This window comes from Saimiri boliviensis, chromosome 15 (genome assembly GCF_048565385.1).
Source record: "Saimiri boliviensis isolate mSaiBol1 chromosome 15, mSaiBol1.pri, whole genome shotgun sequence".
Classification (NCBI taxonomy): Eukaryota; Metazoa; Chordata; class Mammalia; order Primates; family Cebidae; genus Saimiri; species Saimiri boliviensis.
The window spans coordinates 88,534,489-89,008,325 of NC_133463.1; the positions used below are offsets into that span (position 1 = coordinate 88,534,489).

Consider the following 473,837-nt stretch of genomic DNA (forward strand, 5'->3'; position numbering starts at 1 on the left):
CCGCTTCAAACACAAGGAAATGGAAATGCAAGAGACCCAAGAGTGCTAAAAATTAAGAAAAAACTCTTAAGGATGACATTCCCTTGACATTTACTTTTATACACAAGAGTATGTATTTACCTGGAAAAAATTCTCTCAAATCCCTCCCTTGGGAGCCTCTTGAGTACCTAGTGCTAGAGATCCCAATTCTATTTAATCTCTGCTCTGTGGCTCACAGAGATTCTAGCAAGACTAGGGTGAGCCTGGGAGATGCTAACAATTCCCGTGACAGGTGAACTGCACGTTGACTCTAAGTGAGTGTGATACTGAGACCTTGCAAAGGGAGTTCTTTCATTGAAGAGCACACTGCTACTTCCATCCTGGGCTCTGCATTTAATAGCTGACGATAGAATGAAAAGGTTAACTTACCCCAGGCTACCATTCTGTGGTAACATCCTTGATTTCTTTAGAAGATTAATAATAATAATAAAAAAGAAACCAATAGTGAGAGCCTTCCTGATAATTATTGGGAGCTCCCCTGTATGTTATCTTATCTGACAAATCACCTGAAAAAAAGCCATCTGAAGAAAGCCAACCAAAAGAAAGGGTATTACAACAAGAACTTTACTGGTAACACCTTTTTAATAGGTCAAAGTAACTGTACAGTTCATTATATTCTTCCTGAGAATAATTTATATCCCCCAACAAACTAAAGGGAGGGTATATTTTTTCAAAATTAACAGAATGGATGGTGTAACTGGACATCAAAAGAAAACCAAATTCCTGTTTTGCTTCATTCTCTCCTGGGAAGACAGATACAAGGAAGGGTTAGTTAACTCCAGTGGCTGTAAAATAGTCAACATGGCTTTAATCTTTCTTTATAAATTATATAAAAATGGAAAAAGGGGATGGTTCCAGAACTTCTCCTCATTGCGGTTTGGAGGTGCTCTGGTATAAAGCATTTCTGCTTCCAAGAGAAATAACATTGCTACAAAAAACTGGCACATTATTCTGTGAAAAAAAGACCAGAGTTTTTAGTTGTGTTCTACAGCTAGTTCCCGACCAAATGCTTCACATATCCACACGAAAGTAAAAGGCAGGTAAGACAAAAAGGGCTGTAGTTTTTTTCTGAAATAACTCAAGTCTTCAAAATAGAGCTTTTATATTCTTTCTTTGTAAAATGGGATTAGCATATTGCAACTGAAGGGTGTTCTAACAAATGAAAATTCCAGTCTGGATAATAATTCTACGGTAGACAGAAGAATTCTCAGCCTCTTGGGTTTCCTGGAATTCTTTACTTCATGCTCTCCTCTTCCACTATGCAGCTAAGGTAGTTTAGGAATTAAGATGTCACCCCTTGGCCATCCCATTCAAACATATCTTAATGTGAACATAAACTGCTCTTCATGATGCTTAAAAGCTTACGTACAATTTTGATTCTTAGAAAATGCCACATTTTGGATCCCGGACTTTTCTGACGATCATGATTGAAAATAAACAAAACAAAAAATGAACCCAAATCAAAGTGTGGTTACACTTTTATGAGAAAGATTTTCAACCAGATGGTCATTCAAAAGAGTTGGAGCTGTAAGTGCTGGCGACCGAGGACACAAGGTTAACTCCTCACTGCTGGTGGAAGGCTAGAGAACATCTTCAAAAGAGGGTAGCAAGACATGTTCCCAGGGGAGGCTCAGTGAGGTCTTGTCTGCCCAAGCATTTTCAGTCTTGCTTGGTCAATGACATCGAGTAAGTTTTTGGCATCCACAGCCAGGGCGTGAGCAGCAGTCAGCATTTGCTTTTTGTACTCTTGCTGGAGGCTGGTCATGACATACTGCTGGGCCAGTTTCATCTTGTTGATGAGCTCACCCAGGTCAGAGTTCAATAGTTTCTGTGCCATCTCAATCTGAAAGACAAGAGATAGGTCAGGAGAACTGTTTCCAATGAATTTTTTTTTTCTTCTTTAGAAAGAGGTTCTCACTATGTTGTCAAAGCTTCCCTCAAACTCGGGCTCAAAGCAATCTTTCTGCCTTAGCCTTCCCAGTAGCTGGGAACACAGGCACATGCCACTAGCTGTGTACCAGTGAACTTTTCAGGGAATTTTTACAAGCCTTTCTTTCGGTGCCTCCGTGAGAAGAAAACTTTATTTCCTGCAAATAACTCTTCCTTAGAAGCAACGCAATGTAAAAATCAGTCATCAAATTTTTTTTTAACTTCCCACACCACATTCATGCACTAAAAAAAATTTTTTTTGTATCATTCAATTTGACATCATTTTTTTAATTTAAATTTTTTACTTACTTTAGAAATTTGGCCATTACAGTGTGCCTGCGGGTGCATGTCCACTCACACATGCAGATTCAGTGTCTTATAGCTTCCATTCAGAGCCTTCCCTGACAGCATGACTGACTTAGTCTCCATTTGCGTTCACTATTTAGACTTTATTAATCTCAGTGATCTGCCACAGAAGCTGTCAGAACCTCAGAGACCATCTATTCCAAACACTCTCACATCACAGAGTGGGCAACTGAGATACGTAAGACATGCTGAAGGCCACGGAGTCAAGCCAGGACAAAAGTCTCCATCCTGACTTCCGGTCTTGTGCTTTCTACTATGCGAACTCTATTTTAAGACATTCCCTGGCTATGCAAAAAATGCTTTAAGGATGGTGGCAGCGCACAGTGGCTCACTCCTGTAAAATCTCAGCACTCTGGCAGGCTGAGCTGGGCAGATGGCTTGAGCTCAAAAGTTTAAGACCAGCCTGGGTAACATGGCAAAACCCCAACTCTACAAAACAATACAAAAAGTTAGCTGGATATGGTGGTGTGCGCCTGTATTCCCAGCTACTCAGGAGCCTGAGCGGGGAGGATGGCTTGAGCCTGGAAGATGAAGTTATAGTGAGCCAAGACTGTGCCACTGCACTCCAGCCTAGGTGACAGAGCCAGAGCCTGTTATGTGCATGTGTGCACACCCCCCCACCCCTCCCCACCCCCCTCCCCCCACACACATAGAGTCAGGGCAGCAATGGTAGAAGCAGTCTACAGGACTGGAATGCTTTGCATGGGAAAGTCTCACAATGCTTCTTATCTGTTTCTTCAACCAATGATGATGTATCCATTTGCTCTTTTATCACTTATGGAGGACCTATTATGTACAAGACACTTGGTGTGGACACAGGAAGGAAGACCTGTTTTTTTTTTTTTTTTTTTTTGAGACGGAGTTTCGCTCTTGTTACCCCAGGTTGGAGTGCAATGGCGCGATCTCGGCTCACCGCAACCTCCGCCTCCTGGGTTCAGGCAATTCTCCTGCCTCAGCCTCCTGAGTAGCTGGGATTACAGTCACACGCCACCATGCCCAGCTAATTTTTTGTATTTTTAGTAGAGACGGGGTTTTACCATGTTGACCGGGATGGTCTCGATCTCTTGACCTCGTGATCCACCTGCCTCAGCCTCCCAAATTGCTGGGATTACAGGCTGAGCCACCGCGCCCGGCCGACCTGGTTTTACTCATAGTATAGAGTGGGGAGAGAGTAGAGTGCCTTCCTTGTGTGCTTCCATGGGCAGTGACACCACCATGCACTTGCTCTCTTTTACAAGAGAGCAGTAAAAGGCAGATGCAGGATCAAAGACAGGCCTTTCTCTTCAAAAATAATTTAAGGCCAGGTGTGGTGGCGCATGCCTGTAACCCCAGCACTTTGGGAGGCTGAGGGACGAGGATGGCCTGAGGCAGGAATTTGAGACCAGCTGGAGCAACACAGTAAAACCCTGTCTCTACAAAATAATAATAATAATAATAATAAAGAATTAAGTAGGTGTGGTGGTATATAACTGTAATTCCGGCTGCGTAGAAGGCTGAAGCAGGAAGATCACTTGAGCTCAGGAGTTGGAGGTTATAGTGACCTGTGATGGAGTCACTACATTCCAGCCTGGGTGACAGAGACCCTGTCTCAAAAAAAAAAAAAAAAATTAATAATTAAAAAAAATGTATACAGGAGAGCAATCTGTGTATTAGAATCAAGGGAGATGGAAAGATTACTTTAGGCTTTATCAGCTAGAATGGGTGTTGACAAATAGTCCCACTAAAATATCCACTTGTTAGGACACCATTTTCTTGCTTCTGGTATATGGAACTTCTCCACTTTGGGGCAAAATTGAGCTTGTCATGGAAAGCAATCAGAGCCCAGTGAAGTGGGAGAACCCCATTTGGCAGGGAATGTGAAGTTACGCTATGACATCAGTCAGAGAAGCCTTTTCAAAAATGAGTTAAAGGGTTTATGCATGTGAATCAACGCATTTACAAAGGAATCACCAACAGGAGTTGTATCCAACCATCCACCAGAAGTCAATCTCCAGTTCATCAAGTGGAACATCCCCTGGACATGGTGCGTCTTTCTTGTTATGATGTTGAGAACGATTCAACATTACTTAGGTCATATTCCTGACTGGAGATACAAAACCTCAGTCTCATCAGTAAGAAACAAATTTTCATAGAATATCCCTCAACTGAACTTTAAGAATACTCTATAAAATAACTGAGCCTGTGTTTGCCAAAAAGGTCAATGTCTTGAAAGACAAAAAAAGGCTGAGGAGCCATTTCAGATGAAAGGAGGCTGAAGAAAACAACACCACGTGCATCGTGTGATCCTGGCCTGGCTCTTGCCGGTGAGGGAAAAGTGCTACAGAGACAACCGACCTGCAGAGTGGGACAGTGCACTGCATCATGTTCAAGGTCCAGAATGTGGTGACTGTGTGGTGGTTATGTAGGACAATGGCCTTGTTATGAGAAATGTCTAAGTGGAAATCTTTTTTTTTTGAGACGGAGTTTCGCTCTTGTTACCCAGGCTGGAGTGCAATGGCGCGATCTCGGCTCACCGCAACCTCCTCCTCCTGGGTTCAGGCAATTCTCCTGCCTCAGCCTCCTGAGTAGCTAGGATTACAGGCACGCGCCACCATGCCCAGCTAATGTTTTGTATTTTTAGTAGAGATGGGGTTTTACCATGTTGACCAGGATGGTCTCGATCTCTTGACCTTGTGATCCACCCGCCTCGGCCTCCCAAAGTGCTGGGATTACAGGCTTGAGCCACCGCGCCCGGCCTTTAAGTGGAAATCTTAAAGGGGAAGAGGGCATGAGATATGCAGCCACTTTCAAGCTGCTCAGAAGCAGGAAGTGATGTGCATACACACATAGCATGGAGCAGGAATGACAATGTGCTGACACGTTAAAAGGCTGTGAAACTCATAAAGGAAATGTGGGAATTCTCTGTATTAATCTTTTAATTTTCTTCTAAGTCAAATGATTTCAAAATAAAAAGAACAAACAAGGGGTGTGTGCTAGGCTGAAGCCTGCAGATCCTGGATTCTGGTAAGTAGGGACGCACCCCTCCTGTGTTTGTCAATCCCAACTGCAGAGTGCACACCCTAGGCTCAAAGACACTAAAACAAATGCAGGTGCTTCTTTTCACTTGGTGGTCATATAAATGAAGCAAAATTGCCAAATAGTGGCAAAGATGATTACTGTTACTGAGCTACAGTATTTGGGGTCAACTTTGATTCCTTAAAAAATTTTTTTTGAGACAGGATTTTGCCCTGTCACCCAGGATAGAGTACAGCGGCTTGATCCTAACTCACCACAGCCTGAAACTCCTGGGCTCAAGTGATCATCCCACTTCAGTCTCCTGAGTAGCTACTGCACACAGCTATTTTTTTTTTTTTTTTTTTTTAGTTTTTGTGAAGACAGAATCTCATTTTGTTGCCCAGGCTGGTCATGAACTGGCTTGAAGCCATCCTCTCACCTCAGCTGGCCAAAGTGTTGGGATTACAGGGGTGAGCCACCATACTCAGCTCTTAAGAAGCCTCTTAAAGACACTTACTAATTTAAAAGAAAATTTTTTTTTTTGTTTTAGTTTTGGTTTTGTTTTGAGACGGAGTTTCGCTCTTGTTACCCAGGCTGGAGTGCAATGGCGCAATCCTGGCTCACCGCAACCTCCGCCTCCTGGGTTCAAGCAATTCTCCTGCCTCAGCCTCCTGAGTAGCTGGGATTACAGGCACGCGCCACCATGCCCAGCTAATGTTTTGTATTTTTAGTAGAGACGGGGTTTCACCATGTTGACCAGGATGGTCTCGATCTCTCGACCTCGTGATCCACCCGCCTCGGCCTCCCAAAGTGCTGGGATTACAGGCTTGAGCCACCGCGCCCGGCCTAAAAGAAATTTTTAAAGACAATTTTATTTATTAATTTTTTTTGTAGAGACAGGGTCTACTGCGTTGTCTTGAACTCCAGGCCTTAGGCCATCCTCCTGCCTTGGCCTCCCGAAGTGGTGGGATTATAGGCGTCAGCTACCATACCTGGCTAAAACAGATTTTTTTATTACTATTTCAAATGGAAAACCAGGATCACTCGAAAACTCAACTATTTTTAAGGAGAATTTCAAGAAGGAGACCAGGCACGAAGGCCACCCCATTCATGTAAGTGCTCCCCTACCTTTGAGGATCATGGCACCAGCAGCAGTTTCCCGTTTGCCTTCCTCATCCACTGCTCAGAGCCACATGTACCTCAGGTGAGGACCTCGCACAGTGGCTCTGCAGTGGGCTGGCAGCAGGAAGTCCCAGGGTCTGGAATTTGAGTGGCAACTGCTCCATACCACCCCTATGCCCCAGAATGAACAGCCCGGTCCTGGCTGGGGTCAGTGTTACAGGGAAGGTCATCACCTGTAGAGCAGTCCAAGTCTCTGTCGGCCACAGACTGAGGAGCTGCCTTTAGCACCAAAGGCATCCCTGAATGTGTCCCCAACCAGTGCTGTCACAGAAGGCTGCAAGGGAAAGATTGTGCCCTACCTCTCGGTGGGTGCTGGCTGGTAGGAGGGGAATGGTCTCATCCACAGTGGCCAATAACGTCCTCAGGGCCAAGCCGACTTCCTAACAGACAAGAATCACAACCAATATTAGAACACACACAAAAGATTTTTATGCCTTTCATTTATATATTTTTAAATTTCCTTTCCACTAGCTTCAAGGGAAACTTCTGTATTTCTTTTTCTTAGTGCTGAGCCCTATCTTGTAAGTTATGAGGCTCCTTTTTCTCCCAAAAGATTTAGATCTGACTATTCATTGCTCTAATACCCTAAGGAGCCAGTTGAAGAACAGAAGCTAACATAAGAAAGGTCACATAGATGCTGAAGGTGGAAAGCAGGATTTTTTCTTCTCATCTACTCCTTCCAAGCAGATTTACCACCCTCCTGGCTCCAACACGCCAACTCTGTCAACACAGGTTAGGATAAAGGGGAACACATTTTCCCCAGGTGTGTTCACTGAGTGTGTTCTCACCCATGTACTTTCAAACACCTCATGAGACTGGCAAGAGATGACATCACTGCCCCAGGTGCAAGGGGGCAGTCTTGCTTTGGTCCTCATCTCTTACGGACACTGAGCAGAAACATTCCTCCCTGCCACTTCTGAGTTGTAACAAAAAGGGTCTAAGTATGATTTAAAACAATAAAATTTAAAATTCAAATTTTCATTGCTGTCATTCTTATGAGGATCAAATATTTAATGACCAAGACATCAAACTACATGTAATATGAATAAAACCAGTAAGAAAATAATAGTTACTTATAATTGGATCGGCATACAGAAACAATGTCATTTGGCCAAAGTAATATGGTTAAAGAGGTAGTGTCCATAAAATCATCATATAAAATCTTAATATGTACGAAATTCTTAATGCTTTCATCTACTGTTCAGTTTTTTGTTTAAATTTGGCTGTGAGTTAATACAAGTTCATCCTTTAACTTTGGTTAAATCTGTTATGTAATACAGTTAAAAAAACAAACCAGAAAGGATCAACTGTGCTTTCCATGAAACATTACAACTTTCAAGCAGCTTTTTCTACATTGATGGTTTATAAGAAGGTGTTGCAAAGACTGCTAATAGGTACACTAAACAACAGTTGTAGGGGCTGGGCATGTAACGTCTAGAGTCCCGCCTGTAACGCCAGAACTTTGGGAGGATGAGGCAGGCGGATCACATGAGGTCAGGAGTTCGAGACCAGCCTAGAGAACATGGTGAAACCTTGTCTTTACTAAAAATACAAAAATTAGTCAGGCATAGTGGTGCATGCCTGCAGTCCCAGCTACTCGGGAGGCAGGAAAATTGCTTGAACCTGGGAGGCAGAGGTTGCAGTGAACCGGATCATGCCACTGTGCTCCAGCCTGGGAGCCTGGGCGAGAGAATGAGACTCTATCTGAAAAGAAAAAAGAAAAAAGAAAAAAGAAAAAAGAAAAAAGAAAGAAGAAAGAAGGAAGAAGGAAGAAGGAAGAAGGAAGAAGGAAGAAAGAAGACAGAAAAGAGAGGGGAGGGGAGGGGAGGGGAGGGGAGGGGAGAGGAGAGGAGGGGAGAGGAGAGGAGAGGGGAAAGAAAAGAAAAGAAAAGAAAGGAAAAAAACAGTTGTGGCCTGGCACGGTGGCTCACGCCTATAATCCCAGCTCTTTGGGAGGCAGAGGCCGGGGGATTGCCTGAGCTCAGGAGTTCGAGACCAGCCTGGGCAACACGGTGAAACCCCGTCTCTACTAAAACACGAAATAGTCAGGCGTGACGGCATGCACCTGTAGTCCCAGCTATTCAGGAGGCAGGAGAATTGCAAGAACTCAGGAAGTGGAGTTTGCAGTGAGACAAGATCGTGCCTCTGCACTCCAGCTAGGGCAACAGAGTGATACTTCACCTCAAAGCAAACAAACAAACAAACAAAAAAGGTGTAGGTTTCTACAACTCAGTAACAAAATACAGTAGGATTTTAAAAAAGAGAAAAAACCCTTGAGTAGACATTTATGCTCAAAAACCAAACAGATGTTTAACACCTGTATGCAAATTAAAACCACACATAGATAAACTTCACATCCATTAGATGACAATTATTTTTTTTTAAAAAGACATATCCAAAACCCCAAGCCCCAAAACAACCCCCTAGAAAATAAGGTTTGGGCCGGGTGCGGTGGCTCAAGCCTGTAATCCCAGCACTTTGGGAGGCCGAGGCGGGTGGATCACGAGGTCAAGAGATCGAGACCATCCTGGTCAACATGGTGAAACCCCGTCTCTACTAAAAATACAAAAAATTAGCTGGGCATGGTGGTGCGTGCCTGTAATCCCAGCTACTCAGGAGGCTGAGGCAGGAGAATTGCCTGAACCCAGGAGGCGGAGGCTGTGGTGAGCTGAGATCACGCCATTAAACTCCAGCCTGGGTAACAAGAGTGAAACTCTGTCTTAAAAAAAATAAATAAATAAATAACAAGGTTTGGTGACAATATGGAGAAACTGAAACCCTTACGCACTGTTGGTGGTAATGTAACATGGTGCAGTTGCTATGAAAAACGAAACGGGGGCTCTTCAAAAATTAAAAATAGAATTACCAATGATCCAGCAATTCTGAGTATATACCCAAAGAAGTGAAAGCAGGGTCTCAAAGAGACATCTGCACACCCGTGTTCATCGCAGCATTATTCATGATCACTGGAGGATGGAAGCACCCCAAGTGACCTGTGACAGGTGAGTAAACAAGCAAAATGTGGGACAGACATACAGCGGAATATTTATCACTCAGCCTCAAAAAGGAAGAAAATTCTGACACATGCTACAACATGGATGAACTCTGAGCTACTATGCTGAGTGAAATAAGTCAGTCACAAAAGACAAATACAGTATGATTCTACTTATGAGAGGTACCTAGGGCAGTCAATTCATAGAGACAGAAAGTAGGAGTTGCCAGAGGCTAGGGAAGGGGGAAAACAGGAGTGTTGTTTCAAGTGTACAGAGTTTCAGTTTTGCAAGGAAAGGGTTATGGAGATGGATGGTGCTGATGGTGGCATAACAATGTGAATGTACTTAATGCCTATGAAATGTATGCTTAAAAATGGTTAAGATGGCAGTTTTATGTTATGTCTATTTTACTACAATGAAAAAAAAGTATGAGCAAATTTCAGAAACACTGGCTTAGAGCAAAGTTTGACCACACTCTGAACTACAGGATACCTCTATGCTCCCAAGATGCCAGTCTGTACTCTTTAATAGAAGCCATTAATGACTTTTCTTGGACCTAGTACCCTTTTTCTTTTTCTTTTTTTTTTTAGACATGGGGGTTTTACCATGTTGGTCAGGCTGGTCTTGAATTCCTGACCTCAAGGGGTTCACCCGCCTTGGCCTCCCAAAGTGCTGGGATTACAGGCCTGAGTTACCACAACTGGCCACTACTATCCTTTTTCACAGAATACTTGTCACTGGTTCTTAGAATCCCCCTCCTTTGAACACGATTTGCAAAACATCAGTTTACTGGCATATTTTTATTTCTTTTTACTCTTTTTAGAAGAAAATTCAATGCACACCTACATACCCAACCTTCAACTTAAGAGAAACAATTCAGGGCTGGGTGCGGTGGCTCACATCTGTAATCCCAGAACTTTGGGAGGCTGAGATGGGTAGATCACAAGGTCAGGAGTTCAAGATCAGCCTGGCCAACATGTTGAAACCCCAACTCTACTAAAAATACAAAAATTAGCTGGGTGTGGTGGCAGGTGCTTGTAATCCCAGCTACTCAGGAGGCTGGGGCAGAGAACTGCTTGAAGCTGGGGGGTGGAGGTTGCAGTGAGCCAAGATTGCACCACTGCACTCTAGCCTGGGTGACAGAGCGAGACTCCATCTAAAAAACAAGACAAAACAAAAACCAAAAAACACCACAGATAAATTCTCCCAGCCAGTATCTTTCTTTAACTGGCTCCTCCTTAGAGGTACAGGATCTGAATTTGATAGTCATCATTCGTCTACTTGTCTCTGCACTCTAACAATGTAACCACATCTCCCTAAGTCTTACATAGGATTATTTTGCATGTTTTTCAGCTTTACATAAATGGCATCATACTATAAGCATGCTTCTGCAGCTTTCTCTTTACTGTACACTTTATGTGTGATTATTAATTTTTACTTTTATTTTTACAACTCAGCCAGTGAGTGATAATTATTAAGACTGTTCTGCTTCAAGTCACTCCCAGCCTAGTGTTGACTGACAGAAGAAAACAAGATGGGAACGGCAATTCAGAATAAATGTGGTTCTCACTAACACTGCTGCTGTACAGTGCCTTTGCAAAGACCTTCTAAAACATCAGCACTGCCTTTGGATTGGGGGGCATCTACAGCCATCTATCAACTGGCACCATAGCTCCCAAGAAACAAGAACATTTTTGCCAGTACATAATGTGACTGTGTTTTACCTTCACCATAGGGACATATTCCTCTGGTGGGGCCGGCTGGATTTTACTGGACATCTCGATGACAGCTTTCACCAGGCCCGTCACATTCTCATACACCTTATCATTTGACCGGTCCAGGTTGGCAGTAGGAGGGGGGCTGATTTCCTGGGGCTGAAGCTGACAACACAAAAGCCAGTAATTTTTCTTCTCTCCAGCAGATGGCATGAGATCACCACAATGAAGCCAGAGAGGGTCTTAGAGATCAAAGCAGATTGCAGGTCATTGATTTTCTTGTGTATACAGGATATAGCTCAGATTAAGAATGATGGTAAAGATAATTCCTCCAAGTGAAAAATCAGGCAATTCTTTTTTCTGACTTTGAGCTCAGTTAAAGGAAATGAGATGGAATCATACACATTATACTAAAAACCCCAGATTCTTTCAGAGATGTGATTCAATGTCCCCGCATCCCAAAATCACTCACCACGAGAGAATAATCCATCTGAGGATTTACTGAATTTTAGAGAAAATTACCTATTTGGCTAAAGAGTCAAACATTCTACAAGAAGACTATAAGGACTTCCACTTAGTTTGAATTCTGCAGTGAAAACTGTATGGCTCAGCTTAGCTGCCCTCAGCTACCTAATGGAAATATGTTCTTTGTAGTTATAAAAAGCTGACACAGAAATGCGCTCTAAGGGACAAGAGATCTGTTTGCAGGTCGTGATTGAAATCAAAGCAGCAGTGGCGTCACCAGGAGCTTCCCTGCCAGAGAACCCCGGTTTCAGCCAGCTCTGTGATAACTGCTGGAAAGCACCTGGGCCCATGCTTATAAAGCCTCAGCTCTCTCACTCAGGCAATGGTGATGAGGGAAGATGAGGCCACAGATGCTAATGTCCACCTAGGGCCTGGGCAGAGAAGAGACATCAACAAATGTTAACTAAGATAACTTGAGTGCTGAAGGTGGAATAACACGAGGACCTTTGGAAAACCTTTAGTATTTTAAAAATTCCAGTTGGTTAGACTTATACCAGACATTAAATGGTGTATATATACACTTTTTAAAAAAAGACTAACTTATAGTACATATAGTTCAATCAGGAACCCACTGCCAGTGCTCAGTCTAAATACAAGTTCCCATTTCTGAACCCTTGGGTGCTTTTGCCCAGGTAGCAAAGTCTGTGTATGAGATAGAAAAGCACAAGAACAATTCATTTACTGCAAACATGTGCATATCTCATTCTCTTGCAAACATAAACACTACTTTTGGCATCTGTCAGTCGTGACAGGTGACAAACCAGGCCGAAGTGCCCTTCTGCTTGAGCTTCCTGCTTTTCAGTCCAAGATTACATGCAGAGAGCCGGGTGCGATAGAGCAAGCTGGACAGACACACAAAGACACAATGTGCTTACCCTCCATGGCTATTGTCGAACGGAAGGTGAGGAAAAGTTAAAGGAATTTATCAGAGAAAGGGAAAAAAGAAAAACAATATTAATAAAGGCATCAGACAAATCCCCCATAAAAACACATGAGCAGAACAAAAAGGAGCTAGTTTCCAAGCCTGCCCACCAGCTCTCACTCACTGTTGCCAGGGTGTGGCTACTGTGCCACCTGCTCACTGCCCCAGCACACTGCATAGAGAGGTCTGCCATGCACCATGCTCAGTTACAAAACAAATGCAGGGAACATGCAAAGCCTGAGGAACAATCCAGCAGCAGTGCAAGATAAACAGAATTAGGGCTCTTCAAAAAGAAAGGAGGAGGAGGACCAATGGTTTTAATTACTGAAAACTGCCCATCTGAATTCTCAGAGATTCAGGAAAAACTGCAGCAGCCTCAATTCCTAAGCCTGGTGCCGCAACATCCTTGGGAATCTACTTCATCATCTAGCTATACTGCCATCATAAAGATTCCTGACTTGGGCTGCATTGAAAGATATTAGGCCCAGCCTGGCCACCATGGTGAAACTCCGTCTCTACTAAGAATACAAAAATTAGCCGGGCATGTTGGTGCATGCCTGTAATCCCAGCTACTCGGGAGGTTGAGGCAGGAGAGCTGTTTGAACCTGGGAGGTGGATGTTGCAGTGAGCCGAGACTATGCCACTGCACTCCAGCCTGAGCAACAGAGCGAGACTGCGTCTCAGAAAAGAAAAAACACCAAAAAGAAAAAAAAAAAAAAAAAAAGGGGGCCAGGCATACGGGCATAGTGGCTCGCACCTGTAATCCAAGCACTTTGGAGGCCAAGGTGGGCGGATCACCTGAGGTCGGGAGTTCAACACTAGCCTGACCAACATGGTGAAACCCCAACTTTAAAAAAAAAAAATACATTGGGAGCTTATTTTAAAAACAAAAGTAGAACAAAAATCCCTCTTTTGAGCTGATTCTTATGATTAGGTTCTACTACTTTAAACTGAGCAGTTTTATTTTAATATGTTTTCTCTAAAGCTCAAGTCAGGATTGTCTTACTATATAACCACATCATTTCCAAGAGATGATTGCCTGTATTTTCTGCACAGAGAGTCACAGTGCAGTCTTCTGTGTAACTTCATAGGATTATGTGCCAGTTCAAACTGCATCAACACAAAAAGGCACAGGGCTTCTTGAGGAGGGTGACATAGCATGAGTTTCTTCAAAAAGAAATAGACAATTCTATAAGTCTAGGGAGGTTGTAACTTGTTTAAAGCTTCTGTTCTTTTGTACTTTGCCCTTTGCCCAATCTTGTGGTAGAAGGGCACTGTCATAATGCTTCTAGTGACCATTCACAGTGACATTCCAGAAGCAGAAGCTGTTTGGAAAGACATCCTATTGGTTTCCTATAATCTGGAGCTTGGCAGGCAGCTGATGATAAACTCTCTATAGATGTAGTCAATCCCAACCACTTAGGTTGATACTTACAGACTCAGATAGTTAAGAACCAAAATGCAATGCTACCTAGGAAAAACTGAGACTGATTTTGGCTAAATGTTATTTGGATGAATTATTTTAGTTATATATAAAGGTAAGTATTTTACTATCAGTTATTATTGTTGTTGTTTAAGACAGAGTTTTGCTCTGTCGCCCAGGCTGGAGTGCAGTAGTGTGACCTCAGCTTACCCACAACCACTGCCTCCTGGATTCAAGTGATTCTTGTGCCTCAGCCTCCTGAGCAGCTGAACTACAGGCTCATGCGACTATGCAGAGCTAATTTTTATATTTTTAGTAGAGACAGAGTTTCACTGTGTTGGCCAGGCTGGTCTGGTTGGTATTCTTCGTCTCAAGAAATCCACCTGCCTTGGCCTCTCAAAGTGCTGGAATCACAGGTGTGAGCCACTGTGCCTGGCTGCATTTCAGTATTAGACCAATACTGTTCTTTTAGGATGGATTCAATGACCTCTACCAAGCAGACAATGAAGAGATAGGAACACATATTTCACATTATTTAAAAATCTTTACTTAATATATTTTAAGTACACATATTATTTTCATCAAGATTTCAATCTGCTTTATCCCTTACATTGAGAGTATTCCTAATTCTAGGTATTCATTATGTTATTCCAGCTCTGAAACATAAGCGCATGTCAGAATTCTAAGGTGGTACCTGATCTACCTTGAAAGTTGGTTTTTCATTATAATGCAAGCCATTTTGAAAGTCTGCTCTTTTGGATTATGAAAATGAGAAACAACTCATTAATCTCATTCTGTCCCCTTTTCTTTTTTGAAAGAGATGGGGTCTCATTATGTTGCTCAGGTCAGATTCACACTGCTGGGCTGAAGTGATCCTCCTTGCTTAGCCTCCCAAATACATAGCTGGGACTGTAGGGGTGTGCCACCATGCCTGGTTCCTTTTTAGAAATTTATTGAAATAAGCCAATATTGGGAAGGGTGTGTCCTTCCTCAATTTTCCCTGAAGAAGACTGAGTGTGTCCTTAATCGAACTGCCAGAAGGTATCCTGGGGATTGAGGGTCTAGTGAGCTGGGGAAGCTCCAGATTCCCAGGCGCTTACAAGCCACTGGCATGAACTCTGGGGACCAGTGGGTACTCTGACTATGGTCACAGAGAGCAGGCTAGTTTGTGCCAGTGGCTGCTCATTCACCCTCTGGTCACCTTCTCAACGGACACTGGCAAACCTGTGCCCTCTAAGCTGCAGGCTATCACTCTAGGCCTGGAGATGACATCTTCTCTTACCCTGGACTAACTCTCTGATGAGTCTGAGAAGACAACAATATATCTACATCTAACTAAGCTTCAGCTTTGGAGGTGAGAGCCTTTGAGTGAAGTCTATGCTCAGCCAGGCCTGCGGCCAAGCGCCTTCAATGCACTACTTAACTCTGTGAACCTTGATCATCTGAGAAATGATACCACCACTGATCCTGTGAGGTTGACATGAGAAATGACAATACAAGAAAAAGGTCTGCCCCAGCATTTGGCAAAGGGAAGACACTCAATAAATGGTGGTTATTGGTAAGCAAAGTTTATCTTAACCTGCTATGATATTTATCAGATTTTAAGATGTCTCCCACTTTAAGATGCATCATTTTTGTTTGTTTGTTTCCTCAAGATGGAGTCTTGCTCTGTCCGCCAGGCTGGAGTGCAATGGCATGCTTTCAGCTCACTGCAACCTTTTCCTCCTGTGTTCAAGCAATTCTCCTGCCTTAGCCTCCCGAATACCTGGGATTACAGGTGCGTTCCACCACACCTGGCAAATTTTTTGTACTTTTAGTAGAGACGGAATTTTACCATGTTGACTAGGCTGATCTCGAACTCCTGACCTCATGATCTGCCCACCTTGGACTCCCAAAGTGCTGGGATTATAGGCATCAGCTACCGCGCCTGGCCAAAGATACATCATTTTTTAATGCACCACTAAGCTAGAAAAAAAATGCTGCCAATTAAACCAAAACACCATCCCAATTTTAGTAAAGATATTAAAATGTAAAAAAAAGGTATTATCAGAATTAAGAAACAGGGTCTATTTTGAGAAGTAATTTGTTATCTTAAGTGGAAAGTAAAAAGATCCCATCTCCTTACAGGAACCAGGCTAGAAGAGGACAGCCTCCTTCTTCAGATCTCCCAGGGAAGAAGGCTGCCGTTCTAGAGGCTCCAGCACTTGGTGGGGGCTGGTGGGGACCCAGGAGAGTCACAGACAACAACAGTTCCAGCTGCATATCCATCGGGGCAGGCAGCACCTGATTTCTGACTGCCAAATTTGGAAGCTTATAGTGGTTCGTTCCCAAGTCAAACACTCCCCTTGGTCTGAGGATGGCTCTACTCAGCACACATTACTTTTACAAATCCAATTCTAACTCTAAATGGAAAATAATGAAGTTTTCCATGAAGCCACACTTATAAACTTGGAGCCTACAGAAAGTCCTCACTTACCTGGTTTAATTAATTTTTTAAAACCAGAAGCAATCCAGCATTTTAAAGAAAACATTCTGTCTAATCAGAGAAAAATGTACATAGAAAATCAGAATCTGACTGAGTTCCTAAAATCTCTCACACTGAGAGAAAAATGGACAAGAAAATGTTTGCATCAAACTTTTCCCTGACTCTCAGAGGGGTTTAGAAACAGACCAATTGACTCCTGGGTCTCGCTGCAGTTCCACTCTGCACTGTTCTAGTCTCTGCACCATCTCCACTCTACAACATGAACACAGTCAACTGAGTACTAGAGGACTCCACAAATCCTGCAAGCAGAATGTGCTATACAGGCTCAGATGCCCACCTTGACACCCTCGTTGTAGCTGTCCCCAGGGCTGCTGAGGCTGGCAAGGCTTCCCAGGTGACCGGGGGCTCCAGGGCGAGGTGGTTTCTTTGGTGGAGCTGCAGGATCTGGTGAGAGAGAATGATTCCCCTTAAGTCATGTGCATTAAGAAAGAGAAAGAAGGTCAGGTGTAGTGGCTCATACCTGTAATCCTAGTACTTTGGGAGGCCGAGGTGGGCAGATTCCCTGAGCTCAGGAGTTTGAGTCTAGCCTGTGCAACATGGTGCAACTCTATTTCTACTAAAATACAAAAAAGGCTGGGCATAGTGGCTCATGCCTGTAATTCCAGCACTGTGGGAGGCCAAGATGGATGGATCACCTGAGCTGAGGAGTTTGACACCAACCTGGCCAACATGGTGAAACCCCATCCCTACCAAAAATATAAAAATTAGCTGGGCGTGGTGGCGGGTGCCTGTAGTCCCAGCTATTTGGGAGGTTGAGGCAGGAGAATTGCTTGAACCTGGGAGGTGGTGGGTGCAGTGAGCCAAGATTGTGCCCAGCTGGGCAACAAGAGCAAAACTCCGTCTCAAAAAAAAAAAAAAAAAAGGAAAGAAAGAAAATAAGCCAGCCATGGTAGTGTGGGCCTATAGTCCCAGCTGCTTGGGAGGCTGAGGCAGAAGAATTGCTTGAACCCAGGAGGCAGAGGTTGCAACGAGCCAAGATTGAGCCACTGTACTCCAGCCTAGGTGACAGAGTAAGACTCTGTCTCCAAAAAAAGAAAGAAAGAAACTACTCCTGAATAAATGCCTACTGGTGTTCTTACAGATGACACCAATCTTGCATTCTAAGTGAGCCCGAGTGTTGCTCTGTTGCCCGGACTGGAGTGCAGTGGCTCACAGCAACCATAAGGAGGTTATTTCTGAAGCATTATACCAACAAATTCTTTTCCCCAATACTCTAGTCATGAGCTGAATGTGGTAAACATCATACTTGCTGTGGTCTGTGTAGGGAAAACTCAAATAATCATGGGGGTATTCCAAAGCTATGACACCATATACATTCAAAATCTGCTTTCATCATATTAAACTAACTCCTCTCTGCCCAATTCTTTTCTTCTTTACCTGGTTTACCCACAGGCTGATATATATGTTGGTTTCCAATCTGTAGGAAAAGAAAAGTTCAGTCAATGCACTGGTATTTACAATGGGGTAATGACGTCTCTTTCCCACCAGTCTATCCATCCCCTTGAACTTCTAGGCTAGACGCTGAGTATCAAAATGAACAAGACAGGATTCTGCATAAGGTCCCAGATGGGGTGGGGGATCAGGCAAGTAAGCAAACGATGCTAGTAGGATGTGTGGAAAGGACTGTTGAGAGAAGCAAGCATGGGACACTCTGGAACCACAAACATGGTGGTCATAACCCATTTAAAGTGTTCTTAAACAGCTGAGGAGAAGGTAGATTAGTGCAACTTCTATGGAAAATGAACTCAAAGAACTCAAAATAGAACTACTTATCAAAGAACTCAAAAGAGAACTACCATTAAATCCAGCAATCCCATGACTGGGTATATACCCAAAGGAAAATAAATCATTGTATCAAAAAGATATCTGCACTTCTATCTTTATCATGGCACTATTCCCAATATCCAAGATATGGAATCAACCTATGTGTCCCTCAATGAATGTCTGGTTAAAGAAAATGTGATGTATGTATACAATGGAATACTATTTAGCCATAAAAAAGAATATAATCAGCCAAGCATGATGGCTTAAGCCTGTAATCCCAGCACTTTGGGAGGCCGAGGCAGGTGGCTAACTTGAGGTCAGGAGTTTGAGACCAGCCTGGCCAACATGGCGAAACCCTGTCACTACTAAAAATACAAAAATTAGCTAGTTGTGGTGGCTTGTGCCTATAGTCCCAGCTACTTGGGAGGCTGAGGCAGGACAGATCTCTTGAACCAAGAAGGTGGAGATTGCAGTGAGCTGAAGTTGTGCCACTACACTCCAGCCTGGGCAACAGAGCAAGACTCTGTCTCCAAAAAAAAAAAAAAAAAGAATATAATCATGTATTTTGCAGCAATTTTGGATGGATGCAGCAATGTGTAGGCCATTATCTTAAGTGAAACAACTTACAAACAGAAAGTCAAATCCTGCATGCTCTCTTTAATGGAAGATAAATAATGCATACACATGTACCTAAGAGTATGGAATAGTCATTGGGGACCTGGAAGAGTAGGAGGAGACAGTGATAAGAAATTACTTAATAGGCACAATGTACACTGTTTGGGTGATGGTTATACTAAAAGCCTAGAATTCACACTAAACAATATATACATGTAAAAAAAACCTGCACTTATGCCCCTTAAATTTATACAAATGAGAAAAATTTGAAATGTTCTTATATGGATGTTTTCAGTTTGCCTCTAACTAAAGGGTTTCAAATCCCAGGACTTCCCAGTGTCTGTATCCTTTCTGCCCAAACTCCCAACTATGCCTACCACAAAGAGATACAACCAGAACAGTGATGGAAAGAGGCTTGATAGCACTGGGTGTGTAGATACCCAGGGGCCTATACTGTCATCATCCCCAAAGCACTATGTGTGTCAGGACCTGTTGCTGTATCTCTACCAGTTCAGGCCACGCCAGAGAAGCCAAAGCCAGCCCAGAACTTCTGTCCCAGGGACAGGATAAAGTTTTCCTTAACACCAGTTCTCCTTCAAGTTGTCTTACCTGAAACTGCACTTAAAATAGTCTTTCTGAGGCTAACTACATGGAAAACAATCTTTTCGGAACTACGTTCTACTTGTGAAAAGAAAGACTTTTCTTGCTTACTTTAAAATAATGAACTGGCTAATTCTACAGATAATCTATAAGATCACATTCTTTTAAAATAGCAGCCAATTAAACTTCACTCTTGGAATTCTTTACAATCTAATTCAAACTAAGTTGTAATTTACGATTGTCTTTAAACAGCCATTCAGAAATAAAACTGTAGAACTGCCGAGTATTTGTGACTGGGAATGGTGCTTTTGCCAACTTAAAAGGATTAAAGTAGAGGAGATACACACAACTTAAAAAATTATGTGTGATCTTAAGACTTAAGATAATTAGAAAGAAAATCACAGATCATTAAAAAAAATAATGAATCGGTTAATAGATATAAGTTAAGGCACTTTACTTTCTACTGAGAAGAGAACCACTTCTTTAAGATACAAAGGGTATAAAAATAGAAAACACAATTAAAATTGTTCCTCCCTCACACAATCAAGTTGTTTTCAATGTCATTTAACACCTCTGATTCTAAAGACGTGCAAAACTCTCAGAGCTTGAAGGTCTAAAGAATGAAACCATGTCAACTTATTTTTGTGTAGCACTTCCTACTTTATGTATCCTTTTCATATCATTCATTTGTTCAATGAACAGTTACTGAATACCTGCTTTGTTCCAGGCACTGTTCTAAGTATAAAACAAAGATCCTGCCTGGGGAGCTAACAGCTAACAATGCAGTGGAGGGAGACAGATAATAAACAATGAAAATCTATTAGTATATTCTGTGTTCTGTTTGGAGAAGCTGTGTCCCACGAAGCAAGGAGATGGCTGGGATAGAAGGAGAGGAGTTGCAGATTTTTTGGTTTTGATCAACTGACTGATTTAGTGATGGAAACTCACTCTGTTGCCCAGGCTGGACTGCAGCAGCGCAGTCTTGGCTCACTGCAACCTCTGCCTCCCAGGTTCAAGTGATTCTCCTGTCTCAGCCTCCAAAGTAGCTGGGATTACAAGAGCTCACCATGATGCCTGGCTAGTGTTTTGTATTTCTGGTAGAAATGGGGTTTTACCACGTTGGCCAGGCTGGCCTCAAACTCCTGGCCTTAAGTGATCCACCCAACTGGGCCTCCCAAAGTGCTGGGATTACAGGAGTGAGCCACCACACCCAGCCCTTAGTTTTATTTTTTTGAGACAGGGTATTACTCTTGTCACCTAGGCTGCAGTGCTGTGGTGTGATCTCAGTTCACTGTAGCCTGGACTTCCTGGGCTCAAGTGATCCTCCTGCCTCAGCCTCCTGAGTAGTTGGGAGCTGGGACCACAGGTGCACACCACCACATCTGGCTGGTTTTTATATTTTTTCTAGAGACGAGGTTTCGCCATGTTACCCAAGCTGATCTCAAACTCTTGAGCTTAAGTGATCCACCCACCTTGGCCTCCCCAAGTTCTGGGATTACAGACATGAGATATTACTCCAGACCAAAGCTGCAGTTTTAAGTAGGAAGGTCAGGCCTTCTAAGAAAGTGGTCTCTGAAAGGGAAGCCTTCTAGCAACTTGGGAGAAAAGCAGCTTGGAAAGGGAAGAGCTCCAGTAGGGAAAACCCATTGGGTGAGGAACAGCGAGGTGATCAGACAGCTAGAGAGGTGTGACAGCAGGGAATGGTGAAAACGGGCCAATACTTTTAACAACAGTGTCTACTGGCTGTGCTATACTCACTGCTTCAGGCAGTAAAACCCATGCTTTTTTTTTTTTTTTTTTTTTTTTTTGAGACGAGTCTCACTCTGTTGCCCAGGCTGCAGTGCAGTGGCGTAATCTCGACTCACTACAACCTCCGCCTCCCAGGTTCAAATTATTCTCCTGCTTCCACCTCCTCAGTTGCTGGGATTACATGCGCATGCCACCATGCCCAACTCATTTTTGTATTTTTAGGAGAAACAAGATTTTACCATGTAAGCCAGGATGGTCTCAATCTCCTGATCTCATGATCCACCCATCCTGACCTGGTCTTCCAAAGTGCTGGGATTACAGGCATGAGCCACCACGCCCAGCCCCCATGCTCATATTAAAAGGTTTAAATACAAAGAACTTTCTGGTTGATACTCCTGTAACAAAGTTTGATGAACCAGAAAATCCTATTCTCAAAACATCCCAGAGTAATCCAGCCACTGTGTGATCATGTATAACCTGCTTGGGAACTCAGGTACAGAAAAGGAGAGACCCTGCTTCAGAGGTCTGACAGGATGAGTACGTGGAGGTAGGCCTCATGCATAGTTCTGCGAGGAACCAGCTGTTTACTTTGGAAAAGTCACAGAACTGTGAGGAGCTTTGGTTTTTCCATTTGTAAGCTGAAGCTAGTAACACTTACCTAATGAGACAACTAGGCTGTAATCACAAAATCAGTATGCTGTCAACCTGTATATTACAGTCTAAATAGGTTTTTGCTTTTTAGGCACACTAATGGGATCAATTTTCCAGTAGCCAGTTATTAATGTTTATTAACTAGTTCACACCCATTTATCATCTACATTGCTTTCTAGTCAAAAAGTTCTCCCTGAAGCTGTGGCACATTTTCAAAAGTGTTAAAGCTGGAGTGTTTCAAGAAATGGGGCCAAAACCAAATGATTATCTTGAGGAAAGCACAAAAGAGAAAAAAAATTAGAAATGGTTATAGTGTGTTAACAGTCCCCACAAAGGGAGTGAGTGAAGTCGAAGTCTGCTGAGCCAGGCTGGCTGTATGTGCATAAATGGGGGCACTTAGGCAAGTTTTCTTTGAGTCTTGGTCTACTGACTTGTGAAATGTGAATGACGACAGCACCCAATGTGTCAGGAGTGATGTGACACAGCACCTTGCAGTACTAAGCAGGTCCTCAGCTAGCACTACTTACTATTAGTATTGCCTCCACCAGCACAAAGCAAACTGAGATCTTAGGTGGGCCCATTATGTGTCACCTGATTGTTTTACAAGTTCTTCTTTTTTAAGACAGAGTTTGGCTCTTTTCGCCCAGGCTGGAGTCTAGTGGCGTGATCTTGGCTCACTGCAACCTCTGCCTCCTGGGTCAAGCAATTATCCTGTCTGAGCCTCCCATGTAGCTGGGATTGCAGGTACGTGCTACCAAGCCCAGCTAATTTTTTTTGTACTTTTATTTGAGACAGGGTTTCACCATGTTGGCCAGGCTGGTCTCGAACTCCTGACCCTCATGTGATCCACCCGCCTCAGCCTCCCAAAGTGCTGGAATTACAGGCGTCAGCCACCAGGCCTGGCCACAAGTTCTTATTAATAAAGCATTTCTGCATAATCCTTCTATCCAGGTTTGATTAATTAACAAATTCACATTTTTTCTGAGTACCTTTTATGTGCCACACACTGAAACACAAAGAATTTTCCTCATCCAACAAATTTCCAGTTAGCAATCTTCTAAATATTAGCTAGTATCTTGAATAGGACTTATTTCACACCAATTCTCACTCCTCCTTAAGAATTTCGGACTAACTGCGTGTTATGCATTAGTCTCTTCAACATAAGGAAGGAGCTCAATGTATGGAAATGTTAAATGGCTGATAATGCAACTTTCTTGCTCATGAACTAAAGAATGTTGGCTGCTGCACCTGACTGGGTGCTATTTTTTACAGAAAAAATGTTTGCAAGATTTTAAGCTAATTGTTTACAGTTACCTTACTACACGTATGACTAGAAGTCAACTCAGTAGTTTCACCCTTATCAGGGTAAAACGTTAACTCCATAAGTCTGCTACCTGACAAGCACAGACAAGTGTTTAAGGAAATCTGCATTTAACTTAAACAGACATCTACTGGTAGAAATTTGGGGTTGGTTTGCTCAAATTAGTAAGATTAAGATCTTACATTTGGCTGGGCATGGTGGCTCATACCTGTAATCTCAGCACTTTGGGAGGCCAAGGTGGGTGGATCAATGGAGGTTATGAGTTCGAGACCAGCCTGGCTAACATGGTGAAACCCCATCTCTACTAAAAATACAAAAATTAGGTGGGGACCTGTAATCCTAGCTACTTGGAAGGCTGAGGCAAGAGAATCGCTTGAACCCAGGAGGCAGAGGTTGCAGTGAGCTGAGATCATACCACGGCACTCCAGCCTGGGTGACAGAGCAAAACTCCATAAGAAAAGAAAGAAAATAAAAAAGAAAAGAAAAGAAAAGAAATCTCAAATACTCAAATTAATAACCTAACATCACACCCTGAAGAACTAGAAAAACAAGAGCCAACCAACCTCAAAGCTAACAGAAAACAAGAAATATTCAAAATCAGAGCTGAACTAAATGAAATTGAGACATAAAAAACCATCCAAACATAAATGAAACCAGAAACTGGTTACTTGAAAAGAAATTCGTTTTTTAATTAGTCTACTAGCTAATTAAAAAAAGAGAAAAGATCCAAATAAATACAATCAGAAATGACAAAGGGGACGTTACCATCAACCCTACAGAAAAACACATAACTATCAGAGAATATTATTAATATCTCTAGGCACATAAACTAGAAAATCTAGAAGATACAGGTAAATTCCTGGACACATACGCGCTCCCAAGACTGAGCCAGGAAGAGACTGAATCCCTGAACAGACCAAAAATGAGCTCTGAAATTGAATCAGTAATAAATAGCCTACCAACCACCAAAAGCCCAGGACCAAATGGTGATGAGCTGACAGCACTCTTACTAAAACTATTCCAAAAAATTGAGGAGGAAGTCCTCTTCTCTAACTTACTCTATGAATCATTCTGAGTCCCAAACCTGTCAGAAATACAACAAAAAAGAAAACTTTAGGCCAATATCTCTGATGAACAGAGATTAAAAATTCCTCAACAAAATACTGGCAAAAGAAATCCAGCAGCGTCACAACAAAAAGGTAACCCACCACAAACAAGCAGGCTTTATCCCTGGGATGAAAGGCTGGTTCAACATATGTAAATCAATAAATATGATTCACCACATAAACAGAACTAAAAACAAAAACCACAGGATCATCTCAACAGATGCAAAAAAAAAGCTTCCAACAAAATTCAACCTCACTTCATGCTAAAAAAACTCAAAAAAACTAGGTAATGAAGGAACATACCTCAAAATAGTAAAAGCCATCTATGACAAACCCATGGCCACCATCATACTGAACGAATGGGCAAAGGCTGGAAGCATTCCCCTGAAGAACTCAAACAAGACCGGGATGCCCACTCTCACCATATCTATTCAACATTAATACTGGAAGTTCTAGGCAAGAGAAAGAAATAAACGGCCTCCAAACAGGAAGAGAAGTCAAACTCCTGTGTTCGCAGACAGTACGATTTTATACACTGAAACCTCCACAGTTTTGGCCCAAAAGCTCCTAGATCTGATAAATCAGTGGTCTCCAATCATTTTGGCACCAGGGACAGGTTTCGTGGAAGATGAATTTTTCCACAGACTGGAGGGACAGGGTGGCAGATGGTTTTGGGATGAAACTGTTCCATCTCAGATCATCAGGCATTAGAGTCGCATAAGGAATGTGCAATCTAGGCCCTCACATGTGCAGTTCACGGGCCTATGAGAATCTAATGCTGCTGCTGATCTGACAGGAGGAAGAGCTCAGGCATCAATGCTGGCTAGCCTGCCACTCGTCTCCTGCTGTGTTGCCTGGTTCCTAACAGGCCAGGGACCAGTACCGGTCTATGGCCTGGGGGATGGGGACCCCTGTGATAAGTAACTTTAACAAAGTTTCAGGATACAAAATCAATGTACAAAAATCAAAAGCATTTCTCTACACCAGCAACAGCCAAGCCGAATGCCACATCAAGAATGCAATCCCCTTTAAAACAGCCACACACACAAAATACCCAGGAATACAGCTAACCGGAGAGGTGAAAGATCTCTACAACAAGAATTACAAAGCACTGCTGAAAGAAATCAGAGATGACACAAATGGAAAAACGTTCCATGCTAATGGATAGGAAGAATTGATGCTGTTGTAATGGTCATCCCCGCCCAAAGTGATTTACAGATTCAGTGTTATGCCTATCAAACTACCAATGACATGCTTTATAGAATTAGATAAAGCTGCACACCTAAAACCATATAATCTTTGACAATGTTCGCAAAACAAGCAATGGGGAAGAGAGTCTCTATTCAATAAATGGTGCTGGGACGACTGGCTAGCCATATGCAGAAGAATAAAACTGGATCCCATCCTCAGTGTATACCACAATCAACTCAAGAGGGATTAAAGACTTAAATGTAAAACCTAAAACTATAAAAATCCTTGAAGAAAACCTAGGAAATACCATTCTAGACACAGGCCCTTCCAAAGATTTCATGATGAAGACACCAAAAGCAACCGCCATAAACAAAAAATTACAAATGGGACCAAATTAAACTAAATGGTTTAATTAAACTAGTTTTTTACAGCAAAAAGAACTGTCAACAGAATAAACAGACAATACACAGAATGGGGGAAAGTATTTGCAAGCTATACGTCTGACAAAGGTCTAATATCCAACATCTATAAGGAACTTAAAACAAATTAACAAACAAAACCAAACGACCTCATTAAAAAGTAGGCAAAGGACATGAACAGTTTTCAAAAGAAGATATACACACGGCCAAAAAGCATATGAAAAAATGCTCAACATCACTAATCATTAGACAAAAGCAAATCAAAAGTACAATGAAATACCATCTCACACCACTCAGAATATCTATTATTAAAAAGTCAAAAAAGTAACAGATGCAAGGTTGTAGAGAAAAGGGAACACTTAGACCCTGCTGGTGGGAATATAAATTACTTTAGTCACTGTGGAAGCAGTCTGGCAATGTCTCAGAACTTAAAATAGAAGTAGCATTTGGCCCAGCAATCCCATTACTGGGTACACACCCAAAGTAATATAAATCTTTCTATCATAAAGACACATGCATACTATGTTCATGACAGCACTGTTCGCAATAACAAGGTCATGGAGTCAATCTAAATACCCATCAATGGTAGACTGGATAAAGAAAATGCGGTATGAATATACTAGGGAATACTATGTAGCCACAAAAAGAATGAGGTCATTTCCTGTGAGCAACATGGATGGAGCTAGAGGTGATTATCATTAACTGAACTAATGCAGGAACAGAAAACCAATACCGCATGTTCTCACTTATAAGTGGGAGCTAAACACTGAGTACACATGGACGCAACGAAAGGAACAACAGACTCTTGCAAATACTTTATCCCATTCTGTGGATTGTCTGTTTATTCTGTTGATAGTTCCTTTTGCTGTAAAGAAAAACTAATTTAATTAAACTATTTAGTTTAATTAGGTCCCATTTGTAATTTTTTGTTTGTGGCAGTTGCTTTTGGTGTCTTCATCATGAAATCTCTTGAAGGTGGACAGTGGGAGGAGGGTGACAATCAATACACTACCTATCAGGTACTATGCTTATTACCTGGGTGCCAAATGATCTATATACCAAACCCCTGCAACATGCAATTTACCTATATAACAAATCTGTACACGTATCCCAAAACTAAAATAAAAGTTTAAAAAAAAAAGGCCTTTATCAGTAATAGTACGGAACATGACTACTTCTTCTATATTATTACTATATACTTTTGTATCTGAATAACAATTCTAGGCTGTACCATCATAGATTTTCATAATCTTAGTTAAAATGATAACTTTGTTTATAGAATATTCTGTTCTCTATTACAAATATTAGTAAACTTGGATATCTTACAAAAAACATTGATGGTTCGTGCATAGGTGAACTGGAAATCAAATCCTGGTGAAAACTCAGGCTTACCGGACCCTGAAGACTTCCATCCTCCCTGTCAATGCTGCCTCGAGAGAGTCTCACATCAGGTTTCTGAAGAAATTAAAACAAAATCAAAACAATTTCATTTTTTATTTGAAAATTATTGAGAGATTCTATATTAAATTCCTTCCTTTTTAACACAGTTGTCCTCTGAATAAGAAGAGTTGAAAGTTTCCCAGTTTCAAAAAAAGTCCAGTGATGAAGAACGAAGGCTGGCTGCCTTGGGAAGAACCCCATTCCTCTCCACACACACACACCTTACAGACTGGCACCTGTACCCTGTCCCACCCAGTGCTGGAGAACCTGCAGTCCACTTCTATTCCAAGTAGCACAGCAGGCTTTCTTCTTCACTGAGAGACCCTCAATCCGAGGATAAAAATATAAGGTATTACTTTCGCTTCCTGACAGAATACAGCTTATACGGATTTGGCTGTTTTGCCAAAGCAGCAAATGAATTCAATTATGAGATTTGTTTTCCCATACTGCATCTAGAATATAGAAACCAAAAAGAGAAATCTAGATTTTATGTAAATAAGGGCACAGAAATTTCACCAAATATCAGAAAAAACAAAGTAGGATATATGTCTTTATGGTGAAGGAGCAGAGCAGCAGGGCTTTTCCCAATGAAAACAAGCCCGTGCTCCTGCAGTACGGGTTCTGTGGAGCCTTCAGCCACAGTGGCTCCTGCCTCCCCTTGGCCCAGGAACACTGGCCACATACTTCTGTCTGCAAAACTTCTTTCACTCCGCAAGGCTCAGCCACACACCCTTTCTTGGTAGCATGTTTCCCTCTTCAAGCAGAGCTGGTTGCTTCTTAGCCTGTGCCTTACAGATACCTCTATGTTGGCACATATCATGCAGTAATTAGTTCCCTCATTAGAGATGGAGCATCTGGATGTCTGATTTGTCTTCGTATCTCCTATTTCCCACATCTGAGCCTGCCCCTGAGAACAACATCTGCAATCAATTGCTGGGCAGGGGATGGAGAAATGAGCTTCACCTCTCCCTTCTTTTCCAATTCCAGTGCTGTAGCCCAAACCCTCTTCATTATACCAGTTTCTACTAGTCTTTTTGCCTTCTGTCTTAACTGTCTCTAATCAAAGCCTGGGGTCAGTTGTGGGTGCCAAGGTGTAGCAGGAAGCTGGTAAAGGACACAGCCACAATTAAGGTAAGAGCAATCCTCTGATGGCACAGAGGTGAACTTCCCAGGACGGGGCCCTTCCCCCTTTCCTTCCTTCCCGGGCACAGTGCCTGGAGGTAGTGAATGCTGAGGTCTGAGACCAGGTCCTACCAGCAAGTGGAGGAAGGAGCTCCTGATGGCTAATCACTAAAAGGGGGCTATGGCTGACTGTTGTTAACAGTCCTCAAGGGTTTCCATGTGGGAAAAGGTGAAACTTGTGTGTTGTCCCCGAATTTAGGGCAGATTTTGGATTACTTATGGAATAACATTCTAGTAATCAGAGGCATCCTGAAAGAAAATAGATAGTCCTGACAGCAGGGAATAAGCAAAGAGGGCAAAAGTCACAACTTTCTTGTTATCTGTTCATTCAACAGAATTACAAAATAGCTCATGTATATTAGCCCCATAACCTTAGTTACTGGTTGGAGCGCACTCAACACATCGGTGTTGAATCAATTAACTTTCAAGCTACTACATTTTTAAAAAAGTTCCCTTTAATGTAAAAATATTCATTTAAGGCCGGGTGCAGTGGCTCATGCTTGTAATCCCAGCACTCTGGGAGGCTGAGGTGGGTGGATCACGTGGTCAGGAGATCAAGACCATCCTGGCTAACACGGTGAAACACTGTCTCTACTAAAAATACAAAAAGCTTGCTGGGTGGAGTGGCATGCGCCTGTAGTCCCAGCTACTTGGGAGGCAGAGGATGCAGTGAGCTGAGACTGTGCCACTGCACTCCAGCCTGGGTGACAGAGCAAAATTCTGTCTCCAAAAAAAAAAAAAAAAAAAAAAATTAAAAAAATTAAAAACAATAGCTAAATATAGGTGGAAAATGACCTAAATCCTCAAATGCAGTGCTGGGTGTGGTGGCGTGTGCCTGTAATTTTAGCTATTAGGGAGGCTGAGGTGGGAGGACCCCTTGGGGCCAGGATATCAAGACCAGTCTGGGCAACATAGTGAGAACTCATTATCTACAAAGAAAAAATTTTTAAAATTAGCTGGGCATGATGGTGTATGCCTGAGTCCCAGTTACTGGAGAAGCTGAGGTGGGAGAATGGCTTGAGCCCAGGAGTTTGAGGCCGTAGTGAGCTATCATTGTGCCACTGCACTCCAGCCTGGGTGAATGACCAAGACTCCGCTGTTAGAACTCTGTCAATCAATAAACCAGAAAAGTTCAGAATAAGTATTTCTGAACTCTGAAGAGCATAACTTAAAACATTGTACTGTGTTTATATATACTATAATATCAAGGAACGAAAATTTAAAAAATGAATTCTTTCTGCCGATGTACTATATATGTAACTAGTGCCCACACAGGGGAAGTCAAACCCAGAAGCATGCAATTGGCAACTGGGACAGAAAGTATGCTGTGTTTTTTACCAGACAGGACTATCCCATTACATGTGGACAGTTGTGGATGGGTGTGAAATACAGCTCAAGAGAAAATTCAGAGGGAGGTCGTCCCTGACTTGTAGGATAGAATCTTCTCTGACAGGTAAGATAGACATGAATAGATAGAAGGGAAACCAAGCAAACACACATTAATACTTCAACCATTGATTCCAACTGACAATTGAAGGGGAACTCACTGGGGTGGTCCTATTCCATGGAGTAGAACTCACAGATCCTATTCCATTGAATGCTGGGGTTCTACCACTGCCTGAATGAAGAAGCAGCTTTGTGGGTCCTAAACATCCCAGATATACTTAAGAAAAATAATCCAAAGCACAATGAACTTTGAGAAAATGTACTTGAGAGAACTTCAGATTGACAACTCACAGAACATTACTTAACATAAATATCAAGGTCAGGAAAGATTTTGGGAAGACCAAGGAACTGTTCAAGCTTCAAGGAAACTCAAGAGATGTGATAACTAAATACAACTCAAGATCCAGGACTTTTTTCTTGAAATGACATTCTGTGGACAACTGGTAAAACAAAGTCTGTTGATTAGCAAACAGTATCATATTATTGTTAATTTCCTGACATTGATAACTTGGCTGTGGTTATGTAAGAGAACATCCTTAGTTTTAGAAAATTCACAATGAACTATTTAAAAGTAAAAAGCAGGATATCTGGTATTTACTTCCAAACAGTTCAAAAAAATGGTATGTACAAATATGCAAAGTAAATGAGGTCAAATGTTAACAACTGGGGACTCCAGGTGAAGGGAATGTGGGACTTCTTTGCACTACTCTTGCAACTCTTCAAAAGCCTGAAACGATCCTTTCCCCATCTGCATATTCACTTGAAGGACCAGCTGGGAGCTAGGTCTGCTTAGGTGTCCTGTTGAAGGGCTCTAAACAGAGGGTGGGTGGAGGTGACCAGGTTTGACTCTACTGAAGCAGGAAAGACAATAGTCTTTTATTATTTTTAAGAGACAGGGTCTTGATCTGCTGCTCAGGTCAGACTGCAGCGGCTATTCACAGGCACAATCATAGTGCATTACAGCCTTGAATTCCTGGCCTCAAGCAATCTTCCACCTCAGTTTCTGGAGGTGGGACTGTATATTTATACAGAGGAAACTGACAAAACAATGCTTAAGGCTGCACAATATTCCACTGCATGAATATCATCATAAAACAGACAATGGTACAGAAGCGTGTGGGCTGTGGCACCAGGTGGCCTGGGTTCAAATCAGGCTCCAGACCTTACAAGCTGTGTGACCTGGGCCTCAATTGCTTCATCTCTAAAATGGAACAGTAACTGTAACCAATACATAGGATTGTCAGGAGGATGAAACAAGTTAATATTTGCAAAGTACTAGGTTGGCGCCATAAAAAAGTTAAAATAAATAGTTCTTTCACTGTTGGACATTTGGGTCATTTTCAAAATCCTTTATAAATAGGTTGTAGATAAATACCTTTATATACAAATCTTGGACTAGTGCCTGATTATTTCCCAGGACAGATCTCTTCTCTTTTTCTTTTAGAGACAGGGCTCTCACTGTTATCCAGGCTGGTCTTAAATTCCCATGCTCAAGTGACCTTGCTGTCTCCACAACTATACCTGGCCTGGAGCAGATTTCTAAGAAAGGACTTACTAAGTCAAAGGGTTAGAATACTTGAAAAATCTTGCTGTAAGTTTCTAAATTGCTCAAGGCTGTCCTTATTTTCATCTATGTCGGTAATATGTGATACTGACTGTATCTGTATCACTGTATTATCATTTTAAAACTCTCAACTGGCCGGTCGTGGTGGCTCATGCGGGTAATCCCCGCACTTTGGGAGGCCAAGGTGGGCGGATCACCTGAGCTCGGGAGTTTGAGACCACCCTGACCAACATGGAGAAACCTTGTCTCTACTAAAAGTACAAAAAATTAGCCAGGTGTGGTGCTGCATGCCTGTAATCCCAGCTACTTGGGAGGCTGAGGCAGGAGAATTGCTTCGACCCAGAAGGTGGAGGTTGCAGTGAGCTGACATCATGCCACTGCACTCCAGCCCGGGCAACCAGAGTGAAACTGCATCTCAAAACAAAACAAAACAAACTCTCAATCAATTCATAAAGAAAATACTGTATAATATATTGTTGTGATTTGCTTCTCCTTCCTTTCCCCAAATAGTTGAACATTCCTATTTCTTATCACGAGATGCTAAGTTCCATGAAGACGTATGAAGCTGTCTGCTTCACGGCTGCATCTCTGTTATCTGGCAGACCACCGGACAAACAGGTGGAGGAAATCAATGCCCTGTGCACTTTTCTAGTGAACTGATGGTCCATGCCCCTTTGGACAAGGCATAACCTCTCTGGGCCTAGTTCCTCACCCGTAAAATAGGTAGAATAATACCTACCTCAGTCAGTCATTATCAGAATTAAAGAAGTGCCTGGCAGCATTGTGCACATAGATGTGTAGTAAATATCTGCTGAAGGAATGCTTCAATTAATATCCAAGGCACAAGAGATATGTTATAGATGAGGAACCTGAAGTTCAGAAAGATTTAGTTGCTTGGGACAACACAGCTCTTAAAACAGTGGAGGTGGGCTTCTATCAGTCAACAGATAGTAAGTACCTTCTATGGGCAGGAAATATTTACTGTTTTACTTAAACAAAAAATGTGACTCATTTATATTTTTGACTATAGTGTTTCATGCATTTACATGAATTAATCTATTTTTATTTTCATATAAATTTCATGATATGACTTTTTAATGCCTAATTCTCTAATGTGGTATTTTCCTAAAGACAGGATTTTAATTTTAAAACGAGAAAGGCTTAGCTATATAAAATCTACTTGTGTTCTGTGAATGAAATAAATGCTTGAGGCCGGGCGTGGTGGCTCAAGCCTGTAATCCCAGCACTTTGGGAGGCCGAGGCGGGTGGATCACAAGGTCAAGAGATCGAGACCATCCCGGTCAACATGGTGAAACCCCGTCTCTACTAAAAATACAAAAAATTAGCTGGGCATGGTGGCATGTGCCTGTAATCCCAGCTACTCAGGAGGCTGAGGCAGGAGAATTGCTTGAACCCAGGAGGAGGAGGTTGCGGTGAGCTGAGAGCATGCCATTGCACTCCAGCCTGGGTAACAAAAGTGAAACTCTGTCTCAAAAAAAAAAAAAAAGAAAGAAATGCTTGAGCTTTTCTTTTTTCATACAGCATACACAGATGTCCTGAATGAAAGATGAGTGCCAACTGGGAATTGAAGAGCAAAGCAGCCAAAGACAGCCAATCAGAAAGAACAGATTCTCGGCTGGGAACAGTGGCTCATGCCTGTAATCCCAGCACTTTGGGAGGCCGAAGTGGGGGGAAATCACCAGAGGTCAGGAGTTTGAGACCAGTCTGGCCAACATGGTGAAATCTCAACTTTTTATATTTTTATATAAAAGTTAGCTGGGTGTGGTGGTACGTGCCTGTAGTCCTACTAGAGAGGCTGAGGCAGGAGAATCACTTGAACCCAGGAGGTGGAGGTTGCAGTGAGCCGAGATTGCGCCACTGCACTTCAGTCTGGGTGACAGAGTAAGACCCTGTCTTAAAAAAATAAGAAGAAAAAAAGAAGAGTAGATTCTCCTCTTGTTGCTGCTACTGAATGAAGTAAAATCCTCGTTGCCCCCTTAAGGAATATTCTAGATCTAAAGACAGTGTATCAAAGATAAAACTGGCTAGGTACAGTGGCTCATATTTGTAATTCAGTGCTGTGGGAGACCAAGGTGGGAGGACTGCTTGGCCCCAAGAATTTGAAACTGCAAAAGCAGCATAGCGGGACCTTGTCTCTACTAAAAATAAATAAATAAATAAAAATAAAAATTAGCTGGGTGCAGTGGCCTGCCATAGTCCCAGCTACTCAGGAGGCTGAGGTTGGTAGATGGTTGCTGTGAGCTTTGTGTCACTGCATGCGAGCCTGGGTGACAGTGAGGCCCAGTCTCAACCACCACCACCACCACCACCGAAGGCAAAATTATGCAACTGTTATTTAAAATCTTATACAAATGGATCACAGAAATAAAGAATGTTTGGGGCACTTTGACTATTTTCCCCACTGGTATGCAGTTTCTTTTTTAAAAAAATGTGATTATAACTAATGCACAATAAAGTACATAAATCCTAAGTGTAAAGCTCAACATATTTTTATTTATGTGCGCACCCACATAGCACACCACTCAGATCAAGACACCTCAGCAGGCAACCCAGCATACCCTCCCCAGCTGATACCTGCCCCAGACTCCCCAAAGGGACCACTGCTCTGACTTCTAGCCCCATGGACTGCTCCTGCCTGTTTCTGAATTTCATATAAAAGGACGGCAGAATATGAACTCTTCTGTGTCTGACATCTTTTGTGAACATTATGTCAGTAAGATCCATTCCTCTGATTACATGTGGAGGGAATCTGTCCTTTTTTACTGTTGTGCAGTATTTCACTGAATGAATATTTATCCATTCTGATATTAACGGGCAAGTAGGTAGGTTATTTCCAGTTCCTGGATACCACAAATAAATGTTGTTATGAACATTCTTTTATATATGGGTACATGCTCGTAATTCTCTTAAGTATTACCAGAAGAAGAGCTGTTGGGTTGCAGGTAAAAGGGACATTCTCACCAGGAGCAGATGAGAGTTTTGGTTACCTCACAGCCAGTGAAGACCTTGTTCTAGGTTGTGGGGACACATCAATAAACAGTTCAGCCTCATGTTGATATGGTTCTAGAAAACTTAAAATTTAAAGCTTATAGCTCAGTCTTTTCTCCTTTCACTATACTGTATTGCTTTCAAATCTGGAATCTGGTATGAGGGGAAAAACAAGAGAGCTGTGACCTTGCTGCGTAGCAGAAGTAGGACAGCAGTCTGGCTTCAGACAAGACAGCCTCTTGCCACTTCTCGCTAGTTCCCCATCAAAGCATTTAGTTTTCATTCAGACTGACTGGATCTGCTGTGTGAGGGGAAAATGCTCACATATTTCTTTCTCAAAACACAAAGTAGGCTTTATATAGATAGGGCTTTCTCATTTAAAAGTAAAATTCTGTTTTTAGCATAGTACCACATTAGGAAATTACTGTGCACACAGTAATAAAAAGTAAGTCGCAAAGTTTCTCTATTTTTAAGCGATGCCCAATAGGAAAGAAAGCCCTTTCAACCAACTGAGGTTCTAACTAAGGCTGCCAGCACTCTCTGGCACTTGCTTTCTAAGACAGCTTTCATAGGGTATATTTGCAGGCACGGAACTGTCAGAAAGGAGAGTATCTGACCTGGGAACAAGAGAAGGGAGAATGAGGCCAGGTGTGGTGGCTGAAGCCTGTATTCCCAACATTTTGTGATGTTGAGGTGGGAGAATGGCTTGAGCCCAGGAGCTTGAGACCAGCCTGGACAACACAGTGAGATCCTATCTCTATAAAAAAAATAACAAAATGAGCCAGGCTTGGTGACATATGCCTGCAGTTGCAGCTACTCTGGAAGGAGACTGAAGCAGGAGAATGGCTTGAGCCCAGGAGGTTGAGGAAGCAGTGAACTAGGATTGTGGCACTGAACTCCAGCCAGGGCCAGAGAGTAAGACTTTGTCTAACTTAAAAAAAAAAAAAAAAAAAAAAAAAAAAATGGTGGAGGGGGAGCTTGGTATAGTACAGAATATCTGCTGTGGGACCATGAGACCTTGGGCAAGAGTATCTGGGCTGCTGCCATAAAATACATTCTGTGCAGGGCTGTTCAGATTATGAAGAGATCCAGAGGAGAGACTCCTTACCCACTGTAGTACTGAAAAAGTAACAGAAATGACTAGCAATAGTAACCGTTAAGAAATGATGTGATCTCTAAAAACACAAGGGATTCAACAGACATCTGTTTTGATCTAAAATTTGGGTAATACTACTGAGAAAGCAAGTTCATTTTTCAAATGAGAACAGAACTCATCTAATAGGGTGCAGAGCTGATCTTACTGAATTAAATGGCAGGACTAGAGCAGTAGGCCTGGGTAGGCCTGAGAATGAACCAGTTTATGAAGATGAAAACAGAAGATAAGCATCTTTAGACATTTTTACAGCAATTTGAAACCATAATTTTTGGACTGTCAAAAAAGTTTTGGCTTTTATTTTTATGTCTTTTTCTAGTCAATTATTTTTAAGTTTTATAAGAATATAGGTCTCCAACAGTTTAAAAACTGCATGGCCCTTCCATGCAGTTTGAGAAGCCCTGTACTGGAAAGCTCCTTGGCCTAAGAGGACTGATAGACTTCTGATAGACAGCTTCAACAACGAACTGATTAACCTAAGTGCCTCACCCTGGCCTGGTAGCTACAAGGACACAGACCAATACTTTGGGCCTAGCTCATGCCAGAAGGCAAGACACAGAAACAAGCTTGTAAATAGCAGACACCATGGAAACCCAACAGTAATCTTTACACATACGCAGCATAAAAAGGACCACAATGAGATATAACTATCAGTGTTAGAGTCTCTTCACCAAATGAAGGACGGTAAAGCATGTGTGTGCATATACAGAGACCTACCTGCCACCATCACCACTCAACAGTGTCACTAGAGCTTCTACATCCAACACATACTACCTTCCAACTGATAGATTGTCAGGGTGGTCCTCATGCTACACCTGCAACAGGTGTTATTTTCAGTGTGCTAAGCTTTCCATGTAGATGTCTAAAAATCTGAATCTCTAGCCTAGACCAACTCCTCTGGGCTCTATGCCCTATATCCAGCTGCCTCCTCTGTATTTCCATTTGCATATCCAAAACGTCCAAACCTGGCATGATCATGTTTCCCTGACATAAGCTCCTCATTCTGAATTTTGTTTCATTTGGTGGCACAATGTTACTTTTGGTGACACCAATGCTATGATTCCTGTCCTGGATTCTTCTTTCCTCTTGACCTCCTACACCAATTTCACCAAATCTTGTGTTTTAAGTCTGTCTTCTCTGCTCCCACCTACTTTGCCTCTTTTAGCTCAGACCCCGCTGTCACGTATTTGAATGACCACTCAACTTCCTAACAGATCTCTGCATTTCCTATCTTGCCCTCTAAGTCATCAGTCAGCAAGTCAAGGCCAAGGTGATCTTTCTCTTTTTTTTGGAGTCTCACTCTGTTGTTGCCCAGGCTGGAGTGCAGTAACACAATCTCAGCTCACTGCAACCTCTGCCTCTTGGGTTCAAGCAATTCTCCTGCTACAGTCTCCTGAGTCGCTGGGATTATAGGCGTGAGCCACTGCACTTGGCCTAAGGTGATCTTTCTAAGATGCCATCCGCTTCGAATCTTGAAAAGCATTGCCAGGCCTATGATCAGAGAGTGACTTTGGTACCAGGTGTCTCAGAATCAACTGGGGTGCTTGTTATCACTCTAGGTCCTTGGCCTCTCCAGAGCTACTGCTGTTCTCTAGTCCCGGGGGACTGAGTTTTAAAAGGTCCCCTGTGACTTTTATGTACATTAAATTTTAATTTATTCATTTATAAAATAATCATAATATCTACTTCCCCCGGGTTTGTGCATTACTTGTTTTTATTTTTCATTCAACAAACATTTAGATATTTAACACTGTATGGTGGTATGTTCACTGGCTCAATAAATACTGGCTGGGCCTTATTACTGTTGAATGAAGAGTACTATGGGAGCTGGGGGAAGAGTGCTGAATAGATAACAGTTCCCATCTTTGTGATGCTTACACTTTAGTGGAGGAGACAAAAAAACTAGCGAGACATTGAGATACAATGAGAAACATTAGGAGAAAAATGAAGCAGGACAAAGACAGTTAAGTCATTGCTGCTGCCCTTAAGGAACTTTTATTAGAGAAAGAGGGTAAGAGTGAGCACGTGCGAGAGTACAAGAGATTGGGGGAGAGAATGCAGGAGTACACACCATAATAAAATAAGTCACTCAAGCTTCACGCTTGGCACTCAGTAAGGTTCTCTGGCACCTTGTGGGTAGAAGCCAGGGATGTTGCTAAGAACTCCTACTATTCACAGGACAGTTTTCTACAACAAAGAATTACCCAGCCCCAAACAAAAACAATGCCCAGGGTGAGAACCCAGTTGTAAGGAATGTATCCTCCTTGGGGTGACTCGAAAATAATCTTTAAAGATGAAAAGGTGTTCCTCAAGCAGATTCCAGCGAATTGGGGAGGAAGAGGTTGAACATTCCAGTCAGACATAGCAGCATTAGAAAAGGCATGAGTTACACAGTCATTTACAAAAAGAAAAAATAAACTCGTTAAAAACAAACAAACAAACATTAATTCAATCAATCAACACTGAGAGCTTTCCATATGTGAGGCTCTGCCAACTGAATGGCAAATAGGAAACACATGGTCCATGGTTCCTGCACGCATGGGGTGCTCACTCTAGCAAAAGAAAAAGAAAAAAAATACAATACCATCTTAGGAGCATTAAGAAAGGTACTTATTCCAGCCTGGTCAACATGGTGAAGCCCCATCTCTACCAAAAATACAAAAATTAGCTGGGCATAGTGGTGTGTGGCTGTAGTCCCAGCTACTGGGGAGGCTGAGGTGAGAAGATAGATTGAGCCCAGGAGGTCAAGGCTGTAGTGAGCCATGATGATCCCACTGCAGTCTATCCTGAGTGACAGCAGGAGATCCTGTTTTTCAAAAAAAAAAAAGGTACTTGTGTGGGAAATTGCCTAGATGCCACCATGGCCTCCAAGTTTAGCCCCAGGCAGGCTACCCTAGAAGTTATCCAACAGCCAGGTTTAGGAGCAAATGAAGATGCTCCGATTACATGGTTATTAAGTAAAAAAAACACATTGCGAGAAGTATTCTCCATTCCCCACAAACATGCTCTGCTTTGGTCACATCTAGCTACAGGAAGTTCTTAAAGTACAGTCTTTTGAGAGGGAGTCTCGCTTTGTCGCCCAGGCTGGAGTGCAGTGGCACGATCTCGGCTAACTATAATCTCTGCCTGCTGGGGTCAAGTGATTCTCCTGCCTCAGCCTCCTAAGTAGCCAGGATTAGAGGCATGCCAGTTTTGTATTTTTACTACAGATGGGGTTTCACCATGTTGGCCAGGCTGGTCTGGAACTCCTGACCTCAGATGATCCATCTGCTCGGCCTCCTCAAGTACTGGGATTACAGGTGTGAGCCACCTGTCCGGTCAGAACAGTATTTTTTCTTTTGTCTATCATTCATATATATTTCTGTTCCTTTGTATGTATGTCTTGTAATTTTTTTGTTGGAGATTAGACATTTTAGGTAAGATACTGCAGGAACTCTGGGTACTTGATCCTCCTCCCTTTAGAACTTATTATTTGCTTGCTTGCTTATTTATGTATTTATTTCTTTTTGCCGCAGGGTCTTGCTATGTTGCCCAGGCTAGTCTCAAACCTCTAGGCTCAAGTGATCCCCCTGCCTCAACCTTCTGAGTAGCTGAGATTACAGTCACTGTGTCTGGATGGAATATAGCCTTTTGACCCCATGACACCACCCAAATTCCAATTTCTCTTTTAAGCCTTGGCTCAAATGCTATCTATACTCTGCTGCCTCCCCCAAGTCCCCCCAGTGACGCACAGGGTCCTCCTCTCTGCCTGATGTTCTACTTTGTCAGAGCAACATCACAGCAGTGACATTCTACAACATTTGGTAGCAAACCCTTTGTCCAAATGCAGTCATATGCAGGACCAAAATACAAGAACTCTAATTTGGAGAATTTATAACATCTACTTTTCAAAATATAAATCAATGCTATCTGGTAAAAGAGGATATCTAGACAAAAAAAAAAAAAAGATTTAAAATGTATGGCTAGAGAACAGTAGATACGTTCTTAGAATAGATATAATATCCAAATTAATTCACTCAGATTAGTGGCAGTAAGTAACAACAATTTTTTTTCCCCCAGACAGAGTCTTACTCTGTCACCCAGGCTGGAGTGCAGTGGTGCAATCTCAGCTCAATGCAACCACTGCTTCCTGGGTTCAAGCAATTCTCAAGTCTCAATCTCCTGAGTAGCTGCCCAGCTAATTTTTTTTTTTTTTTGAGACAGAGTTTTGCTCTGCTGCCTAGGCTGGAGTGCAGTGTGCCATCTTGCCTCACTGCAACCTCTGCCTCCCGGGTTCAAGTAATTCTTCTGCCTCAGCCTTCTTAGTAGCTGGGATTACAGGTATGCACTACCACACCTGGCTAATTTTTTTATTTTTAGTAGAGATGAGATTTTACCATGATGGCCAAGCTGGTCTCGAACTTCTGAACTCAAGAAATCAGCTGGCTTCTGCCTCTTGAAGTGCTGGGATTACAGGCATGAGCCACTGTACCTGGCCTATTTTTTGTATTATCATTATTATTTTTAAGTAGAGACAGGGTTTCACCATGTTGGCTAGGCTGGTCTCAAATTCCGGGCCTCAAATGATCCACCCACCTTGGCCTCCCAAAGTGCCGAGATGAACTGCAGGCATGATCGACTGCGCCAGGCCAAAAATTACTTTTTTTTTTTTTTTTTTTGCCATTTGTCTCACAATCTCAAGATTTGCTCTAATTTAGAAGAAAAGTTTTACCCTATGCTTGCAAAATTCTAAATTAGTTATAATTTAACACAAAGTTGGTGTGAGTGAATGTTTAATGATGCAAAGTATGAGAAACCAGGTAAAGTTACTGGCTCAAAATTATGAATACTGGCTTCTTTTAGCCATAATTTGATTGAGGCAACTATAGGAAAACTGAAAAAGCCATTCAGGGTTCAAGGAAAGTGGGGAATGGCTTCTCACAGTCCTTACTTCTGAGGCTGACGGAATAGAAGTGCTGATAGCACGGGCCATGAAGTCTAAAAGGACCTTTCAAGTAACATACAGAGATTGCTCTGTCCCACCACTTCCTCTCTGTTCCCAAGGGACTTCTAAAGGGGTTTTCAATAAGGTTGCCTGAAGAAAGATATTTTCCATGTGTATCACATCCGGGAGGAGATTCACATCACTCATAAATGCCAGGAAGGCAAATCTTAGCTGTCGTGTTACACAGCCTGCAGTAGCAAGATGTAATAGTTTCTGTATGTATGCTGAAACTGAAACAGGAGCCGTTTCTGGGTAAACAATGCAGTAATGCAAAAACCAAACAAATGCTCACATTTCTGAGCCCATAATGACTATTAAAATTTTAGAGAAATTTATCCCTAAAAGATAATTTAAAAAGCAAATTAACCCATTATTGCAAGTTTTTTTTTTTTTTTTTTTTTTTTTCCTTAAAGAAACAGAGTCTTGCTCTGTGGTCCAGGGTTTCTCTGGGTCTCTATTTCCTGATCTGTTAAAATGCAGATAATAAAGGGACTGGTCCGAAACGGACTGGTCCACATTCCTCGATCTTAATTTCCAAAATCTAAAAAGTGCTGAAAATGTTAACTGTGTTTTTTTTTTTTTTTTTTTTTTTGTGAGACAGAGACTCTCTCTGTCGTCGCTCAGGCTGCAGTGCAACAGTACAATCCTGGCTCACTGCAACCTCTGCCTCCTGTGTTTAAGAAATTCTCTACCTCAGCCTCCCAAGTACATGAGATTACAGACATGTGCCATCACACTCAGCTAATTCTTGTATTTTTAGTAGAGGTGGGGTTTCACCATCTTGACCAGGCTGGTCTTGCACTCCTCATCTCATGAGCCACCTGCCTCAGCCTTCCAAAGTGCTGCGATTAAAGAATGTGCTTTTTCATATTTGAAAAAAACTAATGTGGTAGCAAAACCTGAACAGACGAGGCATTTTATAATCTTTATTTAACTGTTAATGTGATTATTTCCATTTTGCTATAGAAACCCTAGTGATTTTAACTCTGGGATGCTATTAGAGTCTTCTTTTTTTTTTTTTTTTTTTTTTTGAGATGGAATTTCGCTCTTGTTGCCCAGGCTGGAGTGCAATGGCGCGATCTCGGCTCACCGCAACCTCCGCCTCCTGGGTTCAGGCAATTCTCCTGCCTCAGCCTCCTGAGTAGCTGGGATTACAGGCACACGCCACCATGCCCAGCTAATTTTTTGTATTTTTAGTAGAGACGGGGTTTCACCATGTTGACCAGGATGGTCTCGATCTCTTGACCTCGTGATCCACCCGTCTCAGCCTCCCAAAGTGCTGGGATTACAGGCTTGAGCCACCGCGCCCGGCCTAGAGTCTTAAATAATGTATAATGTTCAGCATATTACACTAACATTTTAGTATTTTAAAAATACTGAATTCTGAAACACACCTGGCCCTTAAGGGTTTCAGATGCAGGATTTTGGATCTGTCATAGTGCAGTGGCACAATCATAGCTTACCGTAATCTTGAACTCCTGGACTCAAACAATCCTCTTGTCTTAGCCTCCCAAGTATCTGGGACTATATGTGTGAGCCACCATGCTTGGCTAATTTTTATTTTTTTGTAGAGACAGGGTATTGCTATGTTGCCCATGATGGTCTTGAACTCCTGGGCTCAGTGATTCTCCTGCCTTGGCCTCCCAAAGTGCTGGGATTACAGGCATGAGCCACCACATCCAGCTATATTACTGCATGTTTTTTTTTTTTTTTTTAAGATGGCATTTTGCTCTTGTTGCCCAGGCTGGAGTGCAGTGGTGCAATCTCAGCTCATTTCAACCTCTGCCTCCTGGGTTCAAGTGATTCTCCTGCCTCAGGCACACATCACTATCCCCAGCTACTTTCTGTGTTTTTAGTAGAGACAGGGTTTCACCATGTTGGCCAGGCTAGTCTTGAACTCCTGACCTCAGGTGATCTGCCTGCCTCAACCTCCCAAAGCGCTGGGATCACAGGTGTGAGCCACTGCGGCCTGGCCTATTGCAAGTTTTAAGGAGTGGCTGTAAAACTAACTCTCCTTCCTTGAAAGATACCATTTTGCAGTAATTTGCAATATAGTAGACTCTAAAAGGGTTTAAAAAGTTGAAGAAGCCTTTCTGAAACACAATTACCAGAAATCTTTCCTCTTTTTCCAGCCAGCGCTGATCTTCTTCCATTTCCTGTTGCTGTCGGATTAGCCGCTCTTCCATCAGGTGGGTTGGCAACACTTGCCCAATCCCTCGCAGGTCCAATGCTGTAGAGTCCTGGAAGAAGGGTGGAAAACAGCGCATCCAGTCTCCTAAGTCTGTTCCTATGCTCCTACACTGTTTTTTTAAATGTGTCTTTCAAGAAAAGATAAGCAAAACAGCAAGTATGGTGGAAACAGGATCTCTCACAGTGTGCTTGTGAGGGTAACTTTTCTGGAGGGTGCAATTTAATGTGTGTCAAGCGTCTTTAAAAAGTATACAATCCTTTAGCTCACAGATTCACTTGTAGGGGTCTATTTTAAAGAAATAACACAAGATATGTGCAAAGAATATGCTGTTACTTATAGGAAAAAAGTAGAAACAATCCAGAAGTAATAGAACGCTGAAATATGATACATATTATACAGTATCAAATATTAAATAAAAGAACATGATAATCAGCAGACAACTACAGATACTCTTTGGTTCAAATAAGTAAATTTTTTTCCTTTTTCTTTTTTTTTTTTTTTTCCAGATAGTTTCGCTCTTGTTACCCAGGCTGGAGTGCAATGGTGCGATCTTGGCTCACCGCAACCTCCGCCTCCTGGGTTCAGGCAGTTCTCCTGCCTCAGACTCCTGAGTAGCTGAGATTACAGGCACGTGCCACCATGCCTCGCTAATTTTTTGTATTTTTAGTAGAGACGGGGTTTCACCATGTTGACCAGGATGGTCTTGATCTCTTGACCTCGTGATCCACCTGCCTCAGCCTCCCAAAGTGTTGGGATTACAGGCGTGAGCCACTGTGCCCAACATTTTTTTTCTTTTTAATGAGATGGGGGTCTTGCTATGTTGCCAGGCTGGCCTCAAACTCCTGGGTTCAAGTTAGCCTCCTACCTCAGACTCCTGAGTAGATGGAATTATGGGCATGTGTTACTGTACCCATTTCAAATTTTTAAAATATAGGAGTAGTTCTTGGTTTTATCAGAAAAATTTAGTAAAAATTAACATGGTCCAAAGAACTGAATGCTCTGTCTTCCTTTTTCTTTCCTGGCCTCATGTGTATGCCGCTTATATTCAACTTAGGGATCTGTCTTTCAAATAAACGGACTAATGATTTTAGCATTTCTCCCTGGGTATTTCTTTTAGTTAATAAAAAGTTCATGAAACCAGAAACCATTTGAGTAGATGGGGTATCCTGACCTTTGAATTAAGTCATTAAAATTGGGCTGGGTGTCGTGGCTCGCGCCTGTAATCCCGGCACTTTGGGAGGCTGAGGTGGGCAGATCACTTGAGGTCAGGAGTTCAAGATCAGCCTGGCCAAAATGGTAAAACCCCATCTCTACCTAAAAACACAAAAATTAGCTGGGTGTGGTGACTCCTGACTGTAATCCCAGCCGTTTGGGAGGCTGAGGCAGGAGAATTGCTTGAACCTGGGAGGTGGAGGTTGCAGTGAGCCGAGATCATGTCACTGCACTCCAGCCTGGGCAACACCGTAAGACTCTGTCTCAAAAAAAGTCATTAAAATCAATAAATTTTAGGATTTAGAAATAAAACGTGCCTTAAGCCATGCTTTATTACCTTTTTTTTCTTCTTGAGACAGGCTCTTGCTCTGTTCCCCAGGCTGGAGCACAGTGGCAAGATCGTGGCAAGATATGGCTCAGTGCAGCCTCGACCTCCTAAGCTCAAAAGATCCTCTTACTCCAGCCTCCTGAGTAGCTAGGACTACAGGCATGCACCACCATACATGGCTAATTTTTTATTTTTTTGTAAAGACAGAGTCTTACTATGTTGCCCAGGCTGGTCTCAAACTCTTGGGCTCAAGCAATCTTCTTACCTCAGCCTCCTAAAGTGCTGGGATTATAGGTGTAAGTCACCATGCCCAGCTTTGCCATGTTTTATAAGTTAACAAACTGAAGCCCAAGACACCTGATTTACCTCCACATTGGGCTGCCACATTGATATCTCCTGAGGTCTATGATTCCATGAATCTGCTTGGTCCAAAAGAGATGCCTGACCTGGATAGATGCTGCCAGCCATAGCTGTGATTCCATGCGAACCAGGGTAGCCAGAGACCTGTGAATGAGTTAGGAGGCAAGGTAATGTTCTACTATAACATCTGCACAGTTCTGCTTCACACAAAGGAAACTAAGATTACAGAGAATACTGTGGTAGGCAGAATTACAGCCTCCCACAAAGATACCCATGTTCTAAGCCCTTGAACATGTGAGTATGTTTCCTCACATGGCAAAAGAGACTTTGCAGATATGGCAAAAGAGACTTTGCAGATGTGGCAAGGATCTTGGGATGGGAAGGTATCCGGGATATCTGAGTGAGTTCAATGTCATTACAAGGCTCCTTAGAAGTGTTAAGAGGGAAGCATAAGAGGAGGGAGGGATATGGGATCACTGAAGAATGGTCGGAGAGAGTTAATTCTTCTGGCTCTGAACGTGGAGCAAGGGGACCATGAAACAAGGCAAGCAGGTGGTCTAGAGAAGCTGATAAGGCAAGGAAATGGACTCTCGGCTAAAGTCTCAAGAAAGGAGATTTGTTATGGCTGAATTAGAGAGCTAACGCAAATAAATGCTAGACAATAATAAATTGTTTCTTTGGAATTTCACATTTACTGAAATAATGAGTGCAGATCATTCCTGGGTGCAAAAGCAATAGGAAGCCACAAAAATGGCTGTGCCATGCTCTCCTGTAGAAATCCCCTTTCTTGCCCAACCAACCAGTACCCCTCAACATGAATAACAAGAACAACAACAACAGGCCGGGCGCGGTGGCTCAAGCCTGTAATCCCAGCACTTTGGGAGGCCGAGGCGGGTGGATCACGAGGTCGAGAGATCGAGACCAACCTGGTCAACAGGGTGAAACCCCGTCTCTACTAAAAATACAAAAAATTAGCTGGGCATGGTGGCGCGTGCCTGTAATCCCAGCTATTCAGGAGGCTGAGGCAGGAGAATTGCCTGAACCCAGGAGGCGGAGGTTGCGGTGAGCCGAGATCGCGCCATTGCACTCCAGCCTGGGTAACAAGAGCGAAACTCAGTCTCAAAAAAAAAAAAAAAAAAACAACAACAACAACAAAAAAACACACACACCAAAAACCCCCAAATGTTTGTTCTCTAATGAACTAGGGGCTGATGGTAGGATAAGTTGTACCTTTTAAGTCCTAAGTTCTAACAATGATGACGAAGGCAGAGAGAAGACATTCAGTTGGACACAGAGAAAAATTTCAAGGCAGAGGGAAAATAAGAGGGGTTTCTTTACGTGGTTCCCTCTCTTAATAAAGAGAAAGATAGAGAACAGACTCGGTACTGATTTCCACACCTCATTAGGCTAGTGTTACTTGGTTGGAGGTTGTCAGTTAATTTTGTAGTGAGATAAAGCACAGCCAAAACTGTATTTCCAAATATTAACATATCCTTCAACAAAGGTTTTGTGTATTTATTAGGTCTCTATGCATTAATTTATTCCAAAATTCCATATGAACAATACGAAATTAAAGAATTTTCAAGTAAGATAATACAGTTAGTTCTTACAGTTTGAACGAAAATACCTTAAAAATAAAAACTGCTACTAAATGCAAAATGCTACATCATGAGTTTTGGTGAAAAGGGACATATTATTGCTAGAAATATTTAGGAATTTTCATAACAAGGAGCTTTAAAATGTTCTAAGGCAGTTTTCTACATAATACTAACCATGTAGAAGGATCACTTTAGGTTAAACATGAAGTAACATAGCTGGTCTCATTTATAAGACAGGAAAATTTGGGCTTGGGAATGGTTTATCATAGATGAGTTCAATGAAAAAAAAAATCTTTTACTTAATTCTCTATTCACTCATTTCTACACCGTTAAGTCCTAAGTTCTTAAAGTACTGTTCTAAGCACTTAAAGTAGAGACAAGTCCCCACTCTCAGGGGCTTCCACTGCATTGGTGCCAGCCAGCCAGTAACAAACGAGTTTCAAATCCTGACAGTGCCATACACCAGGCCTGCTAGTACACAAAGAAAACTGTCTCTCTGCTAACAGTCTGCCTCAGTAAGCAGGTGCTGTCATGTTTTCTCTCAACAGTGCTGGTATTCAATTCCCACTCAAGGCCAATTCACTCTCCATTGCAGCCAGGCACAGGCTCAGGGGCTGTTCCCCTGGAGCTCATCTGCTTGTTTGCCAGAGCTCAGGGTCTCTTAGCAATTACAGAGATGGGTTTTCTTTCTTTAAGCCACTACATATCTCCCATTGCTCTGACCCTTGTGCTGGGCCAGGGTTCTTGCTCCTTCACTTATAGAACTAGTAGTAATCAAAACTGACACAGGGCCCTGTGAGCCCCTACCATGAGAAAAGAGAGTACCTTACTTGTCTTCATATTCCCAGTACAGAGAATAGTAATAGGCAGAAAGTAGATGAACAGTTAGTGCCACCTTGCTGAATGAACGGACAGGTGCCCTAGAAAACTCAAATAATTCATTGCTCTGCTAGGCAAGTGGCCATCTCAGAACAGTGTCTCCCAAAACGTAAGTCTGAGTCATCTGCCTCAGAATCCACTGAGGTTGCTTGTTAACAATAAGCTATTCTTGGGCTCCACTTCAGAATTAATATATTAGAACCTGAGGCTAGGTAAAGAGACTAAAATTTCCTGTTCTAAACTACCGCTGATGTATCATCTTTTCTAATAAGAAAGTGCTTACATGCTCCCTTGTTACTGACAGTTAAGTACCAATAGTTAAGATTTTCTGCCCATCTTGACCCAAGAGGTGTTAATTTAAACCATGCTCTCAACAACTCTGTGAAGCAGATAGGAAAGGCAAGTACTGACACCCTCATTAGTACCTTGATTCCTACAGACATTACAATGAGTAAAAAAAAACTAAGCCCTAAAAACCACACTGTATATGATTTATTTATATAAAATTGTAGAACGGGCAGAATCTCTGATACTAGAAGTGAGAAGAGCAGTTGCTCCTGGGGCAGGAGGTGCCTGATGGGAAGGGACACAAAGGAACAGCCAGAGTCAGAGATACTCTGCATCCTGAAGTGGGGATGGGATGCACTGGGGTATGTATCTGTTGGAACAAAGACCTGTGCATTGTAAGGTAAACCGCAGTAAAAGTTAATTACCTTTTTCTCAAAAACAAATGAATTGTTTACTTTGTGTCAGGTCCTTTTCTTTCAAGGATAATTTTTTCTAATTTGTACAGGATATTTGTCTACAAATCTAACACTTTTCACACTTGTCTGTATAGTATTTCATCTGGTTTCTGTAGATTTTGAATTTTATTCTTGCCTTCCAGAAAAACTGTCCAGTTCAGTACTACCTCTAAAGAGTATGTGCCCACTGGCTTCATCTTGTCCTTTGCCATAGCAAGTGGATGAAAAAGCACCTAAGAACAGCAGCAGGGCCTGGTCCTGCCCACTTGAAGACAGAGTAAAAAACAAATGCCTTCTGCGTGGGGTGTCAAGATAACATTCACTCAGTGATTACAGTAACTGCTTTCTCAGCTTTCTATCAGCCAAATTATACTCATAAGTACACAAATAAGAATATGCACAATGTACCTCTCTAGTCCAAAAGTGCTAAATAATCAAATAACACATTTTTTCTCTATAGTGACTGGCATACCTGATAATGATTGGTTTGCACCATGTGCTGTGGGCTGGGATAAAATCCTTCGCTGGATCTCGGACTAGGATAACCTGGTCTGCTGGGCTGTAAAATCAACAGAGCATCACATGAATGAACCTTTGATTTTGGTAAACCTGTGCTTTATAAATAGAAAAAGATATTTTTCTAATAGCGCATAGTTGAAAAGAATGATTAAAAGGTGCTAAGACATTTCAAAGGGGAAAGAACAGCTTTTTCAACAAACGATGCTGGGGCAACTGGATAGCTACATGTGAAAAACTGAAGTTTGACCTCTTCCTCCCAACACACACAAAAATTAACTCAAAATGGATTACGGATCTAAATGAAAAGTTAAAAACTCTTAAGATTCTTAGAAGAAAACCCAAGAGTAAATCTTGGGCAAGGCGTGGAAGCTCATGCCTGTAATCCCAGCACTTTAGACGGCCGAGGCAGGTGGATCACTTCAGGCCAGGAGTTTAAAATCAATCAGGCCAATCTGTTGGGAATGTAAAATGGTGCAGTCACTATGGAGGACAGTATGGCTATTACTTAAAAATTAAACATAGAACTAGCATATGATCTAGCAATTCTACTTTCAGGTATATATAACAGAGAAATAAAAATATATATCCACACAAAAACATGTACGCCAGCTACTCTGGAGGCCAAAGTGGGAGGGTCCCTTGAGCCCAGGAATTAGAGGTCAGCCTGGGCAACACAGTGAGACTGTGTCTTTAAAAAAAAAAAAAAATTAAACACTAACATGTACCTGAATGTTCTTAACAGCATTATTCGTAATAGCTAAAAAGGGGGAACAGTCCACGTCCATCAACTGATAAATGAATAAACAAAATGCTGTGAATCTATGAAAGGAATATCATTTATACTTAAAGGGAATGAAGTACTGGCACAAGCTATAACATGGATGAACTTTCAAAACATTCTAAGTGAAAAAAGCCAGTCACAAAACACAACATATGATTTCATTAATGAAATATCTAGAATAGGAAAGATATCATTCACATAGACCAGGACATAAGCAAGTACATAAGTGGTTGCCAGGGGTTGGAAGGAGGAGGAAATGGGGGAAGATTGCTAATGGGTACAGGGTTTCACTTTGGGGGTGACAAATATGTGCTAGGCTGGGCACTGTGGCTCACACCTGTAATTCTAGAACTTTGGGAGGCCGAGGTGGGTGGATCACTTGAGCCCAGGAGTTTGAGACCGGCCTGGACAGTGAGACATCGTCTCTACTAAAAATAAAAGTCCTAAAATTGACTGGGGTGATGGTTGCAAAACTCTGAATATACTAAAAAACATTGAATTGTACCTCATTTATTTATTTGAGACAGTGTCTTGCTCTGTTGCATAGGCTGGAGTGCAGTGTACAATCCTGGCTCACTGCAACCACTGCTTCCTAGGTAGTGAGCGACTCCTGTGCCTCAGCCTCTCAAGTAGCTGGGATTACAGGCATTTGTCACCTCACCAGAATAATTCTTGTATTTACAGTAGAGACAGGGTTTCGTCACATTGGCCAGGCTGGTCTCGAACTCCTGGCCCTAAATGATCCCCCTGCCATGACCTCCCAAAGTGCTGGGATTATAGGCATGAGCCACTGCACCCAGCCGAACTGCACACTTTCAATGGATAAACTGTATGGTATGTAAATTGTATCGAAATAAAGCTATTGAAGTATCATTAACAACAAAATGGGATAATGAATACTCTGAGCCTAAGGGACCCAAATGCTCTCTGTCCAGTAGTCTGCAACCTGGAGAGAATGCATTTGTGTTCTATTGTTTGACTAATTACTGGTTGTGTGACTGTAGTCAAGTGACGCAACTGACTGGCTTCTAGTTCCTCAGGCAGAAGATGGGGGGTGAGCTAGAGGATCTCTAAAGTCCCGGTCTTAAATTCTCATTTTGTTTGCGGGACAAATGAATTCAAAGTTCACAGTGAAAGAACAATTTAGTCTGAAACAGAAGGCTGAAAGAAGTCAATAAAGTCTTCTAAAACTTGGGGGATTTAACAAGGTGGAAGTCCATTATTCTCTAGCTAAATTAACTCCAGAATTAAAGGAAATGGATTTAAGTCCTAACAAGCTAGGAAAGAAAACGGCTTAGTGCCTGTGTCTCTCTCCCACAGTGCTGGGTGAACACACGCTTTGCTCTAGTTAGGTCCAGAGCATGTTTTGGTCTCTAAAATCAGTCTGTTTCCCCACAGCTTTGCTTATGCTGTCCCCCTGCCTGGAATGTCTCTTCCATCCATCTGTAGAACGCTTCTGATCCTTTCAGTCAGTTAGATGTTACTTCATGCAGCAGCTCCTGATTTTGCCAGTGTAACATAAATATATGTCCTCTGCTCTCCTAAGGAGGCCTTTTTCAAACACAACCTTGGGTTGCAGGTACTTTTGTACTTGCTCTAGTCCTGCTATTGTAACCCATTAAATTCCTGAGGGTGAAAAACCCTTCCTTTTTGCTTTGCCCTGTCACGTTTCTTTTTTATTTTTATTTTTTTGAGATGGAGTTTCGCTCTTGTTACCCAGGCTGGAGTGCGATGGCACAATCTCGGCTCACCACAACCTCCACCTCCTGGGTTCAGGCAATTCTCCTGCCTCAGCCTCCTGAGTAGCTGGGATTACAGGCACACGCCACCATGCCCAGCTAATATTTTGTATTTTTAGTGGAGACGGGGTTTCACCATGTTGACCAGGATGGTCTTGATCTCTCGACCTCGTGATCCACCCGCCTCGGCCTCCCAAAGTGCTGGGATTACAGGTGTGAGCCACTGCGCCTGGCCCTTGCCCTGTTACGTTTCAAACAGTGTTCCAGATAGTCTACTCTAAACCTAACTAAATAAGAACATGAATTCCCCCAAAGACACCACAAACAGGAAAAGGGTATAAAGGGAACATTCTAGGTTTTTCTCTACTCTGTGTGCTAGGGTGGCAATTTCCAAAGTATGTTCTACAAAGTGGTTGTGCTAAATTAAAAGAGGTTAAAAAAAAAAAAGTCTGGCTACCTTTGTACTTGTTTTAAAGATATGTGTTAGTATGTAAGCATTAATAATGGTTGCAGGGGAAAGGGTTTCCTGAATCAAATGTTCTTGGAGTCCAAAACGGAAGGAGGCAGAGCCGGGAACTGGAACAATCAAGAGAGCTGACAGTTGCCCAGTGATGCACTCTTGATAAATTCAGGAAGGAAAAAAAAAGGTTGCAATTTACTCTGTATTCTGTCTGTACTAAACTATGTCCTTTACATACAATTTGATAATTTTGATCACTACATTGCTATGAAACAATATTAAAACCCCTATTTTACAGAGTCTCAGATAAATTGGGCAATCTAAATAGGAGCATAGGGGTGGTAATGGTAGAACTGCCTGACTCCAAAATCCGTTGTGTCAAGATGCTATTCTATGACAAGCGTACTTCTGACTCAGCAAATAAAAAGGAACATACAAAACAAATAGACCAGAGAATGGCAAAAGCAATGTAAAACATCTCACAGTGATGCAAAGTCTTAACTGGGTAGCAAATAACACAAGGTTCCACTTCAAAATAAAAACAACAGGTAAAAAGTTGAAAATACATCTCATGTTAGACAAAATATCTGCACAAAGCACACCACAAAATCAAATGCTGCTAACCAACAGCCATGGAGAGTGCAAACGTATCGGTAAAACAGCTCTGCTTCTGTTCTCTACAAGTCGGAAGTTAGCATGGTGGTTAAGAGAATGCCAGGGTTCACAGGGTGCTTCAGCTATCTGTGCCTCCCTACTGTCAATAACAAAAGGAGTACAATAACCAGCAGCTACCTCCTGGAGCTGCCATAAAGATTAAATACATTAATATATGTCAAGATCTTTGAAAATGGCTTTCATGCAAGTCCAAAAGTGTCACCTGCTAGCAAGTACTGAGTTAGCAGAGTAATGACACCTCTTCCTCCAAGACAGAAACTTGGATTTTAAAAAAGCAAAATAATGGCACAGGGAATTTTTGCTGAAATTCTCCCAAGTGAGGAAGGACAGAAAGGAAGGCACTGGTATTCTAAACTAGAAGTCCTCAACTGGATGGCACTGTTCCTTCAGAAGCATTTAGAGTACAGTCAGCACTCCCTATCCACAGGCCCAGCATCCATGGATTCGAACAACCGCAGATTGAAAATATACAGGGGGAAAAAAAATAACCAAAAACAATAATACAAACAAAAAGACAAGTGTAACTATGTAAGCTGGGTGCAGTGGCTTACGTCTGTAATCTCAGTACTTTGGGAGGTTGAGAGGGGTAGATCGCTTTGAGCTCAGGAGTTTGAGACCAGTCTGGGCAACATGGTAAAACCCTGTCTCTACAAAAAATGCAAAAATTAGCTGGGGAATGGTCGCTCACACCCGTAGTCCCATCTACTTGGGAGGCAGAGGCTAAAGAATCACTTAAGCCCAGGAAGCGGAAGTTGCAGTGGCCTGAGATTGCACCACTGCACTCCAGCCTGGGTGACAGAGCGAGACCATGTCTCCAAAGATAAATAAATAAATACAAACACACACACACACACACACACACACACACACAATTACATAAATGTTTATATACTATATATGTATATATTACATATGTGTTTATATATATGTGTATATTTATATATATGAAACAATGTAGCATTTATGTTGTATTAGTTATTACAAGTAATCTCAAGTACACTGGAAGATGGGCTGAGCATGATGGTTCAAGCCTGTAATCCCAGAACTTTGTGATGCCAAGGTGGGTGGATCAACTTAGGTCAGGAGTTTGAGACCAGCCTGACCAACAGGGTGAAACCCCGTCTTTACTAAAAATACAAAACAATTAGCCAGGCATGGTGGCAGACGCCTATAATCCCAGCTACTCGAGAGACTGAGACATGCGAATCGCTTGAACCCAGGAGGCGGAGATTGCAGTGAGTCGAGATCCTGCAACCGCACTTCAGCCTGGGCAACAAAGTGAGACTCCATTTCAAAAACAGAATATGCCAACAACAACAAAAAACTAAAGTATACTGGAAGATGTATGTAGGTTATATGCAATACTGGGCTATTTTATATAAAGAATTTATGCATCTGTGGATGTTGATCTCCAGCCCTTGCAGATATTAAGGGACAACTATATTAGCGAGGGTGCCTTCCATGATTGCACAACGGGTATTAAGGTAGATGTCAGCAGGTGAGATTTCTGGCAATGAGGGGACAGGCCTGAACAACAGGATTTGTTTCATATCCCACAGGATTTCGTTTGTTTGTTTGTTTTCAGACAGTCATGCTCTGTTGCCTAGGCTGGTGTGCAATGGCACAATCTCAGCTCACTGCAACCTCTGCTTCCCAAGTTTGAGTGATTCTCGTGCCTCAGCCTCCTAGGTAGCTGGGATTACAGGCATGTGCAATCACACCTGGCTAACATTTTTATTTTTATTTTTTGAGATGGAGTCTCGTTCTGTCTTCCAGGCTACAGTGCAGTGGCGCAACGTTGGCTTGCTGCAACCTCTGCCTCCTGAATTTAAGTGATTCTTGTGCCTCAGCCTCCAGAATAGCTGGGATTACAGATGTGCACCACCACGCCCAGCTAATTTTTGTATTTTTAGTAGAGATGGGGTTTTGCCATGTTGCACAGGCTGGTCTTGGAACTCCTGGCCTCAAGTGATCCACTCGTGTTGGCCTCCCAAAGTGCTAGGATTAAAGGCCCGAGCCTCCATGACCAGCTCCCACAGGACTTTCTACTGGCTCTCTCAACTTTATGTAAGTAAAATAACAGCAACAATACAATCCCTGTTGCTTGAACACAGAATGAATTCCACTTTACATATTAACACACATGACACTTTGTATAGTTTATGAAGCACTGAACTCTCCAGAACAGCAATTACTATGTATACTGATGGGCAATTTTATTTCATTTAAACTTTACCGATATTTTCTTACCATTTTAGAAAATAACATCACCAAGACCAATGAGATTCCTATCAGTTAAAGCTGTGGGGTCTGCTAGTCACTGCTATATTCATGGTGAGTCCACAAACAGGTGTAAGGATCTGGCTATGCTACCATGTCTCCCAGTGTCACCAGACCTGAGTGCTTTATACATGCATGCATAATGTTACAAAAAATGACTTTCCTTTTATTTCTCCTGTGCAGTTAGGTCTCCAAACACTAGTATTCCTACACTGATATTTTGAAATTGGTAAGTCATTCTATTACCTATGTATTTTATTTCAGGATTAGTAAACAAGACATTATAAAATCATTTTTTATAAAAATGCTATGCTTGGTTTGATTAGGGCTGAAGAACAATGTTCTGGGGCAGTTATTCTGAAACATTTCATTTTCAGGACCCCTTTACACTCTTAAAGATTACTGAGGACTCTAAGAGTTTTTGTTTATTTGGAATATAACTACCAACACTCATACTGTTAGAAATTAAAACGGATACTAAGAAGTATTCATTAATTCACTTAAAAATAATCTAATCACATATTAAAAAAACACCTACTTTCTCAAAACCAAACAAACCAGACTGAGAAGGACACATGTCCATCTACATTTATGTAAATCGCTTTAATGTTAGGCTTTAATGAAGGCAGAAGTTTCTCATATCTGTTTCTGCAGTCTGTTGTTATGTTCTGGTTTGTTGCAGTATATGAGGGAAAAAAGGAATCTCATACAGCTGTACAACTGAGAAAGGGAGGAGTATTTCAGCATATTGTGGGCACAACTGTGGTACTGTTTTTTGATTCGACACCAAAATGCAAGTAGTAGCTTCTTAAAGGTGAGTTGCGATGTGGAATTTAAAGTGGCATCATCTGCTACATTAAAATCCATAGAGTTAAGCGGGGGGAAAAAGGGAAAAGATCTATTACTTTATCTTGAACTTTTTTTTTTTTTTTTTTTTTTTTTTTGAGACAGAGTTTCGCTCTTGTTACCCAGGCTGGAGTGCAATGGCGCGATCTCGGCTCACCGCAACCTCCGCCTCCTGGGTTCAGGCAATTTTCCTGCCTCAGCCTCCTGAGTAGCTGGGATTACAGGCACGCACCACCATGCCCAGCTAATTTTTTGTATTTTTAGTAGAGACGGGGTTTCACCATGTTGACCAGGATGGTCTCGATCTCTTGACCTCGTGATCCACCTGCCTCGGCCTCCCAAAATGCTGGGATTACAGGCTTGAGCCACCGTGCCCGGCCTCTTATCTTGAACTTTCAATGGACCTTCTACTTGTGTGATTTTGTAACATCCGTGTAGGTTATTTGGAAGATACTGATTTACTGTGTTATACAGATCCTCCCAATGTCTACACATTTCAGTAAACAACATACATATTTTTAAAAAATCACGTTAATATCATACTGAGCTTACTACAACAGTCAAGAATTTAGAATGCTGCCAAGATCACAATGGTAAGTTTTTCAAAATTCAAATTTTAGCTTGAAAACTCAAATTTTATCACTGACAACAAATAGTTGTTTTCCTGGAAGTGACAGCCTCACTTCTTTCTCTTCTGAGAAAATATCTACCAAATATGCAACTCTGAACAGTATGTCTGCCGGCTGTTCTTTCAAATAAAGATGGTCTTCCATGAAAAAAAGTGTTTAGTCCAGCTTGCAACTCAACTGCACAGTGCCTTCCTCAAGACAGACATAATGTGCAGGTGTGTAGCAGTAGGGCCAACATGTCCTTCCTGTGTCATCACGTTGGATACTTTTCACTGCTTCATCAAGGCCATTCTTCTGCAAAATGGGTTTTTTTTTTTTGGAGACAGATTTTCGCTCTTGTTGCCCAGGCTGGAATGCAATGGTACAATCTTGGCTCACCACAACCTCCGCCTCCTGGGTTCAAGCAAGTATCCTGCCTCAGCCTCCCGAGTAGCTAGGATTACACGTGTGCACCACCACGCCCTGCTAATTTTGTAGTTTTACTAGAGATGTGGTTTCTCCATGTTGGTCAGCCTGGTCTCGAACTCCTGACCTCAGGTGATCCACCTTCCTCAGCCTCCTAAAGTGCTGGAATTACAGGCATGAGCCACTATGCCTAACCAGAAAATGGCATTCTTCTTCTTTTTGTGTGAGCACAGGGGTGAAGAACACAGTGATGACCAGTACAGTTTCATGCCATTGTGCTGATTTGTGTTAAGATGTTAGCAGTTCTATAAGTAAAAGTGTCAACATACTGGAAAAGGCAAATAACATCTTTTTTTTTTTTTTTTGAGACAGAGTCTTGCTCTGTCTACCAGGCTGAAGTACAACGGCATGATCTCAGCTCAGTGCAACCTCTGCCTCCAGGGTTCAAGCGATTCTTGTGCCTCAGCCTCCTGAGTAGCTGAGACTCCAAGTGCAGGCACCACCATGCTCAGCTAGTTTTTGTATTTTAGTTGAAACAAGGTTTTGCCATGTTAGCCAGGCTGGTCTCAAACTCCTGACCTCAAGTGATCCACCTGCCTCGAGCAAATAACATCTTAACATTACTATCAAATGAGTTCTGATATCGTGGACCTTTGAAATGGTCATGGGGACCTGCAGAGGTACAAGGACTACACTTTGAGAATGGCTGTGCTAAGATACTTTTCCCCTGAGGCTCTCCATTTATCCAGTGGGAATCTTCGGGAAAGCAATGGGCACAGATGAAAATGAGCATTTAATGGGCACTCCTATGCAGGGCTTGTCTCAGGCAAAGTTCTCTAAAGATTATTATTATATGAAAAAACTGGTATTAAGTATGATGAAGTGATCAATACATATTAATAATTAGCTTTGTGGTTATAATGCTTTTACTGTATTCAGTAAGTATAATAAGCTTTAAAATAATTTTAAAATTTATTATTTTTTTTTTTGAGACAAGGCCTTGCTATTTTGCCCAGGCTGGAATGCAGAGGTGCATATACAGCTCTCTGTGCAGCCTAGACCTCCTGAGCTCAAGAGATCTTCCTGCCTCAGCCCACTGAGTAGCTAGGACTACAGGCACATGCTACTATACTTGGCTAATTTTTAAAATTTTTTGTAAAGACAGAGTCTCATCCTGTTGCCCAGGCTGGTCTCGAACTCTGGGGCTCAAGTAATTTTCCTGCCTAGTCTCCCAAATCACTGCAATTATAGGTGTGAGTCACCACACCCAGCCTGTAAGTAAACTTTTAATTTGAATCTGGATTGGGAAAGAGAAAGACATTTCACTTTATAAAACTAATTAAGCTAAATTAAAATTTTTTATATTAGTGTTAATAACACAAAATTTACCTACTGAAGCCTGAGATCCTATCTGAATTTCAGAAATCTAAGTGGTTCTGGAGGCTGACACGACAGGACTGTTTAAGCCCAGCAGCTCAAGAGAGCTTAGGCAACATAATGAGAACCCATCTTTATTTAAAAAAAAAAAAAGGAAGAAAGAAATTAAAAAAAAATCTAAATAAGACGGCCGGGCATGGTGGCTCATGTCTGTAAACCCAGCACTTTGGGAGGCTGAGGTGGGAGGATCACCTGAGGTCAGGAGTTTGAGACCAGCCTTGCCAATATGGTGAAACCCTGTCTGTACTAAAAATACAAAAATTAGCCAGGCATGGTGATGGGTGCTTATAATCCCAGCTACCCAGGAGGCTGAGGCAGGAGACTCCCTTGAATCCAGGAGGCGGAGGCTGTAGTGAGCTGAGATTGTACCACTGCACTGCAGCCTGGGCCAAAGAGCGAGGTTCTGTTTTCAGGAAAAAAAAAAAAAGAAAAGAAAAAGAAATCTAAGTAAGACTTACTTATTTTAATATATCACAGGCAGAATTATGAAAACTCACCAGAATCTACCTAATTCTCATTTCACGAAGTAGAGGAAGTGAGGAAATACTAATCTACCATCTTGGAGATCACGGACTCATTTCAGACGTGCCAAATACTGTGACCATAAAAGCAGAATTTGATTCTAAAGACAAACACTGGGAAGGCAAAAACTGCATATAGGACTTGATTCTGATTGGCATGGAAGTTCAACAATTAACAAATTAATATTTGTTAACAACCATCAAGCATCTGTAATCTACACTACTTTAGATGATTTTTCTAGCCATTAAAACTTTTTTATTTCTTGAGATAGAGGCTGTTTGTTGCCCAAGCTGGAGTGTAGTGGTGCTCTGCCTCCCGGGTTCAAACAATTATCCTGTCTCAGCCTCCTGAGTAGCTGGGATTACAGGTATCCGCCACCATGCCTGGCTGATTTTTGTATTATCAGTAAAGATGGGCTTTTACCATGTTGGTCAGGATGGTCTTGAACTTCTGACCTTAGGTCATCTACCCGCCTCAGCCTCCCAAAGTGCTGGGATTACAGGTGTGAGCCACCATGCCTGGCCGCCATTAAAACTTTTAATCTGGGGGTTGCAAATCTTTTCTTTAAGGGAAAAAGAGTAAACGTTTTAAATTGTGTAGGCCATACTGTCTCTGTAACAACTATTCATTTATGCCTGTGTAGGGTGAAAGCAGCTGTGAATAATACACAAATAAATGGATGTCTTCCAATAAAACTGTGTTCCAATAAAACTTTAACAAAAACACAGTGGCTATAGTTTCCTTATCTGTTTATTTAACAAACCTTTGTGTGGTGTGGAACAATCTGCTTATAGGAAAGAGTCTCAAAATATGTAATTTGAAAATACTTAAAAAAAAAAAAAAGCGTGAGGATATGTAAACTGTGACACCAAAAAAGCAGCCAGGAAGCCTCATTATCGCTGCCCATTAACCTAATTTAGAAAATTAGTCATATTCTAAAAATCGAATAGATTGGGATGTAGAAAAATGTATAGATGAAAAGAACTGATTTAATCCTGCGAGTTTTAGGGAAGTGTTGCATTCTGTGGTGCTCATTACCAAATATGTGACTTTGCACTTAAGTGTACTAAATAAAGTGCTGTAAAGTGAATTATCTTCTAACATCCCCAAGAGGTACGAAGTACAAACAGTCATTTTGCAAATGAGAAATGTGAGATTTGGAGTAGTAGGTAACTTGCCCAGTCATCAGACTGTAAATAGCAGATCCCCATGTGAATGAATCTACTTGGCTTTAAGGCCTGAGAAGTTAATGATGAGATTCTCCTGCCTCCCAGTACTGGACTATTCTGCAGTAGTCAGCAAATTTTAAAAAGGCAAACTTGTAAACAGAACATGGAGGGCCTCAGGTGCTGTGATTCGGGGTACATGTTTTTTCCTGTAGGTAACTAAGGACTTCCTGTTATTATGCTGGGAATGACAGAGAAATGTTCAGGTGTTCTCACTGCCTAGTTTAATGTAACATCCATCAGACAGGTATGTTTTTCTTCTTTGGGCCTTGGCCTCTCTGTAAAAGGGGCTGGTCTGAGGCACCCTCTGTCTCTCACCTTTTGCATAATTGTGTTACTCACTTGTTTTCACTTTCAGTGTATGTTTTACTGTTATTAGAGTTCAAAATAATGACCAAGAAAAGTTTTCAGCCTTCAAGATGAAAAACATCGGTATAACATCTAAACAGTACTTTTGTCTTACCAGATTTCTGAACACTTTTCATAAAGAAAATATAGAATTGCTAAAGGTCCTTAACATATTTTTTTTAACTAATCAAATATCAAATGGTGATAGTAACTACTAACTACGAAAATCCTATTATCTATTAACTTTCTAGAAAAAAAGACAGAATTAGAGCATTCATGACAAGTAACCCAGTATGTGAAAATAGCATCCTGTCAAAAGCCAATGGTATATAAAGATTTATTAATCTAGGGAAAGCATTACTCTGTCTAAAATCCCCAGCCACAGCACAGCCCAGCAACTATCAAAGGCCTGGGCTGACCTCTCCCAGGCAGGAGGGGCACCAATAAAGGATCTGAACATAAGTGGGCAAATAAGGTCTAGGGAAGCTGCTGGAAGATCTTATTAAGGAAACAAAGCAACTGCAATGTGCTTGCTTTCCCAACAAACAACTGAGTCACCAGCTATGAAAAGAAAAAGGCAAAATTGTGCAGAGTTCTCAACAAAAAAATATGGTCAGGTAGAAACAGACTCATTTTTAAATTAAGCGAAATGCAAAGCATCTGTGACCTAGCTTCATGTTTTAACCCACACTTGATCATTAGGGAGATCTCTGACAACCAACAAAGGAAAAACTTCCTTCAAGTTAGGCAGCATGGGAAAAGCATGTTAAGATGACATCTAATCCAACTGCTCAGAGCTTAAAACAGCCCCTACTTGAAATACAAGTGAGGAAAGTGAGTACACACGAGGGTAATACAAAAAGACGTGCAAACAACAAAAAAAAAATTGTGTTATAACTATTACTCTTAGAATAACATGAAATTTTATATTCTCCTCACAGAAAACAGCTGCCTAATTGTGAATCTCAAAAGTAAGAGTAACCCCAAAGTTGGGGTGAGGACGGTACCTACCTTGGGCGGCGCTTCATCAGACCCTCCGGAGTCCCAGGACACTGTAGCCTGTCTTCTGGACTCCATCCTCATGCGTTCTTCTTGCTGAGCCTTCTCTTCCTCCAGGATTGTGCTAGAGAGACAACACATTGTCTTAGGGGAGCTGACAATCAGAGTTAGCACATACTAGACCCCACCCTGAGTTATCTAAGGAATACCAGTTGGCTAACAGTAGATGATAACAATAAAGAAAGGATCCTACAGACAGGGGAAAGAAGGATCAGGTTTCTAACTCTTCATGAAATGATTCTAGAATAGCCTTGGTCCAAATGGGCAAGTCCATTTAAAGCACAGCCATAGGTAAGAACAAGATAGCTGGTAAGAAAAAGAAGTTGCAGAAAATGAAGGACAGGCCAAGAAGAAATGTTTGCACGCCAAACATCTGCTATTGTTGAGCAGAACAGAATTACCCTGAGAAATCCCACGCAGCACTTTATCAAGCATATACATGTCTGAGGACAGATTCTTTTCACACAAAATGTGATCACGCCAGCAATTAGCAATCTGGCCAATAATCACCCTAAATTGCTAAATACAATCTTCCTTTCGTTCAGCTTGACCAGTGCTTTAACTGATCAGGAAAATAAGGAAAAATGTGACATTATTTACAAATGCTTCTGAAAATACTACTTGCTTTAAGCTGAAAACCCCATAGTTGGTAACACTGCTACTTACCACTGCTTGACTACTCAGAAGCTATCTGAAGTCCCACATACGCTGCAGCCTCTGCAGTGACTGCTAGGCGGCTTCTTCATCTTGGCTGTCTGCCATCACATAAACCCCTCAGAATGCAGCCAAAGTGAGACTCTGCTAGCTTCCCATTCCACACAGAAGCCCCAGGGCTCAGCAGGCAGCAGGTCTTTGAAACCTTCGTCCTAACTATGACAAACAGCTCTTCCTACATTCCTACAGCTCTAGAGTTCTAATAATGACGCTCATTCAAAGTTTCTGGTCTCCTGGTAGATAGTGTGGAGTAAACAACCACCCAGAATTACTTAGGAAAGAGTGACATCAGTGCACCAGACTCTTTCTAATCTGGGAATTTGCTCAACTGTTTAAAAAGACATTCCTGCTTGGTTGGAGGCTAGAGTGTGCTGCTGTTTCTCACACAACTTAACTTACACAGTCACCTTCTGAGTCAGGAAAAGAGACAAAATTTATTTCGTAACTGCCCCAAGTCAGTGAACCATCACTATAGATGTTAAGACTTTTTTCATCCCCAAACAAAAGGGTTGTCTGCCTCAAGAAATGATCACATCAGCATTTTACATAAAAGCTTTTAGTCAAAAGTCCTACTTCATTCTCAAGATATGGTTTTGGTTTCTTTCTTGCTCCAGTTAGGTGATCATGGCTCAGCAAACACCTCAAAACTTTTCCTAGCATTTAAAAATTGTGCAGCAACCTTGACAGACAGGCAAGATGCTCACTGGGTGCCAGAACTGTTGGGAACCTGGTTCCATGTGCCAGGCCCAGGTGAGTCCAAGTAAGTGGTGCACGGAAGTTTGGGGCCAGGTCTGGGGAAGGAGCACAGGGGTCCTGAGAGGGCCACTCTCTCTGCTCTGTCTCTCTAATCAGAAGAGCCCTCCCCTCAGCTGCTGGGAGGATTAAGGGAGATGGTGGCTGTGAGAGCATCTGCTGTAAATGTTAGTTGTCATCAGTGGGTATTTCTAACGGCATTTATTTGAGGGCCGCTCATTCAGCAAGTATTTGGTAACTTGCTAAGGTTTTGAGGTGCTTTGTCTAGGAGAAAAGAAATACTCAAAACCCTGAAACAAGGCCAGGCAAGTTGGCTTATGCCTGTAATCCCAGCACTTTGGGAAGCTGAGGTGGGAGGATTGCCTGAGCCTAGAAGTTCAAGACCAGTCTGAGCAATACAGCAAGATCCCATCTCTATAAAAGATTTAAAAAAAAAAAAAAAAAAAAAAGCCAGGTATGGTGGCACATACCTGTTGTGCCAGCTACTTTGGAGGTTTGGACAGGAGGATTGCTTGAGCCTGGGAAGTGGAGGCTGCAGTCAGCCAAGATAGCAACCACTCCTCTACAGCCTGGATGACAGAGCGAGACTTGTCTCTCTCACACACACACCGGGAAAAAAAAAAAAAAAAAAGGAAAGAAAAAAACAGTAAAAAAATAAAAACAAAACAAGAAAGCCCTGAAACAGGACATGAATGTTACGACTAAGCAGTAGAGAAGAGCTTGGCCTGGTACATTCTAGCTGCAGAACCAAGGGGGAGAGGGCACTGCCTCAGGCCCTGGGGGAAGGTTAGGGAGGAAGAGTCCCAGCATCCCAGCAGGTCACAGTTATAGACTCATACCAAGTACATAATGCTTGTGTGCTTTTGGTCATGTAATGAGCATTACATGACCAAGGCATAGCAATGGTTTGTCCATTTCTTATGTGAAAATAAATACCTTTATATTTCAATTTTTCTTATGTATCTACATTCATGACTTAAAAAAACCACTTTTTGTTATACTTTGAATGAAACAGTGCCTGGCACACAGCTGACACTTAAGTATTTACTAAACGAATAAATACTGCATATGGATAAAATATGTGCATCATCATGACCTATTAGATGTTTAACTTAGCTGAGAAAATTCAGGGATCCTTAGTGGTTAAGAAAAAACTGAATTGGAAAACGCCAAGGCTCAAACTCATTGAGTGATGCTGAGATCAGGATTAAATCCTGCCACAGAGCGGTTATGTGACCATGGACCACTCTGTCCCTCCACGCTACCTACCTACCTATCTTGCAGGGTTGTTGTGAAGATCTAAATGAAAATTAGACAACCTACGTGACGAGCTCTGAAATGCAAGAAGCTTTTAAAAATGTAAAGAACTATTAGAAATTCCCCGTCAAATAATCCTTTGTGCTAATGGCTACCATTCCCACAAAGAGCTATAAGTCATTTTCTTTCTGGTTTTGGGGGTGGAGTCTCAATCTGTTGCCCAGGTTGAGGTACAGTGGCATGATCTCAGCTCACTGAAACCTCCGCCTCCCAGGTTCAAGCAATTCTCCTGCCTCAGCCTCCCAAGTAGCTGGGACTACAGCTGTGTTCGCCACCAGGCCTGCCTAATTTTTTTCTATTTTTAATAGAGATCAGGTTTTACCATGCTGGCCAGGCTGGTCTTGAAATCCTGACCTCAAGTGATCCGCCTGCCCCTGTCTCCCAAAGTGCTGTCGCCTGGCCTCCTGTCTTTTTTTTTTTAAGGAGATGGAGTGGCACTACATTGCTCAGGCAGGTCCTGAACTCCTGGGCTCCAGAGTAGCTGGGACTACAGACTTATGCCATCATGCCTGTGCAAATATTTCAAATGAGTTAAAATCCAAGTAGAGCTTGAGATACAAAGGAGCAACCATGTCTTTTCACAAATCCATCTAATCACCTATGAAGTGTTAGCAATACAACTATTAAGACTGGCCATCAATCAAACCAACAAGAACGTGCCTGCTAAAACAGACACTGATACACAATGCCTTTGAACTTGACAAATAAAAAGACATTGCAACTTTAAGGAATAGGAGCTGATACTTTGATATGCGCTAATACAGCTTCACCTGGTCCTGATCATTTACCAATGAAAATGTGGGAAGGTATATCTTAACTTTCTAGATTATAAAACGCCAGTAAATCCACACCTCAAAAGGCAGTGCTAAAGGAGTTTAAAATATGTATTTTTCAGAGCTGGGGCATGTGCACACACGGGTGGGTACTACCATTGCTTTTAAAAGTGAAGTGATTAATCTCGCTTCATTTCCCTTCTTCCTCTTCTACACCCCTTCTTCCTTTATGTCCCAGTAAGTTCTCTGAACTCACTATGCTCTTCCATTCCTCTTTATTTTGTGTCTCTTGCCTGGAACAACTTTCTCTCCTTTCTCTGGCCAACTCTCACTTGTATTTCAAGTGTCAAATAGTAGTTCCTCTAGAAAATCTTCCCTGAAGCTCCTTCCTCCCTTTAGGCTGAGTTACATCACTCTCCTACTCTTTTCCAAAGCAACTAGTGCCTAACTTGTTCTTAACTCTTGCCAAAAGACATTGTAAATATCTGTTTGCTTCTGCTTCCCATTAGGCCAAGAGTTGTTACCTGAAGGCCCATTTTCAAATACTCAGAATTAGCACAGACCCTGAAGCATGACAGGTAGGCCGGACACAGTGGCTCACGCCTGTAATCATAGCACCTTGGGAGGCCGAGGTGGGTGGATCACAAGGTCAAGAGATGGAGCCCATCCTGGCCAGCATGGTGAAACCCCATCTCTACTAAAAATACAAAAATTAGCTGGGCATAGTGGCGTGCACCTGTGGTCCCAGCTACTCAGAGGCTGAAGCAGGAGAATTGCTTCAACCCGGGAGGCAGAAGTTGCAATGAGCCAAGATTGCACCACTGCACTCCAGCTTGGCGACAGAGCAAGACTCCGTCTCTGAATGAATCAATGGTAACTGGGTGAATAAAGCTGTTATCAGTGGAGCAAGTCTACTGACTGGTGAAGAGCACATGATTAAGCTTCCTGTTCTCTTTTTAAGTTTATTTTTATTTTTATAGAGGTAAGGGTTTGCTATTATTGCCCAGGCTGGTCTCAAACTCTCTGGCTTAAGCAGTCCTCCTGCTTTGGCCTCCCAATGTGCTGGGATTATAGGTGTTAGCCACTGGGCCCAGCCATTTTTTTTTTCTTTTTATGAGACAGGGCCTCACTCTGTAGTCCAGGCTGGAGTTCAGTGGTGCAATCACTCCTGGACTCAAGTAATCCTCCCACCTCAGCCCTCTGAGTAGCTGGGACTACACATGCATCATGAGGCCCAGCTGATTCTTTTTTATTTATTTATTTTTTCTGAGACGAAGTCTCACCCTGTTGCCCAGGCTGGAGTGCAGTGGCACAATCTCAGCTCACTGCAACTTCTGCCTCCTGGGTCCAAGTGATTCTCCTAGTTCAGCCTCCCGAGTAGCTGGGATCACAGGTGCATGTCACGATACTTGGCTAATTTTTTGAATTTTTAGTTGAGGCAGAGTTTCGCTGTGTTAGCCAGGATGGTCTTGATCTTCTGACCTTGTGATCTGCCCTCTTCGGCCTCCCAAACTGCTGGGATTACAGCTGTGAGCCACCATGCCTGGCCTGATTCTTCTTTATTTTTTGTAACAGTTAAACAAATAAAAATCTCACTATATTACCCAGGCTAATCTTGAACTCCTGGGTTAGAGAGATCCTCCTGTCTCAGCCTCTCAAAGTACTGGGATTATAGTTGTGAGCCACTACGCCCAGCCTGTTCTCTCAACTGGCCAAACAGGAAAGGACTTGCAGGCAACTTTTATCAAGATGGTTACTGAGAGGAGGAGACCAATCAGAGACCAAGGGCAAAGAAGGCCTAGCTGGCCTGGGAGAGAAGCACATCCCTGGTATTGGATACAATGAGTTCTAAATTTCTCTTCAAGGAATCAGTACATCAGTATGTTCAGCTCTCTTATTCTTTAATTCTCTATTTTTAAAGTTTAACTTCCTTGTAAGTCCAGTAAACAACCTTCTCCACCGGTTCTAATCAGTAGTTCACATCTGTTCTCCCTCCTGCCAGCTCCATCCTGACTCATCCAGGCCACCTAGGAGACCCTGGCTACCTGCTCTGACCTGCCCTTAACAGTCCTTCCTGCCATAACACCCACCCTGCCACTCTGGCTTGGACCCCTGCTCTTTTAAAAATAGCCCATTGGGAGTAGTCTAGCTTGTGCGGCCTAACCCTAGCCAATAGGGGAACAAAACAGCAGCAGGCACAACCCCCATCAGGCATAAGTACCCCTTTCCCCGCTGTCCAAGTGTGCGGTGGCCATCACTGCTCCATCTGTGCACTGCGCCCTTCTACAGAAGTAAACTGCCTTGCTGGGAGGATTTATTTTCAAGTGTTATTTCTTTTGCAGAATCAAAATTTTACTTATAACACTGGTTAGTGGTTTTACAGTGCCCTGTTCTCTATCACTTGACCCTGAAGATAAACATCATAACCTCAGTCAGAATTTCTTAAAAGTTTTAGTTTTAAACAGATGAAAAGTCCATAAAAATTAAGAAAAAAAAATTGAGAGAAAGTGTCTTTTCTCCTACTCCTTCAAATAATTAAAATACAGGCAAACTAAGAGAAGACTAAGTGAGACATATTCTTTGCAGTAAGAACTCTATTTTAAATGAATTCTCTTCAGACAACTTTTATTTCACATAGATTGTTTCGTGAAAAGGACCACTCTGATTTTAAAGCTACTTACTGTTTCTGCCAAGAATCTCTAAAAGGGCCCTGTGAAGTCCCTTGCCTGAAGGAGACCCTCTCAGGCTCCATTTACTCTGATTTTTCTAACCACATACACTTCCCCTGTTTTCTGATCTACTGAATTTACTGTCTGAGTGTTTCATTTCAGCCCTTAATCACATATTGCCATGTTGTGGGATTTAGGTTGTAAGCTCCCTACAGTTGTCAGACAGGAATCTAATTTCTCTTGTAAGCTAAATATCACTTGCATATTATAGACACTTCAATATTTCTTTAATTAAACATGCCAGACTTGTTCCTCAAAGAACATAATGACAACTGGGAAGCAAGTTCCTTCAATTTCACTACTTCATTCTTATACCAAAAATAGCATGTCAAAAGGCTTCTGAGAAACCATAATTTGCTGTTCAGAGTAATCAAGAATATAAATAACTCATAAAAATATCTGTTTTTACAATGGGAAGACTAGTCCATAGATGGAGTAAAAGGGCACAAGGAGACAGTACTGAACTTTCCTCTTTACAGCTGTTGAAGCATCCAGAGTAACAAATTAGAATGTGCAGAGTATCGAGAAGGTCAAATTGAAGCATATTTTCCCAAACTACAAATATTTTTAGTAGCAATACATTCCATCTGAAAGCTCTTAGCTGCCTAATGTGAACTGGCAACAAATAAGCCCTTATGTTTTTCCCAGAATGGTAGCTTTGAAGTCTCAAACTTGCAAATAGATGGACAATCAAAGCTGAGATTTGCCATTTAACAAACATTAGCACAACTGATAATTACACTTTGTTGATCGATGATCACCACTCAGGAACAGAATACTGAAGAGGGGAAAGGAGTACTTTATTTAGTGTTAGTTTTATTTTATTTTTTACTTCTCTTACTTTAAAATAATTGAAGTGATCAATTTACAGTAAAAGGACATAAAAACAGTTGCTCTGATTTTCTTCTTTTGGCCTGCAACACTCCCTATGCAACTTGGTCTCACAACCTCCCTGAGCCAGTGTGGAGGGGTTTTATTAAATTTCCCCTCTAGAGCAACAAAATGGTCCTTCATTTCCAGTATGGAGCTAAGACACAAAAACACATCCCAAAATGCTGGGATTACAGGTGTGAGCCATTGTGTCCCAGCCAATTAGCTCTGTACTTTTACCTGCCTTATTTACCACTAGGAAAGAAATGCGTTCTTGTCTTCATTTCTGTAATATTTTCCCTGAGATTGACTATACTACTAACTTTTCTTTTTGCAAATACAAAACATTTCTCCTTTTAAATGTAATAAATACTTTTTGCTTTATTAAATATGGGAAGAACAACTTTCTTTAAAAGATTAGATTTTGATCACCTAAACAAACAAATGACATAATAAAATTTCCTTTGGACATAACATCAGTCTGGATTTGTAGTTATTTAAGTTAATCTGGAAAATACTCAGAGAAAGAGCAGCGATAAATCTGAAGGAAAAAAAAACGTCAAGCAGGAACTGGCTTGTTTTGGCAAGTTCATGGGAATACCAATTTTGAAACATGATCTCTTATAATTAGTCAATGTTGCCTCACCACAAAGGAATGGAACTGACCTTTTAAAAACAAAACAAGAAAAAAACCCCTGCAGTCTTTGCGGAAAACAAGTCTGGAGGCTTGAGATGAAGCGAGGATGGCGTATCTGGAAGCAGCTGACCCAGTGGCTAAAGGTCATAATCGTAGCATTACTGCTTATGCCTCTGTTCTTTTTCTCTTCTCTCACAAGCAGTAACACTGGAGATTATGGCCAATAGTGGCCAGTGGTGTACTGGACATGTAGTATTGTAGTCCAGCTACAATATAGCCAATAAATCATGGATATATTGAAATCTTATTTCTCTCTTACTGTTTCTCCAACTGCAGTAAATAAAGCCTTTTGTTTGGTTGTTGTGCTCTATCAATCTCAAAGTTATTTTTAAAAAAACCCCAATATCCACTTAAATTGTATCTTTTTTTTTTTTTTTCCTAGTTTTTGAATTGACGTTTTGCTCTGTCACTCAGGCTGGAGTGCAGTGGCTCAATCATGGCTCACTGCAGCCTTGGCCTCCTGGGCTCAAAGTGATCCTCCCATCTCAGCCTCCTGAGTTGCTGAGATTACAGGCATGAGCCACTGCAAATGTTACTTTAAAACGTTAACACCTTTTTCCGTTTCTGCTACATGTAAGTAGCCTTTATTTGCCCAACCCGCTTGAAGATAGAAACTATACACTCTAAATATAAGAAACAACTATGACAGCATGGGAGAGCAACCATAGGCAGCCATTTTCTGGAAGGAACTGTCATGAGAAGGAAGAGAATGGCCCTGGGAGGGTCCCCACTTTATAATGGCCATTAGTGAGAAGGCAGGCACCGGTGTTATTGGCTTGAATAACCAGAGAAATGAGTTTGGAGCAACCACAGCTAGTGAAAAGGTAATCGGAAAAAGTAAGGGGAGAAATCCCAGAATGAAGGCAGCCAGAGGAGTGCTTCAAATTCTGAGTATTCATTCTGCACAAATCTCTGGCTGACCCTAGAACCATGCACACACAGCACAGACTCCAAGCAGCCCAGCTAAGGTTAAAATAATTGAAGAGATTTGCACTGCTGCTCACAGTGGAAAGAGGTTCTGCAATCTGACCATCAGTCACAATGTCTAAGATATAATCTAAGATTTCTTGATATATAAATAAACACAATAAACATAAAAATGTAACCCATTCTCAAGAGGAAAAAAAATTTAAAGGAGGCTGATTCCAAAGATGGCTCAGATGTTGAAATTAGCAGGCAAGGATTTAAAAGAAGCTATTATATTCAAGGACATAAAAGAAAATTTATTCATAATGGATGAAATAATAGAAAATGGCAGCAGAGAAACAGAATCCCCCCTCCCCAAAAAAGAGCCAAACAAAAATTCTATAACCAGAAAATATAGTATATGAAATAAAATCTCCATGGGATGAATTTAGTAGGATGGGGATGACAGAAAGGGACTCAGGGTACCAGAAGGTAAGTCAATAAAAACGATCCAATCTGAAGTGGGGACGGTCAGGAATTGGGGCGGGGGAGGAGAGGGAGAGGAGGAGGGAGGAGAAAGTGGAGGTGACAACAAGGACAGCTTCTGGGACTCGGCCTGGAGGACGTCATTAGAAGTCTTAACACACACACAACTGGAATCTCAGAACAAGAGAGGGAAAATACAACAGAAAAATGTATCTAAAGAAATAATAATCTTTTTCTAAATTTTATAAAAGGTATGTTTATAGATTCAAGAGGCTCAGCAAATCCCAAACAATGAATATGAAGAAAACCACATCCAAGAACATCCTACTTAAACTGCTGAAAATCAAACAAAGAAAATCACGGAATCTGCCAGAGAAAAATGACACACTGCACACAAAATAACAACATCTCTAAAGTGTTGAAAAAAAAAAATTACAACTCTGTCAACCCTAAATTCCTATCAACAAAATTAAGTTCAATTCATTTTTAGATAATATAAAACTAACAGAATTCACCACCAACTGATCTGCACCACAAGAAATGCTAAAGAAGTTCTTCATCTGGTGGAAAACCAAGGGGAAATAAGCTCTTCAGAAGAATGAAGCACTGCATGAAGTTAAATATTCAAGAGTTTCCCTACTTTCTTTAAAATGGTATTTAAGACAAAAATTATAATCTAATTTTGTGCAGTTAATGACATATGTGAATGTAACATGCATGACAACTTCAGCATAATGTACCAAGGTGGTGGTGGTAAATGAACATTCCTGCTGGTAAAGTTTCTACATTCTATATGAAGTACAACGATTAACTCTAAGTAAACTATGAAAAGTTAGATGTATACTATAATCCCCAAGCTAGCACTAGAACATAATACAAAAGGTATTGCTAAAATGTAAGTTTGGGAAAAAGGTTAATAGAGAGAAAGAGAGGTAAGTTACTGGTTTCAAAGTACCAAATTGTGCAAAGACGGAAGTACAACAGAGATGTTTGAGTGAGAACCAATGAGGGATAAGAATTGTTGTTAGACATGAAGCAGCTAAGATATAACTTTCAGTAGAAACAATTTATATTAAATTCCGGTTTGCAATTTGCTTTTTATTACTCGGAAGACTGAGGGTCAAAAGAGAACTCAAACAAAAAGCTCTTCAAGTTCCGACGCTGTGAACATTTTAACTGTATATAGCTATCGTTGTGAAACAGATTACTCTTCTAGATAATATCTGGACAGCAACGTGAAAAAAAGTACTGGTATAATGGCTAAGGAAGAAGTTAGACACCACCTTTGAAAGGAGTTTTGGAAGCAAATACAAAATCACTTAAAAAAAAAAAAAGAGTAGTACAAGCAATTTCATGTCATTAATCAAACCTAGAACTTTTAACTTAAATCAAACCTAGAACTTCAAAAAGAGGTATTTGCTTATCATGAGCTATGGACATGGGTTATTTATTTGTTTGACACGGAGTTTCACTCTTGTTGCCCAGGCTGGAGTGCAGTAGTGTTGGGCAAGTTACTAAGTAACTAAGTTTCACGTTGCGGGCTAACTGACAGAATCAAAACAGGTTAAACTTGTTTAAGATGCTGTTCACAGATTAATACTTTAAAAATTCATATCTCTATAATACATTTATAAAATATCAAAAAGACGTGCTTGGTATTTTGATGCCAAGTACTCTGACATTCTTATTATGTGAATAATAATAGCTAACACTCATTCGAATCTCACTAGAACCCTAGAAAGTAGCTACTGAGTAGAAAGTGTTATTACACCTTTTAGAAAAGTAGAGAAAGGAGGTCAGGTGTGGTGGCTCATGCCTGTAATCCCAGCACTTTGGGAGGCCAAGGAGGGAAGATCACTTGAGGTCAGAAATTTAAGACCAGCCTGGGCAACAGGGTAAAATCTCTTCACTACTAAAAATACAAAAGAATTAGCCAGGCACAGTGGTGTGCACCTGTAATCTCAGCTACTCGGGAGGCTGAGGCAAGGGAACTGCTTGAACTCGGGAGGTAGAGGTTGCAGTAAGCAGAGATTGTGCCACTGTACTCTAGCCTAGGTGACAGTGTGAGACTCTGTCTCCAAAAAAAAAAAAAGAAAAAAAAAAAAAAGAGCAGAGAAAGAAAAGTTTCCCAAGGATAGTAAGTGGTGGGGCCAGGATTCAAACTGAGATCTGTCATTACAAAGCTCATACTTCTGCATGATTCTTTTACTGCTTATCTTAAAATTAAATACAAGTAACTGTATTTTTAAGAATGTCTAACTATAACCAATAACTCTTCTGTACTCTAAGATCACCAGATCCCTTCTGGATTGTTAGAAAAAGCTTTGTTGTTACTACTACTTACTTCTAAATTAGCTAACATAGTGTGTGTGCTTACTATGAGCTATCGACATGGGTTATTTTATTTGTTTGAGACGGAGTTTTGCTTTTGTTGCCCGGGCTGGAGTGCAATGGTATGATCTCGGCTCACTGCAACCTCTGCCTCCTGGGTTCATGTGATTCTCCTGCCTCAGCCTTCCAAGTAGCTGGGATTCATAGGCATCTGCTGCCACACCCGGCTTTTTTTATTTTTTTATTTTTAGTGTCTCTGCTAAAACTCGTCTCTGAGTTTCACCATGTTGGTCAGGCTGGTCTTAGCCTCCCAAAGTGCTGGGATTATAAGCGTGAGCCACCGCACCCAGCCAGATTATTTTATCTTGAGAATATGGGTAGTATTTGTGATCCTGCTCTTACAAGGGAGGCTCAGTAAGAGCCCAAGGTCACACAACCTTTTAAACATTCTTCGAAAAATTTATACAAGCACACATGCCCACTTGCTCTAAAGCTGTTGCTATAATAGCTTGAACTGGTAGTCTCACAGATCAACTGAAGCAAAACATGACAGCAAAAGGTTAAGACAAGTAACTAAAAACTGAAAACCAAAAGAATCACACACACACAAATCAAAAACCTCAAAACAAAAACTTCCAACACTTCCGAGTGAAAGCTCTGTATATAAGATCAGTCCCCTGCAGGCTCTCTGGATGACACTGTTCCATGGCTTGGCTCTGATCTGCTTGAAGTCAACTCTGGGTGACTTGTTCAAAATGTACAACCTGCTCCCCACTCCATGTGAAATTATTGTGTTCCACAGCAGCAAAATGCAACACACTCAAGATATGCCAATGAGACAAGTAAAGCCAGTAGGAAAATACTTTGAAAGTACACTTTGTTCCCCTCAAAGCCTATGGGTAGGGCCTCTGTGCATCTGCTAGTGATGCTACCATTCCTTTTAAGGACTTTGCTTGACACTCAAACAATGTAAGAAAACCAGCTGCAGGAATTCTCTGTAATAGCATTTTTTTTCCTTTTTCTTTTTCCTTTTTAACTTATCAATATTAACAACCTGCTCACTAGTCCAAATCATAAGATGGCAGGCACACTTAATGACTTCTAGCCAATAAACATCAAGGTAGTCAGTAGTGCATGATAGCTCATAGTTCAAGCTCTGGACTCTGGTGGACCTGTCTTGAATTCCAGTTGTGTCCTTTGATCAGATGCCTAACCACATAGTTTCAGTCTCATCATTGTAAACTGACAATGAAGATACTACCTATGTGTCCCAGGACTGTGAAGATTAAGGTGAAATAATGTATGAAAGTTCATGGGACAATGCCTGCCAACAGAAATTGCTCTGTAACTACTAGTGATTTCAATGTTATAAAACTAGAAGAGCTGACTGTAGAGGATGGAGACTTGCTGTCAACACACAAGGTACTGCTTCTAAACATATTCCTAAAAAGCTCGATGAAAGATCAGTTCAAAATCATAGACTGCAGGCCGGGCGCGGTGGCTCAAGCCTGTAATCCCAGCACTTTGGGAGGCTGAGGTGGGTGGATCACAAGGTCAAGGAATCGAGACCATCCTGGTCAACATGGCGAAACCCCGTCTCTACTAAAAATACATAACATTAGCTGGGCATGGTGGCGCATGCCTGTAATCCCAGCTACTCAGGAGATTGAGGCAGGAGAATTGCCTGAACCCAGGAGGTGGAGGTTGCGGTGAGCTGAGATTGTGCCATTGCACTCCAGCCTGGGTAACAAGAGTGAAACTCTGTCTCAAAAAAAAAAAAAAAAAAAAAAAAAAAAAAAAAAAATCATAGACTGCTTTCCAAGGTGATACTTACAAGACTGGTGTTCTTTAGAACATAAAGCATCAGGTAAATCTGTTTACACACCACTTACTATATCCTCTACTTCACAAAGCAATATTCTTGGTAGCCCCAAGTTAGAAGTATACAAACTTCCACCAACAGTGGCATAAACTATAGTATGTTGACAAATGGAACACTATACAATGATGAAAATTAAACTACATGGATACTATGGATTATCTCACAAACTGATGAGTAAAATAAATTACATATATATGTAAAGTAAGTACTGACTGATACCATTTACATGATGTTCAAAAACAGGCAGAACCAATCTATGGTCAAGATAGGGTTTATCCTTGGAGGGCAAACAGTGATTGGAAAGGAGCATGTGGAAAGTTTCTAGGGTACTGGTAGTGTTTTCATTTTGAATGCTGGTGACAGATGGTATCCAATTTGTGGAAATCCAATAAGCTGTCACTTCTTGGTGTGTTTATTATACATTAATAAAAAGTTTAAAAATATATAAAAATCATAACATGAAATTTTAAAGTGATAATTGTTTATTGCTCTAATTTGTGTAATACAGATTTAACAAATTTAATATTAACCTAAAATATTTTTCTAATCTGAAATAAAGCTGATATTCTTTTTTTAAATAGTGGTACAAATATCTTAGTCAAGATGAGTACTGCTGGGACATATTATTTTTGAATGTCAGCTGCAAAAGGGCAAATACTAAAGCTGCTTATTATGGTTTCCCTGTCATAGTACCTAACAAAGTATTAACTGAATTAACTGACTTTCTCTCAAAAATATTTTGTGCACTCTTATAACCCAACTGTCATAAAGCAGAATACTAGAGTATGTATTGTGAGAAAATTTCACTTGATCAATTAGAAGTATTTCTATTGAGGAACTTTTTACACTTGACAATGGGCCACTTGCAGGTTAATCTCATTCTACTTCTCAGTGAATTCATACCTATGAGTAAGTAAACAGGATGTAGGAAGGAGAGGTTCCTTGAGTAATAGATGTCACCTCACCAAAGTATGACCAAGGTAATTCTCCTACGAGTCAGCCCAACAAGCCTCATACCAAAAATCACTTTTCAACTAATACAGTCAAAAACTAATACATAAGGCTGGCCATGGTGGTTCATGCCTGTAATCTCAGCACTCTGAAAGGCCAAGACGGGTGAATTGCTTGAGCTCAGGAGTTTGAGACCAGCCTGGGCAACATGGCAAAACCCCATGTCCACCAAAAACACAAAAAAATTAGCTGGGTGTAGTGGTGTGGTGTGCATGCCTGCAGTCCCAGCTACTTGGGAGGCTAGGGCTAGCAAATCACTTGAGCAGGGGAGATGGAGGTTGCAGGCAGCTGAGATGGCACCACTGCACTCTAGCTTGGGCAACAGAGGAGACTCTGTTTCAAAAAAATAAAACACACACACACAGTTTCTCTCTCTCTCTCTCTCTCTCCTCTCTCTCTTTCTCTCTCTCCAGTTAAAGATGAGAGAAATTCTACAGTAATTTGATTCTACTTGCAAATATTCTTTCAAGGTAGAGAAGGAAAATTCTTTTGAGATTGAGAAGAAGAATGAGATTTGGTAACATTTTTAACTACCATGGTGTGGGAAAGGGCTATTTAAACTTATTTCTCTGTTAAAATCCTGGAAATAATACAAATTTCGAAAAAAATAAAATAACCTATTTAGTTATCGTGATACATTGTTATATGTAAATGTCCAAGTAAGCAATTACATTATACAGTTACATTTAATAAAATAAAATGCTGGCCTATGTGGTAGCCCAATTATAAATGTTCAAAATGCAGTTAAACACCATTTCTAAAACAAAACAATGCAGAATAAATGAATACTCAATTACCCGTACTAGTAGTACATAAGAAGATATCCATAAATTATACTAAGGGTATATATTTAAAGTAATTATATGTAGTTCTAAAAATATGTCTTGGATAGTTTTTGGAGATAATTTACCTCAGTGGAGCATTCCTTAATGTTAAGAATCACTCATATGTCCTAAGACATGAATTCAGTGCCTGGGTGACCCTTCCTATATTTAGTTAGGTAGGCTCCTGGCCTGGAGGTACTGGCAACACCAAGGTGAGTATGACCATCCCTGTCCTCAAGGAGCTTCAGTCTAGTAGGGGATGAGACATACTAGACTGTGAGCTCCTCGAGGGCAGGAAAAGTGTTATAGTCATCTTTGCCCCAGTGACTAGCACCAGGCTCAGCTACTGTAGGTGCTCAACAGTGTTTATTGAACTGAATTGAACATGGGTTGCAGCCATCTACGGCAGCATAGAGTAAGCCTGACAAGAAAAACAAAGAGCTTTGGAGACTCAGAGGGTAGAGGCTAGTCAGCTGTGAAGTCAAAAAAGACCCAGTGCGTCAAAGAAGCCAAGAAAGATGAGTAGGATCTCCCTATGTGAAGGAGGAGGCATTCTGGTTCGAGGTGGGGGTTAGTTTAGCTACAGTGTATGAAAGGGATGGGAAGACAATCTCAGGCCATAATGAAGTAAGGCCTAAACATTACTGTGGAAGCCTTTGCCCAAACATAAAAGGTAACAGAAACTCCCTGAAAGTTGTTTTGACCAGGGGAGTTATTTTTCCAGTAACAGTTCAAGAAGACTGACTAAGCTGGTCATGCCAGACACATGGGAGAAGATCACAGAGTGGGGGATGCGAGGTGGGCAGAAGGAGTAAAGCATGACTCCAAAATGGTATTGAAGATTAAGACGCTATTCCAACCTGGAAGAAGTGAGGAGGAAGGGCTGGCTTAGAGGAGACTGTAACAGCTTTGCTTTCTGGAGAAACATGATGCCCAGCCAGCAATTTAAAATGTAGGTTTGGGACTCGAGCAAAGGGCAGGACCAGAACTACACACAGAGAGAGATGAGAAGCAAAGCCCCGTGAATGGGTCAGACATCCAGGAAGAGTACTGAGAGAAAATAAGAGGCTGAGAACAGAAATTTGGTTAATACTCATAGTAATGTTGGAGAGATGGCAAGTCAGTGAGGTGCCAGGGAGGTGGGGTGATAGAACTGGTAGCAGAGAGGAACTATATCAAGGACAGGATCTGTCAAATTCTGAGGCAAGATCAAGAAGGAACAAACAGGAGCAAAACATGCAATAAAGCATGTCTAAAAACCAGCTGTAACAGTGAGAAAATAGGCAATTAAGTTACATGAGAATTCATTAAGGAACTGAAGATTTTAGCTTGAAGAAGCTAAGAGGAGGTAAGAAAGCTGTTTAGAAGTACCCTGAAGGTCTACCGTGTGAAAGGTAGAGCAGGGTTTTTCTACGGGGACCTGGATAGTGGAACTAGACCAATGGGTGAGAGTCATGGGGACGAAGACCAAGAGTGTAGCTGGTCTTTCTGACGTGGTACTCACTCTGTTCTAATAACCAGTGATACCTCGGCCTTCACCACCAGACTTTAAACTCTTTAGGGGCAAGGACTGGGTCTTGTTCACTGTTGAACTCACAGAATCTAGCTCAGAGTAACAAAGGTGCTTAGCAAATATTTTCAGACTGGATGAACCTTTTGTGCTTCTACCTATGGGTGTCAATAATTCTTCTTTGAAATACTCTCCTTAAAAAGGAATCCTGTCTAACAGGTTGAACTGCTTGAACATGTGGTGAGAAGGCTGGGCTAGACTGTGAAAGCCTGGAACCTGCAGTTCATAATTTTTAGGTAAAAGACTAAAATACAGCATGAAAAACAAACCCATAAAAACTCACACAAAATCAAGGAAGTCCCTAAATGTGAAAACAGGTGACATAGCACACACAGAACTATGGTATTGTTTATATAATAAAGTTTCTCATGCCTATGTGGTATATTATAAAATCATGTTTATTACAGTATTAAATCTGATTCTACACTCCAATTCAATTCAATTCAACAAATGATTATTGAGCACATATTATACAGTGCCAGGTCCTAAGCTTGGCACTGGGGGTACAGAAATCAGTAAGACACAATGATGCCCATCAAGAGTTCTGAGTCTAGCTGGAGACACAGACAAGCAAACAAGAACCTCTCCAGGCCAGGCAACAAGAGTACAGTATGCACATGCTTCTCTGAGGGATTCAGCACAATAATGTCCCTGTGTACTTCCTCCAGGGATTTTAACACTGCCTGGCACAAAGTAGGAGCCATAAAATGGCACCTGAACGAGCAATGGATGTTTTAAATATAAAAACGGAAGTATTCAAAGGTGCCAAAGGATTAACTATCTCTTTGGGGGCAGGGTTGATTAGGAAGGTTTCCTGAAGCACTTTAACTTCTGAGCTGGTTTCTGAAAACTGAATAGGAGTTTGTAGGTGGCAAAGGTCAGGAAAGGCATTTCTGTGAGTGAAGATAGCAGTGAAAAGGCAGTGAGGTGTGTTAGGAGCATTTTAAGGAGGTGTTGCTGGATCACAGTGTCAGGGGATGGAGATGAAGGGTTGTGTTAGATGAGACTGGAGAGGGAAGTAGGGACTAAGGTATTATGGGTCTTGTAAGCGACGCTAAGTCAGAAGATAGGGGAGAGACATATGACTATAACTGCATCTTTATTAAAAATTTTAAATATGTAATTTACTTAAGACTCTAGCAAGGTAAAAAGAAATGCAAATCAATTTTAAAAGTAATTGCATTTGAACAAAAATAGTTTGGCCTTAGACATATTGATATAATGACCTTAAAATGCTATTACTGCGAGGAGGAGAAGCAGCGCCCCCACCCCCGGGCCCTCTCTTCCATCAACTCCTACCTGAGCTGAGCTTTAAGTTCAGTAAACCTGGGCCGCCTGCTGGGGTCATAGGCCCAGCATTTCGTCATAAGGCTGTAGAGGGTAGGAGGACAATTTGGAGGCATTGGTAGTCTTTCCCCATTTTCAATTCGACCGATCACATCATTGTTCTTCACTCCTTGAAAAGGCTTCACACCATGCATCAGTATCTCCCACATACATACACCTGTGAGTGGGAATGAAAACACAACAGTGAGCTCAGTATGAAGAGTGTAACTCCCAGGTTCCAGGAATATTGTTATTCTAGGCACTAGAGTACCAGCTGGGAGATACTGGGCAAATTATCCACCAAAGCAGCATTATATTAACTCTAGTATAAAATAAGAATAACCTAACAATTTAATATGATGGAAATAATAAAATGTTCAATTATTATCAAGGAAAATGCTGTAATTTTTCTCAGAGGGTTATTTCTCTAGAAATCCTGTATGAGAAAATGGCCCACTAGCTACAGTGACACTTCATGGCTTAATGAACTAATTCAAAAAATGCTGAATTTTAGATTCCGCCCCACTTCAGTCTGACCTGTTTTTAATGAGAGCAGCTGACCTGACGCCTAATAAAGAAAATCTGCTGGTTGCAGCAGCTCACGCCTATAATCCCAGCACCCTGGGAGGCCGAGGCAAGCAGATCACGAGGTCAGGAGATCGAGACCATCCTCACTAACATGGTGAAACCCCATCTCTATTAAAAATACACAAAAATTAGCCAGACATGGTGGTGCGCACCTGTAGTCCCAGCTACTCGGGAGGCTGAGGCAGGAGAGTCGCTTGAACCCAGGAGCTGAGGTTGCAGTGAGCCAAGATTGTGCCACTGCACTCCAGTATGGGTGACAGAGCGAGACTATCTCAAAAAAAAGAAAATTCTAGTAAGCCTTATGCTTTTGGAATACTCAGATTCCTTAAAATGTTTCCTTTAACAAGGCTGGCTTCATTTTGTCTAGCGTGCATAAAGGCATCATTATCTGGTTTATTCATGGACTGGTCACTGTTTTCCCCCAGGAAAGGATGTGAACTTATTTGGGCTTCAAGTCATCTTGTCTATAAATGCCACAGTGTGACCTTGAAAAGTTTAAGCACACTCTACCCTTGGGAAATCAAATACTTTCTCAGCACTTCTGAATAATTCTTAAGAATTCACCTTTAGGGTGGGATAAAGAAAATGTAGTAGATATATACCATAGAATACTATGTAGGCATAAAAGGATGAAATCATGTCCTTTGCAGCACCATGGAAACAACTGAAAGACACTTTATGAGGTGAATTAATGCAGAAACAGAAACTAAACACCGCATGTTTTCACTTGTGAGTGGGAGCTAAATACTGGATACATATGGACATGAAGATGGGAAGAAAAGACAATGGGGAATAAAAGAATGGGGAGGGAAGAAGGCAGGTTAACATCTGAAAAACTATCCATCGGGTACTATGTTCACTATTTGGGTGACGGGTTCAGTTGAAGCACAAACCTTAGCACTGTGCAACATATCCATGTGACAAATCTGCACATGGACCCTCTGAATCTAAAGTTAAAAAAATTCACCCTTAAAACAAACAAAAAACTCTAAAACTGGCAACGACCATATAATGCAATGGAAAGGAAATGGAGAGAACTGGCTGATGTGAAGGACGGATGTTTTTTCCTAGCACCTTATCATCGCTGCTCTGCTGCACTTGGCCATTCTGGGATCCCTGCTACTGATGGAACACGCCAAAAACGTGCCTTTACCTTCCTCACAAGCTATCTTCTTTGTAGTTCTTTATAACGCTTTTCCTGCTTCTCCCCTGGGAAAAGCTTTTGTCATTTCAAATCTACTTCTATCATAAAACAATGTGAAACTGATGCCTCAAAGAGAGGAACCATGACTTTATTTTTGTGTCTTCAATACCTAGAATGAAATTTGCCTCAAAGGAGGCAAGGCATATTACCATCTCGATGTGAATTAGATTCTGAACTTAGCCAAAACGGGAGCACCCAGATACATAAAACAAGGTCTTAATGATCTACAAAGAGACTTAGATTCCCACACAGTACCAGTGGGAGACTTTAACACTCCACTGTCAATATTAGACAGATCAACAAGACAGAAAATTAACAAGGATATCCAGGACTTGAACTCAGACCTGGACCAAGTGAACCTAAGAGACATCTACAGCTAAGAGACATCTACAGAACTCTCCACCTCAAATCAACAGAAAATATATTATTCTCAGTACCACATTGCCCTTAATCTAAAATTGACCACATAATTGGAAGTAAATAACTCCTCAGCAAATGCAAAAGAACAGAAATCATAACAAACAGTCTCTCAGACCACAGTGCAATCAAACTAGAACTCAGGATTAAGAAACTCACTCAAAACCGCACAACTATGTAGAAACTGAACAACCTGCTACTGAATGACTACTGGATAAATGATGAAATGAAGGTAGAAGTAAAGATGTTCTTCAAAACCAATGAGAATCAAGATACAACATACCAGAATCTCTGGGACACATTTAAAGTAGTGTCTAGAGGGAAATTTACAGCACTAAGTGCCCACATGAGAAACGGGGAAAGATCTAAAATCGACACCCTAATGTTACAATTAAAAGAACTATAGGAGCAAGACCAAACAAATTCAAAAGCTAGCAGAAGTTAAGAAATAACTAGGGTCAGAGAAGAACCGAAGAAGACAGAGACACAAAAAACCCTTTAAAAAAATCAATAGGCCGGGCGCGGTGGCTCAAGCCTGTAATCCCAGCACTTTGGGAGGCCGAGGCGGGTGGATCACGAGGTTGAGAGATCGAGACCATCCTGGTCAACATGGTGAAACCCCGTCTCTACTAAAAATACAAAAAAATTAGCTGGGCATGGTGGTGCGTGCCTGTAATCCCAGCTACTGAGGAGGCTGAGGCAGGATAATTGCTTGAACCCAGGAGGCGGAGGTTGTGGTGAGCCGAGATCGCGCCATTGCACTCCAGCCTGGGTAACAAGAGCGAAACTCCGTCTCAAAAAAAAAAAAAAAAAAAAAAAAAATCAATAAATTCAGAAGCTGTTTTTTTGTAAAGATCAACAAAATCATAGACCACTAGCCAGACTAATGAAAAGAGAGAAGAATCAAATAGATGCAACAAAAAAATGATAAATGGGATATCACCACTGATCCCACAGAAATACAAACTACCATCAGAGATTACTACAAACACCTCTATGCACATACACCAGTAAATCTAGAAGAAATGGACAAATTCCTGGACACTTACACCCTCTGAAGACTAAACCAGGAAGAGCTGAATTCCTGAATAGACCAATAAGAAGGTCTGAAATTGAGGCAGCAATTAATAGCCTACCAACCAAAAAAGAGTGCAGGACCAGATGGGTTCACAGCCTAATTCTACCAGAGGTACATTCCAAACAATACAAAAAGAGGAAATCCTCCCTAACTCATTTTATGAGACCAGTATCATCCTGATACCAAAACCTGGCAAGGACACAACTAAAAAAGAAAATTTCAGGCCAATATCCATGATAAACATTGATGCGAAAATCCTCAGTAAAATACTGGCAAACCAAGTCCAACAGCACATCGAAAAGTTTATCCATCACAATCAAGTCTGGCTTCACCCCTGGAATGCAAGGCTGGCTCAACATATGCAAATCTATTAAGGATTAATCCATCACATAAATAGAACCAAAGACAAAAACCACGATTATTTCAACAGATGCAGAGAAGGCCTTTGACAAAATTCAACAGCCCTTTATGATAAAAACTCTCAATAAACTATCAATGGAACATATCTCAAAATAATAAGAGCTATTTATGACAAACCCACAGCCAGTATCATACTGAATGGGCAAAACTGGAAGCATTTCCTTTGAAAACTGGCACAAGTCAAGGCTGCCCTCTCTCACCACTCCTATTCAACACAGTATTGGAAGTTCTGGCCAGGGCAATCAGGCAAGGAAAAGAAATAAAGGGTATTCAATTAGAAAAAGAGGAATTAAAATTGTCTGTATTTGCAGATGACATGACGGTATACTGAGAAAACCCCATCGTCTCAGTCCAAAATCTCCTTAAGCAACTTCAGCAAAGTCTCAGGATACAAAATCAATGTGCAAAAATCATAAGCATTCCTATACACCAATAACAGACAGAGAGCCAAATCATGAGTGAACTCCCATTCACAATTGTTACAAAGAGAATAAAATACTTAGGAATACAACTTATAAGGGATGTGAAGGACCTCTTCAAGGAGAACTACAAATCACTGCTCAAGGAAATAAGAGAGGACACAAACTGATTTAAAAAACATTCCATGCTCATGGTTAGGAAGAATCGGTATCGTGAAAATGGCCATATTGCCTGAAGTAATTTATAGATTCAATGCTATCCCCATCAAGCTACCATTGACTTTCTTCACAGAATTGCAAAAAATACCTTAAACTTCATATGGAACCAAAAAGGGCCCACATAGCCAAGACAAAGCAAACACACACCCACCCACCCAAAGCTGGAGGCATCATGCTACCTGACTTCTAACTATACTATAAGGCTACAATAATCAAAACAGCATGGTACTGGGACCAAAACAGATATATAGACCACTGGAACAGAACAGAGGCCTCAGAAGTAATGCCACACATCTACAACCATCTGATCTTTGAATGTTCTGACAAAAACAAGCAATGGGGAAAGGATTCCTTATTTAATAAATGGTGTTTGGAAAATTGCCTAGCAATATGCAAGAAAGCTGAAACTGAATCCCTTCCTTACACCTTATACAAAAATTAACTCGAGATGGATTAAAGACTTAAACATATGACCCGACACCATAAAAACCGTAGAAGAAAATCTAGGCAACACTATTCAGGACACAGGCATAGGCAAGGACCTCATGACTAAGACACCAAAACAATGGCAATAAAAGCCAAAATAGACAAATTGGGTCTAATTAAACCAAAGAGCTTCTGTACAGCAAAAGAAACAATCATTAGGGTGAACTGTCAATCAACAGAATGGGGAAAAATTTTTGCAAGCTACCCATCTGACCAAGGGCTAATATCCAGAATCTACAAAGAATTTAAACACATGCAAGAAAAAAACAAAGAACCCTATCAAAAAGTGGGCAAAGGATATGAACAGACACTTCTCAAGAGAAGACATTTACGCAGTCAACAAACACATGAAAAAAAGCTGATCATCACTGGTCATTAGAAAAATGGAAATCAAAAACACAATGAGATATCATCTCACACCACTTAGAATGGCGATCATTAAAAAATCAGGAGACAAAACAGATGCTGGAGAGGATGTAGAAAAAAATAGGAATGCTTTAACACTGTTGGTGGGAGTGTCAATCTTCAACTATTGTGGAAGACAGTGTGGCAATTCCTCAAGAATCTAGAACTAGAAATACCATTTGACCCAGCAATCCTATTACTGGGTATATATCCAAAGGGTTATAAATCTTTGTATTATAAAGACACATGCACACATATGTTTATTGCAGCACTGTTACAATAGCAAAGACTTGGAACCAACCCAATTGCCCATCAAAGATAGATTGGATAAAGCAAATGTGGCACATATACACCATGGAATACAATGTAACCAAAAAAAATGGGTTCATGTCCTTTGCAGGGACATGGATGAAGCTGGAAACCACCATTCTCAACAAAGAACAGAAAACCAAACACTGCATATTATCACTCATAAGTGGGTGCTGAACAACCAGAACACATGGACACAGACAGGGAACATCACACACCAGGGCCTGTCAGGGATGGTGGGGGGCAGGGGAGGGATAATATTAGGAGAAATACCTAATGTAGATGATGGGGGGATGGATGCAGCTAACCACCATGGCATGTGTATACCTATGTAACAAACCTGCACATTCTACACACGTACCCCAGAACTTAAAGAACAACAACAAAAAAAGAATTCACAGAAAAAAAAAAAATCCAAGAATTTCAATGTAAAGAGTATCTGACAAAAACAATGCCTTAGTGCTGCTTTTCTCACCAGAAGTTATAACGATATTATCAATAGTAGCAACACTGCTGATTATTTCTTGAGAACTTAATGTGTTCCTGGCACATCTTCAAAATATTTTACAAATATTATCTTTTCTTTGAGACAAAGTCTTCCTTAACAGCTCACTGCAGCCTCCACTTCCCAGGTTCAAACAAATCTCCCACCTCACTCTCCCAAGTAGCTGGGTCTACAGCATGAGCCACTCAAGTCAGCTAATTTTTGTATTTTTTGTAGAGATGGGGTCTTGCTATGTTGCCCAGGCTGGTCTCAAACTCTGGGTAAAAGTGATCCTCCCTCCTTGGCCTCCCAAACAACTAGGATTACTGGCATGATCCACCGTGCCCAGCCTTATCTTAATCCTCACAATAACCTTATGTTTCTTTAAATACTGCATTTTACCACATTTGACATATATCACATCCACTGATTATAGAAAACATCATTAGTTTATATGACTGAAAAAGGGAGAATGTTAACAACTAAACTAGGATACAATTCTTTCTTCCCTCTTAGAATTTTTATTTTATTCTTACCAAAAGAGCATTTAAAAAACCATTGAGACATTATAGCAACAAAACAAAGTCCACAGGAGTGCAAGCCAGGACAACTACATTACAAAATACCCCCAATTATTACCAATTGTAAAATGCCATTGATTTTAAGATACATTCCAGTTCCAGAAAAGTTAATATGTAAAAAAATAGGCATCTTAGAAGTTCTGAAACATGAAATTTGTCCGAAAGGGTAAGTTACTTGCTTTGTGGATCACACAGCTAATAATCAAGGCCTTGGGATCTGAACCCACGTCAATTAGACTTCAGAGCTTTTTCTAATCATGTCATGCCATATCCTGTTTCATTTGAAAGCTCTTTTCTTTACCTAGCTATCTATTAGGGCACTAAATGGTGATTAAGAATCAACAGTAAGTAAATAGAAGAAAATAAGAACACATACTTGATCAAGTTATTGTTACAGGAGAAAAAAAGGTACATAATCTTAACAGGGCATTTCCTCCAGAGTAGTTTCTAATTTAGCAGAGATAATATGTGCACTAGTCTATTCACAGGACCAACATGAGTGTTATGACAATGAGAAAATCTGTGTAGGGAATGGACAGAAAGGAGAAGGAAGGCTTCAAGGACATTTAAAGTGGCCCTTGAGGGTTAGGTAGGATTTCAACTGGAGGAGAAGGTATAGGGATAAGGCATTCTGGGTAGAAGGAATAATACCAAGAAAAAAGGAGAGCGGAGTGGAGGGAAGTGCCATTCATGTTGAAAACAGTGAATAACTTTAAAATCTGAATAAAGTAGTTTAAGTAAGTAGCAAAGAATACATGACTGCCACACTTCAAAACCAGCTAGGAGGAACTGCAATAACCACAGAACAGGAGAATAACAACCTTAAAGTAGGTGGGAAGGAACAAATGAAGACATCAAAAAAGTAGAAGCTACAGAAGACAAAGGATCAAACTTTAAAGTCTTGAAATAGGGGTCAGGAAGGAGGTTAGATCCCAGAATAAAGGGGTAAGATAGAATTTTAGATACTCAGGGTTGAGGGACCAGGTGTTTACTGTTTAACATCATTTACATGAAAGAAATGAATGAGATGGCAAAGGGAGAGACAGAAGAGAAAGAAGGAAACAGACAAAATATCCCCCTGTCAGGAAATAAGAGACAGCAAAGGGGAACAAAAAGAAGAGTGATGGAAGGAGCTGGCCAATCAGAACCAATGGACCCTTATAGAAGGTGCGCCCAGAAGCTGATGCACAGCAGATGTCAGACTATTGTCAAATGAATTAAAAGGAGTCTGATGAGGAGATGGTCAGGTTATAATGTTTATTTTGTGCAACATATGAAATATAATTTTAAAGAATACAAAACTTTTAGAAATACTCACCAAACATCCATACGTCACTAGCTGAGGTAAAACGTCGAAAATTGATTGACTCTGGAGCCATCCATTTAATAGGCAATTTTCCTTTGGAAGCTAGAAGATTAATTTTAGAAAAGAAAATTTCCTGTTATCTGCTTAAGAATCTAACAGAGCTAGCTGAGATTTTCAGTATCAAAGGGAAAACCCTTAACTATTTGACCCCTTGGAACTTCCATTTCTGAGGCAGAACTGCTTTTGATTTCCTGGATGTTTTGAGGTCACTTAGGGGTGAGGAATGGTTTGATGGTAGATAAATAAAACACTAATATCCCTCCCTCTACAAAGAGGGAGAGAACAGGGAGAGAGAGCAAACCCCGGTTTACCAGAGGTATTAGCGTGCAGCTCCGTTACCTAAGATTCCACAATTAACAGAAGAGGTCCTTATCTGTAGGTTAGAACACTTGCTATACACATGTCCTATTAATAATAAACATATATAGTCAACCCTCACTGGTGATAGTTATGTTTTACAAAGTTGTTGCAAACACAAAACCCCTGCTCTCAGGAGAAATATGTACATACATATTCTTATCTCACATAGATTACAATTTTAACTCATAAAACAACTCATTCTGGTAGGTTCTATTTCCTTTAGAAAAGGAAGCTCCGATGTGTTAAGTGACTTGCCCAAGGCTGCCCCACTAACAGGTGCCAAAGTTGGGATTCAAACCCCTCCAACCATCAGTGCCTGAGCTGTTGGCTCTACTCTGTGTTGTCCCCTGCTAGCCCTGACCATGTCTTCCCTCCTCTGACTGAGAAAGGAGGGAGACTGCAGCCTTGCTGGACTTCAGCTGGATATGTGCATATTAGGGAACACTCAATTTTTCTGTTGCTCTGTGCATGTCCTCAAATGTATGAAAGCATCTTGAGTGTTGATTTGGGGAATTACAAACATAAGTTAGATATCTAAGTGAATGCACTAATGCAGACTCCACAAATGGTCAGGCATGTGAAGAGCAGGAAGGAGCAAGGGATGAGAAGGACTTCTCCAGGGAAGCCTGAAATCAGCTCTCTTTTCAGGCCTAAAAGTTTTCTTTGTGCCACAAAGGAAAACCACTCAAAACCTTAATAAACATTTCCTCAACTGCTGAGTTCTCAAGATGAGCAATCCAGAATTCTTTTCTTCAAGGAATTCTCATTCTAAAAAACATACAGAAGTATACTCAAATTTGGTACAAGGTGTAACAGAGATAGCTAATACATGCCATATGCCCTGAAAGTGGAGAGGAAACAGTGACTGAGAGAGTGGCCAAGGAAGGCTGCAGGGAGAGGATGTAAGAGCAGAAGGGGTTGCTCAAGGGAGCAGGGCACAGGAACAGCACCCTGATTCAGAAGAGCATGAAGCATGAGCAGCTGGCTCTGCTAGCATGTCAAAGGTCTGGACTTTCTTCTGAAAGCAATGAGTTGCCTCTGAAGATGATCAGAATTCCTAGAAAGAGGAGCATTTTGAAGAATCGCTAACCTTTTGGAGTTTGTACTTATTTCTATAGCCTAACAGAATGTGTACTTATTAACCTTTCTAAGATGGTATTTGTGTGAAATTTCAACTGCCTGTTTAAAATGCTGTTCAAATGACATGAAAATTTGGACATCATACTATTGGGAATTTAGTTCTTTATTGGAATTCTAGGACTTGGACCAATTAAGATTGAAGCTGGATATAAAATGTATTTAGAAATAGTGGAAAATTGACTTAGTCTTTTTTAAGTTAAATGACTAAATAATTAAAATGAATAAACAACCAATTTTCTTTTCATGTATCAAAGGATCATTGCTAAAATAGTGACAGACAGCTAGGCACAGTGGCTCATGTCTGTAATCCTAGCACTTTGGGAGGCCAAGGTGGGAGGATCGCTTGAGCCCATGAGTTCAAGACCAACCTGGGCAACAAAGTGAGACCTCATCTCTACAAAAAAATTAAAAATTAGCTGGGCATGGTGACGTGTGCCTACAGTCCCAGCTACAAAGGAGGCTGAGGCAGGAGAATGATGAGCCCAGGGAGGTTGAGGTTGCAATGACTTGTACTCATATCACTGCACTCCAGCCTGGGTGACAGAATAAGATCCTGTGTTTAAAAAAAATTTAATTTGGCCAGGCGCGGTGGCTCATGCCTGTAATCCCAGCACTTTGGGGGGCCGAGGTGGGGGTGGATCACGAGGTCAAGAGATCGAGACCATCCTGGTCAACATGGTGAAACCCCGTCTCTACTAAAAACACAAAAAATTAGCAGGGCATGGTGACGTGTGCCTGTAATCCCAGCTACTCAGGAGGCTGAGGCAGGAGAATTGCCTGAACCCAGGAGGCGGAGGTTGCGGTGAGCCAAGATCGCGCCATTGCACTGTAGCCTGGGTAACGAGCGAAACTCCGTCTCAAAAAAAAAAAAAAAATTAATTTACAAAATTAAAAATGAATTTTAAAATAAAGTAGTGACAGGCAATAATATACAGAAGATATATGGAAAGAGAATAGTTATGAAATTAAAATAAGAGACTAGATTTGCATGTAAAAATCTGGGCTCATTTGGCTGCAATATAAAAATCAAATACACTGAGAAAGAATCTGGCCTGTGTAAAATGATCATCATAATTAGTAGTATGAATAGCACAATATGGATTTATCTAAGTCTTAGCTAAAGTTCTAGGAATATGAAAATATTATTCAGAAAAACAGTTCAGTATCCTTTGAAGAACCAATTCAATGTGATTCCAAGATTGGCAAAATTAAAGACAACTTACATGAGCTAGATTTCAGTTAAAAAAGCGAATGGAGGCTAAGCACAATGGTTCCTGCTTTACAGCATTTTGGGAGGCAGAGGCAGCAGAATCGCTTCAGCTCAGGAGTTTGATCAAAGACTAGCCTAGGCAACATGGCAAAACCCATCTCTACAAAAAATTAGCCAGGCATGGTGGCACATGCCTGTAGTACCAGCTACTTCGGAGGCTAACAGGGAAGGAAGGCTTGAACAGTGAGCTGTGTTTGTGCCACTGCATTCCAGCCTGAGTGACAATGTGAGACCTTGTCTCAAAACAAGCAAACAAAAATCCCACCAAACTAATGAAATCAAAGTTGCCGAAGTTAGCAGCCTCCATATTTTTAAGTCAGGTCCCCTTCACTGAGACAATCCATACGACCAGCTGCACCTGATGTAAGATGATGATGTGCCTACTGATTGAAAGACATTTGAGCTAATTCAAATTTCTGGCTATTACAAATACAACTGCAATGAACATTTGAGTATGGTTTTGTGTACAAGTTTTTGTTTCTTTAGAAGAAATATCCAGATGTGCAATTCCTGGGTCCTATGATACTTGTATGCTTAAGTTGTAAAGAATTTGCCAAACTCTCTTCCAGAATGCCTCTACCATTTTACATTACCACCAGCAATTTAGTTTCTCTGCCTCTTCACCAGCATATTCTTTATTTTAACAAACTGACAGGTCTGTATTGCAATCTCATTGTGTTCTTAATTTGCATTTTCCTAATGGAGACAGATGTTCAACATCTGCATCTTCACATGCTTATGTGCAATCCATATATCCTCTTCACTAAAATGTCTCTTCCCGGTTTTTGCCCATTTCTAAGTGCATTCTTTGTGTCTTTTTTTTACTAAGTTTTAAGAGTTCCTTTTATATTCTTGATATTAGCTCTCTGTCAGATATGTGGTTGGCATGCATCTTCTACTCTGTAGCTTCTCTTTTCATGCTTTTAACAGGGTCTCTGGCAGAAAAAATATTTGTAATTTTTATGAGGTTCAGTTTATCAACTTTTTCCTTTTATGCATCCTTGTTTTTGGTGTCAAGTCTAAAGATCCCTGGGGCCTAGCCCTACATGCCAAATATTTACTCTTATGTGTTTTTTTCCTAAAAGTTTAATTTTTGTAATTAAGTCTATGGTCCATTCTGATTTAATCTGAAATGGGACTTAGAGGTCTATTTTCTTCCTAAGGATATTCAACTGCTCCAGCACCATTATTGAGAAGGCTGTTGCTTCCTCCATTCAGTTAATTTTATATCTCTGTCAAAAATCAGGGGAGCATATTAGAACATACTGTTTTTAGCAGTATGTTAAAGATTCCAAGCCTATTTCTTAGGTACTGCTCTGATTTCTTACCTTTGTAGTAAGTACTATCTTCCATATATCGGGATAATCCAAAGTCTCCTAATTTTACACAATCATTTGAGGACACTAGAACATTCCGAGCAGCAATGTCCCTGGATAAAGAAGAATTTAAGACAATAAGACTTAACATAAGAAAAACAAATGTACAAGCTCATATATAAAAACATACCAATAGGCACTTTGAAAGACAGCTTATATACAATGCAGGCAGATTACATGATATTTATTAAAAGATATATATCATAAATCTAATATATATACACACATGCACACAAAAATTTACTTCATATATATTATTTTTGCCAGATATTTACCAATTAATACAATTATTTTGAAAGATGGCAAAGTAATATTCTAAAAGAATGAAAATCCTTATTACTGGTTCATAAAATCGTATTAGCAACTACATTAACTGACAGACCAAGTGACATACAACTGGGGTCTAATAACACTGCCATTCCTAAAGAGATACCATTAAATAAAAGTTGCCTTCTGAAAACTTGTATATGATTTTGCTGATGCAGTTTATTTTTTTAGAGTCTTAGTTTTTGTTTATTTTTTTCTCTTTTTTTGGATGAAGTTTGTTTTAATGTCGGATAACAAAACACCAACTCGATATAATACTTGTCAAACGTATTTTAAGGGCCTTTACTTCCATTTAGAGACCTAAGGCTATAAACAAATTCTCCAGAATGCCAACAGATGTCACTCACAAGGCAGTGGTATCCTGTAAAGTTCCAGGACGATATTTGTTTTAGAGGTCACTGCCACATGTTCACTGCTCTGCTGCTAAGTACAGGTTCTCAATAATGTTTACGTATGGAATAAATTACCTAAAAGTATCACAATATGTTTTAAACTCCATGTGTGTAAAAATCCTTTAAACTGTGTATGAACATACCATGGCAATTCACTCTGGTAGGACATAATGCAGCATTACTTGCCAGTAACTGTGTACAGTAGATTCCAAAGGTACACAAAGAATACAATGTTGGAGAATTGGTATAAAATGGTACCAAAGGGGTCCCTGGGACTAAAAGGGTCCAAATGGGTCCCTGTTTCGTGACCACTACTTTTCAGAAGGCAACTTAACAGCTTTATAATTGTATCTTACCTGTGTACAAATCTTTTGCTCTCTAGATATGCAAGAGCTGTGCTAAGCTGATAGGCATACAGGATCAAAGATGCTAGATCCAAACTGTATTTCCTTACTTGCAAAAATGACCTCAGCTTTTGGAACAATGGCCAAAAGAAGAAGAAAAAAAAGAATTAGCTTAGTGATTAGTGAATCGAAATCAAAAGCAAAAAAGCTACATTCAACAATAATGCTGTTTCCAATGCATTTTTAATAATATTAGAATGGCTTCAAGTCTCTTCTAATAAAGCATAATGAATGAAACATGTAAACCCTGGATTCAGATTTAATTTTTATTTGAAATCCTATCATAAAATTAAAATCTTTTTGACTACAAATTTATTTAAAAATATAGAAAGATATGCTACAAGGGAATGAATAAAAGCACAGTAAAACTTACTGCTAAATAATAATAATTAGAAGAAAAAATATCTAGTTACTATTCAAACAAGGCTAATCCACAGTCAATTTATCTTCAGTTCAAAGCTTACTGTGGTTCTGAAAAGGTGAGAGGATAGTGTAATGAGCAGAAAGCAGAGGCAAGAAGGAATCTCCCCGCTTTTATTTCCTTCCCCATGAAGTTTTGGATGCAGAAGTGCAGAACAGTCATGTTGGGTATTAATCGGACTGGGCTTACTAGTTTTTTTGCTACCATTGACACCATTAATAGAGGTAAATGGTGCTACAAGGCTACCACTGACACCATTAATAGAGGTAAATGCTAACATGGCAAAGAAAGGCAGACACATTTTAATATTCTAATTCTAAATAACCAATTGATTAAGAGAGAAATATTTGGCCATATATTTTGAGCCAGAAGAATTAGCAAACTCTCCAAAAGCAAAAGCAGAAAAGTACCATGAACAAAAAATTATGCACTATGTACTCCATTTGATTTGGAAATATAAGGTAGAGGAGGAAGAGATGTTCAGCAGATGAACTCACACAGCGCTCCCCCCACTCAGAGTTTGATTCAGCAGGCCTGGGGTGGGGCACAATTATCTGTTTAATGAGTTTCCAAGTGCTGATGATGCACTGATTTGTTTCTGTATTCTAGAGAAAGGGAGAGCTATTCACTTGGTTACTAACATTTTTAAACGAAACTATGGCTGGGTGTGGTGGCTCACACCTATAATCCCAACACTCTTTGAGGCCAAGGCAGGAGGATCACTTGAGCCTAGAAGCTCAAGACCAGCCTAGGCAACATAATGAAACCCTAACTCTATAAATAATTAAAAAATTAGCCGGGTTGGGTGGCATGCACCAGTAGTCCCAGCAACTTGGAAGGTTGAGGTGAGAGGATCGCTTGAGCCCAGGAGGTCGAGGCTGTAATGAGCTGTGATTGTGCTACTACACTCCAGCCTGGGTAACAGAGCAAAACATTGTCTTTCAAAGCAAAGATGCCACAAAGAGAATTCCCAAAAAGATTACTGCATAAGGGGAAGCTTTGGGAATTTATGAAGATATTTATACCCATATTCTCTGAACCAAAACCATAATGACACACATTCTAAATCAGAACTCTCCTGAAAATCCAAGATATAAACTGTTTATATTTCCCTTTCTTAAGCAAAAGATTTCAAACACTGAGTACAGAAGGTAAAGTTTGGGGATCACAGTACCTCTCCAAGTGTGCATAGCTCCATGATTATCCAGACAGGATTCTCTGTGATGACTCCAATTAGCTTCACAATATGAGGGTGGTCAAATTGACGCATTGTTACTAGGGAAGAAAGTTCTCCATAGTTATTCTTTTGAAAAGTCTTTCAGCTTTTCTGAGGGCTAATTCAATTAAGACACGAGGCTGGCAATGGGGGAATTTTAAACTCAGTTCCATAGGTCAGTTCAGCTCACAAATGGGCATAAATTGGCACAACAAGTTATGTCCTACTATTGAGGTTTAAGATAACCACTGTTAAGAAAAACCCTTCTCCTTCTGCACATGTTGGGGGGTGGGAGCCCGGGGCAGGCGGGAAAGAAGAAGAAAGAAGAAAGAGGAGGGGGAGGAGGGAAAGGGGGAAACAGAGGGGGAGGAGGGGAAAGAGAGGAGGAGGGGAAAATGGAGGAAGGGGGGAAATGGAGGAGGGTGCGGGAAATGGAGGAGGAGGGGAAAACAGAGAGGGAAGGAAGAGGGGATGAAGGAAGGAGGAGGAGGCAGAGAAGAAGAAAGACCTTTTTTCCCACCCTAAAGACAGATCTGACCTTGGGATAGCTTTCTAGGTTTTCTACAAATCTGGTAGGTAGGAGTGTGTAATTCATTACTAGGCAACCACCTTTATGGTAAAAATCACTCCTGACTGGCAAATTGCTGGGGGAGGAGGTAAAATGGGACTAAAAATACCTGGTAAAAGCTACAGCTAGGAGCTGCCCTGAGTGTGTGGACTATGGTAACTGGGTGTGTTTCCTGAAAGGCCCTGGAAGCCATACCCCACGGGGAACTCACAAAAGATTTTCCAACTTTGACATAAAAGGTTGGTTCCTGCATCCACCACTGTGGTCTTGTCTTCTTAAATTTAACTGGTTGCTTTCAGGGCCCTAAAAAAGACTGTTTTGGCTGGGCCTGGTGGCTCATGCCTGTAATCCCAGCACTTTGGGAGGCTGAGGTGGGCAGAACACCTGAGGCCAGGAGTTTGAGACCAGCCTGGCCAACATGGTGAAGTCACGTCTTTACTAAAAATACAAAATTAGGGGGGTGTGGTGGCGCACGCCTGTAATCCCAGCTACTCAGGAGGCTGAGGCAGGAGAATCACTTGAGACCTGGAGGCAGATGCTATACTGAGCAGGGACTGTGCCACTGCACTTCAGCCTGGGCAATAGACTGTGACTCCATCTCAAACAAACATACAAACAAAACAAGAACAACAACAACAAAAACCACAAAAAAACTGTTTACAGGACAGCCATGAGGACTTTCACATGAGAGAAATGCCAGCTGCTACCTTTCTGGCATACTTTGTTTCTGGTCCTATATTACTCTCAGGAGAATCTGATGCCAAATGTGGCCTATGGCAGTAACATGAGTTTGACTGCCTAATGGAGCCAAGATGTCCAACAGGGCACTGCATACATACGTCTATCTCTATCCGGGGACATGTATGTTAAGGTGTATGCATTTATATTTTCTTTTTTTTTTTTTTTTTTGAGACAGAGTTTCGCTCTTGTTACCCAGGCTGGAGTGCAATGGCGCGATCTCGGCTCACCGTGACCTCCGCCTCCTGGGTTCAGGCAATTCTCCTGCCTCAGCCTCCTGAGTAGCTGGGATTACAGGCACACGCCACCATGCCCAGCTAATGTTTTGTATTTTTACAAAACATTAGTAGAGATGGGGTTTCACCATGTTGACCAGGATGGTCTCCATCTCTTGACCTCGTGATCCACCTGCCTCGGCCTCCCAAAGTGCTGGGATTACAGGCTTTAGCCACCGCGCCCGGCCACATTTATACTTTCTAATATCAGGGCTAAGAAGGTTACTTGCACAGTATATTGGGATTAGTAAGACACAGGACAGACTTCACAGAATTACAGCATCTCAAAACTGTAAGTGATTTTAAAGGTGACCTGGTGCGGTGGCTCCAAAAACACCTGATTTCACAGACTATAAAAATGAGGAAAAAAAATTTATGATGCCAAGCAAGGAAATTAGAATAATAGAAGTAATTTCAAAAATATGATCAATATGTAATATTGTCAACATGTTATAGACTAGCTGGTATTGACCACTGTGAAAAAATTGTGAATGACTTTGAAATGGATCAAAAAATATCAGGGGATGTTCTGTCTATTCACTTACGTATTTTACAAGTTTCCCTCATATTCCAAAAACAGGACCTGGTAGTGTTTTTAAACAAACACCACCAACAAAAACCCAAATAATATAAATACGCAGCACATAATCCAAAACATATAATTAAATCTCACCTTGTCAGATTCAGTTCATTGCTTATACTGTGATATTTTTGGATAAACATTAAGGCACTCAGAATATTTACTATAATTATACTTTCGATTTACTATAAATAACTATTTATTATAACTTTTGGTTTTATGTTATTCTCATGTATAATTATCAAGCCTTTCATATTTCCTCAGAAGTAATTATTAGAAATACAAAACAGCACAAAGCTAAGAGAATCTTGCGGCCACTAGGAAACTCTATCCAAACTGAACTAAAAATAAACATGTAGAATAGTTTTATCTGGTTATTTACTCATCTGGGGCAGAAAACTAAGGCCCAGGGGCTGCCAACTGCTTTTATAAATTAAATTTTACTGGAATATATTCTTGCTCATTTTTTTTCTGTCCTGTCATCTGTGGATGTTTCACAGTACAAGGACAGAGGTGAATACTTGGGACAGAGGCTGTATGGTCTGAAGAACCTAAAATATGTACTATGTGGCCCTTTACACAAAAAGTTGAACAATTCCTGATCAAGGCCATATTTTCTATCTTATATATAGTCTGGTAAAGCCCTACAGAAGTTTAGATACACTACATCTATCACATTTCCCTGAAAAAACTGTTGAGTAACCCTCTCAAAGAAGAAAACAGCGTTAGTTCAACACACACACACACACACACACACACACACACACACACACAAACTGATTTTTGTAATGACAGTTTCAAAGTCCTACAAAATCAGAACACAGTAACTGTTCAGAATTTTAAGAAAAGACAACCAATTTTTAAAATCTGCATTTTTGAAAATATAAAACCCACAAGAATACCAGCAAAGGTAAGGCAGACATGGTGTTGGGTGATGACGACTGATGTGGTCTGTTCTCTTGGCCTAGGTGCTCTGCAGAAATGAACTGCCAAGACAGGAGTCATTGGCCAGGCCTTCTCTTGCACTCAAGTCAAAGGCGCAGGAACAGGATTAAGGACGTTTTGAGACTTAACGTAGTCACCACATGGTTTACTCTATGACTATTAATTTATTGGACTGTTAGATGGTAAATATTTATTCAAATGGAAAGCAGAACGCATTCATTTGATGCACACATCATGTGGGACGCCAGAATGACAAACATCTACCGGGTGTTCTCTAGGTGTCAAGCATTGTGCAGGGCACTGAATATGGAGTGGTGAGCAAAACAAACATGGTTCTTATCCCCACTGAGCTTAAGGCCTAGAGGAAGAGAGGAAGAGACAGACAATAATCATTTGTAAACAATGTAGCTTTAATTAGGAATCCTTAGGAAGAAAAAGAACATAGTCCTGTGTAACAAAGAATACCAAAGGGGAGGCTTTAAATAGGGTGGTGAGAAAAAAGGTTCTCTATTGGAGGTAATGTTTAAGCTGGTGCCTGAAGCATGAGATGAGGCAAGCCACAGGAAAGGAGGAAGAGAAACATCACAGCTTGAGGGCAGGTAAGAAAGAGCTGGATGTGTACAAGATCCTCACTCTTTAAGCGCTTACATTTGGGAAAGAAGACCTGTTCATGCAGAGCTCATTCAAGGTAGCTTCTTCACCAAGAGTCAGAGGAATGGAGGTGGAGAAAATGATTTCTAAGGGCCAGGCAGTGGCTCACACCTGTAATCCCAGCTCTCTGTGAGGCCAAGGCAGGCAGAGCCTAGGACTTTAGAACAGCCTGGAAAACAGCAAAAACCCGTCTTTCCAAAAAAAAAAAAAAAAAAAAAATTAGCCAGATGTGGTGGTGCACACCTGTTGTACCATCTATTTGCAGGCCTGAGATGGGAGGATCCCTCGCGTCTGGGAGGTGACACAGAGAGATTCGAAAAAGACCCTGCCTCAAAAAACAAGTTAACTGCTGCTAGCTAAAACCACCTGGGAAGAGTCCTTTTCTGAGGTTTCTTCTTGAGTGATGGTTTTGTTTAGTGTTTTTGTAGTCAGGGTCTCATTCAATCACTCAGGCTGGAGTGCAACGGCACGATCTTAGCTCACTGTAACACGGGCCTCCTAGGCTCAAGAGCTCCTCCCACCTCAGCCTCCTAAGTAGCTGGGACTACAGGCATGAGTCACCATGTGCAGCTAATTTTTTTTAATTTTTAATTTTTTTTATAGAGACAGGGTTTCACCATGTTGCCCAGGCTGGTCTCAAGCAATTCTCTTACCTTGGCCTCCCAAAGTATTGGGATTACAAGTGTGAGCCACTGTACCCAGCCTCTTTTTTTTTGGGTGATTTATTCATGTTTTGTTTTGTTTTTTGAGAAAGACTCTTGCTCTACTGCCCAGGCTGGAGTGCAGTGGCGCAATCTCAATTTCAGCTCACTGCAACCCCTCCCCCTGAGTTTCAAGCAATTCTACTGCCTCAGTCTTCTGAGAAGCTGGGACTACAGGTGTGTGCTATCATGTCCAGCTGATTTTTTGTATTTTTAGTAAAGACGGTGTCACCACGTTGGCCAAACTGGCCTCAAGCTCCTGACCTCAGGTGATCTGTCTGCCTTGGCCTCCCAATACAGGTGTGAGCCCCCACACTCGGCCTGGGTGATTTGTTCTGATTTTGTAGCAGGATAAGGGGAATGGTCATAGAGCCCTATTCCTTCATTAGTCTATGAGCTCCATCAGGGCAGGGACTGTGTGTGTCGTGCTCACCTCTGCATTCCCAGGGTCTGGGCAGCATCAAGATTAGGATTACTTAAATATCTGCACCAATTCCAGGGCAGAGATGTGTAATGGCATAAGTACCAAAGTATAAAGGAAATGTACATCCATCTACATTTACACATAAAACATAATTTACCTGGAAAAATCTGTAGACAGGTGCTTGTACAAATTTAGACATTAATTTGCAAGGCAAAATAATAAACGTAGTTGTCTCCTTAGAGTCAAAACATTATTTTTCTTATTTCTTATTTCTTTTTTTTTTTTAAACGGAGTTTCTGCTCTTGTTACCCAGGCTGGAGTGCAATGGCGCGATCTCGGCTCACCGCAACCTCCGCCTCCTGGGTTCAGGCAATTCTCCTGCCTCAGCCTCCTGAGTAGCTGGGATTACAGGCACGTGCCACCATGCCCAGCTAATTTTTTTTTTTTTAATATATTTTTTAGTAGAGACGGGGTTTCGCCATGTTGACCAGGATGGTCTCGATCTCTCGACCTCGTGATCCACCCGCCTCGGCCTCCCAAAGTGCTGGGATTACAGGCTTGAGCTACCGCGCCTGGCCTATTTTTCTTATTTCTTAAGAGACAGTTTGGATTTCATAGATAGAAAGTTAAATGGAGTTCAACAGAAATTTCTAGAAACTTACAGGCTTCTTGAAGAAATTTCTCTCTCACGCTGTCCGAAGTACAGTTTTTACATGTTTTAATTGCAACTGCCAAAGCTGGATTCTCCTGTGTTAGAAAAATTATAGAATCACACACACATGAAAAAAGGTTTGCTATAATTAATCAATTCATGAAAAGCTGTCTGTTTTGCAACTATGTGGGCTATGGACCAGACAGAATCAGAAAAGCCAAATCTCAAAAATGAGAGGAATACTTAAAAACATTCAATATAAAATCCCCTGAGAAAAATGGTCATGCACATGAAACATTGCATCAATTCATTTATTTATTCATTGACAAACATGCATGGAAGATACATGTTTCTGGTACTATTCTAAGTGCTTGGGATACATCGGTGAAAAGTAGAGGCAGCAGTCCCTGTACCTGTCAGGCTGACATTACAGAGAGGAACACAGACAATAAATAGTGACTTAATTACATAGTCTGTTAGAAGGTAACCGTGTTACAGAAAAGGGAGAGAGCAGATCAGGATACGGAGACCGGGATGGAGGCTGCTCTATGAGGTAGTCCTCACTGAGCAGATGAGACAAGAGCAAATAAATGAAGGAGGGAGGAGAAAGAGCTGGCTAAGGAACAGCAGGGAACAGTGCACAGCGTGCTCAAGGAGCATGAGCAAGCCAGTGAGGCTGGCACAGAGGGTGGAAGGAAGGAGGGTGAAGATGATAGAATCAGAGAGGAACGAAGGGGCCTTCAAGGCTAATAGAAAGATGTGTCTAAGCAAGTGAAATGGAGAGCCAAGGGAGGGTTTGGATAGAGGAGTACCACGGCCTAACCTAAAAATTGTGAAGGAACACTCTGCTGTGGTACTGAGAAACGGCTGCAGAGAGGCAAGGTTAGAGAAAGGGAATTCTGCAGGTGGCTACCACAGTAACTCAGGTGACAAGTGATGGTGGCTTGGACAAACATGGTAGCAGCAGAGATGGAGAGAAGGGCTGAGATTCTGGCTATACTCTGAAGCTAGGGCAAAGGTGGCTCATGACGCAGGTATGAGAGAGTCAAGTTCAGGTTTCTGACAAGAAAAACTGACAAGACGGAAGGGGAAGATCAGAAGCTCAGCTTCGGATGTAATAAGCCTGAGATGTCAGTAAGACAGCCAAGTCACACAGGCAAAATGACCAGCAGGATACTGCGACTGGTGTTCAGGAGAGAAATCTGAGCTGAAAAACAGACATCTAGAAGTAGCCTAGCCCATGTGACTGGACAAAATCACTAAGAGAGATGAGAGAGGTCCAAGGACTGCTTTGGCACTCTCCAACATGAAGAGGTAAGGGAGAAGGGTGGAAAATGTCAGAGCAGACTGAGATGGGGCAACCAAGAAGGCAGGAGACAAACCAAGAAACAGCGCTGCTCTGAAAGCCAAAAAGTCATTATGTACATTTACTATTGTCTTTCACATTACACATCATTTTATATATAATTATACATCATAACAGAGAGATAATACATTGCCATTTACATTACTACTCTCTGTTCTCCATAACTAAAATGTAAGTTTCAAGACAGCAGGTAATTTGCCTGTCTTGTTTGTCAAAAAATCCCCATTAGCATAGCATTGAGTACACTATGTGCTCAGTAAAGATCTGTAGAATAAATGAATGTTATCAATATCTTTCTTTTAAATGCAGATGCTCATTAACAAGTTAGATGTGTCATACTTTCAAAATCCCTTAAATTGTGTTTTTGCTTAACAAGTTAGCTGTCGTATATTTTCAAAATACCTTAAATACCTTTATTTATTTTAGATTTCATACTAATTGTATACTATATGTTTCCAGGAAATAAAACATTTTCAAACAAGAGAAATATGAATGGTAATATAACTGTATCATCGACTCAGGGACTGCAATCCCTTTCTTCACCTCTGGAGGAGGCATGCCCACGTGCCAGATGCCTCAAGGAAGGGCTTCAGGTTGTAATGGTGACATGGTCCCTGGAGGACAGAGTAGCCAGCTCACATAGAATGTGAACAAAAGCACAGAATACCTATCTACTAAATGTTTGAGTTTACAACCTTAGAATCATTAACCATATCTGTGCTAAAATATAACTGCTTTACTTTGAATGAGTTAGTTTTATCTTCCTTAATTAGACTGTATACTTCTTTTTTTTCTTCCTTTTTTTTCTTTTCTAGACTGCTCAGCAGGAGACTGTATACTTCCTTAGGACCATGACCATGAATTTTATTTCTAGCTTAAATATGGGGCTGGCCACATGCAACAGGTATATACGAAAACTGTATGGTTGGTATACTGCATAACTGAAATAAAATGCCCATTTTATAGAAGATCAGAGCAACAAAATCTTCCATAAGACCATAAAATGGTGCTTTATTAAGACAGTCTAAGGAAATGCAAGCAAATCACTGCTCTTTAAAGACTTAGGGTTTCAAATGAATGTTAAGCGTAGGATTCCAGAGCTGGCACATATACAAAATGCCATACGTGAGCAATCATGAGGCTCAGCCATCAGTTTGGAGAATAGGACATGTGGCTAGTGGCCTCTCAAGTGGACATCAGAGGTCTGGGAAATGCTGAACTGTTAGAGGGGCCAGTTACAGAAATCACACTGCTGGAGAATGGGTCAAGCAAAACCAGAAAATGTGCAAAGGGTTTTTCCTAAAAACTAAAAAGTTACTAATTGGTAATTACTCAAAACAGATTTTAAAAGTTTTCTGTAAAATACAGGCAATATTTAGGGGAAGAGAGAAGTTTTTCACTGTTCAATGAAAACACCACCCTGTGGCCACTATGCCAAGACAAGAGATGCACGATTAGGCTCTGAATTAATAACAGCTAGTAGACGTTTAAAATGTTTTAACAAATAAATCTAGAAGAAAGCTATTCTAGGATAAATTAAGAGAAAATTAGATTTAATAATAGATGTTTATGGCTGAGAACAATAATAATGAATAATAATGAAGAGAGAATGTGCAAGTGATCAGCAGATGCTTGAAGAAAAGAAAAACAAGCCTGGTAACCTTGCCTCATAAAAAAAAAAAATGAGTGCCAATAAGCCGCTAGATAAACTGCATGTTTACTGACTCTTAGAATGAAGGTCAAAATTCTTCAAGACTCATACAGCCCCACACATGGGCCCCTGGTGGCCCTCCTATCCTTCCCATTGTTTCCTACCCCTCTAACTCTGCAGCCACACTGGCTTTGGGATGGTGTCCTGTCCTGCCCTGCCTCACGACCTTTGCACTGGCTGTTCCTCTGCCTCGAACAGGCTTCCCCATGAGAATGCTCAGGTTCTGCTCCTTGCCTTAATTGAAAGCTCTGCTAACATGTTATCTTGTCAGAAGTTCTTTCGGACCATCCCATGTAGAACAGCATCCCCTTGTCCATGCATTGAATTTTTCTCAGACCCTCTTTTTTTTTTTTTTTTTTTTTTTTGAGACGGAGTTTCGCTCTTGTTACCCAGGCTGGAGTGCAATGGCGCGATCTCGGCTCACCGCAACCTCCGCCTCCTGGGCTCAGGCAATTCTCCTGCCTCAGCCTCCTGAGTAGCTGGGATTACAGGCACGCGCCACCATGCCCAGCTAATTTTTTGTATTTTTAGTAGAGACGGGGTTTCACCATGTTGACCAGGATGGTCTCAATCTCTCCACCTCGTGATCCACCCGCCTCGGCCTCCCAAATTGCTGGGATTACAGGCTTGAGCCACCGCGCCCGGCTTCTCAGACCCTCTTAAGATTCACTCTATGTCTTTTTTTGTCTGTCAACTTGTGCCTCTGGGAGAAGTAAGTTTTATCCCCAGCACCTAGAAACAGTAGCTGTCAGAGAGCAGACAATGGATACAAAACTGCTGAAAGAATTAACTGAATCTTAAATAAAAATGGTAGGTCCTTGCCCATGAAATTCATGCCAGGTTACATTTTGACCAATTATGAAGAATTCCTGATAAAATATCATTTGATTTTACAGAATACTAAAGAACATGTTCTAGAAAAAGGATTTATGCTAGAAACTTAAGAGAAAGGAATATATTGCACTATAAAATTAGACTCCCACATTAACAACAAAACAAACATATAAAATATACACAAGAAAGATATTTAACAGGCCTAGCACAGTGGCTCACATCTGTAATCCCAGCACTTTGGGAGGCCAAGGTGGGTGGGTCACTTGAGGTCAGGAGTTCGAGACCAGCCTGGTCAAAATGGCAAAATCCCATCTCTAATAAAAATGCAAAACTAGCCAGGTGTGGTGGCATGCGCCTGTAATCCCAGCTACTTGGGAGGCTGAGGCAGGAGAACTGCTTGAACTCGGGAGGCGGAGGTTGCGGCGAGTCGAGACTGTACTGCCGTCAGTCGTATAAAAGTATAGCACACACAATTACACAGAGTACATAATATTGTATTTTTTTCTGATAAACTACACTTTTAATTGTTATCTTAGCGTATACTCCTATTTACTGAGATAGAGTCTTACTCTGTTGTCCAGGCTGGAGTGCAGTGGTGTGAACAAAACTAACTATAGCCTTGACCCCTTGGGATCAAGTGATCCTCCCTCAGCCTCCCAAGCAGCTGAGACTACAGATGTGTACCACCAGGCCAGATTAACTTTTAAATTTTTGTTTGAGACAGGGTCTTACTATGTTGCCCAGGCTGGTCTTGAACTCCTGAGTTCAAGCAATCCTCCTGCCTCAGTCTCCAAAGTGCTACGATTACAGGCATGAGTCACTGCACCAGCCCCTTCTACTTACAAAACAAAACAAAACAAAAACCAGTTAACTGTAAAATAGACTCAGGCAGAGCCTTTTGCAGGTATCCAGAAGGAGGCATTTCTGCTCTAGGAGATGACATCTCCATAGGTATTACCGCCTCTGAGGACCTTCCAGTGGGATAAGGTATAGAGGTCAAAGACAGTGATGTGGATGATCCCTACCTTGTGTATGCCTAGCTTAATGTATGTGTTTTTGTCTTAGTTTTTAAGAAAAACGTTTAAAAAGTTAAAAAATTTAAATTAATTAAAGCTTATAGAACAAGGATATAAATACTTTACATGGCTGTACAAGTGTTTTTGTTTTAAACTAAGTATTACTGCAAGAGTCAAAAAGCTTAAACAATTACAAGATTCATGATGTAAAAAAGTTACAGTAAGCTAAGGTTAATTTAGTATTTAAAATGTTTCTAAAATAAATTTAGTGTAGCCAAAGTGTACAGTGTTTATAGTCTATAGTAGTGTATAGTAATAATCTAGGCCTTCATATTTACTCATCGACTCACCCAGAGTAACTCCTAGTCCTGCAAGCTCCATATATGGTAAATGCCCTATATGACTGCAACATTATTTTATATGTTATACTGCATTTTTATAGTACTTTTTCTGTATTTAGATATAAGAATACCAAGTGCTACAACTGCCTACAGTATTCAGGACAGTAACATGTGGTACAGGTTTGTAGCCTAGGAACAATAGGCTATTTATATTGAATAGCCTAGGTGTGTAGTAGCCTAGACCATCTATGTTTGTGTAAGTATACGTGTAATGTTTGCACAGTCAGGAAATTGTCTAATGACGCATTTCTCAGAAAGTATCCCCATCATTACACGTGGCACATGATCATACTATTAGTCTAAAATTTCATTAAAAAAAATCACCAATCTAATTTAAAAAGACATGCAATAACAGATGCTGCTTAAGATGTGGAGATTTGCATTCTTATACACTGCTGCTAGTAATGTAAAATGGTACAGCTGTGTTGTAAATCATTTTGGCAGTTCATCAAAAAGTTAAGCATTCCAGCCAAGGCAACATCATGGAACCCTGTCTCTAAAAAAAAATAACTAGCTGGGCATGGTGGCACACACTTGTAGTTCCAGCTACCTGGTAGGCTGAGGTGGGAGGACCACTTCAGCCTGGGAGGTTGAGGCTGCAGAGAGCCACGATTGTACCACTGTACTCCCTTGGTAAGACCCTGTCCTCAAAAAGAGAAAAAAAAAACGAAACAGAAAAAGTTGGCTGGTTCAGTGGCTCATGCCTGCAATCCCAGTACTTTGGGAGGCCAAGGCAGGAGGAACATCTGAGTCTAGAAGTTTTAGTCATGTGTGGTGGCACTTGTCTGTAGTCCTAGTTATGTGGGAGGATGACTTGAGTCCAGAAAGTCGAGGCCGCAGTGAGCCATGATCGCGTCACTGCACTCCAGCCTGACTGACAAAAGCAAGACCTTATAGCCATTTTTACCCTCCCAAAACACTGACACACACCCACACCCACATCCACACACTCTCTGTCACACCCACTCTCTCTAACAATTTACACACACACACACACACACACACACACACACACACATAAATGTATCTCTTTTGTATATACCTGCTAGTGGAATTGCTTCATCTTATGGTAACTATTGTTTTACACAATAAATATACACACACACACACACACACACACACACACATAAATGTATCTCTTTTGTATATACCTGCTAGTGGAATTGCTTCATCTTATGGTAACTATTGTTTTACACAATAAATATATACATATATATACACACACACACACACACACACACACATATATGTACATATAAAAACATATCCACAGAAAAATTTGTGTATGAATGTTCACAAAAACATTTTAATAGTCAAAAAGTGGCAACAATCCAAATATTCATCAACTGATGAATGGATAAACAAAAGGTGGTATATAACTATACAAAAGCATTATTTGGCAATAAAAAGGAATGACGTGCTGATACATTCTGCAACATAGATGAACCTTAAAAACATTATGCTAAGTGAAAGAAGCCAATAGTTAAAAAAAACATATATTATGAGATTCATTTATATAAAATGTCCAGAATATACAAATCTGTAGAGATAGAAAGTGAATGAGTGGTTGCCAGAGGCTGGGGAAGGGTGGAATGGGAAGTAACTGCTAATGGGTATAAAGTTTATTTTTGAGGTGAAGAAAATGTTCCAAATTCACTGCAGTGATAGCTACACAACTCTGTGAATATACTGAAATGCACTGAACTGTACACTTTAAGAGTGAACTTCGTAGTAAGCAAATGATACTTTTATCAAGCTATTATTGAGGCAACCATTTTTAAAATTTATTGATCTCTTCTGGAAGGTAAATTGGGGCAAATTAACATTTCTTTCTCAAAAATGCAGGTAAATAAGCATACTGGCTATTTCTGACTCTCATCTGATTTGTTAATTCTATCCAAAGAACAGTCGTTTATGGAAACTATTACTGATGACAAAGGCTAAAAGAGATCAAAATGGATAAAACACAGGCCCAGTCTTGTAGGAGCTAATGTTGCCATTTTTTGGTTTCTGAATATGCCAAGTAAAAGATATTTATGAAGACATTATATCTTTTGTAATTATAATACATAATAATTTTGGTTTCTGAATATGCCAAGCATAAGCTGACATTTATAAGATATTGTATCTTCTGTAAATATTAGTACCTAGAAGAACTAAAAACTCATGAAGACGAAAAAAGCAATTTAAACTTAATTAGCCAAAATTAGTCTAGTTGTTTGGTAGTCTTAAAAGACTTACTGGACTGATATAAACGCCTTGATGTACATCTCCAAATTGGCCTTCTCCAATACATCGTCCAAGTTCTATTCTTTCTCTTTGAATCTCATAATCTCTGGCTGCAAAACATAATTCACACATCATTAAATACTTAAGTACAATGTTCGAAATATAGAAATAACACGACATATTTCTTGATCATCCATAAATAAAAGTTTCATCTGTGGCACATCAATCTATGAAAATGCTTTAAACAGAGTGGAATTCTCTTAAACAGTATTTTAACAGGAATTCATGTAATTAGTTAGGGTATTAGAAGAACTATCAAAACAGTGAGTTCTACTAAAGGTAGATATTTTTCATGTTGCTCCTAGGAGTTTTAAAATTTCTGGTTTATTTTATATCTATTTGATAGTTTTCTAAATAATTGCTCCAACTATTAAATTATATGCTTAATTATTAAGAGCTATTAGTTTAGGTATTAATATATGAAGGCTATAAAAGCACAGTTATTTAAAGCATTTTACAAATAACTACAGTTTGTAAATATGGAAGTAACGTAAAATTATGTCATAAGAAAACTTTATATTTTGAAAGTTTAAGAGTTTTCCACTTCATGATAATCCTATCTCTATATTACTCATGGAGCTAAAAGAGTTTAAAGAGGTAGTTTCTAAGAACTAATTTCAAAATTAGATGACTCAGAATCAAGGTTGGACATATCAACATTATAAATCATAAATATTTTTTACTTTTGAGACCATGTGTCTCAATATATAGTTATTATAATTTATATAAAAATTGATTATTTAGGTTTTTGAGGCACATGGAAAGAAAACGTCCAATAGGAATGTAATTGTTTCAATTACAACTCATTTAGCTACTTGGTATTTTGATTTATTTCACTCATCTCCATAGGTTATCACATATATATTCCACTAGTATAATCACCAATGAAATACACCAAGAGCCAGATATTTTTTTTTTTTTGAGACGGAGTTTAGCTCTTGTCACCCAGGCTGGAGTGTGATGGCGCGATCTCGGCTCACCGCAACCTCCGCCTCCTGGGTTCAGGCAATTCTCCTGCCTCGACCTCCTGAGTAGCTGGGATTACAGGCACGTGCCACTATGTCCAGCTAATTTTTTTGTATTTTCAGTAGAGACAGGGTTTCACCATGTTGACCAGGATGGTCTTGATCTCTTGACCTCGTGATCCACCCGCCTCGGCCTCCCGAAGTGCTGGGATTACAGGCTTGAGCCACCGCGCCCGGCCCCAAGAGCCAGATATTTTTACATGTTCCCCCTGGTTTATCAAATTATAAGTACAGAACATTCAACCCCAAATTTAGGTAGTTATTTTCCTCTTTAAAATCACTTTAGCCAGTAGTTCCACTGATTTAACAGTATGAGTAAACCAATGACAAATAGTTTAAAAATAAAAGTTAACCAAAAACCGAAACATCCCACTATCACTCCAGAGGTGGCAATTGCAAGCAAATGCAGTTAATTTAAAGGAATCCTGTTACCTTCATCTATTCCATAGCTTTCTGTATTGCAATTAAGAGAGAAAAAAAATTGAAGACCTTGCTTAGAAATAACTAACAGCAATTAGGTTAACAACACAAACTTGAAGAGAATATTTCAATAATACTTAATATTTAAAATATTTTAAGTACAAACATGAATTTAAAAAAAGAACTAAATATAAGTAAAAACTAAATATCCTCAAGTTTACTCAGTGTTAGTTAAACAATGCTTTTAAGTTCCTATCTCATCATTTCCTATTACTTATTTTTTGTGGGATATGAATGAAAGCCATGTTGAACATTTACCACTCAACTATAAATAAATATATAAATAAAAATGGGATCATCTGCAGAAATGTACAAGTGACTATACAGCTAATCAAACAAGTAAGGAAGTTTGTTTGTTTTTCCTCCCTGAGACAGGGTCTCACTCAGTTGCTCATGCCAAAGTACAGTGGTGCAATCAGGGCTCACTGCAGCCTCGACCTCAGAGGCTTAAGCAATCCTTGCACTTCAGCCTCCTGAGTAGCTGAGACAACAGGCGTGTGCTACCATGCCTGACTAATTTATTTTGTGTTTTTTTTTTGTAGAGATGGGATCTTGTTATGGTTACCTAGGCTGGTGATGTACTCTTAGACTTGAACAGTTCTCCCGCCTCTCTCTCCCAGTGCTGAGATTACAGATGTGAGCCACCATCCCTGGCCAAAAAGTTAAACCTAAGTTTAAACATTTTTTCCAAATTGATACTGGCAATCAAAATGTATACACAAGTTTCAGCTCTGTCCTCTTTCCAATCATTCTCTATTCAAGAAGCTCTTGAAAGGGGTCCGCCGGGCAAAGCACACATCTGAAAAGCAACACTGGGTAATTTCTCTGCATTTTGGTAATGCTTCTTCAATGTATACAGAAAATCCAAATAAGAATATTTATACAATAGAATAAGGCACCTGTAATATTTATTTTACAAATATATATAGCTGTACTGAAATCAGGACATTCAGATTTTGAATTAACTACTAAGACTTCTGAGGACTCTTTAAAAGGCAGGTTTAATTTTTTTTTTAATACTCAAGTCCATACTGTTTGGAAAATTTTAAAAATTAAAATAAGAAAATGAAATTTAAAATAATTTTTTATGCAAATAAAATTTCAAGAGTTCGTCTAATTCAAAATCTGGAGACTACATACTCCAACATGAGACCTAAAACTTTCCTTAATCAACAAGCTGCCCACCACAGAGAGATGTAGAATCTTGACATTTCCAGGCTGAATGAAGGTGAAGAGTTCTGTTTCTCTCCCCATACCTCCTACCCCTGAGGTGTACAGATTGACAATGGTTAGAAGCTATTTGTATTGGTTAGTCAATGGCAACAAAGAATAAACCATTTCAAGGGGGAAAATGCAAATCTTTGAATGTATGTTGTGTGAATGTGTGGGTATATATGTGTGTATGTATATGTATTATATATATATATCTGTGTGTGTGTATATATATATATATATATAATGTATATGTATACACACACATTCACATACATATATACTTAACTAATAATACTAATTTTCTACAGATAGAAAATACCCTAATCAATAAAGGTTCCATTATGATACAGTCAGAAAACAAGATTACAGAAATCCTGTAACTTAACATTATTACAGACATTTGAGTTTTAGGCTTCTGACCTTAGAGTGGGCACATGTAATACAGAATGGTAAAGGTTGAAAGAGTATTTCTGTTCAATACCTAAGGAACTATAAAAAATGGCTCTAAAAAGACAGTAAGAATCAAAAACTTTTAAATGCAAGGAGGGATCTGTGAAGTCTGAGCAAGAACAAAATAAGAAATGTACTTACTTGAGGGCATGGTGTAAGTATCTTCTTCATCTATAATCTCAGCATAATCATCTGTTTCTGCAGGAAAAGAAACACAACTGTTGAAAGAGGTTAAATATCTGACCTCCTGGTATTTCATATAATTAAAATAGGCAAAACAGTCTGCTTAAATCCTCTACTATGCTGAAATATTCTTAAAACACTATTACTCAAATTTTGCTCATACATGAGTCATTTATGGAAATAAAAGTGACATCATTGTCCAATATGTTATAATACACAGACTTGTTTATCAGAGAGCAAACAGGGCTAACAGAGAAAGCCCTTGTAAAAAAACAGAAAGACATGAAACAACTATGCATATGCTTCAAATTAACCAATCTGTACCAACTGCAAAACTCTTCCTCAACTACACCAAATACATGTTTAAAACTATAATTGTCTACTGGCATTTCTCCAAATAAGACTGGTATCTCCAAAACACAGTATCTGATTTTATTAACAATTAGTCTTGAGACCATAATCTGCATGGAACCTTTAGAAAATAATGGCAGCCCCACTTTTTAGATTAACTGTGTTAATTCATTCCATTTGCTCAGGGTTGAGAAATGTAACCCAGGAATTTATTTCCTAACTTTTAAACTCAGATACTTCAAGAGTAGGCATTAACGTCAAAAGGGTAAAAGATCTTTAAAAAAAAAAAAAGCATATTAAATAAAAAATAAGCAGCATATTAAAATGATAATTTCTGTATCATGTCAAGAAGTTCCAATGTTTCTACTGACTCCTTTTGGGCAATATAGCAACTTAAAAGTCCACCAGTATATTAATGGGAAATTTAAAAATACCCATCTGAAGAAAACAGTCACTCGTGTAGGTAACAACTATACTGAAAAATCACTTCAGCCTTGTCTTTTTTCTCTTTCTGGAAAAAGAAAAATCTTTAGTTGCTCCATGTATAAGGGTTTTAACTGCTAGGCCATTCTCATGAGTCATAAATCAGGGACAGTACTTTGTGATGCATCTTTTCCAAGGAGCTCTATTTTGATATTTTGACCTGGCATCCCTGTTTAACACCAGAGAAACGAAAGGCTATGAGTTCTTGCTTCTATGCTGCCTTATTATTGCATTCAGATATTAAAGGTATAGAATTCAAAGAAAACAGAGAATATATGTGGTTTACAGTCACTGGGATATCTATCTTTCCACATACTACTATGGTAATGACTGAGATCAAATCTACAAATGGAAGAATTCGCTTCTTATTATGTAATCATCATTGAAAGTGATTACAGTAAAAATAAAAAAGGTTTTGCAAGCCGAACATAACAAAAATCAATTCTCTTTAAGACAGTTATTATTCGTAAACTATTCCTAAGTTCTATATGACAGGTGGATAATCTATATTATTCTTCTATGTTTGTAAGCAGTAATACTCATAACATTAAAAAAGTTTTAATAGACTCCAAATCGTACATTATTTTATTTCTGTACTTCTCCCTCTTAATCTGTTTACAGGGAATACAGGTATTGATCGACTTACGACCCATGCAACTTACGACCATTCGACTTTATGACCACAATCGCTAGCCACGACTGCTCTGTGTCTGGCAGCACAAACGTTGCCCAGCAGGGCGTACGACAGTGCAGATCAGCTTCCGGCAGCACTACCATCTCCGCGTGCACCATTTCAACTGTGCATATAGCCTACTCAACTTACGACCAAATAGTGTTACCACCGTTTCGCGGTCCCGACTGTGGTCGTAAGTCGAGCACTACCTGTACTAAGAACAGTTCAATTGGCATCTGTAGGCCTATAGCTCTGCTTCTGTTTAAGATGGCTTATCAAAAGAACCTATGAAAGAAAATTTGGGGATGGAAGGGAGCTGCTAACACACTTACAACAAAAAAAACTGAGCAGGGGAGGAATCTACTCTAATAGCTAAGGCAACAGAAGCCACACAAATGGCCATCTGCAATCATTTCTTTGGATTCCATAACTTAACATGCTCAACTTTGTGATGCTCTGTTCAGAAAATGAATGCAACTAAAGCTGCTTTTCCACACAACAGCCCTAGCACCCTCACTGCCTCCTTTCATATAAAGCATGCGCCTTTAGAAGTAGGACACATGGGTTGACGCTGCTGCAGCAGGATTTTGGGAGAGAGTACTACTCAAACTCTGAACCTCTGCTTCCCTGCCCCAATTGCCCTGTTCTCCAAGCTGCCGAAGAGTCTCGACAACCCTGTATGTAGCTCATGGTGTTACTAAGTAGATGGTCTGCACTTGTCACCATAGGTACCACAGCTTCATATGGCTGCAGGGCTTCATTAAAAGCCTGTTCTGAAGGCCATGTCTATCAGGTGACAGGCATCTATCGCCTTAATGAAGAAGGGCATAAAGTTGCTGCTAACAGCAGTGACAGTGACCTCCCACTGAGAGCTTTACCATGCACCAAAACTTCTGTTGGCCCAGAGCCAATTCTGGTTTTAGCCACCTATTCAGAGATCGCTCCTCAAACTAATTTGCCCCATCCCATTGTTCTTAATCATGTTCCTCATTACCTATAACCACCTGATAGAATTTTGTTTCCTGTGAACCGTATGCCCGCGTCTCCAGAATGGAATAACCACCAGAGTGAAACTTTCATGTATCTTGCTTATCACTGTGTCCTCAGCAGCTAAAACAGTGCTGAGCACAGAGAAGGTCCTCAAGAAACATTCTAAACTAAACGAATGAATGCACTGCAGCAATCAGTAAAGGAAGTCTATACCCCTAGGAAACTCAGGCAAAGGATTTAACCTGTGTGAGGCATCACAGAAGTGAACAGCAGAGCTGCAATACATGCAACAAAAACCACAAGCACATTTGGGGGAAACTGAGCTTTGGAAGTCACTTCACCTGGCAATGCTTCAGCTGTGCCCTCGTGGGTAAAATAACATCCACCTTGCAGGGTTGTTACGAGGATTACAGGAGACACAACAGAAAGCTGAGATGTGCCCTGCACATAACAGACCATCAAGAAACAGTAGCTCCTCTTTTTGTTTTGCTTCTTCTGAGGGCTCTCTGAAAAGGACCTGGCAGTTGAGGGTCTAGGATTCTTATGTGCTGATATTCTCAGTCAATCTTTTCAGTTTGACAGCAGTCTTTCAAGGACTGTCTCATTTTATAGAATCCTCAGCAGAGATACCAACCTCTAAACTAATTGTGAAGAAGTAAAAATAAACAGGCTGATATGTATCAGGCTAGCACACATTGTGGAAAATATCAAGCTGCATACATTTCAATTAATTCATACAATCACAAGAGAAAACCTGTAATTTTTTTTTTTTTTTTTTGAGCTGAGTTCTACATAAAATCTTCGGGAATGTATCAAAGCTGTCTGGGAATTACTTGTATTTGGAGTGCAGCTGTGTATACTCTGATGCAATGTAAACAGAGAATTCATGGAGTAAAATCAACAATGTTGCAGGTACATGGATCTGCAAAAGTTTATAATCTTTTATATATATAGTGGTAACACCTGGTGTATACTTCCAAAAATTCCTTTTTTTTTTTTTTTTTTTTTTTTTTTTTTTGAGACAGGGTCTTGCTCTGTCACCTAGGGTGGAGTACAGGGGTGCAATCCTGACTCACTGCAGCCTTCACCCCCTAGGCTTAAGTGATCCTCCCAAATCAGTCTCCCAAATAGCTGGGACTGCAGGCACACACCACGATGCCTGCTAATTTTTTGTACGTATGTAAAGATGGGGTTTTGCCATGTTGCGCATGCTAGTCTTGAACTCCTGGGCTCAAACGGAATCCCAGAATGCTGGGATTTGGTCTGAAAGGGTCTGGCAATTGAGGGTCTAGGATTTTTGTGTGCTGATACTGTCAATCTTTTCGGTTTGACAGCAGTCCTTTGAGGACTGTTTCATTTTATAAAACCCTCAGTAGAGATACCAATCTCTAAAATAATTGTGGAGTAAAAATAAATAGGCTAATATATAATTACCACCTTAGACTTAATTCAAAAGATAAGAAAAATATAAAGAAAAAAGGAAACAGGTTCAAAGACCTGGGCACAAATGAAGATAGGTCTGCGTTCTATATTTAACAATAACAATGACTACTAATTCCATTATTAAGGGCTTACCATATACTAGATGCTGTTGTAAATAATTACATATATTGTCATTTAATCCTCAGCAAAATTCTTTGAGGTTGTACTATGATCAACATCCCTATTTCATAGGCAAGAAACTGCTGCATACACAGGCCTTACTGACCAAGACCAAGTGATTACTCTTAAGGCTCAGCTCAGCTTACTCACCTGTAAAATGGGGTTAAGTACACTTGCCCTGGCTAATTAATAATATAGAGAAATCAATGGGTGGGGAAAATACATGAAAATATTTGCAGACATTTATCTAAATTTTGATGCTTAAAGAGTAATCCTCACAACCACCACTTGAGATCTCTCCCAGATGAAGACCCAAGAGATGAAGCAATTTGCTCATGATCCTTCAGGTAATCAGCTGCTGACTGGATGGGCTGTGGAAAAAGGGCAAGGCTGGAGCCTAAGACCTAACCTTCCCTCTAGCAGCCTTAGAGTCTCTGTTACTCCTTTGATCAACAGCTTTCTCATCAGCAAAACAGTGAGGACAATAGCCAGTGATATTCTGACTGACTGCTGAGAGAATCAGATATCCAGTCAGAAAAGTGCTCATGTGCAGAAAGCTCTCAATATTATCACAGAATCAATCTAAAAATGAAGCTCAAACCTCTGACTTCAAATCCCGTGAAGAACATGCACTTTGGAGACCTTTTACTACAACTGTTTAGCTCATGACACTCAAGTTATCAATTATCTCTATCCTATTAACAAAAATGAACATAGGTGAAATCTTCAGTAAAAGCATTTTTAATTTAATCAGGAGGAAAAAATGCAATTCCTTCTTAATTTTATTTTATAAAATCTTACTCCTTTAGTATAAAAGAGGATCAAGTTTCATGGAAGCAGTGTATGAAGTAGATGGGAAACATAAGACATTAAATGTAATTTTAAATTTTTAAATTTCTACCTTAAGTGCTATTAATTGAAAAAACAATTACCTTATTGCTGATATTTCCCTAATTATGTTAGTTTCTGGGAGTCTTTAAAATCACTTTTCATTCTTTCCTTCTACTACCTCATTCCCAAACTAATAATTATTACATAAATACTATACTTGGAAAATAGTGTATGGATCTCTCTCATTATAGCTTTCAAATGTTACTCATTTTACTTTTGACATTTTTTAAGAACTCTCAAAGTTTTAATAATGAAATATAAAAAATTTACTAGGAATACATACAACTCAAATTGCTAAAATGTGATTAAAAAATTGATAGCTATCCTTTCTGTGCCAAAGCCCTAGCAATTTTTAAGATATCATTTTTGCATACCATTTTGTACTTGGTTCTGTTGGATCAAAAGCACATTTTGCCTTTCACTGAATACTAAATTATATTTCCATAAATAATTATCTCATAGCAGTAACACATATGTGAAAATAAATATTACCGTCCCCACTAATTTCATCTGCAGATCCAGGTGGCATGCAAAGAAAGGGAAGTAGGGAACAGAGGGAGGGAGAGATAGGAAGGAAAAGAGGGAAGAGAGGGGAAAACACTATTAAAATGACAAGTAAATCAAAAGGTAAGAAAAAAAATCCCACCCCCCACCCCCCACAGGGTTTAATTCAAAAGATGAAGACAGACTGTAGTGGTAGTATGTTTACTTGAATTTGAGGGCATTATGCCAAGTTTTAAGCTGTCAGTGTATTACATGAAGTTACACACCAGTATTACAGAGTGTAAACTGGATTCTGCCACAGTAAGCAAATTTGACTGAGTCTTACAATTAAGTTTTAAAAATGGTTTCTACCTTCCTCAGAGGGAATTTGTGTCCCCTGAGACAAAAATGCAAACAAACTAGTCATTAATGTGTATGTTTAGCTATATGAAGGAAATAAGCCCTCACTAAGCCCATTCCAATGAGCCACTGGGATTTAAATATCACATAGTAGATGTAGGCCAGGTCCACTATTATAAACTGCGGGGAGTGCAGTACTTGAAGTTCTGCTAACAACTGAGGTTCCCATTTAAGTATGCACAGAACAAATTTTGTTCTGAATAGTTTGGAGAAATTACTGTTTCAGTTATTACAAATATAATCTTTGCTTTCCTAGAAAATGCTCCAAATGGCATAGCTGCCTTTACTATGCAGCAGCCCTAAATATCTGTTCCTAAAGCATGAAGAGCAGATAACTATGGGGTCACTCTGACCATTCTTCATTCAGTTGCATGCTATATTAGGAAATCCATGATGCAAAAAGTGTGATCCTGCTGACCTCTGTGGGAAAACACTGAAACAACACAAATGAAACTGAGAAGCAACTTCTTGCCCTGTCATGCATTTAAAAACCAGCAGACAAACAAAAAATCTATTCAAGAGAGTAACCCAAAGACAGACAAAAACCCCTGCCCCTACCCCAACCCCCTTATTGCTTCTGAACAATAAACAGCACATACACTAATATTCAATAAAGCTATGATCTATTCAGGATAATCTATAAGCATCGAGTTAGAGTTAGTTTCTCTGGAGTGATCTGGTTAAAAGGAGAGCCTGTGCAAATATGAGTGCAGAGTGCAGTACCCGTAGAAGGAGGATCATGGGAACAGAAGACCAAAGGGAGAAAGCGCCTAGCTTTCTTAACTTTATGTTGGCAGTGACTGACTCCTTTATAAAGAGGCAAGAGAGGAAAGAAAAAAATAGAAACAAATTATTTCAATACAAAAGACAACTTTTGTTACAGTTTAAGGCTTATCTATAAAAACAGATACAAAATTGCAATGCTTTTATTTTGACTATTGGCATGCCTTATTTCTTACTATGACTGACTTGAGTTTTAAAAAACATACTAATATTTAAAAATGTAATCCTGTAGATTAGCACTAGATACAGAAACAAGACGTAAGACTCTCTCAGCTCTGTAGAGCCAGCCAATTGAACAATCAGATATTTTTCCAAATGACATTTAAAGCAAAAATCAAAGACCAATAAATAATTCAAGACTCCTGTGAACATTTAACATTGAACCATAAAGAAAAAAAAATAGCAGATCTTGATTTGTGAAAGAGTTTTATGAACAACTTCCCCCAAATCATTAGCAATGACACACAGCTCTTGAGTTACATACTTTACATAAATTACCTTAACATAAAAATTGGTGATGAGGATCTTTGAAAACACAGGTTGCAAAACCTCTACTAGCATTACTGATTCATTTCGCTCACTCATTCATGTACTCAAAACCAATTTTAGAGTCAAAAAGCTGGATCAGTAGGACACATCTCAGCTCTCCAAAAGCATACAGAAAAAATGAGAAAACAAGCAGCAATTACAGTATGGTAATGGCAATAGTGGACAAGTGTGAAAGTGAAGTCAAAGCAAGGGATGCAGGGATATAGCCCTTTAAGATGTAGCAGTCAACATATGACAGACACAGGTAACATCAACATTTAACTGCATACTCACAGAGTATCATCAAGAAAGATCAGAAGTATGGGCCCAGAAAGAACAAGGGTCAGGACTGTTTGCCCATCAACATGGTAACAATCTTATTGACATTGTCGACATATTAGGAACAGAAATGAGAACAGAAATGCACTCTTCTGTAATATTTTTCAAATAGTATGCTTTGATCCTAGTAACATTTACTGACAATTTCATCTTATTGACTTGAAAAGACACTTTACACACTAAATTTCTGGACTTCATATACCATGGCCCTAGAGTAAAAGCATAAACTGGTCTCTCAGTTAAGAAGATGGGCCTGCCGCCTGTGTAACATAGCAAGACTCTTGTCTTTTTTAAAACATTCAAAAATTAGCCAGGTGTGGTGTCGTGCACCTGTGGCCCCAGATACTCAGGAGGCTGAGGTAGGAGGACTGCTGCAGCTGGGACGTAGAGTCTGGACCACAGAAGCAGAGCCTCTAAACTCCAGCCTGGTGACAGAAGCAGTGTCTCAATAAAAAAAATGGGCCTGACAACTGGATGCACTGTGTGATGTGGGATGGGATTTTGAACTGGGGAAGGGAAAGACCAGGAAGCAATATTGATACGGGCCATTATTGGGATGAAATAAGAATTTGGACTCTGGATAAGAGCATTTCTTCAGTATTAAATTTCCTGATTTTGATAATTATACTCTGATCATATAAGACAGTATCTTTGGTCTTCAGAAACACACTGAAATGTTTATAAGGGGCACCATGTCTATAACTTGCTTTCACATGGTCCAAGGGAAAAACTAACAACAACAACAAAAATAACAACAAAAAATCTATAGAGTGATAAAGTGAGCCAAAGTATAAACATACAGAACTGGAGGAAAGGACATGTGAGACATCACATTACTATTCTTACAACCATTCTCCAAGCATAAAGTTGCAGAAAAATAAAAAATACATGGAACACCAGCTCTGGAGCCAGACAGTTTGGATTCAAATACTGGCTCAATTACTCATTCTGACCTTGGAAATATTGCTCAATTTCCGTTCCTTAGTTTTCCTATTTGTAAAGTGGGGTCTAACAGAAGCTACCTCCAGTAAAAAGGTGGGGAGAGGATTCCATGGGATTCCCTGGACACCTGGAACAGAGTGGCCACTCCACAAGTGCCAGCTATTCTTATTTTTCTACTGTTCATTTCCTAACTGGACTGAATATTCTTTATACTAACTTGCAAAATGACTTAAAAAAAAAAAGTATAACTCTTCCTACCAAAATTATACTAGGTGAGGCAGATGAAGAGTTGGGAGTGAGAAGGGGGAGGTGGCACTGAGAAGCACTCAGTGAGGTACCTGAGGGCCAGAATGTCTAAGACCTCTTAGCTCATGGTAAGGGCACTGGTTTTTATTCCAAATGACATCAAGAGCAAATGGAAGTAAGAGAGACATCGTCTGTCATTTTTCAAAGGCTTCCTGGGAGCCTTCTAAAAGGGAATAGATAGGTTTGCAATAATTTGAGAGACTGAGATAAATCTGAACCAGCGCATTCACATAGAAAGTTGGACTAGTGAGAAACGAGAATTGCTCAGAGCAGCCTGAGGTCTAGGTCTGCAAAATTTTTTAGTACCAAAGAGGCAGGAGTGTGGGGCTTCAGTCATGCCCACCTCACCCATATCCTGTATCCAGGCCCACAGCAATTGTTGAAAGGGATTTTGTTTTTAATGAGTGGTCTTACCCATTATCTTCACATTTTTAGAATTTGTGATACAATGCAGAAACACTCTTTTCCTTTAAAAACCCCACTTGTGGCCGGGCGCAGTGGCTCAAGCCTGTAATCCCAGCACTTTGGGAGGCCGAGGCGGGTGGATCACGAGGTCGAGAGATCGAGACCATCCTGGTCAACATGGTGAAACCCCGTCTCTACTAAAAATACAAAAAATTAGCTGGGCATGGTGGCTCGTGCCTGTAATCCCAGCTACTCAGGAGGCTGAGGCAGGAGAATTGCCTGAACCCAGGAGGCGGAGGCTGCAGTGAGCCGAGATCGCGCCATTGCACTCCAGCCTGGGTAACAAGAGTGAAACCCCGTCTCAAAAAAAAAAAAAAAAAAAACCCACTTGTAACTGCTACTAATCAGAACATATATTCAAGGTAACTCAACCTATGTTCTGGTCCCCCCACCAAAAAAAACCCTCTATACTTGTATTATTTTGGCTCTTTTTTTTTTCTTTAGGGCGACATATCTGGCTTAAGTCAGCAGGATGTGGTGACTTCTTCCTGAACACCAGGCATTTCTCTCTCTGAAAGCAGCGCCTGGTATGAGCAGAAACCCACAGTCCCATCAGGTGTTACGGTGAGTTCTCCTGAATACAGACCTCTCTTATTTAAGGTCTATATTTTATTTGGGCTGTTTTTGAAACCCTCTCTTTGCTTTCAGATCAAGGGCTTTGGTTTCCTGTATCTCTGGACAGGAACTGAGTAAGGAGCTTTGCCTTCTCCACCTCTGCCTAAGGGCAAGAGGTCTGGGTTATGCACTGGTCTAGCACCAGTGGTTTCATTTCTTTTGCCTAAGATTACACAGCATACTTTAAAAATAGCAGCTGCTTTCTACTTGTTATAATTCAGATTTGTCTTTTCATTTCTGGCCATTCCTATTAATTCCAAATCGAAAGATGCATGAGGGTGATTTATGCTCATTAACAGCACACCTTAACCCTAAAGACATTTCTGGCATTGGTCACTTTTGAAAAGTTCTTGAATTATGAGAAATCAAAACCTGAGCACGTTTTTAAGGGACAACCTCCTTCAGAAACACCAGCTGGTTTTACTAGATGTCCCCTTGCAAATATCTAGGGGCTTTCTATTTTTCCTGGCTGAAGTCTGATAAGAGATTTGAAAAGTATCTTAAAAGCTCCATGGTCAGAAGTCAGCTTACTTAAAAGCTGATACTCAGCCTATAATTCTTTTTGGGATAAAAACATTCTATGTTTGCTCTTTTGGATACTCTCTCTGGGATTTTTTTTTTTTCCACAAACTAAAACTGCCTTTTAAAAATGTTTTATCCCTGTTTGTTTCCTATCTTATTGGCATGATTTTTTTGCAAAAAAAAAACAAAAAAAACAAAAACAAAAATACAAATGTCAAACTCCACTGGCCTTTTAGAAAGCTTAACATATCTCCAAACTGGCTCCTCCAAGTCTTGTTCTTCCATCTCTTTCCATTTCTGCTCATTCCCTTTGCCATCTTTGATACCACATAGGAGACTTCGAGTAGCCCCAAGAATCCTTGAGTCGATTTGCCTCAAATTCTTTCTTGAGCCAGATCTAAGGACCCTCTTTTGGGGTCTGGATCAGAACCCCTTTCAGGTAACACCATGGTATTTCCCCTTTTTGGGGGGAACCAGGAATCCATGTAAAAGTGGGGGTCTGGGGACTGCTGGCAAGACGGCCGAATAGGAACAACTCTGGTCTGCAGCGCTCAGCCACATTGACCCAGAAGGTGAGTGATTTCTGCATTTCAAACTGAGGTACCCTGTTCTTCTCACTGGGACTGGTTAGATAGTGGGTGCAGCCCAAGGAGGGCGAGCAAAGGAACAAAACTGGATGGAGAATGAGTTTGATGAATTAACAGAAGTAGGCTTGAGAAGGTGGGTAAGCTTAGCTCCTCTAAGCTAAAGGAGCATGTTCTAACCCAATGCAGGGAAGCTAAGAACTTTGATAAAAGGTTACATGAATTGCTAACTAGAATAACCAGTTTAGAGAAGAATATAAATGACCTGATGGGGCTGAAAATCACAGCAGGAGAACTTCATGAAGCATACACAAGTATCAATAGCTGAACTGATCAAGCAGAAGAATGAATATCAGAGACTGAATATCAACTCAATGAAATAAAGTGAGAAGACAAGATTAGAGAAAAAAAGAGTAAAAAGAAATGAACAAAGCCTCCAAGAAATATGGAACTATGTGAGAAGACCAAATTTACATTTGATTGGTGTACATGAAAGTGATGGGGAGAATGGATCCAAGTTGGAAAACATTCTTCAGGATATTATCCAGAACTTCCCCAACCTAGCAAGGCAGGCCAATATTCAAACTCAGGAAATAGAGAGACCACAAAGATACTCCTTGAGAAGAGCAACCCAAAGACACATAATTGTTGATTCACCACAGATGAAAAGAAGGAAAAAATGTTAAGGGCAGCCAAAGAGAAAGGTCAGGTTACCCATAAAGGGAAACCCATCAAACTCACAGCAGATCTCTGAGCAGAAACCCAACAAGCCAGAAGACAGTGGGAACCAATATTCAACATTCTTAAAGAAAAAAATTTTCAACTCAGAATTTCATATCCAGCCAAACTAAACTTCATAAGTGAAGGAGAAATAAAATCCTTTCCAGACAAGCAAATGCTGAGAGATTTTGTCACCACCAGTCCTGCCTTACAAGAGCTCCTGAAGGAAGCAGGACACATGGAAAGGAACAACAGGTACCAGCCACTGCAAAAACATACCAAATTGTAAAGACCATCATCACTATGAAGAAACTGCATTAACTAATGGGCAAAATAATCAGCTAGCATCATCATGGTAGAATCACAATCACATGTAACGATATTAACCTTAAATGTAAACGGGCTAAAGGCCCCAATTAAAACACACAGACTGACAAATTGGATAGAGAGTCAAGAACCATCAGTATACTGTATTCAGGAGACCCATCTCACATGCAAACACACACATAGGCTCAAAATAAAGGGATGGAGGAATATTTAAACAGACGGAAGGCAAAAAAAAAAAAAAAAAAAAAAAAAAAAAAAACAGGGACTGCAATCCTAGTCTCTGATAAAACAGTCTTTAAACCAACAAAGATCAAAGGAGCAAAAGGCATTACATAATGGTAAAGGGATCAATGTAACAAGAAGAGCTAACTATCCTAAAAATGTATGCACCAAATACAGGAGCACCCAGATTCATAAAGCAAGTTATTAGAAACCTACAAAGAGACTTAGACTCCCAAACAATAGTGGGATACTTTCAAACCCCACTGTCAAATAGATCAATGAGACAAAAATTAACAAGGATATCCAAGACTTGAACTCAGCTCTGGGCCAAGCGGACCTAATAAACATCTACAGAACTCTCTACCCCAAATCAATGGAATATACATTCTTCTCAGTACCACATTGCACTTACTGGTTTTTGTGTGTGTGTGTGTGTGTGTGTGTGAGACAGAGTCCCCCTCTCTCGCCAACTGGAGTGCAGTTGGTGCAATCTCGGCTCACTGCAACCTCTGCCTCCCAGGTTCAAGCAATTCTCCTGCCTCAGCCTCCCAAATAGCTGGAACTACTGGTGCACGCTGCTGTACCTGGCTAATTTTTGTATTTTTAGTAGAGACAGGGTTTCACCATGTTGGTCAGGATGGTCTTGATCTCCTGACCTCGTGATCTGCCCACCTCAGCCTCCCAACATGCTGGGATTATAGGCATGAGCCACTGAGCCTGGCCCACATTGTACTTACTCTAAGATTGACCATATAGTTGGAAGTAAAACACTCCTCAGCCACAGCAAAAGAAAGGAAATCATAACAAACAGTCTCTCAGACCACAGAGCAATCAAATTAGAACTCAAGATTAAGCAACTCAAAAACCACACAATAATCTGCTCCTGAACAACTACTCAGTAAATAACGAAATTAAGGCAGAAACAAAGATGTTCTTTGAAACCAGTGAGAACAAACACACAACGTACCAAAATATCTGGGACACATTAAAGCAGTGTGTAGAGGGAAATTCAAACAGTCCATGGTAAAAATTCAACAATCTTTCATGCTAAAAACTCAATAAACTAGGTATGGATGGAATGTATTTCAAAATATTTAAGAGCTATTTATGACAAACCCACAGCCAATATCATACTGAATGGGCAAAAACTGGAAGCATTCCCTTTGAAAACCAGCACAAGACAAGAATGCCCTCTCTCACCACTTCTATTCACCATAGTATTGGAAGAGGATGCCCTCTCTCACTACTCTTATTCAACATAGTATTAGAATATCTGGCCAGAGCAATCAAGCAAGAGAAAGAAATAAAGGGTATTCAACTGGGAAAAGAAGGAATTCAAACTGTCTCTGTTTACAGATGGTATGATTGCATATTTAGAAAACCCCATCATCTCAGCCCATTATCTCCTTAAGTTGACAGCAACTTCAGCAAAGTCTCAGGATACAAAATCAATGTGCAAAAATCACAAGCATTCCTATACAATAATAACAGACAAACAGAGAGCCAAATCAGGAGTGAACTCCCATTCACAACTGCTACAAAGAGAATAAAATACCTAGGAATACAACTTACAAGGGACGTGAAGGACCTCTTCAAGGAGAACTACAAACCACTGCTCAAGCAAGTAAGAGATGACATGAACAAATGGAAAAACATTCCATGCTCATGGAGAGGAAGAATCAGTATTGTGAAAATGGCCACGCTGCCCAAAGTAATTTATAGATTCAATGCCCTTCCCATCAAGCTACCACTGACTTTCTTTACAGAACAGGAAAATACTACTTTAAATTTTATATGGATCCAAAAGAGAGCCTGCATAGCCAAGAAAATCCTAAGCAAAAAGAACAAAGCTAAGGCATCACATTACCTGACTTCAAATTATACTACAAGGCTACAGTAACAAAAACAGCATGGTACTGGTACCAAAACAGATATATAGACCAATGGAACAGAACAGAGGCCTCAGAAATAATACCACACATCTACAATCATCTGGTCTTTGACAATCCTGACAAAAGCAATGGGGAAAGAATTTCCTATTTAATAAACGATGTTGGGAAGACTGGCTTACCATATGCAGAAAGCTGAAACTGTAACCCTTCTGTACACCTTACACAAAAATTAACTCAAGATTGATTAAACACTTAAATCTAAGACCTAAAACCATAAAACCCCCCCAGAAGAAAACCTAGGCAATGCCATTCAGGATACAGGCATGGGCAAGGACTTCATGACTAAAACAATGGCAAAAAAAGCCAAAATTGACAAATGGGATCTAATTAAACTAAAGAGCTTCTGCACAGCAAAAGAAGCTATCATTAAAGTGAACAAGCAACCAATAGAATGAAAACAAAAATTTGTAATCTATCCATCTGACAAAGGGCTAATACCCAGAATCTATAAAGAACTTAAATTGCAAGAAAAGAAACACTCCATCAAAAAGTGGGCAAAGGACATGAACAGACACTTCTCAAAAGAAGACATTTAAGCAGCCAACAAACATGAAAAAAAGCTCATCATCACTAATAGAGATATGCAAATCAAAACTACAATAGATATCATTTCAAGCCAGTTAGAATAGTGATCATTAAAGTCAGGCAACAACAGATGCTGGAGAGGATATGGAGAAATAGGAACACTTTTACACTGTTGGTGAGAATGTAAATTAGTTCATTGTGGCAATTCCTCAAAGATCTAGAACTAGAAATACCATTTGACCCAGCAATCCCATTACTGGGTACATACCCAAAAGATTATAAATAATTATACGATAAAGACACATGCACGTGTATGTTTACTGCAGCACTGTTTACAAAAGTAAAAACTTGGAACCAGCCCAAATGCCCATCAATGACAGACTGGATAAAGAAAATGTAGCACATATACACCATGGAATACTATGCATCTGCAAAAAAGGATGATTTCATGTCCTTAGCAGGGACATGGATGAAGTTGGAAACCATCATTCTCAGCAAACTAACATAGGAACAGAAAACCAAACACCGCATGTTCTCACTCTTAAGTGGGAGTTGAACAGTAAGAATACATGGACATAGGGAGGGAAACATCACACACCAGGGACTGTCAAGTGGTGGGAGGTTAGCATTAGGAGAATACCTAAGTAGATGACAGGTTGATGGGTGCAGCAAACTACCATGGCACATGAATACCTATGTAACAAACTTGCATGTTCTGCAGATGGACCCAAGAACTTAAAAGTGTAATAGTAAGTGGGAGCCAGGCATGGTGGCTCATGCCTGCAATCCCAGCACTTTGGGAGGCAGAGGTAGGTGGATCACCTGAGCTCTGGAGTTGGAGACTGCCCTGGGAAACATAGCAAAACACTGTCTTTACCAAAAAATATAAAACTTGGGCTTGGTGGTGTGTGCTTATAGTCACAGCTACTTGGGAGACTGAGGTGGGAGGACTGTTTGAGCCTGGGAAATGGAGGCTGCAGTGAGCCGAGATCGTGCCACTGCACTCCAGTCTGGGCAACAGAGTGAGACCCTGTCTCAAAAAAAAAGCTGAGTCCTTGATTTTTTTTTTTTTTTTTTAAAGACAGGGTTTCGCTACATTGCTCATGCTGGTCTCAAACTCCTGGGCTCAAGGAATCCACCTGCCTCGGCCTCCCGAAGTGCTAGGATTACTGTGAGCCACCACAGCAGACCCTTGATTTTTAAAGATTTATAATAGATGTTGGGTCTTCCAGCTATGCCTGCTTTTCAAATATTTAAATGTTAGGCCCTGAAAACTGCAAGTGCTTTATTTGCCCAACTGACTGAAGAGCTCCAACTTGAAGTCAATATCTAATTAAAAAACAAGCTAAGTTGAAAAGAACACCTATCGAAATAAATCAGTCTCCAAAATACAACTTTGTGACACTTAGCTGCCTATTTTGAAACCCTCTGTCAAAGTTACACCTATAAAGAAAATTACCATTTTTAAGGGCATCTTCCCCTCATGCACCTCAACCACTAAGATATTATCTTCATGTTCCTGGAATCTGTGATATAAAGAACAATAGACAATCAATAGTTTATTATTATTATTGTTGAGAGAGTCTTGCTGTGTTATCCAGGCTGGAGTGCAGTAGTGTGATCTTGCTCACTATAACCTTTATCTCCCAGATTCAAGCGATTCACGTACCTAAGCCTTCCAACTAGCTGGGATTACAGGCGGCCGCCACCATATCTGGATAATATTTGTACTTTTAATAGAGACTGGGTTTCACTGTTTTGGCCAGGCTGGTCTGGAACTTCTGACCTCAGCTGATCCACCTGCCCTGGCCTCCCAAAGTGCTGGGATTATAGTCATGAGCCACTGTGCCTGGCCAGTAATTATAATGTTTTAACGCAAATTCTTGGTGAACCATTTAAGAACTACCTGTTCCTTTTTCTTTAAAAATCCACTTGTAACTGCTGCTAATCAGTGCACATATACATGGCAACTTCAATCTATGACTGGGTCTTCTAAATACATTCCCAGTGTAAACCTTAAAGGACAAAACTTAGGCAAAATTAGTGTTAAGTACAGACTTTACTTCCAGGAGCAAGAATAACCCCAAGGATGATCTGATCAGCCAAAGAAAGTAGTGCCACTTAATGACTAGAGAACGGGAGAGAAGCAGGCTTGGCACGAAAATCAGTTTATTTTGAATATGTTAACTCTAAAATGCTCATGAGACATCAGATTCTACATAGTGAAAATGTAGTGGCCATAGGGGTCTGGGGCTCAGGAAAGAAGTCTGAAAAACTGAGATAACCAACTGAGAGTAACCAGCATAATTAAGTTATGAAACAAAATGAGATCCCCAAGGGGGTGAGTGTGGCTGGCAGAAAGTGTCAGAAGAACTGAATCCTGGGATCCTCAAGCGTGATGAGTCGAATAATGATTGAGGTAGGAAGAATACGATATTCTGGAAGCAAAAGCAGGACAATTTCAATAAGGGGCAACACCTATTGGATACAATGAGTTCTAAATTCCTCTTGAAAGAATCTGTATGTCATTATATTCAGTTACTTGTCCTTCATTTTAAAGTTTAACTTCCTTATAGTTCCAGTAAACAACCTTCCCTACCAGTTCTAATCAGTAGTTCACATCTGGTTCCCTCCCATCCCACAGCCCCTCTGCCCCCCGGCTTTGTCCTGACTCATCCTGGTCACCTGCTCCAATCACCTGCTCTGGTCACGTTCTTTGACCTAGGGCAACCCTGGCTACCTGCTCTGACCTGCCTGTAACCGTCCATCCCACCAAATCACCTGCCCTGCCACTCCAGCTCAGACCCCTGCTCTCTTTAAAATAGCCAATTGGGATTAGTCTAGCTTGTATGATCTAACCCTAGCCAACAGGGGAATGACACAGCAGCAAGGGAGACCCCCATCAGAAATAAGTACCCCTTTTCCTCCCTTGTCCATATGTGCAGTCACTGTTTTTCCATCCATGAGCCGCACCCTTCTATAGAAGTAAACTGCCTTGATGAGAGGATTTATCTTCGAGTACTATTTCTTTTGTGGACTTATAACACACTGAACTACAGTAACTCACGTAAACAGTCTGTTGTAAGGAGAGCAGTGAGGTCAGAAGGGGGCTACTAAAGTGGGGAAAGCATAGTGGGTGGTGTGCTAATGAAACCAGAGCTAACCTGTTTAGCCTGCCAAACTTGACCTGCCGTGTTTGCTGTATTAGGCCATTATTGTATTGCCATAAAGAAATACCAGACATTGAGTAATTTATAAAGAAAAGAGGTGTTAATTGGCTCGGCTTTACGGAAAGCATGGTGCTGACATCCTGGCTTCTGCAGAGGCCTCAGGAAGCTTACCATCATGACAGAAGATGAGGGAGCAGACACATCACATGGTAGCAGAAGGAGCAACAGGAGAGGTGGAAAACAGACACATACTTTAAAGGACCAACTCTAATGTGAACTCAGAGCCAGAGCTCACTCATCACCAAAGGAATGGCTCAAGCCATTCATAAGGAATCTGCCTCTGGATTCAAACACCTCCCAACAGGCCCCACCTCTAAAACTGGGGATTACATTTCAACATGAGATTTGGGCAGGGACAAATAGCCAAATAATATTAGTTGTTTTTAGTTGCTTACTTCTAGTTGATCTAAAAACTCCCCCTAGCAAGTCAAATAGACAATCCCTAACTAAGCTCCCACCCGCTTCCTTACAGATAAAATCTCTGACTGTAGGTAACTATAGTAATGGATGCTTTAAGTTGTTTTTCAGGAAGTAAGGGGTAGCTCTTGTCCAGCTCATGCAGCTTGAGGCCACCAATCCTTCAAATGGGCTTATGTCAATGCAGAAGAGATGATCATATGACATCAGAGAGCTGAAAATTCCTCCCTTAGATCATGGAAATGCTACTATTTTCTGAACATGCATTCTATGAAGAGCCATGAAGCCTGACTATGTATGTGCATATCACTGATTAACTCACTTTTGCTTACATCCACTCACCTTTTCCCGTGTCTTCAACTACCTTACTCCTCTATCCAATAAATATATCTAAAACTTCATCTTTGGGGAGGCAGATTTGACATTTGTTCTCTCATCTCTTCACATGGCAGCCTTGTGAGTAGATCTTTTCCCTTTGGCAAAACCTGTTGCCACAATGTTTGGCTTGCTGCACACAAGGAGGGAAAGAAACTAAGAATAGTATAACAGGGAAAATTCCTGATCAGTTAACAAGTGATAAGGGGGTAGACTGGTAAGAAGTTAGACCTAATTGGACTGGGCCTGGTGGCTCATGCTTGTAAATCTCAGCACTTTGGGAGGCTAAGGAAGGCAGACCACTTAAGGTTAGGAGTTTGACACCAGCCTGGCTAACATGGTGAAACTCCATCTCTACCAAAATTATAAAAGTTAGCCAGATGTCTGTAGTTGTAGTTACTCAGGAGGCTGAAGCACAAGAATTGCTTGAACCTGGGAAGTGGAGATAGCAGTGAGCTGAGATTGCATACTGTACTCCAGCCTAGGTGACAGAGTGAGACTGTCAAAAAAAAAAAAAAAATTGGCCGGGCGCGGTGGCTCAAGCCTGTAATCCCAGCACTTTGAGAGGCCAAGGTGGGTGGATCACGAGGTCAAGAGATCGAGACCATCCTGGTCAACATAGTGAAACCCCGTCTCTACTAAAAATACAAAAAAATTAGCTGGGCATGGTGGCGCGTGCCTGTAATCCCAGCTACTCAGGAGGCTGAGGCAGGAGAATTGCCTGAACCCAGGAGGCGGAGGTTGCGGTGAGCCGAGATCGCGCCATTGCACTCCAGCCTGGGTAACAAGAGTGAAACTCTGTCTCAAAAAAAAAAAAAAGAAAAAAAAAATTAAAAAAAAAAATACATATGGACTTAGTTGGGTGAGGACAAGTCACCTATTGTGAGCCCAAGGCAGGTAGCACTTATGGCTGGCAAGTGCTGGAGGTTTAAAGAATGGTTTTGAAGTGGTGTGACATCGAATTGAAAGTGAGACCAAAGCAATGTGGTTGTGCTATTCCCTTTAAGGTGCTACAGCAGATATGGGACAGAATGAGCTGGCTTTAACTTGGCAGTGTTTCTGCCAAGTGAGTTAAAAACAAATGAACAAACAGAGTAGGACAGAGATGATGGGGATGTATGCCAGAGAGGAATACAGTTATTGATCTGCGATTTTAGGCTAGTTAAGAAACCAGAGAAGAAACAAAATTGTGATGTAGACAGCAGAATGGGCATGGGATCAAGGAACAAGGTAGAAAAACTGGAGGTGGTGGTCAGAGAGGGTTTTCTTAAAATTGAAATTACAGGAAAGTTAAAGTTGTAGACAAAGTGTAGGCCCCACGGGAATGAGAAACAGCAGACAGTACCACTGGAAGAATGGAGAGAAGAGGTGCTGGGGCTGGGTGTGGTGGCTCATGCCTGTAATCCCAGCACTTTGAGAGGCCAAGGCGGTGGGGTTGGGGGGGGATCTCCTGAAGTCAGGAGTTTGAGACCATCCTGGCCAACATGGTGAAATCTCATCTCTACCAAAAATGCAAAAAAAAAAAAAAAAAAGTAGCTGAGTGTTATGGCACACGCCTGTAATCCCAGCTACTTGGGAGGCTGAGGCAAGGGAATTGCTTGAACCTGGGAGGCAGAGGTTACAGTGAGCTGAGATCACCCCACTGTACTCCAGCCTGGTCAACAGTATGAGATTCCATCCCAAAGAAAAAAAAAAAGTGCTGGAAGAATTGCCTACCTACCATGAATACTGACATCCTCCCAAACTACGATGGGGGATACTGGACAAATAACAGTGAACTGAGTGCTCAAAACTTTGAGGAACATAAGATAATCTTGTTCCGATATGTGAGATTCAAAGCTGGTGTTTTTGAAGAATAGTCTGGAAGGGGCAATGAGAAGCAAGGGATACTCATCTCATCTCCAGCCATAGTGCTACCATGGTTCTCAGACATCAGACATCATCAGCACGGTTACAGAGGCATCAAGGGGCATCAGTGCCCTCCAGAGTTTTAGTTAGAGGAAGGTGACAAAGAAGAATATATAGAGAAGTACCAGAAGACAAAGATGTAGTGTTTTAGAAGCTGGGGAAAACCAAGCAATGAAGACACAACAGGGGGTGTGCAGAGGGTATGGGAGTGACAAAGGAATCTGGGGCTTCTGCAGGAACAGGTATGAATATGCATAGAGTATAATGAGATTAAGTCCAAGTGGATCAGTATTTTCCTTTTTATTTCTAGTTACTTAAGTAACGTGGTATTTTCCTTTGACCATAACTCTCAATTCTGTTCCTTTCCTCGGGCATTAGGGTGTGGTGCTGATGAAGCTGAACACTACCTGAGGGCTGTATTCCAGGAAACAGGTTTCCCAGAAATCATCCAACCTGGGGCGGTCATGGGGCAACATCCTATTCCAACAATGTGAAAAACACACAAATTCATACTGATATTTTACAAAGAAAATCTCAAAGAATGATGACTTCTGACTAGCGAGGTAAAGTTTATTATTTTTAAAACTGGCAAATAAAGGAAAAGAAAAAGGCAGTTTTCCTGTCTTTCCAGGAGAGTCCTGTTCCCGAGAGTAACGAAGCAGCTGGTGAGGGAAAGCTGTCTTTAGAAGCATTCCAGTTAAACAAACGGAGAAAAAAATGACAGGATTCACAGGGTGCCATTTGGTGGCCTCTGATGAAATCTAAGCATGAATGTCAATAGCTGCTAAAACTATTAGGTGAAATGCTCATGGGAACTTGCCCATGTATAGATCAGAGATTGATGGGACCGCAACCAACTGATTAGTTTTAACATCACAAACAACAATCAGATGTATATCACCCATGCAGTATTCTTGTGTGTTTGGGGAGGGGGAAATCAAACCCAAACTGGATCAAATTTCTCTAAGGAACAGCTTATGAGAAATTAAGGGGCCAGAAAGAAATAGAGTAAACAAAATAGCATCATAGACATGTAATCAGCCTAATCCAGAATATGAGAATAAGACAAGGGACACAATTTCTTTAACAAATTAATTGCAATTAGTAACAAACAAACAACAGGGTCTAGCTGATAAATACAGGAGATGTTGCAAGCAAATTCAAAGTACTTCTTGTCTGCCTCTTGTTTAGACGAAACCACATATGAAAATGAGATAATCAGGAACCTTTGAACACTGACTGGATAGCTATTTTTTTTTTAAAAAAAAGTCTCATCTTTTAGGAATATAAATGAAATATGCCTTAGATTTGCTTTAGAATAACCAATAGGGATTATATTTGTGTATAAGTGGATGGAGAAAGGTGACATAAAATTCGTCATAAGTTTTTAGTTGCTGAATCTGGGGTGATAATGATATAAAAAATCATGATACAATTCTTTCTCTTCTGTATATGCTTTCAATTTTCCAGAAAAAGTTTTAAAAACTCAAAATTCAAAAGCTTACTATGCACTTAATAGTCGTTCATTTCTATAGTCTCTTTCTAAAGGCATAAAAAATATATTGTCTTGACTCATGCAGTTTGATTTTAATTACTGTGTATCTACAAGCTACAAACCAGGTGGAGGAAGACTTGAGGTCAAATTCTAGAATTTATATTTTAAACTTTCAAGCATTCCCTTTAAAATTATTTTCCGCAAAGAAAAAAATAATTGGACCGTTTGATGTTAGCAATATTTATTTTCTATTTAGTAAGATGATAATACATGGGCTTGTGTTTTAATAATACTTTTTAAAAAGTTTGAGAAGTTTATTAATTATTGTTAATAAGTTTAGCCAGAGGATTAAGATGGTTCATGAGCCAAGTGTACCTAACACTGTCAACTGTGAAGCATGTATTTTATAAAGACAAAAATACATTTTTGTTTTTAATACTGTAATGTATATTTTCCTCTTTGTAGCATGGAGGCTACTTGGAAGAAGATTGTAATACTCTCTTCTGGAAACAAAATTTGTAAAACTGAGCTGCATTTGTGTGGGCTGGAAAGAGTGTATAAAAACAAAAACCCACTTTAAAATTTTTGTTGTACTAATTATTGCTCAGCTTTTCATTTGGCCTTTTAAAAAGCTTGAAAGTGCCTCAGGCTTGCCAGGGAGGTCTGCGAATTTCTGTCTGTACTGCCTGCAGCTGAGACAAGAAGTTCAACTCAAGGGTGAAGGCGCAGTTCTGGGTCCTTTTTCAGGATACACTTCACAACATATGATGTTGGTATTTCAAAACCTACATGACTTCCAGGTATTCTTCTCAACTGCTTTAGTACTCATAGAAGAAAAGACATGATTGAGAAGAATGCGCAAATCTCAACAGTGGCAAAGCGAGTTCAAATGATGTAATGGTGGGAGACAGGGCTACAGAAGAGAAGGCAGCACAGCTGGGCTGTTTTGATTATTCACTTCCTTATTCATGAACAACACGGTCAACCAGTCTATCTGTATGAAGTCTGTGACAACTGTACACTTCTATCAATGCTTTGGAGTCTCTCCTAATACCAGACTGACTACAAAACACTGTTCATGACTGTTGAAACTATAAGAATTTCCAGTGAGCCAAGTACTAGGAACATGTCAGTAACATCCAATACCTAATATTTTGTGCACAAAAAAATTATTAGTACCATTAATTACAAAGCATGTAATTCACAAAAATGAACTTATGTTTTTAAATTTAGTTACTTTTTTTGTTTTGTTTTGCGGGGGACAGCGTCTCGCTTTGTCACCCAGGATGGAGTACAGCGGCGTGATCTCAGCTCACTGCAACCTCCATCTCCTGGGTTCAAGGGATCCTATTTCAGCCTTCCAAGTAGCTGAGACTATGGGAACATGCCACCGTGCCTGGCTTAATTTTTTGTAGAGATGGGGTTTCACCATGTTGCCCAGACTGATCTCAAACTCTTGTGCTCAAGCAAACTGCCTGCCTTGGCCTCCCAAAGTACTGGGACTACAGGTGTGAGCCACTGCGTCTGGCCTAAATTTAGTTTTATTTTTTATTTTTTTTCAGTGTCCCTTGGATTTGGTAGGGAAAAAATGAACTACTTATATAGCAGGTGACAATACTCTAAAATTAGGGCAAGGTTTTTTTTTTTTTTTTTTTTTTTTTTCCCTTTTAATTCCTAAAAGCTATCATTTAACTCAAGCTTTCAGCAATAGACACAGACTACCTTAGGAACCCACAGCATTATCACCATTGAAACTAGAGTGTAAAACTATACAAAAGAACCTCTTTCAAACTTGAATACAGAGCAGACTTCTGATTTTTTCTGAAAGAGTTGGAAGCAAGTCAGTACTATCCTATTCCTAATAAATGGGGGGAAAAACCATAATGTAATCACACTCAAACTCTTCCCAAGTATTATTCCCTTCCACACATTTATGCCATCAAGCTTTAGAAATGAGTCAACACAGGCTGTGTGCAGTGGCTCACACCTGTAATTCCAGCACTTTCAGAGGCAGAAGCAGGCAGATCGGTTGAGCCAAGGAGTTTGAGACCAGCCTAGACAACATAGGGAAACCTCATCTCTATAAATAATACAAAAATTCGCTGGGCATGGTGGCACACACCTGTAGTCCCAGCTACTTGGGGAGCTAAGGCAGGAAGATTGCTTGAGCCTGGAGATTGAGGCTACAGTTAGCTAAGATCAGCCACTGCATTCCAGTCTGGGCGACAGAGGAAGGCCCTGTCTTAAAAAAAAAGAAAAAAAAAAAAAAAAAAAGAAAAGAAAGAAAGAAAGAAATGAGTCAATATGGTCTAATGTAAAGAGAACAAACCTTGAAGTTCAATATCAATATTTCCATCAGGCTCTTACTTACTAGCTATATGAACTTGGCTAAACCACTTCAGCTCTGAGTGTCTTAATTTCCTCATGCGTAAGGTGAAAATATTACGAAGACTGTCACGAGGTTTAAACAAAATGATCCCTGCAGATGGACCAGGCATGATCTCTGAGCCTCATTCACATGTAAATAACTACTTGTATTATATAAGCGGCATAGTCATGAATAGGTAACAAACTTAGTATATCAGAGACCACACAGAAAGAGATAGAATGCAGTAATTATTATATACTATGCCACCTTATATTTTATGTAACTTTACAGTTTACAAGCTACCTTTGCATATACAAATGAGCTGTTTTAGAATTTGTAATGAAGCAGCTTAATACAAAATACAAATAACATTTATTTTATTAAATGTTTTCTTAATAGTTCAGAATAATTTCCAGTCACTAACCTCAAAAACCTAAAAGGAATCTTAAATAAAGAACATTATGCTGCATGATACACATTGTAAACACAACAATCTGTTAGAAAATAGTTATTTTTTTTTTGAGACAGAGTTTGACTCTTGTCGCCCAGGCTGGAGTGCAATGGCATGATCTCGACTCACTGCAACCTTCGTCTCCCAGTTTCAAGCAATTCTCCTGCCTCAGCCTTCCGAGTAGCTGGGATTACAGGCATGTGCCACCACGCATGGCTAATTTTTTTTTGTATTTTTAGTAGAGATGGCTAATTTTTTTCTGTATTTTTAGTAGAGAAGGGGTTTCTCCATGTTGGTCAGGCTGGTCTCAAACTCCAGACCAGTCCCATATGTGTAATCCGCACATGTAACAAAAGTCATGTGCATAATGCAGTGGTACTACTGTCATGCGTTATCTTGTATTTCTGGTCATCATAATTAAGGTTTTACTGCTTGATCAAAAGCTTGGTTATTCTAGAAAACAAAAACAAAACAAAACAAAACCCAAATACAATAATCAACTAAACAAAAACCCCAAGTTTTTACCTTCAAAACATTTAAAATACAACTTTACTCACTGATTTGGAAATGCCTGATTTCTAGGGTAATTTTAACCCATGCAACCATTGTTTAAGCACTGCCCCACACAGACCATACCTCCTCTTTCAGCATACTTACAGGTCCCTTATGATAGACTGCAGCACTTGACTTTTAGGTATGTTCCAAGTTGTACCTGAGCTCTACAATAAACCCAAGTTTCCTTATAACTTAATAATTAGGCTTAAAAAGACTTCTTTAGGTTCTCAGAACAACACACAAGGGAAACATGTTGTTCTGTTAGATATTTTTGTAAATCTGTTAATCTTACACTTATTTTTATAGAGAAATACTGTGTAAATTTCAAAGATAAACTGTTCATGTATTCAACATCATGTGTCATTGCAACTTTACTGAAGGTGATCCAATAACTAACTTTATTTTGCAACAAAATATGAAAAAGCACCTGGCATCTTCTCTCTGGAATGTAAGGACACTGTTTTATTTGCCAACAAGAGAGATCCATGAGGAGCTGCAAAACTGTCCTAAAGTTCTCCAGACCCTCACTCTTCCTGTTGGTCATCCTCTCTTCCCTCGCCCAGCACCTCCTAGGAAAGAATGTAGAACCATTTATAGTGACTCCTAGGAAAAAATCTAAAACTAAGTACAGTGATTCCTAGGAAAGAATCTAGAACCATTTACAGTGATTCCTAGGGAAGACCCTAGAATCATTTAGAGTGATGAGCTTACAGGAATCCCTTGAGACTCCCAGTGACACTGATTGCTCCAACTATTCCTGTCTTTCTGCTGCCTTTTCCCGCTACCCAGAATGCATTCCTCTAAGTCCCAGCACACCTCCATACCTTACTGAGGAATTCATTGTTTAAAAACAATTATAAAACGTGTATCCCAAACAACAAAACAGAGCATGTCTTTCCATGCAATGGGTTCATGGCTTTGTGGACAAGATGGTTTCTAAAACACAATGACATCCATTTTAGGACTATGCATAACAGACAAATGTACAGTGCTCTGTAGAGCTCTGAGGAAGATGACTCCAGATCTTCTTAAATGAGGTAGTGACATGTGAACCCAGGCTTGGGTCAGGTAAGAACCCCTTGGTTATGAATAAAAATGGGAGAGCCAAACAAATCCCATGAGGACTCTCCATCTTCATCAGGACTTGGGAGTACATCAGTATTTTATCAGTATAGGGGCGCAAACTCTCTCAAATTGCTAATGACAGGCAAAAGAGTTCCAATCCTAGTGCCATTATTTTCAAGCTGTGTGACATTGAACAAGTTTGTTTGCCATTCTGAATTCTTCATATCTGTGAAATGGAGAGAGAATAAATACCTTGGAAGGCCACTGTGGGACTAAATAATACTTTACATTTACGAAGGGCTTTACAATCTGATGCAAGTTAATACATGTGCAAGTTTATTGTCATATAGATCACAATTTTAAATAGCTTCCCTATTACTCCCAATTTACCTGCTTTAATTCACTATCCATGATTTGACTCTTTCACAAGAATATAAACTCTATTAAGGAAGGAACATGGCTTTATTTTCTATTAAACTCCAGTATCTAGAATAGTGCCTGGCATGCTGCAGGCACTCAAGAAATATCTGTTGGCTGGATTAATGTAAAACAGAAATGTAAAACTGAGGTCTCATCAATCCTGTAGGGCTTGTTAGGGGTTAAATGAAGTATCATATGACAGAAAAACATCTGACATATAGGTGACTGCAGCCTCATCCCTCTATCCTAGACACCTAACAGGCTCACTGCGGAGAAGCACATGCAGAATTTCACAGGGATCCAGGAGCAAGGGCCTCTACTTTGGTATGTTAGCACTATACCCCACATGGCACATTGTTTCCAGGCTGGCAGGTGAGAAATAACCTTGGGATTTAGTAATATTACTTTTTCTAGGTATAGGTGTAACAAAGATGTCCCTAGAAATGTCAAATATCAGCTTTGGGGCTAAGTGCAATACACTGGCTCCTGGCTGGCTAGGCTGGTCAGTTTTTAGGTTTTATAGTCTTTGTGGAAGATAGAAACATATCATACCATTGAACGCCAGGATGATGGAAGGAAAGAAGGAAGGAAGGAAGGAAGGGATGGAGGAAGGGAGGGCTAGCAGACAAAAAAAGAAAAGAAATATACCACACTTGTTAGTCTTGATTGCACCTAAGTGAACAAGTAGTAGGTGGAATGACTAAGGACAAACAAGACTATAAACATTTAATGCCACATCATTAAATATCCACTGATTATTCTTTGCTTGGACCTGTAAATTACCTAAGTGATAGTCATATATCAAAGTATTATTAACTCTGAAAAGTGAAAGTATTTTGATATGTAACGATGAGAAGAGCAAGTCTGGATGGAACAGCTCAAGCAGAACAGCAGAGATAAGAAGGTTGGGAGAGGCACAGTTACCAACTATTTTTGGCTAAAAAACAATGTAGATGAGGCGGTAAGGGAGGACTGCAAAGGTGGGCTGTGGGCAGACAACGAAAGGTCTTGTAGGTTAAGTGAGGGGCCCAAACTTCATCTGATGGATACTAAATTATTACTAAAAGTTTCTGACCAGAGAATTGCCTATTTAAATCAACATGGTAGCAATCAAAGACCACAGAGAAGGGACTGAAGTATGAACTCCTAGTTAAGTAATACCTAGGAAGAAAGGATGAAAGCAGAATCACAAGTAACTAAGGTGGTGGTAGAGCCAGACAACAGAGTTTGAACAATGACTGGCAGACTTTATCAGCTATGTAACCTTGGGCAAATTATTTAACCTCACTAGGCCTTAGTCTCCTCAGCTGAACAATAAGAAAAACAATCTTATAGTTTGTTGTGTGACTAAATGAAATGATACACGTACAAGAACACAGAACATTAACCTGAGCCTGGAACACAGTATCTACAAAAGTACTCATAAAATGCCAGCTAACTTTATTCTTAATGGGCTTCTGAAAGAGGATGAAAACGCTGAGATCATAAAGTGGGGGTTGTCTGGAAGAAGGAAAACCCAGAGGTTTTGTGATAATCAGCTGCTAAGAGACACACATGAGGTTTAAACCTTGAAAGGAGAGTACTGATTAAAAGAGATAGTAAAATAGGAGGAACAAGTTTTGAAGGTACTGCTGAGGCCTATTTTATTACATTTCATTACTTTGTTACCCAAAGACAGATGCTAGGAATAGTTCTTATTAACATTATGGGGCATTTCCCTTCTCTCTCAAGCCTGGGGTGACTGTGGAGACTGTGTGGCAAGCACCAAAATCAAAGTGACTTGTTCCCGGGGCTCATCCCAAAAGCTGCTTTACAGTTTGGAAAGAAAAAGGACCAGAGGGCCTGGGAGTTATTCAAAGCCCTTCTCAAATCTCACCTACTCTACAGAACATCCTGGTGCCCAGCAGTTGCTCCCTCCTTCAGATTCTTATGACTGTGGCATGTGGTGGTGGTCTTTATCCAACTAGATTACAAACTCCATGATGGCCTGGCACGTTTGCCAACTCTCTGTACCCACCATAGACTAGGGCTACTCCATAAAGACATGGATTAGGCGTATAAGGATGATTAACTGTTTACCTGAAAACAGGCTGGCAACACTGAAGCTGTCCGTAAGACCAGCTCTAGCACACCCGCCTTCTCTCTACTTAATTAGTAAAGTGAGCAATGATTTTTCAAACAGTAGTACTTTGACAGTATCACACATCATTCATCTTTATTGTGTATCTCTGACAATGTACAAATACAAGCAAAAATATTTAAAATATTTCTTAAGGGCTTTTGGGACACTTGTGTACAACCAAAAAAAAAAAAAAAAAAAAAAAGCAGGCCGGGTGCAGTGGCTCACGCCTATAATCCTGGCACTTTGGGAGGCTGAGGCAGGTGGATCATCTGAGGTCAGGAGTTCGAGACAAGCCTGGCCAATATGGCAAAACCCTGTCTCTACTAAATATACAAAAGTTAGCAGCGCGTGGTGGCAGGCACCTGTAATCCCAGCTACTTGGAGGGCTGGGGCAGGGGAATTGCTCAAATTGGGGCAGCAGATTGCAGTGAGCTGAGATCATGCCACTGCACTCCAGTTTGGGTGACAGAGCGAGACTCCATCTCAAAAAAAAAAAAAAGAAAAAGAAAAAAACGGATTCAAAATAAACTGGAATTGGGTCTTTTCTAAGCAAGATACTAAAGTTAAAAGAAAACTATTATTTTAGAAACGTAACATGTAAGCACACATATAAGAACAAATTATATATGCACGTATATGGTTACGTATGTATATATGTGCATATATAGATATTATATGCATTTTAAGATATCAAACGGACCCATAAAAGATGCTTTCTTGGCCTTCCCCTTTCCTCTACTTCCCATATTTTTAAATGGGGAAAAAGGTATATCTATTGTGAAACATACCAAGGAAAATACAACACACTTAATCATACCAGCAAATAGTTAAGATAATGCTTATGCCAGTATCTAAACTATATTTTTTAAAAAGCAATATTCAAACACCATATTAACTGTGAAAGACAAAAACGGTTTAAAAATGTCTCCCATTTCCTGAACTTCAAAAAATACACATGCAAAGTTTACTCTACTGAATTCCAAAGATAAATTATAATGGCAACTTTAGAAGTAAAAATTTTCATTCTGAATATGACTAACATGATATTAAAATCAAAAAATAATTTGGAATTCTATATAATGTGCTGAGTGATCTGGTATTTTACGTATGTCCCATCTAAAAAAATAAAATCTATGAGCCATACTTGAAACTACTTAATGATGAAAAATTATGCAAATTTGGATAACCAGAATGCTTATTTTCATAAGCTATTCTAAGAATGAAGCAATTATACTAAAAATGGACATCCATGATCATCTTACCCTGTGAGCGTGCTTTTTAAGTCTGCTACCTAGAGCCCCTTACCTGACACAGAGACGGCGTGTGTCCGCATGCCTTGCTTTTCACTGTTGGCCAGCCTGCGACAGACAAGAGCAAAGCTGTAAGCCCTGCAATTTCCCCAAGACCCCGCCACTCAGACTCATCAAGTAGGGAGCTACCTTGGATGAGGAAGACAAAATTTTAGAAAGGTGATTTCTTTAAAAATTGGATTCTATTATTAAAATAGGCTGCTGTGATGCTTTAAAAATCAGAAATTAAGATACACAACTGAGGAAATGCTGAACTGTTCTGAGAAAGATACTCGACAATAATTTAAAACAATGCAATTACAATTTAATATGGTATGCATGTGTTAAATAAAAATGTAAACTTAAATGCTAGACAGTAAAGGACTGCCCCAAAGTTATGAGAGAAAAACCATATACCTGGAAGTGGATTTTGCTCTTTAAAACGTAATATGAAATAACTATAGTATGACTAGTCCTTCTTAAATTTGTGGCATGTAAAAAAATCAAGAAATACATTAATATGTACTATTACAGACTTAAAGTAATCTCAATTTATCTTGCTACTTGCTTTATAAAATGGTTTAACACTAGTTTTACATATTTACCCCCATGAAATAAAATTTGGGCCAAGAGCCTGGGTGCCATTTAAAAAATGCAAGTACAGTTAGTAAAAAAAACCTTTGGAAAACACAGAATACAGGGAAAAAAGGAACCACACGGTCTTTAGATATTAAGTTACCTTGGTCTTTTTATAAAAGAAAATCTTTTCCAGATACACAAGCATGTATTAAGAAAGTGCTGAAAAAATTTTTTTCTAGTACATAGAATTTATACTAGGAAATACTGACACTTAAAACAGTATAGGTTAAATATCTCTTATATGCAATGCTTGGAACTAGAGTGTTTCAAATTTCAGATTTTTTTGGATTCTGGAATGTCTACATATACACAGTGAGGAATCTAGGGGATAGGAATAAGTCTAAACATGAAATTTGTTTATGTTTCATATACACCTTACACGTATAACCTGAAGGTAATTTTATACAATATTTTAAATAACTGTGCACAAAACAAGTATTTGACTGCAACCTGTTACACATGTGGTCAGGTGTGGAAGTTTGCACCTGCTGCATATGTTGGTCCTCAAAAAGTTTCACATTTTGGAGAATTTTGAACTTTAAAGTTGCAGATTAGGAATGCTCAACTTGTACATTGTTTTGAAGCATTGTAACTAATTAATGTGAAACTGTATAATCTCTATGATCGCAGCACACAGCCATAGACTTATGTTCCTTTTACAGAATTCTCCAAATACTTGAAATTTTATATCTACTGTATAAAAATTTAACAGAAGTTGTTTTCTAACAACTCCTTACTTTCTCTTCCATTGCAGCTACATGATTTATCACAACTTATCTTTGAACTGTATTTACTGGGCAGTCAGAGGGCACACGTTTTAAATAAATAGATTACGTAATTTCCTTCCTTGTTCTGTTGCCAAAACACTGTAGTTTTCCCTTGTCTGCAACACAATTTATGTATGCTGTTGCTAAGCAACTTTCTCAATAGCTTGGATTTCTGCACTTAATCTGATTAGTAACAATAATGGTGTCCTGCTGCTGCTAAGATCTGGTGGAAGTTCCCCGCTTTTAAAGTTTGCTTCATTCATTTAGCGTTTCCTTTATCTGTCAACATTTCTAATGTACTACTTTCCTCATTTACTTTCATATCTGTTTATGATTCTGGGCGGGGGTGGGGGGGAAGTATGTTTGTATGTGTTTAAGAGATGGGGTGAAGTCTCACTAGGTCACCCAGACTAGAGTGTGGTTGTTATTCACAGGCATGATCATACTGCATCACAACCTCAAACTCCCAGGCTTCAGTGATCCTCCTGCCTCCGCCTCAGAACCACAGGAACATGCCACACTGCCCAGCTTTGATTCATTTATGTTTTAACCCCCAAATTATCCCTTAATTTCCCAAAACTAAAGGTACTCTAAATAAATATTAGTTCCTGTGCTGATATGACCCCAAATGAACCTCTATCAGACACTGCTGATGCTGTAGAATGCACTGTCCAAAGCTAGAGGTCACTCACCACCATCCTCCATCCACACAGTCACATGCACTAGCCATGTGCAAACCCTGCCTGTGTGAGGCCCACAGTACTGCATATGACCCTTGCTGACTGTGAGCTTACTGCCCAGGGAACACAGACAAGTTAAAAGGTCATGTTTAGAACTGTGGTAATTACTACTAGAAGCCATTATAGGAAAACATGATGGAGATGCTCTCCTGGCTTGGGGGTGGGGCAAGGTGGGTCAACAAGGTTTTCACAGGAAGTGATGTAGAATGAGACTCAGAAGATGAGTAGGGCTTAGCAAGGAAAAGGGAGTTGGAAGAAGAGTGAATCATACAAAGACTGGCAAAGGCCTTTAGGAAAAAGAAAGAATGTTTGCTCCTGGAATAGAAAAAAATCTTCAATGTAGCTAAGAAGAGCATGAGGAGTGACAAAAACCAAGGCTAGCGGAGTGAGCAGGAAACAATCACATGGGCTCCTGCAAGCTAGGTAAAGAATACTGGAAAGTATACTAAGAGTGACAGTAGGTCATGTAAGAGATTTAATTAGGAAGCCTTCCTCAAGCTGTAGTATAGAGCACAAACAGGCTAATGAGCAAAACTGGACAGACTGATTTAGGAGGAAGTATGCAGAACAGAGTTAATATAGCAGGCCTGTGACTAACGTTACATGATTGTCCCTTGCCTGGCATCTGGGAACTTGAATTTTCGTGGAGTTGCCACCATCCCCTGACAGGTATGGTACACTGTGCCTAAAATGTTTGTACAAACAATGTGGTTTATGCTAAACTCTTGCTTTCCTTCTGGGAGTCTGGAATTTGGATGCGTGCCAGGCAGAGAGTGCATGTATAAAGAACCCTCAATAAAATCCCTGGGCATCAAGTCTCTAATGAGCTTCCTCAGTAGGCAACATTTCACACAGGCCGTCATAATCCATCACTAGGGAATTAATAATGTCCTGTGGTCTCCATTGGGAAGGGACCCTTGGAAGCTTGCCTCTGGTTTCCTCTGGACTTCACCCCATGCACCTTTGCCTTTGCTGATTCTGCTTTGTATCCATTTGCTGTAATACATCATAGCTGAGTCCTGTGGGTCCTAGATCTTGGGGACCCCTAACACAGGAGTGTACTTAGGTAGCCCAGATAGCTAAACACGAGGGAGAGACAGTGGGAAGATGGTGAAGCAGATGGACCTATTTAGAACACGGAACTGGAGGAAATGGTAATTAACTGGCTATGGAGAAAAGAGAGGGATAGAACAAAGCCCAGGCCTTTCCCTCTCAATTCCAGTGGCCTCTTAGGTTCACTGTTCCTTTTCAAGTGTCTTGGAAAGTGCAAATATCTCTGCAAGCACTTACCACACAGCTGTAAGTGCGTGTGTTTACCTGCGTATCCGATTGTCTAGATTTTAATATTCGTATCTTAGTCCCCAGTTCCTAGCAAATTGACTGAGAATATAAAGTTACATAAGTTCTTTTGGTACTACTGCTTGATTCTTTTAATTTTATAGATCAACAACACCTATTATGAAATTCAGGACATAAACAAGAAAATTAACATAAATTATTTCTCTTTAATTTTCATACTTGTAAACTAGCCAGAATGTCACATATTTTCAGGTTCTTATAAAGATTAGCAAGAACATATGAAGCAAAGGTTTAACCATAGGCTCTCAACATTATGATTCTTTAGCTCCCCCATAGAACTTAAAGAAAAAAATTACACTTTCGATTAAACCTAAGTACTTAATAAAATTTACAACTGAGTTGATTTCTTTCTAGAATTGTTTCCTAGTTCCCTGATTATGTATATAGAAATTTAATTTTTTAGGAGAATGAATAATAAAGCATAGCGATTTCCTTAAAGTTTCCAACAAAACAAAATAACACTACATACAAAGTAGTACTTACTTTGGTATTGATGGCAAAGCCCGTTCACCTTCTGTGGGGAAAAAGGAAAGAGATGTATAAGGTTCTTTTTACTCCTTTTGAAAAGATGGTGCCTAGAATCAATAGAGGAAGGATGAGGCCTTTACTGGTATTCCAGCAATGACCCTTTAAACAAAGTTGCTACACTGTCTACCTTAGGTTCTCATGGTTTTATTTTCAATATTTATAACAAACATGAACTATTAGATACAATTGTTTAAAAGGAACTGCCTAATTATAGTAAACAACTAAAATGCCAAGTTGGTAAAAGACTTTGCAGGAGACTAACAGATGAAGAGTTTCTTATGATTAGTCAACACTCCCTGTTAAAGGACCAGGCATTCTGCATTTTGATAAAACTACTCACTAGTAACAACATAAAAACCTGTGCAGGAAGCACAGAGAAACACAAGGAAAACAATTCTACAGGTGTGTGTGGCTGCCAAAGGAATGGATGTATGATAGAAGCCAAGTCCTGGAGCTGTCACCTGAAGGAGCCCTGTACGTGGCTGGCTGGAAGGTGAGCCAGGCAGTTATCTACCACAGAGTTTGGGGTGGGCCCCCTTTTTGCTGAGCCAGCCACAGTGACTGGCTCATACCTGCCTGACCAGAGGGAGGCTGAAGACTTTGTTCAATGGTGGGGGAGACTCTTTTTTTCCCCCGCAGCCTTCATTTTGCAAACCAGGAAACATGGAGCCCTCCCGGGTTTAATTTCTTTAATCTGAATTAATGTAATAGCCTCTTAACTGGACCTCTCTTCTAATCCATCTGAGCTAAATGATTTCAGAATAATCTTCCCAAATTACAAATTCACAAAGTCAAGCAAGTTATCATGCTTAACATTTTAGCGTCTCTCAAAAATGTTCAGGATGAGATTTTAAACACCCCAGCTTAATTTACAAAGCACTGCTTCACTTTTCTTAGCACACAAACACTGCTCTGGCTGTCTTCTTTGTATTGTGTATCTATGGGGTGGTGTGGGAGGCTGAGGAGGGACCTATCTACTACTCACCACTCTAGTGCCCTTCTGGGCAGCTCCTTGGTAACACCACTCATGTAGTCACACTTGCTATCCACAGGTCCTCTCCTTGCATTTGCCCTTGAATTCGTTCCAATCAGTTCCCCCAACCCCCACACATCTCCAATGACATCTGCCTTGCTAAACCCAATCATTCACTTACAGTTAGCACTTAACACAGCTAATCTCTCCTCCTGAGAACTTCCCACCCTGGGCCTCCTGAGCTTTGCACTATATTCTCTTGGTTTTCTTCTGTCCTCTCAGGGTAACTCTTCTTCATCTTCTTTACTGGCTCCTCCTTATCTCCCTCGCCTGATGAAGATTAGAGAACCCAGTGCTCACACTTGTACCTCTTAACCTCACTTCCTTGGTAACTTCATACATTTTCGAAGTGTCAAATACCACCCACACTTTGCAGCTCCCAAATGCATTACCTCTAGCTTGGACCTCTCCCCTGACCTGAACTTCTGCATCTGGTTGCCTACCTGACACCTCCCTCTGCTCAGAACTGAGTCCTGGTGGGTGCACCTGCATAATTCCCATTGTTCAGGTGGAACCAGGAGTCATCACAGGGCCTCTCTGCTCCCCAATCCATACCTAGGGCAGCAAATACGAGGCTTTACTGTCCAACTCTATCCAAAGTCGTCTTACTTGTCACTGTCATTATAGTACCCCTGGGCCAACATCACCTTCCTACATCATGGTAATAGCCTCCTGATTAGTCCCTCTACTTTATCTGTACCCAGGCCAACCTACCATGGTCTATTCTCAGCACAGCAGCCAGAGTACTTATTCTAGAACATAAACCAGATTACATTATTTCTCTCTTCAAACCCTCCAATGGCTTCCCAAATCACTAAGCACAAGCCAAAGCCCTTACAATGCCTTTACATCTTGACCAACCACCTGCCCTGGGATCACCCCCCCAAGGCATCTAGTGACCTGGGTCTCTGCAGTTCCAGGCATGCTTCCTAGCATTCCTCAGCTTTTAAGAGGTAATAGCCAGATATCCTTACAGGTTCTGTTTTCCACCCCTTCAGGTGCAACTCTCTTAGTGAGACTTTCCCTTATTTAAAATTATATCCCTTACACTCTTCCCTATTTTTCTCAACACAGCAATACCATTCGATACATGCTATAGTATTTATTTCCTCTATTAGTTTATTTACTTATGTCCTCACCTACATGAAATTTTCATGCATGCACAGCCTTGTCTGTTTGCTGCTACATACCCTATCCTAGAACTGTGCCTAGAAAATGGTCAGAGCTCAACAACTGCATGTTGAAAGCATGAAGCGTTTGGTCTGGCCAATCCGCCTTTTCAGTATTACTTATCACTATTCCCTGATTGCACATTGTATCTCCCTGGACATACTGCACATGCCTTGAAAGGTGCTCTTCCTTCATTCAGGTAGAAACATTCCTCAGTCTTTCAAAGCTCAATTCAAGGTATTGCCCTAGGTATTTCCTGCAGGGAGCCCTTCCTGGAATATCCCAGTTTGCGCTGAGTAGCATCCTGTGTTTCTGTTGCATCCATAAAACATTTGCCATATACCATACTTCTCCACAGACTACTCAACCTGCCTAGGGTTATGGTAAGATTTAAGCTGCCCAAAGGCGTCCCTAATACCTTGCAGAGTATCTGGCACTCAGGAGACTCTGACCACTGTTTGGTAAAGAAAGAAAGAAATCAACCTAGGACCCTATGTTACTCTTTCTGAAAAGCTGTTTAATTCTTCTAATTTGCAGAGATACTTGTGAGGCTGAACACCGTATATATATAACTCACTGTACACAACTGGAATTCAAACCGAACTTCATCACTTGTTGATATTTTGAACATATATTTCAAGCAAAATAACCAAGTCACATCAGGAGGACCAAATTTAGAGTAACTGAAAAGGCCTGAAAATTAGTTTATTATCCCATGAACATGAACATGACCAGCAGCACCACCACCTTATTCACACCCAAATTGTTAATAATATAGCCTTTCAAATGACACATTAGTGTGACTTCCAACTGTTAACACTCAGTTGAAATTTCTATTTCCTGAAAGCAAAAGAAATCCATTATTGCATTTTTGGCTAATAGAAGAATTCCTAGGTAGCTGGGCATGGGTAGAAAGGCAGCTGTAAAGGAGATAAACAATAGGAGGATTCTGAGAGAATATTTTTATAAAGAGAGTAATGGAATATAGAAAAATGGCAATAGACACTATCAGTAGAAGCAGCATTTAAGAAAACCCTAAGGACTCACCTCGCAAAATGCCTAATTCTGGGAGTTAAATCTTTTTGTTCAAATATACTTCCATTCTTCTTAGAAGTATTCATTAACTGAAATTGGTGACCTAACTTACCAGACTTTTTTAATGCTTATAAATACACAAGTTTGGAGATACACACACACACGCATATTGGTTTTTAATACATCAATACAGCTATTTTTTAAAACAGATGCATACTATTACATCATGTATGCATACTCCATTTATTAATTTTTTGCTAATTTTTTCTATTATACACAATGCTGGAGTCAACAACCTCCTCATGTCAGTGGTTTTGTACGACTGATTTCCAGGAGGCAGACAAAGGGGCAGAGTACTCCTTAACTGTCTTCTGAAAATGTACCAGTGTACAATGACACAAGCATGAGAATGCATTCTCCAGAAGTCTTGCCAATGGTGGTTATCAGGTTTTTTTTTAAACCAATGTAATTAGTATAAAATGAAAGACATCACTGCTTCTATCCATATATTCCTTGCACATTTATATGTCCATTCCTCTACAAGGTAACCCATTTTTATACTTGGTTGTGTTTTACTGAATGAGATGGAAGAACACTTTAAAAATGAGAAATTTTAATTATTTATTATATGTATCATAGATATTTTCCCGTTACTGTAGCTTTAAAAATGTTATCTTGTACTAAACAAAGTGTTTAAATTATGTAACTGTGTTTGCTTTGGCAGCACATAAGTGTTTTAATTATATAATTAAATATAACAATTTTATTTTTATAGCTCTTGGGATTTATGTCATACTTACATGCATTCACTCCCTCCCTTGAAACATACAGTATTCACCATCATTCGATACACAGAAAACCTACTTAAGAATTACGTAATTACAACTCTGTATTATACTGTACATTTTCCTCTGAAAAAATTTTACCACAGAATTTTACTAAAACTGCAAAATTGATTCTAAACTTTCTTTCAGGTAAGGTGTAAGTTAGACAACACCATACAATAAGGGCCAAAGTTATGCAGACTGTGGTGGAATGCAGTATAGGACAATTTGGCTTGTGGCTCTATGTTCTCCTCAATAAATACCACCTTTTATTTATTTATTTATTTAAATTAAATTAATTTATATTTTTAGATGCAGTCTTGCTATGTGGCCCAGGGCAAATTCCTGCCCTCAGAGATTCTCCTGTGTAGCTGGAATTACTGACGTGAGCCACTATGACAAGCTAATATCCTGTTGTTGTTGTTTTTGAGATGGAGTCTTGCTTTGTTGTCCAGGCTGGAGTACCGTGGTGCAATCCTGCCTCACTGCAATCTCCGCCCCTGGGGTTCAAGCGATTCTCCTGCCTCAGCCTCCCCAGTAGCTGGGATTACAGAATCGCGCCACTGCACCCATCTAATTTTTGTATTTTTAGTAAAGACGGGGTTTCACTCTGTTGGCCAGGCTGATCTTCAACTCCTGACCTCATGATCCGCCTGCCTCAGCCTCCCAAAGTGCTGGGATGACAGGCGTGAGCCACGGCGCCTGGCCTAATATCCCTTTTAAAAGCACTATATAAATCCAAAGTAACTACAGTAGATAAAGAACTAACAAAACGTGATTGGGCACACCTGGTTCACATGTAGAACGTACTCATTACTTATTACTGTCATGTTCTGTTATGCATATACATGTATACATGTATAAGTAGTTTACGATCTAGAGAAGACAGACGGGCATAGGTAATTGCTAGTTAAAGTGCGTTTCCAAGAAAATGGTATATTAGAGTTGTAGAAACATGTTTAACATTTATTTAAACTCTTAAAAAAAAAAATCTCGCTTTTCTGAGGATCCAGCAAGATGGCAGAGATAGAGCAAAAGAAGCAGCGGACTTTCCGCAAGTTCACCTACCGCGGCGTGGGCCTGGACCCGGACCTGCTACTGGACATGTCCTACGAGCAGCGGATGCAGCTGAACAGTGCGCACCAGTGGCGGCGGCTGAACCCTGGCCTGGGCGGAAGCAGCACTCACTGCTCAAGCGCCTGCGCAAGGCCAAGCAGGCGCCGCCCATGGAGAAACCGGAAGTGGTGAAGACGCACCTGCAGGACATATTCTGCCCGGGATGGTGGGCGGCATGGTGGGCGTCTACAACGGCAAGACCTTCAACCAGGTGGAGATCAAACCAGAGATGATCGGCCACTACCTGGGCGAGTTCTCTATCACCCACAAGCCCGGGAAGCACGGCCGGCTGGGCATCGGGGCCACCCACTCCTCCCACTTCATCCCCCTCAAGTAGTGGCTCAGCTAATAAAAGCATACATATCAACAAACAAAAAAAGAACTCAAAAAATGTACGTATGCTGTGTCCATATGTATTTCTGACTACAACCTACTAAAGGTGTTTGACTTCAATATTATTTTAGCTAGGCAATGTATCTTCATCTTAGGGATCTATGATGAAATGTAATACATAAACATGCTATGATTCAGAATAAGAAAATTACCAAGTTTAATAATTCATTTTATAAAGACAATATAAAACTGGAAATAAGCAATGCCCTATCTAGTTTTTCATGACAAGCATTTTCATTTATGCTTTTTTCATATAAACAAAGAGCTTAAAAAGCATTGCCTTTCATGTTTTAGTATCAAAAGGTTTCTCCCTAGAGGGCAAAAAAGCTAACAGTGAAATCAATACAGGAAGATGTTTACATTTTAAACACTGAAGGTTCATTTAATGCCTGACATCCGAATGTTATTTTTAAATGTGTATTAACATTGAAAAAGGACCTTTTGGCAAACTGAGGATAAAAGATGGAAAATTATTTAAAAGGAAACAGGCAATCTATAACATTTAAAATTTTTTCCTATATTACTATCTCTGTGAATAAATTATCTAAAAACATTTTAATATTCGTAAGGCATATACACCTGTTTAAAGTATAAAGTCTGATACTGGAAGAAGAAAATGTCAAAAAATAAAAATAATAAAGCACAAAGTGAAAAATCAAGACCTACAGCTGCAAAGACTTAAACTGTGGGTAACTTTAGACTTCTGAAATCAACTTCATTACTCTATTTCATACAAAGTAAACTTAAGAAAAATATATGAATAGGCTTTATTGGTGTGATCATTGTGGAAAAAAACACTTTTCCTCTAGAAAAAGCCATGTCCTGGAATCAAACAGACTTATGTTTACTTAGCGAAGGCTCATAGCTTTGTCTGTTTTCAGGGCACAGCATCATTACTTACCTCTTTTAAGATATATAAACAAAGGGTCCAATGACTCCTCTCTATAAAACCCACAACACACACACATACCGCGCATGCAAACGCCAACTGCTTTGTAAACAGGGCACTTCTCTGTTGGGTAAGGCTGGATCCTCTGTGTTTCTATCTGCTTCACTTGGGCTTTGCCTTTTCTCTATCCTCATCACTATTTAATACAATTCTGCTGACTTGAACACACACAACACTTCAGGATTTTCCTCCTCTACAATCATCCTAGTCACTAAGGTGAGTAGCTAGAAGGGGTCTTGGCAAGAAGGACAAAACCCACATTCAGAGTCTCCACTTGCACAGTGTGAGCTGCTTTACAGTTACTATTTGGGACATGTCTAACAACTCTACAAAATAGGTATCACTCTTTTACAGATGAGGTATCTCAAAGTCTAGATTAATACAGTGTCAAGATCAGACTAAACTAGTAGCAACAACAGGAACAGCAATATAACTAAAATCTGTGAGCACCATGTGCGCCAGCCAAAGTTCCAACCCTATAAATAAATAAGTCCTTTATCCTCCTAATACCACAGAAGATAGTTACTGTTCTTCATGTTTGATAGACGACAGAACTGAGGCACAGAAAAATAATTTACAGATGATGATGGCACAGGGAACTCATGATTCGAGCTTAAGTTCCGTAACTCCCAAAGCCAGTCTTTTCCTGCTTTACACTACATCTGCTATTATCTTGCTGGGAATATTTTCATTTGATTCTTTCAGAAATCAAAATCCTCAAAAGCATTCCTCATTATATGCTTGCAAAAACTCCACACCATTTTTATAGTGATGTTTCCAGGGTATTTATTTATTATAATCCTTCATTTTTTTTAAACATCATGACTTAGAATGCATTTTATTCTTCGAATGCTCTAAGCTTTTGAGTTATGTAAGAAAAAATAGAAAGAGTACTTCATTTATAGTGAGTTACAAGGGATTCCTTTTTTAAACCCATAATTTTGTTTAAACCCAAAAGTTTAAAAATACTCATGTATTTAAAAATAGTAATGGCAATTTCGAAAATCCTCTAAGTAGGTAGCTCAAAACACAGACAATGTTTTCTTTAGGCTCTATTCAAACCCAGTTCTTGGCTTGTGGAAGGTGTGAACTGGATCACCATCCCTAGAAAGATAAGCACTCAAGATTATACTGAGCTGAATTATTCATTTGGTCTTCCTTTTTACAGTTACCTAAAAGAGGATAACAGGCTATTGTTAGGGACAAACTCAGTTAACAATCTGGTAGAAATGCAATTGGGAATGCTCAGCAACAGCACCTCACCTTTCTGGGGTCTGATGATAAAAGACTGCGAGGCTCCATTCACCAGTCGGCAGTACCCATCTATCAGGTCAGCCATATTCTCTGCAATGGTTAGGGATGGTGCCGTCACTGTCAGAGGCTAAAGGAGAAAAGACCAAGAAAACAGACTTTATTGTTCTTCGCAGTAAGCAAAGGACAGCTGTGCTATGACATCAGACATCGCTATACACTTGAAAACAGAGTGGGAATGAAACAAGATCTGTTGTAAGATTTGAAAAAGGAAATTTGGTATTTAAGGACATTATTCCTAGAATACGTGACAAATGCAAACCCAGATGAAAACAGAAAAATCACTGAAACTGGGGCTTTCTAGAATAAAAGGAGATTAAAAATATTTTCCTTCAGAATGTCTGGACCCTCTGGCATACTCCAGGTTAAGGAAAGAATTTAGACAATCAGTAAGTTAAAGTATGACTTGTATCAGAAACTAGACTAATGTGGAGTAATTTTTTTTATCAGCCATCCATCATAATTTTTCTGATGTAAAAGAAAATTAATAAAATTTCATTATTTTTAGCACACATAGCATGTTCTGACCAAAGGCTTAGAAATCATTCTTTCCAAAATATGTTCAATATTGAAAAACTTCCTAAAGATCTATCTTTAACTGTTATCGGAGAGTAAGAAAAGCTGTATTTCATTTTCAAATACAGGTATGGCCTAATTCAAGTAGTTATTTATAATCCTCTAAGTGAATGCCTCTCACCTGCATTGCCCTAAATATTACTTGGAGGTTAACAAAATGAAAGGAGGACAGTTTGAAATGATGATGGAATATTACTACTGAGATATTTGCAGAAAAGTTCTATTGTGTCAACATTGACACAACATGGTCATATAATGTTTTCTGATTATATGGTTTTTGATATTGTATGGTAATATTTGTTAATCTCAAGAATCAACAAGAGTTCCTAGAGCCCTCAGATGTCACCAAACTCACAGAGTCACAGGGCAAAACAGTGATAAGGCATCTGCCTAAGTGAGGAGTGCTGCAAATAAAGCTACCCAGAGAACTAGCTATAACAGCCCAAAGAATCCTGGTGTGCTGATGGAAACAGATGAACTTCAAAAACATGCTTTACACATCAGCACAACCGTGTGTGCCACCAGACTGTCCAGATCCTTTCATACATGAGTGTATTTTGTCCATCTTACAGAAAGGATTCCATTAGGTAGTATTTGCCAAATGGCTCTTTTTCATACCACTTGTTTTAAATCACCATTGCATGTTGATTAAGAACATAGGCTTTGGATCCAGACTGTTTGGGTATGAACCCCATTTCTATCAATTACTTGATGTGGCCAACCTCTTATACCTTAGTTTCCTCAACTACAGAATGTGGTTAACCGAAGTATATCAAAGTATATACTTCTGTGGTTTTAAGAATGACACAGCCTCTCTTGGTTTCTGTATAAAGAACCATTGGGGCCAGGTGTGGTGGCTCACGCCTGTAATTCAAGCACTTTGGAGGCCAAGGCGGGTGGATCACCTGAGGTCGGGAGTTCAAGACCGGCCTGACCAACATGGTGAAACCCCATCTTTATTTAAAAAAAAAAAAAAAAAAGAACCATGAGTAGCATATGCCCAGTATCAGGTACTGCTGCTGTTATAATTATTATAATAATCACATAATATTATTTCTACCCAGAGAATATCATATACAACAGTATGGAAATTAACTCAGTTTACAGAATATATACAGTCAATGCACCACACAATACATTTTGAAAAACGATGGCCCACATATGCAATGGTGGTTCCGCAAGATGTATATAATGGAACTAAGAATTCCTATTGTCGGGTATGCTGTAGCTATCCTGAGGTTGTAATGCAATGCACTGCTCGTGTTTGTGGTGATGCTGGTGTAAAAAAAAATCTATTGTGTTGCCAGTCACATAAAAGTACAGCACATACAATTATATACAGTACATAATACTGGATAATGACTATGTTACTGTCTAATTTTCTTTTATTGTTATAGTGTACTACTACTTATTAAAAAAAATTCAATTGTAAAACAGCCTCAGGCAGGGCTTCTAGAAAGTATTCCAAAAGGCAGCACTGTACTCCTAGAAGACAGCAGCTTCATGCATGTTACTGCCCCTGAAGACCTCCCAGGGGTGCAAGATGTGGAAGTAGAAGATAGTGATATGAATACTCCTGACCCTGTGTAGGCCTAGGCTAGTGTGTTTGTGTCTTAGTTTTTAACAAAAAAGTTTTAAAAGTAAAAATAATAGAAAATAATTTTAAAATAGATAAAAGCTTACAGAATATGTAAAAAAGGAAAATATTTTGTACAGCTGTACAGTGTATTTTAAACTAAGTAAAAATCAGTTTATAAGATATAAAAGTTACAGTAAGTTAATGTTTATTTACTACTGAAGAAAAAGGTTTTAAAAATAAATTTAGTGGAGCCTAAGTATATGGTGTGTACAGTGTTTACAGTCTATAGTAGTGCACAGTAATGTCCTAGATCTTCACATTCACCCTCCATTCACTGACTGACTCACCCACATCAACTTCCAATCCTACAAGCTCCATTCATGGTAAGGGCTCTATACAGGTGTATCATTTTTTACCTTTTATACTGCATAGTTACTGTGCCTTTTCTTTGTTTACATGTATTTAGAGATACAAATACCATTGTGTTACAACTGCTTATTTAGTATACTAACATGTTATACAGGTTGGTAGTCTAGGAGCAACAGGCTATATTGTACAGCCTAGGTGTATAGTAGGCTACAACATCTTAGCTTAGTGTAAGAACAGTCTGTGATGTTTGCACAACAAAGAAATCAGCAAATTATGCATTTCTCTGAACATATCTATTGTTAAACAAAACATGACTGTACATATAACTCCTAGAAGTTAATGTCCTTGGTACTTGATGATAACCCTTTTTTCTTTTTGAGACATAGTCTTACTCTGTCACCCAAGCTGGAGTGCTGTGGTGTGATCTTGGCTCACTACAACCTCTGCCTCCTGGGTTCAAGAGATTCTCATGCCTCAACCTCCCAAGTAGCTGAGATTACACGTGTACACCACCACACCTGGGTAATTTTTGTATTTTTTAATAGAGATAGGGTTTCTGTGGTCTTAAGTGATCTGCCTGCCTTGGCCTCCCAAAGTGCTGGGATTACAGGTATGGGCCATCACACCTGGCCTAATGATAATCTTGGATCATCTCATCTTTACAATAACATTCTTGATTTTTTTTTTTTGAGACGGAGTTTCAATCTTGTTGCCCAGGCTGGAGTATAATGGTGCAATTTCAGCTAACCACAACCTTTACCTCCTAGATTCATGCAATTCTGCCTCAGCCTCTCGAGTCGCTGGGATTACAGGGATGCACCACCATGACTGGCTAATTTTTTGTATTTTTAGTAGAGATGGGGTTTCTCCATGTTGGTCAGGCTGGTCTTGAACTCCCGACCTCAAGTGATCCACCCGCCTCAGCCTCCGAAAGTGCTGGGATTACATGTATGAACCACCATGCCCAGCCCACTCTTGAATGATTTTTAAATCTGTCTTCTGTTCTATTCTTGGGGACATTTAATCATTGTCATTTGTAATGTAACTCTATATAAGAAAGTTGTGATTCTGATGATCCATAAAAACTTCATCCTTTTCATAAAAAAGTCATTATTTCTGAAACACCCCTACGTTACTGTTTTCTCTTAATGATGAATTTAAGTCCCTTACCTCGGGTGCACCTGCTATTTTTAGTTGTAGCATTCCTTTTCTGTCCTTGTCTTCACTGTTTGAATACTGAATGGTTTGTACTTGATTGAAGTCAGCAAGATGTGTGGGCTATAAAAAGAAAAAGTAAAATCTTTACGGATAAAAAACTAATTTCACGGAGTCTAAATGTTCTGCGAAATCTTCATTGTCCTCAAGACATGCTCCCTAAGACTGGAGGTCTGGGGAAAAAAAACAGATTCTCCATGCTGCCCCAGGGGAGTAGCCGTAAGACTATCTCCTGTACTTCAAAGTCAGGCCCAGGTCTGCTCTTTGTGATATGCTGAGGAGACCCATACGTCAGTTGGATGAGTGAGAGTACAGTTACCAATGAGAGAGAACAGAAGATAAAGGAAGGAAACAAGTTGAGGCAATCAATCGGCTCCCATTCCCAAAGAAAGAAGGATCTGGGACTACTCCCCGTGCAGTAAGTTTAGAGCTTACTGGGCTAGAGTAAGTTCTAAAACTTACAGGAGTTCTGTAGCTAGGGAGACAGTAGGTAACTGTAGGGAAAGGGCCTTTCCCAATACAGAATAACCTCTTAAGACATGCCAGGAGAGTCTATGGTCATAGTAGCATAAACTTTTGCTTTCTCTCTCTCTCCTTTTACTTTTCCTTCTATTACTGCTGCACAATTAATAAACACTTTTCTTAAAAAGAAAAAAAAAAGAGTTGGGAGCAATGGCTCACATCTATAACCCCAGCACTTTGAGGGGCTTAGGTGAGATGATCCCTTGAGGCCAGGAGTTCAAGCAGCCTGGGCAATACAGTGAGATCCTTTCTCTACCTGCCACCCCCTCAAAAAAAATTAGCCAGGTGTGGTGGTCTGTGTCTACAGACCCCGCTACTTGAGAGGCTGAGGCAGGAGGATCCCTTGAGCCCAGCAGTCTGCACCACTGCACTCTAGCTTGGGCAATTCATTGAGACCCTTCTTCAAAAAAATACATAAAGATACATGTATTTTCCATCCTTCTAACATCTCGTGGGGATGTTCACTTCGCATGTGAAGATTCCTACACATTTCTTCAAATCAATTAACCTGGTTAAGGCCACTCTATCAGGTATTAGCCCCTCCCCATCCCATGGAGAACAGAAGATACCACTAGGACTGAGCTGGAATTATTCAGAAAAAAACTCACTCTCAGCTGTCCTTCCCAGCAAAGCATCTTCCTGCACTGTTGTAGGGACATGTATTTGCAGGTTCCTGCCTTACCCTGAGAGGCCACAGGCAGCCCTCCATTCTCTGGTCCTAGGCTTCTCCACAGCACATCCCACAACCCCTCTGTGTACTCTTCCCACTTGTCCTCTGGGACATCCTGCCCTTTTGGGGTTTCTTCCACCTCACTGGTCTCTTTTCCAGTTCTTTTTATTGGCTTCTTCCCTACTCAATCTATAAATGTGAAAGAGCTGCAGGGCTCTGTGCTGGGTGGGCCCTGTTCTTCCCTCTAGTTGTGCCATGGCAAAATGAGTATCATATAGTACTAGGGCATTAAGCACCAACTCCAGCCCTGACATCTCTCTGGAACTCAGACGCATGTATCCAACTCCCTATATCCTATTACCACATGGATGTCTGTGAAAGATTACTAACAACACGATCAAAAGGGTACTCTCTCAAAACATGCTCCTCTCCCAGGCTTCTTGACTTCAATAAAAAGCATCATATTCAACATTTCTGAGCCAAGAAAAAAAAGAAGGCATTCTCACTGATTCTTCTCCCTTTCCCCATTATCCAACCTCTCCACAAGTCCTGGTAACTTCAACTCTAAACATCCAGAATCCATGTGTTTATTCCCCATCTTCATAGTTGTCACGATAGTCTAGGCCATCATATGATATTGTGCTTAGAGCTGTGTCATTTTTCCGAACTGGTTTCCCTTCATCATTCTACAATCTAATCTCCCTACCTGGAAGCCAGGGAGATGCATTAAAAACATAAATCAGTTATCACTCCCCTGCTTAAAAAGGTACCATACAAAGCACCGTAACTTACATGATTTACATAGCATGATTTCTATGATCAAACCGCCTACATGATTTGACCACTGCCTGCCTCTCTGACCTATTTACTGTCGTGATCTTGTCTTGATGATATGTGCTCTAGTTCCACTGGGGTAAACCATTTCTGGGAATGGGTTGTTTTTAGTTGACCAAACAATGAGGAATATAAAAGATGACCAAGGATGCTAGATATCACATGAAGTATGGTTAAGTCCTGCACAATAAAAAAAATTGTCCTGTATCCTCGATGCCTTTTAAATGCCCTGGTGTGTATTTATGTCTGTGAAGAATCTGACTCTAGAAACAAAGTTCTGTTTAAAAACCACAAAAGGATGCTCTGCACTGAATTTTCCATGAATGCAACTTATGTGTCATGCAAGGGAATCCGATTTTATGCTGCTTTTGAAGTTTTACTGAGAGTTGCTGACCATTCTGGAAAATGACACCACCAAGGACAAGACTTGCTCTAGTTATTTTGGTCACTGGCACAACGCACCTGTATTAGTCTGCACCTGTAGCTACTGCATGTACATATGTACCAGAGGATGTCAGAGGCTCCTTCCAACAGACTGAGAACTGAACATCAATACATTGGTGGTGACATATGAAATGAGGAATACTACCTCAATTATAATCTTTGTTATTGCTATCTCATAATTAAAAAAAAAATTCTAAGGCACAGTAAGACATCTAGGTTATAGAAATTACATTTTTAAAAATTGTTTTTCTACCTCACTCTGGCATTCCCCAAGGTCAGCCACATAACTTTTCCCTATCACTTTCCTACACCAACTGTATGGAATGACTTCTGATTATCTCAAACTAAAAGTCATTACTAAGTAGGTGCATCTGACTATAATGCCTTCCAATGTATTGTGTTGAACTTTCAGATAATGATATTTTAAAAACATTATTTGAGTAAGGGAATAACATGCTCTGTAATTTTAATTTCAGGATAGCAAAAGATGATTTAAAGTATCTGTTATAAAGAGAACAGGGTCAACAGGGGCTGGCACTGCCACCTACTCTAAGTCAAACACCCAGATACTCTCTCTCTCACACCACCCTACTCTAGCCCTTGAGGATAATCACATTGTTTTTATTATTTTCTTTCTTATATTCTATTTTATGACTAGAAGGAAAACACCATGAGGATGGGAATATCATGTCCACCTTGTCCACCACCAGATTACAAGGAATCAGAGCTATGTCTGGCATGTGAGTAAATGAAGTATGAATAGTTATTAGGTGCTAGACTTTGTTCCAAGTATCAGAAATACAGCAGCAAACAAGGATAACATGAATCCAGGCGTTAGATAAATATTTTACAAGTAAACAACTGTGATAAAGACTATAACAAAGCAATACAGGCTGCTGTATAAAAAAACATCTAATTTATTGGGAAGGCGAGGAGGGAGGAAATAAGGCCTCAGAAAAAGTTTCACTTAGAAAAGAGAACAAGACTTGGGCAACACGAATTTAAGACCAGGTATATTACATTCCGGAACTGTACTGTACCAGCAGAATCCAGTCCATTGCCTAGCAAAAAGGAGCTACACACAATATATATGCAAACTGACTAAGGTAGCACTTAAGATAGGCATGTAAGTGGTCATTACGAAGGCAAAAAAGGAGGGAAAGGGCACTTGAGGAGGAGAATCTGAGATGTGCTGTTCAACTGGTAGCAGGAAACCACACACAGCTATAGAGCACTCAGTGGTATGTGGCTCCTCCAGTCTGAGATATGCTGGTAGGGTACAATGCCTGCCAAATTTCAAAAAGTTGGAACGATAAAAATAAGATCAAACGTCAAGAATTCTTGTACTGATTTTATCTTGAAATGATAATATATTGGATATACTGGATCAAATAAAATACATTAAAATTAATTTCACCTTTTTACCTTTCTAAAGGCGGTTAATAGAAAATTAAAAATTATCTATGACACTTGCATCATACTGCTACTGGACAGTGCTGGAGAAGTCAAGTGAAGTCGATAAGGACTCAGAAGTACCCAGTGGTCTTATCTACACAAGGGTCACTGTTATCCTTGGCAAGGCAGTGGAGGGTGGATGGTGGTGGTATAATGGTAGTAGACAAGAAAGGCCTCGTTGAAGCAGGTTGAAGAGAAAGTGGAAAGAATTGCAGGCAATGCAATTAGATAATCCGTCAAGAAGTTTTGCAATAAAGGAAACAGGAAAACATCAAGTACCTGGGAGATAAGAGGGACACAGGGCAAAAAGAGGGAATTTTAGGATGAGAGAAACTATGCATTTTTCTATGCTGACAGGAATGATCCAGCATATTAGAAATGTTTGCTGATACAGGAAAGAGTGGGCAGAACTGAAGAATTACCATGAAAAGGGAAGACGGAATGGAAGCCATTACATAGCAAAAGGTTGGTCTCATCCAGGATCATGAAGTTCACCCATGGGAGGCAGAACAAACAAGGAGGAGGAGAAGGGTGGCAGGCAGAAATGTTAGGAGAAGCGCAGTGCATACAATCCTCTGGAGGCTCTATCCTGATTGCTCTGATCTTGCTTTCTTCTACTTTATATAACTAATACCTCTTATTTCATAGTCACAGCATAGTCACACAGAGGTCCTTATAAACTCAAATTGAAAACATATATATTTTCATGGAACATTTACAAGGATCAAATGCTTGACCATAAAAAAAATCTTAACAAATGTGAAATAGTTAACATTTAAAAATCATATTACCTGCTCAGAAGCCAGTATGAAATTGGCTCATAATATACTCACAGAAATAAAAATGAGATAAAACCCCAGGGCTACTTGAAAGATAAGTAATATTCTTCTAAATAATGCTATAACAGAAAAAAAGAAATAAAAATAAAATTTTTGTTGGTGGCGATTTTTTGTTTTTTTGAGATGCTGTCTCACTCTGTCACCCAGCCTGGAGTACAGTGGCATAATCTCAGCTCACTGCAATCTCCAACTACCGGGTTCAAGCAATTCTCCTGCCTCAGCCTCCTGGAGTAGCTGGGACTACAGGTACATGCCACCAGGACCAGCTAATTTTTGTATTTTTAGTAGAGACAGGGTTTCACCATGTTGGCCAGACTGGTCTCGAACTCCTAACCTCTGGTGATCTGCCTGCCTCAGCCTCTCAAAGCGCTGGGATTACAGGCATGAGTAACCGCGTCTGGCCAAAAATAAAATTTCAAACGAGTATACAGAAATACAACAAAAAGAAGAATTATCACATACCTAGATAGGTAAAACACATTAAAAGCTATGTAAGAAAAACATGGCCTCCAAAGTAAATGAGAATACACTTTAAAGATGTGCTTAAGAACACAATAAAAGGACAAAAACAACGAAGATACTACAAAAACAGAATTAATGAAGAAAAATACTGAAATCAATGAAAATGAATAGTAATGGTATAATAGATTAATAGATTACTAAGCTTGTCCTTCAAAAATAATTAGAATAGGCTGGGCGCGGTGGCTCACGCCTGTAATCCCAGCACTTTGGGAGGCCGAGGCGGGTGGATCACAAGGTCAACAGATCAAGACCATCCTGGTCAACATGGTGAAACCCTGTCTCTACTAAAAATAAAATTAAAAAAAAAAAATTACAATAGACAGACCCTTTACAAGTCTGAAAAAGAGCCAAATCAAAAGAGCTTAGGAATGAAACAGGACATATGAAGTTACTGGGAAGATTTTAAGAGAACTATGAGAGGCAACTCTATGGGAGCAAGATGACAATGTAGAGAAATGGATAACATGCTAAATTACCAAAGCTGACACAAATGAAAAATCTGGACAGATCGATTACTATTGGGCCAGGCACAGTGGCTCACACCTGTAATCTCAGCACTTTGCAGGGCTGGGTGGGCAAATTACTTGAGCCCAGGAGTTTGAGACCAGCTTGGGCAACATGGCGAAACCCTCTCTTTACAAAACAAACAAACAAACAAACAAACAAACAAAAATCAACTGGGTGTGATGGTGTGTACCTATAGTCCCAGCTCCTTGAGAGACTAGGCAGGAGAACCGCTTGAGCCCAGGAGGCAGAGGTTGCAGTAAGCCATGATCGTCGTACCACTGCATTCCAGCCTGAGTGACAGGGTGAGACCCTGTCTCAAAAAAGATCTATTACTACTGAAGTGATTAAAAAGATAGTTAAACACCTATAACTGAAAAAGGCACCATGTGGTTACATAGATCAATTCTACCTAATTTTTAAGAAACATGCAATTCCAATTTGAATTAAACATTACAGGCCGTTAACAATCACCAGAGAGAGGGAATGCACCAAGAGTGTATGAAAGAAAGACGAAGCTGGGCTGAAGGAGGAAGAAGCTGGGAATCCTGCAAGAGGCTACTGCGCCCCAAGACTCATTCCTTCCCGTGGAGGAATGGGTAAGTTGAACTGGCAAGCAACAACCTATTCTCATTATGGGTCTCTTAAATCCCAGCAGGGGCCCCTTAATCACTAGGGACACTGAAGATGGCAGGGATAGCTGCTTAGAGAAGTGGCAGAGACAGCAGCCAGCTGAGGCGGAGCCCGGAGGGTTTGGTGCAGGAGTGTCTGTAGTGGAACACGGCCAGAAAAGCCCTGACTTGGTCCTATAAAAGACTTTAGCCCTAGGGGAACTGTTGGACCTGAGCTCTGCAAGGCAGGCTTACCTATAAGACCTGGGTCAGTCCAACCTGAGCACCCCTTGGGCTGCTGGTTTCTCCTGGGGTCCCAGCTTGAACGTGTCTGCTTGCAGGGCAGCCTTGGGGGCCCACATCATAGCTCCTGCAGTGGCTGACGAGTTACCAGGAGAGTGCTCCAGCCCACCCACTCCCTCCCCACACTGCAGGTTTCCCTAGCCCACAACAACCCCCAACATAGTTATGCTGGCCCCTGTGTGTGCAGGCAGGTATTGCCTTCTGTGCTTCCCCAGCATATGTGTGCATGCAACCCCAAAACCCACCCATGCCTGACTGCCACCTCAGCTGGAGCCTTGGAAGGCAGAGCCAACAAACCCCGTCCCCACTGCCAGCACCCCACCCTTGTGCAAAACACTGCCCCAAGAACGAAAGCAGGCACAGAGAACAGCAGATACTCCCCTAACCTGAGCCACCATTCACGCTTACAGCGCACAGATTGCACACACAGAACTGGGTCTGCCAGCAACCCACCCCTGTGCTACCACTGCCACCAGCACCAATGCTGCACAGTTGCACCCCCCATCCCAAACCATGCTGCTACTGCTACTGTAGTGAATGCCCAGAAGATTATTGAGTCATTTACATGTAAGTATGGTCAGGGAGAGCGGGGATACAGAGAAGGCTGAAGAGAAAACAATGGTAGAGGCAGGAGCTGTGCAGAATGGGAAAGGAAACAAGAGTGCACTTGGAAAAAGCAAGTCAGGTATGGTCTGGCACCTTTATACATGTATAGAAAATTATATGCACAGGTCAAGGTATAAATAAATTAAGTAAAAAGTTCAAATCAGCAAACTATTTAAGTGGAAAAGAGCTGTTACCAGTGCAAAGCCTGAGAAGAAGCCCCTAGAGGCCAGGTGTGGTGGCTCATGTCTGTAATCCCAGCACTTTGGGAGGCCGAGTCAGGCAGATCACAAGGTCAGGAGTTCAAGATCAGCCTGGCTAACATGGTGAAACCCCATCTCTACTAAAAATACAAAAATTAGCCGGGCATGGTGGTATGCATCTGTAATCCCAGCTACTCAGGAGGCTGACACAGGGCAGGAGAATTGCTTGATCCTGGGAGGGGGAAGCTGCAGTGAGCCAAGATCTTGCCACTGCACTACAGCCTAGGTAACAGAGGGAGACTCTATCTCCAAAAAAAAAAGAAGAGAGAGAGAGAGAGAGAGAGAGAGAGAGAGAGAGCGAGCGAGCGCGCAAGCCCCTAGAATCACATTCCCCGAACACTCATCTAAATGGGAGCATGCCCTTCTCAGCACACCTGCCCTTACATTATTCTACTTTTCATCTCAGTTCTTACTGTTGTGCGACACAGATATATTCCATATTTATTTTTTGTGCTTGACTATAAGCTACCTGAAGACAAGGGACTTCTCTCTATTTTCTCCTTATTGTATCTCAAACCTCTAGACTGCCTGGCACCAAGCAGGTTCTCAATGATACTTGTCGGAAGAAATGAGAAGGATGACACAGGAAAAGGTCAGCACTTCCACTAGAAAGGTAGCAAAAGAAGTAAGGTCTGGAGTAGAAATGTGAATTTCCATCTGATGGACAATTTTTTCTCAAGGTAAATAAGGCTAATAATAAGGCTTTCAAGAGAACTGTGAATGTGAGGCTGTTTCAAAGGGTAACATGCCAAATCATATACAGAACTTAATTTTAAAAATTAATATTTAAAACTTCTCCACATAAACTATAACAACCCCATCCAGGTCTGAATAATACATGTAAGATTTGTGTGATTCCTTTCCTTCCAAAACTAAGTAATTCCAAGGAATTTCAACAGCGCCTAGGCTTTCTATTACTTGTCCCCCACTCCCTTGAGCAATAAATGCGGTGCGATAGAAAGATTTAACCATAAAGTGATCTTTTCCAAAAGAATGCCCCATTTCCTTAATTTGATTCTTCTTTGTCTAAAGTCAAGTTCCCAAAAGGTCAGAGCAGACTTACATTGCAGCCCTTGTCCGTTAGGTAACTGATTCCTTCTTCTGGGCCGATTGCCAGTTCCACTGAAATAATCCAGCTTGACTTTTGAAGGTGAAACAAGTGAGAACAGAGGTGGCAGAAGGAAAAAAGAAATACTTTAGATAAAGAGCTGTGGATATGTTAAAGGACCAAAGTAGGGGCTGGTTTGGTTTGCTATTAATCGATCCAACCAAATAAGATAAAATATTTATAACTTCATCGACCAGGATCTGACCCTACACAAAGATGCACTGTGCTTATTCCAGCATGCCTCATGCCAAGGGTTTCTTTGGGATGATTAAATAGGTAAACTAGCCCTGAGAGAACAATTAATCAACAAATCACAGGGATTTAAAAAAACACAAAAAACCGCCGGGCGCGGTGGCTCAAGCCTGTAATCCCAGCACTTTGGGAGGCCGAGGCGGGTGGATCACAAGGTCGAGAGATCGAGACCAACCTGGTCAACATGGTGAAACCCCGTCTCTACTAAAAATACAAAAAATTAGCTGGGCATGGTGGCGCGTGCCTGTAATCCCAGCTACTCGGGAGGCTGAGGCAGGAGAATTGCCTGAACCCAGGAGGCGGAGGTTGCAGTGAGCCGAGATCGCGCCATTGCACTCCAGCCTGGGTAACAAGAGCGAAACTCCGTCTCAAAAAAAAAAAAAAAAACAAAAAACACAAAAAACCTAATTACGAAAATAGGCATGCTGTTTTTTAAAAAGTTATTTTACTCTCATATTATTTTCATTTTCTATTTTTCACATGGTAAAATGACAAAATATCATTTTATTAAAAAAAAAAAAAGGGACCAGTTAGCATTCTTTGCATCAGAAATTTAGATACAAAGTAAGTGATAAGGAAAAGAAAAAAAAAAACCAAACCAGTCCACTTTTTCCCACCTTCTCATACTTACACCAAGAGCACACTTGAAGCATTCCTTATCAAATCTGTACACTGGAGACAGGATCTCAAAGAATTTCAGAATACTCTCTTCTCTATTAAGGTTGGCGAATTGTCTAAATGTTTGTTGAATCAGTTTTCTTAGTGTTTTGGCCTGCATGACAAAATTATCAAAAATCTTGTAAAAATCAACAATGAATAAAGACCACAACAATAGTAAGATTTCTTTCCTACCAACTACTTACTAACACCTATATTCAAATTACCGCCAAAATGTATACCTGTTAAATAACTATAAACATATTTATCAGAGCTTTATTTAATTGTGGTAAAATGCACATAAAATTTACTATTTTAACCATTTTTAACTATAAAGTTCATGTATAGAATTTTATTTCTTAAACAGAAATTTGTACCATATGTGCACATGATGCAGAAAAGACCAGGGCAGAGGTATAAAGGTACTCGTACATTTCACTGTTAGGAGGGAAAAATCAGGGTATCTTTCTGAAGGACAACACAAATTGAAAACCTTAAAAAAAACAACAATGCTTAATCCAGAAAGTAAAACTCCAGGACATTATTCTTTTTTTTTTTTTTTTTTTTTTTTTTGAGACGGAGTTTCGCTCTTGTTACCCAGGCTGGAGTGCAATGGCGCGATCTCGCCTCACCGCGACCTCCGCCTCCTGGGCTCAGGCAATTCTCCTGCCTCAGCCTCCTGAGTGGCTGGGATTACAGGCACGCACCACCATGCCCAGCTAATTTTTTGTATTTTTAGTAGAGACGGGGTTTCACCTTGTTGACCAGGATGGTCTCGATCTCTCGACCTCGTGATCCACCCGCCGCGGACTCCCAAAGTGCTGGGATTACAGGCTTGAGCCACCGCACCCGGCCTTATTCTTTAGAAATTATTAGAGATACATGCAAAGATTCAGGAACAAAAAGATTCACTGAAGAACCGTCTACAGTAATATAGACTGGTTACGCAACTAATATTCTATGCAGCCCTAAGAACTGTTTTGGGTAACTAATCTACTGGCATTAAAACCCATATTACACTGCTACATTAAAAAAAAAAAAACAGTCAGTCAGTGTACAGTACAGATGCCTTTAAAAGGCAAGAGCGTAAGTGTTGGTCCTGGTGAGCACACAGCAATGTACTCATGAAGGAGATAAAGCAACCATGCTTTTTTCATGAAGTAAGATGATAGGTTGTCTTCTGGTCCTTTTTTATTTGAGTTTTTTATTTATACACATGAAAATCTGCATAGTGGAAAGAAATGCTTTCCAAGTAGCAAACCCTCTATCCTTGGTGTGTGAAGCAGCCTGAGGAAGTCATGGATAAAGGGTACATGATGAGGTCTAAGAAAGAGAAGCAACAGAATGTAGGCCATGGTAACAACTTGGCTTTGACCCTAATGAGATGCTAAGTCCTCAGGAGTGACATTATCAGACTCAGAATTTTTTTTTTTTTTTTTTTGGAGACAGGGTCTCTGTTGCCCAAACTGGAGTACAGCAGTGCCATCTCAGCTCACTGCAACCTCCTTCTACCAGGCTCAAGAGATTCTCCTGCCTCAGCCTCCCTGAGTAGCTGGGATTACAGGTGTGCACTACCATATCCGGCTAATTTTTTTATTTTTAGTAGAGACAAGGTTTCATCAAGTTGGCCAGGCTGGTCTTGAACTCCTGACCTTGTGATCCACCTGCCTTGGCCTTCCAAAGTGCTGGGATTACAGGCGGAAGCCACTGCGCCCGACCTGACTTAGGTTTTAACAGCATACTCTGGCCACTGTGTTGTGAACAGTATGAAAGGAGCAGGAGAGACCAAGTCGGGGGCTACCCAAATAATCCAGGCAGGAGGAGACAGTTGGCACAAGTACAGAAACAGAAAGGGGGTGAAAAGCAGTCAGATCCTAGCTTGCTTTCTTTTTTTTTTCTTCCAGAGTGGACTCTAATGGATTTATTTTAAACACAGAACAGGACATGCTGATAGTTAAGAGTTGCCATTAAACTGAAATGGCAAAAACTGTGAGAGGAGCAGGTTGGTGGGTAAAGGTCAGAGAGAATGCTAGAATATCAGAAATCCAAGTGGAGCTGTCAAGCAGGCCAGTAAGGGCTTGGTGGAGTTCAAGGGGAGGTCCTGGCTGGCCCAAGCAGACAGGGAAGATGGATTAGGTGACCTGCTAATCTCAAGAGGGTCAGGCAGATGGGGAGCAGCCATGGGCCCAGGTTGAGGTGTGGCTGCTAAGTCAGGTGCACAGTGAACTAGGAGGGCATGGCACACTTTGGTCATGGGTCATGGCGGCAACAGCCTGTCTGTAGTGACTTGAAGGTCCTAGTGGGATCCAAGGATGACTGGATTTGGGATACTATAGAGAGTGAGCTGGAAAGACAGGAGCTGGGTCTGAGAGAAGGATACACACAAGTAGGGAGGTGTTGCGATTATTGAAAATGAGTAAGACCAGAGTGAGAGATTGAGATAAGGCAGAGGACAAGATTCCTGAAGACAGGAGTTCAATGAGCCACGAGAGTGGGACATGGGAGGATTACCTAAGGCATGTGACTTCTATTTTAAAAAGCTCGCTATGCTTTTGTTCACAGAGGGTTGGGGGAGTGTGTAGGAGTGAAAGCAGTCAGGTCACTGTAACAGACCAAGCAAGAATACTAGTGACCTGGATCCCAAGGTGGTGGTGAAGAAGAGAAATGGGTACTTTTGGGACATTTGGATGATCATATGCAAGACAACTGGAAAGTGAAGAATCCAGGAAAACTAGGGTTTTAGATGGAACAAATATGCACACATAAGAGGCAGGCTTGGTGGAAAAAAAAGAAAGTCATGTAAATCCTGTACATGTGTTTGATCTTGAAGTCTTCCAACATGAACCATCAGGGAGATATTTGGATATGAGTTTGGAGCTCAGGAGAGGGGAATACTGTTGGTAGAACTTTCAGAGCTACCAGCTAAAGTATTTAAATACATGGGACTGAATGGCACCTGCAAATAAAATGAAGACAGACGAGAACACCAAAGCCAGGCAAGCTGGCCAATAGTTCGTTTTAATCAGGGATGAAGTTTTGACAGGTGAGCATGACAGAGTGGAATAGGAGAGTTACAGCTATTTTGAAAAGGATTAATTGCAACATGATAGAACTTAAACTGAAGAACAATAAAATGGGTTAAAGGTTAGCAAGGCTTGACTACAAAATGTATCATACAGACGATGAGTTGGTCTGCCTGAAATGCTCTATAAATGGAAGTCTGAGAAGATTTTGCTTTGACTCCAGGCTTTCCAAACATTGTCTGCTTATGATTACCTATGTAGGTCAGACTCTCCAACAGAGCACACAGATTGGACACGGAGATTTGAGTACTGCCTGTAGCCACCTACAAGATGTTTCTGTCCTTATAAATTAACAACATAGTATCCTGGGACTTTGTGCCTATAAAGCAGTCTCTAAGAAGCAGGCCCGCTACACTCTGGACCCAGAACAAATCCATTAAGGAAATTCTATTCTGTGCTTGGCACTTGGAACACACTGCAGAATCAGAACACACAGCTATCCTCAATAAAGTCAGAAAATAGCTGGAAAAAGAGCATTCTGATCTTCATTCATGGCTATAGGAGGAACAGTATAATTCTGTGCATATAGTGCTGTTAGGCTGATTAAAACACACAAACACATCAAAAAAATGATGCCAGAAAAGACATCTGTAGACCCTTCTGTGGAAATAAACTCTATGTCTTTACAATGACCCCTGCAAGGGAGATATTATTTTTCATATATTAGTGAGCAAACACAGACTCAGAAACATTAGGTAACAACACGGGGGTAGAATAATTGGGATTCTAATCCAGACTACTTGATTTCTTTTTACTACCTATGTGACCAATTCAAACACCTCCTTTTCTAAGATGCTCTGCCTGATAGAAGAAACTACCATATCCCTATGGGTCTCATATTGCTTTGAATGTATTTTTAGATATGGCACTTACGTAAGATTCATGTTGGTGAGAAGGGAGCATGAGCCGCCCTGTTACTCCAAAGAAAAGAGTGTGGCCTGCAGCAGAAACTCAATTATGTGCTTTACAATGAATAATTTTATATCTCTGCCACTAATAACTTGGATTGTGGCAAACTCTCAAACAGATAATATTGATCAATAAAATCTAGTTGTATCCTGTGATAAATGAGATTTCACTTTCTATTAAGTGGTAAGATAGTTCAGACTTCTTTAGTTTCAACCTTCTATCACAGAACATGCTGCCTCAATGTATAAATGCTCTGAGTGTAAGCAATGTCTCCCATCTACAAGTATGAATAGAAAATAAGTCCAATGAAAGTCCTGGAAGATCATAAACCTCTTTAAGTGTATGATACAATAAACTGGAATATGGTAGCAGTTGCAAGGAATAGTTGTCAACTGAGCACAGGGACCAAAACATAATAGCAAAACATTTCTATAACATTAACCAAACGTTGGTATGCTCATTCATGACTCAGAGGAATATTTCAACTCAGGTAAATACTGAGATACAGAGATTAAAATCTATGTAAAATAGGTCCAGAAAAAAAAGTTCATTCTCTGCTTTGTACAGAATTCTCAACCAGCTGCTGGTTTATACATAAACCACTGGCAATAATATTATATACTGACATTTGCTCATTTGTTCAATGCTTTCAAAAATTAACCTAAAATACTCTATGCAGTAACAGAGATAGAAGTCGAGGAACTAGAATCTGCTCTTGAGCTTCAAATGCATATATATATGTGCATGCACTTGCCTACCTAACAGTTACACTGCAGTTTCTCACAGACATCTAAAACCTGCCACTAAGAGCACTGAGGTTCCAGCCGTGGTAGTTTACTGGCCCCACCCAACTGGACCCTGAAATACACTACATCTGACTTAGTTGTAATGCTATCACTCTGAACTTACTCCTTTTCCCATACCCCTTCCCCTTGACCTTCATAGTCAAGGCACTTCAAGTTCACAATTTACACAGCTTAATGCACCACTGTCAGTCCTGCCCAATTCAGCTACTGCTTCAATATTCTGTCTCTTGACAAGTAGCACTGGAGAGCACTTAAGTATACAAAGCAGAAATCTGAGGCCAGGCCCTGTACCTTCTTCTTCCTCCTCCAACATTAGACCAGTAGCTAAGTCCTATTAGACTTTATACTCATCATATCCTTCAAATGTATCCCAACAACTCTCTACCCTCTGTCTCCTTTAAATTCAAGCCTTCCTTATTTCTCTTGGCAACTGTGTCTCCTGATGACTAAAGAAACTTAAAAGAAGTTGTGTGCTGTTCTTCTACAACAGGGATTGAAGCCATCAACCCTTTGCTAAGTACAGTGAGTCAATCTGGTTTGATCCTGATTTTCCCAGCCAAAACTCTTAGACATGGAATGTGTATGGTGGTAAAGAACTCAACTGCTCTCCCCAACAATTTAACCTGCTGGAAAACCTGAGTAACTAGGGAAAATGTGTTTGAAAGTAATAACTATGCAACGTTAAGAGACAGACAGCCTGGACTCTAATTTTACCGTATTTGTCTCATTCAGCTGAATGTGGGAAAACATGCTGCTTTTCTGCAGGTGGTGTTACCTTGCCCATCCTACCCATTAACAAGCTGAGGACCAAGAAGTAAGAGCAACAAAGAGCAGCAACAAACCAGTAAGCTCAAGCAGCTGGAGTAAAGGAAAACGACATCATTAGTTTCCTATGGACACAGAAACAACTCTCCACCAACTAAAATGGGGTGCTTTGGCAGGAAAATACCCAATGTTCTTATGGTCTGTACTTAAATGTGACTGCTAAAGAGGACTGTGAGTTCCAAACCTATGATGTTCAGTGCTGGACAGAAACTAGAAAATCTTTGCTGTCTGAAAGAAGCCCCAAAATTAGTTCATATGAGAAGGATATCTTAGAAAGCATGAGTCCTTTCTTAATTACTCGGTGAGGAAAAAATTCCACAAAATCTAACTGCACAGAATCTCTGGATATTAATCAATACACTTGCAGAACTTGTATAAGTAAATGAGTTCTGCATTGCATTTCAAATTTGAACACCTGCTTGTGTTAGCCTGGATTTAGGAAATAAGCCATCTATCTATGCACACTATTTTATTTTAAACCAATTCATGTACAGTGAGAAATTTACTAAGAATGTGATACTTCTTCAAAATGAACTGGTATTACTAGGTTGAGCCATGAGAAATTCCTGCTATTCATCCATGTTTAACTACAAAAATAATTTCCTAATAGTCAACTTAATGATTATCAGATGCTGCTAGCAACAATACATTCTTAGGGCTTCCCAGATGAAAAGGTTATAAGACAATCCTAAAGAAAATCTGCAACAATAGAGTAATAGGAGAATAATTTTTAAGGAATAAGTTATCAACCCACACACCAGACGCTAAATACAGATTTATTACAGTGCATGAGGAGAGTTTCTTCTTGCTCCTATCTACAGGGCCCACATCAGATGATAAGCTCTGTAAGCAGGAGGCAGGTTTCACTCACTCCCATCAACCCCCAACTCAGGTTCTGGCACAGAGCAGATACCAGGAATTCACTGCTGTACCAAGCTATGCATTTCTGTTCCTGGTGAAAATATTAAGCTTGAAATAGTCACCTGTTCATCCTAGAAACGAAAATAATGACTGTCTTCTCCAAGAATAAAATCATGTGTTCCTGAAAGTATTTTAGGAAACCACATTATTACTTGAAAATCAGATGCTAAAAAAACTGGTAACTATCAATCTCTTAATTTCTAGATCTGAAATTGGGTTTCTACTGTGAATTATATTGTGATAAATTAAAATTTGCCTATTTTGACCTGCTGTTTAATTTAAGCTTAGAGTACAGCTGCAATGGCAGTAGCACCCTTGGTACCCACTGGTAGGACAACATTCACTGAACTACACAGATGCAACTTCAGTTTCACTCGTTTGCTCAGTAATCTTTCACTGCTCTGGATTCCTCACTGCATTTACACACCTTTCATGACCTTGATATTTTTCAAGAGTAATCATCAGAATTCTGCAGAATGTCCCTCAATTTGGACTTGACAGTTTTATTGGTATAGTGATTTTTTTAACGTGTCTTTAAAACTACTATCAGATAGAAATTAGAATACTTGCAAATTATTCTTAGTAATTGAGGCACATATATCCCAGATTCCATTTTTTGCATCAAACATAGCTAATCCAAGTTTCACTAAAGATAATAATATTCAACAATTCAATGTGAATGTTAATTATAAATAATCCTCTACGAATATAAAGAAAAAAAAAGGAGGCAAAACAAAATTATTTTTGGAAAAACAAATGTAGCCTATTTATAAAAAAGCCAATGTTAACTGACCTAGACATTCTATAGAGCTATTTCAGAAGAAACAAGAAACTGGTGCTAACTTCTAGTTAGCTTAAGTTTCACTGGCAATCGCTTTGAAGAAGGGACTTTCTAGACAACACCTAACTTGTACTACAGTTGTTAGCCCTATGGGCATATACTGGCAACATATTCTATAGTAGTTTCATAGCAATCAGTGCAATGTTCAAAGAATTTATGCAGAATATGAAAAAACCTTGGGCTAAGAATATTAATTCCTAAGCCAAATACACATTATTTAGTACACAAACTTACAACAATTGCCTTCTTTAAAAAGTTCATGTGAGAAACGAGTTCTAAGAAACTTATTTATGAACCACTCCAGAAATCTGATGATTCATATCTAACAGTAGCTAAAACTAATTCTATTTACATCAAAATCAGCAACAACTGAATTGCTCAAAAGGCACAACCGTTATTTGGTTTATAAAAAGTTTTCTGGGCTGAACGTGGTGGTTCACATCTGTAATCCCAGCACTTTAGGAGGCGGAGGCAGGTAAACAGCTTAAGCTCAGGAGTTTGAGACCAGCCTGGGCAACCACATCTCTCAAAAAAAAAAAAAAAAAAAATTAGCTGGGCATGGTGGTCCATGCCTGTAATCCCAGCTACTCAGGTGGTTCAGGTGGTTGAGGCAGGAGAATCACTCGAACCCGAGTGGCCAAGGCTGCAGTGAGCCAAGATCATGCCACTGCACTACAGTTTGGGCAACAGAGTGAGACCTTGTCTCCAAAAAAAAAAAGAAGTTTTTCAAGTCCTCCTAGTCATCCTTCCCTGCCATTCTTACAGAAGTCATTCCATCCAGGCCTTGATTACTGCATATTTCATCTACTTTAATCACCTTCCAACTCTTCTCGGTTCTGGTCTTTTTGCTTTCAATCTGTGCTCCATGTTGCTTTCAGATTTATATTTTTAAATCCAAAAAGAGATCATGTCTTCCCCTTGCTGCACACTCTGCAATGAATCCCTAATCCGTCTCAACTCCTATCTCAGCAGTTAGGCCCACACCTAGTTACAGTGCACAATGATGGCATAATGACTGTACTCCACCAAAACCCCCTGGTCCTGTCTGACTGCTGTTCCCGAGAGAGTCAGCCTAGAAAAAGAGAGGGCTCACTGTTTCTACGATGGGAGCCCTCTCTGGCTATCAGAACTCACTGTTTCTAGAATGTGAGCCTCTCTGGCTATCAGAAATTACCTGATAGCCAGGTGCAGCTCAAGATGGCAGAAATAAAAGTACATGGAATTCAGCAGCAAAGGCCAGGGCAATGGAAGCCTAAAGGATAGCTTGGAAAGATACCCCAGGACACCTAAACAAATCCTGTGCAGGGGAGGGTTATTTTGAGGGGGTGGGGTGTGGAGAACAGTAGAGAAGGCATACTGAGGGAAAGAAACTTCTCTAGCTTTTCCATTCTACTATCTTCTAAAGATCCTTACTTAATCTTTTCTGCCTTTTGTTCACATTGTCCAGAAAGTATCTCCCTGATTTTAGTCATCAAATTGTTGTTCATTCATTCAAGTAGGATTTACCAAACATTACTATGTACCAGGTACAATGCCAAACAGGGAGTAGAGTGGACACAGCAACAGATACTGTCTTTGCTCTCAAGAATCTTAAAATATAGTGGAGAAAGGCAGATAAAATGCAAACAAGTAAAAAAACTATGTAACTAAAAATTGAGGCCAGGCGAGGTGGATCACAACTACAATGCCAGCACTTTGGAAGGCCAAGGCAGGCAGATCACTTGAGGTCAGGCATTTGAGACTAGCCTGACCAACATGGTAAAACCCCATCTCTACTAAAAATACAGGTGCCCGTAATTCCAGCTAGTTTGGGAGACTGAGGCAAGAAAATTGCTTGAACCTGGGAGGCGGAGGTTGCTGTGAGTCAAGATCGTGTCACTGCACTCCAGCCTGGGTGACAGAGCAACATTCTGTCTCAAAAAAAAGAAAGTAGAATTAAAAATTAAGATACTAAACAGGGTCCCAAGATAAAAGGGAGTATTTGCCATTTCCACTTAGCATAGAAAACAGTAGGAGAGGGAACACTCAAGCAGAGGTTTAGAAGGATTAGTCATGAAGGAGACAGGGCCAGTCCTCTACTAAACCTCTTTGGGTATCTGTCTCACTCTGGCACACTCACACCATGGCACCTGTGACCTGTACCTGTGGTTCCCTGTTTTGAGTATGGGGATCCTTTAAAAATCTAGAAGGTATTGGACTCCTAAATGACAAGTCACACTTTTCCTAATTGTTTTATACACATACAGATTTGAGGAGACCTTGCAATAATTCTGAGGTCACTCAGTGCTTTATAACTGAAAACCACTGACCAATACTACTGATGTTACATAAATTGGATAGAGTACTCTTCTATCCAATAGCAATGTAAATTCACTAAAACTGTAGCTTACACTTGTTTGAATGTCTCCACTATCCTCCTCCTCATTGCAGGTTTATGCACAGCAGCATCCTTTCCACTTAAGGGTCTTCCCATACCTTCTCGGCTCCCACACGGGCAACATTCCAGGTCAAACTGAATCACCCATTCTCCCAACTCCAAGAGTATGGGCCATGCACACCTAATAGCTCTCTTGAAGGAAACAACTCTCATTCTCTCTCATTCCCCTTCCACTGTGCCAAACCATTTAAAACTGTTCTCTGTCAAATCTGACTCTAACTGGCTCATGCCAATTATCTGTGGGCTACTTAAGGAATGAGACATTGTCTCAATCTGTAGTCCTATCCTCAACCACACTAAATGGAATGTGCTCTTTTTCCTAATAATTCACTGTAGTATTTCCTTACCAGATCAGGAAACTTGAATGAACACTGAAAAAGTCGAGTAGGATCACTAGAAAAAGAGCCTGAAATAAAGAGTATAGTTTTCCTGTACTATTCTTAATAGAAGTTCTAACTGCATTTGTAAAATGCTTTATATTTTAAAGCCAACACTTTTATATCTGTTTTTCCCCCTAGATTATCAAGAAGCTATGTCAGGAAGGAAGGGATACTGATACTTTCTGGACTCAGGGAAGCAGTGACTAATCCTTACAGTCCTATTCTGAATGGGTTTGACAGAGAGCAGGATCCAGATATCTGAACACAGAGCTTCTGTTACAGACTGCATCTGATAAATTACACCAACACTCCAACCCAATGACAGTCAACATGACATTAACCATTCTCTCTCTTTTGGTCTAAGATTTAATCCTCATATTAATCCCATGTGTTAGAAATGGGTTTTATCCCCATTTTACAAATGCGTAAACTGAAATAATAAAAGATGAAATAATTTATCCAAAGTTAGCTATATTTTCTCATAACATATGTCTTATCCTGCTGGGCCTCAGCTGATGGGAGGTAGAACATGATCTTTGTAGTAATAAAAAGAGCAGTAACAGCTACTGTTGCTATGTGATAGGTACTATGGTAAGTAATGTATTTACTAACCTGTTAAATATTCACATCAACCCTACAAAATACTATTTTCTTCATTAAGAAACAAGGCCTAAGACCTTGAGTCTAGAAAATGGCAGGGCTCATCTGAGCCAGACCCTGTCTTAACCCTAAAGTCTGTGTCCCCTGCTGTGCTTGAAAATCTTGATGTGTGCTCTGGATCAGCTGGGGGAATGACACTTCAGAGTCCTCCACCCAATTCCAAGGTGCTCTCCATGCTGGATAAGGGAAGGATAAGAACTGAGGCTCTTCCAAAGCTACTAATGTGAGGAAGCATCCAAAGGGATTAAACAAAAGACAAGATCTTCAAAATGCACTGACATGTGCACGCATGCACACACACACAATATTAGTAATTCCACGATTATTTTACATATTGCTCCTTTTCTTCTGCATGTTAAAATATTTGAGGCTGTACAGACCTAGATGACAGGAATAACTGTGCACATAACTTTTTCAGTTTTGTGCTTAGCTGAGTATCAAATACAAGAAGTAAAACCATGTATTATGAGAGAAAGCTATACTAAAAACCTATTTGCCATTAATGTGACTAGAATAAATGTCAGCTTTTTAAATCATGTATTTTACATGTAAGGAAGGAAACTGCATTTTACTTTCCCAAAAGCAATTTACTATTGGGGAAAAGGTACTGGCATAATTTTGTTATTTTATTATGATAAAGGAGACTCTAATTACCTTGACAGAATCCAGTAAACTCTTAGGAAAAAATCGCTTTAAACCAACATCTTTTCTGAAATATAAAAAAAAGCATATTAACAAATAACACCACCAAATCAATTAATATAATGACAAACTTGCAAGAACATAAAAGCACTGTAAATTATATATCCTTCCATATATTATTTAGGAAGGAAACAAATATAATAAAGCTCTGATTTACCAGCATATTCACATTAAGGATGGGACAAATCATTTTCTAGGTGTGTACAAAAAACATGAATATGAGTTGGTTTAAATAGAAATCCTTTTGGTTTTTTTCTTTTTTCAACCCTTATTGTTGAAAGCGCTTTTAAAATATTCCCTCTTTGTAAATTATAAAATTTAATACTATAATTTTATTATAATTTAATATTAATATTTGTAAAATATTTAAAAACTGTCCTTTTCCAGATATTACCTGAAGGTTATTCTTATAAACATCAGTTTCAACTGGGTAATACTGTACTTGTAGAGAAAATAAGCTAGTCTGATTAATAAGTGATTCAGGATATACCTTAGAAGTTACAGAAATAAATCCTTTAGGTTTATCCTAAAAGTTGACTATTTTAAAAAATAGACTTTTTCGATTAAGGTACTCATTCACTTATCTCAGTTTCACATTAGAAAAAAACCCAGAAAGTTATGTGATTTGCTCTAGATCAAAAAGGTGAATGTATGGAAATGCTGGAAATCGCAGCAATGTTCTTTAAGTCAGGCAACAACATTAAATTGATTATTATTATCAAGAACTTCAACGTTCTGGCCAAGAAAATAGATTGGAAAGAATAGCTGATTCTTTTCCTTGTATTTTAGTTACTAACTTACTCAGGTGTTTTGGCCAGTAGGTGTCACTAGTGTGCTAGTAATATGAAATAATGTCTCTGCCGACATTAAGAAACGTCAGGAGACATAATGAAAGGATCAAAAAGAAAAGGAAACTACAGGTCTCTTTTCAGAATCACATAACGAAACAATAAACTAAATATACAGTATCAAGAAACAAGGATGACGTCTTCATCCGTAACTGTAAGTTAGCTGGCATTATCAACAAGAGCATAGACATCATGTCAGTTTATTTGGTTGATACTATATACAACATTTTAAATCTCTTATTCTATATTCTAACTATTAGTAGTACCTAAACCAATGAATTCCTCCACTGTTAAATCCAAAACTGGTCTCAGTTCTCATTCTTTCTCATTCTGCTATTATTACGTTCATTACGTCCTATAATTCTCTCTCAGCTTCTGTAATGTATTACTTCCTTGTTTTACCCATCAGTTAATTCATACACTAGTCTTCCACTTCTGTCTCTAGTCACTTTTGTTTGTAACTTCCCTTCACAGAACTATCATTATGTATTTTGACAGCTGGATACAAAGGGGAAAAAGTATTCAAACAAGTTCTTCATTTTCATTTTGCCTCTTAAAAACACAAGGTCTTTGCATTTTAAGGATTTTGATGCTCATCACTACTGGGAAGTAGCAAAATTGGTAACAAAAGATAGACACTCTGGAAATCTACAAGGCAATATTCTTGAGCATTTCTGCCTCTGTCTACATTTTCAGGTCACTATTCCATAATTGCAAGCACTTATTTTCCTATCAGCGAGTTTCTGTTTTTGTTTTGAGATGCAGTCTTACTCTGTCACCCAGGCTAGAGTGCAGTGGCCTGATCTCAGCTCAATGCAACCTCCGCCTCCTGGGCTTCAAGTGATTCCAAGGCCTCAGCCTCCCGAGTAGCTGGGATTACAGGCCTGTGCCACTATGCCTATTTTTTGTATTTTTAGCAGAGACAGGATCTCACCATGTTGCCCAGGTGGGCCTCGAACTCCTGATCTCAAGGGATCTGCCTGCCTCGGCCTCCCAAAGTGTTGGGATTACGGGCGTGAGCCACTGGGCCTGGCCTCAGAGTTCTTAATTTGAAACTTGGCTCTACCATAGGATCTATTTGCTGTTAACATCTGTGAACCTCTACTTGTAAAGTGGGGGTTGTGAAGTCCTACTACCACACAGTGGTGCTGAGGTTTAAGTAAGACAGTTTATGAAGTTCCTGGAACATGAAGGGGGCAGTTTCTGTTCTGCCAGAATGCCTCAGAAATCGCTGCTGTCTGGACAGCTTCTGGTTCACATGCCCTGTGTCTCACTGTTTAATACAGAGGGAGGCATGGCCGGAGCTGAGGTTTGCTGGTGGACAGTAGGGGCAGTGAGGAGCAATGAGATTCAGGGGCTACTGTGGACAAAGAGGCAATAGGAATGAGTGACTGGACATGAGGTGTGAGGGAATGCTGAAGCCACACACAGAGAAGAGAAAGGTGGGTGGGCACTAACAGTTCTGTTGTACACATACGAGGCTGGGCAAGGTATACATGCATGCCCTTCTAGCAGAAATTTTAAGAAGGCAACTGGGCATGTCAATATTTGGTTGAGGGAAAGACCAGGGTAGGGAATGTCCTCTCCTCCACTGTGTGGCTGTCAACTGCTATTAGTCAACCCAGTTACACATCTATTTTTCTCAGAGCCAGGCAGAACTAAAGAACTTACCATAGTCATTGCTGTCACAAATAAGAAAATTAAAGATAAACCAAAGTTGTATGTTTCAAGAAAAATAAAATAAAGCATTTTTTTTAAAATAAAGACTAATACTAGGTATTGCTTTTACTTCAAAGGTGAAGACAACACCATTTAAAACAAAACAAAACCTTAAGGCCAATACTTAGCATATATACAGTTTAGGTTTTCTTAAACCTCTTCTGAGTAATGAGAATTTGTAACATTTGTCCATATATTAAAACTTTTTTGATACCTGGCAGTTGAGAAAATAAAAATGAGGCTCAAGTACACAAGATCACAGTAAAATTCTGCAACACTGCTTTTAACACATTTTAATTTAATCAAGTAGTCAGCCGAACTTCAGGTTTTATGATAGAGGACTCTGAGACACACCTAAGATACTACATTCAAAGTGTTTAGGGAAAGCCTATTACAGATACCTAAATTTAAAGCCTTAGGAAACCATGCAGGGACTTGTAAGCTGTCCCACTTTTAATATGAGGTCGCCTCTCTCCACGAGCTGTGTGTCTGGGACTAGTTTACAATGTGCACTCTAAACTGTAGCAGTTTTGCTTCAAGTGGCATAAAAACCTTCTTTGAGCCCAAACTCTACCCAACTGTCCTGTTATGTGAATAAAACAACAAGTACAAGTTACACATCATAAACAAAATATAATCACTAGCCTTTATCATACAGTAATTCCTTATATTAACTGTCAAAAGCTATTTTCTAAATGGAGTTAAACTTATGTAATAAAAAACTAGCTCAGATTCCCACATCAGTTCAGAGGAACCTCTTGAACCTATACACAGATGGCAAGACACTATTAGGTTAGAACTGTGTGGTCCAATATGCAGCCACTAGTAATATGTAGCTATTTATACTTAAATTAGTTGAATTAAATTAGAAATTCTGTTCCCAATTACAATGCTCATCACATTTCAAGTGATGAGCGGTCCCATGTGGCTAGTGGTTACCAAACTAGAAGAGGCAGTCACAGAAGAGTTTCATTGTCGTAGAAAGCTGCAATGGGTGGAGCTGGGACACAGCAATGAATCTAGGACTTCAGGCACCCTGACTCTCTAGGGCTTGGTGCTGTGGGCCCAGAGGCTCCTCAGTAAGTGCAAGGATGGGTGAAATGCATGAACACTGGGGATAGGTGCACAGCTACCACAAAGACAACCACACAAGGTTCCTGCCTTGCTCAGAAAGACTGGGTAAAGAAGGTATAGTGAGTAGACAGTTCTACCATGACAATGCAGAAGGCAGCAGATCTTACAGGAGAGAGCTGTATGTTAAACAGCCTTTAGTTGGGATATATATATATATATATATATATATATATATATATATATATATATAGCAGAGAGCTTCTAAGTATTACTCTCCCTACATCTCTCTCAGGAATAGCAAAAAAAGTTTCTGTGATCTATTCGCTAAGATTCAAATTATTTAGATTTGAAGCTACAAAGAAAGAGAGGCTGTATTCACTTACTTCCTCACTGAGACCTGTATGACACAGTAGACACCATAACAGATCATGGGGTAGAAAAATCACTAATATGTTCCCTTTTCTTAAGTGAGATAATTATATAAAAAAACTAACTATGACATAGTGTGAAAGGTATTACAAGGTAAGAGTTTAAAACCAATACATTTAGCCATTGAGGTGTAAGGTTTTTGTGGCCAATTTTAAACCAGAACTCTCTTAATGTTTAATTGACCTCTATCCTTTAAATGAAAGATTTAGAATACTACTGACTGATGGGGTCTTCTTTCTCTTTTGCTAAACCTCAAAATCCCATTCATCACTCCACTGATCCCTGTTGCCATTTAGCGTTTTTGGAAAATCCTTAGAGAGCTCTGCTCTCCCACATTTCAGGCACGATGACTGTGTACCTCCTCATATTCCTCCTTTACAGTGGCCATCCAGAATGGTCCAGGAAAGAAGGCTGTGAAGGAGGGAACCTCCCCACTTGCACCTTCTGACTGCCATCAGTAATCCCCGCCTCACTGAGATGAATCCTCTACGATGCCCATCTAGTCTCCCAGCCTGTGGTCTTGTCCTGCATGTGTGTATTCATATCCACAAATTCATAACACAGCTGGCTTTTAGAAGTCTCAGATGGGGCCGGGCCTGGTGGTTCACACCTGTAATCTCAGCACTTTGGGAAGTTGAGGCGGGCAGATCACAAGGTCAGGAGTTAAGGACCAGCCTGGCCAATATGGTGAAACCCCATCTCTACTAAAAATACAAAAATTAGCTGGGCATGGTGGGAGGCACCTACAGTCCTAGCAACTAGGAAGGTCGAGGCAGGAGCATCCCTTGAACCCGGGAGGCAGAGGCTGCAGTAAGTTGAGATTGCACCACTGTACTCTAGCCCGGGTGAGAGAGTGAGACAATTTAAAAAAAAAAAAAAAAAAAAAAAGCCTCAGATAGGAATCAACATTCTTTACAAAATAAAAAGAAACTAACCTTATTATAAGCGAATTATTATGTCAAGGATACATTATTTCTTTTCTGGCAATGTTTCTGAGAAGATTCTGACCTTGTCTGGTGACCCCATTTAATATTTTGTGAACATAATCCCTCAAATATTCAAAGCAAAAATACAACCAAAACGAACTTCGAATCCCTCAAATATTTAAAGCCCAAGCAAAAATGCAACCAAAATGAACTTAAATATGCATTTTCTTGTAGTATCCCTATTTTATTCTTTCTCCAAACTGTCAGAATTGAGTATATTTAATTAAGAAATAAATAATACGGTGGTACTTTCACTTTTTTTTAAAAAAAGCAAGGAATGTTTTATTGTGTGCATTTTCTAAAAAAACAAAACAAAAAACACAAAACAGAACCCACAAATAGGAGCAAAGAACAAAGTTTTCTAGCATCTCTGGGATACATGGGGCACCATATCTTATAGAAACATAGCTAGTATAAGAACAAAGTGTACTAATTAACATTACCCTTTGCTTCCCGAGTCAAAAAAGGCTATAGAGAAAAACACTTAAATTATACTCTAATACAAATTTGTTGCACAATTAAACTTCAACTTACTTAAATAGTTATTGTATTATAAACTGCAGAAAATAGAATAGCATTCAATAAATCTGCTCACAATTAACAATTAAGCAATAGACACTTGAATAAATATAGCATGTATTACTTATTTGTTAAGCCTCATGTTTACGATGAGCAGACGGTTTATCATCATAGTTACAGGGTTTTTTACATTTTAGGAGATACCATATCCAATAATGGAAGTAGAAAGTACTTTAATGAAAACTGATTTTAGAAAAATATCTCCTTGGGTCCGAGCTACTATGGTATTTATCACATATTTGGGTCAGTTTCACTAGTTTAAAAATAGAGGTACTAACACACTGAATTCTTTCATGGGAGAACAAAGTGATACATTCTAGAGCAATATTATTTCTTCATAACCTTTAGGTAGCAGGACACAGCTAGGACATAGTAAAGAGATTTAAAATGTAATGAATAATTTGTTTCTACCTAATCCTACAGGGGTATTGCTATCATTTGGACTAGGAAAGAGCAATTTTACAACTTGTTTATAATGGAGAATTGGCATTTCTTTATCACATATATACTAGATCTAAATGTAAGGATTTTCTCTAACAGTCTGTAGAGACTCACCTCTAACTTATACTCAAGCCTTTTTTTTTCTTTTTTTTTAAGAGACGGGGTTTCTCCATGTTGGTCAGGCTGGTCTATAACTCTCGACCTCAGTTGATCCTCCCACCTCCACCTCCCAAAGTATGCTGGAATTACAGACGTGAGCCACCACACCCGGCCTACTCAAGCCTCTTAACAACAATGTTAAAATGATCTAACTGCAACAGAGATTGCTGTTTCTCAATGACATTCTCCCCTTCATCCTGGGGATGACATTGTCTTTTTGGTCAGGTACATACAGTGCTGCCCTCCTCAGTCTCTTCTGTAGCAAGGTAAGGCCATGCGAATATGTTTTGTCCTATGTCCCTCTGAGGGAAAGTACTAAACAGCAGGTTCATAAAAACATTGTTATTATTTAATGTTGTTTCATTATAATGCTGATGAGACAAAAAACTGATGCGCAGCTAGGTCACCGTATGGAGCGTGCATGTTCTCCCTGTGTCTGTGTGGGGTTTCTATGGTTACTTGTTTCCTTTCACATCCCAAAGATGTGCATGTTAGGGGAACCAGTGTGTCTGAATTGTCCCAGGAGGAGTGAGTATGGGTTGACGGGAGTGAGTATTCCCTGTGAAGAGAATGGTATCCTGCCCTGGTGGGACAGGGTCCAGCCACTCACAACCTTGAACTGGAATAACTGGACAAATAATTATCTGGTTTTTTAAAATCAGTTTTCTTAAATGTATGCTCATATTTATTCCAACATTTAACATTAGAAGGGTTTTGGGTCTCTGTTTAGAAGCTGGTGATATTTTTGTGACCAGAAATATTCCAGAAGAACTTAACTCTTGTTTATATCAATTAGCCTATGGTAAAACTGGTTTCACCTTATGTCATTTCACTTACATTTTCCAGGAACCTATTGATGTTAAGTGAAGACTTACTGTATACGTATTTGTGTCCTTGAAGAGAAAGAGAAAAAGAATGCCCATCTCTTCCTCCTTCCTGCGCACTAGAGTAGATACGCGATGGGTAATGTTCAGCAGCCTCTTAGGCCATGAGATGGCTATGGATTACAAAATGGTAAAATTAAAGTAGCCTGTAGACCCAATGACTGAGAAACTGATTGTCTATGACTTGTTTTATATGAGAGAGAAACTTCTGTCTCAGTGAGGCAACCAACAATTCCTGCCCAAATCTACCGGCATTCCCTTTTTTGATATCTATCATGGGTAGCTAAAGGATAAACTTGACTGCTGTTGACAAGAAAAATGAAGAAAAAAGTGAAAACAAGAAAGTACAATTATAATTAACCTCAGCTAATTTTAAACCACAAATGTATTCATTCTAGAAATATCTATGGAATGCCTTATAAATGTCAGATACTATATGAAATTGTAGTCCCCGCACAACAGAATGCAGCTCACATTCCCTATAGGGAAGAGAAACAATTACACAAACCACTATAGCAAAATATACTAAATGAAAAATGATTTAAAATTTCTAAAAAAGGCAAACCACTTAATAAGGAATCAAACAGAAGTGAAAAGTTAAATGATTCATTTAAAATAATTTCACGTTATAGTTCTCTAGTTTGAGGAATAATTACTGGTAAGGGTCTTCTTTCTCTAATGCCATATTTAAAATTCTGATTTTAACACTGTATTGATTTGTCAGTACCGGCAATGTACTTTTAAAGGCTAATGAAAAACATTTTTCTCAAAATATCTGACCTCCTTTGGTAGCTGCCTTCTCTCCTCCTCACCTCTTATTTACAAAAGACATAAATAAAAGTCTCTTTTACACTCCAGTTGTTACCCATTGTGAAAGCCCACAGGAAGTAATATACCAGGGACAGGGGCTAAGGGACTTCACTGTCTTACAGTTTTCCTTTGCCTATGAAAAGGTACCTTGGTTCTTCCTAGATTGGAAAGACATGAAAAGAAAGACTGATGAACTCTTTAGTTGGCTTAAAGAAAACACCCTCAATTTTCTAAATAATACTTTTCTCACTCTCAGAAACTGTGTCTTAGTAATAGTAGTAGTAGCAACAGTAATAGTATAATTCAAAATAGTTATTTATAGCCGAGTGTGGTGGCTCACACCTGCAATCCCAGAACTTTGGGAGGCCAAGGCGAATGGATCACTTGAGGTAAGGCGTTTGAGACCAGCCTGGCCAACATGGTGAAATCCATCTCTACTAAAAATACAAAAATTTACTGGGTGTGGTGGTAAACACCTGTAATCCCAACTACTTGGGTGGCTGAGGAGAATCACTTTAACCTTGGAGGCAGAGGTTGCAGTGAGGTGAGATAACACCACCGCACCCCACCCTGGGTGACAGAGCCAGACTGTCTTAAAAAAAAAAAAAAAGTTATTTAGAAATACAGTAAAGTTGAAGGGGCATTCTGCATTAGGCTGTAAACAACTGAGTTTGACTTTTAAATTCCTGCCAAAATCTAATAAAGTATGGGGATTATTTCACGAGCTTTCTTATTAGAAAGAAAAAAGAGAACCATGAAACGAACTAATAAGGAACAAGCAGTATTTTGCATTTATATATAATTCTTCTCTGTACTGAAGAAATATATAAATTTCTAAATGGCTTCAAGTAACTAGGAAAAAGCAATGCCAATGCTCTCCTTGAGGTATGAGGGCCACTAGGGTCCCCAGTTGCTCCTGTGGTAGGACAGCCATGATATGCTTGCAACTCCCTGCACATCCTCTCAGCCAGGCCACTCCTCAAGCATTGGCATCAGCCTTTACAATGGCCGCAATGGAAGACAGGACCAAGTGTGATACTTATTAAGATCTTTAGGGCCAGGCGCGGTGGCTCACGCCTGTAATCCCAGCATTTTGGGAGGCCGAGGCGGGTGGATCACAAGGTCAAGAGACAGAGACCATCCTGGTCAACATGGTGAAACCCCATCTCTACTAGAAATACAAAAAGTTAGCTGGGCATGGTGGTGTGTGCCTGTAATCCCAGTTACTCAGGAGGCTGAGGCAGGAGAATTGCCTGAACCCAGGAGGCAGAGGTTGCGGTGAGCCGAGATCACGCCATTGCACTCCAGCCTGGGTAACAAGAGCGAAACTCCATCTCAAAAAAAAAAAAAAAAAAAAAAAAGATCTTTATTGAGAAAATTTAACTATTAATCTGTTAAAATATTACTGGGCACGTATAGTGGCTCATACCTATAATCCCAGCACATTGGGAGGCTAAAAGTAGAAAGACTGCTTGACCAGCATCTGTTAAGCTACCTTTCAAGAACAAGGGTGAAATTTAAAAAAAAAAAAAAAAAAAAGAGAGAGAGAGAGAGATTTAAAAACAGAATTTTATCATCAAAAACTACATATTAAAAACGTCTAAATAAAAGAAAAAGTGAAACTAGTGTCAGAAAGATAGACTGAGCTACAATGAAGAATGTTTAGGCAACAGAGTGATAAACATGCAAGTTTCTAGAATGTCCCCAGCACAGACAAACAGCATGACAGGCAGAAGGGAAACTGTTTTTGGGTTTCTGTTCTGAGGGTACTTGCAAGGTGGGGATGATGAACCTGGTACTTGGGCAATGAGGCTGGGCCTTAGGAAAGTGGAAGTGGCATCATTCCCTGGCTCTTGTCAGAAACCACAGCAGTGGAAATGAAGCCCCTGAAGCTCAGCTTATCTAGTCTGGGACCACGAGTCTCTGATTCAAGCCACTTTGGTGGCCTGGGTGAGAGTCAGAGTAACAGGAGATCGAGTCACCCAGTACCTCAAGGTTATTGTCAAATACAAAACAGAAAAACAGCTACACATAAAACACTTTAAGAAATAAATGACACAAACACCACAGATGGGCATACAAGAGGTTACCAAGCATGAAGAAGCAGATTACATCACATGAAATGGAATGTCTAGAAATGAAAAATATAAGTGGTAGAATAAAAAAAAAAAAGTGAACAAGGTATGGCATAAAGATACTACTTAAGAGAATTAGAGAATTAAAGACAAATCCAAATAAAAATTCCCCCCCCCCCCCCAAAAAAGAGAGAATCCAGAGAGATAGACAAAGGGAGATGGAGACTACAAAAAATGTAAAAGAGAGCAAAGATCAGAAATACACTAGTTGATTATTAAAGAGATAGTGGCATACATTTTCCAGATGGAAAACATGCATCTACAGAATTGAGAAGTATGTCTTTTTCCAACTGGATTTATAAAAAGAAATCGAAGCACAAGACATGAATAAAACTGGAAAAGACTAAGAGGAGAAAAAAGATCCTAAAAGTAGGAAAAAGGATCCTAAAAGAAAGAGTGGCCACAAAGAAACGTCAACAGACATTTCTAGTCATAACAGAGTATGTTTACAGTGTTGAGAAAAACCAATGAGCTGAACAATATATTTGGAATAAAAGGAAAAGCATACCAGAAGGATTGTCTGAGATACAAAAATGGCTGTTACTGTTGTTTTAAACAGGGTCTTGCTCTGTTGCCCAGGCTGTAGTGCAGTGGCATGATCACAGCTCACTGCAGTCACAACAATCTGAGCTCAAGCAATCCTCTAGCCTCAGCCTCCTGACTAGGTGGGAACACAGTTACATGCCACCAGGCCTGGCTAATTTTTAAAATTAAGTGTAGAAATGAGGTCTCACTATGTTACCCATGCTGGTCAAACCATCTTCCCACACAGGCCTCCTACTGTGCTGGGATTACAGGTATGAGCCACTGCACCTAGCCCAATAAAGGATGTTTAAGAAATAAAATGATATGGCCAAATGCGAGGTCTCCTGACCTCGTGATCTGCCTGCCTCACCCTTCCAAAGTGCCTGTACTTCCAGCCCTTTGGGAAGCCAAGGTGGGCGGATCATGAGGTGAGGAGATCAAGGCCAGCCTGACCAACATGGTGAAACCCCATCTCTACTAAAAACACAAAAATTACCAAGGCATGGTGGTGGGCACCTGTAATCCCAGCTACTCAGGGGGCTGAGGCAGGAGAATCGCTTGAACCCAGGAGTTGGAAGTTACAATGAGCCGAGATCTCACTACTGCACTACAGCCTGGGCAACAGAACAAGACTGTCTCACTCCCCGCTCCCCCCCAAAAAAAAGAGTAGGGAAAGAAAGCCAAAAATAATAACTGTATAAAATAATAATAATAATATCTAATATTTGGACTTTGAATTTTGAAAAGACATAACTCAAATAACAGGAAAAAATGATGTGTAAATTGGAAGATGAGGAGAGTTAAAGTGTTTCAAGGTTCTTGTATTGTTTAAGAGAAGGTTAGGTAAGTTTAAAATCTGGAGTTGGTTAAGTTAATATAGAAGGTTAAATATAAGGGTAACTAATGAAGGAGTAGAGATGTTTATAAATTTCCAAGTAATTACAGTAGAAAATGTGAAATAAGAATACCAACTAAGAAATAAACAGCACATGCACCCTCACACAGTTTATTTCTAGGACACTAGAAATAGATAATAAAAGTGAGTCCAATATATTGTGCATCCTAAGAAATATAAATGTACTAAACCTATCACTTCAAAGAAACACTTAGCAAATTGGGTTGAAGAAATCCAGCACTATGACGGTTTTTAAAGACACACCTAAAAAGTAAGGACACAGAGAAGTTGAAAGTGAAAAAATGGAAAGTATAAACCAGGTCAAGGCTAACCTAAAGAAGGCAAAACAGATTTTAGAACAACAAAAAAAATTATCAGGTATAGAGAAGATCACTACATAATGATGCAAGATTCAATTTACCAAGAATTGTTTGTATGTTTAAATAAAAGAACCTCAAAATATAAAGGAAAAATTAACAGACTTATAGAAAGAAACTGGCAAAGTCATTATCATAGATGGATATGTTAACAAGCTTGATTAGAAAATGCATTTTTTAAACCACACTAAAACATTTCTAAGAACTGATCACATAAAGCAAATACAATAAAATATTAATAACTGTAGCATTCAAGTAACAGACACATAGATGCTCACTGGAAAAGTCTTTTAACTTTTTTGTATATTTGAAACTTTTTCATGATAAAACACTTGGGGGTAGGGTACACAAAGGAGATCTCCACAGAAGTTGAGAAGCTGTTTTCAGACAGACTATGCTGTCTGACCATAGTGCCACTGAGCCAAAAGTTACTTTAAAAAGAAAGTATTTTTAAAATCCACACATTTGAAAACGTAAAAACAGAAATGAATACACAAAAGTTTCAAAACAAACATTTAACAACCTTAAGTGCTGGAATGCCTTTTTAAAAATCGGGTTTTAAAACTCAAAAAGCAAACTGAAAATATTATTTTACTACATTAAAGAAAGATAAACGCCGGCCGGGCGCGGTGGCTCAAGCCTGTAATCCCAGCACTTTGGGAGGCCGAGGCGGGTGGATCACGAGGTCGAGAGATCGAGACCATCCTGGTCAACATGGTGAAACCCCGTCTCTACTAAAAATACAAAAACTAGCTGGACGTGGTGGCACATGCCTGTAATCCCAGCTACTTAGGAGGCTGAGGCAGGAGAATTGCCTGAGCCCAGGAGGCGGAGGTTGCGGTGAGCCGAGACCGTGCCATTGCACTCCAGCCTGGGTAACAAGAGTGAAACTCCGTCTCAAAAAAAAAAAGAAAGAAAGATAAACGCCTATATGATGAGAGCCATATGCACAAAGTTGAAAGACAATGACAAGCCGGAAAAGAAAATACGGAACTAACGTTACAAGGTAGTGTTAACACAACAAAGACTTCTTAAGATTAATAAAGAAAAAACAAACATATTAGAAAAGCTCATTTACAACAATTACTATACAAAAGGAATTAAAAACGGCCACATATGCAAAGAGTTTTAATATTACCAGTAATCAAACTAATATAAATAAAGCAAGCAATCATCTGTTGCCGATCATATAGGCGAAAATGAACAACAAAAAATGGCCCCATGCCTTACATTGTTATTAACCTGAACTGAATGTCCCCTATTACGTGGCTGTCTAAATGTAGTATTATAAACTCATTGGGTGGACTAGTATACTAATGTTTATTTATATTTAGTCATATGGAAAGATCTAGTAAACATAAAGTTGAGTAAAAAAAAGCAAGATGCATATAGGATCATTCTACTCATATTACAACTATCCATTGTATGTGCACACAAGTGTTCAAACAGAGCTATACGGATATTTATTAAGACTATGATGGTGGTTAACAGGAAATGAGAGGAGTTGAAGAATTTTTCTTATTTGACAGTGTAAATTTTTTCTCTAACTAGAATGTATTATTACCTTTGAAAACAAAAATCATTTTAAAAGGGGTCAAAATTAAATCAACAGATGAATAATGATATTGTTTCCTATTATTTTTTCTTAATGCTCTTTAAGGAAACTCTACAGTTTGGTTTTTATCCTGATTGACAGTATCTCCCATGGATAATCATCATAATTTAATATTTACTCAGTGTTGGGTGCAATACATATTAAGCACTTGACATGAATTATCAACTCATATCAAGAGTTGATACTTACTATCTAATCTAACTCCTTACAACAATCCCATACGTAAGTAGGTATCACCATTATCCCCATTTTACAGATGTTTGGAAACGGACACCAAGAGCTTACTAATCAAACTTAGCAAACAGAGTAGTCAAGGTGGGATAAGGACTTGAACCCAGATATTCTGCTTCAAGAGGTCACTCAATTAATCTACTCATATAGAGACAGGGTACTGAATTCATACAAGTTGTATAACTGTAAAGAATTACTACAGTGGAGCAAAAGCATAGGAATATAGAAAGAGGATACAGCAAAATGAGAATGATAATATCTCAGAACTATAGGAACCTAGAACTATAAGAACCTAAAGATTCATCTTTCTTTTAACTATCGTATTTACTTACTTTAAATATCACACATATAAATTAACTAAGATGAAACAGCCATTTCCAAACAATAGATCATTCAACTTCCCACACAATCCTCTAAGAAGGATCTAATTTACAAACTCATGCTGTGCCTAGTTCTTCAGTTTTTAAGTAATAATAATCACAAGCCCTTACTTACATATAGCAATTCTCATATTCTCCATTTCACTAACGCCGACAAAAACTATGTAAGGTTTTGAAGGCACTGGTTAATACCCTAATTTGTCCTCTCCTATTCATCTATTCTCCGATCATCTAAAGTTCTGTAATTTCTAGAAATAAGCCACATTTACACTAACTTAAATGCAAAATTTGACTCTCATTTCAAACAGATCTTTAACTTAAAATTCCTTTCTCCAAACATACCATTCACTAATTCATGTTGACAGATAATCTGCTTCTTCATTTTCTTTAACTATTCTGGCTGTTAAAAACATGTCAATGCATTATTCACGAAAATTTCTTTCAAGCATCTCTCTTCCTGTAACTCCGTATCCTTTTGACAGTATGTCTGGTTCTCTTCATTCCTTTGTATACCTCTGGTTCTCACACAGACTCTATCTTTCAGTCACATTTCATTTTCCTATCTTGGCCTCACGCAGACACAGGGTACAATACAATTCACATCTTTTTTTTCCCCCAACTACTACACTAGGATACGCTTCCATAGTGACCCTGAAAGATAATCACATGTATTCCTGGAGTTCTCTCTGTGTAACTCAGCCAGGCCACTGAACTAGTATTTCTTTCTTAACTATTCGCCATCTATTGTACCTTTTTAGATCCTCTCTAACTACTTGCTGACCTCCATTCTCCCATCAGGTTTTTTTTTTTTTTTTTTTTTTTAAGGTAGGCCTTTTATTTTACAATAGTTTTAGATTTACAAAAAAGTTACAAAGAGAGTATCCTGTACAGACCACACCTAGATCCCCCTACTATTAATATACTGCATTACTTTGGTACATTTGTCACAAGTAATAAACCAGTATTGATATATTATGATTAACAAACTCTATAATTTACACAGATTTCATCAGTTTTTACCAATCCTTTTTCTGTTCCAAGATCTTACGGAGGACACTGCATTACATATAATCATCATGTTTCTTTAGGCTACTCCTGGATATGTGAGTTTCTCTGACTTCCATTGTTTCCTTCATGACCTTGACAGTTCTGAGGACTACTGGTTAAGTACTTTGTAAAATATCTCTCAAGTGGGATTTGTTTGATGTTTTTTCTCATGATTAGACTGAGGTTAATGGTTTTTTTGTTATGAGGAAGGCCACAGAGGTAAAGTGGCCTTCTCAACACACTACATCATGGTTGCACACTATCAACAGGACTGATTACTGTTGATATTGCTTTGATCACCTGGCTGAGGTCACGCCTGTCAGGTTTCTTCACTGTAACGTTACTTTCCCCCAACATGCCCTTTCCTTATTATACTCTTTAGAAACAAGCCACTAAGTGTAGCTCATATGTTAGAAGTGAGTTTTATGCTCCAGCTCCTCTGAGAGAGGGTATCTATATAAATTATTTGAAATTTTTCTGTAGAGGAAATTTGTCACTGCTCCTTTAAGTTCTACTACGGACTCACGGGTATTTAATTTATACTTTGGGTTACAATCTAATACTACGCAATTTAATTTTTTGCTCTAATTGTTCCAGCTTTTGTTACTGGGAACTCTTTCCAACCGCTCATTCATCCTTTGATGCAGACCCCTCGTTTTTTTTTTGAGCACTTCTTTCTGGCACTACAAGCTGCTCTAGGGCTCACCCTTGTATTTTTCCTCCGCTCCCTAGAACTGCATTTTTCCAAGGAGCTCTGGTTCCTTTAACTGAAGAATGGTACTAGAAACCAAGATCTAAGCAAAGGGTACCATAAGAGATTTTTATTTTAATGCTGCTGGTATTAGTGATTTTATAACAGATGAAATAAACCAACATTTCTCTTTCCCTTTTCATTTTAAAAAACATGAATGTTCCCTTAGAACTAAAAATCAGCATGCTCCAAATAACTTGTCTTCTTTCCCCTCAAGCACATTTCTTTTCTGTCACTGGTATCCACAGTGGTCCATGACAGAAAACCAAGAGATTCCTTGGGTTCCTCCCTGTCCTTGATTCAAATTCAGCCTCCAGTTACACAGATTCTGACTCTACCAGCCCTGTCTCCATGGCCCCTGCTTCCTTCTATCTCACAGCCTCATCATTTTCACATGGACAAGAAAGGTGGAACAGCTTCCCAGCTCCCTGCTTCTGTTTTTAATCTTCTTTAATATAATTCTAACCTCACAAATACGGAATTCTAAATTGCGAATCTCATCATAATTGTCCTGCTTAAAACGGTGAGTCAGCAATGCTCAAAGGCCATGTCCAGATCCTTTGAAGATAGGTTATAACCTGGCCCCTGTATACATATCCCTCTTTTCCTCATAAGAATGGTATTCTCTCTATCCCCAACCAACTTAGAGTTTTCTAACCTTTGCCTGATGGTCCATGTTTCTGTGCCTTTGCAAATGCTGATTTATCCTCCTGACTGGCTTCCTGGCTCCCAGGCAACAAATCCTACATAAACACACTTCATGTAATCACTCATTCTTTAAGACTTAGGTTAAATAACATCTCCATGTGAAAACACCTCACACGTCAAGTACCATTCTTCTGCAAACACCCAACTGATTATTTTATAATTTTGCTTACTCGGCTGAGAATCTTCCTTCTAGCAGAATGCGTCCTGGGGGTTAAAATTTTGTATTATTTCTGAATCTCCAGCACTTAGCTACAAAGGACTCAGTGCTCAATTATCTTTTGCTAAATTAATTATGAAAAAAATGAAGTATAGGGCTTCTAGCCTCCCAAGACATAAACTCCAGGTTGGGTTAATTTAATACAATCTAATATAACAGTCTAATACACAAATTAATTTCATTATTGGAAAAATTTCTAGTTAGACTTTCTGATACATGAGCAGTAAATCCCATATCTCCAATTGTCAAAAACAATCTGTAGTAACTAATACAGAGAATATGAATAATAATTTATAAGCAATTTATAAGCAGCTGTTAAATTCAATATAAATTAGAAAGGAAATATCACCCTGCTATAATTAAATCTACACAGAGGAAAAGAGTATTACATATGTTAACAGGCCATACCAAATATTAGCTTTAAGACATCAATCAACAAATCTAAATGTTTACTAACACATCGAGGATTCTGTTCATCTTCCAGATGAAACAGTGTTTCAGAATCAGTATTTAATTTTAAGTGAAGATAAACTAAAAAATAATTTAAGCTCTGCATATTTGCAGGTATAGCTTAGATGTGTAATACTTACTCTAATACTTCATAGTTAGACTTCTTTTCTAGTGCATTGCCCCGCATCTCCCAGTATGATCGCCTAAAATCAAGGAAGACACAAATTTTTATGTGTATATATAAGGAATGTTTAAGCTGTTAAATGATAACTGAGGGAGAGGCGTCTGAATAATAAATAAATATTAAGGGCAAAAACTGCAATTACTTTTGCATCAACCTAATAATTCATAATTTTCTCAAATTTTATTCCATATTTTACTGATAATCCTTAAGAAGAAATGGAAAATACTTGAAAAATATTCAAAAATAATAATTAAAAAAATACTGATAAATAAAGGCCTCAATGTATAGTTATCATCTTACCGTATTTCTAGACAACCCAACTTCAAAGCAATTTCCTGGTCCACTTGATCAGCTATCTCTAACATATAATCACTCTTCACCTATAACAAAAGGAATGGGAAAAAGAACAGTTTTAAAAGAAAAATATTAGATATATGCATCCAATAAATATTTTCTGAGTACCTTTCATATTACTTCATATTGTGTCAGTAATAATGCTAGATGTTAAAGATGTAAACATGAGTTATATCAAAAAATAATTACAGAAATAAAACAGTCTCCTATTAAGAAAAGCTCATATAATCTATGACCACTGAAATGGAATATTAAGAAACAATGAATACAGTCTGAATCATAACAACCTTCCGCTACTCCAAATCCTGCCCATGTTGTCAAAAGTGAAAACAAGGGAAATCTCCATTTCTATGAAAATTTGCAACAGATGTATTTTCTGACCTCAAACTGCAGTTCCAGCAGCATATTTTGGACTCTAATGAAAAAGCAAAGGATTTACATACTTCAAAATCCATTTAACTGTACAATTGAGGTGTTTCCATCTAACCATCAATTTTAAGTGATTAATCTGCAAAGTAATACAAGCTTAAAGTCTAAGGTAAAAAGAGCAGACTCTAATAGAGTTCTTTAAATGTCTTCTAAACAATGAATAAACTCAGTTTTAAAAGCTGAAAGAGTGGTATCAATACTTTCAAGTACCTGTCACTGTGAAGACATTTTCAAAGATGAAATAAGTAAAATCTCCTTGTAGATTAGCCTGAAGATACTAAAATCGGCAACTGATTTTTATGAAAGAGAGTACCCATTCTGAACCTCACATGAAATGTTATCCACACCTCCTGTAAAAGGCATCCCATTCTCTTCAGTAGCACACCTGTGTTACAAAAAACTATACTCAATTATTATATTATGAATTTTATCAACACAAAAATTGGTGGAAATCTGTCTTCTCTCTTTTTCTCTAAGTCCTTTCATAATACCCTCCATTTTGTCTCATTCCTCAAAGTCGAAAATATTTACTCTGGCCCTTTACATTAAAAATGTCTTCACTTCTGCCCTAAAAAAATTTTCAAACATCATGTTCTTCAATGATTGCCTCTTAGCAAGCTATCTCATTTGTTAAAAGAATTCCATCCCCAGTTAACTCACCTCTCACTCCACACCAATCTTTATCTACTTCATACTGGATGGTTCCTCATTTTGACGGTCCCTGGCAAAGACACCTAGCTCCTCTATCTCCCATTATCCCTCTGTTTGAATTGCTTGGTAAACCCAAGCCATGTTGAACCTGCCCACTCACCCTCTTCTGCTTCGATGAGCAGCTAGATAAATCATGGCATCAACTCCACTTTCAATTTAAGAAGACAAATCTCAAACAGCCAGTTAAAATGGTCTGGAAATTGAACAATACTTGCCTAGGAAGCTCTACAATCACTGATTTCGTATTTCCTCCAGTAAGCTTGCTACATCTCTTTGTTACAGAGAAAAAAGACATCAGGGGGCATACTCTCTTTAACCTACCAGGAATTTATAACCTGACAGGCATTTAAAAAAAAGGATAAGCATCTACTCATTCCGCTCTCTTAAAGTGGAAGAAATGTTCCCTCACTTAGTGTGGACAACTACGTGCTATTTCTGATCTAAACACTATTCCATCTCAAAACTTTTGCTTATTTTCTGCATTAGCATCTAGATCTGGATGCTCGATAAATATTTATTGAATGAATGAGTAGACAAATGAATGAAGAGTCATCAAACTGGACGGTGGGTACCTCTGTATATAAATTTTCCATATATATTTTCCATCCTTTACAAGGAGTAACAGTTTCTACTCCTTCCACATAGCAGTCACTTTAGACTTACCAACTGGAACTGAATTAATCCATTCAATTAAGTAAAAACCTTTAGGTCTAGAACCATCTGTTTAACATCAATTGGCTCTTGTTTCTACAAAACAAAAGTCTAAATCTAAAAGCAAAGTTTTGCATCATAAGTAGGTTTATTATTGAGCACAAAATAAAGGCACAAGAATTAAACCAAGATAGGTATTTAGATAGGCAGAAAAATACCATAGCTTCCCAGATAAAAACATTCAGTGGCTTTTAGTTGTCTGATGCAGATTTGAGAGGAACCACTGCAGACCACTAATTGCATGTTGAGAAAAACGCACCATTATGAAATTCAATTAATCTTGAAGATTAATTGCCATAATTTTTAAACATGATTCACAGGTAGAAAAAACAATCAAATGCTATATTTCATGATCAAAACAAAATTGATATTAATTATAAAAACGAAAAAAGGAAATTATAATTTAATAATCTTTATTTAAAAAATCTAATTTATGAGAACGTTTTCAAAGTTCTGAGAGTTGTTTTTCCTATAGCTTTAATCTTGATTATCAGAGCTGTATGATCACGGCCTGAAATCTATTTGTGGCCTGATGTGATCAAAGTATTCTGCAAAGAGTATAGAGCCAAGATAGAATAAGGCATCACCACAGACTGGCGTCCTTATCTCAGGCCCCAAAGCAGCTCCCCTGCTGCCGAAGAGAAAGTAAACCCTATTCAGTGTCTCAATGCTCCCTGTTATCTAGCCTCTAGACCAGGCAACCCTAAACTTTTTACACAGGGGGCCAGATCACTGTCCCTCAGACCACTGGAGGGCCGCCACATACAGCAGTACTCCACTCACTGACCACCAATGAAAGAGGTGCCCCTTCCTGAAGTGCGGTGGGGGCCAGATAAATGGCCTCAGGGGGCTGCATGCGGCCCGTGGGCCGTAGTTTGGGGACGCCTGCTCTAGACAGTGTTCTCTTAAGCCACTGAGCGTGGTCACATCCTGAGGCTGGGCTTCAAGACTTAGAATTATATACACACTTTGTTCATTTCACTTATAAAACACTTCTTGACTACCTCTCTTCCACTCACTCCCATCAGAATTGCTATCATTTGTGAAATCAAATTTATCAAGCATTAAAGTTTCTATAAAGTATATATACTCAGCTTCCTGTCAAGTAGATTTATATGTAATATCTCATTTAATCATCAGAGCATTACTTGAGGTGAGTACTACTATCACCCCCATTTTATAGCCTCAGAAAAAGCCTGAAAGAATGATCGAAATGATAGCAGTAGATAATAACTCTACTTAAGGAGTATCTACCAGGGACCAGATACTTCGCTAAGCATTTTACATATATTTCTGATCCTTACAATGATTTTTCAAGGTAAAGTTTATTAGTCTTGTTATATATAAAGATCAGAAAATTTAACTTTGTGTTAAGCTAGTATTAAATTAGGATTCAAAATTCAGATCTACCAGCCCCTAAAACTCCAGCTTTAGTTTGTACCTACAACTTGTGAATTCTTCCACAGTGCAGTCATTCTCCACTAGAATGAAGATTAACAAGCAGGAACCACCTCTCATTTACCCTTGCATCTATAGTATGAGCCACAATAGATTCACATGCATCCTGATTTGTTGTAACATTGTCATTGTGTTGCATTCTCTTTTTCTTTTCTTTTTTTTTTTGAGACGGAGTTTCGCTCTTGTTACCCAGGCTGGAGTGCAATGGCGCGATCTCGGCTCACCGCAACCTCTGCCTCCTGGGTTCAGGCAATTCTCCTGCCTCAGCCTCCTGAATAGCTGGGATTACAGGCACGCGCCACCATGCCCAGCTAATTTTTTGTATTTTTAGTAGAGATGGGCTTTCACCATGTTGACCAGGATGGTCTCGATCTCTTGACCTCATGATCCACCCGCCTCGGCCTCCCAAAGTGCTGGGATTACAGGCTTGAGCCACCGCGCCTGGCCGCATTCTCTTTTTCTACTGTGGATTATATCCAGGACCAGAAAATTTGCAAGATCCTTTCAAAAAAAAAAAAAAAAAAAGACTTCTGAAAGTTGATTTCTAAACATTAATTTGTTTCCATGTTAATTTTCTACTAAAAACCTAGGCTGAATTCGGATTTCTTTCTTTGTGCAAATATTGTATCTGTATTAATGAGTTCCTTCGTCTTACTCTGCAATAGAATAAAGTACAGGTTTTAATATAAAAAATGTTCACATTTTCTAATAGAAAGTATTAATCCTAAATTATTCCATAATGTATTGCATATGTCAACTCTATGCTTTGGCTACCACATGAGATTTTGTGTCTTATTTTGGTCTCTTCTGAATATTCTAACAGCTACACAAATTTATCAACTGGACCCAAATGTCTTTGATAGCATGCGAAAGAAAATGGAGCAGAGGACAGACAAAGGCGAAACTGACTAGGTTTACTTAATAGCTGGGTAACCAAAGGCAAGTAATTTTACTCTCAGAGCCTAGCTGACTCTGTGTTTTTGTCAGACTCAGTGAAGTGTTTTTCACAAAAGGAACTCAATGGCAGCTCCATATCAATACTAACTTAATTTGTCCTTTCATACTTAAGCTATAAAAATATACAAATGAACAATTATGCTACCTTAATGAGTTATATACTTTTAAATGATTTAAGGTTGTTTAACATAGTATTTAACAGTTAGGCATTCATTGATTTATTTAACAAACGTTTATAAAATGACTATCATGTGCCAGGATATTGTAGTAAATAAAACATACATGAAACTTACACAAAGGTAATGGTAAATTTTCATTTAAAAATAATTACTTTGGATGTTCCATTGAGGATAGACCATAAAGCTATATGACAACAAGGGTTTCCATTCTTTCTTTTTTATTTTTGGTCCATTTACAATGGATAAATAACCCCAAATTTTATTAAAGTAAATAAAGGGGTCAGGCATGGTGGCTCACACCTGGAATCCCAGCACTTTTGGAAGCCAAGGCAGGTGGATCGCTTCAGCTTAGGAGTTCAAGACCAGACTGGCCAACATGGTAAAATCCTATATCTACTATAAATATAAAAATTAGGCAGGCATGGTGGGGTGCACCTGTAATCCCAGCTACATGGGAGGCTGAGGCAAAAGATCACTTGAACCCAGGAGGCACAGGTTACTGTGAGCCAAGATCTTGCCACTGCACTCCAGCCTGGGTGACAAAGCAAGACTCCATTTCAAAAAAAAAAAAAAAGTAAATGAAGATTCTATCCTCAATAGACCATCCAAAAACATTAAATTATCTTTTAAAAAATTAATATTTTTAAAAATATCAACTGAGTATGTGTGCTTGGGTGGGAGCACATGTGCACATACATCTGTGTGCATGCACACACAATCTGATTTCTCAAACTCCAAAAATTTCCTTTATTTCTTGGATTTTTTTCCATGACATCTTCTAAAAAATCTCATCTAAAAATTTTGAGTTATCAGGGCATTAGGATTAAAAGTCAATCCTCACAATTGAATTACTGAAGATAATAAATTGAGCATCTAAAGCCCATGCCTTCCTCTGTTGTGGATACAATGGTGAAGAAGACAGATGTCCTGTTTGCTCTCACTGAATGCACACTTTGGTAGGTACAGCAGATTAACAACAGTTAAATATAATGTATAAACAACAGATCAGCGGTTGCTAGAGTCAGGGATGGGGCAGTGTGTGACTATAAAGCAACAGGGATTTTCTTTGTGTTCATGGGATAGTTCTGTATCTTGGTTATGACAGTTACAAACATTTGCACCTGCGATAAAACTGCACAGAAATACAAACACACACACTTGAGTGTGTAAACATTAGTGAAATCTATTACTGGGTTTGCAGTCTAGTTAACACTATTCTGTCAATATCAATTTCCCTATTCCTATATTGTATTATATCATGATTGAAGTGGTAATTACTGGACTGTATACAACTGTCAAAACTTACTAAACTGCATATTTAAGCTGGTTATTTTATGTAAGTTATATGTCAATAAAACAAATCTTGTATTTTAAAATGTGTATACGTTGTATGGGAAATGTATAGGTACTATGCACACGTAAACTGAAGGCTTTACACAGAATGTATATGTACCATTTAAATTAAGAACTGAAGACTAAGCAGAAGTAACCTAATTCCAGGAAAGAAAAGGTGAGTTATGCAGGAAAATGTTAGCAGCAGGTCTCGGACGCGCAAATCCTGTTCATTCCCAAGAAAGGCATATTTTTAGGGCTAGCCCTTAGCGTCTTGGAAACGAAACCCCTGAAATGTTCTGTCTACTAAGACTGCTTTTCCATAACTGAAGATGGCCACAATTTGACCACCAACTGGTGAAAAAACTGATCACCAATTTGAACCAGGTAATTTATGCACACAATGTTTTGATGATAATCACCCGTTTTCTCTATAGGGTCTGGAGCGTGAATAAATGAAGTCAGTCACGTAGGTGTTGTGTGTCTATGAGACTGACCCCCAACACACACCTTAAACACTCAAGCTCAGACCAGAGTCTCTGTTCGACAAACTTTTGCATATGATGTCACACTCTTAATTAACCATGAGTGCTTCTCCTTCAATTACCAAAAATATACAAGAATGAAAAAGGGAGAAGAAATGTACACAATTAAATCTTTAAAGCAAAGAGAATAAATCTTCTACTAAGACAGAGTTAGACCTATATTACATTTTAGCTTCTGTCTGGAAAAGGGCAGCTGATAATTCTCATACTGAGAATGTCAGGCTTAGACTAAGATTTACCTCTTGGACCTGCAATATCAAAATGTATCTTAACTGACAGCTATAAGGCCAAGAAAATATACAAGGAAGTCCATTTCTAGTAATACAATTATCTGAAAACTTAAAATTTTAAAAACCGCAATAAAAGTAAAAGAAAGTTGGCCAATAAGAAGTAAGTATGCACCTCACATGTTATAGTTAAGTTTAGATTCTATACCACAGAGTTAGGTTACAGTTCTAGACTCAGTATTTTCTTCAACTTCCACTGCAACTCTTTTTGTCAAGTAAACCACTGATTATTTAATGTCATTTAAAAGCTAATGGGTGGTCATTTTAAGTCTTAAAACATCCGCAGGAGTAAACAATGACAAACTCACATCAGACCCAGGCATCTTAATAGCTGAACATTTCAACAGTGCTAAAAGATTTCTACACAAGTTCAGCATCCTCGACGCAGATTAATATGACAACTTGATGACTATACGTGGACACTGGCCTTCATACTAACAGCCACCACCACTTGCAAAAGGTTGCCAATGAAATATTTCTAACTTTAACCAATGGAACTTGAGAGAGAAAAAATAAATGTTATATGGCAAAGAAAAAATTCGACATCAGGGTAAAACACGCTTTTTTTTGGCTTTCTCTTAAGTCATTAACTATATTGTCAAAATGCATTTTTATAAATTGCTACTCTACAGTGAATAGTGTTATAACAAGATTTTAGTTGAATTTTAGAGTATACTGATTAATATATTTCAGAATATTCACATATAGGTCAAAACATTTAGTAAATCACTGAGATTTCCACATTGGTAGTCACATTTAGGCCATCTTTTAATAAAAGTATGCACATCCTTAATAATGATGTCCAACCAGTAATATATGCTTAAACATTCTCAGTGTTTTCCTTACAATCTCACCCAAAATAGGCTTGGATGAATTTTCAAAACATGGAATAATAAAATTATGGCAGTTTACTGTAATCTATTTCCCTTCCTCTCTTCTTTTCATGGGATAGGAGTGGTGGTAGAAATAATCTAAACATAACAATTGTATTTCTACCTGGCTAAACCATTTAAAACACACACACACACACACACACACACACACACACGTACTTCTAGAAACTGGGTCTTGCTCTGTCACCAAGCCTGGAGTGCAGTGGCACAACCATGGCTCACTATAGCCCAAACTCAAGCACAAGTGGTCCTTCAGCTTCGCAAAGGGCTGAGATTACAGGTAGAGCCACCGTGTCTGGCTCCATTAAAAATATTGATTTATCTACACAGAAATTAAAAGAGAGAACACTAAGGAGTATGTTCATTATGTGCCAGGCATTTCTAAGTGCTTTGATATGCTATTTCACTGAAGACTCACAACAATCCCCTGTGCCCATTTTCTAGATTTAAGAAACAAAACAAAAAAAACCCAGAAAACCTAAGATCAGTTAAGAAAATGAACAGACAAGCCACAGACTCAGAGAAAAATATCAGCAAAACATAACATGACAAAGGACTAGGATCCAAGGTAGATGAAAAGTCCTACATGTTAAAATCAGAGACAGAAAGTAGAATGGCAGTTACCAGGGGCTGCAGGGAAGACAACTGGGGAAATACTGACTATAGACTTTCAGTTTTATAAAATGAAGATTTATAGGTAACTTAAGTGTCAGTGGGAAACATCCCAGAGGGATTCAGATTATTCTGGTGAAAAGTATTTGAGAAAACTCAGTAAACATATACTTAATATTTATGTATTTAATTATGTATAAATCAAAAGAACCAAAAACTGTAATTAAATATTGAATTCTAGGTTAATGATACTCATGTTGAAGTTTGCTGACACTTGAAACTTACTTTGAAATGTACCAAAATTTAAGATGGATTAACAACTAGATAAAGGAATGGAGAAAAAAAAATAGTTATGTGATTGTGCATAATAAACATTAATGGTAGAATCTAAGTGATGGGTATACTGGTGTTCATTATAAAATTATTTTTAACATGAAAGTACATTTGAAGTTTCATAATACAATGTCACAAAAAAAGTAAAACTTTGAGGTACAAAGAAATAATTTCCCCACAGTTAAAGTTAAGCCACTGATCAAAGTGATCACACTCAGCCATGAAGCTTGTTAACTAATACCAGTAAGTCCCCACATACTGACCTTTATCTTCTTAAATACTATTAGAACAGTGAGAATGACATTTTTTGCAACCTGGATCTGAACTCTGTCATCCCTTTGCATTTCACTTTCTGTGGCTTCTCAGTGCCCTCACAATCAAGGTTAGATGACTGAAAAGGGCATCTCAAACCACCCCTTACTGTCTCAACTCTCTCTCACCCTGCCCTCCAGCCACACTGGCTTTTTATCAGCTCCTTGAATCGCCAAGCTGCCTTACACAAAGGGGCTCTGTATGGAATGCAATATGGAAAGGCAATTAAGCATCATAACAATTCAATGACTTAGGATTCCAATCATGTTGCTACAGGGACCTGCTAAATAAACCAGAACTAGATTCTATATGCATTATAACAATTATTCTTACATTACTGAGGTCACAAGAAGGTAAAGGAAAATGGGGCAGAAGGATGAAATAAGAACAAATACAAACTAAGATCCTGGTAGAAGCCATGAGCTCTAAGATACAGGAACAGAGGGCATGCATGCTCTCAGCTGGCTGAGGACTGACCACTGCTCCTTATTCCCCCAAAGTGAGAGAGCTTCTCTTGAGATCCATGTATTAAGGCGAGAACTTCAAAATCTACTCAAAGGGTCTCCATTTGGTAGTAATTCCCATTTCTCAGCAAGCAAATACAAACCTTTAGAGGAAAGAATCCCCAAACTAGGCCCTCAAGATTTCCACATGTGAAGTTCAACAAAACAGTTCAGAACTCACACACAAGGAAAAAAATCACTGAGAAAGCCACCACCAACAAATGTGAAGCGCCCAAGGACTTCAGATGCTGTAATCACATTCAGAATGGAGACATCAATTACATATGAAATGGAAAAATATTAATAAAAGGCAGACAGATTGGCAAATAATAAGGGCCATACAAAATGACCTGGCAATTTAAAAAAATTTTTTTGAAATCATAAGCAAAAAAAATCAACAAATGCACCAAATATAAAACAGGCCAAGTTGAGGAGAACTGATAACCTGACAGACTAGATTGATCTGAATTATGTATTCTTTAGAAAGACAAGAAATTAAAAACATGAAAAAGAAGCTAGCACATATGAAGAGACTGAGAAGTTCTAACATAGATCTAAACCAAAATCCCAGAAGAAATAACAAATAGCTCAGGAAAGGTCATATCAGAATAGACAACAGCTAAGACATTTCCAGAATTGATAACAACGACATAAGCCCCTGGAGGTACAAACAGCATGAAACAAATGAAGCAAGTGAAGGAAGAGAGAGAAAAAAAAAAAAAAAAAAGAAATCCACAACTCATTTGTAATGAAGCTATAAAAATCAAAGACAAAAAGGATCTGCAAGCCATCTAGAAAGAAAAGACAGGTCACCTACACAGAAAGACAAAATAAGAGTTGAGTTCTCAACGGCAAATAAACAATTAAAGAGAGTAGGAAAATGTCTACCTTGATTTGTGTATCCAACAATACTATTTTTCAAGCAGGAAAAAAATAATATTAGAAATATAGATCTAAACGACACAATTAACGATCTTGAATTAATGGCTATTTATTGAACCTGTGCCAAAGAATTATAGAAGACACATTCTACTCAAGCAAAGCTAGAACCTTAACCGTATCTAAATATGTGCAAGACGATGAAACAGGTCCATACAAAACTTTAACAATTAGTATCAGATGAGCCACAGTCTCTAACTACAATGCAAAATTTTTTTCAAAATGAGCCAAAAGATAAATTCTTATCTTTAAGAATGATCACTTTCCCATTTATACCAACAAGGTATACTGAATGTCCTGACCAACCTTCTAGCTGAGAGCAACTAAAAACGCTGAACAAAGTATTTTTTTTTAATCTTCTTGAATGCTTACGTGAGCTGGGAAACAAAACAAAACAAAAAATACTCAAGCTAATTACAGGAACACAGAACTGTACAGCAGAACGTAAGGCCAGCTTTTACCTTAAGGGTAGAACTGAAGAATAAAAACTTGTAAAGCATGACAACTGGCAAACAAAAGCAAGCATGGGAATGATAAATACAAAACTGAGGATAACGGTAATTTGCATGGAGTAAAAGGGCAGCATGCCGAGTGAGGTGGACCACAGGAACATGGGATGGGGAAGTATCAGGATGTTCTCTTCATCTGAGCAGTAAGGACATGGGTATTCATTTTATCATCAATTATCACATCTTATAAAAGTATATATATATTAGATATTATAGAATCTACAGAATTAAAAAATCAATGTCATCAAATTCTGAGCCCCATAAAAATCATTTAGCCTCAAATTCAGTGAAAGCATGTTATGTATATATGTATTTATCTTATATGTCTGCCATTAAATATTAAAGACTTTAAAGGTTACAGAATGCATGTCATCAAATTCTGAGGCCATTATAAAGTGATTAATTTACCTCACACTTCAGTGAAGATTCTCACACACTATATTTACATAATATTTCAGCTGCATTCTCAGATAAATATACTCTGGCTATAGAAAGCTTTAGAGGACAATTACTGATTTATGCACCCCTCTCCCCACCCCCTGCCCCATTTGCATGTGTGTTTAAATAGGTGAAAACTCTGGATTCCAAAATGATTTTGCAACTTTGGAATTAAACAATTTCCCAAGTTGGGTGCTGCCGGTGTAGAACAACATATGGATTACCCATAATAGATCTGGAATTGCCAAGCAGGTACCAGGGCAGATTCTGCATTGAGACTTTACCAGGAGAAGTCAAATATATAATTACTTGCCAAACCAGCAATAAAAACTCCTACTATATTCAAAACTTTCTTGCCTGATCACGGTAAAATTTTAAAATATGCATTTTTTTTTCACACAAATGAAATTATACATGTCTTATACCTGTCCTGTTTTGAACAACAGCATTTAATGCAGTACCTTCCACATCCACAAACAGTTGTACCTCCATATTAATGAGGGATACATAAATTTGACACTCAGCACAATTAATCCATTGAAAGACATCTGCAAGGCCTCTAATTTCTTTCTCGTTACTGTGATATGCCTATAATCATCCTTGTGCATGTACACATACATGTGTAAACCTCATTATTTCTTTTTTCTTTTTTTTTTTTTTTTGAGATGGAGTTTCGCTCTTGTTACCCAGGCTGGAGTGCAATGGCGCGATCTCGGCTCACCGCAACCTCCGCCTCCTGGGTTCAGGCAATTCTCCTGCCTCAGCCTCCTGAGTAGCTGGGATTACAGGCACGCGCCACCATGCCCAGCTAATTTTTTGTATTTTTAGTAGAGACAGGGTTTCACCATGTTGACCAGGATAGTCTCAATCTCTTGACCTCGTGATCCACCCGCCTCGGCCTCCCAAAGTGCTGGGATTACAGGGGTGAGCCACTGTGTCCGGCCTATTTCTTTAAAATAATTTCACAAAAGTAGAATTATTAGGTCCAATCAGGAAACTTTCAACTGTTTTTTACTTACAGTAAAGACAGCAGTCAACAGGATCACCCAACCAACTGGAGGACATGAACATATTCAAGACTTCTGGTATATGGGCCAAGTCATTCTGACAAATCACAGTATTTTGTTGTTGAGACAGAGTCTTACTCTGTTGCCCTGGCTGGAATGCAGTGGAGTGATCTTCACTCACTGCAACCTCTGCCTCCTGTGTTCAAGCTATTCTCCTGCCTGAGCCTCGCAAGTAGCTGGGATACAGGCATGTGCCACCATGCCCTGCTAATTTCTGTATTTTTAGTCGAGATGGGGTTTTGCCATGTTGGCCAAGGCTGGTCTTGAACTCCTGACCTCAGGTGATCCACGCTCCTTGGCCTCCAAAAGTGCTGGGATTACAGGCGTTAGCCACCGCACCCAGCCAATCATAGTATTTTCTCTCTTTCTCCCTTCCCTTTTTAACCATCTTAAACTCCCTCCAATTACTGTCACTTAAGCCTGAGACACTAGCATGGAAAAACAATGACACTGCCAATGGGAAAGGAATGTGACCATGACTATACTTTCTTTTAAAATGAATGTACTTGATAAACTATTATAAAAGGATACACAAAACAAAAATGATTATTAGAATAGAGATAATTTAAGAATGTTTTAGATTTATTTTCTGAACTTGCTAAAAATGTGCCACGCCAAGCATAGTGGCTCATGCCTACATCCCCAGCATTTGGGGAGGTCAACACAGAAGGACTGCTTGAGGCCAGGAATTTGAAACCGATGTGGTAACACAGCAAGACCCCAGCCTCTACAAAACATTTTTAAAAATTAGCCAGGTATCATGGCATGCACCTGTAGTCCCAACTACTCAGGAGGCTGAGGCAGAAGGATTGCTTAAGCCCACAAGATCAAGGCTAAGGTAAGGTAAAATCATGCCACTGCACTCCAGACTGGGTAAAACAGAGCAAGACCCTGTCTTTATAAAAATAAAATAAAAACGTTTAAAAATATTAAAATGTACCATATAATTTAACAGATTTTTAAAAATTAAAAAGGTGAAAAGAGAACCTGTAGAAATGAATGACAGCAAAAAGTGGGGTGGAAGAGCTGAAAAGTTCTACAGAGCACACATAGGAAGAAAAAAGGTAAGACATGTGCCATTCCATAATGTGCAGCTCACACTTGTGTGGTGGTATGTAAATGGCAAATGCTGAATCCTCTGTTATCCTCTACAGAGTAAAATTCAAAATTTTACTCTGTAAATTTTTTTAATCTTCTTGAATTACATGGCAATTACATGGCAGACAATTTTATCTCACTTAATGAACATAATGGTCCTACAGGATAGTTATTCCATATCTATATTTTAGTATATGAAACAATTAAGCACAAAGAGACTCAGAGGTACCTAAAATCACAGAGCTATTATATACAGAACAACAAGCACACGACTCTATTCACTACATATTCCTTTCAGCAAAATTTCATTACACTTAACTATACTTAGTGAATGCCTTCATCACAATTTTTTTTAGACCACTGATTGGATGGCAGTTATCAGGGATAGACTGAAATTTTAAAAGGTTCATTACACTTAGCTTTCTTGTGGGTTTTATAAAGATCATTGAACTGAATTCTATGGACTACCATAAAACATGTCCTATTAGCAAAAGAAAATCTGGGATACACTGGTATATACAGTACTAACTTTATCATATAGTAAGTCTTCCAACAAAGAAAAATTAGGACAACCTAGTAACAGTGTGAACAACAGAAAAAAAAGTTGTCTTTTATATTAGCCTAGAAATTATAAAAAGGAGTCATTTAGGCCTGTATTATGCATTCTGGAAATCAATGTCACTAAATACCCATGTATTTCCTCAGTGGATAGAATTTTTTTTTCAAATAAATAATACCAATAGTGATAGAGATCACATACCAAGAGCAAAATGCTAAATAAACACAAGTTACTTAAACTCTCTTATCTCCTTCACCAAAATATGAAATTCAACAGGTTGCTAAAGGATGAGATTAATACCTATGAGAACCAGTTGTAAGTTGAACATTATTTATGCAATGAGTAGGCTTCCGAGAAGCTCGGCTGGAATCTGAAAATGTCTTCTTTTCATTTTGCCAACTTAACTCCCTTTATTATTCAACTCTGTATTACCATAACGCCTCAAAACTTGTCACAAAATCCCTTACTCAGATCCCCAACCCCTGGGCCATGGATCAGTACCAATCAGTGGCCTGTTAGGAACACGGTCACACAGCAAGAAATGAGCTGTGGGCAAGTGAGCATTACCACCTGAGCTCTGCATCCTGTCAGATCAGCAGTGGCATTAGATTTTCAAAGAAGCACAAACCCTACTGTGAACTGCACATGCAAGGGATCCAGGTTGTGCGTTCCTTATGAGAATCTAACACCTGATGATCTGAGGTGAAACAGTTTCATCCCAAAATCATTACCCCACACCCCACAACCTGTGGTTCCGGTCTATAGAAAAACTGTCTTCCTCGAAACTGGTCCCTGGTGCCAAAAATGTGTTAGGTAAGGCAGTGGTCCCCAAACTATCTCCTATGTGACCTCTACTTCACAGACAAGACGAAAATAGACACAGCCCCACCAACGGTTAGAAACTTCATTAGCTTTCTACTTTCTCTGTTTCAATCTTGTAAGTGGTAACATCGACCGTTATCTCGCATAGAAAAATACAGAACTTACCTTACTTCCTTCTTTTGACTCTAATCCACCATTGCTCTTTCATGGCACTAGATGTCTAGACTTATATAGCAAGTCTTATTCTTCCTTATTTTCACATCTTATTTTGGTTCAATCTCTGGATCCTATCAAATCCATCTATGAAATTTGCTTATTATAATATACTTTCACTTTTATCTAATTTCCCAGAATGATTGAAGAATCTCTAAACATGCTTGCAACCTTTTAAGAATTCAATCTATCCCTGATACTGCCATCTAATCAGAGTGATCTCCAAAAAAAATTCTGGTTAGGGCATTTGTTAACTGAAGTTGTTTTTCTTTTTTCCTTTTTTTGTTTTGAGACAGAGTCTTGCTGTGTCACCAGGCTGAAGTGTAGTGGCACAATCTTGGCTCACTGCAACCTCCAACTCCCTGGTTCAAGCTATTTTCCTGCCTCAGCCTCCTGAGTAGCTAGGATTACAGGCACCCACCACTGCACCCAGTTAATTTTTGTATTTTAGTAGAGATGGCCACCATGTTGGCCAGGATGGAGACGTCTCCATCTCCTGACCTCGTCGAGAACTACCCTCCTCAGCCTCTTAAAGTGCTGGGATTATAGGCATGAGCCACCGCACCCAGTCTCGCTAACTAAAGTTTTTAAATGGCTCCCAATATTGCAGGAGAAAACCTAAATCCCTGTTTAAATGATGTACGTGGTCCCTCTCTCACCAAAATGTTATCAACTATTTTAGCTAAGACTGCACCATATTTTCTCTCTCCCCATTGTTTTCCAGACCATGTTCTTGCCTAGAAGACACAACTCTTCCTTATTCTACAAAGTTGGAGACTCCTCAAATGTTTTTCAGTGGAGTCCATCTCAGTACCAAATCTATACTACATTAGCAGACTCTTCCATGCACAGTCACCTCATTCATGCTTACTAACGGCAAAGGATCAAACACAAAGTAACTGTTTACAGGAATCCTGCCCTAGAGAGAAGAATTTAAAGGTCTGGATTATGCGATCTATTTCTGCATTCCTGGTCCAGAATAGTTAATGAATATTTTTATTAAAGCAAAAAAAATTGCCAAGTACATTTAATGTGAAAATTTTATGTACAAGTGTCTTTTTGATGTTTATTAGCATTTTTGGCATTTTATGTTACATATATTTATTGTCTAATTACTTATGGGGTAAAAAGCAAAGCACTATCAATTTTATATGGGTATAGTTGGCTCTGCAACAATTTCTAACTATGACAAATTTGTTGCTATTCAGGCATAACTGCATTTAAATTAAAGCTCAAGTAATAGTTGTAGACTTACTGTCTCCACATAACAGAAGTTAACCTTTAAGATCTGCTCAAGTATACAAAAGTTCACAAAAAACAAAAAAATTAATAATTTCTTACTGGTTAAAAGATTCTTATTGCCATTCAGCAACAAACTGCTATTCTTCCAAATGTGAGCTTTAATCAAATTTGAAAATAAAAGCATGTAACAAATAGGATTCAAAGAAACAAACAATAAAGTATATTAAAGCAGCCTCTAATACCTGTTGATAGAAGAAATTCAAGGTTGGCTTATCTTCAGTAAACTGGTTTAGAAATCCTTTTGGCAAATAACGAATTCTCAATTCATATCTAAAAATAATTCACAAAACAGAACAAAAAGTAATTAGTCATTTTCTCAATTTATAGTCTATAATTACAGTATTATTGGGAGTATGGCATTCCTAATTATTCTGAAAGATGATTTTAAATATAAGCTACAATCAATTAATCTTTAAATATAATTTTTAAATATTTTAGCACCAAAAAAGAGCACATAATCACAAATGTGCTACAGCTCAATGATTCAAGGAAACACAGCATCATAAGAAGCCCAGAAGTCCTTCCAACCCCATGGGGCATTCTCCACCACCCCTGACTTCTAACATCTTCCATGAGCTTCCTACGTCTAAATCTTTATCAGTGGAATTACACAGTATGTACTCTTATTTGCTCAGAAAGCTAAGCTTTAAACATGGTTAAAACAAACCAACATCACCAGAACGCTCTTTATCTTTCTTATTCTCTATTTGTATGAGGGGGTCTACCCATATGAACACTCTTATATATGTATCTTCTGGTAAACATATGTACACATTTTGGTTGCATATATGCCTAGGAGTACAACCACCGGGTTACAACAAATACATCCATTAGCTTTAGCAGATATTGTCAAACAGCATGCCAAAGAGGCTGTAACAAGTCAATCTCCCAGCCACAGCATGGGGTGTTCTAGTTCCTCTATATCCTTGCCTCCACTTGGCATTTTCTTTGTTTTACTCGTTGATTGGCAACTATAATAGTGCATGGTGATTTTAACCGGCATTTCTTTGGTGAATAATGAAAATGAGTACTTTCACATGCTTTTTGACCATTTTGAATGTCTTCTTTTGTGAAGTACCTACTGAGTTTTTTATTTTTTACAGATACAGGATCTCACTATGCTGCCTAGGCTGGTCTTGAACTCCTGGCCTCAAGGGATCCTCCCACCTGGGCCTCTCAAAGTGCTGGGGTTACAGCTGTGAGCCTACACTCCCGGCCATATGCAACTTTTTGTCCTTGTTTTCCTACTAAATGGTCTACCTTTTCTCCTTCACCTGCTATTGATTTGTAGGTGTTCTTTACAGATTCTACGTTTGAAGCCTTTGTTAGACATAGCGAATATCCTCTTCTACTCTGCGGCTTAATGGTATTTTTTTAACTATTTAACAAAATCTTAATGTAATGTTTTGAAAAAGAAAACTTTGGTACATATACACATGTTCTGCTAAGACTTTTAAATGTCCAACTTATTAAAATACAAAATTGTCAACCAATTAGATTCCATTTCTCTTTTACTCTCAGAAAAAATTCAAGAACTTACTGTAGATATTCTACATTAAGTTATTATACAAGTATAACAGATTTCATTTACTTTGAATTTAGGATTTACCAGGCACCTAATTTATGTGCACTATTTCTCTCTTTTTTGGGGGACACGATCTATTTCTCTCTTCTTTTACAGTGGCACAATCTCAGCTCACTATAACCTCTGCCTCCCCAGGCTCAAGTGATCCTCCCACCTCAGTCTTTGGAGTAGGCAGGACTACAGGCACATGCTACCACATCCGGCTAATTTTTGTATTTTTAGTAGAGCTGGGGTTTTGCCATGTTGCCCAGGTTGGTCTTGAACTCCTGAGCTCAAGCAATCCGACCGCCTTGGCCTTCCAGAATGCTGGGATTAGAGGCGTGAGCCACCCAGCCTATGTACTATTTCTCTTAATCAATTTAATAATCAGAGAAGAAAGGTATAATTATTCACAGCATAGAGGCAGGCATGGGATTCTGTAGACTAGAAAAATGCTCAACAATAATAAAGTTCCAGGGTTACATGTCAATGATTCAAACAGGTCCAAGGAGGCTTTTGGTATTAATGAGACTCCCATTTTATTTATTTTTTTTGGGTGGGGGGAAGCTCTCATATTAAAGATAAGGAAACTGAGGTCCAAAATGAAACAGTGGGCAGCCTGGTTCCACATCCATTCTCTTAGCATCCAGCATTCTGATGCTGATCATGTTAACAACAAACATTTTCTGAATATTTAGTGTATGACAGAAATTGTGCTAAGCATTTTACACAGATGCTTTCTTTTTAAGAGAAGCATAAGGAACAAGGGCACTAGATAAAGATCACCTACACCTGAATTCTGGCCATCCTACTTATTCACTGTTAGCTATCACTTCTCTGTGCCTCAATTTCCTTATAAGAATGTTCCAAGAAATAAATGAGTCAGTGAACACAAAATACCCAGAACAGTCACTGGCATGTCATAATAAATGGTTTCTAAGGTTTATTGTTAGTAATAACGCAATAAATGTTTATTTCAGCACAGATCATGCCTCAGATACAGTTGGAGTGGCTGGAAAATCAATAGTGAATAAAAGAAAGTGCTAGCTCTCAAAAAAGTTTGTGGCAGAAGTCAGACAGCAAATACACAAATATAAGTGAGATGGCAGTAAATGTCATAAAAGCAAATCAAAGTAAGGGGAAAAAACAAATGATGAAGGATTATTTTTAAAAAGGGTAGTCAATGATGAACACCTTGATATGACAATATCTGAGCAAAGCTCCAAATAAAGGAGGTGAGGAAGGGAGTTATACAGTTATGTGCAGAGAAAAAGTGTTCTAATCAGGTGGAACAGACTATGTAAAGGCTCTGCAGCTAGAGGATGCTTAGGAAGGGAAGTGCAGCTAGGGCAGGCTGCATGAGGGCTCTGAGTAGAAACGAAGCTTCACACAGGCCCTTACAAGTCATGATAATAGGGTTCTTTCTCAATGAGAAAGGAAGCCAATGACATGCTGTGCACAGAGGAATGACATCACAGGATTTTCATTTTTCATGATTAAGGTATAAACCAAGCAAAATAGACAATGGGGAACAAAGGAAGAAGTAGGGAGACTATGAGAAGACAGCAAGATTCTGGGTGAGAAATAATAACCAGGTTAATATTCACCTTATTTTCACAGATTGGAAAGAGAATGTTACAGAATTACATAATCCTCCCTAGATCCCACAGCATAGAGGCAGGCATGGGATTTCGCTCCAGCAAGAACATGCATCAATATTCAAAGGCCCAATGAAACTAAGAAAAAGTACCTATGTCTTAAAACCAGAAAGGAACTTAATTAAGCCTGCTTATGTGATGTTAGACAAGGCCTTTAGATCACGTTAAGAATTTTGGTGGAGCTAAACAATGAGAACACACAACACGAGCAGGAAATAAGACACTGGGGACTAACAAGAGTGGCAGATGAGAGGAGGAAGAGGATCAGAAAAAATACCTGGTTGATGAAATGATCCGTAAGCCAAATCCCTGTAACATAGTTTACCCTGTATAACAAATCTGCCCGTATACTCTTGAACCTAAAATGAAAGTACTAAGGCACAAAGAATCATCTCAACATAGTTAAAAAGAAGGCAACACCATAAAAATGTTAGTCTTACTACAATGCAACAAAATAAATCAATAACCAATAATCTTTTCTAAGCACATATGGCAGAAACCTAAATAACATACTTAATCACTCTTTGGTTTCTTCCAAAAATCTTGGAGCAAATATCAAAGCACTAATAGACAATAAAATACTACCTAACAAAGTAGTGAGACAGACAAAACTAAAATGACCATTTATAGTAAAATACATTAGTAAACATGAATGAATGAAAACAAGCTAAGTGTTAAATTTAGAAATAAGTGGTAAACAGAAATAATATAAAGTAACCCTCAAAATAGCAACATATTATAGAGTAAAAATTAACTTAGTAAAGATGACACGAAGGCTTTTCAGAGAAGACATTAGAAGGCATCAAAGACAATGGACATGGATGTCACGGGTAAAATCCAAAGGAGGGGAAACCTGTAGGACAAAGCAACACAGTTTCTTTTTTTCTTTTTTTTTTTTTTTTGAGACGGAGTTTCGCTCTTGTTAACCCAGGCTGGAGTGCAATGGTGCGATCTCGGCTCACCGCAACCTCCGCCTCCTGGGTTCAGGCAATTCTCCTGCCTCAGCCTCCTGAGTAGCTGGGATTACAGGCACGCGCCACCATGCCCAGCTAATTTTTTGTATTTTTAGTAGAGACGGGGTTTCACCATGTTGACCAGGCTGGTCTCGATCTCTTGACCTCGTGATCCACCCGCCTCGGCCTCCCCAAGTGCTGGGATTACAGGCTTGAGCCACCGCGCCCGGCCTTTAACACAGTTTCTTTAACAAACTGCAAGCAAAGGGGAGAAACTGGATGATGATTAGAAAGGACTGAAAAGACAAAGGTCCACACCTAATTTGGATCCTAATTCAAATAATTTATCTTTAATATTTGTGTCATGATATTTAATAAACAAGTTGAAATTTGAATACTGATGTGATATTTTATGAAATTAAGAATAATTTTTGTAGATTTTTAGCAATTTCTGGTTATATTTAGAGCAGTAGTTCTACACCTTGGGAGATTCTACCCCCCTCCATCCCATTTCCCCTAGGGGACAACCAGCAGTAACTAGACACATTTTTGACTGCTACAACTGAAGAAGTGGCAGGGGAGGGGGGGATTTCTATCATTTAGTGGTTAGAAGCCATACAACATATAGAAAAACTCCCCACAACAAGGCTGGACATGGTGGCTCATGCCTGTAATCTCAGCACTTTGGGAGGCCAAGGCACATGTATCACCTGAGGTCGGGAGTTTGAGACCAGCCTGACCAACATGGAGAAACCCCATCCCTACTAAAAATACAAAATCAGCCTGGCGTAGTGGTGCACGCCTGTAATCCCAGCTACTCGGGAGTCTGAGGCAGGAGAATCACTGGAACCCAGGAAGCAAAGGTTGCAGTAAGCCAAGATCACACCATTGCACTCAAGCCTGGCAACCAGAGCGAAACTCCACCTCAAAAAAAAAAAAAAAAAAAAAAAAACCTTCCCACAACAAAGAATTATCTGGCCAAAGAAATGTCAATAGTGCTGTGGTTGATAAATCTGATTTTCCTAAAATACTTGTGCATGAAATGGGACATTTACTACAAAATAATATGGGGAGAAAAAGGTAGTAAACAAAATGATCATCAGTTGATGATAGCTGAAACTGAGCAGCAAGTATATGGGCCTCATTATTACAATTCTGTCTACTTTTGTAAATATTTGAACTTTTCCATGATTAAAAATTAAAAACAACAGAGAAAAGCATGCTGTCATACTATAGACAGACCATCCTGAAGTCTAAAGTATTTCCATCAATTTATAGTTTTGTTACCAAAAAGGAATGGATGCACTGCTCATAAAAAATCTGAAAACAAAATTTTCTAACATTTCAAAATTTCTTCACTAAATAAAAAAATAAAAATCTGATGTTAAAATAGGAAAATATATTTCAAAATCAATTATACTGAAAGGAATGATCATGGAATATGGAAATTTACTGGCCAAATTTCAACAAATGTTTATATAATTGGTGACTGGGAATGAAAAATCAGTATCATGATTAAGCACACACAGACAGCAGTATCCCTTCTTCTATTTAATTATGCATATCTTTGTGAAGAATATTTTTAGCTATGACAACAATTAAAAGCAGTAACAAAATAAATAAAACCTGGAATAAGACCTTTGCATCAGAAGTGGGGCATGGTGACTCATGCCAGTAATCCAAGCACTTTAGGAGACAAAGGCAGGAGGGTGCTTGAGCACAGGAGTTCAAAACCAGCCTGGGCAACATAACAAGACCTTGTCTCTACTAAAACTTAAAAAAAGAAAATCAGCCAACCGCGATGGCACATGCTTATGATTCCAGCCGAGGCTGAGGTGGGAGGATAGCTTGAGCCCGGGGGTTAAGGCTGCAGTGAGTCATGATTGTACCACTGTACTCCAGCCTGGATGATGAAGACAGACCCTGTCTCCTCCTCCCCTGCCAAAAAAAATGAAAAAAGAAAAAAAAAAAACCTTTGAATTTGTGTAGTCAAAACTACACAAGGCTGATCACAGTGGCTAAGGCAGAAAGACCATATGAGACCAGGAATTTGAGTCCAGCCTGGGCAACATAAAGACCTTGTCTGCACAAAAATATTTTTTAAAAATTAGTTGAGTGTGATAGCAAACACCTGTAGTCCTAGGTACTTGGGAGGCTGACGCAGGAAGACTGCTTGAATTCAGGACTTCACAGCCACAGTGAGCTATGATTGTACCACTGCATTCCAGCCTGTGTAACAGGGCAAGACCTTGTTCAAGACCAACAACTATTTAACCAAGATTTTCTTTAAAAAAAAATTAAACACACTTAATCACTTTGTTTTCATTCATTAATAACATAATCACTTTGTTTTCATTCATTAATAACATTTTGGTGAATTTTATATTTGTTGCATGTTTTTTTATTTTTTGGAGACAGTCTCACTCTGTCACACAGGCTGCAGTGCAGTAGTGTTATCTCAGCTCACTGCAACCTCCACCTCCCAGGTTCAAGCAATTCTCCTGCCTCATCTCATAAGCAGCTGGGATTACAGGCATACACCACCAGGCCCGGCTAATTTTTGTATTTTTGGTAGAGACAGGGTTTCACTATGTTGGCCAGGCTGGACTTGAACTCTTGGTCTCAAGTGATCCAGCTGCCTCTGCCTCCCAAAATGTTGGGATTACAGGCGTGAACCACCGCGCCTGGCCCATTACATGCTTTTAAATTTTCTATTTTTATGTATATTTTATAGCCTACATTATACAATCAGTGTTGACCGTAAGTGAATAAAAAACTGATTAAAGATGAGAGACAACATAAAGCTGACAGAAAGAGTTAACAATGTAAAACATGTAATATCACCCCATGTTGTCTCAAAATTTGAATTCAATTCTATTTTCAGTGCTTTTGAGGAAGAGAGACCCCTTGAAAAAATTAGTATTTCATTAAAAACTAAGAACTTGGGGAAAGAAAAGAATTCAGAGAGGAGCCTTGCCATGATGCTACAAAGCCATGAGGTGAAACAGAGAAAGGTAAGTGGCAGAGGAGAGAACCAGAAAACAGGAAGACACCGGAGGAGAAAAAACGGGAAGAATTCAACCGTACAACCCAGGATTAAATTATAAAACTGGTGGGCAGGGCTTCCTCTTTCATTTTTATCATATATTGCTATGGCAACCCAGTACTGTACCAAATGTAGAGGGGTAGGGATGAGGGAGCGAGTTAAGGTGAAGAACGAAAGACTTCAAAGGAAGGAAGGAATGCTAAATCAGTTGTTTTCAAAGGAAAGGAACTTATTCACCTTGGTATGGTGTCTGGCACAGAAGCATTCGGTAAATGTTTAATAATAAATCAGTAAATTTGCTTTCTCAAATGCCAAGAAAGGTTTATCCTAGATTTGGCCCTCACATCCCTGAATTCGACATCTGAAAGGGATAGTTATATCCAATTAACTCAGTCAGAAGCCAAACAGATCACTCCATGTAGGTGATTTCAGATAATCAATATAATTTAATTTAAAATTCACTTAATTGTTTAAGTGAAAAACTTTAAATCTGTTGGAAATTTCTCAAAGCTTCATGTTACCTTTTACTGTATTATAAACTAGGTATGGTAGCATAATTTAAACATTTTTGGCTGGCTGAAGCTCCTAACAAATACTACCTACTTAACTAGGCTCTCCTAGCATCCCAGGAACAAGTAAACTCCCACCTGTCCCTGAACTGACTGAAAAAGCACTGGGGACAGACTGGGGCACACATGCACACTTCAGGAGTGATTTTCAAACTCAGCCTCACACCCTAAAGGTCAACACAAATTCCCCTGGAGCCTGTGGGGATTGCAAAGAGCTGGCGGTTACCCATGCAGCTCTGGTCCTTCCAGCTGACTTCTGAAAGAATTTATCATTCTCTTATTTATATGTTCCATATTGTCTTAGCCAACATGTGCTCCCAACAATCTTACTAGGTTTTTTCACTTTTGATTTTATTATTATTATTTTTTTTAGACGGAGTTTCGCTCTTGTTACCCAGGCTGGAGTGCAATGGCGTGATCTCGGCTCACCGCAACCTCCGCCCCCTGGGTTCAGGCAATTCTCCTGCCTCAGCCTCCTGAGTAGCTGGGATTACAGGCACGCGCCACCATGCCCAACTAATTTTTTGTATTTTTAGTAGAGACGGGCTTTCACCATGTTGACCAGGATGGTCTCTATCTCTCGACCTCGTGATCCACCCGTCTCGGCCTCCCAAAGTGCTGGGATTACAGGCTTGAGCCACCACGCCCAGCCGCACTTTTTACTTTATTAAAAGTGTGTCATGCTGTACGTCATATTCCAGGACATTTTTTTTTTTTTTGAGGTGGGGTCTCTGTCACCCAGGCTGGATGCAGTGGCAACATCTCGGCTCACTGCAACCTGCACCTCCTAAGTTGAGGAATTATCCTGCCTCAGCCTCTCAAGTAGCTGGGACTACAGGCACGCACCACCATGCCCAGCTAATTTTTGTATTTTTAGTAGAGATAAGGTTTCATCACATTTGCCAGGCTGGTCTCCAACCCCTGACCTCATGATCTGCCTGCCTCGGCCTCCTAAAGTGCTGGGAATAAAGGCGTGAGCCACTATGCCTGGCCCCAGGACTTTTAATTGAGGTAAATTTCGCAAAAAATATTAACCACTCTAAGGTGTGAAATTCAGTGATAATTAGTGTACTCACAAAGTTGTGCTAGGACTTATTTTGTCACGTTATACAGCTAAGCTTCATTCATATTGTTACTTGTACAGTAGTTCGTTCACTTTGACTTGTGTGACATTCTACTGTGTGAATAATCCCCAAGTAACTTAACTGTCACTGCTTATGCCATGAACATGACTGCAGTTATAGCCTAGTATAGAAACTAGAGCTAGTGTCTCTGAACGAGAACTTGAAGTGGAACTGCAGGATGGTAGGGCATGGAATCATTTGACATTCAAGAGGATGCCAAGCTGGTTTCCCAGGTGGTTTCACCAATTTATTAAAACATTCTCCCTAGCAGTACAGGTAAAAGATTGTCAGATCCACAGCCTTTCCAGCTATCAAGAGTGTCAGACAGTTGACTTTTTGCCAACTGGATGAAGAATTTCACTGAGGCAGGGATTTACATTTTCCTGATCAATAATGAAACTGACAGTGCCTTCTGTATTAACTGGCCAAAGTTAAGTTTCTCTTTTATGAAAATATCTTCACGTCTCTTGCCTATCTATTATTCAGGTGTCTGCAATTTTTTATTTTTATTTTTTTGAGACTGAGTCTCCCTCTGTCGTGCTGGAGTGCAATGGCGTGATCTCAGCTCACTGCAACCTCTGCATCCTGGGTTCAGATTCTCCTGCATCAGCTTCCTGAGTAGCTGGGATTACAGGCGCCTGCCACTATGACTGGCTAATTTTTGTATTTTTAGTAGAGATGGGGTTTCACCATGTTAGTCAGGCTGGTCTCAAACTCCTGACCTCAGGTAATCCGCCTACCTCGGCCTCTCAAAGTGCTGAGGTAACAGGCAAGAGCCACCATGCCTAGCCAGCAATTTTTTTATTGCTGTATCAATATAAACTCTTACCACCGCCCTCTGTTGGACTGCATATGTTACAAATAAATATCTCCTCCCACTTTGCAACCTGTTCTTGTACTTCGAAAATGTATCTTTTGCAAAATATCTTAATCTTAGTATAGTAAAATTTGCCATTCTTTCTTTTAATAGTGAACATTTTGGAATACTTAAGAAAATCTTCCTACCCCAGGGCCAGACACATTCAACTATAATTCCCATTAAACTTCTTTTCTTCAAGTTTTGCATGTGATGTTTCACTACTTGCACATCTCGTAGATTTCTATATATTGCGGTAGGATCCAATATTGCTGCTGCTCTTCTTCCTACATGGATAGCCATTTATCAATCCAGCCCTTCCTTTCTCCCAATGACACGTCACAGCACAAAGCTCTCTAAGGTCATCCTCCCTGCGACAGTTATAACCAAATACGTGTGCTGCAAGCTAGCTTATCAAGTTGTTTCAAGACTGAAGACCAAGTAAACAAGTCTATATTTCAGGTTTATTCAACAATATAAATAGATTCTATAGCAGATAACACAAAAGAACAATCTATGTCCAAAAACATCATAGAAATAAAAATTTATACCCAATTACAGTGCTAAGTCCTGGCACTTTAATTTGACTATTAAGAACTTACTTCTCAGAATTAAAGCCAGAACTGCAGCTGCTGTTATATATCCACCTATGAACTGAGATGTCTGCAGGTGACAGAAAAAAAAATTCTATCACGTTCAACTTGTGTTACATATTTAACACAGGAGTAGAGAAGAAACAGCTGAGTGTTTGGATTCAATTTCCACTATGCCACCCATTTAAGCCAAATGACCTCCAGGAAAAGTTATTAAGCCTCTACTATGGCTTTCTCACAAGTAAAATAGCGAAAGAGAGTACCTACACAAGACTATCATAATAGAAATTAATTTTGATGAAATGCATCAAATGTCTGACATACAGTAAACAACATGTGTTAATATGGTAATACTGTTACTAACTTAAGCTAATAGTGTTCGGTCCCTAGCTGAAAACAAGTTTCTACACAATTACATTACTTTGCTTCTGGGCTTATTTTACACATGCATTATCAGTATATTATTTATTCAATTTTCATTCAAATATTGTTTATTAAATGCCTATTGTATGCCAGGCATGACTAGAACCAGGAACAGAGCAGTGAAGAAAACAAAGTCCCTGAGAAAGAAAGCTAAACAATACATATATAATATCAGTCCAGAAAAGTCCATAAAAAATTAACAGAGTATATGAGTTGATGAAAAATCATAAGGAGCTTCAGGTAGGCAGTGGGCTCTTTAGGCAGCCAGTGGGAGGCCACTGGGAAGTGGTGGCACTCAAGCACATTCCTGGAATGAGGATGTCCATCCAAGCCATGCTTGCAAAAGGCAGAACATACTCAGCAGAGTCAAGGCTAAGTTCAAAGGCTCCAATAAGAAACCCAGGAGGCTAGAGATGAGTAAGTGAAAGTTGTAAAAAATAAAGGAAAAAAGGGACGTGAGACAAAGAAAGCATTAATTAAGATGAAGGGCTATATTAATCAACAATTAAAAAGTCTGGCAATAGAGAAGAAACCATCACATCAGATCCCAACCTGAGTATTTATGAAAAGAACTAAAATATACTCAAGAATTTAATGGAAAGCTGAAATCAAAGGGACTGACATCGCCAGAGTGGAGAAGGAAGAGGAACAGCAGAAGGAGATAAGGACTGTGAGGCCATCAGAAACTCCAGAGATTACTCTGAGTGTGATGAGAAGCTACTGGAAGTTTCTGAGCCCAAATGATTCACAAATATAACTGAATGGCTTACATTCTAAGAGACCCATCAGCAAATCCCATCAGCTCCCTCCTTAAAAATACATCCCTGTACAACTGTTTCTCACCACTTCTATTATTATTCCCCTAATGTATCATCTTTTAGGATGTTTGCCTAGGTTGTTATACTAATTTATCAGGTTCCCTGTGTCCATCCAATCAAATGTATGATTTAATGGCCAAGGCAGGTGTAGGGAGAAGAAAAGAGGTTACCGGAGCACCCCAATATTTAAAGGCTAAACAGTTCAGAAAGACTATTAATGGTCAATGAAGGAAAACCAAAGCAGTTTGGTATCCAGGAAGCCAAGTGAGATACATTTATTAAACTCTAGGTGATAAAAGCTTGTATTATAATTGCCTTCTATATCCATAAAAATGCTTTTAAAATGTCTTAAAATTTTTTTTCATAGGATATTAACAGGGTATAATGCTTTTCCCCCTGGTTACTATTTGCCTGACATACTTTGTTCCCTTCCTGCTTATGTTTTATGTGTTAGTCCTTCAAATCCAAAATCAGTTACTATTTTGTTTCATGGAGCCAATGCATATTTAGACCTAACCAATTTTTTCCATCTCACATCTGAGACCCTCCTTCAGAGATCATTTTCCTTTTTACTAAGGTGTTTTTGTCAGAGGTTCCTTTGGTGGTAAATCCTCTAAGGAAAATCTCTGTATTTCACCTTCTTCTTGAATAGCAATTTAACTGGACAAACAAATACAGGTTGTCAGCTACTTTCCTCACCACTTTGAACCTATTTTCCCACTATTTTCTTGGCATCTATTATTGATATTGAAAAGTCTGAATTTTTCTCTAGGTGCTTTTAATACCCTGTCTTGTTCTCTGGTGTAACAATATTTTACTATTAATACAACCTGCCAAAGCATCAACTTAGTTTCTATTGACTCTGTTTGGGATTTTAGGATAATCCTGTATTTGAAGGATCATGCCATTCATTGATTCTCTAATATTCTCAACCATTATCTCTTGAAATTATCTCCCCTTCCCCATGCTTTTTTATTATATTCTTCTTAAGTTTCTATTAGAAATGACTTGCCCATCTCATTCTTCATGTTACATAAACTTACATTCACATTTTCCATCCTTTCATCTCTCTGGGTTATGTTCTGGGAAATTTTCTATTGTCTTCTTTACTAATTTTCAGTTATGTCTAATCTGCTATTTATGTATCCTTTGATTTCTAGAACTTCTTTGTGGATCCATCCAAATTCTCTCAGTTATTTTTGTAGTCTCCTGTTCCTTACTGACACTTAAATTCCTCCCCTTTTAAATATATAGAACCATCAGTATTAACCCTCATAACTCTTGAAAATACCTAATCAGTTTATCTGTCACATTTTCTTTTGTCATCATCTCAACCTACCATGCATGCAACTTTTACTAATCTTTTTTTTTAAACAGTCTTACTCTGTTACCCAGGCTGGAGTGCAATGGCATGATCTTGGCTCACTGCAACATCCACCTCCCGAGTTCAAGCGATTCTCCTGCCTCAGCCTCCCAAGTAGCTAGGATTACAGGCACCTGCCACCATGCCTGGCTAATTTTTGTATTTTTAGTAAAGATAGGGTTTCACCGTGTTGGCCAGGATGGTCCTGAACTCTTGACCTCAAGTAGTTTGCTTGCCTTGGCCTCTCAAAGTCCTAGGATTACAGGTGTGAGCCACAAGGCCCGGTCAACTTTCACTAATTTTAAAAAGCCTAGCTACATTTTCCTATACAACATTATTCGTATATTTAGATCTGATTTTTAAAACCTGTACTATGAAGCCAGACAGCTAAATTCAAATCAAAGCTATGTAACTACAAGTTTATCAACTTTGTTTTCATCTGTAAATTAAGAACAATGGTAGTCTCAAACTCATAGGGTCTGGGGACAGTCAAATGAAATATACATTTAAGTTATCTGGTGTAAGCAGCATATAGCTGGCAGAGTCCCTGGCTCAGTAACAAGGCATCAATGTCACCGTCATCATCATCATTGTCATTATTATTATGAGTAGTATCTTGATCACCCTTTAATCTAGTACGGTCAGTCTATGAGAAATTCTATCTAACCCAGTCTAAACTTTTCTTCCTTTTGAGGACTCAAGACCCTGTCAGTGCCTATCCAATGTTACTTGAAAAAAAGCAAAATAAATGGGCTTAAAAGAACAGTAACAACAACAATCTACTATACTTAGATAGGACCATTTTTTTTGAGCACTAAGGATTTCCTTATAACAAAGTTTGCATCTGACACGTCTATATAAACCAAGATAACAGAACTGTGTTAAATAAAAATACCTTGACATAGGAGGATTGTCTGAATAGGGGAGTTTGAGATCAGCCCTAGCAACACAGCAAGACACCCATCTCAAAAAAACAAAACAAAACAAAAACCCTGCTTTTATCTAACTTTTACACATCCTTTGTTTTGGAATGCTTACTTGCATAACTGACTAAATAACTGGAGGTCACATCTTCTCTAGCAATTGATGTGAACCAACCAAAGTATCTATATTCTCAAGGAATATTTTGTTAGCTTGGTTCCGGCTACCTCAAGAATTTGAAAATACTACTGTATTTCTTTGATGAACTCTCTAACTGGGATAGGGAGTTATTCAACTTAAGATTTATTCAGGTTGGGCACGGTGGCTCACACCTGTAATCCCAATATTTTGGAGGCCAAGGTGGGTAGACTGCTTGAGCCCAGGAGTTTGAGACCTGTCAGGGCAAAATGGTAAAACCCCATCTCTACAAAAAATACAAAAATTAGCGGGGTGTGGTATGTGTGCCTATAGTTCCAGCTACTCAGGAGGCTGAAGTGGGAGGATCACCTGAGCCGAAGAGGTCAAGGCTGCAGTGAGCCATGTTCATACCACGGTACTGCACCCTGGGCGACAGGGCAAGACCCTGTCGCAGAGAAGAAAAAAATATTATTCCACCTACACGTTTTCCTTTTAAAATGTCTACCCTAATCAATCTAGATCCTCGAAAGTTACTGACCCTTTGAATGTACTCTTCAATCTACAACTATCTTTATTTCTGTAGCATTACCTATAACAATTAGAACCCTACAGAAGAAAGCCCATTTTTACAAGTTATACGTCTCTCTAAAGTATTTTAGATGAAATACTTAATCTAAAATTTTAGATGCAGAATTTCCTACCACTATCTTGAGATCCTGAGTTGCTTGTTAAAAAGAAAAAAATAGGGGAGAACAAGAAAAAGAACACTTACAGGGAATTCTTCTAATTTACTCTGAAATAATTTTATTTTCCTAACATTTCGACAAGAGTCACTAAGAGATTACTTCCTAATTTTGATGTTGCATGTGAACAGCAAATACACAATCATTCTTTGTAGGTGCGTTGTAGATTACCGGGCATGGTAAAAACAAGCTACGTAGCCCATTAATAAGGTATTTAGGTGTGATATCAACTCCTGCTACATAAAAGGATGACAAGAAATGAAAATGTAAAAAAAATAAAATAAAAGAGGGTTTCAGTTTTTACTGCGAGCAAAAGTTGAAACAAAGTAGCACTGATGAGAATTCGGCTAACAAAAGACCATCTCAGTAGACTGAGATGGCTCAAAGTATAGTTAATAGTATTTAAAAGCCAGAAGTCTAGAAGAGATCACTGATTAATAATTACTAACCAATTTTGTTTATACCAGAGTTGTAATGACAAGCAGTGTGAAAATTAAGCATATACATTTATTATCTTGTGCATGGTTTTTAAAAGCAAAACAAATCAAGTGTGCATCACACCAAAGCAGGTTTGTATCTTACTTCCACTCCTCTGGTGGGTGAGCAAGCTCATACTTCTCCCTCACACTGGAGACGCCCATATCCACGTGAAGCCAGTGAACCTCCTCTGACCGCAGGTGACTGAGGCGGAATCCATAGCAGGCCACATGCTTTACTTTGTGACTGTCCACTATCTTCTGAATGATGCCCTAAAACATACCCCCCCACAAGAATGACTGTTATAAACTTAAAAAAAAAAACAAAAAAAAAAACAAAAAAAACAAAAATAAAAACAAAAAAACAGAACTGTAAGCTAAAACGTAATGCAATGTTTACGTCTTATCAGAAATCTTTGGTATAAGAATATCAAGTTAAATAAATTACTTAGGAATCTTTGTTTCTGAAATAGTATTTTCAAGAACAAGGAAAAGTTTTAGAAAACAAAACAAAAAGATGGTCTCCTTTATTAATAAGGCATGTAAACTTAAAAATACATTTCTGCAATTCCACTGTCATCACCCCCCAAACCTGTCAAAGTATACCAGCTACCTTTCAGTTACCACTTTCTAAGATCCAGACCCAAGGAGGGAGTTATACTTTCTAAAACAGGGAGATCACACTGTTCCAAGACCAGACTGCAACATCCATAATCATTTTAAAAAAAAAATACATTCAGGAACATACAGCAGTTAAGGCTATGTTTTTGGTGACACTGAAGATATATGAAAAGTTTGTTGAATTTGGGTCTAATCAGTTTATTACTTGCTCATTAAAAATTATTACGCAGTAATATAAAATGCTCCCAAATCTAATGCTTCTAACATGTGTTCCCTTGAGTTCAGAGGAGAAAGTCACCTTTGAATAAGGTCATCGGAGAAGGTACCCTAGAGATGGTGAAATTTCTCCTGGAGCAATGGTCACGTTGTTAGAAGGGACTCTCGCCCTGTACCTGCCTAGGTATGAAGGCCATGGGAGAATATATTTTTAAGGGGGCAGTGTGCATGGAAGACTCATTTGGGAATATGACAGAACCATCTGCTGCCCTTTACATGAAGGTATGCAAATCACAACCAATTGTGACCTTCTCAATCTTTTAGATGATAAAGACAAGTTTCTTGTTTTTGTTTTTGTTTTTTTTGAGATGGAGTCTTGCTCTGTCGCCAGGCTGGAGTGCAGTGGTACAATCTCGGCTCACTGCAACCTCCGCCTCCTGGGTTCAAGCGATTCTTCTGCCTCAGCCTCCCGAGTAGCTGGGACTACAGGCGCGTGCCACCACATCCAGCTAATTTTTGTATTTTTAGTAGAGACGGGGTTTCATCACGGCGAGAATGGTCTTGACCTCTTGACCTCGAGATCTGCCCGCCTCAGTCTCTCAAAGTGCTAGGATTACAGGTGTGAGCCACCGTGCCCAGCCCGATAAGGCAAGTTTTTAAAAAATGATGCTGATGGCCAGGCGCAGTGGCTCACGCCTGTAATCCCAGCACTTTGGGAGGCTGAGGCAGGTGGACCGCAAGGTCACAAGTTAGAGACCAGGCTGACCAATATGGTGAAACCCAGTCTCTACTAAATATACAAAAAAAATTGGTTGGGTATGGTGGCACTTGCCTGTAGTGCGAGCTACTTGGGAGGCTGAGGCAGAAGAATCACTTGAACCCTGGAGGTGGAGGTTGCAGTGAGCCGAGATCATACCACTGCACTCCAGCCTGGGTGACAGGGTGAGATTCCATCTCAAAAAAAAAAAAAGATGCTGATATTAAAATGAAAAATGTCTATTAAAAAAAATCACCGGCTTTTAAAATTAGCAATTAATTGAAGTTATAATAAAACTTTTACTGTAAAACATATATAAATGTTCCTGCACTCACCAAGTATTGCTTTATTACAGCACAATTGCTGCTGATCATGACAAAGGATATTATCCCTAGCCTTCTCCATAAGCAATGATAAACCGTAACATGTACCATATACAAAAACTGTCCAAAACCCAGTGTATGCACACTGAGGACGTGTGCTCCCAATAATGGTGCCTGGCATGTGCCAGACCTCCTAGGGCACTAAGTGAATGAAGTGGTAGAGTCAATCTTTCGTTCAGACAACTTAATCCCGGGTACAAAGTTAATTTGTCAAGCACAGGGAGTGGCAGAGAGAGGGACAGAGGTAGGGAGTAAACATGGTATCAAGAGAAAAAGCATGAACAAAGGGCCAGGCTGCAATTGTCAAACACAGCTTCATAAAGATGATGAATTCTCATCAGGACAGGAGGGATATGTTTGCAGCCTACAGCCTCCTATGTGGAACTGACACAGACATAAAATGTCCTTCCTGGCTTTTTGATCCAAGGCCCAGAATTTCTGACAGGGTCGCTATAAATGGCAGTACCCTACCTACACGACGATGTTTAGCTGAGGCTGAATCCAACCCATGTTCTTGTCTTTAAGCCTTGTGCTCTGGGGTGGGGAATTTGCCTAGAGGAAGGAGCACCTTTTAACAATTCTCTGTGAAGTGATTTCTGCAGCTTCTTGCCAACACACAAATCCCTGAACTATAAAGGATGGAAGCTAGTACCTCTGAAATTCCCACAAAAGCTCCTAGTTCCTTGTCCAGCTTTTCCAGGTCAACATCCAGTACACACCAACACTAGTTATCCTCGGTAAAGCGTAGGTCAGAAAGTCTCCTTGCTCCACAGCCCACCAATTCAAGAAGAGGCTCTCTCTTGTGAGAGCTGCGATCAATGTCTACAGTGGTCTCTAGCCATCCGCCTCAAGTTACTTGATCGATCCTTCCATAACCTGATGCTGAATGTATGGTAGTACGGAACACAAATCATTTCTTAAAACTGTCACCATTTACATCCTAAGAGAAAGCCCACCTTCTCTGATTGCCTTCTGTATTGACCCCATGAAAAAAAATCACTTCATCTCCTCTAAACTCACAGCACACACATAGGAGACCTGCAGCAAACCAGTCTCAAAGAGACTTAGCCCAGAACCGTGGTATTTGTTAGGAAAAAGTAGGTTTCTGTCTTGGAGTTTTATGAAACAGAATTTTGTTCTATTCACTTGATCATGCTGCCAGAAGAGACTCAAGAGTGGCTTCAAGTGTGGATGTGAGTAACACAACCTTTGCATACAGTAGTATCTCTTGAGCAAACCAGCATTCAACTTTCACTCTCCATGAAATAGTGAAAAGCAACAAACTTCTGTTTCATTTTTTGCTTTCTCACTATGCATCCATTTTGTACTCTGTCCTATTTCTCATTCTCTAGCACGCTTATAAATTTCTCTAGATAGCAGCAAACATTATAAATATACAAAGTACTTAAATACGTGGTGCTAAATGCATATACTCAGTAGCTTAAGTAATTCTGAGAACTAAATATTTGGTCTGGATAACTCAACAAATAATTCTAGTTGAGAACTATGTATTTAGTGAGGAATACATACTCAACCAACTCTACAGTGCTGCCATATGGAAGTGTCCCATTTTCAATTCATACACACATACATTTAGAATAAAAATGACTGTCTCTAAGGAGATAATAGGACATGGGTTTTAAATATGCCACTAAAGGTACCAGAATTAAATTTAAATTTCTCATCGCAGCTTTGAAGGCACATCTGGTCCTATGAAATACAAAACAAGGCCGGGCGCGGTGGCTCAAGCCTGTAATCCCAGCACTTTGGGAGGCCGAGGCGGGTGGATCACGAGGTCAAGAGATCGAGACCAATCCTGGTCAACATGGTGAAACCCCGTCTCTACTAAAAATACAAAAACTAGCTGGGCGTGGTGGCACATGCCTGTAATCCGAGCTACTCAGGAGGCTGAGGCAGGAGAATTGCCTGAACCCAGGAGGCGGAGGTTGCGGTGAGCCGAGATCGCGCCATTGCACTCCAGCCTGGGTAACGAGAGCAAAAACTCCATCTCAAAATACAAACAAACAAACAAACAAACAAACAAAAAGAAATACAAAACAATAGTTGGCTACTCTGAAACCTCTGTCTCTCCATTTATCTCATATCCCAAGTGTCAGAAATACACATCTTTTTCTGGTTAGATTCTCACAGTAGACATTCACAGTGTAAGCATTCTTTTTAAGGTTAAAAGAAACCAGTGTTCACATCGTGCTTGTATCTTATCAGGAACATAACATTAAATATGCAAAGTCATTTTATACTGATGAATAAAGATTTCCTTGTTCTGAAGGAGAAAGGAAGGTGTAAATGAAAATACTGCTATGAACATCCTTCTGTCATCAAACATGTTTATAAGCACCGCATAGAAACAGACAAAATTTCCTTTATCTGAAACATTTTGATAAGTACAACCAAACTGCCTGCACATCAACAAAACTATACCAATTATACTTGATGCATAATGTTACAGACTGTCCTTTTATCTCACATTAATAAATAAAGTCAATCTTAAGATGATCAATTTGATGACCAAAAAATCTCCCACAGGTCTTTTACTGCTGTTAATGATGATTTTATTTCCCTGATTACCTACTAATGATATGAGGCCATAATTTTGTTCATTTCTAAAAGTTTTTATTTTATAATTTTGCTTGGTTCCATTTAGCCACTTACCTTTTAGGTAGTACTGTCAAACAAGTGACCGTCACCACAATGACCTTCGAAATAGGTCATGTGACTCTTTCCTTCATGTTCATTATTTCATGAACTGTTCATTCATTTATTGAATGAACATTTAAAGTGCCCACTACATGCAGGATGTTAGTGACACCGTGACAGTTAAGATGCAATCCTTACCTTAAGAAGTCTTACGAGTCTCACAGGAGAAAGACATGACAATGAACATGTGTAAATGAGTATCAAGTGGTTTGTGGGGAGGAGAAGACAAAAAGGGGTATTTGACATTTTTAGCTATATTTTCACACTTAATTTTCAGATTTATTTCTAGAAGAGATATCTAAAGCAACATACACTGTTGACACTGTTCATGTCCTTACTGCCTAAGAATTACCAAATATAATCATCATTACTGATTCCTCTAGAGTAGTGTTTCTTTTCCTCCATGTGTTTCTCTTTCAGATACTCTTCACATTTAGAAAACCAAGGGATTCCTACCAGTCTTCTAGGAGGCTTTCATCACTGGGTCATCAAAACACAAGATCTAAAAATTCAAACCCTGCTCTCCAACACCTAGTATGTTTCCTCCTCTTGGTCCAGTAGTAAACTAGGGGTCCTTCTAAAAGTCTTCCAAGACAAAGAATGCACTTTTTGTATCTTGATGGTCCATAGTCACTGTATTAGTTCCTTATTACTGCTGTAAGGAATCACCACAAACTTGGGGGCTTAAAACACAAGTTTTGTTTAGTTTTGTAGATTACAAGTATGAAATGAGTCTCACTGGCCTAAAATAAAGATGTCAGCAGGGATGTGCTGTTTTCTAAAAGCTCTTAGCTTGCCTTTTCCAGCTTCCAGAGGGCACCTGCACTCCTTGGCTCATGGTCCTCTTCTTCCTTCAATTTTGTATCTGATCCTTCTTTCATATTCACCTCCCTCTGACTACAGTAAGGAAAGGCCTGCTGCAGTGAAAAACTCATGATCTCCCCACCTTATGATCTATAACCTTAATCACATCTGCAAAGTCCCTTTGACCTTGTAAGGGGACATCTGCACAGATTCTAGGCATCAGGATGTAGGCATCTTTAGGGGCCATCACCCTGCCTATGGAAAATCACTACCTCAATCACTATCTCTAAGGATTTTAAATTCAAAATTTTTTCTTTTTCACACTCTCCTAGCTCAGGTTCTCCTCCTCAACATGGCTTGTATGCTTTTTCTTAAAGCTTTGCTTTCTAGCTTTCTTCCTGGTTGATACTTTCTATCCTGTAAAGGAAGACTTTAATTTTCTAAGACCTCCATAGTCATTTCTAGAATCAAAACTATTTGAATCCATAACAATCAATGTTCAAGTTTTTAAACGCGCATTCACCTGCACCTCTATCAGAAAGAACAGCTTACCCTTCTAACACACATAATGTGTCCAGTGATGACACCTAACAACAAACACTGAAGACTGTTGGACCTACCTATGGCTAACCTTAGAGAAAACTCCCTGAAGAACTCCCTTCCCCTACAGATACCAGCTGTTTATAGCACAGTTTGTTCTCGTTGAATCCCAAATCACTGTGCATTTTCCCATTTCCATCAGAAGGATGATTTTAAATTGAACACAATGTTACTTCCCATTGCTTGTCTTCCCACTACCAGCTTGGTAATAGTAATTAGTATTAATCCAACCCAACACAGCCATACTTTAGCAAACTACATGAACTGATTTTTTTTCTATATACTATTACAGATTCAGATTTACCAACCATTTCCTAGTGGCTCATGACAAGTACTGAAACCTGAGGATGTGCTATACATTTAGAAAAGTTCAATGTACCAGTCAGAAAAAATTTAAGGGGTTTTGAAGGTGATAAGAATACTGTGCAAGAACTCAATGGTGGTGTAATCTTAAGCAGCATCATATAGTACCTGCCCAGTATTTGCCTGGTGCATGAGCATAAAATCATTTGTTCTAGTCCTTGTAATGTCTTTTTTTTTTTTTGAGACGGAGTTTCGCTCTTTCTTACCCAGGCTGGAGTGCAATGGCGTGATCTCGGCTCACAGCAACCTCCGCCTCCTGGGTTCAGGCAATTCTCCTGCCTCAGCCTCCTGAGTAGCTGGGATTACAGGCATGTGCCACCACGCCCAGCTAATTTTTTGTATTTTTAGTAGAGACGGGGTTTCATCATGTTGACCAGGATGCTCTTGATCTCTTGACCTCGTGATCCACCCACCTCGGCCTCCCAAAGTGCTGGGATTACAGGCTTGAGCCACCGCACCCAGCCTGTAATGTCTTTTTTTAAAAAATAAGCTAGGTACAAAGATTAGACAGAGATATCAGTAAAGTGGGGTATGGCTTTGACTAGGTATAATCTTTGACTATCAAATCAATCTCTTTGTGGTTATTTGTCAATTAAGGCTTTCTACTTCTGTAGCCAATTTTCCTAACGTATTTCTGTCAGGATTTCACCTAGGATGCCACAGTCATTCAAAAAAGTACCTATACCTACTGAGCACCTACTGTTTGCCAGCTAGACACTGTTAGAGACGCTGGCGATAATACCATTAAGTACAAAAGTCTCTGATGTCACCGAACTTAACAAGGAGGGGAATAAAACAGCTAGTAAATGAGCAAACAAATCAAGAAAAAAACAATGTCAATAATGATGATCCAAAGAAAATAAAACAGTGATAGAAGAAGAGAAATGGTAACGCATAAGGGAGCATTCTTAGACTGGGATGCCCCAAGAGGCAGTTAGTAAGGGCAGGGTGAAAACAAGCGAGGAGCCAGATCCTGTAGGTCCTTGTAGGCCACAAAAAGAAATTTGACTTTTAGTCTGAGAGAAATGGGGAGCTCTTGTGGTGTTTTGGGCAAATCACTGATTCAGTGACTGGCATGTTGGAGAAAACAATAAGTAGAAAGAAAAAGTGAGTGACAAGGACAGAAGGTGACAGGGCACGATGGGGGGAGGAGATGGGGAACATGGGGGAGACTCCCAAAGGACGTGCATGTTTACTAAATGAAAATAGGTTCTGAGTGGAGGAGTGAAGTGCTCTGGCTTTCATCTCTCCAGGATCATTCTGGCTGCTGGGTTGGTCAACAGACTGAGGAGAGCAAGCAGGGAAACAAGATTTCAGTTAGGATACCATGCCATTACTGTATGGGAGAGCCATTTTAAGGCAGCTACTAGAGAGGAGCTCAAAGAAAGGGGTGAAAGGGGTAGCAGTGGAGGCAACATGAAATAGATAGGTTCAAAATACATTTCTGAAGATAAAGTGGACTGAATTGGTTAATATATTGGAAACTGGCTTGAGAGCAAAAGAGGAGTAAAAGATGATTGCAACTGGATCTAAGTGACTAAAAGATGAAGTAACCCTTTAACTGGAACATTGGATGGTTATTTTGTAGCAAGAAGTGTACAGACAGAGAAGTGAGGTACAAATGCTTGAGAAAGGGAAGACACAGAAATGTGTGGACGTTTGCCAGTACTGCCGGTTGAAGAAAGTGGAGGAGGTGTGAAATGGTTGTCTAGGAGAGAACTAGATGAGGGAAAACAGCATGACAGCTGGGTAGCACTAAGGTTGCAAATCTAGAATGAGACCAATCAGAGGATGGAGACAGGTGGAGAATACACAGAAGATGGATTAAATCGTGGTGGTAGATTTCAAGAGATTATGGGGACATTAAGAGAGGTACAAGAGGGACAGCATACAAGGCAGCAAGTATAACAACGGACCACTGTCTCTGCATCCTGTTCCAGTATTTTCTTCTGGGCTCACTTTTTTCCATGCTGCATTATATCATCTAATTGTTTTTTCAGAAAGCCCATGCTGTTAAGCTTTCTAACATCACTACTTCTCTGCAGATACCTTCATTTCACATTATCTTGATTAACAATTTATCTGACAGACTTCTAAAGTACACGTTATTTTCCCTGAGCCCTCTGAAGATACTGTTCCAGTGTCTTCTTGCATCCAGCATTGCTGATGAAAAGTCTGGCGTAGGCTAGGTGCAGTGGCTCACACCTTTAATTCCAGCACTTTGGGAGGTTGAGTCAGGTGGATCACCTGAGGTTGGGAATTCAAGACCAGCCTGACCAACATGGAGAAACCCTGTCTCTACTAAAAATACAAAATTAGCCAAGCATAGTGGTGTATGTCTGTAATCCCAGCTACTCGAGAGGCTGAGACAGGAGAATCGCTTGAACCCTGGAGGCTAAGGTTGTGGTGAGCCGAGATTGCGCCATTGTACTACAACCTGGGCAATGACAGTGAAACCTGTCTCAAAAAAAAAAAAAAGTCTGGTGTAAATGTCATTCTTTCTGCTAGATAGGGGATTTCTCTGGTAGAATTTGGGAATTTTCTTTATGTCATTATTTTTCTGAATTATCACTGCCATGTTTCCAGATGACTGATCTTATTCAACACTGTATAGCCTGGATTTCTCTTGACTCTTTTAGATTGACCCCATACTTCTCTCTAGAGCTTCCTGAAGCACGGTACTGACACCTGGCCAAACCTATGGCCAAGATAAGTTACGTTTGTAACCATGGGTTCCTGAGCTGTTTGAGGGGCAGAATATACCAGCCTCTCGGTACGATTTCACAATCATAACTGGACTGACGAGGTGCACCTGATTTTGGCAGCAGCTGGGCAGGTCCACAGGTTGAGGCTATGAAGACGGAAAGTGCCTGTGTGATCCTCTCACAGACCCCCACCACTTCCTCATACTGAGGTGCTTCACACATAAGCCAGTAATGGCTTCACATTTACAGAAAAAAAAACATGTCCAAGGCCAAGAAACCTGTACCAAAGATCTTCAGATCACTTAAATGAGTATCATTACAGTAGTGTTGCTGTAATGGATTTTGCCTATAAACTGTGGAATCCTGTGAATCTTTTCAGCAACCAAACATTAATTAATGTACAATGAGCATATATAATTGTAAAAGCAGTAATACTTATTAATTGAGGCATGAAAATAAAGCCACCATAATGAAATGTTACAAAAATCCAGATGTTTTTGGTGAAAACAAATCTTTAAACTCCTCAAAAGGTTTTGGTTTTTCTGATCCAGTCTTTCTGAGAATTGCTTTCTATAGAGCACAACTGTCCAGCAGAAATATAATGCAAGCCACATAAGTAATTTTAAAATTTCTAGTAGCCACAGCCAAAAAAACCAAATAATAAAATGAAAAAAGTGAATTCAATTTCAATGATATAGTTAACCTACTATATCAAAAGTATTATCATTCAACATGTAATCATAACACACTGATGACATATTTTATTGTTTTCTTACTCAGTCTTTGAAATGTGGAATGTATTTTTATACTATAGCACATGTCAATTCAGAGTAGCAACATTCAAGTACTCAATAACCGCACATAGCTACGATAATGGACAGTGTAGCTATAGTGAGTTTAAGACTGAATCGGATTATTCAGTACCTGAATAACAATAGGCACATCATTTCAGGAAAAAAGTTGTGTGGCATCCTCTTCGATGATGCTATTCAATCGTCAGTCCTTAAATCTAAAAATTCTAGCAATCCCCACTTCCTGTTCTAAGGTCATCAGGCCTTCAAATACTATGGTGTTTATTCAATTTTTCTCTTTCCTAACAATACTTTGTATCCATAATGTTCCTTTGTCTGATACCTCTTACTTGGCAGAAAGATGTCACAGACATGTTCTTCAGTACTACTTTGTTCAGATGTGCAAATCTACTCATTAATTTACAATTAAGATACTGCATTTTCTTTTTTTTTTTTTTTTTTTTTTTTTTTTGAGACGGAGTTTCGCTCTTGTTACCCCAGGCTGGAGTGCAATGGCGCGATCTCGGCTCACCGCAACCTCCGCCTCCTGGGTTCAGGCAATTCTCCTGCCTCAGCCTCCTGAGTAGCTGGGATTACAGGCACGTGCCACCATGCCCAGTTAATTTTTTGTATTTTTAGTAGAGACGGGGTTTCACCATGTGGACCAGGATGGTCTCGATCTCTCGACCTCGTGATCCACCCGCCTCGGCCTCCCAAAGTGCTGGGATTACAAGGATACTGCATTTTCAAATGTTAAAAGCATTAAAGCATTCAATGGGAAGTGGGTTATGAATAATATCCAGTCTTCCATCACAGTGACTCAGTATCATGAGAACCTCATGCTATCCCAGGAAAGGGCTATGGTGAATTCAATGCCAATTGTGATTTTTCTGCCTCAATTTGAAAATAATTAACTGATAATTTGCCTTGTTTGTGGCGATATAGATTTGATCAGATTAATCTTTACAAGTTTGGTAAATGAGTTCTGATAACTTATGCATTTGTATATGATGTAAATTTTTCTTCACAGTATGAATGCATGACTAGGAAGTTTTAACACTGGCCAACGGCTGACATGCCTGAAGTGACACTGGCTCTGTGGGAGTAATCCCCTTGCATGCAGAAAGTTTGATAGTAAAACCATGGCTTATGTGTTACAGTCTTTCCCAGGTGAGTTTTCTGATACAAGTCTTGAACATTTTTGCTAAATGTCTTGTCAAATTCATAATCTCTGAAAGGTTTCCCTCCTTTATGAAGGCTCTAAGTTCATTAGAGCTGATAAAATGATTTTACTGAAGACTGTCCTCCTTCACTGTATCTGAAATCTGCAAAGACGAGAACACACACTAAAAGCCTTACATAAAGTTACATCTACAAGGTTTCTTTCCAGTAGGAATTACCTGATTAACCTTATGTCAGTATACTCACTGCAAGCCTTTCCACCAAATCAGTGTTTACCAGGTTAAAAGTAAAACACAGAATTAGAAAAAAACTAGAAAAAGCCAACAAGCTTCATAAAAACTTTATAAAAGAGGCTATCGTATTTTTAATAATTAATCCATCTGAATAGTTTGCTAATATTAAATTTCAGAGGTAACAAAAAATGACGTAAAATTTATATATAAGACTTTAGCCTTAAATCTTTTTTTTTTTTTCTTTTTTTCTAGACAAGAGTCTTGCTCTGTTGCCCAGGCTAGAATGCAATAGGGCGATCTTAGCTCACTGCAATCTCGGTCTCCTGGGTTCCAGTGTCTCTCCTGTCTCAGCCTCCTGAGTAGCTGGGACTACAGGCATATGCCACCACGCCTGGCTAATTTTTATATTTTTTGTAGAAATGGGATTTCGCCATGTTGCCCAGGCTGGTCTCAAACACCTGACCTCAAGTGACCCACCCACCTTGGCCTCCCAAGTGCTGGGATTACAAGCGTGGACCACTGCACCCAACCTTTTAGCCTTAAATCTAAATTCTACCAATCCCTTTGCTTTGGTTAAAAATAATAAAGGCATGTAAGTTATAGAGTAGAAAATTAATTAATTTTGCTATTGTAAAAAAAAAAAAAGAGAGAAAAGAGATACATCTAAATTTCCTTGTCACTGGAAACTTCTCCTTAAAGATGAATATAGACTAGGTAGAGGGGGCTAGGAAAGAAAAGGTATTTAACACTTAATCAAAGCAAACACTAAAAATTTAAATACTGAACTCGGCTTTCTGAAATCACAGTGCTACCTTCTCATTCCCCACTTTCAGAAAGATGTAGTTACCTACATCTTTGCCTAGCAGGCTCTTCTCCCCCAATTCCATGTTACTACCTTTACTCACCTTCCCAGACCCAAAGGAAATCCTTTCTAGTACTAACCTCTACATTTAAAAGGTGTTATTGCTCCAAGCTTCCACAAGAACCTCCAGTGAGGCACTTCTGCACTGTACTATAGTCACATTCATGATGTCTCTCCCTGCATGCTCTAAGCTGTAAGAGCAAAGAAGACCTCACAGAGACCTTTTGTATCTCCAGAACCTAGCACAGTGTCTGACACATAGCATATGTTCAACAGTTTTAAAATAAATTATCCCATCTGAAATCATGCAAATATACTTTCTAGAAAAATAGCTTACTTCACAAGTATTAGAGGCTATTTTGGTTGTGTTGCTTCCTAGTACTCATCCGAAAGTTTAAAAAAAGAAGCCTAAGAGGGAAAAATAAGTCAATGGCATTATATGACTAAAATATGATTCAGTCATTATTTTCCTAAGAAACTTTACAACAATTAAAACTTGGATCAAATGCATATTAACTAATAAATCTTAAAATGAAAAGGTTAATATCTCTGTAATATGAAAAGTTCCTGATAAGTTAAATCAAAATTATAACATTGTTTTCATACATGCCATTAAATTTTAACCTAAATAAACATTAAAGATGTCTCACAGAAAAACATACTTACCCTGACATCAGTAGCATCTCCATGCCTGATAATACTGGCCCAGGTGGTTGGCTCACTATTGCTTTCAAAATAATGAAAGACCTTTAATACTCGCTCCATCGCACCAGGAGAACGTTCCATACCAGTACCCAGGTGAGTCTTAGTACTCGAATTTGGTGTGTGATTCAAGTTGGGGTCAAGATAAGCAGCTGCCATTATTTTGCTAGATGCTAAGTATCTGTCATACTCTGTTAAGAGAACAAAATAATTTTTGATGTATTATACTTGATATCTACCAATTACAATGTGATATGTTGATGTTCATATCAAATGGCCTATATTCTCTCTTGATATGTTATATGCAGAAGAAGCCTGAGGAGAATAGAGACCTAACCCACAAAAATAATCACTGTCTCTCCCCACACCCAGAGTAGAACCCAATTTATAGAATAATAAGTATTTGTTAAACAAATTATTAAAAGGCCAAGACTCCAATTTCAGCTGTGTCAAAAAGTATCTACAAACAATGTTAACACCCCCTCCTACCCCCCTTTTTTACTACAGACTTTAAATTTGTAGGAAAATCTCATAGCAAAGTCAAATTTGTTAACTTGCTGCCTATATTAAAAAACTTTTACCTAAGAGCAAAGTTCTTTCCTCATACAATGCAAATTCAATGAGTAGTCATTATAGATACTAGACACCGGTGATTAAAAACACTATAATTAAAATAAGGCCCCCTGCTTAACCAAGTCACTGTTAACAGGAGAATTAGACACAGAACAACTGAAAACAAAACCAAAAAAGCATGTACAATTAAATTTTTTAAATGCCATAAAGGACTTCTATTTGAGTCTGAAGGAACAGCCTGCACAAGCCTAAACTCCCATTGAGAAAAATGAAAATCCAGATTAAAATTTCTTTTAACCCAAACAATGTTTGAAGGGCTCAAGACAGAGACATTCTGAGGCAACCAAGACAATGAATGACACAGATGAAGACAGGAAATGATACCTTAACAGTTGGCTACTTTTTCTTTCCCACAGGGCATTTGCCAATTCTGAGCCCTTAAGATCTTGAAGAGCCAGGAAAAGGCTAATGAGAGAGAAACCAGCAGAGCTTTTGGCAGCAAGTGATCAAATCTTCAGAACAAGGGGCCCAGGATTCTGGTAAGAAGGAAGAGTGGAGACTGTGTCAAACACCCTGTGGGTTGTCTCCTGAAGACAGTTAACTGAATCCTGAACCTAAACTGAGAAGGAGCCTCTCAAAACAGTGAAAGGGTTTGGCAAACAGGAATAAGGCCTCAGGAATAAACCAGAACAGTCTCAGGACATCCCCAGACTTGCCGGGAGAACAGCTGGGTGCAGAAGCAAAGAGAGCCTTGGAAACCTGGAGTACAATCTCTGCTCAGAGCCATTGTGGCAGGCCAGGTGCGGCTGCTCATGCCCATAATCTTAGCACTTTGGAATGCTGAGGCAAGAAGACTGCTTGAGCCCAGGAGTTCGAGACCAGCCTCAGAAACATGGCAAGACCCTGTCTCTACCAAAAAATACAAAATTTAGCTTGGGCATGGTAGCATATTCCTGTAGTCCCAGGATAGCTTGAGCCCAGGAGGTTCAGGATGTAGTGAGCTATGAATGCATCACTACACTTCAGCCTGAGCTACAGAAGAGACTGTCTTAAAACCAACAAAAGCACACAAAAAAACCCCACAGATCCAGCCAGGCACAGATGCTCATACCTGTAATCCCAGCACTTTAAGAGGCTGAGGCAGGCAGACTGTATGAGCTCAAAAGTTCAAGACCAGCCTAGCCAACTTTGCAAAACTCCGTCTCTACAGAGCAATACAATGAAGAGCCAGGAGTCGTGGTGCTTGCCTGTGGTCCCAGTTACTCGGGAGGCTGGGGTAGGAGGATCACTTGAGCCCAGGAGGGGAACACTGCAGTGAGCCAAGATCACACCACTGCTCTCCAGCCCGGACAACGGAGCCAGACCCTGTTGGCTCCCCACTATCTGCCCAGCAAAGAAAAGGGTCAACCCTCTGTTGGTATCAAACAAAGCACAAATAATACATTTTCCACCCAAAGTATTTTCCAATTAGTTGTTTTCTTTAAAGTTTAACAGCACAGCAAAAAAGGGAAAAAATTATCATAAACCAAGTCAAAAGATGCCCAAAAAACAAAAGAAAAATACATGTACCATGTATCATAGAAAAAAGCTAATACCCTTTATATATACAGAAATTCTTTTAAAATGAGAGAGGAAATGATAGAAAAAAATGCAAAGATATGACCAGACAATTAATTAAGAAGATATACCAAGTATAGGCAAGGGTGTGAAAAAACTGGAAACTTCCCACATTGCTGGAAGAATATAAAATGGTACAACTGCTATGAAAATAGTTCGGCAGCTCCTCAAAAGATTAAACATGGAGTTACCATATGAACCAATCATTCCAATTCTAGGTATATATATGCCCAAGAGAAATGAAAACATATGTCCAAACAAAAACTCACGGCCGGGCATGGTGGCTCACGCCTGTAATCCCAGCACTTTGGGAGACTGAGGCGGGTAGACTGCTTGAGCTCAGGATTTCAAGACCAGTCAGCCTGGGCAACATGGCAAAACCTCATCTCTACAAAACCCACAAAAATTAGCTGGGTGTCGTGGTACGTGCCTGTAGTCCCAGCTACTTGGGAGGTCAAGGATTGTCTGAGCCCAGGAGGTTGAGGCTGCAGTAAGATGTGATCATGCCACTGCACTCCAGCCTGGGCAACAGAGAAAGACCCTGTCATAAAACAAAACAAAACACTCTTATATGTGAATTTTCACAGCAGCATTATCCACGATATCAAAAAAGTGAAAATAACACAAATATCCATATCCATCAATGGATAAACAGATTAACAAAATGTGGTATACTCAACAATTAAATATTGTTCAGCAAAAAAAGAAATGAAGCACTGATACATGCTACAACATGGATGAACCTTGAGAACATAATACTACAAAGAAACCAGACATGAAAGACCACAAATTGTGATTCCACCAAGAATATGCAAATCTACAGAGAAGAAAGTAGAATACCCACTGCCAGTGGCTGGGGGTAGGGTAGAGTTGGGAATGGCGGCTAATAGGTAAGGAGTTTCTTTTGGGGATGATAGAAAGTCTGAATTTGGATCATGGTGATAATTGAATATTCTAGAGAACACTCAATTGTACACTTTGAAGTCGTTAAAATGGTGAATTTTATGTTACAGGAATTTTACCTCAGTGAAAATATAAATATATAAACTGTCAAATAATTATTGTAAAAAAGGTCATACCAGTACCCTATCTGTTGGTAAGAATGCAGAGAAACAGGAACTCTCACATACTGCTGATAGGAATGGGAATTTGCTGTAATCTGTATAAAGGGGAATTTGGTAATACCTAACAAAACTACATGTGCCTTCTGACCCAGCAATTCTACTTCTAGGAATTTACGCCAAAGATATACTGTTATGCACCTTTCAGGACACAGGCACAGGCAAGGACTTCATGACTAAAACGCCAAAAGCAATGGCAACAAAAGCTAAAATAGACAAACAGGATCTAATTAAACTTACGAGCTTCTGCATTAACAAAAGAAACAATCACTAGAGTAAACTGGTAACCAACAGAATGGGAAAAAACTTTTGCAATGTAACCATCTGACAAAGGGCTAATATCCAGAATCAACAAAGACCTAAAGCAGATTTACAAGAAAAAAAGAAACCCATTCGAAAGTGGGCAAAGAAGATGAACAGACACTTTTCAAAAGAAGACATTTATGAGGCCAACAAACATATGAAAAAATGCTCATCATGATTGGTCATTAGAGAAATGCAAATCAAAATCACACTGAGATACTATCTCACGCCAGTTAGAATGGAGATCATTAAAAAATGTGGAGACAACAGATGCTGGAAAGGATGTGGAGAAAAAGGAACACTTGTACACTGTTGGTGGGAGTGTAAATTAGTTCAATCATTATGAAAGACAGTGTGGCGATTCCTCAAAGATCTAGAAATAGAAATGCTGCATGACTCAGCAATCCCATTACTGGGTATATACCCAAAGGATTATAAATCGTTCTATTATAAAGTCACATGCACATGTATGTTCGTTGAGGTGCTATTTACGATAGCAAAGACCTCGAATCAACCCAAATGCCCATCGATGATAGACTGGAGGAAGAAAATGTGGCACATATACACCATAGAATACTACGCAGCCATAAAAAACGACAAGTTTGTGTCCTTTGTAGAGACATGGATGAATCTAGAAACCACCATTCTCAGGAAACTGAAACAAGAACAGAAAACCAAACATCACATGTTTTCACTCATAGGCTGGTGATGAACAATGAGAACACTAGGGCACAGGGAAGGAAACAACAATCACTGGGGTGGGGGGGGGGAGGGGGGGTGGAGGGGAGGAGAGGGGAAGGACAGCAGGGAGAGGTAAGGATGGGGAGGTATAACACCGGGAGAAAAGCCTGATGTAGGCGACGGGGGATGGAAACAGCAAACCACCATGGCATGTATGTACCTATGCAACAATCCTGCAGGATGCACGATGTGCTCATGTACCCCAGAGCCCAAAGTACAATTAAGAATAAAAAGAAATAAACATATACTGTTATAGACTAAATGTTTGTGTGCTCCCAAAATTCGTTAAGTTGCTACTCTACTCCCCAATGTGATGCTATTACAAGGTGGGATCTTTTGGAGGTAATTTGGATTAGATGAGGTCATAATGATGAGGCTCTATTTGAATGGGACTGGTGCCCTTGTGAGAGTCCATGAACATGCTTCCTCTCTCTGCTCTCCAGAGACATGCTTGGGGATCTAAGCTGGAGTCTGAAATCTGGAAAAAAGGGTTCTCACCAGAACTCCACCATGCTGTCACTCTGATCTAGGACTTCCAGCCTCTAGACGAGTGAGAAGTTTGTTGTTTATAAGCCACCCAGTTTATATATTTTGTTACAGTAGTCCCAAGTGAAGACATATACTTAACAACAAGAAAATACATATGCATAAAATTATTCACTGCAGCCTTGAGAAGTATCTAAATGTCCATTCACAAGAGACTAATTGAATAAACTATGGTACATTTCCATAATGGAGTACTATGAATCTGCTGGGGGAAAAACAAGAGGAAAGAGGAAGAGCCCTACAATTTCCAGGATTTATTAAGTTCAAAATCCAAAGTGCAAATCACAGCCACAGTATACCTTTTGAATAAAAAGGAGAAAATACAAAAATATAAATGTATCTGCTTATTTTTGCAAAATAACCCCACAAAGTAGAAATGGGAGTCCAGTGAGATTGGTTACACATAGGAGAGGTGTGACCAAGATGGAAAGTGCAGGAATGGGGGATGTGGTGTGGGGTAGCACTTCTGAGTATACATAAAATACACCCTTATAACTTTTGGTACCATATAGAAGATCTGAAGAGCATGATTAACAAATCTGATCTAACTGACATAGAAATTGACACTATATCTAATAGGATAATACATAGTCTTTGCAAGTACACAAGAAATATTTCCTAAAGTTGGCCATAGGCTGAACGAAACAGGAAGATTCAATAAATATCAAAGGACTAAAATTATTCAGAGTATATTCTGTGTCTAGCATTAGGCTAGACAACAACTACAAAATAACTAGAAAACGTTCCATTGCCAGAAATTAACCACTGTATTTCAAGTAACCAATTAGTCAAGAAGAAACTCAAAGTATTTTGAATTAAATGATACAGTGAAAAGAAATATCAAAAAGTGAATGTAGACAGAATTATACTTAGATTAAAATCTATACATGTGGCAGGGCACAGTGGTTCATGCCTATAATCCCAGCACTTTCGGAGGCTGAGATGGGAAGACCATTTGAGGCTAGGAGTTCAAGACCTGCCTGCACAAAATAATTTTAAAATTAGTTGGGTATGGTGGTAGTGCCTGTAGTCCCAGCTGCTACAGGGTTCGGAGGCTGAGGCAGGAGGATTGCTTAAGCCCCAACGCTCAACGCTGCAGCAAGTCACGACTGCACCACTGCACTCCAGCCTCGGCAACAGAGCACAACCCTGTCTCCTTAAAAAAAAAAAAATACATAATTTAAATACATGTATTAAAAATGAAGGTTGAGTATAAGACTACACATCAGTGAAAGATCATAGAAAAACAGAATGCATAAGATCTAGTACTGGGTAGCACAACTAGGAATTACCATCAACAAAAATTTATTATACATTAAAAAATAACAGTATAATGAGAACATTTGTAACACAAAAAAGGATAAATGCTTGAGGTTATGGATACCCCATTTAGCCTGATGTAATTAATTATTATGCACTGCATGCCTGTATCAAAACATCTCATATATCCCCATAAATATATATATATATGCCTACTATGTACCAATAAATGTTTTTAATTTAAAAAAGAATGCATATTTAAAAGGACAATTTAAAAGCAGAACAAAATCAAAGTCACTCTTTTAAAAAATAAAACTGATACACCCCTTGTAAGACTGATCAAAGATAAAGAGTCAAGCCAAGCGCAGCTGCTCATGCCTGTAATCCCAGAACTTTGTGGGGCTGAGGCAGGCGGATCATAAGGTCAGGAGATTAGAGACCAGCCTGACCAATCAGGTGAAACCCCATCTCTACAGGGAAAAAAAAAAAAAAAAATTAGCTGGGTGTGGTGGCACGCGCCTGTAATCCCAGTTACTCAGGAGGCTGACGCAGAATTGCTTGAACCCAGGAGGTAGCGGTCGCAGTGAGCCAAGATCACGCCACTGCACTCCAGCCTGGGCGGCAAAGTGAGACTCTGTCTCAAAAAAAAAAAAGTCCAGAGAAACTAGTAACATCAAGAATGAAGAAGAGAAGATAATAAAAGGTAAGAGATAATCAGAAATACAATAAGGGTTTATGAACAACTTTATGCCAATGAATTTGAAAATTTAGAAAAGCACAATTTCTTGCAAAATACAACACAGCAAAATGAAGCAATATAAAATGGAACTATTCAATTAAAAACAGTCCATCTAAAATTCTCCCCACAAAGCAACATTTTAATTCTTTCAGCAAATTAAGAAATATTAATGTTACACAAATGCTTCCAAAAAAACAGATACAGAACATTTCCCAACTTGCTTTATACCAGCAGAACAGTGATATCAAAATCTAACAGAACAGGATGAGAAACGGTATGTCTACCTTTCTTACAAATACAGATGCAAAAATCTTAACAATTGGCACACTGGATCCAGCTATATTTAAAAGAAACAATATATCATGAGCAAAAGTTTATTCTAGGAATAGAAAGGCAGAATCAGTGTAATTCACCACATTTTCACAAAGAGCCAGTTACCTCAACACATGCACAAAACATACATGGTAAAGTTTACCAAACACTCGTGATAAAAACTCTTAGCAAACTAGAAATAGGATGAGATTTCAAAAATCTGATGAAGAATATCTACATGAAATGTAAATACTAGAGGGAAAAAAACTTCCCCTCCCCAAACTGGAAATAAGACATGGATGCCCATCATTACCACTTTTGTACAGCATTGTTCGGGAAGTCACTGCAAAGTACAATTTAAAAAAAAAAAAAAAAGGAAGTAAAACATAAAGTTTGGGAAAGAACAAATAAAACTATCACTATTCATAAACTATGTAAGTAAAACTATATGCACAGATTATGAAGAAAATCTAAAAGAATCTACAAATAAACTGCTGGAATAAATAAATTTAACAAGACTGCTGGACAGTAAAACAACAGCAGCAACAACTGCACTTCTGATTACTTCAGCTATCTCTTTTGTAGCCCAAATTAGACAGTAAAGACAACTAAATTCATAGTACCAATTGCTTCCTGGAAGAAAGAATTACACCTCACAAGCCATCAGAAGAAAAGACGTGCTAGCAATGAAAAAACACTACTTGGAATAAATATGGAGTATGTCAGGGAAGAAGCTAAACAAAAAAAATATGACACAATCCAAATATACTTCTGTGGCCCAAAAATCAATGTTGAGATTCCTCATAAACAGGTCTTCATAAATAGGTCTTCGAAAAAAAAAAATAGGTCAAAATATTTTTAAAAAGATAAACCTTTGTTACAATGTCACCAGAGTGAAGCAATTTTCCATTATAGCGTGATTTTGCTCCTATCCTTTCAGAACTTAGCCAAAAAAAAAAAAAGAAGAAGAAGAATGTTATTCTGTTTTACACTTTAATGTTTTATCTGCTTGTCAAAATCTGATTTGTGCTATAAATTCTCAAATAGGCAATATATTTGCCATCAAGCCTTCTTCAACTCTCTCCAGGAAGGTCTGTGTCTGATGCTGTTAACCTCCTAAGTCCCCTGTCGGTGGCATTCACATGTCTTCATGTCTTTTTGTGGGTCCTGAGGGTTCTGAGATCCTGCCATCTGGGTCACTTCTTTGGGCACTCATCACGGTTCAGCCAGTTCAAAAAATGGCGTCAACTACAGAATGACAAGTCTCAAGAGTTGCTTTCTGCTACAACGACTATTCTGTTTCTACCAATTTAACAGACGTCCCTGTGCTGTTTGTGCAGTTCTGTATTTGTTTCTGATCCGTGGCTAAAGTTGAACTGGGGCTGCCAATTCTTTGTGTCTCTAAGTGAAAAAAGTCTTGTACCCCCTTCACCATAGAACAGTAATCTTTCACAGGGTTTTGTTATTGTAGCTCTTCTGTTTCTGTGGCCAATTACATTTTTAAAAACATTTCAAGATTAATTATTCACAGAGAGCTGCCACTTTTGCACACTACAGAATATCTTTTTCAATAAATTATCAAGGTGAAAATGAAAAGTTTTTTAAACAAAAAACTGTTCCCACATGGCTCAGTCCAGTACTCCTCAAATCATCTGTGATGAAGAACCAGTTTTGTTTTTATTCCCAACCTATCACAGACCAATACTTTTGTAAAATACAATGAACAGGAATTTCTAGAAAAATGAAGTGTTTTTTGTTTTTTTTTTAAGACATACCTAAGCCAAGCACAAAATTTCCATCACTATAATCAATCGACATCACATTACTATCAAATTGCTGTAAGGTATCAAGGTGTCTAGATGCTTACACCGAATTTCCTTATCTTGTCCTAGGCTGTTAACAGTTCCAGCACCAACACTAGTCTGCTGACCACACTTTACTGAGTCCTAGCTCAGGCAGGCTCCAAACCGTTCACTTCTCAGCCAGGCTGCCCAGTTTAAATCACTATAGGCAAGAGACCAAATGCTGACTGGAATGGGAGAGAAGATGGAAGTCAATAATTGCTGCTCAGCTGTCTACAACTTTAGGTCTCCCTTTAATTAACATAGGAAAGGTATCAAGGGTTCTCAGTGCCTAACTCTTTCTTCTCTTCAAGAAACAGGGCAGTTCTAAGTCCAGACGTAAAGAAACAAGTGTTAATAAACTATGGAGTTAAGCTCCAAGGCTCAACCCAGAACCTGATATAAATGCTACATATGTAGCACATACAAAAAATAAAAATGCAAGGAACATAATAAACACCCTACTCTTTACTCCAGAATTCCCTCATTTATAATTCCTGCACATGTTAAGATCCCACCAAGAGAATCACCTCATTATGCTTTAAGTGCACTGACCCTATAATAAAACTTGAGACGTCTGCTGAAGCTGTGAAGGGCAGGAGGATGTTGGAAGAAGACTAGCTGGCTACTAAAACAGATTTACAAGAAAAAACAAACAAGCCGATTCAAAAGTGGGCAAAGGATATGAACAGACACTTTACAAAAGAAGACATACACGAGGCCAAGAAACATATGAAAAAATGTTCATTATCACTGGTCATTAGAGAAGTGCAAATCAAAACTACATTGAGATACCATCTCAAGCGAGTTAGAATGGCGATCATTAGAAAATCTGGAGACAACAGATGCTGGAGAGGATGTGGAGAAATAGGAACACTTTTACACTGTTGGTGGAAGTGTAAATTAGTCCAACCATTGTGGAAGACAGTGTGGCGATTCCTCAAGGACCTAGAAACAGAAATTCCATTTGACCCAGCAATCCCATTACTGGGTATATATCCAAAGGATTATAAATCTTTCTACTATAAGGACACATGCACACAAATGTTCATTGCAGCACAGTTTACAATAGCAAAGACCTGGAATCAACCCAAATGCCCACTGATGATAGACTGGACAGGGAAAATGTGGCACATATACACCATGGAGTCCTATGCAGCCATAAAAGACGATGAGTTCGTGTCCTTTGTAGGGACATGGATGAACCTGGAAATCATCATTCTCAGCAAACTGACACAAGAACAGAAAATCAAACACCGCATGTTCTCACTCACAGGCGGGTGTTGAACAATGAGAACACATGGACGCAGGGAGGGGAGCATCACACACTGGAGTCTGTTGGGGGGAAATTGGGAAGGGACAGCAGGGGGTGGGGAGTTGGGGAGAGATAGCATGGGGAGAAATGCCAGATATAGGTGAAGGGAAGGAAGGCAGCAAATCACACTGCCATGTGTGTACCTATGCAACAATCTTGCAAGTTCTCCACATGTACCCCAAAACCTAAAATGCAATTAAAAAAAATATATGAGAGACTAAGCAAAGGAATGCAAATTGGTACAGCTAAATTAAAAGAAATAACAAAACTTGAAGAGCTTTAAGAATCTAGGTAATAATTCTAGTTAAAGTGACTCCTTAATCTAAACTGGTCTAAAAGTTATCTTCTCCCTCATTTTGGTCTTTTCTGCAACACTGAGTTTATTTCCTAATAAAAGCTCTAACCTAAAATTCCTAAATTGACTTTACCAGACAAAGCAGCTAACATTAAATTACCTAATGTTTAACATGCCCTTTATCCAATGTGACTTTGATGCTCTTCCTGTTAACAGGTGGAATCTGCATTCCTTCCTTCTTGAATCTGGGTGGGCTTCCGACTCTGGCTAAGGGACTTTCTAGGCTAGGAAATAAAAGGCAATTACCAAAAGAAAAAGAAACCAAAAAGAGTTGACCAGGATTCCCTTGGTTTTCTTGGAACTCAGCCACTATCCTGATAACTACAGAAATACAAAGACTCTTTTTTTTTTTTTTTTCTTCAAAGACTCTTAAAGAGACTATTACGCACAACATTTGTTAACCAATTAGAAAAGGTGGAAGAAACTGATAAATTCTTGGACACATAAAACCTACCAAGATTGAACCAAGAAGAAACAGAAAACCTCAATAAGCCAATTAACGAGTAAAAGAAAGTGTAGGCCCAGGCATGGTGGCTCATGCCTGTAATCCCAGCACTTTGGGAGGCTGAGGCGGGCAGATCACTTGAGGTCAGGAGTTCAAGATCAACCTAGCCAACATGGTGAAACCCCGTCACTAATAAAAATACAAAAAAAGTAGCTGGGAGTATGGTGGCAGGCACCTGTAATACTAGCTACTTGAGAGGCTGAGGCAGGAGAATCGCTTGAACTCGAGAGGTGGAGGTTGCAGTGAGCTGAGATGGCACCAGTGCACTCCAGTCTGGCGACAGAGCAAGACTCCATCTCAAAGAAGGAAAAAGAAAAAAAAGAGAGAAAGAGACAACACACAGAATGGCAGAAAAGTATTTGCAACTACCTATCTCACAAGGGATTAATAATCAGAATATACAGAGAGCTCAGAAAATTCAATAGAAGGTATTGGAGGTTAAAGTGAGCTAAAATCACACTCACTGAACCCCAGCTTGGGCAACAAAACAAGATACTGCCTCTTAAAAAAAAAATTTTTTTTTTTTTAAAAAAAACAACCTCAAAAGCAAAAACATAAATAATCCCATTTTTTAAAAAGGCAAAAGATCTGAATAGGCACATCTCAACAGAAGACATACAAAGGGCCAACAGGTATATGGAAAAAATGCTTGACATCACTATCATCAGGAAAATACAAATTAAAACCACAATGAGATATCATCTCACCTCAGTTAGAATACCTATTACAAAAAAGACAAAAAATAACAATACTGGCAAGGATGCAGAGAGAGGAGAGCTTATACACTATCCATAGGAATGTAAAGTACTATAGTCATTAAGTAAAACAGTATGGAAGTTTCTCAAAAAAAACAAAAATAGAATATATGATCCAGCAATCCCAATACCGAATACATATTCAAAAGAAAGAAAGGAAATTGGTCTCTTGAAATGATATCTGCATTCCCATTCTTATTACAGCACTATTCACAACAGCCAAGATACGGAATCCACATGGACAATGTGGTAGATACACACAATGGAATAGTATTCGGCAACAGAAGAATGAAATCTTGCCAGCTGCAACAACATGGGTGGAACCAGAGGGCATTATCTTAAGTGAAACAGGCCAGGCACAGAAAGACAAATAGGGCATGTTCTCATTCACAGTTAGAAGCTAAAAAAGTAGATCTCATGAAGTACAGAGTAGAGTGGTAGTTACCGGAGGATGGGAAGGGAAAGGGTGCAGGGGATAAAAAGAAGTTGGTTAAGGGGTACAAAAATATAGCTCGCAGAATAAGTTCTAGTATTTGATAGTACAGCAAGAAAATCACAGTTACTAATTTATTTTATATTTTTAAACTAGAATTGTAATGTTCCCAACACAAAGGAAAGAAAAATGTTTGAGGTGATATCCTAATTGCCCTGGTTTGATCATCATATACTGTATACAGGTATCACATATACCTCAAAAATAAGTACAATATTTATATATTAATAACAAGTGATTGAAATGACCTACTTGATACACATCTTAAGAAACTCGTATTTATTAAGACTGAAGCGTATACTAAGAATACTAGTGAAGATACAACAAGCAGACCTCACTTTTTCCACTATTTTCAGTATTGTGAAGACAGCTGCTCAATCTGATTTAGTGAACGAAGAGGACATAATCTGATATTCCAACCAGTCCTACTGAAAAAAATTATATTAGACACTCTAACACATGCTAGCTTTATCTTATGCTGGTTCAATCTACTAAATTGTTGAATAACCACTCTGGTCCTTTCTGCCCTCTTGTCTAATATGAGCGAATATCCCTTACCTAAATGTTTGGGAATAGAAGAGTTTCAGATTTCATATTTTTTCAGATTTTAGAATATTTGCATTACACTCACTGGTTGAGCATCACAAATCAGAAAATACAAAACCTGAAGTGCTCCAACAAGTTTCCCTTGAACATCGTTATCAGCACTCAAAAAAAGCTGAGTATTTGGGAGCATATCAGATTTCAAATTTTCAGATTAGGGATACTCAACCTGTACTTTCTTTCCTTGCTCTGTATCATTTGTTTTTGCAAACAATCACAGCAATTGACAATCCATCCAAATGTCTTTAAAAAAAAAAAAATTAAAGGTTTGTGGTAACCCTGCATCAAGCAAGTCCATGGGCATCATTCTTCCAACAGCATGCGCCCACCTTTACCAAATGTGTTACATTTTGGTAATGATCACAATATTTCAAACTTTTTCATTATTATTATATCTGTTACGGTTATTAATGATATTTGATATTTCTATTATAACTGTCTTGGGGTGCCACAATAGCACCCATGTAAGATAGTAAGCTTAGTTGTTACGTGTGTGTTCTAACTGCTCCACCAACACTGCTGCCTCATCTCTCCCCCTTCTCCTAAGGCTTCTGTATTCCCTGAGACACAGTAACATTGAAATTAGACCAATTAATAATAACCCTGCAATGGCCTCTAAGTGTTCAAGTGAAATGAAGAGTCCCATTCCTCTCACTTTAAATAAAAAGCTAGAAATGATTAAGCCTAGTGAAGAAAGCATGTTAAAAGCTGAAATGGGACAAAAGGTAGGCTTCTTTTGCCAAAGCCAAGCCGTGAATGCAAAGGAAAAGTTACTGAAGGAAATACAAATGCTACTCCACTGAACACACAGATTATAAGAAAGCACAACAGGCTGGGCGCAGTGGTTCATGCCTGTAATCTCAGCACTTTGGGAACCAGAGATGGGTGGATCACAAGGTCAGGAATTCAAGACTGGCCTGGCCAACATAGTGAAACCCCATCTCAACTAAAAATACAAAAAAAGAAAATAGCCAGGTATGGTGGCAGGCACCTATAGTCCCAACTACTTGGGAGGCTGAAGCAGGAGAATCTCCTGAACCTGGGAAGCAGAGGTGGCAGTGAGCCGAGATCGCACCATTGCACTCCAACCTGGGCAACACAATGAGACTCCATCTCAAACAAACAAAAGCAGAACAGCCGTACTGCTGACACTGAGAAGGTTTGGGTGGTCTGGACAGAAGATCTAACTAGTCACAACATCCCCTTAAGCCAAAGCCTAATCCAGAGCAAGACCATCTTCCATTCGGTAAGCTGAGGTGAGGAAGCTACAGAAGAAAAGTCTGAAGCTAGAGGTTGGTTCATTAGGTTAAAGGAAAAAAAGCCATCTCCATAGCATAAAAGTACAAGATGAAGCAGCAAGTGTTGGTGGAGAAGCTGCACCAAGTTGCTCAAAAGATCTAGTTAAGATCACTAATGACTGTGGCTACATTATACGTCACAATGAAGAAGAAACAGTCTTCTATCAGAAGATACCATCTAAGACTTTGATAGCTAGAGGTGAAGTTGATGCCTGGCTTCAAAGCTTCACAGGACAGGCTGACACTCATTATGGGCTAATGCGGTTGATTTTAAGTTGTAGTCAACACTTATTTCCCATTCTGAAAATCTTAGGGCCCTTAAGAACTATACTAAATAGACTCTGCCTGTGGTTAACAAATGGAAGAACAAAGCCTAGATGAGAGCACATCTGTTTACAGTATAGTTTACTGAATATTTTAAGCCCACTGTTGAGACCTACTGCTCAGAAGAAAAGCTTTCTTTCCAAATATTACTGCTCATTTATAATATTCCTGTCATCCAAAAGCTATGAGGGAGATGTACCAGAAGATGGATGTTTTCCTGCTTGACACAATGCCCACTCTGCAGCTGATATGGTTTGGCTGTGTGTCCCCACCCAAATCTCGCTAGCAATTGTAATCCCCACACGTTGAGGGTGGGAACTGGTAGGTGATGATTGGATCATGGGGGCAGTTCCCCCATGCTGTTCTTGTGATAGTAAGAGAGTGCTCATGAAATCTGATGGTTTCAAAAATGGCAATTTTTCCTGCACTCTCACCTCTCTCCTGCTGCCGTGTTAAGACATGCCATGCTTTCCTTCTGCCTTTCAGCATGATTTTATGTTTCCTGAGGCTTCCCCAGCCATGCAGAACTCCTGAGTCAATTAAACCTTTTTCCTTTTAAATTACCCAGTCTCAGGTAGTTTCTATAAAGCAGCATGAGAATAGACTAACACAGCAGCTCACAGATCAAGGAGTAACCTGGACTTCAAGGCTTATTATTTAAGAATTTTATTTCATAAGGATATAGCTGCCATAGGTAGTGATACCTCTGATGGATCTGGGCAAAGTACCTTGAAAACCTTCTGGAAAGGATTCCCCATTCTAGATGACATTAACAACATTCAGGATTCATGGGAGGAGGTTAACACAGCAACAATGGGCTGGGCACAGTGGCTCATGCCTGTAATCTCAGCACTTTGGGAGGCTGAGGCGGATGGATCACGAGGTAAAAGTTCAAGACCAGCCTGGCCAACACAGTGAAACCCTGTCTCCACTAAAAATACAACAAAAATTTAGCCAGGTGTGGTAGCGGGCACCTGCAGTCTCAGCTACTTGGGAAGCTGAGGCAGGAGAATCACTTGAACCTGGGAGGCAGAGGTTGCAGTGAACTGAGATTGTAAGACTGCACTCCAGCCTGGACAACACAGTGAGAATCTGTCTCAAGGGGAAAAAAAAAAAAGACCAATATGAACAGGAAATTGAAGTAAGTTGATTCCAACCCTCACAGATGACTTTGAGCAGTTTAAGACTTTACTGGAGGAAGTAATTGTAGATGCAGTGGAAAATAGCAGAAAACTAGAATTAGAAGGGAAGCCTGAGATATGACTGAATTTCTGCAATCTCATGATAAAACTTGAACAAATAAGGATTCTTCCTTATGAACATGTGAAGAAAGTGGTTTACTTGAGAAGGAATCTACCACCAATGAAGACGCTGTGAACAATGTTGAAATGACAGTAAATGATTACATAAACTTAGTTGATAAAGAAATGGCATGGTTTGAGAGGCCTGACTTCAATTTTAAAGTTCTATTATGGGTAAAATACTATCAAACATCATTGTGATGTACAGTCAATGCAGCAAATTTCGCTCGTCTTATTTTTTAAAAATTGCCAGGCTACCCCAACCCTCAGCAACCACCTTAGTCCAAATTAAGGCAAGACCCACCACCAGCAAAAAGACTGACTCACTGAAGGCTCACTAAAAAATCAGTAGTCTTTTTTTTTTTAAAAAAAACATCAAGTATTTTTAAACTATGGCATTACTTTTTTTAAAATAAAGAATGGTACTGTACACTTAATATTTGCTTTATTGCAGTGCTCTGGATTAAAAACCACAATTATCTCAGAGGCATGTTTGAATCCAGAACACAGAACTCAACCCGGGCAGTCTAGCTCCATCAACCTCTCTGCAGCTCAACTAAAGCCCTGTTGCATCTGGGCCTACTGGGTTTCTCATTTCTCCAGAAAACCCTGTTACTAGTGGTCCATATTGCTGTGTGGCAACACGCAGATGAATGGCAGCACTTTCCCATCATCACAGTACTCACCACCCCTCTACTGGCCTCAGCCAAAAGCCAGCTTAAACTTATTATTGCAAAGCCATCTGGCTTCATTTATTCATTCATGCCTTTACCCTGTAGACAAATAAATGTGCCATACCTCCCTCAGATTAATAAATTCTAAAAATATTTATTGACCCCTTCTATACTAGGATAGGCACTGTAAGAGATGTGCTCATAAAGAAGGTAAATTAATTAAAAATATGTACATGTAATCCAACTGTAAAAGAGTTTTTAGCCTGGTTAGGAGACAAACACATATGCAAATTATTTATTTACAAATGTAACAAGTACAATTAAAAAATTACAATTGTAATATGCATTGTTAAGAAAAAGATCAAAATTGTTACATAATTATTATAATACATTATACCTGCACTGAGTGCTAGAAATAACAGAGGAGGAGGAAGAGAGGGCTTATGAGGAAGCCAGAGAGGCAACTAAAGGGGTTCCACTATTTGGAAACCTTCAAACCAGCAACCACCAGGACAATGTGCTGGTGGTTCGGGGAAATGTTCTTACATCATTTCTTTGATGATTTTTATCCTTTTTTTCTTAGTTATAATTACTAATTATTTTCAATTCTTATTATTTTATGTTAGATCTTCTGGGTTCATGATTCTATTTTCTTTTCTCTTAAATCTGTCCATTCTTCCTTTCCATGTTCTGAGAGCTATCTTTGACATTACTTTCCACTGCTTCTACATAGTTCATTTGTGCATTCTTAAACTGTTATGTTCTTTGAACATATTTTTCTTTGAGATAGGGTCTTGCTCTATTGCCTAGACTGGAGTTCAGTGGTGTGATCATGGCTCACTGCAACCCTGACCTCTCAGGTTCAAGCGATCCTCCCACCTCAGACTCCTGAGTAGCTCAGACTACATGTGTACACCACCATGCCCAGCTAATTTTTGTATTTTTTGATAGAGATGGGGCTTTGCCATGTTGCCCAGGCTGGTCTCAAACTCCTGGGCTCAAGCAATCTGCCCACCTCAGTCTCCCAAAATGCTAAGATTACAGATGTGAACCACCGCGCCCAGCTGGAGTACTTTGGAAAAGACTCCTATTTGTCTTTCCTGGGTGCAAAACTCTCAGCTCTCTGGAGGTCTTAATTATTTTTCTTTTAGCTTCCTTCTGCTTGCTGTTTCATCTTATTGCACAGAAGTTGTTTTATTCTGTTTATTTTGGTCTCACATTTTGAAAACAGAGGCTGTCTTTAAATATCTGGCTGTCCATCCTTGGCTTAAAGCCCTACATGTGAGGACAACGTGCTGGTGATTGGGCTAAGCAGAGAAGCAGCCTGTATTATTAGTCTGTTCTCACACTGCTGATAAAGATGAACCTGAAACTGGGAAGAAAAAGAGGTTCAAGGGACTTACAGTTCCACATGGCTGGGGAGGCAGTCATGGCGGAAGGCAAGGAGGAGCAAGTCACAACTTATATGGATGACGGCAGGATAAGATAAAGAGCTTGTGCAGAGCAATTCCTCTTTATAAAACCATCACATCTTGTGAGACTTACTCACTATCACGGGAACAGCATGGGAAAGACTTGCCCTCATGATTCAATTACCTCCTACCAGGTTCCTCCCATAACATGCGGGAATTCAAGATGAGATTTGGGTGGGGATATAGACCTATATCATATCACAGCCTTTCTGAAGGGGCCAATTCTCCTGATGTCCAAATCGAGCCCTTTGCTAAGACCAGTCTCCACAGAAAAGAACCTTTCAGTCTCTTGCCAGGATTCCAAAAGAGAAAGAAGACATGCCAAATTTCACTTAATTCTCAATGTTGAATATAAGAACACATTCAACATAACATGTTTTACCAGAAATTTTCCATAATAAAATATGTGAAACTGGGCTGGGCACAGCAGCTCACACCTGTAATCCCAGCACTTTGGGAGGCTAAGGAGGGCGTATCACGTGAGGTTAGGAGTTCAAGACCAGCCTGGCCAACATGGTGAAACCCTGTCTCTACTAAAAATACAAAACTTAGCTGGGTTTGGTGGCATGCGCCTTTAATTCCAGCTACTTGAGAGACTGAGGCAGAAGAATCACTTGACTCCAGGAAGCGGAGGTTGCAGTGAGATTAGATCGTACCACTGTACTCCAGCCTGGGCAACACAGAGAGACTCTGTCACTTAAAAAAAGGACATAAAAAAGGATGAGTTCATGTCCTTTGCAGGGACATGGATGAAGCTGGAAACCATCATTCTCAGCAAACTGACACAAGAACAGAAAACCAAACACCGTATGTTCTCACTCAAGTAGGTGTTGGACAATGAGAACACCTGGACACAGGGAGGGAAACATCACAAACTGGAGTCTGTTGGAAGATGCAGGGGGGCTAGGGGAGGGATAGCAGCGGGTAAGGAGACTGGGGAGGGTTAACAGTAGGAGAAATACCTAATGTAGGTGACAGGGGGATGCAGGCAGCAAACCACCATGGCATGTGTATACCTATGTAACAATCCTGTACAATCTACACATGTACCCCAGAACTTAAAGTGTAATTTAAAAAAAGAAAGAAAAGATATGAGAAACTGTATATGCAGACAACCCACAGTAAGGAAAATAGATAATCTATTACGATAGCATTTCAACTCTTAGGGCTTTGAAGACTTTAAGTGGTGAAATATATTCCTCAGAATTTCAAGACTAAATAATCTCTACCTTGAGCCATTATGTGCTTTCCATGAGCAAGACCCTATAGATTACAGGACAGCTAAAACTTCACCTAAATCCCCAAAATAAAAATTTAAAGGAGCAAGCCCAATCTAGTATCTGAGCCTACAACTGAAGAAGGTTGAAAATTTTACAGAAGTAGTGCATATCAAGAAAACCTTTATAGGCAGTGACATGTGCACAAGATCTTGAAGGGGAGCAGTATCTGTCATTTAATAACAAGGACTGTGCTCCTCACAACTATACGATTCTTACGTCACCACAGTTCCGTATCTGTAAAGTGGGAGTTGAAATAATAAAGTGTTTAGCAACACATATGAAACAAAGTTAGCATTCAATAGACAATGATAGTTGTTAAAGAAGGATGAAGTGAATTTTCAAAGGGGAAGAAAAGGGGAGTTCAAAGTAGGAATATTCTTCAAACAGAAATCCACTGAGACCTTCCCATGGAATCATTAGTTAGTCTTAATCAACATCTTTCCTGCTATCCCCGATATCTTTATGAATGCCTGTTAAAAAAGAAAACCCAAGATGACTAGTCTTACTATGGTAACATTGGTATATATGAAATGTATTCTTAATTCAATAACCAAATTAAACACAAATGTTCATTTAAAAATTTCCCCTAAATCTTGTCCTATTAAAAAAAAAATTGGGGTTTTACCTAAACTGAAAATACACCATCAGTATACAACTCCATTATGAACTTACATAAAAGTTAAAACAAGAATATACAATTGTCGGGGGTTGTTACCGTCTCATTGACGTGAAGGTTTGTTATACCTGTAAACTTGTGCCCTGGGGTTTGTTGTACATATTATTTCATCATCCAGGTATTAAGCTTAGTACCCAACAATTATTTTTTTTGCTCCTCTCCTTCCTCTCACCTTCCACCCTCAAGTAAATCCCAGTATATGTTGTTCTCTTCTTTGTAGACAAGTACTTTTTAATTTCCACAAAAATTTCCATGACTCTTTCATTTGCTTCTAATGACTGAAACCTCTGTTGTCATTAGAAGCAAGGATTTATCCTGTCATTAGAAGACAGGATTTAATTCATTCATCTGTTTAAAGTAAATGTCTACTACGTCTTAGGCACTGGGAATGCAGCAATGAGCAAGACAGGCTCTCCTTGCCTCATAGGGTGTACATGTCACTAGGGGACAGTGGCTAAACCAAACAAGTAAATAAATAAACCACAAAGTACGTCAGACAGTGGTTAAGAGCAAACAGAAAGACAAGACAGATAAAAGGGATGGGGGTACAATGATGGCAGGAGGATGAGTCCATTTTAAATAGTGTAATCCGGCTGAGTGTGGTGGTGCGTACCTGTAATCTCAGCACTTTGTGAGGCTGAGGTGGGCAGATTGCTTGACCTATGAGTATGAGACCAGCCTGGGTGACAGAGACAGACCCTGCCACATACATATATAGGTACACACACACAAACATAGTGTGATCAAAGAAGGACACACTTTAGGGTTCTCATATAATTTATTACCCAAACCAGGACACTTAGGAGGTTGGGAATGGGAGTGCTAAACACGTGGAACACTGGGTCAGTAAGCACAATATGAGGTATGTTGTTATTCTCCTTCACTTAGAAAAGGCGTCCCCAAACTTTTTACACAGGGGGCCAGTTCACTGTCCCTCAGACCGTTGGAGGGCCACCACATACTGTGCTCCTCTCACTGACCACCAATGAAAGAGGTGCCCCTTCCTGAAGTGCGGCGGGGGCCGGATAAATGGCCTCAGGGGGACGCATGCGGCCCGCGGGCCGTAGTTTGGGGATGCCTGACTTAGAAGGTCATATTTGAGCAAAAACCCCATATCCAGGTCAGGTGCAGTGGCTCACACCTATACTCTCAGCGCTTTGGGAGGCTGAGGCAAGCAGATTACCTGAGGTCAAGAGTTTGAGACCAGTCTGGCCAACATGACAAAACCCCATCTCTACTTAAAAATATGTAAAAATTTGCAGAGAGTGGTAGCAGGTGCCTGTAATCCCAGCAACTCGGGAGGCTGAGGCAGGAGAATCACCTGAACCCAGGAGGCTGAGGTTGCAGGGAGCTGAGCTCATGCCACTGCACTCCAACTGGTGACAAGAGCAAAACTTGGTCTCCAAAAAAACAAACAAAAAAATCTATCCTCTGACAGCTGTAAAACCATATACAAAGAAGAAAAAATAAGGCAAAACTAGCAGCCTCTTCACTAAATACTAATAATGAGGACAAGAAAAAAGAATATGAGAGATAATGTTTAATACCCATTGCCTTATGTTTGTGGATGAGCTGGTGTTACTAATACTCAAAATAGAAATGAAAAGGGAGAGTTCACCACAGTCTTTCTGTTAAGACATCTGTTGAGAGAACCAGAAGGAGGCATGTTTCCCACAGGAGGATATTTAAAGGCCAATTCACTCCTCTCAGGGAGCTATTTTTAAGAAATGTGGATTAATATTGATCTGCAAACTGCGGCTTCTTTCTAGTGAGCCTCACTTTTAACCCATGTCTGTGTCTCTGGTTAAACAACCACCTGGTAGGCATAAAGAATTGGAAATATAGTCATAACCCCAATTCACTTTCTTCCAGCCATTCTCCCCAGCAAGAGCCTTTGCTCTACCTATACAATCGACTTGGAATTTTCTTCTTCCAAGTAGCCACTTGACTAACTCCGGTATTTCCTTCAGGTCTTCAATAAAATGCACCCTATACAAAATTTATTCATTCATTAAAGTAATAATCATTGTGTCAACTATATGTCAAGAAGGAAAAAAACGGACATTATCGCTGTTAAGTTTACAGTCTAATAAAAGACAGAAATCCAAACAAGTAAAATACATAATGATAAATCACAGTAAATGCTATACAAGACCAGAAGAAAAGGATATAGGAGGGAACATTAGAGAAAACTTGGCTTAGACTGAGGGGAATGAGAGCACTGGAGCGAGACTCCCATGGAAATATTTGCCTTTTTTTTTTTTTTTTTTTTTTTTTTTGAGACGGAGTTTCGCTCTTGTTACCCAGGCTGGAGTGCAATGGCGCGATCTCGGCTCACCGCAGCCTCCGCCTCCTGGGCTCAGGCAATTCTCCTGCCTCAGCCTCCTGAGTAGCTGGGATTACAGGCACGCGCCACCACGCCCAGCTGATTTTTTGTATTTTTAGTAGAGACGGGGTTTCGCCATGTTGACCAGGATGGTCTCGATCTCTTGACCTCGTGATCCACCCGCCTCGGCCTCCCAAAGTGCTGGGATTACAGGCTTGAGCCACCGCACCCAGCCAATATTTGCATTTTAATAAAACTACCATGCATTCTACTCTGAGATACATATTTTTATTTGCACACTAGTCATTTATTCATTCAACAAATATTTAACAAGCACCTATTACGTGCCAAGCCATTTATCTGGCATATGGCAGAGAGTAAAAGATGAAGACTCCTACATCCTCGTGGGGCTCATTTGAGCTGAGACCTAAAAGGAGTTGGCTAGTAGGAGAATGCAAAGATTATGATTCCAGGAAGTAGGAGTTGGCTATTAAGAGAATGCAGAGATCATGATTCCAGGAAGGTGCAACAGGTGTAAAGGTCTGAAAGGAAAAGTTTGGGGTGTTCAAGGCACTGAAAAGCCAAAATAATTGTGCCATTAATGAGCAACAGGACAATGGCCAAAAGCTGGGAGAAATAAAAAAAAGAGAACAGACCAGGATTTAACAACCAAATCTGACACTCTTTAGTTCTTCCCAGCCTTTCAAAAAGATAAAATAAAAAAATGTAAAAACTGATATAATCAAATAACTCCCCAAACAGGGCTTTCTGCACTTAATAGACTTACAACCTAAAAGAGCAGTCAACATTTACATTTAATTCAATATTCTGACTCAAAACTGTCTTTAAACCTAGAAAATCATGATGTAGTTGAACCCATGTTAAATCAAAGTCCTTCTGAATACTTGAAAATGTAATCTTCCTTGGATGGGACCTAAGGTGGATTCTTTACATTAAATTCAACCTCACAATGAGCTTGATTCAAAAAACACCCCAGAATGCTTTAAGGATACCTTAAAGGTTTCAGTTTAAGGTATACAAATATAATCCGCTCTACTATTTTTAGCATGTCCTGGTATTTTATGTGTCTTCTTAAATTGGGACGCTGCTGTGCTTTTTGAGGTTAATGCAACTGATAAAATCAAATGTGTGGTTTAGAATGTCTAACTGCAGACAGACATTTGTATATTCTTTGGATTTGAGCTTTTTACTTTGTCTTTATCTACAAGTTTTAACTTTTATACTTGAATATAACCAATTCAGACAATTCCTATACACCAAGTTCTTTGTCCTTATCACACAGATAAAAATTAACCAGCATAAAAACAAGGTTTCCTGCCTTCCTGTCCTGGTACAATAGTAACATGAGGAGAGAGAGAAGTAGTTTACTAAGATAGTTACACACTGGGCAATCACAGTGGAAACTGTGTGTGCAGCACCAAGAAGGGACAGGATGACAACTCCTAGGTTTTGTGAGAACCTCCTCTGAACAACTCAAAGGCAAAACCATTCATATGAGGAGATGGCTTGCTGCAGCCCTACACGTGAAACTGATTGTGACCCTTGACACTGTCTCTACCTTTTCCTATCTTTTATATGTGAGTGCTGTTGTCTCTCACCCAACCCTAACTCTATCACAATGCATATTTCAGTTAAAAATAGTTCTACTCATTTGCTCTGACAGCCAGCAAACTTAATTGTTTCCATCAATTGCTTTGGGGTGAGCAAAACGCTACAATCTCTCTTTTCTTTCAAAGTTCACAGTTTTAAAGTCACACCGAATAAAAAGAAAACCAGTAGCTGATAATTTAATATCCCATTGGTACTGGATGTGTAGATCTTGAATCTAGCTTAGGCTTTGTGAAGGAAATCAAGAGAGCCTTATTGTTAATAATCAGTGCTAACAGAACGTTATCACACAATGGAGGTGGCATTATGCAAATGAACCCTAGCAAATCTACAAAAAGACTGAAATTTTCAACAAGTCTAGAACTATTTGGCTCTGAACACTATTCATCACACTCACTTATATCATATATTTCTGACGCTGAGAAACTAAAATTGTAAAAGTTCCCATTTCCATAGCCCTTTAAAATCTAAGAGTGTGAATTTTACTCAGCAAAATATTTACTCTGAATATCTAATTACATACTCAAGTGAACAAAGTGAATACTAAAATAGTTTTAATATCACATGTTTTATAAATGTTTAAAAGCCTAGGAAAGAATCAAAGATGACAGGAACAACTAGATAAATAAAAACCATTTCAATGGTAAAACTAGTTTGGTGCTAACAAACCAATATCCCAGCGGTACTAAAATCTTACCCTAAAAACTAAAATGAATCAGTCTATACCCGTACTTAGAAAATTGCAGCCTTTTACAACAGCGCAGGTTCTTCCTTTTAAAAAATCTTTCCTAAGTGGAGTAACATATTTAAATATATTTGAAATAACAATAAATATTTTTATTATATTCTTAAGAACTTTCCTAACTTCAATATTTTTTACTACTGTAAGCAAAACAGCTGAATTTATTTGCTTTTAGTCACGCACACATTATATAGCATTTCTGACTTCTAAATATGTTTCCCAAATACGGTCTTGAATGTTACAGTGTAAATGCTATATTTTATATTTACATTTTTATATGAATAAAAACCCTAACATTAAAAAAGAAAATTCTTTATGCATGGCATTCCTAAGCTCACCTTACAAAAATATGGAGTTTCAAACCGAATATATGATCTTTACAGTGGATAAAGGAAACCAATTTTTAAAATAAGAAAATCCATGTTACTCTTATTTCCTACAGGTTCTCTTTTATTTCCTAAAATTTAAGCTAAAGTTCCTCGCTTTATTTCCTAAAACTTGCATATTACAGAATAAATACATGTCTTAATTAAAAGAAAAAATAATTTTTAAGAGGCACAGGATAGAGCATTAAAGGACAGCTTAACTCAAAATGCTTTTCCATAAAAAAGATTTTCATTTACTATTTGAAAAGCTATCTAATTGGTTTTATGTAATAGCTGTAAACCCATACCAAATCAATTTCCATTTTCCCTCAAATTTTAACTGTAAATCTATCAAAATAAATTCTGAAAAACATTTATCCACCTTTTCGGTACAAAAGCATGAATTTAAATAAAACTAAACATATTTTTAAGTTATTTATACCTTTAGCCCAACACACTGGAAATGGACTACAGCCGCTTCTCTCCATATAGATGGCACCTGCTGGTTTCAGGGCCTCTTGGCCTGCCAGTTCCAACAACATACACCCAATCCTATAAAGATCAAGCCAGGAGTCCGCACACAAAGTCCCAGTTCCTCGCTGTGATAGTATTTGCTTCGATCCACAAGCAAGACTAAGGTTCCCCTGTGGGCTCCTTTTTTCAGAGTTTGAAGCAAAATTTGGGAGGTGTTCCTTCTGTAATATTTTCCAGCAGCTTGAAGGATGCCTCTCAGTTACAGAATCTTCTCATGCTTCCGCAATCTGAAACACAGACCATCCTGGCTAGATTAAGCTACTGAACAGAATAAAACCAGCTAGTAATGTGACCCCATGGGCCTGTGTTCCTAAATTCATTCAGGGAAGGAGAAAGAGGGAGGGAAAAGAGGGAGGAGAAAAAGAAGGCCAGTAGCCAGTAACTTATTAATATGCTAATCTCATCCTTCTGTTCAATTCATCCAGTAGTCTTCTGTTTACAAAACTGACAACCAATTCTACAACTGAGTAAGCTGAAAATCAAGTCTGACCCAGATCATGTCTGTACATGGCTTCTCAAACCCTTTTTCAAAGTCACGCCTTTGTCATTTTACTAACCTAATTCTGACCTTAGAGTTAAAACAGTTACTTGGATGAAATAAAAATCCTTTCTGGGGAAAAAAAAAAAAATCCTGATTTATCTATGTCTCTGTGTCTCTAGGTACCCAAATATTTTTGTAGTAAAATATTTTTCCTGGTTGGTACTTTCATAGTAAGAGTATAAATTTTTTAAAATATCTCGAAAACATAAAATCAAGAATTTGAGGTAGCCACATTCTTTAAAATTAGCTTAGGAAATATTTAGGAATCCAAGATACATGATTTCCTTTCTTAGTTTCAAAACACAATGAGTAATAAACTCATACTACAGAAGACAGAAAAACACCCTTACAATCTGATACTAGCAACTTTTAAAAACGCAGAGCTACTTAGTTTTTCCATTCAAATTGTGAGATACTCAAGGCCATCTCAAAAATTTGGCCATCTGAACACATTCCACTTTAGCAGTAAGATAATTATTAAGTAGGCTCCTGGTACCTTTGTTCTCCGAACATACATAAGACAGACTGAGGCTCTATACAGTTCTAGCTTTCCTAAATGTGGGTAATTCTGTTAGTAATACACTTGTATAAACCAATCAAAAATCAAGTATTTTACTTAACAGTGAAAATAGCCTAGGCATTGTTTATGAAGTCACTAACTTCTGAAAACAATAGCTTAGAAGAACAAGAGCTGAGAAGATCTCAACAAAGGCTGAGAAGAACAAGAGGCTTATTTGTATTCAGTGACGCCCCAAGACAGTCGTTTCATTTCTAACATGCTACTCTTGATGATGGCTTTGTCTCTAGATTGACTTTCAGGTTCCTAACAGTAGCCAGAGTTCAAGTGACCTCTTCTATGCTCCACTGAAAACACATCATTCACCAGCGTGAACTCTGACCCCAGGGAATACTGGGAAGAAAGGGGCTCCAGTAAGACACAAGCAAGCTAGTGAGGAAAAGAACAGAGGAAACAAGCAACAGATCAACTAGAAAACACAAAAAATATCCCCAGCCTCCACCATTACTAAGAGACCAAGACTGTAAAGGGCGACTGCCATGATGGGAAGGATAAGAGCACATCAACTAGCAAGCATATCTGACATACTCCTGTGAGAATGGACTAGAGTTTAATCTGAGCCATCGACTAACAGATTGTGCAAATAGTCCAAGCAAATTGAGTACATCTTGGAACTTGATCTCAAAAGCTTAAAAAAAAAGCTACCACCATTAATTACCCACAATTCTATTCTACACACTAAGTACTGATTACATGTAATTTTCACATATTTTAAGCAAACTTGGTATTACATTTCTTTTAAAAATGAGAGCACTAAGACTAAAGACAGGGTCATATGACTCAGAAGAGGCACAGGAGTTACCAAGCCCACTTGCTCATCTAAGATGCCAGGGTCTTCACACCACAGCACACCACCCCACCCCAGGAAGGATTTTTGAGTCAGACTGAACAGCTGCCACAGGACCAGCTGAGCAGGAGTTAAGAGTGGCATAAGCACAGGGTGGTGGTATCTGGAGCTAATGCAGTAGCAGGAACAGAGAGGAGAGGACAAACAAGAAAAGGGAATGTAGAAAATGAGGGAGAGGGATGAACCCAGTCTCTATGACTTTAAAGCCCCATCTCTATGACCACTAGATGGGGCTTTCTCTATTAACACTACAACTACTTCATAATTTATTTCAACATCCAAATATCATCTCCTAATGTATAAGATCTTGAGGGTACGGGAAGATAAGATATGAAAGAGCATAAATTCTACAGGCCAGAGACCAAGGTGACTTAAGCAGAGACCAGACTGAAGCAGCACCTATGGAAATGTTAGGAACCAACTCACACCACTGAGAAAAGCTGAAGAGGATACACATGATATTGTGAGCAATAATCTATACCCTTTATTGAGCAACTATAGTTATATATAAAATAACTGTCTTTAATCCATAACACAATCTCAGTGAAGCAACTACTTCCCTGTTTTCATAGAAGAGGAAGATGAAGTTGAGAGAAGTCAAGCAACTTGTCCAAGGTCAAAGAGCTGCAAAATGAGGCAAGTACTAGCTAGTTTGGTAATACAGCGATTATTATTTTATTCCTGCTAAATATTAAAGACAAATTATTCTTTTAAATTCCTAATCCAGGGACATCTTAAAAAGAACAGAAATAGACTAAATGGCAATGTCAGTGAAAAGAGGAAGCAGTCCTCTATGTTATCGTATTTATGAATTCTACATACTAATATAAAAGCCACCCATTTATTTAAAAGTTCTCTGATCTTTACATCAAACTCTTTTGGTATTGGCATATTTTAAAGCAATTCTGGTAAATCCTACTTGAAAAGTAAACTCCTACCTTTTACCTTCAAGATATAGCCAGAATGCATGTATTTCTTACCACGTCTCCTGCCCTCACCCCAGCCTAGGCTGCCTGGATTATAGCCATAGGCCTCCTACCTGGTTTCTCTGCTCCGGCTCTGGCCGCCCCACACTCTATTCAGAAACCTGAGTTGTGCACTGATCTTTCCAAAACATCAATAACACAATTTTACTTCCCTGCTTAAAACTCACCAACAGTCCCCCAACTTTTCCAGAATCAGCACCTACATACTTAGCACAGTCTGTAAGGCCATGTGTGATATGGCTCCCCTATGTCTTGGCCTCATCACCAAGGATCCCCTAGTTTCCTTGGCACCAACCACACTGACCTCCTTGCCACTCCCTGCCCTCCTCTGCACTGCCTGTCCTTCTATGTGGGACACTCTTGCCCTGCATTATCCACATGGCTTGCACCCTTTCCCCTGCCACATCTTTGTTCAAATGTTGCCTACTCAACAAGGCCTATCCAGACCACCGCATCTGAAACTGGATGGCCCATCTGCTCTCCCTGCTTCATTTTATTCCCAAGGCACTTACGCCTTCTAAAACACCTCATGATTTACTTAAACATTCAAATTATTGCCTGGCTGCCCCCACTACCATGCAAGCTCCATGACAGAAGGAAATTCTGTCTGTTCTGTACATATTGTCTCCAGGGCCTTCCTAAAACGGTAAGATGTGTAGGCCACATCACACCCACCCTCCTATTACCTCTAAGTAATGAAAAGATGGCAAAGAGAATTTCTGTTTTCTTTTCAAGCCCATGGCCACAGAGAAGGTATATGTATGTGCTGGACGTCAGTGACAGTATGGCTTGCCTCCATCCTGGGCACTGCTTCACTTCCAGATCTCAGTACAGTACAAAGGCTCACTACATATTTATTGAATAAATAACTGAATTAAACAATATGAAAATCTTGCTTTCTCAAGAATATGAGAAAATAAAAACTGACAAAGTCTACAAAAATCATGTGAACTGTCTCTCCTCACTCACCTACATAAAAAATAAATCACATAATTGTAGTACTCTGATACTCTTATTAAAATTTTCACCACAAATTTTAACAGAGCACAAATGAAAATAGTGTATGAGATTAGATAAAATCGTTAGGGTTGCAAACAATGTTATAAGCAAGATCAGTAAGCATAAAAGGGAACTCTAAATCCCTTCATACAATGTACAATTTTGTCCAATCTGGCCTGGTCATGTATGAGAAGGCCCCTGGGAATGAATTATTAGGAGATGAACTTCTTATAAATGTCACCAAAAGCAGTTCACAAAAATAGCATCCTGACTTTCACATTTCTCATCTAATTGTCATAACCATGTCTCTCTTAAGGAATACCAAACATCAAGGCTGCAATTCTTGGCAAAGTAAAGCACTAATAAATGCTTTTACGCCAGTGGACAGGAGTAATATAAAAGAAAAATATTATTCATTTTATACACGTGTATTTCTAAATATATCATCCTTCACCTCTTTTATGCTTGCATTAATCAGTTACAGATTTAAATAACTTTGACAATTTTACAGTATGGTTCCTCCAAGCAGCACTTGATAATTACAATATATCCTAACTTTAGAATGTCAGGCATCTTATATTGAGGTTATTACCAATAAGATTACTAATTACTATTTCTGTCATTTTGTCTTGCTGTTTCCACCACAAAAACAATTTTTCAAAAATTTTAGTCTAGCAACAAAAATTATGACTTCATTAAGATTAAAGAAATATTAGTCATAATAAACCTAATCACCTTCCGAAGACAAACAACAGGAAATACCAACAAATTTCAAAAGGTGACAGTATTGGCATTTTTCACTTTCTTTGCAAAGTTTCTCAACAATTACTATACCTCCCTTCCGTTATTCTCGAGGAACTCTGGGGAAACTGCGGAAGGCACTGAATATGTAACTAGAAGATCCAAAGGAGCCCCAGTTCTGCCTGTGAGACAAAGAAAATCATTTCAACATCCTGAACTTCAGTTTCTTCATCTGTAAAATGAGGACAGTAACAATACCTAGCACTTATTGAGTACTATGTGCCAGTCACAAAATAGCATAATAGCAACACTAATAATAATGGAAATATGATTATTTTAACATGATGATACCAGGTTAATGCTAACTCTGTGCCAAGCCTTCTTCCAAGTACTTTAAAAATGTTGACTCATCTACTTAACAAACTACCCATGGGGTAGATACTGTTATCCTCATTTTACAAATGAAGAAATCGAAACACAGAGAGGCTAGGTAAAAAAAAAAAAATTCACAATGTCACACAGCCTTGAGTTGCAAAGCTGGAAATCTAAACTCATGCAGTCTGGCTAGAGTCCATGCACTTCACCAATCTGCTGCAGTGCTTTATACCAGGCGTCCCCAAACTTTTTATACAGGGGGCCAGTTCACTGTCCCTCAGACTGTTGGAGGGCTGCCACATACTGTGCTCCTTTCACTGACCACCAATGAAAGAGGTGCCCCTTCCTGAAGTGCGGCGGGGGGCCGGATAAATGGCCTTAGGGGGCCGCATGCAGCCCGCGGGCCGTAGTTTGGGGACGCCTGCTTTACACCTATTTTCTCAATTAATACTTTTAACAACCGAGAACATAGATGATATTATAATCCATGTATGACACATGAACAAATAGAGGAACAGAGAAATTAAGTAACATACCTACTATCACAACTAACTGGTCAGTTGCAGAGCTGGGATATGCATCAGGCATTTGGACACCAGCCAGATCACACAGTTAAACCACCACCTACTGTATCACCTGTCTCCAGATGCTACAAAGGTTTCCAGAGAATAGTCTGGAAACAGGCCTCCAAAGGGTAAATGAATCACAGTGAGAACCAATGGGACAAAGAAAGCATGAGAAGAAACACAGCAAAGAATATGGGACAGATAAACTGCTCTTATCCCCATACAACACCCTAATTCACCAAATTGTGAAACTCATGCAATAGTCCTCTGGTGTCAGCAATCCTGCTCCAATACAAATTCAGATAAGAGCCATCATACTACATGCCATACATGTAGCTGGTACTTGACAGAGGTATCAAAATCACCTGAAAATAAATATAACCACTGAATTAAGCAACACTAAAATACATAAAATAGATGGGAAAATGCAACTCTTACCCTGAAAATCTTACTTAATATTTCTGCCAACTGGGTAAGACAATAATTATCTTTTACGATGTGTATTCTCAAGTACCTCTAAAATTAATGGGATAAAACTATTTCCTTTCATTATCTAAAAAGGCAAAGACAATAAAACCCTGACCTTATTCATCTAAGCAGTATTTTCATGGACTCTAATTAATGACAATTTCTTATATCTGTTTTGCCATATAGACAGAGATTAAAGCTAAAAATCAGATTTAGAAACTGTTAAGGGGTTAACTGCTATAATTGCTTTTTTCTTAAAGGCTCCTGAAATCTGTAAGATGTTGCATTAGTTTTTCAGTTGCAATGACACAGGACAGGATAAGAAGCTCACCAAAATTTTCAATCTCTCCATATATGTTATAAAACAAAGGGATTTTTTTTTTGCTTATACTCACTATAATAATGCAAATATCAAAAGGCAATCCAGTAATTACTTAAAGTTAACATGGCCCAAAACAAATATAAAACTTTTATTTTACGGAAAATGCATATATACTTATGCAACGTATTTCATCACCAAGAACTTTTTTTTACCCTAAAAATTCAATTTATCTACAGTTTGACTGCTCACCTTATTTAACAAACAGCAACAGTATCAAACAACTGTGTCTTTCCAAATTAGATTAACTTTCCAAGCTAACTGAAGCAGAGAAAAACCACTGATGAAGGATGTAAAGGCTCTCAGTTACTTGTTAGAAATTGGGCTTTGCAGTCCCAGACATATTAATACTAGTCTAGGGGTCTGATGGTGTCAGGAGGACACCTTGTGGTGAATGTGAATCCCTCTAGAACCCGCATTTCTCGGCTAAACGTGAAAAATCAACAATATACAATTTAAATTAATCCCTCATGATGGCCAGAAAAAGTTAACCATTATTACAGTTAGATTCATACTCTGTTTTCAAAAAACACCAGGCTGTTTTCAAAAAATATGTGGCTCACACCTGTAATCCTAGCACTTTGGGAGGCCAAGGCAGGTGGATGACCTGAGATCAAGAGTTCAAGAGCAGCCCAACCAATATGGTGAAAACCCATCTCTACTAAATAAAAAAAAATGGCCAGGCATGGTGCCACATGCTTGATCCCAGCTACTCGAGAAGCTGAGGCAGGAAAATGGCTTGAACCCAGGAGGTGGAGGTTGCAGTGAGCCAAGATTGCATCGCTGTACTCCAGCTTGGGCAACAAGAGTGAAACTCCATCTCAAAAAAAAATAAAAATAAAAATATATATATATATATATAAAATATATAAATATTATATATATATTTAAAATATATATGTATAATAGCAGCACCTAGTGTGGACCCATCCCTCCTCATATCTATATTCCAAACAACAGGCATAAATAAGACAGCTTTTCTTCCTTCCAAACAGAGCTACACAAGTAGGTGGCTTTTTTTGGTCAATTTCCCTCCCATATGCTTTTGGTTTTGTCATGCTTGTATCAATGTATGTTATTCCAGCTTACCAAGAAATTTCAGGAATCACTTTTTCAATTCTTTCTAAAAATTTTTATCATTAAAAAATGTTAAAACCAACCTAACACCCATTATGAGAGCTGCTATTAAAAAAAAAACACACACACACAAAACAAAACAGAAGATTAGGTTTGGTAAGCATATGAAGAAACTGAAACCCTTGAGCACTGTTGGTGGGAATGTAAAATGGTACAACTGCTATGGAAAACAACATGGAGGTTCCTAAAAATATTAAAACATACCACCATAAAGATTCAGCAATCCCACTTCTGGGTATAATCCAGAGAATTGAAAGCAGGGTCTGGAAGAGATATTCATACACCCATATTCATTGCAGCATTATTCACAATAGCCAAAAGATAGAAGTAACCCAGGTGTTCACCCACAAATAAACAAAATGTGGTATATAAACTCAATGAAATATTATTCAGCCTTAAAAAGGAAAGAAATTCTAACACATGCTGCACCTTGAGGACACTACACTAAGTGAAATAAGCCAGTCACAAAAGAATAAATATCATCTGATTCCACTTATATAACATATCTAACAGTCAAATTTATGGAAGTAGGCAGTAGCACGGTGGTTTCCAGGGGATGGGGGCAGAAGGAGAGAAGTTGCTTTATGGGCACAGAGCTTCACATTTTCAAGATGAAAAAAATTCTAGAGATCTGTTTCACAAAACTGTAATATATTTAATACTACTGCAACAGTACACTTAAAAACTAATAGATTTCACATTTTTAAAAATTAATTTTTATCACAATTTTTAACTTTAAAAATGTTAAAAGCATTTTAAAAGAGTTAATCTCATTTATGTTTTACAACAAACCTACAAATGTGATATAATTACATTTACTTTTATAAATGAAGAAAAAAGCTTTGAGAGTTTAAGAACAAGTCTAAAGTGAAAGAGACGGAAAAAAGAGATAATAACCATTCACTGGCTAAGGGCTTAATATTGTTCCAGCCCTATACAAGAGGGCTTTTAAATGTCTGTGTTTTAAAATGTAACCCCTTGCTGAGCGCGGTGGCTCTCACCTGTAATCCCAGCACTTTGGGAGGCCGAGGCAGGTGGATCACCTGAGGTCAGGAGTTTGAGACCAGCCTGACCAATATGGTGAAACCCCATGTCTATTTTTAAAATAAAAAAAAATTAAAGAAAAATAAAATGTAATCCCCTAATAAACTTGGAGACAATTACTGATATCATTTTCAAGAAAAAGAAAACTGAGGCTCACATACACAAGTAAAGGACTTGTAATACAATTAGATTATAAAAGTAAAAAGTCAAAGCCACATGCAACTCTGAAGCCCAAATGATTTCATCTTTTCCACCACCCTAAATTTAAAGGTCCATTCAGTTTATTTTGAGTATCCCAAAACCCTAAATCTGCCACATAGTATTACATTTTTGACCTTGGCATTTTTTTTAACCTCTAAACTTAGTTTCTCATCAGTTAAATGAAATTTTAAAATGGTATTCTCACGGTTATGATAAATAAATATTATAACCCTAATAAAGGGTTTTGAGGGCACCCAGTACATGAATAAAGGCTCCATGTCACACTAAGTACATCATTACTGTCTGCCTCTTCTGTGCATAGGCAGTGAGTTAAGAATTAGGGATCCCAAAATAATTGGAACAGAGTACTGTCCCCTAAGGAGTTCACAGTCCGTCAGAAGACAAGCACACAGATCAGAGTACTTACAAGTCTAACTTCTGGCAGACTGGTTTAATAAACCTCCAATAAATCTCTTCTATGTTTTAAGGCAGTTTGAGGCTTAAATAATTAGGTTTATTTGTAATACTAAAACACTGTCAGCAGCCTACATGCTTAATAGAAGGGGAATGAATAAATAATGGTTGGAACATCAAAATAAATGACTATTTTAAAATGGTATTTCTGATAATTTTTCACTGACATTGGAAAATGCTCAATTAAAAAAACAAACAAGTATCAAAAGAATAAGGCAGTTCCCAGTCCTAAATGGCAAGGATTTCAAGACAAACATATATTTTAAACTCCTTTGTCTTCTGCCCTATGCTTCAATGCGCCACACTCTTCCTGATCTGTCTTTACGTCTCATTATTTTGTAGCTTCTTAAGGTAAAAACATAGACAACTGATGCTTTTTTTCCTTTTAGTTATGTAAGTACTTAAAAGTTATAAAGTTCCCTCTTAAGTATTCTTTCAAGCTGCATGATAAAGATTGATGTTATATTTTTACTATTTTGTTTGAAATAATTTTCTAATTTTGAAACGTTTTCTAATTTCTCTTTGAATTTTAGACTCATGTATTATTTGGAAAGGTATTTCATTTCTAAGTACTGAGGACTTTACTGGATGTTGTTTCTTTAAAATATTTGCTTTTTATGTTCATTTATCCTTTTGAACAGAAAATACACCTGGCATGGTATATTTGCTTTAAGTTTAATTGGGGGGAAAAAAAAAAGAAAATACAGGCTGGGAGCAGTGACTCACATCTGTAACCCCACCACTTTGGGAGGCTGAGGTGGGTGAATCACTTGAGGCCAGGAGTTCAAGACCAGCCTGAGCATCACGGTGAAATCCCATCTCTACTAAAAATTAGAAAATTAGCCAGGTATGGTGGCACACACCTGTAATCCCAGCTACTCAGGAGGCTAAAGCACAAGAATTGCTTGAACCCAGGAGGTGGAGGTTGCAGTGAGCCAAGATCATACCACTGCACTCCAGCCTGGGCGGCTGAGCGAGACTATCTTCAAAGAAACAAAATCAAACAAAAACAAAAAAAGAAAGAAAGAAAGGAAAGGAAAAGAAAATACAATTATTATTAAATACATGGTACAAAATTCAAATGGATATGCAATGAACCATAAACATACCCCCTCTTCACCCTATCTTCTTTCCATCACATTCTCTCTACATAGACTCACTCTTCCTAATTTTTGTATAACCTTCTAGAGGTGTTCCACTCATATACAAGAAAGCATATATGCAGATGCAGTTTCTTTTGCATTACACCAATATAATGTACTCTACATACTCTTCTATACCTTCTTAAAAATTAAAATGTATCTTCAGCCTAGGCAACATAGTGAAACCCAATCTCTTTTAAACACACACACACACACACACACACACACACACACACACACACACACACAAAATTAGCTCGGGGTGGTGGCACATGCCTGTAGTACCAGCTACTCAGGAGGCTGAGGTGGGAGGACTGCTTGAGAGAGAGGAGGCTGAGGCTGCAGTGAGTAATGATTCTGCAACTGCACACCAATCTAAGCAACAGAACAAGATTCTGTTTTTTAAAAAAATTAAAAATAAAAGTATATTGTTCATCACAGATGATTTTTGCATAAATTTTTGATTTTTAAAAATACTGTAGGCCAGGCACAAGGACTCATGCCTATAATCCCAGCACTCTGGGAGGCCAAGGAAAGAGGATGACTTGAGTCCAGGAGTTTGAGAACAGCCTGGGCAACATAGTGAGACCCTGTCTCTACAAAAAATTTCAAAAACAGTTGGTTGTGGTGGCACATATCTAGAGTCCCAGCTTAAGAGGCTGAGGTGGGAGGACTGCTTGAGACCAGAAGGTGGAGGCTGTATTGAGCCATGATCGTGCCACTGCACTCCAGCCTGGGCGACAGAGTGAGACTCGGTTTCAAAAAAAAAAGCTGCATTAAATTATTATTTAATCCCGATTACTGAGGATTTTGGTGACTCTAGATTTTATGGAAAGACAAATGCCTTGCCCTACTCCTGGCACTATCCAAACGTCCATTTCCACATTCTACTCTTTCCCACTGTCCCCATTCTCCTCAACCACATGACTCTCAGTGGTCTGTGAAACTAGAAAGGCTTCTGCTCAATGCGTGTTAAACATAATTACTCAATTTTTTAAGTTCCACTCTGAATAAAAGTATTTAACATTTCTTTTTTTCTTTTATTTTTGAGATAAAGTCTGTTGTTCAGGCTGCAGTGGAGTGGTGCAATCTCGGCTCACTGCAACCTTCTCCTCCCAGGTTCAAGAGATTCTTGTACCTCAGCCACCCAAGTAAGCTGGGATTACAGGCGCCCACCACGATGCCCCACTTATTTTTGTATTTTTTAGTAGAAATGGGGCTTTAACATGTTGGCCAGGCTGGTCTCGAACACCTGACCTCAAGTGATCCGCCCACCTCAGCCTCCCAAAGTGCTGAGCTTACAGGCATGAGCCACAGCTCCCAGCCTAACATTTCTTTTTTCAAGGACCAGAACTACAGTAAGCAGAACTGTCAAAGCCATAGCTACTTTAACTGAAACAATTACAATGTAATTTTTTTAAGCTGGACTAGCCAACTCTTGAATTAATAAAATGTCTGAACTTTAAAGGAAGCAAGCCATATAAAAATTTATTAGCTAAATCAATAAAGTACGGATATCTGCATCTCCTATGATACAGCAGAAATAATGTATTCATTCACTCTTTTGCTGTCCAAGGATCCTAACAACAGCAGCAACTCAAATCAGCTGCTTCATCAGGGCACACAGAAGACAAACAAGAGGGGAGTTTGGACACAGCTAACTTACTAAGATTCCTCCTTCCCTGACTTTTTAAAACCAGGATTTCTAACAATTGTAATGGGGGGGGGGGGGGGGAGGGAAGATGATATTTCTGAATCCAAGACAGATCCAACAGCTGGCAACAGAAGAGCATTTCCTTTATTAAAAAAATAGAAAAGCTGCATAATATATAAAAAAATATATATGTGTTCAAAGGCAGCAAGAAGAGGAGGGGCTAAAAAACTTCAGCACCACAGAGGCTGAGCAGATCTGCAGTTACTTTTACCTTTAGTATGTATTTACCAATTCTGGGAAGAAGGAGGGGGCTGTGCATAGAAAAACTGTTGCCGAAAGACAGAAAAATCAGGCAAGGTTTTGGCAGGCTGAACCTAGAACATCTGTATACTTACTGTACAAAAGTATATTTATTGTCAAATATTACTCAGCAATAAAAAGGAATGAAGTACTGATACATGCTACAACACGGATGAACCTTGAAAACATTAAGCCAAGTGTTAGAAGCCACAAAAAACCGCATACAGCATGATTCCACTGATATAAAATGTCCAGAATAGGCAAATCTATAAGAAAGTAGATTAGTGGTTTCCTTGAGCTAAAGATTAGGAATAATGAAGAGTGATTGCTGGTGGGTATGGGGTTTCCACCCACCTATTTTTGGCATGAATTTTGGGGGTGATAGAAATTTCTAAAATTGATCATGGTGACTGTACTCATTGCATGGTATGTTAATTATATCTCAATTTTAAAAAAACAGACACAAAGTCTCTACAAGACAGTGGGTAAACATTTTCAAGACTTACAAGACAAAGATTAAAGTTCCTCACAAGAGGAAGATAAGAAAAAGGAACCAATAAACATAAAATAAATCCAAAGAGCTAAAGGACAAAAAAAAAGTATTAAAAAATATATATATATATAAATATGTAAATATATATATATAACAAATTGTTTCTGGTATTCAGAAACAAGTTCTAGAAGATCAAGAAAAAGAGAGAAATACAAATAACTAAAATTCATAAAGGAACTATAGGCATTACAGAAAATAAATCATAAATATAATAAATCACTGCTCCAAAATCTTGTTTACAATTATAAGAAACTGAAAATAAACCCCTGGCTTTCCCTTAAAAACCTAATCCTGAAACAGATTTTCCCAAAGCAGCAAATAGCACGGGGGTCAGTGTCCTGCGCCTGCAGTCCCAGCTACTTGGGAGGCTGAGGCAAGAGGACTGCTTAAGGACAGGAGTCTGAGGCTGTTAGCATACCATGATCATGCCTGTGAATAGCCACTGCACTCTAGCAGCCTGGGCAACATAATGAGACTTTGTCTCTCAAAAAAATATAAATACCAAGAGAACTTTTTTAAGTAAATAGTAACTTCATTCGCCTAGCTGCTAATGAAAACACCTTGACATCATCCTTGATTCCTTTTCTTTAGAACACAACTATCCCAACAAGTCTTAAAATTTATGTCACGCCTCTGCTCAAGATCCTCCAGTGGCTTCCCATCTGACTCAGAACAAATGCACAACACCTTACGATGGCCCTGAATGCTCTGAGACAGGCGTCCCCAAACTGCGGCCCCCTGAGGCCATTTATCCGGCGCCCCCCCCCCCCCGCCGCACTTCAGGAACGGGCACCTCTTTCATTGGTGGTCAGTGAGAGGAGCACAGTATGTGGCAGCCCTCCAACAGTCTGAGGGACAGTGAACTGGCCCCCTGTGTAAAAAGTTTGGGGACGCCTGCTCTTAAGAGATCTAAATACCTGCCCAATCTTCCTGCTAAATAGCCTCAAAATTTTTAAAAAGTAATGTTTATCAAGTCTATATTCTGCTAAGCCTCTGCTATAATAGTGACGAAATTTTCTGACCATCTGTTATTATAGACTTATTCCTATTTTCTGCACTTTATAAAGTTCACTTCTGAAAACAGCTCTATCTCTCTCTAGCAAGATGTTTTCTCTTCTACCAGTTTTTGATAATTACTTGTACTTGCCACCCTCAAGCCAGATACTGATAGTGTCTTGAATAAAGTATTACCTTTTCTTAGTAACAATAACTATCCCCTTTCCCAGTTATAGTCTTAATTTGCTCAACATTTAAAATAAGTTACTTGTAAGACTAGAAACTTGTGTTTCCTGGAGTTAAGACACAATTTTATTCAAATGCAGTTTCTCAACTTACAGTGTGACCTTCAACAAGGCATTCTCATTTCCATAAGTACTATTTGTAGAAAGGGCATAAACTACATATAAGGACTTCTCTGTTTCTAAAAGTAAAACATCAGGCATTTATGTGACACCCTGTAAAACTTGACAATTCCTATAAGGAAACTATGCAGGAATACCTGCCCAGCATCATTTATTTATTTAGTAACAGCATGCCAACTTCTATGGAACCATGAATCTGTGCCATTCAAATAGTGGGGTACAAGCACATTGCACCTCTTAAATCCCCCACACTGACCTATTGAAGTACACTAGTCCATTAATATCAGTCAATAGAGGAAGAATAGAAGAATTTTCCCCAAGACAAAGTTGTGGTGCAGAAAGAAGAGAGTGAAGGGAAGCAGGGTAGCACATCTGAAACCAACCCAACCCAACCCATGAAATTCCGAATTACTTAAAATGTTATGTGTTTTTTCTATTTTAGCTAATATGAAGTGTGTTTCTGCCATTTGCAACCCAAAATTTCAACTAATAAAATCCATAAACGAAGTCCTACAAACTAGCAACATTCCCAATCACCCAAAAACCATGCTAAAAGGATTATTCTTCCATTCATTCTGCTAAGATTAAGTGAGCGCCTACTAAATGCCAAACAGTGTTCTAGATATCATAAATACATCAATCTGTGTCAAAGACAGGGATATATGCATGTAAGATGTGCTGATAAAAATTTAACAACCAGCTCTGCAGGGACTGAAGGCGAGAAGCCCCAATTTGTGGTATCTGCTGAATTCTGTAGGTCTCATACACATGTGAACATATTTCTGTTGTATGTGCACATGGCAGTGGAACCACTAGATCCAAGAATGTCGGTATGTTTAATGTTTACTATGTACTGATAAAACTACTGTCCAAAATAGGTGTACAATTTTATGCTCCCATCAATAGTGTATGAGAGTTTCCATTGCTCTCTAATAGTCAAAAGCAAAAGTGAAACATATAGGCTTGAACTCCTGGGCTCAAGTGATCCTCCTTCCTCAGCCTTCTGAACAGCAGGGACTATGGGGGCACAATACCACACTATTCTAATTTTTTAAAAAAACTGTGTAGAGATGAGGTCTTGCTTTGCTGCCTAGGCTGATCTTGAACCCCTGGCTTCAAGTGAGCCTCCTGCATCAGCCTCCAAAGGCACTGGGATTACAGATGTGACCTATCAATGACTACTAAAGGCACTGGAGTGAAGAATCATGACACCTTAGGAACTAATTAACTTTACTGTCCCAAAAAGGAGGATGTGAAGCCAATGGCAACTATTACTGCCCCCTAAAACTGAACCGCAGTCTAACTAAACCTCTAAAAGCCAGCTACCAAGAAACATGAATTAAATAGCATCGCATGATACAGTAAGTCAAACTGAGAATATGAGAATTTCTGTAGGGCAAATAGCTATTTCTGAGAACACCAACAAAAACTATTATTTAAAAATAAAAATGGCCAAGGTGGGAGAATTGCTCGAGGCCAACAGTTGGAGACCAGCCTGGGCAACAGAGCGAGACACTGTCTCTACGAAAAATATAAAAATTAGCCAGGCATGGTGGCACACACCTGTAGTCTCAGTCACTGGGAGGCTGAGGTGAGAGGATGACTTGAGCCCAGGAGGTGGAGGTTGCAGTCAGCTAAAAATCACATGACTACACTCCAGCCTGGGCAACAGAACCAGGCTCTGTCGTAAAAACAAACAAAAAGAACCAACACGTAAAAGAATTATTTTTTAAAATAAATTTGGGAATAATTAAAACATTTAAAAATTAAATATTACCTAGTTATTAGAGAATTTTTAAAAATTATTTTTAATTTTGTGAGGCAGAGTAATGGTACTGTGATTGTATTTCTTAAAAAGTTCTTCTGTGTTACGGATATATACTGAACTTAGATGGGTGAAATTATATGATGTCTAGGATTAGTTTTAAAATACTCCAGCAAAAAAGTCTGGAACAGGGAACAGAATGTTACAACTGGGGCTCATTATCCTATTCTCTTTACTTTTATAAATATTTTTAAATTTCCAAAATAAAATGATTAAAACATAAAGAATAAAACTGAAGGAAATCCACTACATCAATTCATTTTTCTAATAAATTTGTGTAAACAATCAGCACTGCAATTACAACATTAACAAGTAACACATGATCTTAAATCAATCATCAGAGGTTAGAAATGCATTATCACAATTGTTAAATGTGTATAACTAATTAGAACTATAAGAGCATTAAAGAAAGCGGGAAATAGGAACAACTTATCAACAACATATAAATGTTTACTTTATATCTGTTTGACAAACTGTCCATAAATGATACAACCAAACTGAAGGAAAAAAAGCTACCACTCTCCACCCATGAAACATTCCAGGGCCCCAGGGCATATTATAGCAGGAGCTACTGTAGAAAAGAAAAAAATGATTCATATTAGCAACTCAAGAAGGCATCAAGAATCAGGATTACAATTCACCAAAGGCAAGCACCCCCACTCCAGAGGTAGCAACTATGCCTGAGAGTGACTTATCCTGACAGATTCTTAGAGAGCATAAATAACAACTAGGCTAACATGTATCCACGGTTCTCTGGCCCCAGGATCCATCAACTGTAGACAGGTCCTCCCAGAAGAAAGTTATTAATACCTCGGCCTGATTATAAAGGGGATTATCCTATACTAGAGACAAGGGAAGACTAGAAGGAGTTCAAAGCCGAGTCCAGTTCCAAACTGGCTGGCACAGACCTCTGAGATTCACTCTGTTAGTTGAAACCAACAAAATGAAAGTTTTTTCTTAATGTGTGGTTCATGTAATTTTAATGTTCAGTATGTCCTCATTTTTAGAGTAGATCAGAGCCTCAGCAACAAAGTGAAACTCCATCTCTTCAAAAAGAAAATTTTTATAAATTAGCTAGGCAAGGTGGCATGCACCTGCAGTCTTGGCTACTCAGGAGGCTGAGACAAGAGGATTACTTGGCTACAAGTGAGCTATGATAGTGCTATTGCCCTCCAGCTTGAGCTGGAGTAAAACTTTGTCTCTAAAATTAGAAATTAAAAAAATTAAGTAGGTCAGAACCTTATAGCTTTGTGAATTCAATCTTTTCAACTAATAAAATCAATTGTGGGAAAATGAGAAGCAGGATCAATGAGCAATGTAGTTTTTATACATCTACATCACCTAAAGAGGTCAAGGGAAGACAAACATGTACTGTATAGATAAATCAACATCATTCTAAATTCTTAATAATGTAATGAGTACTCACAAAGTCTACAAAGAGGTAAAAGGTAAAACAGGGAAGGAAGGGCCACTATAACAAAAGACACTTCACTTAAAAGCAAAAGTAACAACTTGTTGGGCCCATTTGCTACCTGGGATGCAAATGTGGGGGGGGCCTTCTTGCCTCACTGTACCCGACCAATGCTGTTGTTATGTTTCAGGGGCATCTTTAGTTGACCTAAAAAGAAGAGAGAGATAAGATCTTGATCTATCTCAGAAACAATCTGTAACCAATTCAAAAACTGGACCTACTTAGCTTTCACACCTCCACCAGCAAATTACAGAACCATCTCCAAATGTGTCACAGCACATGTCACATCAGAGACTTTGGTTGCTACGAATTTTAAGCGTAGCAAAGTTACAAATTAAAATACTACATAAAATTTTAAACTTAAGTCCCACAACAGCTTTAAATCTAAAAATTACCATTATCTGTAGTTCATCAGTCCCATAGGACAAAGGATATTCTAGAGAACAACATCTTTTTTAAAAACTTTCTAGGAAGATAACCTTTTAGAGAAAAATCCTGCTTTCAGTTAATTATATAAAGCTATTATAATGACTACTGCTCTTTTGGGATATGGCCTTTCCATGCATCTTAATAGCTAATAAATTAGTGCATTCACAAACAAGAAAGCTAAACATCAAAAACAGATATAAGGATAATTAACAGCAACAACTAAAAGCATTTGATTTCTGCTCCTAGACAAAGAAATACGAATTATATAAATATAGAAATATGGATCTCCTGTATTTCAGATGTCAAAATATACACCTAATGTGCACATTTTTAAGAACATCCATTTTTTTAAATGAGTGATGGAGGGCAAGAAACTGCAAAAATATGTTGAAAAATTTAAATTTTCTTTTTTTTTTTTTTCTTTTTGATGATTTGTGATTGTGAACTTAACAAATCCAAGAGATATTTTACGTTTAAAAAATATCACAAAATTGACTTTATCCTTTCTATATTTTAGCAGTAGGCACCTGTGAACAAAAGTATTTTTTAAATTCCATTTTCTTCTTAAAGAAAGCTCTAAATCTTTAATGAGAAAGGCACTGAACATATGTAAAGAGCCCTATCCACTTCTGATTGAGAGTCAAAAGACAATGTAACTAAGTGGAAATCCATTGCACATTATCATGTTCTTAGTTAAAAACACTCAAAACAAAAATAAAATTAAATAAAATAAAATTTAAAAAAAATCTTAAAATATATAAATTTAAGGCAATTTACATACATCCCCAAATAAATAAATGCTTACATGTAAACAATAAATTAATAGATCTGGTTAAGGAATATGCTATGTTTGCAATAATAGGAAACCCAAATGTTACAAAAGATAGCCACATTTGACTAGAGATTTAAAACTTTTGCATGATAAAATTATGAACAACAAATTCAATAAGAAAGGAATATATAGAGAAAATACTTTCACTTCAGGTGACAAAGATTAATATTTATATAATACAGAAAGGACTTACAAATTGACAAGGGAAAGAAAAAAGTAAAAAACGATAAAAGGTTATGAATAGACAGTTTACAGAAGAACAAATCTAGATTGACTAAAATATGTGAAATGATGCTCAAGTTTTTTATTAGACTAGAAAATAAAATTTAAAATAATGAGATATTGTTTTGTGCCACATGAGTCTGGAAGAATAAAAAAAAAACAAAACTTATAGCATGTATTGTTTTCAGAAATGCAGAAAGAAATGTACTCTTACTCAATAGTACTAGGAATGTGAAATGATACAGTATTTTCTTTCTTTTTTTTTTTTTTTTTGTGACCCAGATCTTCTCAGACAGCTTTTACACACTAGTGAAAGCATCAGTCTTTTTTTTTTTTTGAAGGACTTTTTTTTTTTTTTTTTTTTTTTTTAAAGAATAATAAGAAAAAGAATAAAGAAGAGGAAGAAAGAGAAAGAGGAAGAGGGAGAGAGAATGGGGGTATTGCTTTGTTGCCCGGGCTAGAATGCAGTCTAAATATGGGTATGCCTATAATTGTCCTTAATAATGGAGACATGAAAGAAAATGAGGGAAGAGAATAACAAACAAGGAGCCAACTGACATTTCGTTTAAACTTCTAAGTTGATATGATGTGGTACTGATAAGAGTGTATATTTTGTGTAAAGTGGAGAGTTCTATAAATGTTAATTACGTTTACTTGTTCCAGATCTGAGTTCAAGTCCTGAGTATCGTTGTTAATTTTCTGTCTCATTGATCTGTCTAATATTAATGTTGAAGTCTCACACTATTATTGTGTGGGAGTCTAAGTCTCTTTATAAGTCTTGTATGTCTGGGTATTCCTGTATTGGGTGCGTGTATATTTAGGACCTTTAACTCTTCTTGTTGTTGCATTGATTCTTTTATCATTATATAATGTCCTTCTTTGCTTCTTTTGATCTTTGTTGCTTTAAATACTATTTTATCAGAGGCAAAAATTGTAACTTCTGCTTTTTATTTAATTATTTTTGCTCTCTGGTTGGTTGGTAAGTCTCTCTCCATCCTTTGAGTCTTTGTGTATCCTTGAATGTGAGATGGGTCTGGATGCAGCATACAGTTTTAGTTTTTGTCCAAATTGCTTGTCTTTGAATTGAGGAATTTAATCAATTTAAATTTAGAATTAATAATGATATATGTGAGTTTAATATTGTCATTTAATATTAGCTGGCTATTTTGCCCATTAGTTGATGTAAATTCTTCATTGTATTGATATTCTTTACTTTTTGGTATTTTTTAGAAAGGCTGATACTGTTAGTGGTTCTTTCAGAAGCTCTTGTAAAGCAGGCCTGGTGATGAATTCTCTGAGTGCTTGCTTGTTCGCAAAAAACTTTATTTTACCTTCACTTATGAAGCTTAGTTTGGCTGGATGTGAAATTCTTGGTTGAAAGTTCTTTTCTTTAAGAATGTTGAATATTGGTCCCCACTCTCTTCTGGCTTGTAGGGTTTCTGCTGAGAGATCTGCTGTGAGTCTGATAGGCTTCCCTTTGTGGGTAACCTGACCTTTCTCTCTGGCTGCCCTTAGTATTTTCTCCTTCATTTCAACCCTGGTGAATCTGACGATTATGTGCCTTGGAGTTGCTCTTCTTGAGGAATATCTTTGTGGTGTTCTCTGTATTACCTGGAGTTGAATATTATCCTGCCTTACTAAGTTGGGAAAATTTTCCTGAATAATGTCCTGAAGCGTATTTTCCAGCTTGGATTCATTCTCTTCGTCACATTCAGGTACACCTATCAAGCGTAGATTAGGTCTTTTCACATAGTCCCATATTTCTTGGAGACTTTGCTCATTCCTTTTTATCCTTTTTTCTCTAATCTTGTCTTCTTGTTTTATTTCATTGAGTTGGTCTTCGACCTCTGATATCCTTTCTTCTGCTTGATCAATTCGGCTGTTAAAACTTGTGCATACTTCACAAAGTTCTCGTATTGTGTTTTTCAGTTCCATCAATTCACTTATTTTCCTCTCTAAATTTTGTATTCTTGTTGACATTTCGTCAAACCTTTTTTCAAAGTTCTTAGTTTCTTTAGATTGTGTTTGAACAAGTTCTTTTAATTCACAGAAGTTTCTTATTATCCACGTTTTGAAACCTGCTTCTGTAATTGGAACCCACTCGTTCTCCATCAAGCCTTGTTTCGTTGCTGATGAGGAACTGGGATCCCCTGCTGAGGGAGCGGCATTCTGATCTTGGGTATTCTCAGCCTTTTTTGGCTGTTTTCTTCCCTTCGTTGTAGATTTATCCATCTGTTGTCTTTATAATTACCGTCTTTGTAATTGGGTTTCTGAGTGGACGTCCAACTTATTGATTCTCAGCGCCGAAATCTGAGCAACCCACTGCGCCGACCAAATCAGCGGCGTTAAGATTGATGGTGCCTTTCTGACTCTGCACCAAGAACCGATGCTCCGAGGCGCCGGCAAAACCGCCTCGCCGGTCACAAGAGTCGCGCTGGCGACCCGTGGGGCTCCTCCGCTGGGAATCTCCTCGTGCGTGAGCAACAAGAATTCATGTGAAGGTGTGGCGTCCTCTCGTTCTTTGCGTTTTCAGTGGGAGCTACAATCCCGAGCTGCTAGTGATCAGCCATCTTGGATCTCTCTCCTAAATTTTCTTTTTATAATCATTACTGTATAGCTTTATTCTTACTTCCTGGGGAAATTATAACTTACTTCAGCTGTGGTTGTATTTCCACATCTGATTTTCCGAAAATAAAGTTATGCTATGAATTTGTCTATATAAAATGGACTTAAATATGAGAGAATGAAAGTTTATTTTTATGAGCTAAGTATATATAAAGTCTGGATATAATTACACAGGTGGCTTAAAGTATACTCTAATTGGCACCCTTGAATTAGTACCTAAGAACCACCTTTGAGTACAGAAATTTGCTAGTATGTATCTCCCAAGTTTAAGAAAAGCAAATGTCATCTTTTAGTTAAAAAAAAAAAAAAAAAAGAAACCTGATTTAACCTAACAAAAATAGGCAAGAAAACAAAAATAATGGGATTACTACCTACAGGGTTTAATGTAACTACATATTCCTAGGCCCAAAATATATCAAATACATTTATGTATTTTTAATGTGACCACAAAAGTACATGTATTTACTACAATGTAATCTTTACATATAGATTACGATTTAGTCAGGCAGTGGCTGCACGTCTGTAGTTCCAGCTATCTGGGAAGCTGAGACAGGAGGATCACCAGAACCCAGGAGTTCATGTCCAGCCCAGGCAACATAGCAATACCCCATCTCTCACAAACAAAACAAAAAGAGTATGACCGAACTTATTTCTTCTATTGAAAACTATACTCAGTACAATCTCATTTTTCGTATCCTCAAACTTAACTGCCCTCTGCTTCATTCTAACAGTTATCTAAGATGACAACACAACCTCCTCTTCACATCTAACACAATTCATGGTACTAAATTCAGAGTTTCTTTGTCTCCTCTCATGCAAAGAGAGATGATGCAAATAGAAGGCACCCTTCACTAAGTCCACTAGTGTAGGGTTGTTCTGTTTCCCTGTGCTTTTATTCTACGTCCTGACCAAATATCAGAGTGCCTTGACTGCTCTGTGACCCAGCCAGGTGCAAGTTTTCCCCAGCAGGCATGAACCCAGTGTGGAGCCTTGAAACATTCCCAGGCACGGATAAAGGTATCTAAGTTGCTGCACAGAACACTGAAAGAAACCAGCCCTGGACCTGAGACAAATTTCTCAAACTCATAAAAGCTCCACACTTTAATCCCCTTGCTACAGACATACCTAAAGAGAACACTCCCACTGCATTTTTTTTGGGGGGGGGGCAGCTGTCACGAGGATTGTCATAATCCCCTGTAAGTTTCCGCAATGAATGCTCTAGACTGATCACCCAACCCCATTCCAGGACAGTTTGGGGCACTCCCTTGGGAGAACTGCCCTGCCACTGCTTTTAGGGCCAGCCTTAGACTCAGTGGTACAAAACAAAGTGCTTCACCTGAGGAAACAACTCTGTACCACACCTTGGGTAAATATCTGGCAGCAGCCACAGTATGTCCTAAAATAAAAACAGCCTTCATGATTACTGTACAAATGCCATGGAAACATTTGAACAAGCTGTGTTATCTTCTTCTTCTCAATAAAATCCACTTACAAACTGACTCTGTTTCCATAATAAAAATATTTTAGGCCGGGCACATTGGCTCATGCTTGTAATCTCAGCACTTTGGGAGGCCAAGGCAGGCAGACTGCCTGAGGTCAGGAGTTCCAGACCAGTCTGGCCAACATGGTGACACCCCGACTCTACAAAAAATACAAAAACATTAGCTGGGTGCGGTGGTGTGCACCTGTAATCCCAGCTACTCAGGAGGCTGAGGCAGAGGAATTGCTTGAACCCGGAAGGTGGAGGTTGCAGTGAGCCAAGATGGTGCCACTGCACTCCAACCTAGGTGACAGAGTGAGATTCAGCTCAGGGAAAAAAAAAATTAGCTAGGTACAGTGGTGCACGCCTGTAATGTCAACTATTCAGGAGGCTGAGATGACAGGATTGCTTAAGCCCAGGAGTTCGAATCCAGCCTGGGTAATATAGTAAGACCCCATTCTCAATATTTTTTTGAAAAAGAGTATTTTTGCATCAAAAGTTACACCCTGGTTTCCTCCCTCCTTACATCATCTTATGTGAATAAAAGTACTGTTTGGGAAGAAAAGGTAAGAACTGAGGGCAAACAAAGGAGGATACATCTTCTTCAACAGTCTGAACAATCTTCCAGATGTATACACAGTAAACTTTATTGTCTAATGAATAAAAGTATATCCTAACCTTTAAATCTAAAGACTTATTCTAAACATTTAAAGCCAAATTCAAAAGAACTATAAATTTTATTTTTAAACTATGTTTACTAATTCAAAATTTTTCATTCAAAAAATTGCAAAAGAATTAATGACAAGCATACATAAGTGATCCAAGTTTTCCCAAATGCATCACTGCTACTGATATGTACACCATACAAGTTCAGCTCCATACACTGTAAGTTCAGCTCTAACAATGATCAAGTCGCATCCACCCCCAGTCCACCAAACGATGATAGAGTTAGGATCCACAGTTTCCACACAAATCCAACAGGTAGCCTTCATCAACCCTGCAGGTCCAGAATAAAATTATCATTTTGGGTTGCACAAATCTTCCCCATTCAAATCTTACATACCATTTCTGGCCATGTGGCCTAAAAGTCACATCTAGTCCCTCATTCTCGGTCATGTTGTCACCTATGTCATATATATGCCCAAACACCATTATTCTACCAGAATTTTTTATTTCAAAGCTGTTGTCACTAGGAGATAAAAACGGTAGTATGTACACATTTATTCATTTTATGGCAAATCATTTCATAAGGTTTATATAATGGAAAATTAATTTTCCTTCTCTGGCATTAACTATTAGTGATAATCTCAATGTCGCAAATTAACAAAGAAAGATGTCTTTTAAAAAGGAGAGACTGTTACTAAAATTAACATCAAAAACTAGGGGAAGTGCCAAAAACAACTCCAAATCACCAAGTAATCATCTGAAATATGAGTAGGGAAAAATGAACGAGAGAAAAGAACAGAGTACTGGGCCTGAGCCACTGGAGGCACTCAACTGTGTGCTGAATGAAAAAAATAAATCCACATACTTTTTTTCTATTCACATTCACTCATCACTAGCTCCAGCTGTACTTACTGTTTGTATTGACATATCCTTGATAGGACAGGCAAGTAATAAACACAGACTTCTGCTTGAAGAAGTTGGGACTAACAGTTATGTTCACGATGAACAATACAACATCCTTACCCTAAAATACAACAGTACACCAGGAAAGAAATGCTATTTTGCATTTGGGAGGCCAAGTGAGGAAGATTACCTGAGGTCAGAAGTTCGAGACCAGGCTGGCCAACATAGTGAAACAAAAAAATTAACCAGGTGTGGTGGTGCTACTTGGGAGACTGGGGCAGGAGACTGAGAGACAGCCTTGAAGCCAGCAGGCGGAGCTTGCAGTGAGCCAAGATAGCACCACCGCACTCCAGTCTAGGTGACAGAGTTAGACTCTTTCAGAAAGACAAGGCACAAGACAAGGACAAGGACGAGGATGAGGACAAGAGGAGACAGGACGAATCACATGACTACACATTACAAGTGATTCCAGATAGGATCCTGAATCAAGTGAAAGAACTGCTATAAGGAACATTATGTTGGCAAAATATGACCATGGTCTACAGCCATGCCCCCATACCCAATCTCAAAAGCTAAGCAGGGTGAGGCCTGGTTAGCACTGGGATTGAGAGACTGCCTGGGAATACTGGGTGCTGTAGGCTTTAAAAAAAAATTTTTTTTTTAATATGAACATGGCAGGGCGCCATGGCTCACGCCTATAATCCGAGAACTTTGGGAGGCTGAGGCAGGAGATTTGCTTGAACCAGGGAGGAAGAGGTTGCAGTGAGCTAATATCATACCACTGCACTCCAGCCTGGGCAACAAGAGCAAAATCCCTCCTCAAAAAAATAAAATATGAACATGAACTATATACCAGATAGTATCATGTGGCAATGGTAAGTTTTGTAAGTTTGATAATTTTAGCAACTACAAGGTGGTGTTGAACAATATCCTTGCTCCTAGCAAATACTAACTGAAATATTTTGGAGTAAAGAGCATGTCTCCAACTTTGTCTCAAAGAGATTAGAAAAAAAAAAAAAAAAATACACACACACACACACACACACACACACACACACACAAACATACACATATACATATAGACAGACAAAAAACAAGTACATGGAATTTGGTGACAAAATGTTAACAACTCCTTAATCTAAATGAGGGGCACAGGGAGTTCACTATATGCACCTGGTATACCTGCATCTTTTCCATAAATAAACAAACCTTTTTCAAAATAAAATCATTTAAAAAAAAGGGGAATGGCAAACTGGAAAAAAATGCTGGAAGGGCTTTTAGAGAAAGCGAATCTAACAAAGACTGTAACAGATATTGAGTGAAAAGGGAAAATTTATTGCATATTAAAGTACTGTATATTGAAAATAACAGGTGTTCATATTGAGAATCCTGATTCATTCAGAAAAGCTTCAAGTGACTTTAATATCTTTTAGTATATTTTGTCTAAGATCTGCTAAATATCCTTTTTAAAAACATGAGAAAATATGATTAAATTTTTAAAAATTTATGCTCCACCTCTAATTTGTGCTATTCCACACGTACTACTTTTTAATGAAATAGGAAGTCACATTTTTGAAGGTATTTTAATTGGCAGTTAAATCCAACATGTGAGCCAGGCACAGTGGCTCACACCTGTATTCCCAGCACTTAGGGAGGCCAATGCAGGCAGATCACCTGAGGTCAGAAGTTCAAGACCATCCTGGCCAACATGGTAAAACCCATCTCTACTAAAAATACAAAAATTAGCTGGGCATGGTAGTAAGCACCTGTAATCTCAGCTACTTGGGACGCTGAGGCAGGAGAATCACTTGAACCCAGAAGGCAGAGGTTGCAGTGAGCTGAGACCACACAAAAGAGGGAAACTTCGTCTCAAAAAAAAATTGAAAAAATTAATTCAACATGTAGAACAACAATCACACCCATAAATTCAACTCAGTGAACACAATATGAACAGCTATCCCAAGTTTATGCAATGACAAATGCACCATGAATGACTGCCACCTGGGCTGCACCAGCTGCAACTGTCATCAATTATAAAAAGCATACCAGCACACTTTTAAGCCTTCAAAACCAGGGTTAAGTTAATGAACAGATTCCCAGAGAAAAAATACAGGAATAGAGAGAGACAATAAAATAAAAAGCAGAACAATTAGTAATCTCTCTCCTGTTCCCAAACACCAGCTGTCAAACACACTACCAGTAGATATTTACTGTGTGATCAACATATAAACAGTACTCTGCAAAGACCGTCATAAATAGGTCTCATCTACTGGGGACAGCAAGGCAGGCCCCAAGAACACAGAACAGCATATACATTAAATAAACAAAAAGCAACTCCGAGAAGTCCTACTGTAATGTACCTCATCCTATCACTGATTCTGTTAGTACTACACATTATAGTATATCCTGAAGATCAAAAAATGATGATGAACTGATCGTTTAAAATAAACTGATTTTTAAATGAAAATTAGAACATAAAATTTTCTACTTTGATTCCACTCCTACTCACTGTTGTCACTTTTAAAGCAAGAGTTTACTGGGAAAAAATGCTAAATGGCTGCTCCGTAGGACATCAACAAGTACCACAAAGTAGCAATGAGCAACTTTTTTTTTTTTAAGACAAGGTCTCACTTCCGTCACCTAGGCTGGAGTGCCGTCGCAAGATCTCAGATCACTGCAGCCTCAACCCCTCAGTCTCCCAAGTACTTGGGGCTACAGGTGTGCCCCACTAAGCCCAGCTAACAGTTATATTTTTTGAAGAGGCAGCGTTTAGCTATGTTGCCCAGGCTAGTCTTAAACTCATGAGGTCAAGTGATCCACAAGCCCTGGTCTCCCAAAGTGCTGGGATTACAGGTGTGAACCACCAGCCCTGGCCTCATGTATAGCTTTAAGAAACTTAAAAATAATCGTAACAAAGCCTTAAGTTCAATGAAACTAACTTTTACCATTTACTGTACATATAGATACATAGATTCTTTTTTTTTTTCAGAGTGAGAGTGAGAGTGAGAGAGAGAGAGAGAGAGAGAGAGAGAGAGACAGACTTGCTCTGTCACCCAGGCTCACTGGAGCTTGACCACCGCCAGGCTCAAGCAACTCTACTGCCTCAGCCTCCGGAGGAGCTGGGACCACAAGCATGTGCCATCACACCTGGCTAATTTGTAAAATTTTTTTGTAGATGAGGTGCTGCCATGTTGTTCTAACTCCTGGGCTCAAGCAATTCTCCCACCCCTCACACTTCCAGTGTTGGGATTACAGGCATGAACCTCTGTGGCTAGACTTACTGTGTACATTCTTATTTCTAGCAGTTCAAAACATAAATGTACCCTACCATTATAGCGCATTAACTATTAACTAAAAAATGGAGCTAAACACTGCATAGTTTCATCAATATCAGAAATAGCATTTTTATTAATTTATAAAACTGATAAAACTATTTTTCCAGAGCTAAAAGCACTTCAGCAACAATACCTGAGCAACAAATAATTTAACTTTTAAAACATCTTTTATTTCTGCTAATTATATGACCTTTTAATATACAGTGTCATTATACAAAGACAAATATAAAGCCTTTACGCCACAAATAATTACATAAATGAACCAAGGACTCCAAGATTATCTTTTCAAAAGCAGTGTCTACACTGAAACCTACTTCATTGAAACCTACTCCACTGAAACTTTTGTGATACGTAATCCAGACAAATCAATGTTAACCTAACTGAAAAGAAAATTCAAGCTCTAGTAAGTGTGTGTGTGTGGGGGGGGGGTGTACATGTATGTGAGCAAGAGTATATGGATAATAGCTATTTGCACATAAGACACTTTTTTCTTCTCTTTTTAAAGTTTTCTTTCCTGAGGCACAACTTGTACAGTAAAAACATCAGGTGGATGGTGATAAGGATTGGATCTGTTTCTCAGCCAAATCTCATGTTGAAATATAGTCCCCAGTGTTGGAAGTGGGGCCTGGTGGGAGATGTTTAGATCATGGGGCATATTCCTCATGAATGGCTTAGTGCCATCCCCTTGGTGATAAGTGAGTTCATGTGAGATCTGGTTGTTTAAAAGCGTATGGCACCTCCAACTGTCTCCTGCTCTATGCGACGCATCTACTCCCACTTCACCTTCCATCATGAGTAAAAGCGCTCTGACACCTCCCTGGAAGCCAGCGCCATGTTTCCTGTACAGTCTGCAGAACAGTGAGCCGATTAAATCTCTTTTCTTTATAAATTACACAGTCTCAGGTACTTCTTTAGACCAACGCAAGAACAGCCTAATACAAATGGGTGCATGTAACCACCACCACACTGAAGATACAGACTATATCCATCACCCCAAGAAGTGCCTTCATGCTCTTTTGTATTCAATTCTCTCTTCAGCCCTAGGCAACCACTGATGTGATTTCTGTTCTTACAATTTGTCTTTACCAAAATGTTACATAAATAAAATCACAGTTTATGGAGTTTTGTGTTTTCACTTAGTAGACTGCTTTGAAGATTCAGCCATTTTGTTAGGTACATCAGCAGTTAATTCCTTTTTATTGCTGCAGACGATCCCTATTGTGTAGGTGTACCAAAATCTGTTTATCCATTTACCAACTGATGGACATTTAAGGTGTTTCCCGTGATTACAAGTAAAGCTGCTATAAATGGTCACACAGAGGTCGTTGTAAGGAAATGTTTTTATTTCTCTTGAGTAAATATTTCAACGTAGGACTTCTGGATTAGGTGATAAGTATATGTTCAACTTTATAAGAAACTGCCAAACTGATTTCCTTAGCAATCGTAACATTTGGCACTCCCATTAGCAGAGCAGGAGAGTACTAACTGACTCACATTCCCATCACGTGGCACTGTCACCTTCTCTCTGGTTCTAACATCAGCCATTCTAATAGGGTTGCAGTGATATCTCATGTGGTAGTAATTTACATTTCCTAATGACTACTGATGTGGAGCATCTTTTTGTGTGCTTACTGATATCAAATGGATGAAATGTTTGTTCCAATCTTTTGGCCATTTTTTCCACTGAAATTTTTATTCAGACACCTATCCTTTTTCATCAGACAGTTTATCAAAGAAAACCTGCTAAAATGTTTGTTTCTTTTGGTAAGCCAAAAGAATTTGGAATTCATAAGGACTGAGTAAAAATCTAAACTGCCTACTTGTCATTCCAATTCACAACACTACCATACGCAAAGACGGATAGAAAGAAAAAATACTCATCCCCGTCTCTTCCTTTCTCTGAAGGTAAGAATCCTACACAAAGTTGCCTGTCCACTTTCAGAATCAGGAAATCAACATTTTCCTGCTTTTACAAGTAGTTTATGAAACTACCCTCTTCCCTCAGTAAGAGCCAGCAACATGGATGACTAAGAATTGTTTGCAAGGCTTTACAGAAATACTACATTTTAACACAATTGATACATCTTTAAAGGAAGTACAGTACTAGAGGGGAAAGGTCACTGGTAATTCAGTAGGTGGCACTGTTGTTCTGTTAAATGTATGACTGCCAACTACACACTGTGGTTATGGTTAAGGGCTGAGCTTTATTCTAAGGAAATGGAGAACCTGGTACTGCCACAAGGAATCTTGGACTGTTTTCTTAACTTCCCTAAGCCCAGTTTGTCATCTGTAAAATGAGAATAGTAATCAAAACTTTACTGAGTTGCTGTAAAGAAATAAATAAGATTTAATTAACACAATGACTGACACATGACAGCTATTATGATTTATGACTAGTTCCTTCAGTCATGACTTCTGAATCATAAATGTAAATAAAGATCGGAAAGATGTGCTCTTCACAAAACTGAGTAAAAAGCTGAAGCTTCAGATAGCAGATAACATTTGCATACAGCACACCCACTGAACACAGGGGCCTGATCATCCATGAAAAGTTCCAAGCATTTACACGAAAGGTATCCTAGAGTTTGCAATCAAGACTACTTATGAACCTTATTTCTCAGCATTTTGCCGCAGCCTTTTTTTTTTTTTAATTTTTGAGATGGAGTCTCGCTCTGTCGCCCAGACTAGAGTTCCATGGCACGACCTCAGCTCACTGCAACCTCTGCCTCCCAGGTTCAAGCGATTCTCCTGCCTCAGCCTTCTGAGTAGCTAGGATTACAGGCGTGTGCCACCACACTCAGTTAATTTTTTTCATTTTTAGTAGAGACAGGGTTTCATCATGTTAGTCAGGCTGGTCTCAAACTCCTGACCTCGTGACCACCCGCCTCGGCCTCCCACAGTGCTGGGATTACAGGAGTGAGCAACCGTACCAGGCCTTGCCTCAGCATTTCAAACTTAGCAATGCTTCTTTTTGAAAGAAACTAATCTCTTGGTTTTTCAGTATCTCATTATCAATGGCTTTTCTCTACATAGCTATGCCATATAGACCAAAGTTATGCTTACATGCCTCAATGACATTTTTCCAACTTCTCTGCTTGCTCACTCCCCAATCTGGCTAAACACAGAGCAACTTCTTAAATTTCCTGTTGTCATTCATCTTGTTCTTGCCTGAAAACTGAAGTGGTGCTACAGCACTCATTCCTGCACTGATGAATTGGCTTGGTTAGATGCCAAGCTTATTTTTTGTGAACAATGTGTAAGGATTTTTCCATAAATACATAAAATAAACAGCTTAAGGTTATTACTTGAATTTAAGTGTTCCTGACATGCCCTATGTTCAGGTTTTAGGACATTAACAATTTAGGACGCTATGGCTCATGCCTGTAATCTGAGTACTCTGCGATGCCAAGAAAGGAGGATCACTTGAGGCTAGAAGTTCGAAATTAGCCTGGGCAGCACAGTGAGAGCCCACCTCCACAAAAAATTTTTAAAAGTTAGCCAGGCACAGTGGTATGCGCCTGTGGTCTCGGCTACTAGGGAGGTTGAGGCAGAAAGATCATTTGAACCCAGGAGTTCAAGGTTACAGTAAGCTATGATCATGTCACTGTACTATAGCCTGGGTGACAAAGACAGACCCTTATTTCTCAAAAAACGAAACAAAAATACATCAGTGTTTAACATTCTGAATGTCACGATTCCCATTTAAACTTTTTTAAACCTCTTCAGGGCAAAGTCTTTAAGTTTATATATATACGTGTGTGTGTGTGTGTGTGTGTGTGTGTGTGTGTGTGTATACATATATATACATATATATGTATATACACATATACATACATATATATATATACATACATATATATATATATATATATATATATATATATATATATATATATATAAAGCTAACAAGGTAACACAACACAGGCAGCTTTTCAAGTCACCAAAAAATAACAGATCATTTTCATCTCCATGCTTTTTCCGGCACCATTTTTACTACCTAGAATGTCCTTCCTCAACTACAGCTTCTCCTTTACACACTTCCCCAGGAAGAAATCATCTCCATTCCTCTGTCCTTCCCATCAATGTTTTCAATCAGTATTTTCTAATCATCTGTCTCACCTGTTCTCCCTTTATTTTTTGCGAGTACTACAGGTTTCTCTACCTTGGTACTATTTACAGCAGGTCTAGAGAGCAACCTCTCTAGACTGAAGCAGGGAATAGGAGAAGGAAAGCTCCAGGAGGAGTATGTTTAGAAAACGAATACACTTGACTGCAAGGAAACTAATTGAGAGGACTGACCTACAGAGCTGTTAGAGTGGGAAACCTTAGCCTGACCTAAGACTATTAAGCAAAAAAGGGGGACAACTGCAATTTTCAGTCCAAGAAAACAAGAAAAACAAAGCTGGACAAGAACTGTAACCATACTACTTTAATTGGCTCAATACTTAGTACGTTTAAAAGTCAAAATAATTAAAAACCAAAATAAGGAGCTCAACAAAAACTGTTCCAGAACTACATGAGGAAGATTGGGAGAGGAAAGAACACAGAGAGAAAATCCCTACCTACCATGTTAGGAATTCAGCATATAATGTTTTCTAAAATTGATGCAGCAATGATTAGTACACAAATACTATTAGGAAACAAGGATGTAAATAGTAAAATCAACACCTAAACCAGATGATTTCAGTTACCTCTGGGAAGCAGATGGAGGAACAACAGGAGCCTGTGGTTTCCTGCAGGAATACACCCATCTCCTTTGTATTTAGCTCAAATCTCACTTTTACAATGGGGCTTATTATGACTACCCTATTTAGACCTCAAATTCACTCATATTATGGCATTACTTTTTTCTCACCTTCCAATACATTACATAATGTACTTTTTTTTTATTATGTTATTTTTTATTATCTGCTTCCCTACTCTATACAGACTCTGTTTGGCCTAGTGATTTATCTACCTAAAACAATTAGAACCATACTGAGCACTTAGAAGCTCAACAAACATTTCCTTAATTGTAAAGTCATAGTTTAAACCAATCTTTTTTACCAATATTACCAACTCCCATTGTCCTTCCAATAAACATTAGGCCTGGAAAAAATCCATTTCATGATTCAATACAAATATTAAGACAACTTATAAAAGAATATACCTGGACTGCTGTGAACACCAGACAAAAATGTCATTAACTTAAAAAATTGGTACATTCTAATTTAATTGTCACCAATCTCAGCTGAACCACAACACTCTTAGACCAGCTTCCTCTATCCCTGTTTGGCTCTCTCTCCTTCTTCATACCCCTATTTCAAACTTCCTCCACTATCATCAAATCTCCAACCCTACCATTGCTTCTTCCACTCATTCTTAGGAGATTACCTCAAAATTTATAGAAATACAGAGGCATTATAAAAGAACTACTTCAACTGTCCCCACATCATCTTGCTACAAACAACGTCTCAATAAATATTTGTTCAATTAATGAGGAAACAGAAGAAAGGAAAAAGTAAAATGTTTTGCTCAAAGTTCCACAGCTAAAAGTGGCAGCAGCAAAGTTTGAACTCAGGTTCATCTAACTCAAATATTAGCCACACAGCAAATTAACATCACTCCACCACTGAAAATCCATACCCTCCAAAACAACATGCCACCCCACCTCCTAAAATCCTCAGGAGTTTCAAGTTCAAGTTGGTAATGAGTTTTTAGTCCTGTGAAGACTTCAATGAAACTTAAGTGTGCAAGTTAAAAAAAAAAAAAAAAAAAAAAGGTAAATAAGAGAAAGGAAAGAGTCATCAAAAGACGAAAATTAAACAAATATCTAGCTATTAAAGAGGAGCTAGATGTACAGTGATGTGTAAAACAGAGACAAAACTCAAGTGAATCTTGACGAGGCTTTGGGATTGGCCATGAAGTACTGGTGAAGTCTGACATTAATAGCCAGGGGTGAAAACAGAGGGCTTAACTGGCTGGTTGTCCTAGGCTAACTTGGCATTTACCCTCAGACAAAAAATAAAAAATACTTTTAAAATCCCAAGAGGCAATTTCTCTAGAAAACATAGCAAAAGTTTTTGGCATAGGTGTTAACATCTTTACGTAAAACTTCCCTTTGTTATTTAGGAGCCCACAGACTAAAAGCATATGAAGCAACAAAGTACTTCAGTTCTGAATTCCCATGAGAGCTAAATCTAACTCAGAAAAGTAGCTAGTCCTGCTTTCTTATACACTTAGAGACAACAAAGGATGGCAAAATAAATATACAGGGAACACCGCCTTCATGAAAAAGAAATAAACACCAACATAAACAAAGATAAAAACTGACCTTGGAACAAAGCTAAGCTGGGAAAGCTCAAGAAAACTTAAAATACACAAGTAAAATGCCTGTAAGCTCATCTGGAAAAACCTGTGAATCCTTTAAACTATAATAGGTTCTCATGAAAAAGAGACTCAGAATGACAAGATGATTCCTAAAATTAAAAACAATAAACTACTTTCAGAGTTCAACCCGTGAGCAGTCCCCAGAACACTTGGTTGGAGTTGTAGATAAAATGCACATGTGAAAAGCCCAGACAACATGAAAGTAATAACAAAAACATAAAATATGAGGCAAGACAGGGAGACACGCTGGAATTGGAGGGCAAGGGTCATCATTTAGGGCAATACTATCTTTATCTTACAAAGGAATCAAGATATTGACATGAATCAATAACCCAAGCAAAGGAAAGATACTGTTAAATTACAACAGACTTCTAAAAGAAAACTACACATATAAACTATTTAACAATAAGTAATGCAGGAAGAGATATGGGGAATAACATAAATAAGTTAAACCTTTATATCCCGAATCAGAAAATCAACAGGTCATTTAAAACAGAAAAGTCACAAATGATAAAGCTTAACATACAGTACAGTCAGCCATCCATGTCACCGGGTTCCACATCCAGATTCAATCAACTATGGATCTCAAATATTTGAGGAAAAAGAATGAATGGCTGCATCTATACTGAGCATGTACTGATGGTTTTCTTGTCATTATTCCCTAACTAATACAGTATAACAACTATTTACAAAGAATTTACATTGTATAAAGCATTATAAGTAATCTAGAGATGATTTAAAGTAGTTGACCCTTGAACAACATGGATATGAATGGTGCAGGTCCACTTATAGAGGTATTTTTTTCAATAATAGTTACAGTGAGTGTGCCTGCCTCTTCTGCCTCCCCTTTCACCTTTGCCACCCCTGAGACAGCGAGACCAACCCCTCTTCTTCCTCTTCCTCCTCAGCCTACTCAACATGATGACAATGAGAATGAAGATCTTCATGATGATCCACTTCCATTTAATGAATAAGCATATTTTATCTTCCTTAGGATTTTCTTAATATTCTCTTTTCTCTAGCTTACTCTATTGTAAAAATATAGTATATAATATATATAAAAGGCCAGGCGTGGTGGCTCATGCCTATAATCCCTGCACTCTCGGAGGCCGAGGCGGGTGAATCAAGAGGTCAGGAGCTCGAGACCAGCCTGACCAACATGGTGAAAACCTGTCTCTACTAAAAATACAAAAATTAGCTACGCATGGTGGCACATGCCTGTAATCCTAGCTACTCAGGAGGTGAGGCAGGAGAATTGCCTGAACCCGGGAGGTGCAGGTTGCAGTGAGCCAAGAGCATGCTACTGCACTCCAGCCTGGGCAACAAAGTAAGACTTTGTCTCAAAAAAATAAATAAATACATATAACATACAAAACATATGTTAATCAACTGTTTATGTTCTCAGTAAGGTTTCCAGTCTACACTATCAATGGCAGTGGCAGCCTGTCTGGAGAGGCTGCTGCGAAGACAGGCTGCAGTGGGGCCAGCAGGAGCAGGGAACAGGGAACAGGCAGGAGCCCCAGCCCTACGGAGTTGGCGGGACAGGAGCCCCACACTCCTGAGTAGAGCTGCAGCCTCCCCACACTCCTGGGTATAGCTGCAGCCTCTCAGCCTTGGCTCCAGACCTGGGCATCCCTGTGCATTTAGGGGTCCGGGAAGCCCCTTTGCCCTCAAAAGCTCTTGGCCTCTCCCCAGCATCGCATGCCCACTCTGGGGCAGACCTAAGTTGTGGCTGAGTCCAGGTCTGTCACAACTTGGCCAAATGAGTGCGTGCTCGAGACAGCACTGACACACCAGCCCCCTGCCGCCTTGGGCCCCTCCAGACTTTGGGCACTGACAAGCATGGGAGGGAGGCCAACGGGGAGCTGAGGGTGCCTCAGTGTGGCCCTGCAGGCACACCTAGTCACAAACAGCCTGGGTGCCATGGATGGCATGTTGATGGTGGGAGAGGGCGGAAAGGCTCCTGAGTAGAAAGGGGCAGGTCCTCCATGAAATTCCACCTTCAAGCCAGAGACAGCCTTGAATCCTGGGGGGCCAGGCCAGCAGTTTCAGGTGGAGTCCATGACCTGGAGTGAGAACTTAACAGTGCTTTTTCCGGGTCCACCCATAGCCCAATCAATTATGCACTTCCTCCTTCTGAGCCCATAAAAACCCCAGTCTCAGTCAGACTTACACAGATGTTAGGACTACCAGCCACAGGAAGGAGCTACCCACTTTGAGTCTCTTCAACTCACCAGAACAACCTGCCTGTGCAAAGGAGCTACTTACCCACTGTGGATCTCCTCTCTGCTGAGATCTGGACACTCACTGGGATGACCTGCCTATGGAAAGGAACTACCCACTTCAGGTCTCCTGAGAGCTATTCTATCACTCAATAAAGCTCCTCTCCACTTCGCTCACCCTCCAGTTGTCCATGTACCTCATTCTTCCTGGACACAGGGTAAGAACTCAGGACCTGCAGAATGGTGGAAGTGAAAGAGCTGTAACACAAACAGGGCTGAAACATGGCCTCCTGCTGGCCATGTTGTGGGCAACAAGAAGAGAAGAGCTGCAGCCCTTCAGGGAGCCCAAACCTAGGGGCTCCCTAGGGGCTCCCCTAGCCAGGGCTATGACACCCTCTTTGGGGCTCTGCAGTTCCTGGCATCTCCAATCTTCTGGGCGCCACCTCATTCCCCTCATCCAGATGCAGGTACCCACAGCAGAAGCTGTATGCAGTATATCTGGGACAGCTGCAGCCTCGCACAGAACCGGCACGTGTCAGTGTCTGAAGCTGCCTGCCCTACGGCAGCAGCCAGCTGTGCACAGTGGCCAGTCCCCATGCTCACAAGCCCACAGACCCCCTTACTGCTCTGCACCTGGCTCACCCTTGGCAGGTGTGGGATCCAGGCTGGTAGTCCAAGCCAAGTGTAGCATGCCAAGCCAAGTGAGCAGAGCAAGCCCAGTGGGCATGAGTAATACTCAGACAGAAGGTGCCACCGGCCACAGTGATTTCTGGCTGGTGAAGCAATACCCCCAAGGATCCTCTGACATTATTTTAAGTTTGGGTGAGTCAAAAGTTATACACAAATTTTCAACTGCAAAGGGGCTGGGTACCCCTTACCCCCACACTGTTCAGGGATTAAATATGTATGGGAGGACATGCATAGGTTTTTATGCAAATATTACATCATTTTATATAAGAGACAGGCTCCATATATTTTGGTATCCCGGGGGGGATCCTGGAACCAATCCCCAACATATTATGTTGGAGGTAACTATCAGAAATCTAAAATGGAGAATGGTTACAAAGGATAACTATGGAGAATGGAGGGTTATGGAGGCTGGGAAAATTGTTGCTTTTCATCATAACGTTATGTATTCTATCTCCTTTTTACTTATATAAATAAAAAACAGACACTTTAGTTCTCCCCCACTAACCTTAGCATAAAACATATGCTCCTTAACATGGTTTAGAAACCCTTCACAATCATGGCACTTCTTATCTTCCAGCTTCATCTTTAAACATTCTTCCTCCACAGTCATTGCTCTATCTATAGAAAGTTGCATTCAAACATCCCTTAACACCAAGCTTTGTTGCCTCTGAGCCTTTGAACATGACATTTCTTCTGCCCATCTTCTGGACAGCAAGCCAGTCAATGCTTATTCTTCAAGGGCTCCACATGGACATATCCCCTGGGAAGCTCTTCTTGACCAATCTGGGTTATATGGCCTTCCTATGAACACTCCCAGGGTATTTTATATATGCTTTCATCATGGCACTAACTAGCCTACATTAAATATCTGTAACCTCCCTTCCCCCAAGAAAAAGAAAAAATATATTTCATGAGAACAAGTATCACACCCAATTTGATTAAATGGGAAAGTCTTAGGACCTAGTAGAGTGCCTAGCATTCAAGACACTTAAAAAATATTTTTTTGAGTCAACACTCCCAGAACCTCAGAGTCCAATCTATCTCAGCTGTGCTCATCGGCCATTACGCTAAAAAAAAAGATGCTTTTATTCACAAATATGGGATTTTGCAGAAGGGTCCCAGGGAGGCCTTCCTTTCTGTCCACCACCTTCCCACACCATATTAACCCTAAAAATTACCTCCATATATATCCCAGCAACTCAATTGCTCCCAAACTTTCCTTGCCTTGCCTAGAATTCTGGTTCTAAAATACCTCCACCCCAAATTTCTTTTTTTGAGATGGAGTCTTACTCTATCACCAGGCTGGAGTACAGTGGCATGATCTCGGCTCACTGTAACCTACACCTCCCAGGTAAGAACGATTCTCCTTCTTCAGCCTCCTGAGTAGTTAGAACTACAGGTATGTGTCACCACATGCAGCTAATTTTTGTATTTTTAGTAGAGACGGCATTTCACGAAGTTGGCCAGGAAGGTCTCGATCTCCTGACCTTGTGATCCGCCCGCCTCGGCCTCCCAAATGTTGGATTATAGGTGTGAGCCACCATTCCCAACCTCCAACCCAAATTTCTGTCTTCCAATGTGTCGTTTCAAAACAAAGCAAGGACCAAGAACCAACTCTGCCAAAGCTAGCTGCTTCAGAACCAGATCCATACTGCAGGAGCTAAAATGGCCCAAGGGACTAATGAAAGGGAACTCAGTGAAATAAGGGACCTATATCTCAGCATTACATCATGAAATTCAATGGACTGGAATCCAGACTTACACATATGGCCTGACCATCTGTCCAGAATTTTTTAGGGGGTGGGAATTACAAGAACACTGGTTATCAGGTTATTTTCCTGGGTATATATATTTTCAAATGCCTTTAAACAGACAAACCAGGATGGGTAGACTTTGTCCTATAGCTAAAAAGTTTCCATGAGGCTAGGAGCAGTGGCTCACGCCTATAATCCCAGCACTCTGGAAGGCCAAGGTGGGAGAATCACTTGAAGCCAGGAGTTTGAAACCAGCTTGGGAAACAAAGCAAGACTCATCTCTACAAAAAATTTTTTAAATTAGCTGGGCATGGTAGCATGTGCACATAGTCCTAGCTACCTGGGAGGCTGAAATGGCAGAATCATTTGAGCCCAGCAGTTCAGTGAGCTATGATCGCACTACTGCACTCCAGCCTGGGTGACGAAGCAAGACTCCATCTATAAAGAAACATTAAAAAAAAAAATTTTTTTTAAGTTCCAATGAGCCAATGGGCTGGCTCTTGGGTCACAAAGAGCTGGTTTGTCATCTCACCTCTCTTATAGCCTTTCATTTCCCAGCACATTACACTAAGAATAAAAGTTTTGTATTTCTGCTATGAAACTGTCTTGTGCTATATATACCAAGAATAAATATTTTTACAGCTAATATTGCTGAAAAGTTACATTTGATATTCTTTCTTTTGCTCAGATCTACTAAGAAAAGAGAACTTATTTTGTGACAAGTATTGAACAGTTCTAATTCCGCATTTAGTTAAAGTTAACTGCAGGTTAAGCAGAGATGAAATAACAAAAACTGCTCTCACACACAGACTCACATCCAAATAAATAGAATGCACTGTTATAGCAAGAAGGGTACAACATAGACAGGGGGAGGGGAGTAAGGGGACACATATAGAGGGGCTGTGACCTTCTCACACTGCAACATAATCACATCTGGCACAGCACAAAGCACAGAAACAGCTCCTCTCCTTTAGCCCAGAAAGGACAGGAGAACACAGGACCAAGATTTCTAGGCCTTGCAAAGAAATGGCAATTGTGTGACATAATTTCCCTTCCTAATACCTAGAAATAGAAGTACATTTGGGAGAGAAAAGAGAACAAAGAAAGAAGCAAACTGAGACTCATATGGAAATATAAAAAAGAATCCTGGGCCCTTACTCCAAAAACACTTGCCAAAGCCAAATTCAATATAGCGCTAAAGTATCATGAATTCTGACTCCATGAAGTCCAAATTTATCAGGTATCTACTATAACAATATAAAGCAAAATGCCCACAAAAGAGATTTATGAATATTCTACCAACATAACTGTCCTCAATTTACCACCAGACCTAGAAGAAAGAGCAATCTTTGGAAACAAGACAAAGTAAGATTACCCTCGATTATATAATTTCTCAACTGTAAAACATGCACCAAGATCTCCAAGTTACAAACTGACAAATTACAAGTAATAGAATCTCTTTAGGGCTCTGTTTTCTGCTCATTAAAATGAGAAGAATAGCACCAAATAATCACTGGTAACAATTTTGAGTGTTGAACACCTTACAAGTATCTCACAGCATCTTCACAGTAATCCCATAAGGGAGATTCTATAATAATCCCCTCTGTCAGATTAAAAACAATAGCTTTCAATAGATTAAATAATTTGATTAAGATTAAGGAGTTAGAAAATATAATATACAGATAAATCAATATCTGCATCCAAATCCCATGAGAATAAAGATACAGCTATACTCACTTATCTGCAGGGGATATACTTCTAGACCCACCCGGTAGATGCCTCAAACTAGGGACTGTACTTACTGCTATATATACTATGTTTTTCCTATACATAAATACCTACAAGAAGGTTAATTTATAAATTAGGCACTGTAAGAGATTAACAAGAATAACATAATAAAATAGAACAATTTTAACAATATGCCAGCATCACAACTACCCCTCTGTTTGGGGGCCATGATGAAATCAACTAAGCATTACCTGAACAGAAGCACTGTCATTCCTTGACAGGTGACCTGCTGAGATGGCTACTAAGTGACTAACAGGTGGACAGCATACACAGTGTGGTGGATATGCTGGACAAAGGGACAATTCACATCGCAGGTAAGACAGGACAGGGTGGGACAGATCAGGATGCACGAGATTTCATCAGGCTACTCAGAATGGTGCACAATTTAAAACTTATAAATTGTTTATTTCTGGAATCTTCTATTTGATATTTTCGGACTGCAGCTAACATTGGGTAACTGAAACTACAAAAAGCAAAACCACAGACTGGGGGAAGACGACTACCGAACCAGTCAAGAGCACACACTGTGAAGCCAGACTGAGTCTGAATCCCAGCTTTGCCATTTACTAACTTAGTCATCTTTTTTTTGAGACAGGGTCTTGCTCTGCCACTCAGGCTGGAGTACAGTGGTGTGATCCTAGCTCGCTGCAGCCTCAAATTCCTGTGATCCAGGCATGCATCATCACACCTGGCAATTTTTGTTTTTGGCTTTTTGTTTCAGAGAGACAAGGTCTTGCTATGTTACCCAGGCTGGTCTCGAAATTTATTATTATTATTATTTTTTTTTTTTTTTTAAGCCAGAGTCTTGCTCTGTCGCCCAGGCTGGAGTGCAGTGGTACAATCTCGGTCTCACTGCAACCTCCACCTCCCCCTGGGTTCAGGCAATTCTCCTGTCTCAGCCTCCCAAGTTGCTGGGATTACAATAGCTGGGTGTAACACCGTCTAGCTAATTTTTGTATTTTTAGTGGAGATGGGGTTCCACCATGTTGGCCAGGCTGATCTCGAACTCCTGACCTCAAGTGATCCGCCTGTCTCAGCCCCGCAAAGTGCTGCGATTACAGGCATGAGCCACCACGCCCACCCACTTGGTCTCAAACTCCTGAGCACAAGTGATCCTCCTGCCTCAGCCTCCCAAAGTGCTGGGATTACAAGCATGAGCCACTGTATCCAGCCCTACCTTAGTAACCTTTAACATCAATGTATTTTGGTGTATGCAAATGTGAAATAGGGAAGAACAGTAAACCTTACTTATAAAGTTACTGTGAGGATTCAATTAGTAATTGTAATTCAGAGTGTTTATAATGTACCAGACACTATTCTAAGTTATTATCAACCATTTTTATACTGTCTACCTGTCTCAGAAAAAAATACATAAAGTATCTACACATATTAGGAACAAAAAACAGTTTCTATTTCTTCCCTCACCTACCCTGCAAATCAACTACCTTTTGTTTATTTCTTGTGCATCAAAGAGACACTAAGACAGGTGAAAGAAAAAAAACAAAAATCTCAAGACACCAATGTAGCAAGAGAATTATACTCACAGTTCAGAAGGCCACAATAACTCTGAAGAAATCAAATGACAATTTTAAAAAAATAATTCTAGTTTATCTTTCCTCTTCCCATTGCAGTCAAAGGGAACCTGAAAGATAAGAATATATATATAAAACCACCATTATTTCACTGTTTTTTTTCAAGGCTTTATTGTACTGTACACCTTACAGTCAGCTTCTTCACTGCTTACCATACATACTGTACTGGACCTAAGAATAACAACTTAGGCAAAGCCTTGTCTTCAAACCCATATTTCAGTAGAAAAAAAATATAAATAAGAAGTATTAAAACATCAACGAGCATAATTAATCTGACATAAAGTTAGCTAACAAATTCAGAGGAAGACGGCAAACAGAATATACACAACTATTTCCCTCCCACTAAAATTAAACAAAAGAGTTAGATAGGGTTTGGCTGTGTTCCCCACTCAAATCTTGAATTGTAGCTCCCATAATTCCCATGTGTTGTGAGAGGGACCTGGTGGGAGGTAACTGAATCATGGAGGCAGGTCTTTCCTGTGCTGTTCTCATGAGAGTGAGTAAGTCTCACAAGATCTGAGGGTTCTATAAAGGGGAGTTCCCCTGCACACTCTCTTGCCTGTTGCCATGTAAGATGTGTCTTGCTTTCCCTTTGCTTTCTGCCATGATTGTGAGGCCTCCCCAGCCATGTGGAACTGTGAAGTCAATTAAACCTCTTTACTTTATAAATCACCCAGTCCTGGGTATGTCTTTATTAGCAGTGGGAGAATAAACTAATACAGACATATTAAAAAGACAAACTTAAAAACCAAACCCACAGGACAGGGAGAAATGAAAGAAAAAGTTACCGAATTTTTGAAGCTGCAAAAAAAGCCTCTAACACTGAAGATAGAAACCAAACAAAGAACACAGAAAAACGTGGAGGAAACAATCTATAAAAGATTGGAGGCACAGCAAATGACTCAGCAGGCCCAATGCAGCCAGAGCAAGCCAGCAGCCAAAAACACTAAGAAACAATTCCATTTCCACAGCCATGTCAGGAGAAGGTTCAGAACTGGCAGCATTAAATGCAGACAGAACGGGGTTAAAGAAGGTGGAGGCATAAAGGATGATGGAGGCTGGGTGAAGACTATCTACGATGCAGCCAAAGCCTCAGCACCATGCCTTCACAGGACTCCCCAACCACAACAGAAGACTGGGGGCTCATTCTCTGGAAAAATGAGAGTATTCTTAGACAGAAGTTACCCTGCCCAACTACAAAACAGAGGTTGATCTAGTCACTGAACACACACTTCAGCTGCTCCACCACCCCCTGTGCACTCTGCTTCCAAACTTCATGTACTCAGGTCTTTACCTTACAGGAATCTGATAAGCCTAAGAAGAAAGATCTAAAGATATCAACACTGGGGATTTCCCAAAAAATGTGCCGCCCAGAATATCCTGATGCAAATGTCAAAGTCAAAAGGTTGAACCCACTTACTAAAGCTTCCAAAGAATTTTTTGATTCACCACAAGGAAATTCATACCAGACATGTAAGAAAATCCTATAACACAAAAGACGGAGACCAACACAGGAAGGAAAAAGGAATAAAAAAGCCACTTGGAGGAAACAACACAACACAGAACTCATTTTTTTGTTTGTTTTTGAGACGAAGTCTCTCTCTGTCGCCCAGGCTGGAGTTCAAGCGATTCTACTGCCTCATCCTCCCAAGTCGCTGGGACTATAGGCATGCACAACCACGTCCAGCTAATTTTAGTACTTTTAGTAAAGACAGGGTTTCACTATGTTGGCCAGGCTGGTCTTCAATTCCTGATCTCAAGTGATCTGCCCGCCTCAGCCTCCCAAAGTGCTGGGATTTCAGGCCTGAGCCACCACGCCTGGCCCCTACTCAAAAGTGAGGAAAACAGACATACTGTGTACCAGTCGTATAAAAGTCTAGCACATGATTATGTACAGTACATAATACTTGATAATAAACAACTCTGTCACTGGTTTAGTTATTTACTATACACTTTTAATCACCATTGTAAAGTGTACACCTTCTACTTATTTAAAAACGACAACTGTAAAATGGCTTAGGCAGGTCCGTCAGGAGGTATTCCAGAAGGCACTGCTAACCTAGGAGATGACAGCTCCATGTGCGTTATTGCCCCTAAAGACTTCCCAGTGAGACAAGACACAAAAGTAGAAGATACTGACATTGATGATCCTGACCTTGTGTGGATCTAGCCTAATGTGTGTATTTGTGTATTCATTTTTAACAAAAGTTTAAAAACAATAAATTTTTTTAATATAGAAAAGCCCATAGAATACGGACATATGGATATAAAGAAAATATTGGCTAGGTGCGGTGCCTCACTCCTATAATCCTGACACTTTGGGAGGCCAAGGGAGGTGGATTACTTGAGTCCAGAAGCTTGCGGCCAGCCTGGGCAACATGGTAAAACTCTTTGTCTACAAAAGAAAAAAAAAAAAAATAGAAAAAATTAGTTGGGCATGGTGGCACATGCCTGTAGTCCCAGATACTTGGGAGGCTCAGGTGGGAGGATCACCGGAGCCTGGGAAGGGGAGGCTGCAGTGAGCTGAAATAGTAAGAGAGATCCCGTATTAAGAAATAAAAACAATTTTTTTACAGTTGTACAGTGTGTTTCTGTTGTAAGCTAAGTGTTATTACAAAAGATAAAAAAGTTTAAAAACATTTAAAGTTTATAAAGTTGTAAGCTACAGTTAATTTACTATCAAAGAAAAATATTTTTTATAAACCTAGTGTAGCCTAAGTATACTGTGTTTATAAAATCTACAGTAGAGTACAGTGATAATCTAGGCCTTCACACTCACTCACCACTCACTCACTGACTCACCCAGAGCAGCTTCCAGTCCTGCAAGCTCCATTCCATTCATGCATGTAAATGCCCTACACAGGTATATCATTTTTAATCTTTTATATCATATTCTTATTGTATCTTTTCTATGTTTAGATACAAACATACTTACCACTGTGTTACAACTGCCTACAATATTCAGTACAGTAACATGATGTACAATTTTACAGTCCAGGAGCAAGAGGCTACACCATATAGCCCAGGCATACAGCAGGCTACCATCTAGATTTGTTGAGTACACTCTATGATATTTGTACAATAATGAAATCACCTAATGCATTTCCTGTCAGGTGACTCCTATATATAAAAACCAAAAACAGAATTACAAAAAGAAAAAGACAAATCCACACAGTGAAGGCCAGGTACAGTGGCTCATGCCTGTAATCCCAGCACTTTGGGATGCCAAGGCAGGTGGATCACCTGAGGGTCAGGAGTTCGAGAACAGCCTGACTAACATGAAGAAACCCCATCTCTCTCTCTCTCTCTTTTTTTTTTTTAAAGAGAGAGTCTTGCTATGCTGCCCAGGCTGGAGTGCAGTGGCTATTCACAGGTGTGATCCCACTGCAGATCAGCAAGGGAGTTTTGACCTGCTCTGTTTTCGACCTGGGCCGGTTCACCCCTCCTTAGGCAACCTGGTGGTCCCCCACTCACGGGAGGTCACCATATTGATGCCGAACTTAGTGTGGATACCCACTCAGCATAGCGCATTACAGCCCAGAACTCCTGGGCTCAAGCGATCCTCCCACCTCAGCCTCCCGAATAGCTGGGACTACAGGAATGCGCCACCGCACCCAGCGAGAAACCCCATCTCTATGAAAAATACAAAATTAGCAGGGCGTGGTGGTGCATACCTATAATCCTAGCTACTCAGGAGGATGAGGCAGGAGCATCGCTTGAACCTGGGAGGCGGAAGTTGCAGTGAGCCAAGATTGTGCCATTGCACTCCAGTATAGGGAACAAGAGCGAAACTCCATCTCAATTAAAAAGAAAAAAAAATCCACATAGTGATAATTTTTAGTACAACTCTCATGAAATAGCAGTTGAATTCTCTTTTCCATCCTGGTAACGAGTTAACTATCTTTTTCTTGACATTTTACGTGTTTTTTATGCAAACTCTGTTAGAACTATGATTTACCAATATCTTCTCCCACTCTATAATTTGCCTTTCACAGTCCTAATGATTTTTTTTTTTTTTTTTGACCCAAGCCAGAGCACAGGTGTGATCACGCATCATTGCAGCATCAACCTCCTGGATTCAAGCAATCCTCCTGTCTCAGCCTCCTGAGTAGCTGGGACTATAGGTGAGGTGTACCACCCACCATGCCCAGTTAACTTCTTTTTTAAAATTTTTTGTAGAGACAGGGTCCCACTATGTTCCCCAGGCTGGTCTCAAACTCCTGGGCTCAAGTAATCCTCCAGCCATGGCCTCCCAAAGTGCTGGAATTACAAGAGCCACCATGCCCAGCCTAATAATGTCTTTGAGGAATATGACGTCCTAACTTTAATGTAGCACAATTCATCAATTTTTCCTTTATGGTTGTTTTTGTTTCCAGAGATAAGATGTTATCCATCATTATCCTCTAAAACTATGCTCTCCAACACAGTACCTACTAGTCACGTGCTAAGGAGCACTTGAAATGTAACTAGGCCAAACCGAGACGTAAGTGTAAAATGCACAATGAATTGCTAAAACTACACTATCCCTGCCCCCCAAAATAAAATAGACTAATAATTTTTAAATTACTTGCACATTAAAATGTCTTTGAGTACTACTGGATTGAATACAATATATTATTCATTTATCTATGTCTTTTTCCTATTTAAATTTGGCTTCTAAAATTTAAAATCACATGTGGCTCACATTACATTTCTATTAAACACCACTGTTATACCAGCTTTTTAATTTAATCTTTTCATATCTGTAAATCCACTTAAAATTAGTTTTTATTTATTGTGTGAAGCAAATTATTTTTTTTCCCCATATGGATACCCACATAACCCAGCACCATTTATTGAAAAAATATCTCTTCCCTGTTGCTCTACAATGTCAATTTGTCACAGATCAATTGTCACAAAAGAATATATACAGTATAATTCTATTGCTATAAAGTTTAAAACTATATAAAAGTTAATCCTAATGTTTAGAGACATATAATAGGGAGTAAAATTATTTTTTAATGGAAATAACTGTCGGAAAGGGAATAAAAGGCTGGCAATCATTTTTAATGTGAATGTGGTTACATGCATATATATTTTCTGAAAAGTAGTGTGAAGAGTGACCTATTCCCCTTGGAAATGACAGACTTTTATATATAATCTATATAATTTTATCTGCATTTTTGATTTTCAAAAAGATACGTGAGTATCACTGGGACAGAAAGGCCTACATGGATCTTTAAAAATCCTACCTGTGGACCACATATAGTGGCTCATGCCTGTAATCCTAGTACTTTGGTAGGCCAAGGTGGGAGGATTGCTTGAGCCCAGGAATTCAAGACCAGCCTGGGCAACACAGAGAGACTCTCCCTTGCCTGATCCCCATGACCCTCCTTCTCCAACAAAAAATAAAATAAATTAGCTGGGCATGGTGGCACATGCCTTTGGTCCTAGCTACTTGAAAGGCTGAGTTGGGAGGATCCACTTGAGCCTTGGAGGTCAAGGCTGCAATAAGCCTGGTCACACTACTGCACTCCAGCCTGGGCAAACAGTAAGAACCTGTCTCAACAAAATGAATAAAAAAAAAATACAACAACAACAACAACAAGAAAAGCCTACCTGTGGTTATCCCTGGGAGATGCAATTTACCAGTAGTTATTTTTTTGTACAGTATTTTTAATTTTCTACATTTACCATGTATTAGAAGGGAAAAAACACATTGTAAATGCCATTTTAAACTTTTTTTTTTTTGAGACAGAGTCTCTGTCACCCAGGCTGGAGTATAGTGGCATGATCTTAGCTCACTGCAACCTCCACCTCCCAGCTTCAAGCAATTCTCCTGCCTTAGCCTCCTGAGTAGCTGGAATTACAGCCACGTGCCATCATGCCCAGCTAATTTTTGTATTTTTAGTAGGGACAGAGTTTCACCATGTTGGCCTGGGTGGTCTCGAATTCCTTTCCTCAAGTGATCCACTCACCTCAGCCTCCCAAAGTGTTGAGATTACAGGCATGAGCCACCACACCCAACCCATTTCAAACCTTAAAAAAAAAAAAAAAGTAATCAAGGAAAGATGAACTAGAAAGATGAAATGTATCCATCAATGGTTTTACACCAGGCTACAAAGAAACAAAGCATGATCTCATAGTGAATGACTACAAGGTAAACTATTAAAACTGTTCAGTGCCACATACAGAATCAACACTTTACAAATCTTGTATTTAAAGTACTTTATAGGCTGGGCACAGTGGCTCACGCCTGTAATTCCAGCACTTTGGGAGGCCGAGGCAGGTGGATCACCTGAGGTCAGGAGTTCAAGACCAGCCCGATCAACATGGTGAAACCGTGTCTCTACTAAAAATACAAAATTAGCCAGTCGTGGTGGCACACGCCTGTAATCCCAGCTACTCAGGAGGCTGAGGCAGGAGAACTACTTGAACCCAGGAGGTGGAAGTTACAGTGAGCTGAGATCACGCCATTGCGCTCCAGCCTGAGCAACATGAGTGACACTTTGTCTCAAAAATAAATTAATTAATTAATTAATTAATTAAAGTGTTTTACAGATAAAGAATATTTTCCTTGGAACTCTAAAGTTAGAAAAGCATTAGATATATAGAAAGGACCTCTGACGTCAGGTTCAAGAAACCTGAATTCCAGTTCTAGCTCTATCACTAGAGCAAGTTTGGGTACTGTGAGAAATTTATTCATGCCCTTCACATTTATTTACCTTGGAGACAGGCAAATAACTATACTACACTTTGCTTAGTTTATGTATGGTATCAAACAGCCAACTACATAGCCACATAATTTTTTATTACATTTGCTATCTCCAAGAAATGCATCTAATCCTCAAAATAACTCAGCAACCATACCAAATCTCCAGATAAAACTTCAAATTCTAAATGCAAAGTTTCCTTTAAGGTTTGGTACTACAAATCAGTCTCACCAAGTTAGTACTTAAAGCTCACCTGACAAAAAGTACTTACAGTACACATTTTTTAAAAGGCAATGATTTAAGCCCAGTAAGGAAATTTTAGATAAAAGAAAGCAAAGGTTTCTTTTATAGGTTTAATTCTTTTAAAGATTTCATTTAGAGGTTTACAGTGGTGATATTTTAGGAAAACCTCCTCCTCTTTTGCAATGTATTGAGTTAGTATCTGTAAACTCAAAATATCTGGGCCTGGTGTAATCCCAGGCAGAGACAGACAAATTACATGAGGCCAGGAGTTCAAGACCATCGTGGCCAACATGGCAAAACCCTGTCGCTACTAAAAAAAAATACAAAACTTAGCCAAGCAGCTACTCGGGAGACAGAGACGGGAAATGCTTGTACCCGGGAGGTGGAGGTTGCAGTGAGCTGAGATCACACCCTGCACTCCAGCCTGGGCGACACAGCAAGACTCTGTCTCAGAAAAAGGAAAAGAAATCATGTGGTTATTTTTATCCATTTCAACAAATTCTTGCTATTTTATGTGGCACTGAAGACAGCAGTTCCATAGTAAAGATCTAAAGAAAACTGTACAAACCTCCAGCAATGCCAAAAGCTACATCAGCCTACTGTGCCTCCAACAAACACACATACTCTGTAAGGAGCCTGAGGGGCCTCCTGTATAGCACATACAGCTCCTGCATACTCTCTAGCCATCACACCTGTAATCCCAGCACTTTGGAAGGCCAAGACAGGCGGGTCACCTGAAGTTAGCAGTTCAAGACCAGCCTGGCCAACATGGTGAAACCCCATCTCTACTAAAAAATACAAAAATTAGCCAGGCATGGTGATGGGCACCTGTAATCCCAGCTACACGGGAGGCTGAGGCAGACAGAACTGCTTGAACCCAGACCTAGGAGGCAGAGGTTGCAGCAAGCTGAGATTGTGCCACTGCACTTCAGCCTGGGCGACAGAACGAGACTCTGTCCTCCCCCCAACCCCACCCCCACCCCAAAAAAAGAAACACACAAAGAACTGAAATTGAGACAGGTTAAAAGCTTGCAGGCACTGTTAGTGCTATCAAAGTCCACGGACACATTTCTGTCCTTAGCTTACTTACTGTACACAAAATACAGAATGTCCACCCTCCTTTCCCAGCATTTGTGACATTCTTCTTTCATGGCAATCCTACAAACTTCCTTTCCCAGCATTTGTGACGCTCCTCTCTCATGGCAATCCTACAAACTTCCTGGCCCTTGTAGGTCCCCCCAGCCTACCTCTGCTTGCCCTTTAAGTGCCCTCCTGGGGACTCTATTCTTTGTATTAAGTATTCCCTTTGCAGTGCAATAGCAGCCATAGACAATATATAAACAATTTAACTGCATCCCAATAAATATGTATTTACAAAAGCAGATTTGGCCCATGTGCTATAGTTGCCTAAGCCCTGTACACAGACCACTGACATCAATATGCACAAATCCTAAGGCCTTGCCTCTCCCTCCAACAAAGCCTACATATGTTCTTTCTCCTGTATGTACCCTACAACAATGAACAGCTTCTAATAGCACTACCTCCTCTTAACTAATTCTTTCCACGCTATACTCTATGCTAAGAGTCCTCAAAACAACCTCTCAAGAAATTATTCCTGTTACACATTTCAGGAAGTTCAGATTTAGGTTATCTCACTTTCCGAAGTCACGTGATAATAAAAAGCCAAGCTAAGAATCAAATTCAGGTGTCTGACCCCAAAAATCCTGCCCTTCACCATGACCAGTTCCCAATCTAGCTCTTCCATCACACTGATATCTCATCCCTAAGATCCCTGCTCTCCAACCCCATGGTCATCGATTTAGTTCAAGTTATAGTGTTGCAAAAGCAAAACAAAACCTAACTGATCTACTTTCTTTATTATAGTGCCCCCTTCAATTCAACTTCTTCACCAGTACCTGAGTGACCTTTCCTAAAACAAATTATGTTAACCACTCAAAAGTCTTCAAAACTCTCATTACTTTCAGGGATATTTAGAAATTATTTGCTTTGAAAAGCAATTTTCCAACTCTGTTCCTTATTCTGCCGACAATTATCTGGGGCATCAAAGCATACCTTCTAAGCTTCTACTTCTTCCTCGTAGTATCTCTCACCCCCAACCATCCCATTCCAACCAGAATATTCCAGGAGGGACAGGGAAGAGGGGAATTTGAGGGGGTCAGGTGGTTTGGAGGCAGAAGGAGAGAGAGAGAGTAAACAGAACCATACCACTAGCTTCCGATCTCATTTTCCATCACTTGCTCATTCCTTTTTCTACGGTAGCGTCATACTGAACAACCTCAACTTCCCTTAATGTGTCATGCTATTTCTTACAAATAAGGCTTTACTCATGCCAATCCTTCTGCCTGGAAGGTTCTTCCCTTCCCCAACCCACCTTACTTCTAAACATCCTTCAAAGCTCAGTTCCAGTGCAACTAAAAATCTGCTTTCCATGACCCTCCTCCCACCCAAGATGATGCGGATGCACTACCCTATGCATGAATGTTTCTACCACAGGATTCAGCTCACTGAACTATAATCAATAATTTACCTCTGTTTTTTAAGAGACAGGGTCTTATTCTACCTTCCAGGCTGGAGTGCAGTGAAGAGAGGCTAGCTCACTGTAACCTTGGACACCTGAGCTCAAGAAATCCTCCCACCTTAGCCTCCCTCAGCCACACCATCATGCTCAGCTAATTTCTTTTTTAATTTTTTTTTCTGGAGATAGGGTCTCACTCTGTCACCCAAGCTGGAATGCAGTGGCACGATCATAGCTCACCGCAGCCTCAACCTCCCAGGCTCATATGATCCTCCTACATCAGTCTCCCAAGTAGCTGGGACCACAGGTCTGCACCACCCCCAGTTAATTTTTATTTTTATTTTTTTGGTAGAGACAAGAGTCTCAATATATTGCCTAGACTGGTCTCAAACTCCTGGACTCAAGCAATCCACCCACCTTGGCCTCTCTTGGCCTCCTAAAGTGCTAGGATCACAGGCATGTGCCACTGTGAACATTTCTCATTTAACTATCACTCTTCAGAACCAAGTATAATGCTTGCTGTAACAGTATATGCAGATGCAAAGGTTTTTTCATTTATTCATGTTCAAAGATCTACTATACATGCCTGGCTTCATTCTAGAAAATGAAAATTCAAAGACACTCAGACCTTCCCTGCCCTTAACGAGTTCTAGCTACATATTCTTTACCCCCAAGAAAACAAGTATTTATCCTCTATCTTCTTTCTCTCCAAAAGACAGAAGTTCACCAATGGCTTACAGAATTTTGATGGTCCTGCTATCACGAATGGATATGGAACCTAAGACCTAATAATGCTTTTTTGACACTGCATGCATCATGTAATATGGAGAGTGTTAGCCTGGGCATTAGGAAACCTGACTTCTATTGTTTAGGAAAACAACACTATTACTTTTAAAGAAAATCCAAACTCTTTATTATAACCCTTACTGGTCAAGACAAGTCTAACTCTCTAGTCTAATGTCTCCCAGTACCGTCTCTTATGAATCCTACACTCTGGCAAAACTAGTGTCAGTTTACAAAGCAACTTGTACTCTCGCTCACATCTCTATGCCATCTGTTGCTCCTTCCACCTTGATCTTCTTCCCATGGCTAAACTGGATGTACATGTGGTGAGAGCTGCTCTGTCTCCCCACAGGTTAGATGTCCCTCTCCTGCACTCCACAGCATTTCTTCACTCAATATAGGTTATTTATTGAGTGACTGACACAAGCCATGCATTGAACAAGGTATTGGACATACACAGTACTGAACAAGAGACACAGCCCTACCCCAAAGGAATCTTGTGGTAAAGATTGCTAGAGTGGCCATTAAAATTTTGCCATTTCTGTCAGTGTCTTCCTCCTCCAAGTAAACAAGATTCTAGGCTGGATGCAGTGGCTCATGCCAGTCATCCCAGCACTTTGGAAGGCTGAGGAAAGTGGATCACCTAAGGGCGAGTTTGAGACCAGCCTGGCCAACATGGCAAAACTCAGTCTCTATTAAAAACACAAAAATTAGCCAGGCATAGTGGCACATGCCTGTAATCCCAGCTTACTAGAGTGCAGTGAAGAGAGGCTAGCTCCTAGCCTACTAGAGTTCTGTGAGGAGGCGGCTGAGACAGGAGAACCACTAGAATCCAGTAAGCGGAGGCTGCAGTGAACCAAGAATTTGCCATTGCACTCCAGCATGGGCAACAGAGCAAGACTCTAGGGACAGTGACAACCTCTTTCAGCTCTGCAGCCTCAGGACCTACACACCAGGTAAATAACTTTAAAAGGTCAAAAAAAGCTCCAGTTGGTTGCAGTTGGAAGCATTTCTTTCTGTGCACTCTGCCTTTCCAGCCTCCTTTCTGTTAGGAGCGTAAACCTAAAAACATCACTTGTTGAATTATTCTGACACTCTTGGAACTGGCTTTCTTCTCTTTGTTAAATGCAAAGACAAACCATCCCAGTTACTCCCCGTATCTGCTTTTTGTTCACCATTGTATACCCAACAGTATGCACCATTATCTAAAACAGCTTCTAGAGCACATGATTATTGATAGACATTTACATGATGCATGAATGACTAAATGAATAGACACACTGGCATCAAGTACCTTAGTCACCTTCTGATAACTGCTTTTTGCTTTACGTTTTATTATATATAGTTTAAGAATTTAAGTTACAAGCCTCCATTCTATCAACACTAGGCTTACTGCCCATTTGCTGTTTTAACAACAGGCAACTTAACGCATGTTGAATCCTAACTCTTCTTATCCCATGATTTAATATATCTTTACTAAGAATACAAATCTGTTTGTAACTATGAAACTGATAAAATGTAAGCATAAAAATGTGAACTAGTTCAGAGCATAAAGTAGCTATTTCTCAAATTACAATATTAAAAGTCTTAAATTATTTTTCTCCAGATGGATAAAGAAAAATAAGTTGGCTTATTATACAATGATATATATATTTATCTCCACATTCTCAACTCTCTGAAGGTATTTTAAGATGGATATTCCCTATCCTTTTTGCATGAATGAGTGTATTTTAAGATAGGTATAAACGGATGCTTGGGCGGCTCTGAACCCTTTTCCCTTTCTAACCTGCAAACTAAAATTTTCCATTCCATACTCTAAATCTATGCTTCATTGTCACGTAGAATATTTCCTTTCACCACTTTGCTTTCAATGTTCTCATTTCAATGCACAATCCAACTTGACCAACCTTCCATCATTCATCTCTCACTACCTCCAAATAACAATCCTAATCATAACAATAGCAGCTTCATGTGTGTGGAGTGTCTCATTACTCCTCAGAGCCCTAACTGGTTACTATGTTTCTACTTTACATACAAGGAAACACGCTTAAAGAAGTTAGTAAGTTTTCCAGAGTCACACAGCAAAGGAGGAAGAGAAAAGGGATTTAAATAGTGGTTTATCAGCACTCAAAATCATGCTGCTATTCTTACTTCCCAAATTAACCACATTAACATTGTTAAAACAATAAACATGATCTGGGCTCTCCAAAGCAAGCATGACAGAAAGTTCTTCCCACAGCTGAGTAACGTTCAATATGACATATTGACAAATTATAAGTTATCTAGCTGGAATTAAACAAGTAGGATGACCCTCTGGAAAAGAAAATGTCTGTCTGAAGCTAAGTACTAAATAAGGATCAAACCCAGTTTTTTTTTTTTCTTTTGAGATGAATTCTCGCTCTGTTGCCCAGGCTGGAGTACAGTGACACAATCTGAGCTCACTGCAACCTCCACCTCCTGGGTTCAAGCAATCTCCCGCATAAGCCTCCCGAGTGGCTGGGATTACAGGTGCCTGCCACCATACCCAGCTAATTTTTGTATTTTTAGTAGAGACGGGGTTTTGCCATGTTGGCCAGGCTGGTCTCCAACTCTTGACCTCATGATCTGCCCATCTCAGCCTCCCGAAGTACTGACATTACAGGCGTGAGCCACCACGTCCAGCCTAAACCCAGTACTTCTTACCTCATATCCTAACAATTTGTCATCTATGAAGCTCCCCAATATTCAAAATACACAAGCACTTTTTATTGATTTCTCTTCTTCTAAACGCAGTATGCCAATAGTTTCTGCACTTACACAAGCTGCAACCTATATTCTGAAGAAGTAACTTTCTGAAAAACCAAAAATATACCAAGAATGTGAATATGTTATGAAAATCACCCAAGCAAACAAAAGCTTCTTTATACTTCCAAACAATTTTCTAGCCAAAAATATTCTAATATTAGACTGGCACTGCTCAAGGTGGGGATACTGTGTCTCTTTCACTGCCTCTGCACTGCTGCTTGGTACAGGGTTTGCCACCTAATTGGTACTAAGCTACTCACTAAATCAATACCCTAAAAGAAAAGAGGCTGTAATATTACCAAATTTTTAAAAACCAGTATTAACAGTAACAATAACTTGCCCATTTTGTATGCAGAGCAAATGATGAATATAAACTGTTTTTCAGTTTTTAAATATAAATCAGGGAATAATGAAGATGAGCCCTTAAATTCCCACAGTAGAAATAACTACATTGTTAGGAACTGTAGAACACCAGGTTGATCCTGCCCTTTAAAAAAAAAAAAAATCATTTTTAATTACTTATATGACTAGCCATGCACTAAGAATTATATCTTACATTTACAAAAGAGTTACAATTTACAATAATCTCTACTTAACAGATGAGCAAAAACAGATTTACAGAGGTTAAGGAGCTTGGTCAACATCATACAGGGAGCAAGGATTAGATATGAATGCAAAGCAAAAATCTGTCTACAGCTTGTGCTCTTCACCACTGTTCTATTCTGCATTGCAAAAAATATCCCCATAAAATTATATTGGGTGAAAGGCTTAAAATGTCAGAGACATTAATCTACTTAAACTAATCGATAGGCATAGTCAATACATTCAACACAAGACAGCTCTTCTATCATATCTGAGAGAACTAAGGGCTATCACGGTATATGACAGGGGCCGTGTTGTCTACCTGTGAAAGACACCAAAAGAAACTCTATGGGAACAGACACCCAAAAAAGGATCTATCTATAAACCAAATTCCAGAAATAATTAGAGCAACAGCTCCTACGGGAGCTGGGAGAGGTAACTCATTAGGGACACAAGATCATTTGTGCATCATGGTCTAACTGCAACTGGTGACCATTACCTGAGTAACAGAAGCAATTTGCAAAGTGAACAGCTTCAGGTCTAGTTGAGGAAAAATAAGCACACTTCACTCTGTTGCTCTTCTCAAAAGCAACTAGAAAGCCTGAAGAGAATAACTGCAGAAGCTATTTGAGGATGCTGAAAAGTAAACAGTAGCAGGTGGATGAAGGAGGAATAGAATTCAAACCACCACCAAATTAACATATTTAAGCAAGACCCAGTGTTTTCTCCTAACATGATATCCAAAAAGTGGAGGATACAATCCAAAGTTACTCTGTATAGGAGAAACCAGGAAAATCTCAATTCCCATGGAAAAAGAAAATCAAGACAAGCCAATACTGAAATGACACAAAGGTCAGAATTATCTCAAAGACTTTAAAACAGCTATTATACAAATAATCCTATAAACAAGCACAGACACAAGATACTTGCTATCACTAATTCTCTACGCTTTATTTCTTAAATCAACTGGCTTTGCCTCCCACCTCTCCACCAAAACTCTATTCAAGATTACCAATGACCTCAATACTGCTAAATCCAATGGTGAACACTCAGATACTACCTGCTCTGTCAGCTGCAACTGTCAGGTAATTATTCCTGCTTCACTTCTCATGGTTTCCAGGACACCATCTTCTCCCGGTTTTCTTCCTACCTCACAGGTGGTTCCTTTCCAGTCTCTACAGCTGTTCTTCCTCTTCTCACAAACTTGTTAATTCTACAGTTCCCCAGGACTCTGTCCTTTTCTTTTTACTTATGCTCACCTCCTATGTAAACTCACTTTAAAGGCTACATTTATGCTAACTCTAGCTCAGATTTCTTCCAAAATCCCAACTTGAAAATTCAGCTGCCTGGTTGTGCTGGGCTGTTGTCAATTCTGCATCATTACCACCACCTTCTATATTCACCTGTGTGTCACAAGGAAGCCAGAACTACATTTCCCAGAAACCCCTTCCTGCTACAACTCAGGGTTAGAGTCAACTAGTAAGAGCCACTCGTGCAAGACTGGTAAGATGGAAGAGAACACTACCCTCTGGAGGCAGTTGCAGGTTGAGTTGTTAGGAGAAAAAAATAACTCACCTATTTTGGAAACTAAAATTTAGAGCAGCTCTTACTGACAATTTCCAGCGTCTTCCAAGACTCCAAGAACCATCCACTTCAACCACACAGCAGAGACTTGAATTCTGAGATCACTGCCAATCCCAGATGAGCTCCTGGGAAGCACTCACTGTGAACAGCTGCTTCCTCGACCTTCAATTCTCCAACCCTTCCAACAGTAGTGAAGGACTATAATTCTGTGTATTTTAAAAAGTGTCTAGAGTGGCTTCTCTTTCCCTGACCAAATCCTAATGGATATACTATGTTGGGACTAGCTTCTAGATCCCTTAGAGAAGTGAAACATCACTTAAGTGAATAAAAATGTCCATTTCAAAAATAAAAATGACATTTCAAAGCTCAGATACTGATCTTCACCCTCCAAACCTTTACACACTTTTCTCTATCTCAGTTCATGACAACTCCTTCCTTTCAGTTGTCCAGGCCAAAAAACAATGGATGGCATCCTTGCCTCTTCCCTTTCTGACAATCCACATTCAATCTTGTCAGCAAACAATGTCAGCTCTTCCTGGCAAATCTGCCCAGAAACTGTCCACTTTGCTCCACATTCTCCACCGCCACTACCACCACGACTTGAGCCATCATCACCATTGACTCAAATGAACGCAACAGCAACCTGACAGGCCCCCTGCTTCTAACCTCGCTGCTCTGGTGCCTATCCTCAACATTGCAGATCAAGTCAAATCTCAATCAGGTATCATCACTTCTCTGCTCAAAACCCTAAATGACCTTCATCTTATGTGGATAACTTAATCATGTTTGACTATAACAAAGAAATACGTCAAAAAAAACAAAAAACAAAAAGACTTGCTTACAACATAAGCTTTTCAATAAGAACAGTTGCTCAAAGAGTTGAAGATATTGAGAACATCATCAATGTCAGTCAAAAACAAAGCAAATGATTTTTGAATGATTTCCCTTGGTTGCTGACATTGCTTAGCTGTTTATTCAAGAAGTCAATGCCAAGTTTGAAGTGACTAAAGATTTAGTCTCTAAAAATAGTCAGTGTGGAACTACAAATAAGAATATTTTCAAAGTTGAGAAAACACTGATTTAGTACAACCTGACGTGGAATCTGCTAAGATGCATGACAACTGGTGATAGCAAAAATATATGGGGAGAAGAAAAAGGATTTGCTGTACAAATTTACAAAAATTATGAAAATGTTATGGCAAGTACAATGTATAAAGTATTTAAATCTGTCAGGTGTTATTGTACAAGTAGCATTCACAGTGAGCTTCACTAGCTCTTGTAGACTTAACCATTGTCAGTTCCTTGAATTTGTCAGAAACAGTATCTTGAGACTTGTCCTACCACATGGTAGTTAAATGGTTAGTGGTAGGTTTTATTGTGACTTTATGACCTCAGCGTCAAGACTCAAATTTTTCTCAAAGAAGCTCCTTCAGTTAACACTATTATCAAACACTAAATAGCTCTGCAATCAATTTTTTCTACAGACTTGGTGTTTCTTTTTTTTTTTTTTGAGATGGAGTCTTGCTCTGTCTCCCGGGCTGGAGGGCAGTGGTGCCATCTCAACTCACTGCAACCTCTGCCTCCCAGGGTCAAGCAATTCTCCTGCCTCAGCCTCCAAAGTAGCTGGGACTACAGGCGCACACCATCATGTCTGGCTAATTTTTTTTTTTTTTTGTATTTTTTGTATTTTTAGTAGAGACGGGGTTTCACCATGTTGGCCAGGATGGTCTCTATCTCTTGACCTCGTGATCTACCCACCTCAGCCTCCCAAAGTGCTGGGATTACAGGCATGGGTCACCAGACCCGGCCAGACTTGATGTTTCTTAATGTATTCAATCTAAGTTTACAAGGGAAAATAGTACTTACATGAGGAACTTATAATGCAGTAAAGTCATTTCAACGACAGCTAACATTTTAATCACAAATCGCATTAAGCTTCTTTATATACTTCTTGTATGTCAAAAGTTAAAACAAAAAACAAGATTTCAATCCTGTGCAAATTTGCAGCAAATATAGTTTCTAAGTTCAAACCACATTCCAGCGGCATTTTTCAAACTCTGATGCAAGTACAAAGAAAATTTACATATTTCAGAATCCACTTAACTATGTAATTGAGGTGCTTCCATCTAACCACCAATAGGAAGTGATTAATCTGCAATGCATGACAAGCTAGAAGGCAATTATTAAGGATAATCTAATAGAATTCTATAAATGCCTTCTAAGCAATGAATATGCTCCTGAACTGATATCAGTATTTGGATGTATCCTGTCAGGATTAAGACATTTTCAAAGATAAAATATGTAAAATCTCCTTGCAGATTAGCATTAAGAACATTTGCAATTGATGTGATAATAGTAAGCACTAAGTTCGAACATTTAGCCAAATGTTATCTACCTACTCCCCTAAAAAAGAAAAAGAAGCCTGGCGAGGTGGTTCACGCCTATAATCCCAGCACTTTCTGGATCACGAGGTCAAGAGATCCAGACCCTCCTCCTAGTCAACATGGTGAAATCCTGTCTCTACTAAAAATACAAAAATTAGCCGGGCATGGTGGCACGCGCCTGTAGTCCCAGCTACTCGGGAGGCTGAGGCAGGAGAATTGCTTGAACCCAGGAGGTGGAGGTTGCAGTGAGCCGAGATCGCGCCATTGCACTCCAGCCTGGGTAACAAGAGTGAAGCTCCTTCTCAAAAAAAAAAAAGAAAAAGAAACCCATTTCTCTCATGAGACCTGTATTATTTTTTTAAATTATACTCAATTACTTTTTTTTTTTTTGGAGAGGGAGTCTCACTCTGCTGCCCAGGCTGGAGTACAGTGGGGCATGATCTCAGCTCACTGCAACCTCCACCTCCAGGGTTCAAGCAATTCTCCCACTCAGCCTCCCAAGTAGCTGGGACTACAGGCGCAAGCCATCACACTTGGCTGATTTCTGTATTTTTAGTAGAGATGGCGTTTCACTTTGTTGGCCAAGCTAGTCTTGAACTTCTGACCTCAAGTGATCTGCCTGCCTCAGCCTCCCAAGGTGCTGGAATTACAGGCACAAGCCACCGTACCCATTCTGTCAACGAAATTTATTTTCTCTCATTATTTAAATACCTATATAATATTCTTGTTTTAACTATTCATCTGCAAAACCTAAAATATTCACTATCTGCTCCTTTACAAAAAAAGTTCGCTGATCCTTGTTTTAGTCAACTAGACTCCCAGATCTTCTACACAGGTAGAGTTAAGACATGTTTTGTCCAGCTTTAACTTTCCGTTGCTTTTCTTTTTAAACTAAGTCTGCCATTTTACACTTATTCCTGACAAGTTTCACCCTATGGATTTTAGCACTTCATTACCACCTGTCAAAATAGTTTAAAAATCTAAAATTCTAAAGCTGAGCTCTCAGTGTGACTCCTGTTCTTTATTCAAATCTCTGATAGCAATGTTAGAACAGGTGTCAAGTATGACATACTTCTGGAGACATCCTCACCTGTGTGTAGAAATTCTAATTTTTCAGTTTCGTGGTAAATGTTACTATATGTGGTTGCAACATATCTTCTAAGAGCAATAATAATTTCTTGAACTCCCTAGTAATGACAGAAATAATAATTTCCTTTTCCAGGGCTGATGCAGTAAAGTATTAACTACCTTGCTCAAAAAAAAGTTTAGCCTTTTGCCCAGCTCCTGGGAGATCATCTTTAAGCCTTTGGAAGCTCCTGCCTGATACGGCGGTCTTTGTTTACCTGGGGACCCTGAACCACAAGAAACACCAGGCTTGACCTGTGGAGGGGCTAAAGAGTAAGGTCACCTATGATTCTCCATCAAATGGCCATCTGCCCTTTCTGGGTTATTTCCTCATCTCTAAAGTAAAAGCTTTGGACCCTAAATTTAGATATATCCCTGAAATTCTAGATTACTTAAAGGAATTAGAGTAAAAGGGGCGCACACAAAAAAAAGCAGAGAAGTTTCCTCTCCAATAAAATGGTCAAAAACGCAAACTCATAGGACAGATGTAAATCAGTCATCAATTATTTGCCAACCACAAAATCAACCATGTACTGTTAAAAATAAATATGTTGACAACATGCAATTAAACTAAGTTACTTCTGCAACTTGATTTCTCAAGGCAATTCCTTAGCATTAGGATCTAACACTATTTTTTCCAAACAGAAAACAAAACCTGCCACCTAAACTTTGCCATGACCAAGAAAAAAATAGATTTAAAGCTTTTTTCCTACCTTGGAACTACAATTATCCCAGACTGAAATTTGCAAGTGATATCTTAATCAGTCTAGATTTTTACTTTTGACTTCCACGCCACTGCTAGATTCCATCATTTCTTATATCTTTGCCCTATCACACACAGAAGGGACAATTTTTCTCAACAGGAAAGGAGAAACTGTTAGACACTGCTCCATTTCCAATCTCTCCTAAGTTCTCTCTGCTCTATATGGAGTAGCTTACCAAGTTCACCAAATTTCTGCAGGGACTATTATCTGTAGTCTGTAATCTCTAAATTACATATAATAATGCTGACATCAAATATGAACCAATCCAGTGCAGACTCCAGAACATGGTACAAAATCTGCCTGCTGCTCATACCTCAACAAGTACTCAGCAGCCACCCTGCTTCTTCCGCTTTGTTCAACTAAGGGTTCACCATGACAACACAATTTAAGGATTGTCTTACAACTCACTATTCACACATTTCTAATACAACTGAAGAAACTACTCAATTATGGTGCTGGTATGTCCTACCTAAAACTGACACGATCTCTAACAGCCACATGAATACCAAGATATGTTAATACTCTACAAACTTTAGCTTTCTGTAATGGTGATGCATTCCATGCCTGTCAGAGTCTCTGGCTGGCTTTCTATGTACCAAAATGTGTCTTGTTTTGTCTTTCGGAAAGAAGAAACAACTAGGGAAAAACATTCAAATTGTTGGTTGATACAGTTCAACTTAGAAAACAGTTGCATGTGTATGCATTTTACTTGCCATTTTGAGATGCAATACGTTCAAAGTAAAAATCCTGTGATTTGGATGTTTTTCCCTTGCCAACACAAACCTTAAGAGTACACCAGATGTGTACAATCTAACAAAAACTGGTCCCTCCTTTTGGTTGGACTCCCTTTTGATGTGATCAAAACTCTAGAATTCTCTCCCCAGGGAAAAACAGCTCACATACCTTCACAATTCTGCTTAGAATTTCAGGGGTTCATGGACCTAAAAGATGATGTTCCCTCCTCAAAGCAATCACTAATATATTCCAGGAAAAAAAAAATTAAGAGCAAAAAGAGCTTCATAAACTCATTACCAAAGAAGAAATCTGGAAGCCATCCTGGAATTACACTGGATTCCTTCTCTCTCAGCCTTGCCACTTCACTTACCTAGTCATGGCTGTATATTAACTCAGAAACAGGCTTCAAATAAATCCCTACTTTCCATTTCCTCAGCTGTGCCCTTAACTCCTTCATTTATTTGTACAACATAATTATATAATTAAAAGAACATAGTCTATTACTAGATAGACTGTATGTTACTAAACTCAGCCTCTGAACTTTGTCCCTCTCACTTTACTAGCTAAATAACAGCAGGTGAACCATTTCCTTAATGACAAAGGTTGGGCAACTTTTCCCCTTCTAATGTGGATTACTATCTTCCTTACTGATCCTTGTGCCTCTAGTCCAATCACCCTCCTCCTATATAAAACTGTTCTTGCTGTCCTAGGACATTAAAAATTTATATCAGAATCAAATGCAAACTGCTTTGATCCTTCCCAGTATCAACTGCAACTCCTTCTCTACTCAACCCAACCTATTTCTCCAGATGTGATAAAAAATATTCAGTTCCACAAAACCCCAGCTTCTCACACCTCCATGGCTTTGCACATTAGAGGAATGCCCCTCCCATCTTCCACTGAACAAAATTCTACAAAGAGGTCATCACATCTAGTCCACAGCCAGTTTTTATATGGTTCCTGAGCTAAGAACGATTTTTATATTATTAAAGGGTTCAGAAGAGGGGGAGGGGGAATAAAGAAAGAAAAAAAATGACAAAATATGCAATACGCTGTATGTGTATTGTGGCCCTGAAAGACTGAAGTTTCTACTCTTTGGCCTTTAAAAGGAGAAGTCTGCCGACTCCTGAGGCTAGGCATCACAAGGAACTTACCCTCCAGATTGTCAGAGCACACTAAGACACAACTGCACATGTTAAGCCGCATGCCACTGAACTATATCAGTCTCATGCCCCCTCAAGTTTATACCGTCAGGGCTTAATACTGTACCAGGCACAAAACATTATTTTTTAAGTGGTGAACAAACGAATTAACTGAATGAACCAGATCAAGAACTGGTGAAACAGATAAATGGAAAGGACTTGTGCCTTTAATAGTAAAACACTCTTTATACCTGTTAAAGATACTATTAATAACCTTAACACATTCCATTAGTATACCACTCTACACAGTAACTGCACATAAAACATCAAAGGCTGACACTATAAAAACTACACTTTATAAACAAAGACATTGAGAAGCACAGAAACTAACTTGCCAAAAGTCGTATGACTAAAGGCAGAGCCAGTATTTGAAGTTGGGTCTTGTTTCTTAGATAAAATGCATTTTCTCTTAAACAGACACCTGTCTCTACACAAACCACAGTACCTAGACACTTAACTACTAATGCCTGACATTTAGGAGACAGATAAAATTTAATTTCTGACCCACTGTTTTAACTCTGATAATTTTCAAGTTAATGCTACTTTATGAGGAGAAAAAAAATGAAATGGATACCCAAAATAAACACAAGACTAAAAGGTCTCAGGATAACCACAAGCTAAAAATTTTCTTTCTTCCTTAAGAATCAGTCCTTGAGAAAGCAACACAAAATTAAACAGCTTAATTAACAAATGCCACTGAAAGGAAAGCAGCTGCAGTCACAGCATGAACCCTTTGCCTGTCAGCTAAGCTAAAACAAACTGGCAGTTGAAGTAGTAGTCACTTGTCTTTAAGCTTCAGTCTGGGTAGAAAAGAATCCAAAAGCTGATAATGTACATTAACACCTCAACTTTAACCAGAAAACAACACAAGTGTTTCCAGAGGCAGAAAACAAACAAAAGAAACTCTATTAATTTTTCAAAAGCCTAAAAATCTGTTAGTCTAATCTTTTTTCCATAACGAAGGTATAAATTATACATAACTAGAGTTTAAGTGGCTAGGTGTCTAAAGTTTGAGTTGTGACACAAGAGTTTAGCCAAATTCAATTACAATATGGGTCTATTTACATTAATTTCAAAGAATTGGTACCATACAGAACACATTTTCTGACTACAATCCAATTCTAGAAATGTCACGAGATACACTGAAAAAAAGTTAATTTGTTTGTAATTTATCCAACACTTTAAAATAAATCATGAATCATCAGAGGAATCTTAGAATTTAGAAAATATGTCTAAATATTGAACTTTTTAATTAAATAGAACAATAAATGCTGTATGGGCGTGCAGTGGCTCATGCCTGTAATTCCAGCACTTTGGGAGGCCAAGGCAAGAAGACTGCTGAAGCCCAGAAGCTAGAGACCAGCTTTGGCAGCAGAGTGAGATCCTGTCTCTAAAGAAAATTTAAAAATTAGCCAGATACGGTGATGCGCACACCTGCTAGTCCCAGATACTCTGAAGACTGAGTGGGAGGATCGCCTGAACCTGAGAGGTAAAGACTGCAGTGAGCTGTGATCGTCCAACTGGACTACAGCCTAGGTGACAGAATGAGACTTTGTCTCAAAACAGTAATAATAATATATGCTGTATGAACTAAATAAAAATATTTCACATCAAAACTTAGCCTTTGGATAAAGAGATTCCTTAAACAAATCAAAACAATAAAAAGTACAATCATAAAGAAAAAAGCAATAAAGCTTATGATATTAAAATTAAGAACTTTAGTTCAAAGACACCTCAAAGGTAAGAAAACAAACCACAAAATGGAAGAAAATATTCATAACACATAATGATAAAAGACTGCAATCCACAGACAGAAAGAAAAGCCACAAGTCAATTTAAAAAAAAAAATAAAGTCCAGAAACTTAATAGGTCCCCACAGAAGACAAAACAGATAGCAAATATATTAAAAGTGGCTCAACATCATTATTAATAAGGGAAGTTCAATTAAAGCCACAATAATATATGACACACCCAACAAAATGACAAAACTGAAAAAGTGTGACAAAATAAACTACAGACAAGGAAGTGGAACAACAGGAGTGATATGGTTTGGCTGTGTCCTCACCCAAATCTCATCTTGAATTGTAGCTCCCACAATTCCTACATGTTGTGGGAGTGACCAGTGGGAGGTAACTGAATCATAAGATGGGCTATTTCCTGTGCTGTTCTCATGACAGTGAAAAAGTTTCATGAGATACGGTTTTATAATCGGGAGTTCCCCTATACAAGCTCTCTTGACTGCTGCCATCCATGTTCAATGTGACTTTGCCCCTCCTTGCCTTCCACCATGATTGTGGGGGGCCTCCCCAGCCATGTGGAATGTAAGTCAGTTAAAACTCTTTCCTTTCTAAATTACCCAATCTCAGGTATGTCTTTATGAGCAGCATGAAAACGAACTAATACAAGGAGTCATCATATTAGTAGTGACATAAATTGGTATAACTATTTTGAGAAGCAATCTGTCAGTAACTAGTCAGGTTGAAGACTTGCCAGCCCTATAATCCAGCAATCACACTCCTAGATACACAGGCTATGCACATCCATGTCTATGAGCAACAAGAGTGTTCACATGTGTGCAGCAGTGTTTGCAGTAAAGCAATAGATTGCCAACAACCCAAATGCTGATCAACCGTAGCCTAGATTATACAACAGTGAAAATGAATGAACACTAACATATAGCACCTCAGGTAAGTATTACAGAGATAGGAAGAAAAGAGTAAGTCATATAAAGACATACAGCATGATTCCCTTAGTATAAAATTCAAAACAGACAAAACACAAAGTTAAGAAATGGTAACAACAGGCATCTGTCCTTCAAGTTGCCTCCTGGGGACTCTTCCAAGTTGCTCTAAAGCTTTTTTTTTCCCCCCCAAGAAGGAGTCTCGCATTGTTGCCTGGACTGGTACACAGTGGCGAAATTTTGGTTCACTGCAACCTCTGCCTCTCAGGTTCAAGTGATTTTCCTGCCTCAGCCTCCCGAGTAGCTGGGATTACAGGTGCCCACCACCATGCCTAGCTAATTTTTTTTTTTTTTTTTTTTTTTTTTTTGTATTTTTAGTACAGATGGAGTTTAACTATGTAGGCCAGGCTGGTCTCAAACTCCTGACCCCATCATCTGCCCACCTCGGCCTCCCAAAGTGCTGGGATTACAGGCGTGAGCCACCAAGCCCGGCCTCAAAAGCTTTTTAATAAAATTCCACTCTTGCTCTGAAAAGAGAAGAAAAGAAAAAGAAATGGTAAAAACAGTATCATTCAATGACCACTGTTTTAAATGTCAGGGATTCAACAGGGAACAGAGAAACATTTTGCCCTCACAGACTCTATGTCACCGCCAAGAAAGAAACTAAAAAATAAGTGAAATACAAACAGTAACAGATGGTGAAAAGGGCTTGAAGAGAAATGAGACACTAAGGGGACTGAGGGAAGATGTCTTTAGAAAGAGTGACATAAGGCTTCACTTATACAGTGGCACCAGTGTAAGGCGTGGGAGTGGGATGGGACAGAGCCACCTGTGGGGCAGGAAGAAAGGGGTTGTCATCAGGAAACATACATGGGCCCTTCAAAGTCATGGGAAAACCCCACTGTTGAAGCTGGTCAGAAGGTACCTAGGGGTCTGCTTCGTTATCACCCTCTATACCAGAACACCAACTATGGCCCACAGGCCAAAGTGCCCCACCTGTTTTTGTACAACCCATGAGCTAAAAATGGTTTTTACATTGTATATGGTTAAAGAAATTAAAACAATAACGTTTCACACCATGTGAAATTATATAAAATTCAGATTTCAGTGTCTAGAAATAAAGTTTTACTAGACACAGCCAGCTTGTTCCTTTACATACAGCCCATGGATGCTGTAGCACTGTAACAGCAAAGATGAGTACTTGTGACAGAGGTCACAGGCGGCCCACAAAGCCTAGAATGTTTACTATCTAGCCCTTCACAAAGAAAGTTTGTTGGCCCTTGACCTATGGCATAATTAAGGACTTAACCAAGGCTCACTTGGGTGTCCTCCCTCCAGGTTCTCAGGGCTCAGAGCATTCTTCATCTCTACCTTATGTTTTACACATATTCTTTTGTATCTCTTCAGAGTTTAAGAAAACCGTTTTTTGAAAAAGACGAGCATATTTCTTTGATAAATCTTGCTCTATTAAAGCTCCATGCTTCACCACCAACTCAGTTTAAAATAAAAATGACTCAGTTAAAAACAGACATGTACTGCTATCAGGAACATTAAACCAATACAGCAACTCACAGCAAGCTACAGTTTATTTTGACTCAAGTATAGTTTTAAGAAAAGAAAAGGGCCGGGCACGGTGGCTCATGCCTGTAATCCCAGTACTTTGGGAGGTCGAGGCTGGTAGATCACAAAGTCAGGAGTTCAAGACCAGTCTGGCCAAGACCATTAAACCCTATCTCTACTAAAAATACAAAAAAAAAAAAAAATTTGCCAGGCGTGGTGGTGGGTGCCTATAATCCCAGCTACTCGGGAGGCTGAGGCAGAGAATTGCTTGAACCCGAGAAGCGGAGGTTGCAGTAAGCCAAGACCACACCACTGCACTCCAGCCTGGGCAATAGAAGACTCTGTCCCAAACAAAAAAAATTCCAACTAAAGGCACCAAGTCTGTGGAGAGTCCCCGCTGCCTTGCTCAGCTCACTGGATCATTAAGATACACACTGGATCATTTAGATATGAGACAGCCAGCTGCATCACCCACTCACAGCAGAACCTTAGAAAAGCAGCAGAGCTATACTGAACTCCTTCCCTATCTTTTCTAAGAGATGCATCATAGGTCAGGCGCAATGGCTCACCTGTAATCTCAGCAGTTTGGGAGGCTGAGGCAGGTAGGTCATCAAGAGGTCAGGAGATCGAGATCATGCTAGCTAACACGGTGAAACCAAGTCTCTACCAAAAATACAAAACAAATTAGCTGGGTGTGGTGGCATGCATCTGTAGTCCCAGCTACTTGGGAGGCTAAAGCAGGGGAATTGCTCAAACCCAGGATGTGGAGATCTGCATTCCAGCTTGGGCGACAGACCCCATCTCTACTAAAAATACAAGACTCTGTCTCAAGAAAGAAAAAAATAAATAAATAAATATATCATAAATTTTATTATGTCACATTATAGCAGGAGTTGTCCAATGTTAGCATATGTTTTCAAAAACCAAGTGCCTTCACAACTTTTAAGTATGAACCACTACCTTTGAAGAGCTAACAATACTTATTAAATGACAATGGTTGAAAGTGGTAATGAATAAACAGGGGATTCATTACAACATTGTTTTTGTGTATATTTGAAAACTTCTACAAGATTTTCAAATTGAAGATTTGTATTTTTAGTTATTAAATAAAATACACATGTAACAGAAAAGTCACAGAATTTTCATTTGAAACAATCCTGTCTTTCAAAATCCTTAGTACAAAATAGTTTTTCACCATCCTTACTAATAGCAACTAAAAAAAAGAAACAGATGCTTATTTAAAAATCTTTGTTAAGGCTTTCATCAACGATCTAAGAAAGTGAAAGGACATTCACCTAAAGGAATACTGTGTATTACTATTATCTTAAAGTTTTCCAAGTTCTTGTTGAGGCCCCAATACAGACACCTATTTCTCTAATTTAATGTGTAAGAAAGGCATTATAACTGGTAAACTTGTCCACGTGCCAGTCTTCATGAAGATGGATGGTAGAGTATTCCTCCAGTACAAGAAGGCTGGTTCTTCACTGTCTTAGAGGAAGGAAAGAAAAGGAGGGAGGCAAGGGGCCAGGGAGGGAAGGAGCCAGGGAGGGAAGGAAGGAAAGCTATGCGTCTATTTTCTCTGTGTAGACAGAGACAATGAATGCAAATATCTCATTCCATTTGAGGTGCAATTTTACAAATTGAACAAAAATGCAGGGAGGATTGAGTACTTTGAAAACTGGAAAGTTTTGAATGTAAACATTTACTTTTAATAACTGTTACTTTTCACAAAGCATTTAATAAGACTAATCACTGCCAGTCGCAGTGGCTCACACCTGTAATCCCAGCACTTTCAGAGGCTGAGGCAGGTGGATCACCTGAGGTCAGTTCAAGACCAGCCTGGCCAAAATGGTAAAACCCCAAGTCTACTAAAAATACAAATATCAGCTGGGTGTGGTGGCATGCACCTGTAATCCCAGCTACTCAGGAGGCTGAGACAGGTTCAACTACTACTTGAACCTGGGAGGCAGAGGTTGCAGTGAGCCGAGACTGGGTCACTGCACTCCAGCCTGGGTGACAGAGCAAGACAAGACTCTACCTCAAAAACAAAAAAACAAAAAACTAGGTATTACATGATCATGTAGTACAATCACATGCCACACAAGGAAACAGAGAAATTAACAAATGAGCCCAATGTTATAGAGCCAGGATTCTGACCCCAGTTCCATGCCCTTAACTACCACAGTCAGCAATAGTTATTCAATTTTCAAACCAAGTAAGACTCTCAGGGCCACCTTGCAACCTACACTTTGAAAACCAATGCCCAGCTACTCAAAGTGAGGTGCACAGACCACCAGCCCTGGCATCACCTAGGAACTTAAGAAAAATGCAAGCCTGAGCCCTTCCCAGTCAAACTGAATGGAAACTTAAAATTTAACAAGATCCCCAAGTGGCATACATGCACATTAAATGCTAAGAAGCCTTCATACAGTGCCCACACACACTATTTTGAAATAGTTTCTCCAATTCAAATACATATCCTAGTACAGTTAAACTGAGCTTTCATCTCTTCCGTTTGCTGTGATCCCAAACCTGAAGGTAAACATGTGCTAGCAGGCTACTCTCCAGGTGGTAATGCAGAGTGGCCCTAACCTTGCCCCCATACCCATCCTCAGTCCCACTCCATCTTTACCACCCCTCTTTTACAAAGCCTAAGCCACAGCTCAACTTTACTGACTTATCTGAACCCTTCCTCCTTCTTGAGCAATAGACAACAAGACTCCACTCAATATCCCCCAAATTCCTTGAAATGTGCCCAGGAACCACCCAGCATGAATCTAGTGCACGGTTAAGTTGAGAGAAAGGGACAGCTGGGACTACTTCAAGCATGTCCTCTGACCCTCACAACTGTGGACACACACTCAAAAGACTGGTACTCTGTGAACTAGAACAAGAGATCCCAACACAACCGTACTAACATTAAATTACCAGTTAATAGGAAATACTGTGTGGATAGAAAAATATCCTGATGTAGCTTTTCCTCTCATATCTTATTTTTTATTTTAATTTTTTAAATTTTTGTGAAATGGGGGTTTCACTCTGTCCTCCAGGCTGGAGTGCAATGGCATGATCATAACTCACTGCAGCCTCAACCTCCACGGCTCAAGCAATCCTCGCACCTCAGACTACTGAGTAGGTGGAACTATAGGCATCTACCGCCATGCCCAACTAATTTTATTAACTTTTTTTGTTTCTTTGTTTTTGTTTTTGAGGCTAAGTTTCGCTCTTGTTACCCAGGCTGGAGTGCAATGGCGCGATCTTGGCTCACCACAACCTCCGCCTCCTGGGTTCAGGCAATTCTCCTGCCTCAGCCTCCTGAGTAGCTGGGATTACAGGCACGCGCCACCATGCCCAGCTAATTTTTTGTATTTTTAGTAGAGACGGGGTTTCACCATATTGACCAGGATGGTCTCGATCTCTTGACCTCGTGATCCACCTGCCTCGGCCTCCCAAAGTGCTGGGATTACAGGCGTGAGCCACCGCGCCCGGCCTTATTAACTTTTTTGTAGAGATAAGATCTCACAATGTTCCCTAGGCTGGTCTCAAACTCCTGGACTCAACTGATCCTCCTGCCCTGGCATCCCAAAGAGCTGAAATTACAGGCATTGAGTCGCTGTGCCTGGCCTCATGACATTTTTTAAAATCTGTGGTTTCAGATTTCAAAAAATCTTTGATTTCTTGCTATTAGAAATCAAACTTAAGATGCTCCAAACCAACCTCCACATGGTTCTCACAAACATCCAGGCTTTTGCCCATGCTTTTCTTCTCCCAGAGCCTTTTCCCCCAACTTTCTCCTCTCCACTTCGCTAATTCCTATTGTTCCCTCAAGAGTGGGTGTTGTGGCACCCCTCCCAGCACCCTGCAACTTTGCTCAGCACTATGATTGCCTAAGGACAGGGACAGTGGGGCAGGTGCAATGGGAGACACTGAGTCTAGGACACAGGTCAACATATAATGTTTTCACAAAATCTCTCAGTTAAAACTGACAGATATTTGTAAACTAAAATATCAATACTTATCTACTCAATGTGCAACAAATTCACAATTCACCACCTAAACCAGTCTAAAAATCTACACTGTACCTTAGGGTTAGGTTTCACAATAAGTCTATTAAAGGAGTTCCATCATCTGTCCAGCTGTATAGATTCCAAAAAATTCAAACTTTAAACAGCAAGGATACTCACATGAATGGTTCTCAAATCCAGATCCACGTACCAGCACAAGGTGCTAATGAGGTTTTCATAGTTGAGCCCTATCTATCCACTAGAACCTTCTGCAATGATGAAAATGTTCTACGCCAGACTGCCCAGTGTGGTAGCCACTAGCCACATGTGGCTAATGAGCACCTGAAATGGGACTAGTAATTGAGGAATGGGACTTTCAACTTCACTTAACTGTAATTAATTTCAATTTAATTGGCCACATGTGGCTAGTGATTACCACATCAGACATCAGGTTCAGGTCTAAACTCTGGAGTGAAACAAAAAAGAATGTGTCTTGGCTTCTTGATTTCCTCTGCTGTCTTGGACATTAGAAATTTGGCTCCAAGGAACTACATTAACACATTCTGACTGGGTGTGTAAGCACTGGACATGTATGGAAAAACACTGAAACTTCCTCAATAAAGTAAGAGGTGCTCTTTGCGTACGACTCTATTTGTGAAAGATAAAATTTCTCCAGATCTCAGCTCTTTGGGTGATTGCCTATGCTGTGATGATCCATCACGGTTTTTAAATTTTTTTTTTTTCTTTTAAGACAGAGTCTCACTCTGTACCCTAGGCTGGAGTGCAATCGTGCGATCTCGATTGCTGCAACCTCCACGTTCCAGGTTCAAGTGATTCTCCTGTCTCTGCCTCCTGAGTAGCTGGGATTACAGGCATCCATCACCATGCCCAACTAATTTTTGTTATTTTTAGTAGAGATCGGGTTTGACCACATTAGCCAGTCTGGTCTCCAACTCTTGACCTCAAGTGATCCACCCACCTTGGCCTCCCAAAGTTCTGGGATTATAGGCATGAGCGACCACGCCCAGCCAACAGCTGTAAAATGCATAAAAGATTTAAACTCCAGAGATATACGTATGGCAAATAACCATATAAAATGATGCTCAACACTATTAGCCATTTGGGAGATGCAAATTAAAACCACAATAAAATTCCATTACATACCTAATTAAAATAGCTAAAATGTACAAGAGTGACAATACCAAGTGTTGCCCTAATGATGTAGAGCGACCAGAACTCTCATCCACTGTTGGTAGGAATGCAAAATGGTACAAATCTAGAAGACAGTTTGGCACTTTCTTAAGAATTTTAATAGGCCAGGTGATGTGGCTCACTCCTATAACCCCAGCACTTTGGAATGCCAAGACTGAAGGACTGTTTGAGCACAGGGGTTTAGGGCCAGCCCTCGAAACATGACTAGACCTCATGTTTACAAAACATTGTTTTTAATTAGCTATGTGTGATGGTGAGTGACTGTAGTCCTAGTTACTCCAATGACTGAGGTGAGAGAATCACTTGAGCCTGGGAGGTTGAGGCTGCAGTGAGCCATGATCGCACCACTGCACTCCAGCCTGGACAACAGAGTGAGACCCTATCTCAAAAATGTTTTTTAAAAAGTTAAACATAAACCTACCATATGATCCAGCCATTCCAGTCCTAGTTCAACCATTCCCAAGAGAAATGAAAGCCTATGCCCATACAATGCCTTATACAAAAATATTCAGAGATCTATAATAATCCAATTCTCCACAAGTAAATGTAGACCTTCAATGTAATCCCAAACAACATCTGGAAGAATTATTTTAGAAGTTGACAAGTAATTCTAAAACATATATTGATCTCTAAAAGGTCAAGGAGAGCCAAGTACTTTTGAAAAAGAACCAAGTAGGAAGGGTTCTACAATGAGATAAGGCTTATCATAAAGCTGTAATAAGGTAGACAGTTTAGTGCTAGTGGAATCAAAGAATCTAAAAACACAGAGTCTAAAAGACATACACATACATGGACAGGCAATTTACAACAAAGGTGGCACTGCAGAGAAGTAGGGAAAAAGATATTCTTTTCAATAAATGGTGTTGGGATAACAAGATAACCACATATTAAAATGAAATTGATTTAATCCCTTCTTTAACAAAAATCATTCCAAGTGAATTATAAAGTTAAAGATGAAACACAAAATTATTAAACGTTTAGAACATAACAAAGAAATTAGTTCACACCCTCAGAGTAGCAGAAAACAAACAAAAAAAAAGCAGTAACTGTAAAGGAAAAGACCAATAAACTAGACTACATTTAACTTAACTTCTGTTTATCAAAAAAATCTCACTGAGGCTGGGCAGAGTGACTCACATCTGTAATCCCAACACTTTGGGAAGTGAAGGAGTACTGTTTGGGCCCAGGAGTTTTTTTCTAAAAAAAAGAAAAAAGGAAAAATTAGCCAGACTACTGATGTACCCATATTCCCAGCTACTCAGGAGGCTGAGGGAAAAGGATTGCTTGAGCCCAAGAGCTGGAGGATGCAGCGAGCTATGACTGCACCATTGCACTCCAGCCTGGAAAACAAAGCAAGACTGTGTCTCAAAAAAAAAAAAAAAAAACCTGAGAGTCAGTAAAGCCACATGCCATAAAGTAGGAGATTGTGGTAAGATGCATAAAAAGGGCTGGGCATGGTGGCTCCCACCTGTAAACCCAGCACTTTGGGAGGCCAAGGGGGGCAGATCATCTGAGGACCAGAGTTCAAGACCAGCCTGGCCAACATAGCGAAATCCCATCTCTACTAAAAATAAAAAAAAATTAGCTGGATATGGTGGCAGTTGCCTGTAATCCCAACTACTTGGGGGAGACTGAGGCAGGAAAATCACTTGAACCTGGGAGGCAGAGGTTGCAGTGAGCTGAGATTGCGACACTGCACTCCAGCCTGGGCAACACAGCAAGACTCTGTCTCAAAAAAAAAAGAAAAAAAAAGATGTATAAACCAACCAAAGACTTCGGTTCTGAATATAAACAGAAGCTATAAATTAATGAATTTCAAAAAACAACAACACAAAAGACCTAACAAAAATACAAGCACTTGGTAAAACAGTAAATCCAGCAAAAAGGCCAGCAAATTTATTTTAAAAAGTACAACCTCATTATAATCAGAAGAAGGCTATATAAAACCACAAGGCAGTACACTATAGAAACCATCAGAAGGGGTGTAGAGGGGAGACAGGTTATAAGAGCAGGAAAGAGAAAACTGGGCTGAAGTAATCAGAAAAAATTGTCAGTGATTGAAGTCTAACCTTTTAGTGACAAGTAACACAAGAATCATCTATTTACTAACATTTCCTGAAAAGCCACAATAGGCCAGGCACTCTTTCTATTTTATTTATTTATTTATTTATTTTTAACAGAGACGGGGTTTCACCATGTTGGGCAGGATGGTCTCGATTTCCTGACCTCGTGATCTGCCAGCCTTGGCCTTCTAAAGTGCTAGGATTACAGGCGTGAGCCACCGAATCTGGCCCAGGCACTCTTAAAAGCACATTTAGGCCGGGCGCGGTGGCTCAAGCCTGTAATCCCAGCACTTTGGGAGGCCGAGGCAGGTGGATCACGAGGTCGAGAGATCGAGACCATCCTGGTCAACAAGGTGAAACCCCGTCTCTACTAAAAATACAAAAAATTAGCTGGGCATGGTGGCACATGCCTGTAATCCCAGCTATTCAGGAGGCTGAAGCAGGAGAATTGCCTGAACCCAGGAGGCGGAGGTTGCGGTGAGCCGAGATCGCGCCATTGCACTCCAGCCTGGGTAACAAGAGCGAAACTCCGTCTCAAAAAAAAAAAAAAAAAAAAAAAAAGCACATTTAATGGTCATCACAGAATATAACTGACTATAAGTTGTAAATTCAACTCTCCTTGACCTTTTTTTTTTTTTTTTTTTTTTTGAGACAGGGTCTCCCTCTGTCACTTAGGTTGGAGTTCAGTGGTGTGACCAGGGCTCACTGTAGACTTTAACTCCTGAGCACAAGCAATTCTCCCACCTCAGCCTCCCGAACAGCTGGGACTACAGGCGTGTACCACCACACGTGGCTAGTATTATTATTATTTGCTTTGGTAGAGACAAGATCTCACCATGTTGACCAGGCTAGTCTCAAACTCCTGGGCTCAAGTGATCTCCCTACCCGGGCTGGCCTTCCAAAGTACTGAGGTTACAGGTGTGAGCCAACATGCCAGGCAACCTATTTTTTTTTTAAGAAGAAATTGCTCCAGGTCAATTTTCCCACCATCTAATTTCTATTATTTTTGCTTTCATTGAGCTGCACAGTTGAGTGAAAGATCTTAGGGGGAAATTCATGTGGAAACATCCTTCTCATTGTTTTTAGATTCTATTATTTTAATATCATTTGTTTATCCCTACTTTTCTTCTCTATCTTAACTTTCATATACTTAAATATCCTTAAGACTATACAACAAAATCATTTACTTTAGTCTTTCTAATTGACTCTCTTCAGACATCTGATCTTTTCTGAAACTCTTTCCATGGCTTTCATGTATCTATATTCCTCAACTATCAACACGCTGACAACCCAGAGAACGGACAGGAGACTCTCCATCATGCCTTAAATTATTTACTGACCACCTATAATGGTATTATGATCAAGCTGTGGGGGGCTTAGAGATACCTAACAGATCTAATACAAAATTCTCATCTCTGAGCTCACAATTATATCTGCCAAGGGATGTGTCTAATTCTGCATAAAACTTAACAGATTTAAGGGACATTACCAACTTCAACCTTGTAGATTGTCTAATTTTTATTTACCTGTTTCTTAGGAGAAAAGGACAAAAGGCAAAAGAATGTATTAAATTTAGGCAAGAATTCAACACTAGGAATAAAAATCAATTTACACAATACAGCTTCATTAGTTACCCCAAGACTTGGCAATCACACCGACTCTATTATATGTAAGCCAATTTTTCAGTACCAAAACAAAACCACCAGGGAGCTTGTGCCTTAAGCACCAGCATGTACACACTCTCCTGGTATTTGCCAAAAGCCGCAAGTCCAGGAGCCATACAAACTGCTATTTCAATGTAAAATTGTTCCTTCAAATTCCAAACCAAGATTTAAAAGAATTAAGCAGTCTCAGCATAAAACATTCAAAATCCCTAAGAAAAGCAGTTGTGAGATCTTCCCAATATTTTCGAAAATCCTAAAAAACATATTTAGATTTCTGAAGTGAGGGCAATCTCCTTAGCAAATGTAAGTGGTCAAGAAGACACCATAAACATACTTCAAATTAAGACTAATTTTCGCCTGCTATGACTTGCATTTCTTTTAAATCACCCTGAAGCAGTGGTTCACAAATGTTAGCATGCATCAAAGCACCTAGACAGCAAGTTTAAAAAGCTTGCAAGACCAGGCATAGTGGCTCGTGCTTGTCATCTCCGCACTTCAGAAGGCCAAGGCAGCAGGACTGCTTCAGCTCAGGAGTTCGAGACCAGCCTTGTCAATATGGTGAAACCCCGTCTCTACAAAGTATGCAAAAATTAGCCAGACGCTACTCAGGAGGATCACCTAAGCCCGGGAGGTTGAGGCCACAGTGAGCTGTGATCACACCACTGCACTCTGGCCTGGGCAATACAGCAAGACCTGTTCTCAAACAAACAAACAAAAAATTGAAAACAAAACAAAATAGGCCAAGCGAGGTGGCTCATGCCTGTAATCTCAGCACTTTGGGAGGTAGAGGTGGGCGAATTACCTGAAGTCAGGAGTTTGAGACTAGCCTGGCCAACATGGTGAAACCCTGTCTCTACTAAAAATACAAAAATTAGCCAGGTGTAGTAGCACATGCCTATAATCCCAGCTACTCAGGATGCTGAGGCAGGAGAACTGCTTGAACCCAAGAGGTGGTGGTTGCAGTGAGCTGAGATTGCACCACTGCACTCCAGCCTTAGCGACAGAGCAAAACTTCAACTCAAAAAAAAAAAAAAAAAAAATTAGCTGGGCGTGGTGGCACACCCCTGTAGTCCCAGCTACTCAGGAGGCAGAGGCAGGAGAACTACTTGAACCCGGGAGGTAGAGGTTGCAGTGAGCCAAGATCCCACCACTGCACTCCAGCCTGGGCGACAGAATGAGACTCTGTCTCAAAAACAACAAAATTAAAAAGCTTGCTGAGCACCACCCTCAGTGTTTGATTCAAAAGGCCAGAGGTGGGGCCCAGCACTTACATTTCTAAAAGTTTCTAGATGATGGTGATGCTGCAATTTCCTCACTACTCTGAAAACCACTGAAACCCCCTGGAGCTTACTGGAATGGGTGTGTGAAAGGTGTGAATGAGTTACCCCCACACACTACAGCAATACTATGGAGAAACTCACTGAGAAGCAAACTGCAAAATCTCAAGAGCGAGATTCCGTACCCACATGACTCCTTCCATTACCTGAGTGAATGTATTTTGAACTGTTACTTTCAAAATGTTTTATCTGAGCAGCAGCACAGCAGTAAAAAACTCTGAATAAGGTCAAGGATGAGTGGCACAGTGCATAATTCACACTTCAATATTACGAAGATGGTTGTTCTTTTAAATGGTTTAGGGGCATAATGTTAAACCTTTGTAAAGCATCCGATTAATCTCCTTGATTAGCAAAAGATACATTAGAGTTTCTGGACCAGTAATCAAAACTCCCATCATTTTGCGTCACCTCAAGAAATTTTCTATGTCTTCAGAACTTAGGATGAGTCCTAATGAACACAAGATCAATTCCTACAAGATGGATTTCTAGCAAAAAAGTTTTAAAATTATCAAAGAGCAGACCAGCATTTTTTCCCTAGGCCAAGTGTGATAATACAGTAGACAAAGGTGAAAAAGATAAGCCCAAGTTCTTCCCCTGGTATCAAGTCCTATGTGAGTCTAAGCTCAGGTGATCCGCTGGCCTCTGCCTCCCACAAGTGCTGAAATTACAGGCATGCACCACCCTGCCTGACTCCTATGTGATTTTTAAGTGAGGTTCTTTACCAGGGCAAACAAAACAGTAAACACTTGACTGATCCAAGTAACAGTTCTCCAATAATCAATACACCTAGGTTCTTTCATTTACGCATTCAATAAATATTACTGTGAGACACTGGTGATTCAATAATGTCTAAAACAAAGTTTATGCCCTCGTGGAGCTTACAATCTCACAAGACAACACACGTTTCACTACAAAATATGTAACACCTAAAACTGTTAAGCTCTTTCATCAGACCAGCAGAGACAAACGTAGTGTTTTGCTCAAGAGAGACAGAGACACAACAAGCACCTACAGTTCACAGCAGAATCCAAACCCAAAATGCAGAAATTTTAATGAGGAGTATGAGAGCAGAAAAGAGACCCTAGGCACAGGCAACCCACAAACATGACTTGTTTTGGGGTTTTTGTTTTTGAGACAGAGTCTGTGTTGCCCAGGCTGGAGTGCAATGGTGCAATCTCAGCTCACTGTAGCCTCAACCTCCCAGGCAGGCTCAAGTGATCCTCCCACCTCAGCTTCCCTCGTAGCTGGGACTACAGGCACACACTACCATGCTCCTCTAATTTTTGCATATCTTACAGAGACCAAGTTTTACTGCGTTGCCCAGGCTGGTCTCAAACTCCTGGGCTCAAGCGATTTGCCCACCTCGGCTTCCCAAAATGCTGGGATTACAGGTGTAAGCTACCGTGCCTCACCCAAATGCATGTTTGTCACTTAACCTGTTTCTGGAAAAAATGAATTTATAGTAAAGAAAATGTGTATCAGTAAGATTTAGGTAGGATTTTCATTAAATATAATTTAATTAAAGATTGTAAAGAAATACCTTCAGGGCCGGGCGCGGTGGCTCAAGCCTGTAATCCCAGCACTTTGGGAGGCCGAGGCGGGTGGATCACGAGGTCGAGAGATCGAGACCATCCTGGTCAACATGGTGAAACCCCGTCTCTACTAAAAATACAAAAAACTAGCTGGGCGTGGTGGCGCGTGCCTGTAATCCCAGCTACTTAGGAGGCTGAGGCAGGAGAATTGCCTGAGCCCAGGAGGCGGAGGTTGCGGTGAGCCGAGACCGCGCCATTGCACTCCAGCCTGGGTAACAAGAGCGAAACTCCGTCTCAAAAAAAAAAAAAAAAAAAAAAAGAAATACCTTCATGCCCTTAAAAACATGTAAACTTTGTAGTGAAGCTACTAGTGTTTTTCTGAGGCTTCCAACCGCTAAGGAGGGAGACGGTGCCACTAAGGCAAAAACATTTTATTTCCTACTTTTATTTATAAACCATTTCATTAGAGTATTTATGCAAATCATGCTATAATAACAGCATTTACTAAAATGTCTGTTTAAACTGAAAGTTGAACCATATATCCTTAACTGAATTTTACCACCATCATAGAACCCAGTTAAAAAAAAAAACTAATTGTTACAGATAGGAACAGAAGGGGTTCCTATATAATCGGAAACACATTTAAGCAGTTCCGAATAAGATTTGGCACAATTCCTATTAATACCAGAAACCTTCTCTTCCACTATGCTGCCTTTGGTAGTATGAAATGAAGGAAATAAACTTTTGCCAAAATATTCAGAGAGAAAAAGCAAGAGAAGGTTCAAAAAATTCACTACTAAACACAATTTACAGAAGAGCGGTAATAACTTCTCAATATAGTTTGGTGACATTAGTGAGCCACAGGTACACCCAAAGACCAGCTAAAACTGCCCTTTAACACTTTCCATTCCATTCTCAGGACTGATAAGCAACTTCACAATCAGATGCTTAGACGTACTCATAAGCATCCTGGAATATATTACACTGATTCCAATAAGATCACTTAACTTTGCCCACATTTTCAATTTTTGTATTTTAAATAATTTATACAGGCATCAGTAAAAATTCTCAAAGACCCTCATAGCAATTTCTTGCTAATTATTTAAGGAATTTTAGTAAGGTAAAACAGTAGTGAGAATAAGTTCTTTTCTCTTGAGACAGTGTCGCTATGCTGCCTAGGTTGGATTGTAGTGGCTACTCACAGGCACTACCCCGACAACTGATGAGCACAAAGTTTTTACCTGCTCCATTTCCAAATTGGACCAGCTCGCCCCTCCTTAGGCAAGCTGGTGGTACCTGGCTCCCAGGAGATCACCATATTGATATGAACTTAGTGCAGATACCCAATCAGCATAGTGCATCACAGCCTAGAACTCCTGGGCTCAAAGCAATCCTTCTACCTCAGCCTCTCCAGTAACTGGGATTGCAGGCGCACATTACCATGCCCCAGCTGAAAATATGTTCTTAAAAAACTGGAGCTCCGGCCGGGCGCGGTGGCTCAAGCCTGTAATCCCAGCACTTTGGGAGGCCGAGGCGGGTGGATCACGAGGTCAAGAGATCGAGACCATCCTGGTCAACATAGTGAAACCCCGTCTCTACTAAAAATACAAAAAATTAGCTGGGCATGGTGGCACGTGCCTGTAATCCCAGCTACTCAGGAGGCTGAGGCAGGAGAATTGCCTGAACCCAGGGGGCGGAGGTTGCGGTGAGCCGAGATCGCGCCATTGCACTCCAGCCTGGGTAACAGGAGCGAAACTCCGTCTCAAAAAAAAAAAAAAAAAAAAAACTGGAGCTTTAAGGTAAAACACAGTCATCTTTTTGTATTGTGATTCACTTTATTGTGCTTTGCAGATATTGCATTTTCTACAAATTGAAGATCTGCAGCAACCCTGCATTGAGCAAGTCTATCAGTGCCATTTATTTAACAGCATGTGCTTACTTTGTGTCTCTGTGCTATATTTTGCTAATTCTCACAATATTTCAAACTCTCATTATTATTACATCTGTTATGGTGATCTGTGAACAGTGATCTCTCTTTATTATTATTTTCTTCTTTTTTTTTTTTTTTTTTTTTTTTGAGGCAAAGTATCGCTCTGTTGCCCAGGCTGGAGTATGGTGACGTGATCTCGGCTCACTGCAACCTCCACCTCCTGGGTTCAAGCAATCCTCCTACCTCAGCCTCCCGAGTAGCTGGAACTACAGGTGTGTGCCACCACAGCTGGCTAATTTTTCCTATTTTTAGTAGAGACAGGATTCCGCTCTATCAGCCAGGATGGTCTCAATCTCCTGACCTCGTGATTCACCTACCTTGGCCTCCCAAAGTGCTGAGATTACAGGTGTGAGCCACCATGCCTGGCCTCTTTATTTTTAGAGGTGGGTTCTCACTATGTTGCCCAGGCTGGTCTTGAACTCCTGGCCTCAAGCAATCCTCCCTCCTTGGCCTCCCAAAACATTGAGAGTACAGGTGTGAGCCACTGCACCTGGCCTATGATCAGTGGTCTTCAATGTTACTACTGCAGTTATTTATGGGAGACCGCAACCTGTACCCACAAGATACAAATTTACTCTATAAACATGTGCATTCCAACTGTTCCACTGACTGGGCCTCTTTTGCTCTCTTCCTCTCCAGAGGCCTACTATTCCCTGAGACACAAGAATACTGCAATTAGACCAATGAATAACTCTATAATAGGCTGAGGCAGGCGGATCACCTGAGATCAGGAATTCGAGACCAGGCTGACCAACATGGAGAAACCCCTTATCTACTAAAAATACAAAATTAGCCAGGCGTGGTGGCACATGCCTATAATCCCAGCTACTCGGGAGGCCGAGGCAGGACAATCGCTTGAACCCAGGAGGCAGGGGTTTCAGTGAGCTGAGATCACACCACTGCACTTCAGCCTGGGGGACAAAGCGAGATTGTGTCTTAAAATAAAGTAAAATAAAATAAAACAGGGCCGGGCGTGGTGGCTCAAGCCTGTAATCCCAGCACTTTGGGAAGCCGAGGCAGGTGGATCACGAGGTCAAGAGATCGCGATCATCCTGATCAACATGGTGAAACCCCATCTCTACTAAACATACAAAAAATTAGCTGGGCATGGTGGCACGTGCCTGTAATCCCAGCTACTCAGGAGGCTGAGGCAGGAGAATTGCCTGAACCCAGGAGGCGGAGGTTGCGGTGAGCCGAGATCGTGCCATTGCACTCCAGCCTGGGCAACAAGAGCGAAACTCCGTCTCAAAAAAATAATAATAATAAAACAAAACAAAACAAGATAGGCCAAAAGCGAGGCCTCTTGTGCCTCCTTGTGAATGCAAAGGAAAAGTTATTGAAGAAAATTAAAAGTGCTACTTCGGTGAACACACAAATGATAAGAAAGTCAAACAGCCTTGGCCAAGCTCAGTGGCTCACACCTGTAACCCCAGCACTTCGGGAGGCTGATGCACGCAGATCACTTGAGGTCAGGAGTTTTGAGACCAGCCTGGCCAACATGGTGAAACCCCGTCTCTACCAAAAATACAAAAATGAGCTGGGCATGGTGGTGCACACCTGTAATCCCAGCTACTCAGGAGGCCAAAATCCAAGAATCACATCAACCCATGAGGCAGAGGCTGCAGTGAGCCAAGATGGTGCCATTGCAATCCAGCCTGGGTGACAGAGTATGTCTCAAAAAAAAAAAAAAAAAAAGAAAAGAAAAAGAAAGAAAAGAGCTGTATTGTTGATATGGAGAAAGTTTTCGTAGTCCAGATAGAAGATTAAGCCAGCCATAACATTCCCTTGAGCCAAAGCCTATTCAGAGAAAGTCCCTCTTCAATTCTGTAAATCGAGGTAAGGAAGCTACAGAAGAAAAGCTGGAGGCAAGCAGAGCTTGGTTCATGAGGTTAAAGGAAAAAAGCCATCTCCACAGCATAAAAGTGCAAAATGAAGCAGTAAATGCTGGTGGAAAAGCTGCAGCAAGTTATCTAGAAGAGCTAGCTAAGATCAGCGATGAAGGTGGCTACACTAAACACCGTATTTTAAATGAAGAAACCACCTTATTGGAAGATGCCATCTAGTACTTTCACAGCCAGAGAGATGAAGCCAATGCCTGGCTTTAAAGCTTCAAAGGACAGGCTGGCTCTCGTTAGGGGCTAACGCAGCTGGTGATTTCAAGTTGAAGCCAATGCTCATTTCCCATTCTGAAAATCCCGGGGTCCTCAGGAAGGATGCTAATTCTACTCTGCCTGTACTCTACAAATGGAATAACAAAGCCTGGATGACAGCACATCTGTTTACGGCAAGGTTTACTGAATACTGTAAACCCACTGCTGAGATCTACTGCTCTGAAAAAGATTCCTATCAAAATATTACTGTTCACTGGCAAAGTACCTGTTGCCAAGAGCTCTGAGAGAGATGTACAAGGAGATGAACGAGGTTTCATGCTTATTAACACCACATCCATTCTGCAGCCCATGGATTAGGGAGTTATTTTAACCTTTAAGTCTTCAAGAAATATACTTCATAAGGGTATAGCTGCCATAGATATTAATTCCTCTGATGGATATGGGCAAAGTACATCAAAAACATTCTGGAAAGGATTCACCATTCTAGATGCAGTTAACATTTATGATTCACGGAAGAAGGTCAAAATAGGATTATAAACAGGAGTTTGGAAGAACTTGCTTCCATTAATAACTCTGAGGGGTTCAGAACTTCAGTAGAGAAAGTAATGCAGATATGGTAGAACTAGCAAGAGAACTAGAATCAGAAGAAGAACCTGAGGATGTGACTGAATTGCTGCAATCTCATGATAAAACTTGAACAGAAAAGGAGTTCCTTTTTAGGAATGAGCAAAGAAAGTGGTTTCCTGAAATTGTTATCTACCCTGGTGAAGATGCTGTGAACATTGCTGAAATGACAACAAATGATTTAGAATACTGCATACACTTATTGATAAAGCAATGGCTATGTCTGGGAAGATTGCCTCCAATTTTGAAAGAAGTTCTATGTGGATAAAGTGCTTTCAAATAGCATCACATACTCCTGAGAAATCTTTAATGAAAAGAAGAGTCAACTGATGTGGCAAATCTAATTGTCTAGTTTAAGAAATTGGCAGACATCTCAGCCTTCAGCAACCACCACCCTGACTTGTCAGCAGCCATCACCATTGAGGTAAGACCATTCACCAGCAAAAAGATTATGACTTGCTGAAAGCTCAGATGATTGATAGTCTTTAGCTAGGTTACATACATTAACTAGGCACAGTTACTCACACCTGTAATCCCAGCACTTTGGGAGGCAAGGGTGGGAGGATCACTTGAGCCCAGGAGTTAAAGACCAACTTGTGCAACATAGGGAGACCCCATCCCTACAAAAACAAACATGAAAATTAGCCAGGAGTAGTGACATGCGCCTATAGTCCCAGCTACTCAGGAGGCTGAGGTGGGAGGATTACTTGAAGTCCAGGTTACAGTGAGCTATGATTGCACCACTGCACTCTGGCATGGGTGACAGAACAAGACCTTGTCTCAAAAAAATAAATGCACATTGCTTTGTTAGACATGTTACTGCACACTTAATACACTACAATACAGTGTAAACATAACTTTTATATGCACTGGGAAACCAAACAACTAGTGCGAGTCATTTTATCACAGTGGTCTAGAAACAAACCAAGGCATGCCTATACTACAGGAACTAAACTTTTCTCAGATTTTTTTCACTAGCAAAAAAGAAAAATTCACTTCAAATATAATAAAAAACAGAACTTTTAATGTTACTGAAATTTAAAACAAAACTTAATCTAGGTCTGAATCTGTATCAGTTCAGAATGCCTAACCTGAAAATATTAAATTTCAAAACTGAAATTTTATACTGTCTTACCACTTTGAAATGCATCTTTTGTAACTCGTAAGATAATTTTAATTATTTTCTAAAAATAAATACAGGAGGAAAATGGTTTCTATAACCTTTAGAGATATGAACTAAGATCCTACCTAACTCAAATGAACATTCAAGAAAGGACAGTTTTCAAATTTTTTACATTACAGAATACAATGTAAATAATTTTTTCTGCAGGACTTAGTCTTTTTTTTTTTTTAAGGAGGCTAGCTTTAACATTAAGATTTTCTTAGACAATTTCTCCAACTTCCTAGAAGGAACAGTTATCTGACTAGCTACAGAACATGGTTTTGAGGACTGAGGGATTAAGTTACGTAATTTCCAACAAGAGGCATGGTGCTTTCCAGAAAACAATTTAGTATAAAACGTTTTAATGATCCTCATTGCCTCCTCAGAATTTCACTGCTGGATTCATGGAACTTAATTCCTAATCTAACATTATTCACTTTCAGTGGGCTTCCAGCCTCAAATAAGGCTTAAGTCCCATCTCCTCTCAGAGTTTGCCCCTGTATTCTTTGCTCCAAACCGTAAAAAAGGAGTTTTGATTTCCATGGCTTTATGCTCCAAACTGTAAAACCGGAGTTTTGATTTCCATGTCTTTATTTACCCAATGACTTGCTTCTTGATGCATCACGACTAAATGATGTATAGTATAGGTCCTCCTAACCAGCATCTACACTGTCTTAGGTGACTGTGGGCGCCCTCAAAAGGAAACATGTGTTTTAAATAATCTTTGCCTGTATTCATTATTAAACTAGATTATTTGATAGTGACATAAAATTCTTCAGAGGAAAACGTTGCAATATTAATCTTGATGTTTCTACAGAGTTTAATAAACAAGAAGGTTCAAAGTGATGGTAGATGGTAGGTTCAGCCTGTTTTTCCCCTCCCAGGACAACCACAAATATAAAACACAACGATATTGGGACGCCAACATCCTTAAAATGTTCCTTATTTGAATATCACAGGGCTTTTCCGATGAACTGAATAGTACAACTGGATGAAAATATTGTACCCCAACAAAAATACGTTTAATGCTAATTTATTTTTATGTGTCTTTTAACTGCTTCATCCGTGTACTCGCATACCACTGTTCAGAAGTTTTCAAATATGGGACAATCAGAGTGCTCAACTCTCGAAGACATCATTTTTATGACCCATTTCTCAAATAAAATATGAAGGCTGAGGCTCTGCTATTTCATTTCAAATAGCACTGGTCTGTTTTTCCAGCCATGAAAACGTTTACATTCTAAGTAAAAATCCCACCGATGGTTAAGTCTTAAATACAAATCCCCAAACTCTTGCACTGCCTTCAGCTTCGGCTTGAATGTATTTCAACCAGTTCCCATAATTACTACAATATTACTATTATCTTAGTCTCCCTGCCAAAAACCCAGCTGCAGACTGACTACGCAAGAATGAGACACTGTTGAAATGACTCGAAAAAAAAAAGAAAGAAAGAAACTTTACCCTCACTGAATTTAGCTACAAAATCCTGCAATTAAATGAAACCAATTACACACAAACACCTTCTTCTAAGAAAGAACATGGTGCCACTACACAAGGCACCCAGAGAGAAATTCGGCCAACAGTTGCGCCCAAGCCACCGCGGCGGAGTCGGGGGCCGGCGGCGGTGAAGAGGAGGAAACTTGGGAAGCACAATGACTCCAGTGAGGGCTCCCGCGAGGAAACCCACGGGGCCGCATCAAACTTGAGGGTCTGCGTCCGCGGACGCGGCCACCGGCAGGCCGCTCGGAGCCCACCCCCGGCCACCCGCGGGGCCGCGCCCGGGGACGGAGGTCGGGCAGCCGCCAGCCTCCCTTTCGCGCCCGGCCGGCTTCGGCCGGCGCCCCCGAGATTTTCCTCTTCCTCCTCCCGCGTCTCCCCTTTTGTTTTTCAGGCATTCGGTCCGCGCCGGCGGAGGCCGGCCCGTCCGTCCCGCGCCCCGGCCTCTCCGGCACCCCGCGCCCCCGTCCGCCCCGCAGCCCCCCGAGCCCCGGCCTCCCCGTCTTCCTCGGGCCCCTCGGCCTCTCCGCGCGCCCGGCCTTTCCAAAGCCTCCCCCCGCCATCCTCCTCACGTCCCCGGCCTCCCCACGTCCCCCGGCCTCTCCGTCTTCCTCGAGCCCCGCGGCCTCCCCGCGCGCCCCCGGAACCCCGGACCTCCCCCGGCCCCCGGCCTCCCCGCGTCCCTCAGCCTCCCCGTCTTCCCCGAGCCTCCCGACCGCCCAGCGCGCCCCCTAACCTCCTCAAGCCCCTCGGCCTCTCGGAGCCCCCCGGCCTCCGCGGACGCCCCCAACCTCCTCACGGCCCCCGGCCTCCCCGCCTCCAGGAACCGCGGCCCGCGGGCCGGGGGCGCGGGAGGGGCCGGTCTGCGCCGCATCCGCCCCGGGACTGACTGGGCGGCCCTGCTCTGCCCCTCCGCCCTCAGGGCCGCGGCCCTGCCCACGACCGCGGCGCAGCAGGAACCCGCCCAGCCCCCGGCCCGCGCCCCGCACTCACTCGGACCGCGCCTCGGCGCCGAGAGACGAAGGCAGACGACGACCGGGCGGCGCCGGGCGACGGCAGCCGCGCTCCCTCCCACGCCTCACGCCGCGGGCGCACAGCGGTCCCGGCCCGGCGGCGGCGGCGGCGGCGGCGGCGGCGGGCTCGCGCCCTCGGGGCCGTGCTGAGTCGGCGCGGGCCCGCGCGCGTGCGCGGCAGCCAGCTGAAGCGCGCGCCCTCCCTCGGCAGCGCCGCCGGGCCCAGTCTCAGACCGGAGTTTCCGCCTCTCGGGGACACTGGGCATGCGCGCCGCCGCCCGCGCATGCTCAGCGCGCCGGCGAACGCCGCTGTTGTAATTTAGCCTGCGGAGGCCAGGTCGGGGTTTGGGGGCGCCCGGACGGAGAAAGCCCTGGCCTGGGGGGTGGCCGGGGTCGCCCCGCCGAGCGGACTTCCTGGAGTCCCACCTGCCGCGCTCTCCGCCAGCGGGATTAGGCAGACTTCGGGAAAGCCCTCCCCATCCCCTTCCTGTCCCCCAAATCCCAAAGGGGGCCCCTCTGGAGGACTTCCCTCTAGAATGGCCCTGCGGCCCCGCCCCCCGAGTTGGAAGCCCGCCGTTGGGCACCCGCTGCGGGCCCCGGGCCTTGCTGTGCCCTCTCCAGGCGTCACACCGACCCTAACAAGCGGTTCCTGTGCCCTTTTTGCAGATAAGGAAACTGAGGCTCAGAGATTTTTTTCATGGCATTATGGCTAAGTTGGACTGGGCCATGATTTGATTTTGGAAGAGGAAAAATCATGAAAGGGACTTAGAAAGTCCACTGGAGGTAGACAGGTTACCTAAATGAACGCCGGCAGGGAACTAGCCCGGCAGCCCCTCCGGAGCCCTGCAGACCTGAGGCGGGCTCCTCCAGGCAGAGGAGGGACGGCTCGCCCCGACCCCGAACCGGCCTGCCGCGATGTCAGCCAGTTTCAGCGAGGAGCTGGTTGTTTAAGACTGGAACGTGCCATGGGTGGGGTGGAGGAAATGGCAAAGGCCAGGTTGGAGGGACTGAAACCTGCAACGGCTGTGCGGGGCCTTGCTTCGGTGCCTGGAGTTTCTTTAGGCAACAGGGAGCCTTTGGAGGGCTTTAAGCAGGAAGTGATAACTGATTTGTGTTATTAAAAAAAAAAAAAAAGTCACTCTGGCAACCTTGCGGTCGGAAATGAAACCAGAAGAAGCCTCAAGGCTGCAACTTTCATTTTTATGGCGTCGTTTTGATGCTAACCACAAGCCAGCAGGCAGGACAGAGAGGCACCAAGGCGTTTTGAAAGGTGAACGCCCTGAAGCTCAGAGAGGTGATACACATTGCATTAGGAGCTATAAATCAAGTAAAAATCAAGTAGAATAAGATGCTTTTGTTTATCAAGATTTTACCATATTTAAATGTTTTGGGTTTTATTGTTCTTTAATGAGATGTATTAAGGTTGGTGTTTTTCTGTGTTTTGTTATTTTTTAGTACATATGAAATTGTAAGGAATTGCCTCTCCATGTCAGCCTCAGGCCTTTGTGCTATTTGCTCTGCCTGAAACTTCTTGCTCCTCACTTAATTCAAGACCCTGCCTCTACATCACCTCATTGATACCGCAGACCACTCTGTGTATAATTGGAACCACCCACTGCCCTGCCATCCTCACACACGCTCACCACTTAGTCCACTCTGTTGTTCTCCAAAGCAACTATTGTTCGCCACAGTCCAGCACTGTGTTCCTGTTTATTTCTTGATTGTCCGCTCCCTCCACTAGAGTCTTAGACTGATTAGAGCGTGGGCTTTGTTTTGTTCACTAATAGGTCTGGGCACACAATAAGTATTTGTCGAGTGAATGAACAGAGCTTTGGGTGATGTGAAGTGAGAGCTTATTATTATAACTATAAGAAGAGCATGGGAGACAGAGGGGAGTGGAAGCATAAAAGCGGCTGCATTAAGGATAACCCTGGGGGAAGGGGCTGCACTTAGCATGGTAGACTAAAAATGGCCACCAATTCCTTGACTCTTTTCCCAACAAGAGGTGGAATGTATTCACCCCCTTGAATCTGGATGGATCCTGTTAACTTGCTTTGACCAATAAGTGTACAAATTCCAAGCCTAGGCCTCAAGAGGCCATGCTGCCTTGATTTTCTCCCTCTTAAGCCCAAGCTAGCCTCACGAGGAGGCCATGTGGAAGTGCACCGAGGCCTGCTGACCAACAAGCTGCCACCTCCAGACATGTGAGTGAGCTGTACTAGACCACCCAGCCCCTGTGAAGCGTTCAGCCAACTGCAGCTACGTAAGACCTAGAGAGACTGGTGGAAGAACTGCCCAGCTGAACCCAGCCCAAACTGCCAAACCACAGAATTGTGAGCCAATAAAATACATGTAGTTTTAAGCCTTTAGGTTTTAGAGTGGTGTGTTACACAATCTTGTTTCCTGGACTCCACCACGATACATTTGAAATTGAAGTTCTGGGCTGGGCACGGTGGCTCACGTCTGTAATCCCAGCACTCTGGGAAGCAGAGGTGGGTGGATCACCTGAGGTTGGGAGTTTGAGACCAGCTTGACCAACATGGAGAAACCCCATCTTTACTAAAAATACAAAATTAGCTGGGCATGGTGGCATGTGCCTATAATCCCAGCTACTCAGGAGGCTGAGGCAGGAGACTTGCTTGATCCCAGGAGGCGGAGGTTGTGATGAGCTAATATCACGCCATTGCACTCCAGCCTGGGCAACAAGAGTGAAAACTCCGACTCAAAAAAAAAAAAAAAAGAAAAGAAATTGATATTCTTGAAGGTCAGCTTTCATTATTATTCTGCTTAACGAAAGAAAAAAGTCAGAAAAGGGCAGGAAGAAGTGATGCAAAGGAGAAGGGCAAACAGAGCTATAAACAGGAGAAAAGGGACAAACTTAGGAAGCAGTGGCTTATCTTACTTCTGGGGCATCCTTTGTGCTGCCTAAGAACTCAGACTTAGGAAGAAGATGAACATTGGCACAGACCCAGTTTCAGGTTCAACCATTCACCAGTAAAGCTGGGAAGGCTGTATAATGTCTGAGCCTCAATTTCTCATCTGTGAAATGGAGCCTCTAAAGGTTGCACACTAAAATTAAGTTGCAGAGGAAACAAACTATTCTCATAAAACAGCAGAGTGCTTAGTATATATAAGTGTTACTGATCATAGCATTGCTTTATGGATTACTAATAATTTGCATGATGATGGAGCAGGTATTCGAAGGACCACCAGAGCAGTATCAAGGAAGGCTGACTTCTCTCAGTCTCTGTGGGTCAGAACCTGTGTACACTGCCTCTAGCAGTCCTGTGATGTAGACGCTATTATCAGCACCTCCATTTTATAAATTTGAAAACTACTGCACAGGAAAAAAAAAAAAGTAATGAGTCAGATAGCAGGGCTGGAATTCAAAGCTGCATCTGTCCAACTGCAAAGCCTGTGCTCCTTCCTCTCCTCAGCACAGTCTCTGATGCATTCATATCCCATAAAACACACACACACACACACATACACACACACACACACACACACACACACACACTTTGGCTTCTCCCCTTCCTGCATTGCGCCAGATGGGCTGAGCATTGACCTTGTGTGGGAAGCTTTCAGGAAGAGCTTCCTGTGTGTTGGCAGAGCAGCTGCACTGAGCCTGGGAGCAGTTCCCCCTTGAAAAGCCCCCCACTTCCCTGGTCGGCTAAGGATTCCCTCCCAGGAGGGGCTCACTCATGGTGGAGAAGCAGAAACACACATGAAGGCCAGGCCAGGGAGTGGATGCACAGTCATGGGGGCGTGGAAGCTGATATCACTGAAGAGCCGCTGAAACCCGGGTTCCTGCCCACATCACAGCTGAGCAGTCTGCAGATCTGTCTGGAGAAGCTGGGATGAGAGACACTGAGACCCAGGAAACAGGTGCCTGGGGTACTTTTCAGTCCAGTAAGATGTGCCCCCTGGGAGCTATGGGCCTCTCGCATCACCAGGACATGCTGGCCCTCAAGAAACAGAGAGTGGTGGAATGGAGAAGGGGTCTGACAGACCTGGCCTCCAATCCCAGCTCCCCCACGTGACAACCCCATGGCCCCAGGTAGGCTGCTCAACCTCCCAGTGTCTCAGCTTCCTCCTCTGTAAAATGGGGAGAGTAGAAGAGCAGAAGGCAGGGACAGGGATGTCCCTAGGAAAGACATCCAGAAGGAAAGGAGGGATAAAGGAGGGAGCTGAAGACAGATTCCCACCTCCAAATTCTACCCTGTATAGTCAAATGGGCCCTGCCCTCTGCTGAGGCCACAATTACCACACACAGCTTCCCCAGGAGAGAGCAAAACAAATCCGTGGTCACCATTCAGGAACATTCTGGGCAATTAGGCTATGCAGGTTTGTTGTTGTTTTGAGACTGAGTCTCATTCTGTTACCCAGACTCGAGTGCAATGGTGCAATCTCAACTCACTGCAACCTCCACCTCCTTGAGTTCAAGTGATTCTCCTGCCTCAGCCTCCCGAGTAGCTGGGGTTACAGGTGCCTGCCACCACACCTGGCTAATTTTTGTGTTTTAAGTAGAGATGGGGTTGGCCAGGCTGGTCTTGAACTCCTGACATCAAATGATCCTCCCACCTCGGCCTCCCAAAGTACTGGGATTACAGGCGTGAGCCACTGCACCTGGCCTCTATGCAGGTTATACTACAAGTTGAAATTTCACTTACCACACACACATAATGTAGGAATGTACAGATGGGGGAAGAGGGGTCCCGTAGTGGGTACCCTTTTCTGTGGGGATGTGGGAACAACTCTTCCTAGGTTGGGGAGCATCCCAGCCCCTGCTGCTCACATAGATATCCACCAGTTTACCCCACCAGTGTTCCATGGCCCTGTGGCACAAGGAGTACTAACGGGCCTCTTGTATGTCTCACCCATACTCACTGCCCCCAGGTTCCCCCAACTGGAAATGTCTGTCTAGAGGCCAAGCTGCCTAGAGCAGGACCTCACCGTAGGGGTCTGTCCCAGGGATACCACTTCCTGGCCTGGGCCCCAAGTTCACTCCCACCCCTACACCTACCATCCCCTCCCCCAAAATACTGTGTAAGGAAAATCCTCCCCTCCACAAGACTCAGCAGGTCCAGGCCAGGAACAGCTCCCACCCTCCTGACCTAACATACCCCTTTCGTCTGGACCTGGTAGCAAGGCTCCCATCACAGTTCACCCAGAGCTAACATGTACTCTGTACTTGCTACTGTCCCTGCAACAGCCTTTAGAGGGGAAAAATGTCCACATTTTCTGCAGAATTTTGCCCCAAACCATTCATCATCTCATTTACTTTTCACAACTACCTTAGGTAAGTATTATTAAGCACATTTTACAGATGGGTAAGCTGAGGCCAGAAGGTGATGCTATCCAGCTCCAGTCTACCCAGCAAGCAAGGGGCAGAGCCAGGATTCAGACTCAACTTTTCTGGCTCAGAAATGGTCCTCACAGCACCACAGCACCTGCTGAGATTACAGGCATGTGTCTTGGTGCCTGCCCAGAAGACGACTAGGAAGAGAGTCTAGGTGAGGCACACGCAGCTCCTCCCTGCCATGAATTCTTCACTTTATAAAGACCGTGCAGTTGCAGGGATGCCATCAAACCTGTTCCAGTGAGGAACTCATACAGTTCCCTTACTTTTGTGTGTGTGTGTGACAGAGCCTCGCTTTGTTGCCCAGGCTGGAGTGCAGTGGCGCAATCTTGGCTCACTGCAACCTCTGCCTTCTGGGTTCAAGTGATTCTTGCACCTCCTCAGCCTTCCAAGTAGCTGGGATTACAGGCGCACACCACCATGCCCAGCTAATTTTGTACTTTTTTAGTAGAGACAGGGTCTCACCACGTTGGCCAGGCTGGTCTCGAACTCCTGACCTCAGGTGATCCACCTGCCTCTGCCTCCCAAAGTGCTGGGATTACAGGCACGAACCACCATGCCCAGCCTGAAATTCCCTTTCTTGATCTTTTTCATTATTTTGGTTAGTATTAACTCCTCATTAAAAAAATGTCCTCTGACCTAAAAATAGAAATCCCATTTGACCCAGCAATCCCATTACTGGGTATATATCCAAAGGATTATAAATCATTCTACTACAAGGACACGTGCACACGAATGTTCATTGCAGCACTGTTTACAATAGCAAAAACCTGGAACCAACCCAAATGCCCAACGATGATAGACTGGACAGGGAAAATGTGGTACATATACACCATGGAATATTACGCAGCCATCAAAAATGATGAGTTCACATCCTTTGTAGGGACATGGATGAACCTGGAAACCATCATTCTCAGCAAACTGACACAAGAACAGAAAATCAAACACCGTATATTCTCACTCATAGGTGGGTGTTGAACAATGAGAACACAAGGACACAGGGAGGGGAGCACTACACACTGGGGTCCGTTGGGGGGAAATGGGGGAGGGGCGGGGGGGTGGGGAGGTGGGAAGAGATAGCATGGGGAGAAATGACAGATACAGGTGAGGGGACGGAAGGCAGCAAACCACACTGCCAAGTGTGTACCTATGCAACAATCTTGCATGTTCATCACATGTACCCCAAAACCTAAAATGCAATAAAAAAAAAATGTCCTCTGCAAATCTTGTTGGAATCATGTTCAGCAGAAGGCGGCACGCTTCCATTGCTCCAGTTTGTAAAATTTAAACCGACTGCCACTTAAGGCTTCCCATTTCCTTCTTCTTCTAGCTTTGTTTTTTATTTTTTTCCTGAGCTCCATTTTTGTATTTTTGTGTGTGGGTTTGTTTGTTTGTTTTGGAAATAGGATCTCACTCTGTTATCCAGGCTGGAGTGCAGTGGCATGATCTCAGCTCAGCTCACTGCAACCTCCACCTCCCCGGCTCCCCACTTCAGCCTCCCGAGTAGCTGGGACTACAGGTGTGTCTTTGTATATTTTGTAGAGATGGGATTTTGCCATGCTGCCCAGGATGGTCTCAAACTCTTGAGCTCAAGCCATCATCTCACTTCAGCCTCCCAAAGTGCTGGGATTACAGGTGTGAGCCACCACACCCCACGTAACTTGTACTAATTCTCAATGATCTAAAACAATGCTTCTCAAACTGTCTCTAGTATGGAGCAGTTCTTTCTTTTTGTCTTTTGTGGACTCATACTTTTGTAAAATGTCATTAAAAAATCAGAAATGAAGAATTTTAAAAGTAAAGACAGGCCAGGTGCAGTGGCTTACGCCTGTAATTCCAACGCTTTGGGACGCTGAGGCGGGTGGATCACATGAGATAACGAGTTCAATACCAGCCTGGCCAACATGGTGAAACCCCGTCTCTACCAAAAATACAAAAATTAGCCTGGCATGGTGGCACACACCTGTAGTTCCAGCTACTCGGGAGGCTAAGGCAGGAGAATCACTTGAACTCGGGAGGCAGAGGTTGCAGTGAGCCGAGATCAGTGCCACTGCACTCCAGCTTGGGTGACAGAGAGAGACACTGTCTTAAATAAATAAATAAAGACATGCAAAACACAAGCCTCAATTTTTAGGTTTTTTTTTTTTTTTTTTTTTGAGACAGGGTCTCACTGTGTTGCCCAGGCTGCAATGCAGTGATATGAACATGGTTCACTGCAGCCTTAGCCTCCTGGGCTCAAGCAATCCTCTTGCCCCAGCCTCCTGAGTAGCCGGGACACAGGCATGTGCCATCACACTCAGCCAATTTTTAAATTTTTTTTTTAGAGATGGGATCTGGCTCTGTTGCCCAGGCTAGTCTCAAACTCCTGGGGTCAAGTGATCCTCCCACTTCGGCCTCCCAAAGGGCTGGGATTTCAGGCATGAGCCACTTTTTGTTAATAGATTCAAAACAACTCTGTCAAATTGCTTTGAAAGTTTTTAAAACTCTTAATCGCTGTACTTCTTTCACCATGAGTTGATAACAGTGTGCAGAGCAGCTGCAGTTTTGTGCAACACTGTGGGCAGCATTAATTCAAAAGATTAACAAGACCTGGGCGCAGTGGCTCACGCCTGTAATCCCAACACTTTGGGAGGCTGAAGCAGGCGGATCACCTGAGTTTGGAAGTTCATGACCAGCCTGACCAACATGGAGAAACCCCATTGCTACTAAAAATACAAAATTAGCCAGGCGTGGTGGTGCATGCTAGTAATCCCAGCTACTTGGGAGACTGAGGCAGGAGAATCACTTGTACCCAGGAGGTGGAGGTTGCAATGCCCTGAGATCATGCCACTGCACTCCAGCCTGGGCAACAAGAGTGAAACTCTGTTTAAAAAGCAAAGCAGGCCAGGCGAGGTGGCTCAAGCCTGTAATCCCAGCACTTTGGGAGGCCAAGGTGGGTGGATCACAAGGTCAAGAGATCGAGACCATCCTGGTCAACATGGTGAAATCCCGTCTCTACTAAAGAAAATACAAAAAAAAAAATTAGCTGGGCATGGTGGTGCATGCCTGTAATCCCAGCTAATCAGGAGTCTGAGGCAGGAGAATTGCCTGAACCCAGGAGGCGGAGGTTGAGTTGAGCCGAGATCGCACCATTGCACTCCAGCCTGGGTAACAAGAGCGAAACTCTGTCTCAAAAAAAAAAAAAAAAAAAAAAGCAAAGCAAAGAAAAAAATATTAACAAAAGAAGACTTGGGCCACGTGCTGTGGATGAGGTCAAAGCGGGCGGATCCACTGAGCTCAGGAGTTCTGGACCAGTCTGGGCAACCTGGTAAAAGTTCCAGACCAGTCTGGGCAACAAAAATTAGCAGGGCACAGTGGTACATTCCTGTAGTCCCAGCTACTCGGGAGGCTGAGGTGGGAGAATCACTTGAGCCCAGGAGGTTGAGGCTGCAGTGAGCCAAGATTGTGCCACCGCACTCCAGCCTGGACAACAAAGTGAGACCCTATCTCAAAAAAAAAAAATAAATAAATAAAGTTAAAAAATAAAAAAGGCCAGGCACAGTGGCTCATGCCTATAATCCTAGCACTTTGGGAGGCCGAGGTGGGAGGATCACCTGAAGTCAGGAGTTCAAGACCAGCCTGACCAGTATGGTGAAACCCCCATCTTAAAAAAAAAAGAGAGAGAGAGAGAAAATAAAAAATAAAAATAAAAAAGACTTGATTCTGTTCAAAATATACATATTTGAATATGCTTTCACCAAAATAGTATATATAAGGGCAATGTGAACAATAAAAAAGTAGTATTTTCATGTATATGTTTACAAAACAACTTTGTTTCCATGGCTCTGTTTCTATTCCAAATCTTCTATTACATGAAAAGTACAAACTATAATTAATATTAAAATTTTATATCAAATTTAAATATATTTGAGATTTTTTTTTTTAGATGGAGTCTCTCTCTGTCGCCCAGGCTGGAGTGCAGTGGCACAGTCTCAGCTCACTGACACCTCCGCCTCCCAGGTTCCAGTAAGTCTCCTGCCTCAGCCTCCCGAACAGCTGGGACTACAGGTGTGTGCCACCATGCCTGGCTAACTTTTTGTATTCTTAGTAGAGACAGGATTTCACCACATTGACCAGGCTGGTCTCAAAACTCCAGACCTGATGATCTGCCTGCCTTGGCCTCCCAAAGTGCTGGGATTACAGGCGTGAGCCACGGTGCCTGACCTATGGTTGAAATTTTTAAATTTAATGTCTTGAAATTATAATTAAATTCTTACTTAAATTTTAACAAAATTATTTGCATTCTAGTATTTAATATTTTTCTAGTCAACAATATCAAGAATTGGTGTCATTCCTCACATGTTACTTCTACCTGCATGTGATATACACAATATACACAACTTCTGCATATATAGTATGCCAATCGAAAGACAATAGTTGAATATTTCAAAATATCCTTCAACTGACATATGCAACTGTTGTGAATATCATGCTAAATGAGATAATGGTGATGGTTGCATAACTCTAAATATACTACAAATCATTGAATCATAGATTTTTACAAAAAAAAAAAGGAACTGACTCACTCTGGGAACTTCAGAGTCAGAGTCAGGCTGACTGAGGCGTGTCTACTGAGGACTTTCACTCTGTCTCTCAGGCCTCCATTATGACAAAATGCCACCATCCACACAGTTTCAAAGACCCATGTAGAAAAGCCTGTGTCTTTTCCAGCTGAAGCCAGTCTCCTTGGCTTTGATGGGCTGGGCTGAATCTGGACGTAGAGTCAGCTCTACGCCCGGCCTGAAACTGGACGTAGAGTCAGCCCAAACCACAAGGACGTGAAGCGAAAGAGGGGTGTTGCCAGTAGAAAGAGAAGGGATACTGGAGATCCCCTCCTCACCTCCTGGTTCTGGTAATAGAACCCTACTTTTCCCTCAGGAACACACCCCACCTGCATTTCACTGGCTCAGTAGGGTTGCTAAGGGTGGGTGCAACTTGAGATGTTGGCCAGTATGGTACCTTCCTGGACTGTTGACTCTCCCCCAGAAATGCCATTCTGGGGCCGGCACGGTGGCTCATGCCTGTAATCCCAGCATTTTGGGAGGCCGAGGTGAGAGGATCATGAGATCAGGAGATCGAGACCAGCCTGGCTAACATGGTGAAACCCCTCTCTACTAAAAATACAAAAAAATAGCTGGGTGTAGTGGCACATGCCTGTAGTCCCAGCTACTCAGGAGGCTGAGGCAGGAGAATCATTTGAATTCGGGAGGCAGAGGTTGCAGTGAGCCGAAATCGCACCATTGCACTCCAGTCTGGGTGACAGGGCAAGACTGTCTCAAAAAAAAAAAAAAAAAAAAAAAAAAAACCACTCTGGAGTCTCAGAGAAAAAAGGCAGCCGGCATTGAGGCATTTCTGGGGGACAGCGCTCCCGAGCTCCCACATAAGCACCCACCGGCTTGCTCAGCTCTAGGAGCTGAGCTGCGTCTTCCCCCTTTCTGGTTTACCTTGAAATCGGCCAGAGTTGGCCTGTATTGCTAACAAATGACCCTGACTGATAGAGACACTTACCCGTAGAGTTGCTGAAGATCACTGGCTGAGATAAATATTGTACAGCAGTTAAAATGAAAAACAATAATAAATTTAAAAACGATCATTGGCAACATATATGAAGTTATGGGCCCCCAATTAATAATAGATATTATTATTGTTGTTTCTCTCCCAAGTGTCTTGAGAACATTATTTTTTCTTTTTAATAGATCTTATTTTTTTAGAGAAGTTTCAGATGTACACAAAAATCGAGATGATGGTACAGAGATCCCATATGCTCTGCACCAGTGTCCTCTATTATTAACAAATATTGTTATCCTATTGTTAACCAAAGTCCGTAATTTATTTGTATTTCCTTCATTTTGACCTAATGTACTTCTTCTGTCCCCAGATCCCATCCAGGACCCCATATGACATTCAATCATCATGTCTCCCAACACTCTTCTTGGCTTTGACCATTTCTCAGAATTTCCTTGTTTTATTTATTTATTTAAGAGATGAGGCCAGGTGCGGTGGCTCATGCTTATAATCCCAGCACTTTGGGGGGCCGAGGCAGATGGATCACCTGAGGTCAGGAGTTTGAGACCAGTCTGGCCAACATGGTGAAACCCCATCTCTACTAAAAATACAAAAATTAGCTGGGCGTGTACCTGTAATCACAGCTACTCCAGAGGCTGAGGCAGGAGAATCGCTTGAACCTGGGAGGCAGAGGTTGCAGTGAACTCAGATATTGCCACTACACTCCAGCCTGGGCAACAGAGTGAGCCTCTGTCTCAAAAAGAGAGAGAGAGAGGAGTTAAGCTTTTTTTTTTTTTTTTTGAGACGGAGTTTTACTCTTGTTACCCAAGCTGGAGTGCAATGGCACGATCTTGGCTCACCGCAACCTCCGTCTCCTGGGTTCAGGCAATTCTCCTGCCTCAGCCTCCTGAGTAGCTGGGATTACAGGCACGCACCACCATGCCCGGCTAATTTTTTGTATTTGTAGTAGAGACGGGGTTTCACCACGTTGACCAGGATGGTCTCGATCTCTTGACCTCATGATCCATCTGCCTCGGCCTCCCAAAGTGCTGGGATTACAGGCGTGAGCCACCGCGCCCGGCCTTTTTTTTTTTTTTTTTTTTTTTTTTTTTTTAGACAGTCTCACTCTGTCACCCAGCCAGGCTGGAGTGCAGTGATGTGATCTCAGCTCATTGCAACCTCCACCTCCTGTGTTTAAGCAGTTCTCATGCCTCAGTCTCCTGAGTAGCTACACGTGTGACCACTATGCCCAGGTAATTTTTGTATTTTTAGTAGAGACAGGGTTTCACCATGTTAGTCAGGCTGGTCTGGAACTCCTGACCTCAGGTGATCTGCCCACTTTGGCCTCCCACAGTGTTGGGATTACAGGCATGAGCCACTGCACCTGGCCTAGGCTAGCCTTGAAATCCTGGGCTCAAGGATTCTGCCCACTTCAGCCTCTCAAGTAGCTGAGACTACAGGTGCATTGTACCCAGTGGAATTTTCTTGGCTTTTTTGACAGAATGTTGAGGACTGCTGATCGGATATTATTATAGGATGAGCCACCATCGGAATCTGTCTGATTTTTTTCCCTTGAGAAGCCTGGAGTTACAGGTTATCAGGAGGAGAACCACAGAGGTAAAGCGTTATTGTTCTCACATTGTATCAAGGGCACGTCCTATCAACCTGAACTGTGAGTGCTGGTGTTGACCTTGCTCACTGGCTAAGTAGTGTCTGTCTGGCTTCTCCAACTTGAGGGTGGGGTAGTGACATAAATGATTTAGGTTCTTCTGAATAAGAGATTTGTCTCCTCCCACATTTGTTAATTTATTTAGTCATGTATATCAGTATGAATGAATGGATATTTATTTTTTTGCTTTGAGTAATAATCCATTACTTTATTGATTCTGTTGCTTTTAGGGACATTGTTAATGTCCCAGACACCTTCAAGTCTTGCATCATCCATTCAAAATCAGACCCGTGTTTGGAATGAATGAGGGACAGCAGTGCTTCATGGCAGGAAAGGAGCCCTGGTGACACACAGAAATCTCTTCCATGAATTAAAGAGCCAGGTAGGCAGCAGGCCTGGGTAAGAGATTGATGGATCTAGTGACGACACTTGAGATCGTCTCCCAGGTCGTTAACGTTCGTTCCCTCGTTCAAGCCACGTGTGTGGAGCCCCAGGACTCACTGCGCAGCATGCCGAACACCAGGCTGCTGATGGTCTGGTGAGCAGACAAGTGAACAGGTAATTATGACACAAAGCCATCTAAGCTATGCTGCTGCAGAGGTGATGTTTGCGTCCAGTGTTAGAAGTAGACCAGGTCAGTGAAGGACATCCCTGGCAGAAGGCATGGCATGTGCAGAAACACAGGAGATGAGATGACATGTACATGGGGAGGAGTGCAGGCTTGGCTGCATCTTTTTTTTTTTTTTTTTTTTTTTTTTGAGATGGGGTCTTGCTCTGTCGCTCAGGCTGGAGTGCAGTGGCACGATCTCGGCTCACTGCAACGTCCACTTCCTAGGTTCAAGAGATTCTCCTGCCTCAGCCTCCCAAGTAGCAGGGACTACGGGCGTTTGCCATCACGACTGGCATTTGTCAAATAAATATTTGTATTTTTAGTAGAGATGGGGTTTCGTCATGTTGGTCATTCCTGACCTCAAGTGATTTGCCTGTCTTGGCCTCCCAAAGTGCTGGGATTACAGGCCTGAGTCACCACACCCAGCCAGGAATCTATTCTTACAATAATCTTATCTTCCCCTCACTCCTCAAGATTTAAACTCCCACCAACGTGCATCCAATTGGCTGGTGTAGTTTTGTGCCCTGGCTGCCAGGGGGAGAGAGCAGGAGAATCCTTGCTGGGTTTCTATATTGAGAGATAGAGTCCTATCCACTCCCTGGGAATCTCATACTGGTGGAACAGGGTTGCTATAAGGCAGTCACGAGAGATAAGCATCCCCCATGGATCCACACTTTAGTTTCTTTTATAGAAATTCTCCATCTCTGAAGGGTCCAGAATCTTCCACACTGAGCTCATGCTCCATCTTACCATGGTTTCTCTCGCATTTTCTTCCACTGTCTGTTCCCCTCTTCTCTTTTTTCTGTCACCTCATAGCCAGTGAGACAATATTGGGACTAGAGAAAAGGGATGGATATACACTGAGCTCTTGCTGTGTACCCACCCCCCATACCAGGTACTCTGTACACAGCAGTGAGTGTCGGAGCTAGCTATGCTGACTCACGAGAGCCAACTGTTAAACCCAGACATTTTTTTAAACATTAAATTCTTTTTTTTTTTTTTTTTTTTTTTTTGAGACGGAGTTTCGCTCTTGTTACCCAGGCTGGAGTGCAATGGCACGATCTCGGCTCACCACAACCTCCGCCTCCTGGGCTCAGGCAATTCTCCTGCCTCAGCCTCCTGAGTAGCTGGGATTACAGGCACGCACCACCATGCCCAGCTAACTTTTTGTATTTTTAGTAGAGATGGGGTTTCACCATGTTGGCCAGGATGGTCTCGATCTCTTGACCTCGTGATCCACCCGCCTCGGCCTCCCAAAGTGCTGGGATTACAGGCTTGAGCCACCGCGCCCGGCTAAACATTAAATTCTATTAAAAACAAAGGTGGCCAGGCTTGGTGGCTCACATCTGTAATCTCAGCACTTTGGGAGGCTGAAGCAGGTGGATCACTTGATGTCAGGAGTTCAAGACCAGCCTGGTCAACATCATGAAACCGTGTCGTGTCTCTAATAAAAATACAAAAATTAGCTGGGCATGGTGGCGAGCGCCTGTAATCTCAGCTACTCTGGAGGCTGAGGCAGAAGAATCTCTTGAATCTGGGAGGCAGAGGTTGCAGTGAGCTGAAGTTGCACCATTGCACTCCAGCCTGGGCCTGGGCAATGGAGAAAGACTCTGTCTCAAAACAAAACAAAACAAACAAAACAAAACAAAAAGAGGGTAAAAAATACTCACAGCTCAGCACTCCCTAATTATTTTGCTATATTCTACTCTTATCTATGCTCTTGTCTATTATCTATGTGGTGGAAACAAAAGTGTGTAATAATGAACTACCATGCCTCCTTCTTCCCAGCTCTGCATTCAATAATGTCACATATACAGCCTGAAATTGGTCATGGTGGAAATATTTACACTATGGAAATTGACAAACACCATAAATCAGGATTCCCCCCACCAAGAGCCTTTGTTAATTTACAAGCATACCATTGTCTGTCCACACGCTATCTCATTTGATAAGATGACACTGTCATGATCTGTAAACAAATAATACATGGCCATTTAAAACAAAGCTCCGTTTAGTCCAGCAAAATGAAATTCATTCTAAGCACTGATGAATTCTGTGCCTACTTTTTGCTTCCTTTGCCGTGAATCTCAATGATCATGACTAGTCTTTGAGCACCTATTAGACCTCAGGCATGTGAGTTCATATTCTCTCATTGTCACTTTCATATTAGATGTTCTTATTTCATTTTATAGATGAGAAAACTGAGGCACAGCAAGGTTAAGAGACTGCCTAAGGTCAAATCTTTTGTCCCCTGCCCTACGGCCTCTTGTCTAGTTTGGTGTGTACCTGCCTCCTTCTAACCCGAAACAACCCAGAAGCCAGCAATTATGTCACCTGGCCTGTTGTCACTTTAAATACAATTGGTCTTCCTCTCTACTTCTGCTTCTTCTGAAATGTCATTTTTTCTTTAACTAGAGCAATTTTCCTTTTCATCTTCTCCAGTTTTATGCTATTGCCTTTAACTGTGACCGTGATGAAGCCCTTTTCTTTAAAGGTATCTAGCCAAAGCGAGTGGTAGTTTATAATCCTCACCAGTTAATTAATGTGTGTGACAGCCCACAGGCACCGCACATACTTTAGCATCGGTCCTGGGAGGAATTCACAGCACCAGAGCTACCAATAAATGCACCCACTCCCCTAAACACCCTAACACTCTGGCATCTTTGTCAGAGTGGCATCTTTGTTGTCCCCATGGCATCTTTGTTGTATTCGGCCATTTTCCATTGCTCTAAAGAGACTGGGTAATTTATAAAGAAAAGAGGTTTAATCTGCTCACGGTTCTGCAGACTGTAAGGAAGCATAGCAGCTTCTGCTTCTGGGGAGACCTCAAGAAACTTACAGTCACGGCAGAAGGCAAAGGGGAAGCAGGCCATCTTACATGCCTGGAACAGGAGCAAGAGACAGGGGAGGTGCCACACACCTTTAAACAGCTAAATCTCCTAAGAACTCAGTCTGAAGACGGAGCACTGGAGGATAGAGCTAAACCGTTAGAAACAGCCACCGTGATCCAGTCACCTCCAGGCCCCACCTCCAGCATTGGGGATTACATTTCAATGAAATTTGAGTGGGGACACAGATCCAAGCCTTATCACTTGTCAACAGTGTTGGTAACCAGGATAGTCACCCAAAGTGGGGACTGAAGCGAGGTAAGCAAGCCAACACCAGAGCAGTATGGGCTCTGTTCTAGACAGAATCCAGCTAAGAGTGGGGATGGTCTCACACTGGATCCAGTGTCCCGGCAGCTTTCTGCAGGCAGGCCTGAAACCACCCAGGACTGACTGCTCCTCAGCTCAGGTCCCTCTATCCTGTCCCCATGCTCCCATGACCAGGTTGGAACTGACTCAACAACCTTCATTCAGCAGCAGCCCACATGAGTCCCCTGACCCCTGAGGCCCTTCTGAACCTGGCCTCTACCCACGGCTTCAGCTGCCTTCCCAGCCCCCACAAACTCTCAGCTCCACCCTACAAATTCCTCTCTCGCCCCGCTGAGCTGCTCTGCCTCTGCTCAAGCTGCTCCTGCTGCAACAAAGGCGCTTGGCCTATTCCTAGGCCTGGCCCGCCCGCCACACCCATCTTTCTCAACTCTGCTCAGTTGTCACCCCCTCCAGGAAGCCACCAGCTCAGGTTCCCCAGTCTGGGTTCAATGCTGTGCTCTGTGCTCCCAAAGAGTCCCCATGTCTAGCTCTGTCATCCTTTGTACCTATCTTTTCCCCACCCCACCCCCAGGACCTATCTACCCTGGGCGTTCCTAAAGGCAGACAATCTTTTCAGCTTTCTTTTCTCTGTGTCATTTGCACCCAGTATGACATGCCTGGTACCCAACCCCCCAAAGACAGTGACACTCTGAAGATGATATGTGGTCTTTCTTTCTTTCTTTCTTTTTTTTTTTTTTTTTTTTTTGAGACGGAGTTTCGCTCTTGTTACCCAGGCTGGAGTGCAATGGCGCGATCTCGGCTCACCGCAACCTCCGCCTCCTGGGTTCAAGCAATTCTCCTGCCCCAGCCTCCCGAGTAGCTGGGATGACAGGCACGCACCACCATGCCCAGCTAATTTTTTGTATTTTTAGTAGAGACGGGGTTTCACCATGTTGACCAGGATGGTCTCGATCTCTTGACCTTGTGATCCACCCGCCTCGGCCTCCCAAAGTGCTGGGATTACAGGCTTGAGCCACCGCGCCCGGCCTTACCTTTGACCCTTTGACTCTGTTTTCTATTTTTTCTGTTTCTTTTTTTTTTGAGACAGAGTCTTTTTTTAAAATTATTATTATACTTTAAGTTCTGGGGTGCATGTGCAGATCTTGCAGGATTGTTGCATAGGTACACACATGCCATGGTGGTTTGCTGCTTCCATCTCCCCATCACCTACATTAGGTATTTCTCCTAATGTTATCCTTCCCCAGTCTCCCCACACCCTGCTGTCCCTCCTCTAGCCCTCCACTCCCCAAGAGAGCCCAGTGTGTGATGTCCCTCTCCCTGTGTCCATGTATTCTCATTGTTCAACACCCACTTATGAGTCAGAACATGTGGTGTTTGGTTTTCTGTTCTTGTGTCAGTTTGCTGAGAATGGTGGTTTCCAGCTTCATCCATGTCTCTGCAAAAGACATGAACTCATCCTTTTTTATGGCTGTGTAGTATTCCATGGTGTATATGTGCCACACTTTCTTTATCCAGTCTATCATTGATGGACATTTGGTTTGGTTCCAAGTCTTTGCTACTGTAAACAGTGCCACAATGAACATATGCGTGCATGTGTCTTTATAACAGAACCATTTATAATCCTTTGGATATATACCCAGTAATGGGATTGCTAGCTCAAATGGAATTTCTATTTCTAGGTCCTCGAGGAATCGCCACACTGTCTTCCACAATGGTTGAACTAATTTACACTCCCACCAACAGTATAAAAGCATTCCTATTTCTCCACATCCTCTCTAGCATCTATTGTCTCCAGATTTTTTACTGATCGCCATTCTAACTGGCATGAGATGGTATCTCACTGTGGTTTTGATTTGCATTTCTCTAATGACCAGTGATAATGAGCATTTTTTCATATGTTTGTTGGCCTCATAAATGTCTTCTTTTGAAAAGTGTCTGTTCATCTCCTTCACCCACTTCTTGATGGGGTTGTTTGTTTGTTTCTTGTAAATTTGTTTTAGTTCTTTGTAGATTCTGGATATTAGCCGTTTGTCAGATGGGTAGCTTGCAAAATTTTTTTCCCATTCTGTTGGTTGCCAGTTCATTCTAATGATTGTTTCTTTTGCTGTGCAGAAGCTCTTTAGTTTAATTAGATCGTATTTGTCTATTTTGGCTTTTGTTGCCATTGCTTTTGGTGTTTTAGTCCTGAAGTCCTTGCCTGTGCCTATGTCCTGAATGGTATTGCCTAGGTTTTCTTCTAGGGTTTTTATAGTGTTAGGTCTTATGTTTAAATCTTTAGTCCATCTGGAGTTAATTTTTGTATAAGATGTAAGGAAGGGGTCCAGTTTCAGCTTTCTGCACGTGGCTAGCCATTTTTCCCAACACTATTTATTAAACACATTCCCCGTTGCTTGTTTTTGTCAGGTTTGTCAAAGATCAGATGGTTGTAGATGCGTGGTGTTACTTCTGAGACCTCTGTTCTGTTCCATTGGTACCAGTACTATATCTATATCTCTGTCTTGGTACTATATCTCTGTTTTGGTACCAGTACCATGCTGTTTTGATTACCATAGCCTTGTAGTATAGTTTGAAGTCAGGTAGCATGATGACTTCAGCTTTGTTCTTTTTGCTTAGGATTGTCTTGGCTGTGAAGTCTCTTTTTTGGTTCCATATGAATTTTAAGGTGGTTTTTCCCAGTTCTGTGAAGAAGGTCAATGGTAGCTTGATGGGAATAGCATTGAATCTATAAATTACTTTGGGCATTATGCCCATTTTCACAATATTGATTCTTCCTAACCATGACCGTGGATAGGGAGCTTCCAGAACAGTTCCCAACAAGCCTGCAGCAGGAGGCATGCTGAATTTTTATGAGGGTGTATGAGGGTGGCTGTGAGTCAAGCCTTCTTGAGTTCAGCCCTAACCGTGAAAAAGTTGATCTTCACATTTTCAGATCTTCAATGTCCTTCTCATTTGGTCCAGAACTCAAGAGGGAAAGAGGAAGCCGGGCGTGGTGGCTCAGCCTGTAATCCGAGCACTTTGGGAGGCTGAGGCGGGTGGATCACCTGAGGTTGGGAGCTCGAGACCAGCCTGGCCAACATGGAGAAATCTCATCTCTACTAAAAATACAAAATTAGCTGGGTGGGGTGGCAGATGCCTGCAATCCCAGCTACTCAGGAGGCTGAGGCAGGAGAATTGCTTGAACCAGTGAGGCAGAGGTCGCGGTGAGCCGAGATCGTGCCATTGCACTCCAGCCTGGGCAACAAGAGCAAAACTCTGTCTCAACAACAATGCCAGGCCCCACTGCAATTGCTTTACCAGTCTTAACCTATTTAAACCTCCTAACAACCCTATGAGGTAGTTGCTACTGTTACCTCCATTTAACAGATGAGAACACGGAGGCCCAGAGAGGGTAACTGGCCCAGGAGCCCACAGCTGATAGGCGCATAGCCAGGTTTGGAACAAGGTAACTCAGCTCTGAAGTCCCCGTCTTTCCCACTGCCACAGCCCTCATGGTCCCTGTCAGTATATTCTGTAACATTTACTCAATCCACCAAGCATGCCGGCCTGCAAAATATATTAGTGTTGTACTCCTATTTTCAGACAGAACAATGGCTGACAGGAAATAGATAAGGAGTTTGCGCTTCCTGGAGCTCTGGGTTCGCCTGGCCCTCCCATCAGTGCAGATCAGGGTGACCATGAGCAGGATGGATAAGGCCCGAGAGGCCGCAGGGAATAATGGGGAATGTGGTGCAGCTCTGTACTGGTCAGCTCGCCTGGAGACAGAAATTACAAACTGGACATCAAAATATCTGAGCCACCGCGAAGAAATCTAATAAGCACAGGGAAACATACCAGAAGAGGAAAGGGGGGCAAATGTAGCTACAAACCAAAGGCAGGGAGGCAAAGGCTAAGCAGTGGGCCGGGGCTGCAGCCTGCCTTAAAGAAAAGCTCATCAGAGAGCAGTCTTAGGCACATGGAGATGTGCTAGCCATTCAGAAGCACGTGCTCATTTTGCTCTTGAATGATTAGTGTATATTCAGTGAAGGGCACATACGGCGGGGGGGAACATAGCAACAGCCCAGCCAGGAAGGAAGCTGGGCCTGGCCTTGCAAACGTGGAGAAGGGGAAGGGCCCGGAACACAGCTTTTCAGGCCTGACAGCTCAGGGCGTGGCCCAGCTCAACCTCTCTCTAGCTTTGTCACCTTGAAGCTCTGAACCAGTTTCTTCATCTGGGGATGGGGCCTGCAGGCACGTGAACAGCTCTCTGTTGAGATTCCTGTCAGTACAGAGGTGCAGCTGGGGACCTGGTGTGTGAGGTGGGATGGCGTCAGGCTGATGGAGTAGGGGCTTAGAGAAGTATTTCTGGCCAGGGGCAGTGGCTCACGCCTGTAACCTCAGCACTTTGGGAGGCCAAGGCAGGCAGATCACTTGCAGTCGGGAATTCAAGATCAGCCTGGCCAACATGGTGAAACCCTGTCTCTACTAAAAATACAAAAATTAGCCAGGCGTGGTGATACGCGCCTGCAATTCCAGCTACTTGGGAGGCTGACACATGAGAATTATTTGAACCTGGGAGGCAGAGGTTGCTGTGAGCCAAGATCGCGCCACCGTGCTTCAGCCTGGCAACAGAGCGAGACTCCGTGTCACGAAGAAAAGAAAAAAAAAATGGACAAGTATTTCTGACAGGGGCCTGGACTTCTTGGTTGTTCTCCTGGGGCCATTATGGGCTGAGCAAATGCTCGGCTCCCAGAACGTGCTGAATGAGCCCTCCCGGAGGCTACCGTGAGCGCTGCTGGAGACTGGCTGGGGCCTGACCCACAGCGGCCATCCTGAAGGATGGGCAGGGCCACGACTGCAGGAGGCAAGTGGCCAGGCCCAGGCTGCTGTGTCTGGCAGGCAGAACAGAGTGTGGCTGTAGACCTGGCTTCTGGGGCATGTGACCAGTACAGTCACAGAAGGCTTCATGTTCAGAAGGGGGACCTATGATTGGGGGCTAATGCTCTGCAGTCACCAACTTGAAATTCTTTTTCTTTTTCTTCTTCTTCTTTTTTTTTTTTTTTTTTTTTTTGAGACCGAGTCCTGCTCTGTCACCCAGGCTGGAGTGCAGTAGCGTGATTTCTACTCACTGCAACCTCCACCTCCTGGGTTCAAGCGATTCTCCTGCTTCAGCCTCCTGAGTAGCTGGGTCTATAGGGATAGGCCACCTCACCCAGCTGATTTTTTGTAGTTTTAGTAGAGACGGGGTTTCACTACGTTAGCCAGGCTGATCTCGATCTCCTGACCTCGTGATCTGCCTGCCTCAGCCTCCCAAAGTGCTGGGATTACAGGCGTGAGCCACTGTGCCTGGCCTTGGAATTCTTAATAATTTTATCCTGGGGCTGGGCACGGTGGCTCACGCCTGTAATTAAAGCACTTTGGACGCCAAGGCGGGCAGATCACCTGAGGTCGGGAGTTCAAGACCAGCCTGACCAACATGATGAAACCCTGTCTTTAAATAATAATAATAATGATTTTATCCTGGCCTGGAGCGGTGGCTCACACCTGTAATCCCAACACTTTGGGAGGTCGAAGTGGGCAGATCACAAAGTTAGGAGTTTAAGACCATCCTGGCCAATATAGTGAAACCCCGTTTCTACACTAAAAATACAAAAATTTGCTGGGCATAGTGGCACATGCCTGTAATCCCAGCTACTTGTGAGGCTGAGGCAGGATAATCTCTCGAACCAGGCAGTTGGAGGTTGCAGTGAGCTGAGATTGCACCAATACACTCCAGCCTGGCGACAGAGCGAGACTCTGTTTTGAATCTGTGTTGTGTAAGTAAAGTCTGATAAAAAAATGGAGCACCTGCCGGGGCTTGGAGCCTCAGCTCACACATGGACCCGCCCCCGTGCCCTCCCTGTTTCCCTGGTGCCCTGGCCACACCCGGATCATTCTTCCTATGCTCACCCCTGGTGGCGGCAACACTGCTTCCCACAGTGTCCGGGTGGGCTGTCCCCAAGCTTGGCTGGCAGCAGCATGGCACCCACCTCTGATCCAGGTACCAACCTGTCTGGGTGCTGAGGGTGCGTCTTTTGGTGGTTGCCCTCCACCACGGGTTGGGATGATGGGCACGCAGGGAGAGAGAGTTTCCGTTCTTCACCTTCCCCACTCCTGCTGAAATGTCACACTCCTTTTTATTTTAAGAGAAGGTCTCTATTGCCGAGAAGCTCTCACTCTATCGCCGAGGCTGGAGTGCAGTGGTGCATTCTCAGCTCACGGAATCCACCTCCCAGGTGGAGATGGGTTTTTGCCATGTTGGCCAGGCCGGTCTTGAACTCCCGATCTCAAGTGATCTGCCTGCCTCACCCTCCCAAAGTGCTGGGATTACAGGTGTGAGCCACCTTGCTCAGCCAAGGAGTGCCACGTTTTTGCTTTGCATTGAGCTTCACAAATTTTGTAGCTGGCTGCATGTGGCTGGGACAATATTGAGAAGCCACAACCTTAAACTCTGCTCGTGCTGTCCGAAGCAGAAGGGGACAGTGCTCCTGCGTGTGGCCTCTCGCTTCTCCGTGGGCAGCAGTTTGGCATAGAGATGGTGTAGCTCAAACCACCAACACTCTCAGCCTCTGCTTGGAGCCACCATCCACAATCTCTGTGTGCAGGAGGACATTTCCTAGAGGATATGGCAACTGTGCCGAATCTTCCGGAGGGCGCAGGGCTGGGCCAGGCTGGAAGTCTCCCTAGGCTGGCGGGAAAACATTTGCTGACATGGAACTGTCTTGGTGTTGGTAGAATCCTGGCGTTGGGCAGACCTGGAAGCTTTGTGGCAGGGAAGGCCTCTGAGGACTCTGGAAGGGACAGGGTTAGACCGCATGGCCTTGCACGCAAGCTGCAAAAGGTTGTATCTTATCTTTTTGGCTCGTTCTCAAACCTTATCAGGTGACCTGAAATAGAGGCCAAAATAACTTGGTTGAAGCAAGATATTACTTGAAATTTTATAACATTTCCTTGCAATATATGTGAATTGTATGGTAAAAGATTTGTTTTATTTTATTATAAAAATATGGGCCAGGTGTGGTGGCTCATACCTGCAGTCCCAGTGCTTTGGGAGGCTGATTGTGGGTGGATTGCTTGAGCCCAGGAGTTTGAGGCTGCAGTGAGCTATAATTGTGCCATTGTACTCCAGCCTGGGTGACAGAGATCCTGTCCCTAAACACACACACACAGACATACACACACACACACACACACACACACACACACACTCACTCACTCCAGAAGGTATAGAGAGATGGACTGATGCTGATGCTCCAGGGAGATGTTTTCCCTTCCTCCAGAAAAAGTTTCCTCCCAGCCGGGTGCAGTGGCTCATGCTTGTAATCCCAGTACTTTGGGAGGCCGAGATGGGCAGATCATCTGAGGTCAGGAGTTCGAGACCAGCTTGGCTGACATGGTAAAACCCCGTCTCTACCAAAAATACAAACATTAGCTGTGTGTGGTGGTGCATAATCCCAGCTACTCAGGAGGCTAAGAGGGGAGGGTTGCCTGAACCCAGGAGATGAAGGTTGCAGTGAGCCGAGATGGTGCCACTGCACTCCAGCCTGGGCAACAGAGCAAGACTCTGTATAAAAAAAAAAAAAAAAAAAAAAAAAAGAAAGGAAAAGAAAGAAATAAAAGAAAATGTTTCCTCCCAAGATTGTTCCAGTGGGAGAAGCCCAGAGCAGGGTATAAGGGTGCTGAATGAATGATTGATGCAGTTAATAGCTAACAGAATAATGTGATCAATAGATATTTTTAAAACGTGTACAAAGGTGTGCAAAGATGTATAAGATGCAGCCCCTTCCTTGAAGAAGCCGATATTCTAGTATAGGAACATAAGCTAATTGTATGTTTCCCATTGCTGCTGTAACAAATTACCGCAAACTCAGAAGCCTAAAACAATCCAAATTCCTAATCTTACCGTTTTGGAGGCCAGAAGTCCAATATGGGTCTCTGGAGCTAAAATCGAGGCGTTGGCAGGGCTGTTTCTTCCAGAGGCTGCGGCAAGGATCTGTTGCCTGGCTTTTCCCAGCTCCTGGAGGCTGCCCACATTCCTTGGCTCGAGGCTCCTTCCACCTTCAAAATGAATCACTCCACCCTCTGCATGTCATTGCACCTCCTTTTCTGACTCTGTTCTTCTTGCCTCCCTCTTGGAAGAACCCTTCTGAGGCTGGGCGCAGTGGCTCACACCTATAATCCCAGCGTTTTGGGAGGCCGAGGTGGGTGGATCACCTGAGGTCAGGAGTTCAAGACCAGCCTGGCCAACATGGTGAAACCCCATCTCTACTAAAAATACAAAAAAAATTAGCCTGGCGTGGTGGTGCACACCTGTAGTTTCATCTACTTGGGAGGCTAAGGCATGAGAGTTGAACCCAGGTGGCGGAGGTTTCAGTGAGCCGAGATTGTGCCACTGCACTCCAGCCTGGGCAGCAGAGCGAGACTCCGTCTCAATAAAAAAACAACCCTTTTGACTCTATTGGGCCCACTGGATATTCCTGGGTGATAGTCCCATCTCAAGGTCCAATACAATCACGTCTGCAAAGTCCCTTTGCCACATAAGGTCACATATTCACAGAAGGATGAAGGTGCGGACATGTTTGGGGGACCATTTCTCTGCCTGCCCACACAAATGATTGCAAGTCAAAGTGTCATGAGCTACTCCCAAGGAAGCAGGACAAAGGGATTTAGTGGCCCTAAGAAGGGAAAGACCACCACATTTGACTGTGGTGGTCTGGGAGGATCCCACTGAGGAGGCGGCATCTGAGCTGGGGTGGCAGAGGAGGAACGCACTCCAGGCTGGAGGCAGCAAACGAGCAAAGGCACTGAGAGGCTGGACAGGCACGGGTGCTTGTGGGAGATCCAGGTGTGGATTGGAGCATCGGGCAGGTCAGAGGGGATGTGCCGGGCACATCCGTGGTGCTGCCCTCATAATCCTTCCCTTCCAAGGGAAACTGTCTTAGCTGCTCCTTGAGCAGATGGCCCCTAACTCCACCAAAGTGGGGTGAGCAGCTCACCTTGGAGACGAGCTCGTGGGTTGTTCATGCTGTCGACCTGTCTGCACCCGAGAAGCTGCCCAAGGCAGGACGATTGGCCAGCTGATCTGTCTCATTAATTGGGACTGGAAGATGTGGAGAGAATCCCAGAGTCGGTGGTGGGAACTGGAGCTAACAGGATACACAAAGAGCAAGCCCTGAGCAGCAGGAACCAGGCTGGCCGTGAGGGAGATAAGGTTATGAGTAAGCCAGAGGAAACCCTGAACAAGCAGAAGGTGTTGGAAACCCAGTTGTGAGTAAGCTCAAGCTCTGAGCTGGCTGATGGGACCAGGGGTCTGGGGGGAGATGAAGAGACGCTGACTCACACAAGGCACTGAATCAAAGAAGGCCTGCTGCCCACGGGGGGCAAGACAGCCCGGGATGAGCCACGCCCAGGGCCTCTACCATGCTTCCCGTCCCTGCCAGGAGTCTCCTAGCTCTCCTGTGTCCCAGTCCTGACCCTGATCCTGGCAACACAGGAGACCCAGTAAGCACAGAGCAGCAGAGGCAGACAAGGCCAGGGGGGAGGAACCAGGAATGGGTGGGACAGACCCAGCCCCCTAACCCACCTCCCAGCTCCTTTCCCCCAGGCAAGCCCCCCACCAATTCCATCCCATGGCCCCCCTCACTGCCCATCTTTGTGCCTTCAGATCCTCCACCATCCCTGGAACTGAGTGGTGCCCCCAGAGTGAAGCAATAAAGGAAGAGTGGGCTGGCTGAGCCGTGAGCAAGGACACTGTGGATGCTTTAGCGCTACCTTCTCTGGATGATTATCACTATGCCCATTTTACGGACTAGGACATTGTGCTAGGAGGCTTCCCTGGGGTCACAAGGGAATGGACAAATTTCTCTGCAACTGAACTGCTCTGATATCCCATCATGAGTTGAGAACATACCAATTAATTAATTTATGCATCCAATATTATTAGTGCCTACAATGATCCAGGAACTGAGCTAGTGGTAGAGATAAATACATGTAACATACATACTAACGGAGAGTGTATAGATCATTTCAGATGCTACAAAGTGCTGTAAGAAAACAAAATTGAACCTCGTAATGGCGAGGGACTCAATGGATGTCAGGAAAGGCCTCTCTGAAAAGATAACTTTGAGCAAAACCCAGGATGATAATGAGCTAACTATGTAAAACTCTGTGGAGCCAGTATTGCAGGCAGGTTGTTAAATATATATTCATTCATTTACTAGAGAAACAGTGTTAAATCAGTAGTATTTAATTCCTGGATAGCACTTAGAGTAGCTTCAAGAGAGAAGCAGAAAGTGGCTAGAATTTTTTTTTTTTTTGAGACCAAGTCTCTCTCTGTCGCCCAGGCTGGAGTGCAGTGGTGAGATCTTGGCTCACTGCAACCTCCGCCTCCTGGGTTCAAGCGATTCTCCTGCCTCAGCCTCCCGAGTAGCTGGGACTACAGTTGTGTGCTGCCGCGCTCGGCTAATTTTTGTATTTTTAGTAGAGTTCTGGAATCATTCAAATGCACTTTCAAGTTCTGGCTGATTCTCTTGGTCACAGACCGGGCAAGTAACTTAATCTCACTGAACTTCATTTGTAAGAGGAAGAGTATATGCATCCCATAGTTAGGCTGAAACTGCTACTTTCTCTCCCAGGGTCCATTCTCCCCTTCATCACGACCAACAGATCCCAATCTTGTGTGGGATGGCGATGCACCCACCTAACATGCTCCTCCAAGATCTCTTTGCTGCTAGTGGTGTCTGTGGGCCTTGTTCTTGTCAGGTGAAGCTGGGGTTGGAGATGGAGTTGGTATCTCCAAAGTTGTTGCTTTGTTATCGAAGCAACTGGCATGATAACAACAGCCAACACACCGCAGACGGCAGAGCGGAAAGGCGGTGAGAATCTGGGTCCCCGGCCTCTCACAAGGTTGTTGAGTCACTCCGCTAGCCCTGGAACGCCGATCTCTGGAGAACTTGTTAGGTGAGAAATGATCGCCTCTTGGTTAAGCCATAGGGTTGGGTTTTCTGTTATCTGCAGCCAAATGCATGTTACTATAAGGTTCTTAAGAGGATTACATGAAATAAAGACGGTGCCTAATAGAAACTCATTACATGATTGCCGTTAATATATGAAGATGAGGTCATCCAAGCATTCATAGCTTTCTTTTCACTTACGCCTCCCAGCACTTTGCACAGAACCCTGCACATAGAAGGGCCATAACTATTACCTCTGAGAAATAAAGAAATGAATGCCGAGACCAGGAAGAGTCGTTTACACGTTCGATCTGAATCAGGATATAAATGCTTGTCTTTTAGAGCCGAAAAGTGAGAAGGAGGAGTTAACGTTTTCCTTGCAAATTAAATAGTCATCCATATCACGCGGTGGCATGGAGCACATGGAGGCGTGAGAGGCTGATGGCAAGTGCTTCCCTCCTTCACGCCAGGTGTCACAGTTACACTTCTCTGGTGGTCTTCTTGGGCTTGATTTACACACAGATAAATATGCAAGCCCAGCAGTAAAGGGCCTCCAGCCAAGCTTTTCTGTCCTGTATTTAAAAGGAAAGTTCCAGGCTGGCGCGGTGGCTCAGGCCTGTCATACCAGTGCTTTGTGAAGCCGAGGAAGGGTGGATCGCCTGAGGTCAGGAGTTCCAGGCCAGCCTGGCCAACATGGCGAAACCCCATCTCTACTAAAAAAAAAACTTACAAAAATTAGCTGGGTGTGGTGGTGTGCACCTGTAATCCCAGCTACTTAGGAGGCTGAGGCAGGAGAATCACTTGAACCTGGGAGGTTCAAAAGAAAGCTCCAGGGTCAGGCTCCTCAGACCCTCCTCAAAGCCAGGGCAGGCTGCTCGCATCACGAGGCAGCCAAGCACCTGTGAGTCTGTTGTGGTGGGGTGGAGGATCACCCTGGAGCCTCTCATCCCTTCTGCAGGTCACCCCTGCTGCCCTGGGTGTCCCCAGCATCTCTGTGGCGATGCCCCCACCAAGGCCTGCTGCCCTCAGCCGCCTCCCCTGTCCTTGCCTTGAAGCCCATGGTCCAGGGACACAAGGTCCAGCTGGGGCAGTGCATCCAGGAGCCAAGTGACCTCGCTGTCTGCGGGCTGCAGGTTCTAGAACCGAGCACGATGCTGGGGAGGCCAGATTGCAAAGCCAGGCAGGCTGTTGGAGTAAGTCAGCCATCTGTGGCCTCCATCCCAGCTCCTGTGGAGCGGAGGCGGCCCCGAGCAACCTGCACATGGCTGCATTGGACTTCACCTGCCTCGAAGGCACTGCATTTTGGAAGCTGAAGGGTGCGGCTCAGGCCAGGCACTGTCCCACCTCTGCAGTCTCACGTGTCTTCTATATTTCTAGGTATGTGCCCTGCCACCAGCGCAGGGTCAATGATTCCTTGAATGTGGGAATCTTGTCCTGTTCATTCTTGTATCCTGGCAGCAATATTTGTTGGGATGGGGAGTGAGAATAAAACCTGTTAATGGCATGAATTTGTAAATCAGATGGGTGTGGGGTGGAATCTTGACTCTGACATTTACTCCCTTTGAAACCCTTAGACATGTTGTTTACCTTGCTGTTCCTCAGTTTTCCTGTCTTGTAGATAGGATTAGCAATAACACCCATCTCTCAGCATTGACGCAAGGATTGAATGAGATGACATAGATGGAGAAGTTAGCGTGGTGGCTGGTAGACAGGAGGCATGGAAGAAATGGGTGCATCTCTGAGTATGAGAATTTATTTCTTCCCGGTGCCTCGCTTTAACTAGACACGCCCATCCAGTGCAGACAGCTCCATCTGGGACCCTCTCTTCCTTCCTTGTCCCGCCCTTCCTGCCACCTCATCTCCCCTTTTCTGAAATTTTCCACTCTGCACCCAGTCCTTGGATCTGAGCAGACACCTCCACCCTCTCTTCCCCTGGCTTGGTTTTGCACCTTCTAGTTTCCTTGATCAATTTCTGGGAAGCTGGTCCTCTGCTTGGAACCCCACCCCACTTTCTAAGCTTTTCTTTATCCAGCAGGTGAGTGGTGCTGCTTGGGGTGATGGCAGTTTTGCTCACCTGCATGAGGCATCCAGACTGCACGTTCAAGTGCAGCTGCCTGGATCCCAGCCCTAGTACGAGCACTCCCCATGTAAACAGTGCAGCTTCCACGGATTTGGGGTTCTGTCTACAGGATGCCCCAGCTCTCCAGGGTCCAGGCAGCCTCGCCTTGGTGTGTGACATGGCCAGAACCTGAGCTCCAAAGTCTGGGCAGTGGAGCAGTGTGACAGAGGAACAGGAGCAGGCACAGTTCAGGCGTGAAGTTACACATTTGCTGGGCATATAATGAGGAGGCGATGGGGATGGTCTGCTACCGGGAGACGCTTACAATTTGGGACCTACTGTCAAGAACAAGATCAGGATGTGTCATAATCCATTTTATGTGGCTATAACAGAATACCGCAGACTGCATAATTTACAAAGGAAAGAAATTTACTTCTCAGTTTTGGAGGCTGGAAAATCCAGTATTAAACTGCTGAAATCTGGCGAGGGTTCCCGTGTCATCCCATGGTGGAAGGTGAGAGGGTGAGAGAAAATGAGAGATGGAACTTACAGCCTCAAGCCCTTTCAGATTTGGCGCCGATCCATGAATGAGAATGGAGCCCTCGTAAACCAAACACCTCCCATTAGGCCCCACCTCCCAAAGGATTAAGTTTTCAACACCTATTTTGTGGCGGACACATTCAGACCATAGCAGGATTCTAGACGAGTCTCTTTTTAACTGACACAGTGTGATGATTTGAACTAACTAACCATCAAAGAGTGTATCCCTAGAAATGGAGTCTCCCCAGAAAGGTGGCCGTGGCAGAGGACTTCTGTGGTCCCGTCTGCTCCTCCTCAGGAGGCTCGGAAGTGCCTTCCCAGGCCTTGCATGCTTTACTCCAGTGTTAAGGGCACTGGTTTTGAGGAAAGCAGACCGTGGCTTCCAATGCTGTGGTCACTTCTTCCTTCAGAATCGGTTAACAAATGCCGGCTTCTCCATGTGCCATACACTGATTTAGGTTCTTGGGAAACTGGCCAACCTCTGCCCTCACTGGGCTTTTGTTTTATTAGGAGAGACAAGCAACAGACAAGTAACAGATCCTGGCTCTGAATGACATGAAGAAAATGTAGTAGGTCCGAGGGATCTTACGCTCGTGCATTTTACGTGGGCTGGGGAGCTCTCTGAGGCGGTGACATTGGGCCTGAGATCTGAATGACAAGTATAGTCCTCATGTGAAGACCTGAAGAAATCGCCTTCCAGAAAAATACTGCCAGTGCAAAGGCCCTGAGGAGGAAATGAACTTGCCAAAGAACTTGCCAAATGTTCTTGCCAGCAGAAGGAAGCTCCGCTGGGCTGGAGTGCCGTGAGGGAGGCTGGAAGAGAGAATAAGCTGGAGTCCGGATCACGCCAAGCGCTGTAGGTCATGAAGGGAGCTCAGATTCTGTTTGGAGGGTAATTGGAGGCCACTGAAGGGTTTTAACAGGGAATGATGTAATTTCTGTTTTAAAAAGGTGAGTTGGGCTGTTGAATGGGGAGCCAGCTGATGCAGGGGAGTAGCAGGCATAGAGCCAGTAGAAGGCCCTCCATCTGACGTCCCCTGCCTCACTAGCCTGTGCTGCTGAGAAGGTCACCCCTGTCCACATTTACACTGTGCCTCAATCCATCTCTCCTGGTTTGGAGATGGCAGAGGCACCCCTTCCTCTTTCCCAGGTGCTATTAACACAGGGTGTGAGGGCCCAGAATGGCTCCTTCCCACGCTCCTTCATTCTCTCTGCAGACCGTCTTCCCACCACCTTGTTCCGAGGCTCTGGGTGAGTGTTCCAGAATCTGATGAGATGCACGATGGTCTCCCTCACACACACAAATGCCATGGCAACGGCAACTCCGTAATAACAGCAAAGGAAGCCAGACTGGAATTTGCCAACCCAGAGAGTCGACCATCTGTGAGGCCAAACCCTCCAAATGTTGCCCGTTGTAAGTGCTCATCTCAACCAGGCTTTTGTACGTAGCAGAGGCGACATTTAAGTGACATAAGAATAAACAGTGGGCACACGTGAAATCCCTTTAAAGTGTGCATTTTTCTGCCCCAATGTGACTGAGGCAATGAGACAATGAAGAAAGAAGGGGGACTAGATCTTAGTGAGTGGGCATGGTAGATTTCAGTACAGGAAATTTAGACCGTCCGTAGGGGAGGAACCCTCCACAGAAAAAAAGGCCCAGTTAGTTTATATCTATGCTTCCATTTTCAAGTCCATCCATCTTTTAGAAGTTTACTTTCCCTGAGGCAAAACATTGGGGTATGTGTGTGTGTGTGTGTGTGTGTGTGTGTGTGTGTGTGTATTTATTTATTTATTTTGTTTTGTTTTGTTGTTTGGAGACATGGTCTTACTCTGTCACCCGGACTGGACTACAGTGGTGCAAACACAGCTCACTGCAGCCTCAGCCTCCTGGGTTCAAGCCATCCTCCTGCCTCAGCCTCCCTAGGAGCTGGGACGATAGGCGTGCACTATCATGCCTGGCTAATATTTAAATTTTTTGTAGAGACAGGGTCTTGGCATGTTGCCCGGTCTCGAACTTCTGAGCTCAAGCCATCCTTCTGCTTTTGTATCCCAAACTTGTGGGATTACAGCACGATCTACCACATCCGGCCCAAAATTTGTGACTATTTCAATCAAAGGCCCCTTTGAATCTAACCCTGTGGGCCTTGAGTTTCCGTGGGTCTCCTTTCATTCTATTAATAGCAGTGATAACATCTGGTAGGAACTGTGCCACGTCCTTCACATGTATTTTCTCCTTTCCTCTTTGTAGCAAACTTAGGAGGAGGTATCGTGACTGCAGTTGGCCCTCCGTATCTGCAGGGATCTGCAAGTTGGGTTCTACTAACTGTAGATTGAAAATATTTGCAGGGGCGGGGCACGGTGGCTCTTGCTTGTAATCCCAGCATTTTGGGAGGCCAAGGCAGGTGGATCAGGAGTTCAAGACCAGCCTGGCCAAGATGGTGAAAGCCCATCTCTACTAAAAACACAAAAATTAGCCAGGCATGGTGGCAGGCTCCTGTAATCCCAGCTACTCAGGAGGCTGAGGCAGGAGAATTGCTTGAACCTGGGAAGCAGAGGTTGCATGAGGTGAGACTGGGCCACTGCACTCCAGCCTGAGCGACAGAGTGAGACTCCGTCTCAAAAAAAAAGAAAGAAAATATTTGGGGCAAAATATCCACAGTGAAAAGTAACAATACAACAATAAAAATAATACACAATTTCAAAATACAGTATAACAACTATTTACATAGCTTCTTCTTTTTCTTTGAGACTGAGTTTTGCTCTGTCACCAGGTGCCAGGCTGGAGTGCAGTGGCGCAATCTCGGCTCACTGCAACCTCTGCTTCCTGGGTTCAAGCAATTCTCCTGCCTCAGCCGCCCGAATAGCTGGGACTGTAGGCATGCGCCACCATGCCCAGCTAATTTTTGTATTTCTTAAGTAGAGACAGGGTTTCACTATGTTTGCCAGGATGGTCTCGATCTGACCTCATGATCTGCCTGCCTCGGCCTCCCAAAGTGCTGGGATTACAGGCATGAGCCACTGTGCCCGGGCTTACATAGCATTTTCAATATTTTAGGTCTTATAAGTGATATAGAGATGGGAGAATGTGCATCGGTTGTATGCAAATAATACTCCAATTTATGTAAGCAACTTGGAAGTTCTTGGATTTTAGTATCTGTGGGGGTCCTGGAATCAATATCCCCATAGATATTGAAGGATGACTGTACCTTCTTTTTAAAGAAAGTTGAGAAGACATGCACCAGCCTGGAGCTTGCTGGAGGCCAGGCAGAGGCAGGCTGGCTGGGAAGGACTGTTTTCTTTTACTTGCTGCCTCAATCCTTGGAAGCTTTGGGTGACCCTGGGAACAAGTGAAAGTAAGGCTCAGGTGGAGGAGGAGGCTGGGCGGGTTGTGGAGGGCCACCCTCCAGCGCCTGTGGAGGGACGTCGGGGAGGGCTCTGTTTGAAGAGGCCAGGGTGGAGGACAGGAAGAGCTGTTTTGGAAAGCGAGGCTGGTGGATTTGGCTGAAGATGTGTGGGCATGCCGGGACATAGATGACTGAGCTGGTGGATGCACACAGGAGCCAGGCGCTCAGCAGAGACCAGTCTGGACGGGCACACCTGGGAGCCATCAGTCGGACATGGCAGAGGCATTTTTGGCTCAGGTCTACAGGTGCTTCTCTGGGGTCTGCCCTGGCCCCTCAGGCCACTTCTGTCCCTACCCTATGTCCCCAAGACATGCTCGACTCTGTGCCTGGCAGGTCTGGGCTCCTTCCTGCCTCCCTGCTTGACTGAGAGCTCCTGGAGGCCACACACCATGCCCAGCTCATCTTAGCTCCTGACCAGGGCCATGCATGCCAGCATGTGTGGGTCCCAGCTTCCTCCTAAGCCCGGGCACTCCCCAGCCTTCTGCTCACTCCACGGCATCACATCAGCAGCAAGTCCTACCAATTCTTCCTCCCTGTCGTGAGTTGAATCGCGTCCCCGCAAAAGATCTGTTGAACCTCCAGCTCCCAGTAACTGTGGATAGGAACTTATTTGGAAATAGGTCTTTGTAGATGCGATCCAGTTAGGCTCGCTCAGGGGCTAATCTGACTGTCTTTATAGGACGAGGTATGCGAGACCTCCAGGAACACCACATGACATTGGAGGCAGAGACATGACATCGGGCCAGCTGACAGCCAGGGAACGCTGAAGATTGACGCCACAAGCTGGAAGAGGCAGGAAGGTTCTGCCCTTCGAGCCTGGCCCTGCAGCACCTTGGTCTCGGACTTCCAGTCTCCAGAAGTGGAACACGATACATTCCTGTTGTTTTCAGCCCCCACAAGCATGGTGCTGTTACGGCAGCCATAGGAAACCAGCACACTCCGTGCGAGGCCCGTCTCCCTCCCGCCCTCGCTTTCCACTGCCTGGGCCTGGCCTGCCCTGCTCTTCCCTTTCCACCAGGCAGCCCGGTGACCCAGGAGGGCTGAGTCACCTGTGAGTGCCCAAGTGCCCTGTGCTGTCCCACACCTTGGCCCAGGCTGTTCCCCTGCCTAAGCTGCCCTCCCTCTTGTCTGATGGTGACTCCTACACATCTTCAAAACTCAGGTCACCTCCGTGGTGGGGCTGTCCCAACCTGACTTCCAGGTTGAGGCAACCATTCCCTCCACAGTTCTTCTCTCCGGCTCTTGCCCCCACCCCCCGCCGCGGCTCCTCGTTCCAGAGCCAGTTTAATTGCTCCTTATTTATGTCCCCTTTCCGCTGCCTCTAACCACGAGTCGCTTGAGGGCAGGGAGCAAATCCCGTGGCAGAGACTGAGTAATGGAGGTTGGTTGGCTGTGCACAGGGCTAGAGGGACAACCGCGTAAAGAAACGGGAAGGCCGGATGGTCAGACAACAGAACACCGGAGAGGACATCCACACCGCTGGCTGTGCGGGAGGCGTGGACTCCTGTGGCCCTGCTGTTGGCAGGCAGGGATCCAGGGTTTGCGGGACCTGATGCTTATATGAGTGAGGAGCATCCCCTTCAAGAAAACAATATAGGCCGGGCGCGGTGGCTCAAGCTTGTAATCCCAGCACTTTGGGAGGCCGAGGCGGGTGGATCACGAGGTCGAGAGATCGAGACCATCCTGGTCAACATGGTGAAACCCCGTCTCTACTAAAAATACAAAAAAAAAAATTAGCTGGGCATGGTGGCACGTGCCTGTAATCCCAGCTACTCAGGAGGCTGAGGCAGGAGAATTGCCTGATCCCAGGAGGCGGAGGTTGCGGTGAGCCGAGATCGCGCCATTGCACTCCAGCCTGGGTAACAAGAGTGAAACTCCGTCTCAAAAAAAAAAAAAAAAAAAAAAAAAAAAATAGAAAACAATACAAAAGCAGGTAGGGCGCTTTAGAGGGCCCCAGACGCGGCGTAAGCTTTATCAGCACCCCGGCGCGTTCACCTCTGCCTGGCCTTGCGCTCCTGCCCTGCTGCCCGGCTGCGCTCACCCACTTCCTCCTTGCCTGACCGCCGACCGCAGGCGGCACTTTCGCTGAGACTGCTTCCCCTTGAGGTCTGCAGGTCTCCAGAGGCCCCGGAGGAAGCCTCAGCTGTCTCGGGAGCACAGGCTGCAGCCTCGTCACCCCCAGCCCAGCCGGGGTGAGCGCTGCCTTTGGAGCGTTTGCCTCCCCTCTTCCCACCGGCTGCCCCCAGGCTGGCCAAGCTCCATGGGATGAGGGTGCCAAGGAGACCAGTGTTTCCATCACCTGCTTGCAGGCTGGCAGGACCCTGGAGGTGCTATTGCGGTGTATTTGTTTTCAAAGCTGCGGTAACAAATGACCACAAACAGGGTGTCTTCAAACAACAGAAATTGATTCTCCCATTTTTGGAGGCCGAATGTCCAGGTGCCGGTGGCGCGCTGCCTCCAAAGGCTCTGGGGCAGGATCTTCCCCACTTCTTTTTGCTTCTTGCGGCTCCTGGCATTCCTTGGCTTGTCTGCCTCTACCTGCACTTGGCTTTCCCTTTCTGTCTTCCCACTTCTTATATGGACGTGGATCATTGGATTTAAGGCTCACCCTAAAGCTAGGATGATGTCAGCTCAAGAACTTCACTTGCGTCTCAGAGACCTGTTTCCAAATAAGGTCACATTTATAGGAACCAAGGGGTTAGGACTTGCACAGAGCTCCTGGGGACACAATTCAGACTGTTACACATGGGACAATGATCTGAGCCTGCCTCACGTGGGAGGGCGGCTGGCTGCTCTGGAGGGATGAGAGGCCAGCGCCGCCCCAGGAGAGCCCCACCGAAGCCCACCCGCCACCCACAGCTGCCCCCTCAGGGCTGTCTGTCCCTTTTCCTCCTTTTTTGGGGGGTGAGGGGGTGGAAAGAGCCTTGCTCTGTTGCCCAGGCTGGAGTGCAGTGGTGAGACCTTGACTCACTGCAACCTCCACCTCGAGGGTTCAAATGATTCTCGCGCCGCAGCCTCCTGAGTGGCTGAGACAACAGGCATGCACCACCACACCCGGTTACTTTTTATATTTTTTGTAGAGAAGGTGTTTTGCTGTGATGGCCAGGCTGGTCTCGAACTCCTGACCTCCAATGACCTGCCCACCTCAGCCACCCAAAATGCGGGGATGACAGGCGTGAGCCACGAACTGTACCCAGTCAGTGGGCTCTCTCTTCTGCCTGCAGCAAGACCAGGAGCTCCTGAGGACCGGCACATCTTCTGCCCCAGTGCCACTCCCCCTGGCGGTGCTTCCACCGTTTGCCCCTCTGCTTCCAGCCCTCATCTTCCCCTCCCTCCCTCTAAGTAGTTCCCAGGCTCTCTCCCCTTTCTCGGCTCCACAGTCTTCTCCCTCCTCCCTGTTTCCCCTGCACTCCTCTTCGTGGCAACCCCCTTGGCCTGGCTAATCCTGGGCCAGGACTTCTCCAGGGTCTCCTCCCTCTGTCTGTGCTCCGGTCAGTCCATCTTTCTGGAAAAGACCCCTCCACACACACACACCCAGAAACCACCCTCCTGCTGCTTCTGCCTTCTTGCCCGTTCCTGGCTTGGTTACCACTTGCCCTGGTCCCTCACTCCAGGTCTCATCCCCACTTTGGGTCCTTCCAAATACGTGTCACTGCCACAGGAAAGCCTCTGCCCCTCCTTGGGTTTCCAGGGAGGCAGACTGACTCCACCGGCGGGGGCAGACAGCACACGTTCCCTTCCCCTCACTCCCTGGGAAGCCCAGCCTGCCTGTGGCCCTGGGGGGGCTCCCGTGGCCAGCTCTCCCCTCGTGGGCACCGTTTGGCCCTGCTCTGTCCCTGCTTGGGATGGTTATGTTGAATTCGGGAGGAAGGAGCCAGAGCCCATCCGGTTCTGAGTCAGAGTAACGCCAGCAGCTTCTCATTTCCAGCTGGCATTTCAGCTCTTACCACCTGCTGATTCTGTTTCCTAATTAATTCCCACTGCAGAGGTGAGCGGGTGAGAGGCATCAACACCCTCAACCACCCTGCACTTGGGATTCATGGTGGTTTGTTTTTATTTGCCTCTGTATGTTTTTGTTGGTTTTCCCCAGGAGGACAATGAGGTACCTGAGACAAGCCTGGATCTGGGTGATGCGACCCTGTCCTCAGTGCCCAGGTGCTCGAGAACCTTGAATTCATCATTGTCCCCTTTTTACAGAAAGGGCTGGAGGTCACACAGTGGAACACAGGGAGGAGGGGTTTAAAGGAATGTTTTCATGACCCTAAGGCCCTGGCCGCTGACCTCCAGGCTCAGAGCCTGACTCACGTAGAACATGCCAGTCCCTTAGTGGCCTGTGGGCTGGCTTTGTGCCCGGGACCTTCAGGGCCCAGGGCCCGGGGAAGTGAGTATCCAGAGCTCACGGCCCCACCCCCGTCCCTCTCCTCCGCCCCAGCCCCTTCTCAGCTTGCTCCTGCAGGAAGCCCTCCCTCGGGTATCATTTCCTACAGAGGAAATCTCCTTTGTCCCTGGAAGTGCAAACCTGGTGTGACACTGGCAGGCCTCTTGGGGGCTATTGTTTGGCACTTCCTTGTTGGCAGCGGCCTCAGGCTCCTCAGCCCCTCTGCTGCCAGGCTGTCCAGGGTCTGAGGCTCCCAGAGGCCCCTCAGCTGGAAGGGCCAGCTAGTCAGTTAGGTAACTAGGGTTTGGTTCCTGCTCGCAAGGCGATAAGAGTGTGATGAAAGACCTCAAGCCAAAACCACCCAGAACAACCCAGAACCAACCAGAATCCCCAGCCAAGCCCTTGCCAAGCTCCTCATCCACAGGGATTGTGAAAAATAATAAAGCAATTATAGTTGTTGGGTAAAATATACTTAACATAAAATTTACCATCTGAATCATTTTTAGGGGTACGTTTCAGTGGCATTAAGTACATTCACACACCACCAAATCCATTTCCAGAACTGTTCCATCTTCCCAAACTGAAACTCTGGCTTCCATTAAACACTAACTCCCCTTCCTTCCTCCCCACAGTCGCTGGCACCCACCATTCTCCTCCTGTCTCTGTGAATTTCACTGCTCCAGGGACCTCATGTAAGTGGAACCCTACAGCATCCGCGCTTTTGTAGCTGGCTTAATTACTTAGCACCATGTCCTCAAGGTTCATTCATGTTGTAGCGTGTACAAAATGTTCACACTTTGTAAGGCTGAGTCATGTTTGACGTACTCCACATTTTGTTTATCCGTTCATTTGTAGATGGAATCCAGGGTTGCTTCCACCTTTTCACTGTTGTGAATTATGTTGGCGTGAGCATGGATGTGCAAATATCTGTGAGTCCCTTTTTCAGTTTTGTGGGATATGAACCAAGAAGTGGGGTTGCTGGGTCATACCGTAGTTCTATTTTGAGTTTTTGAGGAACCACCATACTGTTCTCCACAGCAGCCGCACCACCTGACATTCCTGCAACAGCGCACAAAGATTCCAATTTCTTTCTCGTCTTTGACACAGGGTCCGGCTCTGTCACCCAGGCTGAAGTGCAGTGGTCCAATCACAGCTCACTGCAGCCTCGACCTCCCAGGCTCAAGCAGTCCTCTCACCTCAGCCTCCTGAGTAGCTGGGACCACAGGCTTGTACCACTATGCCCAGTTCTTTTTTTGTATTTTTAGTAGAGATGGAGTTTCACCACGTTGCCCAGGCTGGTCTCAAACTCTTGAGCTCAAGCAATCTGCCCACCTCGGCCTCCCAAGATTCTGGGATTACAGAGCCCCTGGGTCTGGCAGAGATTCCAATTTCCCTCATCCTCGCCAGCACTCGCTTTTCTGCTTTGATAGTAGCCTTCCCACTGGGCATGCAGCCGCACCTCACTGTGGATTTGGTTTGCATTTCCCTGGTGACTAACGACGCTGAGCATCTTTTCGTGTGCTTTTCAGCCACACGCACATTTTCTTTGGAGAAATGTCTGTTCCAGTCCTTTACCCATTTTGGAATGGGGTTGTTTGTTTTGTGTGTGTTTCTTGTTGTTTTAAGCTCCTAGAATTCAAGGTGGTTCTTATGCAGCAGTAGTAACAAGCTCCTCCCAAGCATCCAGAGAGAGACTGGGTTCCGCACCTTCCATTCTGAGCCCACTGGTGCCCTTGCCGTGGGCTGTCTGGTGGGGAGGAGCCGGGGAGCTTGCGCCCACCCTGTCCTCGGCGCTCGACTGGCTGTCCCCCTCTCAGCCTCCTCTCTGGCTGTTTCATCTCACCCCTTTTCTTCATGATGCTCTCTGCCATTGGGCCGTGTGACTCAGGACTAGCCAGTGAGCAGGAAAACTTTAGATGCTGGTGTAAGCCTATGTCCTTCTACCTACTTTGAACCCAGTGCGATAGTTGGGGTGACAGGGATCCTATTGACTCTAAGATACGGGTCAAGAGGATAATCTGGATGGCCCCTTGGTGAGGAGCTGCAGAGGCGAGGCCACCACCAGCCACTCCGCTCCCCAAGTTCCCGTTAAGTGAGAACACCACGGCCTCCTTGTTGAGGCCGCTCAACTCAAGTTTTTTGTTTCTTTGTTTCTTTTTTTTTTTTTTTTTTTTTTTGAGACGGAGTTTCGATCTTGTTACCCAGGCTGGAGTGCAATGGCGCGATCTCGGCTCACCGCAACCTCCGCCTCCTGGGTTCAGGCAATTCTCCTGCCTCAGCCTCCTGAGTAGCTGGGATTACAGGCACACGCCACCATGCCCAGCTGATTTTTTTTTTTTTTTGTATTTTCTTTAGTAGAGACGGGGTTCACCCTGTTGACCAGGATCTCGATCTCTTGACCTCGTGATCCACCCACCTCGGCCTCCCAAAGTGCTGGGATTACAGGCTGAGCCACCGCGCCCGGCCAAGTTTTTTTGTTTCTTGAAGCTACACATCTTCCTACCCAATATGGGGTCTCATCCTAGCACGCAGGACTTGCCCTGGGTTCTCCTGGCTCTGCCCTTGGGACATGATCTGTGCTCGGCTTGGTTGGGGCCCCACAGCCCATGCTCCTCTGCTCCAATGCAGCCCAACCCACCGGGTCTCCCGGCCAGGAAAAGACTCAGCCCTCCCTGCTCCTCCCATCCAGCCGTCTCCACCCAGATCCCTCAAATCCTCTCTGAGCCTGGAGTTTTGCCCCAAGGCTGCCCCTTTGCTGTCCCCTAAGGAGTCTTGATCCATGGCCAGTCCTGTGCCTGGCTAGCGGCTGCCTGCCCACATCCTCCTGGATCATGCCACCCGCATGCCCAACACCAGCGTCTGCTCCTGGATTCCCTACTGCCTGGCCCTACCTGTACCCCAGTGGAAGGCGGTTACTGCAGGGTTGTCTCTGCCTGAGGCCTTTTCTAGTCGCAGAAGCTGGCAGGCCCTGGGGCAGGGCAGGCAGGAAGCCCTGAGCAGTTCACACTCCCGCTGAAGCCTCCTCCATCAGTGAGGGACAAGAGTTGGTGGCTACATACCCCAGCTCCCTTGGCCCTCAGGGAGGCCATTCTAGGTGCAGTCTACAACGTCTCCTGAGTGCCCTGCGTTTGAACCCAGGTTGTTCACAGTGATCAGCTGCACATCAGAGCACCCTTTACTACTCTCTCCTGTCCCCGTCCCATCTTTCCTGCCTGACAGTGCCAGGGTCATCTCCGGGACAAAACGGTAGTCGTCACCAGGCACAGTGGCAAACACCTGTAATCCCAGCACTTCGGGAGGCCGAGGCGGGTGGATCACGGGGTCAGGAGTTTGAGATCAGACTGACCAACATGGTGAAACCCCCGTCTCTACTAAAAATACAAAAATTAGCTGGGCGTGGTGGCGTGCACCTGTAATCCCAGCTACTCAGGAGGCTGAGGCAGGAGAATCGCTTGACTCCAGGAGGCAGAGGTTGCAGTGAGCCGAGATCACACCACTGCACTCCAGCCTGGGTGACAGAGTGAGACTGGTCTCAAAAAAAAAAAAAAAGAAAAACAAAAAACAACAAAAACCAAAACCAAAACCAAAATAGTAGCTGTCCCTTGTGTCAGCTGTGGTAGGTGGGACCCCACACTGGGACAGCGGGGAAGTAGGAGTGAGCCCTCACTTGGAACCTGGCAGCCCCAGCTTACCTCTTGGTCCTGCTGCTCCCCAGCCATGTGGCTCATCCAGGTCACTTCATCCCTCTCGGTCCCATTTTCTCTTGTTTAATGGGGGTAATGAGACACCCCAGGTGTCTCTCTGTGTGTTTGCTGTTGGGAAATTCAGACCCAAATGGGAATCGGCCCCTAGGACACAGCACCTGTTTGTTCTGCAACAGTCAAGGAGGGCAGAGGCCCCAAGACGGAGATGCTGGATTTCCTGCTACTGAGCAGTCTGGGGCGCTGGAGGAACAACGGGGACGTGGAGAGGGGTGGGGCCTGATTCCTGCTCACCCAGCAAGGTGCAAGGTGCTGAGCCGCTCGCCCTGAAGAGCAACTGTGGTCCGCGTGGGGCCTCGTGCTGGCCCTGGTTGTGAGAGGGTTGTGAGCCCCATGGCGTGGCTGTAGCCCTAGGGATGACCTTTGCCCATCCCCCAACCCCATTCACAAGAAGCTACTACCAGGCCACATGTGCAGGATTAGACCTCTGGCAAAGGTGGCATCTGACCACGGGGTGGGGGTGTGGCAGAAGCGTTGGCAGGTGAAACCCAGGCTCACAGAAAGGCTGCTGTGGGGAACACTCCCGTGTGAGACCCCTAAAAGGCGTGAGTCTCACTATACGGTGAGTTTGATCCCAAACACAGTTTCCTACTGGAGGCAGTCGAGCTATCCGGAATGTAGGAACTGAAAGATGAATGATCAGTTTCTAATATCAACCACAATATCGTTTGGGCCTAAAACTATGCGTTGCTGCCTGAGTGACCCCCTACCGGCAACCAGTTCCTGCTTTTAACCTTTTTATGACTTTAAGAATAATCCTTAAACCTTACTTACCAGACTGCCTTGTACCCTAGATAATGGTTTAACTGTCGATATTTGCAAAGCAAATACCACCATAAGGGATGGCTTTGATTTCTGACTCAGAGATTCCTGAATGGGGAAATTGAGTTAAGTTGAGTTAGGAGTAGACAAAGGAGAATCCGGTTAAGAGATATTCTGATGAGCAAAACCAGAAAACCTTTTCACATCTCAGTTCTAAAACCAGATCAAACCGGAGATACCTGCAGCCAGGAGGAATAATGTCTGGATGCAAACAAGTTTTGTGATTACAGGAAATTCTGTTACTTTTTACAACCACTGATTGTGTATCTGACTTTTTAATTGTATAGGCCATGTAAGGTATACATTTGCATTTCCTCTTGCAACCATTGTGTATCTGATTTCTCTATTGTATAGGCCATGTGAGGCATACATTTACATTCCTCTTGCTATGACGTAAAACCAAAAGCCAAGAAAGTGTATTTATTCCTGGCATTTGAAAAATAAAATTTGCTGTTTAGGCACAGCCTATCAGCCCTCCAGACGCCTCGCTTTCTCTCTCTCTGTCTTTATTATTTTCCCAGGCGCACTCCCTCTTCCAGGTATTGGGACCCTCTTGCAGGTCGAGAGACCCCCGGGCAGACGTGCCTACCCGTCCCGGACGGTCCACGACAGGCTGCTCTGAGCTTCTCACTCTCTGAACAGGAGACAAGAAGGAGGGACAGAGAGATAGAGGAAGGCAGGGAGGAAGAGAAGAAAGAGAGAAACAGAGAAAGATACAGAGCGATGTGATGGCCTTCCTGCTGCTCTGGGAGGCTCCAGGAAGAGTAATTGTAATATTTAAAATAGATGTGATTTGTAGCTTAAGCCCATAAAGTTGGTCAGAAAAATAAGCAAATGCCTCAAAGCGTTGGTGCAGGAATTGAATGAAATTCTTGAGATTATCCAATACAGTGCATGGCCAAGGAGAGTGGCCAGCAGATGTCTGTCCCTTTTCTACGCCTTCCCTAGTCTGTGCTCCCCAGGCCGAGCCCAGGGCCTGACACCCAGTAAGTGGTCTGGCAATGGCTGCTGAATGAGCCAGCAACCTGAATGCTGTTTCTGAACCGTGATGGAGAGGGGCCTGGGACTGTCCGGCCCCGGGCTCAGCCCCCTGGCTGCCTACCTCAAGCCAGCCCTGAGCCACGCTGGGTTTTTTGCCCCTGCCAGGCCCAGGTGCAGGGCGGAGCAGGGGTCCTCTGCTTGCTGCAGGCACTGGGCGGGGGCCAGGGTGTCTTCCTCCAAACCTCAAGTCAGACAGCCTTGGTTGGAAGGGTTTTTTGTTTGTTTTGAGACGGAGTCTCCTTCTGTTGCCCAGGCTGGAGTGCAGTGGCTCGATCTTGGCTCACGGCAACCTCCTCCTGCCGGGTTCAAGCAATTCTCCTGCCTCAGCCTCCCAAGTAGCTGGGATCCCAGGTGCGCACCACCCTGCCCAATGATTTTTGTATTTTTGGTAGAGATGGGCTCTCCCCGTGTTGGCCAGGCAGGTCTCCAGCTCCTGACCTCAAGTGATCCACCCGCCTCGGCCTCTCAAAGCGCTGAGGTTACGGGCATGAGCCACTGCACCCGGCCGGAAGGTTTTCTTGTGTCTAGCCCTCTCACTTGTGAAGCCACGTAAAGGCCCCCCGTGTGCCTCAGTGTAAGGGAACAGGGACTCCACATGCTAAAATATGAGGCGATGACACCACATTTGGTCTGAATGACACAAAATGACATATAGAAGTCCGACTGGTCCTCAAATCAGCACCATGTCATCAGCATGAACTATCTTGTGGTTAAGGTTGGTTTGGGTGGCCTCCAGGGGAAGTTCCAGTTGCTTTGGCTCAGGAGATGTGTCCTGTGTGTGTGGTTTGTGTGTGTGTGCATACGGCGTGTGTGCGTGCTGCTATCTGTGGTCCTAAGAGAATCACAAGGCTCTGATTCAGCAACCCTTACCAGACACTGACGTCGACGATCATTTCCACTTGCGCAGCTCTGCTTTTCTGTCTCCAAATCTTATTCATTTGGATGAACTCATTTGAACATTGCCACACCCTGGGAGATAGACGATTATAGTTTTTTTTGTTGTTGTTGTTGTGTGTGTGTTTTTTTTTTAAGCACTGTGGTTGGTAGACTGAGGTTTTTTTTTTCGTTTTTAAAGAAACAGGGGAAGGCACGAACGCAGTCCCCACTACCACAGATTATGCAGTCGAGTTTCCCACATTTGGGGAAATCACAGGGGTCAGCCCATCCAGAGTGCAATGGATAAGCCTCGCCCTGGGAAAACCACCTTCGTGATCCTGGTATCTCCCCTGCCAGGTAAGTATAGATTGAGTTTTATAGATGGAGAAACAGCAGCTTACACAGGTAACTCAGCATCCCAGGGCTGGGACATGGTGGCCAGGACGTGAGCCCAGGCTCCATGAGTCATGCCTCTGTCCTGTCTTCAACATTGTACGGAGACACCTTGCCAGGCTCTAGGCTAAGACGTACGTGGGATGCCTGGGCAAGAGAGATGGGCCTGCCCCGGGGAGTTTACATTTGATTGTGAGTGAAGGACAGGAGAACCCAATGATCTGGAGTCGCAATGTAGGTTAACTTCCATGACAACAGAACTCACCACGTGTGATAAGAATACAGAGCACCAGGCCGGGCGTAATCCCAGCACTTTGGGAGGCCGAGGCGGGCGATCACCTGAGGTCGGGAGTTTGAGACCAGCCTGACCAACATGGAGAAACCCTGTCTCTACTGAAAATACAAAATTAGCCTGGGATGGTGGTGCACGCCTGTAATCCCATCTACTCGGGAGGCTGAGGCAGGAGAATCGCTTGAACCCGGGAGGCGGAGGTTGTGGTGAGCTGAGACTGTGCCATTGCACTCCAGCCTGAGCAACAAGAGCAAAATTCCAACTCCAAAAAAAAAAGAAAGAAAAGAATACAGAGGATCAGATAAATCTGGCGGGGGAATCCAAGAAGGCTTACTGAGGGAGGTGTCCCATGAACTGGTCTTTGTGCCAATTAAGATGTCAGTCAGCTACATATGCCAGCAACTATCCATAGCGGCTTGGCCATTAGAGACTTACTGTCCTCACTGAGCAAGAAGCCAAGAAGGGGGCAGCCCGGGGCTGCAGCGGCCACTCGAGGAGGCAGTGAAGGGCCTGGCTCCTTCCCGCTCCACCCTCTGCAGAGCATGGGGTTTGTCCTCGGGCTGCAAGATGGCAGCTCTATTTCTAGGCTTTAGGCTTGCAGCCCAGGAAGGAAGAAAGGGTGAGGGCTCTAGAGCAAAAAGCCGGCCAAGCTCACACTGTAGGCTTCTGAGTGAGGCCCCAAGGCCACCCCTCTCTACAAAGGAGCTTTTTGACCTGTCAGGGCTCTCTTAGTGAGGTGGCAGTGGCATGGATGAGCAGGGTCTGCCTTATCTTCTTAGCTGGGTAGGAACCCGGCAGGGAATGCAGGGATGAGCCCACAGCGAGGCAGTGGGTGGGGGAGTGCAAGGGCGCTCCATGGAAACAGCAGGTGGTTCGCTCTGGCCAGAGGGATGTAGCATTTCTGTGTGTGGTTGTGTGTGCACACCTGCCCACCTGCACATACACATGTGCTCACGTCTGCACACACGTATCTATGTGTGCACACACATAGGCATATGAGGGTGCACATGTATGCAAGTGTGTGTTGCCGTGAGGAGGTGGTGATTATAATGGCGGATAAAGAATGAGTTTCATCGTGAAGGCCTTCAGAAGCTCAGATTGTAATCCCAGAACTTTCGGGGGGCCCTGGTGAGTAGATTGCTTGAGCTCAGGAGTTTGAGACCAGCCTGAGCAATATAATGAAACCTCATCTCTACCAAAATACAAAACAATTAGCCTGGCATGGTGGCACAAGCCTGTGGTCCCAGATACTCAGGAGGCTGAGGCAGGAGGCAGAAGTTGCAGTGAGCTGAGATCGCGCCACTGTACCCCAGCTTGGGTGACAGAGTGATACCTTGTCTCAAAGAAAAAAAAAAAAGAATAAGTTCAGACTGATTCCATGCTGAATGCCCCTGACCACACTGAGAAGTGGCTTGGTCGATCCCAGTGGCAGTGTGGTGGACACTGAGGGGCAGGGAGCTGGCAGTCAAGAAATCAAAGAGATCTGTGAGGGGGCTGTTAGCAGGGGTAGCTCAGCGCCACAAACCAAGAGCTGACATTTTCAGAAATGCAGCCCCTGGTAGGAGGACTTCAGAACCTTTTTTGCAGGCATGCTAGGAGGTGGCGGAGCCAGGCTGCCTAGGTTCAACCCAGCTCTACTAATTTATATGTGGCCAGTCATGACACTCCCTGGGCCTCTTTCTATGTGTAATTCAGAGAGAATCATTTTGCCAACACCCAGGAGATGGCAATGAGATTACTTGAGCAGAGTGAGTGGCGAAGTGCTGAGTGCAGTGTCCTCTAAAGGCGCTCCCTGCCTGTGTTTGTGCAGGTCCACGTGCAGGCTGGACACACAGGCACAAGCTTGCCTGCTCTCCCTCCTGCACGTGAGGCTAGCGAGCCCTCAAGCCTGGGCATTCCTGAGTAGCTTCACCGAAGCTGGAACAACCCACGGGGGCTGGCCAGGATGTCCCAAGACATTGTTTCCAAGAGTCATTCCTGAGGATCTAAAAGGCTGGCATGGTCCCTCAGTGACTCAGTGCCCTCTCTGCCCTGATGCTCGCTTCTTTTTGCTCTCTGGAGCCTGTGGTCTTCATGGATGGGGGGAGTTGGTGCTGAGTAAAGCCCTGAGTCGGCCGTCACTCAGCAGGCATTTGCTCAAAGCTCCTGCCTGCCCTCAGGTGGTCCACGTTCGCAAGGGGGGCTGACTGGTAGAAGAGCGATGGCAATTTGTGGGAGGTGTGTTGCAGCGAGGGTCACTGTGTGGAGCTGTAGGTACACATCAGGGTGCCTACCCCAGACTTGGGATGAGAAAAGCCTTCCTGGTGGCAGCAATGTCCACACCAAGGAACGGAGACTCAGTCTCTGTTCTTGAGGCACTGACGTCCAGTGGGGCACACAGGCAGTTACAACATGGTGTTGTGATTTCTGCTGCCAGCTATGACGGAGTAGCTCATAGCAAGCCAACTCTCATGCAGAGGACAGGCTGGAAACCCTGCAAAATAAAATTGACTGCGGAGCTTTGTAGAGTAGACTCGAATTGGGGGGTCAAGACCCTGGGAAGAAGGGGAACATGTAAGGCCAGACAGCCCTTCTCCATCACTTGCCGCCTCAGGGTGCATTCCAGCGCAAAGCACCACAGCTGCCGCAGCTTCCTAGAGCTGGGGAGACAAGTACTGGAGTTCACGGCTTCTGGAGTTGAGGAACTCTGAGAAAAGGAGACTAAAAAGGAGAGAGCAGGCCGGGTGCCGTGGCTCACACCTGTAATCCCAGTTCTTAGGGAGGCCAAGGCAGGCAGATCACTTGAGGTCAGGAGTTCGAGACCAGCCTGGCCAACATGATGAAACCCCGTCTCTACTAAAGTACAAAAATTAGCAGGGTGTAGTGGTGTGTGCCTGTAATCCCAGCTACTAGGGAGGCTGAGGCAGGACAATTGCTTGAACTCAGGTGGCAGAGGTTACAGTGAGCCAAGACTGCGCCTCCAGCCTGGGCAACAAGAGTGAAAATCCATCTAAAAAAACCCACGTAGAAGTTGTAGAACTAAAAAACAGCTAAAACCAACAGCCCAGTATATGGATATAACAACAGATTAGGCAAAGCAGAAAAGAGGACTGATGAACCAGAATTTAGGCGAGCAGGAAATGTTCACACTGAAGCATGGGAAGAAAAAATAGGATGAAAAACATAGACAAAAACATGAGGGAAATATGAAGCATTGTGAAAAAGCTTAACATATGTCAATTACAGTCCCAGAAGAAGGGAGAATAAGCCAGAAGCAGTATTTGAAGAAATAATGGCTATGGCTGGGCATGGTGGCTCACGCCTGTAATCCCAGGACTCTGGGAGGCGGAGACAGGAGGATCGTTTGAAGCCAGGAGTTCAAGCAAGCCTGGGCAACAAGGCTGGTTTTAAATACAGACCCTGGGAGAGAGATCCAAGACGGCTGATCACTAGCAGCTCGGAATTGTAGCTCCCAGTGAAAACGCAAAGAACGAGAGGACGCCACACCTTCACACGAATTCTTGTTGCTCACGCACCAGGAGATTCCCAGCGGAGGAGCCCCACGGGTCGCCAGCGCGACTCTTGTGACCCACGAGGCGGTTTTGTCGGCGCCTCGGAGCGTCGGTTCTTGGTGCAGAGTCAGAAAAGCACCATCAATCTTAACGCCGCTGATTTAGTCAGCGCAGTGGGTTGCTCAGATTTCGGCGCTGAGAATCAATAAGTTGGACGTCCACTCAGAAACCCAATTACAAAGACGGTAATTATAAAGACCACAGATGGATAAAGCTACAACGAAGGGAAGAAAACAGTCAAAAAAGGCTGAGAATACCCAAGATCAGAACGCCTCTCCCTTAGCAGGGGATCACAGTTCCTCACCAGCAACGGAACAAGGCTTGATGGAGAACGAGTGTGTTCCAATTACAGAAAAAGGCTTCAAAATGTGGGTAATAAGAAACTTCTGTGAATTAAAAGAACTTGTTCTAACACAATCTAAAGAAACTAAGAACTTTGAAAAAAGGTTTGACGAAATGTCAACAAGAATACAAAATTCAGAGAGGAAAATAAGTGAATTGATGGAGCTGAAAAACACAATAGGAGAACTTCGTGAAGTATGCACAAGTTTTAACAGCCGAATTGATCAAGCAGAAGAAAGGATATCAGAGGTCGAAGACCAACTCAATGAAATAAAACTAGAAGACATGATTAGAGAAAAAAGGATAAAAAGGAACGAGCAGTCTCCAAGAAATATGGGACTATGTGAAAAGACCTAATCTACGCTTGATAGGTGTACCTGAATGTGACGAAGAGAATGAATCCAAGCTGGAAAATACGCTTCAGGACATTATTCAGGAAAATTTTCCCAACTTAGTAAGGCAGGATAATATTCAACTCCAGGTAATACAGAGAACACCACAGAGATATTCCTCAAGAAGAGCAACTCCAAGGCACATAATCGTCAGGTTCACCAGGGTTGAAATGAAGGAGAAAATACTAAGGGCAGCCAGAGAGAAAGGTCAGGTTACCCACAAAGGGAAGCCGCCTATCAGACTCACAGCAGATCTCTCAGCAGAAACCCTATAAGCCAGAAGAGAGTGGGGACCAATATTCAACATCCTTAAAGAAAAGAACTTTCAACCAAGAATTTCACATCCAAACTAAGCTTCATAAGTGAAGGAAAAATAAAGTTTTTTGTGAACAAGCAAACACTCAGAGATTTCATCACCACCAGGCCTGCTTTACAAGAGCTTCTGAAAGAACCACTACACATAGAAAGGAACAAACAGTATCAGCCTTTCTAAAAAATACCAAAAAGTAAAGAACATCAATATAATGAAGAATTTACATCAACTAATGGGAAAAATAGCCAGCTAATATTAAATGGCAGTATTAAACTCACATATATCATTATTAATTCTAAATTTAAATTGACTAAATTCCCCAATTCAAAGACAGACAGGCAATTTGGACAAAAAACTAAAACCCATCGGTATGCTGCATCCAGACCCATCTCACATTCAAGGATACACAAAGACTCAAAACAAGGGATGGAGAAAGATTGACCAACCAACCAGAGAGCAAAAATAAATAAATAAAAAGCAGAAGTTACAATTTTTGCCTCCGATAAAATAGTCTTTAAAGCAACAAAGATCAAAAGAAGCAAAGAAGGACATTATATAATGATAAAAGAATCAACACAACAACAGGAAGAGTTAAAGATCCTAAATATATACGCACCCAATACAGGAATACCCAATACAGACATACAAGACTTATAAAGAGAGTTAGACTCCCACACAATAATAGTGGGAGACTTCAACATTAATATTAGACAGATCAATGAGACAGAAAATTAACAACGATATCCAGGACTTGAACTCAGATCTGGAACAAGTAAACGTAATTAACATTTATAGAACTCTCCACTTTACACAAAATATACACTCTTATCAGTACCACATCATATCAACTTAGAAGTTTAAACGAAATGTCAGTTGGCTCCTTGTTTGTTATTCTCTTCCCTCATTTTCTTTCATGTCTCCATTATTAAGGACAATTATAGGCATACCCATATTTAGACTGCATTCTAGCCCGGGCAACAAAGCAATACCCCCATCCTCTCTCCCTCTTCCTCTTTCTCTTTCTTCCTCTTCTTTATTCTTTTCCTTATTATTCTTTTTTTCTTTCTAAAAAAAAAAAAAAAAGAAAGTGTCCTGATTCAATGTCGAACAATGGGACTGGTGGAGTAAACTAAAAATAAATAAATAAATAAATAAATAAATACAGACCCTGCCTCCATTAATATTTTTTTAATTAGCTGGGTACAGTGGCATGTGCCTGTAGTCCCACAGTCCCAGCTACTTTGGAGGCCGTAGTCAGATCACTTGAGTCCAGGATTTCCAGGCTGCAGTGAGCTATGGTGGTGCCACTGTGCTCCAGTCTGGGCAACAGAGTGAGACTCTGTCTCTAAAAGAAAGAAAGAAAGAATGGCTGAGGCTGAGCATTTCCAAATTGACAAGACATCAAGTGACAGAAGCAAGAAAATCTTAAGAATTTTAGGCAAGTCATGGTGGCTCACGCCTGTAACCTCAGCACTTTGGGAGGTCGAGGCGGGCAGATCACCTGAGGTCGGGAGTTCTAGACCAGCCTGACCAGCATGGAGAAACCCCATTTCTAATAAAAATACAAAATTAGCCAGGCATGGTGGCACATGCCTGCAATCCCAGCTACTCAGGAGGCGGAGGCAGGAGAATCACTTGAACCCGGGAGGTGGGGGTTGTAGTGAGCCAAGATCGCACCACTGCACCCCAGCCTGGGCAGCAAGAGGAGAAGCTCTGTCTCAAAAAACCAACCAACCAACAAACAAAAGATTTTCAAACAAGACTAGAATGTCTAGGCATTTTCTAGGTGGAAATGGCAACAGGAATAATAAGAACTGCTATTTCCTGATTTATTTATCTATAACATTTCACACAAATCTTTTCTTTTCTTTTTCTTTTTTCTTTTTCTTTTTTTTTTTTTTTTTGAGACGGACTCTCGCTCTGTTGCCCAGGCTGGAGTACAGTGGCACAATCTTAGCTCACTGCAACCTCCGCCTCCCGGGTTCAGGCAACCACCGCCAGCTAATTTTTGTATTTTTAGTAGAGACCGGGTTTCACCATGTTGACCTGGATGATCTCGATCTCTTGACCTTGTGATCCACCTGCCTCGGCCTCCTAAAGTGCTGGGATTACAGGCGTGAGCGACTGCACCCGGCCTTTTCACATGAATCCGAAATCGAGCCTGCAATGTGGGCACCGTAAGTCCCCAGCAGACAAATGACCCTGAGGCCAAAAGAGGGGAAGCAGTTAGATTCGGGTGACGGAGCAAGTGAGTGACAGATCCGGGATTTGAACTGAGGTTCAAATCTCTCTGCTTCCAAAACAGCAGTGTTTTGCCTCTGGCCTTTCTGCCTCCCGTGCGGAGGCCTTGCGTTTGTTTGTTGAGTCACTGGTTTGACTTGGGTCTGAAGTGTTTATCTGAGGAAGACAAAGAGTTGAGCAGCCATAATTATGTTTTGAATTATAATGTTCCCAAGTTAAAAACAATTGTTAGATGGTGTAACGACAAAAGCATGTGTTATCAATGAGAACTCCTAAGTCTGCAGCAGGTGACTTTACTGAAAGTCTTAGCTGAGACACCAGCAAATCATGCATGTCCCAGAGTAGGTATTGATATGCTTTCTGTCATCTAATGGCAAATGTATGATAATTGCAGGGAAAATGTACAAGAAAAAAGAAAATGAAGCTTTAGAGTATAGTAACTGAAAACCTAAAGTCATAAATGACAGTGAGTATCGGAACCTGACATCGCGTTGTTTAATAAATATTTGTTGAATGAAGAATTCATCGCCGAGCTGTTATGTCAGCTGCTTTTGTTTCACAGTCTCCATAATTTATTTTTCCTCTTTTTTTTTTTTTTGAGACGGAGTTTCGCTCTTGTTACCCAGGTTGGAGTGCAATGGCGTGATCTCGGCTCACCGCAACCTCTGCCTCCTGGGTTCAGGCAATTCTCCTGCCTCAGCCTCCTGAGTAGCTGGGATTACAGGCACGCACCACCACGCCCAGCTAATTTTTTGTATTTTTAGTGGAGACGGGTTTTCACCATGTTGACCAGGATGGTCTCGATCTCTTGACCTCGTGATCCACCCGCCTCGGCCTCCCAAAGTGCTGGGATTACAGGCTTGAGCCACCGCGCCCAGCTTTTCCTCTTATTTTAAAAGGAAAATAGTTTTTTCCTGCTTTTAGAAATGTTAAAAAGACCAAAAAAAAAAAAAAAAAGTAAAAATAAGAAATAGCAATCATCCATGGTTTCAATACTTACAGAATCAATTCTGGTCAAGAGTCTTAACATGTTTTCTTCCAGTAGAAAAAAAAATCAGAATTCGTTGTTTTAAAAAATTACAATTTTTTAAACCCAAGCCAAAAATAGTCCATAAAAATTAAAACTTTCAAAAATAAAAGTGATACCTATTCATTACCTGTAATGAAATCAAAACACGCTGAAAATCCCAGAGTTAGAAGTAAAAAACCAACCCAAATCTCAGCAGCCAGAAATGACCATTAACACTAGGTGAACATTATGTTTGGACAACTCTGTCTGCAGATCCACACACAGGATGGATGAAGAAAGAGACGGCAGAAATACTTTACAAAACCGGTAGGATCCGATTTGGGATACTATTTTATTTATTTGAGATGGTGTTTTGCTCTGTCACCCAGGCAGGTGTGCAGTGGTGTGGTCTTGGCTCACTGCAACCTCCACTTTCCGGGTTCAGGTGATTCTCCTGCCTTAGCATCCTGAGTAGCTGGAACGCAGGTGCCCACCATCCCACCCGGCTAGTTTTGTATGTTTAGTAGAGACAGGGTTTCACCATGTTGGCCAGGCTGATCTCAAAATCCTGACCTCAGGTGATTCACCCACCTCGGCCTTCCAAGGTGGTGAGATTACAGGCCCGAGCCACCGTGCCCAGCCGGATTTTGGCTACTATTTTAAATTTAATTTTACTTGAATGTAACAGAAGGAAGTAAAAGAGAAGTCAATGGAGTTGTTGGATTCACATAAATATTTCTTCTACCTGAGACATAGTGTCCCAAAAACATCCCTCCAAGTTTAAGAAAAGAAACGGTGAAAAGATGAACAAGCTGAAGGCATTATGATTTTCTTCAAGGATCTATTTCTATTTCTACCCCTCTCCCTCGGGGTCCCGCTCTGTTCTGGTCTTGGAGTCTCCTGACCTGAGACTGATTTGCATAGACTGACTCCTTGCTGGGAAAGCCGAGTTCACTGGCTGCGCCACACCAGCGTGAACATACGGTTCTTAAGATGATGAAACCCTTCCATGCCAATTGGTGAAGAGTGGCTGCTGGGTCCTCTCCCTCGGGGTCCCCCTCTGTTCTGGTTACCCTAAGTCCACTGCCAAGACCCCCCAGACCCTCTTTCTTGGGGCAAATGGGACTCTGGACTCTACTCGCAGCCCCCCTTCCACATTCCCCTTCCACCAAGGTAGCCCAGTTTTCACTTGTTTTTCTGCTGGTGTCCATGTAAGGCATTGTTTGTAGAATGTATTCAGCCAGCAAGGGGGTAGAAGTCTTGAAAGCTGCTGCCCCGGCCGGGCGCTCAGGACCCTGCAGCTGGCCCAGCCCCCGAGGCTTAGAGACTGGAGCCCTTGCGGGCTTTTCTGCCTGAGCACCCACAGCTCATTAAGATGGGAAAGCGCCTGTCTGCAATCACCTTGTAATTACCTTGCTTCCTAATTGGTAGCAGACAAGGCCGGCAGGTGTGAAAGCCCCCCGGTGAGTTGGCGCCCATGGTGGGAGGGGGGTCTGCGGGGAGGGAGTGGGCCTCTCTCGGGCCCCGGTTCTGTGCTCCGCGCTGTGGCCACGGCCCCAGACACCGGATCTTCACCGATCCCTTGAGGCGCGTGGTCCTGCCCTTGACTGAGGCCGAGAGCGTGCGTCTGCCGAGACCCCACGTCGGTGGGGCAGCCTGGATGTGAACCCAGGGCTGCCTCACGCCAGGACTTTGCTGTTCCCGCCCAGGCCACACAGAGGGAAGGAAAGGGGTAAGCGGGGGCGGGCGCTGGGGGGCTCAGGGCACACCTCCGTGCTGCCTTTGGGGACAGCCACCCGAAACACGACTCAGCGCTTTTGCATCCCTGCCCAGTGCAGCCGGCCCAGGCACAGGAAGGTGTGTGGAGTGGATGAGTAAGGGGGGCCCTGGGGAGAGTGAGCGCCCCTGGGTGCTCCAGAGAGCTGGCTGTATGGTTCAAAGCAGAGGGTCTTGGGGGTCTCATGACCTGAGTTTAAGTCCCAGCTCCGCCCGCATCCCTGCGGCCTCGGGCAGCTCACTCTTGTGAGCCTCAGTTTACCCCTCTGATGATACAGATGCTTACCACCTCATGGTAGGACGGTTAGAGGTCCTCTGAGGACCCCACCAGGGACCGCCCCAGTGACGATGTTCATTACTTGGTGAGCCTGGAAACAAAGCTGGGTTTCTGTTTACCCTCCTGTTCCCATAGCTTACTGTGAGCATGCGATGCGTGCTGGGGTAGGAAAGGGGTCTCTAACTGTGCCCCAACCGGGTCATGGACTTCGGCTATGCTTTGGGTGTGGAAGCGGGAGAGGCCGCAGGTCAGGACTCAGCCGAAGCAGCGGCCCCATGGAATGACATCTGTGAGTACGCACATGCTCGGTGGTGGGAGCAGCCTGCAGTCCCTGGATGGCTGCCGACCTGAGTCTCCCCAAAGCTCTGAGTCCACAGGATTCAAAGCGGGCAGGGAACGAGGGAGGACACGTGGGCAAGAGGGAGAACAAGCCAGACGGGACCAGACGTGTGAGGTGCAGCGGGCGGCGTGGGGTGAAACCTGTGTCTGCCGGTGACCTGGGTGGTGGGAGCGCCCTGCCCAAGCCTGGCCTGTCACACACCTAAACACACATGGCACAAGAATCAGATAAGGGAAAGGTGGGCCATTTGTGACCTGCCACTGCCTTATGCCAAGGAGGCGGCATGTAGATCAGCAAAGACGTGTGAGCGCCAAACGGCTGCCGCCACTTTCACCCCCTCCTTCCAAATCTCCCATGGGAGCGGCTCCTGTGGCCCCTCCTAGCCGGAAATGTGCAGGGGAGGGGAGCTCCTGCGGTGAGCTGCTCCCCGAGGGAGAAGAGCCCCACCCTGCAGACACCCAGCAAAGGGCGTTCTGAGGTGATACTTCTAGGGACACTGACCTGGGGTCATTAGTGGCTCCTTTGAGCTGCCCCGTGGGAGGGTCAAGGGCTCAGTGCTGGGCACAGGGACGTCTGTCTCAGTCACCTGTCCCTGCCTTGTCCCCAACCAGACATTTGGGGTCCCCACCGTGTTCACTGCCACCATATTTCCAAGCCCACCCCCTTCTCTCTGCCCCGCAGCCCTACCCCAGGCCAGCCCCACCCTAGCTCGGCCCCAGGGTGGCCCTCCGGCACTGGGGCGCTGTGTCCTCACACTGAGGCTACCACTAGACCCTGTGACTTCTCGCTTTTGCATTTTTAATGGTCCCGGCTGCAGCAGTGGACAGCCTGCCATCAGCATCTCCTGGGGAGCTTTTCCAGAGTGCGGAGTCAGCTCCACCCTGGCCTACCGGACCAGAACCCCAAACCAAAAGCCCTGCCTCAGCAAGCAAGTTCAAAGTCACCAGCCCATGGAAAAACTCCAAGCCCTTTGTGGGCCATCCAGGTCCTATGAGATTTGGGGGCTTCATCACAGCTGCCCTCAAGGGGCTGCAGGCTCTAGAGAAGGTGGAGACATCGGAGAGTCAGATGTTAACTTGGGTCACATCCTCATCTCCAGTCTGATCCCTTGCCCCCAATCCCAGACCCCACACCCCATGTTCCATTTGCCCTAACTCCTCCTGATGCCTGGGTCACACCCACATTTTTGCTCACATTCCCCTTGCTGTCCAGAACATCTTCTCCCCAGCTCCTTTCCTTGTGGCAAAACTCCTATTCACGCTCCACGGCACTACTCAAAGTCACCTCCTCTGTGAAGCCCTCCCTGATTGCTCCCACAGCCACACTCCCACCTCACATTTGCTTTCAGTGCTTTCCACTTTGTTTTGTGCTATGTGGTTCTCATGCCTGACTCCGTACTAGACTGGCAAGTTTTCAAGGGCAGGGGCCTGACTCCCTGTTTAGTACCCAGAGCAAGGTCTGGCACAAAGTAGTGAAGGAGTGAATGAGCAAATGAATAACTAACTGACCCGCACCTTTGGGTGTGGGCCTAGCTAATAGGAGGTGCAGTTGGTTGAGGGCTAGCGGAAGACAGAATCACTGGGGCTTCATCCCAACTGCCCTCAAGGGGCCAAAGGCTCCAGAGAAGGTAGAGACCTCTGGTAGTCAGATGTTAATTTTCTTGCTATAAAAAAAAATTGTGCTCTCGGTAAAAATCCAAATCGCTATGGATTGTGCAAAGTAAAAGCTGCCAGTTCTCCCGTCCCCGCCCACAGTCCCCTTCTGTTTCAGAGGTAACCTCTGCCGGGAGACTTGTTTTCAGTGGAAAGTTTTGGGAGCCTGACAGGTCTGACCGGTTTCTCCCACCCCTTGAGCTGGGGCCACCACCTGTGGTGACCTGTGACCACAGGCCAGTGACCTGTGGCTGAGATCTACATGCTCTTCATTCACCCCAGGCTTCTCTCAGAGCTGTCTGCCCCCCTTGCTCTATGCCTGCGTGGTCAGTACCACGCAGGTTGGCTCCACAGCAGCATAGACTCTGACTGGCCAGTGACTTCGCCTCTCTGACCTTCAGTCTCTTCATCAGTCTCTTATTTGTTACTCCTCAGCCTTGCTGCCAGGGTGGTCATGAGGGCTGACTGGGGACCAGGCTGGGAATACCCAGCTCAGGACCTTGGTGAATATTCCTGCTTCGTTCCGTCTTCTACCTCAAGCCTACTCTGTGATGCAGGCTTTGAGGTGGGCCTGCCTATGTGGAGTCCTGGAGAGGTCTGGGTGAATGCACGCCTCAGAAAAGCCCCCTGAGCTTGGAGAGAGCCTGGCGTTCGTTCATTCACTGCACACATTCCCCAGGCACCCACTGTGGACCCTTGGAGAACAGAGCTGAGTGAGCTGGGACCCCCAGGAAGGAGCCTGTCATTGGCCAGCGATGAGCAGGACCAGCTTGCCTGGGGTTCCATGTGAATGTGGGAGGATAACCGGGGGGACTTACATCTCATCACCTCCCTCTCTCCCCCTTCCTTCCTCACATCGCAGTGAGAGCATCAGGCCTGCCAACGACCCCATGGTACATGGTACAACAAGAAAATGGCATGCTGGACATAGGTGCAGAGCTTCATGTAGGTTTCCCAGTCACGTGAAGCTGGCACTGGGGCCTGAGGGATGAGGAAGGGCATTCTGGTTGAGGGATCTGCATGTGGCAGGGTGCAGAGGCGGGGAAGAACCTGTCTGCTCTGGGAAACACTAGCGGTTTATTGCGTGGGGGTGTGGTGGGTGTGGGGTGTGATGAGGGGCCCCTGCTGGGTGTGAAGCCATTGGTCCAGGAAGTCAGGGCGCCCCCCGCCCCCCCGAGGTTGCTCCCTGGCTGCTTTGGGAGGAAGTGGCCCTGGACCTCAGGCTGCACCGAACGAGGCTTTGACATTGGTTGGGAGCAGGGAAGTGAGGGCGACGGGAGGAGGGAGCCGGTGTGTCTTTTTGGGTGTAGCTCAGGAATGTGCTCCTCCTCCCTCCAGCACCATGGCAACAGGCCTCTGAGAACTGCTGATCTGATGGTGGGGGCGGGCTGGGGGCGGAGGGCAGCTCTGTGGCCCTGGGCTAGTGGCTTCCCCACTCCGAGCCTCAGTTTGGGCATTTGTTGTGTGGGGATGGCCATGCTGATGGGGCGGTGGCTGTGAGGAGTCCTGAGGGACCAGCCAGAGCGATCAGCTCCTCGAAAACATGTTTAGAGGGAGGGAGGGAGGGAGGGAGCTGCAGGAGGATCCGGGGTGGCCCTGCGTCCTGAAGGTTTGGCAAGGCCATCGGAGTCCTTGAGCCGAAGTGGCCCCTCAGAGGCAGCCTGTGCCTCTCAGGAACGGGCCTGCCTCGGTGGCCCCATGCACTCAGTTTCCAGCCAGTAGACCCCGTGGGAGGCCGGATGGCCGCTGGGTCCCGGCAGCCCCTGCAGCAGAGGGCTGGCGGCAGGTTCTCATGGCCACCCCAGCAGAAGCTGCACCCCCCGAAGCACCAGGGCTTTTGCTGTTCCTGGAACTCCACCAGAGCAGGAAATGGGGGGGTGAGCCCCAGATTTGTTTCCCAGGGCTGTCGTTACAAACCTCCGCAAACCGGCTTAAAACAACAGAATTGATTCTCTGACAGCCCTGGATGCTGGAAATCTGAGGTCGGTGCCGGCAGGGCCACGCCCCCCAGAGGTTCTGGGGGGGTCTTCTTTGCCTCTTCCAGCTGCTGGTGGCTGCCCACTCCTGGGCTTGTGGCCGCCTCCCGCTGTTCTCTGCCTGGTGTGCTTAGAAGCACACCAACCATTGCATTAGGACCCACTCTCAGCCAACATGGCCTGGTCTTAACTCATTATGTCTGCAAAATCTCCATTTCCAAGTAAGTTTCCATTCTGTGGTCCTGAGTGGACGTGGTGGGGACACCATCAACCCATCGTAAGGCCCGCTTGGGCAGCCTCGGGGAAACCGGGCCAGCTTTAACTAAAAGTGGAGGGTTGCAAGGACCCCATAAGGGGCCCTGACCCAGTGTCTGGCCCACAGGGCACAGGGTGGAACCTGCAGGCAGGGACAGACGGAACGATGCACAGGACTCACCCCCACCACCAGAGGTCTGTGTGTGGAGATGACAGAGGGCAGCGTCCCCGACACTGCCCGTCACTCACGGAGCGTGGAAGCCCCTTCTGAGGCAGCAGCGCAGCCGTGAACTCAAACCCTGGGTGGGGTGGGGGCTCTCAGTGGTTCCAAAGTCAGCCAAGATCTCAGTTCTGGGCCACCTGGGGCTCTGGATTCAGACACCTCGTGTCTGAGTCTCCACCAGTTACTGACTGAGCGATCCCAGCAGTGCGCTCGCTGCTCTGGGCGTCCCTGCTCCCCGTGGATGGCATCATTGCCTCCCTTTTGGAGATCAGAAGACGCAGTCGGGAACCCTGCCTCTGTGCCTGCTGCAAGGGAAGTGCTTGATAGATGGCGTCCTTCCGAGCCAAGGAGGGAGAAAGCATAGGGGGCCCAGTTTAAACTGCGGGCCTGGAAGGCCTGTGGCTTTCAGGGGAGCTGGGAAGGGGGCCCCGGCCCCAGTCTGCATGCCAGCTGGGCAGAGCAGGATGGCTCTGGTACATATGCCTGGGGCCATGCAGCAGGGCCTCGTGCTTTTTTTTGGACCCACTTGATGGATAGGAAGACTGAGATTCAGAGAAGAGAAGTGGATTGCCAAGGACACCCAGCTAATACGCAGGGACTGGATTTCAAACCCGCCTGGTCACAATTCCAAGCATTGTTTTCTTGGGCCAAACCTTGGGAGTCGAAGGTCCATTCTGACCTGTGATGGCTCCATTTTATGCAGAATATTGTGTTTGACTTTAAATTTGCCTGTTTACCACAGACCCGCATTTCCCGGTTGTTTTCCTCCCAGGGATCTTCACCCACAAGCGGACCCTGATGGCCTCAGGGGCTCAGATTCCACAATCAGCTAAGGTTAATGTAAGGCCTTCCAGGTTACAAGGCTGAGTTATTCTCCACCATTCATTTGTACACTTTACATAGCATGCAACTATGAGCACCTGCTGTATACTGTGCACTGTGTTAAACACCAGGTTTACAGAGGTGGACAAGGCAGTACTCCTGCTTCCGGGGTCTCCAGCCCATCAGGGGCCCTAGGCCCTTTGTCAGACACTGGTGACGAAATGTTGAAGGGAGTCTGTTTAAGATGCGGGTGAGTTGGACAGCTGAGGTGGGAATGCCTGCTGTCCCGGAGAGCGGAGAAGGGACAGAGGTGTCATTTACCGCAGATGTCAAGGCGTCTGGTTCAGAACAAGAGCACAGGCGTGTGCCCAGGGTGTGGGGCCGCATGTGGGAAGACAAGGTGAGGCAGATGCTGCTCTGGGGACTGTCAGGGGCTCCAGTGGTTGGTGTTGGGGGGGTTGAGAAGTGGAGGTGGAGGCCGAGGCCAGGACGTGACCAAGTGTGGGACCGGGGTGGGGGGGCGTGCTGGGTGAGAGGCTAGTGCGGACGGGCGGAGGGAGGCGTGGCAGGGCAGTGGCGGGAGGAGGGCCGCCGGGGTAAGGTGTGTCTCAGTAGTTCTGTGGGTCTGGCTGCTTCCCAGGAGCTGACTAGAGCCTCACAGTCAAGTTCACGGACCCTTGCAGTCTGACCTTAACCTACCTGCCCAGGCCAATCCCTCTGCAGCTGCTGCTCACACCTTCCAGCGGAGAACGTCCTCCCAGCCCTGAGACTGTCACACACCTGTGCACCTCTGCACCTGCTAGTCCGCTCATGCCCTGGGGCATCCCACCCACGCATCAGTTGAAGCCCAAATATGCCATCATCTGAGAAACATTCCCAGTGTCCCCACAGAAGGAGGCTGGTGCTTCCTCTCAGCCACCGCAGCCTGGACGCCTGCCTATTCATTCGTGCTGTGGTCACACTGCACCGCCGTGGCTCATGTGTGCGGGTTTCCTCTCTTGCTTTCTCTTCCCTGCTGCCGAGTGTAGCCTTCTTACTTATCTCTACATCTCACTCGCCCCCAGGGACCGGGTCGGCAGCATAGTAGCTGCTCAGGGCATTTCATGAAAGGAGGAATGAGTTTGCTGGCAAGGTGGGTGGGGGGATGTGGGATGGATGGAGGGATGAGTGGATGGAGAGAGGATGGATAGCTGGATGGGGAAGTGGTGGGGTCATGGATCTCCAGGTGGGTGGATGAGTGAATAGGTGGGTGGACAGGTGGGTAGGGAGGGGATGTGCATAGAGGTAGGTGAGGTGATGGATAGGTGAACACGTAGACAGACAGATGGGTGAGGGGATCGGTGTGGTAGATGGGTAGAAGAGGAATGGGGATTCCATAGGTAGGCAGACGGGTGAGTGGGTGGCTGGATAGGTGGGCGGGTGGGTGGTGGGTGGATGAAGGAGAGAGTGGGTAAGTTGTACTTGCTGACCCAGTTTACATCTGGGCAACACAGTAAGAAGAAAAGATTATGAACAAGGACAAAAGTCGCTGGGTTAGATTTCATGGGGAGTAGTTGGATGGATGATGGGTGGGGGACGAAAACCATAGGCTGGTGGGCTCTGTCACTATTCCCCCAAATGTGGATGCAGCAAGCCCAGTTCCGCTGCTGCCAAGGGACCGACTCAGGTGGGGGCAACAGGTGCCGATCGTAATCCCAAAAGACACAGTCTCGATGCCGCGATCCCAAATGCTGAAACCTCAAAATGTCAAAATCTCCCAGTCTAAATCCCCCAAATCACAATCCCAGGAGATTTAAATCTTGAATGTTGAAATCCTGAAAGCCAAATTCTGAGGAAATGATTAGGGCGTTTTTGGTGGTACACAAGATAGCTGCACCGTGTTCGTTGCATGAAGTTAGGTGAACTAGGATCTTGCTACTGTCTTTATTTGGAAATTAAGTCTGATTTAAGGAGATGCCTATGAGTGCCGAGTTGACAGCCGGTGGATTTGTGGACTTAATTTTAGGTGCTGACCTGACTGGATTAAGGAATTTGGGTGTGGCCCAGGTGCAGTGGTGCACCTGTGATCCCAGCACCTTGGGAGGCTGAAGTGGGCAAATCGCTGGAGTTTAGGAGTTTGAGACCAGCCTAGACAACATGGTGAAACCCCATCTCTATAAAAAAAAAATACAAAAATTAGCCTGGCATGATGGTGCACACCTGTGGTCCCAGTTATTTGGAAGGCTGAGGAGGGGGAATCGTTTGAGCCCAGGAGGTCAAGGCTGCAGTGAGCTGGGATTGTGTCACTGTCTGGGCAATACAGTGAGACGCTGTCTCAAAAAAAAAAAAAAAAAAGAAAAAAGAAAAAAAAGAAATGTTGGTGTTTCTATGAAGGTGTTTGCAGAAGAGGTTGTGAGCAAGTCTGGGTGGATCAGGTGATCAGGTGGGGACGTTCCCCCTCACTGTTGGTAGGCACCATTTAATTGGCCAGGGACCTGAGAGAACAAAATAAGAAGACAAATTGGTCTCTGTTTGTTTGAGACAGAATCTTGTTCTGTTGCCCAGTCTGGAGTGCAATGGCGTGATCCTGGCTCTCTGTGACCTCCACCTCTCGGGTTCAAGCGATTCTCCTGCCTCAGCCTCCCAAATAGCTGGGATTACAGGTGTCCACCACCATGCACAGTGAATTTTTGTATTTTTTAGTTGAAACGTGGTTTTGCCATGTTAGCCAGGCTGGTCTTGAAGCCCTGACCTCAAGTGATCCTCCCGCCTCAACTTCCCAAAGTGCTGGGATTACAGGTGAGAACCATGGCGCCTGGCCTGAATGGGTCTCTTTCTGAGAGCTGGGACTTTTCCTTTGCTGCCTTGGACATTAGAAATTTGGCTCCATGAAACTACACTTACCACATGCTGTGTGTGTAAGCACTGGACACCTACGGAAAACCATCGAAACTTCCTTAATAAATGAAGAGGTGCTCTTTATGTATGACTGTATTTGTGAAAGAAAAATTCTCCAGATCTCAGCTCTTTGGGAGACCCAGGCGTCTTTGGGTGACTGCCTGTGCTGTGAGGCCCCATCGTGGTTTTATAACTTTAATTTTAATTTTTGAGACGGAGTCTCACTCTGTTGCCCAGGCTGAATTGCAGTGGTACGATCATGCTCACTGAAACCTCCGCCTCCCGGGTTCAAGCGATTCTCCTGCCTCAGCCTCCCGAGTAGCTGAGATTACAGGTGCCCACCACCATGCCTGGCTAGTTTTTGTATTTTAGTAGAGATGAGGTTTTACTGTGTTGGTCAGGCTGGTCTCGAACTCCTGACCTCAAATAATCTGCCTCTGAAAGCGCTGGGATTATAGGCGTGAGCCACTGCACCCAGCCCCATCAATTTTTTATTGATCTCATCAAAGACTTAGGTTGTCCATCGGGGTTTTTCAGATGAGTGCAATTACACAGCTGGGTGCACACAGTTACCAGACATGGTTAATTGCCAGCCACAGTGATGTATGCTTATACATGTCACTTTTTCATCTGTTCATAACTGTTAAACTCTCATGATGTTAGTATACCTGAGTGTTTATGCTTGCAAATATATGTATGTCATTTTTGCCTATTTCATTGCATAAAATGGCCTATGAAGGGTTCTGTCATGTTTTTATGTTTCTCAAGTAAATGTCCTGTTAGAAATGTAAATAAGTCTTTTAAATAACTTTGAAAAAAAATTTTTTTCCAGGATTATATTTTCAGGATTTTTGATCTTTTGGGATTGCGATTTTGTGGATTTTAGATTTTGGAGGTTTTAATCTGTTAGGATTTTAACATTGGGAATTACATTGTGTGGGATTGTGTCTTTCAGAATTATGGCCAGAACCCAGATGGGACTTGAGGGCAGAACACATGCCAAGGAAGGGAGGGGGAGACCAGCCCTGGGATCCAGCCTGGGAAATGTGTGGCACGGGGCCTGGCCGGCTGGCACACAGGGCAGAAGGGAGGTCCCACCAGACCCCTGCCAGACTGCAGTGGCATCCATCTCTGTGTGCGCAGGATCTCCGAGTCCCAGCCTGCCAGGGTTCCCTGCTCCCTGCCCAGCATCTGTTTTCCATCAACCTGTTGTGGTTTTTTTGAGATGGAATCTCATTCTGTCACCCAAGCTGGAGTGCAGTGGTGCGATCTCGGCTCACTGCAACCTTTGCCTCCTGGCTTCAAGGGGTCCTTCTGCCTCAGTCTCCCGAGTAGCTGGGATTACAGGCATGTGCCACCACACCCGGCTAATTTTTGTATTTCTAGTAGAGACTGTGTTTCACTATGTTGGCCAGGCTAGTCTCAAATGCTTAACCTCAAGTGATCCTCCTGTCTCGGCCTCCCAAAGTGCTGGGATTATAGGTGTGAGCCACCACACCTGGCCCATCAACCTGGTTTTGAACTTTCTGCCTGAGCCTTGAACTTGACCTCTGGGTTGCTAACTTGGGGCATGTGTCCTCAGACTTCATGCCAGTCCCCTCCCCAGGGTTCCCGCATGCTACTTAGCTGGGTCCATCCCTGGCCTAGTCAGGCCCCACTGGCTGGGGAGAGAGAGCAGCTCAGCACACGTGGACTGTGAGGGTTAATCATAGGTGTCAACAGGACTGGATTGAGGAGTGTGTCGGGCGTTGGTGAAGTGCAGCTCCTGGGTGCGTCTGCACAGCTGCTCCAGAGGAGACTGCACTGAGTGGGGAAGATCGCCCCCAGTGAGGGTAGGCACCATCCAGCTGGCTGCGGGCCCAGAGAGCACAAAAATGGAGACCAAGAGTGACTTCCTCTCTCCCTCCTGGGTGGGAATCTCTCCTTCTGCCCTTGGACATCGAATTTCCAGCCTGTAAGACTTGTTCTGGTGGCTCCATGGGTTCTCAGGCCTTTGGTCTTGGACTGAGAGTTACAGCATTGACTTACTGAGCCTTTCACACTTGGACTGAATTTGGCTGCAGGCAGAGTTCTCCAGCTTGGGGAGGGAACCAGGGTGGGATTTCTCAGCCTCCATAATGGAGTGCGCCAACTCCCCTCAAAAATCCCCTCTCATACTTCTCTATATCTCTCTCTCTCCATCCGTCCATCATACGTCTGTCCACCCATCCATCTTTCCATCTGTCCATCCATCCATCCACCCATCTATCCTTCCATGTATCTACCCATTAATGAACCAATCATCCATCCATCCATCCACCCATCTATCCATTCATATATCCATCCGTCCATGTGTTTGTCTCTCCACCCTTCTGTCTGTCCATCTGTCCATCCATCCATCTATATATCCATCAATCTACCCACTCATTCATCTATCCATCTGTCTGCCTTTCCGTCCATCTGTCCGTCCATTGATCCATCCATCTATACATCCATCAGTCTACCCATTCATTCATCTATCCATCTGTCTGCCTTTCCATCCATCTGTCCGTCCACTGATCCATCCATCTCCTATTGGTCTGTCTCTGTAGATCCCTGACTAATACTGGGATAACTAATATCTCTCAGATATGCCCATGCCCTAGGTGCTTTTACTTCTGGACTTCAAACATCCAAAGGGCTCAATGCGTGAGCTTTACTTTCACTGACTTTGTCTCTTTTCTTCTTTTGTATTTTAAACACAAAAGGAACTTGTGCCTGTGGATTTTAGGAAGACAAAAACCAGCTGGTATTAGCCCCTTGTCTCCCCATCCACAGGGAAGAGGGGGAAGTACCCAGACCTTAAAGGGGCTCACTCTGGCGTGGGGCAGGCAGGATAGAGGGCAGTTCTGAGAGCTCCTCACCGGGTCAGTAGGAGGCAGAGCTGTGGGCCCTGTGCCTGGCAGGTGGCAGGTGACCCTCAGAATGTGGCCCCTGGCACCTGGTTCCTCATTGTGGCCAGCATCCTGCAAGGGTGCCCGGGCCCAACCCAGGAGCTGAGGAACTGCTGGTGCCCACGTGGGCACAACTGGGCCCTGAGAGGTCACTGGGGGAAGCACGGGTCCTGAAGTGACCGCACTGAATTTCCCAGCAGCCTTGTAGAAGATGGCTTTCAGATCGGAGATTTCCTTTACCTCATATTGTCGAGAACAATTCATTCTCAGCCCACGTCGAATATAAATAAGATCAGAACAACGGGCATACTTTGTCAGCCCCTCCATCCAGAACTGGATTCAGAAAAAGCTTGTCCCCAACAGTCTGGGCTGCAGCCTCTCTGGTCTCTTGCCGATATCCTGCAGGCAAGGGCCAAGTCAGAGTTGGGGGTCCTTTCTCTCAGGGCATTAGGGGTTCCAGGGCTCCTGGCCATGCTGAGAGCTCCTGAGGGTTTGGCCTGTTGGGCTTGGAGGTGGAGGCCTCTGACTGACCTCTCTGTCCCTGGGGGATGAGGGGCAGGGCGACCCCCCCCAACTTCATTGGGAGACAGGGGCCCAGGAGTGCCTAGAACTCTGTGTACCAGCCCAGGTCGGACTCTGGGCTGCTGTGTTTGCCTTCCTGGGGAACGAGATGCGAGGACATAGAGCCATGCGTGCCTTAACTGTGGATGGCGCCATCCTAAGTGCTTTACAGGAATTCTCTCGCATTTAACCCTTGCAGCCACCCTCTGAGGAGGGTGCTGTCTTGGTCTGTGCTGCTATAACAAAATGCCACCACCTGGGTGATTTATAAACAGTAGAAACTTATTTCTTACAGTTCTGGAGGCTGGGATACCCAAAATCATGGTGCTGGCAGGTTTGTGTCTGGTGAGGACTATTTTCTGTGCTTCAAGATGGGGCCCTGTTGCTGTTTCCTTTCTAGGAAGATGAGCCCTGTTCTCACATGGCGGAACAGAAGGGGAAAAGGCGTGAACCGCTGTCTTGTGCCTCTCATATAAGGGCACTAATCCCATTCTTGAGGGCTCCACCCGCATGACCTAATCAGCTCCCAAAGGCCCCACCTCTTAATGCTGTTGCATTGCTGGTTATGTTGCAACATAAGCATTTGAGCGTACACATTTGGACCGTAGCAGGCACCATTAGTAAGCCCATCTAACACATCAGGAAACCAGAACACAGAGAGGTTCAGCCATTTGTCTCAGGTCACACAGCCAGGACTGGGTGTGGGTTCCAGCTCTTCTGGCCGTGGTGGTTTCGGGAACTTTGTTTCACCTCTTTCTGCTTGTCTTCTCAACTGTAACATGCGGTGGCCACGGAACAGCTGTTATTACGGTGTTGTCCTGGGGAGACACACGTGTTCACGGTGCCCGCACGGCAGATGCTGTGCCCAGGCTGTGGACTCTGGATAGGCTCAGGTCCGTGCCTTTCCCTAACACTCTCTCTTCCAGTGGTCCCTGTGCCCCAGTCCCCAAGGGCAGTCAGCTCTCCACTACCCCTGTTTTTTTTTTTTTTTTTTGAGACAGGGTCTCACTCTGTCACTCAGGCTGAAGTGCAGTGACGTGATCAAGGCTCACTGCAACCTTGACCTCCCCAAGCTCAGGTGATCCTCCTGCCTCGGCCTCCCAAGTAGCTAAAACTACAGATGCACGCTACCACGCCCATCAAAGTTTTATACATGTATATATTTTTGTAGAGACAGGGACTTACTATGCTGGTCTTGAACTCCTGGACTCGAGCGATCTACACACCTGGGCCTCCCAAAGTGCTGGGATTGCAGGCAGGAGCCACCGTGCCCCGACAGCTTCCCTCCTAATCACATTTATGATTGCATTTAGGGCCCATCCAGATACGCCAGGGTGATCTCCCCATCTCAGAGTCCCTAACTTAATCCCACCTGCAAAGCCTCTGCCATCTGAGGCGTCCACAGGTTTCAGGCATTAGGAGCTGTGGTGTCCAGTGTGATGATTTCTTGTTACCTGTGACGCAGCTTACTGCAGTGTGCACATGGCCACGGGCCACCACTCTTTTGTGTCTCTGTCTGTGGCTGTCATCTGTGAAGAGCTGCAGCACTTTCCCCACTGAGCCTGGATGCAGCCTCAGAAACCCTGCTGTTGTGGCTGTTGTTGGAGATGGGGGTCTCACTATATTGCCCAGGCTAGCCTCCCACTCCTGGGCTCAAGCAGTCCTCCTGCCTCAACCACCCACCCCTGCCTTAGTAGCTGGGACTGCAGGCATGTGCCATCATACCCGGCTAAATGTTTAAAATTCTTTTGTAGAGACAGTCCCACGATGCTGCCCAGGCTGGTCTCAAACACCTGGCCTCAAGCAGTCCTCCCACCTCGGCCTCCCAAAGTGCTGGTATTACAAGTATGAACCACCTCACCCGGCCAGAATGCTTTCTTAATTTCCAAGTTGTTAGTCTGTTGGTCATCTTTTTAATTTTATTTTTATTTATTTTGATTTTTTTTATTTCTAATGTTATTGGACTATCATCAGAGACATGTTTTGTAAAATCTCTACTTTTTAAAATCTGGCTAAGTTTTTTTTTTTTTTTTTTTTTTTTACGGGGTTTCACCATGTTGACCAGGATGGTCTCGATCTCTTGACCTTGTGATCCACCCGCCTCGGCCTCCCAAAGTGCTGGGATTACAGGTGTGAACCATCGTGCCTGGCTAATCTAAGGTTTTATGAGCAGATCTACTCTGAACTTTTCTTTTTTCTTTTTTTTTTTTTGGGTGAGCAGGCTCAGGTTTGTGCATAGAGGCAGAATGGTGGAATTTAACTGGTGTATGAACTTCTAGGAACATATGACTGGTAAGGGAGAATGCTGCTAGTGAGCATGCATAAAACTCCAGTGAACACACTGTGCATGCTCCTCTCCCAAGCGCTAGTAGGTCACTGCACACACACACAGCCCACCCCAAGAGAAGAATCAGGAGAGAGGTAACATAAGACACCAGAAGCATGCCGACATACAAAGCCACAAGTAAGAAGGTCAAATCATGCTTTTTTTTTTTTTTTTTTTTATAAGAAAAAGAATAAAGAAGCGGAAGAAAGAGAAAGAGGAAGAGGATGGGGGTATTGCTTTATTGCCCGGGCTAGAATGCAATCTAAATATGGGTATGCCTATAATTGTCCTTAATAATGGAGACATAAAAGAAAATGAGGGAAGAGAATAACAAACAAGGAGCCAACCAAGATTTCGTTTAAACTTCTAAGTTGATATGATGTGGTACTGATAAGAGTGTATATTTTGTGTATTTAAAGTGGAGAGTTCTATAAATGTTAATTACATTTACTTGTTCCAGATCTGAGTTCAAGTCCTGAGTATCATTGTTAATTTTCTGTCTCATTGATCTGTCTAATATTAATGTTGAAGTCTCACACTATTATTGTGTGGGAGTCTAAGTCTCTTTATAAGTCTTGTATGTCTGCGTATTCCTGTATTGGGTGCATATATATTTAGGATCTTTAGCTCTTCTTGTTGTTGCATTGATCCTTTTATCATTATATAATGTCCTTCTTTGGTTCTTTTGATCTTTGTTGCTTAATTGTAACTTCTGCTTTTTATTTATTTATTTTAGCTCTCTGTTTGGTTGGTCAATCTTTCTCCATCCCTTGTTTGGAGTCTTTGTGTATCCTTGAATGTGAGATGGGTCTGGATGCGGCATACTGATGGGTTTTAGTTTTTTATTCAAATTGCCTGTCTTTGGATTGGGGGATTTAGTCAATTTAAATTTAGAATTAATAATATGTGAGTTTAATACTGCCATTAGCTGGCTATTTTGTCCATTAGTTGATGTAAATTCTTCATTATATTGATGCTCTTTTTGATAATTTTTTTAGAAAGGCTGATACTGTTTGTTCCTTTCTATGTGTAGTGGTTCTTTCAGAAGCTCTTGTAAAACAGGCCTGGTGGTGATGAAATCTCTGAGTGTTTGCTTATTCACAAAAAACTTTATTTTTCCTTCACTTGTGAAGCTTAGCTTGGCTGGATGTGAAATTCTGGGTTGAAAGTTCTTTTCTTTAAGGATGTTGAATATTGGCCCCCACTCTCTTCTGGCTTGTAGGGTTTCTGCTGAGAGATCTGCTGTGAGTCTGATAGGCTTCCCTTTGTGGGTAACCTGACCTTTCTCTCTGGCTGCCCTTAGTATTTTCTCCTTCATTTCAACCCTGGTGAATCTGACAATTATGTGCCTTGGAGTTGCTCTTCTCGAGGAATATCTCTGTGGTGTTCTCTGTATTACCTGGAGTTGAATATTATCCTGCCTTACTAGGCTGGGAAAATTTTCCTGAATAATGTCCTGAAGCGTATTTTCCAGCTTGGATTCATTCTCTTCGTCACATTCAGGTACACCTATCAAGCATAGATTAGGTCTTTTCACATAGTCCCATATTTCTTGGAGACTTTGCTCGTTCCTTTTTATCCTTTTTCTCTAATCTTGTCTTCTTATTTTATTTCATTGAGTTGGTCTTCAACCTCTGATATCCTTTCTTCTGCTTGATCAATTCGGCTGTTAAAACTTGTGCATACTTCACGAAGTTCTTGTATTGCGTTTTTCAGCTCCATCAATTCACTTATATTCCTCTCTAAATTGTGTATTCTTGTTAACATTTCGTCAAATCTTTTTTCAAAGTTCTTAGTTACTTTAGATTGGGTTAAAACAAGTTCTTTTAATTCACAGAAGTTTCTCATTATCCACATTTTAAAGCCTGCTTCTGTAATTGGAACCCACTCGTTCTCCATCAAGCCTTGTTCCGTTGCTGATGAGGAACTGTGATCCCCCGCTGAGGGAGGGGCGTTCTGATCTTGGGTATTCTCAGCCTTTTTTGGCCGTTTTCCTCCCTTCATTATAAATTTATCCATCTGTGGTCGGCCTTCCAAAGTGCAGGGATTACAGGTGTGAGCCACCATGCCTGGCCAGGGGTTCTCTTTCTATAAGAAAGGGCCCTACCCCCGGGACCTCATTTAACCTAATGACTTTCTTACTCCAAGCAGCCACACTGGGGGGCTGGGCTTCAACATCTGAAATGGCGGAGGACGTAGGTCAGTCCACAGCGCCACCTTCCTCTCTCCTTCACCCCTCAGCAATAAATCCGCCCACTCATTTTACCTGCATGTATTAAGCACCTACTGTGTGCAAGGCCCCGGGTGGCTCTGCATGGAGTGCATCTGCTGAACGCCTCCTGCCATGCTGTGCTGGGCTTCTTCCACACAACTGACCACACTTATTTCTTACAGCAAGCCACAATTCCACACTTCCACACTTACTTCTTACGGAAGTCATTACTAGACGCCCTCCCCGCACGCTAGAGCTGAGTGTATGAGTGGAAGCATAGACAGCCAGGATGTTTTCTAAAACATTTTAGAAAAATTGTATGTTATGCGAAAAGCATTTCCTGACGACTGCATCTTTTCTTTTTCTTTCTTTCTTTTTTTTTTTAAGACAAGGTCTCACTCTGTCACCCAGGCAGGAGTGCTATGGTGTGATCATGGCTCACTGTAGTGTCAGCCTGCTGGGCTCAAGTGATCCTCCCACCTCAGCCTCCTGGGTAGCTGGGACTACAGGCATGTACACCATGCCCAGCTAAGTTTTGTGTTTTTTGTGGAGGCGGAGTTTCACCATGTTGGCCGGGCTGGTCTTCAACCCCTGGGCTCAAGCGATCCTCCCGCTTCGGCCTCTCAAGTGCTGCAGTTAAACAGGAGTGAGGGCTGCGTCTTGATACGCCAAGCGCGTTCCTGCGCAGACTCCCTGTTGACTGCCTGGGTGATCTTGGATGATCTTTGTTTCTGGGGTGCCACTTCTCTGTTGGTTCTCTTAGCCCAGCTTCAGACGGCCCCCTGCTGGAGACTGGCTGAGGATCGTCGGGGCATGCCATCCGTTTCCTGCTGGGATCACGGTACACACAACTGGAAGGAAGCCCGGGGAGCAAGGCCTGGGCCTGAGTTCATGGTGGGGTTCCCCCACTGGGCTCCAGAGGGGAGCCCCTTCCCCTGAAGCGAGGCTGGGCGGTGACTGGGGCAAGCCCTTGGCAGCTGGGTGCACACGGCCGCCCCATAGCCCTGTGAGGAGCAGCTGTGGCCCATTTCACAGGCCAGGCTACCGCAGTACAGAGAGAGTGAGTGACTTCCCAAAGGACCCACAGCAGGAAAGGGTAGAAACAGCCCTGCCTGCCTGCCGCCCGAGTGTCCTTTCACAGTGACCTCTGGGTGCCTGTAGGTGCTGGCTGCACACTGAGACCATTTGCTCTGATCGCTTCACCCTCCTACCCCTCCTTCTCTGACACCAAGGCAGTCCCCAACCCCTGCAGCCTACCTGGCCCCAGATGGCATGTGAGGCTGCCTTAGCCCCAGGAAAGGGTGTGGGTAGGGTGTAACAAACTGTGTGTCCCTGTCCCAATCATAAAAGATTCAGAAAGATCAGAGTCAGAGCAGACCTCATGCTGGGCCCAGAAAGGGGGCCACCTTACTCTGACATCTGGGTATCTACTCTCTGTCCCGTCCTTCCCAGGCTGTGACCTTGGCAAGGGTCGAACTCTATTGGGGCAGGGGCCTTGTGCAGAGAACACCTGGCCTTCCCTGGCCATTGGCTTGTGGCATGGATTACAAAGTACCATTATTTATTCTTTGTCTGGCTTCTTCCTGCTTTCCTGCCTGCCTTCTCCAGCAGGTGTGTAGGTGTCTCTGTGTGTGTGTGTATGTGTGTGTGTGTGTGTGTGTGTGTGTGCCTGCTTTACCCTGAGAAGAAAATTGATTCAGGCTTCTGCGAACTGTGTGTGTGTGTGTGTGTGTGTGTGTGTGTGTGTGTGCATGTGTATGCTTTACCTTGAGAAGATTCAGCCTTCTGCAAAACGTGTGTGTATGTGTGTGTGTGTGTGTGTGTGTGCATGCTTTACCCTGAGAAGAAAATTGATTCAGACTTCTGCAAACTGTGTGTGTGTGTCTGTGTGTCTGTGTGTGTATGCATGCTTTACCTTGAGAAGAAAATTAATTCAGGCTTCTGCAAATCATTTGTGCATGCGTGCTTTACCTTGAGAAGAAAATTGATTCAGGCTTCTGCAAACCTCCCCACTGACATCCTGCATCAAGTTGAGAAAAGAGCTGGGCTGGGTGCAACTGACCGTGGCTCCCTGACGGGATCCCGCCTCCCCCAAAACCTGAGGGACCAGGCGGCACAACACTGAACCCCAAACCTTCATCTGGTCACAAACCCCCAGCTCCTGCCTGCAGCCCCAGGGGGTAGGCCAGGCAGGGAGGGGCAGGGCACATGCCAGGTGGGGAGGCCCATTAGACAGCAGAGTGCAGATGCCAGGTGGGCACTCAGCCCGCTCGAAAAGCCTTGGTGCATGGGGGCTGAGCTGACATGCAGCTTCCGCGTGCACTCTGGGCTGACATGCATGCTGGCAGCCGTGCAACCCATCTGGAAGAGAGTGGGTGGGACACAGGCCAGGCAGGGGAGGGACTGGCTTCCCCAGAGGAGGGGACTCAGAAGTGGGGGCTCCCAAAGGAACCCAGTTCAGATTCATTTGTTTCAAGTCCTCTGTCTGGGCTACTGTGTGCTGGGGACACAGAAGGGGATGGGGCTGTCCCTGTCCTCAAGAGTCCACCCTCACGTGTAGCCACTGATAAATGGCAGGCCACTCCTCACACAGCCACTCTGTGCTGTGTTTGGGTGCTCCCCCAGCGCTGGAATCCTGCAAGGCAGAGGCTGGGTCCACTTGTGCGTGAGGAAACATGTTTCACTGAACTTGGCTATTCTGCCCAGGGTCATGTTCGTGACAAGAGTTCTTGTACTGATTGTGTAACAAACTCAGTCACTTAAAGCATTTCATGAATCCTTTTGTTTTGTTCCCAAATCTGCAGATTGGGGAGGGCTTGGCGAGGACGGTGTGGCTGTGCTCTGTGGTATCTGCTAGGGCAGCTCCGTGAACCAAGGGAGCCATCTCCGAGCGGGGCCACCCCCTTGGCTGGAGTGGCTGGGAGCTCTCCCAGGCTGTGGGCTGGGGGCTCCTTCCTGGGTTTCCTCCGCCCTTCTCTCCAAGCGCAAACCCAGAAGGACGTCACTGCTGCCACGCCATGTTGGTGAAGCAGCCACAGGGCCTGCCTCTCAATCAAAGGATGCTAAAGAATTTGTGGCCATTAGGCTGGGCCTGGGGGTGCACGTCTATAATCCCAGCACTTTGGGAGCCCGAGGCAGGTGGATCACCTGAGGTCAGAAGTTCGAGACCAGCTCCACTAACATGGCGAAACCCTGTCTCTACTAAATACAGAAAAATGAGCCGCACATGGTGGCACATGTCTGTAACCTGAGCTACTCGGGAAGCTGAGAGACAGGAGAATCCCCTGTACCTGGGAGGCAGAGGTTGCAGTGAACTGAGATCCTGCCATTGCACTCCAGCCTGGGCAATAAGAACAAAACTCCATCACAGAAAAAAAAAAGAAAGAAAAGAAAAGAAAAAATTTGTGGCCATCTTTAATCTACCATAGCGACAGAGCCAGGACTTGAACCTGGATCCTCAGGATGCCTCCAAGCTGTCCTGCGCCGGGTATTCCGGAAGACACTTGGGCTCACGCTGGGAAAATGTGTACCTGGGCCTGACACGTCCAGGTGGCTGGGCCACTGCATAAACCTTTGCGCAAACTAGGGGAAGTGGGTATTTGGAAAGCAGGTGTCTGTGAGGCTGGGACAGGGCCGGGGTCTGCTGGCTGCAGAGATCTGATGTGGCTCCTTCCTTCTGGGAGCTGCACATCCCTGCCCCAACCAGATGGCTCCCAGGGACCCCATGCTGCTGCCTGACAGTCCCCAGGCACAGACTAATGGTCCGGGATGCGTGTCTGCCTGAGAGGGGCCCCTGGCTTCCCTTCCTGGGACTTTTGCACAGGCCTTGGGAGCTGTTGAGGGCCACACTTACTGCCGCGTGGAGAAAGACCATCTGCGGGGAGAGAGAGGAAGAAGGCCGTAAGGCCGAGAGGGGCACGGCACGCAGGAGAGACAGAGAGGGGTCCCACGCCCCTCCCAGCCCTGGTTCCCGAGCCCTCCGCGCCAGCTGCATGGCAGGACTTGGGCCCTCCCACCACACGGTCCTTTGCGGGTTTCTGTCACTGGCCAACGAGAGAGGCTGGGCTGAGGAGCCTGGTCCCAGCAGCCTGGAGTCCTGAGCTTCTGGGGCTGCCCCTGGAGATGCCACTGGTCTCCTCCCAGGCCTTCCTGCCCCATCAGGCCCCTCTCCACCCCACAGCCTCAGGGAAAGTTCCAGATGCAGACCCGAACCCCGTGGCTCCCTGGCGTTCAGACCACCAGTGGCTCCCGTGAGCTGGCCCCTGCCGGCCTCCCCACCCTCCTTCTCCCTTCCTGGCCAGCCACCTGTGTCCTGGAGCTCTGCTGGGGGCCTGTGGGCAGAGGGGCACTGGCTCCAATGCCGCCTGGAATTCAGCCCAGCCTTTGCCCTGGGAAGGGGTTGGCCACGCCCCCTGCTGGCCAGCACTCATTACTGCCGGAGGGGCTTCCGGGCTCTGCAGGGATGCCCCCAGCCAGGGTCCCCATTGCACAGGCCTTAGAGCTTGCCGGGCCACTCGACTGGAAAGTAGCAGAGCCAGGATTTGACATCTGGACCGTCTAGCCAGCTGGTGTGCTTTCCAACACAGAGGGGGCTCCATTTTCACAACCCAGGAGGCCCTCTGCCCCCTCCTCCTGCCACACACACTTAGAAACACCCTTGATTCACAAACCTTGGCTAAGCATAGATTCAGGCTGAGGCTGACCCAGAGCTGCCAGGAGCTCCTGGTGGGGAGGGGTAGGCCTGGTGGGAAGGGGTGTGGCCAGAGATCCAGGAGGTGCTATCCCGTCACATTCTGGGGAACAAGTCAGTGCAAAAGTTACTCAGCAGCGACTTATTGAGTGAATACATACATGACTAAATAAAACAACTCAGTGACCGGAACAAAGCCATCAAACCTTTGGCCAGTTGGCAAAACTCTTACTCAGCCTTCAAAACCCCTTTCCTGGCTAGGTGTGGTGGCTCACTCCTATAATCCCAGCACTTTGGGAGGCCGAGGTGGGTGGATCACGAGGTCAGGAGATCGAGACCATCCTGGTCAACATGGTGAAACCCCGTCTCTACTAAAAATACAAAAATTAGCTGGGCACGGCTGAGGCAGGAGAATTGTTTGAACCCAGGAGGTGGAGGTTGTGGTGAGCCGAGATCGTGCCATTGCACTCCAGCCTGGGAAACAAGAGCGAAACTCCGTCTCAAAAAACAAACGAACAGGAAAAAAAAAAAAAAAAAAAAAAACCCCTTTCCTTCCAGGAAGGCAGCATTTTTGAAAACCCTTCACGAGAGTCACCTAGCATATTTCACTTTAGGGCAGAACGTGATACCTTTTATAGTCGAGTACAAGGTGCTATGGGGCGCTGGGGACAGGAGCAGACTGTTGCAGAGGTGGCAGTGGGAGGGGGAGGAGGAAGGAGGACGCCTGAGGAAGGCTTCCTGGCGGAGGCAAAGGCTTTTGACATGGACCTAGAAGAATGGGGCAGTACCGGGACAGGGGACAGGTGAATGGCAGTGGTGGTGTGTCGGGAACAGGTAAGTGAATTCGTCTCCCAAGGCGGCACGACCAAGCACCACGAGCCGGGCAGCTTAGATCACCAGGAGTTGATTCTCGTGGTCCCGCAGGCCGGAAGTCTGAATCCAGGTGTGGGCAGGCTGTGCTCTCGCTGAAGGCCGGGAAGGACCCTTCCCTGCCTCTTCCCGGTTTCCGGTGGTTGCCCTCCTTGGCTTCGTCCTCGCCTGGCCTTCTCCTGCGTCTCTCTTTCCAAACTTCCCTCTTCCTCCAAGGACCCCAGCCACTGGGCTTGGGGCCACCCTAATCCAGCATGGCCTCTTCTGAACTGGATGATGTCTGTAAACACCCCGTTTCCCATCCACAGGTACTGGGGCTTCAGACTTGAGCATATCTTTGGGGGGGGCCCACAATTCCACCAACAACAGTAAAGGCGTGGAAGTTGGGGAGAGACTTATTTGCATGTAGGAAGTGGGGAGAGGGTTTCAGTTTGGGGAGAGCCTGAGAAGAGGGTGCTGGAGAGTGCAGAAGCTGGAGACGGAAGTGGGGTGGTCACAGAGGGTCCCAAAGGCCCCTGGCCTGCATCTTGTGTCAGGGTGTGGGCGGGACGGGGGTCAGCTGGGAGGCTGGAGAGGTCTTACAGCACCCATAGCCCTAGGGTGGAGCCCGAATTGGGGGCAGCCTTCTTATGGGACGGTCTCTTGCCTCATCTGCCTCCACCCTCCTGACAGCCCCGGGGCTGGCGATGGTACCGGCTCCAGGTCACAGAGGAGGAAAGCACATTCACAAAGTGAGGCCGTCAGCTCCAGGGGGCACAGGTGGTGAGGGGAACGCTGAGATTTGAGGCCAGCTTTAACCTTCCTCCCAAGATCGGTTCTGTTTTGGAAGAGCTTAATTGAGGCGGAATTCATATACTATCCAATTCACCCATTTAAAGTATACAGTGATTTTTTTAGTATATTCACAGATTTGTGCAACCATCACCACGATTAATTTTAGAACATTTTCTTTTTCTTTTTTTTCTTTTTTTTTTTTTTTTTTTTGAGATGGAGTTTCACTCTTGTCTCCCAGGCTGGAGTGCAGTGGCTCAATCTTGCAAGCTCAGCCGCCCAGGTTCAAGTGATTCTCCTGCCTCAGCCTCCTGAGTAGCTGGGATTACAGGCGTCCGCCACCATACCTGGCTAACTTTTGTATTTTTAGTAGAGATGGGGTTTCACTGTGTTGACCAGGCTGGACTTGAACTCCTGACCTCAGGTAATCCACCCGCCTTGGCCTCCCAAAGTGCTGGGATTACAGGTGTGAGCCGCCGTGCCTGGCCAGAACATTTTCATCACTTCAAAACCAAAACCAAACAAAAGAAAAAAAAGCAGATTTCCCCATCCCCCTCAACCCAAAACAACCACAGATCTATTTTCTGTCTCTATGACTTGCCTTCTCTGGACCAGTTCATGGAATGGAATCTCGCAAAGGTGCCCTTTGTGCCTGGTTCTTTCCTTAGTGTGCTTTCCAGGTGCATCCACTGAAGATCGTAGAGCACATGTCAGTACTTCATTCCCCGCCATTGCCAGAGAATGCTCCACTGTGTGGAGACTCCACACTTCATTTATCCATTCATGAGTTGGCAGGCATTTAGGTTGCGTCACTCTTTGGCCGTTATGCATAATGCTGTATGGGCATTTGTGTACATGCATGTTGTGTGGACATGTTTTTAATTCTCTTGTGCATATGTGTGGAATTGCTGGATCATATGGCAACCCTGCGTTTGACTGAGGAACTAGACCGTTTTCCAAAGTGGCCCTGCTGTTCCTATTCCCACCAGCAGGTCTGAGGGTTCCGACTCCTCCATACCCCCTACCACACTTGTCACTGTGCTTTTGAGTAAGCCGACCTAGTGGGTACAAGTGTTGTTTTCGACTGAATCGTGTTCATCAGAGTTCATGCGGTGAAGCCCTAGTCCCCATGTGACTGTATTTGCAGACCAGGCTTTAAGGGGGTAATTAAGGCAAATGAAGTCAGGAGGGTGGGGCCCGAATCCAAGAGGACTGGTATCCTTAGAAGAAGATTTTTCTCTTTCTCATACCCTGTGAGGACATAGTGAGAAGGCAGTTGTCTGCAAGCCAGGAAGAGAGGCTGTGTGAGAAACCAGTTCTGATGGGGCCTTGATCTTGGGATTGCCAGACTCCAGAACCGTAAGAAAATAAATTTCTGGCAACTCAGCCACCCCGTGGCCTCCACAGACTGCAACAGGTGGCCTCTCCTTTTTGTTCCGGTGGCCTTTCTCGGAGGGTCAGTAACGTAAAGTGTCTTTTCATGTGCTGTTTGCTGTTTGTGTATCTTCTTTGAAGAAATCAATGTCTTTTCTAATCCTTTGCCCATTTTCGAAGTGGATTATTTGCCTTTTTATTTTTAGGTTGTAAGAGTTCTTTATATGTTCTGGATTCACATCCTTTTTCACATATATGACTTGCAAATATTCTCTCCCATTCTGTGGTTTGTCTTTTCACTTCTTAATGAGTTCTTTGAAGAACAGTAGTTTTTACTTATTTTTGTTTTGAGACAGAGCTTCGCCCTGTCGCCAGGCTGGAGTGCAGTGGTGCGACCTCAGTTCACCGCAGCCTCCACCTCCCAGGTTCAAGTGATTCTCCTGCCTCAGCCTCCTGAGTAGCTGGACTACAGGTGTTTGCCACCACACCTGACTAATTTTTGTGTATTTTTAGTAGAGACAGGGTTTCACCATGTTGCCCAGGATGGTATCGATTTCTTGACGTTGTGATCCACCCGCCTCAGCCTCCCAAAGTGCTGAGATTACAGGTGTGAGCCACAGTTTTTACTTTTAATTGAACCCATCTTATCTTTTTTTTTTTCCCCTCTTGTTGCCTTTGCTTTTGATGTCATAGCTAAGAAACGTTTTCAAATCCAAGATCATGATGAATTGTATTTATTGATTTTTACTTATTATTATTATTATTATTATTATTATTATTTTGAGACGGAGTTTCGCTCTTGTTACCCAGGCTGGAGTGCAATAGCGCGATCTCGGCTCACCGCAACCTCTGCCTCCTGGGTCCAGGCAATTCTCCTGCCTCAGCCTCCTGAGTAGCTGGGATTACAGGCACATGCCACCATGCCCAGCTAATTTTTCGTATTTTTAGTAGAGATGGGGTTTCACCTTGTTGACCAGGATGGTCTCGATCTTTTGACCTCGTGATCCACCCGCCTCAGCCTCCCAAAGTGCTGGGATTACAGGCTTGAGCCACCGCGCCCGGCCTACTTTTATTATTTTTAAAAGTAAGAATGGGTTCTTGGCTGGCACAGTGGCTCATGCCTGTAATCCCAGCACTTTGGGAGGCCAAGGTGGGCAGATCATCTGAGGTCAGGAGTTCGAGACCAGCCTGGCCAACATGGTGAAATCCCATCTCTACTAAAAATACAAAAATTAGCCAGGCATAGTGGCGGGTGCCTATAATCCCAGCTACATGGGAGGCTGAGGCAGGAGAATTGCTTGAGCCTGGGAGGAGGGGGTTGCAGTGAGGTGAGATCATGCCACTGCACTACAGCCTTAGCAACAGAGTAAAACTTGGTCTCAAAAAATAAAAAATTAAATAAAAAAAGAATGGGGTCTTGCTGTGTTGCCCAGGCTGGTCTTGAACTCCTGGGCTCAAACTGTCCTCCTGCCTCTGGCTCCCTAAGTGCTAGGATTGTAGGCGTGAACCACCATGGACCATCCCTGACCAGTGATGGTTTACTCCTGTGTTTTCTTCTGAGAATTTTATAGTTTTAGCTTTTACGTTTAGGGCTTTGATCCACTTTTAGCTAATTTTTGTATATGGTTGTTTAAAATAATCTTTCAAATTGTGCTTTTCTTCTGCTGTCACACCGAAACAACAGTAATCAACACAGAAGACTTCTTTGACCCCAAAACATGTGGGGATTTCTCCTCCCCAGTAAGCAAGCAATCAATTCTGCAGCAGACAGCAGCTGGGGGTCCTCTTCTTCAGTTCTGACACTATTGACCTGGAAACAGCCTCAGATCCCACAGGCTGGGGGCTCACCTCCAAAATTTCCCCGCTTCAGACACCCGAGCCTTGGGAACTTCTGACTGACTGGCTTCTTGTTGGGTTACTCACAACCCCTTTTTTGGGTTTGCTTCATTTGCTGGAGTTGCTCACAGAACTCAGGAAAACATTTACTTAGTTACTCGTTTATTATAGAGGAAACTGCAAAGGATACAGATGAAGAGATGCTCTGGCCGAGTGTGGTTACTCCTGCCTGGAACCCCAGCATTTTGGGAGGCTGCGGCGGGAGGATCACTTGAGGCCAGGAGTTTGACACCAACCTGGGCAACATTGCAATGCCCCATGTCTACAAAAATTAAAAATTAGCCAGATGTGGTGATGTACACCTGCGGTTCCAGCTATTCTGGAGGCTGAAGTGAGAGGACTGCTGATCCCAGGAGTTCGAGACTGCAGTGAGCTGTGGTCACACCACTGCATTCCAGCCTAGGCAACAGAGCTTGTCAAAAGAAAAAAAAAAGATGCGTCGAGTAAGGTACGCCACCCTCCAGGAACCTGCCCAGCTGTCTGGAAGCTCCTGAATCCTTCCTTTTGGGTTTTTATGGAGGCTTCTTTACATAGGCATGATTGACAACCATGTAGAAATGTGACTGGACGAAAAGAACATGCTCTGAGCCCAGCAAGGCCTGTCTCTTCAGACCTTTCTTCGCTCCTCTGTGCAGCATTCCTTATTCCAGAGTATGGGGCAGGACCCTTTCTGGAATGAGGGTTTCTTTATTTTTTATTTTTTTGTTGAGGCGGAATCTTGCTCTGTCGCCCAGGCTGGAGTGCAATGATATGATCTCGGCTCACTGCAACTTTCACCTCCTGGGTTCAAAGAATTCTCTTGCCTCAGCCTCTGGAGTAGCTGAGATTACAGGCACCTACCACCACACTCAGCTAATTTTTGTACTTTTAGTAGAGATGGGGTTTTGTCATGTTGGCCAGGCTGCTCTTTAACTCCTGAGCTCAGGTGATACACCTGCCTCAGCCTCCCAAAGTGCTGGGATTACAGGCATGAGCCACCTCACCCAGCTGAATGAGGGTCTTTTGACTCACAATCTGATTCGAGTTCTGACTTGCCCAAGTAAAAGGAAAACAGAAGAAGGTCAGAGAGATTCTGCTTTCTGCAGCCTGCTCCTCAAGCCTAATGAGACCCAACATTCTAACCAAAGACTGTAGCAAGGGCCCTGGGGTTTACAAGCCAGGAACCACGGCTGAAATTCTGTCTATGGGTTTCACGATGGTGGAAGGGAGCAATCCAACTTCACCGATTCGTATGTGGATCTTTAGCTGTCTCAGCATGATTTGCTGGAAAGACCATTTCTCCCCCATTGAATTGCCTTGACACCCTGTCAAAAATCAATTGACCATTACATGTGAGGGCTTATTCTAGACTTTTGATTCTATTCCATCATCTCTCTTTATGCTAGTACCACACAATCTTGATTACTAGCTTTGTAGTGTGTTTTGAAATGAAGTGTGAATTCTCCAATTTTATTCTTTTTTCAGGATTGTTTTGGCTATTCTGGTTCCCTCGAATTACTGTGTGAACTTTAGTTTCAGCTTGTTAATTTCTGCCAAGACGTCAGCGGAGGTTTTCATAGATTCTGACTGCACAGAATCCATAGATCAACTGGTGGAGTATTGGCATTGCTACACTAGTAAGCCTTCTAATTCTTCAATGTGGCAAGACTGGCTTTTAACGTGATTATATTTTTGCGTACGTAAAAGTTATCTGTGGTGCAAAGTTGAAAAGAGTACAGAAGGCAGTTTGGGCACAGGCAAGCAAGTCCTGTGTGCGTTCTCGGTATTGGGCCTCGACTGTGCAGTTAGGCACACAGACGGCGCGGGCAGGTGCGCATCCTTCCCCTGACTTGGGTGTGCTTCTCTAGAGGGCTGGAGCCTGAAGCTCTTATTTGAAGGACTGATCTTGGACTACCAGATTCTGGTTTATCTACACATGTGAAGAGTCAGAAGCAGCCGGGAATTCAGATCTCCCAGGGCAGCCCTCAGCCAACCCCTAGCAGAGGGTGGAAGGAAAGCCCTGCTCCCACGAGCTCACCCTGCAGAGTCCCCTACAGGGTCAGGCTTAACTCCCCCCAGCAGCTTCGGCTGAGACCCAGCTGGGCATCCTGCCCTCCCCAGAGACGCTGGCGGAGACCTGTGTTCAGAGGCGGCTGGGACCGGCCCGGCCTCTCCCCCGGCCCGCTAGGGGGCGCGCGCCGTCTCCGCGGCGTTCCCCGCAGCCGGGACTTCGGAGCCGGAGCCAGGCCCTCGGCTTCCTGCCGGGCACCCTGAGGCCCGGGAAGGGAAGGGACCTCCTGCGTGCAGGGTCCAGCGGGCGCGCGCCCTGCTAGTGACGGGAAGCGCTTCTCACGCGGCTCGTGGGCCCGGCTGTGTCTCCTCCTCGCCTTCACCTGCCCTTCTCACCTGCAGTTCCCTCCCCACCTCGGCCCCCACCTGGAGGCCCTCAGTACCGCGTCCCAGGCCAGGCGGAAGGTGGGCGGTGCGTGCGGGGGGTGGGCGGTGCGTGCCGGGGGGTGGGCGGTGCGTGCCGCGGGAGGGCGGTGCGTGCCGCGGGAGGGCGGTGCGTGCGGGGGGGTGGGCGGTGCGTGCCGCGGGAGGGCGGTGCGTGCCGCGGGAGGGCGGTGCGTGCCGCGGGAGGGCGGTGCGTGCCGCGGGAGGGCGGTGCGTGCGGGGGGGTGGGCGGTGCGTGCCGCGGGAGGGCGGTGCGTGCGGGGGATGGGCGGTGCGTGCGGGGGGGGTGGGCGGTGCGTGCCGCGGGAGGGCGGTGCGTGCCGCGGGAGGGCGGTGCGTGCGGGGGATGGGCGGTGCGTGCCGGGGGTGGGCGGTGCGTGCGGGGGGTGGGCGGTGCGTGCCGCGGGAGGGCGGTGAGTGCCGCGGGAGGGCGGTGCGTGCGGGGGGGTGGGCGGTGCGTGCCGCGGGAGGGCGGTGCGTGCGGGGGATGGGCGGTGCGTGCGGGGGGGGGTGGGCGGTGCGTGCCGCGGGAGGGCGGTGCGTGCCGCGGGAGGGCGGTGCGTGCCGCGGGAGGGCGGTGCGTGCGGGGGGGTGGGCGGTGCGTGCCGCGGGAGGGCGGTGCGTGCGGGGGGGGTGGGCGGTGCGTGCGGGGGTGTGGGCGGTGCGTGCCGGGGGTGGGCCGTGCGTGCGGGGGGGGGTGGGCGGTGCGTGCCGGGGGTGGGCGGTGCGTGCCGGGGGTGGGCCGTGCGTGCGGGGGGGGGGTGGGCGGTGCGTGCCGCGGGTGGGCGGTGCGTGCGGGGGGTGGGCCGTGCGTGCCGGGGGTGGGCCGTGCGTGCGGGGGGGTGGGCGGTGCGTGCTGCGGGAGGCTCGTGCTTGCGGGTGGGTGGTGCGTGTTGCGGGAGGCCTGTGCTTGCGGGTGGGTGGGGTGGGCGGTGCGTGTTGCGGGAGGCCCGTGCTTGCGGCGGTGGGGAGGGCGGTGCGTGCTGCGGGAGGCCCATGTTTGCAGGGGTTGCGGGGTGCGTGGGTGGGCGGGGCGCGCCGCGGGAGGGCGGGGCGTTCTGCAGGTGGCGACTGAGTTAATGAAGGAGCCAGCACTGGGATGCTGGTGAACAGAGCAGGCGTCTTTCTGCGGGAAGTGCAGTAACACCCGCGGTCCTGCTGTGCCCCGGAGAGGGGGTTCCCGGACTCGGGGCCTAAGGGGCTCAGCACTAGCCCCTCCCATCCCATTCCTTCCTCTTTGTCGTGGTGATTTACATTTGGTGATTAATGTCATTCTAAGAAAAAATAAGCAGTCGAGTCATTCGCATGAATTCTTCAACTCATCTTTTTATGGTGTGATGATGCCATCTTAGGAGCAGCGCATTTCTCTTGTGTGCTGATGTGCCACAATGACACACGTGTAGCACAGTTCGTACATGCACTAGTATTTGGCTCTTACAGAACAATGGAAATTCTGCGCAAATCTAAATCTGATGACTTGGTGGCACCTTTGGGGCTCGTGCATTCTGCCACACCCCATAGGAGCCGGAGGCTCCATACACTCCTTGTCCTCAGTTTGAGTCTCAGACCGTCTAGGCACCTCAGGTCCACCAGAGTTCTGTGCTCACAGGACGTGGTGAACGCACGCGGACAGGTCGGCAAGGACCCAGATCTGGTATAACGCAGGTCTCCACTCATGTACCCTATCGCTGTCCCATTGCACCTTACTTACAAAACAGAAGTTTAAAGATAAAATCATCAGTTTCACGATATGGATATGTTAAGAAAAAATAAATTATTGATAATTCCGTGATGGTGACGGCAGAGCATTAAACCCATGTGGGGCTCTTTGAGTGACACTCTGTGCGACTCTGTGCTGCGGGTCTGTGACACTGACCCTGCTGAGGTCCAGAGGGAGAAATTCAGCATAACCCTAGATTGGAGGTGCTGGAACCTGCCAGGTGGATCCCAGGGGAGGAATCAGGAGAGCGAGGCGATCGTGGGGGTCCCTGACATGCAGATCCAGTGAATGCAGATGTGCTGTTGGGTGTGAGTCAAAGGCAGCACAGATGTCTTTCAGAGAAGTGGTAAGTGTCTGGACTTGAAGTGGGACCCTTGCCAGCTCTGCCATTAGCAAGCTCTAGGGAGGCGACTTAAACTCGCACCCAGCCACTTGCCCATCCTTCATCCTCCAGTTCACGCACCCACATCCATCTGTCTGCCTCTCCATGCATCCATCCAACGAAGTTTTCTAGGAGCCAGACACTGTGGGAACCTGTGGTAAACTAGATCTCTGCCCTAAATCCTTTTGGGAAGATGAAGATGAGTTACTTAACAAGATCATCTTTGCGGCTAGACACAGCAGAGGAAGCTGCCAGAGGAAGTGCAGATCCCCACGAGGGAGAGTGGGGCTGGGGCCGGAGGGTCCTCTGAGCATAGCCACTCATTCCAAGGGCCTCGAGAGATGGGCACTCCTGTTCCCATGTTACAGAGGGATTGGGTGCCCGCGGCCCAGCAGCAGGGCTGTGGCACTCAGTGATGAGTGGGGTGGGAACTGGCCTTGTCAGGTGCAGCGGTGGCGGGTTCTGAGCTTGTGGGCAGCAAACCAGCAGAAGCAAAGTCTTGCTCAACCCTGTGAGCAGCAGGACGGCAAACGGGAAGGTCAGAGGCTTCCCAGGCACACAGTGCTGTCGAGCCGGCAGCAGCCACTTCTCATAACCACTGGGGGTCTGTGGCAGCACCCCATTTTACAGGTGGGAACACAGGGGCTTCAGGAAGTGAGGTGAACAGCCCAGGCTCTGGAGCCCTCAAACCCTCACAGCCCCCACCCCCACCTCTGTGGCTGATTCCTCCTGCACGGGGTGTGGGGGGGGCACCCCCAGCCCATCTTCCTTCCTGAGTGTGGCTGATTGCCCAGGAACCTGATAGCCATGAAGGAAATGAGAAAAGGAAAGAAAATCCCAGCCCAGCCCTTGGCGCTGGTGCTTCCTGGGCCACATCCACATCGCGGCCGTGTGGGCGCCACGTTGGTCGCTGTGACCATGAGGGAGTCACGGGGCTGCTTCTGGCCAAAAGCCCCGTCATATTCCTGTGGCTACCCCAGCTGTGTGGGTATTTCAGTGTTTTGAAATAACTGCGTTTTTTTCTCATATTAGAAGTGATATATACTAGAGTTATTACAAAGGCATTTAAAAATGAGGAAAAAGAAAAAAAGTCACCAGAACCTCCCTGCCACCTGGCAGCATAAGTCCTTCCCATCACACCTTCTCATCTGTCCATTTCCTCATTCATTTGGCATGTATGTAGCCAGCACCTGCTATGTGCCAGGCACTGGGGGGCCTGGGGAACAGCAGTAGCAAAACGACCCGTACAGAGACGGAGGGACCTGGACCTGACGTTTCATCTCTTCCCCCATTCGGCAATGTGTCACAGTGTGGCTGTCTACATGGGTGGTGTCCACATTCAACGTGGTGTGCCTCCAGGCACCTCTTCTGGGTGTCTTTTTTTTTTTGAGACAGAGTCTTGTTCTGTCGCCAGGCGCCAGGCTGGAGTGCAGTGGCACAATCTCAGCTCACTGCAGCCTCTGCCTCCCGGGTTCAAGCAATTCTACCTCAGCCTCCTGAGTAGCTGGGACTACAGGCACGCGCCACCAAGCCCAGCTGATTTTTGTATTTTAGTAGAGACGGGGTTTCACCACGTTGGCCAGGATGGTCTCCATCTCTTGACCTCATGATCTGCCCACCTCAGCCTCCCAAAGTGCTGGGATTACAGGCGTGAGCCACCGCACCTGGCCCCATGTGTCTTATTTATACTGGTGGTGAGGGAGGGTGTCTCCACATTGCAAATCTCTTCTCGTCAAATTTGTCCCGGTCCAACCCCACGTCCTGTCAGGAGTGGACACCCAGCTGCTAGGGCAAGTCTCTGGCATGGCCACCTGTGAGGTCACAGGCCCCTCTCTGGGCCCCAGCGCCCCATCCTGGGGCCTTCCTATCTTTGCCTATGCGAGGAGCAGCATTTCTCAGGCCCACCCCTGCCTCTGCCGCCCAGTGCCTCTACAGTACACCCGGGCCTGCCTTTTCCAGCACAACCCCAGTTCTCTGTCCAGCTCCCGCAGGGGTGGATGTGGGGAGGGCAGCCAGCTCTGTGGACAAAGCTCCCCTGGACCTTGGAGGGCAGGAGTGACAGGATCGAGCCTGTCAGGCCCAGACGGAGTGAAAAGAGGTCAGGAGAGGGGGCACGAGGTTGTGCAGCAGCAGAAGGCAGGTGGGTGTGTGCATCACGGCCCGACAGCTCCTGATCCCCATGGCAACTTTCCCAGAGAGGCCTGAGGTCCTTCGCTTCACAGCTGCAGAGGCAGAGCTGGGTTCTGAACGTGTCCTCAGCAATATGGCTTCTTCCCCCGGCATTCCTCAGGACTCAGTGCATCGCCTGCCATGTTGCCTAGAAGAGTGAATGAATGAATGAATGAATGAGGCATCTCTGCACCCCTCTGCTTGGTAAGGCTTCTAGCCATGTGCACCCTTGGGCAAGCCACCTCCTTTCTCCAGGTCTGTGGGTGGACGTGGGCACAGGGAGCCTGGTCATTGTGGCCCTGGTCATGTCACATCATGGAGACACAGAGACCACCTCAAGTGCTCAGGAGAGACCCCTCGAGAGAGCAGTCCGCCCACAAGACTGAAGAAACAGCAACCAGCCTCCCCCAAGGCCCACTCGGACACACAGACACAGATATACACACATAGCAACACATGTACCCCCACAGATGCACATATATATACATGCACACAGACACATGCACACAATCTACACATACATACAGCATACACATATACATGTGTGCATACAAGTACATGCAGATATCCATGTGTATACACATACACATGCACATAGACACACATACCTATACACAGAGATACATGCATGTACACAGAAACACACATACCTATACACAGACAAGTGCATGTACACATGTGCACACACATACCTATGCACAGAGATACATGCATGTACACATACAGAAACACACATACCTATACACAGAGATACATACATGTACACACCGAAACACATACCTATACACAGATACATGCATGTACACACAGAAACACACATACCTATACACAGAGATACATGCATGTACACACACAGAAACACACATACCTATACACAGACACGTGCATGTACACACATGTGCACACACACATACACAGAAATACATGCATAGAAATACATGCATGTACACACACGTGCATACAGAGACACGCATGCGCTTCTCTCCTGCTACTGCTTCCCTTGTCTGCTCTGCGCTCCCACATCTGACAGCCTCGCCACTTCACTTATTTATCACAGATGCTGGCTGCGGACTCCCTGGGTTCACCCTTCTGTGTCTCAGCCTCCCTATCTGCAAAGTGGAGACAGCCGTATATCTTAGTCATGGGTGCTGTGACAATTAAGTGACATAAACAGAACACTTAGAACAATACCTGGCATTGTGTCAATTTAGCTGAGTTCTTAATGTCACATCTCGCTCGGTGTCTGACTCCCCTGCCGGAATGCCAGCTCCGTGAGGCCAGCTTGCCAGCATGCTCTCTGCTGCCTTCTTTGCCCGGAGCAGTGCCTGACACAGAGCAGGTGCACAACCAGGATCGCTGAATGAACGAGTGGCTCCTGGCAGCCATTGCATTCAGAGTAGGAAGGGCCTAGGTGCCTCAGGACCACTCCCCTCCAAAGTAGCAGGAAATCAAACCTGACTCAGGCCAGGGGGTGGACAGCTAGGGCCCCAGGCCAGGCCACGCCCTGGGGAAGCGGTTTGAGAGGCTCCTCTTCTGGGTGCATGCGGGGTGGATGGGCTGGAGGGTACACTCTGTGGCAGGGGGTACATCCTTCTCTTCTGAAGACACTCCAAAGCTGAGCCATGTGGCCCTTGCTCAGGCCTCAGTTCCACCCGCTGGCTCTGTGAGAGGCCCAGGCCTCCCTCCCATGTGGATCGCCGCCCTGGAGATTAGCCAGCTACCTTCTCACAGCCTCAGGGCCTTGGTGGCCTGCCCAGACCAGCCAGGAGCCCAGCTAGGGCCAGCGTAGCACTCGGGGGCTCATGATGGGTGGGGGTGGTGGGCTGGGCTCAGAGGGAAAGTCCCGGCTCAGACCCCAGTGTCCCCACGTTCTTGCTGGATGACTGGGCAAGTTCCTTGGCTTCCTGACCGGTCAAACAGAGTGAGCTTATTCTTCTGTTTACATTACTTGAAATTTCCAGTCCTGCAGATATTGATCAGCTCCCGCTCCATACCCGATGCTGCATGTGGCTCTAGGGCTGAATGTGATGTGGGCCGTGGCCTGCTTGTTCCTAAACATCCAGCTTCTTCTTGGTTCCTCTGGGGCTTCCTTCTTGTCCTGGGCTCTGTCCTAGTCCAGGCTGTGGGTTGGCATAGAGCTGGAGCCTCTGACCCTGCATGTGGACACCTGCCTGGTGGCCCCAGCCGCATCTGTCTCTGGGTGTTGCTCCATGCTGGAAGTGGCTGTGGGCTGTGTCTAACAGACAGGCCCCTGTGGGTCTGCCCAAAGCTGCACACTCTCAGTCCCTGGGGACGTGTGCTCTGCCACTCTAGATGTGTCTGCCCGGGAGGCTGCCTCGGGCTGCAGTGATGGTGAGGAAAGGGCTTTCCAGTCCCCTCTTCTCTCAGTTCTTTCAAACTTTTCTGAGCTTCTATCATTCCCACCCCACCCTGGAAGGGCACTTGGCCTGGAGTGAGGTGGGGCCGGCCCTCCCTCTTTCCTCATATCACCCTCCCTTTGGGCTTGGGTGGCAGGCAGGGCATGGCCAAAGCCTGGATTTCTGCCCCTCTGTGTTTTGTGAAATGCTCTGCTACCCCTTTCCCGGGCCAGAAGCTCCGGGCACTCACCCCAGCTGGGGGAAGCATTGCGGGTAGCAAAAGGTCCAGGGGAAACCCACAGTAGCTCACAGCTCGAGAGCATCAACCCACTGACGGCGGCAGTGCTGATGTGAGCCGAAGACAAGAGGAAGATAGGGAGAGGCGAGGGCGCGCTCCCGGGGGCCTGGACCGCCACGCTGGGGCTGGGTGTGTCCTTGCCACGGGGGAGGCCTGTGGGCTCTGGCTGCCCGATGCTGGATGGGGTGAGGTGGACCCACAGACTCAGGCGGTGGCTGGATGATGAGGTGCTTGGTTGCAGGAGCAGCTGGCTAGGGGACCGGTCTGGGTGTTGGGGGCTGAGGCCTAGAGACGGAGGTGCTTACCCTGAGCCAGGGGCAGCAGGAGGTGACGCCTAGAAACAGTGAGGTCCCAAGTCAGGCAGTGAGAAAACTTTTGGCAAGACTAATGCCTTCCCATGAGATGGCCTTTGGAAGGGAACAGAATAAATACAAACATCCACACCTTCAGAAGACTCTCCTAAAGCGAAAAGACTTGGAACTACGAATTGAAAGAGTACGCTGTATGTCTGAGAATAGAGACCCAGGATCACCGACACCGAAACGTGTTCTAGTAAAATTACCAATCTAAAATGCAACGCTTGAGTCTAGGTAAAAAGAGCAAGGGACTTACATGACATGAAAACAAGACTGTCCAACTTTTCAGCCGCAACGCGTTCTGCCAGAAGGAGAAACATGCTGTGCTTAAAATACTCCAGAAAAAATGCGAGCCGAGTGCTGTGCACGCAGCAAAACAGACTTGCGAGTATGCGAGGCACAAACAAGAAGCAGCCCCAAAGGACTCGGGAGGTAAAGTTCCCAAGGAGCCTGCCAGAGAGCTACCTCCAGGCAGCCAGTGGAGCCCTTAACAGAAGCATTAAATAAAGAACCAAGGCTAAACGGAGGCTGAAAACGAGAGTCCAGTGTCTCGGTAGTGGCTGCTTGGGGCCAGTGTCACTGGAGGTAAAGGAATTTACCAAGACAGTTGTAGCTAAAGAAAGGCAGATTTATGAAAGTATGAAAGGCCAGGCGCGGTGGCTCATGCCTGTAATCCCAGCACTTTGGGAGGCCAAGGTGGGCAGATCACGTGAGGTCAGGAGTTCGAGACCAGCCCGGGCAACACAGTGAACCCCGTCTCTACTAAAAATACAAAAAATTAGCCGGGAATGGTGGTGCATTCCTGTAGTCTTAGCTAGTCAGGAGGCTGAGGCGGAAGAATCACTTGAACCCTGGGAGGTGGATGTTGCAGTCAGCCGGGATTGCACCACTGCACTCCAGCCTGGGTGACAGGGAAACTCTTGTCTCCATCAATCAATCAATCAATCAAGTATGAAAATACATTGCAAGGGTGCAGTGGGCAGATCAGCAAGAGAGGAGAGGAGCTGCCTGCCAGGAGACGAAGGCTTGCTGGGGATTATCTAGGATGGTCCCTGTGCTGTGTGCTGGAGAGGGCCACATGACGCATCAGTAACATCAAGGTTGCGTTTTCTATCAGCCAAGGGTCTGCTGATGAGTGGGGTTGGGAAGACGGTGTTATTTGGGCAGGAGGGCTACGTGTTCTGGACCAGGAAGAAATGCAGACTTCCAGCTTAGCTGGCTTTTTTTGTTGCTAGCCTGAGTCTTTTTCTCTTATTAGGACTGTACGTTTTACATGTGACGGCTGTATTCTCCGACCATATAGATACAGAGGGGTTATGGAGATTGGCTAGACAATGGGGAGCGCCTGTGAGAACAGCTGAATTGTTTTCAGGAATCAGAGTATGAGTGCCGGTGGTGTTATTAGGGTTAGGGTTTCTGTGTTATTCCAAGACCGTTGAGTGTGTAAAGTGAAAAGAGCCAATAAAGAACTACGAGAGGCACTGTCCATCTGCTTTTCTGAGAAGAGGAATTCTAAGCGTGGAAGAAAGGAGACAGCAAATGGAGCGTGGAAGCGTTTCACTCCAGTCCTGAATTCTTATTGGAAATACTAGTTTGAACTCATGAGGCCCTTTATATTTAAAAAAAACTGTTGGTCCGTTTTCTAGTTCTGTCCACTGTCAAGGTCTTCAGGGGAAAAGACCAACCCAGTAGAAATGAGCATCCCTGGAATCCACACTGTGATCCTGAAATACAAATTCCTGTAGAAAAAACAGGGCTTTTTGGAGAAATGGCTGATTCCAGGTCTGGAAGGGACTATGCAAGATGAGTGGGGCCTTCCTGACACCCTGGCTAGCACGAAACTGTCAGACACCAGGGGGAGTGGGGCCATCCTGACACCCTGGCTAGCACGAAACCGTCAGACACCAGGGGGAGTGGGGCCGTCCTGACACCCTGGCTAGCACGAAACCGTCAGACACCAGGGGGAGTGGGGCCGTCCTGACACCCTGGCTAGCACGAAACCGTCAGACACCAGGGGCTATACTAGCCCGGAGTCCCCACCCCAGAGCCTCAGTCTCCCCACCAGTGAAATAAGGGGCCTGCGCGTGGGGCTCTGTGGGCCGTCCCGGCACTGCCACTGCAGCTCTGCCACTGTCAGCTGCGGCCAGCTGGGCCCTGTGGCAGCCTGGGGTCAGGAGGGGCTGCTTCTGCCCTCCGTGTGACTGTGGGCAGCACACTTCCCTCCTGGCCCCAGGTTCCTCCTGGGTCTGGGGAGGGTGCAATCACGTGCTCAGATACCATCAGGCCTGTGACCATCCTGCATCCTGGCTCTGGCCACAGCCAGGGTCACGGGGCCTCTGGAGAGAACAAGCCATAGCTGGGACAGCAGGCAGATCTGCCGGAAGGCCCAAGGTCAGGCTGTAATACCCAGGGCAACTCCGGGCGGAAAGCAGACCCCCAGGAGGCCCCCAGGCAGGGGCCACGTGGTCTCTCACAGGCCTAACACCTAAGGGCAGGCAGGGAACGTCTGCACGCCAGCCCCTCCAGGAACTTTCAGGCTTTCCTCCATTTCTAACTGTGCGTGGTTCTCTGATGCAGCTATTCTCAACTAGGGGAACATTTGGGCCAGGCACTGTGGCTCATGCCTGTAATCCCAACACTCTGGGAGGCCAAGGCAGGCTGATCACTTGAGGTCAAGAGTTCGAGACCAGCCCAGCCAAAATGGTAAAACGTCTCTACTAAAACGCAAAAATTAGCTGGGTATGGTGGCGGGTGTCTGTAATCCCAGGTACTCAGGAGGCTGAGGCAGGAGAATTGCTTGAACCCCAGAGGCGGAGGTTGCAGTGAGCCAAGATCGTGCCACTTCGCTCCAGCCTAGATGAGAGTAAGACTCCATCTCAAAAAAAAAAAAAAAAAAAAAAAAAAAAAAAAAATCAACTGGGGGAAATTGTGTTCCCAGGGAACATTTGGCAATTTCTGGAAACACTTTCAACTGTCACAGCTGTTGGGTGGGGTGTGGGAGGCACTGGCATCAAATGGTGGAGGCCGGGGGGCTGCTCAGTAGCCTGTGGTGTGTGGGGCGGCCCCCACCCTCTTGCCAGAGAATGACCCCTAAATGTCAGCATCAGGGTTGTGAAACCCTGATCTACCCCAATTCCCGCCCACTTGCCAAAGCCCTGTTCCAATTCCACCTCCTCCAGGAAGCCATCCCTGCTCCGCAGTGCATCGTTAGTGACTCCGTTGGCCTCGAATTGGGTTTTCTGATATTCTTGGTATTCATGGTAGCAGCAGTCCTCTCCGACAAGGGGAGCGGCATCTACCATTTCAAAATGGCTCTCATTTCTCACCTTTGTCTCGAAATTAAAAACAGCCTCAGAGAAACATACGAAACATATGTGCATCCTAGTGAATTCCTTTGAACCGCCTTCCAGGTCAAGAAAGAGACCTTTGTTGCCCCTGAGTCCCCAGAGGTATAAGAACAGCCCTGCCCACCTCTGGGAAACCACAGCAGGAGCTTTTAGGGAATTAGCCTCCGTGTGGGTTTTGTTTTACAGTCTTATCGCCTAACCATCCTTCTCTAAATAATGGAGTCTCTTCTTGACCTTATAGCCTTTTTTTTTTTTTTTTTTTGAGACTAAGTCTCACTTTGTCTCCCAGGCTGGAGTGCAGTGGCGCAATCTCAGCTCCCTGCAGCCTCTGCCTCCTGGGTTCAAGTAATTCTCCTTCCTCAGTACATACTTCCTGAGTAGCTGGGACTACAGGCATGTGCCACCATGCCTGGCTAATTTTTATATTTTTAGTAGAGATGGGATTTCACTATGTTAACCAGGCTGGTCACTAACTCCTGACCTCAAGTGATCCACCCACCTTGGCCTCCCAAAGTGCTGGGATTCCAGGCTTGAGCCACCGCACCCGGCCTTGTAGACACTTTCCACGTGCCTTCTGTCAGGTCTCTTGTCACCTGCCCTCTGCATCTCCCTCCCTGTCTTTTCCTGACCCCTGCTTCCTGCAGCCCGTGTTGTGTGTTGCCATTTGACACCCTCCTCTGTCCTCTACGTTCTCTGCAAATTGGCAGCTGGGTCCAGAAGCTCCGTCAGGCTCCTATTCAGTCCCTTGGGCTAGTCCAAAGGTTGCCTTGTGCTCCCACTGCAGGACACAGGGAAGGCCCGCTTGTCTCTCCCTTGGCGACGTCCGTAGCTCTTGAGGCTCCGGACCCAGGCCCCGTTAATTCATCGGGGCTGCAAAATGATGCAGTTCTGATGCTGATGTGTCTGTTGTAGTTATTCTGTGGTGCCCTCTTAGAAAGAGATGCTTCCTTTCATCTGCTGCTGGCTACCCAGTGGCATAGTTCAAATAAGAAACGGGGCTGGGCCGGGTGCGGTGGCTGACGCCTGTAATCCCAGCACTTTGGGAGGCCGAGGCAGGTGGATCACCTGAGGTCAGGAGTTTGAGATAAGCCTGGCCAAAATGGTGAAACTCTGTCTCTACTAAAAATACAAAAATTAGCCAAGTGTGATGGCATGCGTCTATAGTCTCAGCTGTTCGGGAGGCTGAGGCAGGAGGATCACTAAAGGTGGAGGTTGTAGTGAGCCAAGATCGTGCCACTGCACTCCAGCCTGGGTGACAGAGGGAAACTGTCTCAACAAGAAAAAGAAATGCATCTTCTTTTCTTCACCAGTTTTGGGAGAGAGACTAGGTTCCCTCTCACCTTCCACCGTTGAACAATCGAGGGTTTCTACAACTATGTCTGTACGTAGCCCCTTGTCTTGACTCCCAGGGAAGATGCTGCCCTCGTTTGAACAAGTCGTTATGAAGCTCCGCTGCGTCGTGAGAGCCTGAGCTTGTGTGTCCTTTCTGAGCACCCGCAGTCCTGTGCCACCCCACTGAATTCCATAAAACCCCACAAGGCGTGTTCCAGGTAGGGCAGAGGCCAGAGGGGTGGGTGACCTGGTCAGCCTGCGTCCCAGGGCACCCTGGACAGAGCGAACCAGAGGGCGGGCACGGAGTACGCAGCGGGAACTGCCACTCTTGTGACCCTTGCTGCTACCATTGATCATTTCAAGACAGACCGGAGGGAGGCCCCACTGCTCCAGAACTGGAAGCAGCATGTTCCCAGGGCCTGAATTCCTCTGTGTCCCCAGGGGCAGGAGCAAGGGACAGGGAAGGCTGAGCTCCACGCCCACCCAGCTTCACTTGGATTTGCCTAAGATTTTCCTTGAAACAAAGACTTCTATTGTTTAAAACACAGCTCTCGACCCAGGCACTGGGGCTGGAATCTGTGCCTCCTGGGATTCCCTACCCTCCAGGCGGACTCCCAGAGCCGGCTTTGGCCATCCCCGCTTCCACTGCACCAAGTGACACCCTGTGGGATGTGCTGGCGACTGAGGGCTGACGTCCGTGTCGGCCGTCGCCAAGGGCAGCCGGACTAAAGACGCCCCTGTGAGAACACCATGGCCTCCACGGGGGTGGCTCCTGTTTCCCAGGGAGTGGCCAGACCTGCTCTGCGCTGCTCCGCAGAGACCCCTGAGCCAGCCAGGGGCCCCCAGGGGACGGCTGGGCCTGGGGCTGCAGGTTATGCACAAAGCGAGGAAGTGTGACACCACCAGAGGCAGGTAAACAGAAGGGCGCTTCCTCTTGTGCTTCCACGGGGCTTCTGCCTGATCTAGAAGGTTCTCAAACTACAAGCATTTCCCTCCTGGCCTGGACAGGGACTCGAGCAGCGCTTCTGACGTTGCCCCTTGTGGGGCAGGAAAGGGAATTCTTTTTGCTTTTTTTTTTTTTTGAGACACGGTCTTACTCTGTCTCCCAGGCTGCAGTGCAATGGTGTGATCTCGGCTCATTGCAGCCTTTGGGTCCAAGAGCCTCACCTGCCTCTGCCTCCTGAGTGGCTGGGATTACAAGTGCCTGCCACCTCACCCTTTGTATTTTTTGTAGAGACAGGGTTTTGCCATATTGGCCAGGCTGGTCTCAAACTCCTGAGCTCAAGAGATCCTCCCACCTTGGTCTCCCAAAGTGCTGGGATTATAGGTGTGAGCTGCCATGCCCAGTGGAAAGGCTATTTTAATTGATAGGTAAAAGCTATACGTTTTCACGGGTGCACAGGATATTCTCCTGCATGCGTAGTATGTGCAATGATCATGTCATGGTATTTGGGGTGTCCATCATCTCCAGTATGTACCATTTCTTTTTTTTTTTTTTGAGATGGAGTCTTGCTGTGTCACCCAGGCTAGAGTGCAATGGCGCCATCTCAGCAGCTCACTGCAACTTCTGCCTCCTGGGTTCAAGTCATTCTCCTGCCTCAGCCTCTTGAGTAGCTGGGACTATAGACATGTGCCACCACATCAGGTTCATTTTTGTATTTTTCATAGAGCTGGGGTTTCACCATGCTGGCCCGGCTGGTCTTGAACTCCTGACCTTGTGATCCACCTGCCTCAACCTCCGAAAGTGTTGGGATTATAGACTTGAGCCACGGCGCCCGGCTTTTGAGAGATGCCTATTTGTTTATTTAGATCCTTTGCTCATTTTTTAATGGAATTGTTTTAAAAACAAACAAAACAGGTGAGAGGACACTGTTAGAATCCCAGAGGTGAGCTGGGGGTGTCTCGACGGCTGACAGCAGCCCACTCCCATGCCACCGACTTTACAGATGAGTCCCGGAGGGTTTAAATGTTTAAACTTTAGCAGATGGTTGGTTGGCAGTGTAAACAGACAGGTTCTGGCAATGCAGCTTTCGGGGAGTCAGAAAGCTCTGCTTACCCGCAAATCATTTCTCACTGCCCCATTGCAGAGAGTATCTCCTCCACTGGCTTCTTCTCCTGTGGGTGGCTGGGCCAGGGCAGGAAGGACAGCAGTCGGGTGGCCTGCATTCTGACCTGCTACCGGCGCGGGCAAGCCATGCTCCCTCCCTGACCTCAGCCTCCTCCCCTAGAAAGCGGGATGATGAAACTACAACAGAGTTGCTGTGAGAATTAAGAAGACAGTATCTGAAATGAAAAAACAGACGGGTTTTTCCTACTCTTAGACGTATCGCTCACCACTCAGCACGGAATACTTCATCGAAATGTGTGTGGGGATTTCCATCCACCAGCAAGCAAAGCTTTTTCCCCCGCTGACGCCCACGGGGTGTCCTCTCATTTAATTCAGTTCCGACCCCAGCCACCTGGAGGTGGCATCAGGTCCCGCGGGTCGAGGGCTCAGTCAGATCCCGCGCCACGGCCCCCACTTCCGATGCCAGTTGCAAGCCCGGGTGTGGCCTGTGCTTCTGACCCACCTGCCGTGACTCTGGGTTCCCACAACCCCCACCCGGGTTTGATGACTAGATGCTGGAGCAGCTCACGGGATGCAGGGGCACACCAAGCTGAGTTTACCCATTTCTGACCCAGGCTGTGACGAAGGTGCGGAGGCACAGCAGGGGGAGGAGACCCGGGGCAGGCACGTGGAGGGCGCAGAGCTCCCAGGCCCTCCCAGGCGCCAGCTCCAGGCACCTGCGTGTGCTCAGCTTTCTGATAGCTCCCTGAACCCTGTCCTTTTGATTTTTTTTTTTTTTTTGAGATGGTGTCTCACTCTGTAGCCCATGCTGGAGTGCAACACAAATCCTTAAACTTGATCTTGGCTTACAAGAATCCTTACAGTGATCTTGGCTCACTGTAACCTCTGCCTCCCGGGTACCGGTTCAAGCAATTCTCCTACCTCAGCCTTCCAAGTAGCTGGGATTACAGACACGAGCCACCATGCCCAGCTAATTTTTGTATTTTTTAGTAGAGACGGGGTTTCACCATATTGACCAGTCTGGTCTCGAACTCCTGACCTCGTGATCCACCCGCCTCGGCCTTCCAAAGTGCTGGGATTATAGGCGTGAGCCACCGTGCCTGGCCTCTTCTGAGGTTTTAAGGTGGCTTCCTTAGGTAGGCATGACTGATGATGTCGTTGGCCATCAGTGATGGACACAAACTTCAGCCTCTACTTCACTCCCCAGAGAAGGGCGGGTGGGGCTGGAAGTCCAGCTGTCTAATCCACGGGTGCCCAATCTTTTGGCTTCCCTGGGCCACAGTGGAAGAATTGTCTTGGGCCACACATAAAATACACTATCATGAGTGATAGTTTATGAGCTTAAAAAAAATCACAAAAGAAATCTCGTAGCGTTTCAAGAAAGTTTAAGGATTTGTGTTGGGTCACAGTCAAAACCATCCTGGGCTGTGAGCTGGACAACTTGGTTGCTTGGTTGACTTTTTTTTTTTTGAGATGGAGTCTCCTTCAGTCTACCCAGGCTGGAGTACAGTGGTGTGATCTCAGTTCACTGCAACCTCTGCCTCACGAGTTCAAGTGATTCTCCTGCCTCCACCTCCCGGGTAGCTGGGATTACAGGTGCCTACCACCACGCCCAGCTAATTTTTGTATTTTTAGGAGAGACAGGGTTTCACCACATTGGCCAGGCTGGTCTTGAACTCCTGACCTCAGGTGATTCGCCTGCAACTGGTGCCCCATCCTGAGGTGATTCAGAAGCTCCAAGCCTTCAGCTGTCTCATAAGCACACAAAAGGCATTCTTAGAGCCCTGAGATTATAAGAATTCCAGGAGCTGTATGCCAGGAACCAGGGCAGAGACCCTTATTTCTTATATCCCAAGATCACACCTTATATGTAAATAGCTGAGCTTGGAGCCTGGCCCATAGTAGATGCTTCATGTCAATTTTTATAACATGGAGATAAGAGTTATAACTTCCACAGCCATTAGGATTAGAGTAGACAACATATAATAGAAAACCTCAAATAACAGTGGTTTAAGCAACATAAAAGTTTATTTCCCTCACATTAAAGAATCTCACAGTTTACAGGTAATAGAGCTCCATGGTCATCAGAGACCCAGGCACCTTCTCTTTTTCTGTTCTACCATCCTTATCACCTTGTGGTACAGAGTGGCTGCTGATGATCCAGCCATCACATCTTAACTCCAGGGAGCAGGAAACAGAAAGAAGGAAGAGGGCAGTGCATAAGAACTTTCCTGGAGCTGGCACCAGGCCAGCTTGCTCATTCCTATTTTCAAGGGAGGCTGGCAAATGTCATTTGTTTAGCTCTACACATTGTCATCCCCAGTAATAGAAGGGTTATGTTCACGGAGAGGAAGGGGAGCATGGATACTAGGCGTGAGACGCGGAGTGTCTGTAGACCCTGCTCACAGAGTGATTTGGGAAGTGAATCATTGTCATCAAGGTGTTTATTCACGGTAATCATATTAAAAAGGGGGAAAACCGAGGTCTGGATATTGGAGAGGAAATTAAGTTAAAATAGATTTGACAAAATGACTGTAACAAAGGTATTTGGAAGTAGCCCAGAGTCGTGTCAGGGGAGCCCGGCGCAGTTCCACGACTGAGCTCTCACGGCTTCTGTTTCCCTGCCTGTTCCAGGAAAACCGTGAAGAAGCGGGAATGATGGATGCTCCCCCACACCCCCGTGACATTTATCACCTCCTCTTGTGCCACCCTCGTGGCTCTGCCTGAGGACTGTCTCTGTCCTGAGGAATGCTCTCCAGCAGCCCCTGGACGACAGAACGCACGTGCCAGGGAGCTGTGCCCAGGAGCTGCTCTTCACTGTGGCCCTGGGTTACGGAGGACAAACACCCCAGCTCCCTCACTCCTTGTTGGGGGCAGCTCTGAGCCAGCTCTGCGCCATCTGCCTGAAAGCCTCAGCGGACAGAGGCCCGCGGCTCACTAGCTGCCTTGGCTAGTCTAGGAGGGTCTCAGGTTTAGCATCCAAAGTCCCATGTCCCAGAAAACCCTCTGGTCCGGGCAAAGCGGGCAGGTGGTTGCTGTGTCATGAACACGCCCCTGTGGCTTCCCCCTTTTTCCTGCCCTTCCGCACTGCCCTCCCCCCGGCTCGCGGGGCCCGCTGCCCAAATAAACAGCTTGCAGCTGGGATCCTGTCTCATGGTGGGCTTCTGGGGAACCCAGGCTAAGATGGGCAACATTCGCCTTGCCCGCCATCTGTTCCTGATTTGCAGGGAGCTCTGCACTGTCTTCCCGGCTCCTGCTGGCGTGTCCCCTGGGCTGGTCCTGGGGATGGGATGACCCGCACAGCTCTCGCCTCGCGGAGTGCATGGCGGTGGATCTGGGAGCAAGGGCCAGCGAGAGAGGGGCTGGACATGGGTGCCCGGCCTCTGTGCTGAGACCCTCTGAGGCTGTCGTGAGGGCCTAGGGTCCTGTCCCGGGGAGCGTGGCTGTGGCAGTGGACGCCTCTTGACATGGCGGCCCTGAGGCCTTGTGGCTGAGCGACCTTCTGACCTCCCGCCGGGGGCCTGGAGACCCAGGGCTTGACAGCAGGCGCGGCCCACGCTGGGGTAACAGCTCCCTCGCGGGCCCTGCTGTGCTGAGGACGCTCCCCCTGGAGGTTTCTAGTGTCCCAAGTTCCTCTGTCTGTCTGTTACTCAGGTGAGGCTGCGGAGGCTGGGAAAGTGACCCACAGCTCCTGTGCAAGCCATGCCAGCCCGGCCTGCCACCTCCGCCCCTCCCCCCGCCCAGGCCCTCATCTCCTGCAGCCCCAGGGGCCTTGAGAGGTTCAGAAAGCAATACCCCAAAATGAAGGACTCAGAAGCAGCCTCAAAAGCCAAAGTTGGCTGAGTGTGGCGCTCACACCTGCTATCCCGGCACCTTGGGAGGCTGAGGTGGGAGAATCACTTGAGGTCAGGCGCTGGAGCCCAGCCTGGGCCACATAGTGAGAGCCCCATCTCTATAAACAACAAAAGAAATGAGCCGGGCATGGTGGCGTGCACCTGGAGGCCCAGCTACCTGGGAGGCTGAGGTGGGAGGATCGCCTGAGCCCAGGAGGTCGAGGCTGCAGTGAGCCCTGATCACACCACTGCACTCCAGCCTGGGTGACAGAACGAGACCCTGTCTCAAAAAAAAAAAAAAAGAGCCGGGCGCGGTGGCTCAAGCCTGTAATCCCAGCACTTTGGGAGGCCGAGGCGGGTGGATCACAGGGTCGAGAGATCGAGACCATCCTGGTCAACATGGTGAAACCCCGTCTCTACTAAAAATAAAAAAATAAAAAAAAGTAGCTGGGCATGGTGGCACATGCCTGTAACCCGAGCTACTCAGGAGGCTGAGGCAGGAGAATTGCCTGAACCCAGGAGGCGGAGGTTGCGGTGAGCCGAGATCGCGCCATTGCACTCCAGCCTGGGTAACAAGAGCGAAACTCCGTCTCAAAAAAAAAAAAAAAAGAAAGAAAAGAAAAGAAAAAGCAAAAAAGCAGAAGAGCTGCCCTCCTGTCTCAGACCCATTCCCTCACAGGGCTAACCCTCTTCCCCAAGGCAGGCCCTGGAAGCCAGAATCCCTTTTGCCCAAAGGCAGCCATAAAACCTAAAACTACGACTCAGACTTTCTCTCTGCCTGTCTGTGTGAAAACTGGCCCCAAAGAAACAGTCTGACTACCTCGTTTGACTGTAGGTCCGAAGACCTCCGTCCCAGAAAGGGCCCGCTCCACAGCCTTCTGGGAAGGATCCCAACACACGAGTTCAACAGAGTATGGAGTGTGTGGAAACAGGACTGGATGAAAAGGGCTGATCTGATGTGAATGGACAGCAAGGAGGCCTCAGGCTGCAGGAGGGACAGGCGGGTGGCTGGAGGTACCCGTAGGGCCCTGTCCCCTCGAGCAGCAACCCTCCTCCTCTGCTCCCAGCCCAGCTTCCTAGGGGTCTCCTGTGCCAGATCCCAGAGAGAGACAGAGCCACGCTGATGAGCCAGGAGACCCAGCACAGGTTACAGGGACCCCTGTCAGACACCACCCCGGCCAATCAGCTCTGACCGCGGCTGCAGGAGTGAGGGGGTGTGGGAGGCGCAGGGACTTCCCCAAACGGGTCCGGTGTAGCCTGCAGGAGTCGGGGTGTGAGCTCTTGAGGAGGGATACGGGGGAGCTGGGACCCCCAAACAGCTGTCAGACTTGAGGATGTGTCTACACGACCACGGCAGGGAGGTCGGGTGGAGCCTGGGATTCTGCATTCTTTTTTTTTTTTTTTTTTAGACGGAGTTTCGCTCTTGTTACCCAGGCTGGAGTGCAATGGCGCGATCTCGGCTCACCGCAACCTCCGCCCCCTGGGTTCGGGCAATTCTCCTGCCTCAGCCTCCTGAGTAGCTGGGATGACAGGCACACACCACCATGCCCAGCTAATTTTTTGTATTTTTAGTAGAGACGGGGTTTCACCATGTTGACCAGGATGGTCTCGATCTCTTGACCTCGTGATCCACCCGCCTCGGCCTCCCAAAGTGCTGGGATTACAGGCTTGAGCCACCGCGCCCGGCCTCTGCATTCTTGACTGGCTGGGGCCGACGAGACACTGCTGGTCCTCAGACCTCACTTTGAGAAGCGAGACCTTACAGCACCACCCAGAGTTTTTTCTAAAAGGAAAACTCAGTGTTTTCTTCAATGGGGGAAAAGTTCACATCACAAAATTAGCCATTAACCATCTTGTGCACAGTCAGCAGCACTTAAACGGCACTCACAAACTTCTGCTGCCACCTCTGTCCGGTTCCAAGACAGCTCCATCACCCCAGAAGGGAGCCCCAGGCCCACCGGCAGTCACTCCCCACTTCTCCCTCCCCTAGCTCCCGGCAACCCCCAGTCCACGTTCTATCTCTTTGATCTGCCTCTTCTGGACGTTTCATAGCAATGGAATCATCCGAGGTACGGGCGTCTGTGGCTGGCTTCCTTCATGTGTCTTGATGCTCTCCGGGTTCACCTGCTGCAGCATGAGTCGGCCTTGATCCCTTCACACAGCCGGCTACAGCCCCACTGAATGGAGATACCCGATGCTGTGTGTTCATTTCTCTGTTGATGGAAAATTGAGTAGTTTCCACATCTGGGCCGTCATCAATAATGCTGCTGTGAACATTCACGAGCAAGTATCTGAAGCCCAGTTTCAGTTCTTTCGGGTGTGTGGCAGATGCCTGCCCTGGGCCGCCGGGTCCTGTGGCGGCTGTGTGTTTCACCCGTTCAGGAACCAACAGTCAGTTTTGAAAGCCGTGAATCTGCTCGCACCTCCCACGTTTCAGGAATGTAGATTCCACGCCTCCGTCCGGTGGCGGCGGCGTGCCCATCACGAGGATGTGGACAGCGGCACGGCTCCTCCACGGCAGCATCTTCTTGTGCCTGGCTGGTGGTTTTTTTAGGTAAATTCCAGCAGTGAAGATGTGAGGTCAGGTCACTGTGTCATATCACGGCTTCCCTTGGTGGGGTGCTACCAGGGCTCTCCTTTACTGGAATCTATCAGCCCTAGTTCCTCACATTTTCCACATTCTGTTTTTGAGATGAAGTTTTGCTCTTGTTGCTCAGGCTGGAATACAGTGGCGCCATCTTGGCTCACTGCATCCTCCGCCTCCTGGGTTCAAGTGATTCTCCTGCTTCTTCAGCCTCCTGAGTAGCTGGGATTACAGGTACCTGCCACCACGCCTGGCTATTTTTTTGGCGTGTTTAGTAGAGATGGGGTTTCACCATGATGGCCAGGCTGGTCTTGAACTCCTGACCTCAGGTGATCCACCCACCTTGGCCTCCCAAAGTGCTGGGATTACAGGTGTGAGCCACCGTGCCTAGCCGCTCCACATTCTTTCTTTGTCCTTGCCAATGTAGTAGCAGGCGGCATGGACTCTGGAGACACAAGGGTGAAGCCGGTCTCTAAAAATGCTGACATGCCCTTCTCTGCAAAAATCTGGGTCCTACATGGCGTTAATGGTGAATTCTCTGGGCGCTGAGATTACAGGCGATTACTGTTTTTTTTGCCGGTTGTTTATCTGTATTTTCTATTTTTTCTATAATGAACATGTATTACTTGGGTGATAAAAGTAAGTTTTGGCTGGGTGTGGTGACTCATGCCTGTAATTGCAATATCGGGAGGCTGAGGCAGGAGGATTGCTTGAGCCTAGGAGTTCAAGACCAGCTTGGGCAACATAGTGAGACCCTGACTCTACAAAGAATAGAAAAAATTAGAAGGGTGTGGTGATGTTCAACTGTAGTCCAGCTAATTGGGAGGCTGAGGAAGGAGGATCACTTGAACCAGGGAAGTCGAGGCTGGGCTGTGATGGCACTACTGCATTCCAGCCAGCCTCTGTGACAGATACTGTCTCAAAAAAAAAAAAAAAAAGTTTTAAACAATGAAGTGGGGACGTGCCTGGGACCTCTCCTCACAGGAACCCATTAGAGGACAGAGCTGATCCTTCCAGCCCGTCTGCCAGCCTTGTGTGGGTTTTGGGGGCACAAACCCATCCTTGCCTTTGGCTCTGAGGCTGTCCTGGCAGTGCTCGCCAGCAAGAAGGTGGCAATGCTGGGAACATGGGCTGTCTGGGACCCCAAAAAGCCTCCAGCGTACTGCAACCTCCACCTTCTGGGTTTAAGTAATTCTCCCACCTCAGCGTCCCCAATAGCCACCACGCTTGTTGAATTTTTGTATTTTTCGTAGAGACAGTGTTTCACCCTGCTGGCCAGGCCACCACGCCCGGCCGTGTTTACCACTTTTAAGTGTGCAGCTCAGTGGTATTACGCACATTTACAACACGGTAGGAGCAGCACCACCGTCATCTCCAGAATAACTGCGTCTTCCCATGCTGAAACTCCATCCCCATGAAACACCGGCTCCCCATTCCCTCCCCCAGGCCCGGTGCCCACCACTCTCCTCGCTGTCTCAGGGGGCTCAGGTAAGTGGAATCCCATGACATCTGCTCTTTTCTGACTGGCTTCTTTCATGGAGTGCCGTGTCCTCAAGCTTTGGACCTGCTGCAGCATGTGTCAGAATTTCCTTCCTTTTTGAGGCTAATGCAAAAATTAACCTTCATGGTGGTGCAAGCCTGAGGTCCCAGCTACTTGTGGGGGCTGAGGTGGGAGGATCGCTTGTGCCGAGGAGGTTGAGCCTGCAGTGAGCTGTGATTATACCACTGCCCTCCAGCCTGGGCCACAGAGCAGGACCCTGTCTCAGGGAAAAAAAAAAATCTGGCTGGGCGTGGTGGCTCATGCCTATTATCCCAGCACTTTGGGAGGCTGAGATGGGTGGATCATCTGAGGTCAGGAATTCGAGACCAGCCTGGCCAACATGGTAAAAACCCGTCTCTACTAAAAAAAAAAAAAAAAAAAAAAAAAGTTAGCTGGGCTCGATGGTGCATGCCTATAATCCCAGCTACGCAGGAGGCTGAGGCAGGAGAATCGCTTGAACCTGGGGGAGATGGAGGTTGCAGCGAACTGAGATTGCGCCACTGCACTCCAGTCTGGGGAACAGAGAGCAAGACTCGGTCTCAAAAAAAAATTTTTTTTTTTTAAATAAAAAAAGATGTAATTGCTTGTCAACAGCGCCAACTTCCTGAGCTATCAGGCTCGGAATCAGCCTTTGTTGTCCTGACGCTGCTCCCACAGTGGCCCCGCAGGCCACACATTCATCTCTTATTCCAGCCAAGAGGCATGGAGCGGCACCTGGCGTGGTTCTGGTCAGTGCACAGGCAAATCTGTAGGGTTGGGTTGAGAGGGGAATCTCCTGGCTCATCTCGAGGATTCGAGGAGATTCCTTCAGGCTTCAATCCACGAATTCTCATGAGTTCCCATTGCATTCCTGGGGCTGATCCAGGAGAGACAGCCGTGAGCAGGGGGCCCACAACTGCGCCTTCTGCTCCAGTGCGGCAGGACCACTGCATGTTGAGAACAGGACGGCAAGGGCAGAATTAATGAAACTTTGCTTCTGTCTCAGGAGGGGTGCGTGTGTGAGGCAAGAACGACCCACCTGCTCTGCCCTGAATTTGCAAAACGTCTTTAAAGAGAAAGGAGGGCCGGGCACGGTGGCTTATGCCTATAATCCCAGCACTTTGGGAGGCAGAGGTGAGCAGATCACTTGAGATCAGGAGTTTGAGACCAGCCTGGCAAATATGGTGAAACCCTGTCTCTACTGAAAACAAAACCAAAACCAAAAATTAGCCAGGCACAGGGGTGAGCATCTGTAATCCCAGCTACTGGGGAGGCTGAGGCAAGAGAATCCCTTGAACGCAAGAGGTGGAGGTTGCAGTGAGCTAACTTCGCATCACTGCACTCCAGCTTGGGCGACAGAGGGAGACTCTGTCTCCAAAAAAAAAAAAAAAAAAAAAAGAGAAAGTAGGAGCCATATGTTCATTCATTTGTTCACTCGATTATTCATTCATTCACTCATGCAAGACCACCCTGGGCCCTGAACCTGCTTCTCAGGGGGTCATACCTGAACACATTCTGTGGGGACTTGCAGGCTGTTGGGGCCCATGTGTAGGGTCACAGAGGACTGGCCAGGGGGTATGCCGAATGGGGTGGGCCCCCAGCTCTGGGGTTCTTGGGGGTTTCAGTGAATTGGCTGCAAAAACAGCCCTTCCTCAGGGCCCCAGGCTTGTCCCCTGCTGGTTCTGCCTCTGAACCAGGAAGAGGCTGCTCCTGGCTCTGTTACGGTGACCGGCTGTCCCAGTTTGCCTGAGACAGCTATTTCTGGGGAAGCAGTGGTGTTAGTGCTAGATCTAGGGCAGTCCCAGGGAAACCAGGATGCTGACCACTCCAGCTCAGCCCACACAGCCTCCCCCATAGGAAGACTTCCTGAGCCTCCCCTCCCCTGGCGTGGCTCCGATGCCCTTGTGTTCTGGGGTCGTCGTTGGGGAATTCTGTGGGGACAGACTGTTTCTGCAGCATTCCGGGGCTGTTGTTGGGAAATTCTGTGGGGACAGACAGTTTCTGCCCCTGTCTGTTGGACAAGCAGTTAAGCCCCTCATGGGTAGAGACCCCGCCTCATCCATCCTTGTGCCTCCAGGGGCAGAACTTGACATCTGTTCTGAGTTGCAGTCCTAGTTACAAAGCAGTGTGTGCACGGGGCGCCCGCAAGGTGAGTCAGGTGCACAGGTGAGTCAGGAGGGGGTGCTGCAGGGGGCAGGTGGGGAAGGAGCCGAGGAGCACCCGGGCAAAGGGGAGGGGAGCTGGGAGGGCTGTAGAATTAGACGTAGCGAGGTTGTCTTGTATGGGAGGTGGGGACTGCTACCAGACGGGCATAGCCAGCTCCCTGTGGCTACAGCGTCAGCTCAACGGGGGAGCCGGGGTCAAGCCAAGACCCTAGCAGGGTCCAAATGGGGCTCCACCAGGCCAGGCTGGGAAGGGGGGCTGCCTGGGGTGGTCGCCATAGCCATGACTAGGAGGCAGATGGGGGATCCGCCCAAGAGGCCAGGGCTACAAAGATGCTGTGGTGGCAAGTGTAGGGGACGAGGCTTCAGGTCAGTGTACCAGTGCTGCTTTCTGCTGCACCAGGCCTCTTCAGGGGTGTGGGCATGGGGGCTGGACTCCCAGCTGCAGACCTGCCACCCGACGCCTCTGAGCCTCCGACTTCTGAAGCAGGACTAATGGGAGTCTGGAGGGCGATAGGAGAAGCCTGTTCAGAGTCTCCTGGATGAAGTGGGCTCCTAGTGAGTGTGACCTGCTGGCTAGCTGGGACCCCTAATTCTCTCTGTGTCAAATGGGCATGCTTGTTCTTCCTTCATGAAGTACAGTGAGGCTTAAGTAATGGAGAGTGTGTAGATGGCTCTAAAACTCGAGTGCTGCTGTCATCAATATGCAGGCCTCTCCGTAAACCAGGGTTCAAGAGCGCTGCAGAGTTTTGCAGACTGTGAAGAAGCCGCGTGCTTCCTGGCATGCATCCTTTATATGTTTCTCTGGGTGTTTGTTTCCAGTTAGAATAATCAATTACACACTTGTCAAGTATTTCAAGTATGGGCTAGTCGGGAAGATTACAGCCGGACATTGGCTGAGAGCGGGTGCTTAGCTCCCGTGATAATGTAGCAAAACCAGGGTGAGAATGAAACGCTCGGGAAAACTAAACCGAGGACTCGGTATTTGTCACCAAATTGTGGCCAGCATTTCTGACCAGTTTGGAGGTTAAAAAGACTTGTGGAGTGATCCGATCATGAGAAACACATGATTTATTTCAGTAAAGCTGCTTTTACACAAACAAGTTTTAGCCTAAAGAAAGATTTCACATTAAGGGAAAGCAGAATTACAGATTGACTCGGCACTTCATTTACATGTCTTTAAAAAGGGGCTCATAAAAATAGCCCCTTTTGTAAGGGGCTATTGTAAGAAAATGATTGTAAGAAAATCCCCACAGTAATTGTAAGATGATTGTAAGAAAAACCCCATAGTAAACACAAAACCACTGAAGCCCTTTTCGTAAATCCTCCTCCGATGTCTGGGTTTGGGGCAGGGTGGGACAGAGCTGGGGGTCCATAACTCGAGAGGCTTTGGAGTGCCAGCACCTTGTAGGCATGTTGCCCACACTGGTCCCCCTTCTGTGACCCTTGGGACAACAACCCCCTTTTAACGTGGAGAAACGCAGTGGTACTTGAAGATCACCCAGGTAGGTTTCACCCAAGAGCTGGGTTGGCTCCAAACACCTTGCTTCTCTCTGTCAGTCATGGCAGAATGTCAGCCTCTCTGAGAAGGAAAGACCAACACCCAAGCTTAGCAAGTCCCAAGACCCGCTTGTAAAATTTCCACTCCACTGGCCTTGGAGTGGAGCCTGTAGCAGGTCACCTGGCCCCTTGGGAGGTCCCAGAAGGCAGGACCCTGGCTGACGTGTCTCCACATCCCTGACTTACAGGTGTTCAGTTAATGTTAGGTAAGGTGGCTTCAGACTTCCGTTTTTGTTTTTTTTTTGTTTTTTTTTTTTTTTTTTGAGACAGTCTTGCTCTGTTGTCCAAGCTGGAGTGCAGTGGCGTGATCTCGGCTCACTGCAACCTCTGCCTCCTGGGTTCAAGCCATTCTCCTGCCTCAGCCTCCCTAATAGCTGGGACTACAGGTGCATGCCACAATGCCCAGCTGATTTTTTGTATTTTTAGTGGAGATGGGGTTTCACTGTGTTAGCCAGGATGGTCTCGATCTCCTGACTTTGTGATCTGCCAGAATTGGCCTCTCAAAGTGCTGGGATTACAGGTGTGAGCCATCGTGCCTGGCCCAGACTTTCTTTTCAAGAGACTCATTACAAGTGGACTAGCGCCATCCAAAAGAAATAGAATCCACTGAAATCCTGTCATTTGCAACAACGTGGGTGGAACCGGAGGCCAATATGTTAAGTGAAATAAGCCAGGTGCAGAAAGACATTTCGCATGTTCTCACTCATATGTGGGAGCTAAAAATTCAAGCTGCCGGGGGCGGTAGCTCACACCTGTAATCCCAGCACTTTGGGAGGCCGAGGCGGGTGGATCACAAGGTCAAGAGATCGAGACTATCCTAGTCAACATAGTGAAACCCCGTCTCTACTAAAAATACAAAAATTAGCTGGCATGGTGGTGCGTGCCTGTAATCCCAGCTACTCAGGAGGCTGAGGCAGGAGAATCGCCTGAACCCAGGAGGCGGAGGTTGCGGTGAGCCGAGATTGCGCCATCACACTACAGCCTGGGGAACAAGAGCGAAACTCCGTCTCAAAAACAACAACAACAACAACAACAAATAAATAAATAAAAATAAAAATAAAAATTCAAGCTACTGAACTCACGGGGACAGAAAGTAGAAGGATGGTTACTGGAGCCCGGGAAGGGTAGCAGTTCGGGGGATAAAGTTAATTGGCACAAAAATACAGTTAAAGCAAATAAGATCTAGTGTTTGACAGCACAGCAGGTTGAAGACAGTCAACAATAATGTACTGCATATTTAAAAATGGCTAAAAGAGTGGAACTGGAATGTTCCTTCCTAACACAAAGAAATGAGGAGTGCTTGAGCTGAGGGACACCCAGCTGCCCTCATGCGATCATTCTGCTTCACTTGCCTGTCAGAACATCACATGCACTCACACATATACACATATAAGAGCGTAGGTACTCATGATAATTAGAAATAAAGTTTAAAAAAGTAAGTGGAATTCGAGCCGCAGATGTAATTTTAGAAACCACATTTAAAAAAGTAAAAAGAGGCCGGGCATGGTGGCTCACACCTGTAATCTCAGCACTTTGGGAGGCCGAGGCAGGCAGGTCACTTGAGCTCAGGAATTTGAGACCAGTGTGGCCAACATGGTGAAATCCTGTATCTACTAAAAATACAAAAATTAGCCGGGTGTGGTGGTGCACACCTGCAGTCCCAGCTACTCAGGGGGATGAGGTACCATTTGAACCTGGGAGGCGGAGATTAGAGGGAGCTGAAATCGTGCCACTGCACTCCAGCCTGGGCAGTAGAGCGAGACTCTATCTCAAAAAAAAAAAAAAAAAAAAAAAAGGAAAGAAACTGGTGAAATTAATTTTCCTGCTATATTTTATTAATCACTATATTGAAAGTACTATGTCAACATGTGATCAATACAAATTAATAACCAGGTATTTTCTGTTCTTTTTCCTGCTGAGTCCTTGACACTGGATTTCACACCCACAGCACAGCTCCATTTGGACACCCCTTGTGGCTGGTTTCTGGTGTTGGCAGCACAGGACTAGAGTCATCCAGAGCCCTGTGCCCAGAGGCTATTCCGTCAGGGTGGGGGTGGCACTGTGGTGACTGGGAGCAGGAGGTGCCAAGGCTGTAGCCGTGGGGATGGGAGAGGGAGCAAAGGGCAGCAGCAGGTCCTGGTGCTCTGACCGTGGGGTTGGAGAGGAAATCAGGGTGGAGAGTCCCCCTCCGGCTCCCAAGCTCTGGGAGGGTCGGGCTGAGCGTGAGTCCACGGTGAAGCACCGGGGCTGTGGGCCTCCCCTGCACCCAGCACCTGGCTGGGTAGGGCTCCTCTCCGGGACCTGGCCCCTGGCCCTGGGGCCTTGCTGCTTTGCTTTGCTTTCTGGAGCCTGGTGCAGGTCCTGGCCTCCCGGCAGTGCTGAATGCACACACGGCTCTGCGGAGGTTTGTGCAGCAACAGCACAGTAGCAGGGCACCTTTGAGACATTTGCTCACCCATTTCTTGAAACAATGCCTTGGAAACAGACAATGATGCACTGAGCCCCGCCTTCTCAGTGATGCCGGATGGAGGGGGCAGCTGGCCTTCCTCTCAGGCTGGGGGAGGGGCTGCCCGCCTCTCCTGGTGGTGGCCGGAAACCGTCGGGGTCCCTTGGTCTGTGTACCTTCCCAGTCTCAGCCTTGTCTCTCCAGGTGTCTCTGGTGGCTTTCCCTCTTCTTATGAGGAGCCATCAGATCTGAGGTGCACCCTGTTCCTGGATGGCCTCATATTTACTGAGCTCATGACGTCTGCAGAGACCTTGTTTCCACATAAAACACATGCAGGAGTTCTGGGCACACTCGGACATGGGGACACTTCACTCCCTCACAGCTTTCGAGGCCTGTCCCAGCCTCCAGCTCCTTCCCAGTTATTCCACAGGCGCTGGTGTGCTGGGCTCCTGCCTGTTGAATCCTGTCTCTGTGCTGGCTTCCCCCAGGACCTGCGTGGATTCGGGGATGCAGAGTGCTCAGGCCTGAGAGGCAGGGACGGGGGAGACTGGGCTGGTGACCGGTGTCCAGCAGTGGCACGAGGATGCCGGGCTGACCCCGGTGTCTGGCTCCATCAGCCAGGGTGGCAGCCATGGTCGCTGAGGTGCAACCTTTCTCTGCAGGGAGCAGGTTTTGGGAAGGAGACTGGTCTGGGTTTTGGATACTGAGCCCCAGGAGGGGTAGAGTCCACGAGGACATGCCTCAGGGTTCAGGGCTCAGGGCTCAGTGCGGGAGGTGGTCTGGCCCCTGACCTTATTGTCCCCTGCCACACTGCTGGCTGGCACAGAGATGTGGTTCCTCAGTCTAGTGCTGGTGTAGGGAACAGCATGAAGCCGAGCGGGTGCCCTGGCCCCAGCTTGCCTGTGCAGCCCGGGAGGGCGGGGTGTGCCCTGGGACGGCGCTGGCTCCGCCGCCAGTAGAATCCAGGCTGATGGTGCTGACCCGATGGTGCCAGTCGAGGGGACGAGGTGGGCGGGAGAGGAGTAGATGAGGGGTGAGGGCCATGGGGGACAGCCGGAGGTGGAGGCAGGGCAGCGGGCTTTGGGAGGAGAGCTGCCGAGCCACCTGCAGGTTCCTGGGACCCTCTGTTCTCGGGGAGTTGGGGCAAGTGGAAGAAGGTGGGAATGGGGAGTGGAGGACCCCTCTCTGTGGCATCTCCACTTGCAAGGGAGAAGGTTCCTAGCCTGGGTGTCGGTGCAGTCAGCAGCGTGGGCCAGAGAACACGGACGGGCTCAGCACTCCTCTCCTTCGGGTCTGACTCCCCAGTGGGAGTGGGAGAGCTCCTGAAACAGGAACTGTGGGCGGGAGCTCGCAGGTGCAAAATCCTGGGGCTTGAGGCCTTTGTTTTTTTTTTTTGTTTTTTTTGTTTTTTTTTTTTTTTGAGACGGAGTCTCACTCTGTCGCCCAGGCTGGAGTACAGTGTCGCCATCTCGGCTCACTGCAACCTCCGCCTCCCGGGTTCAAGCCATTCTCCTGCCTCAGCTTCCTGAGTAGCTGGGATTACAGGCATGCGCCCCCACGCCGAGCTAATTTTGTATTTTTAGTAGAGATGGGGTTTCTCCATGTTGGTCAGGCTGTTTTTAAACAAAGCCGTCCTTAGCTGACTCTCCCCACCAGGTTTTTCCGCATGATTTGATGGAATTCATCTAAGATCAATGTCACCGGGGCCTGCCGCCTCCTCCCTCTACCCGGGGAAGGGCTCCCAGATGCATGGGGGAGGTGCGGCTCCTTCCTTTTCCTGGTGGCGCCTGGAAGATGTGTGTGTTTAGTTCTTGGAAAGATTCCAGGTGCTTGAAAAGGACGTCTCAGTGGGTCAAGGGTGAGTGGGGAATCAGAGGTGACCCACGTCTGGGAGGGCCGCCTTTGGCCAGCACCCCCCACCACGGAGACACAGACTGTGCTCTCTCCCTCTGTCTCCCTCCCTCTCCCCAACTCTTTCTTTCTTCCGATCTCCCTCTGCTTCTCCTGCTGTCTCTCTTCCTCTCTCTCTCTCTCTCTCTCTCTCTCTCACACACACACACACACACACACACACACACCCCCCTGGGTGATGGCTGTTGGTGGCACCGCCCATGGCCAGATGGGAGAGGAGTGACAGGGCTGGGCTTTGCGTTCGGGGGAGAAGAGGGCTGATAGGGGACGGGAGAGTTGAGGTGACCCTCCGGCCTGAGCTGGGCCTGGGGGTCAGGAAGGTGCCTGTGGTCAAGGCCTGCACTGCCTGGATTGTCTCTAGCCTCACCACCTGCTAGTGGGTCAGCACCTCCCGGATGCACGCCCTGCTCTGGGGGGTGGGTGGCAGACACCCCTCCTGGGCTGTTGGGGAAAAAATGTGCCCTGGGAGTTCCCTGGAGGCCGGGGGATTTAGGAGCCCTCAGAGGCTGAGGCTCTTGGGAAGGCATCTTTCCCGCTCAAGGCAGAGGGGAGGTGGCCTTTCCAGCCTGGCCCTGTGGGCACCATCTGCATTTGTTAGCCCATCGGGGCGTTGCCTGCAACCTCTCCAAGTCTCCTTCCCGGGCACTGCGCTCAGGGCCCAGCAGATGCCTCTGCCCTGGGTGCAGGGAGACAGGGAAGCTGTGGGTCCGCCCCAGCGTCTATGCCACCAGGGCCCCACTGGGCGGGTGTTCCCACAGAGCTGTGAGAATGAATGGGAGGAAGTGTCTTTGAACTTTCATCTGGCCCAGGGGAGTTAGGGTTGACTAAGTTTGGCCAGATGGTCTTCACATCCCTTCTAATTATGAGATTCCAGCACGGGAGGTCTTGTCACCCACCAAGCAAACTTTATTTATGTATTTATTTTCAGACGAAGTCTCGCTCTGTCTCTGGGCTAGAGTGCAGTGGCGTGATCTCAGCTTACTGCAACCTCCGCCTCCCGGGTTCAAGAGACTCCCCTGCCTCGGCCTCCCGAGTAGCTGGGACTACGGGCAGGTGCACACCACCATGCCCAGCTAAATTTTTTTTGTATTTTAGTAGAGATGGGGTTTCACCATGTTGGCCAGGATAGTCTCAATCTCCTGACCTCATGATCCGCCCACCTCAGCCTCCCAAAGTGTTGAGATTAAAGGCATGAGCCACTACCTGTCCCCCACCCCCAGCCCCAAGCGAACTTTAGAAACACGTGCAGCAGGGGTGATAGGGCGGGGTGGGCAGGGCCTCTTTGGGAGATGGGGGCAGAAGTCCAGCCTAGGAAGGCTCTGGCCACACCTGGAGGTAGCGCCTTTGAATTTCACTGGGGTTCCTGTGGCGGTTCCTCCCGGGGTGGCTGGTGCCTGGGCTTTGGCGTTGGACCTTCCCAGATGCGCCTCTGCTCCCACACTCACCGCTGTGTACTCCTGGCCCCGTGGCTGACCTAGCTGAGCCTCAGGTGCCTGATCTGTGAAATGGGGTGACAGGGTCTCACGGGGTTGCTGAGAAGATGATAAGAGAATGTACACACACGTGGAACACCTCCAGCTTCAAGTAGATAGGCCACTGGCAGCCATCGTCACTATCACCAGGGTGGCTCCTGGCCATGTCTGCATTTGCCCAGCCTTGCAGAGAGCCAGCAGGTCCTGACCAAGGGAAAGCCTGAAGCCGGGGAAGCAAGGGGTGCCTGGCAGTCACTGAGTGCCACCGCACAGCAGGCCCTGCCCATCTCATCATACTGTTCTGCATGGCAGCCCTGAGAGTTTGCTCCGCCACTTCCCTGCCCTGCAGCTGGGGAAGGGTGGGGTGGGGCTTGTGCCCGGGGCCTTTCTGCCTCCAGTGCCAGTGCCCGTCCCACAGGGACCTCATGAGAAGTGCCCACGTGCAGGGGCTGGGTGGGGGCTCCTGAATGGGGACAAGGGAGGGGTCAGGTCCGTTCAGAGTTGGAGGCCCGAGGGCAGGGCTGCAGAGAGGCATGAAGGACATGAGTTTGTCCCCGACATGGTCGTGGTCAGAAGCAACGTGAGGAGGACCTGAGAGGCGTGGGGGGCGCCACAGCAGGGATGGCGGAAGTTGGGGGGGCAAGTGAGAGAGGGCTTCCTGGAGGAGGTGGTGTCTGAGCCAATGAAAGGCAAGTTAGAGTTGGCCATGGAGGACAAGGGGGCAGGGCATTCAGGGAAGTGGGCATCAGGGGCAGAGAGCGCCTTTGAGGGACCTTGGGAGGTCTGAGCATCCCTCCTGGGCGCTGGTGAGCAGCGCTGCTACCTGACTTCCCCCTTTCTGCCGATTTACTGTCATTTGTCTATTTTTGTTTGTCTTGATTCCCAGTCCGGATGGGTTAAGATAGTTCTTGCATCTGTCCCTTCCTCCCTGACCCAGCACACAGCGGCAGCCAGACCACAGCTTCCTGTCTTTCTTCATACTGAGGAGGAAGAGAAGGTTGCAAGTGAGTGTGGCCACCGGGCCGTGCAGTTCTGAGCTGCCAGCAGGAGCAACGGGTTCCCCACGTCCTTCCTCAGCCCCGGCTTCCTAGACTTTTCTTTCTTTTTTTGAGATGGAGTCTCTGTCTGTGGCCCAGGCTGAAGTGCAGTGATGCGATCTCGGCTCACTGCGACCTCCACCTCCCGGGTTCAAGCGATTCTCCTGCCTCGGCCTCCCAAGTAGCTGGGATTACAGGCACGCGCCTTCACACCTGGCTATTTTTGTATTTTTAGTAGAGACAGGTTTTAGCCATGTCGGTCAGGCTGTTCTCGAACTCCTGACCTCGGGTGATCCACCTGCCCTGGGCTCCCAAAGTGCTGGGATGACAGGTGTGAGCCACTGTGCCAGGAAGAATTTTCTTCAATGGCTTCTCAGGGACCATCAGAGCAGGCAGTGCTGAGAGTTGGGGACAGCCGGCGTGGAAGGCCCTTCTGACCATCAGGCCTCAGGGCTGCGTGGCAACAAAGGAGGCCAGGGAGCACACCCGTTCCCCGTGTTTTCATCATTCTTCCCTGGTCTGGCTCTCTCTAGATCCAGGCCGTTTTCTCGGGGATTGGAGGCTGGGATAGTTGCTTGATACCTGAATTTGGGCAAGTATCTTCTTGGAAACTGGATTGTTTTAGACACAATAGTATTCCAGAAAGAGATGAGACCATCGGCTTTTTTTCTTTTTCTGGTAAAATATTTCATATTTACAAAGAATATATCTAATCAGTATAACATGAACACCCCTGTCCCACCAGCCTAAGGAATAGGGTGCCACCGAGATGGCCGCAGGGTCCCCCAGGGAGTACAGCACGCCGCACGTGGTGTGCGCGCGCGATGATCCTCTGTGCGGTGATCTTACGTACGCGCACTCTGTCTGCTCCTGGTCTCTGTTAAGCAGCGTCAAGGTGTGTGTTGTGCTCCATGGGGGTCAGCGACTGCGACGGGCGGCCCATTGCACAGATGGACATGATACGGGCAGTGGAACTGAGCCTTTATGCTTTTATTCGTCGAATACTCGTGGTACTCCTGTCACTCTGTGTGTCAGCCCCAGGGCCAGCTGACAGGAACATTCACCCACAGGGCTCAGGCGAGGGGCCCAGGGTCACTCAGCCTGTAGGCGCTGAGCCGGGTCCAGGTCAGTGCAGGTCTGAACTCACTACGTGTATTCAGCCCCGCTGTCTCCAGCACCGGTTGGCGCTACGGGAGCCAGCACCGCATAGGCCTGCACTGAGTGCATGGAGGGGAGCTGACTGTTTTTCTCATTCAGGAGGGAAGTGCTGTTACTTTTGTTTTACAAATGACAAAATATAGCATTAGTCCAGCAGCGGCGAAGCCTGGCTGCACATCCCTGGGGGTGCCGCTGGGTCCCCGGCTGCCCACACCCCACCCGCTGGATGTTCCCAGCCGTGGTGGGCAGGGCCTGGCCGCAGGGGTTTGTCCAAACTTTCCACATGGGTCTCACTGGTGGCCAGCGTTGAGAGCTGCCCTCAACACTGCGCGACACTGGGCTCGCCACATGCCCTGTGTCTACGTGAACTTGGCGGGTAGAGGTCACGTGAGCACAGTTAGTGTTTGACAGCGCATGGCTTCCTCTTAGTTATTCGTATTTTAGAGGGAAACCAACTTTTCACAAATGGGTTTATAGCTGATTAGGACAAGAGCGGGCTGCCTGAGCAGGCCAGGGACACTTGCCCGTGGCGTGGTTAACAGTGACGTTCACAGCACTGGTGCTGTTTGCTGGGACCCCGCCACGTGACCGTTCTCACCGTGGATGGTGAAGGGCTTGTGCCCTGGTGTCTACTCCCCAGAGCCTGCGGCATCCATGTTCTCGATTTCTCCACAATGCTCCCTCCCTTTCCCACCACAGGAGAGGCGAGAAAGGCTCAGGCCTAAACGTGACAGCACACGATTGCTAAACACCCACACGTGCACATACACAGACACACACACGGCTTTCAGGATGGCTCATTTCGATGTCCACAGTCCTGCCAAGGTCAACCTGTCCCATACCAACCCCCGCCCCCCTGGGACTCCGCCACACCCTGCCTGCCCCTGCCCCTGCCCCTGCCCCTGCCCCTGCCAGCCTGGTGCTCCTGGGCTCTCCCCACGCGAGTAGGACCTGCTCTGTGAGCTCTGGGGACACAGCAGGGACATCTCAGCTATAGGCCTTGCCCTCAGGGCGTGGACACATCCACTGGAGGACAGTGGGGTCAAAGCTGTGGTGGTGGAACAGGAGGCGAATCTCATCTGTGGAGTCAGGGAATGGAGACGTGGGCGGCCCCAGCCCCCTCCCAATTGCCACCCCGTCCCAGGGCTCCTGACTTGCCTCCTCCCCCGCTTCCTGCTGCTCCCTCATGGCCTGTTCGGATCCTCTGCCCTTGCCAGGAGACCGCAGGATTCATGTTCACCTTCCTGCTTCTTCCTGCAACCGGAGTCCCCTTTTTCAAATATCAGTCTGGCCCATTCGTCTCTTGGTCAAAGTCCTCACTGGCGCCTCTCCACTGCTCCCCTCGGTGTGGACAGAGCACCTGTCACGCACTGGCACTAGGTCAGGGGCTAAGCAGAGCAACGAGCATGAAACAGACACTTCTCTGCAGCAGCAGTGTTGGTGCCGTGGCCTCTGCCGGGGCTGTTCCCACTGCTGAGCCTGCCTTGCTCTCTGTGCCTTTGTGCCCTGAGAAAACGCCTCTTTCTCTTCCATAGCTAATTTCCTGTGTTCTCTTCTTGCCTGAGTCTCCCGCTGGGGAGGGGTCCAGCTTCTCCATTTCCAGGGCAATTTCTGCTTCCCTCTCTCCCCTGAACACACATTTTCTGCACCGTGAGCTCTTTGTGGTGGGGCGGGGGGAGGTCTGTAGTTTTATTGTATTCTTCTGTGTTCTTAGCTATTATCGTAAGACCAAGCATATAGCACGTGCTCAATAAACATCCCAAGAGAAATAGGGAAACCAAGGCTCGGGAGGTTAAGGAACCTGCAAGGTCAGAGGGCTGGTAAGAGCAGGGCTTGGATTTGGAAGTGTTTGCATGTGACTTGCACTATGGTAGCACGCTGTCGCCATAATGCCACTAGAGAAAGCTGCTCATTCAGACTTAGGTTTCTCTTTGCTTACAGATATGTGATTATACGTTCCCAGAAAAGCTGAGACTTGGCATGCATTATTGCTTGGAGATCCAGCTAACCCCTACTTCAACATTTTTGGGAGGAACACATAATCCAAATGTTCCAACTCCGGCTGTAACGTGGTAGAGTGCATCCGAATACTACACACGCTCCCCGGAGCAGGGATTGTGTGTTTGCTGTGTGTGGACATTCAGTACTGCGTACTCTGGGGTTTGTGTGTCAACCTCACCTGCTCCCAACTTGCCATCAAGCTGGGAGACTGGCCCCTGCGGAGAATTCCTGGGAACAAGGACAGCAGAAGGCCACGCCGACTGCACCCCTATCACTGACCATGGTCTATGTGACTCAGGATCCTCCAAGCATTGTGCAAGGTCAAATGCCAATATTGGATCAGGATTTGCACCACGCCACTGAGAATGAAGCAGGGGGGAGGGTTCTAGAGTTCAGCGGGGGAGCTGGGGTAGGGGAGGGAGGGCTTCCTGAAGGTGCTGTGTGAGTAAGGCCTGGAGGACAAGTAGGTGGGCTTCAGACTGAGGAGGAAAAGTGCCCTGGGCAGCGACGGAAGGGCGCCTTGCAGGGAGCAGTAAGCGAGTCATAGTTGTGCCAGAGAGGTGTGACTGCAGCACTTCTTTGAGGCCAGACTGTGATGGGCCTCGCAGATGCCCCGCAGTGTGGCCTTTAATGCATGTAGGAGAGCTCTGGTCTGTCCAAACTGCTCTAATAGAATCATCTGCTGGCATCTTTCTGTTCTCAGCACAGGGCTTTTCCACTTCCAGGGGCATATTTGATTTTCCCAGCAGCCTTGCAAGGTGGGCATTGCCTTTTTTTTTTTTTTTTTCGTTTTAAATGAGATGGAGTCTTGCTCTGTCATCTAGGCTGGAGTACAATGGCATGATCTTGGCTCACTGCAACCTCCGTCTCCCGGGTTCAAGCAAGTATCCTGCCTCAGCTTCCTGAGTAGCTGGGATTACAGGTGTGTGCCACCACACCTGGCTAATTTTTGTACTTTTAGTAGAGATGGAGTTTCACCATGTTGGCCAGGCTGGTCTCGAACTCCTGACCTCAAGTGATCCGCCTGCCTTGGCCTCCCTAAGTGCTGGG

At 42.8% G+C, this 473,837-nt stretch overlaps 1 protein-coding gene, 1 non-coding gene and 1 pseudogene across 30 annotated transcripts; 1 reads left to right on the top strand and 2 right to left on the bottom strand.

Moving 5' to 3' along the window:
* Nucleotides 1-602: 602 nt before the first annotated feature.
* PTK2 (protein tyrosine kinase 2) lies at nt 603-354,257 on the bottom strand. 29 transcript variants are annotated; one of them, XM_074387194.1, is made up of 38 exons: nt 354,092-354,247; nt 308,201-308,298; nt 273,521-273,579; nt 270,485-270,573; nt 265,609-265,927; nt 239,965-240,191; nt 227,170-227,336; nt 212,001-212,088; nt 195,556-195,635; nt 195,212-195,274; nt 177,764-177,818; nt 166,222-166,362; nt 165,294-165,371; nt 156,616-156,723; nt 152,874-152,991; nt 145,046-145,076; nt 141,074-141,126; nt 117,256-117,339; nt 116,122-116,139; nt 110,598-110,654; nt 108,744-108,764; nt 107,239-107,336; nt 99,680-99,764; nt 94,094-94,194; nt 92,451-92,566; nt 91,328-91,428; nt 87,182-87,271; nt 79,227-79,431; nt 61,017-61,128; nt 48,611-48,697; nt 44,925-45,062; nt 42,936-43,067; nt 27,442-27,504; nt 18,011-18,050; nt 16,911-17,017; nt 11,228-11,383; nt 6,810-6,890; nt 603-1,882 (listed from the first exon to the last, which is right to left on the bottom strand). In XM_074387194.1, the coding sequence occupies exons 5-38, from the start codon at nt 265,706-265,708 to the stop codon at nt 1,670-1,672; spliced, it is 3,414 nt and encodes a 1,137-aa protein (XP_074243295.1). In that variant the 5' UTR covers nt 265,709-265,927; nt 270,485-270,573; nt 273,521-273,579; nt 308,201-308,298; nt 354,092-354,247; the 3' UTR covers nt 603-1,669. The 29 variants fall into 29 exon arrangements, with proteins under 29 accessions (XP_074243295.1, XP_074243293.1, XP_074243294.1 ...); XM_074387192.1 differs by lacking the exon at nt 273,521-273,579; XM_074387193.1 differs by lacking the exons at nt 273,521-273,579; nt 354,092-354,247 and adding an exon at nt 353,835-353,926.
* Nucleotides 150,170-150,632, top strand: LOC101037876 (small ribosomal subunit protein uS19 pseudogene; annotated as a pseudogene).
* Nucleotides 354,258-398,501: 44,244 nt separating the features above from the next.
* LOC120362467 (U1 spliceosomal RNA) lies at nt 398,502-398,664 on the bottom strand. The gene has a single exon (XR_005578368.2). It is a non-coding gene; the product is annotated as a U1 spliceosomal RNA (small nuclear RNA).
* Between the last annotated feature and the right edge of the window lie 75,173 nt (nt 398,665-473,837).

Coding starts and splice junctions, on each gene's coding strand:
- PTK2 (XM_074387195.1), bottom strand. CDS start 265,708: ATGTTGTTGGAACTGGCAGGCCAAGAGGCCCTGAAACCAGCAGGTGCC. Junction 108,765..110,597: donor TACTTACACCATGCCCTCAA/GTAAGTACATTT, acceptor ATTGCAATACAG/AAAGCTATGGAATAGATGAA. Junction 99,765..107,238: donor AAGGCGTTTATATCAGTCCA/GTAAGTCTTTTA, acceptor TTTCTAACACAG/GAGAATCCAGCTTTGGCAGT.